The following is a 549015-nucleotide window of genomic DNA, read 5'->3' as shown; positions in this document are numbered from 1 at the left end:
TCGGATAGAATATATATAGGATCCAGAACTCGCAACACATAGTTCTCTTTCTTTGTCTTAATTGCCACCTAAACCATAACCAACGCTCTCATTCTCCAGGCAAACTCTTTCAAACGGCCCTCTTTGAATTGGATCTCCGTGAACTTGACATCAATACAACATGAAGTTTTCAAGACTTGTCGGCGCAGCCGTAAGCGCAGCATCTTTCACCTTGGCCAAGGAAAAGCCCAGAAACCTTGCCAGAGCAGTTGGTAAGAAACAACACAATGCCAGCCACAGCATTTGGCGATGATTGTAACCAAGCAACGTAGACGTATCTCAAAATGGTGCCATGATGATGAACAGCATGGCAACTAAAAAGGCCTTATGGTTAGCCGAGGCCGAGGCCGGTCTGATGGACGGCGCTCTGTACCCCAGGCTTAACTACACCAAGTGCGTCGACGGCAAGGCCGAAGCCATCCCAGGCGACCCTCTGCATACCTTCCGTTGCAAGAACATCGATCTTTACGACTTCATAAACCACGCCACGCTGGGATCGCCCACCGGATGGTCGTATAGAATCGGCAGTAGTTCCTGGGGTTGGACCGATCCCGAATCCAAACGCGAATTCGTCGCGAGCGGCATGTACGAGGGCACAGCTTTTCTCGAGATCTTGCCCGAGGGCAGGTTGCTCCACCTCGGCTTCTTGTAAGTATCGCCAAAGAAAAGGCCTCTCAGACCCGGTCATGTAACTGATCTTCTTGACCAAGGCCCGCGCCGTCGGCTCTGAACTTAGACGCTTTCTGGAAAGAGATCCGAAGTTTCAAGCATTACATGTTGATTGGAAGCGAGCTGGCCGATCATGGAGTTCAAATCTTTGACATGAACAAGGTACGTATCTCTGTACTTTTGAAGCGTCGATGGTCTTTCGAACTTGCGCTGATGATGCGTAATGTAGCTTCTCGCCATAGACCCCATCGACGCTCCTGTCACGTTCAGTAACGACAAGGACTTGGCCGGCCACTTCATGGATCTTCCTGAGGGCGCCAGCCATAACGTTGTCATCAATGAAGAGGCCGAATATGGTGTCGCCGTTGGTTCACGTCCCGTAGATGCCGAATGCTTTGGTGGCCTGATTTTCTTTGACTTGAAGGATCCTTCAAAGCCCGTAAAAACTGGTTGTAATCCTGATGATGGCTATGTACACGACGTGAGTTAAAACTAACTCGTCCTCCCAACCTTGGCGATGTGGCTGACACCCTACAGGCCCAATGTGTGATTTACCGTGGACCAGATAAGAAGTACCTCGGCCGCGACATTTGTTATGCATACAACGAGGATACGTTGACCATGTTAGTAGCCATGTGTAAAGTTCCGATACACATTGCTAATCTTATCTTCCAGTTACGACGTAACTGACAAGGCCAACTCGTCAATCATCTCCATTACTTCCTACGATGGCGCATCTTTTACCCACCAGGGATGGCTGCTTGACACTAAATGGCAGGAATGGCTCGTTATGAACGACGAGGTCGACGAGGTCTTGGGTAACGGCCCGGCTCAAGATGGATACCCTGTTTCCTACATCTGGGATATCCGATCGCTCGAAAGCCCGAAGCAGACGGGCATCTACAAGTCTACAGTCAAGGGCGTCGATCACAACCTCTATATTAAAGACGGCCTCGTCTATCAGTCAGCTTACGGAACCGGCTTCCGGGTGTACGATGTTTCTTCTATCCCGGAAGACCCGTCCGGGAACGGGGTCTGTGAAGTCGCTTACCTCGACATCTACCCAGAGGATGACAGTTCACCTGGCGGCGGCGAGGTCCAATTCAGCGGCACATGGTCATCGTATGCCATGTTCGAATCGGGCTTCATCTTCATCAACACCATTGAGCGCGGGGCGTTCCTTGCAAAAATGACCCGCCGAGAACCTTGCCGACCTCATAGCTGTAACGCTGACAACTGTCTCCGGGCCCTGCGGGCAAGCAATGTTGATGGTCGTCTTGGGGAAAGCCAGGAATTCTGTGGTAAATTCACAGCCAGTGTCACTGCTGACGTTGGGGTTGTGCCCACGTATGCTGCTTCAGCATGTGGCGAGAACATAATTTCACGTGTTAGCTCAGCCTGCTCTTGTTTGCCTACACAGACGGCCGCCTGAGGCTATCGTGATGTCGATGGAATGGGAGGGTGGGTTATAGTAAGAGTCATATACAATCTAGATATAATTCCAAGCCATCACCCGCATTCGCGGAATACCGTTCAGTAAAGGAGCATTGGTATTTTTATCTCATCTTTCGCTAGAACAAGGGATCTGGTGGGAAGAGAACGAACATTGCTTCTGCAGATATATCCCAATAAATGTGAAATAGACGTTGGATTTACCCCACCACCCCCATATGTCCAGCAAGGCGTGATTCAAGTCTCCTTTGCTGATGAATTTCGGAGAGAAGAGAAGGTTGTTTTACCGTTTAAATCGATAATAATCTTAAATCTTTAACATGGAAATATTCTTTGCCGAATATATCTCGGGATAAGTGCGTTTGAAATTGGTATCAAATGGTCTGGGCTGCGAACTAGTTATTGACTTTGTAAAATCATAAATAGCCAGGTCATTGAGGCGTTGATCCCGAGAGTTCGACCTATCATCAGCCTGTCCAATTGAATAAGGGGACATATGTCTAGGAAACATGAGAATGACTTGGCCAGGAGCTGATGGAGAACGCCGAAGATGATGTTGGTTTTGAAGTTGTTTCTCGAGATGAAGTCTGCCAGGAGCTTGGGCAGAGGTCACTGTTTGTCGTCCGAGTCGGATGCTAAAATAACTGTGTAACAATGTTTACCTATGTCTGTGTGCTGATTAGCGACCACATAGACTGAGTTACCAGGACGTCGTCATATGGGTTGGTGGAGCTATGATTAAGGAGAGAACGTCAGACCATTAAATCTTTTGCCCAAACACCCAGCGGAAGAAGTATGCAGAAAATCGGAATATAGTACAAAATATGCAGTAGTATCAAAATAATGGTTTACGTCGGCTCGTCATACCTCGGTAATTCTTAGAACTCGATGAATCTTGATTCATCATCTCGGTGGGGATCGAGCAGATGGGCAGCCATGTCCTCCTTGGCGCTCGGTTGTGGCGCACCAACGAAGCTAAGGCTTCACCCCACGAACTACCGCTGTAGTCTAGGTGATTAGCGACACAGGTTGGTCAAATGATGAAGCAAAGGGGCTCAACGGCCAGCGATCAGAAGACTAAGAAGCAGCCATCCGAGGGCGGCGCCTGGAACAGCCAGGACAAGAGATTCTTAGCTCCCGCGCTAGATAATCAACGATTCCTATTGCCGTAACACAAGCGGCGCTGCTGAACTCAATTGTCAATACGACATACCACAGAACCAAGAATACATTAGTCTTGGTTGAATCTATGTCTGAGAGGTTGTTGAATAGTGCATTTTTGCCCGATGATCGTTACGCTTTCTGGGAATAGGTCGTTCACAACGCTATTCTTAATTTAGCAAGAAGCTCGTGGCAGCCAAGGATAATCTCACCCTAGATTCTTAATGACCGAAAGATCCGGACACGAGCGCCGCTACGTCTTCGAATACTAAAATATAAAGACCTCGATTCCAAGTTTACTTTTAAATTTAAGGTCTATATATGGCGGATTTCCTGCCTCCTCAAGTCAAGACCTATCATAGGGGCTCGTGTTTTTTCCTGAAGATCTTAATCTCCCCCCCCCCCTATTTTCTTTTTTTTCTTCAGATACCCTGGCCTAAATCTCCCTTTCGTTAAAGCGCAATGCGTTCACCATCCCGGCAGATTGTGCTGGCTGGGCTTTTACTGCAGTCCGCTGATGCTGCTCCTATCGGTCTCCTCGAAACTGTCGGTGCCGTGACCAACCTTGTGGCTCTGCCTACTGGATATGTCCAGCCCCTGACTGGGATTCTCGGGACGAAGCCTTCGGCTACTGCTAGCGTTCTCAACGCTGCCGACCTCCAATCGAAGTTGGGTTCGATTTGGAATAGCCAGGCCGGACCTGAAGGCTTTTACGGCAATATTCAAAAACAGATCGGTCAGGGTATCGTCCCGACGGGTCTCCTATCCAGCTTCCAGGGGCTCCTTGGCACTGGTCTCCTTGGTAGCTTAGACCTTGTCAACAATGCCAATAAGCTCATTGCCCCCATCAACTCGATTGACTCGACAAATAACGTCAACCCGTCGAATCCTTCAAGGCCAATTTGGCCCAAAAAAGATGCCGCTGACGCCCCTTACACACTCTCCGAACAGCAGCTCCGCCAAGCCATCTTTATCCCTCAGACCTTCACATACGGCCAGAAGCCCCCTGTTATCTTCATTCCAGGAACCGGTGTCTATGGAGGAGAGACATTCAGCCCCAACCTTTTGAAGCTCCTGTCGAATGTTCCCTACGCTGATCCTGTTTGGCTCAACATTCCTGGCGCCCTTCTTAACGACGCCCAGGTCAACTCCGAGTACGTTGCCTACGCCATCAACTACATCAATGGCATTAGCAACAAGAATTCCAGCATAATATCCTGGTCTCAGGGGGGGCTTGATACTCAATGGGCCTTCACCTTTTGGCCCTCCACCCGCAGTGTCGTGTCCAACTTCTTTCCCGTCTCGCCTGATTTCCACGGCACCGTCCTTGCAAATGTTCTCTGCCTCTCTCCTGGTGTTGGCGCTCTCAACCTGCCCTGCGATCCATCTGTCATCCAACAGCAGTACACCTCCCTCTTCATCAAGACCCTCCGCGATCGCGGAGGAGCTGATGCCTACGTCCCTACAACAACCTTCTACAGTGCCCTCCTCGATGAGGTCGTCCAGCCTCAGCAAGGCACTACTGCCTCTGCCTACCTGACCGATGCCCGCCGCGTCGGCGTAACGAATGTTGAGGTTCAGTCTGTCTGCCCCGGTCTTCCTGCCGGCAGCGTATATGGCCATGCGACTACACTCTTCAACCCGCTGACGGCAGCGTTGATCAAGGATGTTCTTCAAAGGAACCAGGGGCCGGCTCAGATTAGCAATATCAATCTGAATGATGTCTGCAAGGACTTCATTGCACCCGGTCTATCTCTCGTGGATGGCATTGCTACTGCCGGAGCAATTGTTTCCGCTGCTATTCGCTTGCTGGCGTATCTTCCTAAGATTATCGCGGAGCCCAGTCTGATGGCCTATGCTCGTACGTAGAGATCGGACTGGGGGAGGTGGTGAGATTTAACGCCCCGATATCCTTGGAATTAATTGCATCGAAGAGCTTTTGTTGAAGTTTTGGGAGCTGCGAACGTAGACATATTCTGAAAATCGTACTTGGTGTATCTTTAGCAGTACGTAGAGATCACCGACTCATTTATAAGAAATTACCAACATGAAACAAGGCGCATTGCACATGATATATCTTGCAATTCATCGCCTCCTCCACAGGAATCTCAGGCGTAGAGATGGCGAAGGTAAGGAGTCACACACCCTTGTTCATGGAAGAAGCTGTCTAGAATTCACATTGGAGTTCCCCGCTTGATCTGCCCATGTTTCACTGTTCAATAATCAAATCAAAGAATCATGCAATGGCTCAGAAGCCAAAAGGTTGTTTCGTATCGACGTTCTTCTCATAATTGTTTTCTCCTTGGATCACAGACCAAGCTCGGAAGAGGACACTTAGATCTTCGCATCTCTTCCAATTCCAACCTGTCCAATGGTGAACTCTTTCCTCTCTTCGGCAGACAATCTTGTCTCTGCTATTTCGCCTGTCTGTGATTGCTCCTCCACGGTAGCAAGCTTGTCGGTTTCGATTGGGACGTGATCTCTGACAACAAGCCATGTTGGGTAGATAGAAACAACTGCATTGGTTAGCGCTAGCTCTGAGAATTATTGCCACATCCTTAACTTACCTAGAAGGACTGTATTGATGATCAATGGTACTCTTCCACCGCGCCATTTTTGGGTGTTCAGCCCGAACGCGATAGCCTGGGAAAAGCTCTCCTGTCCTCTCAAGATACCAGAGAAACGCGTGAGTTCAGAAATGTTGTCCGTCTTGGTAGCCAGCAGGTAGTACAGCCAGTTTTGCAATGACTGGCGCGCAAAGTCCCAGAGCAAAAGCACAAAGAAGCCTTCAGTGAAGCCCTTGTCCTCCCAATCGTACGCCGGAGGATTGCGAGTGTACTTCTCCTGGATGACCCATCCATATACCCACGCGATGACATGCCACGTAATAACGTAGTAGAAGCCGATGTTGATGCGCTTCTTAACACTGAACTTCTTGTAGTCAAGCAGCGTGCTGATGATCTGTGAAGAGAGAAGTGTACCGAAGTTGCTGACGAAGCCAATCAATGCGCGAGCACGAACTCCAAAGTAGTAAGATTGGAAGTTGCCGCTGTATTGGTTGAAGTACGCAGCCCAGAAGATGGGGAGCAGCAGCAAAACATCTTTCCGCTTCGAGACGCGGATCAGCGCCTTGAACTCTGCAGCAAATGACTTCTCGGCTTTGATGATGACTTTGCTGCCGTCGGATCGTTGAACCTTCTCGGGGGGTGAAAGGGCGAGTGCGAGAGGGACGCTAAGGCATTGCAGCGCAATGAACACCAAGTATGTCTGATAGCCAACCTTGCCCTTCGTCTTTGCGGCAGCATCGTTGTTGAGTGCCAATACAATCGCTCCACCAACAAGAGGACCGCCGGTTCTAAACCAGAGCCAAATGTTCATGTACTTTCCTCTTTTCGATGGCTCGGGGTAGCCCAAGGCGACGGCACCTTCAGATGCCCAGAACAGACCCGCAGAGATACCGCAGGCGGCGGCTCCTACGAGTACGAGCCACACGTTGCCGTAGCGATTGTTCGTGTACAAACCAGCAGAGTAAAGGGGATAGCCAACGGCACCCAGCAGAAGCGTTCTCGACAGTCCGATCCGGTTTGCAATCGGTCCACCGAAGAGACACAGGAAGCCCATAAGTCCGAACACAAGGGCATTGGCGGCGTTAACAAGAAAAGGTTCCTGGGCACCACCTGCACCGAGGGCGTTCATCGCGTTCCATAGACCTGGGGCCATAAAGCCTGCATTGCGTTAGAATTATAGGAATAATATCGAACCTATTGTACAGCGGAAACCTACCAACTCCTCCGATCACGAACGCATTGAAGAGGGTTGAGTGGTACCAGACACGCTTCACCGGCGGGCCAGAGGCTGCGTCCTGAGCGTCCGGGGACGCAGATCTGGTTGAGTCTGCCATTGTCGATAAACTTTGGTTGGAGAGCAGAAAGGCAGCACTCTCATCCGCAACCACCAAGGGGCTCCATTCGATTATATACCAACCCCTTCGGCACCCATCGCGATTATCGTAGTCGTTGAGCCGCTCTCATCCCCATTGACAACCTCCAAATTTTCTTACATGGGTTAACGACTCATTTTGTTCCTGAATGACGAATACGCTAGAGTGCTACGCTGAATCCACCTCTGGAAGGAGGTTGTGCAGCTCATTCGGTAGTTTCTGCCAGCGGTCCACTCAATAGCGAGTGGAGCGCTGATCATCGATTGCTTTTCGTCGGAAAATTAACCGTAACAGGGCGAGTGTCCATAATTCGATGCAACCGACATGCAGAATTGACATTGAATCCCGCACAAGATTTAAGCAGCTTCCTCAACGATCGCGCTTACAGACGGATAAATCAAGTCAAGTTGCAACTACTCGACTGGGTGGCTTGTCTCATAAGTTCAGAAATGAGGCAACATCGACATCTCTTTCTCGGTGATCGCTTAGAGCGTCGGGCAACACCCCATAGTTTCCCGTCATCTTTTGGTTCTGGAACTTATCTCTACAACTTGGCTTGGACCAGCCTCTTCTTTTCTTCCTTTTCTTTCAATTCCTTCCACCACTTCTGTTTCAATGCCAAGACCCCAAACCCTAGCGCCGCCCACTCATCTTGCCACGCCGGCAACTCATAAGCCTCTGTATCTGGTGCAGGAGGTCCAGCCACATCCCGCAGGAATCCAAAATATTCTGCAAAGTCTGGCTTAATCTCATGAAATTGAGAAGTAGGGCCCTTGTACTGGAGCCGCTTTACCTCCCACTCATCCTGCTCTCTTGGAGAAGGTAGACCACTATCTCTGTTTGCAAAATAGCGTGCCACCGCGACGGCTTGGTACTCGTAAACCCGGAAGGAGAGAGCTCCTTTGACTTGACCGACAACTGCAAGAGATGGGTCCGCGATGTTGAAGACGTGTTGATAAAATCCTGAAAGACGACCGCTGGGCGTCACAGGGTCCGGCTTCAAAAAGGGGTAAGACAAGCGATAGCCAGTGCCGAAGTGAACCTTCTCAATACCATCAACCTCGGTACCGTCCGAGAATTTGAGCTTAATAAGATTGTCTTGGCCAACAGAAACTCCTGTGATCTGCGGCTTCAGAACGACATTCGGCAGTTGCCATGCATCCTTTAGAATCTCGTTGTAGCCCCGTTGCGAGACGTAGAGAGGGCCTGCAACAAGGTTGTGGATTTCAGAAACAGTATCCGACGCAGAAACGTTGCCACCAACGACTACAACTTTCTAGTGACAAATCTCAGTATTGTTCATAAGCCTGGAGTGGCGGAAAACTTACCTTGTTGACATAGTCGTCAGGAGATCTGTAAGCTTTGGAATGTTCGAATCTTTGTGGCAAAGCAGCAGCCGTTTCCTTGAGGCCCGCTATGTATGGAACAAATGGCACTCCATAGTGACCAGTAGCGACGACTACAGCGTCGAACGTGTCCTGCCACCAATAGTCTCTCTTCTCATTTTTGAGATAATGCTGAGTTCTTCTGAGCGTGAGTTGCCATTTTTGCCCCACCTTTTCTACACGCTCAACATGAGTGTGAAGAGTAATGAGGTGTGAAAATGGCTCGGCAATTTCCTCGAGATAGTTTGCGACCTGCGCGTAAGGGTGTGTGGGATTGCTCTTTCCGAAACGGTTGATAGATGTGGCCGAGTTGACAGACGGGAAAGGCTTGTAAGTAAACGCCATGACTTGGGAGCCAACATTGCTGTCCAATGAAGCATAGAGACCTGTTCTGGCTGTGACATTCTCAGAAGCTGCCGGCAGTGACTGTGGAAGCTTTGCTGGTATTTCTCGAACAGGCTGGCTTGAGAATACCGAAAACGGTTCCGGCTTTTCATCGTATAACCTGCAAAGTTTGATTAGTAGTGTTTCGTGCCTCCAATTGCGACGACGTACCATGTGCCGCCGATATGCTCTCTCCTGTCGAATAGTTGTATTCTGTCAAATGTCTTTTCCTCACTGAGGGCTTTGACAGCTGAAATTCCAGATGGTCCTGCGCCAATTACGGCAACGCTTGAGTATCGAGGAGCCATTGTGTATCCGAATGAATTCAATCAACCAATAGCCTGACGATTTCAAGGTAGTGAGATTTGTTGCGGAATACTTTCGTTTGTTCCTCGTGAGGCCAAGTAACCTATATATTCCACTGATGAATTGCTCACGCTACCTGCATATGACGTGCTTGGCGGAGGAGGCCCGATGTGCTGAGCATGGGTGAATTGATGATAGTCCCACCAAGGCGCTTATCTCTGTCACTGTAGTAGGCATAATATGACGTTTTTGAAGTCACTGTGGTAGCTTGAAAGCCGCCCCGCGTGGTTATATTTAAATAGCCGAGTTCATGAGAAAACGAACAAATCGAGCATTACTGCTACCTTTGACTACCGCAATTGCTTTTGTTGACTCTCCTATCTTAAAATCGACTGGATACATAAATTCAATCTTCAAACAGGGCACGAGCTTGATTATATATCGTTATCTTCAATTCAACTACCTTGGCGGTGGATGCTCTATCATGCATTTCGCGTGATTCCATCCGGCGATGGCGCAACGAACCCGACAAGCGCCCCCCACTCCAAACAATGCATTCACGAAGAAAATGTGTGATCGAAATGAAGCGCATAACTGGATGCATTAGATGCATGCCGCATCTTTGTTGTGATAACGACGCCCTGGGTCCTATGGACCCAAATCTACTCCTAAACTCGCATGTACTATGCCCTAATATATTACGGCTTTATAAGGCTACTTAAACATAGCAAATTTTTAGTAGCTCTCGATTCTATGCTATGCATTATTATTATACAATAATTGTGTGCAGATTTGGGTTAGTGACACTGAAGGTGCAAATGCTTCATACTGGCCTGTATGGTCTATCTATACTGTCTTTATCTGCCGTCGAGTATTATTTGGGTCACGTTGGAACACTTGCGATATTCTAGTACCATTATTCAGGAGGAGTACATCTCATCGGAACCAAAGCGCAGGCCTTTTCTCTCGACAACGAAAAGCATCTTTGGCAAAATATTTAGATCCATTTGAAATTGCACTTGAGCCTTTTCCTGCAATCCAAAGTCACGCAGAGCGCAGTTTCATTTGCACTACAAATACATTCTGCGCTGTAGTGGTAAGTTCATAGACAGTCATACTCCCACATAAAACAAAATAATGACACAGGTAATGCCCGCTGGAATCTTGGGTTCATGTATGATATATGGGGTGGTAACGAATGAGGCTGTGGAACCGACAAGAATAACTTTCTACTACGCTTGTTGAGCTGTGAAGACAAAGTTGGTAGGATAACTGTACGGTTTGGCTGGTATGCGCCAAAATATAGGTGGTTCAAAACTACCAGACGACTTTTCTTTTGTCGCTGCATATCTACTTATAGTTATATATGGCTCTTCATATACCGATTCGGACCAACATCAATCTGGGGTAGGATCCTAGGTCCGAACACCCTTTGGTCCAAGATGCGCCTTGGCCCAGGACACTTGCGTTCGGGAATCCGCCCCGATGCGCCGTCAGCAAATTACCTTGGGCCAAGAATAAGACATGTACCGAGGCAGCCCTGCTTAGCACCAGACAGTTTGAGGGACGGCACAAGACATTGTTAATCGGCAAGTCGCAACGCCGCGAAAGAAGTAATTCTGTGTAACAAGCGTTTGAAGTAAAAGAACGTTGTCGGCCAGGGGGTCCCCATCATCGGCAACTTTCGGAGCAGTCGTGCCCCATCAACACGTGGCAGCCCGAATCGACCTGACCCGCTTCAGCTACCGCTACCGATGTCGACCGGGGCGTGCGGTAGGCGGGGCGACACCGCCGCTATTCAACTATCTGCGGATGGGATCCGAGCACGATCGTGCCAAACTATTTAAAGACTCTCTGCGTCAGAAGGAGAAGTTGTGGATTGGCAAGACATGGATGTTTTGCTGCACCAAGCACAGATATCTGCATTCAAGGCTTGTTGTTGATGAACCAAATCGCTGGAGCTTTCCACAGCAAGGACGGCGACTGGCTACTTCAATACCCGCGGGCAACTTCTCCGGTCTGACGTAGAACCATCCCGACAGGACGATAGGAGCTCAAACGAGATCAACGTGAGGTGATGCTTCATTTGTCGGTCTGTAGGCTGTGGATGAAGACCGGGACAGGGAACATGGTCTATCAAAGTCAAAAGCATGCGACCCAATCTAAAATACAAGAAATTTTCACCTATTTGTAGTGAGATTGATCGCGGGTGGCCTCTGTTGGCAAACTTTCATTGCTGTTGGACCATTTGCGCCAGGGGAGGCTTTCACATGCGTCATTCGACCCCTGTACGCGCAGCTTCCTCCCCCATCATCCACCGAAAAGGCCCAAACAGAAAGCCAAGGTGATCCCAAGACCGGGGGTTGCTCACGAGGTCACTAGAGTTGGAGGAAGAAATGCGTCGCCCGTAGCCAGTCGGAGTGGTCCGTTGGCTTCCATCCTCGGGCTCCCGGCTCCACCCCGGGAAGTTCTCTAGTTTTTATTAGGCAGTTCTCACGGCAAACACGGGCTCCATAAAAGTCAGGCCACTCGACCCCATCCACCTTGAATCATCCCTCCTTTCTCGGGGCTTCCCTCCATCACTTGACATACCTTTCCGGCTGCTTGGCGTGGTTGCCGAGCACTTGGGAACGTGACAGTTGGTTCTACTGCTGCTGGCGCCATCTCCTGCACTGGTGCTGCCCGACGTATAGAGGGTTGGTACCGAGGAAATGGCTACAAATCACACCCTTAATGTGACACCCCCCGCGTAAGCGTATGGCTGTATTATGATCCTTCTGCCTCGTTGGTACTAACCATCCAGTTCCGAGCGTGCCTTCGGGGGTCCCACCTTGCGGCCGGGCCGCGGTCGGTGAGGTAAGTAATCGCCTAGGGAGATTCCCAAAAGGGTCTTTCAGGTATCATCCCCGGCTCCCTCTCCATCTATGATTTCTGCGCTTTTCTTCGCCGTCTTGCTCGAACTTTCTCTCTCCTACAACTTTTTTTTATCCCGTTTTCGTCAGGTAAATCTCCTCTCAAACATTCTTTTCATTTCCTTTGCGACAGATCGACGGCTTATAGACGCGGCCTACTATATTTACATTTAAAAGTGAGTTGCACACACACCCCGACCGACCTCATTTACGCCAATATACCCCGCCATGTCGTTGACGCTGACCACGGCAGCGTGACTCCAGACCCCGAAGGCACCGAAAATAAACGTAAAAGAAAATTAAATAAGAATCGCAAAATAAACAACCACCACAATGGTCCTCATCACGCGCGCCATCTCCCTCACCAACTTCCTCGTCGCCTCCTCCGCCCTTGGGTTTCAGGTCTTCGTTCTGTACCCCTGGCACGAGCAGCTCTCCCACGACTTCGAGGAGCTGAAGAAGGAACACCTCCGCGTTCTCGACTACGTCAAGGGTGTTGACGCCGGTCTGAGGAAGGGACAAGGCGGTGCTCCCTCAGGAGAGTCACTCTTGGAGCGCCTGGGCTACAAGCGGTAGGCTCCAGCTGTTTTGGTAGCCCGCGAATCAATTTCTTTTTGGGGGGTTTGTAAGGGTCGATCGGTGCTGTCCTACTTGTCCTTCATTTTGTACGATTGCATGCGAATATTCCCGAGATGCGAATTTAGAAGAACTTATACCCCTATCCCATCTCCCGACCCTGAGCCGCGAGCCCCATCATGGGCCAACGCGGAACAAATATCGGTACCATGAAGTGATGTCAGAACAAGACTGCCCCTAGCTTGCGTTCCGAAGAAGGCAGTCTGCACAGGACGTTTGATTTGATGCCGATTGCTTCACACGCAATTTGATGATATAATTAGAGATATGATGGTTGATGCTTCTGGCGTTCGGGTTGCCCTTCAGGCCAGTGATCTTTTTTAAGCCGGCTGTCTTCAAGGCAGAACAAGGGCGGTTCAACTTGATAAGCCCGGGAATCGGGACCCGCGTGTGGAGAGACCCCCTTCATCGCCGACAATCGATGGATCCCGCTCCGAAGCCGCACTAGTGGCATCGAACAAGCAATGCACGATTGGCGCAAGCCGCTGGCTCAATCCCGGAAGCCTTTAACGAGCGCTTGATCGACCAGCCAGCGTAATGCTGACTACAAAAACACCAAAAATCATTGTTCGGACCTCATGCCGGCATCCGAAAACCTCAGACTCAGAACATCGGCATTGCAGTGGCGGCTTCATTGCATCACTTGAAAGTATTCTTACTCGCAAACAACACAGATTGTTTGTTTCTTTATATATGAATTTTCAATACGGAAAAGGTTCATACTTCATATATGCAGCGCAGGAAACACCACACGGGTATCACCGCACGGGTATCTCTCGTTTCTAGAGATCACCTCATGACGCTCAACCGGAACATTCGGTTCATATAATTCATTTAACAACAGAACCGCGGTCTCTCAACCCGGCTGCCTTTCTCAACTACAAAGGGTATCGTGAATTTCAAGTTTTCGCATCGTTCGTTGAAGATATCTCCATTTCATTCAGGTCGCACCGTACTCCCAGCGATCCAAATTGTTTCTAATGGCCACCGATTGCGATATCCGTCGCCACAAGCAAAACATATTGATTGAAGATGTCGCAGGAAAGCTGCTCTAATGAATTTTTAGGCGTAGCTCTCCTGTTCAGCGGGCCAGGTTCCGATCCAGGCGACGAGGAAGATGAGCAGCCACATGATGAGCCAAGTAGCATGGCCGCCAGCGCTGCCCATCCCAAAGAAGCTCCCAACAAGGAGCGCGGCGTGGATGAAGGCTGTGACGAGGAGGAAGATATCGAAATGCCAGCGACCCTAAATTAGTGGGGAGAAATATGTCAACGGCAGCTCCCACAACAGCACAGTTCGCGACGGGAGATTCTCTGAATTCCCTCTCATTCATAAAATAACTTACAACCATGATCCCAAGGACCTTGCGGCGGCCCTCAGCTTGGCCAATGACGGCAAGACACCAGGCAATAAAGAAGAAACCAATGACGCCAAGAATGATGCCGAGAATGAAGCTAGCGACCTGGGCGTGGATGATGTCGCGAACAACACCGATGACGGAGAGAGCAGTACGGATTCCGAGGATGATGTACATGCAGATGCGGCGCAACAGTACCGTCTTGTCGGCGGTTTTGAGACTGTAAGCCTCCCACGAGAAGGACCAGCAGCCGCGCATGTTGGGACAGTTGCGGTCTTTGAAGCTGCCGCCCTGCGCCGCGCCTGTGGCGGCGCCAGATCCCTGCTGTTCGTTGTTTGACATGGTGACTAGGTCGACACGATGATGCGGGTGTGATAGAGGGAGGCAGAGGGGTGTGTTCGATGTGCGATCTTGGGGTTGTTTGCCAAAGAAGAGCAGGCCAGGCTCGGTGCCGGGAACGGGGCATCTGAAGCTGCAAGGCGGGAGGGGCTATGATGGGTTCTTATATGAGAGCTTCAACAAGCGAAATGGGCTTTTGACCCTTTGGTTCTTGGGTTGGAGCGACCTCGAGGTGGGCTGCAGCGCTGCGAGTTGGTTGGTTGGTAAAGTGGAAAAGGATCGTGATTTCACGACAGGGGAGGCTTGCTAGCTTTGCGCAAATAGACATGGGGTTTGTTTGACGGGCCAAAGTGCCCAGTTGCTCCCGCTCTACTGGGTGGCGATGCCTTGAAGAGCCATTGACTAGACAAACAGAGTGTTCGGGACGCGTGTCTTCATGCAAGGGAAGAGACCTCGCCAATCTTTTCTCGAAGGGACATCAAAGGGAACATCTAAAGAGCCTTCAAGAGTGCAAAGAGTCCTTGTGCCTAGCGGTGAACTTGTTTCCTACATTGCCGCCAGGGTTGTTATTCATTCACAGACACGGCATCAGATAAAAATAGTTTCGCAGTTGGTAGATTGCAAGTTTGGAGGCCAAAAATTGACTTACTACTGCTGCATAAGCCCCCAACAGCATCCACATCGACCAACACACAACATGGATCATCACCAACCGGGTTTAAGCTTAATCCAGCCACTGTCAGACCCCAATCCATTACGAATCATACTCTGTAGGCAGCCATCTAGCCATTAACTGCTGCAGTCGAAGGGAAATGTGATCGCACAGCCACTGTCAAATAGTTCAGATCTGATGCTGGGCTAATTTTATGGATACGTGGACTTTTTGAAATGAGGGGGATGGCCCATTACTTTAGCGAATCTAGCCCTGTAATCTGAGGAGACCTTCGCTAGGCAACGGCTTTCGGATGTTACGAGGCCTTGGCAGTTGATCCCTAGGGGTTGCTCCAGCCACATCCTTCATCCTTCGTCCTGACACTTTCCGGCGAATAGAGTATTACTAGATGCAAAAGTCCACTAAATCATCTAAAGAGCATGCCATTTAAATGACATGGGAGACTAGTTCAATACCGTTGTTGGCCCACCGGGGGATTTCATATCTCCCGACTCTCTCCATCGTCACTGAGGTTCGTCATGAACATAAACTCACGTCAGGTCTTCCTGCCTGCCGCTCTTTGAATCAAAAACTCTATAACCCCCGAGCTACGCACAAACACCACGATACTATCCGCAACCCGGCCCCTGTGCTTCTGCACCCGCGTCCCGGAGGTCGGCGAGCATGGTCTCCAGCTTGCGGAGCCTCGCCTAGTGCTATGTCCCCTATTCGTCGAAGTGGGGTGGTGCATGAGTGATCTTGTGAAGGTCGCATCTGTATGTTGCCCGGCTATGAGGCAGAGATTACGGCCAACCTAGGGTTGCAACATGCACCCATTCGAAGACCTTTTTTTGATTGCTATTTTAATCCCCGCTACAGCTGACTGCCACATCATCGCCAAACTGCGAGCAATCTTGGGGGGTGATTTTCTTTCGGCAACGGTACTCGTCAACATATCGAAGCAGTAAACAACGCTATCCAAATCCCCCAGTGTCACGCATTAGCGTGGTTAGCCCCGGCAACGGCCGCATCACAGCGGGGTAGCGGGGTAAAAGGCACCTACTTCTTTGACCAAGCTTCAGGCATGATGGCTAACGCGTCTTAGTTTCCAACCAAATCTCGTACCAAGATTCAAAAACTGCTAATTTCACCGGAAACTTGTGATTTGGACTCTGTGCAAGACCAGAAGTAAATTTCATAGAAACCTAAGTGCAAGAAAGCAAGGTGCTTGCCGTACAATAACCCGAAAAAATGTATGCTAATCCGTTGGTATATGCGATTCCACCCCTTTGATGCTGAGACCCAGCCCCTCTTAGCAGTGCACTAAGTTTGCACGCTATGACGAGGACGTCTTCTCAATCTCACTAACGCCCGCTTCCGCTTCCTTTTCAGACAATTTGTCGTCACGGGCCCCCCGACTCAAGCCAGCGACCTCGGTCTTGCTGAACTTCCTTGCAGGCACACCCTGCTCAAAGAGAATCTCAAGCTCGCCGTACGTACGACCTCTAGGCTCGGGCAGGCGGAAAAAAGACCAAAGGAAGCACAGGAAGCAACTGGCGGCCCAGAAGAAACCGCTCTTGGCACCCCAGTTCCACGCCGAGGGATTCAACATCAGCGGCGTCAGAATATTGGTCGTGATGCCCGTGATGTTGTACAGGTTGCGCGCCAGCACCACTGTCTTGGTCCTGAGACGCGTCGAGCTCAGCTCTGAGACCAGGGAGTAGCAGACGGGCCCAACGGTGCAGTCATACATGAAGGTGTAGACGAGGAGCAAGCTGCCAATGGCCCACTGTGCGGCGACGTTTGACTTGCCCGCGAGGGAGACAAAGCCAATGGTCCCCAACACCAAACACATGGCGAGTTGGCCCGAGAGATACAGTGTTCGGCGGCCGAAGTGTTGCATCAGGAACCACGAGAAGACGGTACCGACGGCGCCGATGGCGTACTGGCCCAGGGACATGCTGAACGAATTCTCGGTCGCCATACCTGCCTGTTGATAGAAGTAGGTCGAGTATCCCATGAAGGTCGAGCCGCAGAGCGTCTGGATAGCCCAGACGCAGCAGACGATCTCAGTGCGGCGGAGGTCAATGCCCTTGAAGCAGTCCAGATATGTCGTTCCGCTCTGGGCAGCCTTTTCGAGCTCGTTGGTGTGGACCATCATGGAAACGGTCTCGTCGGGGTTGAAGTTTTGCTTCGAGTTGCGGCTGGTCAAGCGGAGAAGAGCGGCCTTGGCGTCCTCGAGGCGTTCTTTTCGGATGAGCCACCAAGGGGATTCGGGGGCGAAGAAGATGCCGATGATGAGCGGGATGGGCCACATCCACTGCAGGGCAAAGGGGATCCTATAGCCCCATTCATCTGTCCGTTGGATCATGGCTCGAAGAACACCGCTGGCAATCAGCTGGCCCATAACCCAGCACAAGTTGACGTACGTAGTCTGTAGGGAATATGATTAGCCTCATACGATGTACGTAGACATGGGTGCGATACTAACCAGGTATGCGCGCAGGTGCGTAGGGCAGACCTCAGATGCGTAGGTAACAGTCAAAGTCTGAAAGATACCCCATGGGATACCAATAAGAATCTCTCCGATCAACAGTTGAACAAGGGATTGGGCGAAGAAGATGATGAAGACAAATGCCGTTACGCCGAGCAATCCACCGATCATAGTCTTACGATATCCAAACCTTTCGGCAATGATACCGTTGATGAACAGGCCCGTGATCTCGCCCACCAGGGCGCCGTTGCTGAGGCCAGCCTGCCATGCCGCCGTCAGCTGGTATGACCCGTCCGGCTGGAGCTCGCCAAATCTCTTCTGAAAGACGGAGTAGGCGTAGAGGTTGTTGATGAGGGTCTTGTCGAAACCCTCCATGACGACGGCGGTACTGAAGAACAGCGACCAGCAGACCGCCTTGGGGTATAGCTTCAGCGACTGCAGGAGACCCATGTTGAGCTCGGCCTCCGTCGCATTCGCGGCCTCTGAAGCGAGGCCGACGATATTGACGTCGGCGGCGGACATACGGCGGGTGGTCTCGGGGTCGACATGAACGGAGGCACGCTGCGCCTTTGGCGCCGACGAGCCAAGGAGTCCCATGATTGCGGTTTGAGATGCGTTCGTAAGGTCTGATGAATTCAAAAGAGGTATGGATATACTGCGGAGGTGATTTCGAGCAAAACCTCGACAAAGATTCGAGCTGGTTATGCTCGGGATGTGATGAAAGGCCGCTGTGCTCGAGATTGGGCTGATGTCGATCCCGGTAAGCTTGCTGAAGATGCCAGTGTCGAGTTAAGTTGAGATGGGACAACGAGGCATCTTATATCCTGCTGAAGCTCAATCAACCTGATGCCCTTCGCCAAGTAATGATGGCGATGTTCCCCTCAGGTGCAGCAAGGTAGTCGGTCGAGAGGCGCGGCTTCTCACTGGCTCGCTCAAATACATTCAAAGGTGGCGGGAAGAAAGTACGTGAGATATTGACCTTCTGGACCACTCGTGTCTTATGTCGCTCAATGCAAGTCGAACCCAAGACTCAAGTTCCCCCCCTTAACCCGCGCATGAATCCGGGACTAGGATACGCTAACTCCACTTTCTCCGCGACCCATTGGCTCGCGCGGGGAAGCTGCGTCTAGGGATGGATGGTCTGGGGTTCGCGATGCAGTGATGGGTTGGTTGGATTGATGGGGTTGATGGGACACATGAAATTCCTCGGACGGCTGAACCACATATGGGGGAAAGAAAAAGGAACCCACCCACCTGGCACGGTGCTCGCCAGTGAAAGATCTGCTAAAAACTCTAAAGACAGTGAGACCAGCGGACGTCTGGACTCTGCGGCCGTGTGGTCGGCGTCACCGCGGTTATCCCTGCGCCATGTGGCGTGCCGGATTCCGCTTTGGGCCAAGGGACCTTTCCTAGCTGGGTTAAGCCCAGAGTTCGAGCAAGGCCCTATCCATGTCTCTCCAATCATGGCTGAGAGAATGTTCGGTGTTTCCACCCACCGGCAATTGGAGCGAAGGATTCTGCGAGATTTTGAATGGCGGATTGGCCAATTGGAGCTTTTCTCTGACGTCGCTGAATTTAGGCCCCCTTGTCCGAAGCGTGAAGATGGGATGATACCTATTGTGGGTGTTCTGGCATTCTTTGGTGTCGGCCTTTCTGTGCATTAGGGGCTGGGAGACTTGGTAGAGATCGTCGCATGTCATAAGTTGGCGGCTTTTCTTAGCAACGGCGTGAGCCAACCACCATATTCGAACCACAACGACCTTCCCCGTGGAGTCTCCGCATTTGTTGGAAAGCGCAGAACTTGACGCGGGGGTTGGCGTCAAAGTTCCAGCGATTGGTCTGTCCACTCGGACGGCGTTGAGAGTTCGTTAACAGTTGCGGGTTTAGAGTAGCTTGTGATTGTCTTCTCCCTGGCTACCAAACTGTTGGAGTTCCAGGTCTCAAATACACACAAAGGGCCAGGCATATCATGCGGGAAGACCATGGCGAGTGAAATGGTTCAGCGATTCAACATGAAAATCCGATGATATCGATGTGACACCAGCAGCACCTAGCGATTTCATGAACGACGCTCCCCCAAACTAATTGTCTTCTAGGACAAGCTGAATCTGGGGATAGGCTTCTGGGGAGCAGATGAAGCCAATGCTCGGAGCAAGTAACTTAGTAGCTCCTCATTTCCATCGAAAACACCCTTTCGTCATCGTTTGATGGAGACCCTTCCCCGCACTTTCTGTGCTTCTCCCGGGGATGCATGGCTGTCCATCCCTAGGCGGACGCCAAGCCCAATACCCGTTGGTCCCGTCCACTGCTGTCTCCGCAGCATGTGTGGGTGGTTTCTCATCTGCGTGGGCAGTGGACATCCATCAAATTGTTGGGACCTGAATTTCCTGGGTATCACAAGCTGTTCCTAATTGAAAGTATTTAGGAAAGAGACAAAGGGCGCTTCACGAGAGGAACAGCACTCTCGAGTACTGCCAAGAAAGTCTACAGATGGTAGAGGCGATTCCCAGAATGACCTTAGGCCGGATAAAAAACAAGCCGAAATGGGTTGAACTGCAAAACCATTGATCGATTTCGATCCGAAGACGCACTAGCCCGGGGGACCGGTTCCCCGATTTGTTAATAGGCAGCTTTGAGACATCCGCAGGCTTCGTTAGGCTTAATCATGCATGAAATTCTTGAGGGAGCGAACTTTAATTGCTCATCGAATAATCTGTTATAGAATTCACCGAACATATTCAATCAAGGAAAACTCCAATAACGAAGTCATCGCTCGTGCCTAATTGTACCTTATTACGGCCCACGAGGGTAGCATCTTCGTAGCGTCCGATATACATTTTTTTTAAAGGAATACTGGGCACCCAGTAAGCTATGGTATGTAGGTCTGCCAATACTGAATATTGAACTGTCAAACATCCCTACCAGTTCAAGCCGAAAGTGTTGACAGTGTACAGTAGCTGTAGCAACATAGAGAGTATGTTTTGGCCTTCTCCTGATGGCACTGAACCTAAGAGGAACAGAAGAAAAGAGAGAATGGTGTAGTGTGTAGTGCATCTTGAAATTGCTGAACGCTCATATGATGATCACTCTGAATGAATGATATTTGGTCTGCAGCGCGCGGAGCCTATGATGCCCTTTTCTCTATGTTTACCATCCTTCTTCAAACGCCTTGCACCAGCATGCCTACTAGGATTAAAAAGTCTCTGGAGGTACTGAAGTACCAACTCATGAGAGGGGTCGCAGTATTTAATGCCTCTTTCGAGGCATCGTCGCATAGAAGGAAATCTCCATCTAAACACAATTACAAGAAAATGCACTCCCTAAAGATATGCAGAGTGTGCATGCATCGCACCAAGCTAAACCATGTTCAAATGCCGCAGAGCTCACGACCTTTCGGCATTCTTCGTTAGGAATGACGATGGCACTCCTTTCTGCGTGGTCTACCAACAGTTGATAAATTCGAGGATTTCCTCGTACAATGGGCCCACCATATTACACCATGGCCTAAGCCATCCCAGCCATCAATCTTAGTACCCTCGGAGCTAAGTAAGACCTCGATAGTTTCAGTGTGAGAATTTCTCACTGCAACATACAATGCTATATATCCTTGCCAGTATTCGATGTTGGCGTTAACATGGCCTTCAGACAGAAGAAGACGGACAGCGCCATGATGTCCAGCTCTCGAAGCGAGAGAGAAAGCACTGTATGGCTCAATGAATCGATTGCATCGACTTCTACCCCAGATGTGTTGACCAAGAGGTTGAACACCTCGACGCGGCCGTGTATGATACTGTAATAAACGGTGGCCGTCTATTTTTGTTTGGCATAGTAGTATCAGCACCGGTTTCAAGCAGCAGCTTAACTGCTTCAATGATCCTCGTCCGCCGCAGCATTTAGGAGCGTCATCCATTCTTGGATGTGACAGCAAAACCAGCTCCCTTCTCAAGTAGCAGCTTAACAACTTCAGTATGCCCATAGTCTGCTGCTGCATTTAGGGGCGTCCATCTGCCCTTGGTTACAACAGTAGTGTCGGCCCCTTTCTCAACCAGCATCTTAACGATTTCGGTATGCCCCTTGCATGCTGCCACATATAGTGGTGTCTGTCTGTCTTTATTGCCAATAGTAATATCAGCCCCATTCTCAAGCAGCAGCTTGACAACTTCAATATGGCCATTGAATGCTGCTGCGTTTATTGGTGTCCACCCGTCGTTGTTGGCAATAGTGACATCAACCTCCTTCTCAAGCAGCAGGCTTACTAGGTCGGTATGCCCTTTGTATGCCGCCGCAAAGAGTGGCGTCCATCCATTATCGTTAGCAGCAGTAGTATCAGCCCCTTCCTCAAGCAGAAGCTTAACCACTTCAATATAACCCTCGTCCGCTGCTGTAATTAGGGGCGTCCATCCGTTTTTAGATGCAACAGTAATATCAGCTCCCTTCTCAAGTAGCAGCTTAACAACTTCAGTATGCCCATTGTCTGCTGCTGCATTTAGAGGCGTCCATCCGCCGCTGTTTGCAATAGTGATATCGGCCCCTTTCTCAACCAGCAGCTTAACGATTTCGGTATGCCCCTTGCATGCTGCCATATATAGTGGTGTCTGTCTGTCTTTATTGCCAATAGTAATATCAGCCCCATTCTCAAGAAGCAGCTTAACCACCTCAACATGCCCGTTGTATGCTGCCATAGAAAGTGGTGTCTGTCTGTCTTTGTCGCCAATAGTAATATCAGCCCCTTTCCCAAGCAGCAGCTTAACCACTTCAATATGACCCTCATCTGCTGCTAAGGTTAGGGGCGTCCATCCGTCCTTGGATATCACAGTAATATCAGCTCCCTTCTCAAGTAGAAGCTTAACCACTTCAATATCACCCTTGTTTGCTGCCGCATGTAGTGGCGTCCATCCGTCCATGGTTGTAATAGTGGTATCAGCCCCTTTCCCAAGCAGAAGCTTAACCACCTCAATATGACCTTTTTCTGCTGCTAAATTTAGAGGCGTCCATCCATTCTCATTGGAAATATTGATATCGGCACCCTTCTCAAGTAGCAACAGCTTAGCCACTTCTACGTGACCTTTGTTTGCTGCAGTATTTAGCGGCGTCCATCCTGTATGAGTTGCAATCGAAATATCGGCCCCTGCCTCAAGCAGAAGCTTAACTACTGCAGCATGCCCGCCGTCTGCTGCTGAATTTAGCGGTGTCCATCCGTCTTTGTTTGCAACAGCAGTATCAGCCCCTTTCTTAAGTAGTAGTTTCACCACTTCAACGTGGCCCTCGTCTGCCGCCGCATTTAGTGGCGTCCACCCGTGCTTGCTAGCGACGGTGATATCAGCCCCCTTCTCAAGTAATAGCTCGACTATTTCAATATGTCCGCTATACGATGCTGCAAGCAGAGGTGCCCAGCCATCATTGCTAATGGTTGCGAAGTTTTCATCCTTTTGGATCAGCGCGTTCACAATCTTTGTCATCCCGTTGGCACAGGCGAGAGCAAAAGCGGACGGACCTCGATCGCTTCCTTCATTTATGTCGCACTTCTCTTCTTCGATCAAGGCAATCGCCAGGTCTGTCAACCCAAGCTTAACGGCACAGTATAGAGGACCAGGCCGAACCGAGTTGGCTTCCAAGCCCTCGTCTTTTGGTTCCTGTGATTCGACAGAGGCCCTCCAACCATCCCATACCGGACCATTATTGGTGAAGAACTCAACAGCCAGGGTCAACAATTCAGCGTTGTCGCCCACACCATCATTTAGATGACGATGCCACGTCGAGGCTGCATATTGTCGGAAACACGCGTAGAGAGAGGGGGATTGGTCATCTGGTATCTGCTCCCAGACCTTGCGGAAGCTGATGTAGTGGAGACAGGCGTTAGCAAGCAATGTGTTTTGAAGTAGTTCGAGTGAGGCTCGTGGGCCATCATTGGGTTGGAGCCAGACCGGGACTGGTAAGCTGCAAAGAAGATACTCTTTGACTGTAAAATGCGGTAGGTGTACCGTCCACCGACCCGGATCAGGGTTCGAATGGTCGTTCCTGATCTCTAGAAAAGGGCCACATAGCTCGACAATCTCAGTACTAACGTAGTCATCATCCACTGGATCGGGGAACTCCTCCTCGCACAGATCCTTGGTCTCGCTGATAATAACGGCTCCCGTTATCTCGTAGATTGTCAGAGGTCGTAATGCAAATGCTGCCCAACGAAGGAGGGCGAAGGCACGGCTTCTTTCACTTTCACTTCTCAGGGTAATCGTCCTCCAGCTGTGATCGTAGACACGATTGAGCTCAGTCGGGGTGTCTTTGACGGCATCCTGAAGCTGTTTCTTGCTCATGCCTCTTCTCAATGATTTCCCTTGCATCTTGAGCCAGAGGAACTGACCCTCACACCGCTCAGCCATTGCTTCAGAGAGAGAAGACCGGACGTTATCGTTCTTGTTTGAAAGTTTTTTCTCGACAATGTCCCGTGAATACGCTACGTTGTCAGATCGAACATCGTCAGGTAGTATTTTGTACTCGGAGAAGTCGATGCCATCAGAATATTTGATCTCGTGTTGGATATCGGGCAATGGACGACTGACAAGGAGAAGTCGGGTGTTTGTATCTGCAGCTGCGTCTGTAACATCGCGGAGAAATTTGGCGACAGAGGTGCTGCTGTCATGTAGATGAGTACACTCATCCAGGCCGTCGACCGCAAAGGTGCAGCCGGGAACGATGCGAAGGAGGTTCTCAAAGACGGACATGATGGTGTGGCGCGGCGCGACGGGGTCCGGGTCAGCCTCTTGTCTTTGCAGAACATACTCGAAAGCGCCTTCATGCTGCGACATCACCTGCGAGATCCATGACCGCACAGCCATGAAGGGATCTTCGCGGTTGCTAGAGTCGGAGGAGAAGAAAAAGTATGCGACAGGCTGTGAGAGGGTTTCGGTGAGGTGCTCGACAACCTTTGCACACAGAACGGTCTTGCCGAACCCGGCCGGCCCATGGATCCATAGCAGCTTGGCGGCCCCGGTAAAGTCGGAGGAAACCCATTGCATGAACGCGGGCCGGCTGAGAACCCAGCTGCAGGTTCCTTCGAGTCGCTCTTTGAGGGAGTCTTTGTACCGTTCATCGGGAACGCGTCCGAGCCAGGCGTGGAGATCTCGCTGCGTTCTATCTTGGCGGGGTCAGTACGGAGGACGGCACGAATGAGCGAGCGGGGATGGTAACCAGTACTTACTTTCAAAGCGAGCGATGAGCTGGCGGAACTCTGTCGACCAGGTATGATCCGAGTAGAATGCTAGATTGGGATTTTTTAGCAACGATTTAAAAAGGTATCGTTAAGGCTTCTTACCTGTCCCAGGCCCGAGTGTGCCGGCACGATTGCTATTGTCGCTGGCGAGTAAGGATTGGGGGGGAACTAAATCGTGCAAACTCTGAACCAGTTGTTTGAGCAGCTCAACCTGTTCTGTACGCTTCAACTTGCCCCCAAACGACCAGCCCAGCTTCCGTCTTTTCGACTCGCCTGGAGCACCAGCTGTGGCGAGTGACGGGTGCAAGCCCTGGATGCCATCGCCTGTCCCGACACGTACCGGGCGAGACTTGCGCGCGTCGGAGCTAGCACAAATCGTTTTGATGAGACTGAAAATTTCATATGCCGATCTATTGACTTGTTCGTCGTCAAGAGCCGGATGGTGTTTGTCTAACGGTTTCCCATGGCTGAATCCCACGGAGCTGCCCCATTTCTCGAGACGGACCTTGGCAGCATTGAACTGGGTATCGAGGGCGCTTGAATCGGTTGCAAACGATCGGTACGACTGCACCTTATCCACGGCCTCCAGGCAGGTGCTGAACAGACCGGCAAGCCCGATTATCCCAACAGCGAAGCTTGCAGGTTCCATGGCAATTTTTGACCTCACAGTGGAAGAAAGATGGATTGTTCTGAATGGCCATGTCGCTTTCAGCTAAGAACATCATCGCGGCTGTGGGTCCAGCCTGATCTCCACACCCTGGCACATGATTGCTGTCGGCATCAGGCAGCAATAAGGAGCTAACACCAGCGAGCTGCAGTTAGCATATGCAGGCAGGTTGCTTGGTAGCCTCTTGCCTCTACCTTCGCGATTAGCTTGACGCGGGGCTGCAAGCGCTGGAGCGCCAATGAGGCTGTGGCATTACCCACAGGCCCACAGAGCTCACATAGGCAGCCCGCCACACCCCAGCAGAGCAAATGGTAAGAACAAGTGTCAACGTCTTTTCGTCTAAGTCAACCAGGCTTGGCATAGGACACGTGATGGAACACGTGACCGCGGTGTATATAGACAGATACACGCCAGAACCCATGGGGGGGGTTCAACCTTGAAGATATCACTTTGCTCATACCTAGCTTTCACTTTGCTGCTTGTGTTGTTTGGTCCTTTCTGCTCTGTTTGCCTGGTTTACGTTGACCCTCTATTCGCGACATCTCACGATCCCTCCGGGATCGATCCCGTTCCCACGACAGTCTTACCCCTTCTGGCAGATCCGGAACGGCTGCCAGAAAGACTGTGACAACAAGTGTCTGGCTTAGGTCAACTGGAACCGCTGGTACGACCGCTAAAGAGAACTCAGCGACACAAGGGAAGTGCACAATGTTTCGTTACTCTCCTTGTATATCGAGCCATGTCGAGAAACGTGGTGAGACAAGCTCATTGGAATATGATGCCTGTACTGGCGACCAGATCTGAAGATCGACCAAGCAGTAATTTCGAATGTTTATGATTGGTCTAGTGTAAAAATTTCGACGATTAAGTATTAGCGACGAGTCTAAGGTATATGTTCCCGTAGGAAAGTGGATTGATCATCCTGAAGTTGTTGTCTGATGTCGGCCAAATTACCTGAGCAGTGCGGTACCGTATCTGGGCAAATACTTTCCCCCCATATGCCTACAAAAATGCCTTCCGAGGAGAAACCAATACTGAAATAACTACAACTTGCTGTATTTCGCTAACCTCAGACACTAGGTGGAAGCCGAAGCAAAAAAACGGCCCATGGAGATCACCAGGACCGAGATGTCGATACGGGGCTTACCCACCAGTCAGGGGCATTAACGCCTTTGTCTCCGATTTCTTAAAACACCTTGTAGCTTATTAACGACTACTGGTACGGCGCTGATACCAGTTAGAAGAACCGGCCTACAAAAATCTGCAGGACTTTCCCAACACCAGCAATCGGCCTTCTTCTGGTTACGACCTACTAGAGTAGGAGCAAGACGATGAAATTAAATGTAAAATGGATGGGAAAGCTAACTGCCACGAAAAATAGACCGTTGCACCAAAGATGCAAAACCCCCGCCATTGCGAACCCCCATGCCAAAGCTGCCAAAGCTGCTGGGGCGCTGCACCCTATGACGAAACCCCTTGTTTCCTTGGCGCGGACAGTCGTTTTGGCTCGTGATGAACCTTTCATCGTTATATGGGCTCTGTTAACGGCTTATTCTCATTTTTCACTTGTCTTTTAATCGAGTCGCAGCATGCTACAGCCAACCAGGGCAAACAGCTGTAGGAGCGAAGTCGTTCGTATTCGGGTTGACGCTATCGGGCCAAGCGGAGGCACAGACCGAGCCGACGCCTTTCCCCTTCAGGCTCTAAAATTGGGTCTTGACCATCAAACAAGATGTTGTGCAGCGAGATAGACAAGGCCTTTCTAACAGGAAGGATAGGTATTAGGCGTAGGTTGGAGTTTAAAATGAGAGCCTCCAGCGGCTGGAGACTCGGATCTGCGGAAACGAGAAGTGGATGGATGGGAAGGGTTTCCTTATTTCGAGCTCCACATTCTTTCCATTTTGGGTGAGGTGGACGAATCACATACGGTCCTGGGGACCGGTAGAGCCAAGAGAATACCGTGCCCACAAGGGGGGCCTTCGAGCGCATTCGTATTCGGATCCAACATGGTTAAACAGCTTATCACGTATTCGTTTTGCTGATATCAGCTTTTGAGGTTCAAAGGCTCGACCTTTTGGCAGTTGATTATCGGGTTCCAAGACGAGGTACAACATAAAAGGAAAGGACTTCAGTACTGAAAACATTGAATTCCAACTCGAAAGCACTGGCTCCTCTTGACATTTTTACTCTCTCTACGCTCCCAATTACGCGTAATTTTGCATCACTTCCAGCAGTATCTTCAGACCATTCAGTTGCTTCAACTTGACCGCATAACTTATCATCATCCAAAATGGCGGGAAGTATTCAAGAGGAAGGTCAGATGCTCCTGGCCAGCGAAGCCACCTTTGAGAAGATTCTCCACAAGGGGACGTCGAAAAATGTTGGTATGTCGGCGATGTTGAAAAAAGACTACGAGGCACAAAAGGTTGCTTCAGATGAGTACTTCAGACACTGGGACAACAAGAGCGCCCAGAAAGAAACGAAGGAGGATCGAGACGTAAGCTCAAAATGCGATAACGAACAATCACGAATCCCAGCTAACATCCATTCTCCAACAGGCCCGAACGGCTGACTATGCTTCTCTGACACGACAGTAAGCATTGAACCCCCTTCTAAAAGAGTAAACTTGTTCTAACTCGTGCAACCATCAGGTACTACAACCTCGCAACCGACTTCTACGAATACGGGTTCGGCCAAAGCTTCCACTTCTCTCGCGCGGCAGCCGGCGAGTCTTTCAAGCAGAGCATCATAAGACATGAACACTACCTCGCCCACGTCATTGATATCAAGAAAGATATGAAGGTGTTGGACGTCGGCTGTGGAGTGGGCGGGCCTGCCCGCGAGATTGCCAAGTTCACAGGCGCATATGTCACCGGCCTCAACATCAACGAATATCAGGTCGAGCGAGCTACGAGGTACGCGCAGAAACAGAAGATGGACAAGCAGGTACAATTTATTCAGGGTGACTTCATGGTATGGATTCTCCATTCAGCTACCCGGTTTGGGAATGTTGCAACTGACACAAGACCATTCCCAGAACATTCCTTTTGAGGACAACACCTTCGACGCCGTCTATGCCATTGAGGCGACCGTTCATGCCCCGTCCCTGCAAGCCGTATACTCTGAAATCCTCCGAGTGTTGAAGCCCGGCGGCGTCTTCGGCGTCTACGAATGGGTCATGACCGAGAAGTACGACAACGACAACCTCCATCAACGCAAGATTCGCATCGGTATCGAACAGGGAGACGGTATCGCCAACATGGTCAAGGAAACGGAGGCACTGCGGGCTTTCGAGGCAGCCGGCTTCGAAGTCATTCAGCATGAGGACCTTGCGAACCGTCCAGACCCGAGCCCATGGTACTGGCCGTTGGATGCCAGCAGCTGGAGGCATGCGCAGACGCTGGGAGACCTGCTCTATACGTTCCGCATGGCGGGTTTGGGACGGATGGCAACGAATTGCTTCCTTGGCTGCATGGAGACGCTGAGACTTGCACCGCCCGGCATTATGAAGACGTTGAACAGCTTGTGTGTCGCTGCTGATACTCTGGTGCTTGGTGGCAAGGAGAAGATTTTTACGCCAATGTATCTTATGGTTGGGCGGAAACCAGCGAAGGAGGAATAGGCCATTCACGTCAACGTTATGTGTATGTACTCTGTATTTTTGTCAACAAGTTGAGTTTCAAATAACCACTATCGTGGATAGATAGATATAAAGCAAACCCTTGTCCAAGCTGGGATGATGGATGCGCTTTAAGCCTAAAAAGACTTAATTATAAAAAAGATAAATAACTCAAAAAGATGGACGATCAGGGAATCGAACCCTGGACCTACCGCATGCTAAGCGGTCATTATACCACTAAACCAATCGCCCATGTGATGATCTAGCCCGGACTTGAACCGGAGACCTTCAGTGTGCTCAGCCGAATCGCTTCGAGCTGTTAGACTGACGTGATAACCAACTACACCACCAGACCATGAATTGTTGAAGTGGCGATTCGGAAATTTGCAAGATGAAGGGTGTGTTGGCGTTGTGGAAATGGTGGAGAATCCGAGTCGTGAAGCGAGGAGGAAAGCCCTGATGGGGCCGACCCGAGGCGGCGGGTCTGGACCGGCGGGGTGACCGGAGCTATTGGCTTGATTTGGACGGGGTTCACCGATGCATCTGAGGGACGGCCTGCACGAAAAAAAAAGGAACAAAAAGCTGCTTGTAAACACGCAGAGCGCGGATGGAACAGTGTTTGAGACAAGACTTTAGTTCCTGTCTCGGTTCCGATTGTCGTGGTGCGCTTGAGACAACACGGCGTTGAGCACAACAAGGGGCAGTCGGCGGAAGAGACGTTCCGTCAAGTCACCACAACAATCACTCGGCTATGCAATGGATAAACATGCGAGACAAAAGCCAGTGCAGTTTAGTGACTCCAGATGCAGTGTGACTTGAGAACGTGGTTCACGGAAGAACATACGAAGTCCTCCGCGTGGCTTGCGCCCTGTGTGGAGCCCAGATCCGGAGAGTCCAATGTGATTACAATTCGTAGCCTCGCCCACGGGAGACGAGGGGGCCACTTAATTTATTTTACAAGCCGCCGTACGAAGGACTCCTGTGCCTCACAGCATGCATCACCCGCACTAACAGTCATAGCATGGGGGGCCGCCACTCGAATTGAGGGGTAGGGCTCGACGGTCCCTTAATCAATGTGCGCATGAACATCATCTTTGATTCGACGATTAACCATGCAAGGCCCTTGGGTTGCCTCGAACGAAAGTCGGTTTGTTTTGAATTATGTGTTTATTTCGCTTCTAAATTCAAGGATGGATGCGAAACATGCGTCGTTGAAACTGAGTCCTCTCTTACGGCGGCTCGATGCCCGTCTTTATTTAAGTTGCGGGAACACAGAGCTGTCCCCATGAGCTTATTCCCACTAACCCAACCAACACCGACTATCAGCCCATCGCAGACCCATTTACCCCAACTTGGCATCATGTCAAGGTCACTCGTTTCGTGTGCTTCGGCCTGCCTTTGTCGGACAAGCGCGAGTGCACAGCTCTCCCCCCGCAGGTTACCCCAGTCTCCCGCGTGGAGGAGCCCAACTGCTTTTACTGATGAAGTCTCCTCGACAGCCGGGTATCCTGCAATCAAACGAAACCATGCACTTCAAATGCCACGCAGACCTCCCTCCATTTCGCTTCCAAGTCACCACCAAGAGTCAATCTTGGCTGCGGCCAACGCTTACCTCATGGTTGCTGCTGTGTTATTTCCCCCGTCGCCCATCGCAATCCGGAGTACGAATTTCCACCATTGGCAAGAGGGCACAATCATTAGCCGGCTCTTGGCGCAGCCGTTCCATGGCGATGGCTGGACCAAGGGTCCTGACCCGGCAAGTTGGATGGCTGCCATTGGCGATGGCCTCTGCGACGCAGACAGGGTTCTCCGCATGGAGCCATTGGGAATACCCATGACGTGAAAAATATACAGAAGATCGGAGAGTTGGAGCTTGGTGTTGAATTTTGGTTCGAGTGAGGCTGGAGGAGAGTAGACATGCGTCGCGCCATTACAGTCTTCGCGTATAAGTAGCATTGGGCGGGCTCTTCGGTGCTCAGTTTGTTCTTCTGAATTACCTCTATTTCTGCCGCTCTCTGGGATCGCTTCAATCTCTTATTACCTCCTCTCTGGCTCGCCCTCAGGTCTGATCCGGTCTCTTGAAGATACTCTTGTCAACATGAGAATCAACGCTCCCACCCTTCTCTGTGCCTTCGCGAGCTTGGCTACTGCCAACCCTCTTGACTGGCTTGGAATTGCTTCCTGGGATGTCGAGGGCTTTGCCAAAGACAACCCGCTCGGAAAGACTACGGGAGGCAAGGGTGGCCCAACCGTGACGGTCTCGAGCGTCCCCGAGCTCCAGACCGCAGTCACCGGCACAGACCCCAAGACCATCGTCCTCAAGGGCGAATTTGTCCTGCCTGCTCGTCTGAAGGTCGGATCCAACAAGAGTCTCATCGGCCACAAGACCACGGCACACATCACCGGCAAGGGCGTCGATGTCTTCAACTCCACCAATGTCATCTTGCAGAACCTTAAAATTAGCCATATCTTGGATAACGACTGCATCACCATCCGGAATTCCACAAGAGTCTGGGTGGACCACAATGAGTTCACCTCTGACATTACCAAAGGCCCGGACTTCTATGTATGTGCTCTTCTCGCAGACGCGAGTCTTTCTTAGCCGTGTGGCATGGGCATTGCTGACTTCAAAACAGGACGGCCAGGTTGACATCATCCGCGCATCGGACTGGATCACTGTCTCCTGGAACTACTTCCATGACCATTGGAAGTCCTCCCTGATCGGCAACGACCCCAGCTTCCGCGATCTCGACTCTGGTCACCTGCACGTGAGCTACCACCACAACTACTGGAAGAACATGGGTACCCGTGGCCCCGCCGGTCGGTTCGGGCAGCAGCATATCTATAACAATTTGTATGAGGATTTCCTCTACCAGGCCATTCACTCTCGCTCCGACAACCAGGTCCTCGTTGAAGGCAACATCTTCCGTGGAAACACTCGCGAGGCGCTTAGCACGTATGGTCTCGTCATCCCCGATGACTCCCCCAATACTTGCGTCTGTGGCGATGAGGAGTTGGATGGATTTGCCAACCTTGGCGCGAGTAAGCCATATTCCTAGTATCGTTCCCTATCTTAAGAAAAGAATCTAACATGACGATAGCGAACGACTGGGGCAAGGCCGGTGTCAACATTACCCAAAAGGGTAGCTTTTACAAGGCGCCATATAAGTTTAAGCTCACCCCTCTGCCTTTGCTGGCTCCTATTATTAAGCTCGGGGCAGGCATTGGCCGGGTCTAGATTACTATCGTTAAGCGTAGCGTGGACGTAGTAGATAATATTCTAATCTTGTATTTACAATCCCAACGACCTCATACTAATGTCCTAATCAGGAGACTTGATATTTTTAGTAGCAATGAGTTTTCAGCAGAAAGCACCCTCGCATATGCCTACGAGATGCGTATCGTGCCCACTGCCTTCACCCAATTCATGAAACTTGAAATCTTGGCAGGGCCAGCCCAGAGCCAATAAACGTAACTAAGTTGTAGGGCGCCTACTCATTGTTCACTGCCCTGCGCCGGACAGCCAACAGACCACGAGAAGGGGAATCTTAGAAACGTAGCTTTTCCACGTTGTTCAACAGAAAGTTGAAACTGTCTTGTCGAAAATCGTCGTTTACAAGATCAGCCGTATCTGCCATCATGTGCATCAACTTGTTACCGTCCTTCCACTTTGGCCAGTTAATCAATTTCACCTTCGACGGGCCGGTGCCGCCTGAGGAGTCGTTGGGGTCAAGGTTATAAGCGAAGTTGAAATAATAGGCCCGCGTAGCCGCTGCAGCATAATTCGGCTTGATCCCGAAGAAAACCTGAAGGAGATCGGATCCATGGAAGGTGCCCAGCACTGGGGTGCCGTAATCGTAACTGGCAAGGTAACTCCATGTTGGGACGTCAGGTTGAACTGTCTGGGAGATGTTAAACACTGCCCTACGTGTGAGGGTAAAGACGGCATCGCCGAGTATCGCGGCCAGGCGCTTGAACTGCGGACGGACTTCGTTCAAGATGCTGGTCCTAAATGGCGACCCTTCGGTCGGAAGAGGATTGTATGTCGCAACCAGTTTTTTGATTTCTTGCGGAGAAGCATTATTGAAGTAGAGCGTGGAGAGGTAATCTTCGACCTCCTGAGTATTGGTGATGTTGGGCTGGAAGAGAGCGAAGAGTGTACCCTCATCTTCCTGATCGCCAAGGATGAAAGGTACCTTGGGTAACTTGCCCGATGTCGCAAAGGTCTCGGCGCTAGATAAGATGTGCTTGCCGTCTGGTCTAGGAAGGTAAGAGAGGGCGACGGAGTTGAAACTCAAAATCCCTGGCACTGAGTTGGCTGCCTTTCTCATTTTCTGTCACATGGCTGTTAGCAAAAGAAACATGTAAGATACCGGATTGATGGTTGTATTACATCATATGGAAGGTCGCGCAGACATTTGAGACGATCCGATGATCCACTACAACCCGCGGTAGACACAACCTGGTCATAGACCTTTTGCGCCTTTGGACAATCCATGGGATCGGTTGGAACAGCAGATCCCGAATTCATGATTGCGCCGCGGAAGAGGGCCTTTCCATTGCGAGTAATATTCCCATCGTATAATGTATACTGGCTGAAAATCGAGATCGCCCCGGCCGATTCTCCCCAAAGTGTCACTTTGTCTGGATCACCGCTGAGATATTTAAAGGTTAGTTTCTACGGCAAGGACTTTGAAGTGGCTGGCGATAACTTACCCGAAGCTTGCTATGTTATCCTGAACCCATTCAAGTCCCATCCGCTGGTCTAGAAGACCAGCATTGGAGCTGCCTTCCGTCATGAGGTCCTTCCCAGGCATGAATCCCCAGGCACCGACGCGATAATTGACGGCGACGAATACAAAAGGCTTGCCCGTCGACATGCCTTCGGCAACGAGTCCTTCACCGTTATACATAGATGTACTTCCAAGTTCGAATCCGCCGCCAAAGATCCAGTACATTACAGGGAGTTTATCTCCCTCTTTTGTCCCAGCTGGTCGTTGGACATTAATCGTAAGGCAATCTTCTTGTCCCACGGCTAGATTCTTCAGGATTGGCAAGTTGAGTACCTTGTCGAGAAGATCCTGAGGTATCAATGGCGACCCAAAGTCTGTATTCAAGGCGAACTGCGGACACGCCTCAGGTTGCTCAGTAGTGGCGTCGACGTCTCCCATGGGCTCGGTCAAGCGCACAGGAGGCTTGAACCTCAACTCGCCAATAGGGGGTTTTGCGTAGGGGATTCCATTGAATGATTCGACTTCGCCAGGTTTGTCACCAAGAAAGGCCTTCGTTCTGCCCTTTAAAATTGCTTGCGGCGTTTTGATGGTGACTTGAGGGGTTCCACCGCTTGCTCTCTTCTGCGGCGCCGCCCAAGTTAAAGCACCTAGAAAGAAAAAAACCACCAACGAGGAAATCATCGTCAGGTAGTGATTTTGAGACAAATGGGATCTAAACCCGCCGCTGTCGTTTTCACGATGTCATTGAATTGATATGCTTAACAAAAAGAAGCTAGGCCGTAACGGCGACTGTGTGTTGAATATTTAAGTCAAGGGGAGTTTATGTTGGTCTTCGGCGTCAATCGAAAGGCAATGATATCATATGATTGAACGGCCACGATCTCCACCCTTGTGTTTGCGCTTATCCAGAGAGGTTAACAATGGACGAACGAGAAAGTGTCATTCGAGTGGTACCGACTGCCTCGGAAGCTGCTCGGGACTGTTCGCATCGCAAGCCCAAAGCGGATGTGTTTCTATATTTTGACAGTTTTCAAGGTCGTGGGCGGTTATGGGAAGTCTTTGAGACCTTTCGCGGCACCATTTGAAGATCTCTTCAGGGGGCCCGTCCCCAACATCGGGCCCGTCTGTCCCCTGATCCTCGTTACCGGACAGCTACTGATGGGCTGGCAGGTGTCATATGCCCACTTGTTCAGGTAGCCGCGGCTCAAGATTGATTTTGGCTGAACAAGGAATACAGATCAAGAAAGGGATAGAGAAGAGATGCAATCGGCACAAAGTAAATGCATCGGTGGCCATCCACGTCAGATTGAGAGATCGTTGTCTCCAGATCAGGCAAAATCCTTTATCCTGCGACGGCCAATGTTGCGAGAGATATCAGACGAAAGGTGCTTCAGCCAGTCCAGGGTTCAATGTTCCCACCTCCATATTCGTGTTCGGGTCCGTATCTGGAGGCATCCATGAGACTTTGGAAGCTTGGATGCAACAGCGAAGCTTCGTCAAGGTTGAGGGTAAATCAATTGATGTCGATCACTGGTAAGACAGACCAACGTGTGTCCAGTGTTAACATGAACTGAAGCTTGAACGATCCGCGAGAAGATCCGATTGGCTCTATTCCGGTGCAATATCTAGCCAGACCCTTCTCGGCCAGGCAGCTCAAGTATGACCAGAAATGGCCTTTGGCTGGTACAGTTCCTCTAGATACTTCTCCTCATCCTCAGTCAGAACCTTGCCTTCCGCGGTTATAGCTTGCTCAATCCTCTCGACGCTGCTGAAGCCAATGATTGGGCTCGTGATGCGTTTGTTGATCCATGCAAGAGCAACATGGGACATGGGCCAATCACGTTTCTCGGCGATCTCTTGAACTCGCTTGATGATGGTAAGGTCCGGTTCGACCGTTCCGTGGCTTCCGGGTTGGTTCTCCTTCTCGCCCTTGCTTCGAGAAGTGGAACCAAAATCCTTCGGTGGTCGGGCCAGATGGCCACGGCCTAATTAATGCCGTCGATTAGCGAGGTCTTCGGCTGGGGTAGGTGAACATGTGCTTACATAGAGGGGCCCAAGGGATCAAGCCCACGCCTGTATCGTTGCAGAATCGATTCATCTCCCTCTCTTCCTCACGATAGAGGAGATTGTACTGGTTCTGCATGCTGACGAACTTCGTCCAGCCGTTCTTCTCGGCCACAAACTGCATCTGGGCAAGCTGTGTACCCCACATGCTGCTCGCGCCGATATAGCGCACCTTGCCTGATTGAACAAGGTCATGCAAAGCCTTCATGGTCTCTTCGATAGGCGTACGAGGGTCGAAGCGATGTATTTGGAGGAGGTCGATGTACGGGGTGTCCAGTCTCTTCAGGGACGCCTCTACTTGGTTAAAGATGGCTCCTCGGGATAGACCCCATTGATTCTGGTAATCTTTGGCCACATTGATCTCTTCGCGGTAGTTGAAGTGTCGGGTCTCTGTGGGATGCCTGATTAGCAACTTCATCCTCGGCTATCAGGTATAGTCAGAGCATACCGGGCTCTTCGCCGACAGCAAAGAAGCACTTGGTCAAGATGATGACCTTTTCGCGAGGAATGTTGTACTTCTTCAAAGCTTTCCCAATGGTAACCTCGGATGCACCATTAGAGTACACGTTCGCCGTATCCCAAGTGTTCAATCCTCGGTCGTAGGCAGCCTTCAACAGTGGGAGCGCCTAAATAGCTTACCTGTTAGTCGATTCACGTCAAGGCCGACCCAGTCGAACGTACCTCGTCTTCGTTCAAGGCCCAACCTAGGGTACGAGAGTCACCAAAGCTCATGCAGCCGAAGATCGGGACTGAGACACGGAGTCCGGACTTTCCGAGCTGACGGTATTCGACCTTGGTATTCTCAATCGATTCCTTAAGGCGGGGGGGAAGCTCCTTGGAAGCCATCTTTGCTGAATTTCTTCGTTTGAGTGTTGAGTTGAGAGCTTCAAAGTAACAGATGCGCGTCAAAAAAGCTGGCTAGCAATCAATTGACAGGAAATTCTCTCAAAAGAAGAAATAGGAAGTGCGGGAGAAATGGAATAAATATTCGGCCACCTTGACAGCTCAAACGTCATCAGGCCCGATCGCGACATAATAAGGAGGGGTCACAGCGCGGGTCGTCGATGGAACCGAGAAGCGAACAGATACCCCGCATTGCGCTGATCATTTCTACCCCTCCATGGCTGAATCCACCAACCAACCGTAGACGAGATGCAGATTGCTGACATTCAGTGCTCCAGTACCTCGTGGTGAATCGGAGATAACAAGCCTCCAACCAACCCATCGCCAACAATGGTACGTCAGCGTAGACAGTTAATGTTCAACCCGATTGGTAATGCCCTCATTTGACTTACTTCTCTGGTCTTCAGTTCGGATTTAGGAAGCTAAACTCCGCTGTCAAAACTCTATCTGGTTCGTGGTTAGTACTGAAGGTGTCTTGCAATATTACGGAGAGAAAGAATGAGAGTAAACGCCAGGTACTGCTGCAAACGATATATGGCAACATATTCTTTCAAGTACAGGTATCTGAATCGTATTGGGTAGAGCTAACAAGAATTGATCATCGAACGCGGCTCTAACTGAAGCACTCATCAAAGGTACCAACAAACGGCCCGGCGCCGCTAGGATCGTTATTGGGCTCGCAAGCCCCCCGTGCACTGCAGGTGCCTCGCCCGTTGTTGCAAGCAGCGCCTTGGTTTACTTGGGCATCCTGATTGCCACCTCCCAAAATAAAATCGTCAACCTTGGATCGACCATTACCCGTCTGGCATTCCTTGAAATTCCCGACAAATGGGCCGGCACCGCTCGGGTCGTTGTTCGGCTGACATTTTCCACCTTGGCAGAATCCTCTGCCGTTGTTACAACTCTCTAGAACTCAATCAGTCAAGGAGATCAAATTTGCTGCATGGGTATGCTATTCTTACGTGCAGCAATCGGGCTAACAAGAAGAGCCAGACAAGCGGTCAAGATTGCAATCTGCATTTCGACAACTGATGGGGAAAGCAGTAAAAAAAGGGTTTGATAGAAAAGCTATGCTTAAGAATAAGGTTCTTGAATGTAATTTAATGATTAGATTTTCTGCAGGTTCTGTTCCGGACAGAGTGGGACTGGGATCAACGTGATGATTGGGAAGATCTGGAGATCCAGCTCTATGGAGTTGGACGAGATGCTTATTTAAATGTTTGGAAGTAAGGGGATCTCCTAAGCATTGCGATATATGTCATTCATGGATTGAGTCATGAGGTATTCAAGAACGTTGTCATATTTTCGTTTCACTGGCTTCTTGAGTCGATAAAATTCTCGTCTATTTCGAGACAATCCATTATTGGCATCGAAGTTATCGTCCTGCAAATGATTTTCATCAGTCGTATTGACACCTCATTATGCATCATGGGGTTGTTGTGGAGTCCGGGGATTCCACGCGATGTCGTGGGTCTGTCTGATCATCGTTAAGATGGCATGCTGTGATTCACCTGTCACCAATTTTGACTTGTCTTATTGGGCGAGGGAGTGAAACTGACAAAATAGCTTGTGGAGCTGGGGTTAGCGTATATGCTATAGTTATGGGCTTACTGTTTCAGTGGACAGGGGCTGCTACAACTCAAGACGACAGCGTTCGAACAGCTCTGATAGGCGTCCCTGACTAGTGGACTTGGCTCAGCGCCATGTGCAATCCAGTGATGAAGTGACAAGGTAAATTCTCTATTTGGCATAGTCTGAACCCCGAAGGTTGTGACTCTCTCTATAGAACGAACTATTCTGTCTACATACTACGTAGCCTGGACGTTTTAACTCCTGGCAATCCTATTATCCCCATGAGAAGGCATCGAAACATACAACATCAGTACGCGAGATTGCTGAGTCTGTTCGTAATTAAGGGCTGCCTAGGGCAATCCAAATATTAGTATAGACGTCGGAGCGAGTATGTAAACTAGCCCCTTTCAGAGAACTTACGGATAATATTTTGACCATAATATAGAAACCGACAAGACATCCAGGGTGAAAGGGAAGCATTCTGAGCCGGAAGAAACTGACGGGAAACAAGAAACGAAGCGGTCATTCCTCCTCACAATAGAGTAGTCAAATATCATTTGGACATGTTGCTGAGAAAGATTTCACAGCTTTCATAATCCATACGTAGTGACGAGAACAATACTGTGCCGTCAATGTATTCATGCATATTGACGTGCGAATGTTGGCATATACGCCTCTTAAACGGGGGTTGTTGGTCAAAGTTCCAGCCCAAGAAGGAGACGTAAGTATTGTTGTTGGATTACCCAGCCAGAATACGGGCAGGCGGTCAGCCCGCGGGAAGCGGCAGCAGTCGGGCCTGGAGATTCTGCCTCCGGGCCGCCAATGGCGATATCTTCAACAGCTGCTGCTTCCGCTGGCTGCCTCTCTTTTATTCCTTAGACACACACATCTACAGAATACAGTACCAGTTTTGCTCTTCGTTCGATCTACCACCCGTACGGGTATCCTGTGATACCAACAATTGTGCAGGTACCAGTATTATTATTCACGGTCTCAACCACTACGGGCGTTTATATGGGCAATTACAGCCGTTAACATGATGCCACCCAGTCCTAAATCGGCCTGGGCCGCTCATAACTTCGTCGTCGTCGTCCGAAACTTCATAGCCCGGATCCCATGAACTAGGATCTTCCGCCAGTCTCTTCCTGCGCCAGTCACGTTCCACCTTAAGATAATTGTCCTTGTTGATTTCAGAAATCGTTGGGTCTTCGGGGTTGACAAGTTTGGTGTAGAAAGGGACCTGGTCATCCCCGAAATAGAATTGCTCCATCAAACTGTCCCATCCCATCCACCACTCAGGGTCCAAGGTGCCAGGTGATTCCATGTGGAGAATTGTGAGAGTCTTCAAGGCCTGCATTTTGTAGAGAGGGTGGCAGTACTCGTAGAAGAAAGTCTCGGAATCCCGGCCTTCGACAATAAGCTGTTGGATGAAAGGAAGCTCCGCGACTAAGTCTTTCAGGGTCCATTGGCTAGCATAGATGGTGTCAATATCGAAATTAACCCAAGTGTATTGGTTGGTAGCCTTTTTAGTAGAGAAGACCTTGGTGTAATAGCCTCGAAGATGGGAACGAGATTCAGCACAGGCGTGCATAACAGGCGGCGACAGGGAGCGTGAGCGATAGGCAAGATTGTCACCGACAGCCACCTCACGGGCTTCTACGCTCAGCTCCCAGATGTGCTGGCGCAACTCAAGAGGCAGTTGTAGAAAATGGTGGAAGGTGGACATGGTGATTGTGAGCGGAGAGTGTGCAGTCTGGCCAACGCAGTTCGAAGGGGGCGATTTAATATTTGCTTCGACCAAAACCTAATGACAGGATAAAAGCATTTGTTTCAGCCGAGCGACTGGAGGTGAAATAAGGATGCGAGGATGGAAGAAGGAGGAGTCATAGCATGTCGTGAGTTTTTGCACAGCGAGCAAAGCCTGCCGCTCAGTTTGGCGTAGGCTGTTTTTGGCTGGCGTATCGGGTTCCTGAACAGGGACCCCGCTTCGACCACACCGGGGCTAAGCACCTGCCATTTCCTGTCATAGCTTGATTGTTTAGCGCGAGAAACCATCAAATTTGCGGTGGGAAACAAAGAGACCCTTTATTGAAGTCAATGCAATTATTACGATTTGCTCAATCAAGTCCAGTGCGTTCGTCGCGGGAAACAATGGTACTATCTCGATAAGTACGGATAGAGTGAACTGAAAATGCTGGCGAGCGATTTTGTAACCCCTCTCTGGGGGATAAGGTAACTACTTGGCGTACGTAGGTGGCTACCTGAACCCCGAGTTGCTCAATGCTATGGGACGGGTCGAATTGAATTGCACCGAAAGCTGGCCAACACACCAGAAGCCATACCTGCTGGTTATGCTTTGTCAAGTTTGACTTTTCCTTCTTCATCATTGACGAGGTATCACTTGGATTTATAGGCTATTTTACTTTATGTTACATAAGAAAACACGGAAGTCTAAGGAAGTAGAATGGATTATGGGGTCTAAAGATTGGTCGCGAACCTCCCCTAGCCAGTAGTGGGAAGAGGTGGAATCCACTAGCGGCCTGGTGGATCTGGTTGGTTTGCGGGTGGTCTCAGTAATCCCAGTAGTCTTGAACCGAACTCGAGAGCTCCCTTTCTTTGATATATACGACTTTCTCATCCATCCTGTCTGACTTCAACTTGATTACCTCTTCCGTCTCTAGAGAAATACCTCGACCAACTAAGCGCCATCCATAGGTTCTTGGTTAACCCTGCCTTGGTCAACTGAAGTAACGATACTGTAGTGATGGCAACAGAAACGAAATGAGTACCGTGTATAGCGGCTACAATGCCGACACTAAACCATTGAACCGGAAGAAGCTTCTTTTCGGATATGGCATATACCATTTGTATATGGAACAGATTCCCAATATTGCATAGGCTGTAGAACCGATGACACCGCTTCTCAAGCCTGGGAAGTCTTCCAAATCTCCGGATGACATCTTGGCATTATAAATCAACTATTCGAATCCTCCACTAAGCAAGCACCAGCCCTTCCAAAGCCCGCGTTCCATGAACCTTAAATCAAAAATGGCCCGAGCTTTGCTGACATTGTGGACGGAGATAGGACCAATATTTCTTAAGCCACGTACTATCAGCTCGTACTTTGGAAATGTGCGAATGGTTGCGTTCGCAACTTGAGTGTATGGAAAGTTGCAAACTATTTTGGGTTGTTGTATTTCAGGAAGGAGTGATTCAACAACAGATTGTACACGGTTTTGCCAATTAACTACATCCGACTGTACTGACCGTTAACAACAACACCAACTCCATTTGTAGAAGTAAAATTGAGGATGCTGTACATTCCAATACTTGCAGCACCTTAAAATCAGCCGTCTTCGGCCGAGCTTGACGGGCACGCACATTCCACCATTTGTCATATTTGTAAACTAGACGGGGTCCTGTAAGACTACACGGACATGTTTGATTTCCGTGAATGCGGCCTGTCACTTATAAGTGCTTGAAGAGATACAAATACCTGAAGAGAACAATCCAACTAAGCGCATTATTATTCTCATCAATCACAACTCGGCAAAAACAGTTTTCTCATCACCAGCACCATCATCATGGAAGTTGCAATCATCGGCGCAACCGGCCAGACAGGCTCGGGTATTGTAGACGCTCTTCTCCAATCAGATCACCCAAAGTTTGTGAGTTTTGAACTCTGGTCTCTCCAATCTACTGAATACGCTAACATGGAACCAGAGTATCACCGCCCTGACTCGGCCTTCATCTCTTCAAAAGCCTGCAGTCCTTGACCTGGCTAGGCGAGGCGTTAAAATCGTCGCCGCCGACCTCGAAGGCTCTGAAAAAGAGCTGGGGAGAATTCTTACAGGAATAGATGTTGTTATATCCACGATCTACGGCGGTAGCGTACTATCCGAGATCTCGCTCATCAACGCCTCCAAAGCCGCCCGCGTGAAGCGATACTTGCCTTGCTTTTTTGCGACTGTCGCACCCCCTAAAGGGGCTCTGCTGTTAAGAGAGTTGGTAAGTGTATATGAATATCTGTTGGTTTTTTTATCATACCACTAACGACGCCACCAGAAAGAGGATGTGCTGAACCACATTAAGAAGATCCGGCTGCCTTACACTGTCATCGATGTAGGCTGGTGGTATCAAGTTACTCTGCCGCGCCTCCCGTCTGGTCGGATCGACTATGCGGTCATGGAGACTGCAGATGGTATTGCTCATGATGGAAATGTGCCGTTTGCTCTCACAGATTCGCGGGATATTGGCAAATATGTCATGCGCATTATCTCCGACCCTCGAACACTGAACCGCATGGTCTTCGCATACAACGAGGTCTTCACGCACAACCAGGTATACGATTTGTTGGAGAGACTTGGTGGTGAGCAACTTGAACGCCGATACGTGAGTAATCCTTCACATACACCTCTTCATTTGGATACCAGGGAAGGGGGATTGAGGCTGATGATGTGTCCAGGTCCCCGCTGAAAACATCGAGGCCACCATCGCCGAATTGAAAGCGAAAGATCCCAGTCATGATTCTTTGGATTTCGTAATTCTTGCTCAGTACCAGTATTGGTACTCTTGCGGCATCCGCGGTGACAACACCCCCGAAAATGCCAAATATCTAGGATACCTCCTAGCCAAGGAATTGTACCCTGATTTTAGTGGCAAAAGCCTTGAGGTGTACACACAGGAAGTGATAGACGGGAAAGGGAAGAGGGCCTATGAGCATCTGAAGGATTTGCCAGCGGCTAGAGCAGCGTCGACGGCATAACCACATAGGAGGAGTGGAGCCTCACTGCCATGCGATCATGGTGTTAGATCTGGAGGCCTTAGCAAAAAGAAACAAATAAAGCGGGGTTTATGTTTATTTTTTTTCCATCACTTATTTAGATAAGTTAAATTTTTTATAGAACGAATTATTCATTCGTTTATAGCCAGTGATCCAATTACTGATGAATCCTTCGACGGATATTTCCTGATCTAAATGGCAATGATGAAAAGAAATCATGTCCGCCTGAGTAGTTGGCTCAGCCAATCACCTTTGAAGGAGTTTGTGTAATAGCGCTCTGCAACGTATAGTACAGTGACAAATGCCCAGGAGAAAGATTTGGTCCCTTGCGGATGCGCTCGTTCAAACTAAGATAGCTTATCATGAATGAGTATGCCATCCAGAAAGGAAATAACCAATTTGTAAAATAGATATTAGAAGAGAAAACCATGGTCATGAAACTGACCCATTATAAATAGCCATTGTGCAGAGTGCAAGCGATAGCAGTGTTTATTCAAGTCAACATAAATATAAAAAGTCGCAACGAAGAAAGACGTGTGGTTGACCGCCAGCAAAGAAAAGCTACTCACTACGCGTAGGTGGTGTTGACTTTGATGGTCCAATTTCTGGCCACAATAATTCAAAAAATAAAGCAAAACCTCCCGAAGTCACATTCGTGCAAGCTTCTCATATTCGCACTGGATAACTATACGGATACTGTGCATTTCAACATACTCATTTATACTTCATCAGTGCGGGAATCTGCGGAGAACACGTTGTGCCTGAAGCTTATCAGGGGGACGAAACTCACAGTCCGTAGGTCGTCAGCACCAAAGTCCCCGAAGCCACCAATCGGCGGCGAGTGACTCACGCGGTGTACCCTTTGTTCACACATTACCTAGTCCAGGTCATCCTAGCAACAAGATTGGCGTCGGTGGGACGTGGTGGGCGCCATGACGCAATGGAGGCCGGGCAAAATACTAGATTCCTGTGCTGTATGGGGAACCGGACTGGGTTCTGATACCTTCTAAATTTTTTTCGGTGGGAATGGTACTTCATGTACATTTACCTAGGCATGCAGATCCAACCCTAAGGCCTGGGTCAAGTACACACATGACTGATCGCCCTTGTCCGACACTTTTTTGCCTTTCTCATCCTCTTCTACACCCGTAGCGAGTAATGAGGCATCTCCAGTCTTTACAAAAGCTCAATCCTGATCAGTAACCACACAATACCCTTTTATACACGGCACCTGAATTGGACACTGTAACGCGTAAGGCGGCCACATCTCAAAATGTCGCACCGGAACAATGGAAACACCGTTCACCTGACCGAGCAGGAAGCCCAGCGCATCCGGAACACTGTCCAAGAGAGGTTGAAGCAATGTTCCGCACGAAAGGGTGTCACTCGGGAACCGAGAGATCCACATGGTACCATCAGCCAAGCAACTGGCGCATCTCTGATGATGGATATGGGCACAATGAGTGGGAGCAGCCAGGGAGATACGTTGCCAGCTCTTGGCGTCGGGCAGACCTATCCGCCATGCACCGTCTCGCTCAAAGATTTGCAGCCCATGAATATCGCCGACCTTCTTATGGAAACCCACCATCGTGGCCGTCGGCTTACTGTAAAGCGTGCGAGTCCCGTGGTCACGCTTGCTGCCCGGTCATGGGCAGTTATTCAAGATGAGGAAGGAGACGGAACAGAGCGCATAGAGATATGTTTGCATAAAGCGACAGACGGCAAGGATATACTAGAATCGGCATCGGTATTCATCATCAAAGAGCCTTACTTCACCCTGAATGAAGAGGGAGAGGCCACCATTTGGATCGATCATCCATCGGATATGGTAGTCTGCAGGGACGAGATTGCTAACAGCAAATTCACTCGGGTTACTGACGCAAATGAGCAAGTTAAAGATACAACCGGAGCAGAAGATAGCGCGAGAAAGTGCAAAGACAAGGGCAATGCGGCGCTGAAACAACAAGACCTGCCGCTAGCTCGGGCAAGATACACCGAAGGTCTGAAGCTCGCCAGACAAGGCTCTGTTTATGACACAAATCCGGACCTGGCGCGAGACATTTATCGGAATCGCGCTCATGTCAACCTCCTTCTCAACCGATCAGACGAAGCAATTGCAGACGCGAAAGCATCCCTTATTGGAGGAGAAGACAGGCGCACCAAAGATCTCGACAGTAAGGCATTTTTCCGCGCCGGTTGCGGTGCATATAATCTCGGTGAATTCCAAAAAGCCAAGAGCTTTTTCGAAGAGGCACAGAAGCTCGCTCCTGGCGAGAAGGGGGCGATTATCTACCTGCGAAAGGTTGAAATGCGGCTCCGCGAGGAAGCGACGGGAGCATACGACTTGAAAAAGTTGAGAGCCAGCCTGTCTCGGGCGGCTCCACGTGCCGATGCCGCAAGTTTTACCAGCAAAACTGAGGTCAAAGACAGTCCGGGGCGAGGACGTGGCTTGTTCGCAACTTGTGATATTCCTGCCGGGGAAACAATCATGTGCGAGAAAGCCTTCTGCGTGGTATGGGGCCATGAAAGCGAGGCTTTGACGGCAATGACATACGATGTGCGAGACGACAGAATCAGAGTCGCACCTGTTGGATTGAGCAAGGCGACCGTCCAAAAGCTTTTGAGAAACTCTTCTCAGATCGAAAAGGTGATGGACCTCTACGGCGATTATCAAGACGACAACAAGATTGCCCCCGAGACCGACGAGGGACCGGTGGTTGATGTCTTTCGAGTGCACGACATTGTATCCCGCAACGCCTTTGGCCCGGGAGGTCAGTACGGAGAAGAAGGCGCAAGAAATGCTAGCACCGGTCTCTGGATATGGGCCGCTTACATCAATCACTCTTGCATCGCCAACGCCAAGAAAGAATATGTTGGTGACCTGATGGTCCTTCGTGCTGTTAGAGCTATCAGTGCAGGCGAAGAAATCTTCCACAGTTACGACGAGTCGAGCGACTATGAAACACGAAAGGCGGCCTTAATGACAACCTGGGGCTTCGAGTGCAGCTGTGCACTGTGCACAGCAGAGAAGACTGACGATCCTGCTGTAAGGAAGAAGCGACAGCAGTTAGCAACGGAGGCAGATGAGTTTGTTGCAGGCGTGCCATGGGCAAATACGAAGCGGCTGGCCATTGCGAAGGCGCAGCGTCTTGCGAGGGAAATCGATGCGACCTACGAGGGCGAAAAATACAAGGGCGTGTCTCGTTTGGCATCGCAGAAGATTCGCGACTGGCTCGCCAAAGCGACACCGCAACGATGATTTATTATACTCAAGCAAGTAATGAATAGAACCTTTTGTGTCAGTCAACTGTTTAGATGAAATCTTGATGATATGCTTACTACCAAGTTGCCTGTGAAGGTATGAATGAGAACATGCATTCTGTTTGTTACAAACAGAAAGTTGATTCACATGGCCGCAGGTTCTTGGACGCATGCTCTTTGGCATCACTGGTTGATGTTAAATGGAAGCATTTTGCTATGGTTGAAGTATCTGGCCATTCGACCGATTGCCACCCTGCAATCTCCCTAGATAATGGGCCTTTTCCGTGCCGAGGACGCTCATAAGAACTGCGGGCGCAAAAACCAGGAACTTCCCCTCATCTGCACGCAACAACATCACCAGGAACCCCCACATTGGCATCAAGACTCTGCTAATCTACCCCCAAGCCTATCGTTTGCTGAATCGTCCTCACCAGGCTGCGAACATGTCTAGTTATTTCCAGTTATTTTGAGAGGCGAAATTGGACCCAAGCGATCGGAGTGACGTAGAAATCGGTAGCCAAAATAACTGCATATTTAAAAGCGTTTTAATTTACCAACTAAATGTCTGTCTTTTAGGGTTTAGCTGTTATATTTACGCATTACGACTTAATTGTGTCGTTATGCAGTCTCAGTGGGTGCAGGGGCTTCTTCTCATCTAATCAGAATGGCTTATACCGCGCAACGAAACGGTACTTCTCTACCTTAGAAATTGCTTCCAAGTAGAACTGTCTCAAAGTGGTTTGAAAGAATATTGGTGTCCCTCAAGAGCGCCGTTTCCTAGCACAGCAAGTGCGTGCTAACCAGCCCAGTGACCGGAGAGCATTCGTCGGAATGCAAGATGATGTTTTAGACTGGCCCCTGCTATGCTGTCAGTACTGACAAGACCATTGCTGCTTCTTTGACGATACCGGAAAAGTTGTATTTCTCACTCCATCGGGATGGGATGTACCGCAGGATTTGACTCAGTAGTTGGTCTTGATTGCTTATTCTGATTCTTTACAGTCGATGGAACGAATCAGGTCACGACCCTGGCCGCCAGGCTTGGAGGCATGCTACCAGGAGACACAAACGCTGTAAAGTTTTTCAGTAAATCTCTGAGTTACGTTTTGAGATACTTCCGGCGTCAAAGGAGACGAGGAAGCGAGTTCAGAATGCCGGCGAGTTTAACGAAGAGGAAGTCGGTATCTTTCAATTGCCCAGACTGAAATCCAGCATTCAAGTAGGCAGCGATCGTATTAGTCGGCGTCCTATCTTTATGTTATATAATCCATACATCATTTCAGTAACAGCATAGCTCGGCTGCTGTAATGATGGAATTGCAAACCTCTAGGTTCTGAATCGACCGCTACGACATAGGAGGAAACGTTCCGTCAGTGCTCGTAAATATGCCGGCACTGTTGCTGCCGAGCTACACGCCTTGTACCAAGTGTCTCGACTACGTCTGATGACATTATCTAGAAAATAAACTGTATTCCGGATACGCTACCAATATTTAGAGCACAAATAATTTGGGTGCCACCTTTGCAACATGAGAACCCATGCTCTTCTTTTCAGACATGGATACCCTGGAAAATGGCTCCTTGATAGCGTTGCTGCCTTGATAACAGCAATCGGAAGAGGTCTTTTGAACCCCAGTATGATACGTGTGGGGTTGACCATTTGGCACTGGTCCATCCGTTTGCCATGAACGGCCTAGCGCAAGCATGGATATGGTCGACGCTACTGCAACATTCTAGTGAAGCCTGGTCCCAAGAAACTCAAGATAGGGCCGCGGGTCAAACATATATCATACTCGATTCATCTCCAAGTTTCACAATTCCAACAGACGGCATTGAATCATATTTTCATATCCCAAAAAAATATGTCTACCCCAAACTCTGCAGTTGTGATTCCAGGGACGGTGCAGCTGGTCGACACCCAAGGCATTCTCAACGTTAAACATGGAAAAGGACATAGCAACATAGTCCTCATCCCACAACCCAGCAATGACTCCCGCGACCCTCTATCGTGGACACAGAGACGCAAGACTTTCAGCATATTCTGGGCCATGACCTGGTGCTTCTTTATTGCTGCCATCATATCTGGTTTGTCACCCGCCTACCTCCAAATCGAGGCAGATACCGGTATTTCGGTGGCAGACTTGAGCACTGGAAACGGGCTACTATATCTTTTCCTCGGATGGGGAACTCTGATCACCCAAAACTTTGCCCTCGTCTACGGGCGGCGGCCGACCCTTGTTTTCTCAATTATTGCCACCACAGTCGTCAACCTTTGGTCTGCCTACATCAAATCTCGCGCCGAGTTCTTCATCAACAGAATCATTATCGGCATCGCATCCTCCCCCGTGGAGACCCTCATCGAAGTCATTATTGACGACCTCTTTTTCGTTCATCAGCGAGGTTTCTACATGGGCATATACAGTTGGACACTGTGGTGTGGTGCCTTGCTTTGCCCCGTGGCATCCGGATTCGTTGCCGAAACAATGGGCTGGCGCTGGATTCAATACATTCTCTCAATCTTGGGGGGAGCAATTAGTGTTTCGACCTTCTTGTTCTTCGAGGAAACCATGTTCTACAGACCAAACGCCCAAGTCGAGCTTATTGGTACGGCCGACCGTCAGCAAAATCCGGCCGAGAACGACAAGCAGGAGAAGCAACCGGAAGCTTCGAAGCCACAGCCCGAAGATGTTGATATGGGTAGTTTGGGCATGATCAACTCCGATGTCGACATATCATCTTCGTCGTACCATGCTGGAGATTTGACTCACAAGGCTTTCTGGTCACAGTTGAAACTGTGGGGTTATCAGGACCCCCGAAACCCAATGAAGTTCCAAAAGGTCTTCCTTCCGTTTCGACTTCTCCAGTTTCCATCTGTCATTTTCGCCGGTTTACTTGTCGGGGGGATTCTATCTTGGTATAACGTTGCCGGTGGTTCATTGGCTCTGATTCTTGGTAACGCGCCGTATAACTTTGGTTCCAACGTCATTGGTCTATTCTATCTGGCTTCAGTTATCGGGGTATCTATTGGATGCTTGATATCCAGTTTAGCTAGCGATGCCCTGTCAGTGCGACTGGCTCACAAACACCAGGGCATCATGCAGCCTGAACATCGTTTATGGCTCTGCATCGTTGCCATCCTCGCTCATCCGATTGGATGCATTCTATACGGCGTGGGAGCCGCCTACGAAATCCACTGGATTGGAATAGCCTTTGGCCTTGGTATCATCTCCGTCACACTTCCGCTCGGCACCAGCTTGGCGTTTACATACATCCTAGACAGCTTCAAGGAAGTTGCTGGTGAAGGGTTTGTGTCAGCTATTATAATTCGCAACTCAATGGGTGAGCTGGATACACTTGCTTTCAGAAGAAGATTAGACTAACCCATTCAGGCTTTGCTTTCAGTTACGCCGTGGTTCCAATGATCGAAAACCTTGGTCTTCGCAATGCCTTTATATTGACGGCAGTTATTGGAGTGGCTCTATGGGCGTTATGTTTGGTCATGATTTACTTCGGAAAGTCCTTCAGGAGCAGTGCGGCTAAGTCCTACTGGGAACTGGTGGAAAAACACGGTGCATTTTCACATTAGTTATCTATGGAATGAGATTTGCAGATTGTCATAGGGTGATCACTAGTAAGAAGAAGAGTCTTCTATTCATATCAGATATTATTTGGAAGCATTCAATTTACAATCAAAGAATTCCGCAGGCGCGTACTGTCGGAAATCACTTGCAAGCGGTTTTTCAAGTACCAATAAAACGACTTTGTTATGAGTTTATGGTCAGTCTTCTGGAAGAGAAGGAACCTGCATGTAAGCGAGCACTCCCAGCGCTGGATTAAAATCATTTTGTGTTACTACGTAGCGCACAGGACGTTCTGTCAAGGGGGCATTCGCGTCCACTTTCTCACAAGTGACCATTTGGTCTGAATACAGAACGCTCAATGTCTGGCTCATTTTTTGTGGCCTTGGATGTGATAGCATGTTTCATTGCTGCGCACAATGCCATCCAACGAACGCCGCTGACTTACAGATAGCGGGAAGGTCCCGCCGCTACTGCATCTGACCATAAACTGAGGTCCACATGGCCCGATGTTGGAGTAGCGAACAACGTCGTATCCGTACAACCAGTCCCCGTCGTTCCACGCTATTCCCACTTCAGTAACAAGATGGACCACTCCCTTCTCTAAAACCCGCTCAACACTAACCATGCACCTGGTACGTTTGGGAAACCTGCATCTTTTGAGTACGGGAATTGGACAAAATGCAGCCATGTCTGAAATTTCCAGGAAAAAGAAACGCCAGGACCGTAAGAGGCAAAAGATTGGCCACGAATGCCAATGCCGTATGATACTTGTGACTCCGCCAGCTCCGAACTGGGGTAGAACCCCGCAAATACATTATTGGGGTCTGACATCAGTTGTGCTCCCAGCCAAGTAAATAAGTAGACGTGGCAGAGACCAATATAATACTGCCTCACACCAATGTTTCGGCATACCAATCCCACCACATCGCCTTGGAAATAGCACGGCACGATCTACATCCTACCCAACCCTGAATCATGGCCCAAGCTCAGTTCTTCAATTATCCCGGCACCGAATCCAATGCCGAGCAGTTTCACTACTCGCAAGCTGTTAAGCTTGGAAACATAGTTCGTACGTCAGGCCAGGGCGGCTGGGACGAACAGGGAAACATTACCGCCAACCTTGAGGAGCAAATTACCATCGCTTTCGACAATGTCCTTAAGGCTCTGAAAGCCGTCGACTCTCGACTGTCATTTGACGACATCCATGCGATCCGCTCCTACCACCTGGACATGGACACCAGCTTCGACGTCATGACTACACTTTTCAAAAAACTATTCCCTAAGCATCGGCCCATCTGGACCTGCATTCAGATTGGGAAACTTGGACTGGAAGGCATGCAGGTTGAAATCGAGGTTGAGGCTCTAATTCCTGCCTGAAATGGACGACTGCGTTCGGGGGTCATAGCCAGGGGAATCGAAACTCGTGTATTCAGGCCTACTTAAAACATCTGTCCACCTTGTCGCTTTGTGTTCGTTTGTTAAGGAGATAGGCCTCCGTGCCCATGATATGTGGCCATTCCTAAGTGATTTGTTATCCTAGATGCCGGATTGGACCATGGGTTACTATGGCGATGAGATGAACCTGGTAGTGTCCTGAAGGTGCTGGACGACTGGGACTGTCGTTCCTACCTAGGTCATACGGTTACGAACAATTAGACTCCGAGGTACAACAAAAGGAAACTCCACTGTAGCAATGTTGGGTATCTGAAGATTTCGTTATCGGTAATAAAATGAACTTGGATCTAGTATCTCTAGGCTCCGATGCTTGACACGTGCATCCTACATCCTGTCCCGCTACCAATCCAGCCATATTACGACCATGGCAATGGGGAATGCTGACACCGCTTCCAGCAGCTGATGTAGATAAAACCTCGAGTTGCTTCCGCGAGCAAAGTTCTGGTTTCCCGATGTCCCTTTCACTTCCAACACTGTTTTAGTTTCCATTCTTCCCTGTGACAGCAATATCATCATGTCTACAAAGTTTACCATTAAAGATGTCGCAGACAAGTCAACAGACACGACAGGCTACATAGCCATTGACAAAAAGGTTTACGAAATTACAAACTACATGGCAGAACATCCGTAAGTTGCTGTGCTATGTGTCTCGCAAGATCTGTATTTTAACAGAATTGCAGTGGTGGGGACGATATATTGGCTGAAGTACTCGGCCAAGATGCCAGTGAGGCATTCCATGAAGTTGGTCACAGTCAGGAGGCGAAGGAACGACTGGAGTCGTTGCTGGCTGGCGAATTGATCGATGACCCGCAAGTAAGTGTGCAAGTCTACCTGTGGAGATACTCCGGCTCGCCTACAGTCATAACTAACTTCTGCCTTCCATAGGTCCAAACGAAGACAAAATCCACTGGTCCAATTGCTTCGTCGCGGTTTAAGCGAGGCATGGTTGAATGTGCTCTAGCCTTTCTGGTGTTGTCAGTTTCGGCTATTTTGGTACGATTCAGAATCGGCCCATTCTTCTAGTCCTGAGAATAAGTTCCTTGGAAATACATGTTCAAACATTTTACCTCATTGCGCCAAGTACAATATTGTGCCTAGGCCGTGTTGCTTTTCAAAACCCCGCTCATGTGGTCCAATTTGTTACCCGATTGGGACAGCTTAAAATGAAGATCCCGCGCCCTGCATCCTCCCCGCATAGAGTATCCCCCGCCATGAGCGCAGAGGCCATGCATCCAGATAAGCAGAAGAGTGCGGGGCGAAAAGTGCGGAGATGCTGGTTCTTGTGGTCTGAGGATCCCTTTGCCGGTATTATTGCCTTCCCCCCACAACGCGGTTGCCCATCTTTTGTCTGCTTTAGGGATTTCCACCTATGCAGTTTGCCTCGATCGATGGGGCTTTGCTGATTGCCATGCGGCCATGTATCATACTCTCCACTTAAGATAGTCTCGGGACGGAAAGCTTGTGATTCTTTGATTACGCGATATGGTCTGCTCGAATTAACTATAGCCTTTGTCAAAAAGTGGTTAAGATGGCTAACCGCCTCCTACCTTTCAGTGTGATAGTAGTCACTCCTGTTTACCTGTCACTGCCCCAACCTCCTCTCGAACTTCCATCCAAATTCGCCCCTTTCTTACAAAATGTCTGCCCCGAACGTAGATCTCACAGCGCCGAATGGCACCAAAATAAATCTCCCAACAGGGCTCTTCATCAACAACGCTTTCGTGAAATCTAGCTCTGGCTTAAAAATTACGGCTATCAATCCAAGGTACTATCTCATCACAAGAACGAACTGGGAATCATCGCAATCATACTTTTACTGTTACAAGGAAGTATAAATATTCTAACTAAATTATAGCGACGAATCTGAAATTGTTTCGGTAGAGGCAGCGTCACCTGAAGATGTGGACAAGGCCGTGAAAGCGGCCCGAGCCGCGCTGAACGCTCCTGGTTGGGGTGACATTTCCAACACTGATCGCGGCCGGCTCATTTACAAGCTAGCCGACCTCATCGAATCTCACCAAGAAGTTCTTGCCACTCTGGAGACATGGAACGGCGGTAAACCCTACAACGTGGCACTAGGAGAGGATCTTGCTGAATCCATCTCAACCCTCCGCTACTATGCCGGCTGGGCTGACAAAATCCACGGCGAGACTATTCCGACGACGCCTCAAAAATTTGCCTACACTCTGAAACAGCCTATTGGAGTCTGTGGTCAGATAATCCCGTGGAATTACCCTTTGATGATGGCGGCTTGGGTTTGTTAATCCCTTCCAGTTTGCTGTATTAAGATTGGCATCTAACCGATATTCAATTTTTAGAAGCTTGGCCCGGCACTGGCTTGCGGTAACACCGTCGTTCTGAAGCCCGCTGAGCAGACCCCGCTCTCCGTCCTCTACTTTGCAACGCTGGTGAGCGAAGCCGGTTTCCCCCCCGGAGTCATCAACATTGTGAATGGACTCGGAAAGGAGGCTGGCAATGCATTGGTCTCCCACACCGATGTTGACAAGATTGCATTTACTGGTTCGACGGCAACTGGGCGTCAAATCATGAAGTCTGCCAGCATAAATCTCAAGAACATCACTCTGGAGACAGGCGGCAAATCGCCGCTTGTGGTGTTCAAAGATGCCGATCTTGACCAAGCTGCCAAATGGGGTCATGTCGGCATCATGAGCAACCAGGGTCAAATATGCACGTCAACATCCAGAATCTTGGTTCAAGAAGAGGTTTACCAGGACTACGTGGCGCGTTTCAAAAAGATCTGCCTCGAGAACAAGGTCGGGAACCCTTTCGACGACGATACCTTCCAGGGCCCTCAGATCACCAAGGCACAATACGAAAAGATCTTGGGCTACATCCAGACGGGCAAAGACGAAGGTGCAAACCTAGTCACCGGAGGAGTCCCGTTCAAAAATGTTGGCGATGGCAAAGGCTTCTTTATTGAGCCGACTGTCTTCTCTGATGTGAAAAAAGAAATGAAGATCTTCCAAGAGGAAGTGTTTGGCCCATTCGTTGCCATAACGCCATTCAAGACGGAAGAGGAGGCGGTTGCATTGGCCAACAATACTTCATACGGCCTTGGTGCTGCTTTGTTTTCCCGAGACATTGAGCGGTGCCATCGTGTCGCGGCCCGCCTCGAATCAGGCATGGTATGGATCAACAGTTCCAACGATTCTGATATCCGTGTCCCGTTCGGTGGTGTTAAGCAGAGTGGTGTTGGCCGTGAACTTGGAGAGGCTGGCCTCGCTGCTTACTCTCAGACAAAGGCTGTGCATGTCAACATGGGGTTCGTCCTATAAGTGTGGAGATTTAGGTAATTTCAGATACGTAAAATAAAATTTACTTTCACAATGTTATAATATGTTACAATACAATTGCGTCTGGGTCGAGTTCTGAGAACATGTCAAACCACGAAACTTCGTCTCGATCCAACTTCCAAATACTACATAACAGATCGCCTACAGAATAAACCGAAGCAAATCGCATCTCATCCCGTATAACATGTACCAAGCTCAATACAGCTTTCCGGTGTCTTGGAGACTTGACGTGTGCGCCAGTGACAAGAAGAGGGAATATGACACAGTTAAGCACCTTTGATGGTTGTTTGATGTCGAGAATGCACTCCAAGCATGGCAAGACGTGCTGTTGCACAAGAGAGTGGGATATTGGTAGTCCGCATATGGCGCGATACATGTAGATGAGCGCCGTATGTTGAAATGCGCGGATCAAGGTAAATGCATGGTTCGCCTCAAGGTCGAGGTTTCCGTCGGAACCATCAGTATCCGTGATTGTGGCGTAGGTTGGTGATAATGCCAGTTCGAAATCGCGAATTCTTTCCATTGACAATTCAGCGCTTCCGTTGACCAGTACATCAAGATACCACGCCAACTGGGACGTTTGCTGGAAGACCGAAGCGAGTGACGACCGCCCCAATATATCTCGACCCCACCATACAGCCCTTTTGTCTATTGTGTTCCAGATTTCGGGAGGGAATGAGGGTTTTCCCCCTTTGAGCATGACGGTTGTGAGATCTGTCGATACAAATTCGGATAGGAGCATGTGAATGGAATCATGGCTTGTCTCCAGGACAGTGTGCATGCCACCGAGACTCTCGACTATCGCCCGTACTCCACCGTGGTGGCTTGAGGTGGCCGCTGAAGCCCGAGCACACTCTAAAAAGCCATCGTGGAAGTATAGGAGGAGAACAGCTAGTAGCAGCGTCATTAAAGAGCTCTTGTCGACCATGTCTATGCGGGCACAGCCAATCTCTCCCCGAACAGCGGCGAGACACTCGAGACGTTTCATCCGGAGTAGGTTGCGGCTATTCCGTCCATCTTGAAGAACGCGATGTGCGTCGGCAATCACGCATGTCGCCAAAAGCACAACGCGATGCTCCAATGCCTGTAGGATAGGGGCGGCGCAGGGCTCCGGGGCCGTCGTGAGAAGTGGCCAGAGGCGGTGATGGAAGTAGTCAAGGGCCCGCTTCTCGTCAGCTGCGAGTGAGGACGCAAGCTGCTCATCGCGGGTCGTGACTTGATAGATGGCTGGGGCCTTAATCGTCGGCCGTGTGCTCCATTTGAGACGACGGATGTTGAAGTCGCAATCGGCGCCTATCTTGGAGCATCGGATGCAGCGCGGCTTGGTGAGGTCGCACTTGATGCGGCGTTTCTTGCAAGGCCAGCAGGACCCTTCGACAATTCTGATTCTGCTTGTGGTCATATTGGATTTGCTGTTGGTTTTAGTCTCGACTGGGGAGACTCACTCTATGTTGTTGCTGAGTTGCTTGTCGTCGAGAGATAGATAACGCTGATAAGAGAGGAGGTCTGACGTTCGTTATGTGGGTTCTGATCTTGGCTTCGAAACCCCTCTCCCGATAGCGTATCGGCATATGGCAGATATGTGCGGGGAAAGATTTGTTACGTACTAATGGTTGCTTTGGATCCGGGCCAGGGTGCATCGGCAAGAGCTCTAGAGTCTGCAGGATTTGGCCCATCTTGTTTCCTAAAGGGGCTTAGCTGACATTGACACCTTGAACACGCACGTTACACGACGATCTTGCCCAGGGTCTTTCCCTGAGTTGTAGATCCAACACCAATTCAAAGCCCGCAAATAAAAGACGCGAACCCCACGACACAGGTTTTGAATGCATATCGCCTCTGACTGTACTTACATTGCAAAAGAATGCATCCTCGACGTCCAGTGCCTCTGCAGTCAAATAATGGACGTCTTCACGAACAAAACATGGACGGAGGCTCAAACGCCACTCAATCCGATATTGACTATTAACACAACTGCTGCACTCGTGGCCGCGTTTGTTATAGCCCTGGTATTCGGTGCCAAATTTTTGACGTTCTCTCAGTATGGCGGCGGGACACTGGAGATCACACAGGTGAATTACTCCCAATTCTTGTTTCACTCGCCCTGAAACTGTCTGTCGAAGTAAACCAACTAATCCTTCACTCGCTTGGCCAGCTGTACATATATCCCGTCAAAGGAATTAGAGGCTGTGCCCTACAAGAAGCACACCTGGGAAAATATGGCTTCAATGGAGATCGAACGTTTTCACTACAAAAAGTGAATCGCGATAAGGAAGACGAGTCGAAGAAAACATACGAAACCATGCTGATAGGATACCACCTCCAGCTTTCACTTTTCCAGGCCTCAGTTCAATTCAATGAGAAAAAAGAGAACGCTTCAAATGGCGAAGTGGTTGTGAAGTGGCACGGTCGCTGCACAGATTTTGGCACAGCAGCTAAGGATACAACCATTGACGTTGATGACGAAATACGGTTTCCCTTAGTGCCCTCCACAAACGGACGCAAAGAATTCGATGTCAGCATCCACAACAGCCCAACACGAGCATACGACATGGGCGACGAACTGGCATCATGGTTCTCGGATCGACTTGGTTTTGAGACTAGACTTGCTTATATCGGTGATCAATCTCGGGCTGTGCTCGGTTCCCTTGCCCCGAATAGCCAAGCAGCATTGAAGGGGGCCAGGTTAATTAAGCGCCTGAGATCACTTGTTCCGTTTCTTGCGTATCCGGAGGAGCGAATCGCTTTCAACGACCTTGCACACTACCTTGTTGTAACCGAAGAGTCCAACACTCACGTTTCTTCCCGTCTCGAGGGCAATCTCGACATGGATATTCGAAAGTTTCGACCAAACATAGTCGTTAAGAATGCATCCGGGCCGTTTGTGGAGGATTTCTGGGGCGAGCTTACCTTCGATGGTGGTGTTCAAATGCCGCTGACAGCCAATTGCTACCGTTGCCAGAGCATTACTGTCGACTTTGAAACTGGCAGGGCGGCCACTGATGATCGCGGCTTGGTCTGGAAGAAGCTGAACAAGGATCGCCGGGTAGACAAGGGTGCCAAGTACAGCCCTGTTTTTGGGCGCTATGGATTTTGCTTTGGCTCAGCTGTCGGAAGAACCCTGAGAATCGGCCAAAAAGCACAAGTCACTCGCATCAATCCTTCGAGAACAACATTTGGTATGTATTGACCGCTGTCGCCCGTATTCACAACAGTGCTAATATTCAAGTATCAGACTGGCCTCATCTGACAACCTTTGGTCTCGGTCAAACCAAAACACCCAGTTCATAGAAAATAATAAAGGACAGTTGAGTATCAAAGCAAAAAGTAATCCCACGTTAAAGACATTCCAACCATGGTACTCAGTAAATGTACAAAGTTTGGTGCTGTTAAATCATTTTTCTGTCGCAGAAGTCCTGGTTGCTGCCGCTGCAGTTCTTGCGCAGTATCAGATATGAGTATCCGTATTGAGTGATTGCGGAAGCATGAGGCGGAATCCTCGTATTATACTATCAAGTTTCGTTCAACCAGCTGTTGAATTCGTTTTCGGGTCAGCATGTTGCTGATTCCCGTCTCTTTGGTAATACGTGTGGCGTGCGAGTGGGTATGGAACCACCGAGCAATCCGGCACCAGACTGACACCTCGCCATTGATGCGGGCAGTTTCTCCGCTAACTCCATTTTCTCCGCATCAATCGCCCGTTATTCGGCCGCGGCTTAGAAAGCATTCTTGCAGATCAACATCAGACGGCCCACTGCATGGAGCCTTTTGCCTGCCGCCAAGAAACTTTATGTTCGACCTGAGCTACCCATATTGGTGTGCTAAATTGCCTAACGATGATATGGCGGTTGAGAACTATAGATTTTGCACACGCGTACGTTTTGGTGGCTTGCAATCTACGGAAAGATCGAAGATTGATAATGCCCGCAATCAAAAGGACATTGTCATATAACAAAGCTTCGTAAAATCCGCACATAGCCTGCATATAATCCACGTAAACCACACACAGAGCCTGAGTACCAAATACCTTTATGTAAAGTAGATAGGGGGTAAGACCTATGCCATATACTAAGCAAGTAAGTAGGCGTATTTTGCACTTGATGCCAAGCTTTGAGAGAGCCTGTGTACATGGAGATTGATGCATGTATATTCATATGATAGGTGTTGTTTATGGTGGATAACTAGTGTTTTAAATTTGGCTTGGGCCCCCTGGCTCCAACCTTTAACCTTCAAATGAGGATTGAATACGCATCAAGTACAGCCCATAACGTTACCACTGCGGAGTTTTGCAGATAGCCGCAGCACGGATGTCTTTTGATACCCACATCGAAAGTCCGAGCCTCTCGGGTTACAAACACACAGTACTGTGACTGTGATATCATCGTCTGAAGTTCAAGCATATTTGTAATCTATAAAGTCCGTAGGTGTATATAGAGTGTCGCAGAATGCAATTCCCATGCCATCAACACAACGACAACTCTGCCACATCACTTCCTTATTTTACCAGCACACTCTTAAATATCTCAAAATGTCCAGCACAACTCCTACAGCTGAGCCGTGGTCCCTGAGCGGCAAGACGGCGATCGTCACGGGAGGATCTCGCGGCATCGGAAGAGGGATCGCGGTTCATTTTGCTCGGAAGGGTCTGAGCAACCTCGCCATCACTTATGTCGCCAACAAAGCCGCAGCCGAAGAGACTCTTGAAAAATGTCGTGCTCTAGGAGTCAAGAATGCCATTGCTCTGCAAGCCGACATGGTGAACCCAACAATTGGACCAACAATCGTCAAGGACGTATTGAGTGGACTAAACACAACCACGATTGACATTCTCGTCAACAATGCGATACTTTCAGATTTCAGCAGGGCTTCAGAAGTCGCCAAGTTACAAGCGAAAGATTTCAATGACATGATGGTTGCGAATGTTTACTCGCCAGTCAGTCTTACTGTGGCTTTCATGGAGCATGCTCCTAAATACGGCGGACGTGTTATCAACATCTCGAGCATTGCCGGGAAAACACCAAACCCAGATCCCATCATGACATATGGTGCTACGAAAGCTGCTCTTGACAGCTTTACAAGATCTTTTGCGGATACCTTTGCTTCTGATAAGGGCATAACCTTCAACAGTGTCAGTGTTGGCCCAACTGAAACCGATGCTTTGGTGTCTGCAAAGGAGAATTACCCGGAATTCATGGATAAACAACTTGGTTTAATTTCTGCGGCTCCCAGACTTGGAAATACCGACGATATCGCGTATATTGTTGGCTTCCTTGCGAGTGAAGAAGGGAGGTGGGTCAATGGCGCTGCGGTCAGTGCCAACGGCGGTCACAGGCAGACCCTTGCGCTCTTTGGATAGGCATATAGCCAAACTCAAGCTTAGCGATGTAGATTTTTCATGCAGTCTAAAATTCAGATTTAGGAAATTTTCTTTTCTAATTTTGTCACTCTCACAGTTCGTTATACTAGTCTGTTGAATCCCTTTAGTCTCGGCTGCTACTGCGAATGGAAGGGTGCGCAGTTAGGTCTTCGAAGTGACGATACCGCCCACTCCGCTGCAAAATTAGCTTGGCTTCTCACAGTTGCTGAGAATGAGAGTCTTAAACCTTTGTCAGTAGTTAGGATAATGGTTTGATTCAAATTGGGCCTTGATCTGACCCACCTCTGGTTATAATTTTACCCATACCTATCTGTCCCCCCATTCATTGATTCTCCATGCGCTGCAACCGGCTGCTAGGCAGTTAACCCATAATTCCAACACTGACAATATTTGGGAGGCCAACCCCAAAATCTCTATCTGGTTTAAATTAACAAGTTCCATTATTCCGTGGTTACCTAATTTGAGCAATTCACATGCCAAAGTGTTCAGTGCCCTTCCATGGGCGGCCCCATCGGCGTTGTGTCCACTGTTCTAGAGGACCATCTCAGCTTTCTCCACATGACGCGTGCGGCAATGTAGATCACAACTGGAGCGACTTCCGGGTTGCTTCCGCAGCCGACATCCGAAGCAGGTGTCCGGGTCGTCTCCAGGCCCGTCTCATTTCCTGCCCGGAACCCTCTCAAGTTTGCAGGCTTGATATACTGGTGTTGAAGTAACTCCCGGTGTACTTGGGAATATTTCATGTATTCGACTTGGATTTCATGGATCCTGAACATCACGAACCAAAAATGCAGCTCCGGCAAAAAACATTCAACGTTGATCAGGTCATCGAAACCGCCAGTCTTGCGGAGAAAATCTCGCTTCTTGCAGGTAAGGTCATTGAAAAGCATTCATATTCAATGTAAGAAGCCCTCTCGTACTAACAGGGCATACGATGCAAGGCTCCGATTTCTGGCACTCCACTCAGCTCCCCCAATATGAAGTTCCAGCCATCAAATGCACCGACGGGCCCAACGGCGTCCGGGGCTCCAGGTTCTTCAACCCCATACCCGCACTCTGCATCCCTTGCGGAAGTGGCTTGGGGGCAACCTGGAATCCGGATCTCATTGAACAGGCTGGCCAGCTGCTTTCGAAAGAATGTGACGCCAAAGGCGCTCACGTGTGGCTGGGTCCAACCGTAAACATCATCCGATCTCCATTGAATGGGCGTGGATTTGAGTCCTTCTCTGAGGATCCGCATCTCAGTGGGATTCTTGCGGCAGCCATCATCCGGGGCGTGCAGTCGCGAGGGACTCTTGCGGCTCTCAAGCACTTTGTTGCAAATGACCAAGAAACCGATAAGATGGCGCTCGACGTCTGCATGTCTGACAGAACATTACGCGAGATTTATCTCCTGCCATTCCAGATTGCCCTTCGCGACAGCAATCCTAGAGTTGTCATGTCTTCTTATAACAAAGTCGGAGGCTTGCATGTATCTGAGAACCCCAAGATTCTGAAAGACATATTGAGGACAGAATGGGGGTTCGATGGTCTAATTATGAGTGACTGGTATTTCTGAACCCTTCCCGCTTTTTTTTTTGCTTAGCTTTCTGACATCACGCGTCTTAGGTATGGCACTTACTCATGCGAGGCAGCCCTTAACGCTGGCGTCGACATCGAGATGCCTGGCCCCAGTCGCTATAGGGGTAAAGAGGCTCTCGCAGCCGTGTTTTCTGGTAAAGTACACCATCACACGATCGACGAACGTGCAAGAAAAGTACTGCAGTTTGTCAGCGATGCTTCTTCTGCGGATGTAGCCAAAGAAGAAACTATGCGTGACGTCCCCGAAGATAGGACTTTGAATCGTCGTTTGGCAGGCGAAAGCATCGTGTTGTTGAAAAATTCCGCAAGTACTCTCCCACTAAACCCAGAAAACTGCGATGAAGTTGCCATCATTGGACCGAACGCAGACCTCGCGGCAGCATGTGGCGGAGGCAGTGCAAGTCTCCGACCCTATTATACGAGTTCTGTTCTGAAGGGCATTCGAGACGCCCTATCACCCACTGCCAAAATTCACCATGAGCCTGGTGTTTACGGGCATGTTCTTCTCCCTGCGTTCACAGGAGAAAATGTCTGCAGCGATTCAGGTGAACCTGGTGTCACCATTGAACTTTTCAATGAGCCACACACAATTAAGAATCGAAAAGCATTCGATCAGGTCACAATACCTGACACAACATACCAGCTTATGGATTACCAGCATCCAGAGAAGGGAGAGACTTTCTTCATGTCCATGCGAGCTCATTTTACTCCCGAGCATTCTGACAAGTACGAGTTCGGATTAGCAACGTATGGTATTGGGGACTTGTATATCAACGATGAACTTGTCCTCGACAACTCGACGCAACAAACTCCAGGGGGCATGTTCTTTGGAAAAGGTTCAGCTGAAAAACGAGCTATATTTGAGATGAAGGCAGGGCAACGCTATTATCTTCGTGTTGAGGCTGGTAGTGCGTCGACATCTAGGGTATCGGGCGGCTCATTGTTAGCTATCCCGGGGGGTGCTTGCCGACTAGGTGGATGCCGCAAGATAAATCCTGAAGAAGGTATTCGGAGAGCTGTCGATTTGGCAAAAAGGTGCAAGTACACCTTTGTTGTAGCTGGTTTGAATGTGAGTAGCTTTCCCTTCAAAAACCTACCAGTCTGCATTGATTGACCGAAAATAGGCCGATTTGGAAAAAGAAGGCAAAGATAGAGAGACAATGGACATGCCACCGCACGTTGACGATCTCGTAGCAGCCGTTCTGGCTGCGCAACCAAACAGCATCATCATAACCCAAGCAGGGAACCCTATCAGTATGCCTTGGAGGAATAATGCCAATACCATACTTCACAGCTGGTATGGCGGTAACGAGGCTGGAAATGCGGTTGCAGACGTACTATTCGGTCGCATCAACCCTAGCGGAAAGTTACCGATGACTTTTCCAGCCCGTTTGGAAGATAACCCAGCTTTTCTTGGATTTGGTAGCGACAACGGCAAAGTGCATTACTCTGAAGGTATCTTTGTCGGCTACAGATGGTACGAGGCGCGCAAGATAGAAGTCGCTTTTCCATTCGGGTAAGTTTTGGCGCGTTCTATTACCGGCGCACAGCTTTACTAATTATTCAATTAGACATGGACTCAGCTACACGACTTTCCGGATGTCAGATGTACAAGTCTCTTTAGCTTCGGCTCAGGTCAGCATCGAAAACACGGGAAGCGTTGCCGGTGCTGAAGTTATCTGCTTGTACACCACGTATGCGACCAAAATGCCCAAATCACGATATGCCAGACCGGTGCGATCTTTAGTGGGATTCAAAAAGGTTTTCTTGAACCCAGGAGAAAAAAAATTTGTTCAAATGCCGATCGACAGATACAGCACAGCTGTATGGGATGAGAAGAGGAACAGTTGGTGTTGCGAAAAGGGCATTTACACTGCTTCGGTTGTTGCTGGGAAGACGGAACTGGACGGTCGTTTCGAGATTGAAAAGGATATCTTCTGGAACGGGCTGTAATGCCTCATGTAAATACCCATTGAGGCAACAACAACAAGAAAACCTGCCAAATGGGAAATATAATTCAAAAAGCTCATTAAACAATGCGTATTTGAATTACGTGTCTGCTAAGCCGTCTTTTAAGGAACTACAGCTTACCAGAGGAGTCTCGCGAAAATCTCATATACATCCAGAGTCACTCACAGTCCAGTCATGCTGAAGCGGCATGAATGAATCTAGGAACAAATCTGGCTGACAGTCACCATAACTCGGTTCAAATCCTAGCGTCATTGACACATTGTAAGGACCCGTAGTTGCGTTGAAACATCCTTCCGAGAAGCCAAAACCGTTTTCTGTCATTTCTTGTGGTACAGACATGTAAGACTGCGAAACGTCCTCTTTTGGTATACCGGGTATAGCAAATTGCTGTAGCTGAACACCAGAACCGCAATTATCAGCGTCTTGAACTTGTGTCTGATACTCTTGCATAGTATCTTCGCCATCTTGCTGAAACTTGAGTTTCCGGATCTCATCTGTGACGCTGTACTTCGAATATACTTCTGGGACTGGGCCCTGGGTGTTATCTCGAACGGTGGGTCCCGGTGGTAGAGACAAGTCTGAGTCTGAATCTGGCTGTTCTGTCTCCCAGTTTGACCTCAACGGGGTTGAATTCCCTGAGTCCCGTTCTGCGTCGTGGATGAGGTCCGAGATACCGCTCCGGAGCAGCTTAGTGGTGGGGTAAATTTCGGCTGGTGTCTCAAGAATGTCTGAGCATGCCTTCAGCTTAGCTACTAGAATACCCTTGGGTAAGTTGCCGAACTGTGCCGATCCGAGTCGCGAGATAACGCGAGCAGAATGAAACGCGCACATCACAAGAGCTGGGTCCGTGATAAAGATGTCTTTTCCCATCTCATTCACAGTGGCCATGATGTTCGCAACAGCGAGGGCATGCTCAAGGCATCTTTCCCTGCAATAAGAGATGAAGTCTGATGGTAGGTCTCGCAACTGTTCAATGGGCAATCCTTCTCGAAACCCTGGTATGGTAAATCGATACATGTCGCATTGACATTGATGCCACCAGGTGTGGAACATGACAAACGGAGTACGCTGTGGAGTGTATGCCCGGAGAAAGAGATTCTTCTTGTCGAATGTGTACTGAGATGGCAGTGAACGACGCAAAACCTCCAGTTCATCGACAAGGCCCTTGAGAATTGCAACGCATTCCAACAGAGGCTTCTGACGATGCGTTATTGTGTGGGATAACCTGATCAGATGGTTAGTGTATGCATCTTGTAGACAGCTAACAAATCCTACCTCTGTATACGGTCTCGAATGTCTAGGACTCGAATGTTGTAGGCCATTAGCCCTAAGTCTGAGGAGCTCTGGACATCAGAAGGCTTGAGAGTTTCGGTCAGCACCGGTATATCCAGCGTGAAAGACCGCTCATTGCATGGGAGCTGAAGATGTATCGTGTCTTTGGAACACCCTGTGAATTCCGCCCGTCCACTAGAGTAGAGTGTCTCCATAGTGAAAATTGCCCACATGAGACGTCTGCGACGCTCTTGTATGAGAAAACCAAGCCGACTGTCTTCATAATTGAGTCTCATCATAAAAGCCAATCTTGCAGCAAGACATGCTGACACTAGCATCTTGCTGAAACGACGTGCAATAATGTGATCCAAGGTTATGATCATGAGGGCTTCTATGTCCGACATAGATGGCTCGCTCAGCCTCATGAGAATCTGCATCTCCGCCTCATGAATCCATCTAGTTGCTTGTTGCATACGATTGCTGTCATCTGGAGCAACATATCGTGCCGTGAGACCGCACATTGCCTTGAGAAGTCTCGGGTTGTAGGTGTCCTGCGCCCAGCTTTGGCAAAAGGTTGCTTTGTGTATGAAACCGTAGCATGGTATTGGATAAATGAAATCAAAGAAAGCGTCAATATGTTGTTTTATTAACGTCTTGTTGGAATTAAATTCACTGGTGACACCCGTTTAGTCAATATGCAAAGTGTTGTCTCACTTTGGCGAAAAACTTACAAGCTGAGCGATGAGGCCGGCGAGGGGGCGATAAAGGTATCCCGGTTGAGGGACAAACCTCTCTGGGTCGGATCTTTTTCAAAATTCTCTCGTTCTGTAATAAGAGGCCGGGTTCGAAAGTCCGAACCTGAAGTCTTGGAAGATAAAGGCTTAGATGTGTCTGGATACTGACAGTCAACACCACGAAGAGAACATCGTCGGCATGACGGTTGGGTGCCGCAGCACTTGGTTTTCTTATCCCGGCATTGAATGCAAGCAGTACGGACACGGCGCTTCTCCAACCTCATGTGGTTCGAATTGCTCCTAAGTGTCGGAGCAGTCCCATCATTATCTAGCAAGTGTTCTGGGGCTGAGAACGAGCAATGGAACTTGAGCCGGCGACAGTTCTCACAACCCCCAGCTGTGCCATCGCACCGAACCTATCAAACCTGCGTCAGATAACCCTGTTTTAAGCCCAGCAAATTGGCAAGTGATCACCCTACCTTTCGGTTCCGACACTGGAAACATATCTGCAACCCCTTTCGGGGTCGACCCGATGCTCGATATGGGTTAGGCGTCTCCATGTCCTAGTCTTACCCGCAGTTTCTTGAACGTAAGAATGAAGATGCATGAGGTCGGGGACCGGTTGGAAGTCGGGGGGGGAACGAGATAGCAATCACTCCGCCCGAGTTCCGTGGCATTTTTTACTTTCTCTCCTCCGCCCGAGTTCCGGGACTGGGCACCCTGGTCAAAGCCCAAACCCAGGTGGGCGGTCACTGGGTGCCTCACCCGCAAAGATTTTCGTTCTGGACTCTGCTGAAAAGCCCCATGGCATTACCCTCCTCCACTTACCTCCAGGAATTGTATCCCTAGCGCTACCGATAGTCAACTTCCCCAGTTGGTGCCCCAAGTTGGGGAAGTCTTCTCCGCCATGTGTTGGTTCATCTCGTGTTGCTGATCGGACGACTTTATCAGCTAGATGGCACTAACTCTAATCCTTGGGTTTTGATTTTTTGGCTCCACTTGACAAGGAATGCCATAGTCACGTAATATCGACGAGGCGTCCGGTTCCTTCCTGCAGACCCGTCTGCATATTTAAGAAACCGATCATGCATCACTGATTTCCTCCTCAGGATCTTGTCGTCTGAGGCAACGAGCCGAAGATCCCCAAACAGCCGCATCACATCTCACTATGGCGCCTAACAGGATCCTCAAGCACTTCAACCGCACTCTGGCTACGGCTTTCACTGTCGTCGCCATCTCGACCTTCAATTACGGCTTCGACAATGCCGGCTACTCGACCACACAAGCGATGGACGCGTTCCAACAACAGTTTGGCGACCAGGACCCAATCACCGGCAAATGGAAGATACCCACAGCCTGGCTGTCGTTGTTCAACAGTCTCAACTACATTGGCTTCGCAGCCGGCGTGATTATTGGCAGTATCGTAAGTGCCCGCTGGGGTCGCCGATGGTGCATGTTCGGGATGAGCGCTTGGGCGCTCATCCCCGCTACAATCGCCTTGACATCGAAATCCCGGGAGCAGATCATGGCTGCGCGTATTCTCAACTGTAGGATCAAAAGCTATCTCTATACATGGCTGAACCACTGACTTGCTGAAGATATCTATGTTGGCATGGAGCTGGCCGTGGTGCCTGTATACCAGTCAGAAATTGTGCCTTCTGAAATTCGTGGTTTTGCTGTTGGCTCATACCAGTTCAGTCTTATGGTAGGCTCTCATAGAGTAAAACTTCAGCCCACGGGATTGTTCCGCTAATGCGATTCCATATAGTTTGGCACACTTATTGTCAATTCTGTCTGCAGAGGCACCAGCACGTTGGAGGGTAACGCTTCCTGGAGAATTCCGATGGGTCTATTCTACGTCATTCCCGTAATTGTTATGGCCCTGATCTTCTTCATCCCTGAGGTACGGTGTTACGGTTAAATTTAAGACTGGGTCTTTACTGACATTGGAGCAAGTCGCCCCGTTGGCTATTGACTCAGGACAGAATTGAGGAAGCTCAAACTTCGCTCAAGAAATTACGAACTGGTACCATAACGGACGCCGAAATCGACGAGCAATTTGCAGCGCTTCAGTATGCGCTGAAGCAAGAGGTCGAGCAAGGCAACTACCTGGAACTGTTTAAGGGAGTTAACTTGAAGCGGACGGCAATCGTAGTAGTTATGAACTTCCTCCAGCAAGCTACAGGCCAAGCATTCGCCTCGACTTATGGGGCTATCTTCATCAAGGACATCGGCACTGTCAACCCCTTCACGATGACCATTATCAATGCCATCGTCAACCTTTGCATGGTGTTTTGTGGATTATATCTAAATGACCGCGTGGGACGTCGGTAAGCAAACAAATGGTATCTAGTGGTTTCTTGGAACGATTCTAACCAGTCTTTTCTCCAGGCCACTTCTTATTATTGGCGCGATCTGGCAATTTGCCGCTATTGTAACCATGGGCTCTTTGGGCACTGTAGCTGACCCTTCGTTTGCTGTAAAGACCAGTATCGTCGCCATGTTGACTGTCTTCGCCGCCGGCTACGTCTTTGCCTGGGCTCCGCTTAATTACGTGGTTACGACTGAGATCCCTGCCCTTCGTCTTCGCGATGCATCACAAAGAACGGCTTCAATGGTCAATGTCTTGGCTAATTTTCTCGTCAACTTCAGTATCCCGTATCTTTTGTACACACCAGGCGCAGGCCTAGGCTCCAAAGTCGGTTTCATCTTCGCGGGAATCTTGGTATTCGCTCTTATTTTCACATGGTTCTGTATACCCGAGTGCAAGGGTAAGTCCCTCGAACAGATTGACAGGATGTTCAAGGAGGGCATCCCATTGCGCAGTTTCGGCAAGTATAAAGCGGAAGACATGTTTCAAGTTTCACAAGATCATGGGGAGAAGGATGGCGTGGTTATCACGGCACGGCACGAGGAGAAAGCCTAACACCTACAGAGATGCTGCATCTAACGGTTGCTGAGACAGTTTATTATTCTACTTGGTTTACACTTTCAAAGCTTGAAAGGTTTTATGTGCACACTCTAAGCAGTTGCGACACGTAAACAACAATTACATTAAGGGATGAGCTTCTTAGTTTGGCATACCTCACAGACAACGGTGGTTTGGACCCTGCAAAGTCTGACTTAGAAATACAAAAATCCTCGATCATTCCATGATGTCAAACTAGAGTATTTCTGCAGAGAGAGGCGCCGTATATTAGGTTGTTCTTGCCTATTACTTTGCAATAGTTGACATTATTCCGATATCCCCTCATGGTTATCGGTAAACATTCCTCTACCACCAGTGATTATGTTCAATTAAATACCTACTTAGAAACCAAGACTTGTAAAGTTTATAAACATAAAAACACAATCTTTTATTTTCGGTTGTATTGTAGTGTTTAACCAAAAGGCACAACTGATTTACTAAGGCGACACAGTGTTTCAACTTCTTCGAGGCTTAGGGTAGACATTTCACACGTACTGGGAGGTTGCACTTCTAAACTCAAAAGTATCCAAAAAGGCCTGATCTAGGGGGTGGTAATAGTTGGGGTTTGAATTTGCCCTATATCACTACTCGGGCATCTCTCTTCCACCTTTCTATGTATTGACAATCTAGGTTGGCATATCCAATTACAAAGGTTCAATGCTCAGTTTTCCTCGCGAATGTAAAACAAGGTCGCCTAGCCTGCCGCGGCAGCTCGAGACTATTGCTCCTGTGACACGAAGTTAATCAGGGCATTGTAACTTATCACTGATCAATGTAATCGAATAGTCGGCTGATCAGGGCTCTCAAGTAATCGCGTGCGAAATGCGGGATACCTCGCCGCGCGCGCGCAGCCCTACGTATGTATCCTGGCGTTGGCTTCATCCACTAAAGTCACCAACATTACGAAAGCTTAAGGTAGTAGTACGATTAGACCCAGAACTAAGCTTATTTCGAGATCCAGTAGTGGGTTTCATGTAGTGAAATCCATCCTCTACGGCTGGCATTTTCTTCAACTTCTTCTACACCAGTCATTGTTGTAATCCACAGGAAATTCGTTACACAACTAATATACACAGTTTTCCTACAGATCTTTCTTGGACAAACCCACGCAGCTAACTGCTTTCCTTTTGTTTCAACATCGTATCGACAAGGGGCTTAACCTGCCAATGCACCTACTGAAAATGACTAGATAAGATCTTCAATATTATAAGCAATGTCTTCTTGATAAATGTATAGTGCGAATTGCTAGTACTAGAATAGGACTTTTGTCAAATTTATGACAACCAATTAGAGGAGCCTTGCACGCACATCATGGAAGGCAGGCGTGAGTAGCTTTTCGATGGAGCTTCATAGGCAATACACTGTTCATCGAGGTATTCAGTTCGCGTGGCGGACAAGTTGAATAAATTGGTTGTAGTGAAATCTCTGAAGGAACAAACATACTTATGAGTCGACAAGAAGGGATGACAGTTGCGAACGACCTATGTCCCGCCACTTCAAGGTATTATCTTGTCGTTCAAGTACCGCGACTTCGCCTACCGGCTTAAAGCCCCGCGACGCGGGGTAAGCAAGGGCGTGCTAAGCCCCTTTGCAAGGCCTGCATACTGGGCCTATGCCGAGGTCTTGGTTCGGTGGAACTGGAGCTGCTTACACGTAATACCATGTCGTGTGCTGACCTTTGGGGAATGAGGACCAAATGGCTATTGCCATGAAGGAAAGTCTAATACTAATTGTTTAAATTTGGGTCTTTCCTTTCCGATACATAATTGCGGCGCTGTTTGGAAACAGGTGCCGAAATAAATGGGATCGCAGTCGTCCTGCTGGGCGTTGGATAGTGCTGCGGGGTAAGATACCCAACCAAGCAAGATTAAAAAATGAAGTAAAACTTGGGCCTGTTTGAAGTCATCAGGGCTCCCTTCATCGGGCCATCCTTTGTCCGTACTAAATGACCTATTTCCTCCGACAACCGTGTGAACAAATTGCTGCTTCAAAAGGACGACGGCTGGTCTTGAGAAGCTCGTTTATGGCGTAAGTTTTATATGATGCTGAGTATTCTTCCATATCACCCATTGCGGACGTAATATGACAATGACTGCGGTTGGCCGCCGCCAACTACGCACTTACGTGTAGGAGTGTAAACAAAATCGGACAGTGTGTCACAATGCCGGCCGACTTGGACCGGCATCCGGGTCCGAACCGAGATCTCGAGGCGAGCATCGAATTTCATTGGTGGAATGAATAGTCGATACATCTTTCGCAATGTACTTTTGAACCTCTCTGCATTAGCCAGCGGACTGCTCCGTGATCTGCACCTTACCCCTGGTCGTCGCGGTAGGTCTACGGCAGTTAGCATCAGGTTTGAACAGATACCTCTTCAAGATCCTGTTCAATGAACATACAATTACGGTTAGCGTTTACGCGTCGCAACAGCCACAAAAGAATAATCAGAAAAGCAAGCTGTACCGATTCCGCCTGTCCGCTTCGGAAATACGGAACATTCGAATACATGACGCGGATGATGGATCGTAAGTAGTTGATATAAATTCGACAAGACAGGGCAAATAGGACTTGCTTCCCTTACAACCACAGCCAGCTCGATCACATCTACTCCTGTCGATATTCAAGAGAAAGGTTTCAGGCAGTAAGACTCAAGTAACCATGGTCATTCTCAATGTAAGAGGGCTATTACTGCTTGCTGTACTTGCCACGCAGAAAGCTGCCGCAGCATACTCAGGCTTCGCCGGTCTGAAAACCCTTTTCACCTTGTAGGTCGGGAGAGCTTCAAACGACTATTCCTGAGCTAGGTACTAATTAAATACTGCAGTGGTGATTCATACACCAGGACGTCTTTTGTTATCACACGCGCACAGCCGTCGGCTTCCAATCCTTTTGGAAACCCAACATATCCTGGGCCTACTAGCGCCAATGGACAGAACTGGATTCAGTACTTGACAGTCAAATACAACCAGTCACTGTTACTGACGTACAACTTCGCCTATAGCGGCGCAACTGTTGACACAAGCCTCGTGACTTCGGGCGTTGATGTCATCACCCAGATTCAGAACCAATTCATCCCCTACTACAGTGGAGTCAATAAGACCTGGGATGCAGAATCCACACTTTTTGGCTTCTGGATTGGAATCAATGATATTGGAAAATCATACACCAACGGAAACTCGACAGACTTGCACCCTTTGATCTTCGACAAGTACAAGGAACTGTTAGAAAAGGTATACACGGCCGGGGCTAGAAACTTTTTGTTTTTAAACGTGCCCCCTCTTGAGCGCATGCCGAGAACAACTCAATCCAGAGCAGCCGCAGAGCGTATCCCACTCGAGAAAGCAGCGGTAGCAGACTGGAACGGACGACTTCGTGTTCTTGCTCGTGACTTGCGAAAAGCACACGAAGATGCGACGGTTTTCCTCTATGATACCTATGGACTATTCGACAGAGTCATCGACACTCCCGACCGATATAAGGAGACAGCAATTTACAAGAACTCGACATCTTACTGTGAAGCATACAAAAAGTAATGCTTGCGTCTCGTCTCAATCTACTAAATAAGAAAAATCTGGCTAACTCATACTTTCATAGCGGCACGCCTGAGCCAGATACCAAGTGGGACAACTGCACATATGCTGCCAACGAGTATATGTGGAGGGATAGTTTGCATCCTACTTCGCCTGTTCACAGTCTTTTGGCCGGGAATATTGCAAGGTTTCTAGCTTAGAATCTTAAGTATAAAATTTTCCTGCCGAAATTCGTATCGATAGGAAAGTTTTATTACTGAGCTGTTTGATAGTTTGTGTAGCTAAATATATCAATTTGAATCTTTGATGTTTGTCATGAAAAACTAGTCGTCAGATATTAGTATTTACACTCTAATCATAGGCACATGTTTATGTAGCTTGGTTCTTGTTGTGGGAATGAGGAAGCTGGATTGAAATCCGTAAAATTTCCGCTGGACTCCAATAACTTGAACAAATCATAGTGCCTAACTTCTGGCGCAAAAGATTTCTTTGCTCCGAACCCCTCTGGATAACATGCGGCGTCTCAAAAATCTTATTACAACCCTTAATTCCATTGTTGTTCACAGGCATGAAGGAATATCTCCTGCCATCCACATAACAGCTTTGATGCAATCTCCGCAATGCATCTCCTTTATTTTTCCCCCTTCAAATTGACATCATGACATTACCAACACAGAGTCAATGACATTTAAGTCTGCTCCAGGTCCCTGAACCATTCTCCCGTATGGCATTAGTCTTCATAAACTACCGTTTTCTCGCATTCATTATTTTATCGCGTAGCTGTGTCACCATTAATGATGTCCCTGAGGATAGTTCTTGGCTGCCGGATAACCAGTCTTCTATAGGTCGCTAGAGAAAACAAATCACTTAGTCACAACGTCTTACAAACGCAACCAATCTACCTGGCTTAATATTCAGAAACGTGAAAGCGCAATACTAGCTCAGGCTGGCCAGGTGCTGTCTGATCTGATCAAACCATCGTCTTCTTACATGGGGAACACGGCCAATCTCACCAAAGAACTCCGCGACATTTATCTTACCACGGTGAATAATTTTCAATAATATAGGAGGTCCCTTTCGATCATTAATTTCTCAGTGTTTATTGCGCAATAACATCATGATATTTATGGGCTTGACCTCCCCCTGCGTCTACCGTTCCTATTCCATACGTATTTCTTGAACCTCCCATGTCCTCTCAACGAGAATTCCAAATTCCCCAAGGAAATTAGCGGCTCCTTCTGACATGGCCGCTTTCTGGTTGGTGTAGGTTGTAATCCTGGTCCTTGTTGAGCCCCTATTTGGAGTGAGAGCTGACTGGACACCTTCGGTGCCTCCTGTTAAACCAGTGCCGGTCTCCTTAGCGAAAAGCTTGAAAACTCTAGTAGATGAACGAGAAGAGTCTGGTGTCCCTTTATTCACCAAGTCACCACTCGTCCCTATACAGTTGCCACTTATCAGGTCTACCTCGCTTCCAGTTGTCTGGTGAGAGTACTGCTGTGTGGGGGCCTGTGATGCGACTCTTGTCATGGAAACCTCTCCCCTAGATAACTGCCCATTTTCTTGAAAGAGCGAGTTTGTGCCTCTGCGATCCAGAAGCTGACGAATTGTTGCTAAAGAAGCAGTGGTAATTCCAACTCCTAACTCTGCGATTGTCCAGCACGCCGTTCTCAAGTAGCCTTTTGGTGGTGCTTGGCTCAAACTCCATATGCGACCGGCTGAAAGGATAGGAACGCTTTCAAGTATTAGCTATTAGATTGCGCACAATGTAGATATTACTAACGGGAGAAGTACTCACAGTGCACCTATTCCAAAAACACCGAAAGCGGCCCATAGCTGGTTGCCACGTAGTTTCAGGCTCCAAAGGGTAGGGAGAGGCAAGAATAACACTATTATATCCGTCACGATTGTTCCTGTCGCATTAAAGTATGTTGATATAACGCTTGACAGGCAAACAGCACCCGGAACATCATGGTTCCAGTTGGCTTCTATGGGCAGACATGTGAGCATCGCTAGGATGACTTGCGCTAAGCTCCAGAGCCCGACAATGACTATCGCTATCAAATACACAATTCGCATGACACGTACGTGTCTGAATATGTGATAGAATTGGAACAGAAATGTTAACTTCAAGAAAGCCATAGCAATGTTGTACACAATTGCAGTAGCGTAAGGAACCTGCTAGCTTGGTTAAATGGATGAACAAATAAACGGGGATAACTAAATCGATACCTTGGAACCTTCATTCCCTCCTATAACCATTGCAGTCATGTTTGGCAGATATTGTAAGTCAAACCCCCCACTTCTGGCCCCCCCCCTCTTTTGGCCCCCCAATAAATCCCTCATGTCTGCTCAACACCAAACTTATCCTCCAACTTCCAACTTTTACAACTTTACCAATTTTTAACCAACTGGCTTCCTTTTTTCTATATATTCAATTGATGCCCTTATAGGCTAGTATACTGAAGATAAGGTTAATCAGGCCCTTAACGCTATTGCTAACGGTTAATCTATCTACAAGGCCTCCTGTGAATAGGGAATTCCACAATTAACACTTCAGCATCGACTTTAAGGCACCTAATCAAGGGCAGTAGCATTTGCTGACCTCTAGAGACTCTCAACTAATTAGGAGTCTAAGCTGGCTGAATGGGTATAAATACAGCATGCTCTTAGTGTTGTACTAACCTATCAACAAGTAAAGGAATTTACTAAACGGATTCTAATAGCAATAGGTAATGCCCAGCTATTAGGAAAGGGATAGATAGATGCCTTTATTAGAAGGAATCTATTAATTAAGGTCTAGAGAAGCAGACCTATTAACTCTAGGTGTATTAATAGTGTATCTACTAATATAATTAGGTATTAGTTTAACTACCTTGCTATCCCTAAGATTAAGGATATTAAACCAGCTAATAGATATAATATAGATAAGATAGGTATTCTTAAGGGTAAAGGATCTAATAGGCTAGTGCTGGGTATAGCTAAAATAAAGTCTATATAAAAAAAGCAGCCTGGATTATAAGCCTGGGTATCTATTATTAAGTGTATCTTAGCTGTTAGTATACTAATCTTTCCTCTAGTTATCTATAAGGGTAGAATAGTCTAACAGTAGTGGTTCCTATTGGATCTCAGCTTGTATACTAGCTGGTAGTTTACTGTAATAGAGAATAGCTGGATAACAGATTTAACAGCTGTTAAGTAGCTGTAGAAGGTCTTTATCCTATAGACTACTACTAGTAGTTAAAATAAAGCTAGACTATTAATTCTAGATAGGCATGGCAGCTATACAACTACAGACTTTATATAGCTATACTATATTAATAATATTTATCTTTTATTCTTACTACTATACACCTTATACGTCCTCTAGCTACTTAACTAGTTAGTATTCAGCCCTATAAAGACGGCTTATAGGAAGGAACTTAGATACCTTAACTAGTAGAACGATTCTACTATAGTTAGTAAATAGAACTTCCTTACCTGCTACTAAAAGGCTTATCTAGCAGGGCTAATAGTCTAGAATATTAAGAGTAGCTGGAAGTAGACTAGACTATAGCCTATATCTATAGCTAAACCTCTTATAAGCTCCCTACTACTTCCAACACTACCAACATCATCAACACTATTAACACCACCTAACTAGATAAGTAGAAGGTAGTCTAGACGTATAGCTGAAGATTAGATATCTATAATATTAATAGTTGTATAGTCTACACCAAGAAAAACTAAGGATCTAAGCAGCCAGTTGAAGCTATTTAGTACGTTTAGTACAAACTGTATTAGTATATAACGCCTACTATTTAGAAAGGTTAAAAAAGGATTCTATAAGTAGGCCTACTAATTGGCTGTTGCCTAACACTAGAATAGTCTTTTACAAGCCTAAGTTAATAACTCTATAATAAGGAAGAGAAAGGCAGTTTAAGTCGACCCTAATACTAAGTTCGCTAATATTAAAGATATCAAACAGGCTTAAATTGAGGCTGGTGATAAAGGGAATATTCCAGCTGAATTCAGCGGCTCTGATTGCCCTAGTGAGGCACAAGACTGTATTGTAGTGGGTGGTGGGCAGTAGCAATAGTCAATTGAATATAATGGTGATGTTGGATATCTCGGGTTTTGCTGGTGGGCCAAAAGAGGGGGGGGGCCAGAAGTGGGGGGTTTGACTTAATGCAAAAATACTTTGCATGATATTGACGCATATCGTACTCAGCTGCGTCGTGTGAGCGGGCTTGCTTCAGAAAGGGGTTGCTGGTGCATACCAAAGCGCCAAGAGCCCAAGCATCATCTATTCGAACAAGTTTCGTTATGAAGTATCTTGTATAGAGGCGAGCGATGACAGCGGAAGTAGTGATGGTCGTCATAATGGCACCAAATGCGACGGTCGCGTAGGCTTGGCTGGCGTTAAAGACGAAATCTGACTGGACTGGAGGCGCATCGCCTGGCGGCATCGTCGGCATAGCCGCATCAGGCGGCACGAGAGACGTAGCCATTTTCTCATGAGGAAAACAGCAACAATTGCCGCTTTTTGAGAGGTCAGAGGCGCACCCATAAACTCTGCCAATTGAGCTGGTCACATCCCTATAGGCGCCTTGGTGATGTGGGTGCTCTGGTGTGGCCCAGCGAAAAGGTGAGAACAAGTCCTGTTATGTGACTTGATCTAATTGAGCATACATGGGTGCTGGAACAGTGGGTTGAAGGACTGAGAGTGGTGGGTATTTGCCTGAGGCAATTAACCAGGCCTGAAGTATCTTGATCTCCATAGGTTAGCCGTAATCAGTAAATACTGCCAGGGTGTATAAAGGCGTGATAGGTTTCTTTAAGCCTTTCCCAAGGCCACAGAAAGAAGCTAGACTTGATAAGGTAGGTTTGTATTTTAGTAAAACAAGGGCCCGACACGTTTTCCGTCCACAGTTGCTTTCAAGTCAAAGAATGCAGTTTGAACGGATACAAAGTGCCGTATTTGCAAGGCTATATTGTGGGACTGACGGATACGTTACTTCATTTGGACATTGAATACCGCATGGAAAAGCCAATTCATACCTCTGTGCCGGTGAGTTGTCTGTCAAGCAACCAACTCGTAATCTTCATTGTCCGTGTACGCAGGGGTCAAATAGGTCATGGGGAACAAAGCGTTTCTGCGGAAATTGGTGCGGCCTATCAAGCCCCTGTATACAAGGGTACTGAGAAGGTTGAGTTGCATGAGAATTTATGGTGCCAACTAGCCCCATCATTCTCACATTCTACCTATCCCAGAAAACCCACTCTGAATGGAGTCCTGGGCACCTAGAACATACGAAAACCCACGCTCCCCCTGCGTGCGAGGATTTGATTGGCAAAAAGAGGTGAAGCTGGTGGGTTTGCTTCAAGAAACGCATGCCGCGATTTCCTCGACTGACTCCTCTTCGGATCCATCAATCAGAACTGCCATCAGTTCGGTGACTGCAATGGCCAAAAGTCTCCGACTTGTCGATCGTCGAGTTAAATGCCAGCTAGAAACCCATACCTTTGCCAGAGATCGCCAGATGAGGGTGGGATTTCTAGTATAAGAAATCGGAACACTATCCATTGGACGTCGAGATGCTGCTGGCCCCGATCTACTCTTAGGGGGCAGGGGACTATGGTCCTTGGGGAATCCACAAACCTCCCAATCTCGGGGGGCACCCCGTCACATCAGACAATACCCAAATTGAAGTACAAGTGCCTTACAAAATGGGCTAGTGCATTTGAAAACAATGGGCACGTTGTACACGTAGATAAAACCATCGCAGGAATTGTGAAGGCGTGGGAGCAGTGTCTTGTTGTTATACGCTACTGACTCGAGGTTCAGAGAGGTCGCGCTAAACACCAGGGTAGGGAAGCAAATTTGTAGAAGCCTATACGCTCCAGCTACGAAGGCCTTTTGCCCTGTTGCAGTAGCATATCTGGAAACCACACCCCCGAGTATACTTCACGAGCCTTGTAGACTGTCCAATACCTCGGAAAGGGGGATGGATCGACGGTCGAAGATATCGCCAAAGCGAAGTTATACACGTGCTTATTTGTCAAGGTGAATTTGTGGGTCTGTCCACATTGCCCACCCCATTTATGGCCTTTCCAAAAGTCTAGAACGTCTAGCGACAACTGTTTTTACTTTACAATGATGAAACGAACTATTTTGCAACCGAAGGTGCGAAGCCACTAGCTCCTCAAATACGGTGGGCCCCCTCCTTCATCAATTACTCTGGAAAGGAAGTTATGATAAAGTAAGTGGATTCTTCAGTGTTGCCCGAATTCTCCTACGACTGGAACCTCCATGTTGGTTGTACCATTTGAATCTTGTTGTTGAAACTGCCTTGATGTTTATTCCGCCACCGTATATGACTGTACGAACCACACATTATACAAGCCAGGTTAAAGGAGAGAAAGGACAGATCAGGGCCGAAGAAACACGGACTTGGTGAATCATACACTGCTAACGTGCATCGGATTGATCACATCGATATTGCACAATCAAACTGGGTTGACATGATCTCTAGCATGCAAAAGTTGAAATCAATGCGTTGATAGCCTAGCTTACTTCCCACTTGGGTACAAGAGATCCCTTCTTTTTGAATTCCGTTGCGGCCCGTTTGCCCTTATCATTCTTTCTCGCAAATTTGACGTATTCCTTGACATTATTCTCCTACTAACACGACCAACTAAGCCCAAATCGCGGTCATTGTCGGCAGAACACGGAGAAAGCTGGGTATTGGCGTATCGAAGTTAGGGAATATTATGTCTCATCGAAAGCAGGTTCTACCAACCTTTGTGCTAAGAATGAATTAACCAGTTCATATATAATAAATGAACTTGCATCCACCATACAAATACAACTTGTCAAAGAGAAATCTAAAGGAATATTGGGCGCTATGCGTGTTCTTTAAAAGACCTTCAGAATGATTTCTTCGCGAATAACCATTGACCAATTACTTAGATCCTAACTCGCATGGCCTATCCAAGAAAAAAAGGCTGATAATGATCTGCAAGTGTACAGAAATTGATTCCTGGGAGCAAGTAGTGGTTGACAAGCATGACTGTTTGCCCAGCGCAATTCCTGTGAAAGCCGTTTCAATCGATTCCCAGGACGAAGGAAATCGCGCCTTCTGTTACCTTGCAGGCGACCAGGCTATATTTTCACATGCCCTTAGCAGGTTTACTTCTAGAAGACTTGTTAGAATCCAGGAGATAGGTCCTAAGGTTCGGCGCAGGTCTCGGCCATGTCGTCTCACTAACCCTCAGTTACCGGATAGTCGACAATACAATATTGAGATAATTCGGGGTTGTGATGGCAGATGGCAAGTGATTTTGTTTCTGCCTTGGTGAGTCTTGCTAGAGGGGTTTAGCATTTGTCAGAGCTTGAGTCTGGTAAACGAACTCATTTATTCCTGTGCCTAGCCTGTTCTTCTTGAGTAAGCTTGTTATCATAAATAACCAATATTGTTGTTTTGACCTTTAACGACAATAATTATGTCTTCTGTTATAAGGGGAACTGAGGCCGAGGTGTGTCGGATTCCAGGAATATCTCTCTTGACCATTATCGAACAACGACGTTTCAATATTCTTATTGTTCAAAAGATGGCTGACGAGGTTATAACAGTGTCATTATCGAATGAAATTGTTTAGTTGAAGAGTATAGGTACTTTCCGAGCACAGTGACACAGCAATATCTTAGTGTCTCGAAAAAACATTAATCAAGGCACGTTGGTTTGTAACCAGTAGCACAATAATTATCGATTGGAAGTGTCCTTCAGTCGCAACATTAGTCGCATCGGGGTGAGAGTGTACACAGTACGACCTTCTATCATGTTCAACGCAACTTGTAGGCCGTTGAAGATAAAGACATGGTTAAGAATAAAGCCACCACACGGAGAGAAATCTTGATTGGAAAGTCTCTTCATCCCAGGTTATAGAACGCGGACGTTATAGGCAAGCCCCCGCTCGCTGTGCATCATCTGTGGTAAGGCTGTGTGCTCATTCGCTAGGCCTGTGGCCTTCAGATGAACTTACCAATGCTTTAACTGGCGTTGGATAAAAGGTTTCTTTCTTTCACTTTAAACCTTTCCGTTTGGGAATCGGGGGTTATCAGTTATTAGCATAGATGTCAATCGTTGTTTCCAAAACTCTAAAGCCAAAATCTGGACTTGTGCAGTGCACCCGGAGCTGCGCGACCATGGAGCGGGAAGCGATTTAGCCGCAGCTGATCGACATGACAACGAACATCTCTCCGTCTTCTTTTATTACTAATATCGTCTTGTTTCCCGACCACTTTACCGTCCTGAATTGTTAGATCTTGAACCAGTCCAGAGAAAGGGTTCCAGAATAATGTTCTAGGCAAGATCGTCGGCTACTAGCCTGACACACTGACATCTACAACGTTTTCTCTCAATCTAAATCAGACGTAAAGGGGCCCCTGTCTTTCACCTACGACCCGTTTCCCAATCTAGATAGCGAAAACGAGAGTGGTGGATGTCACCCTTCAAGTCAAGCGCGAAACGCAAAAGATACAATCCCCGCAGAAATTGAACCCGAAAATCCGTCCGAGACCATGGAAGACTTTGAGAATAACGATGGAGTACGGGAATATGAAGTCCGTATGTCTCAGCTTTGTAGCTGTGTCACCGTCATACACGGCATCATGGGAGGCATTTGTGTTTTGCCACCCGGATTCAATTACCAGGTTCGTAATGTGGATTTTCATCGCCTCGGTCCACAGGGGTGTGATCTACTTCTGTCTTTTGCGGTGGTTTCTTGGCGAAGATCTAGAATTGGGGCTACGAGCCGTCTGTTTCATGAAGTCTGAATTTTGAAGCAAGCATGTCGGTGGCTAAACCCATAGAAGTCAGAGCCAGCGGAGTCGTCCGCGATGGTCGCCGCCGCAAGACACTCCTGTACTACCTTGTCGAAGGACTAGAGACTCTGTCAAACTTCCTTATGAGTAAATTATTTTTTTAATCTATTTTAGGCTCAAATACGCCGCCTCGAATATTCCAATCACCTAGATACATACAGTATATATCCGACGCAAGGCGCATGGGACCCGTGATCCCTTCAGTGGTTAGTGTTGTCCTCCCCCACCACAAAAAGGAAAAACATCGCCCAATGACTGGTCCATGCTTTTTTATTCTCTTGATATTGTCACACTCTCGTAGTCTCCTTGTGGAAGTTGGGGAGGTGATTTTGGTCCATGGCTACCACAGGCGGGTTGTACCGCAGTATTGCCATAGTGCAGCAAAATGTATCACATCCTGACTTTGACAACAACTCACAGGAGAACAATGGGGTGCACATAGTAGACGGACGCAATATGGGATCTTGTGAATGCCGATGGCAATTCCCTGCTGCATATAATCCGTCCGGGGAAATAAATATTCCCAAGTGAACCTCGTATTCGTCTGAAAAGAGATATTAAATCCCACGGCAAAGACCCACTGGGGTAAGTAATCAATAGATTTTCCGCTACTGCATGGCAACGAAAATCGTCCTTGATCGGTTGAGAGCTGCAAGGTTCGACGGACTACGCCGTTGCAGCTGAGTCATTTGGAAGTTCAAGGGGGAATTTTGGCAAAATCAAATTCTATTGACTAGATTTCGAAAATTGTGGATTTTAATGATGTAACTATAGTACAGAGAAGTTATGAAATTGAACATACGAGCCTTGTAGCCCTTCTTCCTGTTGGTACGCGGGACCTGCCGCAGTGCCAGAGCATGGAAGCACCTCATATCCAAGTGGTTCGCTCCCTGCAAATCCGTCCATGCCTCCCCAACCTTTCTGGTTCGCCTGAACTGGTAGCTCTTGTTGGTTTATAGGGGATGTGAGCTGAGCCGAGGGGTCTAGCATCGGCGTGTCGTGTGTGATGGCTTGTCTTGGCGTCGCATTTTGAAGCCCCGACCACACCGACAACTGTCTTTGAGGCACTGGATTGGTCGTTCCAAACGCGTACGATTGACTCAGTGCGGTGCTGTCGGAGAATGATCTACAATGACCTAGGTTCTGCGAGCTGTGTTGTCCTGTATTGCTGGGGGGTGGTGCAAAAGGAAGTCTGGTACTGTCCTGGGTTTGGTTCGCATCCCATGCTGTTTCCGAGAAACCTAACTTCCAAAGGTTTCTGTTAGGGGTTCCTGGTGGCTGTGGTTGCGTGGAGAATCCAGCAGACACCTCCGCAGCGCAGCATCCTTGAATTTTATGTTGCAGTTCAACGGAATATCTGCGGAGAAAGTTGTTGGATTGAGAGGGGACATAGCCCGCTACCCCCTTTCTCAGTAGGTGTGCGTGTTCCTTAGTGAGCTCTTGAAGTTGTTGTCTGTATCTTTGGGCCGAGTTAAAATCGTTTCCAAGAGCAGATAGCTGCTCTAGGCACTGCTTGAGGAGCTCCGGGGAAGAGGCAAAAGCGCTCGCGTCCATTGGAGAACTAGCAAAAGAAGGCAGACTGATTCCCATTCCTTGATTATCGCGGTCGTTGGCGTAGTGCACCCCATGAGCTTGGATAGTTCCCGCCGTGAAGATGCAATAACCGATGAATGGGGGTAGATTTGAGGGCTTGGTCTTCATTCTCTGATCAACTAACTCAATAATTGCCGCTGCATGGCGGAAACCGATGTCTGTTGCTTCGGCTACCCAATGTTGTATCATCAACGCCCCAGAAGGCTCACTGAGTTGCAGCGGCAGAAGTGGGCGAAAGATAAGGCAATGTATCAAGTGATAGATAATTCGACACTCCAGCAGAATGTTTGCCTCAGGTCCATCCTTCAATTGATTCGGATAATCAGGATTCCGGCTAATGTCGGCCGCCCACAAGTCTAGATCATGCCGGATCTTGTGCCGATGGCCATAGGCCACTTGCGTTGTGGGATCGGTAATGAGAAGATATCTGTTGGCCTCCGACAGAATCAGAGCGACCCAGACAAGCTTTTGAATCCAATAGTCTGGATCTCTTGTACAGTTGCCGAGCTGTTCCGCGTCAACCTTCGAATTGGCCGCATGATCGTTGTTTAACTGCCATCCAGACTGAGACAATTGCCCAGAGGATTGAATATTGGCTTTGATTAAGGCGTCATCGATTAATGACGGACGCTCAAGCCATGTTGATACGAAGATGTTCATTATGTAGCATGTCCAAAAGAGCCGCTTTTTCATGCCATCTTCCGGTCGGTTCTTGCTTTCTTGTGGCTTCAAGTATTGATACAGCTCGAGCGCCATGGCTGTGCCAACTGTTCGAGCTTTTGGCCCATAGTTAGCCTTACTGAATGTTCCAGTAATCTAATATCAAAACTTACAAAGAATGCTGTATGCTTTCTTTCCATTTCCCATTGCAGCAAACGCTGCTACTAATAAAAGAAGAGCTTGGCATGTCTCTACTGAAATATCCCCTGCGTCAATTTCCCTTTGGGACCATGAAGCATAGGTTTCTGACGATACGTGGCTATTTGGTGCCCTTCCCGGCTGTTCCGAAAACCTAGCATCTCATAGAATTAGTAAGATTTAGGCGCTTGTGATGGCTCTGACCGTATACCTCGTGGTTACAGCACATATGGCATATAGTACTGATTTTGGTAGTTGATTAGTTCTCAACTTGTTTCGGGTGACTTCTTCGTCCAGAATATCGTATGGGTTGCGGTGGAAGTGAGTGAAATAAATTTCGACTAAGCCTTCTGCATCGATAGTAGCAGGGATCTCTCTAGTCATTGTTAAACCAAAATTGAGCAAATGGTAATCCGAAGAACACATACGAATTTCCTCCATAACAACCTTCATGGAGCGAGCTGTATGGTGATACATCCGATGAGGCCGAATGGCAAGGCTCGTGGCCACTGTTGCCATAGACATTCTGTTCGTTAAAATCGGTTGGAACAGCATCAAAGCCAGGTGGCGTTGGCGTTTTGTCTGACTTCAGAAGTTCCTCGAGACCATCAATTCGCTTGATCAAAGCACTCAATGATTCTTTCTTGGGACCACGCTTCTTGGGAACCCCCTCTGAGTTTTCTGGTTAGTCTTGCATTGCCCGTCCATAGTTTGGGGTGTAAAATAAGGTATCTGTACCGTAAAAGCAAGATCTTTGATAGAGTTGGCACACCCCGCATCCTGGTAATGCCCTATCACACTTGATCTGCAGAACGTCGATCAGCATCGTCTCAACAGTGTGCATCAAAACACTAACCTTTCTGGTTTGACACGGCTTGCAGTTCATGACGCCTCTTGACGTCTTGGGAACTGGACTAGTTTGGGGACTTCTTGACTTCTTTGTAGTTGACATTTTGATACACAACGTTTTGAAGATTGGGATTTTGATCGTTTTTCGATTTGATTTCTTCACCGGTGTGCCAGCTTGTTAATAATAAGTCCGTCTAGTGATTTGGTTCCAGACCGTTCCAAACGTTCAACCTAGGTTGAAAACAATTAGGCCCATGCGTCATGATCCGGCACATACTTTTCCGAGTGGGACTCTTGTTTTATGAAATCGGGGTAGTGTCGTTGAGGTATATTCTGCATGTTGACACCGAACCCCTCGCCGTGATACGGACTCCACGTGAAATCTTCAGATGGGCCTGGTATCTTAGTAGAGCTTTCCTCCTTGAAACTGGACTAGTACCACCGTCTTGTGGGGGGACAAACATGTTCGCTAATACCAGGGGCAACCCAGAAGCTGTCTTGGAACAGATTCTCGAGGACGCGGCCCTTATATATGCTTGCAGCGCCGAACTTGACACTCTTCGAACGACTCCAACATGCCTACGAAACTTACAGCAGGGTTGGCACAGACAGTGGCTTCTGTAACGGCTGTCGTCTTGTGACAAGTGGCGAAGTGTCAATCCAGAGACTTCAGATGAATCAAACTGAGACGAATGAAAGGCGCCCAGACCATTTCGATCAGAATTCCAAGTCTTGATCCTGGACAGAATTTTGCTACCGACAGCACACATTCACCTGCAATCCGTGAATTGTCCGGCCGGTACAACAGTTAGCTCAGGCGACCTGCCGATAGGATCCAAGTATCTTCTCCGCACAGGAGTCGATCATAGCAAATGGCTGATAAAAAGCCAAAGTTGACGGCGAACCAGGTGGATTACCAAGTCAGCCTCCCGTTGCACGGTACGTACTACAATACTTGATCGCAACGAGACCCATGGTTAGGTGTCAATCTGCCTATTTTCCAATTCGAACATCATTGAGGGTGTAAATGAAACTGAGTTTAGACCTTGGGTTTGCTCGACTAACTGAAGCGTGGCTTGCTGATTGTTGACCCCGTTTGTCTACTTGATTCAATCACGATGGCCTGAACTCTTTGGCGACCGTTCCTACAAGCATTGGGCGTAATGTGAATCATCTTGAAATGTCAATTAACCTTTATGTTGTAAGTAAGCCATGCGATGGCCTCTCGCCAGTCTACTTGATAGTCCATTAGTTCAAGTTAGGGGGTAGGCGATGCGACCGAAAGCCTCGGAGCGTCTAGGGCCTAGGGTTGCCGGCCTTTGTCGAGGTTTGAACGAAGGATGCCGATCTGATCCGGTTTTCGGTATATGAACCCCACCCGGAGTGACGCGGACTCCCGACTGTCTCGATCGGGCATGTAAAACGCGCTCATTTGGATGACATTCGTGATAGGTTACCTATCGGGCTAAAACGCCCGCGTTCTGCATCAGGCACAGGCAGGGTGCGGGTTACTCCGCTGCTGACCCCACACAACTACTTTTCATCCAGAGTCTCCGCCACACCCACCCCCGAGCTGCTTACTGTATGAATCTAACCTGTGTCTTGATGTAAGAGGGCAACGCCCTTAGAGCATTATTTCTCCTTCAAAGCTAGGATGTTCCTATCCCACAATCTCAGGTGATCTGAAGATATCTTTGCTCTTGTTCTATCACATCATCAAGTACTGCTCCGTGAATCTAGCCTGAGCTCAAAGCACTAGGTCTTGCTTCAAGTTACGCTAGTCACCAGCCAGATTGCGGCTTGTATGTTACAAATCTTAGGTATTACTAGATCGAATACATGAGGATACAATGGGATTCTACTTTGCATCTACATGAGAAGGCTACATCACATTGAAAGAGGTTAAGGGTTAGTTTGTGACTCTGAAGAAGTCGCGGTACACAGGTAAAACACCACAACACCCTCTGGACCATAACATGAGTTTTCGATCAGGGGCGTCTACAGGTGCAAGTTAGCCCTGGTAAATCAAGAAAATCCTCATCGTTTATGTTCACTCTTTCTCGCGACTATTAAATAAGATGGCCTGACCTGCCGAGGCCGCTTGAGACTACCGCTTCTATGATGCTTGGTGGATTAACGTGTGATAAACTGTATCTAACTGAGTGATTCTAATTACTGGCGGTTCAGGGCCCCCAATAGTATGAGGATGCAGCTCTTATTGTGCTTTTCATGCCGCTGGAGGTGGTGAAGACCGGGAAAGATGTCGGGAATCGCTTCTGTATTCACTTGTATCTGATCAAGTATATAGAATTAGTGATATCTAGGTCTGTGATCTGTCGCTGAATTCCCTATTCTTGGTCCCCTTGAGTCTAATCCTTGATCTGGATTATATCTCCGCCCGCACGGCCTCCTGACTAGATGATATAAGAAAATGAACGAGAACCGCTCATGATCAGGGCGGGCACCTGTTGCCCCACCCCATTCGAAGATTCCCCAACATGAGCAAGTATTTTGTCCTTTGTTTTGGATACAGAACTTAGCAAGAAACTCTGGCAGTTTCTATCCAAGTGTAGGAGCTTCGGTACTAAGTGCGAGTTTGTTATTTCCTGCGGGAATTTAGGCAAGTAGCCAGGCATTGAGAACGATTGGAATGGTCATCGACCTTTCTCTATGATTCCTTTTAGTGTTAGAAAAAGGTCAAAGCTCGGAGTACGGGACTTCACCTCAGCTCATATTGTACCTAGCATGGAATATCAGTATTGATTTGAATGCCATATAGCGGAATAAGGGCCCTACTTAAAACGATTCTGTAACCCTCCAGTAGTTCACTGCTATTCTAAACAGGTTCTTTATTCTTTTTGATGTTCAACTGTTGAAAAAGAAAGATCATCGATCAGAGAAGAGTGACTGTAGTATATACCCAAATAAAGCCACCGCTATTCGCCTGGGCTACGGTACTTTAAGATACTGGGCTACCTAAAAAATACATAAGGTTAAAAGTCACAGACTGTTGGAATCACAAGATATCTGTTGTATACAACAGGACTGCCCGTATGGGCTGGAGCTCGCCGGAGCTCGCCGAACAATATGGTATATTCGGAGGCTGTGAAGCGTTATGTAGAAGAGAAAGTAGGAGGTTGGCAGCAGCAGCAGCAGTGGAATCGTAGATATAGCTGTTGTCAGCCCGGAGACGTAATCTCCGGGCTCCGCTGCTGCTGGCCGCCTGCCCGTATTCTGGTCACATAATCCAACACAGACATCGTAACAAAGAAACAAATATGTGAAATGTTGCTATGCATAGGATATGTGATTGACTTCTCATTTCATCTAATGAAACAGAAAATAGGAATTGATGATTTGAAAAGTTGGACTTTCATTGAACTTATGCCTTGTCTAGAAAATCTCATGAGATTTGAATGTCTATAATTGAAAAACATCCCTAACAATGCTATAGAAACAGTGAGAATAGTCACATAATTGAGAACACCACATAATGGCCAAGGGCTTGCCTAACCCATCAGATTTTCTCTCTGCTATGCGTTTATAGTACCTTTTGATAATGGAATCTCAGTAAAAGGCTATCACGGGAGATAAAGGTAAGCGAGATCAATTAAGTTGAATAGCATATGCACTGCTTCTGCGTTCATTCCGAATACCTCCACTTCACTCCTACAATAGAATTTCTGCCCGCCGTTGAAAATTGATATTGTATCATCTATTGGCAGCCATTAACGATTATTATGATGGTATATTTGTTTCAAATAACAGTGTCTCGTTAAAGGTACCATCAATCAGCTTGGGAACTTTATTTTCGAGAACGTATTCGTCAAAATTTCTGAGTGTATTTTATGCAAAGTTGCGCCCCTGTAGTTCATCGGTACAATTCTTTCCCCTTTAATATCCTGCATCCTTTACGATTAAACAGATGGGGTATGAAATTAGGACCCTCGCTTTTAGCAGGTGACCAGCAGTGGTTTGAAGCATCACTGTTCCTACTGTTGACCTATTACCCTGTATATAGCTCACCATTTCATTGGTCTTAGCTCGTCCGTCAGAATTTCCTCTACGACATAAACATTTCTAGCATCTAGTTCCCTTGTACTATGGCGTCTTTTTACTCAAATCTCACTACAGTGTCGCATGCATATTTCTTTTTATATGATAATCGGATTCCCGGACACCCAAGACTCAAAGATTTCGAAATACATCTGATTTAGTTGTATATTCGGCTTTTTTCATTCAATGATGTAAGCGCAAGTTTTGATTTCTCGTTGAAATGCATACTGTTTTTACATGATAACTATGTATTCTGGTGTTGGGGCGCCTGAAAACTCCATGAAGGAGGTCAAGAAACCGCTTTCATACAATGAATCATATTGTATTGCCGGTGTTCAGCGAAAACCTGATGACAGTTCAAACCCCGTGGTTACAGTCGGGCTATGCACACACCAAGAAGTCTTTGATATGAGTCAAACCAGAAGCTGCAATGCTGTTATTGACATGCAACCAATGGTGTCGGTATTAGTGAGAGTCAAAGCCTTCGCATATTATTCGGGAGGGTGCTGCACATAACTCAACACTGTCCTATAATTACTAACAATGGTTCACACTGCCACTATAGTGTCTCACCTGTATTCAGGTGCCCGCAGATAAACAAAGATAAAAAGAAACAGAGCCATACTTAAGCAATTTAATCCCATGCATAGACCTCTGACTCGCCTTACTGTGCTTTATAGGGAAATACCGTAGTGGCTGGTCTACTTCATGATGTGTCCCTACCAACCTGGAGTCTAAGTACATTCAAACTTATCCTTGATTCTTCTGTCTGCGATAACTCAAGCCAATGGATTAAACACTAGCATTCTTTATTTTTGTGCTAGATGGTAAAAGAATAAAAATAAACTTGCAACGTGGCCGTGAGCTTCAAATAAACAAGCGAAGAGTATTGCAAAAAATATTTTATACCGAAGAGTACAACCGCTGCTTTAAGGGCATGGGTTTTCTGTAACCTGGTGATTATTTGAATCAAATATCGACTACAGAAAATTGTGTCTGTCTATTTTCTGGTCGAATCGCCGCCAAGGCTTGTAAGAAGTTTCAACGTAGCCTGAGGTAAAGTTGTTCGGCTATCTCCACCACGTTGTCATCAAGAATGACTCCACCTTCACCAAGACATCGATACCTATCACGTCGGCAACGCCGGCGTAGAGGACCCGCAAGAGCCTATACAACGGGACCAGGGCCCGTACTTGCCTCCGGCAGCAAGTCGGTCAGCGGGGAAAAGTCTTATGCTAATCGGTTCGTTGAAAAGGTCTTGATTTTCGGTTCGAACGTCTAAAAAGGGGGACAGATGCTGATCACGTCGATCGAAGCATGTGTTAGTGTCAGTAAGTAGTATACCATGAATTCTAGAACGACATCGACCATGTTGAATGCTGCTGCCAACGTATGTGCAAAACAGTGCAGGAGATGCTGTCCATGCATACTCAAACCTAGAACATTTAACCAATGGCTTAAAATCCAACTAGCTATTCTCCTATTGATGAATTCGCACGTGTTCTTGATATCTTGGCGACGAATGGCTGAATTGGACACATTACGTAGGCGAGCATCGAGTTCTTAATTGCTGCTTCCTCAGTAGCCCGCCAATAAACCTTGATAAATCTGACACTTATGAAGTGCAAGACATTCTTTTCGAAAATATTTCGTTCGCAAATGACTAAGCGATGGTTCCGCGTTGTTTTCGGAAGCGCTCCGGCGGCGCAAGTGCACTACTATCATGTTGGTGCAAAGTCTGTCAAATAATCAGATAGACTAGAATCAAACCGGCAATGTGGGACCAGATAGACGTCATTGTACGGCAAATCAAGAACTTCACCAAAATCCAACGGTGCCGCAGGTGTGGCGTCCGCGATCCATGTCCGTTGCCTGCAGAGCTCTTATCGCTGAACCTCCTTCTGGTCAAGTTTGCTCTTGTCTGGGCCGACAAAAGGCCGCGCGGGTGTCGCAAGTTTTGAAGTTGGTTTAGGCAGCTTGCCACTGCGTCACATGATGGTTCCTCAGTGTACGCATCATAAGTGGTTCACGGATGGAGGAGGCTCCATTGTCTCGGGGAGAACCACAGGTTCGTCAACTTGTCACAGCCTGACCCAACGCGACTACACCCCTCCTTCTCCCCCCTCTCCCCTCATCTCCAGTCAACTCTAACATCGGCTGCCTCAATCGACGTCCAAACCGCAGTACCTCTTAGTGTTCCGTTCGCAGGGATCCGGCTCCACCCGAAGCCCAAGAAACTTGGTCACTCGGTGTGGGGCCGAGTGCAGAATTTTCCGGGCCGGCGAATCGGCGATGTCGTCAGCTTGGCGACCGCTCCCGCGTTATTGTGTCAACGACAAGCAAGTGTTGGAATGAATAAAAATACGGATAGACTCGACGAGATGAAAGGCTCGACCTGATCATCGGTCTGGGATAGTGCCATCTTTAAAATTTGCATGTTTCCTGTGGTGGAGTAGTTGTTACGAGTCCAAATCTCAATCCCATCAACAACACGAGTTTTCCCGACGCGTGAGTCCAGTGTTAGGTCCTATCGACGGATGGTTTTTGCCCGTTTTGTCGATGTATGGTTTTCTTCTTTCCCACACTCTCCATGCGCCCCTCTCCTACATCCTAGATAGACCCCGCTCATATTCTCGCGCCAGGCATTGCTCGCCTGAAGTGTGGAGACGACCGGCTAAGACAAGTCGTCCAAGAAGTACAGAGTCAGGGTCCTGCCTCATTCGGCTAAAGGTTTATGCCTGATGAAAGCATTGCGATGGAGGTCGTTCGCCAAACCTGGATGATAAACACAATAAACAAAGGAAAATTACATCCTTGAGCAACATGGACACCACGTTCTGCCAGGGAGTTTGACAGTTGGCAGTCTCCGTTAACCAAGTGGGCGGTAAAAAGATCGGCAATCTGTATCTCTTCGCCAGAGTCACCGAGGCGAAAGGAGTCTGCTGCTCAATGCGATCAACCGCCAAGTCTACCAATACGCCATCATGCTTCTTGATGCCTGACGGAAGATGCAGAAATATATGTATGCCGAGCGAATCCATCATCGGCGTCTTTGCCGTTTTGGCGCAGAGAACCAACACGCTGTTGCGGGCCCTGTGTCAGTTCATTTTGGGTTTGCTGGAAATTGATACGCTCCCAGCCCACCAGCTTTCTCCAGCTTGTGTGGGAATGTGGGAATGCGGGAGAAATAGACCAAAGGTCCGGGAGTTTTTCCGCCCCAATCCCCAGCCTCCGGGACCATTCGCCGTTTCCATTGGCCTCGTTGCGAGTTTCGGTCAGTCCACCGCCGGCTTGGCTCGCAGACTCGTCGCCTCTGGCGTCTCTTCGGATTACCCAATGCGGCAAAGCCGAGTAGCGACAAATTTGTACTCCGTCGACGTCATTGCCAGATACCTAAGATACATGGATAGATCGGAATGAAGATCCCATTTTATCCCCATTTGACTCCATAATTAGCCGCAGTGTATTTTGGGTCCGGAGAGACGAGGCAAGGTCAAGATTTGCACACCAAGGAACAATCAGTAAACAAGCAATCGACAAGAGATTTGGCAAAGTGCCAATACGAGCGAATTGTCTTGTCGTGTCTTGTCAGTCTTGGATTTTGTCTTAGCACGTGGTCAAGCTTTTTGACGGTCCACGGCAATTTGTTTCGTTCAACGTCGAGCCTCCTCTGAATATAGGAAACCCAAGTCGGGAATTAAGCCAAAACAACAGAATCTTTACCAAAACCAACATCGTCCGAGCCAGTACGTCATGCGACCCACCGGTGTCGAGACGCCTCGTCACCAAGAACTGCCGACGTTGGCGAATCGTGTTCAAGTATTCTCAACATGAAACCTGGTTCTGTCGCCGTGTCTCCACGACTGGGTCCAACTTAATTCTACGACAAGGCCAAACAAATTCATTCGAATGATGGGTGAAAGAGTCAGGATCCGCAGTTGCAAGCGCCCTGAGCGGCTGCACTAGAACACTCCCCTTCTCTTTCGGCGCTTCTCTGCCCTCGAGGCGTTCGGCCTGGGGTTGCCGCAGGGTTCGCACAGGGCCCCTGACTCGCATAGGTGGGCGGCGCGCGCACCGCTCCGAAGAAATACACCAACCAAGTGTAACTGAGCCAACGGTATTGGTTCGTTTGCTATGCACAAAGAGCACCACAGGGTACCTTGCGTCTGCACTACTTATCAGTCTCCGTCAAAGATTTCAGGATATGACGTCGTTGGCCCCAGCACAGGTCCATTAAAACTCCACCGACAATGTACGATAATGGACATAATTGCGGCTCTTCTGGGTCCTCTTTTGAGTCCTTTGGACTCCACTTTCACAAAAGTGCTGCCTTATTCATTCCTCTAGCTGCCGTTTTCGCGTCGGCCTCTCTCCGAATTCTGCCGTGCGACAGGATGGCGTACCCACAACGTCTCGTCGCCGAGCGGTGAAGCCACCGTATTGTAACGTCTACAGAGGTAATCCCGCAAAGCTCTTGCCTTTCCTGGCGCCGTATTGGCTGAGAGGCCTCGTGCATACCATGACGGCGTCTTGGCCGGCCTGACGACATGTCACTGTTCCCTGTCCCCTCTGCCCACCCCCGTGGAACCGGGTGGGGAGTTCTCACCCCCTCCGGGTTGGAGAACCACCCCTCCAGAGGGATCTTGGATCGTACGGGGATTGGGGGAAATTGGGGCGGCTCTTTGGGGGACGGCTGGGGATTGGTCGTTTGAGGATTCTGGGTTGGGTGTAAACAGCAACGCCAGGGTCTGAGGCTGGCACGAGTAGCCATGCTACCGTGGCAAGCATGTTTGTACTATGGATTTGTAGTATGAGTGAGGAGGAGGGGACTTCAATCTCTGCCGCTGACGTTGCCGATCTTTGCCTTGCCGTGGCATGTTTGCAATTCATCTATAAGGTCGACGCTCGCCGTCTCGTTTGCATCTGATCTTCTTATTGTTACCTCTCATCTCGGACATTCCGCCTTCCTCACCAACCGATCTACGACCTACAGCCCTCGGCACTGTCTGGCATAACAGAATCAGATATTGTCTGCTGTGAAAGAGTCCTCGAGATGGGCAAGCTCAACTACTTCGGCCTTCGAGGCAAGAGCCTCAACTGGGCGATCAGTATTATCGCCGGCTGCGATTTCCTGCTCTTCGGATATGGTAGGTCCCCTGCACATCACCGCTTAACTGGGGTTTTAGGGATAACATGCTAACACAACTTCCTTATCCAGACCAGGGTGTTACTGGTGGTATTCTCACACTCCCTGCCTTCCAACATCAGTTCCCTAGCATCGACCCCGAGGCCGATGGCCTGTCAAGGGCCATGAAGAGTGAACGTTCCACCAACCAGGGCATTGCTGTCGCTTCTTACAACCTTGGCTGCTTCCTCGGCGCCATCATCACCATCTTCATCGGTAACCCCCTCGGTCGCAAGCGCATGATTATTCTCGGTACTTCTATCATGATCATCGGAGCTACCCTCCAGGCCTCGGCATTCTCGATTGAGCATCTCATCATTGGACGTATCATCACTGGTCTTGGTAACGGCGGCAACACATCAACAGTCCCTACCTGGCAGTCTGAGACATGCAGTGCTCACAAGCGCGGAAAGCTCGTCATGATTGAGGGAGCTCTCATCAGCGGTGGCATCATGATTTCCTACTGGATCGATCTCGGCATGTCCTTTGCTCCCGGCTCCGTTTCGTGGCGTTTCCCCCTGGCTTTGCAGATCTTCTTTTGCGTTTTCATTCTGGCATTCGTCTGGAACTTGCCCGAGTCCCCCCGCTGGCTCATTCTTAAGGACCGTCACCAAGAGGCAAAGGAGGTCATCGCTGCCATTGCCGATCTGCCTGAGGACGACGCATACTGCAAGAACGAGTACATCGTCATGAAGGAGACAGTCGAGGAGATGTCCAAGGGCAGCTTCCGCGACCTCTTTACCATGGACAAGAACCGCAACTTCCACCGCACTTGCATCGCCTACGTCAACCAGATGTTCCAGCAAATCTGCGGTATCAACCTCATCACCTACTATGCCGCCGTCATTTACTCTGGTCTGGGAATGTCCCGCTTCATGTCCCATCTGCTGGCCGCTCTGAACGGTACTGAATACTTCATTGCTTCATGGCCCGCCGTCTTCTTGGTTGAGCGGGTTGGCCGCCGCAAGCTTATGCTCTTCGGCGCCGTTGGTCAGGCCGTCACAATGGCCATTCTCGCCGGCGTCAACTCTCAAGACACTTATGCATGCCAAATCACTGGTATTGTTTTCCTCTTCGTCTTCAACACCTTCTTCGCCATCGGCTGGCTTGGCATGACTTGGCTGTACCCCGCCGAGATCGTTCCCCTGCGTATTCGCGCCCCCGCCAACGCCCTCTCTACCTCCGCAAACTGGATTTTCAACTTCATGGTATGTCTATACAAACGTTAAAACGTGGAAGCTTATTTACTAACCTAAACTAGGTTGTCATGATTACCCCTGTTGCCTTTGACTCTATCAAGCACCACACCTACACCATCTTCGCCATCATCAACGCCTTCATCGTCCCGGTTACCTACTTCTTCTTCCCCGAGACCGCCTACCGCTCCCTCGAGGAGATGGACTCCATTTTCGCCAAAGCTAGCTCCGGCATCAAGGGTGCCTTTGACGTTGTCGACGTGGCCAGGAACGAGCCCCACCGATACGGCAAGAACGGCGAGCTGCTCATTCACTACGACGATGTCAAGGACCAACAGGGACGCGCCACCACCCGTGAGCACCGCGGGGAGGGAAGCAGTGGCGACTCTGTTAACAGCAGCGAGGCTGCTAACGGCCTGTGGGCTCGCCAGGACGAGGAGACACAGAATGTCGTGAAGTCAGAGAAGTCTTAATTGGTTTCAACACTAGGCTACCTGCCCGGTTGGAAAACGGCTGGGCTAGGGGCCTTGCAAGCAAGCAATGTTCCTCGCATCGCTACGAATTATGCCCGCGCCGGACCGTTTGGTCGGCTTTCACATGTTGGGCACGGAATAATACCCAGTGTCATTGATTCATTTCTTCGACGGAGCTATTAGCTCTACCCTTTGTTGAGATACCACTCGATTGAACTAGATTTCAAGCAATATATACCACATGCAGCTGTTAATAGCACTGCAGTTCACACTTACTTTTGAACTCAACGATATGTGATGGCTATGGTGACCACATTGGCTGAAGAATAACCGCATATCTCACTAAGTAGTGTAGGACTCGTTGCCGCTCTACTCATCTAAATTTTGTGTCGATATTCTCAGTTGTATTAAACTGCAGTTTTGAGATCCAGACTGCATTCCTGAGACAGTCAATACGACAATCTGCGCATACCGTACCACTTTTTGGGATTCTGATTTCAGTACCAGCTCACACTGCTTCTCGGCTGCCTCCCACTCAAGATTATCCAGGTATCCAATGAGATCGTCACTGTCAGAGACGCATCCTGCAGATGACTCTTGATCTGGAGTGTAGTCCGAACCACCGAGCCTCGAAACCCCGCCACCCCATGAACTTTAATTACCCCGCAAACTGCTCCGACTTGTTGCCCCTGGCCCTAAACCCCAAGTCTCTCGATCCAATAAAGTCTCTATTGTGTGATGAGATCACCCTATTTCAGGCTCATCCGCCCACCTAATCGTCGCCTCGGGTTGCCGCATTGGGTAATCCGAGGTAGGGAAGGTGTAGGCCGCGGCCATTACTTACTCAAGACCAACTAGGCAAACGGCAAGTTGCCTAGAACATGAAGCATTCAAGTTTCTGAGTACGATCGTTTAATATGCCATTTGACAGTTTGGGCATGTTGAGCCGCCTTTTGATCTCGTCCCGAGGCAATGCATGACTCGAAACTACGACTGAAGACCTTTTAAGTCTCAAACCCCATGGGGAAGCGTGAATTGGCCATGTGGACAGGTTTGACAGAAACACTACGCTGAACTGGTTGTTCTCATGACCCAAGAACACTGTAACTTGATTGTTAATCACAAACAGTATTATGATTCCCAATCCATTCAATCGAGCGCAACATATAAAGACGGTATAATGCAATGCATTATCAAAGCCCTATGGTCCAATGTTTATGAACTTTTTGCATAACTGTGCCTTAATGCATATGGGAAGCCCAAGTGGTCATGGCCAGCATTAGGCTTTTGTAGACATCGTATAATACTCAATGGCATTCGATGTGCCAATTTAAGTGCACATGGGGACGCCAACGTCCATAAATGCCTCTCACTGACATAAGAGCTGGACAGCGATAATGCGCCTTCGAAGTTCCGGCTCCTTTCCCTGCCCCACACTCGACTGATGTGCTTGCTCCCTGCAGGGAACATATCTCCAGCAACCTTTAAAACATTCCGATCGCCAGTCTTAAGCCATAGACGCTCCGTCCGGGGCATGGGAAATCCCCTACTACTAACCCTCCCCTCCAGCTCCAGCTCCAGCTCCAACATCCTGCTGTATAATGCTTGTTGAAGATGTCGTTTTGTGAATGGTCCGCAACTTAAGTTGGTGGTTGAAATCCGCGTAGAATTTGTGTCAGTCACTGATGATGACGAGAAAAGGTGAGGCAAATGCGAAAGCCCCTGCTTGTAAGAAATTTAGAGGCTGAGAGCCTGAGGTGGCAGACATCGAATAGGCTTATGTTGACTTACGGAATCTACATGATCAAGCACATGAGCCCTCCAAATAAGAGTATATTAGCCAGATTTCATCGGAGAAGCGGCCAGTTTATCGAGTGTCGACTCTACGTATATTTGAGTGCTACAGATGGAGCTGGCCTAAATTGGCCAATCAATAGCGCCCGAAGGATCACCTTTGCTGTTTGTGCTCCTATAATTGGACCAAAGAATCTGCACTTAACGTCTGCATATCTTTTGCTTGCCTGCCTACATTTAGTGTCGCTCGTCAATCCATATCCACAATTGGAGAGGATGTATCACACTGTTTGTGGTCCACGCCTGTACATTGAGTGCTTGAACTGCGCCCACTCGAGTACATTTCTTCGGCAGATATTGATCGTCGGTCACAAATTAAACCAATGAGATTCGGTTCCACGCTGCCACCGTCTAAGGACATGTGTTGATACTGTGTGGAAAGGGATCTGCTTGGCTGTGTTGGTGGCCCATCTTTCGTTGGCTGCTGCCTGTTCTGCAGTCCAATGGGATTCAACGACCCTTTCCATTGACAAAAGTAGTAGACGAACTCACGCCATTCGACTGCAAACTTGGATTCATTGAGAAACCTGGACGGCATCTAGCCTCTTTTTAGACTCTAAAGACCGAGCCCAATTGCATATACCATGGGTAACCCTTCTGAAGCCGAGGCCGAGGCGAAAGCCGCCCCGTTGCCGCGAGATGCGCCGCCGCCGTACACACCAAACGACACCCCCACAGCTTCGTCCAGCTCAGCAGCAGCAGCACCTTCAGACGGCGCACTTCTTCCGCCAAGCAACTCTGTCTCGCCGTACCAACCAATCCCGTCGGTCCTGTTCGCTCACTACCAGTGGAAGATCGACCGCACCTTTCATCTCGGCGACGACAGCAAGGACCACAAACTCTACGCCGTGTCCAGCTACGCCGGCCTCAACGGCGCCGGCCCCGGGAAGCCCTCCATCGTCCTCCACAACGGGCCCAGCAAGGATGACCCGGCCTTGGCCATAGCTGGCGAGGACGACAACTGGTCGAAGCTGGCCCCGCAAGCGAGGTCGACTTTCGTCGTGAACCTCCCGCCGCTGGTCCCCACTGCAACAAGACACCTGACGATCCACGGCGACAAGGAAACTCTGTATGCGGGAGCTTTTGACAAAAACAACGGCATCTCATTTCGGTTCTCAGTCGAGGTCGCGCGGGGCGGCGGGCTTTGCCGCGAGGACTTTGAATGGCGGAGGTCGAGCAAGGATGAGCTGGGCGAGTACAAGTCCGGGTTCAAGCTCGTACGCCTCGGCTCAGCATCGGGAACAGGAGGTGGCAACGAGATTGGGAAGGGCTCGAGTGAAGCGGATGAAGCCCTCGCCGTCATCGGATTTAAACGGTTCTTCTCCGTAAGCAAGCCTTTCAGAATCGAGTTTGTCGGAACGAGCACGCATGATTTAGGACCGCGGTGGACGGTTATGGCTATTATTACTGCCCTTTGGCTTTGGGTTCTGAAAATAGGTGGTAGAGCGGGTTGAGGGCCTGATAATCACACCAATTCGTGTTCTGTAGCCAAGCCCTCGTGTCTTTGATAGTTGTTTTCCGTGTTCAAGGTATGTTGTTAGCAACAACCAATATTTACTAAACCTTTTCAAGTGCGAACTTGTGCAATGAGCTAAGTGGTTAATATGCATGCTGCTCTAATCAGTAAGTCATTGGCGCTAAACTTGGTGCCAAGAGCGCATCTTGCTTGGAGATAGCTGCTTCCAGTTTGACGGTTACACTTCCGGCCACCGTTTCCCAGAAAATAATATCGCCTGTCCGACAGGCTGATGTGATCTTCTCTAACCGCCAACCGCTCAACTCGGAGCGTAGTCCGAGCGGGTGAGCCTCAGCCCATCAGGGGTTACCCTATAAATCTTACCCCGCAGATTCCCCGGGATGTTCGTCGCCCCTCCCCCGGAAGTCAACGAGGTTATGCTGAACCAACCAACACAACCATCTTACATAGGACTGCTGCATATCGGACCCGTCTGCAATTGACCTCAGTCTCGGGTTACTGTATTAGGGAAGTTGGATCCCCCTTTACAGCCGCTCCAGCAGATTGCCCCCTGGCCCAGCGGCATGGCCACACGCCATTCAAGCGGCTGAACAACATCCGCTTTTCCGGACTGACCATAATTCGGCCCGACGAGACGACACATGGCTGGAACCATCTAGCCCCTCCTCCGCTGGCCGTTCCAGACCCCATGGGGAAGCACGTTGCCGCAGGGGTCCCGAAGTCGAGTGGGGACCAAACCACACACTCCCTGCATTTGACTACAACCCATGATTTGCCTCGTCTTGCGAGGAGAATTGAACAGGCGGCATCCTGCAGCCCTGACCTCCGTGGTTGTGTGCTTCGGTCCGGATTTTGCTACGACTTTGGGTTATTGCATCGGCAGAGACATGAGGGCGTCTGGGCACTGCATGTACCCCTCCTCGGAAGAGGAGAACGGCAGATTCACTAGAAGACCAAGGTAAATACGGATACACTTGGGTGTTGCTTTAGTAGAGACGTCCATGTCGTGTTCCTGCCGATGAGCTCCACCAGTCTAACGTTGGGCGGCTCAGTGACGTGCGAGGCCGGGTGAGACCTATATCTGCCGCTCCACTTCATCACAGAGATATGCATAGAGTTGTGCTTGGAGTCTCCTTGGGCCGTATGCTTTGGTGAATAGCCAAGATTTCCGTCGGTCATATGGACAACATGGTTGTATGGCTATAATCACATGTGGTTCCAGGGACTTCGTCGAGTTGTGGTGCGCCACAATCCACCTCTCCCTACACTCCGAGGCACATGCCGAGTCGAGCGGGTCGAGGGATTATGAGAACCCGGAAGCTGATCCCCAGGTAAAGAACTATAGCGGCAAATCTGTAGCCACAACTGCTCAGTCCGATGTGATGTCCATTTCTGTCATCCTGTTGACGTTGATATGATCCAAACACTCCTAATTTTCCTGGATGATAGCAACCTTGGTGGGCCTATAAGCTCACCGGAGTGACTGTTTAAGCGGTTAGGTGTAGTTACCATTAATTACCAGGTCCTCAGACCCAGGTAACAGGTTATAAACAGACTTTTCACCATGGGATCACAGAGGGCAACACATTCAAACAATCGGGAAACGAACTGGATATATTAAGACTCCACGACGAAGCCAGTCACCCAAACCCAAACCCAAAGTTAAAGAAAAAAGTCTGGCAGGCGCTCTCAAATCTCCTTGACGAAGCCCACCTCGACGACCCTCTCCATGGCCAGCCGCAGGTTCGCAATCTTGGCGCGCGTGTTGTCCCGGATCCACAGGAAGGTGCCGAGCGTCGCGCGCCGCAGCAGGCCGGTGCCCGTGCGGATGTGCATCTGGCCCTTGCCGACAATGTACAGCACCTTGTGGGCGTAGGCGCGGTCCAGCCGCGCCAGCTCGGCGGCGGCCCGCTCGTCGCGCAGCTCCACCGGGCCCTCGGTCCCCTCCCACGACGACGACACGGTGGCCGTCTCCCCCTCGCTGGCGGCGACCGCCGCCTTGGCCGCGGCCTGGCGCACGACGAAGCGCCGCACCTGCTCGTAGACGAGCGCGCCGAGGTCCGGGCTGACGACCTCGTCCATGAAGCCGTGGCGCACGACGAGGCGGTAGCAGCCGGGGATGCTGCCGAAGCGCGAGGCGTGGTACCGCTCGGCGGGCGCGACGGTGGGCACCTCGACGGGGTGCAGGTGGAAGAAGACGGCGACGTCCGGCAGCGCGCCGAGCTTGGACGCGAAGTGGGTGAAGACGCTGGGCGTCTGCACGCCCGTCTTGTCGAAGAAGATGGCGAGGCCGCTGACGGGCGAGAGCACGTCGCCGCCCCAGCGCGGGGTGAGGGCGAGCGCGCCGGCCTTGTTCGCGGCGACGAGGGCCGACGGGTGGAAGCGGTCCTCGGCCTCGGCGCGCCACTGGTTCTCCTTGCCGAAGCGCCAGAGGAGGAACATGGCGGCCATGAGGGCCGAGATGAGCAGCGTGAACCACGCGCCGTCGGGCACCTTGTTCAGGGCCGACGAGAGGTACAGGCCGTCGAGCGCGGCGAAGGCGAGCGCCGGCAGCAGGATGAGCCAGGCGGGCAGGCCCCACACGAGGATGGCGACCAGCGTCACCATGAGGGTGTCGAAGAAGGTGACGAAGATGACGCACACGCCGTAGGCGTGGCCCAGGCTCGTCGTGTTGTTGTACACGGCGGTGACGAGGATGGTTCCCAGCATGAGCAGCCAGTTCAGCAGCGGCACGTAGACCTGGCCGTGGAACGTCTCCGAGGTGTGGACGACCTTCATCTGAGGGCAGTACGAGAGCTTCATGATCTGGCTCGACAGCTGCGGGGGACGTGGTCAGTGCATGGATGGGGTCTTCGGGGGTTGGCGGCGCCGTGGACGGCGACGGGGGGCGGGGGGGACTCACCTGGAAGGTCGCCGTGATGATGGCCTGCGACGCGACGATGGCGGCCAGCACGGCGAGGATCAGGCTCGGGTACAGCATGCCCGGCGGGACCGTGTTGAAGAAGGGGTTCGTGTACTTCTCGGGCATGACGGCGATGTGCGCGGCCTGCCCGCTGTAGGCGAGGATCAGGCACGGGTAGGTCCACAGGAGCCAGCTCATCTGCACGGCGCGCATGCTGAAGGCGCCGAGGTCGGCGAACAGGGCCTCAACGCCGGTGAAGCACAGCAGGACGCCGCCCAGCATCCGCCAGCCCTCGGTCTTCTTCTCGACGAAGAAGTGGATCGCGTAGTACGGGCTGAAGGCCTTGAGGACCGTGTGGTCGTACTTGACCAGGTTGTAGATGCCGAAGGCGCCGTTGAAGCCGAGCCAGACGATGACGATGGGCGCGAAGGTGGTGGCGAGCTTGGTCGTGCCCAGGGGCTGGATGAGGAACAGCAGGACGAGGATGCCGCACGTCGTGCCCACGATCGTGGAGGTGCTGATGTCGGGCTTGACGACGGCCAGGCCTTGGATGGCGCCCAGCACCGACTGGGCCGGGGTCAGGATGCCGTCGGCGATAACCATGGACACGGCCAGGACGCCAATGGTTTTGAGGAAGCCTCTGGTGACCTTGCTCTTCTCGATGACGCTGCGGATGCCGCGGGTCACGGGGCGCACGTCCTGGGTGTCGCGGCGCTCCATACGGACCGTGGCTTCTTCACGGGGGTCGATGGTGGTGATGTTGGCCTGGGGTTTTGGTCAGTCGGTCGCGCATATGCCGCGCACTGAGCGGGTTGACTTACATATCGGGTCAAGAGGGAGTAGCAGGAAAAGGTGCCGCCCTCACCCTCGTTGTCAGCGTGCAAGACGATGAAGACGTATTTTATTGTGACCATGAGAGTGAGCGACCAGATGATGAGCGAGAGGACCTGGGTAAGGTCGTTTTTCGTGGGAAGGTCCGAAAAGGTTGACGAAAACACGTATAAGGGACTCGGGAGAATGTCAGCATGGTGCATGAGATAGGCCACATTCGGTGGCCAGAGGAGGAGGAGATGTACCTTGTTCCAATGTCACCATAGATGACACCAATCGACTGATACGCAAGCCTTTTGAGTGAGTGGTCAGCAAGCTCGATGGCAACCCAGCCGACATCATCGAAACGTACCACATCAACGTCGTCCCGGTGAAGACCTGCTTCTTCCTCCCGTCGTCCCGGCGCCAGTCATCGCCGCCCTCGTCCGCCTCGGCAGCCGACTCCCGCGTGATGCCGCGAGAGAGCCGGTTCGAGGCGACGCGGTTCAGGTCGCGGCTCGAGTAGACGCCGCCGGCAATGCCGACGCCGGAGCTGGACCCGACATCAGGGCGCTGCCATGTCTCCCACTCCTCAATCGTCGACCCGGACTTGTGCTTCTCGAGCTTCTCCTCGATTGTGATCTTGGGCACGTAGGGAGTGGTGGGGGTGGCTGGAGCGTCCATGCCAGGCTGGTGAGGTAGGGGGGTTCAGGAAAGCCGCCGGCGTACAGCGCAGCGTATGTGGGAGAAAACGTGGCAAAATAGCAAGATGGCTTTGCTGGTAGCAGGGGAGGGTAGCAGAAAACCAGGGCGGGCACAGGAACAGAAACCTTAAAAGTCGTCAGGTCAGAGGATAGTGAGGGACGGTTGGGCTTCTTGATCTTTTTAAGAAAGTTGTTGGAACGGGCTCGTCGAACGCCCTGCCCTAACCTCGAGATGGGCCATGTCTCAAGACAAAAGACTGAATGGGAGTGGGGGTTCCACGAGGATCTGGGTTCACGTCGCCCATCTTGGGGCCATGGAGCAGGCGGTCAGGCTAGCGCAACGGGAATTCGATGCATCCCTGAACCTACGGTAGACGCCGTCGCTCTCTTGGTTCATCGTCCATTTAGCCCGGAATACCTACATCTGAGACGGGGTGTGGCGGTCGTCTCCGCGATCTAAGCCTCCACCCCAGGGCCGACTGGGCAAAGAAAGCTTAGCGCAGCTTGCACATGCATGGCTATCTCGACGACGGGGATCATGTTGGTTATCAGAGACTCGGTGACAGAAACATGGCTGTCACAAGGCGGGCGTGGGTGGTTAGGAAGAGCGCGGGCTGCTATCTACGTTGACATGTTCCAGCGTGTGCCGGGGGTGGCAGCAGGATGCCGGAGGATGCAGCGAGGAATGAGCGCCCGCTGCGTGTCGACATGCTCGTAGTCGTGTTTACTTCCAGGGCTTGCAGGGGTAGCTTGGACAGGTAGGGGTACGGCAGCTCCTCCAGTGAAATGGTGGTGGGAGAGCACGAGTCGAATGTTAGTGAGGGTGTTTTGCAGAACGGATGGTGGGAGGAGGGGGGGGGAGGGGAGTCTTAGAGGCTTGCGGGGCATTCATCTTGTTGTCTCTTAATCACTAAATCCCCTAGTGCCGTCTTCTCTCAGTTAGACCACACCCACTCTCGTGCCTGGCCTGTCTGATGACTCTGGTTTGGGTTGGTTACACGTGCCAACAGGACCTGTCACCGCAAGACAAGACAAGACAGGACGGGACTGGTCTTCTACCCAACCGCGGTGTGTCAAAAAAGCCATTGCTGCGGGCGTTGGGGAGATGACGGTGGCGATGGATGCGGAGTCGTGGATGAAGGTTCACGACCTTATGGAGGTTCGGTTCTTCACCTTGGACAGCAACATAATGCCTCACTCTATTATTGCCGATCCGTCGGTCGTCACTGGGCCCGGCCGGGCTGGTGATGACTAGGATCAAGGGAGAGGAGGATGGAGGCTGGTCAGAGATAGAGACAGACACAGAGAATAGGTGAGACGAAGGAAGAGCAGAGAGGGCGGGAACGGGAGGCAGCCCAACGCCGCAAATCCAGTCCGGCCAGCCGGTCGAGTCGCAAGCGGCGTCATGTCATGCAAAGACACAAGAAACGCCCGTCCGTAGCATGTAGGTAATTAGGCATAGGACCTGACCCCGACCCCCCTGCCATCCCCGGAGCGTTTTTCGATGCAGCCGAGGGGGGGCTGTGGACCCGCCTCCCGGGCGGGTATGGCCTATGGGGGACCCACCCGGCCGTGTTTGGGTTGTTTAGAGCTGCTAAGCTTCTGCTAGCGGGAGCCAAGGTCGCCGCATCCATTTCCTTAGCAATTTCTCCCCTCGCGGCTATCCGCCCTAAGAAAACAGGACTTCACCGTGCCGCTTTAATTCCGCCAAAAAGCCCTCATTCCCCCCTTCCACTCGTCCAAACTTTGGCTTGAGTGATTTTTGGGCAAAGATGGCTCCATTGGACCGCCAAGACATGCTCAATTTTGCCTGCCAAGACTTTTTTTGTGCGAGGGAGAGAGAGAGTGAGAGTGAGAGTTGTGCACAGCCTCGCTCTACACAGCTGCCGCGTCCATCAATCCATCCATCCATCCATCCAGCAACCAGGTTTGCACCACCCCCCCTTCCCCTTCTTCCTTCGCCCCGTCAACAGACGAGTTTGCCGTTGCTTGGAGTTCTTCCTTTTCCTTGCCTTGTAATCGGAAGAAAGTGAGGCAGAGGCTTACAGCGCTTGTCGGCGTGCACCTGCGGTCTCGTGTCCTGATGTCGCGTGCTTCACCGTGCCAAACTGCTGGGATCCAGAAGGGCATTTGGCGGCATGCCCCTACTTTGGAGCAAGGGGGAAAAAGGCCTTTGGTACACATCTCGCGGCTCGTTTTGCCCATGTTTACCGATGGACTATTTGCGTTAGATCCCTCATCTCTTCCAAAGCTTCACTCGTGCCCCGTAGCCGAACGGGGAAATAGCCCATGTCCCTCCCAGCTTTTTTTTTTTTGGCACCCACTCTCTTTCGCACCCCGAAGCCTGCAGTAGAATAAACCTGGAACAGAGACGAGTTTTTTTTATCTTCCCAATTTTTTTTACTATATTTTGCTTTTAATCATGCCATCCCCGGCGCCTGCCCAACGGGACCATGCCGTTCTTGGCGAGTCCAGCCGACGGGTGGCGCTCTCAGGACGGCGGCCCCTCCATATGTATGATATGAACCCCCCCTCCGGAGTCTCATGCCGAGCCGTTTGTCTGCTCGCCGGCGACCGCCTTGCCGTCCGCCTCGCTGACGGCGGTGTTCCACTCGAACTCGTCCTTGATCTTGCCGAGCTGGATGCCCTGGAGCGTCGACAGCAGCTTCAGGCAGATGTCGCCCGCCTCCTCCTGCGTCTCGGGGATGAACGTCACCTTCTCCTCGCCCGCCTTGGCGCTGCTGACGCGCGCCTGCTGGCCGCCCGCCGTGAGGGACTGCGGGGACGACGCGTCGATGCGGCGCGTGATGGAGCGGATGGGCACCAGCGCCGCCGCCGTGCCGGCCGCCATCACCTCGGTAAAGCTGGGGAGCTCGCCGTACTTGATCTGCGGGAGGAGACTCGGTCAGTATACACAGACGCCCCCGTGAGAACCTTTCGACGTAGTGGGGGTGACGGGTGAGGGATGAGGGGGTGGGATGAGGGGGTGGGGTGGGAGGCTGCTTTTGCCGACGGTGACTTACCGCTCGCTTCTCGACCTTCCAGCCGAAGCTGCGCGCAATGTGCTGGATGCTGTCGCTCGTCACGCTGTCGATGACGCACTTGGAGTCCGGCACGACGAGGGTGATGTCGTCGCCGTCCTTCTTGACGCCGATGAAGCCGCTCGTGCTGAACTCGTCAATCTCCTCGTGCTTGGCGCTGTCCAGGTGCAGCGTGATGCCGTATCCCTCGTTCCTCGCGCGGTCGCTGAAGCGCAGCACGGGCGCGTAGTTGCCGCCCACCTTGGCGTGGCCGGTGCCGTTGGGCGCCGAGCGGTCAAAGTCGTCGAGGATCAGGGCGTTGACGGGGTGCGAGCCGTGGTAGACGCCCGTCGGGATGACGAAGACGGCGAAGATGTACTCCTCGGGGGGGCTCAGGCCCAGCTGGGCCGACGAGCCGTACAGCTGCGGGCGGATGTACATGGCGGCGCCCGTCTCGTGGGGGGGCACGAAGCCGGCGTTGAGGGAGACGGCGGCCTTGCAGGCGGCGAGGAAGAGCTCCTCGGGCACGCGGGGCATGGAGGCGACGTCGGCCGAGTGCTGCAGGCGCACGGCGTTCTTGCCGGGGCGGAAGATGGTGATGGCCTTATCGCCGGGCGCGCGGAAGGCCTTGAGGCCCTCGTAGGCCTGCTGGCCGTAGTTGAGGGCCGGGGCCATGCCGTGGATGCGCATGAAGGGGTCGGCGACGAACTTGAGGGGCGTCCATTCTCCGGTCGAGACGGAGTAGGTGGACTCGATGTGGCCGTTGACTGGGACGAGGGGGGAGCCGTCGTTAGCAGGGCCGTCTTGGATCCGGGCAGGGAGGCACCCGGCACGCCGCGGGCGCGTCGGACGGGGAGGGGGGCTCTTTGCTCACCTTCGCGGACCTTGAAGCCGACGTTGGACCAGTCGATGCTGGTGACGGGAGGGGGCGGGAAGGCTGCCATTGTGACTACTGTGTTGGGCGTGTGCGTGTGTAGAGTAGAAAATAGACGTCTGATCGCTGGGTTCGCGGGGTGTGATGGCGGGGTAGTGAGGTTGTGCGGCTATAAAGTCAATTGACACTCCAGAAACCGTGACTCGAGTTGGGAGGATGTCCACTTTGTGACTCGGATGCGATGGGCCTCTCTCACGTAATAGCCCACATTGAAATTTTTCTGCAAGCCGGGCCAGCAGAAGGTTTGGGAGTCATATTGCCCGTCCCCAAAAACATTTGGAGGGGCGCCGATCTCGGGACTGCGGGGTGCCTGGCTCCGCCGTGCCGCTGCTCTTTTAGGTGCCCGCTGATTGGCCGAAGGCGCTGATTAGCTGACTGAGGCTGGCGGGGCACCCCTGGCCACCTCCGTCTGCCGGAGCCTGCAGATGCGAGGGGAAAAGGGAAAAAGGGGTCCAGGAGGATATGATGTCATTGGCTGCTCCCACAAGATGCAAAATGCAGTGTAGAGATATCGTCGCATTCTCGCGCCAAGGGCGATATCAGACGAATACAGTAAATAAGAAAATGTACTTTTGGTCGGAGTCCTAACCAAGGACGCCGCCTGCATCGAAGCATCCTCCTCAGGATAACGGGGGCAAATAGCGTCTGCATCGGTACGACACGTAGACCGGCCAGAGGCCACTAGTCGAGCGGAATTCCACGTTCTCCTACCGTCTTGGGAACTATTGCTGGCCCGTTTCCATTGTACCTGGCTAGGTTGTCAGATGAGTTGATGTGCCACTTGGCAACACCGACGGATGGGACCTGGCATATCCCATGCAATGCAACCGGAGCTATCCGATCACAACGGCGCCGAAGTGGACCTCGGGACGGGACGGCGGCTGCTCTCAGCAGTGGGTTTCGAGAGGGGGCAGCATCCGCGGTCTGCTTCCGAAATCGAGTCTTCCGAAATCGAGTCTTCCGAAATCGAGTCTTTCGAGATCAAGCCCAGGATTTGCCGTCTGAGAAAATGGCAATGATATCAAGTCGCATCCCTCCCCGTTCGACCATTTGATGGCACGTTGTGACTTTTTGTCTGCCTCGGAACACTCAAACGAACACCATGAAAACAAAAGAGATCAGATGCCTTGAAAGGAAAAGAGAGAAAAGTAACAAGAGATGCAATGGATCCAGATGGGAGTTGAACTCATTACCTCTGCCATATTCGCGTGGATGAGAAATGAGAGCCCGCCAGTGCAAAATCCCAATTGAGGTCGAATGATATTAAGGTCTGAGATTTCATGCTTCCTCCATTCGTCGTCAACTCCCAAACGCATTGTCGGCAAAATAGTAGAATCTTTTGGAGGGAGGTGCCATTGCTTCCTGGCTGGGTTGGGTGAATTGGTCTAGCGACCATAAATGATGAGGAAGAAGTTCCACGCAGGTCACACATAGCCCCAGGAGTGCACCGGCCTTTATCTGCTGGTGGGTCTTCTCCACGACTGGGATGGTGTCGCCCGGGCCGCCTGTTTATCTTTTCCCCCGGTGCGGGGCATTCGAGCCTCTGCATTCTCAATCACCTATGATGTGCACTCGCAACGCCAGATGTCGCCGATAAGATGAGATATCTTGGCCGCTTATCGCCGAACAAATAACGACGTGCCTTGTATATGTACAAGTCCAGGCGGTTCGGCCGTCGCAATCCGCACACTAGATATGCCATCTGACAGTCGGTGCAAGAGCGATATTCACACATATAGCGGGGGGAGGCTTGGCTGGTGTTATCATTGATACCTTATTGTGTTCGATATTCACTGCGGGAGCTTACTCTACTACCCATAACGCACTCTTTTTGGAGAATATACCAGCTTGCTTCGCCGCCATGGACGATGCTCGATATGCCAAGAGGGCGCGCCAGGCCTGCGAACCTTGTCGGTAAGAGTGCCCCGTCCCCACTGCTGTCGTCGCTCTTGAAGAGCCACACTCCTGACGAGAGATGGCATGAGCATAGCCGCAAGAAGTCCAAATGCCCGGGCGAGAGGCCGACATGCTCCTACTGCGAGCGACTTGGGCAGCAGTGCGTCTACAACGTGCCGGGCGAAGTCCCCGACTCGCAGCAAACGAGGCACAATAGAGAAATGGTCCGTAGCTTTCCGCTGTGCTGTCGGATCGCCGGGTCCAACCGGGGCAAGCTAATGATCTCGATTTCAGGAACACCGACTCTATAGCCTTGAGGATAAAATGGACCGCTTGATCCAGCAATTGAGGTTCGCCGGCAATTCGTGCTCTAACTTCGGGCCTCGGCCAACAGCATTGCTAACTCGCCACTCAGCCCCGACTCTCGTAATGCGCAGCCGTCAACGTCATCCCGCCATATACTATCGCCGAGGTTGAGTGCAGCAGCTGAAGAAGCTGGCCCCAAGTCCGCTGCTGATCCCACGTCTTGGAGCCCTAGGTATGCAGGCTTAAACTATCGTCGTCTCTGCGTCAGTATCTTACATGACCCCCCTTCAGCAACTCACCAAATCCAGCCGAGTCGCAGTTGATGCAGACGGGACGACGGTACCTGCTCTGGTTTCACGGCCAACCCATCACACTCTTTACAGAGGAGACGTTTCTGCAATCTCTCGCATCGCGAGACCCCGAGCTGATCCTGTCTTTACAATCATTGGTCTTGCGATTCCCGCCTGGTTCGCTCACGACGCGGACCAAAGAGATGTTGAATAACAAAGCAAAGGAGGCTCGACGCCTAGTTATGGAACGTGTTACTGAAGGACGGGTCGAACTGTCAACCTTGCAGTCGCTATGCCTGCTGAGCATGTTTGAATTTGCATGTTAGTGAAACCATGGTGGAAGGAGAGGCCCCCTATCACTCACCGCTGACAACGATCCACACACAATAGCGGGTAACGTCACACAGTCCGGGCTTAACTTGACTATCGCTGGCCATCTCGCTCAAAGTATTCCACCATCCAACACCCCGGTCAACGCCCAAGAGAGGAGCTATTGCCTGCGAAGTATCATCGTCCTGCAGCACCTCCAGGGTTGCATTGTACCAGCCCCGAAGCTCATGGGCTCCCCCGCTGGCTCTTCCACCAGCATAAGTTCGTTTGGCACCCTGGCATCTTATGGCATGCCGGATTACCAGACCGATGATCGGCTGGACAAGAGCATATCTACGGTTGCGTCGGACTTTTGCGTCGTTTGGAGGATGGCGAGGGCATACGCCGCCTGCCACGTGGGGCCGGACGCGCCGCCGCCCTGGGACTCGCGCTCGGATTACTCCATGGTCCTGCAGAGCCACCACGACATTGACTGCCGCGCCCCTCAGCGGTTCCGGTTCGCGACGAACCGGATAGACAAGCACAGCCCGGAGACCCTCCAGGCGCAGCGGCAGTACTGGATGCCGTTTTTGTTTATCCAGTTCGTCCACGAGACGATCCCCTGTCTGCTCAACCACCCCTTCTTGCTATCAATGCGGCTCCGGCATTTCCGGCACACCATACCCGTCCACTTCATCCAGCAGTCCTTTGAGAGCATGAACCGGACCGCCGGCTGGATCATCTTCTTCCTGGACGTGATTGAGAAGAAATCCCTCACGGTGGCGGACCCCGTCCTGGCTCACTGCGTTGTCGTCGTGGCCACCATTCATCTGCAGCACAGTTTCGTCCACGACCCCGTACTTCGGGGCAAGGCAAAGTCGGGCTTTGAAAAGTGCATGAATTTCTTGAAGAAGACGGGGGACATCTTGCCAAGCGTTGCTAATATGGTTTGTACCCCGTAGAAACCTCATGCACAGCATCAATCGGCCAGCCAGCTGACGTGGAATCCACCCAGGCAAACAATTTGGAAAAGCTGCGAGACAGCGTCGTCATGAAATCCCCACCAGACAGGCGAGACAACCCCTCTCAGAACCGGTCCTTCTCCATCGATAACCAACTTCTCTGGGACCTCCTCGTCTACGAAAGGGCGGGTAGGCCCGATGCCGAATGGGACCAGTCCATGTTCGGCTCGACTCTTAGGTCCGACACAAGAGGCCTATCCACCGAGACTAGCGCCGCCGAGTTTGACCTCGTGGGCTCCGCGGGCATCTCGGGCCACAAGGCGGTACCGAACGATGCGGCAGTCTACGCTCCAGATGACGACATAGCACCCGTTGCTATCCCCGAGAACGCCCCTATTTCTGGACAATCTATCGGGGATATGGGTCCATCGTTTGAAGATATCTTCTTTGAGGGTGTTGGTCCGTTCCGAGATCAGCCAAATAGGTTCATCGAGGCAAACGACTATGGCCGGGCTATTGATGATTGGCTGAATCTCGAGAACTGATTCATCATTCTTGTTACAATAAGACATGTTCAGATATAATTAAACTTGAATGTTCAGGAGCAACATGGCCCCAATATTTAATGACACTTTACCACGCCAAACCCTCTATTTGCCCCTGATTCCCTCCACAATCAAGTCCCCGGCAGAAAGAGACGTCCTCTTCCGTCCTATCTGCAACGTCCGGCTTTGGAGTCGCCGGCCAGATCTCTGACCCCTGCTCGTCCTCCTTTTCCCGATGCGTCATGACCAAATCCCGAGTAATCTGCTGGAAGAACAGCGGGCCCTTCTCGACCCGAGGATGCAGCTCGCCGTTCACGAAAATACCCGCATTGAGGTTCTTCTGCGCGCCGTTGCACAGGTCCTTGTCCTCCCGGAGCACTTGCTTGAAGAATTCGGAAATGTAGGTAAAGTCTTCCTCCTTCGCGTCCTTGTGGCGGTAGACTTCGTATTCCATACTGGACTGGGCCGCCGAGACGGGGACACAGCGCTGGATATACATGAAGTCCTTTCTGTGTTGTGAGGATGGGCGTCCCATCGGTCAGCCAATCTAGAGGCATGTTGTGGAATGCTAGAGGGCTTGGGGGCAAAGGGCACCGCCGGGAGTACTTACGAGATTGTCATGGAGGCGTTCGGGTAGAGAAACGTGCTATAAATCCCAAGGCCTTTATCATCCTGCTTATCAACGTTCCAGTGCTGGATCCAATTCCCTTTCGTCTCGACCCAGTACTTGGAAAGATCAGACACGCTGTTCACGGCAGGGTGTCCAGTAGGACAATGATAACACTGCATCCCAAGTCAGCAAGTTCCGGTTTTCAGCGCGAGTTTGAGCAGGCGCAAGAGGCTGAACTCTCAGGGGGGAACATACCTCATTGTAGTTGTCCGCCAGCGTCTTCCAGTTGTAGTCCCCCAGCATGTCCCACGTGTGGTCGAATTGGTACTCGTCCATGTTAAAGGTCTGCAGCCGCGGCTGCTCGTCGATCTGGGCAAAGAATTTCTCCCAGGGCACGCCGGGCGTATCCGAAGCATCCAAGTTTACCCAGATAAAACCCAAGTGGTCTACGTGGACATGGACTTTGAACAAGCTGTTCTTCGACTTGTCGAAGGACGGCAGCTCTTGGTACTTGGGCGCCTTGGCCAGCTTGCCATCAAACCCGTACGACCAGGCTACGATCAACCGCGTGTTAGAGGTACAGCAACACAAGTCGGGTTGGCCATGGGGGGCGACGTACCGTGGTACTTGCACGCGAGCACGCTCATGTGGCCGCTGTCCTTCTCCACCAGCGGATAGGCGCGATGGCGGCACACGTTATGGTGTCCTCTGATCTCGCCCTTCCTGTCCTTGACAAGGAAGAAGTTGAAGCCCGCCTCCGTGACTTGAACAAAGTCCCCCTGCTCGTCGAAGCGGTTCTTGTGGGTGACGAGCATCCACCTCCTGGAGAAGATGGCCCGCCTTTCCAACTCGTACATGCCGGGAGATCGGTACCATATCGCGGGGAGTGCACGGACCGACTGCGGCTCCTCACTCTTCGCTTCGGGCGATTTACCTAGACCGAACCAGTTCATCTTGAATCACACGCTAGGCGTACAAAGGCAAGTTGCGAATGTTTTGGGACGAAGACGATTAACGATTGCGGGGGGTTCTGGTAATAGTGAGAAACGGGCTTGTGTATTGCATACCATGATGCACGCCTTCTTGTGTCCAATAATCTGTCCCTTATTAGTAGCCGTGGCTTAACCTAGTAGAGATAACCGGAGTATCCTGCCGGGCATGGATTCGAACTGCCGGAGGACGGCGGGGAGACACGGAAGCGGGCCGGCCTCCGTACCCACTTGGCCAGCGTTATCACAGCAGAGATCCCACCAGCTCGAGATAACCAAATTGTCCGGACCGGTGGTTTTCTTTGATTTGATTCGGGACCTTGAGCAAGCGGGGCTTATCCAACTTCCTGTTTTGTTCGAGAACGCGGACCGCCTCCCGTGCCCTTGTGACGCGAGTATCTCCACGTTGCCGCGAGTCGGCACCGCGCAATAGGCCGCCAATGGAGCGCATATCAATTTACCGCATCGTCCTTAGGATGGCCGGCCCAATCCCCCGTGTTGTTATCACCGATGATAATTGTCCCGGCCACAAAACGCGGCAATCTGCTGAATCGAAAGAGCTGTATCTATTGCAAGAATGACTGTAAGCGGCACTATGGACAAATCTACCAATGACAATGCTACTGTTCCCTTTGACAGCAGTAACAATCATGACCTGCAAAGTACCAAGACATTGAAGAGCATGTTACATCACGCATCAGAGAGTCCACCGAACGGTCTTCAAAATGGCACCCCGAATAGCGCTGCGAATGTCCATGCTGATGGCCTATCCAATGGTTCTCGAGAAACAGGCTACCGGCGTCTTCGGGTAACCATCATTGGTGCAGGGTGAGGGACCAACGATGACAACAGAGTTACAAATGGAGCTAATTGTATTATACACAGTGTGTCTGGAATATTGATGGGTAAGAGACTTTCATTTATACCACACAAATGTTTTCTTTCAACTAATCACTCCAATCGCAGCCTACAAGCTTCAACAGCTTCTTGGCGACTACGTCGACTTCCAGATTCTTGAAAAGTCTCCAGAGCTTGGGGGGACTTGGTTCGAAAACAGATACCCAGGTAGAACTTCCATGACTCCCTCGTGAACTCTGATCCGATATTGGACGCCAATGTGTTGACCAGATTTCATAATCCAGGTTGCGCTTGTGATGTACCCAGCCATTGCTATCAGTACAGTTTCGCCCCAAACCCCGACTGGTCAAGATTGTAAGTACCTCTACCTCCTAAATGACTTTTCCGGAAAGATCTGGCCTGACATCGGCCTACCTGCCACTGCCGTCCAGCTACGCCTCTTCCCAAGAAATCAAGGGTTATCTCGACGGCGTGGCCCGTCACTTTGGCCTACACAAGTTCATCAGATTCAACACCAAAGTCACCAATGCAAAATGGTCCGAAAAGTCGAGCATGTGGACCGTGGACGTTGAAGATGGATCAGTCTTTGAGTCCGAGATCCTTGTCAACGCGGGTGGTATACTCAACAACTTGCAAATGCCAAACATCGAGGGAATCGATACCTTTGCTGGCCCGATGCTGCACACCGCCAACTGGGATCCGTCAGTCAGCCTCCGCGGTAAGAGAATCGGCGTCATTGGCTCGGGTGCGAGTTCTGTCCAGCTGCTGCCCGAGATCCAACCCGAGGCTGCCAAGGTTAATGTCTTCATCCGTACCCCGTCGTGGATCTCTCCCCCTGTAGCTCTGCCGGAGGCAGACCGCCCGAGCTATTGCTACGACAAAAAGGAGCAGAGAACGTTCCGCAACAATGAAGGGCAGTATCTCCAAGACCGCAAGAGGTTAGAATCGCAGTTTAACGGGATGTTCCAAGCCTTCTTCAAGGCCAGTCCTGAACAGAGAGACCTGCGTGGGAGATTCGAGAGTCGAATGAGGGCACTTATTCAAGACAAAGCTTTACAGGAGCGTTTGATCCCCGATTTTGAGGCCGGGTGCCGAAGGATCAACCCCGGCGAACGGTATCTCCTCACTCTCCAAGAAAAGAATGTCGAACCAATCTTCGACGGTATCGAGAGAATAACGCCCAACGCCATCACTGCGGGCGGTGTTGAGTATCCCATAGACGTCCTAATCGCCGCAACGGGATTCAACACCACTTTCAGACCGCGTTTTCCAATTATTGGCCGCGACGGCGTCAACTTGCAAGACCTTTGGGCCGAGGATCCAGTGTCATACTTTGGAACGGGTGTCTCTGGATTTCCCAACTACATGGTCTTCCTTGGCCCCAATACCCCCATTTCAAACGGGAGTTTAATGGGTAAGTCGCTGAGAATGCAGTTTAGCCCTGTCATTACTTCAACTTCATAAATAGTGGTGACTGATGAGATATAATTCAGGACCCATTGAGGCAACAGGCGATTATTTTATCAGAATTCTATCCAAGATGATTAGGCAGCGCATCAAGTCTTTTGACGTACGCCTTGGGGCGCAAAACGACTTTGACAAACACACCCAGGAGCTCATGCAAAAGATGGTATGGACTGGCACGTGCCGCAGCTGGTGTAAGTCAACATCGGATCCAGAACTAATGGTTCTGTTCCCTGTACCCATCAATGGAACGGACGCTGACCCGCTCACGCAATACGTAGTTAAGAAAGACGTCAACGGAAAAGTCAGTGCGCTTTGGCCAGGCAGCTCCCTCCATTACATGCAGTGCCTAGCCGAGGACCGGTGGGAGGATTACGAATGGCGCTCTGACGGGGAACGATTCTCGTACTGGGGTGACGGCTTCTCCTGGATCGAGGCGCCCGAGCTGGATCCGTTGGGCATTGAGCAGCGAGAATATCCGGCTTCCATGTCCACAATCCCCAGCAGGTCTTCTGACCTCAGCTTCTATCTGACGAAGACTGCCCCACTCCCGCAAGGCGTCGTCGCTTCCATGCCGCAGGTGCATGGCCAGAGGCAACACGTTGAAGGCTCTGTGTATATCGCGAAGCCCCCTTCAAATGAGGCGGAGAGGGGCTCGGTGGATATCCGGAAGGACAACAGCTGCGCATCTGTTGAAAATCGTACAGGCATTAATGCAGAGAGATCGAGTGTTGTAGTATCAGCTTAGTAGCAGAAGCGTTCGGAGCATCGAAAGTAGATAACCAAGACGTATTAAGCCAAAACTTGAAATCCAACACGAAATGTGCAAGTACTTTTATGAAGTTCCGAACCAGGACTGCTCAAACAGTCAAACCCACCGAACGCTGCCTCCCTCCAACGTGTTTATCAACCCCTCCAGTTCGCACACCACGTCCCTATATATAGCGCTCTGAAGCTCCGACTGAGTGAGGTCTTTACCAAAACCAAAGTCACAGTCAAGGCACTGCTGTGTGATCTTCTGGTAGCGCTGGCCCAGGCGCGAGCCGCTCTCTGACAGGTCGGCCACCCGCCGGACTTCAGCAATGTCGTCGGCCTGAAGAGTATTCCACTGGCCGATTTGAAGCAGTGCCACCCCTAGGCTGTGCATAGTGAGGTTGCGGATGCCGTGGGTATACTGGGCCTCTCGTAGAAGCAGCATCCCGTCGCCTGCGCCGGCCATGAGGTCATCGTGCTGTCTTGAGTGAGATAACTCTGAGCTGATGTGCAATGTTCCTAGGGCTGTGGCCAGGTCGTCGGCTGGTTTGAAGTAGGAAATGTCCTGTAGGCGCCAGAGAGGCTGGAGCCAAGGCGTCGACTGGAATTGCAGGACACCTTTTACTAGCTTCAACGCTAGGCGGATCTGGTCGGGGACGGATAATGTGCGCTCGACGGGGAAGCGGAAGATGCTGTCTAACTGTAGAGGCTCTCCTAGCATTTTCGTGTTGAGGCACTCGGAGTGGTCGCATGAGCTGCCACAGACAGGCGAGAGGTAGTGGCGTAGCTGGTCAGGGGTATCAAGATATCCGCCGCACTTGTTGGGTTCAGTATGGGCGCATAATTGGCTGCACATATCTTTTGCTGAGCAAAGATCCAAGAGTTTGGCTGCGCCGAGTTCATTTGATACATGCGTTGATATAGTTTTATCGACCGTACTCGAGGAGGTGCAGTCGTCATTAGATCTCACTTTCCTCGCTTTCGTGGGCCGCTCTTCGCCGGTATCTCGCCGCGCAAGTGGCACAAACGTTGTTGGGAGAGTGATGTGAACCGATTGGAGGCTCTGAGAGCGAACCCAAAGGTCCATCAAGCCACTGATGAGTTTCTTAGAGACGAACTCGGGGTTGATGCAGTGGATAACTCACCTTCGGACTTCAAATCCTGACTGAGTCCAATAACGTACCACGACTCTCAAGCTACCATCTTGTCGGTTATCGATCAACAGACGGACGTCATGCCCTGCATGCTGGGATTGACAGCACGTCCAGAAGTTTCTCAGTGCTTCGTAAAACGATTTCGAATGGTGAGAAACCTGCTGGTATGATTGAGGCAATGGCCTCGGTCGCTTGTTGTGGGGCTTCGTCTGGCAGTGTTTAATCTTGCTTGCTGTCTTGCGTAGTCTCTTGAGCTCCTGGTTGGCTTCTTTGAAGCCGTCTATCGAAGACTCGTACTTCGACTTGTTCATCATGACATCTAATGATTCCCATCTCGCCGGGCCTTTGTTCTTTGCCTGATCAATAGTTGTTAGAAGTAACGCCTCATTGATGGTTTGTAGATTTGACTTATGCTCACTTTTGGTTTGTTATCTGCATCGATGTTAAGAGATTTGGACAGAGAGGAGATGTGTCCCTTAATCTCGTTCACCGTTTCCCTGAAGTCGTCACACTTTCTTCCGAGATAGGCACTGATGCCATCGTTTAGGTCCGGGCTACTCCATCTCGGATCGTCGATGTTCTCGACAAGTGTTTCAGCCTGTTCTGGGTCCAAGACCTCTTGGAGAAGGAGTTGCCATTCGTCAAGGAAGATGTCGGTCTGGGCGATGAACTTCTTCCGGAGCCGCTTCATCTCGCTATCATGATGGCGCAATACCTTTAGCTTCTTGCGGACGATACCGATCCCCTTGATGGCCCCGAGACACAGCGGTATGATGGCCAGGGCAAGTTCTGCCATGGTTGAACGATGCTTAGCTGTGGTTTAGATGATGGGGCTCACTGCCGGCGGCTATTCATGAGTGAGGGCAGAGGGGCAGTGGCCAGCCCAGTGCTGCTTTTTTACGGCACTTATCTTGCTGCATGTTGCAGGTCTGGTGGGGCGCAGCAGAGTGGCGGTGGTTCGATCAGGCGGACTGCAGGCAGAATCGTCATTTCAGCCATTCGCTCGCCTCGCTTGCCCATAACCCCGTCAACCCCTCACAGCAGCCAGCCGCCTGAGATCGGACTGTGCGGCCATCATAATGCTTTTTATCCATGTCTATTCTAACTACTCAAGTGCGTTCCGGAACCATCTTCAATTGACCCTGGACTGCTAGCTCGACAACCTGCTGAAAGGCCCGCTCGGAGTTGTTCCATAGTAGACGCCATGCCGAAGACCAACTCGATCGGTGAATCGGCGCAGTCGCCTATACAGACAGAGGATGATGTTGTACCGGCAGGGCCTCCGCCTGTTGTGAACCTCTTCGAGTCTTGCTCCTCATTCTGGCGCGACGTCCTCACAGCCCTTTCGCAAGATGCTTCAATCGAGCGATCAATCCTAGTGAGCTTGAAACGTAGCCTGAGCTATCTTGTGCTCTGGGCCGACGGATTTGGCGTCGGTGGAGAAAGGCTGGGCATCTCCCTGTCAAAGTCCAAGCGGGTTCGAGCCACAACACTTCGTCTGCTTCTCAGCATTTCAAGGACACTCATAGAGAGTGAGTGGCACATTCAGGGGAAGGTAGACAGGGAGACAGGCTAAGGTGTACAGGGCTTCTACTATTTGTCGCGACTGACCAGCAACCCCCGTTAATATCGAAGGCCACCGAGCTCGCTTGTATAACAGCACAAGTCGAAGACCTCAGCCACCAAGGTCACAACCTGGGATCTGACAGCGACACTGACAGCGATGTCTCCTCGGATGACGGAGACAGAGATTTAGGCGAAATTGCGGAAGACTTGAGGACCGATACACAATGCCTTCTTGATCTTGGATCCAGGTTTCAGGAACCAGCAGTCGGGTCTATCGTAGCTGAACCAGCTGTCAAATTGGAGCCTTTAAGGTCCCAGACGCCAGCACAGAACCTCGCCGACGGCATCCATCAGCGTCATCCCCAAGGTGAAGGCGGGTCAGCTGAACAGCTTAGAACGCCGTCCCCGAAGAACGTTACATCCTTGATCCAGTATGTTTCAACTATGGAGCCTTGGTTTTTGGAAACAAGACTAACAAATACAGGGAATTCAACGAGGACGGTTCATACCCTGAGTTTCTCGACACAAGCCTTCCGTTCGATCTTGCCATTGGCAACGGCTTCGACCTTGATGCAGCCAAACCAGTCTCACACGAGATAGCTCGGACGGGTATACAAGACACGCCCATTCAAACCTACCGAGATGCTCAAATCGGCCGCACGCCATCGCTTGATTCACCCGAAGTCATGTCAAGCACAAGAGATGGGAGCGATGCGACGAAAGAAACTGAGGTAAGTTCTAACGAATCCATCGCCGCTGGATGCTACAGAGAGCCTGTGCTACCATACAAGCTGACGGCATATGAGAAGTTATACCCCAACAATTTCTCTATGGTAGCAAACCATTGGGGGTCATACAGACAGACCATGCGGTATCAACACAGCGAGAATTCAACGGATGATACGGAGACTATGATAAGAGAGCATGAGCTTTTCACTTCGTAAGTGCCCGTGTCCGTTGTTTGGCTAGCTTTAAGAAGCTCCTATGGTCTTACACGATATTGCTCAGGACTCCAAAATACCTACAGCCTAGCAACCCCGGTGTGCCAGTTCCAAGAGAGTCCCCCGCCTCTTCCGACTCTCAGCAGAAACAAAAGCTGGCGAGGACCCGTAAAGTGAGAATCGTAAAACCATGTAGCAATTGCAGGTATGTGATTTACCCTCGCTGTAGTTGTGTACTAAACAGATCCTAATCTGCTTCTCGTAGACAGCAACGCATCATATGCGACGAAAAACGCCCCTCGTGTTCTCAATGTGTCCGCTCCAAGAAGCTCTGCGCCGGCTATCCACCTACGCCGACCCCGAATGTCCCTTCCCCCATCACGCCGCAGTGCCCTGGTGACAATATTCAACTGTCTCCGTAAGGGAGTTTATGCATGTAACTGCACCGCTCTTATACAGCAAGCAAGCTGACCGGACACTATAACTCGGTTTTCTAGACTAAGACGGCTCTGGAGGAATGTCACTCCGAGAATTCTACTCGCTACGCCGTTACTTAAGGCTGGGGTTAGCAAGTTTCACCCCTGTAAGTTCTAGGAAAGCAAGGAAACCACTCTAGGAAGTCATCCTGGGATTCAAGCTCTATGGGTCATGCTCACAGGGGAGGGAGGGCTACCAAACTATACTCAGGATTCGAGGTTTCCTAAGGTCTACAATTCATAGGATCTTCTCCGCAATCTATAAACAGTAGCCTGACACCCAACTAATCATAGTAGCCCTGCTCATCTTTGGCATTGCTGAGATAAATTAAAAGCAGCCTGTTATTGTGAGCAATTGAGTGAGACGGTTGCATTTGAACTGCCGAGTATCCAGACACTGAGATGGGTTTGATCGTTTCCATAGCACCCAAGTGGTGAAAAACAGTATCAATACATATCACAGCTTGGAAAGAATATTCCGATGCCAGAGCCGAACAAGAGGCCCGTTCTTCCCATACACGGGGTCTTCCTTCGGCATGTCGACGGCCTTGATGACGGAACCAAACATCTCGGCCGGTTTCTTGCCCATCTCATTCCGCCATCTGGGGCAACCCTGGATCGCGTCTCGCGTGTGAGCCTGGTCCCGCCGTCTCAAATAACACAGGAGTGAGGGGCACTGTGGAGACTTACCTCGGGATAGACCCCGATGTAGCGGTAGTCGGGTGAGCTCTCGAGGCAGGAATGGGCCGTGCCGGCGGGGAGGACGATGACGTCGCCCGCTTTGACATCCACCTCTACTCCTGTGCCGTCCTGTATCTTGCCTATGAGCAGTTTCGAGTGGCCGCGGAAGATTCCTGTAGCAGGGTGTCAATCGCACTAGCTCTCGGTCGAAATACAAGAACATCGATATGAGTAGGCCAAAGTACAGATGGCGAGGCAGCAAGAAAGATGAGCGATAGAAGAAAACAGTGAATGCTGGGAGTCAGAAAGAACGTGCGAGTGCGGGCAAGTTGACGGTCATCATCAACAGACATGTTTTGAGAACGCTTGCTCACTCACCGTAGCACTCGTGAGAATTTGGATGAAAGTGGCGGATTTCGATGTGGCCCCAGGCGCCCTTCACCCCCAAAGGAATAGAACATTAGCACGGAATCGCAGGGGGACGACGGGTGCTTTTGAGCCCGACCGGCCGTGTCTTACCCTCTTCTCCCACCGGTTCCGAGTGAGGAACTCCGTCGTCGACTCTTCGCCCCGGGGTTCCGGGAGGACATCGCGGTAGTGCAGGACCGGGAGGGTACTGTTCGGGGCGTCCCTGTTGGGCGAGAGAAAGTAGCACTGGACAGCCATGGGAGGGGATGCCATTGTTTTCTCTCTGGTGGTCGTGTTTGAAGCTCGGGGTTTGAAGCTCGGGGTGGTTCTCGATTGATGGACCAGATTAAAGCTGCTTCCCTCTCGACCTAGTCCAGGCAATATCTGACGCTAAAAGATAGGCGGGAAGAATTTACCCGATTCGGCAGTCTGCGCTATCTATCCAACGCCTGGCTAGCCTAGCAAAAGGCGGGGAAATGGGGGGGTACGGATGGTCTCCCCGTGGTCCGGAGATACCGGTCCGTCCCCGCAAGTCAAGAGACCACGCCTCCCGGCCCGTCCCCACTTCCGCCGCACGGGGTTCGCTATCACGACGAAACAGGCTGGTTTCTCTGGCCAACACCAAGATCTGGGCGCGGCAGATCTGTAAACACTGCCCGGCTTATTGGTGCCTGGTAGAGTACGCCGGCGATACTGGCGATGCCATGATCAGTATATCACCGCCTGGCATCCCGCCGCCGTACCGTCTCGGTAGCAGCCATCCGGGGCGCGTAGTCTTGTTTTTACGGAGTATTGAACTACTGCAACTTTTCACCCACTCGGTTTTCTGACCTATTTTCTGCTTTCCTTTCCGATTCGAATTTCCTTTCAGTCCATTAAAGCTCAACAGGCTTTGATCGTGTGGATTCAGAAGCAAGCAATGGACGCTCCACCACAGCGCCGGAGCGCGGACGAGCGCTCCAGGAAGGAGGACGTCGAGAAGCCGCTTTCCCCCGTGCCGAGCAACACCCACGGCTCAACGGTCGAGTACACCCAGCAGCCCCTGAGCCCCACGGAGACGAATCTCAGAGTCATCGACGAGGCCGTGGAGGCCATCGGGTTCGGCAAGTTCCAGTGGCAGCTGACGCTGTCCTGCGGGTTCGGCTTCCTGGCCGACCAAGTGCGTGCCGTGCCCCCATCCCCCTATTCTCATGCTTCGACCACTATTACAATGCCACTCCCAGGTGGAGCGAGGAACATTCCCTGATCAATGCTGACCGGGCCCCTCCCCCCCGCAGATGCTCCTCGTCTCCGTCTCCCTCGTCGGGCCGCAGCTGATGCCCGAGTTCGCGCCGACGCACCCCACCCTGCTCCCGGCCGCGCTCTACGCCGGCCTGCTGCTGGGCGCCGTCGTCATGGGCCTGCTGGCCGACAACTTCGGCCGGCGGCTCGTGTGGCAGCTGTCCATCTTCGGCATCTCCGCCGCCACCATGCTGTCCGCGTCGTCCACCAGCTGGGCCGCCGTCAACACGTGGGTCGCCCTCTGCGGGTTCCTTGGCGGCGGGAATCGTGCGTACCTACCTTCTGCAATCCCCCTCTCAACCCCCCGTCTTCCGCTCGCCGGCCGGGACACTCATCCCCCCCCCCCAGATGAACTTCTCTCTGACTGCTTCCGCTTGGTAAAGTTGCCATTGACCTGACCATTCTGGCCGAGAACATCCCCCGGCGCTGGTCCTTCATCCTGGCCGGTCTCGCCTGCCTCTGGGGCCTCGGGAACGCCATCACGGGCCTCATAGGTACGTTCAAACCCCAGACGCGATTCGCGGGGTCAATACTTGCTTAACTTGGATCCAACCCGTCCCGCATATCCTCCCCCGCTCGCCCGACCCAAACACTTACATTACACCCCGCCAGCCTGGGCCCTCCTAGTCCCCTTCGCGTGCCCGCAGGACGCCACCCCCGCCACCTGCCCGAGGTCGGCCAACATGGGCTGGCGCTACCTGTACATCACCGTCGGCGGCCTCTGCCTCGTCATGTCCGTCGTCCGCGCCGCCGTCATCCGCACGCACGAGTCCCCGCGCTGGCTCGTCTCGTGCGGGCGCGTCGCCGAGGCCGTCGACGTCGTCAACCGCGTCAGCGCGATGAACGGGTCCGCGTACACTGTCTCCGCGGCCCAGTTCGTCGGCGCGGACGGGCAGGCCGCGGGCGGGGAGAACGGCACCGGCGCCGGCACGAAGTCGTCGAGAGAGAACCTGCGGCGCGCCGCGAAGCTGTTTTCGGGATGGCCGCAGATACGGCTGATGGTTTGCCTCGGCCTGATGTGGATGCTGGTGGGAATCGCGTGAGCGTCCCCCTTTTCCTTTCCTCCTATTCTGCCCCTCTCCTGAAACTTACCCTCTCCCCTTTGCCCATCACAAAAAGTGATCAAAAACATGCCATTTCCTCCCCCAACTAATCCCCACCTTCCCTCAAAAGCTACCCCCTCTACACCGTCTTCCTCCCGTACTACCTCCGGGCCCACGGCGCGGACCTCGGCGACGCGAGCAACTACGCCACCTACCGCGACTGGACCGTCTCCTCGGTCGTCGGCGTCTTCGGCCCGGCCCTCAGCATGTGGATGGTGTCCCGCGAGCGGCTCCGCAGCCGCCGGTCCCTCGTCCTCACCGGCGCCGCCTGCGCCGCCTTCGCCGCCGCCTTCACGTCCGTCAAGAGCCCCGCCCAGAACCTCGCCTTCTCGTCCATGGTCAGCTTCTGGCTCAACGCCATGTACGCCGTCATCTACTCGTGAGTTCCCGGTCCCGCCTTCTCTTTCTCTCCCTGTGACGGCTGTGACGGCTGTGCTGACACCCGTCCTTCCCAAGATACACGCCCCAGGCGCTCAGCGTCGAGAACCGCGGGCTGGGCAATGGCCTCCTCATGGCCACCGGCCGCCTGGCGTCCCTGAGCGCCCCCTTCATCGCCACCTTCTCCAACGTCGACACGCCGGCTCCGATCTGGGTGGCATGCGGCTGCTTCGTCGTCATCGGGCTTACGGCGTTGGCGCTGCCCGTCGACACGAGCTCTTTTAACTAGGATTCTTCTTGAAAGGTGGGGGCGGAAGTAGGCTGGACCATTGTATAGAAAATTGGTTAGAGAATCGCGCGGCCAAGACGGGCCAAGTCCAGGGCGCATATCAGGCACCACAGACGCCAAGTCACCCCCGCAGATACCAACCCAAAAATGGGGGGGTTGCTCGATGCAAATGGTATAACGCTACCCTGGGTCTAAGCTATGGTTCATCTAGTCTTGACACACGCAACATCCCCCCTCCACGCATCACTCTCGTATACAAATACACGGGTACATCATTGACGCATCAGACGTACCCTACCTTATTACATACGCGCCACGAACAATTCAACATGATAATACAGGGGGAGTTGGGGGGGAGAACTCGAGGTTCAGTCAGTCACCTGCGGCGTCACAAGCTTCCCGAGTTCAGTTCAGCAGCGAACAAAACCAAGCGTTGACTCGTGAGGTGGTGTGGTACTGAGAAAAAAAAGAAAAGAAAACAGAGAGAAAAAGAGACCCCCATTTAGAACAAAAAAAGACATTAAAGGAGAAAAGTATCCTTTGCGAGGGTCGCCCCCCTATGCATATGATGCATGCCAATGCAGTCGTCATCGTTTCCCAGTTCGCGTTCGTTCGTGATCCTTCGCCCAACAGACAAGGATAGACAAAAACAAGAAATTAAAGAAAATCCTAGCACTCCGCCCATTTTATACGCCATCGCACTCCCATTCTTTCCAACCTTATGCTAACCCACTGTGGTATCATTTGCCCGGTGTTATGGCCAGGTCAACAACAATCAACTCTGGCACGTGCGCCAGAGAACGGCGGCTTGGATCGCGGCAAAGTGCCGCCCTGTTTGCATTCATCAAAGCCCATCATCCAGGCCCCTTTACTGGGTCGTGGCAAGCTTCTGAAGAGCCAACAATACACCTGCAGGAACGTCAGCAGCCGTCACACATATCCTGCAAATCTCAAATCAGACGGATTAGACTTACCGCTCACACCCTGTGTCAGGGTCGCGCCGGCTTCCGTGTTGCGGCTGTGCAAGCTGACAGTCACAACGTCCTTCACCACCTTATCCTCTCCAAGGGCGTTGGCCCACTTGAACACCTTCTCGTCCTCGCGTCCGTCTCCGACAACCATGAGGAAGTCGACGGGGCTGTTGTGTTCCGAGTCGGGTGCCATGTGGATGCGAAGGTCCTCGAAGATCTTCTCGGCTGCGGTGCTCTTGGTCCAGTCGATGGGCTCGACGACAATGGAGCCGTCGAGGGGGATGGCGTGGACCCGCTGCTCCTCGCAGGCATCGTTGACGTGGCTGGCGCAGTCGGAGGCCTGGCGGGCCGCGGACTCGTAGTCCTCGGCGCTCTTGTAGTGGAAAATCAGGCTGCAGCGTCGCTCCTCGATCTCGGCGCCGGGAGTGCGCTCGAGGTAGTACGTCATGATGGACTTGACCGACTCCTTCCAGCTGGAAATCTGCTCCCTGTCGGCCATTTCCTGCCAAGTATTCTTGCCGCAGTCCTTGAGGAAGCAGCCGTTCTCGGCAATGAGGCCCAGGTTCGGGACACGGCGGAACAACCGGTCGAGCTCTTCGGGGCGGCGGCCGGACATGATGTAGACCGTGTTGCGCTCATCGAGCAAAAGCTCGTTCAGAACGTCCAAGGTGCGCTGTCACGGTTAGAATCGCCAACTCAGTAGGGGTTTAATGAAGGGAGGTCTTACCTGAGGGCTGACGGGGATGATCTGGTTCATCGGACCCCAGCTCACCAAGGTGCCCTCGTAATCGAGGATAAACAACCGGCGGCTGCTGCGCTTGTACCGCTGGGCCAGGGTGTTGATGTTGAGACGCGGGACCGACGTCTGGTCGCGCTTGTGCTGCTCGTCGTACACGCGGTCCAGGCGGGACAGGAACTCGCTGAACCAGTGCGAGCCGGTGTGGTGCATGACGGCGGAGTAGAGGGCGGTCCACCGGCGCTCCTTCTCCTCGTCCTGCATCTCCAGCGCCTTCTTGATGGCATCGGCGCACTGGCGGTAGTCCCAGGGGTTGACGGCGAGCTCGTTGCCGCCGAACAGCGACGCGGTGCCGGTGAACTCGGAAAGAATCAGCGAGCCGTGCTTCTTCTCGGGGAAGACCTCGCCATCCTGGCAGAAGAGGTATTCGTGCGAGGTCAAGTTCATGCCCTCGCGCTGACTCGTAATCATCAGCGCGTCGGCCATGGTCAGCAGAGCGAGGTACTGGGGGTAGTCGATGTCCTGCTTGAGGTAGACGACCGGCTGGTAGGCCAGGTTCGCCCAGGAGGAGTTGACTCGGGTGACAATGTCGCTAACAGTGGCGTCCAGGTCGGACTTCTCGCTGCTAGAGAGAGCCACCTGGATCAGGACAATCTTGTCGCGCCACTCGGGGTTCTTGTTGAGGAACAGCTCGTAGGACAGCAGCTTCTGGCGGACGCCGCGGACGTGGTCGAGCTTGTCGCGGGCGACGATGAGCTTCTTGCCCTGGTAGCGCTCCTTCATGATCTCGACCCACTTCTTCACGTCGTTGTCGCCGCGGTGCTCGCTGAGGTTGACGGGGTCGATGCCAATGGGCAGGTTGACGACGTCGACGAAGCGGTCCTCGAGCTGGAGACCGTCGGTGGTGGCCTCGACGTTCAGCAGCCTGCTGCAGGTCTGCAAGAAGTGGCGGGTGTACTCGTGGATCTGGAAGCCGATGAGGTTGGCGCCCAGCATGCCCTCCAGCAGCTGCTTGCGCACGGCCAGGCACCTGAAGACCTCGGAGGAGGGGAAGGCGACGTGCAGGAAGAAGCCGATCTTGGCCTCGGGCAGCTTCTTGCGGACCATGCCGGGGACCAGCAACAGGTGGTAGTCGTGGACCCAGATAACGTCGCCGCGCTTCCAGTTCTTGACAATCTTGTCGGCGAAGGCCTGGTTGACGTTGACGTAGTACTTCCACGAGTGGTCCTCAAAAGCCTTGCTCTTGGGGTTGTCGGGGATCTGGTAGTGGAAGACGGGCCACAGGATCTGCTTGCAAAAGTGCGAGTAGTGGCCGTCAAAGTCCTTGTCGGAGCAGAAGACGGAGAGCATGTCGTGCTCGGTGGCGAGCCTGTCCTCGATGTCCTGCTTCTGGGTGGTGCCCTCGAGGGCGTCGGTGGGCATGCCGAGGGTGCCGACCCAGGTGTACTCACCGAGCTTGCCGTCGCGGGCGGCGGCCTCGGCGGCGTTGCGCAGGCCGCCGTTGCCCTGGTCGGCGTTCATAATGCGCCAGTTGGCGTGGGCGAAGACGCGGTCATGGCTATCGCTTCTAACGAGGGGCCGGGGCTGGGTGACGCCCTGGCGACCGAGTTCCCTGGCCTTCTCGAGCGTGCGACTGTGTTCGGCGATGATGGCAGGCGGCGGCGAGCTCGCGCGGGACTTGGGCTGGGTAGCTCGAGCACCCCACTTGGGCGAGCCCTTGTCGACGGGAGCCCCGCGCTTGGGCTCCTCCTCGGGGAATTGTATGCGGAAGCCGTCCTCGTTCGTGAACGGGTCCTTGTCGACGACCTCTTCGGTCGGGGTGACTGGGGGGGTGATGTCGCGGATCGGGTTGAAGAGACTCGGTTGGCGGTCGGCTTCGGGACGCTGGGGCTTGTCGGTCTTGGCGCGGCGCAAGGTCTCTCCTCGGTGAGGTGTACCGGGCAGCGCAAAGTGAACGGTTTTGGGGAGAAATCTGCAGACGAAAAGTTAGAGGGTAGGCTCGCAGGGCAAGACGACCACATCGCAGGGCAGCATTGCGGCTGGGAGAGGCAGTTGGGGTCGAAATGTGCCCGCAGAGGGGTCACCCCAGAAGGTTGTCCGGAGTCGATGACGGAGTGGAGGAGCAGGGGGGGAAGAGCAGCTCTTTTTTTTCCCTTTATTTCTTTCTTTTCTTCCTCTTGTGCTTCGAGGCCAGCCGGGGGGAGGAACTTACAATGATGCGATGAAGACCGTCATCTTGGGCAGTCTGGCTAGATGCTAGCCCTCTGGATCGGCCTGGTGTTAAGGAAGGCCCACGGTAGGTGGGTGGGTGAGTGGGTGGAGGAGTTGGGCAGAGTAAGACGAGCAAGTATTATTAAAGGTGAACTGAGGTCGGTGATCGGAGGCGGAAGAGAGGAGGGCGGAGCTATTAGCAGCTTTTCGTAGAGCAGGACATGTGTGAGGAGTCGAAGGGGGTTGAGCTGCGGTCTAGTTTTGCGGATTGGGGAGGGATCGCCGGTGGCTAGACGAGGGGTGAGGGAGGAGGGCGAGGTAAGGTAGCTAGCTAGCGGTTGAACCTTTGCTGGTTGGTGTAGTGTGCAATTACGCAGTAAGAAAAGGCAAGGTAAAAAAGAATAGAATCAACAAAAAAAGGATGGATGGGCGGACGGACGGACGGGGAGGGTGTGGCTGAGTTGAGGTGTGAGAAAGGGCGAGCGAGAGAGTGTGTGTGTGGTGTGTGGTGCGTGGTGCGTGGTGCGTGTGGGAGCGGTGCGGTGCGATTGGATTTATGCTTGTCTCAGACACAGCCCGAAGTAAGAGTGTCTGCTGCTGGATGGAGCTGGAGCTGGAGCTGGAGCTGTGCTGTGGTGTGTGCTGTTGCTGGAGCTGCGCAAAATGTTCCGTCAGCTTGAGCCTTTTTTTTTTTTTTTTTAAATAACCCTGTAAGTAGGTAACCCTTCCCGGGGTGAGCCTGAGCCTGAGCTTGAGCCTGAGCCTTAGCCCTGCGTAATTGAAAAAAAAAAAGAACGGGGCCGCACGCGCATGCGTCTAGGAAACAACGGAAAGACGGTTGGGCCAGGGCCAGTGCCAGTGCAAGTGCCAGTGCAAGTAAGTGTGCGATGCGATGCGATGCAGATGCGAGTGATCGATCGGGAAAAGGAGGGAGGGAGCTTGCTTGTGTCTCGCGATGCAATGTTTTTTTGCCTCTTATTCTTCCTCTTCCTTTCTTTCTCTTTCCGTTTCCCTCTTTCTGTCTCCCTCTCTCTTGGGGGAGGGGTTACTTTTTTCTGCAATGTTTTCTCGAGAATATTCCACAGTGGATCCCTCTTCTTTTTCTCTCTCTCTCTTTTTTTTTCTTTTTTTAGGTTGAGGGTGAGGGAGGGCGAGGGGGGGGGGGTGTGAGGTGGTATGCGGAAGGGAATGGGGATCGAACTTAGTGCGAATCCAGAGTGAGATAGATAGTGGGCAGTGGATGTGCGACGAGAGGTGGGATTGATTGGGATTGGCTCGCAAGGAATGCAACGGGCTTGGCTTGGGCCGTCCAGAACAAGATGGAAAAAATGTATGAGAATACCGAGAAATGTACATGCATGCATGCATGGGGAGCGAGGTGAGGGTGACGGTGAGGGTCAAAGGAGAGACGCCAGCGAGACAGAGACTCGGGATGACGGCGCAAACAAACAATCCATGAGAAAATCAACCAAGACGCAGCGCAAAGGATGCCTTCACTGTGACGCCATTCGCGTGGGACAGCCCCGGCCTAGGCCCCCGGCACCCCGGCTCCAGACAGACAGGAGAGGAGACGAGCCACGAGAACATGCATCGAGCTGTCACCGATATGGATTGGATGGGGGAAAGGACAAAAGAAAGCAGCACAAAACAACGTACCGGAGCTCTGTTTCCCTGCGGCGCCAACGGCAAGGAACGTCACTGACGTAATGGGGAAACCAGTTACGTATCTGAGGCGTCGAAAGGGAGCTAGCTGCACTAATGCACGTCGCCCCTAGAACGGAACCGGAGAGGGAGTCGAGAGGCAACGCAGCGAGACGAGACGAGACGGGACGGGCGGACGGGCGAGACCTTGAAGCGGTTCGTTTCGGTTCGGCCGTTTATTCGCTCGTTTGCTCGACTTCCTTTTTGGTTGGGAGACGTTGTGGCGCGGTGGTGGTAATTAATTGTTGTGGTTATTGTGGTTGTAGTAGTTGTTGTTGTTGGTCCTTTGGCCTTTGGGAGGCTTGCTGGGGGTTGGGCTGGGGGGGGACCAAGTGTTTGTTCGATGCCTCGCCTGTATGGTGTGATGTACAGACGAATGAATGAATGAATAAATGAATGGACGGACGGACAGAGGAGCGGGCGGCCAGTAGGACTCGGTGCTTTGCCGGATACCTGGTATTGAATCCTTTATTTGCTATGTTTCGCCTTTGCGTGTTTCGAGTCGGGCTTCCGGTCACCACTTCCTTCGGGTCTTCTCTCACCCTGATGTCTTTGGTGTTGAAGTCGTTTTAAGTTGGCGCCCTAAGCTGGGTGTGTACCACCCACGACCCACGTTGCTTGTACGTGGTTGACTGCACGTACGCTGGAGACCGGGGAGGGGGGGAGAGAGGCAACAGCTGCAGCCCTGACGGCCGACAACCACGCAGGGGAACCTGACGGAACCGACGGGGGGGCAGCAACGGAGCAGAGGTCCGGGGAGGGACAACGGCGGCGACGAGGATAGGGGACCGTGGACCGTGGACCGTGGACCACAGGGGACGCCTGTCTGCTGCTGGGTGCTGTTCACTGGGTACGCCGAGGTAGCGCAAGGTCGACGACAGCAGGTGGGCGGGCACAGGAGGTTTTGGTCCGCCGAGGCTCCAACAACGCTTGATGATTGACGATTGATGTGTGAATGATGACCCTCCAGAGGAAGGGGGAGGGGGACCGGCCGGGATAAATCAAGGAAGAGAGCCTAGAGCCAAAGAGCTGGTGTGGGGAACAAGAGGACGAGGAACGCGAGGGAATCGAAGATCGGGAAGGGATGGCACTTTTTAACTTGCTGCTGTGACTACATACACACAGCACAGAGATGCAGCAGCAACAGCAGCAGCAGCCGGCATAGGGTAGGATAGGATAGGATGGGCCAGGCCAGGTCAGGACAGGAAGCAAAAAGAAGAATGGGACGGACAGACGGGGCCACGGGATGGGCGAAAAGGAAGGACGAATTCACTTTGGACTGATTGCATCGGCTGTCCTCCCTCCACCACCTCGCTGTGAGATGGAACGGGGCCGTGAGCCAGCGGCAACTAATAATCACTCACCCAAGCAAGCAAGCAAGCCCCCCCCAACCCAACTACACCATCATGTCTACCCATCAGGCATGCACCGGCAGCTACCTCCATCGTCAGCAAGCACCATATGCAAATACCAGTTCCTGCGGCTGGGGCTGGGGATGAGGATGGGGCCGCCGCCGTCTGGCTTTCTCGCTCGTCCTGGAAAGGCCCAGAGCGCGGAATGCTACGTCTCTGGGTCTCGGCGAGACCAACTATTCCGTGCGGATGGGGTGGTGGTGGTGTACATGAGGGATGAGCAAAGTGGTACCCAATTGTTCTCGTGATTCTAACCCATCCCATGTATCCAAGTACTTTGTAGCTTTCCCATCAAAAAAGAATGTGTGCTGGTGTGTCTCATCCCGATCAAACGCGAGGCAACACCGCGAAAGAGCCAATCCTACCTCATGCGGGAAGAGTTGGAAGAAGCTCTGTGGTGTGTCTTTTTTTTTCCTCTCGAGCAGGCACACACACACACACACCCGCTGTACCGCTGTAATGCGGTACAGCACGGTACGTACTATGTACTGCGGTATCCGTTGTCCGCTGAGACTTTGGGGCCTTGAGCCGACAGGGATGGTGAAGCTGCCCATCTCTGGCCCCAGACAGCAGGGATCCTTCGGGGACGACTGGACGACTGGGCTGGTAGCTGGCTGGCTAGCTGGCTGTAGGTGGAAGGGATTCCAAGGCTTTCCCCAGCATGCAGGTGCCGATGAAGAGACGGAGAGAGAGAGAGAGAGAGTCGACCCAAACACATGATTGATTTGATGATGGACTAATTTTATCTCGTCTTCATGGCCGACATAAGCCGACAGTGTAACTTTGTCTTGTCCGTCGTCCCCTCTCACTCGCTCCCTCGCAACTGGTCAAATTCTCTCATTTGTGACTAAAAACTCACTCTGCTCAACCTTCTGAATCATCATTGTCAGACCAAAGGCCGGTCGTGGCTGGCCCAGGCCTGGCCGATCCCTCCTCCACATCGCCCCGCCGCGCCGACATCACCACAAGATATCGACCGACCTCGTTACCCTCTTGAAATGTTGATGCATGTACAGGAGACAAGCCGTTTGCTCATCGTTACTTCATCTCGTCCCCCCTATTAGCTGAGGTGTATGTAACGGCGCAGCCCTTTTCTCCTCTGCCGTCCATGGCTTGCTTGCCTTACAGCGAGCGGCTGGGTGTGTAGTACCACACGCCAACAACAAACCACCAATGTCTTGCTGAGACACTTGGCCGCAAGGTACAAAAAGTATACCGGGAGGGTAGGGCAGGAACATTCGCCAGTATCGTCGCTGGTGGCATCCATCATGTGGCCCGCTCCTTTCCTCCTCCTCCCCGTTGTCACCATCGTCTCCTCGGCTCGACCCCTCTTCTTCATCACTCCTCTTGTCTCCTTCAGGCTGGGTGAGGGGAAACGAAAACACTAAACAACACCACCACCAAGACCACCACCACCCTCAGCATCATCTTCATCAACACCAACAAATCATCACAGCCACCACCACCACCTCGCTTGTTTGCCCGACGAGATTCAGCACAGCCATCGGCCTCCGTCACCAGGTACTCCAATGGTTCCGCGATACCACCGTGCCAGCACGTCCCCTTCTGTCAGATTGCCGCCTACCACGCACGCACGCACGCGCACACGCACTCCGTCTGCTGCACATCGACATCGACGCTGCATATGCACCTCATACTACCTACCCTACACTACCCTACCCTACCTGACTTGGCACTGGCCAAAGACAACCTGCAGTTTGCCTTGCGGCGAACACTCTCCAAGTCGATCGAGCACTTCCAAAAGTCCTCCACTCGCAGTCCGCTGCGTGGCCTCCAGAATGGCCACACGTCGCCGGACACGCCTCGCTGATGAACCCTCAAAGGAGTAAAGGCCAATAATGACCTTCTCGTTCCATTGTTTGCCGCTTGTCGCGCCTCTGGATGGCCCGCCCCCAAGGACATCCTGCCATCGCCAGGGAACATTACGTTTCGATGGTTGCCGTCGCAAAACCCTCGTGGCACCGTTCGAAAGCATCTGCAGATGCAAACTCCCATCGTTCAGCCAACCGCAGTCACATGATACCCAAGCGCAGTTCCAGCTCGACGAAGCTATTCCCAAAGCTTGTTCTCCCACCTGACCAGTTCGCGTTGAGCCTGGCGTAACGCCGACTCACCCCCCAAAAACAGGTAAATCCATGTTTGCATGCATTCCTCATCTCCAGCTTTTCAGTCGTGGCAGGCCGTGAAGTAGTCTTGCAACCTTGAATGCTTGGAGTGTTCGCCACGAAAGCTAGCCAGCTGGAGACGGCATGGTCTTGAATGAAGCTTCCAAAGTTTGAACGAGCGGGCCAAAGCAACCTTCCAAACAGCCCTCCGTCTCCCCCCATGTCTTGCCCCGCCACCCCTGGCAGAAACGCCGGCTCTGGCCGGGTCCATGGCCCATGCGGGTTTGGACCGCTGTTCCACGTTTTTTCCCTCCTCTCGTTCTTTGGCGTTGCTGGAGACGAGGGCCCCTGTTGGCGAGATGGAGAACTCTGCCCGTGTGACGGGAGGGAGGGTCCTTCTGGAGACACGACTAGGGAGCGGCCTCCATTGCGTCTCCATCACGCAAAACATTCAATCAATCACCCGGCCAATTCGGCCCAGTTTCCCATCCACCCCCATCCACTTTGACGGGAGGGGTTCGGCACCACCACCACCACCACCACCACTACCAAGACTCAATGTTCGGAGGACGGAGCCACGGGGCGGGGAAACTTCGCCCTCTGCGTTTCCGTAAGGGCGCTTCTGATGAAAGAACCTCACCAAGGCCCCAATGCCTCCCTCTATGCTGGCCCTATCAACACCCCGACTTGACTGATCCCATCATCCACGGTCAAGGCCGCCCCCCGAGAAGCATGTGCTTCCTGCATGAATCCCAAAACAGGAGACCTCACCACCAGCCGTGTGCCATTAATCAATCTCCATGCCTTCCTTCAACCCGGCCGAGGGTGTGAGGGGCTGCCACTGACTACAGAGGCCGAATCAAGACTTGGACGCGTATTGCTCAAACTCTGGGCTGCTGGGCATGCGAATTCCAGTGGTACGTCGACCTATCGCGCCTCCGTGACTGGGCTGGAGGCCTCGGGTGAGGTGAGGGGTCTGGCACGCCGGCCTGGGGCCCATCCTCACCCCCCTCGTCCCCTTTGATTGTTCTGTCCCTCGCACCTGGTCATCCCGTCCTGCCCCAAACAACCGACTTTGGCGATGTTGATGAGCCTTGCAGGCGATCATGCGTCCGCCATGGGACTCGGGCCACTCGGGCGTCGCATCGACGATCGACGCACTCGCTCGCTTGGTTAGGTGAAATTTTGATCGGCAAGTGCTGCGGCACGGAGATTCTGGTCCCTTGACTTGCTATAATCGCCAACCATCTTCACCGGCGGCTTCGTTGGGCATCGCGACAGCAAAGAACTCACCTTTGGGAAATGCCTCATTCGCGGCTTACGGCCGCGACGGCTGCAACTCTGATAGTCCCTCACGGCCCAATCAACCCCGGATTACAGATCTCGTCTTAAATCTGAAATCTTCCCTCCAGTCAAAACTTCCGCATCTACCCCGTGGCATAGCCAACGGTGCGAGCCAGGAGGGGCAGAGGAATCCACAGCCAGATCCAGTTGGCATCCATCCATGCCGTCTCTCTCTCTCGCTCTCGCTCACTCTCCCCACACCCAACCGAACCCCAGTCCGGGGACGACCCTCTTCTCCAAAAGATAGCCCTGGCCGCGTTGCGGGTGCATCCATGCGGTGTTTAGTCCGGTTCCAACATTTCTTCCTCCAAGTCTCCCTCCCGCCGCCTCGTCCATTTCAACTCGCCAACCGGCCCAACGACAGGCGCCCGACATCTCCCGATGGTGCAGTGGGCTCGCTCAGTTTTGCGGCTTCCATAGGCTAAATGCCAGGCCCAGGCGGGAGGGAGAAAGACATTCTTCAGATACGCAAGGCGTCAGAAACTAGCAGACATGCAAGCCCCCAAGCTGATGTTCGCCGATAGTGAAGCGGCCCCCCGGCCTCTCTGTCTCTCTTGGCACCGCCTACGAGGCAGCCGCTTTGCATGTGCCCGCCTACTTGGATGCGGAAAAAGAACCATCATATGTGATAGATTTCCCCCGCCCGTCTTATCCAAACGCGTTTTTGCCTTCCTCGAGCCTGGGGTCCCAAAACTCATCGGATCTCTGTCACTCCGTAGTCCATTCACCCTGCCGAGTCAGCAAGAGCCGTCGGACCCCCCCCCCCCCCCCCCCCTGCCTTGTCCCATGTCCTGGAATCACCGACCGACCACCACGGCTCGACGTCGGCTATTCCTCCAAGGAACTCGAGCTTCGCAACCTCGCATCAATGCTAGCGCTCGGTCGTCCGGCCCATAAGGCCAGGCGTCTGACGAGACTCGGTGAGGGCCCTCGCCTGGCAGCTTACTAGCTTACTAGGGGCGGCCCGGCCCTGTAGTTCCGCCACGGTGTTGGTATCGCTCTGCCATGTGACGCGATGCCATGTCATGTCCCATCATGCCAGGAGTAATGCGGGCAACCGCGAGGCGCATCCCCACCATCAGCGCGGAATTTCTAGCCCAATGCAGACGCTCGCCTTCCTGGCGGAGAACCGCTGGAGGCGATGAGCCGCCAGTGTTGGGGAAGGGGGAAGAGGAGGGGGGGCCGACAGATAGAATGAAGAATGATTGGGGTTCGACGGACTGGACCTACACGCCAAGGATCCGTTACAGAAAATGCAGGACACGACATACTGCGTCCGCGCATCTGAACTCGACCTCCGTCCTTTCAGCCGCGTGCCGCACCCTGGAGGATAATCTGGCGAGAGCTGATTCGCTGGCACGTTTTGCTCCCAAAGGGTGCGACGACTGCCAATCCCGCGGCTCGTGTGCCCGCGGCTGCAGATGGGCACAAAGTAGAACCTCGCGCCACCCGCCCTGGGAATCGGCGAGTTCGGTGGGAGATCAGGCGGCACGATGGAGGGGGGGAAGAGGACGAGGCACTATCTGCGAGGGGGGTTCCCGTCTCGTGCGTCGTCTCATCACATTCTGCGGTTACATGGCGGTTGTTAGTCATGGCTGATTCTGCACATCGGCCGTGTCTCCCAGTGTACTATACCGCGCGATAGAGGCCCCCGAGAGCATACATCTTGGGACATCGCGAGTGCCATCATGGCTTTCGTCTTTCCGTGACCTCTTTGCGGGGAAAAAAGGGAAAATAATGGCATGACGGACCCCTGACGAGCGCCTGATAACGGGAGCATGCCACTGCCTGTTCCATCACTGCCCATCCGACATGTCCCTAGCGCCCCGATTTGACGCCCGTTGGTCCGTGGGTGGAGCCCGGGCGATCATAGACCGGGCCGGGTACTTCCCGGCCCGGTGGGGAACCGACCCAGACCATTTCCGACGATGCCGGGGCACGCGTGATGTCTACCCGCAACAAGACGCTTCATGGCAATTGCGAAGTCAAAAGTCTCTGCAGGTCACCGAGATGCCCAGATGCTGTTCTAGCAACTGTGGGTTGTTGTAGTCGGGGACAGTCAACTGCTGCGGGGGCGCCATCTGCAGGTCGATAGATGGGATACTGCATCAAAGGGACCCAAACCCATCAAGGGCTGCTCTTCAATCGTTCTTTGAACACTATGGAGCCGCAAAGCAGCGAGTAGATTCAAACAAAAGAAGATATGAAAAACGACTTGGGCGAAAGTGTTTTTGTTGAAGTAGACGAGACATTCCGTCCTTTTCTCCATCCAGAGCTTTTCCCACCCTCGCCTATAGTTTGTTATCAAATTAAATAAAAACTCCCTTGTTGAAGTTAGCTCTCTGAAATTCCCACCCGCTGGTGATGGGAGCAGGGATTCTTGCGGGTTAGCATGTCCGCTTCAGTCCTTACTAAGAACCGAAGCGGCCCGGTAGTGAAATCACACGACTGAGAAGCTTGCACAACCCACCAACGCACGACCTACCCGTTTTCTGGCGAGGAAATGCGCATGCCCAAAGTATTCGACGAATACCGCAATTTAGATCATAAACATACGAAATGGACCTGTTCCGGGCACTTCTCCTTGACTCGGTAGTCTTCCGGTGGCTGCGCGGCCCCAATGGTGGACCTCGTTATTACAACCCTCTGCAAGCCATACTTAGCAGGCTTGACGACCGCTCTACAAATAGAGTTCTGTATAGTACAATCTCTTCGGCGGCCGATATTATGTACCATGCGGAAGCAAACGCGCCGGCTAGCGTTTGTTTAGTCACCACAATCCTCGTCGACAAGATATCCTGAAAGACTTGTCTCCATCACATTCCACGATTTGCGTTCCGTGGTGCTCGAAGCTCCAGACATGGTAAACTATAGGGCTTGTAGATCATTCGAGTCCAACGGCACTTGGAACTAGCCAAGGTTCTCGAATTCGTATCCTCGCGCACTTGCACCACCGATTCGTAATGGTCCTCCTTGTTGCAAGCACGGGCCTCGAGCTGCGAACTATGTGGCACTCGAATCAACTTTTTTCTCGGATGATGGGGATCCAAAAGCCGGTCAGCTGTCCATCTACCAGCGGTCGCTGTTCGTTCGTCAACCGCCCCTTGAGTGGGAGGTCAGCCGCCCCTTGAGTGAGAGGAGGGGAAGGAGTAAACCTCCCAACAGTATCATCAAGCTCATTGGAGACCCTTTAACAGCATGAGGTTGATCTGTGGCATGAAAGGTAAACTAATGATCGGAAGTTTTCAACCCGGGCATGCAAGGGCGGAGCGTAGATGATTGATAATTCAGATCTCGGACAGATTTGTGTAATAGAAAACCCATGAGACAGTTTAACATTGGCGAATGGGTTGCTATTTGTCTTGAAAATCTAACATGGTGCTCGTCCTTCATCGCGTTCTCTCAGCAGCCGAGCTCAATTCATGGATGTATACTCTCAATGCCTGTTCCCCTGGTAACACCATCTCAGCGTTCCATGCCCACTCCTCTTCGTCATCAGCGATGGCCAGCTCGGGCCGATCCGCGGCGATGAGCAGCCTAGCGTCAGTTTCCGGCGTGTAATCCCCATCGTCGACATTCTTCGACCTTGAGGGACTTGGCTGGCTTTTCGGTCATGGGCTCTTGTGAGATTGGGTGCCAGGTCGTGCCGCCGAGCGTTTGTCGGAAATAGGACTCGCGCGGCGCGTCGGGGTTGAGGTCCTCGGCCATCACGAAGATGGAGGAGTTGGTTGAGCCCTGGAGGGTCAAGTAGAGACGTTTTAGCTGGCTTCGGTATGAGTGAAACGGGTGGTGGGACCTCGTATCGTACTGCTTGAAGCAGCGGCGGCCAAAGAGGGTTGGAGATTTCGGAGCCTGACATTTTATGATGGTTATAAGGATAATTCGAGTGCGAAGAAGAGTGGGTTTAAAGCTTGTTGGTACCAAAGAGACTCAGCTTCAACTATGACGACAGGCGGCTGACGATATACAGTTATGTTTAGGGGGCGGCACAGCTGGTGCCTGCAGTTGATCCGTTTATGCCTGGCCACTATACCAACTACGTCGCACTGCATGAGTGTCCAAAATACTCTACAGGGTTATTGAGCTCGTTTTTATATTGAACAATTAGGCTATGGCTTACTAAACCCAAATGAATATAGGAGTGAGCTTCCTCCTATATGCAGGATGATTCAAAGAAATCCAGCTTTCAAGGAAGCAACTCAATACGGTTTACACTGCACTCGTAACATAGTACTTACACAATGCCAAAACCTCGTGCTTTCAAGCCAGTGAAAGAACTTCGTTGACGTTCACAGCACCTAAATTCTAACACAGTTAGAGATAGCAAAATCTGCTGCTGATTGTATGTCGTTCGCTTCATATTTTGTTCTACTGTTGGTTTCTGCTGCTTTACTAAGCATTTGTGTTGCTTTACTACTCGTTCGGGCTGTCTCACGACGTGGCCGAACAGCTTTCCTGGTTTCCTACAGCAGTCCCTTTCCCTTGTTAGAACCGAAACGGCTTCTAAAGAGAATTGTATCGCTTTTATTGTTAGTAACTGTTCTATTTTGTAGCCTTAATTGTAAAGCAGCCATTAATTGTAGTTCTATTAATTGTAGGTTCTCTGAGTGCCGCCGACTCCACACGGGACCACTGAAGTGTCCTACGATGAGCATATTTTGATACTAGTAGGCTTTATAGTATAAAAGTTTGTCCTCATTATTAGATGATCTCAGTTACTGTGTAGGCAATGCCAGCTAAGGTAGCTCCTCGATTCTTCATTACGATTACAATGGTTGGGAGCATCTTGTGCTGGAATAGACTTGGGAATATTCATTCGGTCTCGCCCTTGCTATTTATATCCTTCTTTGTCGTCCAAGACTCGCTAGTATTTTGGATGGCCAGCATTGCAGCAGCGCGTCGTGTCATCGGTTTTCTTGGGAGTGGTTCCGCAGGTTTTTTCGATAACTTGACCAATGGAGCTCTTGGTTTTCGATTGAGTGCAAAACCGGCCGCCGTGTTGCTCTTAAGCGGCTTACTGAGGAGCCACCAGCTTGAGAATGGCTGCACCCTGGTGCCTTCGCCATCCATTATTTTCATGCCGGTTGATCCCGCCAGAAGAACAGTCTCTGTTTTCGATTGTGCTTCGCTATTACCATCGTAATAGAAGGTAATAGGTACCGTGGTGATGCCGCTGGGTACCTCGCCGTGGTTGATAACCGGAAAACCAATCCCGCGTAGTTGCAGCCTTCGCCAGTCTTCGTGCCACATGCCTGCAAGCTCAGCATCATCGTACGCCTTCTGTCTGCTGCCGTCAGCTCGCCACCAGCAGAAGGCCGTCAGCCAGCCGGACATGGTGACTACTCCGCCCGACATGATGGGGCCAGCCGAGTGGCAAGCACGCATCCAGAAATCGCGAATGTCGTCAGCTTCGGGTCTATCAAAGCTTTCGACCATGAAATTGATGACTAAGGCAAGAGCATGTGACCATTGCGACACTGAGGCTCCGTCTTGGTCGTCAGTCGCAGTGTCGAACTCTGAGAGCCGGGTAACGCGTCTTGCCAGATCAGCCCAGTCGCTGCGCTCGCCCTGAAGTGTGATTGAGGGGAAGCCGCAAGCTATGTCGGCGCCATAGTGGAAGTACTGCTTCATGGTCCCCAGAAAAGCGGCGGCGGCAGTCGAGCGATCGTGTGGGAGCGTCGTGCTAAAGTTTGGGAGCAGCCAGTCAGCCAGCTCCGGGTCCACCAAGTATTTGCGAGCCAGGCCAACGAGGCGATCGGTCAAGAAAGCCATATCGACTTCTTCAATAGACCCAAAAGCTCGGCAATCGACTATGAGGCGACGTTGGCCCTCGTGGGCGACAAAATGGCTGCGCAAAGCTTCAGCGCGGCCGGCACCATTGACGAAGAAGCTGAATTGAACCAGCACTGCCAGCCACACATCGTCAGGTCGCAGTTCAAGGTGCAGATGCTGTTGCCAAGCTTGGAGCACCGTGGACACAAATCCCGACTTGAAAGGTACAATGGTGCCAACGTCGGTGTTTGTCACGGACGTCTGGCGCATGTCCCATTCTTCGTATTGGGGTGATAATCGACGGAAAAAGTCTTGTCCGTTTTCTGCTATGTCTTTGCTTTTGCCCACCACGGCAGGCTGCGGCCGGATGATGGTCGGCATTTTTTTGAATGATTTTCTGAAAAGACGTTCTTGAAGTTTCGAGAAAGCGTCCCGTGAATTTCAAGAGTCGGCTATATTTCAGCTGCACAGTGAATGGTACCCCGCGGCCGATATATAGCTGCGAAAAAGACCACGTCTAAGCCAAGGCCCGAAGACGCCCGGCCCCGCCTGACGCCGCCAGCATATAGCCTTGCAGTGTGTTCTTCACTTCGTATTCACAGCTTAATCATGTTCCATGTCGCCAATATTGTCGCATGGTTGTTGGTTCTAACAAGACCCACATTAGCTGCATGACTATGTTACAGACAAAAGATGGACGACAGGCCTGCGATACAAGGGACCTCTCAGTTGCCTATTCAGGCTTGTGATCCAGAGGCGCAGAACAAGTGCTGTCAAAAATGGGGCTCCTAATAACATTCTGCAAATCTTTCAAGCTGGGAAGCAAGGCCGTTTCTGAGCTGTATACTCTTGTTGTATGGAAACTGGAAAACAAGGAAACGTTGGAGGGCAAGACTTCTCTGTCTAACGATGCTATGCAATAAACCTTTGCTTAGAAATTTTACAATACATCAAAACAACATCTTTAAATTCAGTGTTTTGCATTACACTCCATGAAGTAGTGTACTTGTTTGAGGAGGGACAATTCGCATCAGAAGATAATGGCCATGTCTGAGTGGGTGGTCAACTCGGATAGATCCGGAGATCGCCATCGGAGCTGATTAATTGTAACAAAGTTGTGCGCTGAAATTATTCACCTGTCAGGGGCGTCAGGCTTCAACCGAATGGCCACGCCTCCAGCTATTGATTTGTTTCCGTTACCTCGCCAGAATTTTGGCAGGCTAAGAGCTACGGCGCAACGGGGGCAGGCCTACCGCCGAGGACAGTCAGCTGGTCTGACTTTTTGCGGCACGGCGTAATACTTGAGCTTCAACTGCGATGTTGTTGCAACCCCTGGAACGCTGTTGGGACACTTGGTGCCAATGAAAAGCAGCTATGACAGAACATGGCTGTGTTGGTTCCGGCCCGCACTAGCTCGATAGGTATTGTATCAATGCTGTGGAGCTCGCTTGTTGGTTGTGTGAAGCCGGACTTGAGAACATTGAGGGATTTCGACCACAATTGTTACATTCTGTTGGAACTTGAACCTTTGTGAACGTGGGGCAAAACATCCACATTTAATTTATCAGGGTTGTTGGTGAATTTAGTCTCATCCACCCGGCTCAATAACTAGCTTCTGCAGTATATGCATGGAGCACGAAATGTGCCAATTTGGTCTCTTGGCTCCGTCTAGCTGCACAGAAGCGGTTCTCTGCGGAACCCTGGAAGCATTGGGTGACGGCGATGTAGCATGATTGTTGGGCTGCTTGCCAAGGCTCTTGTCATAAGACCTGCTTCAATGTGTCTTTGTGCTTGGTCCAAACTCTGCGGGCCCGTCCTGTTCACAATGTCGCCGACAGATCATCCCGTGGGCGAACGCATCATTGTACCGGAAGAGAAACCACGATTTCCCGTGGCGCCTGCTGTCGTACTTGCCCGGACTCAGGAATCAGGCAATTGATGGATGACCATGTTGTATAAATCAGGGTAATTGTTGGTATTACAGGATACCCATACGGGTGGTAAATTGATCGAAGAGAAAAACGAAAGAGCAAAATTGGTACAGTATTCTGGTTGCTGTAGATGTAGAAGAAAGAAAAGAGAGGCAGGCAGTGGAAGCAACAGGTGTGAAGATATCGCCGTTGGCAGCCCGGAGGTAGAATCTCCGGGCCCGACTGCTGCCGCTTCCCGCGGCCTGACCGCCTGCCCGTATTCTGGCTGGGGAATCCAACAGTAATTCCTGCCGTGAATTATACTTGTATTCCATCCACGACCACCAAGGTCTTCAGCACTTCCAATTTCAAGTTTGCACTCCCGCGCTGCCCTTGTCCACTTTGCCAAGTGCAACCACCCTCACACAGCTGCTCTCCTTGCTCCCACTACGTTATTGCCTCCACAGGTGTTGGAGGTGACTTGGATGAGGAGACGTTTGTGTTGTCGTGTTAGTGTGAGCGCCAATCATGGATAGAAATACATTCATGGCACAACGAAGTACCCTGTCGATCAGACCAGCCAATGGTCGTGAATGATGTGCTCGATAACTTTTCCACCTCGCGTGCAGAAAGGCAACGTGCCATGCCGCCAAACGGAAAGACAAATGCACGGCGAAGTAAATTACAGGAATCAATCAGCATTCCTGATGAAGCGCTGTCCTGAGCTTACATCAAACAGAGCCTGACAGTCAATCGTGTGGGTGTCAACGACCATCAAAAACTATCGATCAATTCTTCCACTTCTTCAAACTCTGATCAATAGCGAAGTTGTTACAGCAGCATACTACCTCGAAGAGCTTCTGATCATTCCTCATGAATAGCTACGCCCAACATCTCCGTCCTGAGGACTTCCAGATTGCGATCATATGCGCCCTCCCCTTCGAATATAATGCTGTCGTCGCCTTTGCTTTCGATGAGATATGGGATAAAGATATAGGACAGCCGAGAAATTCACCGCGAGACTACAACAAGTACAGGGCCGGTCGCATCGGAAATCACAACGTTATTCTGCTTCTCCTCCCCAACATAGGAAACAACGTTGCAGCAGGCGCAGCGGCCAGCCTCCGATCAAGCTATACCGAGATCAAACTGGCTGTCTTGAGTGGAGTTTGCGGTGGAGTGCCTGCAGTTGGGACAGGCAGCAAGGTTCTTCTTGAGGATGTGATTATTAGCAAGAGCGTTGTGTAATACGATCTAGGCCGACGCCAGCCTGGCGGGTTTGCCGTAAAAGACGCCGTCGAGGATAGCTTGGGAAGACCTGGCAGGGATATCCGATCCCTTGTTGTCATATTCGAGACGCATATTGGCCGTGAAGATCTGCAGCGTCAAGCTGACCAAATCTTAAAGCAGGTCCAGCATAAAGCTGAAAACGACAGGCACCAGGATATATATACGCGCCCTGCAGCAACAGAGGACCAGATCTTTGAGTCAGACTATCTTCACAGGCACCGAGAATCTTCCTGTTGTGATTACAGTGAATATGGGGCCTGTGAAAAGCATTAAAGGCTTCGTGCGAGGAACTTGGGTGCGACCTTTTGCGTCTTGTTTCGAGGAGGCGCCTTGAGAAGCGGAAGTTTCTAGACCAAGAAGACGATGCCTTGGTGGCACCAGAACTTCAGGTTATTGTTGGGCGGGTGGGATCGGGCGATACTGTATTGAGGTCTGGATTAGACCGCGACAGGATTGCTAAAAAGGACAATCCTGTTGCTTTCGAGATGGAGGGAGCCGGTGTCTGGGACGAGATTCCTTGCATCGTTGTCAAGGCAGTCCGGGATTACGCAGACAGTCACAAGAACAAGAAATGGCGGTATTTCGCTGCTGCAAGAGCAGCTGCCACAACGAAGGCACTTCTGGGATTCTATCCACAAACTGACATGCCAACGGCCCCTCTCACGCGGTGTAGGTACTCTATCACAATTACATGGCAATTGCTAACGGAGTCAGCCCTTGCTCTATATAATGAGAATCTGGAATCAATAGGGCGAACCGAAGATGCTGGGTGGAACGAATGGGAAATTCCAGACACGTCGAAAGGCAACATGACGAGAACAAAAGAAAACTGCTCAAGTTGTTAGCTGCAGAACACGAAGCATATAAGAACTTCATCTCAGTGAAAGTCGCTGGTACGTGCGAGTGGTTCCTTCGGGACCACAGATTTCGCAAATGGCTCGACAGCACCACCTCGAGCATTATGTGGGGTTCCGCCGGTCCTGGCTGCGGCAAGTCCGTGCTAGCGCGGGCCCTGGTTGACGAGATTCTACTGTCAGCAAGCCCTGCAACCACCACGGCCTGCTACTTCTTTTTTCAAGGACGGAGAAGAGCGGCGTACTAGCAGCTGTGATACGCTTTCTGCTGTGTTGCACCAGCTCTTCACTCGAGGAGGTAATTCCAGCTCTCTGATCCGCCATGCAGCTGGTTCCTTTAAGGATTACGGAAAACCCCTGCGAAACAACTTCTATCAGCTATGGAAGGTCCTGGTGGATTCTGCGAGAAGAACCGAGGCTGGAGAGATTGTCTGTGTGCTTGACGCCTTGGATGAGTGTAGTAAGAGTGGCCGCCAAGAGATTCTCGAAGTGTTGAAGACATTCTATTTCGGCAACCAGGTGCATCCATCTTCATCGAGGGCCAAGTTCCTTATCACAAGCCGTCAATATGATGATCTAGAGACGTCTTTTGAGAGCTTTGCGAATGTTGAATCGTACATTCGATTTGACGGAGATGATATGTCTGAAGAGATACGTCACGAGATCGACCTCTTCATTGACCACAAAGTCAACGAATTCGGAAAGGACTTTCGGGACGAGCATCGTCGGGAGATTTCAGGCCGTCTGAAGGCTATGGAAAACCGCACCTATCTCTGGCTTTATCTTACCTTCAACATCATCAAAGAAAATCGGAGCTCCTACCATAAGTCCTCAAGCATACAGGCGATACTATCTTGTCTCCCTTCCGGGGTGTTTGATGCGTACGAGAAAGTTTTAAGCCGTAACCAGGATGAAAATCAAGCCAGACGCCTCCTCCAGATTATTCTCGCCGCCATACAGCCCTTAACACTCGAAGAAGTCAACTATGCCCTGACATTACAAGAGAAGGAGTTCAACAATTATGACGAACTTGAGAATGACCTATGGCCCCAAAACACATTTAAGAGCACACTGAAAAATCTCTGCGGCCTGTTCGTCAGTGTCTACAACAACAAAGTGTTTTTCATTCATCAGACGGCCAGGGAGTTTCTAACCGCGAATCCTGGTCCGCACAACACATGGCAGGGTAGGTCAAAGATGCCATTAGCGCACAGCAATATGTTCATCTCCTGCACCTGGTTATTTTCACTTGCAAATTCAGACATAGCAGCGTAAAACATTTTCAGTCACTCCTCTCATACGCTACCATTCACTGGACATCCCATTACAATTCCCAAGATGAGCTCAGTGGAGGCTGCTCACTACGTTGCTCAAGTGTATTTTACTCACCCAGTTACTCACCCAGTTACTCACCCAGTTACTCACCCAGTTACTCACCCAGTTACTCACCCAGTTACTCACCTATTGTTCACCCAAGTGCGGCCGCTTTTAAATGAATTAAGCGATGCCTGAGATAAGGAGGGTGAGCCAGGGTGAGTATGAGGGTGAGAAGGGGAGAATGCGAGACGGATTGTTGGTTGCTTGTAAGCGACAACCCCTTATGTCAACTGCTTATTAGACCTAAGAACCAGCCAGCTGAGAGTCGAGTTTAAGTAATAACAATAGAAAACAGAAAAAACAAAACAGTATGTAATAATAGCTATATATAAACCTTATATGTTCGCCTCTAAATTTTTCCCTTTAAATCTTTTAATATTTCTTATTAAAGCGGCTAATTTTGTCATATAGCGCCATTCTAATTCTTACGATCCAACATTTCTAGTAGCCTCCTGCTGGTCCTGGCCACCCGTTTGGCTTTCCTTTTGGTAGAATCTGGTTGAGGGGAATGAACGATAAGTCAGACCGGGGCAAGGATGTTGGCAAATATAGGCCGGGCAGGCGCAGGTCGTGGGAGGTTTCAAATACTGTTGGTATCACAGGATACCCGCACGGGTAGGAGCTTGGCGAATATCTCTGTATATTTGTAAACTGCAAAAGGAGTGTAGAAGAGAAGAAGCAGTAGAAGCAACAGAAACAACAGAAGTGAAGTCATCACCAGCCCGGATGTAGTGGAATCTCCGGGCTCCGGTATTGAGTAGTTTATTCACTTATTTATATGTGTGTTGCCTACTACGTTTTCAAAGCGTTCGTTTTGGGAAACCTACTCCCAAAGTACCATGTTATTTTCATTTGCAAGGTTATATTAAAAGCCTGGTACACATGGACTTATGTTACGATTGGCGCTATCAGTCATTGTACAGCGTAACCATATGGTGTAAAATAGGAGATGATAGGGATGAGGTTCTTTTTACCGAAGCTTTTGTAGTGTGGTGCAGTTGGTTGCCCTCGCCGGTTGAGACACAATAAGAACCTTGTTCCGCGTTAAGAGTCACAGTTTCAGTTCCATTAAATCGCATCACTAGCTACATAATCTGAGGAATAGTAGGGAATGCAGGCCATAGACTTTTCTGAATAGGTAGGGTTTGGGAATGTTTGAACTAGCTAACACGGAATACCTTCCCAGATGTCGACCTGCCTTATGTAGGGATAAACGCTAAAAGGTCAGGTACCTGAGTGCATACCTAAGATTGACACTCATCAACTGAAAAGTAATTTGGTGGGGATATTATGTGTAATCCTTCCAATTCAGACGGTTTAGACAGCACTAATTAGCCTGTGATTGGGTCAATAGTCTCAACCAAGGGGTAAAGGTAGCTCCCATTTGACATGGCCTCCTCTCCACCGTAGAACCGTAGGTTCATATGGAGACCCTTTCCATCGGTCGGTGAGGGCAACCAGTTGTTCGTCCAGTTGGCCGGGGGCGGCATGTTGCTAGGCTGGACCAAAATCTGGAAGGGCCCTTCTCTACCATCGCTGTACAACGTTCCGTCCGTCATTGTGAAATTGCTTCTGTCTCCAATAGAGTATCTGTTGAATTCGTTGGGAATAAGGTATGATTCATAATCGTAGATAGTCAGACTCCAGAAACCAAGAGGCTTCATCGCCGGTCTTGATGTAAAAGTAATGCGTAGAGCGCGATCGGACGGGATGAGCTGGGAAACCCCTGAACTGTATGCCGGATATACGGTCTGCTCACGTGTAAGAGCCAGGTACCCAACTGATGCAATCATATACCGAGTAATATATGCGCTCTTAAAGTTGCCGAGATATGTCGCATCTGGTAGAATCCAGCCGTTGCCGAGAGAGGAAATATATCCTGGAATCGTAAATTCTTGAATAACAGAGCTGTTAGCTGTCGCCGAGGCCATCGTAAGGTTGGTGTAATCTGGCTGTACAAAAGACCCGTTAAAAACTCCGGCGCCTTGTAACGTTGCTGAGATCCACTCCCTATCAGCAATAACCATAGGCTTATTATATGGCGATAGATGTGCAAGTAGTTTGAGAACGCCTTCCTCGAGAGTATTTTGTGAACCGGGTATAAATACAGGATCAGTAAAAACTGTAAGGTTTAAAGAAGGTGCAACCGGTGGGGATTCCCGGTAAATAGAGGTAATACTGAATGCGTCCTGGATGCGGTTGGCTGCCTCAACATCGGTCTGATTTTGGCTGACGAGGACTCGGGCTAGAGAAGTCCCATATGGAGTTGGCAAGTTGATGTACGCTTGATATATGGGGTCTGGACTAGGTTGTAGACCCGGGTTATCACTGTCAAACCGAACAAGGTATTTTCCTGCGGGAGATGACGTGAGTACGCCGATATTCGCGACGTTGTTTCCATAGCTGCAGAGTGTGAGAACAGGTCGGAGATAGAAGGCCATAAACGTGACTTACAAGTCGTGAAAAGGCCACACCTATAAGAAACATTTCAACGTCAACCTCGCCATAAAAAACGAATGGGTCCATAGTCATTTTAAGGATATGTGGAGCAACGTAGAAACTAGAGTGGAAATGCAACTTACCCAGTAATGATCAGTAATCTCCGGGACAGTGATGACAAGATCTGAATTCGATACATCCAAGAAGGATCTGGTGTAAAGAGTATCAACGTTGGGTTTGTTGAGCCAATCGTCGGCTGCAGTCGCAACTTGACGCTGATGAAACAGAGTGTTCGTAGTTGAGTGCTCAGTGTTCTGTACGGCCAAAGCATACTGGTAAAGGGGGTAGCCATACTATTTCCGTCATGAATCAGGTAGTTATTTAAAGTCTATAATACAGACAAATTGACCTACGTAGTAAGCAAATGTAACATTTGCTTGAGCACAGGCCGTCGTTTCATTGGCGCAAACCGTCCATGGAAGGTACATGAGGTTCTGCGCAGTAACAAGCCCAGCAGAGAGATAGGCTGCCAATGCAGCTTTGTTGAGGAATCGCGACAATTCCATTTCGATGAGTTACGGTGTCTACTCAGAAATGGGTTACAATGCGAAGATGTTGCGGAGCCTACAGCCACGTTTTGAGGTGATGCAGACTCTTTGGTTCAACGGACAAGACGATTTAAATCTTCAAGCTAATAATAGCATGCGGACTAATAAGGTCATGATTTTCCCAGAGCATAGAAAGATGTCTTATTTATTGTAGTCAGGTTAGCGAGGGTTTTTTATTTACGTTTTCGATATGATGAAATTGCCTTGGAGAATCTGTGATGTCAATGCCTCGAGTTGGAAGTCTTGGCGTTGTTTATTAGAGTTTTAAGCCACGAAATGTGTATTAATGTGTCCACATAGTATGCTTATTTTCAGGGACTAATACATCCATGTGTCGGCGTCGTCATCTTACGAATCCCGTAGCCGTCACCCTCCAAACCGCTGAACGTTGGCGCTAATGAGTCCGATATCCGTCCACTAACGACCAAGCCCATTGAGCAAATAGGATTTAGCTAGCAGGAAAGTTCCGGTATGCTGACCAGGCAGTGCTCTACTTCCCACTGGCAGAGGTAAATATGATTAGCTCGCGTTTGCCCCGCCTCACTGGCCGATCTGAGGTTACAGAGGGTATAGTTAGTCTTCAATGTTGTTGAAATACCTGTTGATTAACCCAGTCTGGCGATTAAATTACTGCTGAGATGATAGACGGAATATATTGTAGCGTAAGACGGAGCTTATCAATAGCCCTGGCAGAAAATGTCAGATAAAAGTAGTTATGTCATCCGGATAACAGCATGAGTACACAAGTGTGCATAAGGATAGTCAGCCACTATAATAAGCACTATATACGTGCTCCTTTCAGGCATCTTGCTACCTATTATTGTTAGTTTATATCTCTCTCTTCGTTGTTTTATCTGTTAGCGATGGCTCTAATTAGATGTTGTATTTGAACCTAACTGAACTGGATATTTCCTTTTCATTCATGGCATTTTCCCGCCAGAAATTATGACAGGCAAATTCACAAATTCAAAATTGAAACTCACATTTCATGCTAGGCGAAGACTTGGCGTAACTGTAATCCAATCAAGCCTGTAGCGCAATAACGGCGGAAATGGCTTCAACTCCGTATGACATGAAATCCATGACACCGGCATGACCTAGGCTTCCGGAGTCCGTTAACAGTCCGAATACGATGCGCATAACGTAGACGAAAACAGAGAACAACGGGTGGCGGTTCATAGGCAGGTAAAACTCTGACCCCCTCCCACAGCCACATTGAGGCAGTGTGCGTCAAGGAGTAAGCTCCGCCCTAAAGGCCTGCAAAGTTGTCCCAAGTTAGCTTCATGCCCAAAGGGGCACATTTTGCAAAGATGCCCGTGAGCTCTGTCGCATATCCACAGGACAAATACCAAGGTGGGTCAAAATATACAGCAGACAACAACATCTTCCTTGGAGCTTTTTGGGTGACCGTCCAAATTCAACACTTGCAAACTATTCGATGAACTGGATAGATTTAATTCTTGCAAGCTATTTCGTCTTACTGGAGGTCGTTGTAGACCTTGTGACCAGAGAAAAAGTCGACATCAACTCGCAGGGCGGATACTTCGGCACAGCAATTAAGGCTGCATCGGCGTAGGGTCATGGCGAACTGACTCAAACGCTCCTTCTACATGGCGCTGATTGTAATACTGGGGGTGGTCATTTTCCAACAGCTCTTCTAGCAGCCGCATCCCATGGGAATCTAGGGGTGGTAAGATGTCTTCTGAACGAGAGTAGTGAAATGGGACGGGTCATGCAGGAGCTTTTTATAGCTGCAGTGAAGGCTACCAACGGTAAGGAGGTAATGGCCTTACTCCTGGAGAAGTATGGGGACGATGTCAAGATTACCCAAGAGGTGTTTGCAGCTGCAGCGAGCAATCTCAAGAGCGGAGATGAGGCTATTGCTCTACTCCTCAAGAAGCGTGGGGATGAGGTTAAAATCACACCAGAGATGCTTGTGGCTGCAGCCATAAATGAATGGAAGGGGAAGAAGATAATGGCCTTACTCCTGGAGCAGTGTTGGGGTGAGGCTGAGATTACAGAAGATGTTGTTGAAGCTGCAGCTATGAATGTCTTGAATGGGGATAATATCATGGCACTACTCTTAGAAAGGCGTAGGGATAAGATTGAGATTACAAAGATAGTAGCAAGGGCTGCTGCGAGGAATGACAGGAAAGGGGACAAGATTGTAGCCCTGCTCTTGGAGGAGTGTGGAGATCAGTTTGAGATTACACCAGATGTTGCTGAGGCAGCAGCAGCAAGTAGATTCTGCGGGGGAAAGACGATAGCTTTACTCCTGGAGAAGCGTGGAGATGAAGTCGAGATCACCCAAGAAGTTATTATGGCTGCAGCAGGGAACGACGTGAGTGGGAAGGAGATTATAACTTTACTGCAAGAAAGGGGCAGGCATAAAGTTAAGATGACGCAAAACGACATCGTGGCTACAGCGGAGGCACGTTCAAGTGAGATGATGGCCTTGTCCCTGCAGGAGCATATGATTGAGATAGAGATCACCAAAGAGCTGTTTGCAGCTGCAGCGGGAAATGAACAGGACGGATCAGACATACTGAAATTACTCCTGGAGAATCATAAGGATGAGGTTGAGATCACTAAAGAGGTATTTGTAGCTGCAGCGGGAAATGAATTACAAGGGTTACGCATAATGGAATTACTCCTGGAGGAGTATAGGAATGAGGTTGAGATCACCAACCAGGTGGTTGCAGCCGCAGCGGGAAATGAATTCGACGGGTTAGAAATAATGGAATTACTCTTAGAGTATGGGTATAGGATTGAGATCACAGAGGAGGTGTCTGCAGCTGCAGCCGGAAACAACTTCCTTGGTAAAGACATAAGAGCGTTACTCTAGCGGATGTACGAAAGGGAATGAAGTCAAGGCCATGTAAGGTATTTGTGGCTACAGCTGCCCACCTCTCATGGAGGCACAGCCGAGGTTTGTCTGTCACTTGCTTTGGGCAGATTAGTCAAGGCTCAGTTTCTCGATAGAATAAGAATTCTCGAATCACACATAAATCAAATACTGCGCTGATTTGGATATACAGGTGAAAATTTCCCGCCACGGTCCTCAAACCATGTCATACCATGTCATTTAAACCCACTAAAAGTAGCCCGGAATATGATGTGCACGTGTGAACCGATGCGAGAAAAAGGGGGTATATTTTCTTTTGTGTGTCCGTTTACTCTAGATGTGGACATCCCATCACCACATACAACATACGAATTGCGTTACACGCATTGCGTACGCCTCCTTTTAATGTATATACTTTTAGTGACACCACAACCGGACAGCCTTGTCCTTTCCACCGCTTCCCACGCGTTGGCCATCCCGCGGGCTCCAGTCGACGGCGTACACCTCGTCCTGGTGACCCGGCAGGTCAACAGCCAACTTGCACGTCGCCATAGACCACACCTTGAGCGTAGTGTCCTTGGACGCTGTGACGAGCAGCCGTGAGTCGGCTGAAAAGGCGCATTGGTAGACGGGCGCAACATGGCCTCGCAGCGTGTTGATGAACTTGCCGTCCCGTGCGCTCCAAAGCTTGGTGTGGTTGTCCCATCCCGCACTCGCGATAAGGGTGCCGTCGGGTGAGAAGGTGACATGGTTGACCTGCTTCTGGTGGCCTAGCATCCGTGCCACGGGTTTGGTGCCCTGGGACGGGTCCCAGAGGTACATGGTGAAATCGTCACTGGCAGAGACGAGACGCTCTGCGACTTTGCCCTGGAGCTTGGCCGCCTTTTCAAATCTCTCTTTCGCCTTTGCGCGCTTGCCTTCGTCAGTGTCGGGCGTGGGAGTGTGGTCGAAGAAGCCTGTCCGCAGAGCAAACTCGGTGGACAGAGCAAGGTGGTTCACCCAATGCGCGTGCGACGAGAGGGTGTGCACCAGTGTGCCTTTGACGGCGTCCCAGACCTTGACCGTCTTGTCGTGACTGGCCGTGTAGATGAGCCCGGTGCCACCCCACTTGACGCAGCTGACACTGCTCTTGTGTCCTGAGAGGACGTGTTCCGTCTGTCCCGTGTTGACAACCCAGATGCGCACCGTCGCGTCCTTGCTTGCGCTAGCAAGGCGAGGGGTGCCATCGCGCCAAAGGTGGTACGGTTCCCAGGCAATGTTGGTAACCCACTTCGCGTGACCTGTGAGGGGGGTTCCGACTGCGACGCCTTTATCGGGGTTCCAGAGGCGGACTGTCTTGTCCATGCTTCCCGTTGCGAGGCGGCGGCCGTCGGCGGACCATGCGACACACAAGACCCAGCCGGCGTGGCCCGAGAGGGTGTACTTGGGGGTTCCGGTTTCAGTGTCCCATATCCTGGCCGTCTTGTCGCCGCCGCCCGTCGCTAACCTCTTGCTCGTCTCTGGAGAAAACTGTGCGGAGAGGATAGCCTCGCCGTGGCCGGGGATGCGATGGGCCATGCGAGTGACTGCCTGGACCTTGAAAACGGCCTGAGGTTCGGCGCTAAGGGTGATTGTCGTCTCAAAAGGGTTTGCGACGCCATGGCTGCGGAGGAGCTCGAGGAGGTTGGAGGGGTATTGATCGACGATAATGTCGGTGTCGGGGATGTGGATTCGGAACCTGTAGGGGAGGAAATCTTCTCTGTCCTGGAGGAATGTGAGTGAACTGCATACGCGCAACGGTGATTAGGGGAAGCGCTTACCTTGCCTTGCAGAGTGTTGAGAAGAAGCGTCAAGTTCTTCTCAGAGGCGTCCGCGAGGGGCACCTCAATCACCTCGGCCAGCTGCTGTCCGTCGCCGTCGACAAAACGGGCTTTGAACGAGCCCTCAAGGCCAGGCACCACAGCGAGAACATCCTGTTGCGTCTGTGTCCTTGCGAGGGTCTCGCGCTTCTGTCGCTTCGAGGGTGGGGGTACTACCGTCGCCATTGTGCTGTTGACCGCTTAGTGAAATTTGGTTGTTGGAAATATTTCGAGGACGGCGATGCGGCATGGTGGGGCAGAAATTTTGAAGGGACGGGGTACCACGACTGGGGACCATCGGCCAAAACTTGCCCGTGGTTGCGACGGTTCCCCACTGAAAAAATGTCATCGCTAGCAGAAACAGGTGGGGATCAGTGTGATTTTCTGTTAATGCGGGCACTTTGATAAACCCCCAGATCAAGCGATAACAAACTCCGAGAGCCATCCTTGCGGCCTCGTCCAAAAATGTGCTTTTCCAGCGAGAAGAATAAACTATTCCGGCAGCTTGCTGCGCTGATTTCCTTATAAACGCCAGCCCCATTCCTCCGTCCGTATCCCGCTCCCCCATTACCATATCGAACACCGGGTTGGCCCCAACCCAATTGCACGCTCACTCTTCAACCCTCGTCTATTATCTCGCCATGTGAAGACTGGCATCAAGATTCTGCTGATCTATGTTCGTCTTCTTGGGCCGGCCGCGGCGCTTAGTACCCGTTGCCGGCGAACCGCCTCCAGCTCCTGATGCCACAGCATTATTCGTGGTCGCGGCAGTATAATGCCGGAATACGGCCTGCGCGTTGGGCGGCGCCGGCTGCATACCAAACTGGGGTACTGGGATGGGTGTCTGCTGGACAGCATTCTGCTGGAACGCGTTGTTCATTTGTTGTCCACGAATCTGCATCGTCCTCTGGTTCCGCTCGTCAATCTCAACCTGCCGATCTCGATACTGCGCATGCTCCTCATGGGCCGTCTGCTCGAACGGGTGTTTTGGCATCCCCGACATGTTGTCCCGAGACATCTGGCTCATCTGCTGCTGGACACGGTTGTGGTTGTGGTTATGATTGTGATTTTGGACCTGCGGTTGCTGGTGCTGCTGATGCTGTTGGTGCTGCTGGTGTTGTTGTTGCTGTTGTTGTTGCTGCTGCTGCTGCTGCTGCTGCTGCTGCTGCTGGTGTTGTTGTTGGTGTTGCTGATGTTGCGGTTGTTGGTGCTGTATCTGGTGCTGCTGCGGCTGTGGCAGAGGTTGCTGTTGTGTTTGCTGCGCGCTTTGTGATTTGCGCCGGTTCTCTTCGATCTCTTGGTGTTTTTTCTCCTGCCTGGCCTGCCGTTCTTGTCTCTGTGAATCTTCGTTCTCGATGGCATAAATGGCCGCGATGCGCAACTGCAAATGGGCAAGTATGCCTAGGCGCTCTGGTTTGGATATCTTGCGGTATTCTGATTTGAAACTGTGGAACGTCTCCCCGGTAAGTCTTACGTTGGGCGAGGCTCCAACCATGGCGAGGATGCCCGCGGTCGTAGGATCTGGCGCCGGTCCCGAACTTTGCACATCCGGGACTGTGAATGTCAGTATCGAGCGACAACGTAACAGCCGCGAGGGCATAGCATACTGGCTGGTGTGTCCTGTATGACATCGGCGTCTCCCTCTGCGTCGGCATCTTCCTCGTCCGTCGGCGGATCAGGCGTCCGCGCTTCATGATTATGTTCGCTGCAGATAATGGTCAAGATCCATTTCCCCAGGGTCTTGCGATTGACAGCTTTGGCCTTCCAAGGGCAATTGGTCTTCTTGGTGGAGGTCTTGAGCTGCGTCGCAGTGCATTTGTAAGGCTGTCCGCCGCGATCGCATACGAGATCGCATCGGACGACTTCGCTGCCCTTCTCATAGGTGCCTCCAACCTTGTTTCGGTGGGTGCGCGACTTGACGACCTTGTAACCGTCCTTCTGCATGCGGGACTTGAGCGCGGCGAAGAGCTCGTCGAACGAGGAATATTCCTCGGTACCATCGCTGCGATCGCGGGCACCCAGGATGCCGAACATTTTGGCGGCGGGTGGCGATTACACACCGAGGTCGCGATGGCTTCAGCTGCTGAGCCCGGGTCCGATCGGTCGAGATGGGGATTCGAGTCGTCGTGTCGCGGCGCGACGCGGTTCGACCTCACAGAGCTGTGTGGATTGCTTGGAAAGCCTGTGCAAACTCTTCCGAACGTGTCGAGCATGACGAGATGACTCCACCACCAGACATTGCATTGGTGGCTGAAGCGTTTCCATGCTTTGTAGTGGTGGTTCGTGCCTCGGGTGGCTTGTGCGTGTGGCTCCACCCCCAGATCCGCCCAGTGCAACCCCGGTTCGCCGAGCAGTGTAAGTCGGCAGGTACATGTTGTTGGTGACTGTCGAGTTTGATGGTAGAGATTTCCATCTTCTTACTTTTCTTTTGCAAACAATCATACAATACACCGGGCCACCAGATGTTGAACCATTTCCTTCTTGAGGACCAAAATCCTCTGACCCTGACTCTCGAAGATTCCCCTATCAACGAACACGATCTCAACTGCCGAGCGTCAATCCAGCCAAGCCAAGGCTATCCAGCAACATGGGTCCCGAACACCTACAGAACTCGAGATTACCAAATGAATCTTTGACGAAATCTTCCCATACCCAAGCATCCTATAGGGAGTCCTCCTCGTACTTCTCTCAGGAAGCCCCAAGAGCCAACAGTCTTACAACCAATCAGACTAGCGTCGCCTCTGTCACCATGACTCCGGCACCCTCCTCTCCGAGAGGCCCCGTTGATAGTATGACTTGTACCTCAAGCTATGGCTACTATGGCGATCCCAGCGAGTCGACCAACAGATCCCACATTAGTCGACCAAGCACTTCTTTCACAAGTCGCACATCGCGTACCCCATTTCTCCCCTGTGGCGAGAACCACACCATTGTATGCGCCTTGAGCGAGGCTCGTGGAATCACACCTGCCGTCGGTGTGGCGTTCTTCAATGTTGATACCGGGGAGGCGATTCTCAGCCAGATTTCAGATAATAGGTTCTTCGTCCGAACACTCCACAAGCTCCAACTGTTGCGTCCTTCCCACCTTCTGATTGTCAGTTCATGTTGCCCACCAAATCCCAAGTCGAGGCTCTACAGCCACATTGAGGAGCATGTGCCAGATGCCAAAATCATTCCTTTCGACCGGAAACATTGGTCGGAGATGGACGGGCTTGAGTACATTGAAACGTTCGCATTTAGAGAAGATGCAGAAGCTGTCAAGGTGGCTATAGAGGGCAGCTTCTATGCAACTTGTTCATTCTCCGCGGTACTTGATCTTCTTCATATCAACATGATAGCTCGCTGACAATGGACCAAGGCCATGAAATTTCTAGAAGTTGAATTTTCTCTACGGATCATCCCCCACTCCCTTCGAATACGGTACCAGCCATCCGAGGATACTATGATGATCGACGTATCCGCCATCGTGTCACTTGAAATCCTCCAAAACATTCGTCACTCAAAGTCAAAGGACAGTCTCTTCGGTGTGCTCAAACAAACTCTGACGCCGATGGGTGGCCGACTGCTTCGAAGCAATCTGCTGCAGCCATCCACTCTCAAAGACTCGTACCTTGAACCGAGATACGATGCATTGGAGGAGCTACTAGCGAGCCATGACATGTTCTTGGGGATTAGAAGAGGTTCGCAAACCTTTTCCTATGATCCCGGTCGTATGGTAACAAAACATAGCGCTCAAGTCATTCCCTGACATTGAAAATACATTGACTCAGGTATTCAAACGCGAATTTGTCATGTCTTAGGAAACTTGACTAATTCTTCCAGCTTGTCATCACACCGAAAAAACCATCCGTCGAAGCATCGGAGAGGGCTATAAACCATATTCTCATGGTCAAGACCTTCCTAGACGCAGTGCCTGCCATCTACCAGACCTTAGGCCCCGCCACATCCCCCCTTCTAACAAAGATCAGAGACCTCTGCCGACCTGAATTGACGGAACAAGTCAGAGAGCTGATTTACCAGAACATTCACGAAGATGTTGCGTACGTGAAAACAGCCCTTGACCTCAGAAACCAACGGACCTTTGCAGTCAAGGCAAGTGACACCTAGACTACTAAAATCCTTGAGTTCGGCAAGCTAATATGGTCGGCAGTCTGGAGTAAGTGGTCTTCTTGACGTTGCAAGACAGGCTTACAAAGAAAACACCAATGATGTGCATAAGCATGTAGACGATTTAAACAGTAAGCTTTTTCCCTCTACAAGAGTCAACACCCTTTATCTTCGGCAAGAGGCTCACCGTTTTGCAGAAGAATATAGTCTTGAGGCTAGGCTTCGATACGACTCAGGGCGCAAGTATAGTATTCAACTGCAGGCGTCGGATTTCGAGGACCGCCTGGTCCCAGAAGTCCTGGTCAACCAGGTAAAGAAAGGCCGCCACCTCGAATGCTTGACTATGCAACTCAAGAAACTCAACCAAAGAATCACCGACTCCGTCGCCGAGGTTGTTATGCTCAGCGATAAGGTGATACAGGATCTTATCGACAGTATCCGAACCCAATTGCAACCCCTTTACCGCGTGTGTGATTCCATTGCGCTGTTAGATATGATCGTCTCATTTGCTCAAGCAAGTTCTACGTACGACTGGGTGCGCCCTGAGATATCCAATACGCTAGCACTCAAGGCCGCCAGACATCCAATCATGATAAAGGTGTTTCCGCCATCTTCCCCGTCTACTTCTTTACTCAAAACTAATAGATAGCGATAGATCCTGAGCAACGATTTTGTTCCCAACGACTATTACGCGACCGACGATTACCGTTTTCAAGTTATAACCGGTTGCAACATGAGCGGCAAAACCACTTATATCAGAAGCATTGCCTTACTACAAATCATGGCCCAAATAGGTTGCTTTGTTCCGGCTGAATATGCAAGCTTCCCAATCATCCACAACATATTCGCGAGGGTAACCACCGACGATAATATTGAGTCCAACATGTCCACATTTTCATTGGAAATGCGAGAGATGGCATTTATCCTCAGGTAGGCCTCGGTTCATGTGATATCTCGCTTTTTGCTAATGGTCAACAGCAACGTCAACGACAAAAGTTTAGTCATTATTGACGAGCTCGGCCGAGGCACAAGTAGCCGCGATGGTCTTGCCATCGCGATTGCCATGGCGGAGGCCCTCATTCAAAGTCGCGCCTTAGTGTGGTTCGCAACCCACTTTACGGAGCTTGGTGAGCAGCTCTTGTCTGCTCAATTCCAGGTGGCTGGAGGCTAACATTGTTCAGCCGATGTTCTCGCTGACCGCCCTGGGGCCCTGAATCTGCATCTTGCCACGCAAACATCGACCTCATCCAATGGTGTTCCCACAATGACGATGCTATACAAGGTTGAGCCCGGAAAGAACGAGGAGGTGTTGTATGGGGTCACTCTCGCGAAGGCCATTGGTTTCCCAGACCGATTTCTACAGATTGCGGAGCAAGTTGCGATATCGTCTCGCCAGCGCAGAGAACAAAACAAACAGAGCTCTGAGGCGAGGAAGATTCTCAACCGGCGCAAGCTTATCCTCAACTTACATGAGCAGTTGAAGCAAGTTAGCCAATCCGAGATGGATGAGTCCTCCATGAGGAGCTACTTGATTCGTCTCCGTGAGGAATTCATTCTTCGCATGGAGTCCATTGAGAATGAAGGACGGGAAGAAAAGTCCGTTGCCAGCGAGGCTGGGCGAGGTGGCATAGATGTCATGTTCGAGGATGAGGACGTGTTCGACTCTGTTGATTTAGAGTCTCTGGGCTAGCTGGCTGTGGTAGCATCTTAAGAACATGACTGGCTGGGGATAACGTCAAGAGAACCGTTGGAGCGCTGTTGTAATATGCCAAGGCGAATATAATTCGGAAATGGTAGGCGTGTATTTGCATGATGTATAGCTTAGTTTGTCCTGTCAGGTGTGGCAGTCGCTGGTATGCCAAATTCAAGAAAAAGAGTTTGTTTGCAACATAGCCTGGATTCTCCTGAAACCGACTCAATTGAGGTGCAAGTTGAGGATATCGCGTACGGCTAACCGACGCCAAGGTTGAATTCGGCATATGTGCTGACTGTTTGTGGAGCTGTGAATATGTGTGAAAAGTTGTCCTGAATCTAGGTGATCGTTGACACTGCGATGCGATTTTGGTGGGCAACGGCAACCGCCACCTTCCTCCATCCTGCCCTCTTGCCTTCTTTCCACATTTGCCGTCTGCAAACCACACGCCCTCAACCCAAGCGACTCTAATTCTGGAAATATTCTTCCTTCACCTTCATCTATCAGAATCGTTGCGTGTACCAAACAAGCGAGAACGAACCCTCCAACTTTTGACCTCCTCTCCTCCCCGTTCGCCGCCTCGGCAACCCATTTGCGCAGCGGCTCATCTCAAACCGTCGAAGAAACACCATGGAGGATTCTGATCCAACCTCGTAGGATAGCTGACGTCTCGCATAATGATCCGATTTGCTGACAATCGCGCAGCCTCTGGGGTGCCAAGAACGATATCGATGTCCACCTGACGATGGGCGCGAGCAAATGGGGCCTTCATCAAAGGTTTATTCGTGGAAAGAGTGGTCTTGTTGACCATATCGTCGATAATGCGAAACTTGTGAGAGTTTCAACCTCTCCCCCGTATTTACCGGGTTCGATGCAAATACTTGGGAGCAGTGCTGACCGGCGAAAACACGTACAGCAAGATGGAATCAAAAAGATTGCCCTGAAGGAGCACAGCTTCACCCCTTCTGCCCTTGAAACTACCCTGAAATACTTTTACGATGGAGGTTGGCGCCGTTGCCAGCTCTGTTTCACATCTTTTCTGCTGACAGTTGTTAGACAGCGTACTCGACGAAAAGACAGAAGTCGTCGAGCTCCTCGCCGTTTACGAAGTCTCGGTATCTCTCCGGGTTTCGGCGTTCCAAAGCCTCATCGAGTCCCGAACAGGCAATCTCCTTGCCAATATTTTGTCTGCCCGCATCGACAAGATTAACGACTTTATGATCGCAGCCGACATTATTGTAAGCGAGGAGGTGAGCTTGTGGGAAAGCATGCATCGGGCGCTTCAGAGAGCTGCTGCTCCCCATCTTCGCATGCTTCTGCATCAGGAAGATTTTAGTAACCTCCTGAAGAGCAACCCCAGCTTCTGCTTCGAAACTCTTTTGGCTGCCGTCCAACAAATTCAAGCAAATGGTACTCAGCCTACTGAGATGCCTGCCGTCGACTGTCTCGTACATGGGAGCATCGAGCCTCATTCAGACTCAGGAACTGGTATTGTCTCACGTGTTGGTGAGTGCGAGGCTGCTATGGATACTCGTACGAACGTCGTTTGACAACCAAGCAGACGCAGCAACCCAGACAGAGAAACCATTGTCTTCCACCACGAATGAATTTGATTTCATATTTGAATCGAACAGTGCCAAGTGGAAGGCAGAGGAGAATACGACTGCGTCTCCGCCTGCCATGACGAACAAAAACGCTGAAGTTAATGTCAGGAATCCAGTCCACGTCACCAGCGTCTCCAGCTTCCTGTCACAAACAAAAGGAGAACTTGCCGCATCAGTCCTAGGATCTTATCCGAAGGAAAACATCGGTAAGCTTAACTTTAATCTGTGTTGCTTGATGCTGGCCTGGAATACCGAGCTGTGTTGCTCAACGTGATTTTGTATTGAGTTGAATACGGCTTTGATCACTCTCTTAGTGAAGCCAAACTTACCCGTGGATGGCAGCTTCCCTACGCCCAGAGTCGTCGACAGTCGGAACCCTCAATGGACCAGCGATTAATGCGGATGTGAAGAAATCGACCGCTGACTGTGCATCAGTTCCCCCCGCCAGCGGCAATGTCTCCAGTTCCGATGCTTCCACCCATTGGGAGTCTTGCAACGAAGTCCTCACCGAGACATCGCATGCTAAGAAGACTAAGACTGTCGCTGCTGCTACACCTCCCATACAACACACAAGTGCAACTGCATCCTCAACGGGCTCTGAGCTTAAGAGTACGAAGACATCTACTGTGCGCGGAGACTCTGAACGGCCGAGATCAGAATATACAACTAGCGGATCCAGCATCCTTCGAAACAAACAGCCTACGACTCCGAGTGAATCTGGCCGACTCAGCGGTACCGGAGTTCCCAGAGAAGTCCGTTTCTCTGTGGCGAGTCCAGCGGAACGATCCAACGTCTCAACCCCCAGGAGCTCCTCTCGTCTCGCACAGGAATACACTTCCGCTTCTTCGCGAAACGTACCGACACAAGACCTTCTGTCACACAAATACGCGACTTTTGATATACCGAAGCTCGATCCTGCAACTGCGAGGCAGGTTAGAAAAGGCCGGCTTGTGGTTGAATCAACCAGTAAGTCTCCTAAGCCGTTCTGTTTTTGGTAGTGCGTAGACCCTCTTATTCCACTGGTTTTCTGCGGCCCTACTTGTTGCTTCATCCAATCTACTGACGAACACTTAAGACAGCCATCATTCTGCGAGACCAAATTTCAATCCTGATGGACCTCCCATTGAATGTCGCCCTTGTTGAGGGGCATGGGGAGAATACGATGTCTAGATCCCACTTTTTCTTTTTGCAGAAGAGGAAGCTATCCCTGCCGACACCCTGGATAGGGTGGATACCAAATCCTGCTGGCTCGTGTTGCGGTCAAGCAAGCTACCATGAACATGAAGACTTGTGATTGCGCAATCTGGATCTTACGCACAAAGCTTGGTTTGTGGCAGTACCCGCGTGATCAAGAACGTCGCTGACAGAACCGCAGTACAACACAGAAGTGAAATGAAGAAAACCCCGAGAACGAAGCTCAATTCGTGTTGATACGCATTTGCGTGTGGAAGACGGGAGAATGTACAAAACGTGCCGGAGGATGAAGGCGACAAGAAGTAGAGCTGCAGAGATCACCAAGGAATGTGTTTGCACTGTACAAGGAGAAGAAACGCCTGGGAATGCAAGAGGTTTCCTGCTCTCGGTCAACAAGAGCGTCCCCATTCCCGAGAGTGTAAACGTGAATAGGCCATTGAACGCTGAAGAATTTTTATTTTATTTTATCGTGCACAAAAGACTACAACTGGGCCTTTTCCGTCCGGTTCCCTTGCTCGTCGAACCAGATCTTTGTGCCCTTGATCATGGACTCCTGCAGCGCGGCGCCGATCTTGACGGCGGCGACGGCGGAGGCCAGCTTGACGGGGACGGGCTTGTCGTCCAGCACGCTCTCGGTGAACTCAATGGCCTCGGTGGTGAAGGCGGCCTTGAAGCGGCCCCAGTAGGTCTGGGGCAGCTCCTGGCGGATGCCGCCGGGCTGGTAGATGCGCACGTGGTTCTCGGCGGGGACGATGTTGACCGTCAGCTTGCCCTTGGTGCCGATGATCTCGGTGGAGTCCTCCTGGCCGGCGGCCATCATGCGCGAGGCGTAGAGGTAGGCGATGCGGCCGTCGTGGAACTCGACGGTGCCGACGGCGTTGTCGCGGTCGTTGTGCTCGCGCAGGCCGGGCTCGACGGCGGTGATGCCGACGGCGTGGACCGACTTGACCTTGCTCTTCTCCTCGTCGAAGAACCAGAGGGCGAGGTCGATGTCGTGGATGCTGCAGTCGACGAAGATGCCGCCCGAGAACTGGGCGTAGGCGACGAAGAAGCCCGAGGGGTCGAGGACGTCGCACGTCTGGCTGCGCAGCACCGAGGGGCGGCCGATGAGGCCCTCCTGCACCTTGGCGTAGGCGTCGCGGTAGGAGGCGTCGAAGCGGCGGGAGAAGCCGCACATGACCTTGAGGTCGGGGCGTGTTGCTGCTGCGTCGACGACGCTTTGTGACTGCGGAGAGGAGGGGAATGTTAGCTACTGCTATTGTTGCTGCTATTGTTGCTCCTGCTGCTGCTTACAGCTGGGGCGGGAAAGTGTGAGGACTCACCCCTCCCCCACCCCCCACCATCAGATGTGGGGGAGCAGAGCAGGAGAGATAGGGGAACAGAAAATGCTAAAATGCGACTTACAACTTCAACCGTGGTGCCCAGGGGCTTCTCGCAGAGGACATGCTTGCCGGCGGCAATGGCCTTGTTGGCCTGCTCGGCGTGGACGGAGGTGGCGGACGCCACGCAGACGGCCCGCAGGCCCTGGTGCTTGAGCAGGTCGTCGTAGGACTCGTAGACGGTGACGCCGTGGGGGACGAGGTTCTCGGTGGCCCACTGGCGCTCCGCGGCGTCGGGGGAGCTGACGGCGACGAGGGTCGCGCGGGGCACGTTCTCGTGGAAGTTGAGGGCGTGGCGCTTGCCCATGCGGCCGAGGCCGGCGACGCCTACGAGGAGCTTGTTGGTCGACATTTCTGCTATTCTATTCTATTTGTCTTTGTATGGTAATTTGTTTTCGGTCGGAGGAGGTCGTCAATGGCGCGGGGGGCCTGGACTGTAGGCTTTTTGGCGGGGTGGTGGGAGGAGGGGTATCACGAGGAATGGAAAAAAAAGAAAATCTTGAATGAGAAACAAGCACCGGAGACAATGACGCAGATTCGACGAGACTCTCTCTATACGGTACCCTGGGGGAGATCTTTAGCAAAAAAAGGTAGAGTGATACCCTAGAGACGGCAGGCCCGGCCAGGTTATATATGATCTCTCTCACGCCCGCGGCCTGTCTCACGGGGCGCAATCGGGAACCATTTCCCGACACGACCTGTACACTTTTTTTTTCTGGGGCGCCAGGCCGGTGACGCGCTTGAGGATATTCATGACCGGCCAGAGCTCCAAGCTCCCTGGCCAATTGACCAGTGACAGGTAGGTGGAAGCGCGTGGCCGCCATCCCCCCTCCTCCAAGCCCGCAGAAAACCCCGCCGCCGCGTGACGGGACGCGGAGAGAATCCCACGCCCGTTCCTTGGACGTCCTTGGACGACGTGGACGACGTGGAGTTGGGGAGGCTCAAAATGGATGAGGCGAAACATGGGCGCAACCGGTGTAAGACCCCCGGTGCTAGCTTACCTTCCCCAGGGCGCGAAAGGGGGCAGGTGGGGGCCGGGGGAGCGCGTAAAGGGGAGGCCCGGATTGGCCGGCGGCGCAGTCGGGGGAATTTCCCCCGATTCTTTTTTGGGACAGCAGAGCAAGTCGCCCCGGTCCTCCGAGTGTGGTCGTGTGCAAAACGTGACGGCTGGCTCCAAACCCAACAACGCACACGCTACGTCCAGACTAGAACCTCGGACTCTGGGGGGCATCAACCTGGTAGGGGAGCCATCCGTAATATATTGGGACACTAGATTTAGCTCGCATGTGTCAGGGGCCATGCAACCCCAATCCCAAATCTCCAGTTCTATCTGATCCTCCTCCGCGTTGTCCGCTACCCGCCCAGCTGGAAACCCACCCCCCCTCCCCGCCTTTTCGCCCCGGGCGCTTTTCTGGGGTCCCGGATCTGGGGTCCGGGGGGAGCATGGGTATGCACAGTTCGACGACGACGACGACCGAGTTGGTTGGCTTCTGCGCCGCAGAGACGACGCCTCCTCTTCTCCGCACGCCTATTTGGAGAATTACCGGCGCGACTATTGGCCAGGAGTATTCTCCGAAAAACCACACTAGTGGTTACTGCTGCCAATAATGAATCTAATTTCGCAGACCCGAGTGTATCATGTGAGGTGGGGGGAAGAGAGGGCCATTTTAGAACTTTGGGATTAGGATACGAGTATTATTGTGATATTTTCGTTAACGGGCTAAAATTTGCTCACGCGTCGTCCTCCCAACCCCACGCCCGCTTCAGGTGAGACTGTGCCGACTGCGTCGGCCACATGTGCTCAATGTCCGTCTTGACCAATATGTCCAGGAGAGCCTTCTGCTCGGCGTGGTCGATGAACCTGTCCCCACACGCCGTGACGCCCATACAGGCCGTAAACATGGCCGGGATGGTTGATTTGTTGGACAGAGCCGTGCCGCACAGCTCCCGGATCTGCGTGCGGATGTCGTGCTGTCGAATATTTGTTAGTCTTTTTGTGGTAAAAATTTCTTTTTAAAACTGTCTTTCTAGTGAGAGAGGCAGAGAGGGAATATTGGAAAACCTGGCGACTTACGTCCAACTTATACCGTGCTGATATCCGGCTCGGCCCTATTTTTGGAATGCTCTCGTCGTGGCACATCAGAAGCGCTCGAGCGAGCGCTCCATGGACGTTTCCGATAACTGCGCGTGTTAGTCAGTTGGGCCATTTTGAATACTAACAGCCATACCGAAAACAACAACAACGAAATGAAAAACAACTGTAACAACGATATAACAACGAAAACAACAGCAGACTGAACCTTGCAGCTTATTTCTAACAAGGGACTTCTTTTTCTTGTTTTCTTGTTTTTTGTTTTTCTTTTTTTTTCCTCCAATAGAAGAAGAACAAAACTCACCGACGGCGTGGTTAATGTAGAACACCCGCGGGAACACCTGGCCCCCCGCCGGGTCCGAGTCGGAGTAGGCGATGGGCAGCCAGGACAGCGGGCGGGCGCGCAGCCAGTTGTGGTCGTACTCGAGCAGGCGCTGGTACTCGCTCTTGCGGTTCTCCACCTCGCCGAAGCAGAACTGGACGACCTCGGCGCAGTGGACGACGATGCGGTTCGCCCAGCAGTCGTCGTCGGCCGGCGAGAAGGAGCGGTCGATGAAGAGGTGGTCGAGCTTCACCTTGATCGGGCGCTGCGTCGCGAAGGCCATGGTGATCTCCTGCCGGAGCCCCACCCAGAAGGACGCCTGCCGCAGCAGCGTCGGCGGCGTCGGCGACGCGTTCTGGGTGTTCATGAAGAGCTGGATGCCCAGCAGGTGGCCCTCGTGGTCCGTCCCGATCAGCGGCACGTCGAGCTCTTCGAGCGTGCGGAGCAGGATGGTGGCGGCGAGGAGGTCATCGTTGGTGAGGGCCGACGAGTCGTTGGAGATGGCCGTCAGGTGCTTGAGGCACTCCTGGTGGTAGCGGTCCGACGCGTACGGGTCATACTGCCCGTGCAGGCTGAGGTGGCGGGAGGAGAGGGCGAAGATTGCGTTCAGGAGCGTCGGGCAGGTTATGGCATGCCGGGGCACGACGATGGCGAAGTGCCGTCTTGCATCGCAGAGGTCGAACTGAGAGGCCCGTATTAGTACATGGCACACTATCTCTGCATTCGCGATGAAGGGGTGTAAGATTTGCAAGGTCTGCATCATCTCCTTGGTGAAGACTCACCCAAGTGCACATATACTCCAGGTAGTATTTCATCAACCGAACCTCGTGCGGCTGAGTAAAAGGAAAGACGACGTCTCCGTGATGGTCGTAGTTGGCCAGCCCGAGAGTCGACTCGGCCGGTATTGCGCTGTAGACGGACGGCAACGTCGACACCGGGGTTTGCACCTCCTTCCAACTTGCCGCCGGCGTCGAGGTGGGCTGGCTGTGAGGGCTCAGTGTCGCGGCCAGCGGCTCATGGGAGACGCGGATGATGGAATCGATGACGGGAGCCGTCGGCTCATTGAGCTGCTGCTGTTGCTGCTGCTGCTGGCCCGAGACATGCGGTGGGCCTGGACTTCTCGCCGCAGATGAGAGCGGCGGGCTCCCATACTCGGACCAATAGAGAGCCTCAAGTTCCTGGGTTTCGTCGACAAAGTGCACTGTCGACCGAGTTAGGCAATTCTGCAGACACACGGGGTCGACCAGGGCGGTCCGAGAGGGGCAATTATCGCCGTTTTTGGCCCGCCCACCGTCGTCGGCGGGCGACCGCCAGGTTTCGGCAGTGGGCACTCACAACGTCGCGGGTAGGGCACCCAGGTCTGCTCCGTAGCGCTCGGCGTCCTAAACCAGCCAGTTGGCGGAAGCCCCATAGTCAGCGATCGGCGTGTTCCCGCAAAAGACGCATTGCCAATTCCTCGCTCCCCGCCTCTCCGCCGTGATACCGTGGCCGTGACCGCGACCACGAGAACGAGAAGAGGGGCGGGTTCCGCTTTCTACGAGGTCTTTGCAACGCACACACGTCGCAAGTCGCAATTCGAACCGGAGGCGCAGAGGGGCGAGAGGGGGAGCCCGCGAGAGGGCGCGCCCAGGAATGCCGAACTTACTCGGTAGAATGCTTAAAGCGAATAGCGGGGGCCGGGATGCAGTCCTTGCCAGTGGCCCTGCATCGAATACATGATGTATCGGACCGAGAGGACGGATGACCAGCGGGAGCAGCGTCATCTGCGCCCCACGCGCATTTCAGATGCTGCCTTTTGCACGTCTGTTTGATATCGCGGGATGGGTGTCGGCGTGGGGATAGTGGGATGAGGTCCGGACGGAGGTCATCCCGCATCCCACAACCACCACCAACCCCGGAACGGTCAGCATCTCCATTCCACCGATTTTGATTGCTTAGGCGAAATCTGGGGTAGACAGCATTTGGGGTCGATGGGGGACGGGGGCCGGGCAACCTGGGGAAGCGGCAGGGCAGTTGGGGACGGGCTTACCAGACATGTCGTCGACATGGTTTGCATCTCACCCCGCCTCGTCTTGCGCTCGCCTTCGTGAGATTGAGACGGGCCGTGGTGAACAAACGGGTGTTGAGGGGATAAAAGCATTTCCTCGTTGGTGATAACAGGAAATGGCCACGTCGGGGGGAACTGCCGGGACGTGTGGAACGAGAAGAAAATCCCTACCTTGCCCCCACCGGTAGTGCAGCGGCCCCATCGGCTCGAATTACCACAAGCGTCCGCCGTGGGTTCTGTCCCCTGGCCTATGACGGAGGTGTTTATGCACGTTGGAAATGCCCCTGACTCGTGAGGGCGATCCAGCCTCCCATGCTCTCTGGAGCAGTCCGGCGTTGACATCTAGCGTATACTATAGTTGTCACGGCCAGATTCCGGAGCAGTTCGAGGCCCTATCGGTTGTGATGCCCCACCTAGCCCGTTCATGTTCATCCTCACCCTCACTCACTCACTCACACTCTCAACGATTATTCCATTGCGAGAATATTCCAACCACCACACCCCCCCACCCCTCCCCACCGCTGTGCCTAAGGAAGCGTTCCTTATCAAATTCTAAGGTCCATATAGAAGGAGACAGAAAGATGCACACCCGGCCTGGGACCACTCAGAGGCTGCGTGTCTTCATCAACGCTCTCCCAGTCCTGCAACACCCAGGGTAGGGTGCTCGATTATCGACACACCTCTAGGATGAGAGAGACAGAGTGAGAAGAAAGGGGGAGAAAAGAGATCGCTCTCGCCAAAAGATTGAATGTCGTCAACGGGGCCTGCGAACATGCATGTCGTGCAAAGAAGATATCCTCGCGGCAGCCTCGACTCAACTGCCAAGTTCTCCAAATGCCGCGGCCATGACCCCGGCACCCCCCTGTCCCTCATTCTCCTCAAACGCCCACTCGGACTGATAGCCGCCCCCCTGTACCACTCACACACACACACAAACTCGGTCGCCTAGCACGCTACACGCTACGGGTACGCTACGTACCTTGCCCCATCCGTAGTTGGACGCTGACACGGCTTCCCCATTCCCCAGAAACCCATCTGTAAAGCACCCCCGCGATTTAGCGGCTCAGCCTTGACCAACGAGCGCTCGGCCATTGGTCGCCGCCGCCATTGTGCGAGTCTACGCCTTTCCCCCGTAAATTATTGCTGCGCAAACAAGTAATCGACGGCTTTCCATTGTGGACCCCCCGCCAAATGTCGTGAATTTCGACGGGCGTCCACGGGACGCTGAGGAGCTGCGACAAGGAGGGTGACCCCCGGGGGGTCGCCAGAGTCTATAAAGACGTCGTTGCGTGCCGTTGTTTGAGATTGGGATTTTTTTTTTCCCTCTCCCCCAGACCAAGCGACTCGTTCGAGTGTGAGCAAGGCTTCCCTTTTCTTTCCTCATCGTCTCTTCATTGATACCTCGCCGTCTGTTGTATTCGTCGGGCTCGACAAGTCTCTGAAACCTTCCCCCTGGCAACCCAGACTCTCATCGCAACTCAACTCCCACAACCGTGCAGCTCGTCCCAAAGTGAGTTTACACCCCAGAGCAGCCATTCTGCTTTCCTCCAATGTCACCCTCGGCTTAGTCATGAAAGCCCCTTTGCATCACAACATCTCCACGAGCACTCTGTATTCTAATCATTGAGGCTGACCAGTCACTCCCCCAGCAGCAGCAGCAGCAGCAGCAGCTTTGGACAATGGGTCAACTTACGCCCTCCGCCTCCGATGGAGAGAAGGCGTCAACCAACTATGGCATCTCGACTGAGCAACAGGAGACTGTCCTCTCCGACGCCTCCCTCGAGCCCTACGGACCTTCAGGTACACACGGTCTCCCCCCTCCCTCATCAAGCCCACATTAACTCACTCACCTCCCCCCGTGCAGGTTTCCGCGGTATCTTTGTATCCCACTATGTAGCCCTCTGCGCCGCCTTCTCCGCCATTGGTGGTCTCCTCTTCGGTTACGACCAGGGTGTCATCTCCGTCACCCTGGTCATGGACCAGTTCCTCGAGCGCTTCCCCGAAGTCTCGGACCACGCCTCGGGCTCCGGCTTCAAGAAGGGTCTGATGACCGCCATGATCACCCTCGGCGCCTTCATCGGAGCCCTGAACCAGGGCTGGGTCGCCGACATGATCTCCCGAAAGCGCTCCATCATGGTCGCCGTCGTCATCTTCACCATTGGCTCCTCCGTCCAGACCGCCGCGCTCAACTACAGCATGCTCGTCGGAGGCCGCTTCGTCGGCGGTGTGGGCATTGGCATGTAAGTGCATCAGAGCGGTCTTTGGACCAACCCGCTTGTATTTCGACGTGTGCTGACTTGCGCGTCTTCTAGGCTCTCCATGGTTGTCCCGCTGTACATCTCCGAGATCTCGCCCCCCGAGATCCGCGGCTCCCTCCTCGTCTTTGAGCAGCTGTCCATCGTCTTCGGCATCGTCGTCTCCTTCTGGATCACCTACGGCACCAAGAGCATCCCCAACCACTGGTCGTGGCAGCTGCCCTTCCTCATCCAGATCCTCCCCGGCCTGCTCCTCGGCTTCGGCGCCATCTTCCTCCCGTACTCCCCGCGCTGGCTGGCCTCCAAGGGCCGCGAGCAGGAGGCCCTCCAGAACCTCGCCAAGCTCCGCGTCCTCCCCGACACCGACCCGCGCGTCCGCCGCGAGTGGATGGAGATCATCGCCGAGTCCCGCTTCCAGACCTCCGTCCTCGCCGAGCGCCACCCCACCCTCGTCAACAAGGGGGACATTTCCAGCGCCCTCAAGCTCGAGGTGGTCTCGTGGACCGACTGCTTCAAGAAGGGCTGCCTGCGGCGCACGCACGTCGGCGCCGGTCTCATGTTCTTCCAGCAGTTCGTCGGTATCAACGCCCTGATCTACTACTCGCCCACCCTCTTCGCCACCATGGGCCTCGACTCCAACATGCAGCTCATCATGTCCGGTGTTCTCAACTGCGTCCAGCTCGTCGGTGTCATCCCCAGTCTGTGGACCATGGACCGCTTCGGACGCCGCTGGATCCTGCTTGCCGGCAGCGTGGGCATGACCATCTCGCACACCGTCATCGCCATCCTCGTCGGCCTCTACTCGCATGACTGGCCCAGCCACACCGCCCAGGGCTGGGTCAGCGTGACGTTCTTGCTGCTTTACATGCTCACTTTCGGAGTAAGTTTCTCTCCGCCCCGCGCCGCCCTTGATCGGAGAACCAATGCTAACGCTGTTACTTCCTAGGCCACTTGGGGTCCCGTCCCATGGGCTATGCCCTCCGAAGTCTTCCCCTCCTCCCTGAGAGCGAAGGGTGTGGCCATCTCCACCTGCTCCAGTAAGTTTTTCCCCGAGCGCGAACCCCGCTCCCGACAGCCAGTGCAACAGATACTAACAGGCGTCCCCCGACAGACTGGATCAACAACTTCATCATCGGCCTCGTCACCCCTCCCCTTGTCCAGAGCACCGGCTTCGGCGCCTACATCTTCTTCGCCGCCTTCTGCCTCCTGTCCTTCATCTGGACCTGGTTCTGCGTGCCCGAGACCAACGGAAAGACGCTCGAGCAGATGGACGAGGTCTTTGGCGACCGCAGCGGGCTCGACGACGTGGCCAAGAAGAACCAGATCTTCCGGGACGTCGTGGACCAGCAGACCCATTCTGCGGCGCCTCTGTCGGCTTAAGTAGTGGTAGTTACAAGTAGCAGTTGAATATGATTGAAGAAATTTCGTCGTTAAATGGTCCAGGAGATGCGTGAGAACTGCAGCGTCCTACGATGACTAGTGTGGGCTATAAGCCCGTAAAGCTGTCGCCCGGGATCACCAGGACGGATAGTTGGTGTGAGGCCGAGACGATTTGTCGCTATCATGTTCTCCCCCTCCAACACGCGCCATCGAGAGGCCATAGTCCAGCCAAATGGTTGGCGATGGGGGCAGCTTTGATTTCCAGGAGTACCTAGGCCCCCTCTTATGACATTCTCATAGTATATGAAATTGCTCAAAAGTGCTCGTTAATGCAGGATGTTGCAAATCGCCGTATCTTCTTTTCTCTAACCTTCAATCTATGCTAAAATATGACGCGGAACTGCCCCGAACCTGTGCATACCGTCACCGTTCCAGCCTGCATGCTGAGGGCAGCGATATCATCTCAATCACTGATTCGGTTCTTTTCTGGACGGGGATAATTATCTCTTTCCTTTAGAGCTGCTTACTATATCTAAATTGTAAAATAAACCGAAAATAGGGCGAAAGCCCAGCCGGGAGAGCGCGCCCTCTCAACCCCGGCCTGGACAGCTGGCCGATTTCACACTCGAGCGTTATATTTCGGGTGTTTTAGGGTGGCGAATGGATGGATAGCCGCGTATTTCGCTCCCTTTTGTACCGCCTCGCGTTTTTCGCAAATGTTCCGAGGTACCTCTGGAGGGCAAATGTACGTAAAGGACAAGGGGGCGGGCGTCTCCCCCCTCCCCGCTTAACTTGTTGAGAAATCCCAGACTGCTCCTCTCCCCGGCTGGCTTCCTGGATAGGTATAGATGGCCTTCGCCTTGTCTTGCCCGGTCAACGCAAATAAGGTATGGGTACGGGAAATAAGACAAAGAACGCAGGTACACGCGGTAAGAGAGCAGCCCCACGTTACATTCGACCCAGATGTCTTGGCCTTTGCCGTTTTCGTACTCCAGTAGAAAGGGGAACTTGGCCGATCGAGGCGGGTGTCTGGATGGTAATTCGCCTTGCAGGGATCTCGGGGGGCATATCGACGACAGATCTTTCGTACTGAATGGTTGCGGGTAGTACCGGACCTCTTTGTGGATGTATCAGAGTGCCCGTGATCTGTCTATTCGACGAACTGAATACAGCTCCCTGACATAACATAACCGCCTTCAAATGGATACGATCCGACCCACTCTTTGTATTTAGCATAACCGGGAATGACGAAGACGATCTGGTCCCGTGAGGGAGAACTCGCCACATATGAGGTACATGTGTCAGCTGATGCTGCCGGCGGTGAATAAACTGCATCGAGACATGAATCAGAAATCAAAATTGTGCCTGTAACATCAAGCAGTAGTAGTAGCAACTCCCCCGGATACTTCAACGATGACTCCTAGCACAAATTAGGTCTGTTGGAGACCACAGAGCACGGAATACTATGCTATTCTAGTCCTGAAGAATAGCCGAGATCGATAATCTTGATGTAAGTACTTCGGATATCTACCAGAGGAGTTTGAAGACGCGAAGACTGGCGGTAACAATTCTTGCATGGCAGTAAATTTAAGATACCGGCAGCTACTGTATCGTTGCTCTACAAACGGCGAAAGCAGCGAAAAGAAAGACGTTGGAGTTCACTGGTACCGATCACAAGGCTGTCTGCCCTAGCTCAGACATACCCTAAAGAGACACCGGAAGCCCCGTAGGCAGAGGATTCCTCGGTGGAACGCTGATGAATTGTATATCCGCAAGAAATCACAGCTCATAGGGCGTAAAAAGCGAATAGCGTAAAATAATTGGGGTATATTTCTAGAACCAAATCAAAACTTTTATGTAGCAAACACAGCGCAGGCGATGTCTTAAGTCGGGGCTTCAGTCGAGCTGCCGTGGAGAGACGAACCCTCTCATCAAAAGAAATTTTATACCTTGGAGGCCCGTTCGCTTTGTTGGCCACCGGGTCCTCATACCATCTCGTCAATGAAGAGATGTTGTCCCAATGAAGTGTTTGTGAATTGTGTCGCATGGTAGCAGAATTGTGCTGGATTGTGTTGGCATGATGCCACCGCACAAGCCTGCCATTAGACCTGCTCAGGGGCATCGCTTTGGCCAGACCTATCGAAGCAACGGCGCTTCGCAATAGGGTATTCCTCGGCCAAATCGACAAACTCCTCCAACAGGCAGTCCAGAGAATCATCCCGCGCGGCTGAATCGCCGGAACCCAGAACTTCTTGTCTCCCGATGATGGTAGCAGAGTTTGCGTTCTCCAGCTCAGAGTAGACTTCGTCTTTCGCAGTTCGAAGCTGAGCATCCTGCTTCTCAGCATCGCAACCATCGTCTCTCTCGGGGTTGATCATGACATCGGCCACAGGTCTGCTGCGGACCGGCTCTTTGGCATTAGCTTCCGGATCTACTCCGCCGTGTTAGCAGGTACATCACGGCGGAAATGGAAAATGACTGACGTTGATTGACAAAATCTTCTCTATCCTTCAAATTATGTTGGTTGATGGACTGCGAGACTAGCTTTACAGCCGTTGTCATGTCGCAGCTCAAATGGAGCAGGTGGCTCATCAGCGCGCGGGCGACAACGTTGCACAAAAACCGAGCAGAAGTACCGTCTCTGATACTCCTTGCCAGGATGAGAATCTGTGGGCCGGGATTGGCCTCCTCTCCAGATGAAAGACTCTGAAGAACGGCGTCACGGTAGACGGGCACAGGCACACCACAGCTGATCGTACCCGCATCCACGAGAGCCTGGAACTGACGCTTCAGGATCTCATAACGTTCAGGACACTTTGGCCATGTCAAAGTTGCTGTGATACCACACCGATCAAGGAAGCCCTCGTCAAGCATGCTGCCCATTCTGGATGTAGAAATGATCAATACGTTGGGAATCACATCCAAAATATCGAGGCCGGTGAGCGTAGAATTTGTTGCTCGCACGGACGGGGCGAGGCGATTTTCGTTGCCTTTGCGTTTGAGAGACCACGCTATGCTCTCCACGTCATCGAAAACGAGAACGTGTAAGTGGGACGGCTCCTGAAGAGCCCTCCTGGCGAGACGGTCGAAATTGAACATCTGCCGCGAGCCTGGTTCGAGCAAAAGTATCTTATGGTATTTTCCATAAAGACGGATGGAAACCTTCTGAGCAAGGGCCCTGGCCATGGTCGACTTGCCAGACCCGACAGGCCCGAGCAGAAGGATGATGGAGCCTAGAAGACCTGGAGGGAATGGCGGCTGGGGGGCAAGGCAAGTCTTGACTGACAAAACGTTAGCTACAGCACACCAGCCCAGAGGCTAAGATGGCGCGTACTATAATCGCCGAGCCATTGCGAGAGCTGAGACTTAACAGCATGATCCACGACCAAGCTATGCAATGATCAGAATCAGCAGCTGGAGGGTTTGGTTGTTAACGATGCACTTTGTAAAGAGACGGGCTGTCTTACAGTTCCCAGAGGCCGTCGAATTTCGAGTTTGGAAGCATGGTCTCAAATTCGTCGTCAGACACGGATGGCGACTCGGCGGTGAAGCCGTACAGGTTGACTTTGATGGCAACATCGCGGATGGAGACGACACGGGTTGACGGGTCGAGGCCTTGGAATTCGACAACGCGGAGAGAGTGGAACATGTGGCTCGGGACGTATTTGTAGACTGGCAAAATATCAGCATACCATACATAGCACACCAGAATGACCGGGGGATATTTAGCACTCACAGACGGGCTCCTTCAGAAGATCAGTCTCAAGGGAGATGACAGTGTCGTCGTTAAGCTTGGGAGGGCTCCATTCTCGTTCAAGCGTGGCGAGAAGCTGCAATGTGTTAGAGGACTGGCGAATTGATACGGGCAGTAGAGAAGAAGAGGCTGACCTGTTGGCAACCCTTGTCGGTCTGCGCAAGCTATTCAATGGGTGAGCGGGGATCAGGCATGTCGGGGACGACACTCGAGAAATTGAGCATCGCGGGGTCACACATACACCGACACCATCTTTGAAGCGGGCCTCGACATAGGCGATGCCCTTCTTGGGTTTAGAAATGAAGACGTAGTCGTCGGTGCGACCAAAGGTCAATTGTGTGTCGGCCATTCTGATTGTGTCCAACATGCCCCTGGTATCCAATTGCTCTAGATTGTCGTCGGCGGCGAGCAGTTGGTCAAGGTGAGGGGCATGGGGGGTTTTCGACGATGAACGTGGAGCAGGATGGAAATTGCCGAAATTTTTGTGGTCGACAAGGAGGGGGGCCGGAGAGATATTTTTTTAGTTCGGAGGGGCAGCCGCCTAGTGCATCTGTGGTGGTGGGCCGTCAAAAGCCGTGCAGGTGCCAATTCCACTGCGCCGGTACCCGTAAGGATGAGGGGGGAAAGGTGGACGAAGGGAAGGGAAGGCAAGGGAAGGGACGGGAGGAGAGGGGAGACCAGCGCTAAAGAAGGCAGGCGGGGGCCGTCCCAGGGAAGCAATAATTAAGCAGGAAGCAGAAGCACAAGCAGGAAGGCAGCCAAGGCATGGCAGGGCAGGGCGTCTTTAGGAATGCCGCCCGGACGCAGATGTGTGTGTTTTTGGAGGTTGCTTTGGTTGTTTCCGAAGACAGTAGGAACACTGGCGCAACCCGCGCCGCACCGCACCGCACCGGTCGACGCCAGACAGCCAATCCAGACCCGTCAATGACAAAGACGGCGACGACGCCTCGCAGCGATTGCTTCTCCCGACAAACTCTGCTCAAGTCTGGATTGCGGAAAGAGCGGCGCCCAGCACCATGCAGCCCAATAGCAGGATGCACCACATGCACCACGCCCACACTCTCTTTCAGCAGTGCATCTGGGATCTGCGGAGCAATGAGACGATTGCCGATATCCCTGGCCGGGCCGCACCTTGGCACTCGGGCGGCCTGTGGACGAGTTTCGCCTCGGTCTCATGAATAGCAGAAAAGACGTTTTATTGGGCTTTCTGCCTACGGCCTGCTCTTCTTCGGCCGAAGAGCATGATTTCATCTGTCATTCCGTTGCCGTGGCGCTGGGCTTTAGAAAAAGGTTGTTCTCTGCAGCAGCCGGGTCTGGTAATGCACATGAACAGGCGTCAGCCCACCCGCCCAGGCTCCGGTCCTTGGGCCTCATGTCAGTCTACCGTAGATATTGAACCGCAAACGGGGGACTGCCGAAGGCGCCCAGGAGACGCCAAGTGGCTGCTGACGGTAATGCCCTTTGTCTCTACCCACCACCACAACGAATCGTACGCTAAATGTGCTGTACGGCGATGCGACGCCGGAAAACGGCCACTCGAGAGTGGGAACACCACGCAGCAAACATCCCACGCCAGTGCGCGGGGTTTTGAGATGCACTTCCCGTTTCTAAGATGGGAATTGAAACCTCTAAGACGACGAGGCGCGGCCGTCCATTCATCCCAACTTCCACCGTCTGACTGTGCAACGGTACTTTCCAGCGGTCCTGAGCTGGACGGGACCCTAGAATTGCATCCCAAGTCCGGCCTCTCTCTGAGGCTGTGCTGTCTCACGGTGAAGCTCACCGTGTGCTTGTTTGAAATACCACAATTAGTGCATCTCAGCCCTTCCCCAAAGTCTGCGCACTGAACCCCGCAAGCCAGAGCGCCGCGTGGCTGTGCTGCGTCTTTTTCACGTGCGTCGACTACTGAGACTCCTCGTGACAGAACTAGTCTTAGCCGCACGCATACAGCGCAGTGGACTGACTCTGTCTTGGCCATTGGTGAGTGAGATCGACCTCATGTCAAAACCCTACCACGGTGATAATACATTGCCTGGTAAACCGAGATTTCACCCATTGATACAGATACCGCTGGAAGACCAAAGCCTTTGCGCCATTTCATCGCCGGGATCAGGGCTTACCGACAGCGATGCGGGGATCCCCAGACACCGGGAAGCGGGTCTTCACCACGGCGGCCCCCGGCTGTGGGTATCTAGGCCTAGCTTGAGCAAACTGGGGAGCAACTAATTAAAACCGGGCCAAGTTGAAGAGACCGATATTGTTCAGTCAGCGCTCACTTCTCTCCTTCCATGTGCAAGGCGCAGTGCAAGGTTCATGAGGACTTCAGTTGAGATCAGCTGCATCAGTGCGGGGACATGCACAGCGGTTCCAGCAGACTTTCAAGTCCGCCGGCAGGGAGGCGTGATTAAAAAAAAAAGTCGTTGTTATCTGGTTGGAGTAGAGAGTTTTTACGATGCAAAAGCAGCCAATAGGCCAACACCGTAGAACAGGTTTGCGTATTTCAATGCAAGAGAGAACTATGCTCGGTTCATGGTGTGTGTGGCTGAAATGGTCCAGCCACACTTGCTTTCAATGGCTCTGTCGGCAAGGTGGTCATGCGTTACATAATCAAGGGACGGTCACCCGGCGCAGCATCACGTCACAGGTTCGGGCGAAAGTGGAGACCTTCCTACATAGCTCCAGCTTTCGGTTTCAACCCACTTCACGTCGCAAGACTCGCCCCATTGCATCACCAGATTGAACCCGACCGCTGCCAACTCGACAGCTTTACCACGACCCAAGTTTGCACTCCACTGCCGAAGACATGCTGCGCGCGACATGGACGTCCTAATTTCAGACAATAACGAACAATGCGACGGCCGAAAAGCAATAGCGCCCAACACCAATCGTGACATTTCTGTCCAGCTCGGCTTGTCGCTGATTCTCGGTCTGTCGGCCTTTGTCGCATTCTGCATCCTGCGCCCGCGATGGCCAACCTTGTACGCCGCTCGCAAGCGCCGGCTTGATCCCAATATTGGCTTGCCTGCCTTGCCCAACACTTTTTTCGGATGGGTACCAGGACTGTACCGTGTTACAGAGGAGCAGGTCCTCGCCTCCGCCGGGCTTGATGCTTTTGTTGTGAGTATCAAGGCGTTGTTTGGCTCCGGTTGTGTCATTCTAACTTTGTTAGTTTCTTGCCTTTTTCAAGATGGCCATCCGAACCCTTGCCATCATGGCCTTCTTCGCATACGTTGTCCTGTTACCCATAAACAACCGATTCGTACCTAAAGACTGTCTTCCTGGGAATAAGCACAACTCTACAGGAACTGCCACCCATTCCGATGACAAGACGAACCAGAAATGTCCTTCTGAATACCTCTGGGCATACCTGATCTTCGTCTACTTCTTCTCTGGCCTCGTTCTTTACATTTTGAACAAGGAGACTTTCAGAGTCATTCATGTTCGTCAGGAGTACCTGGGAACGCAATCAACAATAACGGATAGGACTTTTCGCTTAACGGGCATCCCTAGAGGTCTACGGTCCGAAGAAAAAATCAAGAAGCTCATTGAAAAGCTTGAGATCGGCCAAGTGGACAATGTCAACCTTTGCCGCGACTGGACGGAGATTGATGCCTTGGTTGAGAAACGAGCGCAGGTATTGGCCAAATTGGAGGAGACTTGGAGCGTGTACCTTGGGAAACAGGCCGCTCTCCCCAAGTCGGTTCAGCGCCTACGGGATCCACATGCCGAGCCCTCCGTCTTGGAACCTCGAGAAGATGAAGCTGACGAGGAGGCGGGAGAGAATGGTCGGCTGTTGCGTCACGACAACATCAATCCCGAATTCGTCGAGAGAGCACGCCCCAGGGTAAGGCTTTGGTACGGCTTTCTCAAGCTCCAAAGTCGCAAGACAGACGCCATCGATTACTACGAGGAGAAGCTACGTCGTCTCGATGAAACGATTTACGAGGCCAGGGACAAGGATTACTCCACGACCGATCTGGCTTTTGTGACAATGGACTCCATTGCTGCTTGCCAGATGGCAATCCAAGCCCGCATCGACCCTCGACCAGGCCAGCTCCTGACTACGCCAGCGCCGTCCCCTTCGGATGTTGTATGGACCAATACATACACACCTCGAGGGGTTCGCCGACTCCGGTCCTGGATGGTGACTATTTTTGTCGCCATTCTTTCGGTCGTTTGGTTGGCACTCGTCGCGTTCATCGCAAGTCTCCTAAGCATCTGCAACTTCAGGGTTTGGTTCCCTTCTGCAGTTGATTTCTTGAAGCAGTGGCCGACCCTTACCGCTTTGGTTGAAACCGGTCTGCCAACACTCCTCGTTTCGTTACTGAACGCAATCGTGCCATACCTCTACGAGTACCTCTCATACCAACAAGGCATGATCTCCAAAGGCGACGTGGAACTCTCCATCATCTCGAAAAATTTCTTCTTCACCTTTTTCAACATCTTCTTCGTCGTTGCTACGTCAAACGCGACATTCCGCATTACTACTCTGTTGAAGCAAGTTCAGGATGTATGGCAGAGCCCTGCCACATTAACAAGCCTGGTCGCGACACAAATACAGAATCTGGGCATCTTCTATGCAAACTTTATCATGCTTCAAGGTCTCGGTTTGTTTCCCTTCAGACTTCTTCAGGTCGGCAGTGTCGCCCTCTATCCGATTTATCGCATGGGAGCAAAGACACCCAGGGACTTTGCCGAGATCATGCAGCCGAGCGTCTTCAGCTACGGCTTTTATCTCCCGACTGCTCTGCTGGTCTTCATGCTCTGTCTCGTGTATAGTGTCTTGAACTTTGGCTACATAATTCTGACAGTGGGGCTCATCTACTTCATACTCGGATACTTCACCTACAAGTATCAGCTTCTGTACGCCATGGATCAGCCTCAGCATGCCACCGGCGGCGCATGGAGAATAATCAGCTACCGCATCATACTCAGCCTGTTCGTGTCGCAGGTTGTGTTGTCGAGTATCATGGCGCTGAGACAGGGCTTCATACAATCGGTTTTGGTTTTGCCGCTCATTGCGCTCACAACCTGGTACAGCTTTTATTTCTCGCGTCGGTTTGAACCTCTAACAAGATACATATCACTGCGAAGCATCAGGGTTGGGACCGAAACGGACGAAAATGCCGTGCTTGACGAAGACTTTGACGGGCCGAGACCTTCGCAGGGCTTATTGAGACGTGGTAGCACCATTGATGAGGATAAGGAGAAGGGACTGAAGTTTGGGAATCCCAGCCTGACTTGCCGGTAAGTTTGTTTTCTTGTGTCCTGGGACTCCTCTCGTCAAATTCTAACTTGAGGCAGCCTTGAAGAGCCGTGGATCTACCAGGATCCCCCTCCGGTCTCGGACAATTCAGACGACAGCGATGCTGACACGGAGACGCCCAATGCCGCTACGCATACCAATTCGGCTGCGTCCGATAGTTCGATGAGCCTTGGCGACACGCACATCTGGCGGCAGCAGGCTGAAAGCAACAATCGTTAGTGTGCCAATCAATACGTTTGGCACGGGTGGCGGTAATTTGTAGATATCACCCTCATGTGCATACGGGAACATGGCATTAGCGGGAGCAACGGTTAGTGGGGGGAATAATAGCTCTATACCATACCAGTTGGGTGTTTTTGAGTAGTTTCGGTGCTTACTATGATAATGAGATTCCATAAAAATCATGCGTGATGGTTGAAAGCTGGGGATCAGATGTCGACAAGACGGCATCTGGCAGTTTGTGCAGCGTTTTCCTGTCGTCAGATATGATGAAGGCATTTACTGGGGGGTTCCCCTGAAAGTCCAAGGCCTGTTTGGTTGACAGCCCCCCCCCCCCCCAAGGCCCAGACCACTGCCCCTTCCGGTTAGCGGGCTGCCCCAAGCTCCAGAAGGCAATGCATGGCGGGGTAGCTCTTGGGTCAGGCCATTACACCAAGTCAAGCTTGATACTGCGGAAGCCGCAGCTGGGCCATCCACGTCATTCAGCAGAGTCAAGCTCCAAACCGCCGGGTTCTGGCATCCCCCAGTCGCTGGCACTGTTGCTTGTCCTGGCACTGGTATTGGCATTGGCATCGCGGAAAGAAGCCACAATGCGGCGGGCAGCAAAGGAGGGGGAGAGCTGAGTCTTGGCTTCGCTTCCGCCTGCTGCTGTCAAGAATTAAATCCCTCGACCTCATCTTCGTTCGTTCAAGACTTGCATCCTTCATCATTGCAGTCCGCACACCTCAGGCTCCATAGACGTGATTATTCCAACTCTCAACAGTATCTTATCCAGAGCCTCTTCATTTCGATTATCGACACCTATCAACCTTCTGCCCGCTGTCTTTTTCGCCTCGGCTGCATCAACACCGCGTCCCAAGCCGCCACCATGAAGCTCGCCGTCTTCAGCGCCAAGGCGTACGACAAAAAGTTTTTGAGTGCCGCACACGAGGCAAAGAAGGAAGAGTTCACGAAGCACAACGCAAAGCTTGCCGGCGACTCCGACTTCGAAATCCTCTACCACGACTTCTCGCTCTCCTCCGAGACCGTCTCGCTCGTCAAGGACGTCGACGCCGTCTGCGTTTTTGTAAACGACTCCCTCACCGCCGACGTCGTCGAGGAGCTGCACAAAACTGGCGTCAAGGCCATCCTCCTGCGCTGCGCGGGCTTCAATAACGTCGATCTAAAGACGGCTGAAAAGCTGGGCATCTTCGTCGCAAACGTCCCCTCGTACTCCCCCGAAGCCGTTGCCGAGTTCGCCGTCGCGCTGCTGCAGTCGCTGAATCGACGCACCCACCGAGCTTACAACCGAACCCGCGAGGGCAACTTTAACCTCGATGGGCTTTTGGGCAAGACTGTTTTCGGCAAGACGGTGGGCATCATTGGGACGGGAAGAATCGGCGTCTCCATGGCCCGCATCATGAAGGGCTTCGGCTGCACTCTCTACGCCTTTGACCCTTTCGAGTCGGATGCCTTTAAGGAGCTTGGCGAATACCTGCCCCTCGAGGAGCTTCTCCCCAAGTGCGACTTCATCAGCCTGCACTGCCCTCTGATGGACAAGACGAAGCACATCATCAACGAAAAGACGCTCAAGCAGATGAAGCCGGGCTCCATGCTGGTCAACACCTCCCGCGGCGGTCTGATTGACACAAAGGCCGTCATTCATGCCCTAAAGACCAAGCATCTTGGCGGGCTGGCGCTTGATGTCTACGAAGGCGAGGGGGCCCTCTTCTACAACGACCACTCGGGCCACATCATCGACGACGACTTGCTTACTCGACTGATGACCTTCCCCAACGTCCTGATCTGCGGTCACCAGGGTTTCTTCACGGAAGAGGCTCTGCAAGAGATTTCGGAGTGCACGTTCCGCAATCTCGAGGACTTTATGCTTGGACGCAAGTGCCAGAACTCTCTGGTCAAGGAGGAGTTCACCATGGCTCGCAGGGAGTCGCTCCCGGTGCGTATCGTCTAAGGTGGTCCTGGCATTCGGGTCGGTTTTGGTGGGAACAAACGGTACACCTATAGATTGCCGGATACCCTAAGCTTCGACTCTGCCTGGGATGAATAGATAATTATGGATCACGACTTACGAATAAATGATTCCCTCAAGACCCCACTTTTTCGGTGAAGCTCACATCGCAGTTCATTAGACACGTAAGCCATCACTCAAAAGCCAGCAATGGCAACAGGACTTCTGGGGTATGATTTATGTTTCATTTAAGATTATTCACGGCACCGGCCGTTCTTGGGGTCTATATGCATCTATGATCTCATTTGCAGGCTAGTTCATGGAGTCCACCTCCGAACGCCAACCAATCCCGTACGCCCAAAGATCAAAACAAAAAGGGAATTTTTTATGGACTATAGAAGCCAGAACTAGATGCTCAGATGCAACTTTGGGGCTGCCACAGAACAGCCAATCGCATTAAGTATGTGTGTGTGTGTGTGTGTGTGTGTGTGTGTGTGTGTGTGTGTGTGGGTGTGTGTCGAAACGACGAGTCGCTCACGCAGCCTCAAAGGTACGAGTGGGCGCCAGCGCGTTGTTCTGCGGCTTGGCCTTCTCGACGTCGGAGCCGGACGCCTCGTCCTCGTCACCCGAGTAGGCGTACTTGCTCCTCTGGCGGATCCTGGCGCCGTAGACCCAGAACAGGAAGGGGATGGCGCAGCAGGCGAGGCCGAGGAAGGCGAGCAGGGACGAGGCCCACTGGTCGCCGAGGCGGTCGTACATCTGCTCGGTGAAGAGGACGACGGCGGCGCCCCAGAAGGAGCGGATGCAGGTCTTGGCGGCGAGGGCGGAGGCGGCCTGGTGCTGGTACGAGTCGACGAGGTAGTTGTTGGCCGAGTTGTAGAGGAAGATGAAGCCGAAGCCGACGGGGAAGCCGCCGAGGGCGGGGCCGGCCCAGTGCAGGTCGGCGTACGAGGTCCAGGCGAAGATGAAGAGGCCGGCGGGGATGAACCAGCAGCTGAGCATCATGGGGACGAGGCGGGCCTCGGCGGGCGGGCTGCCGTTGTGCTTGGCGACCAGCTTGAGGTAGTGCTTGTTGACCCAGGGGGAGCAGGCGGCGGAGAGGAGGACGCCGACGGCGAGGGGGATGAACATGAGGCCGGTGGTGGAGGCCGAGTAGCCCTTGCGCTTCTGGTAGATGATGGGGAAGGCGACGAAGAACATGTACAGCAGGCCGTAGAGGACCGACATGTAGATGGAGATGAGGAAGACGATGAGCTCGCGGAAGAGGAGCTGGAAGGGGCGGATGAGGAAGATGCCCAGGCGCTCGCTGAAGGGGCGCATGTCGATGTCCTGCTCCGTCACGTGGGAGGCGTCGCCCGTCTCCTTGCGCATCTTGGCGGCGCGGCGGGCGAGGATGGTGGGCGCGTACGTCTCGGGCACGGTGAAGCTGATGAGGACCCAGACGACGAAGGCGAGGATGAGCTGGATCCAGTACAGCCAGCGCCAGCCGGCGGCGTCGGAGAGGAAGCCGCCGACGAGGGGGCCGATGGCGGGGCCGATGAAGGGGGCGGCGGAGAAGGCGGCCATGGGGACGCCGCGCTCCTCGTTGCGCCAGAGGTCGGCGAGGGTGCCGCCGACGAGGGTCATGGGCGCCGAGAAGGCGATGCCGTCGATGGCGCGGCACACGATGAGGGTGCCCAGGTTCTTGGCCACGGCGCAGGGGATGATGAAGATGACGGCGACGAGGAGGGTCGAGGCGTAGATGACCTGGCGGCCGTAGATCTCGGAGAGGGGGGCGAAGGCCATGGGGCCGATGCCGAAGCCGATGACGAAGACGGAGATGGAGACGAGGGCGGCCTCCTCGGAGACGTGGAACTCCTCTGCGACGCCGGCGATGTCGGCCGTGATGACGGAGGAGCAGAAGGCGACGACGAAGCACGTCAGCGCCACCACCATTGTGCAGTACCACTTGTAGGCCTTGGACCAGTTCTTGGGGTTCTGCTTGTCGTTGGGGAGGAAGGTGACGAGCTTGTAGTCGCCGGCGGGCCCCGCGCCGGGGATCTGGCCCGCGGTCGTCTCAACGCGGTACTCGTCGAGGTTGGCGTTGGCCGAGAGCGTCCGGTAGGGCAGGTTCACGTCCAGGTTCCGGTCGATCGTCTCCTTGGTGACGACGGGGTGGAGCACATTTGAGGCGACGGAGGAGCGGCGGTTTGTCTGGGAGGGCGTGCGGTTGTGGCCCGCGGTGACGGAGGCGTACTGGTGCGCCGCGGCGTCATCCGAGTCGGACGACGAGTCTGGGGGGAGGGTGTGGGAGGATGTTCGTGATGGCTTCTCCATCTTGGCGGTTTGATGTGCGGCGCTGGCTTAGCGTGCCTTGTTGTTTTTTCTGGGGGTTGGGTGTGATGAACCGAGAGGGAATAAATGGTGAGAATCCCTCAGGGAGGTGTGAAGAATCACGAAGACTGCGAAGAGTGAAGGACTAGGGGATGATGCCCGAGGCTGTTTGTTAGATAAATCTCAAGAAGCAGGATACTCTTCATGTCCGGATATGGGGTGGGCATCCCCTTGGCTTTATAGTTCCCCCCCATCTTGGACGAGGATCGAGTCACACCTGGTAAACACGAGCAAGGAGCAGCAGCAGCAGCAGGGCCTGGGATCCGGTCGCAATTCGGCCTGTGTGTGGGAAATCGGCGCGGCATTCGGGGTACCCACATGTTGGACGGGTCTCCGCTTTTCCCGTCCAATGGTCCAATCTGGTTGGCTTGCCCTGCGGTTTTGGTCCCCCCTGCTGCTGATGTACCTCCGTACCCGGAAAAGAAGAATCTGGGTCTGGACGCCTCCTGGTGATTCACGGCCCACGAGTCGTTCGCGTGGTATTGATACGTACACTGCTCTCGTCAAGGTTGTTTTGTTTTGTGTTGCTGCTGGTTCCCCACTGATATCAACCATCCTTGGATCCAAGTCCCAGCCAGTCTGGCCAAAAGATTTAGACGGTGCGAGAACGGAGGCGCCAGCGATGGCTTGGGTTTCGGGGTTTTACCCCCCGTCACATGTGTGCTCGTCAGAGGCGCCAGACAGAAGAAATGACGAGAGGTCGCGATAAACTGCGCTTCCGTTGCCCGTTTTACGGTGCTGCAACGTAGTGTTTACAGCTTGCGGTCAGCAGAAGACAGGGAGAGGGTGCGGATGGAGGCGGAGAGAGACAAAATGTCGGGGCACGTTTGGCACGAACGCCGACTTTTGCTATTTGTTTTTCCCCCTTCCCCCTTCTGACTGACTCAAATGCTACCTGCCTGCGTGCGCCAGGCCAAAGCTATCCCCGAGTTGGGTAGGGGCGAGCTTCCTTCTTGGCCCTGTTCTGAAAAAGCTTCAATTCGTGATGGCGTAGCGGGTTCCAGTCCAATCGCGTCGTTTCCCCGGCCAACCGACGGCCGATGCAATGCGCACATGGATCTTGACAAGAGCTTGTGCTGGGAGCGCCATTGGTCGCCAGGCCCGACCTGTCCCGTTAGGCGACCGGCTTGGCGCGTTTTTTTCTTCCCTCTTCGCTTGTTCTCGTGGGCTTGCGGCTCTGTCCGGTGATGGGTGGGTTATCCCAGGAGTCAGGACGGGTCTGGGAATAAGAGGGAATGGTGTTTGCGCGGCTCTAGTGTGTCTTGGACTCTTGGTTCGACGGGGGGCCCGGGTGTTTTGGGGGCCCTCAGGGCTGAAGACAGGGGGGAGAAATCTCGGTATGTCTTCGGGGTGTCGTCATTCTTTCCTCAAAGGGGCCTTCGCTCTCGACAGGAAAAGAAAAGAAAAATTACCAAACGGTTCCCCAATTATTCAACTGATCACCAGGAGCGAATCCCAGTTTTATTTTTCTTTGTGTCATCTTTGCAGCATGCCCCCGACCCAGACCCAGACCCAGTCTTTGGTCCGATAACCAAAAAAAGTTTATTTCTGTTCTGTGATTTGGGGGTTGATAGGGGGTGGGTGACGATGAAGAGTTCTGGGATGTTGCTGTTTGCGTCGGTTGCCATTTGCAAGTGGTGAAGGGCCGAGGCCCTTTCGTCCGGGGCCCAAGGGGTCCATAATTGCCGGCGAGGAGGGGTTCCATAGTGGGGCCCGGTCGGAGAGGGTTCACCCGGCGGCCGCACAAGATTGATTTTTGCTGGTATTTTTCCCGCCACGGCCGCACTCACCGCTCCTGATCTCGTGGGATTCAGTTCGAACTTGCCTCTACGAAAGAAACGTCATATCCGCCAGCAACACGAGTTCATTTTTAGATCTCCCTTCCTTAGTAATTCACATGCTAAGCTCCCTCTGAAGTCGCCGGGTTGAACGCCAACGGTGGATTTCGCCGTGTTGTCGACGCACGGCAAGTGGAGTCGGAGCAAAAAGGTTTTCGTGGATGGCAGGGATGGTGCATACGTTTTTGATTGCGCTTACAGAGTGTGCTTATTCCCGGCGGGAGGAGTGGGGCAGCACCAGCGCCGTGTTATCAGCGAGCGATGAGCTCGGTGTTTGGGCGTAACACCATCTGGCTTCCGCTCGTAATTCCACCTCACGTTCCCTCTGTTCACATTTCGGCGACGAGGTCAACAAGAGGGCCTTTAAGGGGCTCAGGGGGAAGCATTTTGGTGGTTTGGACAAGTCTACATCTGTCCCGATGTCGCTTGAGGCAGTAGCCTGAGAGAGTCGAAACCAAACAGCAGGTGGGCGAGGAATGACTGCATCTGCCAGGGGCGCGATGACAGAGCATCTTACGATTGACCGGGGGGGGGGACTCCGACGCACCCTGCGAGATGAGCCGAGATGGTGGGAGTGGGAATTGAGATTGCGAGAGAAACCACTGAAGTGGGAATAGTGACGGGTCAACGGGTTGCGTATGGTCGTGAGTGGATGGCGTGGGATGCTTGCAGCCTGCGTGTTGGGGAGCGTTACGTGGTTTGGCTTGGTTTTGGGTTCGTTGATTGATGCCCGAAGCAAACCACTGTCGCGGATATCGATCTTCCATGGGTGAGCACTCGGGGTCTGTGATTTTTGAGCATGGGGATGACGCTTTTGGATGCGCCGTTGACTATCTCTGCAGGCTAGTGGGCCGTCCTTCTTAAAAAGTCGGAGCTCGCGCCTCGCGATACCCGCCCGGCCTCCCTCGTGGTCGGCGTTTCTGGCCCCGTCTTGAGGTGCGTCCTCTTGGGGCTTCAAGAAGACAACCTTTTCCCACCCCCAAGGCCGCCCAGACGAGCTTCTTGGCTTTACCACCCCCCGGAAGACGAATTGACCACTCCGGCGTTGGTCATGTGTCAGGATCTATCGACCAGTGCCGATGCCAGATACCGATGGCGCCCAGCTCGTGCGGCAATTCGCTCAACAAGCCGTTGATCTCACCTGCAGCCAAGCGATGCTCTTCGTCTCGATTCCCCGACCACTCCGCCCTTCCGACCTTGTTCGCGCGCGCCGCAATGTGCAGGATGCACCCACGACTGGAGGTGCACAATTGTTCCGCTCGCTCTCCGTTGTTGCCGATGACCATGACGACGAATTAATGAAGCTGGTGCCCTTTTCTTGACAAGGTAATCAATCAGTCGATGGTGGGCTATCTTGGAGTAAAGTCACTTGGGACTGCGCAATTTCAGCACTCGTACGAGATCGATCCAGATGTCGAGAACAAGAACAAAAAGGAGGGCGAAGGGTTCTGTGGTCACTGCGTCAGCTCTGGAACATAGTGAGAGGCTCTTCGGGACCATGAGCGACGACCAATCTGGACACTCTGGTTAAAGGATGGTCTTGGATGGCCGCCTAACATGTGACTTATGTCCAACTTCCTTCTAGAGCGTCTTAGAAAACTCATAGGTTCTCATTCCCAACATGTTGCAGCAGTGAGTGAAGCGAAATTGCTGTAGAGAGCAACCGCGGATGGGATCCCGGCAAATGCCGGGCTGCTACGGCGCCGTGGGTCCCCGCTATGTAGAGGCTGCGATGCCGGGGCGGAGTTGGCCCAGCCCGGCGTAGCTCCTCCACGAAATGCCATTCGCGAGAGAAGAAAACAGCCAGCACAACGTCGTGCATCTATAAGGTGCACACGCATTTCTAAACTAAAGGTTAAGATTCTATTGTGAGAATAAAAGGACAATTTGACCTTGTACCATTCGCTATTAGTAAGTACTGTTATTACCTCGGTCGCGTAGGGAGGAGAGGGACAAAAGGAAGAAAAAAAAGAGACACCCTTTTACCTGTAACACATTCCCACCATTGTCCACAATTAACAACTTGGAAAAAAGATGTGATCAGTGGGAGGCTTGAACTCCCGGCCTTGGCATTACTCAACATGTCTGATGACATATTAGTACCACGCTCTAACCAACTGAGCTAACCGACCCGCTTAGTTGTATTTCCACAGCGTTGTCAGGTAACATGTCCCACACAATCCAGCTACCACTACTCCCCGCGTCGCCGAGACCTGGTCCCCCACTGTAGTGCCACAATGCTGTAGTCACCGTATGCAATACGTTCCGTAGTCTTTTTGTTTTAACGTATATTTTAGACCAATGGGTCTTGGATTGAATACTGCCCACTAAACAGCATGGTTCCAAGCGCTGTAACAGGGATTTTGGAGAGCTGCCGAGATATGACTGCCACTAACAGCTCCTTCCTCTTTGTCAGAACAGAGTTGATATGAAGGAACAACCAGGACGACAGCTCAGAACGGAACCGCAGTTTGTTCTTGCCTGTACGGCCTACTGAGCAGCTCGGACGGTCTTGTTTGCTTTTTTTTCTCCAGGAATCTGTTCTCCCAAACAACATCGTCCATGTCTCATTTGGCGTGTAGGTTTTATATTATCACTTCCCGGAATTTCGAGTCAGAAGCCATTCCTTTACTGCCCAGCTATTAGTTGCATGCCGTATCCTCTTTAGCCACCACTCTTTATGGCGTCACCCGCTCTTCGGTACATAGCCACCATGGCAGCAATGCCCGCAGATGTGTTGCATCTGCACGGTCACGGCTACCACTTGTTGGCGCCAGTAGCCATGCGACTCCCCGTCGAGATACTGCACCAGATCTATACTCTGCTTGATCCATACGACTTTAATTCTTCACGGCACACCTGTCGCGCCTGGTTCTGGGCCGGAATGAATCGATCGGTCCTCGTCGACATGCTGAAGAGAGGTGGATGGTGGTCGAGCGTCGAGAACATCCTCAAGATGGAACAGCATCTTGTTCCACCCAAGCAGAACTTGGATCAAACAACCATCATGTCAAAATGGATTGCGAGGGAGTGTACACTTGGCCCGCGACCCGGCGGACTCGATCCGCCTTTTGTCGAAATTGGCCGAACACAGTTCGATGGCCTGGGTGTCAGCTACTCGACCTCTGGCACACGTAAGGACACTGCCATCTTCACCACAAGCATATGTGGCCGATGTTTAATTGTAAGCTACGGCGGCATCATCTACGTATACGAGTTGAACCACAATTGCAGAATCACGGGATCGCACAGCTCGTCGGCATCTCCTTGGAATCAGGATCAACGGCACCAAAAGGGCCTCCTTCGCCCTGTCGCAGCTATCCTTTGCCCCCACCGTGTTATTTCTTGCGCTTTGGACACCTCTTGGGGAAGATATGCTATTGCTGCCGTTCTCGATGGCAGGAATGGCTTCGTCTGCGATATTACCGGACTAAGGACATCATTTGAGCTTTCCAAGGGACCATCAACACAATTCGTAAACAATGTCGGCAAGTTCGGCGTCGGTGCGGCAATGGGAAACCCCCATCAACCGTGCGTCTGTCAACAACCGCCAGCCTCGCTCCCTCCAGCTCTCGAGACTGGACCTAGGGCCATCTATCGCAATCTTTGCCGGGCCGATGATCCACCTCGTTCTGTTGCCATTTGTCCCCAACGAAAATGCGTTGCTTTCGGTTGTTCCTCGGCCGTCGAGCTTCACTGGGTAGATGGGCTCACCGATCAGGATCTCGTTCGCCGCTTCCCGCTGTCTACACCGAGTGACTTCCTCTACTTCCTTCCACCTCGGCCTTCTTTTGACTCCGAAAAAAAGCTTCGCCTAATTAGCTCAGTTTCGTCTGTGGACACCACTTCTAGGTCAGCCTGGAATATTTTGGGGGCGTTAAACAGCGCCTTTGGCGGATATCCTCAAGAGGTTCCAGCCGTCATCTCACGCCTCGAGACATCTGCTTCTGGGCCAGAATCAGCCATCTCCAGCATCTATGCAATAACAGAGCAGCAGCATCCTGTCTCTTCAGATCAGCCTTCAACTCGCCGTGCTACATAGAGAGGGTGCGGAGACAGGGCTTCGAGATCAACGCCAGTCACTACGGACAACTATCGAGCCGTTCCGCTGGCCGACGGTTATCATATCCTCTTCACGGACCCCAGAACGGGATACTTGAGCTTAGGGGCTGATGCGCCAATTGGTTCGATGACTCGTCTGCAGAGAAAAGTACAGTTTTGGCCACCTTCGGCAGCTTGCACAAACGCTCCAATCTTGTATGCCGTGGGATCTGATTTGACTCATGGTGTGAGAATAGCGGCCGTCTTTCCGACAACGCAATGGGCCGAAGGCGTCGGGTTTCAGTCGGACAAACAACTACTCGTTTTCTACACCATACCGCCAGACATGTTCAGAGACATATCCCGGTTTGGAAACCTTGACGACCTGGTTGACCCTCCCATAGCCGACTGGGCATGGTGGTGGCCAATGTCTGTTCTTCGAGCCTTCGATGTAGCGCACTACAGCGGCTATCCGGCATCCAACCTGTTCCACCGGGGATCTCCATACCCAATCGACATTCATGGCCAGATCGTCGCGGTCTGGTCGGGGATTGTTGAGCTTGCACTGGACTCGGGCCATGATATGCTGATCTAGGCTTTCAGCAAGGACGGATTTGCTCGTTGCTGGACGCTTAACACAGGAAGTCAAAAAAGAGTACTAAGAAGTAAAGTTATGAGAGACGGAAGCATACGGGAAGTGGATGGGGATGGAGATGTGGTTATGGAAGACCTTGAACAAGATGTCCACTCAATGCACGAAAATGCGTCGACTCCGGCAGCACCGCATACATTAGATGGCGAGGTCGTGGCCACCTCCGCTTGCCCGTCGCCGGATCGTCCCCTGGCAGAGAGGTATTATCGCTTGACAACTGGCCGTGGACAACGCGTGCATGGAACTGTAAGTGTGGATCTCCTTGAGGATGTCCAAGGTATAGCCAGACTGGACATTGAGTTACGTTGAAAACGAGGCTTCGTAAAGACGGGAATAACAGGAGAGTATGAACAAGCAAAACCTATAAGAATGATTAGACACACCGATAGTCTATTACATCCCTAAGAGCCATCTCATCCTTTTCGGTCCCTACTCGTTCTGCTTCAACGCTATACCAAAAGGTGACATTGGAAGGAACAGTGATTTTCTCTCAGACTTTTCTATGGCCTCTATCATTACTTCTCAGTCCCCCTTAACGTCTATACACCCCGTATATAGTGTAGTCCTTCTTCGGCCCATTCACAGTGTATCCAATGTTCCACTCCTTGAGATTGACGGCCTTGAAGGCAAAATCATACTTGACGTCGTAAAAGTCGTCAATGCAGAGGTGGCCCGCCTTGGCCTGCCAGCCCTTCTGGTCCTGCTCCGGAGGCGGGAGGAACTCGATCTCGTGGAAGAGGTAGTCGGCCCTCTTGGCGTCGTCCGTCTTGGCGAACCAGACGCTCATGCAGTCCCTCTGCTCGTCGTAGCGCCAGACGTAGCGCCGGGTGGCCCTGAAGACCAAGCCATTGTCGGCGCGGAACTCGCCGTCCTCGATGTAGAGGTACTCGGTCGCGAGGTGGCCGTCGTCGGACGTCTCCCCTGCCGCGGCGGGGCCGGTGGCGCACTTGAGGCCGTCGGGGGTCTTGTCCCGGAGGAGGAACTGGGCCGTCCCGCTGAAGTGGCCGCTCGGGTGGCTGGGCAGCCTGCTGGTGAGGTTGCGCTTGAGCTTCCACGTCCCGAGGAGGCTGCGGAACACGGCCTTTGCGACGAAGCGGCTCGTCGTCAAGCCCGCGACGGCGGTGGCCTGCGTCTGCTGGAGGGACTTTGCGGCCTCGGCCTTGGCGCCTTCGTCGGCGAGGGGCGAGATGTAGCGCGCCGGCGTGAGGATGTTCATCGGCTTGCTGTTGTGCGGCAGCACCGGGGTCGGCGGCTCCAGTGGCGGGGTGATGGGGATGCCGAGGGCGGAGGAGAACTCCTGCATGAGGTAGGCGTAGTCTCCCATCGGGAACTGGGAGGCGTGAGGGTCGTCTCGCAGCGAGACGGTGCGCCAGTCCGACGCGTCGCCGAGGAGCGCGTCGGAGAGTTTCGGAGGCTGCGGGGCCAGGGAGGAGGGAGTCCAGAGGGCCGCGATGAAGCGGGCCTGCATTTCCATCACGGCCCAGTACGGTGACCTGTAGAAGCCGACGAAGCCCAGGGTCGGGAGGTCTTTGACGTGGGTCCCGTGGAAGGCCAGGGAGAGGGGGAGGTTGGGGTGTTGCGGGGAGTACTTCAGGGTCTCCAGAACGTGGCCCGGAAGGAATGAGAGGCACGGTGATGGGTCGAAGCCGGTTGCCAGCACGACGGCGGCGACGTTGTCGATTTTGTCACCCGAGGGACTGACGGTTGCCAGGTTTCCGTCGATGGTTTGGAGTTTGCCGTTAGAGACCTTTATGAGACCGGAACGGACGAATTCCATGTAGTTCTCGCTGACGGCAAGGTACGCTGGTTCGGCGTGGTACTTGGAAGTCACGGCGACGGAGTCGGAGAATTCGGATTGGTCTTGGCCCAAGGACGAGGCATAGATACTGTGTGTTATTTTCGCTGCCTCCGGAGTGATGTGGCCTTGACTATTCTCCAGTGGTGCAGGCCGGTTGTTGAGGTTGTAGGATGGGAAATCCAGGGGTAGGAACGGAGCCGCCGTTGAGGCAGGCTGCCTTCATGTCAACGATGTAGGTCTTTCTTGCTGGAGAAATATGCTCACCTTGGGCGTAGTATACAGCGGGAAAACCCATACCGGGCGCTGGACGAGATGCTGCACCGTAAGCTTGTCTGCATTTGGCAGCGGGCTCGGGTCCGGCGAGTTGACGGCGGCGGAGAGGTGAGTCGCAATGGTGCCCGAGATCTCAACGCCCGACATTTGCCCTCCGACAACCAAGATCTTGCCGCCATCTTGTACACCCTTGGGAAACAGGCCTTGGAGATCTCGGTACTTGCTGCTGTGGATCACGGGGACATTTGTGCTCTCAGAAACGACGTCCGGGATAATGGGCTTGCCGAAGAAACCGGAGGTTACGAGCAGGTAATCAAACACACTCGTGGTCTCCTCGCCGGCCTCTGACTTAACGGTGACATTCCATGTCCCGTCGGCGACCAAGTCGGTCTTCACGACGCGATGGCCGAGCTTGACGTCGGCGCCCTTGTAGCGATCAAGATACCGCTCCAGGTAGCGGCCAATCATCCAGGCGCGCGGGAGTTCGGGGTCCTCCGGCTCCCAGGCGTGGTCGCTGAACTGGACGGTGTGCTTGCTCTGGTTCGCCACCATGAGCGGATGCACGAGGCCGTCGGTGTCATCCTTGCGAGTGGGCCAGAGGCCGCCGATGCGCTTTTGCGCTTCGTAGATTGTGACGTTGAAAGCACCGGCGGGGGCGTTGTAGAGAAGCGTCTTGGCCGCTACGAGGCCGGACGGCCCGGCGCCTGGAGGGAGCAAGTAAGCATCAGACTGGGCCGGAAGCGGGAAAGAGGGGTCAAGGGCATGTACCAACGATGCACACGCGCTTGGCCATGGCGGTTGAGGCGTGGGCAGGGGGTGACACGGGATGATGGTGGGATGAGATGAGAGAGGTAGAGCTGCCCCTCACTACGAAATATCCCTGTCAGTGAATCTGGTGGGCGCAACAGGGGGTGAGGTGGGCTATATATGAGTTAATATCTCATACCCGGGTACAATAGCACGTGAAGCTGAGCACTTCGACTTCTCATCAGTGTTTTGCCATATAGTGAGGGAGGAAGTTCTCACGTCAGCTACCACTGCCGAAAGCGCCCTGTCAACCGGATTGGCGGTGGGTGGGGCTTGTCGCCGCCTGAGACCGGCGCTGCCGCGACCTTAGTCAGCACATCCAGTCTGTGGGCATCGGAGTAGCCAATGATCCGTTACCGGAGATAGAGCCGTGTCTTGACGGAGTTTACAGTAGAGAAAACGAATACCACTCATCAGAGGCCCCGAGAATCGCATCAATATCCAATTTGATTTCAACGCCGCTTTCCAATTCAGGTTTTAGGTTCCCTCAATGCCCGGGCAGCGTGCTCAAGACGACGTTGTTAGTGGGTGATAACGGGGAGATCGATGGGGAAGCTGGGCCACTAGATTTACAGCACGTCATGAAAGAATATTAAGGCTCTCGGAGACAAATAGCTTTACATACGCAATGTTTAGCTGCATGAATGAATTCTTATTTTCTTCAACTAATTGACCTGACTGAATGTATAATTGTGTCAAGAGAAATAAAAGATAGAGCGAATGAACGTTGTGGCTTGCAAGAACTAGTCACTCGGATTATTTGTTCGAACGGGACGACGAAGAGACTCCACGCTAGGGCGATAGAATCCGCATTTTCCGAAGAACGGGCAGCAACCGAGCAATCAGTTGTACTATCAGCCCTGATGGTCTAGCGGTATGATTCTCCCTTAGGGCTAAAAACCCACTTCTGGGAGAGGTCCCAGGTTCGATCCCTGGTTAGGGCCCTTCTCTTTTGCAATTTTCTAATATTTTTGGTTTGCATCTTCTAATCGTGCTTGAATATTTGTTCAACTTTGCTTGTCGGCTGCTGATAATTTGAACATAACACTGAATTGCCGTTCTTGTCTAAGAACCTCCTGTTTCCTGCCCAACGCCGTGATGTGTAACAAGTTAGGATGGCTGGCTTGTCCCAGCTGGGAAAGCATTCGTTCGTTAGGTTGATATTCCAAATGTATGGCTCCCTCCTAAGAGCTGCCATACATGAAACCTTTTATTCGGAATTGGTTCAACTTGATCGAGAGTGGGCGACTACATAAATATCCAGTGAGCTAAGCCTTGTCACTCACTGTGCAATAATGTTGAGCAGGATTAGTGTTTCTATTAGGCTGTTGCATTATGTTCGAATCAAACACTCACTAGGCAGCATAGTCCTGTTGAATAAGACGTACAGTTTAGAAAATCAAACACGTTTTCAGCGGCCAGTCAAGATCCATTTTCTTTTTCCAGAAGTAAGATGTTAAGCTGAAAACATGACAGGAAATAAGATACATGTTTATCAATCCTAATCAGTCGATTCAAGTTCTAACTAATTTAGATGGGAAAAACAGTTAAGAAACGTACACGTCCGATTCCCTCACAAGTGATGTTGGCAGCAGCGCCGGCATACGTGCCCGCATTGAAGGGGTTTTCATGCTTTTGACTTGATACTCTATGATGTGAGGACATTTCCCGTACTTGTATTACATTGAATTCCCAAGGGATTATCTCTTTATATATCTAAAGCAACTATCTTTCCTGGCTCTACAAACGTTCCGTTAACCGGCGATATCTCTGTTCCACTAGTAACAACATAAAGAATATTTTTATCTTTCTTAGTCCTTCCGAAAGCAGTTGAAGTAGCACCGGCAACTACTGTGGAATTGAGATTACCAGCAATGACATTTTCTTCCTTGTCAGATTTGACTTTGATGACAACGTTTCCTATGCTTCCCGCAAGGTATCCAACTCCGGCCTTGACAGCCAGGTCATCGGCGACAACATTGGAATCTAAAACTTCGTATGGCCCCACTGCTGCTCCTGTAACCAAGTCAACAGGAACGCGAGCGTAAATCGCCTTGAATGTGTTCGTGAAGTACAGATAGTCCCGGAACATCCTAATGCCGTTGACGCCGACTGGCAATGTGGCGTTTGGGGGAGGTTGCAACAGTTCGTTTTGAAGTGCCACGGTATAGTTCCCGGTATTCGTATCTAGACGGAAGACGCGGCCACTGGCGCAATCACCAGTGAGGATAACACCGTCTCGAGCATTTAAAGTTGTCATGCCGTTGAGGTATACTGCTTCAGGTATGTCCGTGACCTTGGAAACCCTGGCGCTATGTCTGTAACTCAAGTCCACTTTCCACACAGAGAAGGACTTGGGAACAGGACGAATTGGTCCAAAAGTGATGTTTCCTGCGTTCACTACGAATACATCTGGTGTGGTTTCGGTGATGCCACCAAGGCCTGAATAGCCGGCGAAGTGGTGAATGAGCTTCGAAGACGACGGGTTAAATGGATCAACTTCGTATAGTTCCGGTCTATCGGATAGAGTGACGAGAAGATTTCCATTCTTGCGCACAGCGATATTCTCGACCCGTGTGTGGTCTTGAAATTGATAAAGTGTGCGTGCATTGTTTGCCACCAAGACTGGGCTTGCCTGGACGACCACAAACAAGGCGGCAAGTAGGATGACGTTTAGAAAGATCATTGTGGTAGTCGGACTGATTTAAAATATTTTTATCACACCAACATAGAGTTATAGTGCAGTACTTATAATCGTATTTGAGGACGGTCATATTCAGTTCGAAGCTTAGAAGAATGTTCTTTTGGCATCGCGTCCCCCAGGTCCTTTCTTTGGTTTCTAAGCGTAAGTAGTTTAATTATTAATCACGGCAGATGCTTGCCGGAGTGGATATGAGCACTGTCTATATTTGCTTTACGTCTTCCGAGTTTCTCGCATCTGTGGTCGCGTTTAGTGTCACACGCAAGGGTGACGCTAGTCACGGTTAATCGGCAAACTACAAATGTCTAGGTTGCCTAGTGTCATCCCAACATAATACTCAGTAACCTAGTTTGTTCGTCTTATAATTAAAGAGACAAACCTTAATTAAGTAGTAGATTGCAGACAGCAATGCCACCTGTCAAATCGCAAGGTAGATACCGGATCCTTGCATTGTTTATTCGGCTACTCGAGCCCAAAAAAACCCCCCCCCCTTTCATATAGCCTTTTAAAATGTGCATCTCAGTTTTAAGCATTCACAAACGGGCGACGTCTTTTACTGCTTGCTAGAGATCTAACACTTGGGTCCGCAGACAAATAAACCGGGGAAGGAGTGGCAGATCAAGTACATTGTTCAAATATTTCGCATTGCCATCCCTGTGCCACCACTTACGCTACTGCTACCACACACCCTATCAAATACACACTTAAAAACTTGTGACGCAAAACCGGAACCGCAGTTGCACAGTTGCAATTGCAGCTTACATGCATTGTGACAAAACTTGAATTTCTTACTACTACTGCTACAGTTCTTGTTATTATCGCTCTTGATATCATCTAGACATCTTTTACTCTGGTATAGAGATTCACTGTCTTGCGGCCCCAAACCCAAACTTTTGAGCTTTCCCATACAAGACGATGCTTGAACACACGTCGACACCAAATAGTCAGGGCTATCATCACCTATGAAGGCGAAGGTTTTAATGTCCAAAGTCTGAAGTCCAAAGGCCAATTTTTGCATAGGGCTTGTCGGCGAGGTTAGTTAATAAACTTGTCTAAACGTGATTGGCGAACATATATACCTTAGCGAGTTGTGCGATACATGTGGGGCTTAAAACGAATCACTTTACATCATGCGGACGAATATTTACAGCATTAAGTTGTATATACTTTGAAATAGTCATAAAGAGATTGGGATAAAGTAGTGTATTTGCATTATCAGAATACTTCAGGCGCCAAAGGCCAATATCCATGACCGTTATGAGAAAGAAGTTCAAACAGCAACTGTAACCTCTGGAGAAGAAGTGATAACTGCAGTTGCGAAAGTAGTAGGTGCAGCCGTGATCTCCGTGATCTCTGTAACAGTCAAAGATGGAGTCGCTATGGCGCAGTTCGGGTTTTCTCTGTCCTCAATGCTGAGGGTCACGGCTTGGCAACCATCGAGTGGCCCGGTGCCATGGCGCAGAAGGCCGTTATTGCTGTCGCAGACGTACAATGCTGTCTTTCCGTTCGACTCGCATCGCAATTCTCCATCTACAACAGAGCAGCCAAGGAAAGAAAACGCGCCGGTAACGCGGCTAGATCCATAGACATATACCAAGCTGTTGGTATTGGTGTGAACCGCAAGGAACCTCCACGCAGAATTGATCCACGTTTGAACCTGGTTATCGTTCGTTATGGAGAAGTTCAGAGGCGTCTGCGAACCCGTCAGATCAATTGAGGCGAAATCGCTGTAGAGATACAGATTGTAAGGCCCCTCGCCAGAAGGAAGAGTAGCCTTGATGCTGACAGGGGTCGAAGTCGCGGCGCATGGTTCAGGGAGGCTGACTGATGATGTCGTTGGGACCGGAGTTCCCTCAATTGTCGTAGGGGTTGCAGTAACAGGAGGTTTCTCTCTCGTAACATTGAACCAAGGAGAGATCTTGTACTGCCAGTCGTTCAGGTTATTGGGGTCGCCGAAAGTGCGGAGAGCACGACAGAGAATGCGATATTCTCCAGCTGGAATATCCCCACCATGGGCAAACTTGTTCGATGGCGTTGCATATACGCCTCCGCCATTGCGCGGGTAGTTTCTGATAGGGAATGGTGTGACCGTGTTGGCAAGACCCTGAGGTACCGTGATGACAGATCCGTAGTACTTGTTTTGTCCCGGAACTGCCGGATAAGCCCAGTCAGACTCGTTCCAGTCTCTTGCAACATACTGTATAAAAAAGTTAAATTCCGATGCAATTTCTTGGAGACATGATTCTTACATCGAAGCTGATTTCTTGGGTTGACCACAGCACGTTGAAGTACGGTTGTGGAACAACTCCACCTTCCTCAAACGTATAGTCATGGCCATCCTCCATGAGGCCGCCGTAACCACTCGTAAGTAGAGGGACGCCTCGTTCCATTTCCCAAATGTCACTAGAGTAGATTGAACCCTTGACTCCTGTGGGATTTGGTCAGCATAATAGTACGCATAAATGCACTGAATACATCTAGCAAATAAAGCTTACCCATATAGGTAACTCGCAGAACCTCTCCATGAGAACCAGCAACTACGATTGATCCTCCAAACACAGGAAGAGTGTTCGCTGCAGGTGCAGGCGGCTCAGTGAAAGTGATGGAGAAGGTACCACTCTCTCCTGGACCTAAAACGAGTTGACTACCGGAGAACTCAACAGTGGCAACGTTTCCCTCGCCACTGACGTAGGGAGGCGAGATGGAAGTCCAGGCATCCCCCGTATGCTTGGTTAGAATTGTAATACCAGCTTCGTGGCCAAACTGATAGGTCACGGACTGATCACCGGAGTTGGTAATTCGAACCTCGTGAGTCCCCTGGAAATGGTCGGTGTCGTTGAGGTTGATTTCGGCAGGACTAACGAGTGTCGAGTACTCTACAACCTTGAAAGCATCAACCAAACCCGCTCCTTGATGAGCAACAGAGCTACATACAAGTTAACTCCATAAAACATGAGAAAATGGACGGTAATATACATACGCAAGGTTGTCGGTTCCATCGTAGTGACGAATCGGGTTACCGCTGGCCACGATCACCTCATGAGCCAGCTTGGCACCTCCATCACCGAGTGCAGCACGGCCGCCGCGCGAGGCAAAGAACAAGGCGGCAACGCCCGAGATCTGATTTGCGTTAGAGAAGTAGAACTTTGCAGCAGAAAACAGGCCGAGGGGACAATCAACACGTACGTAAGGTGTGGCCATGCTGGTACCGGAGAGTGTTGCCCAGCCACCAGAGCCAATCGGGAAGGTTGAGAAAATTGATCCGCCTTGCAACTATTAGTTGGATTGCTTCTTTGATGAATCAAATGACATACCTGGCGCCGAGATCTGAGGGGCCATTCGAGCGTCTAGGGTTGGGCCCCAGGAGGTAAATTGGTCGATTCTGCCGCCCGCATAGGAAGGAACTCCAATAGCAATAGGTTTGTTATCGTTGACAAACTCGAAAGTCACAGTGTAGTTGTTCTCGTGCTGGCTGACGAGCCAGTCTCCATCTTCGTAAGTGATTAAGCTGACTGATGGTAATTGTCAGACCATTATCTCTCAATAGTATAAGTGTACCTCACTTACATCCTTTAGGCTGAGTTTCTCGGTTGTATCGTGTGCGGGCGGGGATTTCCCAGTCGGAGCCATTGTAGTTATAGAGCAGGACCCAGTCAACCTTATTCATCATGGAGCTATCAGTTCGCTGCCATCCACAGTCCTGGCGCCTAGATTCTGTCAACGACTAACAATAGAACGTGAAATAGGTATAAACTTACGGGTGGACCAGGACATTAGTGTCTGGAATACCAGATGACACACCGCACTGGTCGCTGTGCTCCCGTGGCCTAGGAGGAAAAGAAGCGGGCGCTGTACCATTAAGTGCCCACTGAACTCCGTTATCCGCTAGGTAGACCTGACACTCATTGTGAGCCAAGAAATTCATCAATACCAATAAGAACTGTAAGCTTACGAAGTCCCGAGATTCGCCGCTGCTTGAGCGTGCAGTAGCTGTCCAGGCGACCAACTCGTCGTGTTCCACGCTTCCCACAGCGGTGCTACCGAAGCCGTTGCCGCCACTACTGGTGTACCATGGGCCATCTAGAGCATTCAGGTCAGATGGTCTGGTGGCTTTTCAATGCTACGATTTATACTTACTTGTTTCTCCTGCATTTCCTGCAGCAATGGACACAAATGTACCATCGGCTTGGATAGAGGTTGCCACCACGGCGAGCGCTGTATCAGCGAAGCCTCGGTTCGAGCCAAGGGAGGCGCTGATGATATCGGCCCCTTCCTCGTGTGCCCGAAGGAAACCGGCGACAATCACATCTTCGTAGGCACTACCTGAGCATCCAAAGACTTTATAGGCGCGGAGACGAGCCGAAGGCGCAACGCCAGGTAAAAGCTCGTTGCTGCTGGCGACGATACCAGCAACATGAGTACCATGGCCATTACAGTCAATGGGATCCTCGTCCGGGACGTAATCGGCCCCCACTTCATAGTTGTCTCCAACGAGATCGTAACCGCCCTCGACCTTGAAGCCAGCCCCAAACCCTCCACCAAGCTAGGCTTTTGTTAGCCCAGAAAGCTCGCAGAACTCATACCACAGGAAAACCTACAGCAGGGTGGTTATAGTCTATGCCTGTATCAATTATAGCAACAACCACGCCCTCCCCAAGGTGACCGCTGGAGTGTGCGAGGGCTACGTTGGTATCGTTGTGAGGGTTCCACAATGGAAACTCCGACTCCACAACTGCTTCGCTAGTGATGGGAATCGAGAAAAGCGCAGCCGACCAGATCTTCTCAACTTCTGGCAAGGCTTCAATGCCGGCGACGGTCTCAGACGTATCGTTCTTCAGGTCAAAGGAAGCACCGTGAAAGAGTTCCGAGTTGAAGCTGACGGCTGGCGAGGCATCGTTACCAGAGTCCTGGAGACTGCTGAAGAAATCGGCAGTATCCTATGGGCTGTGTCAGTTGCAAGTCACAATACCGATAGTGGAATATTAATAGTAGATCGGTCATACCAAGGTTCCGTCACGTTTCCTAAATTTCGCAGAGCCAGTAGGCGAGAATTTCACGATGTATCGTCCGCTGTCAACGGAAATTGGAGAGATGGGCCCAAGGATGGCTTCAGGGTCGTCGGATGTGGTCTGGCCTAAAGCCGCCCCCGAAAGGAGCAGCGAAGCCAGTCCTATGAGAAGCCTGACTCCCATAATGAATTACAGCGGCCAAGATCAGCTGCTGGTGTCGTATGAGGCCTTCGTTAGACAGAAAGACATACAGGCTCAGATGCTTAACCGGCGGGAGGCTGCAACTTTGAAGGCTGCCATGTCATACTCTTATGTATTTCCAGATTGACCCGAATGCCGTATTACCACCCCCAAGCCACCATGATCCTGTATCCTAGTGAAAGGGGATACTACCTGCGGACCCATGACATGATGCAGGGGAGCTGTTGCGCTCAGTGGCTCAGTTGCATCGGAGTGGATCCGAATAGATGTAAATGATTAGATTAGATGGCAGCTTCCCGCTCGGTGTTAGCCGGTTATACACGTTGTTTCTACCGAGGTGGCATCCATCGGTTCTTGGCGTACTATCCGCCAATGGCGTTGATTGCAGCGTCTAATGTGATAAAAACGACAGTTGGAACGCGGAGCAATCCGTGCTCGGGTATAACGCTGAATACAACAGCGGCCCAGACTTCCCCACTGGGCGCAAATGGTCATTGAATCCCATCATGAGCTGATTTTTAAAATGTTATCCGATATCGTCTTCCGACCTAGACCCTGCTCCGATGCCTCATGCAGGAACAACCCCTGTTCACCCCGTATAATGTGAAGGTTCGCAAGGCAGCCTGAAGAAGCCAACCATCCTGAAGATCCGAAATCGGCTTGTTCAATAGAGTCTTGTCTGTTTATTACATGAGATGCTCAAGTGGCTAACTGAACATATTTCCTCGTTAATTATTCGAAGTGGCAAAATGGTATGCTATTACTGTAACGTGGGTCAATACGACTAATTGATACATCGAGTTCGATGACAAACAACGAAATCCACCGCTCGTTATATGAATAGCCACCATTACCGAAACTATCAAGCGATTGTCCTGTCACCGATTCGATCTCTTGAAGTGGAGCTTTTATTGAATGTGGTCATCTGGTGTGGGAGGAGGACCCTGCATGGTGCAGGGTCATATGCTGACATGAGGGATAAATGCACGAAAGTTCGAAGCCAAGACACTATGGCATTATGGTTACGGAACCGGTGGTTCTATCTGTCCGCACATCCATCTCACTCATTAGGTCTTGGCAATTTTCAAGTCTCTTGACACCTTCCGAAAGGATGCTGTACTCACCCATCTAGCACCGGATTGAACTGCCCGAGACCTGCAATGCAACTGCAACATCATATATCCTGCAGCTGCGCAGCAAGAGCGTTGGAAACTTGGAAGGAACACCATACTAATGTTATCTTTGTCACAAAATCGGATGATACTTTACGGGTGCTATTGCTTCCGTTATACCGCAAAATACAATCCACTGCATGCGCTTTGTAATTTCAGGCTCAATGATTTATCTTGCTTCTGCCGCTAACCGGTGACCATCTGTTGCTTGATTATCGACCTCTAACACTCTACGGGTACTAAAGAGCAGAGCCGTAGGACCCGGCGCAATTTTGGACCGCAGTAACTACGAATGAAATTTAGGGAGTGCCTACCTTTGGAAAGGATAAAAAGCTAGGGCAGTAGGCGAGAAACAGAGCACACCACCATACTTGCCGACATCAGCAGTTTTGATATGCTTAAATTTTAGCTTCGTCAAATCCCATCCAATAATAATTCTTACCCATAATTCGGTATTATTCCCCACACAGGTTTCACCTATCAGCCGGGAATTCGCACCAAATACAGGACCTAAATCGTGTTTTATAAGGCAACGGTTATAAATAGTTAGTAGCACATCTTTTCAATCCTTAAAGACTGCTCAATCACATAAGCCAGACGTGAGGCACGAGATTCAACTCATCGCGAAACGCGCTCACTGTATTTGTTGACGGAAACACAGACACTACAATATATGAAACTAGCACCTTTCATGGAGATCTCATATTAATAATTGTTCCGTAACCCTTTGAAATATGGTGTTTGGCAACTCACTGCCAAAGGTTTCCTACGCTAGTATCCAATGAGTTGTTTCTGCAAATCGGATCTAGGAAGAACGAATCCTAGCCACTGCCGATAAATTGGGTCACATTGAAGGTGGCATTGGTAAATGGGAACGAGACATGTAGATCTATATGGCGAAAAGCTGAAAAGTTGCGAGCTGATTGACCACCTGCAACCTTCAAGAGGAATTTGCGTGCTCAGAAGAAATTTGAGCAATGAAATCTCCAAGCTGATTAGACAAATCGACTCAGCAGCTGATGCAAGCTATTTTAAGCTGCGAACAACGTCTCTGCACAACGGATGATTCGAAATGGTAGACTTGTCAATTAGTCATGATATTTGAAACAGTACGTTTACCGCAGCAAGTTGTCCCACACCCCTGGCATTCTTTGCGTTGAGAAGGCGCAGGATGGCGTTGCTTAAACGGGAGAAAGTATTGTAACATGCTGGAATATTTTCTGTTTTCTGTTGTATGAGAAGACAGATTGCTTAACCACAGAACATGGCGTTGATTCCAAGATTACGGAAGCTCCTGTTAGCAAGAACAAACAATGTCTGAAGGGAACTGTGCAACAATGAGAGAACGAAAAGACAAATTATTCAAACCTCCAGAGCAGCCCTTGCCGCTGCTCAAAATTTAAAAAATGTATTTTTTCGGGACAGAAGGTACCAAATATATAGTTGTGATGCATTGGAGGATTGGCTTCGCTACAAGTTAAGCCATATGACAAAAGTAGCGTTGAAACTCTGCATTCATCCCGATTCTAGTTCTATAATTAACAACCATGCGAAACAAGAACACTTCGCCAACATTGGACTCGGACAAACCGAAAGGGCAGTATCAGCATGACTGCACGAGTCGTGTTTTCCAAACGCCAGAAACATTGTCGTGAACCTTAACTAAATCTGCCAACAAATTGACATGGTGCTCCACAAAAGCCAAAGAGGGAACAACAGCGAGAGGCATATAAATATAATTCCTCGATGCGCTTTACTCAGTGCTTTAGCCTTGAAATTGCCCATCCACTCTCTCTCTCCAAACAAACACTGTACCTTCACACAATGAAATTCTCTATTTTTGTTACTGCCATGTCGCTCGGCGGCGCTTATTGCGCTCCTGGCCAATCACCGTGAGTGATAAATTTCCCGTTTCCCTACGTCAGCGACTAATCATGACAAAGTCCGGGTTCGACAGATGGGGCACTGGGATTTGTCAGTCGTGTTAAGAACTCGGCCAAAGCTCCGCCTTTCACTGGCGGTGTAACAATCCCTAAACAACGGAGAGATGATGGAAATGGAGCGAGGGCGCCCATCTTTACCGGAGATCCTTCCTACCATGGCTGAATTGGCCAATAATGAGCTCGCGGACCCTTCAATACTGGTCGACAACAAGCGTGGTAAGGAAATTGAGAGGCTAGTCGGAGCAAAACAATTTGGGTGTTGGGGTAGATGCGATGCCTGAATGCTCGCGCACTCAAAGTTGGAGACTTGTAATGGAGCCGCACTTCGATTATTAATCTCACAGCATGCAGCATTTATTCTGGGTGTCTTGCCCATAATTATGTGGAAGCTTGACCAGTCGGATTGCTCTTCAACGTCTCAGGCGTGAGTTTGCATGGCCTAATTTGCCAAGGCCTCTATTATAACTAGTAGCTTCCAATCAATCATTCGATTTGAATGAGATGCCAAACTAAATTGAATGCTTGAGAGAGTTGGGGCTTAGCAGTCTCATTGGTTGGGCATAGTGACTAGTTGCAATTGCTCTACAGCCTTAGACATTGAATCTGTGGTCCAGTGTGGCGGCTTTACATCCGATAAACACGAAACGAAATCAGATGAAGCAATTCGATGAAATGCATGAAATTTAAAGGCTGTAAGTTAGCAGCCTATGACTGGGAGAAGAAGTGGCTGTCGCCGCACAGATTATCTGGAGTGTTTAGTGGTGATGGCAGGATACGAGATTGAGCATGTGAGTATTTAAAGAATTGGCTTTGCCGCACGCCGATTGATCGGCGGTCGCTGGATGTTGCGCATAACCCCGTCAAAATGACCAGGCTGTTCCGATCGTCCCATCATTTGTAGATTGTTACCGATATTCATTGCCCACAGCGTTGCTGACTATCCTCGTACAGAGACAGATCCACATATATAAGCTAGTCTACAAACAGTAAATGCAAGTCTCGTGCTTTGTCTGCAATAGTATATGATAAGCACTGTTCTTCGGTGCAACTGCTTAAAGACACACCTGGGACTAATCATACGATGTACTTGGTATACTTTACCTACCTCGTCTCTTATTATCCATCATTGTTCGTGGAGGAGGTGCATTCAAACCTATTCCGACCAACTACCTTTCCTTTGGATCGCCCGTGGCTTGATTTTGGCTCATTCCTGCGATTCCTCTTAGTTCAGCTACGTTGACAACTATGCCTGAAGAAGGCCATTCCATTATAGGAAGAACGTAGTATATATGCATCGCTCATATAGTTAGCCATGCAACCTGGAGCGTCTGACACCCCATGCCTGGATGTTGCCTAAATTTACAACCCGAGTCTTTCTGTAAGACATGATAGGTACAACGGTTCTTAATCATTCTATGATTTGGTGAATCTCGTAAGTAATCAATAACGAAGCTCGTGAATCTGATCTTGGGAGCTGAAGGAAATCGGTGCCCACTACTCGTGGCAAAGTCGATCTGTTGGCTCCATTCTGGCAAATGAGCGCCGTCTACCAATATTACTTACTAGCTTTGAATTATTATCATTTAAAAAGGTTAGATTAAATGTATAGTTACATTTTCTCAGTGTGACTTGATGACACGTTTCGTTGAAGGTGTCGTCAAGTCCATGACGGCAAATGAAATCCCACTTCCCTATTTCCACCTAGTGTAACTATGCATTCCAAAGGCTGCGCAAATAATCAAGGCGCTTTCAAGCTTCGCCGTGATAAAATTTTACAGATAATCACACGTTGCCTTTGCTTTTCAAACTTGAACTTGTATCCGAGAGACTATTGTACTGGGCTTTTGCTCTTGCTCATAACGTCCTGGTCGTGCAAGGCCTCGCAGCATTTCCCTCCCCAGAATGCCCACATGGTTTTCGAGTTTTGGGCGAATAATTTCTTCTTGGCACACTGCTGATCCAAGGGAATATCAACAGGATACATCAAGCTGAGTCATATCCATCCTTGGTAAGAACTAGGCGGGTGGAGTCGTAGTCGGAGTGCCTTGGCTCAGACAGATCAACCACTAATTACTTGGCCATCTAGTTGTATCCTATACTTTTCGATGAGTTTCAATGCTAGTATTCAGTTTTGAGAATCTCTGAGAGCCATGCATTGCATGTTTTCCATTTATTTCAAGAGAGGGGAAGCATCTGTGGCTTCTCGGCTGATTATGCACAGCAGAAGATTCGATTATAAACACCGTCCATTGCCTCAACTTAGGACACCGGGAAAACAACCACCATCAAACACTTTCAACTTGATTCCTTATATAACACGAAGTCAAAGCATCTTCTCAACAAACATACCAATTTTCAAACGACTCTTCCATCTACAGACCACGGGTAAGAACAGTGTTACTAAAGCACTTTGCGAATCTTGGTAACAAAGATTGCAGAAAGCAACATGAAGTCCACTACCTTCGGCATTTTTGTCTTCGCCTTTCAGGCCGCTCACGTCTTCGCCGGAGTTGCTCCCAGCGCTGCCGAAGAGTGCGGTGACCTCGGTGTCATGGCGTACACCGACGTTGCCCTGGCGAAGGGAATCAACACCACTGGGATCCGTACCTGTAAAGAGCACCCGCTGGGGCCCAACCCCCGTCCTGAGCCCCAGGGCCTCAGCGAGAGCGATGCCAAACGCGACCTGGACGACCTGCTGAACCCCCGGGAGGAGCTTCAAGCCTGCTGGTACGGTGACCCGTATGGATGTTCCAAGGGTTACTGCTACAAGGTCTGTGGAGACAATGGTCGGTGGTGTTGGACCGCCTGGAATGGTGGCTGGGGGGACTGGAGAACCTGCTCTGGAAAGGATGACTGCAAGGATACCCAAGGTGCCGAGTGTGGTGAGGGCGGTTGCAAGGCGTGTGGATGCAGCTGCTAGGCACCTTTATCTTCTCGGTGTGCTGAATCTCCCCGCCCTGCGAGATGAGTCGAAATCATCAAATCTGACTTCCAGCCACCTCAAGTGTTATTTGCGGAATAGTTACTTTCTGTAGCTTCAGGTCTTGCTGGTGATAGAATTATTCACCAATTTCTGTCGTTAATGTAGACATCACCGATATTAAAAATACCTGTGTGGAATACTTCCAAGCCACCTGAGCAGTTGTGAGAATCAACACATGGATGTGATGATAAAGAACCCAGATATGAGAGTTCGAGTTTTTACACTGACGTTGTACATAGTTATTCAAAACAAATACAGGAAAAAATCGAGGCAAGTCTTATACTCTAGATGGCAATCAAATCACAAGCATCAGTTTTAATTAAAGATGTTAACTAGACATGAAGATAATGTTTCGGGGTTCCGGAACAAATCTATACTTTCCGGTCATCTTTCAGTATCATTGAATCCTTCGACATCATCGAGTTCCTCAGGCCGACTGGGCTAAATATTGCAACGAAATGACCCGTCTTGTATCCCCGACAATGGGTTATTGCTGCATTTGACCCATTAGTCCTGTACTTTCCGAAAGATCTATGTCTGTCTCAAAGAAACATCTTATCCGGTATAGGAGAAGAGGGAAATATGTCGCGTTACAATCGGCAGTTCCGTCGGACGGATGGATGCAACTCTCGATATCTTTATGAATACCTGGCGAAGCTGTTTAATATCTTTTCGGTTTTCCTTCTACTTACTTCCCGTACGGATAACCTGTGGTTCCAACACCAACACATATCCTCTTTTTAGTCTTATTTTTACAGTTTGACATTTCTCATTGGCTCCGAGTTTTAGGCTTCGCGGTTTTGTATTTCGAAGAGAGAAACAGTTTTATTAGAATCTGATATTACTCTTTCATTTTCAACCAGTTGAATCATGTTTCACTTAGCTTATGTACCGAAAGCTCAGTTCCTAACGCCATGGAGTTCGCTGCAGCGACCAAAACCCCTATACGTTTGCGCAGCCACAAAATATGTCTTATTCACGCCGGTAAAACATAGTGAAACTTTGTAGTCGAAGGATTCTAGGCAACCGAATACATGGAGTCTCACGTCAGACAGATCTCCAGAAACGGTGTCAAGGAAAAGGAAAGGCCCAGGCAGCCGCTGTGTGTAAGCCTGGCAATTAAAATCTCGGCACTGCCGGGAACCCTATCGAGAAAACGGCGGAGTGCGCCGCAGCCGCAGGGCGGGTGATAGTTGAGACTTGAAACTTCCTCTTCGGGACGCAGCTGGTAGCGAGAACTATCTACCTCCGATTCCACCGATTGATGATTTTGCCTGCGTCACACCAACAATTCCTCAACCCGACGCCCTGCGCCCAGAATCTTGTCGAATACACCCCCCACCCCCAAGGCTGCTGGTGCCTCTCCGCTGAATCCGCCTTGTTTCTAGTACAGAACAAATGTGTTGTTTACTTTTACCCAGACACTGGCCACCCTCTAGCCTCCTTTTCTCAGTCCCTCTCGCCGCAGGCTTACCATATGGAGTGCACGAGTAGAATCTGGAGTTTGCAGTGCCGCTTTCTCCTCCCCGGAACCTGCGCGTCATTTCCGTCAACCGTTGCAGGCAAATCCTTAGCCCCACAGCCCACGGTCGGCGTATCCACTCGGCCCCGGCCTGAAGATATCAGCCGATCCGGAAATTGTGGAGCATCGCAAGTACCTAGAGCGCTGTCGAGGACGTAAAGTTCACTATGGAGAACCTGGATGTTCAAAAAGGGATGCGGTAACGATGCGACAATACCAGATGTGATTGTACATGGCACCATATTCAAACATTTGTGTCTACTCTAGTCAATGCATTCGTCGGCGTACACATCTCTCCCGGATTTCCCGGTATCATCTGCGAACACGACTTCGGCTGGCTTCAACATCCCCGCTGCCGATGACGCCGCGGTGCTGAATCAAATCGAACACCCCAGCCAGAACTTTTACAGAGCCGCGTATCCGTAATTACAGGGAACATAGCACATTTGGCGCACATGGCAACCTAACGAAGCCCGTCACATTTGCGCAGTACTGGGGCGTGACGACTCGACGCACCGCCTGGGCCGGCAAGAGAGGGATCGGTGAAGGCGTATTCGGGAAGTCTAAAGTGCCCGCGCCTGAAGGTAGAGCCCGAGGCGATAGGTACGGGGTAACTAATTGTTACCATCTGGCTGAAGGGGAGCTTGATGAGACCGTGGTGATGGAAGGCAAGGGACATTGATTTCTCCAAGTTGAGAGCGGAGTGGTTTAATGAGCATATACAGAGGTCGTTTGTCAGGGTCGACGTATTGCCCGCCGATGATAAAATTTCGTTTCCTTGGTCCAACTACTGCCGGCGGCAACGACAGCGATAGTGACGGCGGCATGTTACGTGCTAGAGTGTGGGACGGACGTACCGGGCCGGGCAGTCAGGGACTACTAGTTCGGCCTTGTTTACAGTAACCTTAAAGAAATGATGCATGTTCCTGCCTCAAGGAAAGCTGATTAAGTTCGCAAGTTAAGTCATGGGACCCCACCAATGCTTTTTTGGCTGGCCCAGTCGAAGTCGTTAGGTTGATTGGGCTGATCGGGGTTTTGCACAATAAAGTCCGCTACTGTGGCCACAGCATTGACTTGTTTCATAGGTTCGGCCAGAAGTCATAATGCCGATGGGCGGCAGTAGCCGGCGGAGAAGAGAGGATTTGGGGAAGGGTGTGGGCTGCGTGCGATAGAGTTGGCTGTGGGGAAGTTGGCCATCGAGACTTCTATGGCACTGCAGACTGGCCAGATTTCATCGAACAACCGCAGGCACGCCGGTACGCAATGCAACACCGTCTATAGGTGCCGCAACAAAAAACAGGGGATGGATCGGAAAGATGCCGGACGAACCAACGGCATCGTGCCGGCGGTGATGCAGATGGCCGAGTGATGCCGCAGTGCAACGGGGTTACATCGCAAGACAGCTGCCGTCCGGTCCGTCGCATACGAGTCGTAGCAGCCGACGAAACCGACGCGGTGAATCTTGGCCCGAATGCCGTCGTTGAATGAATTGTCCCTTTTCTCCGTTCACCTGGTTGATCCAAGCTCCCTTAGAAATCAATTAACCAAGGTTGGGGAAGCTTGGGGAAGCTTCGGGTGACTGTCTGTATACGATTTGCTCGGAGAGAACAGCGCAAGGGGGTATTGGAAGCGCTCGACGACGGGCTCGGCGACGGATCCAAGCTCCCATTTCTTCTTCCCCTCATTATATGCAAGGACACCCCCACCATAGCTACAGAAAGAAGGGAGGGGAGGCGGGGGTCTTCGACGTCAGTTGTAATGGTCCCACGTACCATCCATAAGCTCTGTGAGATTTGGTGACCGAAGGGAATCCGGCGACACGAAGTATGTATCGACGAGACCCAGGCATCAAGAGAAAATGGTAAACCTATGCGCCGTATCCTTGGTTCCTTGAGTAAGGTAGAAAGCGAGATCTCGATTTTGAGGGGGAAACATCATGAAGCTAGCGGCGCGTCGACATACTAGTGCTGCACCAGCAATTGTAAACTTCGACCGTGTCATGGTCAAGTTTCTTTGACTTAGTGTAGTTCAGTGATCATGGAAGTAGCATCCTCTCAAAAGAAACGGGTGGCTGCCCTTAACACCTTGTGTCCGTCTGTTCGAGATTAACCTAAATCGCCTTAGGTGCACGTCCTACGAAGCAGAATAGTCTCGGTAGACGTATACCTTGGCACGTCAAGGCTTACAAATAATCAGCACTACAACAATGAAATGTAATAGCTCCTCCTATAATCTGAAGCACGATGCAGTTCAAGAGCACGAACCCGAAGGAGTGGGAAACGAGGTGGGGTATGAGCCCCGGGATGATTATTCAACAGACTAAACCCCGACCTGATCGACAGGGTCATGGTGTTGCCCATGCAACTTAAGCCTCATGTTCGAGTCTGAGCTTTAAGTTTCCGATCACAAGCTCGACTAATTGCGGCCATTAGACTCACGGTGCACTTCACGGGCGGCCGGCAATGCAGAGACGGAATTTCCGAAGTCCTCTGCGCGCCGTACTGCTGGGTCATACCCAGACCCCTGGATATAGCCAGCTTAAGGTTGGATCACAACAACCAACAAAAGCCATGCAAAATCCCTGAGTTTGTTTGACAGCCACGTTGCGAGTAAGACATATGGCGTCCTCGAGGAACGCGGTACGACGTGCCTTGCATTTAGAGTTCGCGCGGCTTGGGGAAGGGTCAAAGTGACGTCTCACGCTCGGTCGCCAGCGGACGGACCCATTGGCTTAAGCTTTGATGCGTGGTTGTCGAGATCTTCTGTCAAAAGCTACTTACTACATCCGCTGAGCTCCCTGTTCCTTGTGTCTGGACCTTAACTGCGCGGAAAATGCCGTCGTATCGTTAGGATCCCAGCCTGGATCAACCGGATGAGACATTCTCCAAGTTCCTACATTTATCGCGGGGAGCTTCTCTAGCTCATTTACATAGCATACATAGCTCGCTCTGGTATCTTCTTCTTGTCCAAGTAGTTGGTCTGTTTTTGTCAACACCTCGTGCGAACCCGCTCGAATTTCGAGTCTACACCACAACAGTATTGTCAAGACTTAATCGCCATGGCCACGCTGGCCACACAAACACAGAGCCATTTGCGCGTCGAAGAGAAGCGCATCAAGGTACAAGACAATTGGTAGCCTTGATTCCTCATCAGCTGATGTTAATGTGCGACTACCAGCGCGATGCCTACAAGCAGCGAAAAGTATTTGCTTCTGGGTCTCATCCAAGAAAAGCCGCAAGCTATCCCGCATCTTGGACCTCAAAGTGGAAGCTTCATCGTCGCAAGGTGTCTACGAAGAGCAACAATCCGAAAGAAGAAATCGTGTCAGGGCCGGTCATCTATGGACGAAAACCACCACCTCGTGCCGCGCAGGAGGCAGACGCGGAACCCGAGATAATTCTGCCGAAAACCATTTATATCGGCCCCGAGTTAATGACGGTAAACCACTTCCACTCGAACTACGCTTCACATTCGAGCGCCATGATCTTTAAGAGACTCCCTGCGTACTACACCACCAACCTCTCCGATTCCAGCCATACGCGACATGCTACCCACGCAGTGGCGCTCGCCAGTGCTGCCCGGTCATTGCGCCAACCTGGGCTTATGCTGGAAGCTAGACGTTATTATTGCAGAGCAATCGCGACTCTGAATCGGGCTCTGCAGGACCCGGTCGGTGTAAGGGATGATTCCAATCTGGTGACGCTGTTTCTCTTTGGGATGTTTGAGGTAAGCTGTGACTGTCCTCATGTACTCAAGTGCCGGGATAAGCAGCATGTGTGATATCCCCGAACAAATCTGCACGGCTGCTGAAACCACTAGGTCATTAATGGTAAACGTGGCCCCAAAACGATCGACTTGGAGCAGAACGTTTTCCCACATGGTGCTGGAGGCCTGGAGCTGTTCAGGTTTCGCGCGGAGCAGGGCTTGACAAATGAAGTGGACAAAAGCTGCTTCATGTTCTTTTGTCACGCGGCGGTGAGTCTCTTGTCTCGAATTTAAGGAAAGGCACAAAAGAAATTAACAACTAATGCCCTGGGACTAGCTGATGGAAATGTTCATACAACGGGAACACCTGACGCCCCTTTGGTCGGTTCTGGAAGACATGGAGACTCCCTGGTGCAAGGGCCCCATCCTTGAGCCTCTGATACGCCGGGTGGTTGATTTCAAGAGAGCATTCGACTTCAAAACCCAGGTCCAAAGTAACACGTCAAAGTTGGACGAAGGCCCGCAGGAAGATTTGATAGCCCTGATCCAGAGCAGCATCAAGCTGAGCAATGACCTTGAAGCTGCAGTGACTCTGCTCAGCTTTCTGGGCACTTCAACATGCTTTGATCAACAGCAAAAGGTTTTTAACGGGCTATTTTCCCTGTCCTGCGAAGCATCGGTCGCGATTGCAAGGAGTCATTATCGTTGTCTCCGGGTATATGTGTTGGAGAGAATCATTGAGCTACGAAGCATCTTGAAGAATGATGGTTGGAAAGTCGGCCCTGATCTCGGACCCATGCCGACATGGTCTGACGGAGTTTCAGTGGTAGACGATGTTCTCGAGGACATTCGAGTTGTCTTTGGATTGGAGGGCAAACAGGCGCCCGACGAGGGGTTCGCGTACCGCACCATGACGATGTTTTGGCCAATGGTATTGGTCCGAACGTCATATTTCGCAGGTCCTCGTAATGGAAAGTGGGTAGCAGAACAGATGCTCAAGTTGGCTACAGAATCTGGATTTGGCTTGGGGGTGGAAGCCGCGGGCTTGTAAAAATTGTTCAGGGGCAATAGCATTAGCAAGGAGTGTGCGGCATTGAGGGTTAAAATGGCGGCATACACGACGTCCCGAGAACAGAAGCCTTCGATTGCCCGCGGGGTATCATCAGCATCAAATTATGGCCTAACCAGGTAACTGAACACAAAATATGGAAGATTGACAAACGCAGATTGCTATCAGTTTGCGTGGACAATTCCTCACCGCGCCAGCTCCCTCTATTTCCTTCCAGCATCCATGCTTATTTTTACCATATGTCTTTTCCAATGGCGTTATTCTCCGACGGAAAGCAAAATATCCAATTCAGCTACATCTCTTTAATTGAAACATTTTGATTGTGGAACCTACTCGCAAGCGGTGCCTGTTTTGGGTTTCAAGTTTTTGTCTTTTTCGCAGAACCTCTTATTCTGTAGCTAGCCACAGTTCAATACTCCCGGTTATGCGAAGTGTTGTAGGGAGGTTCTGGGCTCACGTGGTCTGTGAGCAGTGGCGCGCCAAGTCTGAATACGGCGAGAATTCGATCTATGTCTGCAGTTGAAGTCAAAGGCCGATGGACGATCACAGCAGAATCCAGGGGTACGGGGGCGAATTTGGCGGTGAATGTTGGGTCTGGGGTTTGCCATGTTTCTTTGGACGGGCTGACTGGCTGCATTAAGGAAGGCAAACAATTAATACGAAAGCAGGAGAACAGTCAGTCACACGATGGGCTGGAATGGGAACAGCTAGATGGGTGGCCAGAGAGACAGGCTATCGGACATTGGGCGCGTATTATTTTTTTCTGACAGCAAACTTCAGGATGCAGGCGCCACATTGTGGCCTGGAGGTAGAGATGATGAAATGGCCTGACTTCCAATCCCAGCCTATGGATACCTTGCTCCAGGACATTGGGGTAGTTGTTGGGTGAGCGCAGTTCAGGAACAACCACTAAGGACAACAGTGCGGATTACCTCGAATGCAGGGGATCGTCGAGATAATTAAGGAAGATGTCGAATCCGGAAGCTAAAGCAAACATTTGTTGTCAGAAATGACCCCATCACTTGCTCCAACATACATGCCATCTCACATCGATCTCGGCCTCGATCTCAACCTCGATCTCGACCTCGATTGCAGGTTTAGACCGATTTTGATTTTGGTATTTGTCTACGGCGCCGAGACTTGGACACCATCATACATCGCCTCGTGCGTCTTTTCCAATGCGGCACGGTCTTGGTTTGCTTGCCTCCATACCATGGCCCTATGCGCGCCCATGCTGCCGTCCTCGTCGTCAACCATTGGCCAAAGTGTCCGGATGCAGTCAGGCTGCATGCATTTGCGAGGGATTGGGGCTGATCCGACGATTGGATCGCTACTGGTGTTTGCACACAGCCCAAGATTCTCTAAAATTGGCTCTTTTCCGACACGAGGAGAACAAGGGAAGGTTGGGTGAGTGCTTGAGCACAACGGCGAAGATGAAATTAGGGTTGACTCTTTGCGTTTTTGACGACCCTTTCGAAGCTTTGATAGAGTTGTTATGAGTCTTCGTATGGCGAGCTGTCATGTAGCTAGGGGAGGGGGTGCATCGGCTTGACGTGGAGAAATATGAAGAGGTGTTCGTCGATGTTTGATTGGTAGAGGCCATGGCGAGCGCAACTAGCGCATGCAAACGACGGCGCAGTGTGCATCTTACAGTCTAAGCTGTATGGGTGTGGGAGGGAGATAAGTTGTTTGCCTCTACAGCTGCGCCGCAGTCCCCCATCTGCACCTCCCCCATGCTGCAAGCCTCTTTTTTTCATTAGCATATGTGAGGAGAATACTGTTTGTCGGTCGCCGTTTTCCAGATCGCCGGCATTACACGAGGTAGCCCCCATGCTATCTTCCACCCCGGAAACCCCATACACACCTTGACCAAGCCCGGGGCCCATCTGTGAGGAGAAACAGACAGTGCGAGGCCAGATTAAACAATACATGCAGCCTTAGATGCGTCACCACGGTTGTATCTGCCAAAATGGGAGCCTTTGTTCGCAATCCTGGCTGGCCTTTGCTTCAGACAGGACTTGAAGTGGAAAGGTGACAGAACCGAAGTTTTGGAACCAGCTGGCAAGGCGGGACGAAGATGCGGAGATGATCCTCCTGGTCTCCACTGGTCTCTTTCTTTGACGATGCTTTGCATCTCGATCATCGGCGGCAGTCGATCAACAACAGCGGCTCGAATCCATCCATTTCGCCGTTGAGACACCGGGGTTCGTTGACGACTCGTTCAGTGCTGCATGTTCTATACGGCCGACAAAAGCGGCAGGCTGCTTGAGAGGGTGGGTGCAAGATGGAAAGGAGCATGATGAATGATTCAGCGGCTCTAGAAAATCACAGTTTCTGGCTCGAAAACAGCGGTCAGGGTAGGTTAGCAAGAAGGCAAGCTGAGGCATCCATATCGGGCCAAGGCTGCAAGTCGGTCGAATATGTTCGGCCGCATCGTCTAGTTTTGGGTACCTGAGGCATAATGAATGAAAAAGCGAGAATATGAGGGAGAGGGGAAGGAGGCAGGAGATGGAAGGCGGGAAGGAAGTAGGCGATGAGGCCAGTCAAACGCGCCTTACGCGATTATTGCTCCTGTGCGACGCTCCCTCCTTCCCATCGCACCCTTTCCCCCACTCCTTCCCGCCATAATCCTCCTGCCTTTTGCCCTCAATTCAATCTGTAATATGTGGAAAGAAGAGAGACGGGTGACTACCTTGGAAAACCATCAGGCAGGTGGGGAGAGTAGGATGGCTCAGCCAAGGCAGGCAGCCGGATGTGCAAGACATGCCCGCCATGACTAAGATGCCTTGCCTCAACTGCATGTGGTTGCTTACCTATGACGATGCATCTCACTCACAGTCTGACCAGGCGATGAGGCACTGGCACTCTACTTCTCACCAGCTTTCACCCTCCTCCTCCATCTCAGACTCGGACATGTTGGTTCCATCCCCCTCCTTCGTATGCCGCATAGTATCCAGGTTTCGGTGTCACAGCCATCCCCCCATCTCGCCCGCGACTTCATTTGCCCTAGCCATGTCTATCTGGATGCATCGAGTCGCCCAGATTGACCCAGCAAAGTCCTATCCAGAGGAGCCTTGCGTCGATCGACCTGCAGATGCGAATGCGGAAATATGCATATACGTTTTCTGCCTCTCCTCGCCCTGCCTTACAGTGCGGCGCTTATGTCCAAGCCGAGGTGCTTTACTTGGCCTTCTTGGCCTTGTCTTGACTCTTCTCTGATGCGCCTTGGACGTCTTGTGTTTGCTCGCCGCTTTCCCGTGCCATCCTCATGTTCTCAATCCCATTTGAGACTTCCGCATTTCATCCTACGCACCTCCCTTACCCCTTTCGTGAACTTCTTGTCGACTACCAACGCCTTTCTTTCCCCGGGTCTGAGGCTTGAACCAACCCATCACACCATGTGCTCGCTTGTCTTGCATTGCATCCTGCCAAAGTCTCCTACCTGAAAATTGGTTCGTAGTTCCCTGTTCCCTCCTACACCCAATGCTCTCACCTCCGCCGTGCCTTCTCCTCTCCACAGTGCTCTGTTTTGACTTCATCTCTTGGCAGCCACCTTCCCCCCCGCCCCTCCTCCTCCTGCTCCCCTGTCTGCACTTTTGGCCCGCCTTCTCCTTCTAGAACCTCAACACGCTCTACACCCTGGGCATTTTCCCTCGTTTCTACGACCTCATCCAAGCCATTTTCAAACTGCCGCCACTTCCGATTTGAGGAAAGACGTTGCGCCAGTCTTGAATCGGATCGCCCTCGCCGCACTCCTGCCTCCTCTCGGCCTCCCCTTCTCGACATTGTCCGTACCTTCTCTCAACGCCGAACCCTCCCAGTCAACATCATCGGCGCACATTCTTCTCTGTGTAACCTCTCCTTGCGTTGCCGCTCCCTCCGTTCCAACAGTGACATGCAGCTTCTCGATAAACTGTGGCTACCAGCCTGGGCGGCCTGAGATTAATACTTCATCCGGCCTGCTGTTCGCTCCTCGCCTTTTGTTCCTCGCTTCCCCTGGATACGCTCCAAAGATCCGTCCCGCCTCAATTCCTCGGTTTCCCCCGGGTTGCAAAGGCCACCAGCTCGTCGCACAGAGCCACCGTCCAGCAACACAACGTCTTGCTCTGGTCTTTGGGTATTCGAGACTTGTCCCGCCTTCTTGATCAATGCCCCCACTCCTTGCTTCTCTTATCGCGGATTCAACCTGAGTATTCGGATATCGTTTGTCCCACATTGTCCGACTGTACCACGTCCGCCATCTGTCCCAAACAGACTCCACGGTTCGCCTTTCGGGCCTATCGGGCATACATCAACCCAGCCGAGTCTTGCTGCCTCCGGCTTGCATTTCAGCTCTGAAGCCAAGTATGCTTGCAGCTCTTTCTTCGTCAGGGGCTTCAACGCTCGGTGTTGAAACATGTTGGACACTGACCTCATTCTCCAGAGACTCTCGGTCGAGTAGTCGCCTCCATTCACGGTTCACCTCCGGGCCTCGTTGAAGCACGGTGACGAGAGAGGCCGATTGATTTGCATACACGGCCATGGACAGTCTCGAACAATCGGCAACTGCCACGAGGGCAACCTCGAGCGCTCTCACCCTGCAGCAAGTCGACATCGTCATTACCCTCGAAAGAATCGGAGCTTCCTTGTCGTTAGTCGGTGTCAGCTTGATATTCGTCACGTATTGGGCATTCAAGCGCCTCCGAAGTGTTCCGAACCTCTTCATTGTCTTTGCTTCAATCGCCAATGTTGGTGCGAGCATAGCTTGTGCCATAGGCTACGACGGCATCCGGGTTGGCGAGACTTCCCCGTTGTGCCAAACCCAAGCATTCCTCCTCGAAATGTTCGTCACTTTTCGACTTCGCATTTGCTATTAGCCGGTACTAATACTCTCATTTGACAGGTTCATGCAATCCGACTCTTGGTGGTCTTTCGCCATGGCTATCAACGTTTTCCTCGTCTTCTTTGCAGGTGCAACCCCTTCCTCTTTTCGGCAATACCTTTGGGTTTACTGCGTCGCCTGCTTCGGTCTACCCTTGGTTCCCGCCCTTGTCTGTCTCTTGGTCCGCCCTGACGGACCTGACGACCATATATACGGCGACGCAACAGTGTGTATCCCATTCCAGCCGAGAGAAACAAAAATGGAATCATGTAGAATCCAAATGCTGACATGGTTGCAGATATGGTGTTGGATAGGGGCAAAATGGAGCGCTCTCCGTATTTACACATACTACATACCCATTTGGTGCTGCATCTTTGGCTCGACTGCTATTTATTTCGCCGTCGGTTACCACGTATTCCACCACCGTAATCAACTACATAATCTTACTTTTAGCAACCCCGCAATAGACAACGACATGTCTTTCTCGGATGATCGGGATTCTGCTGAAAAGGTATCTTGCCTGTCACACGCAGAAATCCGAGATGACTGTCCTCTCGTTGACACTCGTCAGAACCTTAGGGGCCGCACCGATTTCTATGGTACTGCGGTAACAGAGGTGCAAATCACCACGACGTCCCCAAGACCTTGGACGCCACAAACACCCCCGGCGGCCATAACAAAAGGGGCGGTCGGCCCGCAGCCTCGACACCAGCGGTCATGGCGTACGAGTGAGGAGGACGGGTCCCCGGTTCCACGCTTCGAAACCACATGTACCTCCAGTCCTCTGCCACCGAAAGCGCGCCGGTCTATCTTTAAGCGATTCAGATCCGTTAGAGCCAAGTTCATGGCCAGGCTACAGCGTTTGGATCCCATCAAGCTTGCATACCTCCGGACCAGTTTCATCTTCGCCATCTCCGTGCTGGTGACATGGACGCCAAGCTCGATCAACCGAGTGTTCAATCTCATCAAGCCACATGAGGTCAGCTTCGGTCTGAATGTCGCGAGCGCCACGGTACTTCCGCTTCAGGGTGTCTGGAATGCCGTCATTTTCTTCATGACCAGCTGGACGGTATTCAAAGAAGAATGGAAGGACATGCAAGGCCGCCATCGAATCCGCCTCTTCGGTTGCGGTAACGACAACAAAAGTGCCGGTATGAGGATTGAAGTACTTCGAGTTGACCAAGAAGACCAATTCAGGTCTAGTCGTTATGGTCATACCAAAGCGCCTCGCAGCGATCAAACAAGCGAGTTTGAACTAACGGCACCAGTGGGAGTCGGGAACGTCCGTACAATGCGAGGATCGTTCAGTGTTAGTGTATGATCCATTGATCACGTGGTCTTATACTGTTTGATATCGAGATGGCCTGTCTTCCAAGAAACAGTTTGCTTGTGGTTGGTGTTGACTCAGGATGTCGATATACTTAATGTTTCAGTGGTCTGGTGACCATTTCAGCGCGATGATTTTGAGAGGGGGGAAGGGGAGGGGCCAAAGTGTTCATATGTTGTTGTGGGGTTTTGGGCCTTGTATATCATACGGATCCGCGGCGGTCGGTCACGAGCGCGGTCCATGTATTTTCCAAGAGACCTAGCAATGTCAGCGATAAACATTTCAACCTAGTAATGGCAGTGCCAAATAAATATTTTTGCACAACCGTCCAGCTTTCTACGACGGACGTTGAAATTGAGTTTGATCAGTGTCTCAAAAGACACTTGCTGGGGCAGTGTTTGAAGGGGCGGGATGTCCGGACGAAGATGACAGTGGGTGGAAGACAAGGACTGCAAAGACGAGGAATATTAATGGATATGTCCATTGAGAAGAAGTAGAAGAATAAATATGTACCTCGTCGCAAGACCGACGATGGACAGTATACACAAGAAAAATGTGAGAGTGCGTGCTATATACAGCCAAGGGGTTCGTTCGCCATCAATATGTGGTCCCTTTTATCTCCAATCCTCCGCATGCTCCGTGATTTGCACGCATGCCGTTCGTCACTACCACCCACAATCACCACACCACAACGGAAACCATCGGACGGACGCCAATTAGTAGACGGCCGGGGCGAGAGAGTTGACGTAGATCTCGAGGTTCGCGTATCCGCCAGCGCCGATCTTCATGCCGTCCGAGGCGTCGTTGGGGTTGAGGCCGTTGGCCGACTCCCACGCGTCAGGGATGCCGTCGCCGTCCGTGTCCTTCAGGGCCGTGCCGGCCGCGATGTCGCCGGCGCCGCCCATGGAGGACTCGTCGGAGATGAGCTTGCCGGACTTTCCGTACGAGGCGAGCTCCTTGACCAGGGCGGTGTCGACGGCGTCGCGGGCGATGGAGGCGCCGACCTTTGCGGAGACGTGGGTCACGGCCTCGGCGGCGGTCAGGGACTTGGCCGGGGCCGGATAGGCGTAGGCGGCGGTCTGGATGGCCATGTTGGAGTAGCAGGTGGTCGAGACGCAGAGGGCGGCGCCGTTGAGGACGCCGTCGCGGTTGGAGTCGTAGAAGTTGTCCTTGACGTAGCCGCGGAAGTTCTCGTTGCCGCGGGTGAAGGCGGTGACGGAGGTGGAGGGGCCGGAGATGAAGTAGTTGTTGACGATGTTGGCGTAGCTGGCGCCCGTGGAGTCGCCGGCGATGTAGCCGCCGCCGCCGCCCCAGTTGTAGACGACGTTGTTCTGGAAGTCGTTGACGCCCTTGACCTTGGGGTTGCGGGTCTTGTTGTCGATGTAGAGGTTGCGGAAGAGGGAGACGCCGCCGTCGGTCTGCATGAGGCCGCCGCAGGAGTGGGTCTCGAGGCCCTGGGCGATGATGGAGTCGGCGATGGTGACGTTGGAGACGTCGCCCGAGATGGAGAAGGTCTCGTCGCGGCCCCAGGAGACGGAGACGTGGTCGAAGATCATGTTCTTGCCGTCGGCGATGGTGACGGCGTCCTTGCCACTGTCGCCGGACTTGCCCATGCGGATGCGGATGTAGCGGACGATGGCGTCGTTGGCGTTGGACCAGGAGAAGCCGTTGCCGTAGACGGTGATGCCCTAGGTTCGCTCTGTCAGTGGAGGCCTGGCGGTAGAGGGAGGGAGGGGGGATGTTGGAAGTCACTTACACCTCCGGGCGCGGTCTGGCCGGCGATGTACACGTTCTTGGACACGACAATGCGGGCGTCGATCTTGATGACGCCGCCGACGTCGAAGACGACGATGCGGTTGGCCTGGGAGACGGCATCACGGAGGGAGCCAGTACCGGAGTCGCTGGGGAGTAACACGTGAGCACAAAGATGCCGGACAAAGGAACCGAGACGGTCCCGGGTGGAGGTAGGGCCACTTACTTCAAGTTGGTGACCTTGTAGACCGTGCCGGTCCGGCCGCCAACGGCGTTGCGGCCGAAGCCCTCAGCGCCGGGGAAGGCGGAGGGAGCGGCGTCGGCACGGGCAACCTTGACGGCGGTGGCGCCGGTCCAGCCGGCGGCACCACATGACGCCCTGTTTGCCCCTGGTTAGCATGCCCAGTGTTTTCTTCTAGTCATCCGATCTGATGTTTCGAGGTCGCACTTACGAAGGGTCCTTGCAAGGGAGCGCGGCCGCGCCCTGGCAAAGGAGGGCGGCGGCAGCCAACAGAGTAGCGGAAGCCTTCATGGTGAACGAAACAAACAATGTACCAGACAGTTGAAACCGAAGAGGAGGGGCAAGGAGCCAGGAACTAAAGGTGAAAGGTAAGGTAAAGGGGAGACACGGAACGGCACGCGTAGCAGAGCAAAGCAGGCGAGATCCCAAAACCCGTGGGAGATGGGTCCCGGGTTCAGTTTTGTAGGTGCTGCCATGTCACACTGGCGACGGGTTGCTTCGCGGTGATGATCCACCGGGAAGGATGTGTGTGTGTGTATGGTGGGCGGTGGTGGTGTGGCTCAGGGGCAGGCGGGAACCATCTGGCCCTGACAGCAACGGGAATTGGAAGGGGCAGCGGCAGGCCAGCACATGGGCCGGCTGGCTGGCTGGCTGGCGCCGTGGGATCGGGGGCGTTACGGCGGTTGCTCATTCGGGCATGTTAGACCGGGGGCCTGTTGTTCGGACAGGCATGTTGCACTGCACTATTGCACCATTTTCTCGCATTCCCTCAATCATTGTATTGTCGATGTCATCGATGGAACCACCGCCCCAACTACGTGCATCCAGAGCCTCCCTGTTTGGGCAACGAGTTCACCAGATCCGGAGAGATGACAGAGCGATTGGTGGGAAATGGATTGTGTTCTCTCAGACAGAGGCTCGGGGGATGGATGAGAGGTGTTGCCCGAAACGGACATGATGTGTGGGGAACCCCTGCGGTTTGTGCGGTTTGGGTGATATTGAAGGGGCGGCGACGGGGCCACTCGGGGCCGGGGGTACAGGCGGGCGGCGGAGGTTTGGCGGTTTTCAAGTTGATGATGGTGGCCGGAGAGTTGTTTGGGGGGTGACATGGCGACATGGGGTCATATACGAGCTAGGGGGGACAGGAAAACCCAACACGGCATGCTGCTCGAGGGCCAGCTTCCTACTACGGCACTCGTACGGATACAGTATTAGAGTTAATGACGGGTCCCTGCCTGCGCAGCTGTCGGTCGGCAAACTTCCCACCTGTCAAACGTCCAAGTCGATAGTGTTTTTTTCAAGGTGCATGGTTGAATGTTGCTCGACGTGGGCGGGCGCGATGCGACACTCGCGATGCACATCGGCCTCGAAACGGGGATATGAAGATACCGAAGGCTGGCAAAGAGCAGATTGAGCGGCGGGTTGCGTCTCGATCGATTATTTAATCATAGATAGTTAAGCCCATCGCTGTGATTCAGTCATTGCATCGAAAACGAAGCCGTTGCGGCAATCGCAAAAATTCATGTCACGTGACAGTGCAGAGCAAAACGCAACACCATCCAGTAACGTCCCAATACCATACAGATGCTCTCAGCGAAGTTGAGCGTTGGGGTGGGTTTACCTGCCATCCGACCTCACTTGAGATGCTGTGTGGCGAGTGGCCAACATTGGGTGATGAAAGTGGCAGTGGCAGTGGCAGCGAGAGCAGAATCAACCTGGCCTTGTGGCTGGGTTGAACGAGCCACGGCGGCAAGGGGACTGGATGAAATCCGGCAACCCGTCTTCTTTCTCGCCGAGTTCGAGCTTGGAGGAACGGGGCAATCATGCCGAGGAGCTTGGGGACCTTGTTAGCCCATGCGAGTGAAACTGCAGCTGGGGAATGGAGCGCTAACCAGTTCCCAAGTGAGAGGGGCGATGTCGGAGGTGCAGCAGGGGGAGCGATGTGAGGGAACGCAAACCTTTTTTTCTTTTCTTTTTTTTTCTTCCTTTTTTCTGCGCCGCCTGGGTCACGCGCCGTTGGGCCGGTCACGTGGCCGAGAGGCCTCAAAGGTTTCCGCCTGGTTGACCATGCCATGCCGCCCGCCCGTGGACGAGGGTTTCAGTGAGACTTTCCGGGCACTCACAGTTGCGCCATGACGAATCAAGTTTCTTCGGCAGTCAACTCCAGGGCCCTGGAGGGCCAGTGCGCCTCCGCTCTCACGAATAAACCAGCAGAGCTGTAGGGATCATGCATATGATGGTGGGTTTCTGGCTGGCACTGAGGAACGGCAACTGTTGAAGGGTTGGCTCAATACGCAAAGGCGGGAAAGACTTGCGGCAAGCTGTGACGGCAAGAATTGGTGTTCGCCAAGGACGAGAATAGCAGCGCATCTTATCGCCCGTGTCTGAGCATTGAAGAAACCAAACAATGTTGAGACAGGCCTTGTGTTGAAGCTGTAATTAGCACATTCCGACTTCTTGCTGCTTCAATGCCTACTGACTCACGCCTCTTGCACTCCGAGAAGCAGATTACAGGTCTTGCGGCCAGGAGGAATCAATCACTGTCAAAGTCGCCCGGTAATATCGGCGTTTGCCGGCCGCATATCGCCATACCCCTCACCTCGGCACTTAGGCGCCGCCAGCATCGCATCGTCTGCACTCGGAATCGGCCACGCAGGTGACCCAAAGACTTCTCAGAGAGTGCCGCCCGGTTTCTTTTCTGCATTTTCCTAGATTTCTCCAACCACTTGTATTCTGCTACTAGGCCTTTTTGGTATTCGCTCCTGTCTTCCTAGTACCTAGAATGCTCCCAAGGGTAGAGGGGGCAGGGGAACAAAGCAGTGGCTTTTGGTGATGACAAGGACTAGTTTCCAGCGCTCTGCGCCAATAGCGTGTCAGGAAAGCATTGAGTTTTTCAACCTGCCTTAGGCCCGGTGTCAGCCAACTGACACTGCAACTATGCAACTATGCAACTAATTGACAAACAAAACGACTCTGCTTTCCGATGGCCTGTCCTGCCCAGGTAGCCTAGAGAGCGAAGACGGCGATCGGAGATGCCGCCGGGGCCTGGAACTGCAATTCCGCCATTGACCCGGTTTTTCTCCGATGCAGCCGACAACAGCCCCCCCAATCAGAGGCTATCCCGCGGCGGATTATCGCTGACTAACCCATCGCCAGCCCCACCAACCCCTCGATGCGAAGACCTGGGAGCGCGCCAAACGATGCCCGCCGCCGCAACGCCGCCAGATCCACCCCTCACCAATGGGACTGGGTTAGACCAAACGAGATATTTTACCCCCAGAGTCTCAGTGTCATTCTTAACCTTAGTCACGCAATCCCCCAACCCTCAACGACTGCGAAACACCCATTTGCCGTCCCAAGAAGCAATTTACTTCCCCATCTCCGAATCATCAACGAAACAAAATAAAAAAAGGTACGCTTCGTCGCCCACGACTGCCCCTACACTTTGTCGCATGACGTCGATGGCGCAAACACGAGGCTGACGCATCCCGCCCTCCCAGATTCACAGACAGATCCCGTCATTCCCCGTCGCCCAGGCACCGACCGACCGATATCCGCTCTCCCGACACCAACCCAAACCTACTCCCTTAGCCTCCCGTCCCCCTCACATCCTCCGAACCTCCTTCCGGCGTGACAACGATTGCGTCCTGTCCTTCTCGCCACCTCCGTCTCTCCGCCTCCGATTGCTTTCTGGTATTCCCATAGGAATACTTCGAGGACCAGTAGAAGGAAGTTGATGAGAGCTGGTTTCCGGCACTTGTCGTCGCCCGCGTACCGCTCTTCGACCCCTCACCTCCGGCGTCTCTGCACGCCACGCAACATTCGAACTCTGCCCGAAATGGCGGCCACTCCCGAGACGATCGAGGCCATGACGCCTCCCGGCTACTCCTTCCCGGAGCACCGGCTCCGTCTGCAGCAGTCCGAACCCGACCGAGACCCCCTCGTCCTCGTCGCCCCAGGCTCCTACAGCCCCATCACCTTCCTCCACCTGCGCATGGCCGTCATGGCCGCCGACTACGTCCGCTACAACACAAACTTCGAGTTGATCGGCTCCTACCTCAGTCCCGTCTCTGACGCCTACAAGAAGCGCGGCCTGGCGCCCGCCTGCCACCGCCGCCGCATGTGCGAGATCGCCGCGGAGCAGACGTCGAGGTTCCTGATGGTCGACCCCTGGGAGGCCGAGCAGACGGCCTACGTGCCCACTGCCGTCGTGCTCGACCACTTTGAGTACGAGATCAACGTCAAGCGCGGCGGCTGCAACGGCAAGCGGGTGCGCATTGCCGTTCTGGCCGGCGCCGACCTGATCAACACCATGAGCCAGCCCGGCGTCTGGTCGCCCCCCGACCTGCGCCACATCCTCGGCGACTTTGGCGCATTTGTGCTGGAGAGGGCCGGCGTAAATATCGACGAGGCCCTTGGAAACCTCAAGGAGTACGAAGACCAGATCTACTACATCCCGCAGGTCGTCCCCAACGACGTGTCGAGCACCAAGATTCGCTTGTTGCTGAGGAGAAATATGAGCATTGATTACGTAGGTTTCCCCCTCTCTACTGCTTCCGATGTCCACCGCCCCTTTTCCCCACCCTCCCACTCCTTGGCTGTCACTTTTCAAGGACGCAGTCGCTAACATACACAGCTTATTCCGGCGGAGGTCATCAAGTACATTGACGAGCACGGCCTGTATCAAGAAGATGACACGGCAACAAACGAGAAGGGAAAGGAGAAGGAAGCGCAATAGCGAGCGATTGATGATACAGATCCGAGAAGCCTCTGTATCAAACAGGGCATTGTAGAGAAAAAGATGCGACGGCTGGCGAAAGAGATGCCAGGGAAGACGGAAGATCAAGAGCAGAAGATCAACTGGCGTGGATATCAGCGTTTGGGTTTTACGAGATGACGGCACAAGTCTTTTGTTTTTTTGTTTGGGTTTAATGGTGCATCGGGCAGGCTTTTTTCTATATTATATCTTGACTACGGGGACCTCATCCCAGCCACACAATCAGAACTCCCCTCAGGACCGCTGGAGTCCATGGTATACTTGGCACACCCTGCTTTACAAGACGCTGTTTCGTGAGGAGTTGGGGACTGCAAACGGCAGCTGCCCCGTGAACTGGATCATCACATGTGCGGTTTCGCGGAACAGCTCAAGGCCGCCGGAGGTAAGCAGTAGCGTCTCGCAAGCACCTCTCTGAAGCGGCGATTTCTCGGCATCACTTTTCTGGTGTGAAAGGACTCGGATGCGCATCGGGGCAGGCTCGTCATCAATCCCCTTGTATTGATATTATAGCCTCTGCTATCGCAACAAAACACCACACGCGGCGATGCATAGATGCGACGGCGAGCCATCATTCACCAAAGGATATCGCCGACGAAAAGGACCCCAGTCATCAGGATTCGACGTTGCCTTTGCGATCAATCTAGGCAGCTTTGAGCTTGTCCCGATGCAGGAAGATGGCTCTTGGCTGTGCGTCATAATACACAGCCATGGTTCACTGCCTCCTCTTGGCGTTCTTCTCTGCAACTCTCTTCCCATGTGCCTATCGGGCGCCATCTGGCGCCATGGCAGCCTATTCGACGACTTGCCTGTATTAGATGTTGACCTTGTGCCGGCCCCCTACGCCGGCTGGGGTTGAGTGAGGCGTTCAAGTGGGTGTTACGTCGAGGGCGATGCAAAGCATACAGCTGTAGTCCTGTGAGAAGTTCTCACATCACTTGGAGCCCTCTCGTTTTCCACAATATTCTAGTGTGTTTGATACCGCGGTGGGTGTACTCTCTCTTTCTCTATCTCCGTAGAGGCATGCTGCCCCTCAAGCTTGCTTCCCTGGATCCTTTCCCGTTCAATCTCATCCTTGTCAGCACCCAGCCTGATATATCCCTCGTTGATGACGGCGACTATGCCTCCGACATCGACGTGGACACTTATCTTGGACAAGGCTGGGTGGGCCATGAGACATGCCTCATTGGACAATGCAAGTTAGGAAGCCTACGTTCCTCCAAGTTGGGGCAACCAAGCACCATCACTTCTGCATGCTGCCAGGAGGGTTTGCAAGAGCTCTTCAGTGGCTGTTCTGTTGTTTGGAGGTGCAAAGTTGGGACACCTTCACAGAAAGAAGACACAACTGGTAATGGTGGCAACTTTGGCAACTGTGTATAGTTTCCAAAATACTAGAAAAATGTGCCTTAGGAAGACCTGCTAGTAGAATAATAAACCAAGGAGACCTAAAGCGAAATGGCAGATAAGGAGACGTAGTTGGGAGGCGGAGATTGAATGGGCTTTAGGGAGCTGAGGGCTTAAGCTTGGGAGTGCATGCACAATCATTGGCAGTTGCCCTCTCAACAACCCGATTTGGTAAGGCTAAAAGTGACCGTTCAATTTTATATTTGGTTTGCTTCATCTCGGTCATGAATTGCCTGCGCCTACATTGTTGCCGTTGTGCATGCTTGTGCACTCTGCACGTCACCAATTTATTGCCAACTCATTCAGGGGGTTCGTCCCATCTAAAGGAGAGGTTGGATCTGGCGGTTTCTCTTCAATAGTAGACCGACAGAGCGAGCCGCACGGTAGAGACCTTTTGGTAAATGTTTCATAAGTATCTTTGCCATCGTAGACGCAAATGGATTATGGTGATCTGAGGATCCCTAAGACGGATGGGTCTGGGATGACACTGGTAGCGGTGCTAGACAAAATGTCTGCCTGTGGCATCCCAACTCCCAAGGGGATCTCTGCCCACTCGGAGACTATGCTCAGCCTGGAGGCTTTTGGGACATTAACGTCAAGGGAGTCATTGAACCTCAACTATCAGTTGGCGTACAGCACACACCTCGACATCGTTCACAGAGTAGACCGAGATAGATGTAACGCGGTCCTTTGATGTGGATCCTTACTGTCCGAAGGTACTTCCTCCAAACACGTTTGGATCAAGTACTCGCGCCTGGATAGCCCCGTCATCTTACATCATGTGGAGATGGTTGCAAACGACAATATTTACTTCCGCGGCTGTAACCTGCCAGGGGAGGCAAGACCTACGACAACTCCGCCGACTCTGCCGACTAAGGTGTCTTCCAATGCTTATTCTGGGAGTCGGGCGAGCTTGGTGCAGTTGAATGTTTGACTGGAGGCGGGTATCAAGAACCAACTTGTCCTTTTCAATAAGAGACAAGATGCAGCATCTCGTGTGGCGGCGAAGTGTGCTATACACAGCACAGCACAGGTCCTATGCTTTTGTCGGGTTATGCGGTCTGTTCTAGTCTACTGATGACATGGCCAAATCAGCACCGCGGAGCTACGCTCCTTGCATGGCTTCAATATATTCAATCTACTCAATGATATGCTTTCGCTAGTTCCCATACTGCTGTACTGTCTGTTAGTGAGGAGTATTTATCTCCAACGACACCTAGAAACTGAAGAGTAGGACATCTCGATGGAGTTGGACAGCGAAAGGGATCCGATCTTCGACCGCCAGAGGCCAGGGAAGCCACCCTGACATGGTAGTTGCACGTTTGGATTTGCAAATAACGAAAGTGGGACATTTTGGAAAAGTTGCAAAAGACTGGTCCGAGTTTGCGGGACGAAGCTGCTTAGCCGTGGGGGATAAGGTAGTCGGGGGCGGGTGAACAACGAAGGGTCCATAGACTGTGGTTCTTTTTGCTTTAAATTAATGCGTATGCAAGCTTATGTGGGCTTTACCCGCCTTCATCCTGGACCAAGAATCATATACAGTGGGCACAGCTAGCTCGTGGCTCAACATCATGTCGTGGACAAACATCTAATTTCAAAGGCAAAGCCTTGATATTTATACAAAGATTCCGAGCTGAATACACTTTTTCTAACAGTGACAATAAGAAAAGATGAAGCAGACCAATGGGAGGTGAGTAAGCCCTAGTGGACAGTTTCTTATACTCAAGGAATGATGAGAGTTCAACGCGTTTGGGGGTTTATGAACCCACACCTTAGCCTTGTTAACAGGTCGGTCAACAGCAAGGAGTGATCGCAACACACGTTCTGATAATCAAATAACGGTGAAGTAGTATAACTCTATATAAATAATACATATAAAGGCCTATCTAGGTTTCTGTGTCACACCTGTCTTGTAATACGAGATGTCGGCAGCTTAAGCACCATGCTTAGGACATAGCATCATTGGATTCATGTTTACCACAAGAGAAACGGGAGAATTTGTAGTCCCTGTACTGTCAACGGCTACTGCGGCATATGTGTCCGGCGCACTTGTTCTTATTTCCCGACACTAGTATTGTATGAATATTGAGCCCGGCAATGTTGAAACTGGAGTCTGCGACGAATGTCGGGTTTGCGTTTCCAGAACAAATTATGAAGCGTCGGATCGAATTTCGTATTCTATCAAGGTCATTAGGGTATCCCACTGCTATAATTTACGTCGTCACTCTAAAATGGTAAGTCAATTCATATTAGGAGCACGTAAAACAAAAACTTTCTATCATCAGTCATGATATGGATTTCGGTAAAGAGTTCTAGTACAGTTTATTTTAGGATGACAATAAGTGACTTCAGAACCTAGATGAGTCTAATTACGCCTAGAAAAGCTTACACGCGACTTCACGACATCTACAGGTCAGAATTATAAAGAGAGTTAAGAACCGCTTTCAATCTGTCTTATCTTCATAAATGCACACCTACCTCTGCCTTGAATCTCTGATTAACATTTAACGCATAGTTTGTGACGTTTCCCTCATCTTTAGGCCAACACAGATTCTTTTCATCAAGGACACTTGTACTTGACTATAAACAGTAATACTATATAGTCAAAACCAATGAATATCGCTTGGAGCCTTGCAACTCACCTTATAACTTTTGATGAAGCTATCTCGATGTGGTATTGCTGTCACACGGCAACGCAAGGCATTGCCAACCCTTGTTAGCGGTGCTAACAGTCTCAAGTGATATTCAATAAGTCGAGCCTCAACGTCCAACTTCAAACCCACGATATTACCAGACACCAAGGTGACATCCAGACTTTACACATCGTTGATGACATCAAGTCCGAATATCCCTCAGAAAGTTAGCTGGCTTTGCTTTCGAGCCGCCCCCCCTCGGCAGAAGCTGAGCTGGTACTACATGACGCCGCTGGAATACGGCCTGGGGTCAGACCTAGAGCCGTTGGCCACACGATGTCAGTTTGTCAAGTAACTCTGCAACAACCCGGAGAGCGCAGCACTCTCAAACATGTCCTGCGCAACGCACCCCCGATGCCCTTGACATGCAAGGGTTGTCCATATCTTGCTCACGCCGAACTCAAAACACCCAAATAAAGCCAGACTAACGGCCCAATGGCCGTCCCCTCTCACAACCTGGAGTTCACCCCGACCGCGATTGGGTTTCCGACGGCATTGGCCTAAGACGCTCAACCCAACCAACACCCGCCTCTCCCCCGAGCGAAGCAGCGACGCAGACCAAAACTGTAAACCCCATCGCCAGAAAACGTCATCCCGATGAACTCTCGCACTCATTAGCATGCACCAAACCAGGCCAAAGTCTAGTCGTCAGAGGATGACACCGACTCTGCCCACTTTACCTTTTTTTTCCCCTCCCCTACTCGTGGACGAGTCGGACACCCTCTACGTTACCGGTACAGACCCTGGCGGGAACCGTCATTGTCACACAATCCCGTCCGACTCGTCTCGTCTCGTCTCGGCAACCCCATCGACGGGCGAACTCAAAATCTCAAGAGCGCGCGCCTGTGCTCGTCTATGGGCGGGCAGGCGGGCGGCGGTACACCAACCGCCCCTTGCGAGCACCTCGCCCAAGGTTTGCCTCCGGCCCCTTTTCCCCGGAGGCTTCCCTGCGAAGCAGCCAAGATATGCATAGACGAGGCAATCCCATCAAGCCCGTGTTTGGGGGTAGGAGGTACGGGCCACAACATCGAGAGACGGGGAATAAACCTCCGCCGCAGAAGCACGACCGAGCCGGAAAGTTCCACCGGAAAGTTTTTTTGACCTGGAGCTGGCCCGGGGGGGGGGGGGAGGAGGGGAACACCCGCACGGGATGTGCACCTGGATGAAAACCTCCGACGGGATGGCGACTTTGTTATTTTTTTCTTCCTTCCAATTTTGCTTGTTTCGTCGGCTCGTTTTTGGCAACTGAGTCAAGCTCCCGCCGATCCAAACAGGTATGTATGAATGTATGTATGTATGTATGTGTACGTTCCAGCTCATCCCCTCCCCCCCAAGCTCTTCAGCTCGACTAGGACGACGCCTACATCCCCATTTTTATGTATCAGAAAAAAAAATAAAAAAAATTGGGAAGATTGCGATAAACTTTGACACCTGCAGCAGGACAAGCCGTCTTGTTGCCTTTTAGGTCGCGGGAAATATATTGCAGCTCTCGTTTTTGGCTCGTCTCCAGTTTTTGCTACGAGCCGCGGTGGGGGAGGGGGTGTTTGCCCATCATAGAACATGTCAATGGACGTTTTCGAACAAGATTTTCCTTGCCAATTTTTTTTTCCATACCGGTATTCCATTCTCCCCCCCCTCTTCTCTACGGATACTATCCCATCGTATCCATTTTGGGCTCGTTGCCTCGTCCCCAGTTATCAACTTTTTCTTCTCTCCTCTCTGCCCTCCTACCGACGCGGGGCGGGAGAGAGGGGCGCGCCCAGCGACACGCTAAGACCGCAACGCGTCTTGTCCAACCGAGTTTCCGTGCCTTTTGTTCCTGTTTCTTCTTTGATCTCTCGCACGCGCGCCCCCCCGAGCCCCGAGAGCGGCCGAGACGAGGAACTTGGGAAGGGGGGACGCTAGGCCGCAATCTCCAATGACCGCACCCGGCCCGCCGAAGAGTGTCCGAGATGCGTGAACGCCCCCCCAGATCCTCCCTCCCTCACCCCAACGAGCGGCGGCGGACAGCGGACAGCGGCCGGCTAGCGGGCAGCCGGCGGGTGTGAGCTCCTCGGCCCATAGGACGTCGTTCCCTTTTACCCCACCACCACCTTGGCGGAACGCAAAACGCTGCACATTTGTAAATCGCCTGTAGCAAAGAGGCCGGGAGCCGGAGCAAACATGACCATGGCACCGGGGTCGTGACGCGACAAAAGAAAATACTAATAATAAAATAACAGCACGGGCCCGGCGATACGCCGTTTACTGGTGCATTGGCCTACGTTGGATGTTGGAGAGGGGCGGGAGGGAGGGAGGGAGGGGGGGTTGCGCGTCTACGGGGAGTTTCGCGGGCAAATGTCGACCGTCCGGGTCTCACCTGACCTTTTCCCTCCGTGGAACCGGCTTTCACGCCGCCCGGGCTCGGTTGCATGTATTCCTCGTGAGGTGTCCTACTCCCCTCCCCCAACAACTGCAAGTACCGAATTGGGAAAAACCCGGTACCGCAGCCGTGTGCGTACGTGTACTTGGAGCGCATGAGCCGAATCATGAGAAAGATCAACACTGGAAGGGGGGCCCGTGGTGAGCAAGGGGAAACAAGACATGGCGCATACGGCACAATGCAGAGAGAGACGTCCGAGGCGCGGCCAGAGGAAACGGCCATAATTTCCCACCGCCAGACTGACGTTATCCGCAGGATATCCCGAGCCGTCTTCCCGTCTTTGGAGAGGGGGGTGTGAGGCGGGGGGGGTTGGCTGGGCAGAAGAGGAAAGAAAGATTGAATGATATGGCAGACGGTTCACACGGCGAAGGAGGAGAGAGGGAGGGGGGAAATTGAAGGTGCACTTCACCTCGGGGGCCCGTGAGAGGAGACGCGCCGTGCCTGATGCGCCTGCTGATGAGATGTGAGAATGCCTCGTGATAGGGTCGTGCCAAAAAAAAACCGTGAGCGGGAGTTGCAGCAGCAACTTGTCGAACCCGTCCATTCAGACAACACACCCGGCAGGTCCTGGGACCTCCCGTTTGATGACGATCCCCGCGACGGAAAATGCCATTGGCCGAGGCGATCGGCTGAGTCGGGCGTATTGTGGGATCGTCACCCTGTTACTCTTCATGCTGGCCACCGCCGATCGCTTGTTGTTGTTGCATACGTTGGGAATCTTGGTAGGAGGGGGGGAGAGAGACACGGCTGGCAGCAAAGGGTCTTGCCCCCCCCCTCCATCCCCCTTTCCTCCTTTGGATGGGGGGAACAGGGGAACACGGAGAACGCTGGAAAAGCCAGCGCCTTGGATGGGAGAAAAGTTTAGGACCTCGGGGTATTTGCGAAATGCCATTCTTACATTCCTGTTTCTTCGGAGGTTGCGCCGTGTGGCTTGCGGGAGGTTGAGACGGGGTGCGTCCCTGTTTCTCTTAGTCTCTGGAGGGGTGGCAGTTTTTTAAAATTTCGGACGTTGTAGTGTACGCTACTACATGGAGACAAGAGCATGGAATGCTGCCGGGGTCCGGGGGGATTACTGAGTGAGCTTGCAACACGCGGGTGCGGCCAAGGGGAAGAAACCGGATGCTTGGTCATGTATCTTGGAAAAGGTCAAGCATGGACGGATGGAGCCCGCGCTCGGCGGAGGTTGTGTGACGGAGGACGAACGAGGTGGGTTGGGGTGTGATTTGCTTTTTCTTTCTTTCTTTGGCATCCCCTTCGCCGTCTTTTCTTCTTCCTCTTCTTCCTGCGGTAAGCCTGCGGTGGAGCGGCTGTTCGTCCAACCAATTGGCGAACCATCGCCAGCACGTTTTAGAGTGCGAGTGTCAAACCGCTTGCCCGAATCCGCGAGACGTAATGATGATCTGTCCGCTCACCGTCTCCGGTACACTTGGTTGTCCCGGGACCTGAGTGTCGAGCGACGGGGGAACGTGGGGTTGATGAGGATGATCTGTCTGCCACCGTCAATGCCGCCATGGGCGATGTCGACTGGTTCGGATAAGATTTGCTGGACTGTGTCACCAGAGGCCCTAACCCCTCCCTCCAACCACCGTTAATATCCCTTGGCCGTCGAAGTCAGGAGTCGATCTTCACGTCTACTTCAAGGCCTCAAGGCAGCGCTTAGTGACGACGGGGTGAGTGAGCGTGAGCCATGAAGACAGGGACCTCTGACGCTTTGGAAGATGTACCGAGACACGCATGGAGATCGTCACTTTCTGATGAGTGCGGAGAGTTGGCGAGTCTGGCATGTCTACAAGCCGACTCTGTCGATGATGTTTCCGACTCTAGAGTCATTGGCTTCTCGATGAGATGATGAAACGGCGTTGGTGGCAGGACGGCAGATGCGCGGGACGCACGGCCTGCGATCGATAGGGAACTACACTACTCTGTACTTGGCATCGTAAGCCGGGGAGGGGACGGGGTGGTCGATGTGGAGTTGAGGGACAGAGGCAGAAGGCTTGGAGCGACTCGTGACTTGACGGTTGAAAATGGTGAGGTAACGGAGTCAGAGATCCCAAGAGGCTGAGGGCAAACAGAGACAAGTTTCGGGCGTCGATCCGATGACATCACTGGGCCGGTGTCCAGGGTCCCGGGGTACCTTGCCCGAGCCTCCCCCTTCGGTGTGTCAGGTTTCTGGTTAATGAAATAGGGTTTACAGCTTGTCTGTGTTATGACAAGATGCGACGACGGCAGGGCGCAAGGCGCAGAGCGCAGGGGCCGTATTGTACCGCCGGCAACCGACAGAAGCAGCAAAGGGACGGGGTTCAGGCCGTTCCCCTGTGCTGGGTGGGTTGAGGGGCAAACGGCACCAAGACCAGAGCACGAGAGATTGTTCACTTGTCCATTTGTTTGATGGTATCTTTCAACTTGCAGCAGAGTACTATCGAGACGCGATAGGAAGAGGGGCGCGCGGAGGGGAAGGGGACTTTACGCGAAGCGAAGCGAGAAGGAGGTTCCTGAGATCGTGGCTTTTCGCTCCAGGGTCCCTGCATCGGAGGCACACACCGTTATGCTTCTTTTTCCGAAAAGGATTTCTCTCCTGCCAGTTTGTTTGGTGGTGATTCCGTGCAAACAAAGGAGCTGCAGCGCACGCAGGCCAACGGGACAGGAGGCAGGGCAGTTTGCTCTCGGGTTTCCGGCCGGCGAGGGTTTCCTTACCAGGCGGCGTGGGCATCGCTGCCTTGCATGTCCCTGTCCCGTTCCCCGTCTCCTGTCCAAGTTGGACCCGTGGCGGTGGCCAAGCTAATGTAGTGTGCACCAAGGACCAGCCGTACAAGGCAAAGTTGGAAATAACTTGGGTCGGGCGGTTGTTCTAATGTAGGAACGGGGCCGAGAGGGTCGTGTGTGGGTGGGCAGTCAAGTGACGGGTTGACGTTGGGGGCCTAATGCCGCAGTGGGGTCACTTTTGGCGTCACATTTTTGCTGACGACGGTATCCCGAGATGTGACAGAAGAGCATCGTGGCGGCTGCTGATGGATGTTGGTTGCCAGTTTGCCTGTTGCGCCTTGCATATAGTGTACATTGTGTCGTGGCTGCCCAATCCCGCTCGGCTGAGCCACACCTTCAGCCCCAGTCTTCTGGAGACGGGGTTGGATTGGGACATCAAGTCGACGAGGAACAAACACATTGCCCGTGGGTTCGCGGCATGATGACGAGTTTGCCGTCCCTGTTCTCACGGCCAGTTAGCAGTGCGCAACACGAGGCGCGAGACGTTGACTGAATGGAATGGGCGTGGTAACGGTTGGACGGACGGGACGGTACAGCTGGACTACACAACAATGGAAGAAAGAGACGTCGATGGGCGGGTGTTCCGTGACGCCCCTCCATCTCGCTCGACCTGCCGGCCCCCCATGTCACTCTTAGCGTGAGGTGTTGTTGGCGTGGCACCGTGGCTGGCAAAGATGTGGAAAAATAAGGCACGAAAGGGTCCTCCTGTCCTAGTGAGGGACACTGGTGACTGGTGCTGGGGGTACGAGCCGCGACGGACCAACTGGCGTAAGGCAGCATGGCACAAACGGGAATTGGAATCCGCTCACGCTGGACACAGTGGCACAGTATCGCGACTCTGCCTTGACCTCAAGAAGAGGAGGATACGGAGAGTGGATGAGGGTGGGCGCCAAAGCCGCTAAACCGGCTGATGGGTGCCGGGAGTGGGCGGCGGAGACGGTCGTGCGCCATTCAGAGATGGAGCATGGGGACTTGGCGGGCAGGAAGGAGGAGGAGCCTCCCAAGCTCGAGAGACAGCGGGCGAAAGAGAGAGAGAGAGATGAAGCCCAAGTCAAGCATGCCGCTCATCTTGTTGTCGTGAGTGGAGGTCGGGTCGGGGAGGGGATCCCGGTCTTGACCGCGGAGGGTATGGCGTCACAGGCGCTGATCAGCCAAATTTGGCCGACAGGGGCTGGGAGTGGAGACTCAGGCGCAGAAGCTGGGCAGATGTACCCTGTACTCTCTGTAGGGAGTACATGGTCATGCTGCGGTAATCGCATGGAGACGCAGGCGCAGACAGACGCAGACGCGAACGCAGACGCAGAGGGGGGACGGGTGCTGCAGCTGCTTGGAGGGGACTAGTGCGCGTCGTTAGTATCCGAAGGCCACGCTCTGAGTCCCTGCAATCAGCCCGTAGGTACTCGTAGTGTAGTACAGTGGTGAAGGTAGCCAACCAGCAAGCCAGCGTTGGTGGAATCAGGGGTCAGCGGAGAGGGAGGCGAGAGGAGGGGAGGAGAGGAGGACAAGGAGGAGTATTGTGTACGTACCCGGTACACGTGGGGACGAGGTGACGGTGTGCCGTCGGCGGGAATGTTTGCTTTTGTCCCCCCGCCATGGATGGGCGTTTCTTCTGCCCTCGTGGCAGAGATCATTTGCCAATTTGCCATTCATGCACGGCGCGGTTTGGTTCAGTTCGGGGAGAGAGGCAAGAAAGAGCAATGTTTAGTGTAGAGGGGATCGTCAACGGTCGCACAGAGAAGAGGGGAGACGAGGGGTGCATTGTCATTGTGCAGCATGGCCGAGGACGGATTGGACGGGAGAGTATGCTCTGTCTTCGCACAGAACAAAGAAAGGATAGGCAGGGAGGAGGGGGGATGCCGAAAAATCTCAGCAAGTCGCATGCGGCATGGAGCATCGTTGCCCACCCTACCGGCGTTAGGCGAGAGAGAGAGGGAGGATTCGCAAGTGGTGGTGTATGTAGGTATCGTGAAGTCTCCCCGAAGCGACGATTAGGATGAGGAGGCGCAACACGATGGCTGGCGGCACAGTGGAAAAGACGACATGGGATGGGCGAGAAGGAGTCAGGGAAGAGGAGGGAAAGGGAAAAAGAGGCAAAAAAAAAAAGGAATTAGAATTAGAATTAAATTAAAGAGTACGTACCATACTATGGGGTACCTGCGATTCACGAAGAAAGAAAGACCTTGCCTGCCTACGCCTGCCTACGCCTGCACTGCACTGCACTGCATTACACTGCACACCGTTCAGCGGCACAATCTGTGGGGAAAAACAGAGGTGACTTCTGGGCAGAAAAACATGCCTCAGGACCCTGCAACCAATTTGCCCAGGATCCATCGTCCACGACACCGAAATAAAGGCCCCCGCCGCCGAGCAGCACGGTACGTACCTCGTCTCTCGCAGTGTGTGAGTGAGTGAGCATCCCTTCCCTATCCCTCCTCTCTTGTACACTACTTTCATCCAAACCCCCCACCACCTTACCATTCCTACCGGGCAGTGGGACGCTTTTAGCGGCAGGAGACATTCGGATCCTCCCAGCGAGGGCCTCGGATGAGCGTGATGTGGAGAGAGAGAGAAAGAGAGAGGGAGACAGTGAAGGTTGCCATGCAGACCGGTAAGCTGCGTATCCATAGATAGTCGGCCATTACGGATACAACCATGTAAGTCCAACAAGTCCATGTTGGTCGTGTCATGTCGTGTCGTGTACGGACGCCGACACTGACTAGAGCAAAGAGGCGCAACGATACGGATGCTGCCAACTGATTGATATGTATACAGGTAGAGAGATAGCTGGCATACGTATCCGGAGATGCGGGACAGAGGGGGCGGCAAGCCCTCGCCGACTGTCTGGCATCCGTCCGTCTCAGTCTCAGGCGCAAGCATCTGCAAACGCTCTGTCGGGCGTCCAGCGCGCCATGCCCCATGGCCCAATTTGGCGCATTCCATCCCGCCCTGCCCTCTTTTCGCCTATCGAGTGAGGCCATCGTCAACACCAGATTCCAGCTGCCCGTTTCGGTCCATCAGCCCTCGGCCACCTTGCGTGTCTCTGTCTCTCCTTCCACATGGCATTGGGCCTCCTTCCCTCTTCCTTCGCCGCGAACAACAACAAAGCAGCTCAGCTTTCCCAAATCTTCATTTCTGAACCCGGATCAATCAACAGTACTTTGCTTGCGGACGACAGAGAGAGAGGAGGGACACGGAGAGGGAGAGGTAGAGGGAGAGGGAAAGGGAAAGGGGGAAAAAGCATTGCCCCGAGTCGCTCCCATCCTCTCATCTTTGGTCGACCAAAGAGCTGCAGTTGACGATCCGCTGCCACTGGCAGAGTAGGTATCCGTGTTGCAGTAGCATCAAGATACCATGTATGTATGTAGAAGGGGTCCCCATCCATCGCATCGTAGCCTCCGCGGTAGTGGGCACTAGACTAGTGTGCAAGAGTAGTGTGGTGGACGGAGACACGACCCGAGCAATCACCTCTCATTTCCTCATTCCATTCCACCCATCCATTCCTCCATGTCGACCCTTGATGAACCAACAAACACGCAATCGGATTTTGACATTCAAACGTTGGTGACCCTGCACGTTGCACATGCACTTTGAGATCCCCCATCCCGGTTGGAACACCACACCACACAGCACACCCTACACTACACGCTGCACCACACTACACCTCACCCGGCAGAACCCACACCGTGCCCCGATATGGTATACCGTACGGATACCGGGTACCGCATTCTGCACACCGCACACCGCACACCGCACAGTCCTTTTTCGGCTGGCTTCTTCTTCTCCAAGCTTCGCTCCGCTTCGCCTCGCCTGGGTCATCGGTCGTCATACACTAGGTAGGTAGAGAGTTTTACCGTGTGTTGTATACTGTAACTGCTCAGCGCTCGAGTCACTCCGCTCCGCACCCGCAAACCCGCACCGAACAACACCGGCCGCGAATACTCTTTCTCTCTCTCTTTCCCCCCCTCTCTATACGGCATTCGCCACCCATCTCAGTCAGCGTTCGGAAACATCCAAACCCTCCCAGCAGAGACACAGAGTTGCACAGGCAAAACAGCCGACGACACAGCCAGAGCGACAAAACGGCGGCGATAACATCATTCTGCTCCACACCGCTTCAGCCTGACCCGGACGGTCACCAACCCGTTACGGGTTCCCCTCGCTGTCCCTGTCAAGTCCCGTCCCTGTCGGTGCCCTCGCGCCCACCCCTGTCGCGTCCATCGTCATCCTCCACCACCCACCCTGAACCCAAAGGCTCTCAAGCCCCCGACACACCCCCCCCCCAGTCTTACCTTACCGCCGTCTGTCCCTCACTACGACATTGGGTGGACGCGCTCCCAGGGCCCCAACCCGATCGACACCAAAAGTCCAACTGCGAGCCGTCACAGAGGGCATCCCGACCATTGTAACTGGCCCCGAGTACCGCAGATCACGAGCCTGTGAACGTCAACGACGACCAAAACCCACTCGGCCAAGCCAGCCATCTTGGTCCAATTTTGCTTCTCCCCCCCAATCGCATTCTTCCCATCCATTGTACCGCTACCACGGCCGTCGACGCAACCACCAAACAATTGGCATTGGCCTTCCTTACCCTCGCAATCCCGTATTACTCCCACGACATTCCCACTCCCATTCACCTATTCTCTGGGTCTCTCGTCTCTTTTCTCATGCTCCTCTAATTCCGATAGCCATTCGACCCCCACCCCCGAAGGAGCACCACAAAGCAGCAATCGGCGCGAGGCGACTTTTCAAAGAAACGCCCCTCCCTCCCACTCCTCCCAGGCCGACTAGGAAGAAAAGTCGAGCAACGAGACAGAGACAGAGTGAGAGAGAGCGAGAGAAAGGGAAAAGAATTAAAAAAAAAAAAGACAAAAAAAAAAGGCTGCCCAAAAACCCACCCACACCCACGAGACCACACCCGCCCCCCTTCATAGTCATACACACACTACTCTCTCTCTCCCCTTTGCGGCCCACCGCGCCTTTTTTTCTCCTTGCTCGACTCGTCCTGTTCCTTTTCATCTGCTCTTCTCCCCCCCTCTCCCACCAGCCGGCTGTGTCCCTGTCTGTCAGTTCGGTAGGACCCTACTTGCTTCCGGAACACAACCATCAGCACCCCCCTACATTCCATAATAGTCCCCGCCCCATATACACCACCGCCGCCGCCGCCATCACCGCTACAACCTCTGCAACCACCTGACTCTTTTTTCCCGCCATCCCTCGTCTCCTCTCCGCCACTGTTCGCCAACTCCCAACAGCCTTGACCCTGTTTGCATGGTGGCAAGACCCCGTTTCCCAACTTGGACCTGGTGACGACGTGCCATTCAATTCAACCATATTTGCCTTTTGAGCCGCCCGTTGGCTCTTCCCGCAGCCAACTTTTATTCCTTACTGCGACATTGTCGACATATTCCCATCGCAACAACATCTCTCCCGTGTGCGCGCATCGTCACTCAACTCTCCAACAACAAACCGCAACCCACACACATTGTCCCACCTCGCACATCCAACCATCACCACCACCACTATCACAACAACAGCAATATTTGCAACCATGGACAACGAGCATCAAGAACAGCATAGCGAGCAGTCGCACCTGCCTCCGCACATCGAGCGCTCCCAGTCAAGTTCATCATCCTCATCCGTCGACCACGAGCACGACGAGCACCAGATCCACCAGCCCACCCCGATCCGCCCTCGCTTGCCCAGTCGAAAGAGCAGCGGCCCACTGGTCGTGCCCCGAGATAGCTCCGCCGTCGGCCCCAACGACGCCGAGTTTGGACCTGACGATGTGAGGGCCATGAGCCCGCGGAGGACCAGCGAAGACATTGAGGCACTCGGCAGGGAAGCGCGCGAAGAACTGAAGAGGTGAGCCATGGCGAAACGAGCGACGGAACGCGCCGACCATCCTTGCTAACAAATTCTGCAGGCACGCAAAGGCTCTCCAAGACTCGCTCCTGACCATTTTTAACCGCATCGAGGCCGTCCGCGAAGAACACGACAAGCTTGACAACAACAACAAGTTTCTCCAAAAGTACATTGGGGACCTCATGACGACGAGCAAAATCACTGCTGCACCCGGCAGGGGCAAGAAATGAGCGCGTTCGTTTGTGGTACATTTCGACGCAAAAGAGGAGGACATTACATCAACCTACCGAAGAGTCGCATCTGGCCCGCGGCCGCCGATATTCTCCGCCCAGAAGAAAACGACGGCACGCATCTATCCCGGCTTGCGACAGCTTGACCACCAATTTATCGGTCAATATTTCGACCCCGCCACTGGCACACGCGCGCGCTCCTTGGCGGCCATCGGGGACAACCAAAAAAACTATTCCTGGGGTAATGTCCCTGGGGGCATTCTCTACACAGCATAATCGGACACCGCCCGCTCAGGGCATGATACCCCTTGTGGCCGAGCTGGCCTACAGCGTTATACTTATCTCGTTCATGGCTTCTGGCACGGACACGGTACTTGGAGTGGGAAAAAAAACTTGCATCGGTTCGCGACTTGTATACTAACGATCATCATCATCATCATCATCATCATCATCATCACTGGTGGGGTCCGTTCTTAGAACACCATCAAATGACACATTGGGCATAGGATAGCATTAGGCGTTACGGTTTTACTGGTAAGGGCCTCCGGTCTTGGGTTTACGTTCGCATTTAGTGTATATACCTCGCTGTAGGCGAGGACTGGGGCTTCGACCCTGAATTGAACCATGAATATTTTGGCAGTCACCTTGGCTGGGTTTGTCGGCGGGCGAACGCAGCAGGGCAGCATGACAAGTGACTCTTTGTGTGGTGAGAGGCCCCGTCACTAATCTTCCGGCAGCTGGGAGGGGACGACGGCGGCAGACTCTGAGACTTCAAAAAAAAAAAAAAAAAAAATTTCATCCAAGCAACGGCATGCGTATCGCGAGCGAATGGTTTCGTTACACGGCACCCCGTTTTGCTCGCTCATCAGCGTCACATGATGTTCCTCACAGCTCACGACGTTTTACAACGAGTCGCGCCGACGTCATTTCGCCACCGATTACCGAATTCCCTCGAGAACACCAACCACCTACTGGAACACGGATCCCCGGAGAGAAGAAGGGGGGTGGGAGGGAAAAAGGTCTTGCCGGTTGGGGAAGTGAAAGATGTCTTGGGACGGGTGAGACTGGTCCTCTTGCGACTGCGGGGGAGAGTGCGCGTGGTGAGAGGGATGCGACGCCTAACAGACGCCCGTTGTCTGACAAACAGAAGTGGTGGATGTGGTCGCACAGACTGGACATTGGCCCCCCCGGACGACTCTGTTTTATTTCTGAACGAAACAACTCCGCCTCAGCCCCGGCCGCCTTCCCCCCCCCCTTTCCGTTCGGCCCTCGAGTCTCGATGAGTGATTGGATTGGAGAGAGACGGGACACATGTGAAGCTAGGGGGGGATGAGGAGAAGGGGTCGAATCGATCGACGTATGCCGTCATCCCGTTTCTCACACGCCAGACCGACGGGACGACTCGAAATCGCCAGGACACTTGGGAAAAGGGAGGTCCCGAAATGTCATTGGGGAAGCTAGGGACGCCGGCGCTGCGGGACGATCGGTCAGACGACGCGCGTGGGCGTCTGTCTGCCTCGGCGGCGCGGGGTTTGTGTGGTTGATAGACCTGGGGGAGAGGGGGGATACATACATTTTACATGTTTTGTGTGCAATATTGTTCGTCTTTCCCTCGTGTTTTTGTTCTATTCAATTTCTATTCGGAGAGGGCAGGCCAATGCCAAGTCCGGTTCCTGCTTGAGGGGGGGGCTTGGTATCACAGCCGGGCGGGGGAGGGGGAAGGGGAGGGAGGGGGAGGGGGGGACGGACAGCGGCCTGCTGCTGCATGACGGTGTATGTCGACTCTGTTTAGATGCCGTGCATGCATCGTGATCGTGATCGTGGGGCGGCTTGGCTTCCTTGCATTTCATGGCTTTTTTCCCCCTCTACCTTTTTATTCTTTCTTTTTCCTCTTCTTCTTCTTCTGCTCCCCCCTTTTCTTGCTAATTGACGTGCAGTACGTACTCGTCATCCCTTTCCATTGGCTGTTCGTTTCCGTGTCTCGAAATCGGATCGTGCGCCTCAGACCTCGTCGTTGTCGTCGTCGTCGTCGTCGTCGTCGTCGTCGTCGTTCTATCCCTCTGCCCGAGTTTGGCAATATGTCATCGCCAAAGGGGACCGGCCTACCTTGCCACACGCCCGCCCGCCCGCGTGCCCTTGAGTCTCCGCGCCGGGGCCGTGTCTGGCTCGGTGCCGCGCGGAAACAGAAGCCGCAGCAGAACCTCTGCGGCCTTCGTTCCGAGTTTGGGCACCGGAGAGGCGGCGGGACTGCCTGCGACGACGTCGTCTGATATCATTGAGGAGGGCAGTTCCCGCCTTTCCATATTGCCGAGCCTTGTTTTCGGCCGCTTCTCTTTCTTGAGGGCATTCGGTCACCGGCCAGCGATGCGATGTCACTGCATTACCGTGGAAAACATACCCCCCCCCAGTAGGGGTTTGCGAGGTTGTTCGCTCCGTCTTGTGCATGTGAGTAAGTCGCGGCGCCTCCCTAGGCAATCGCCGTTGAAAAGTGCGTGTCCCATCTCCCACGTTGCACTCGCCGCCCACCAGCACCGCCACGCCCGTTTCCCAAAACACCAAAAAAAATACCTAAACCCGCTTGAAAGTGAACAAGGACTCAAACATGAAGCAAGACGAAGAAGAAAAAAACTGCTGCTGAGACGTTGCAACAGGACGCTCTAGGCCGGTTATTGGACTCCGGACCTTAGTTCGCTTGGCAAAGTGGACTTAAGTGGTCGACTTGCCGCAATAGGCAAACGACCGTCTTACACCCTTTTTTCGTCTCCTTCGCATAAGGCATAAATCGGCCAAAGAACCACCCACATGGCAATTCAAGAGGTATCGTCAACTCGCGCACATGTCGAAGCTGTGGGATACCGTTGAAAAAAGGCCGGAGAATGGGTGGGATGGGGTCCGCTAGAGCGCCTTCTGATTAGTCATTCCCGTTTGGTTGCCGGTTACCCGATTTCCTAAAGAGACGGCAAAACGTGGCCCATGAAGTCACCCGCCCGTCTTTTCCCGCAACTCTTGGTTTGGAACCGTCCGTCAGACTCGACGAAAATATGAACCGCCCATCTCGGACAGACGAACCCTACGAGGGGGAGGGCTATAACCAGAGCCCGAACCACCTCTCCAATGACTTGACCACGAACGAGGATCTCAATGGCACGGTCAATGCCAGGGAGTTGGAGCCGGGAAACGACGGCCAGGCGCTCTCGCATGGCAAGCACGGGGTCGGGGGTGCCGACATATACCGCTCCGATGCGGATTGGGGAAGGGACGGCGATCGTCCGGCGGCCGTCGCCGCGCCGGCCAAGCCTGTCGTGCTTGGTCACCCCGAGGGAGAGGAGGCCCAAGCGGTCCCTCTCCCTCCCCCTCACTCGCAGCACCTCCCGTCTCCCAACGGCAACACGGACGGGGGCCAGATCCAGCAGCCCTTCTTCTCTCGCATCAAGAATGCCGCCGTAAAGTTCGGCTCCTTCGTCGGCCCCGGGTTCATGATTGCAGTTGCGTACAGTGAGACAAGCAAAGCCGGACCCAAGTAGAAGATGTGATGTCGACTAACACGGGCCCTCTCGCGCCTGAACAGTCGATCCCGGAAACTATGCCACGGACGTTGCCGCGGGGGCGACCTACCGGTTCAGGCTGCTCTTCGTCGTCCTCCTGGCCAACCTGTTCGCGATCTTCCTCCAGAGCCTCTGCATCAAGCTCGGCACCGTCACCGGGCTCAACCTGGCCGAGGCATGCCGGGCCTTCCTGCCGCGGTGGCTGAACTACGTGCTCTACTTCTTCGCCGAGGTCGCCATCATCGCGACCGACATTGCAGAGGTGCGTCTCCAGCCCCCCATTCCAACGCCAAAATGCGTGACGATTGCGCTTTTCCCTGCTGTTGTAAAATGGTTGCTGTCGTTGTTGTTGGGGAAAAGCTGAGCCCCGCCTGTGTTTCTAGGTAATCGGCTTCGCCATCGGCCTGAACCTCCTCGTGCCCGCGATCCCCCTGGTCGCGGGGTGCGCCATCTCCATCCTGGACGTCATGATCATCCTCGTCTTCTACCGGCCGCACGGGTCCATGAAGGGCCTGCGGTTTTTCGAGTACTTCATCATCGGCCTGGTGCTGAGCGTGGTCGTGTGCTTCTGCATCCAGCTCTCGCTCATCCGGGATACGCCGGTGTGCGAGGTCTTTCAGGGCTACCTGCCGTCGCACGCCGTGGTCGAGTCGCAAGGGTAATCCTTTCCTTTGTTTCCCCTTTCCCTGTTTGCCATCATCTGTGGTCCGGACCTGCTGCTAAAATGAACATCAAGTTTATACCAGGCCTGTGGCATCCTCGGGGCGACCGTGATGCCGCACAGCCTCTACCTCGGCTCCGGCATCGTCCAGGCCCGCCTGAGGGACTACGACACGAAGCACAACCTCCTCCCGCCCGATGTGGACGAGTTCGGTGCCAACGGCGAATGCATCGACAAGGGCTACTACGTCCCGTCGGCGCGAGCCATCAAGCACTCGCTCAGGGCCTCGACCGCCGAGCTGGGCATCTCGCTCTTCACCTTCGCCCTGTTCGTCAACTCGGCCATCCTCGTCGTGGCGGGGGTCTCGCTGTACGGCGACCCGGACGCGCCCGACGCCGACATCTTCAGCATCCACCGGCTGCTCACCGACTCCATCTCGCGGGCCGCCGGCACCATCTTCGCCCTGGCCCTGCTCCTCTCGGGCGTCTCGGCCGGCATCGTGTGCACCATTGCCGGGCAGATGGTCAGCGAGGGCGCCCTGAAATGGAGGATGCGGCCGTGGCTGCGGCGCCTGGCGACCCGGAGCATCAGCGTCACGCCGAGCATCGTCATCGCCGGCGCCGTGGGCCGCAGGGGGGTGAGCGAGGCCCTCAACGCCTCGCAGGTCGTCCTCAGCGTCGTCCTGCCGTTCGTCACGGCGCCGCTGATCTACTTCACCTGCCGCGACAAGTTCATGACGGTCCGGGCCGGCGGCGGCGCGCGGTACCGCCGGGGCTGCCCCGACGACGACGCCGAGGGCGAGGCGGCGGCGGGCGAGGCGGGCGGCGAGGTGAAGATGGCCAACTCGTGGTACACCGCCGGCTTGGCGGTTCTGATCTGGATCATCATGGCGGCGATGAACGTGGCCAACCTGGTTTTGCTGGGCAAGGGTGAGTGAGTGGGTGAAAAGGGGGTGGGTGAGCAGGGGTGCTCGGTGAGGAGTATGCCTGCTCAAGGAGACGGTGATGGGGGGGGAAGTGAGGTGCTTTTGCAACTCGCTTGTTGTGCGCTGCTATCTCTCTTTGGTTTCTTGTTGATGTTTCTTGTTTTCTTGTTTCTGTTTGTTTGCCGGGGGAAGAAAAAGAGGGAAGAAAAAAATTCTATTCGTTAGTTGGTATCTGGTACAGCCGGGCCGAGTTCACACCATTCAACATGTATCTCTGGGGTGGTAGTTATCTGAGGCTCAACCCTCAAGAATCAACCAAAAATTCCGTCACAAATGGCACAACTCTACGAAATCGGCTTGAATATGAACAAGCTGGTGGCGACGGCTTCCGTCCTCATTGGCCTTGAAGTGGTTGAATGCAAGCTTGGTCGAGTCAGTTAAGAAATCAGCGCTGTCTACGAGCATCTGGATACTCTTGATACTCCTGCTGATAGTATCGTCGTGTAACATCAAAAGGGCATATTCCGCGGGAAGCCACCGTCCATCCGGCGCCCCTAAGTGGCAATCGGACTCACTTGACTCAGGCACAGTGGATATTTGGCCGCTCCGCACATGAAGGAATATAGTTTCCGCAACATGACGTAGACGCATGCATGCGGCATTCGGGCGTATAAATACTCGATGGCTTCTCTAAACGTCGGGCGGGGGCTGGTATAGAGAGTTCCAGTAGCCTAATCAACCGTTCGACGTCGTTGCACTCAAATTTTTTAAAAAAATAAAAAAAAACAATATATATATATATAAAACGCCAGTCACCGCCGCAAGAACCTAGGGCATACATACAATAACTCGGCAAATATGTCTCACCTCCAATACTACGCATATGAGGGCGTCGGGCAGAGGAATCTGAAGAACTTCAGCTACAACCAAGCCGTGCGTGTGGGTGACCGGATCGAATGCGCTGGCCAAGGTATGCCGCCTCCATAACCTTGCCTCTCCCCCCCCCCCCCCCCCCCCCCCTCTGGACGAGGATGCTGATGCCGAGGAAAAGGCGGATGGGACCCCAAGACGGGCGAAATCTACAAGGAGATCAACGCCCAGATTGACCAAGCGTTTGCGAACGTCGACCTCAACTTGAGGGACGCCGGCGGCAAGGGCTGGGAGCAGGTTTACAGGGTCAACTCGTATCATGTGCCCATCAACAACGAGGCCATGGAGGCTATGGTCAGGAACTTCAAGAAGTGGATGCCGAACCACAAGCCCATCTGGACGTGCGTGGGGGTACCTAGGCTCGGCGAGGACGACATGCGCGTGGAGATTGAGGTGGTCGCCCATGACGCCGAAGGAGCTGCGAAATCTTGAGTTCTAAGATGAGGCTTGCCGCAAGGAGATAGAAAGGGATGGAGATCCGGGTTGGAGGGTTTGTCACATGTCAAAGGGGAAGAAAAAAAAGGAAAGGTTCACCAAAAGCATGCGGGGGAGTCTTGATGTTTGTGAGTGTGAATGGTCACACGCTAGCCATATTCCCATTATTGTTTATTTAAATCTTAACCACAATATCAGATATCCTTGAACGCCAGTCACATCCAGTCGCTTTCCACGGGCGAACGATCGACCAGTGGGGTATATTCGCTTATATCATTTACGCGCTCTGGGCCTGGACGAGGAGAGCAGCATGCTGCTCGGGGTGGGTCTTCTCGACGTTGCCCTTGGCCATCTTCTTCATGACGATGTTGGCTTCGATGTCGACCTCCTCGCGGAGGACGAGGCCGGAGCCCTCCGGGACGATGCGCCACTGGCCGGTGATGACCAGAGTGCCGACAGGGGGCTTGGCGTTGACGAGAGTGTCGACGCCCTCCTCGAGGTTGGTGATGGTGAGCTGGTAGGTGGTCTGGCCGATGGGCTTCTTGTCGGTGACGGAGTAGGTGGCAGACTGGCCGAGGCCGACGGAGCCGGACTCGAGCTTGTAGGAGATGAGGGCCGGGCAGAGGGTCTTGACCATCAGGTCGTGGTTGTGAATGGCGGAGAGGACGGCGGCCTTGTCAAGTCCGGCGGGGATAGGGGTGGTGACGGTGGTGGCAGGCATGTTTGCGGGTTTTGGGTTGGTGTTGCGTGGGTGATGGTGGTGGTATTCTATGATGTTTACTTGTCGTTGGATGTGATGGTGAGTGAAGCTGGTGATGCACGATGAACGAAGCCCAGCTGGGACCTTTTTATATATGCCCCTCCCTCCATTGCTCGTGCCAATATTAAAAAGGTATTTTTGGACGACTCGAGATCGCCCTCAGCCCCCTTTCCCCCCTTCCCCTATCTTCCCAGCCCTGGGTTCCACCGCCGGATCCCCCAAGAGACGACCGACCGTGGCGCCGCTGACGGTTCAGGGCGATATGGTCCGCGGGGACGAGTAGCAGGAGACGCAGGCAGGGAGGCTAAAGTGGCACCGGGCCGGCCGTGCCCCGACCGTGCTCCCGCCGAGCCGGACGTTAGAGCAATGGAGCTAAGAGATTGGGGGCTTCGCACTAGCGGGCTCGGCTGTGATTCGCACTCAGGGAGGGAAAAAAGGAGAGGGCGGCGGGTGTCCGTGGAGAAGTCCGCGGAAGGAATGTTTCACGCCGGTGAGATTCCAGGAGATATTTATGGCTGTTATCAAGTCAGACTGATCGGCTCGTGATATAATTCGAAATAACAAAGGGAGGTGGGGGATTCGCGCCTCTAATTGCGTTGTCCTCCTCTGTTGTTTCAGAGCGTCCACGGCGCATTAGACCGGCCGTCGTGCGTCAAGGTCGCCGCTTGCGTCCCAAAGTGTTGGATGCGACGACTTTAGGCACCGATTATCATGGGGTTCGTCCGAGACATGCATTCGTTCTGCGGCATGAGGGCCGTACGCGCGTGTCTGGGGCCGTAACCTCCACAACCCAACAACGCGGCCTGCACACTGAAGCGGGCTACTGCTTGGCACTTGCGCAAGCTTCAACTTCTTTGTCGGTCTTGGAACCCCTAATTTCATCCCAACCTCGCTGGTGGGGGAATCTGCTTGGTTTAGTGTGTCTTAGTCGGGTCTGTCCTCCAGGTGAGGCTCAAGTATCCCCTAATTCCTCCCCATGACTTCGCCACGGAAAGTCGTCCAACGGTGCGCTACTGTTCTAGCGCGTTGTCCAAGGAACGGTATGGCATGAGCAGGCGACAGCCATCACGGCACATGATCCTGACATGCCGGAGCAACTTGCAACCTCCAAGTCAGATCCTGCAGAAACAAAACATCCGACCCGTAGCAGCCCGCCCGCTTCTCAAACACTTGCATGGGTACCTGTGCAGGGCTGGAGCGTCTCTGGCTGTCATTGCGGCCATTTGACTGCACCAAAGCCGTACCTGTGGTAATATCGGCGCTAAGACGCGGGCCCGCTGTCTGTCGGTGTCTTTCGGTCATGGCGTCGCATTTCGTGCGCTGCGTGTTTGTTGAGATGGCGGGTGTCAATTTCGGGGCTTCGCTACTAGCCATCAAATGTGCGCAACTGAGGCGCGTATAATTGCAATTCTACGTCAAGGGTCCCGATCGATTCGCATACAAGGGTGGGATAGCAAGGTCCATCAGATACATTGGCTGCTCCTCGGATGCGGCCGCAACACCTTGCCGCTCTCCTTTTATCATTGTAGATCAATACAGGTCCTCACGCGGGATGATCAAACCCAGGTTTAATATGCACGGACATTCCTAATGCTATTTCGGGCTGTCTACAGTCTGATCTCCGGGCCAAGACCTAGTCTGATCTCAGATACCAAGTGTAAAATGACTGGAGCCCAATACGGTTCGTTGTTGAACGGCTTGAAAGAACTCATACAAAGGTATTCATTTACTTTCTGTATCAACCAAACCCTCCGAAGAACGGACCGGGATACACCGGATGCTAGATGCTATGTGCACAAGCATGACTTGGCAACCTCGGAATCAATGCCAAGTTTGGGGAGAACAACATACCAAATTAACTCCTTGGTCCCTTAATGTCCTATTCATCCAGAAGATGGCTCCAGTTACATCCAGCAGGCACAAACAGCTTGAATTTGTGAGGTAGGGCTTGCTAAATGTAAAGACGCTTCAAGCCAATGACGCAGAGGGCGGAATATGAATTCCTCCCTCCCCGCTCCTTAGTCAGCCTTTCACTTGGGTTCATGTGATTGGCCCCACACCATCTGACGTTTCCAGACAAGACCACAGTTGTCTGGGTCGTTCGCCATGCTTCGTTTTCCTATATTGAACAAAAATCTGTATGCTGAAGGTACAGTGAATGTTTATCTAAGCCCCTTGTGTAGACCCTTGCAGTTTCTCGTTCGCCGCTATGCTCCAACAGTCATCAGAGCGGGCCACAAGCCAACCGAAGCGACGGTACACGTCCAAGGCCTGCGAGGAATGCCGGCGCCGGAGGGCCAAGGTAGGTGGAATATATTTTCCTTCGTCAAGTACATTAAATCAGCACTGTGTGCGCTTGTTCACACAGTTTCAATGCTGACTACCGCCGGAACTAGTGTGATGGACAACGGCCCGTCTGCGGCCGGTGTACTGAACGTTCCATCAACTGCCTCTTCAGGAGCGAAGAAGACGGCCGCAAGCCTGCCTCCAAGTCATACGTACAGTTGCTAAGGAACAGGATTGACTTGCTGGAGGCGGTACTACAGTCTCACGCCATCGACGTGGAAGCCTCTGTCACTCAACTCTCAGCCACAGGAAGGACTCCTCCTCTGCCTTCTGTTGCAAACCCCTTGGTCGCCGGTGGGGACCTAACAGTCGCTGGCTTGAGTCCATCTGCCTTTGATGATCTTTGTGCATCGTTCGAAGGTGCTCTTTCTTTAGACGAGTCTGTAAACTACGACCAGGATGGAGAAATGCGATATTTTGGCCCCTCGAGCGGCCGATTGGAGTTTCAAAGCGGTAAGCTTGAGCTTCTTTCTTTTCCTTCTAATTTCTACCTCCTGTTCAAAGAATCCAACATTGACAAATTCCAAGAGGCGGTACCGGAGGCTGAAGACCAAGGTTGCTGTATCGCCACGACCAAGTCTGTGGAGGTAAACCGTTATATCATGCCGCTGGACGCCGAAGACTATCCGGAAGACCTCCAGACAGAATTGATTGACCTGTTCTTCGAGTATCAAAGTCCCTGGTGTCAAGTGGTTGATGAGAAACTGTTTAGAGAGAGCATGCAAACCCAAGGCCGTTTTTACAGCCCTCTACTACTAAATTGCATCCTCGCTCTCGGTTCTCGTTACTCAGACAGAATAGATGTCCGCTCCGTCCCAACAGATCAAAATACCGCTGGAAAGCCGTTTCTACAGAAAGCCGAAGTGCTCCTGCATTACGATATGAAGAGGCCGACGATAACCACCATTCAATCAATGTCCATTTTGGTTGGTGTTTACGTTGTAAGTAGAGGGGGGCCCCATCAGGAGACGTGGTCACACAATGCTGATGACGTATAATCAAGTCCTACGGCTGTGATGCCGCTGGATGGCTTCACCAAGGGATGGCGAATCGACTAGCTCTCGACATGGGATTAAACCTGGACGCAGCATCTTTGTCTGGCACATATCGCATGTCTAATGAGGAGCTAGAGTTACGACGGCAGATCTACTGGTCACTGTACTGTGATGACAAGCTCGCAGCTATCTACACAGGAAGAGTTTGTAGTCTTTTAGTAAGCTCTATTCTTAATCTTCTGCACTTTGATCTGAGCCAAAGCCTTGGCTTATGCTGATCAAACTTGATAGGATGTCCAGAGTGCCGTTAATCTTCCATCGACAATTCCTCCGGAACAAATGAGCGATGGAGACAGCAACTCAGGCGATACTGTACGACTCAACAAGAAGATCCTTCTACATCGTGGGCTGATTGGGCTCAGCCGCATCTTGGAGAACATCCTTCTGGCCCTGTGAGAAAACACATATTACTCGCTCATTAGGGGAAGCCACACTAACCATCAGTCTCAGTTATGCCCCTAAGCCGCTGTACAAAGGGGCCCAGAGGATATCGTTCCTTCATTCTTGTACTCTCGAGCTCAAGACGTGGTTTTATGAGCTGCCTGCGGAGATTCGAATCGACAAACCCAACGACCTGCCACAAGTTTACACCTTGCATATGGTATATCACACGTGCTGCATCCTTCTTTTCAAGCCCTTTCTGCTCAGACCAAAGGAGTCGTCCACGGTTCCGAAGACTGAGGCAGTCAGACGCGCCGAAATTCTCTGCGTTGAGTCGGCAAAACGCATCTGTCAAGCTGGCAAAAAGTACCGCCAGGTCTTTGGGGGCTTCCGTAAGAGCCCAATATCGGCCACGCACTGTACCCTCACTGCAGCTTTGGTGCTGATACAGTATGCAAGCCCCGATCCGGATTTTGCAAACACCGGCAGACCATGTTGCACTTTGCACATCGAAGCATGTTTGGAGATCCTGGGGGAGTTGTCAACTTCGTGGAATCCGGCTGGCAGGATGAGAACTGACCTCATCAAATATATGTACCAAAAGTATCCCGAAAGGATCCCGAACTCTGTTCTCCAGAGCGACCGAAAGAATCCTCCAACTGTGCCCGAGCGAGAGATAGTCTCGGTAGAACCGCAGCAGATCCTTGAACAGAATCTCTGTCCATTGATGACCATGATCGATCAGGATTTCGCTTGGGACGGTACGAAACAAGACTTCCAGGGAGCTTCATACAATGGTGGGTCGGAGCCTGCCTTCAACACGCAGTTCGCCCTGGCAGATTCGATCGTGGGCGTTGGGGAGCAAGACGGGTCGATTTTGATGAACGACGCCTTTTGGACGGAAATGAGCATTGATTTCAACCTCGGGACTCAAATTTGAGAGTGAAGTCGGCAAATTAATTATCACATGATGATTACAAGTGCGTATTAGTTACGTTAATATTTATGGGCTGTTTTTCACCAGACTAAATCGAAATTCACACATAGACTGACAGTCTAAGCCGGCAGTAATAATCAAGCATAGCTGAGGATGGAAGAAGTCTGCTATCATTATTTCAGTGCTCTGAAAGGGGTGGACACCCTTGCTGGAGTCCATCCCAGTCGTACGGGGCTAAAACCGCTCCAGTTTGGCTTGTTCTTGTCAGGGTATTCTGGGGCTGTGGCGTCTTGTCTTTTGGTTATTGTATTCTTGGAGCCTCCTAGTGCAATCGTCCCACGGTACTGCTTGCTGTTTGCATATTCTGCTGTTTGCATATTCTGCTGTTACCATAATCGACTCTCAACGCAGCCTCTTTGGCGAACTCAGTAACGTATGTCCAATGGGAGTACGACTGGCAATTTATTAGCACGAAGTATGATGAATGGGTTTCATTATGTCGGCCTTTGTTGGTGAACCTGTTTGCCCGATGCAAGCTTTACCAAAAGCCATGATTAGTAGAAAATGGATGTACCCGAGCCGATCAGACGCCCTCCAAGTGTACCATTACCAAGGACCATTGCTCGATCGTCTGGGTCAGTTACTTGGCGCAGTTCACAATTCTAGGGGAACTTCCGATAGTCTTGTATTCCTCGATCAAAATGGGTGGCTGTGTACATTATCTGATGAGGAAACTGTTCAAGAGCATCTACCTGTGCTGCATGACTGGCTTGATACTGAGTTTATTAGGTTGGCAAAGGTTACCCCGGATGGTGCGGTTATTATCCCGAAAGACGGGAAGATTGGGGTAATCAAAGAGTACCTTGAGCTGACGTTTCAAGAGAGCGAGTCAACGGCCTGAAAGAGTGACAGAACCAAGATGGTATCAGATAGTTGCTGAGTCTATGAATACTGCCCTTCCATACCATACATAATATCCGCTATTCAACTCCCAAAGAAATACACGAAATGTCCGATCGATTTTTTGATCAGACAACTCCATATAAGATTCACGGAGGCCATCGAAGGCACAGGGCACTGTTTTGTTGTCTGGGTTCCTCAATGTTCTCGACGACGTCACATTCACAAGAGGAACGCATCCTTATCATAACTGGTAAGCAAGAGACCGGGATGAAACTGTGGCCCATTGGTCAATGCCGGGCTTTCCGGTCCAGGCCTGGCTAGGCGTCTAGCTCTTCAGCGCCATCTTTATCGACCACGTCCTCGGCATCCACATCTATGCATACTTCAACGTCTGGCTCAGGTCGACAGGACTCTTCACCCCTGAAGAATTTAACTGGATCTTAACTGCAGGTTATAACATGTAGGTCTTCTTCACGCTGAAATACGCGTGGGCAAGCGACGCCCGCTTGTGATTGTCACATGCACCGTCGCCATAGTCGGGATTGTGATTCTTAGCGTCTATCCGGAGAACATACCTGCTATAATGGCGATGTGATCCTAGAGAATGGGGTTGGGCCGCTAATTATCACCTGGATCAATAAGGTCTGCTCGCACTCGGCTGAGTATAGAGCTGTCATTATCAGCGTTGTGGAGACGGCTGTATTCACGTTCCAGGCATGGGTGCCCTTGCTGGGATATAACTCAGGGGATGCACCTAAATTTCCATTGGCTACGAGATGACCACTATGTTCTTTGGCTTAGAGATTGTGTTGACTCTGGTGATCCTGTGGTGTTCCAATAAGTGGCCGGTTGGGAAGATTGAACGAGTCGACGATAGCGAATAGTTCAGAAGCGAACTATTTTAAACTATTTTAAGCAAGTAATTCCGACTCAAGGTGCGAGGATGTGTACTCCCATTACAACAAACTCCCATTCCCCAAAGATAATCGATGCAAATTATTCTCTACAAAGCTGTGAAGTACATAACCACGGCGATAGCGACAGCTGACCAGGTCATACTGAGCACTGAGGTTTCACGCCACGAGTAGGCATAGCTATCCTTTAGCCACGAGTCGCACTCAAAGCCGGCGATGTTTCCTTGTTCAGCCAGCTTTCTGAAAGGCCGGCAATCCAATGTAGCTATGTTATCTGGAGCGAGCCTGAATTCATGCAGGACCTTGGGTTGGCTTGTCGTGTTGGCTGTGGCGTTTTGGTAGTCAAAGAACGATTCGCTGAGAGAGGTGTCAGGTAATAAGTATCGCACGGCGTTGTGGGGAGAAACGTACAAAAACGCGGGCGTCAAGTTGCCACTCCTGATATCGACCGAGAACATATCTTTCTGTGGCCAGTACCATGATCTGACCCACCCGCCCTTCTCGTCAGGCATGTACTCTGACGTCAAGTTGACTTTGTTCTGGGTAATGAAGAGGCTGAAGTTGGACCATTGGGCTGCTTGCGGTGGAACAGAGACCCATGTCATGTTTTCCTCCCCTTGGAGGTAAACCGAGCCGACTTGGTCAAAGGGTAAGTGCAAATGTTTCATGTTGGTATGGTACGAAAAGAATTTGCCGGCAGTCAGGTTTTGTAAACTGGGGCTGCGTCGAAAGTCCGCTATATCATACTGTAACTGCATCTCACCAATATGCATCGAAGTCGTAGATTCGCCGCCGAGAACAACTTCGAGTTGCCCGGCGCCCTCAGCTCCATGTATGACGAGCTGGGCCGACTCTTTGAACCCTACAACAACTCGCTTTATCCCTATAGAGTCGTATAAGGAGGCGGATTCGACTTTGATGTTGTTGTTAAAGATGCTGTCGACCGACTCAAGGTTTGTGTCGCCGATCATGATGCCGCTCTGAATCCCGCGTATACGAGCGATTTTCTGAGTATCGTAGCTAGGACCAACGCTCCGCAGCGCTGTGTGCTTCAAAGTAGAAAGCCCCGGTGCTTTTATTTCGATCGATCCAACTGTGTGAAGATTTGTGACGTCGAGGTAGGTAAGGCTGAATAGATGCCAAAGACTGAACGTACCACCGACGGTATTGAGATTTGGAAAGCTGAGGTTCTGAATGGACGAGTTCTGCTGTTCGCCTTCTATGGTCAAGTGGCCGTCGACCCTTGTCAATGTGGTGGAGGAAATATTAATACTGGTGTGCCCGGTTGAGTTGCTTTCGTCCCCAAAGATGCTGCCGTGAATGACCTCTGGGCCACTGAGATCGATATCGGCAGTGTTCACTGGGGAAATGACCAGGTTGCCGTTCACTTCACGGCAATTTCGTAAAGCATCGGCATCGCCAGGCTGCGTGATCAAAAGCCCTTTACCCGGAAAATCACAGACTTGGCCGAGAACACCTGGGCACTGAAGTTAGAGCTGCCATAAAAAGCTGCGAGCCGTTACACGACACTTACCATGACATAGCGCGATTGCCGTGAAAGTGCCGGCCTGCAAACATTTTGAAAAGCTGATCATGACTCCGAATGTGACTGGAGGCTCATAGAGTCGTCATCCTGAGGACTGGCGCTTTCAAGAACGTAGCCCATCTTCATATAAGGTTGCCCGACAACGCGTCGAAGATGCGCTAGGCAGGGGAAATTACGATGCAGGGTATACCGAATATAGTGCCAGCCAACATGCATCTCAGCGGCACAGCACACGCCAATTGGTGAAAGACAGGGAAAAAATAAGCTCGGGCGTGGGAGCCAGGGGTTCGCATCCTCTTCTGGACTCGATTGTAGTATTGCTTTACGCCCGACTGCGAGGAACCCCTGTGGGCCAATGATATCCTATTAAGAGACCACGTGGGCATGTTGCAATGCTGGGAACGATTTTTTGTACGTTTTCCTATTTTGCAACCACTGAATTGTGCCTGGCAGTCGATTTCTCTTCCCAATCCCAAAAACGCCACCATTGGCGAGGTGGGTACCCGAGTACCTGAATACCCGGAGGCACCAAGCCTCCGATCAACTTCCGTTGCTACCAGTCCGGTCCGGCACGCACCGGAGCCGACCGAACAGTAACTCCACGGATCCTTCCATATCTCGCCGACGTCAATATCCACATTGCGGTCCGTCTGAAATACCTCATAAAACCACGACGTCCGCCGGGTTCCTCTGCCTCGCCCAATCTTATCTTCCCGCACAAACCCCACATCGTCTGCCCATCATGTCTCTCACAAACGAAGATTGGGAAGAGATCCGCCAGGACATCCCTTCGGTCTCGGACCCCTTCATCGCACAGTACATCAACGGCCGCGAGGCGCTCATCGCCTAGGAGCACAAGTCGCGCGCTGACGCTCCCTTCCGCGCTGCAGCTTTGCCTATTGCCTACCGTGCGGCTGACATCGTCTCCCGCATCCGTAAGGAGCAGTGGACGATATGGAACGTGCAGGCCGAAGAGACCCTCGCCACAAGCGAGGGTCTCCTTTCAAATAAGGGGGTGAAGTCCAACTCTAGAGTTCACTTTAGGTTTAGAAAGGTGGATAATAGTTAGAGTTCACTATAGGAGAACAGCTATATTTCTAGAGAATTTCATCTGCTGACCAAGACGGCGGACGAGTATCCTGACGGCGGGTGGATAGGATTCCTGAAATAGCTAAAGGCGAGATGCATCATCACGTTGACGGATAGCATGGAGCAACACCACGGTATTGACGCCGTGTGGCGCAAGTTTATCTCGAGCAAACGCAAGTCACCACGTCGTCACAGCTGCTAAAGAGGGCTGGACGGTGGCTGTTAAGCTGGTGCGTGGTGCGTACATTGAAAACGAGGTGCGGTTCTTGATTCACGACACAAAACCCCAAACAGACGAATAATATAATGACATTGCCGACATTTTTATCTCTCAGAGAATGCCAGAGGGGATCACGCACTTGGGCTTCCCTTCTTCGGCACTCTTTCTGGCTACTCATAATGCGGCTAGCGCGGAGAAAGCCCTCACAACCCATCGGAACCGATCCATTGCCGGGCAGCGGACATGTGTCCTCGAATGCGACCAGATTCAAGGAATGGCTGAAGAGCTCAGCTGCGCTTTGTTAGAAAAGTACGAAGAGGCTGCTCGGGATTCGGATATCAGGCACGTACAACTCCCGGGAGCTTTCAAATGTTTGACTTGGGGTAGTTAGTGTCTCGAAGTGCATGAGATATTTTTGTATCGACGGGCGATCGAGAACCGAGGAGCGGTAGAAAGGACCGAACACATGGTGGCAGCTCTTAAGAAAGAACTGTACAGAAGGTTATCATGGAGGACATGAAGGATAAGAGATGATTAGACTCGCTGGACGTACAGTACCGGGCCTATTTCCGATCGTTTACGATGTACTCACACACACTTCATCAACATGGCCGGACAACTTTAGTCAGCTTGAAACTCTGGGATAGGAGTCTTGAACAAATTGACCAATTTAATGATGATTAGTATAGCTGTTGAAATTTAGAACTTCAACCTTGCATTTATAAGTCGGGTTTCAGGCGAGCTTCTCGGTCGAGTGCTCGTATTCATGTGTTTTGGCGACGTCGCCTCGAGCGAGGTATTACAGTGGGAGGTTCATGGAGGCTGTATTATTGCTTGAGTATGTGGTCAAAATACCTTAGCAGATTCTTGCCGAACACCATTGAGACCGGCTTTCACCCGCAACACACAGTTTTGACCTAGAAATATAGCAAGGGTATTTTAGGCCATTCACATGATTACATAAAAGTGTACAAGTCTTTCCTACGACTCCAGGCTCTAGTCAAATAACTGTCCCCAGGATTCCAGGGGGACTGCGTGCACGCTGTTCACATAATATGGTCTTCAATCTTGTAACCGTTCCCATGAATTTGGAGTAGTTTGTACGTATTCTAGGGGCTCTTTTTACACAAGCATATTTCTAGCAGTCTTATTTTTGACTTTAGTAACCCGTCAGCGCTAACACTGACATGCAATAAACACCAGTACCTTAACGCCCACCATATATCACATTTATCACCGCAGCAGTGCCCAACCCGGCACGGCCTCCCGTAGTCATGATCGAAATTGCTGTGCCCAAAACTCATCTAGCTATCCAAGGGGTCTCGTCATTATTCAGTTCCCTTACACCTTCGGGTAGGCCGCTTGGGTTTCTGTCTCGCGATTGATGCCATAGTTCTTGAAATAGCGGTAGTCCTTGATGGAGACAACCGACGTTTGGAAGGCAAGTATGCTGTGTTTTAATAAAGTATGTTAGTAAAGGTCTCTTTTCAGGTGTCTTTTGGACATGAGGGAGCACATGGCAAACATACATCAGCAGGGCCGTGATGAGCGTCACAACCCAGCTCACCGCACAGCTGGCTCCGGTGCAAAACGTCGTGTTGGCCGAGAAGAGCAGGCCCATGGCGACAAACCAGAAGACGATTTCGAGAGTGTTGAGGATTGCGTAGGCTTTCAGCGAGGCCCACTTCTTGAAGCGCTCCTTGTGGGTGGTCAGGAGCTGGTAGCCGATGATGATGAGTGACTTGAGGCCCTGAAATTGGATCCGTTAGCTTCAGGCCGAACACACACCTTCTAGAAGATGATGTGGGGAGGGGATCCTGGGGTGGAGGAACGGACCATGGTCAAGGCCATCATGTTTGCGCGAGTTGTCGGGACCGGCATGGACATGCGCCAGATGGTGAGTATGATTGCTACCAACATGAGGACGAGCTGGGCGATGTGGATTTTGGTCTTGTGACGAGGGTCGAAGAAGGGCTTATCGAAGAATTCCCGGATACCCATGATGACGGTTGGAGGTTGCCGATGTCCTAACGTAATATTGGAAAAATCCTGATGTTGACGATAGCAGTGGCAGAGAGGAAACAAATCTGTCGGCGAGTTTGACGATTTCGGGCGAGGGAAGTTGGTGTGAAAATTGTCGTCAGTCTTCGGATACAATCTAGTTGAAAAAGCATAGGGGTTCTGCCGCACTTTATTCCAATCCCCTATGGCTGGAATTTTTGTTTACATGTATTCATCATCATCAGAAGAGCTGGGCAACCGTATGTGATAGATACACGTATTCGATGGTGGACTTATACGCGTATACGAGCTAGGACCCTGCATCGCCCAAAACGAAGACCAAATGCTAGACCGGGCGCGTCCGCAAGCCACCCCACACAGACCGTCTTTGACAGGTCTCATAGGCTGCATTTGGGCACGACCTGCATTAACATCCACATGTGAGATGGAGGCTTAGATCTTGACCGCGTAGTGTGCATGACCCGGGAGCTTGGCTCTTTACCACTGGGCAGCCCTGGAATTTATTCTGAGCGTTAAAGGGGGGCGACTAACACCACTTTACCTGTAAGGTTGCCATGATGGGGATGTTGGCTATCTGGTGTACGCGTTTCTACCAAAGGGGCAGGCCGCTGCAGTGTTTAAATGTCTGGAGTAGCCTTCCCCGCGTATTAATCCCTGACTGAACCAGTAGGCACAGCCACTAAGCTTATCTCTTAGTTGCCGAAGGATCTTCGATGTTGTGGTTCTCTAAATTTATTCATATCGTGGAGTTCTGTTTTGGAATGCGACGGCAGAACAAACTCATTGGTTCTCTACGATCGGCGTAATCAAAGCAGCATTCACAGTTGATACACTCATGGAATTCTCCGTGACAGACAAGGTTCGGAGCACTGTCACGCTTACCAAAACAACTCTGGTTTCTCATTGTCCACGAATATCACCTATCGAGCCAATAGCTTCTGGCAACTCTGTATCAACGAGACCGCAACAAGGATCGTCTGGAAACCGACAAAGTCTTTAATGCAGAAACAGTTCTCCTTATTAAACAATCTGGCGGCAGCCGCCAGCCCCGCAAACGATGTGATGCTCAGCAACGTTCGGGAAGCCCGACGCACCTGGCGGGCCAGGATTAACCTTCCATTCCACCTATTTCGGTCAAACTGCTCAAAAGGCAATGTGTTTCTAACTTCTTCCATGAGGAATTTCCGGAGGAGAGACGAAAGGTAAAATAGATCGTTTCGGTTTTTGTGGGTTAGCCGATCAATTGGAATGTCATCTGCTCCGATCTTTCTCACCTGTGGTTCCTTCCTGTCGACTCATCGCCAATGCCTTCAGTGTAGACCACACGCGACCTCGACGGAATACTAGAGGAGGAAAGTAAGAACTATCCAATCATCCAGCAACTCTTCATTGGTGCCGCTATACCACTAACATCAGCTGATGGCAGTTTCTCGAGCTCGCTGATTCGGATTCTCTTCACGGATCTTGTTCACGGTTCACGCGTAGCGACGAAATCATCTTAACCAAGCTCGAGCCAGTCGCAATACAACCAACCACAAATACGCAATCTAGACTTGCGATAGCCTGTTTTACCATATAGGTAAATTTCCCAGCCGTTCCATGAAAGTTTGCTAGATATAACCGCCGGTGGGATTCTCCACTCTGTCTCATCGAAAGCTTCCTATGGGCCCCTTGTATAGCCAAGATTGCAGTAACCACTCCACTTGTTGCGAGTTACCTATCGCAAAACGGGCTTCTATTGAGTTTCAATGTCGAAAGTAATGAATGAACTTCTTTCAAAAGAGAACATGTGTCACCCGCAAGTAATCAGTCCATTGCCCCCCAATATGTAGCTAATGGTATATCAATTTATACTGACCTTTTGGCGATAGGTACCTGTCAGACAGCTTTTTGCCAATCTAGTCCTGTATTCCTTTGACCGCAAGCTCTCAAAAAGGCAAGATGCCCCCAAATCTGCAAGGCCAGGACTTCCGTAATGGAGGCATTTCTGCGACCAAAAATAGCCCTAGCCGAGCGGCTCACAGGTTCAGCGGCGACGGCATGCTGACCGGTGTGCTCTTCCGCGGCGTAGGTGACAACCCAGCAAAAATCCAGCCAGGGCCATCGACCAATACCTCCAGGTCGACGCCCACTGCCGTGCCAATAGCAGTCAATGTTTGCCGTCGGCAAGGGGTGCCGAGTATTGCGGCGTTAATGATTCCCCCCCATGAGATTCTTTCGCATTGTATCCGAAAATTTCTGCGCGGTTTCCTGCTCCTCCGTTCGCGTCTCCCGGTATCTGATCGTCCGATCACGAAGATTAGTGTCGCGAATACCGAGCTCTTTTTCTCACAATGGACCAGCGCCGGCCATATGTGAAGGAAGTCCGCCTCTCAAGTTCGCCTTGCCAATCTCAGAGGCTATCGGCGGGTTCGACACGAGATCAGCAGAGAACAAGTCGAAGAGGAGCGACGAAAGTGGCTCAGAACCAAAGGCGTTGCTTCCTCGGCGAGGGATTAGACAACCGCTCTCCCCCAGGTCGTCCCGAAGCAGCAGAGCGCTGGCACTATACCCCAACCTCGTGCCAGCAACCTAGCGTGGGAATTTCGGTAACGTTCACTATACTGCGGAAACTGACGACACGCCGAGCTGGCGATAGATTCAGTCGAAAAGGCCGAGGTGGCCTCGACTACAGAGGTTCTGAACCTCATAGTCGTGGCAGAATCTTGCAAAGATATAGCCAGCTACGGAAATACCTCTCGCTTATCTATAAGTCTTTTTTAACTGAATACTTTTCCATCTTGCAAATCCAATTATAAAGCATCTGGTTCCAGATTGCCGCTTCGCTATTCATGCAACCAAACAAATCTGCAACCACTTAACTACGCGCTAGAAATGCCACAGATACGCCGGCAGCAATGCCAAAGACGGCATTCCTCAAAGAATTCGGATACCAACTGAAGTGGCGGTGGCTGTCACAAGTAGCAACCCAGTGGAGGTCGTTAAAATGCAGAGCAATTGTATAGGTAATGAGTGACGGAATTCAAGTTCACAGAAAACAATAATAAATTTCACACAATACGTGGCCCAAAAGGGCATCCAACCAACGTCGTCAAGCCTTTTTGCGCTTCGCCGTCGTGTCGTCTACAATAAAGTCGACCAACAGCAGCCTGCCCATGTTCGACGTGCCAGCTCTTGGATGCGAATCGCCAAAGATAACGCACGACTTCGGGCTATCAAGACGTCATGCCGTTATCATGGACCTGCCGCTTTTGCTCGATCCTGTGAATCTCATTCGCGGCGTCGCCAGCCTATCGTACGATCCCGCCGGCAGGTCGCGCTTGAGAGTGATCCCGTGACGCCACCTCGTGCCATTCAGTGATTCAGAACCAACTCGTGCACCATCTTCCACACTGCCAATTGCTGGGACTCGATATTGCCAGACGGGGAAGCAAACGGCCTACTAGTGTCGGTGAATAATGTACCCTATCGGCTCGTATCGGAATTTCAGATGTTCAACGCCGGCGACCGCCCAACGCCGGAATTGCAGCCGGTACCTCCCGAATATGCCAAGGAGGAGCAGTATCGATAGCACTAAACAACTTTCCGTTGTCAGGCAGCGCCGTAATTCACTTCAACATCAGACACCAGTGAGATTTATTGACTATTTCCCTCGAGCTCACGTCTGTTGCCCTGGCCTACTCAACGCACGAGGCTCGGTATTGTTATGGGTGCTCAACAGACGAGGCATGCTACACAGTTGCCCTCGGAAGAGGCAAAGATAAACCACTTGGCCAAGTTCAGCGTCCAAAAATCGATAGCATGCGGCATCATGAACCATCCGGAGCCAAGTGTAGGAGGGGTGAAGATCCCGAAGAACTCATTAGGTTCTTCCAAATGCCCGACGGATGATACGCCCAAGAATTACGTTTAGTACCACGCTCAAGCTCTCAACATGAGGGAGGCCAGTGGTTCCTGAAATCTTTGTCCAACGAAACAAAGCTCAACGAGAAAAAGGCCTATCGGCCTGTCTCCGCAAGTAAACCCCAGACGACCAATGCCAAGGAGAAGAAAGAGATTGGTGCTCCGATCAAACGGCCACAGCAAGTGTCATACAAAACATATGGTACATGATTCAGTGTGGACGAAGCCAATGGATACAGGCCGTTGGAAGAGACGAGAATGATGTCTGGCAAGGTCATGTGGGCAACATTGCATTGGACCAGAACGTCGATTGAAGTTTAGATGAACAAATTTAGCCATGATACCGTAGAATTTTTTGCAGCAGCGTGGTTGGATGCATTCTTCTCGCATCCGTTACCTGAGAACTGTTATCAGGGAGTGGCGGTCAAGTTGTAGATATAAGAAAATGCTTGCGTGAGACATCGATATCAATACCTAATTTTGTGAACATTTGAGCAAGCCTCAAGTCAGCGAGTTTATTCGAACTGTGTACGCATCAGAATCGATGATAATGAACTAATATTGCAGTCAGTAGAGTCGTGAAAGAAACCCCAAAAGGTTTCGGCAGCTCGAGTACCGCCAGGGCTTTTCTAGCAATAGTTTACGCGCACACAGAACACTCCAGAAGACGATACCCGTAATCCCAGTCTTCCATTCTTATCACAGACGGAGATTAAATCAAAATCCGAGGGTTACTCGGTCGTCCGAGATGTGCTCTAGCTTCGCCCCGAGGTGACAGACAGCTAATGCATCGGCTACAACGGTCGACAGCGCTAGCTCGCACAATGAACGGCTTGGAAGCAGGGGCGGATGTGACGTGTCCATCCATAGAGCCATGTAAACTAATACGACGTGTACCGTCTCATTTGGGAACTAGTTATTGGACTTTTGCGTGATACCCGGTGGTAGATCTGGTCCCGTTTCGACTTTGTCCAAGACATATGTTGTATCCTTGGGTGCCATCGACCTCCACGTAAGAATAATGTGGACCCAACCCACTTATAACGCAAACCTCTGCATCAAGGGGCTGAGTTTGGCAATGCGGAAAAGCGCTGTTGTGCACGTCGTAAAGAAGTGGTGGTTGAGATATGTTCAAGACGCCGGCCACATTGGCTTCCTGGGTATGGTACTGGAGTGACAACGAACCATGTTTGGCTTAGACAGGTGGTATCAATATCAGCTAAAACGTTTGCACAACGCGCCGCCTCTTGCACTGGCCCGGCCAAGATAAGAGTGAAAGAGGCTGGGCTAAGACGTGGCCGGTGCGTTGGGGTCCTACGACTTTGCAGTTTGGTGGTGAACTGATCCGGACGGGGTTTGGCTGTGTGGTGTTTCCGTTATCCACCGTCAGCGCCGACGGCGACCCGACGGTAATTCTACGGGCTTGCTTTGGCGGATGGGGCGTCTTACCTGCAGAGCGAGCGGGCGGGGGGTCAGTCAGCACGACGCAGGTTGCCTTACCCATCGGCTTCACGTCCCGCACTCGCTAAAATGCTGTGCCCACAGCGGTCCAAGTGGTTCGTTCGAGCGACATTGTCGGTAAGAATGCCCTGAAACTGGCGTCGGCACTGGCCAGGGAGGGTCCATCTGGAAGCCATTGGAGGCTGGACCATGCTCCTGAACGCTTATGCCTGTTGGTGTCTCATGCTCCATGCGTTCTTTGCCCGAAGCCCCGGGACCCGACCCCTCCCTACCTTCTCGTCCCGCGCCTTGGGCTGCAAATCCCCCCTCCCCCCATCAATTGAGAAGTTGAGGCTCAGGGACAGAAAAACCGTCAATCTCAACGACGTCCGGTGTTGCAGCCGGCCAGCAACCTTCGCTACGACATGTTCCGACGACATCTCTTGGTCGTCGTAGTGAAATGGTGATGCCCAGACATTTCGTGAGCGCCGAGAAACGACCCCGCAGGGCAGTGCTGGACGGCGGCGACTATCAGTGAAGGGATGGCGAGTGTTCGGCGTCCAAATTTCATCTTTTGACCTCCGAGACCGTGATGCGTGCGGAGACGCATCCCAGGGCGGCCGTCGGGTGCGGTCAAGTGCGCGGTGGATTCCCTCCCCGCGTCTCCTGGCGAGATCCATTTCCCCTCTTCTGCCCCCAGGTTCCCCGGCATTGCCATGGGCCCATCGTTCGTGTGAATGCATCGTCTGGACATCAATTTTGACCTCTTGACTTGGTCCAGTCCCAGCCGCCCGAAACTTGTAGTGAGGGTTGGCAAAGGGTTGGCGACATGGGGGACCCCCACACTTGTCATCTCGCGGCCGACAGATCTAAGCTCCGTGGATGGGGCCGTTGGATTGGCGCAAATTTTCGGGGCAATTAAGCTTAGCAAATGCCAAACGGGGCTGCTGCACGTGTGGATTGGATGTCTGGGTACCCCATGGACATCGATACGTGGCAATAATTGCCGGGCGTCTGTCTGCCATTGGTGTTCCACGCTGGGCACGCATTTTGTCCAAACTTGTCTCGTCGGTTCATTTCTCGATGGGATGGACGAGGTGAGTGGCTGACTGTCTCGTCAGGTGAACAAACTTGTGCTCGTGGGAGCGGCATGCAACGACAGTCCGTCTCGACGTGGCAGAAGTTAGGGCGAGCCGGATCACGCCTCATCGCCCGTGCAAATTGGTTTCAATCGAGGTCAATGGCTGTTGGCCCTTGGGCGGCATGTGTGGAATGCGCATATGTCTCTCTGTGGGGTTTATTGGTCATGGTGATGTAGAGGTTGTTTGCTCGATTCGCCGGATTCCAACAGGGGCAAGTGGACGCGAGTTCATGGGGTGAGTCTGCTCAGGAGGAGGGCTACGGATGGCAGGGAAAGTCCCGGCTGATGCTGGTTGGGTCTCTCTCCCTGGCGGTCAAAGTTGCGATGGCTGGGCATCATTCGTGATCAACAAGCAGAGACATCCAAGGTTTGGTTCCCCATGCCACTTATGCTTGCCGACAGTTTCAGCATTTTTTTGACCTTGTCGGCGGAGGTAGGCATACGGAAAAGCAACGCGGACGATGCCCGTGGAAGACCACACCTAGATGCCTTGGCCCTGTCGTGCATGGCGATTCGACAAGAGGTTTCAATATGGTAACAACGGTCATGTGCATGCTGGCATGATGGCGACGCAACTTTTGTTTCCGTTTGATATCTCGTAAAAGACCAATAGTGTGTGACCGGGTCTACTGGAGAAATGGCAACTCTGATTGTGGGGGGGGTGGGATGCAAATCGCTGTTGGAACATGGCAGCACCACCACAGCAGAGGTGCACTACCTAGATGAAGCAGGCCGGGTACCCGCATTTGATATTTGATGCGGGTTGGAGGAGGGTATTGGAATGAAGTCAGGACGAGCAAGTATCGAGCGAGGTGTGGAAACCCGAGGCCAGCAATCAATCACGTCGGTGTGGTGGCCGATGGTGCGTCGGGGATGCGCCGTGCTCACCTACCGTTTTGGGAGGAGGGCGAGGTGGGTGCGAGATTGCGCTGTGCGATTGGCCGTCGACAGGGCCGGAGCGGAAGTTGAACCCTCAGGCACCCGTGGGCTAATTATCGTCGGGATGTTGCAAGTGTAAGTATACCAAGTATACCAAGTATACCACAGAGTACAGTAGCGATGGTAAGGACGGGGAGGGCGCCGAGTCGAGAATAGAAACCAAGGCACAGGCAGTTTCTTGGTATGATGTAGGTGTCGGTCTGCATCTGTCCATCAGAGGAGACGAGGGCGGAAGGTGAGGGGAAGGTGAGCTTGGCGGAATACCGCGGACTGGTAGTTGCAAGGGTGGCAGGGATGGCCCAATGCAAGTATCTGGCCAGTGGGGGAGGAAAGTGTCATCTGATGTACTTTGGTACACTGCTTAGGACACGGTGTACATGGTCCAGCATCCCATCCGTAGGGAGTAGGAGCAGGAGTGAGGGACTCAACATGGCTGGACTAGAAAACATAGCACATGGTACTTTACTGTGTGCACGCACGAATCGGATTCGGATACGTTGAGAAGGAACATCCGCAGATAAGCGCGGGGCATGAATGTGCTTTCCTCATCTTGGATGGGATGGGGTTGGACGGATAGACAGCAGGAGCAAGGCGCAACGCAAACGCAACATCCCTTCCCTCCCGTCGTTGCTTCCTTATCCTGCGTCTTCCTTTTCTTTTCTGGAATGGAATCCAGGTGGAAGTGGGACCGACGAGTCTCACCAAAAAGCAAGCGCAGCTATGCCAAGAGAGCCGCGTGCCACTAGGCCAATCAGATAATTCGGTTTGTATGGAGACCTGGTGGCGGACCAATGAGCAAAACGGGAGTGATTGCAGATACAAGCGATGCTCAGGAAGTACCTATGCACCGGGGGATGGAAAGGGAAAGTCTAGCTAGGTCAATGACTGGGTGCCGGAGAGAGAGAAAGGAAAGGAAAGAAATAAAACGAAAAAAGGAAGGAATTAAAAATTGTTGGAGAAGGATTGTCCGCCTTCCGTTCATGTGTGTGTGTGTCCCTCGCTCCAGGGTCTCTGTCAAACTGACAGTTGGGTGGCCGGTCCAATGTTAGCTAGCTCTGGATACAAGCAGGCGGACGGTTTGGATGAAGCCTTTACACAGCCACTCTGGTCTGCCCCTATCAGCAGGCCAGAACCGTCTCAACCCCAGCCATTCCCGGCCCCGTGATTGGACGGCGGGGTCCTTCCTTTCCTGATGACGACGACCAGCCCGCTCTCGGCGGACATCGGTGCTCCTTGGCGGCGCCGCTGCCACTCCACCCCGACCATTCCACCCACCACTCACCCATCCCACTGGACTGACCGCTGACCGTGCTACTCTGTGGTTGGTATCCGTACTACACTGTGTGTGTGCGTGTCTGAGAGAGAGAGGGAGAGAGGGAACCAGGGACCAAAGAAAGCTACCAACAAGCCTGATTGTCCTATTTGTGCTTGTGTGTCTTGCGCATTAGGTTCGGTCGACACGGCTACCTTTGGCGATTGCCACGGCGCCGGTAGGGGCTGTGACTGCTGTCGCATTGTTTCTGCAGCTTTTCGTTGCGCTGTCCGTCTCTGTCTAACTCTCCCTCTTCGGTTGCGCCAGACTCACTGTCGTCACTTCAGTGGTCTCATTGCACCGTTTCCGCAGTTTCGGCGGCAAGTACGAGACCGTTCAACACATTCTTTCGCCTTCTTGCCACCAAAATTACATGGCCCTACTCTAGTAGTCGTAGCAGTAGACGTGTCAGTACCCGTACCATTTACCAAGTTGCTCTTTTCCAAGCCCCCTTCGCGTCCGGTTGGGTGTTAGCGCCTGCCCTGCCAGTTCTAGGTTTGGCTTCCCCGGGCCGTGGCTTGTGGCTCGCTCGTGGCTCGTGGCTCGTGACTCTGTGGCACTCGCCCGAACCAAACAGACGGCTGTTGCTGTCCTGGACTGGACGCTTCCTAGCATCGTCCGCCACCTTGTTGCGCAGCTGCATCCCGTTGCGTTGCTGCGCCTGCACCTGCATCACCCGCACCCAAGGCATGCCATGTACCTTTTCTTCGGTTTGCCGCTTCTCTCGGTATACTCAGACACTCCCCGCCGTCATCGATTCGTCTTTCTTGTTGCGCCCTCTGCCGTTAGAAACAGATTTCTCGTTCGCTAATTCTTGTTTTCAAGCAAACCTGTCATCATCCACGTCAACCCAGCCCGGCCGTCGACAGAACAGGCACGCCCAGGCCAGACCAAAACCTTGAGGCACCAAAGGCCCCCTGCTGATTGCCAAGGTGCATACTCCACACGGCGGCCAAATCCTACATGGTAAATGATTAGTGTAGTGTGCGGAATATACGGATACATAATTACATAGTACGATACAGACACTCTCCAGCAAGATACCAGACCAGGTAGGTGGTAGGTACCTCCATCGCCGCGCCCACCCCCATTCCCATTTCATCCCCGTCCATCCATGCAAAGCCTGTCCACCTCATGCACTTCGTCCCCTCACTAACAACCGCGGTGCCCAGCCCGGTACGGCGACGGTGCAGACAGGCAAGGAAGACAGTAGCCCGACGGATACGCTTCCGTCTTCACTCGTCGGTCCATCCACTCCAATCCCGTTCGGTCGGATCCAATTTTCCCACCGCCGCACCGCACCCGCCTCTGATTAGTGCTCTCCGACTCGCCTTACCTCATCTATACCCTGGTCCCTCGCATCCCCCAGACAGGCGCCATACCATACCAGCCCAGCCCGTACCATACCTAACGGATACGTCCATTAATTCCATCGTCCAGGCCTGGTCGTCCACACACACACATGCGCGCACTCACACGCCCAGCATCCACGCTCCCCTCCCTTGGCACAATTCCACACGCCAAAAGTATAACTTAACGCCTTCCTCCTGCCACACCTCCCGTCCTTCCCTTCCCTTCTCCTCTTTATCACCACCCCGATCAACCAAGCATTTGGCTTGCCCGTTCTCTTACTCTACCAACCTTACAACACCACACCAGCTGGGCTTTACCAAAGGCACCAACACACCACCACCCCCAACCCCCGTGCGCATTTTAGCAGTAACCTACCGATATCCGATGGGAGAGCTCGAAGCCGTCAGGCATGGTGAACAACACACAGCCGCTGCGGAAGTCAACCCCGAGCAGGACGAGCCACCGTCTATACCGCGGCCCCCGCCCAGTTCCAACCCGGTCCCTCAGCGACCAGCTCATTCGGTTCCTGCCTCGGACTTAGCTCTTCTCTGGCAGACCAACCTTGAAAATGGCCTCTCAAAGGCCGAGGCCGATGCCCGTCTCGAACGGGACGGGCCTAATCGTATCGAGGGTGCAAAGGGCCTGTCGGTTTGGGAGATTGTCATGAGACAAATCTCCAACAGTCTGACGCTCGTCCTGGTGATCGTCATGGTCTTATCCTTTGCTATCCAAGATTACATTGAAGGAGGTGTCATCACCGCCGTTATCCTTCTAAACATCGTCGTGGGGTGAGTTGTTTTGCCTCTCTCCGTCCCGACACATCGGGGAACCGTGTTGTTGTTTCTGCCCTTCGTCGCCTTTCCGTGCCTCTCCCAATTGCCTGTTTTGTTGAGTGGCTTGCTGCATCGTGCGGGTTGGTCGCTCTAAGGCATGCCAGATGCGCCGTCCTTGAGTGGGGGTCGCCGCCCTCGTGGCACCGTACCCAGAACCTTCTGCGCATCAGTTCCGCCGTGTGGCGCATCCCCGAGTCAACTCCCCCCCGCTCCCCCGCCATCAACCCGGCTCGACCACCAACAATCACGCCTCACTTCTTTCTTTCAGAAACCAATTTTACGCTGGGCCATGGCTAATACTGTCACAGCTTTATCCAGGACTACAATGCCGAACAGACGATCCAGTCTCTGTACGCGCTGTCCGCCCCGACGTGCAAGGTCGTCCGCGACGGAATCGCGGAGACCATCAAGGCAGAAACCCTCGTCAAGGGCGATCTTGTCATGATCGCTGTTGGCGACGTTGTCCCTGCTGATCTCCGTCTCCTCGAGGGAATTAACCTCTCCATCGACGAGGCTCTCCTGACCGGCGAGTCGCTGCCTATTAGCAAGCAGCCTGACGCCATTTTCGAGGAGGCTGATATCCCCCTCGGCGACCGCATCAACATGGTCTACTCGGCCACCACCGTCACTCGTGGACGCGCTCGTGGTATTGTCACCACCACTGGCATGGACACCGAGGTGGGCAAGATCGCAATGATGCTTCGCACTACCCGGAAGAGGGACGAGAACGCCTCTCTCCCCGTCCGCGCCCTCATGCGCGCCAAGGCTGCTATGAAGAGCATCCTGGGTCTCGAGGGCACACCCCTACAGGTCAAGCTTAGCAAGTTTGCCCTTCTCCTGTTCGGTCTGGCCATCCTTCTCGCCATCATCGTCTTCTCCGTCAGCAAGTTCGATATCGATGATCAGGTCCTTATCTACGGTATCTGCGTCGGTGTCGCCGTCATCCCCGAGTCCCTCATTGCCGTCTTAACCATTACCATGGCTGTGGGCACGAAGGCCATGGCGTCTGGCAATGTCATTGTGCGCAAGCTTTCTTCTCTCGAGGCCGTTGGAGGTGTCACCAACATTTGCTCGGACAAGACTGGTACGCTTACACAAGGGCGAATGGTCACCAGGAAGGTCTGGCTGGCCGAGGACACCACCGCCATTATCGAGGGCACTACCGACCCTTACGACCCTACCAGCGGCAAGGTGCGCTGGCCTGGATCGGCCACATCGAGCTCGGCCTCTAGTGGAGCGTCGACTCCGACGGCCGAGAAGACCGACGACACTATCCAGACCTCTTCCTTCGGGGCTTTCCTCAAGGCTATCGCTCTCTGCAACAACTCCGCTGTTACTGATGGAAAGACCTCAACTGACACGGAGTCTATGACCACCGCTACCGAGGTGCCGGTCACGTGGAGCGCCATTGGCGAGCCCACCGAGATCGCCCTCCAGGTCTTCGCCATGCGATACGGAAAGGGAAAGACCGACCTCGTCTCGTCTGAAAAGACGAAGATGTTGTACGAGTTCCCCTTTGACTCGTCCTGCAAGCTCATGAGTGTTGTCTACGAGTTCCCTTCGGCACCCCGCCAGGTCTTCACCAAGGGTGCTGTCGAAGTCATGTTACAGCGCCTGTCCGAGTCCGACGACACCAAGGCAAGGATTGCGGCCAAGGCCGACGAGCTCGCCTCGGAGGGTCTCAGAGTCCTCTGCGTCGCTCACAGGTTCCTCGAAGATACCGACAACGCTGGAGACAGGAACGAGGCCGAGTGCAAACTCCGCTTCCTCGGTCTCGCCGGCCTGTACGACCCTCCCCGTTATGAAACTCTTGGTGCTGTTAAGCAGTGCAAGACGGCTGGTATTTCCGTCCACATGGTTACTGGAGATCACATTAAGACTGCTACTGCCATCGCTCATGAGGTTGGTATCCTCAAGGGTGGCGAGCCCTCGACCGCTGTCATGGCAGCCGGCCAGTTCGACGCCATGAGCAACGATGAAATCGACGCTCTCGAAGCCCTCCCCTTGGTCGTTGCCCGATGCAGCCCTATGACCAAGGTCAGGATGCTCGAAGCCATGCACCGCCGCAAGGCCTACTGTATCATGACCGGTGACGGTGTCAACGACTCACCCGCGCTCAAGCAGGCTGACGTCGGTATTGCCATGGGCAAAAGGGGCAGTGACGTTTCCAAGGAGGCAGCGGACATGGTCCTCACCGACGACAACTTTGCCTCCATTGTCACCGCCATCAAGGAAGGTCGCCGTTTGTTTGACAACATTCAGAAGGTATGTGGCCCAACCTATCCCATCGACCTGATGTAACACGCTAACCGTCATTCCAGTTCCTGCTCCATCTCCTGATTTCCAACATCTCTCAGGTCATCCTTCTCCTTATTGGTCTCTCCTTCAAGGATCGAAGCGGTACCTCCATCTTCCCGCTGTCTCCCCTGGAGATTTTGTGGGTCAACCTCATCACCTCGTCGTTCCTGGCTATCGGTCTTGGTCTCGAGGAGGCGCAGCCCGACATTCTCTTGCGCGCACCTCACTCTCTCCGCATCGGTGTCTTCACCTTTGACCTGATCCGCGACAAGATGATTTACGGCTTCTTCATGGGCTCGCTGTGCCTTGCCGCGTTCACGTCCGTGGCTTACGGTCCTGGCGAGGGCGACCTCGGCGAGTTCTGCAACGACGGCTGGAATGACACCTGTGGCGTCGTCTTCAGGGCCCGCTCCACCGTCTACGCCACCTTGAGCTTCCTGCTCTTGGTCACTGCCTGGGAGGTCAAGCACTTCCAGCGCAGCTTGTTCAACATGAACCCTGAGTTGTGGACCGGCCCGACGGCTGTGTTCAAGACAATCTTCAAGAACCGCTTCCTCTTCTGGGCCGTCGTTGCCGGCTTCGTCGTGACCTTCCCCGTCATCTACATTCCCGTCATCAACCGTGCCGTCTTCAAGCACGACATGATTACGTGGGAGTGGGGTGTCGTCATCGCCTGCTTGGTCGTTTACATCGCCCTCATTGAAGCCTGGAAGGCCGTGAAACGTCGTCTGGGCCTCGGCTTGAACGCTCGTGTTCCGGACGAACAGGTTTAATCCAGCACAATAAAACGACAAGTCGGTTCTGCTGCAAAGCAGTAGCCTCGGTGCAGATTTTTTGAGGACAAACGCGGATAAGGAAGGGGATGGTTTCTAAAATGGCGCCTTGGTGTCAACTACTTATGGGAGTGTTTGTGACCGGATCCAACTTCGGTAAAACGGAAATCAGACAAGGATGGGGCTATTCAACATCAGCCTGACAGGCTCTCGGGCTTTGGTGGGATTCACATTCATCACACTCGCTTAGAATATTTATCCATCAGGTTTAGGCTGTAGAGCATTTACTCCAGCCGATACATGTTATGAAATAAAAGGAAGCTTGCTTTGTTAAGCTCGCAACAACACTTTTTGAGGCCACTTCCTTTTACCGTGATTTGTTTAATACTTTTGTGAGATGGTTTGAGTTGCCACTCAATGATACCTACTATCTAATATGGGTTCATCCTCGCCGTCCTCTCGTCTCTAGCAAAATAATGCAATGGATGAAGAAAAGTGTCTTCGGAATCAAGTTGAGAGCAGGGTAAAGATAATACAAGTTGTTATGGTTTGAACCCCTATGTCAGAGCTTCGGAGTCAAAGTTGATTGATCAAGGCATAGCTGGATATTTCGAGGTAAAAACAAAACTCAGGGCGAGACGGGGGGGGGGGGGGGGGGGGGGAGATGCTCAAGTAATGATCTGGGTGACTAAGAGAGTGAGGTAGTGAATTCGAGCAGACCAACGATATATTTGTAATTTTTGCGGCAAGCGAGGCATAGAGGATTATCCGAGGTGGTTCACAGTTCAATAAAAACCGACAATTTAGTGGTGAAGTTTGTCTCGTCTGTTTTAAAACTGAGATGAAAGGCCACAAACATCCCAGACAAGGTAGGCAGCTATGACTAAAAGGCAATGTATCTGGCAAAAAAACGAACCCGTTAAGCTTTCCATCGGAGGGTCTCTCTGTGTTTGTTTCTCCATCGAGACCCTTTTTGCGAATGCGGGGAGGGTAAAGTTTGCTCCTTGCGCTCGGCGGCCTGTTTTGCTCGATTCCGGCCCGGTTCTGCGTTGCATATGTTTGTTTCCTGCATGCATCCTGTCTTTCTTACCTTCCAAGGCTATGACCCACGTTCACCAGAGCTGAAAGGTGTTTGAGCCAAAGGGTCCATATGTATAGAAGGATACGCCTTCGAATGTCACAGTATCATGTTTTAGGGTTAACAAGCTGCTCTGGAAGTGGGCTTTTAATAACTTGCATGGGAAGGACGTCAAGGCGTTTCGGCGAAGGATTGTCAAATTGTTCGCAACATGGGAAGAAAGACAACACAATAGTTGACATTATTTATTTCTCTCGCATTACTTTTCCGCACAAGACCTTTCAGGCGTAGACGGAGAGAAAAGAAAAAGGGGTTCTCACAGGTTTCTCTACTCCCTCCTTATCCTCATCTCGAGGGTTTATCGTATGACCGGATGTCGCACATACTGAGAGGTAAGCTGGTCTATTACAAACGTACAGAACATCAGATCGATTTCATTGGTAGATTTGCTTCAATAAGCTTATCTGACGAGGAGCAAATCGCATTCTACGAAAGAGCTCGGTCAAAGGCCTACACCCAGCCCAGTCGCTCTAAAAGCAGCGTCACCGTCTAAGTTCCGCCGGGCGTGATCTACCAAGCCCGGCCATCTCCCACCTACTGGGGGGACGCGATGTCCCCAAGGATCCCCCAAAGAACCTTAGACGCCGCTCGCCCCACCGGGCCAGCGATTTGACTTGACAGAGCGTCCCTAGAGCGGACGAGAGCTTTCCAAATCAAGTCATGTCCGACACCAAGTGCACCAAGTGTCTGCTCAGATGCGACGAACATCCGCCCCTGCTGCTATGCATGGTGGCTCTCGTCGTGATTTACGGGGCACACGAGGTCCGAAGAATATGAGACCAGGAAACCACCAAAACCTCTGGCAGCTTTCAGACCGGGGGAGTGGGGAGAGGCAAAAAAGTATATCGGACGTGACAAATACGCGGTCCAAGCCAACACGGCCTCGGTTGTCTCCCGGCCCACGTTGAGACTCGTGGGCCGGCCGAGTTAAGCCGCAGGGCTTTTATTCCGTTTGGAATCATCGGATGCTGAATGAAAGGTGCCAGCTGTCTCGCCCGAAGCCCTCCCCCCCTCCTCCCAGGACACAAGCTGGCTGCCCTCAACCACTTGGTCCTTGATCCCGGCACCCCCAGAGCCTTGATCGTCCGGCAAACTGGACCGGTGCGGTACCAGATGGTGCCCCCTTCCCATGACGATGACAGATTCAGTCATACATGTGGTTGTCGGGATAAACCCCCCCTTTCCTGTGTGCCACCTCCGTCCCAGCATCAGATTGGTGACAAGTCTGACGTCCTGACCCTTTGGCAACACAGACCCCTTTGGCGTCGTGGCATTTGACAGACATTTGTCAACTGTGTCATCGTGTCAGACGTGTACTGTAAGCGATGGGGGGGTGGAATAGACGCCCGCGCGCACACACTACGAAGAGAGCATTGACTGCCGCACTAGCGGCTGCCACCAACACAGTTCGAGCTGCCCAGGTTTGTGAGCGCTCCGCCTGGCACTAACTACCTACGCCCTTTAGGTGGGAGCTAGGGACGGCTGACACACACATATGTGCCGGGCGGAACACCCCGAGGCGCTCGGTATTAGCGTTCCCGCGCCGGTTTCCTGGACCAAAGTGCTGCAGGAGCGAAGTAAACATTGCCCTGCGCCATGAACCAGCGCGCCAGATCTGCAAGCCAGGCATCTAAGCTTATTATCCTTGTTCGGGAAAAAGAAGAAGAAGTAGGGGAAGAAAAAGAAAAAAGAGTCCAAGCTGTCTCGCTAGCGTGACAGGTGACAGACGGCAGCATGAACTGACGTGGCGGAACACAGGAACAGGTTGGGGGCGTGTCAGTCCGCATTCGCATAGAGGCCGCCAGGATTCCCCCGGCCCGTCGTGATTTGCGAGGACGGCCGCCGCAGGATTTTTTTTGACAAATACGAGAATGACAAGCAACCTATTTGTGCCATCCGAAATGCATCAGTGGTTGTTGCGGCAGCTTCAAATCAATCGTTGGGACTGTGAAGGAAGGGGAGGGGGTGGGTGGCCAAAATGGGCAAACGCACATACCGCGTGTGAACGAACACCCATTATTACCTCGGGAGAGACGAAAATAGAAGGGATCACCCTGACGGAACCAGGGGTCCCAAAGCATGGGGAGAGGGAGAGAGGGTTGAAGCAAAAGAAAAGCAGATCATCGCGGTCGTCCCCCGCGTCAACGAGTTGACGTTCTGGCTGGGGTCCGTGTCTTGGAGTTTGGTTTCGTCTGATGGGCCAGAGCCGAGACCTTTTTTGATCGACGACCGAACCGCGCCGCACGGCGGACCGTCTGCGCGCGTTTCAAGGGCCCATTCTCCATCGCGGCAACACACACACACACAGACACAGACACCCGCGTCGCGTCTTCGAAGGGTGCGAAATCACAGCAACGTGAGGCACGAAGTGACATTTCCTGCGATGGCGGCTGTGAGAGATGTCGGTTTTGCGCACCACTTTGTCTGAAGATCGAGAATGCAGGGTGATGAGCCATACGGGGGGTCTCTGACGCCTCCTGGCCGCGGCCTGGGTGCAGCTCGGATGAAGTGATCGTCGACGAGATGGCGACGGGCGATGCGATGCGATGCGTCTTCTGCATCTTTGAATCGGTATATTAAGCCGGCAGCGTTCCTGCTCTATGTCAACCCTTTTCTCCATCTCATCAGCATCCAGCTTCATCACCCTTCAACAACATCAACCTCACTTTCTTCTCTTCACAACAACTCAAGCTTCCGCTTAACAACCAACAGCCAAAATGCACTTCACCACCGTCTTCGTTCAGGCTCTCATTGCCGGCAGCGCCGTTGCTGCCCCCGCTGCTTCGCTTGTCAGCAAGCGCCAACTTCAGACCATCCAGGGCGCCCTGACCAACGTCCAGGACTCTCTTGGCCAGCTTGACGTCGCCGTCAAGGTAAGCTTTCTCATCCATGACCAGCCGCTTCTGAGGCACAGACTAACCAGTTCATGAATAGGCCCTCAGCGCTCAAGACCCCAACTCCGCCGCTAACCTCCTGGATGCCTCCAACAAGGTCCAGACCCAGCTGAAGCAGGGCACCCAACAGATCCAGGGCGCCCAGGAGCTCTCCCTCACCGATGCTCTCACCCTCCAGCAGTCGGCCGGTGGCCTGACCACCGCCGTCCAGACCGTCGTTGACGACCTGGTCTCCAAGAAGCCCGAGCTCGACACCCTTGGCGCTACTTCCATCGCCGTTGATCAGCTCAAGGCTCAGAAGGCTACCGCTGCCGATTTTAGCACAGCCGTCGTCTCCAAGATCCCCGCCATCGGCCAGGGCATTGCCCAGCAGTCCGTCGACCAGGTCGGCACCTCTCTCGATGGCGGCATCCAGAAGCTTTCTGCCGGCGCCGCCGCACCTGCTGCCCCTGCTGCTCCCGCCGCACCTGCTGCCCCCGCCGCACCTGCTGCCCCTGCCGACCCTGCCGCTCCCGCTGCCCCTGCGGCCCCTGCTGCTGAGCCTGTCGCTCCCGCTGCTCCCGCCGCTGAGCCTGCCGCTCCCGCTGCTGGACAGTGCCAGGGCACCGTCGCCAAGGCATAAACGGTTTAGCATGGTTGTTTGGTTTAGTTGCGAGTGTATGGTGCGAAAAGCTGGTCTATGGGCCCATCCGTGGCGATCTGACGATTACATGAAGAGTATTAGCGAGTTTTTTGGTTTCTAATTTGGGCGGTTCCCCATGTTTCTTTGCAACATCCATTGGTAGTAGCCGTTTGGCGAAATGACAGTTGAGCTGCTCGAGCAGCTGTGCTGCATAGTCTAGTCAATTTATTTTGAAAACTTACTTCTGGTTTCCTGTGCCCATCGTGAAACGTTCGCTTCCAACTTGGGTTTCGCTCCTCGCTGCTTCGCCGCCCAGAGTCGCTAAGAGCATATTTATTGTGTATTGCAAAAGAAGCTACTTTGCATCGTGTTATCTGATTGGTCCACTCTTGTGAGACGGATAGCGAATTTGGGTTGCTGTGTCTCTCATTGTAGTTGGTCTGACTCGCCTGGATCTGTCGGCATTAAACTGTGCTGACATGAGCAGTTGGAAGCGCTGGTGAAACCTGTTGGTCCTCCTGAACCTCAGTTATGGTCTATACCGAATACAATCTCTGCTAGTAAGAGAGTGGAAATGTTTGGCGCATGCCCAGACTGTATTGGCACTACCGTTCTGACCGACACCGATACATCCACGGCCCAGCTCGAACGGCCCAGGGGTAAGTCCTCATTGGCCTCATTGATGGTGTCAAGACTATCACCGATGTCCCAGTTTGGAATAACTCGGCATGCTCGAGGCCAATCCTCAGCGGCGCCTTCGTGTCTGAGTGCAGCTTCCAAGTAAATGCCCACATATTTGCCGCTCCCATATCCGGAGCCGTTCTCTTCGAAGACGAGAAGGCCGCAGCCCATGTTGTCTGATCTGGTATGGCTAATCATTGCCATCAAACTGGTACGTTTTTCTAGAGCTTCGGGGGGATAGGCGGCGGAAAGACGATATTTGGAAAGGCTGTACGGGAATGTGATGAAGAAAAAGACTTTGGCATCCATCCGCCTTACCGGACCAAAAATCTGGCTGGAAGAATATGTATAGGTTTCTGTGGATGGCACAGAGATCATGATGCTTGTTCGAGGCAGCCTGGTCGCGTTCACGCATACTGATACCCAAGGGGCCGGCAGAGCCACTCGTATGTATTGGTGCCGATAGTGAGTCGCATGAGATGACAGTGGAATACAAACGTGTAAACTCGCCTCTTTTCCCATTGTGTAGCAGTTCAAGACTCCCAAAACAAGTCGGGGCGACAGTGTCTGGATGAGCGGCAGCGTGATTGAAAGCCCAGCGTTTGTCATGGAGTAGAAGGGCGGGAGATTTTCCATAAAAACTGCTATCCGATACCAGCGCCTAATTCCCCTCGAACCACTGAAGACAGCAGGCGATGTGGCCAAGGGCGAGGTAATGACCAGGGACTGCATGCCCCAAGCGAAGATGCTTTGATCGTCAGAGATTTTAATGATCTCTTCCTGTAGTCGCAGGAAGGCTTTGCTGCCCTCGCCGTAGAGAAGAGGCATGTTTACTCCAAAAAGGCCCAAAAGGCAGTAGGCTTGGTCCTCGGGGCGGGTGGTGATGCGGGCGGAGGCCCACGACATGGTCTCAGCAATGCCGAATTCGGTGGGTAGTGAATCGCCACGCAAACAAGCTTCGTCAACGCCTGTCGCTTCGTTAATAGCCTGGACAAGGTTTTCCTTCGTCCCCAACAAGACCCAGTCCTTGGTGTAGAATTCGACATCTAGGGGAGCAATCAGCTCTTGCAAGGTCCAGCCGCGGGTAAACCATCTGCTCCTGCGGAAATGACTGTCAGGGGCACGGGGATCTTCTGCTCTGCTTGACGTGGGAACATCGGCCATGTAGACGTAGCAGACGGCGGCATTTCGATACCATGCAAACATGGAGTTGATGGATTCGGAAAGCTCGGCGGAACTGCGTTTGTCGATGCAGTTGGTGTCAACCCACACGTGGCTGTACCCATCTCGTATCGCCTGACGGCAAGTCAATTCAATCTTGCGGAACCCTCTTTTCTTGGCCCTAGCTTCTTCATCACGCCAATCTTGAAAGGTCACTTCATCATCCTCCCAAGTATGGGATAGGATGGCATACGGCGGAGTAAGATCTTGGTTGACAAATTCCTCCAATTTTAGAGTATCTGCGTTGATGAGACGCATATCTGGAGTCAGAAGGGTGACCAAAGCGATGATCCAAATATCAGGGTTATAATCATGAGCTTCATAGCGTTTAGTATGCTGATGCCTGGGATGAGGGGTCCAGCTGCCGTCAGATCAAGAAGAGGATGAGAGTTTGGGATCCTGGCCACAGTGCACCACATCAACTGTACGGTGTCGTGGCTGCCCAACATGACTAAGCGAGGATGGTTCGCAAACAAACATCAGTACACACGCCAGAGGGAGGACAGGGCGACAACCACTGACGAGACGAAAAGGTCTAGTGTACCTGGTACCTGGGCAGCGTACCTTTAACTCTGCCCATCGGGATGGTCGGTCCCATTCAAGCAACGAATCGACTTGGCACCATCAGCGCCAAAGCAATTAACATCCAATGCCCGACACCATTTACTCGAACCTCGTGCTCTTATGCTTCTTTAGCATCCGCTGGAGGAATCATGGGTAAAGCTTTCCTCCGCGCCTAGACGGCCACTGCCGCCACCTCCGCGGTTTGTCGGGGCATTGACCCCCAAGGGATTCGGTTTCAACAGTTGGTTGGTCTAATCTTTTGGACTGGCAGAGAGAGCCATCTCGGGCGGTTCGCCACAGGGTTCACTCTGACATCATTTCCGGCGGAGCCTCTGCTCCTGGACCCCCTTGTCATACATCCCACAATGATGCTCAGGGCCTTCTCATTGCCTTTCTCGACAGCTGCTTTCATTGATCGGCCATTGCCAGCGTTAGTGACTTTCCGTTGGAAGCGCCCCTGGATGTCATGATCTTCCCGCTCGGGTCTTGGCCGTGTGAGGCGTTTGCGATACGCCTTTGACTTATTACGCTGCTGCTCCAGCTGACCCGTGTCAATTAATCTCTTCAATGGAGATATCCAGTTCCGTGACCCATCTATGTATGATGGAACACTTGCATGCCTTTTTTTTAAAGCCGGTTATTCAAGATTAACCCTGCCAATTGACTCACTCACGATACCTGAAGATACTGACTGCACTGCATCTCTTCTTGTCAACCATGGACGAGAAACATCCAGATGGTGAACCCGGCGGCCACTCAAATCCGACTCATTCAAATCCAAATGATTCCAAAGACGGGCATGACGATGCGCAACGGAACGACCACGCGATGCTCGGCCGCCACAGCCTGCAAATAACACAACCCTCGAGACCCGCCGGTGGCCAACAACACCTGGCCGGAGAGAACTACGTCAACCGCGGCGTGGGGGACGACTCCGTCCTCGACGAGAAAAAGTCCCACAGCATGCCGGACAACCTCGACACGATCCATCCGGCACCGCACGAAGGACCGCAGTCCCCGAGCTCACCCACAAAACGCACGACGCGTCCAAGTCATGACTTTGACCAGCGCTACGACGGGCCCTTCGGCCGCCCCAGCCTGGCCATGACCCGCCGCAGCTCGCGCTCGCCAACTCGCTCCGTCCGACCCGGCACGGCCGTCGACACCGCCCGCCAGAGCGACGATACCGCCGCCGTGATCGAAGAAAACGCCTCGGACGGGGCCTCGGCGGCGGCGGGTGGCTTCCAGCCCACCCCTCCCCCACTGAACTACACCCTGCGCACCCGCAAGTTGGCAATCTTCCTCTTCTGGGCCCTCATCCTCTTCGACTCCATCGCCATGCCGATAGCCCTGTACTTCGGGCTCTGGTACGGCGTCGGGCCCGGCACCAACACCCCGACCGAGAAGCGGCAGAAGCTGACCCCCAACGCCGTCTTCTCCATCGTGACCGCCGCCGTCGGCGGTGCCAGCATCGTCGAGTACTTCTTGCGCTTCTGGCGCCTCTGGCGCAAGGGGAGCACCTGCCGCGTGATCGGCGCCCATCGATGGTACCTGGACTGGTTCCACTGGAACTTTTCCTTTGCGTGGATCATCATCATGATTGAGCTCATCGTGTAAGTCCCACCGCCACCAACACCACCACACACGTCCCTCCCTCCTTGCCCGTGCTACACCATCGCTGACACGCGACCCCCCGCAGCGGCACCGTCCCGGAACACCCCCCGATCCGCCTCCTCTCCATGCCCGTGACGACGATGCTCTTCGTCTTCGGCACCGAGCTCCTCGTCGTCGACATCTGCCGCGCCTTCCGCGTCCCGGCCCCGTGCCGCATCTCCTCCATCCCCAAGGGCGCCCAGCTGCGCCCGGGCATCTACTCCCTGATCGAGGACATCTGCGCCGTCGATGGCTCGGGCGGCACCGAGTTCCGCGCCGCGCTCGACCGCCGCTACGAGGCGAGCCACGTCTTCCGCGCCATGCTGAGGAGACTCGGCGTCTTCTGGGCCGTCGGCGCCGAGGCCTGCGCCGTGCTCTGCACCGCCCTCGTCTTCACCATGACCGGCGACGTCGCGTACACCATCGGGTGGTCGCTGCCGTTCGTGTGGGCGGGCGTGTGGACGCTCGCGACGTTTTGGTACGTGGGCTACGAGTTGAAGAGGGAGGCCCGGGGCTGGGCGGAGGAGGCGGGGAGGAAGGGGGCGCCGGCGGGCTCCATGGCGTGATTTGTGGGGAGCCTGGGTCCATGTCAGATAATACCTCCGTTCCCCCTACACAGAAACAATGAAGTAGACGGGCAAGCAGTTGAGTGACGAGTTAATCCATCGGTGCTTGGAGATTTATCTTATTTTTTAAAACTTCGTGAATGTCTATGTTCCGCCAAAAGGGGGGCCCCCTTCTTCCAACCACTCCCGGCCGGAATTATCCCCCTCTAACTCCATGCCCCGACCGTCCTTCGAGACGCCGTTTCCAGTGTACAAACGAGGTCTAATCATAGTCGAGACCGTCTTATGTTCCGATGCGCAGTCCGTATAATACAAATCAAGAAAAAGGAGAACATGGTAATAATGACACAGGACGCCGACGCTGACGCTGGCATGCCCGGCAAAGTGCGCCTACCGTTTGCGCGTGTCCCGACCCTTTTTCTTGCTCTTCTTCTTATCCTTCGGCAGCTCCAGCACCGTGCCCTTGAGCTGCTCCGCCATCGTCCGCAGCATGTACTCGTCAATATTATAAATCCGCTCGCCCCAGGCGTTTTGCTCAGTCTCCGCAGCCTCATCTGGCGCAACCGACTCCGAGAACCGCCCAAGACCCGATGGGCCCGGACCGCCCGGCTGGCCGGCGGTGTCTTCCCGCGGGGTGCCTTGGCGGGTGCTCGAGGCACCTGATGGCGCTCCGCTCTTTTCCTGAAATTCAGCGTCATCCTCTTGAAGTTCCTTCTCTGCTGCCTTGGCGGCTTCCACGTCCTCCTGGTCCTCGGCCTGCTTAAGGTCCTCGCCCACGCTTCTTGACGCTCCACTGTCGACCCCGCCCAGAAGGCGATCCATGGCGGCATTAGCTGCATCGTCGACCAAGTCATTGCCCTCGGTACCGAGGACATCGCGAACAGAGAGCTTGTTGAAGTAGTCCGTGGTGAAGCTACCCTCTTGGATGACGACGTCGTCCAGCATTTGCTTCTGTGATGCTTTGCGGAGAATGTTGGCCTCGATCGTGTGCTCACTGACGAGCCTGTAAATGTGGACGTCGCGAGTTTGGCCGATACGATGGCATCGGTCCTGACACTGCTTGTCCATGGCCGGGTTCCAGTCTTGGTCGTAGAAGATGACGGTATCGGCACCGGTCAGGTTGATTCCCAAACCTCCTGATCGCGTCGACAAGATGAAGCACAGAATCCTTGGGTCGTGGTTGAATCGGTCGGTCAGAATTTGTCGCTGCTCAATCTTTGTCGCACCATCAAGACGTAAATATTTGTGGCCGTGGATGTTGAGGAACTGCTCAAGAATATCCAGCACCTTGGTCATCTGTGTGAAAATCAAGGCACGGTGGCCTCCCGCCTGCAGCTTGCGAAGGAGCTTGTCCAAAGCTTGAAGCTTTCCACAATCGTACTGCAAGAGTCTTTTGTCTGGGAATTGAATACTGAGACGCATGCGGGACTCGTGCCACGAATCGACAGGGGGTTGCTTTGGCATGAAAGGTGCCCAGCGGACTGGTGCAGATAGCTTAAGGTCCTCGTCCGTGAAGGCCTGTGCAGCCTTTCTACCCAAGACAACCTCGTTCATGTCTCGAGTGATAACGGCAGGGGTGACGCAAGCAAACTTTTGGATTGTCGTCTGCATCGAATCAGCCCGCTCATCGACATTGTGGATGACAGCGCGAAGGAAGTCTGAATCTTCCGCGAACCAGTTCAAGATCTGGTTGGGAACTCTGGGTTTAGGCTTTCGGGGCCGAGTCTCCAAGCCAAGCGTTAAAAAGTCGATCAAGCGCTTGCCGTAAATGGGCCGACGTTGGCCTCGAAGGGCATTCAAGTAGACGCTATGTTGTAGCTCCTCGAAACGACGCCATCGAGCCAAACTGTCGAGGTACATTATGTTTGACTGAACAGTTGATGGATCGAGATTCGTTCGGGCCAGATGGGCTCTGGTGTTTTGAGCCTCCCGCAGCTCCATCAGCATCCTGTGCAGACTGAGTTGTGAAATGCGCTCCGCCGTCGTGTTGGACATGTTCTCGTATTGTGTAGGAATCATGTTAAGTACCCCAAGACTAACGGTAGACATTGGCTCGACTGCAAGTAAAGACCGTTGCAGGAACTGGTCCGTGACTTGGTATTCCGCCGCAACAGACTTTTGCATCCTAAAGGACGTCATGATGGGGCGGTCGACGAAAAGGTCAGGGTGGTTGCAGACCTTCCTCAACTGCATGAGGCAGTTGATGATGGAAAGATAGTTGCCCGACGAGAGCGTCTCCCGAGTTTCGGTGCGGGCCAGGAATCCATCGTAGAGTTCCCGCTGACGTTTCGACAAGCGACAAAATTCGACGTGCTCGTACTTGGCTGGCATTTGCTTCTCGACATCTGCCTTGAGTCTGCGAAGGAGGTACGGCCGAAGAACTTTATGCAACTTCGAAATGATTGCACGGGCTTCTTCATCCATGGTCTCGCGGCCGTTTTCCAGGATTTGAGACTCGGGCTTGTGGAACCAGTCATGGAACTCCTGCAGATCTGCGAAGCCGCCGACGCCATTCTCGGCAGGCATCAAGAAGAAAAGCAGGGACCATAACTCGGTCAGATTATTCTGCAACGGAGTGCCAGTGAGAAGAAGCCGGGAGTGGGTGTTGAACCCGAGAAGTGTTTGCCAGCGCTGCGATTTGAAGTTCTTGATGTTGTGTGCTTCGTCGAGGATCATGTAATGCCACCTTCGGCGCTTGAAAACCTGCTGATCTTGGATAACAAGTTGGTACGAAGTGATGCACACGTTCCATACATCATCATTGTTCCAGCCTTGTCGCTTCCGTTTCCTCTCTTCTTGTGTTCCGTAGTAAGAGAGGATCTTGAAACCGGGACACCATTTCTTGAACTCCATTTCCCAGTTGAGCATAACACTCGTTGGCACGATGACGAGGTGGGGCCCCCAGACCTCGTGGTGGCATGCAAGATGGGCAAGCAGCGAAATAGTCTGAATGGTTTTACCGAGGCCCATCTCGTCTGCGAGAATACCATTCGTATTGTTCGCGTATAGCCCGGCAAGCCAGTCAAGACCATCGTGCTGATAAGCTCGTAGGGTTCCCCGGAGAAGGAATGGAATCTCCGTCTTTGCATCCTGCTGCGGGTTCGGCGATGCTGAGCGGCTAACGACATCCTTTGTCCCCGGTGTCGCCAAGGACATTGTGTCGGCCTCTGAAGGCTTGGTGTCTGATGTGGGTGGCGAATGACTCTGTTCGGGACTCGGCGGAACGGTAACAATGTCCGTATCAGGACTCAGCTTTTTTGTCGACACGGCCACAGCGGGAGACATCTCGACAGTATCTGGCCCATCCGCTGGCTTTGAAGGCGCATCTGCCATCTCAATATCATTTGATACAGTGGGTGCATCCTCCACATTGATGGCGACTGGTGTTTCAATGCTCTCCGCAGCTTCGGCTCTTTGGTCTACGCCGTTGACCATTCCGTGGTCTGCATGTGACGGGGAGTTTGCCGGTTCCTTCTCCAAATCCGCATTACCAACGCCGTTGGCCATCTCGCTAGCAGCCACCTTTGTGGGCAATGGTTCATCGGTTTTGTCAATCTCCATTTCATCACTGCCCATGAAGACGCCGGGATGCTGGATCAAAGACACTTCGTCCTCGTCTTCGATAACCTCATCTCTGAAGTGTGATGAGGCCTCGGCTTGTGGGAAGGTCGCGCCGGCAGTCGCTGGCAAACTCTCATCGACAGATTGCTGCCTGTCCGGTGTCGTCCCGTCCTTCATTTCTTTGAGCTCGGATTTTCCAAACAACATGCCTAGCAACCCAGCAGGTTCTTCGTCCTCATCTTCCCCTTCAGACTCTTCGTCCATATCAGATCCTTCGTCGCTATCGTCCATGTCTGTGGATCCCATATCGTCGTCCATGTCAATAGACTCGTCGCTGGTATCGTCTTCTCCAGCACTTGTAGCGACGGCTTTGGAGTCTGCATTTGACTCCACGCCATTTGTAAGCTTGCTGTCGACTTGCTCGTCAGGAGCCAAGTCTGGCAGATTTGCGTATTTTGCGAGCAGCTGCTCCTGCGTGAGCTTCTCGTCACCAGCATCGCCGGCATCGCCAGTGTGATCTTCGACCCCCTCGTCTTCGTCGGATGACGACATGATGTCATCGTTTTCGTTGCCGGAGTCATCGTCATCTGCATCTACTGACAAGGCAAGACTGTCGTCCATATCGCTATCGAGGTTGTCGAGATCTTCGTCGCCTTCAAGATCGTCTTCATCAGACAAGTCGGAATCTGCTTGCGCTCGTCGAGCTTGGAGTTTCTGCTCGGACAAGTTAACTGCCTCCTGGAGAGCGGCTTTGACTCGGCGCTGTTCCTCGGCCTCCCATTCCTGGACCCTCCGTCGATTGATCTCGTATCGAACATTCTCCCATGTGCCGAACATGCTCTTGACAACCACTCTGTACCGTCCAATCCATACGTCCCGCGCTTCCGCTTCGAGCACCTCTGCTGATTTTGGTTGACGTCGAAGCCAGGCATCCCTGCAAGCTTCAGCGATTTTCTTTGCCTGGGCGCGGTGCCTTTGTTGTTCGGCAAGCATCAGCTTGCGGAAGTTTGCCATGGCCCTGGCCATGTGATCCGTATGAGCCCACTGGCGTGGCGGTTCATCCTCAGCCTCGGGCACAAACAGGGAGCAACGCTCTTGCGACAGGATTCCTCCAGGCTCAACAGCCTCTTCAATACGCAAGATGATTCCAGCATCCCTTCGGGCCATCTCATCAGTATAGCTTGGCCCATCTTCCGGTACGAATATGCCTCCCTCCTCGACGGGTAGTATTTGTGCCTTTTCCCAGTATTCTTCGAAGCTAGGGCCGAGTCTTAACCGCTTGCTGACCTGATCTGGATGAACAATGGGAAGCTCAGTCGAGCGCACGCGTAGCTTAATCCGCGTTCGGTTCGGGCTACCCTGAGATGCAGTATTTGCAGTGTCTTCGACGGAACTGCGACGACCCCTCCTTGTTCGCGTGGATTGTCTCAAGGGCTGCGCAGATGGGGAGGGAGATCGTCTGCGCGTCGATCGAGATGTATGTTTCGTCTCGTTCGCCGTAGACTTTCGGGTGGAAGTTTTGGCAGGTGGCGGCGCGGGCTTAGCTGCGGCAGGCTTTCGCGAGGGAGTCTTGGAGGATCCGTTCGGTGTGTTTGTCGTCGCATGACCGTTGGTCGAGGCATACTTGTTCTTGGAAGGAGGGCTGCTATGAAGCGCGCCCCTCGTCATCCGCTTGCGAGATGGCGGGTGCAGCTCGAGGGGTATGGTGTTGATTCGGCCAGACTTTCGTCTGCCATTCTCGGTGTAGGACGTTGGGCCGTCGGCGCTGGCCTTCTTCCATGGCGGGGAAATGTGCTTCTTCTGTTGACTGGAGGGGACAGGTGGTGTGGATACGCGACGTCGTTTGGAGGGTCGTTCGTCATCGTCGTCGGCAGAGGGGGGAGGTGGAGGAGTTAGGGGCGACGGCGATGGCGAGGGCGGGCCGAAGTCGAGGCCGATGAAGTCGTTGCCGTTTGGCGTCAGTTGATCCCTGAAATCGTCGGACCCAAGGGATTCGAGGGGCGATGAAGGCGGATCTGTATCATATTGAAGGGGCGGCGCGGTTTGTTCTTCGCGTTGGGACTCGATGGCCTCCGGAGTTGCATGCGCGGGCTCGGGCGACGCGGTCTTGTTCATAATAGCAACGGGGTGCGGACGCGAGATGGGGCCGTGATCTCGACGAAAGAGGCATCTGAAGCATCAAAATTAACGTCTACAGAATCATCAATGCTCAGTGAATTCTAGTTCGAAGTTTGACCATGACGACACGTCTGGGTGGCCGGCAGCAAGGGAAAATGTGTGCAAAACCAGCGTCATCAGCAAAAAGTTTGATGATAGATTTTTTGCAAAGATGCAGTTCGGCCTTTGCCTGGGCTAGCCGAAAAGAGAATATGGGGGCCCTGGGGGGTCTGCGGTTTGCTGGTGCCACGGTTGCGCGCCCGGGTGCTCGGACGCCTGCGGTGGTGAGAGGCGACGGGCGATGGAAGGCGTTGGATGCTGTTGGTGCCCCCTTGGGTGCTGCCTGCCCAGCTGCCACAGCGCGACAGCACCCGCTACCAAGGGGGTTGCATGCTCCCTTGAAATCAGCGGCCAGTGACTGATCATTACGAATACATCAATACACTAGGTACGCTATCAGAGGAGGGAGTCAGTCAAACGGAATGCGCCAAATCAGGATCCTGGCATCGATCGCCGGCCCACTTATTCCAAAGCCCCCAGCGTGCACCTGTGCACCTCAGGCAAACGGCCCCACGGCACACAGGCATTTCCAGCATTGCAGCCTCAGGCACAACTTCCTGGTGCATCAGCCAACCACAGTCGAGGGATTTGGCTAGCAATCATCAACCGAATGAAGCTTCGCCTTTGACCTGCGACGACGACATCACATCAAGATCAAGCAATCGGGCTGCATCGGAACCACCACTTCGGCCACGGTACGGTCCCTCCCTCCCTCAATTGACTCTGCCAAACACCATTGTCTAACGCGCTCGCCTCATTGCAGATGCTGTCCCAACGATTCGCGCGGGCCTCGACGATCCGCGGTGCCGCTCAGGCAGCCCGACGAACCCCCATTGTCCAGCAGCGAACCTTTTTCCCGCCTCAGATGAACGACAAGAAGATCATTGAGGAGAAGTACCCCGACTACCCGACGCTCTCCGATGCAGAGGACCCCGGCATGGTCAGTGGCGCTTCAATTGGCAATCAGAGGTCTGGAGGCCATGGCTAACCACTTGGGCTCACAGAACGGCGGCTACATTAACCCTCCCTTCATCAAGCGTCAATTCCGCGATCCCCACGGCGACTGGTGGGACAAGCAGGAGCGACGCAACTTTGGCGAGCCTGTCCACGAAGACCACGACCTCCTCGGCATGTTCTCGCCCTTCGAGTACACCTGGACGACCACTGGCCGCGGTCTGCTGCAGATCGGAGCCTTCGTTGCTGCGTTCTTCGGCGTCTGCGGCGTCGTTGCCCTCAACTACCCCGACAAGGCCTCATACCCGAGAGAATACCCCGACGGACTTGAGAGAGAGCTGGGCGGTGCCAGCGCTGTGCGGGTAGGTTCTGCAAATCACGATTGACCGCCGGGAACGCAACTGACATGAAAACAGGCGAGAAAGGCTGGCGATGCTGACCCATGAAGACCCTGATGTAGGCAAAGGGTTGCGAATGGAAAAACACGTGTACATTTTAGAGCAGAAGAAGCAATCCTTTGGGCGGCCCCCAGCAAAAAGTTCATATGTTTGTCACCCACAATCCGGACTGAAGCGCGTTGTCAAAAGTCAAGATATGCACGCGAGCCAAGTTTATGCCCATGCAAACCCCGTCGTTTCTCCTACTACTGCCCTTGTTCTGGTTCAGGGCTCACGGCCCTGGATAAACCAGCTTGACCCGGGCTTGGCAACAGCCGATAGTTACAGGCAGTTCACTTCCATCGTGAAGCAGGTACAGCCATCCTCTGCCGGCAAGACTAGTGCCATTCGTGCCATTGATACTCGCCCAATCTTGCCTACCTGTGGCGGTCATCCGCCATTGGTCACATACCTGCCTATTTGCTAACATCGAGTTCAATGTTATGTTGTTCCCCCCCCTCTCCCCCCCCCCCGTCGTTTTCCATCATCGTGCTGCCTCCTCGAGCATGCACAGAGAGGTAGGGCTTACAAGGTACCTCCTTACCTGCTTTGCCATCCTGAACAGACTGCGGCCTAGTCCACATTATTCATTGTCACTTTTCGTTTCTGTCCCAGCGACCTTGCCTACAAGTTGAACACACGCCAAAGTGGTAGCTTAGCGGTTTCGAGACTTCCTTTTGCGTCTTTCCTGCCATTAACCCAAGGAAGGCAGTGGTTGTAGCTCGGCCTTGCCAACAACGCATTGGCAGCTCTTGACTTTCTCGGCACCAACCGATGGGAGATCGATCGATGCCTCCTTGAATTTCCATTTTCAAGCTGCATGTCTGCGAACTGTTCACCCTATCCATGCTCGTTCATCTTGAACCCATCCCGACAAAGTACAAGAATCGTGTTATGCATTACAAGCATCTTGATTGCTACACGAATTGGTGAACAATCGCCATCATTTACACTGCTCTAAACCAAGTTCCCACGGCCTACAGCCCCCCGGCACACGTCCCACCTCCGACTTCCCACTCTAGCGTTGCCTGCAACTGTTAAATATCTTCGAGATGCGTTACGAGAACTGGGACATCTTATTGTTCCCCTACGGCGACCATGTGCCGCTGAAGGAGTTCAAGACGGAATGTTATGTCGTCCCAGATAATGGTCAGTCAATGTTGAACCCTGAAGCCCGCAGCGTTGCTGACTGCTCCCATTTTCAATAGACCGTGGCCTCGCTCTTGGATCGTTTGGGTTGCCAACTCTTAACACTTTCGTCCCCAGCCTCCATTACAACACCCCTTTCACCATTTCCATCCTTTCATGGGGGAAACCGCCCATCACCCAGGCGACGAGGTCTTACAGCAACCATCCTGAGCTGGTCTTGTTCGATGTGCGCGTATACATTGATGGCCGAGTCGTAGGGTAAAGCTTCCAACGTTGAGTCTGATACTACAGGGAGTTTTGCTGAAGACGACGCAGGATGACCGTCTTGGACCAAAATACAAAATGGCCTGTAACCATTCAACAGAGTTTCGGTAAGTGAAACTGTTCTTGGCCAGGGCCCAGGCCTGCTCCGACGCGCAAGCTACCAGCCTTGCTGACTTACTTTTTTGTAGCATTCACCAAGAACGGTGAACTAGACTCTCTCAGATTTCCTGCCTTCCGCGAAGAGATTCTTTACCAACCGACCTGGAGTCCCGCCGACGATCTTGGCCGCATCAAGGTGACCATCACTGAAGCTTTCCCTCGAGACTCGGCGACAACGCCACTTGAGCGAGTTAAAAATGTCGTCGCGTTTTCTTTCCAGCACGCTCCGCTAGGTTCGTGTTTGCTTCACTCGCAAGTCTTGCCCAAAATCATCTACTGACAGTTCCGACCACTGCAGATATTCTCGAGACGTCTACCATTGCATGGCCGAACTCATCCATGTGGTACGGCGCTTTACTCCCGCAAAGCATGCCTCTGACAACGTACACCTCGAAGAATGGCTCTGCGTCTCACAGCCACTTTCCCCACCAATCGGATACCCCTCGTGACAACACTTCATCCACTTTGGACTTCACCCCAGCGACGAACTTGCATTTGGCAATGAATCCAGATGATACGACTTCCTGCTCTGACCAGAGCTGCGTGGTCAACAACAGTCAACTCGGTGCAGATGCAACAACCATCGTTGGGGACCTTGTAAACTGGGGGGACGTGTCCCGTTCCGACACCTCTAGTGCCACTGCTCACACAGCATATGAGATACCGATGCATCGGAATTTGAGCAACGTTTCGTCAGACCTGAGCATGCCTGACTACGCTTCATCCTACCACAGCGGACGGAATTGGAAGTCCTCGGGCACCGTCAACACACCTCCAGGGCTCATGAACCCAACTCAGAAACGCGTTGCAAAGGATGATGGACAGGCCAGCCTTCATAAGGCCCCAAACGACAAACCAGCGACTAAAGCGAATGATGACAACTCTTCTGTCACATGTATGGTGAAAATTTGGGCTTTTCAAAATGTTGATTCACGCTAACATTCGGCAGTCGCCTACTATGCACAGTCGCTGGGTATTCCATGCCTACCCATTTACCAGCCAGCCCTGGAGGCAGCACTGCCTTATCACCACGTCCCTTCGTCGACATCATTGCATAATATCCCTTCACCCGCACTTGAGGTCAGATCAAGGAAGACGTTTCAAGCACAACACCATGACATCGAAAAGGCACCTTTGATTTCTTCGACGACAGATTCAGGCAAAACCATGGAGAAGCGAAAAACACTCGAGCCACTCTTTACATTGATTGAAAACACAGACAAGTCTCACCGTGTGTTATCCTCCACCCTACAGTCAAATAGGCAACTGGTTATCCCGCAGAATGGCCAGCGATCAGCGTCATTGGGCATCGACATTGAAAAAGAGAACCACGATGCAGGGACCGGGATTTGCTAATATTACTGAACGTGGGTGAAGGTAATCTTCACTTAATGATTCAGGTGCGGCAGGGTGCGTCTAGTTCATTAAGGATATATGTTACCAAGAGACCGGTGTTGGCGACCAGTTGTGCCGCCAAGGCTGGGTGGACTAGTCTATTAGCAAAAGTAGAATTATACAGCTTAATGATAAGGGTGGATGGTAGTGCTTATTATCCCATTAGTTTGGATTATCTGTTATCTCCTTGTTTGCTCTGTTTCTGTCCCCTTCTCTGTCACAGAACCAGTCTGGGCAATTGTCGCAAGGCACAGAGCGCAGCCCTGTGGTCTCTTACAAGCAGTGTTAACAGCAGTGCAGAAATGTTTGCATGCATTAACTAATGTTTTGGTCTATTGCTGCAGATAGGGACTGTCAGGTACTTGTACCAAGAGCAATCAGTATAGAGGCTTTAGAGAACCTTGGTCTAGATAGGCTAGTTGCGCTTACAAAAGACTACTCCGTCTTCTTTTCAAGCTCTAGAAGTAATCCAGACGACGCATTCACTAACTACATGAATGGTGGAGTTAAACAATGCCCAACCATCGTCGGTTGATTTCCAATCATAAACCCAAAGAGACATGAGAAATATGTAAACCCGCTTAGCTAAGATATAGAAGCAAGAGAGAACTCGAGTGAACAGCTTTAGGATAGGAGAAATAGGATAAATATGTGATGGAGAAAGATACACTGGCCAATCTAGGCACAATAAGCGCATGATCCCAGTACGCTATATTCTAGTACCTCTGATTTCGTTACGGATAGTAGTAACGTCACTGTCTCAAATGCCTGGAGATCGCCATGTTCCTTTGGGACCAGATTAGTGCACTATGCCACTGTTTTGATATCCCAATTGGCACATATTTGCGACTACAAGTGAGGGTTTATGAACTTCTGAGCAAAATGCGCCTGAGATGTGTTGGCATAGGGTAATTAAGTCCACTCTTACGCAAGGTAGTATGTTCTATGACGGTGGTAACTGATGCCCGGACGATAGAACGAAACCAGCCTCCAGAGTCTGTGTTAATCGGTGTCATACTTGACTCGTAGATGGTTCGTTTTATTTTAAAACCTCAAGCTTCATCGGTCGAGTCGTTACTTTTCCAAAATGCCCATGATGTGCGGAACCATTTCGTATGCGGACTCGTCCCGCGGCTGTACCAGGTCAAGCTTAGTCCAAGTGCCAGCTTCCTTCAAAGTCTTGCCCGTTGGGCGGCAAAGACGACAGCCACCGATCATGTACTGCCAAATAAGGTCGGTAAATTCTGTTCCCAAGTCAAAACACAGTTTCTACGCTCTTTAGGACAGAGACTCTTACGCTGAAAAAGCGGGACCGCCGTTCCTTGTTCGGCCCTGACATGCTCGTAGACGTACCATCGACCGCCCTTCTTGAGCAAGTCATATATCAGGCGAACATTCTTTTCCGGCTCAGGAATGCTGCACAAGCACTGGACCGTCACAACACAATCAATGCTTTCGGGTTCGATGCAGGCGCCCCATGCTGTTGGGTTGTTAAGGTCCTGGATGCCCACAGGCACTACCTCATACGTGCCCTCCAGCCCAACGACCTTTACGCGCTCTCTTAGTGCTGCAGCAGAATGGGAGTTTGGCTCTACGCCGTAGATCTTGGTCGGGCCTCTGCTGCCACGATTCGATGCCTGCTGCGTGACCTTGGCGAATACGTCCGCCCACATGCCACTGCCGGCTCCAATTTCTAGGATGGTCCCCTCAACCGGGCTTCCTACAACTTCCTCGTGGATGCGCCCATTGAGGATTCGGCCCTCGAGGAGCGCGAGCACCAGCGGGTCCGCATTGGCCTTGACACCCGGTGCGATGTGAGACCAGAAGTTTCCGAACCAGGCTTCGTGAAAGGCGGGCCAGGAGAACAAGGTGCGTAAGTCGCGTGACGTGAAAAGTTTGGCAATGGTGACAAAGAAAAACCAGGCCGAGGTGGCTATCAATATCCAAGGCCGAAGCAGTCGATAGACTATCATGGTGTTGTGTTCCCTACCAGGTCAATGAGGTGGCGTACTATGGGGGAAAGGTGAATTCAGAGTAAGTTCCTGGCTTTTTGAGCCTTCCCCTCCCCGCCCACAATTATAGCCAGAGAAATTCGACATTTCTCGGTTGATACCGGCTTAGTTAAACGGTGGCTGGTACCACTGGATGCTTAACTTTGTCTTTGTAAGACCTCTTCTCAATGACTCCCCCGCCATGCTTGCTTTTGTAGTTAGGACTGGGGGGCGCGACAGCACTGTGGGTCATCGGAAAAGCGAGGGGTTTGCCGAGATCGGTCTGGTGAGCTTGCTGTAGGGGCCGATGCTAGCTTATCGACGTGGCGGTTCCTTTGAGCTTCTACCGTCCATGTGTGCCCTCAAATCCAGTTCCAGGCTCGGCATTTTCTTCACTCTCCGTCTTAGAGATATACCTTAAACAACCCCCGCAGCGGTCTGGCCCACACCGCGCGGCAGGGTATCAGAGACGGCGGAGACGCTGCCGGCCACTTTTTGTATTTGCGCTCATCCCCCGCAAACCCGAGGGGCAAATATTGCATCATTAGAAAGCATTATTAGGAATTTGCAGCGTAGAGCGGTGTGCAATACCTACCTCCAGCGCTCGAAACCTTGAACACAAATGTTGCTTCTGTTACGGTCCAGAAAGATATGTCCAAATATGTCCTATTCATGCGGCTTAAGCATTGTATAACAAAGTATTCGAGTGCCAAACCACCATTGGCGGGCAACACCATCCACTAGCCAACTCCAGCGGTGATCTTAACCGTTGTCGTCCATGACCGACGGACTCGAAGTTGTGACAAAACGCTGTAAATAAAAACACTTCATTCGCTAGCTAAGAAAATCCTTTGGGCTTTGAAAACATCTTGCGGGGACAACCCGACAATGTCCTTGTAAATCTCGGGGTCAGTGGCACCCTCCAGGCCAAACAAGAGGACTTGGCTAGACTGGTCAAGACCCAGCTTGTCGCGAAGGGAGTCATCCTTCCCAGCTGCAAGCATGACGCCCATGTTTGAAGCAGACGACTCTCCACAGACCGCCGGAACATCGCCCTCACAGCCTCTTGCAAGTGCTTTCATTCCGTCTACTGCGACAGAATCAGGCACCGTGATGAAGTCGCTTGTCAGCCAGGCCAGAATTTTCCAGGCCGCCGGGGACGGCGCACGGCAAGCCAAACCAGCCATGAGGGTGTGAAGGCTACCTTTGGAGTCGCAAGGCTCTTTCTTTTGGGCGCTCTGGTAGAGACAGTCGGCTTCGGACGGTTCTACCACGACAAAACGAGGCAGCTTCGGTGTTACTCCCGTTTGGCGGTCTTGAATCTGCCGAAAGCGTTGGTAGAAGCCAAGGAAAACGGCTGCTGCGATGCTTCCCACTCCACCGCATACGAAGACGTGGGAGATATCCTCGACGCTGGGAACCATGCTTAGAGCCTCGTGCACGACGACCATGTAGGCGTTCATGACGTTCTGAGGGATGCCGTTGTCGAAATCCGTCCAGGACGTACTGCTTACAAAATGCCAGCCGTTCTTTTCGGCGTCTTCTTTCGCCCTGTGTACCGATGCCTCGTAGTCGCCGTTGATGCGAATAACAACCGCTCCCAGCTCCTCCATCACTTCAGCGCGACCAGCGCTGACATGGTCATGAATGTAGTCGACACACCGACAACCGAACACTTTGGCCCCATACGCCAGACCTCTGCCCTGGTTACCGTCTGTGGCAACACAGACGGTGATCCGTCGTGTGATTTCGCGGTACTTGTTGGTGCGTAAATCGGCCGATGAAGGCCGCACGCCGGTCTGAAAGTAAACCTCGTCGGCTAAGATTTTGTAGACTGCGTACGGCGCACCGAGGGCTTTGAAAGATCCCAGGTTTTTACCGAATCGTTGACTTTCATCCTTCAGGTAGAGCCCGCTGATGCCCAGTTTCTTCGCGGTTCGAGGCAAGGACCGCAACGGCTGGGGCGTATACTCTGGCCATGTATGGATTTCGTCAACCGCAGGAGTCCAGTTCGAGAGATTGCGAACACAGACCGTGGCATCTTGCTCCGCACCCGGATCAAGACGCTGAGTGTTGAGAATATGAGGATAAGACATTTGTATGATCTCGGATGCTTTGGTAACTATTTCTCTAAAACGGTGGATGATGACCTACGGCTGATCGTATAAAATCGTGTCAGATGAACGTCCACCAAAGAATATATATACATCGCCATTGTTGGGTAAGATATCAAGTATCAAGTGAGGAGTCTATGCCGCCCTCGCTTGATCCCAACGCGAAGCTGTCAACTGTGAGTTTACTGCATCGAGCCCAAAAGTTAGCCAGCTATCAACGGCCTTGTTGCCAAATGCCTTGAAAGCCCAGTGGGTGTTTTGGTGCGTGCAGCGACTTGACCCCTCTTTGATCAATGCTTCTCGGGGATGGGGAAACTAGCCGGCTGCTAGGCTAACTGGATTGCCCTATGAGGTGCCCGTAACCCGATGCCGACAGCCCAGGCGGGTCGGCCGTTAGGAGGATATGCCGAGATTGATGTCGGGAGTTGACTGCAACCGCCGACGCCACCTTATCGATACGGTTAGTTGTGTCTCCATTCAACCAAGAATTTGCCGCCCGATTCACTCACATGTCGGAGTCGGCGTCGGTTTCCCTATCCTGCCTCAGGCAGACGTCAACAATATTCATATTGACATCTTCAAGAACTACGTGACAGGATGCCGACAGTCCCTGAGCGGCCAATTGCTGACGGGCCCGAGACGATATCCCGCGATGGTCGTGCTCTGGGATTCACGAGCAAAGCGGCTGCGTGAGACCCCGGTCAATGTTTGGACATTTGCAACGCTGACAAGCTAACTTGATGGTCTAGCTGCTATCGTTGCCACGCAAGGAAGGTCAAATGTTCCGGAGGACACCCATGCCAGAACTGCCGTCAAGCCGAAAAAGGGATAGATTGCTCATACCCTCAGCGAACTAGACAAGTTAAAGTCACGCAAAGGTCAGCCTGCCTATATCATCATCTGGGTTGTATGATGTGGGCTGAGCATGCTTAGATTTATCGAAAGTTTGTACGAGGAGATTGAACAACTCAAACGTCAGAATAACCGCGTAACACAGCCCAACACTGGGGCAACAACCTCAGGTTCTCGCCAGGAGGCAGCACAGCCACCCGACCCCGCCGCGGACGAGGACCACGAAGACCCTTTGCTGAATTCAACGCTCAATGACAAGCCATGGTTTGACAACGTAAACGTATTTTGCACGCCGATACTTATTGGAGAGGCTGCCGATGCTGCCTTTGCTACTCGATTTCGCCAAGTCATCTCCGACCCCAAAACCCCCGAACCTTCGCATCTTTTACGCCTCAACTACGCTACGAATGAGTCGCTGATGAATCTGGCAGTGTCGGGCATGGAGTGGCCTAGCCCTTCTCGGGCGAAGTTTCTAATTGAAGCTGCGTTGAAGTATATTGGTCGATCTTATTATATTGTACGCCGTAGTTCGGTCATTGAAAACTTAAGTCGGGGCTTTCATGATTCAAACTGGGATTCCTCGTTACTCCGCTACAAGTTCTGGGCATTATTCGCAATTGGGGAGCTGTACTCGACAAGGTCCATCACAGGCCATGAACTCCCTGGAATGGCGTACTTTTCACAAGCATCCAAGATGCTGGGGATTCTCGATGAACGCCCCGGGACGGACTCCATCGAGGTCCTTCTTCTCCTTGTGAGGAGCTCTAGGCCACGGTCTTATCAATGATGCTGGAGCTAACATATTTTTGCAGTCCTTCTACTCCTTGGCCCTCAATCGTAGGTACAGTGCCTATATCCTTTCGGGAACTGCCATGCGTTCTGCCATCGTCATGGGCCTTCATCTAAACATACCGGAGACTCAGCTTTCTGACCCTGGTATTCGCGAGCACCGTAAACGGCTTTTCTGGACTGCGTACATCTTTGACCGAGTTTGGGCATCCAAGCTGGGCCATCCATCTGCCATCCAAGATGAAGAGATCCAAGTATACTTGCCGTCGGAACCATCAACCAACGATCCGGCGAACAAAGATTTCAGCAGCGATTTCGCTGACACAGCCTACCATGTCGCCAGCCTCAAGTTAGCGAGCCTCCTCACGAAAGTCATTCGCTCCGTTTACAACTTGTATAAACCAGACCAGGGCCCGAACTTGTCGGCTAGGGTGCGTCAGGCACTTAAGGATCTCCAGACTTGGGTCGAGAGCCTTCCGCCTCATTTGAAGATCGACCAGTCATTAGGGGAGACCCAAGGATTTATGGCGGCGTCGCTTCATCTGTCCTTCAACCAAGTTAGGCCACACACGTATCCCTTCTCTCACAACCCGAGCTTGCAACTGACTATCATGTAGTGTGTTATCTTGGCCACACGCCCTGTACTGCTCCACATCCTGCGGGCTCAAGTTGCAGCATCCTCATCGCCGTCAAATCCAACATCTGCCGGAATCCAAATCTCCGCGAGCGCGTCTGCACTTTCAGAGGCATGTATACGATGTGCGCGGCACTCGTTCCGGCTCCTGAGACAAGCTTGGATCGAGGGCTTCTTTGTAACATATGACTGCATCTTTACTCAACACCTCTTCTCGTCGCTTACGATACTCGCCATCTCAAGCCTGTTGGGAGGTAAGGACAACCGCGATGACGGTGACAACTTTGGCGAGGCCTCACGCCTCTTAACCCAGCTCAAGGACGCTGGAAACTGTGTTGCTCAAGAGTACTGTCATCATGTTGATTTAATGAAGACGGCCTTGACAACGCACGTGAAAATAAGTTTGTCGACCGTTCTCAACATGCCTGAGGCATCGAGTGCTGCAGATCTCATCACCCACCCTGGCCAGGCTTCCTCAGCACCACCGGAAACTGTGGGTATGGCGTTGGAGGAACCGTCATTACAGGAACTCCTAACACAGCCGGTTGACCTCCAATTTCTTGAAGATGCCGTTCAGGATGACTTTCCACAAGGATTATATTGGCCTGATCTTAGCACCGAGCGTTGAAATTGGAGTCTCCCTGGCCACGCAATCCTCTTAGAGAATAAACAGCAAGCTCTGCCTATAGCAACCTCTTTTGTACGTTCCCGGCTTGTCACGTTGCCATGTACCACAGTTCCTCGGCCAACTGTCTCAAGCGATTCGGGTCAGGATCAAGATGATACAACGACACAAAGTTGAGACTACTGCTCACCTTTGCAAGGATCCTGGCCCGGTTGTTGTTAACTAGTGGCTGGTAGCCATTTGGTAGAGCCCATTCCTTATTGGTAGAACCATGGAACTGCCAAGCCTCTAGAAAATGCATTCGAATGGCGGGCCCGTCGTCGCAAACATGAAGCACGCCATTGCGTTGCCCCAGCCGTTAGCGTAGTGAATATCAGCATTAAACGCCGGCGAGAGCGTATCTTATAGCAAAAACACAACCGGAAAGAAACTTAAGAGCAAGACAATGTTGAGAATGTGGTTGAGGCTGCAGGCCTCAGTGAAAGTTAAGAATACGATGCAAGGGCCAAGTAGTGCTGGCCGACGCTGAAATGTTCACGCAAGGGATGGAAGATTTAACGGCCCAATAGCAATATACAACAAGGCTCAATAACGAGACGAATCGTATTGGTTCATCGATTAAAATGTTACCTGTTGTCATCAACTGCTCCGACGGAAGAGATTAGCTCAACTTGTTGTTCTGTGCAATATCATGCCCCTGCGATAGATTCTGAGCACTTAATATTGTGGAGTAGAACAGTTGAGCTTGCAACGTATCGGTGCGGCTTCATTGGGGCGCCATCGAACGAGCCTTCGACAAGAGCTGGGAATGACTATTGTCAGAGGGGTACGGCTTGTCGTTTTGCCCCAGATGGGCGTGAGTAAACATACACATGGTCACGCATGTCGAGGAACAATCGCTGTTGCTTCGGCTGTCCACGCATATCATCGGTGATGGGCCAGATTCGGTGGCTAGGCTTAGTGGCCGATAAGGCCGTGGGGCAGTCTCTCGGCAAAGCTTTAGGCGACCGGCGGCCGAGGAACACCACCATGGTTACTACGTTAGTCATTCTCAACCTCAAAGCCCCTTGTTAAGGTTTTCTTTCTTCCCAGGATTGGAGATATATTATTAGTGTAAGTAAATTGGCAGCAGTAGTCAAAGTAAGGAATTATTTATTTAACTGATCTCATTGCTGTCGACCCTCGTACGATGTGTTCCGCCATCATCTTCGCCCAAGTTAAAATATTGCTTTTATTGATTAACACATCATCGCCTTTCTCTTCCTGCGACTAATTTTGTCGCTATGGCCTCGGGTCTCAATATCAATGGCACCAGCCATGCAGCTCTTGTGGCTGATCAACTATCCTACACTCTGACTGATTCGCCACGTCTCGTCCCCAATGAGACCATGATCAAAGAGAGCAACGAAACCATTTGCAGTGACCACATGATTGTGGCGTCTTGGAAAGAGCCTACCGGCTGGTCCGCCCCGAAACTCAAGCCTTACGGCCCGCTAAGTCTCATGCCTACCGCATCATGTCTGCACTATGCCACCGAGTGCTTTGAGGGGCTAAAGGCTTACCGTGGCTTTGATGGCCGGCTCCGTGTCTTCCGCTTAGAAAGAAATGCTGCTCGCCTTCTCATGTCTGCAGAGCGAATCTCGTTACCTCAGTTCGATCCCCTGCAAGTCAAAAAGATGATCTTAGCGCTCCTGTCCGTTGATGCCGCTCGATGGCTTCCAAAAGATCGCGCCGGCAGTTTTCTTTATATTCGCCCTACCATCATCGGGACACAAGCACAGCTTGGCGTTCAGAAGCCCAACGAGGCAATGCTTTTCATCGTTGCTTCCTTCATGCCTAAACTAGACGACGCGAAAGGTGGCTTGCGCCTACAAACCTCTCCCGGGGACTCGATTCGCGCTTGGGTTGGTGGCTTTGGGAATGCAAAGATCGGAGCCAATTATGGGCCGTCAGTTTTGCCACTGCAAGAAGCAGTGACACAGGGGTTCCAGCAAATACTCTGGTTGTACGGCGAACATGGCGAGTGCACTGAGGCAGGAGGGAGCAACTTCTTCGTCGTGTGGAAGCGCAAAGATGGAAGGACTGAACTAATTACAGCCCCACTGGATGACAAGATAATTCTGGATGGCATCACCAGGAAGAGCTGTCTCGAATTAGCCAAAGAAAGACTAGCTGATGAGCTCGATATTGTGGAACGGAAGTACACGATTTCCGAGCTTATTGACGCCGATGCTGACGGCCGGCTGTTGGAGTGCTTTGTGGCGGGCACAGCAGTGAGTATAAACGTCCCGCTACTTCTAAAAAGCGGTGCTAACTTGTTTCGTAGTGGTTCATCTCCGCAGTCTCGCAAATTCGGCATCGCGGTCGGGATGTGTACCCTTCCATGGGCTTGGACGGCAATGGCGGCGAAATCACCAATAAGATTAAAGGCTGGTTGACTGACATAATGTATGGGAATGTAGAGCATGATTGGGCTGAGGTGGTACCTGAAAACCAGAATAGTGTAGCTTAGGATGAAGCGCGAACTTCTATTCGTGTTTGCGAGGCGCTGCCTCACAGGAAAGCTCCACAGCGTTATGTTACTAGAGTAGATTCAATATTATCCCAGGCTGGTACGGCGCCGTTGCCAGATGCTTTTCATACTTGAGAGCTCTCAATCTAACCATGAGACTATCGATGCAAATTTGAAGAGCTGTATGAAACTATGGGCAGCCAGATTGAAGCTGGATCAGTCACTTGACTGAACAAAATTTTGATCATTGTTGGAGATGATAGTTTGCGTCACCTTAGGATTTCCCGGGCGGGGTACCTTCATAGACCCTCGTCGGAATCCACATTAGGACCGAAAGGCATTCGTCTCTTCTTGCTCGGCTTATTAGAACTCATGTCTCGTTCATCCGAGTGGCTGTTCCGAAGTGTGGTTTTAATTGTTTTCGTCAAAGGCATTTAGCGAAGCCTCTCATTAATCCGGCCACAGTAGTTGGACTGGAACCGCAACTTTGCGACTTTGGGAGGTTTGAGATAAGATCTTACTTCCCATGCCTCGGAGCGTTTTAGGTTGCGATGAGCATCGCGAACACCATGGTGGGTTTGGTCCGGGCATTGAAAAACAAGCATTTTAGTATCTGGCTTGATATTATAACATCCTTCGCCGTTGACCTGACCTTGGTCATTTGTTTCCCCAGCCCACATCCCCGGACCCCACATCTGTTTAATCTAAAGCATGTTTAGTGCTACATTCAATTCGTTCAATTGGGGGTGCTAATGCAACTTGTGATGCGGGGAAATATCTTCCAAAGACGGAAAGTGGATGATGAGGGATTCAACATCGGGTTTTCCGGTTGCTAACTTTCATGGCATTTCTCAGGTGCGTCCAAAGGTCACTAGGTCCAGAACAAAGTGATCTATATATAGGGAGTAGAAATTTTGCTTCTTTTCTCTCATTTTCAAGAAGGCGACCATCTTGGCATCAATCTTGGGAGACGCTGCGGGTACCTCAACAGTTCAAACGGGAATAATGGCCATGTTGCGAACACTTTTAGCTGGCGGCTTTGCCCTGGTTGGGGCATCTGCTGCAGCACTTGAGAATTCTGTGACCAACTCAACATCCTCAAAAACTGTCCTCCAATCCGCCACGGCGGCCTCAACTTGGTCGTACAGCACGTTCTCGTATGAACAAATGACTTCGGACCGCTACCCGACGCCGCTGCCGTCTCCTCTCACTATCGTAACTCCATATGCGCCACACTTCACACAGGCGTCGGCCCTATTGCCCGGCAATGTGACTTACACGACTTACTCGTTCAACCCTTCGGCGACAATGGCCCCGGATGGCCAGTATGGACAGAGTGCTTACATGGCACTCTGGACGAACTACACTTACACACATGAACCTCCCTTCACAACAACGGCGTCAGCAACACCGATCCCGTCGAGTGAGCTCGTATTTCCCCCTCAATTACCAGCTGCACCTCTGCATGACAACACCGATCTTAAATTCCCCCCTGGATTCGTATGGGGCGTGGCCGCCAGCGCGTGGCAGATCGAGGGTGGTTTCCAGCTCGAAGGCCGCGGCCCCGCGCTCCTCGACTCGACTGGCGTCAACAGCAAAGCAACACTCGGCAGTAACGACTCCAACGTCGCCAACATGAACTATCTTCTGTATAAGCAGGACCTTGCGAGGCTCGCCGCACTCGGTGTGCCGTATTACTCCTTCTCCATCTCCTGGAGCCGCGTTGTGCCTTTTGGGGTCGCGGACTCTCCAGTCAACCAGCAAGCTCTGGATCACTATGACGACATTATCAACACTTGCTTGGAGTACGGCATCACTCCCATAGCAACTATCGTACATCTCGACCAACCTATTGGCGTCTTTGACAATCTCGACGAGTTTCCCCGTCATTTTGAGTATTATGCCAAACAGGTCATGGCGCGGTATGCTGATAGAGTACCGTATTGGGTCACTTTCAATGAGCCAAATACCGGCGCCGAGTTCTACCTAGAAAGCTACAACGGGCTAACCGCTTTCCTGATCGCACACGCGGACATCTACCATTGGTATAAGGAGATCCTTGGTGGAACAGGTAAGGTCACTATGAAGTTTGCCAATAACCTGGCGGTACCATTGGATCCGGAAAACACCAACGACGTCGCCGCTGCGTACCGGTATCAAGATTTCATCTTGGGCATCATGGGAAACCCCCTATTTCTCGGTCAGCAGTTCCCAGATACTGTTTTGAATACGCCCAACATCGAATCCACGTTGAAGCCCCTCACCGACGAGCAAATCGCCCACATCAACGGTACAATAGACTACTGGGCATTTGATCCGTATGGCGCGCAGTATGCCACGAACCCAGCCGGGGGCTATGAAGCTTGCGCCGCGAACACCTCGGATCCCCTCTGGCCCTCCTGCGTGGAGCTCAGCACAACGCAAAAGAATGGGTGGGCGATGGGCGCTGTCTCGATGTCAGGCGCTATGATTGCGCCGTTGTACGTTAGGGAACAGTTTGGCTACGTCTGGAACACTTTCAGGCCGTCGGGAATCATGGTGACGGAGTTCGGGTTCCCTCAATACGCGGACACAGAGACGCCCATTGACGCGCAGAGGTACGACTTCGAGAGGTCGATGTACTACCAGAACTTCTTGACGGAGACATTGAGGGCGGTGCATTTGGACGGTGTCAATGTTATCGGCGCTCTGGCGTGGAGCTGGATTGATAATAACGAGTTTGGGAGCTTTGAGCACCAGTATGGCATGATGGGGGTGAACAGGTCGGATCCGAACCTGGGGCGGTGGATCAAGAGGAGTTTCTTTGACTTTGTAGACTTCTTCCATAATCATATTTAATAGCCACCTATAGTCTTCCAGAGCTGTTGTTGACAATGATTTCATGGCGAGCGATGTGGTGTAGTTGTGTGACACCATTGAATGGCGCGTGACAAACCCAGCCTTGTCAACAATGTCTTGGGACTCGTGGGCTAATAAAGTAACTTTGGAAGAAACAGCGGACTTGCCGGATCATACAATGACTGGCTACCTTGAATGATGCCGTATAATTTCTGCAAACTTAGAGGACTTGAACTGAACAACACTCTTTATGTAAAGTATCGGGGATACGTTGCAAAACTGAAGAGCCAATTGTACACGCGGACAGCTTCAAGCCCAGGCACCAGTTGTCAAAGTCTCGGTTTCTTTTACCAAGCTGTGAGAAGGAGCCCCACAGTACAAACAAAGAGAAATATAAGGATAATTCAAGCAGCACCTGTAGAAAAATAGAAGAATAACGATATTCAGAAATTTAATCTTACTCAAAAGAACTTTCACTGGAATGGTCCTCCTAACATGGGAAGAGCATTGGAGATGGAATTGTCATACATTTTTTCACATGAGATGTTGTACAGAATTGTGTCTATGAGTTGTCGGAAGTCTCGGGATATCAGATTTGTTGGGATTTGGGACCGAGACCGAGGCTGAATGGACCACCATGAACTCTTGTGGGGGTTATTAAAATCCTGTCTGCGTAAGGGGGTCATCGAATCTCAGGACCAGCGGAGTTTTGTCTGCGGACTTTGACTTATCGGGGCTTGGGGAACAGACGCATGGGTTGGATTTGTAATCTGTTTCAAGCAATCCGCCCCTCATCTGATGTGATAGTCTGATCACCAGCCGGGGCAGAGACCCGGCGAGGCGAAAGGCGGGGCGTCGAGTGGCTCGCCTGGGCCTGCGTTTGTTTCCCCCCGAGGCGAGCGGGAAGTTGATTGGAAGGGAGGTGCATCCTGGGATGGACCAGATGGTTTTAGATTGCTTGCTAGCCCGTGGAGAAGAATGGAGCCCTCTGTCGGATTTTGCGGTATTGTGTAGATATAAAAATGCGGGTTAGCTTGATAGTCTTGACGTCACCCAACTTCAACGGCAAGCTTTAAATTTGTCCATTGAAAATCAAGCCACCCATCGAAGCAACTCAGCATAGAAGCATCAGAACTAAAAGAAAGAAGAAAAAAAACAAGAAGAAAAAATTCCCCCGTTTCGAGGTTGTAGCTAAGAGTTAAACGTCAAAGAAAACACCACGCAAATATGAAGGAAGCCATCGTCAACACCGACATCTCCGTCACGGTCCAGGATTCGCCCATCCCGGAACCCGGTCCTGGCGAGCTCCTTATCAAAGTCATCGTCTCCGGTACGAACCCCAAGGATTGGAAACTCCCAAGCTGGTTGAACGTAGCCCAGAACTCAGGTGACGACGTCGCCGGCACCATCGAAAAGGTCGGCGACGAGGTCTACGAGTTTGCCAAGGGGGATCGCGTGGCAGGGTTCCACGTCATGCGCACGCCGCACGGCAGCTTCGCCGAGTACGCCATAGTCCCGGCCTTTTCAGCCTTCCGCATCCCCAAGAACATCAGCTACGAGGAGGCGGCAACGGTGCCGTTAGCTGCATACACGGCCGCCACAGCACTTTTCCACTCCCTCGAGGTCCCCTCTCCATGGGACCAGAAGAGGGGGAGCAAGATCCCCGTCGTCATTTATGGCGTCAGCACGGCCATTGGCGCCTTTGGCGTGAAACTGGCGAAGAAGGCGGGCGTGCACCCTCTCATCGCGGTAGGGAGCAAGAACAGCGCCTTCGTCACGCCGTTGCTTGAGAAGGAAAAGGGAGACGTATTCCTGGACTACACGCAGTTCGAGTCGCAGGACAAGCTTGCAGAAAAGCTGAGGGAGGTTATCAAGGGCACAGGCTCGCGATGCTTCAGAGTGTTTGACACGGTCTCCGAAAACGGGTCGTTTGCCATGCTCGGGAAGGCGATCGCGGGACCACCCGAGGAAGGCACGGGATTCAAGCCTAGGATCACGACGGTGTTACCTGGCAAAGACTACGGCGGGATTGACAAAAGTGTCGAGGTTGTTGTCACAAGCGTTGGTCGCGTGCACGATGAGGAGGGCGAGGGGCGGCTGTTTGCGTTGATTTGGGCGAGGGTGTTTGCCGAGGGATTGAGAACGGGGTGGTTCAAGTCGCACCCGTATGAAGTTGTGGACGGCTTTGAGGGCCTTGAGGGTGCTCTGAAGGGGTTGAGAGACGGCACTGTTCGTGCCAAGAAAATGGTTATTCGGATTGCGGAAGGCAAATAATTGCCGGCGGAAGTCCTTGCAGATCAAAGGAGGCTTAGGGAAATAAGATGCTTATAATATGCATGCTAGGCGAAGCCACGTGGAGGCGCTGACAGGTGTATCTGATTTATTTTTGTTCTCTTCCGCATCCGATCGGAGGACCTCCGATGGATGCGGGAGCCATCCTGGACGTAAGGATGCTACCTAGTAAGATTGCCCTTGAAATGCTCCGCCAAGCCACAAAGTCCCTAGAACGCCATCTCATTCGTAACCTACACTCTAAACACACACCATTAGACAAAAGGAAAAAAAGTTGCATGATCCGTAAAGGTCTGAATAGGGCAGAAAGCCCCCTCCTCCGTTGGAGGAAATGAAAGCACCGAGAAGTGCGAGTGGGCCTCCGTGCCCAGACTACGCCATGCCGGCATGGACATTCTTCCCCTTGACACTCTTCCATTCGACAAACACTGAGCCAATGATGGTCGCAGAGGCTGTAACGGCGCTGACAAGGAACGTTTGTGTCAGGGCATCGCTGTAAGCGTGTGCAACCATCGGCAGAAGCTCAGGGTCGATGGTCTTGCGAATGGCTGTAACGCCCGCGGCGATGACGGAGTGAGGGTCAATCCCAGGCACGTACTCAGCCAAGCGCTCCACGAGCTGGTTGGTGAAGACGGTCTGGCCGATGGCGACGAAGATAGCGCCGCCAACTGTCTGTGTGAAGATGATGATTGCAGTCCCCGTGGGAACATCTGCCATGTCCAGCACAACTTGGACGGCCATGAGGGGCTGTTGCATACCTACGCCTACTCCTGCACCGGCAATGATCTGGTAACCAATCCACATTCCCGACGATGTGTCGGGGTTAAAAGTCGAGATAAGGCCGTATCCCACGCCCATGAGGACGGAGCCGATGATCATCCATGGAGTGTAATATCCCCAGATGGTAACGGCTGCGCCGGCAATGAGAGAGAACACGACGGTACCGACCAACATGGGTAAATTTCTGACACCGGAATTAACAGCTGAGACGCCCTGTACAGCCTGGAACCAGATGGGGAGGAAGTAAACAGATAATAGGAAGGCGGCTCCCGTGTTGAAGGCGAAGAAGGATGACGACCAAACGGTTCGCTTCTTGAATATGCGGGGCGGCACCGTGGCGTTCTCCTGGCCGAGGTATTGCAGGTAGAGGAAAGCTGACATGCCTACGCCAAAAACGACAAAGAGAACAATGATGCGGGCTGAAGCCCATGGGTATGTTACGCCACCCCAATGAAGGGCCAACAGAAGGCAGATGACAGCCGGCATGAAGAGGATGTTGCCGAGAGGATCCATCTGAATGAGGCGCGTGCGCCAGGTCTCCTGGGGAATGGCGCGTACAGGGTCGGGGAAGAAGAAGAGAATGACAATGACCGTTACGGCGCCCTGATGCGGTGTTAGTGACATGAAACGTCAAATGGCCTATGGGAGAACTGACAATTGGAAGGTTGATGTAGAAGCACCATCTCCAGGTCAGGCTGTCTGTAAAGACACCACCAAGCAAAGGGCCGGCGACAGAAGAGATACCCCACATGCTGCCGATGGCACCAGTGTAGATGGGGCGTTTCTCGAGAGGCACGCTGTAGGCGAGAATGATGAGGGCACCTGCAAAAATGCCGGCTGACCCGACTCCCGCAATAGCGCGGCCGATGATGAGGGCGATACTGTTGGGCGCGACACCGCAAATCAAGCTGCCCAGCTCGAAAATGGCGATGGTGATGAGATAAATCCACTTGATGCTGAAGAAGGTGTAAAATTTGCCAAAGAGCAATTGGAGCGACGCTGTGGTGAGCAGGTATGCGCTACCGTACCAGCCGACATCATTCAAGCTGTTGAATTCGTCCGTGATACGAGGGATAGCTGTAGCGATGATGGAGTTGTCTACATGCAGCTGGTCAGTAGGTATGTGATGGGATTTGAAGACTATGAGCCACTCACCAAGAGCCATTAAGAAGACGCTGAAACATAAAGCGGTGACAATTAAACTCAGCTTCAAACCGCTGGGATATTCAACGTTGTCTTCATCGTTCACGATCTCTGCGTGTTCTGACTTGGCCGAGGGTATTTGCGTCAGCCCACCAAAGGGTTCTGGGGGCAGCAAGATGGGATCCATGCGGATATCCTGGAACGATACTGCGGAGCTCGAGATGGTTAGTTCCTTCTCCATCTCATCGTATCTAGAGCTTGAGTCGCTTGGTGCCAGTGTGGAGGCCCTAGATTGCAAAAATGTCGGGACCGCCATGAAAGACGGCACCGCAGCCTTCTGGGCGTCAAACATGATGTCGACAAGGTCCTCGATGCTAGTGGGTGGTTGAGTTGTGCGTCCAGTTGTGGCAGACTCGAGTACTCGGGATCAGGAGTAACACGACGCGGGTAGCGGGTGAAAGGGGAGCGGGAATATCTTGATCTATTTGTTTTTCCTGATGAGGAGAAGTGAAAACATTGAAGGGGATAGCATCGAGATTCTATATAGCCCTATGCGTGTGTTGGACGTGTCAGTTTCGCAGGACTTCCGACCAGGGCCATGGCCTTGCCGAGGGCCTGGGTCTTGGGGTCGGAAGCAGACGGTGGTGGTTGCGCTGAACGAGTTGAGATCGCAGCTCCCCGAGACACTTGCCTAGGCTCCCATGTCACATCGGCACGCTTCCGGAAAGGGGAGGAAGGAGATGGTAGCGCTGACTCTGGCTGGTGGTGGTGGACGGGTGCCAAATGCCAAGCCTAGGTTTGTTGGTGCAGTACAAGAGACGGACCCTAGATGGGGGGGTCAGCCATTGTCTCAGTTGTCTTGGGGGCTTCTCCCACGCGCGTAACGGTCTGTCAGAGCTGAATTTTTTGGATGGTGGCGGAGCGTGGACGACGATCCTGAATGAGATACCCGTACCGGCTTTGCGGCTTAGTAACGGTCGGTATTGGGTCTGAGCTGCTACCTCCAGGCTGGGGTAAAGGAACAAATCCTCCCGTCGCACTTACGACCAGGCAAAACGGGCAGCGGAAGGACGCGACGCCCACACGGAATGGCGAAAGGGGGGGGCAATTCAAGACCCAAAAAAACGGACAGAGCGTCATCGACGGGCTCTTGGTAACCCCCGAGCCATATTGGCCGATGGGTCAAGTCGGAAAGGAGCATGATTGGGGAGGAGGAAAGATACATGAGAGACGGATCAGTGTTAGAAACATTGATGAACGAAAGCAACGGATATTTCATGTTGCACGGTGAACCCCCCCGGGCTCGTGAGGGTGGTGGGTCGCTCAATCTGCACGATGCTGCAATCAGTTCGATAGTCAATTGTTTCTTCCAGTTGTCGCTTTATTCCTGCAGCTGTTCAATTGATAGAAACGGCTAGTTAATCTTGTTAAGTCAAGAAGGAAGAAATGCTATGATGCCATGGGAAATTTGTGAATCGATGGGCCAACATCTCGTTACGGTCAAGGCAGGTTCCTCCGATCGCTTTGCGTGTTCGACCGGGGAGACGAGTACGTACCGCCGTGATCCAAGACGGACCACGGGCATCGGATACACGGGATAACGATTATCCTCTTTTCAGTGACCTGGTCGGTATCGTAATGAGAGTTAACTCGTTGGATTTTCAGTCACTTGCATAACTAACATGTTTGTCTGGATTATGAACCTGTTCCAATTATCCTTAGATGATTGCGTATGAGCGGCAAGCGTCTATACTCAATTATCTCAAAATCCTAGCAACTTCCACGCCATTACATACCTGCGTGCGAGCCAACGGCAAGTTGTTTTTTTGGACCCTATCTGAGCATCGGCTCCAACTTGCGTTGAAATGCCCGCCTAACCAAATGGGCATCCGGAGTGCCAAGTTTCCACCCGGCGGTGAGGCTAGACATCACGGAATCAGCTGGCTAATGCCACACCCTGTGTCACTTGTCAGATCTCGTCGCACCACAGACTCGACACCCCAGATTGTGCAACTGCTGGAGAGTATTCCAGCATCATGGTTACTGTTGACAGAGCACTCACTCTCTTTGCTGGACTTAAATCGTTCCCCGCCCACGTCAACCTACCTTGGGTGCTAGAGAAATCGGTTGAGTCTAATCAGTACCCCTTGTACGACGGCGGTGCACAAGTAACGTCCTGCTGCCCTTGTCAAAGTAATCCCAGATCCATCGCCCTCTGATGTGCGAAACCCGCCCTCAGATGAGCACCATTGAGGTTAGAGAAAAGCCGCCATGACAATCAACCAAGGCGCCAATGGTCGATGCAAACCTTTTTCCTTTATGACTCTCAATCCGGGTCGATGTCACGAACTTGGGTCTTGTTCTGTTAGGCTTGCTGGATGACATGGTTCGGATCACTGAACACGTGGCTCAGCAGCGAATTGATACACCCGCAAGACCTGCTTCGATTGCTAAGATGGGATCGAGACTGTGTGTTCGTTGAACGTATTCGCACTCTCCAGGTGCTCATGGTATCACTTTGTTCATCTTCGGAAAGTCACAGGTTACTGGGTTCTTATCGTCTTGGGGGAAACCTCAAGTAGCCTTCTCCAGAGGCTCATAGCATACCGCCTCGATGTTTGTGTCGTGGCCAGCTTGGAGCAGATGTAACCCCCATCCCGCCCTTGCACTATGCCACGAGTCTTTGCGCTGCCTCACTATGCTGAATCCATCTCATTGATGATCCGTGATTTATGTTGTGATCCGACTTGGTCTTTGATTACATCCGTCTACTCTAGCATCCTATTGTGACTTCTAGGGATCCTTCTTCTGTCACGGGTGCACCCGCAGTTCCAAACTGGACATGTCTCGGAACCCAAGAGACCATTGGCGCTGCCATGGTTGCTGTAGAATAGTTGGCGTCTCCGAGTTGGAATTGGTCTCTCGCTCGCCTGTCCGTATCCAGCGCTGGCTTTGCCTACCTACGAAGCCCACAAAGGCTTGGCATCATGCAGTTGAACAAGATAGGGCCGTTTCGGAATGCATGGCGATATTCTCTGCAGTATACCTGTCAAGCATACCTGTCAAGACCGCTAGGTCTAGCCTTCATCCAGTGATTGCGGCTGATCTAAGACAAAGTCGAGATATTTATCCGGCGAAAGACAGTTCCAGAACCTGACTCATTCATTGTGGGAAATTGAGTAGTGATTGGCGAGACAATGTAATCGGTTGCCTACATGACCTCTGATGTCTTCGCTTGGCGAGCAAACAATTGAACAGATCAGGCATTGGCGGTTACACCTGAATATGTGCGTGGAACGCGCAATCGTTTCCTGTAACTACTCAATATGGCTTGCACGGCACGGTAACACTAGCCCCTCATCTAGCACACATACTTGAGGCTCACCCGGCCTGTTGCTCCCGCCTTTGTCCCCAACGCAATGTCCGTCATGGACACGCATTTCGGTCCGTTAACCTCTACCTTCCGCACGCAAAATTGTACCGAGATCGAGGTTCTGGGATTTTGTTCCATGATGGACCCATATATTCCGGTTCTGTTCAATAGCTCTAGAATACGAAGCGGCGTTGCTTGCTCTCAGTATTCGGATTGCAGAAGAAGCTGAGCTACAGGTTATCGATATGATTGGTGTCTCTGCACCGGCGCTTTCGGTTGCAGCTTGGGCAAATAAAGAGCATGAAACGTATGCACTCACTCCATTGAAAAACGTCTGTTATCCAAGACTTGTCGAGACTCACGTGTTGGCTGTCATGAAGGCCGGCATTTCTCTCTCGGTGCATGATTCATAATTCAAGTTCAGATTCTAACATTCATACAACGATCTGTTCACACTAATGTTTGCCAGCTCCATATAGTTATCATTATATTGTAAAATTACTCATCTTAGAAAGAGTTAAAGAAAGCTTGGAGAGCTGGTCCAATTTGAATACAGCTGTCCTGCCAGGAACCAACATTGGGGTACTCCCTCCAACTTGGCTTGCATCCCAACGCACCTCAATGCCCGCAGACTCGAATGCGGACGTGACAGAGTTTATGCACCTCCAATCAAAATCCCCCTCGTCTAAATCTTGCCCCAAACTGATATCAACTGCCTTCAGATTTGGTAGCGTGAAGGAGGCCTCCCGGGCAAGACGCATCAACATCTTCACGAGCCCCTTGTTCACATGTAAAAATTGAATTCTGCGAATTGATGGCGGCAGCACCTCTATCAGGCTCCAATCGGAAGCGAATTTCTCCCCAACAGGAGTAGACCATGAGTGGCTTTCTATCGCGGCCTGGCCGAATGTGAGCTCTTCTAGTTGATCAAATCCAATAAAAGACCAGGATATCTCAGCAGCGGCAGGTCTAGAGTCTGCGCCAAGTCGTTTGGTTGAGGAGTGGGAAAGTTGCATTTTCCGTAGCTTGTGTCTTGCAGGGTTGAGGGCATGCGTTAACTTCGAGATATCCCAATAGTCGGTACCTGAAGACCGGTGGATTTTTACTGATGAAATATTCAACTCTTGGAGCTCCGGGCAACACCCAACTAAAAGTCCCAGATCCTCAAGCCCGATATCGCTCAGTATCAACTTTCGCACGCTTTTCAGGTTCAAAGTCCAGGGCTTGCTCAGAGTCCAGGGACTGATACCATCAAATAAGCAGCACTCAGTAGAGTAAAGAGTCTCCAGGTTTGGTGCTGCGCTGAAAAGAGCCGCCGCTTCGTGGACATGTTGGTTTTTGCTGACGCTTTTGAGGACGAGGGTCTTTAGTGCAGGGAATGAGACCCCGCTGTCTCTGATATGCTCATACTGAACAAAACTGTCTCGCGCCATGAGCAGCATCTCCACGTTTGGTAGAAGAAGAATCGCTAACTCTTCGAACCAGCGATGCACTTTTCGTCGCTGAATCCGTAGCAATGCTTCCGACTGCTCTGGGCCTTGCCATATCTTTTTCTCCACAAAATCTCGGGCTGGAAAATTCCGTGAAATTCCCAAGTCTTTAGTGGCCGTGATGAATAGGGAGACTAGGTCCGGTGTGCACCCGCCTATGTCATCGGTTTCAATAAGCTGAAGAGTTTTTACGTGTGATGCTAAATCAGGACGTTGTATGATGGTACGTAGAAATATGGGAAGCTTGTCGTTGTGCGAAATTTCTTGAATGCCAGCCCGAGTGCCATAGTGGTGCTCTTGAGGCAGGTTGCTCGAGGTGTAATAGTGGAAGAGGACTGGCTGGGCGATAGCGCAGATGTGTCTTGATAATCGACAAATATGTAACAATGCCTTCTTAGCTAAGCGGGCGTCATCCGTATCGGCGGTATTAGAAATTATTCCCGGGTATTGGCAGTGGAAGCAAAGAAAAGAGCATATTTGCTCAATGAGCTCGGGCGGTAATGATGCCATCCTGTCTCAGAAAGGGACAGCATGGCACCGCTGATCCCAAAACGTCGGGCCGCCTTGTTTATCACCTATTGTACTAGCGTTTCCAACGGTCAAACTGAATCCCGCACCAGATTTGTTTTCTAGCACGACTCTCGCATGCCGCTTACCAATGGACGTATTGGGCAGGGATCCCAGTATGGTAAGGTTGCGCGTTATAATTAACGGTCTACTGATAAGGTAGTAGTGTCCTGTGTGGCCTCCGTCCTTCGGCGAGTATTGCCGAGCGCGAAACAACATGGCAACAACCACAAAACAAAGTTTACAAGAAATTAGACCTGACTAAAATTAAATAATTTCGATAGTTTACGGCCATCGTTATCAAGACTAGTTTATAGGATTACGGCAAAGCGGCTTCGGCGCCGGGTTTCTACAATGCCGTCTCGCCGCCCCATAAGGCGGGATGAGCTCCGCAGCGCCCATGTCCAAGCAAGGATCTCCAAGGATGAGGATATGAGCTCCGTCGCATGACGGAGCTAAAATATGTGTTGCAATTCTTGGAAAAACTCGACGCCATATGGACCTCATATTATATATGTATCAACATAGCCACTGTCTTCCAACACATAATCTTAATCTTATATGTTGTGTTGCCCTTTGGATTGACGAAGGCATAGCTCAGCGACAATCAACGCACAATTTGCGGAAATGCACCATTATATTCCATATTCTAAATCACGTGTGTTTGATCTATTAGTTCGTGCAGCTAATTGAAAGGTTAGTATTCAGAATATCCAACGATGGCTACAGCGGCAAACGTTATGTATAAAACACCATAAGCACTACCTGCCATATTCCTCCCTTTATTGGAAGACGATAAAACTCACCAGGCATGAAAATATTGACATTCCGGGGAGTCATTGATGTGACAAATTGAGTTATCAACCTTGATCAATCTTTGTTCAGCTTAACGCCTTTTACAGAATGCGATGTTTTCATCCTCGCAATCACAATTATATGTGATGCTGCCTCTTTGCCTAGGAATATCAACTCGACTTCATCAAGTGCACAGTCAGCCTTAAAAATAATAGCCGCGGTATCGCAAATGTCAACCAATCAAGCAGGCAGCTATCATACTTGCGTCAGGCGGCCGAAATCCCTGGCCAAAACCTAGCTTGACTCTAATCTCTCGCAACAACTCGTCGAGTTTAGAAAGTAGGTTCTACACCAAGGTTATGACAGGAAAGACAGACACATGATTCAAAAGTGCAACCCATTCACCAAAAGGTTTTATATCTTGGCACAGACCAATTCAGCTTGCTATAAAGCCGCGAGACTCTACATGTAGGTGTGGCTGCGTAACTGCGATGATTCACCGCCGAGGCGTGTTTCCAAGATTCCTTATCTTCTGCAGAACGTGCATAGTTTTATCTAAAGAGGGCTAGGTGAGCTTGCTAACCCTGCTTCCAATAGACCTCTGATGCTGGACTCTTAGAGTGGATATTTGCGGAGAGCATTTCACGGTTACGATTAACATTAGGGGAACTTCGGGTTGACACTAAGGCGATTGTTAATTACCCGACAACTCGGCAGATCCGTATTGTCGGGTCTTCTTAACATTAGCGATCAATTATGGGGCCGGATTCCGGGACTGAGTATTTCGTTCTCGACCTAGTTAGACCGCCGGCCGGAACTCGCCAATTCTTAACATTAGGGGAACGGCATTCAACCAAAGAGGCGGGGTAAATAGCCCATGACTCAACACAAATCCCTTCAGACTTGCAAATAATTTGATTCGTCTTTAATACGCTTATCAGCCCCGATTTTAGGATTCCGCATGTTCGACCCCGCGAAGATTAAACCCCGCGGAGTATTTATGTTCATTACTGGTCCTTTCCCAACCAACGGCGACTGTAACCTCCTCAACCTGGCCGGCCTTGCAATTGTATCAAAACACCTTGCACCATGCTCCTGAACCCCATTTTCGGGGCAGCTGTCCTTGCGATCTTCCTTGTTTTGTACCTGGCGCATTGTTTCTCGTCTCCTTTACGGAATTTGCCAGGCCCGGCATTGGCAAAGTTTACCTCCCTTGTTTTGAGATGGCATGAATTCAATGCCAATAGAACGCTTTACATCCACTCCCTTCATTTGAAATATGGTTCTGTTGTCTGCATAGCACCTAATGAAGTCTCGTTTACCTCCTACGAGGCCGTGAAAGAAATCTACGGCTCATTGGGAAGCGGGTACGATAAGCACCGTTTCTATAATCTTTTCAGAGTCTTCCAGAGAAGGTAAGTAATAGAGACTGCATTCTACATCATATTATTTGGTACCTGACCAAGACTTTACAGAACCATGTTTTCTACTCTTGAAAAGGGCGACGTGAGTACACGACTTGGTAGCACAGTTCGAGGTCAGTCCTAACTGAACGGTTTGCAGCACGCTAGGCGCAAGCGCATCATTGCCGACCGCTATGCAAACAGCAACGTCATGAAACCAATGGCACTAAGTGGCATTGAGAAGAGAGCCCAGGTGTTTGTGAAGCAGTGTGAGAGCGATTCGAAGAGCAGCGTCGATTTATATGTGGGTAATACTATAATCAGCCTTTTATCTTCCCGCCTGCTGATCTGTTTGGCTTCTGTTCATAGACCAAACTCCATTCGTACGCCTGTGATTGCGTCACGCACCACCTCTTTCACCCATACGGAACGAACAGCCTTCAGAAGCAGGAAGATACTGACATGATGCACCAAGTTACGACTGACGATAGCCTAAGAAGTAACCCTCCCTTAAGACTTGGCTATACGAAATCAATGCTGACCTCCCAGACCGTCTTATCCAGCATCATTGGCCAGTTTTCTACCAGTACTTCTCCAGGCTTCTCAATCTTTTCTTTGAGCCGCGAACTACTCCGCTCGCCAAAAACTTCGTGGTCGACGCTACCTCAAGAATTGATCCTGCTTCGTTTACGCTTCTAAATCGCCTTCAAGACAAGATCGAGAGCGGCAGTAGCGTGAATCAACTAGACGGTACCGATATTGCCGCCGAATGTATGGATCACATGGTGGCTGGTATTGATACTACGGGTGATTCGCTATGCTTCCTGATGTGGGAGCTATCACAGCCGGCATCATTCGAATTTCAGAGGAGACTCCAGCAAGAAATCCGAGAGAAACCGGATGTCCCTTTTGACAAGCTTTCTTATCTTGACGCTGTGGTCCAGGAAGGACTGCGATCCTTTCCTGCAATTCCCATGTCACTGCCTAGAGTAGTCCCTTCCGGGGGCAGGCATATCGACGGCTACTTTGTCCCGGAAGGTAGCATTGTGAGCTGCCAAGCGCATTCTGTGCACCGCCACAATGATACAGTCTTCCCAGCCCCAGCCCTCTTCAACCCTGAACGGTGGGTGTCACTTACTGGCGAAGCTGAGAGGAAGCGCCATATGTTTGCATTCTCACACGGAGGAAGAGGCTGTGTTGGTAAACAGTGAGTTCACCTACCATTTAACCGTCACTGACGAAGAAAAGTCTTTGGCCATACTGACGGTCACTGCAGCCTTGCACTGGCGGAAATGAAGATTTTACTTCGATCCATATACAGCCGCTATACCACTATTCCAGATCCTTCATTAACCCCCGAGGACATGAGATCGCATGATCAGATCATATCTGCGAGGCCGTACGGACAAAAATGTCTCTTACAGTTTGTTCCTCTGGAGGATAAAGCCTAGTAGCTGACGGAAACCTGCTCTAATCACTTGACTCTTCTCTGAATGTAATTATTTCTAGATCTGTGCAAGTTCGGCATCTTTTGACATTAGTACTGTGCAGTCCTGAGCAGTCTGGACTTATTTTGGCAGTCAAATCTTCGAACATTTCTTTCCATACGTCGACAGCCATGGCACAGTAATAGCGTAGATGTCACAACTGCACCTGTCAGTTTGAAATACGAAAGTTTCAGAAAATAGCCTTTTCTCTCTAACTATTTTTATTTCGTCATGTCGGCCCATTTGGAATGGTAAACTTCACGTGTGCTTTGCTCTGTCAAAGAAACAACGTCCTATGCATTTGAAGATCACTATTCAACGTGCAAGAAAGCATACGCCGAAATATCATCCGTCGCGCCTTAGTGATTTCCTTTTACTCCCCTATTACTCAACAGTCTGATAAGCCACCAATGCTTTCACAGCAATCACGATATATGGGCTGGGGTCGGCCTACACCCCCGATTAACGCCCAGGGACAGCCCCAAGGTATCATCGCCTTGTTGGCAGTGCGCCGCTAGATTTGGACACCATCATGGACACGGTTCTTCGCTATTCACTTGCCCAACTAACCGGGTCCACAATGCACGATGGCCCGCAGTTGACTGGTAACTTGGAGAGGCACTGTCAGCTTATGTGTAGACTGTGTAACTTGCTCGTGTAACTCTGTTGTTGACCATCTGTTAGATAACGGACATAACTGATATTTTGCTGTTGGTTGGTATTAGTCTTTCGAGCGGACATCGGTTCCCCCCAAGCAAAAGTCATTACACTGCCATGGAACCTTTCGCTTCAGGCACCACGCCATTGACACTCAGTTAGCCGCAGCTCATATATGGTTCAACGAAGCTGCAGAAAGAAGGTTTTCGTAACAAAAACTGGTGTTAAGAGAATTTTCAGGCTCCTAAGGAGCCAGACGAAGACAACACCGGTCTGTATGGTTGTCTGCTGTGGCTAGTAACTGCAGCTGTTGAGAAGAGTTGTTAGGTTCGAGGAATCTTTACGAAGAGTTTGTTGGATTGCAAACTAGATCTGGAGGTATCAATATGAGCATGCTATGAACGGCCGGAGATCAGCTAACATGACGGGAGCTGTATCCGAAAATACCACTGTGCTTGAATTGCGCCATTTTGCTCCGCCATAATACTGTTAAGGCGAATGAAGGAAACAAGGAAAGAAAAAGACGACTGGATTACAATGGGTTGCAAATACGATGCGGGTAAGTCGGCTGTGTCTTTGTTTACCAAATACAAAGTACCAAGGTGATGATGTGGGAGCCGTGCTGATGACGTCTGATGCCTAAACTTTAGGTGACAGGGACACTTCAAATGGATTTCTTGTCAGTTGACACGGGCGGGCGCACAGCGCGTCCGGCCGAAGTGACGGTAACTTATAAATGTTCTTGTCGTAAGTTCAGGCTCATCTTACTCAGCCCACATCGCCCACATATTCTGTCTTCCAATTAATTGTTTTCGCTTTCTTGGCTACTGTGTCTCGCCTGAGTCAATTAAAAGGAGTGAACCTTAACGTAGACTGCCTCACCTTGATCCCTGTCACCACCCACGGGCAATCAACCTACCGGATGGTCCGGGACACTCTTTGTACCGATGTTTGCCAGTACTTTTTGTAGAATAAACTGATTTCTTTTCCATTGATTTCATCGAAAATTCCACGGCTCAAAGGCGACTTCCCTTGCATGGGGTCGTATCCTAGGGTAAAGACGCCTGGGGTCTTGAAATATGGTGGAGTCGTCCCCGATGCCGCTTCCGGGAAATATGTCAAGTTATGTTGTGGAGCCAGTAAATCACAGTTCGCGACCGCTAATCAATTTGACTTCATTGCCTCCCTGAGTCAAACATATCCCTATTGACTGGCCTTGGCTGGTTACCGCAGGACCGGCCTCTTTCGGCGCTACTTATTCTTCATTGCAGCATGTATATAGTTTCTATAATCGCCACCTCTTAACTATGCATCCCGGATTCTAAAGCAGCCCACCTAGTCATTCCTTTGGTCATCCAGTCGTTCATTACTTACACGTTGCCATGCGTTCTCACCTACTATCACTATGCGCTCTGGGCGCTTCGTTAATCAGCGCTTCTCCAGTCGGTCTCGGATGCTACGATGAGTCCGCTTTCAAGCCCGAGGACATCATTCAACGCGACGTCCTTATCGTCGGAGGTGGAGCCACAGGTGCTTATGCCGCTGTTCGCCTCCGGGACCAAAACAAGACCGTTGCCGTAGTCGAACGCTCGGACAAGCTCGGAGGTCATGTCAATACTTTCCGTGATCCCGCGACCGGTGCGCCAATCGACTATGGCGTACAGGCATTCATCCAGAACGACCAGACGACCCAGTTCTTCGAACGATTCGATGTCCAGCTGAATGCTTCGGCTTTGTCTCCTTTCCCAAGCAGGATTGTCGACTTCAAGACCGGTTTCGTCATCCCCAATGCCACGGCTGTCGATCCCAACACTTTGGTCGGACCTCTGGCGAACTACCTCTTCGCCACCCTCAACTTTGACTTCCTGGCGGAGGGCGCCTATGATATCCCTGAGTCCGTTCCCGAGGATCTGCTGCTGCCTTTCGGCCAGTTCGTCGAGAAGTACAACCTGAGTGAGGTTGTTCAAGTTGTCTGGATCTTTGCTCATGGTGTTGGCAACCTGCTGGAGACACCGACTCTGTATGTGCTGCAGAACTTTGGCCAGGCTCATCTCCTGGGTCTCTCAGCCGGTTATCTTTATGCTCCTGGTGGAAATCAACAGGTCTACGACAAGGCCGGTGCTTTCCTCGGAAACGATGTTCTGTACTCCAGCACTGTCGTTGCCTCCAAGCGTGCCGATGATGGCGTTAAGGCCGTTGTGGCTACCGCCAATGGCCGCAAGCTTATCAAGGCTAAGAAGCTTCTCATCACCATTCCCCCCACAACCGAGAACCTTGCGCCGTTCGACCTTGACGACTCGGAGACTTCCGTTTTCGAGCAATGGCAGGACATCCCCTATTATGTTGGAGTTGTCTCCAACACCGGCCTTCCTGACCAGACTAACTTCCTCAACGTCGACGTTACTGCTCCAGCCGCGCTTCCTCAGAAGCCTTTCGTTTGGCGTCTGGAGACTGTCGGCGTGCCTGGATACCAAACTGTCAAGGTTATTGGCGAGCCTGACTCCTCCAAGGCTCAGGGTCTCGTCACCGATGCAATTAGCCGCATCGGGCCCTCTTTCAACGGAACTGCCACGAGCGGCGGTGAGTTCAGTGCTTGGGAGCAGCACACAGACCTTCAGTTGCACGTATCGCCTGAGGCTATCAAAGCCGGTTTCTACCGCGACTTGTACGCACTCCAGGGCAAGCGAAGCACTTACTACACTGGAAATGCCTGGTGCTCTGATTACTCCCCTCTTCTCTGGGCATTCACGGAGAAGAGAGTGTTGCCCTTGCTCTAAGAAGGGGACTCTGACGGGAGTGAGAGAGGAAAGTCATGTATATGAGTAATAGTAATATGGCGCATCAATAGTACAAAAACCTTAGTTAGAACAAGGCAATGCAACCACCCACTGCGCCAATACAATTCTTTTTGTACCACGTATTCGTAAACGTTAAATCAACCTTGATTACACAGCCTGGAGACACTAAGGCTTCATGGCGTTCAGTAACCTGCGTGATTTATAAGCCCCATGCCCAATATGAAGGTTAACAAACTATAGATATATCCACTATTGCATATATAGTCATGTGTTCTGTTTTTGGTGCCTGTTTTGCATTCATAATGCAGCAACATGTACTATTATACAGGGTTCTAATTGCTTAACACTCTTTTCCTGTTTACTTTCGCTTTGCAATGAAACCGAGACAGTGCCATTGATACATGAATCCGTGAATGAGAATTAAACAAATATATGATTGACTTCAAAGCCCACACGGTACCAACATATTTAACTTAAAGAAATTCTGTATTTAGAAACCCCACAATGCATGAGGAGTGAATGCTCGGAGTGCTTACCGGGTGAAAAAGCCATACAGCAAATTCCTCGCAGTTTTTGGACTGTCGGAACCTTGAATAGAAGTAGGGCGGGTGACGAAAGTAACAGTTTCAACAGTGACTCTTAGGCCATGTCTCCCCGACTCGGGGTTACCGCTGGCTGGGTAATGTCGATGATGAGACCGAATGACAGAAAACTTTACCTTTCCCTGTATAAGAATACCCAGGCGCCTAATGTTGAGCACGGCTGTTGTAATGATCGAACCATCGAATTGGATGAACGTCGCTCATGGCAGGCTTTGCGTCAAGTCACCAATGGCATGACCGACAGGTACATGAGGCATGCACGGTGCAGTTGTTGACTTGGCATATGTACGAGGGCGAAAGCCCCCTGAGCATGGAGGCATGTACCAAGCACATTTCTACATACTTTGAGACATGTGGAGCGAATGCGTAGAAATTCGCTTGAAGCCCAACCGGACACCCAACAATGCCAAAAGGAATAAGGATTATTAATATAATGGAGGAACGATAAGCCCGAGGTCGTACTCCAGTGCGAGTAGCTCGGCCGATAAGCCACAGCAGGTGGATGGGACCGTAACACCACGATCTATTGTCGAGAAGCGGAGTTCTCCGCGGCGAGGTGTGCGTCTCATTGCCACGAGAATCACATAATCCAAAAAGGGAAAGTTTAGTCTCAAAACGGCATTGATGCTGAAGATCCTACAACAAGGTTAACCTTAGCTAACGAGAAACTTGGCAGCCGGCCTTTCCTGTCACCTGTGTAAGGCCAGCCTCGACTCCCAAGATATTCAGTCGGGATGGTAATCAGCTCCGCTGCCGGACTCCACAACGTTGGGGGCAAAGGCCTGTTTGATGTGAATATTGTGACCCAATGAGGTGACATGGTGCAGCTCAGTTCAGCTTTTGCTAACAGTTCATTGGGTATGCGCATGAACCCCATGCTTAACGCTTAGGACATATGAGTCGCACCTTTATGATGCCACAGACCCCTGCCGGACTTTTCGGGGACTGCCATAACCTTCATCACTAAATTATCCGCGATCCACCGTACTGCTATTGTCCGATAAGCCTGTTTTTAGGCCTGTTCTTGGTCTAGACTTGCTGCTCGAGTCAGTCATTACCTTGCGTTGGCGGCTCACTGTGCAAGCGAGGGACTCGGCTGTTTCAGCAGTCCGCCGAATCCGAAGAAACAACTAAATATGTATGTGAGATGACATTTCATGCCCAACCCGAAGAAAAGGAAAACAGTCGATGACAGCGTAAACGTTACTATTGTAGCTGGGTTGCATTTCCGACGGCAACAAACGGAGCAAGAGCCGACTATTGCAGGCCAAACATCGAACTGCAACTTTACGGATCCCGTTGTAGTTTCTGGGATGAATTTAGCACCCTCGTTACTATACTGAAAATAGCATTACACTAAATTAGTCGGCGGGATTCTGGCAGAGGCATGGCTATATGTTATCAACTAAGGCTCTCTCCCCAGCTTAGCGTGCTCCCCCCAGCCCAGCTAGCAATAGGGCTGGGTATGTGGATCGGAGCATGGGGGGGCGAAATGCCGAGCCACGCATTGAAGAAGATGCGTTAACATGGTCAACTCGCTTAAATATGAATAGGCAGACACTCTCAGCAGTGGTATAGCACACCCTATATATGGACATACTTAGTATGTCAATTAATGTGAAGCGAACAGAAACATCCCAGAGGAGGGTGTTCGGATGTCACCAACCATCGAAGATCACGCCGAGAGTCCGGTCAAGGCGGAATACCAATTGTTCGCCTTGCAGGGCTTAGAACGAGGCCTTGAAACGGCCCCTGAATGTTCACTGCCCCCAACGCGGGGCCTCTCATGTCACGTTTACACAGAACCCAATATCGAGAACTTGGACAACACCTTGCCCCACGCAGTGACCTCGCTACCACCCACTCTTCTCAACTTGTTCAGGCCAATTATACAAACATACATGTTATTTTAGATTCTTTTCTTTCAACTTGATACAGTGGTTGTAAATGTCAAGATACTTGGCAGACGTCAAGGTGATCTTTGGGATATCTCAGGAACAAACCTCGACAGGATTCCTCTATAAAGAGCAGACGTTCGTCCCGTCTAAACCAATCTTCTCCTCACCAACAATCACAACACTTTCATTTCATTTACTCAGACTCAGCTTCCATTCGCTTTACAAGCTTCACCACATTCACTTACCAGTCATTTGAACCTCCCATTCACAATGGTTTCTTTCAAGGTTTCCAGCATCATGGCGCTCGCCGCCGCCGTCACCGCCGCGCCCACTGAGCTCCTGCAGTCCCGCGCCACTGTTGCTCATGACTCTATTAGCCCCGTTGCTCAAAGAATTCAATCTGGTGGTCTTGGCAAGGTCATCGAGACTTTCAACCCCCTTCTCCACATCGCTCATGGCTGCCAGCCCTACCCTGCCGTTGCCGACAATGGTGACATCAGCGGTGGTCTTCAGGATAGCGGATCCTCTACTGGTGGCTGCCGCGACCAGAGCAAGGGCCAGACATATGCTCGTGCTGGCACTGTCGACGGCAAGACTGTCATTATGTACGCTTGGTACTTCCCTAAGGACCAGCCTCTCGACGGTAACACTGCCGGAGGCCACCGTCACGACTGGGAGAACATTGTCATCTCGATCGATGACCCCAACGCGGCCACTCCCAAGGTCACTGGGGGAGCCGCTTCCAGCCACAGCGGGTATAGCAAGGCCAACGGCGTTCCCCAGATGGAAGGCAACAGCCCCAAGGTCGAATACTTTACTAGCTTTCCCACGAACCACGAGCTCCAGTTCACCGCGACCACTGGCAAGACCTACCCCATCTCTGACTGGGACGCTATGCCCGCGGCCGCCAAGACTGCTCTTCAGGACGCCAACTTCGGAAGCGCCAACGTTCCCTTCAAGGATGGCAGCTTCGAGTCCAAGGCTCGCGAGGCTCTGGCCTAGACGCGCAACAGCAAACTGCACAACGATATCACGTGTGCACCTTTATGATCTCATGAGTGCTCTTCATTGGTCGACCATTGTTGAAAGTTAGGCATTGCTTCGCATGTTTGTATTGGATATTTTCTATTTAGTTTGAAATCTAGCTAGTCTGAGTTGTTCTTCCACATTTCTGTGCCCCAGTCTCGCCTTTCCATAAAATGTGATAACATTTCTCCATCCATTGCCAATTTGTCGAATCTTTGGTTCGATCTGGCTACTTCTGGTACTGTTTCTTTGACATCCTTGATTCAAGCCATCAATATGTGGTATAGGACGACTGGCGTGAAGGGTATCTCGGCTGTTCTGGTGCGCCGTCAGTTGCATTATGACGTTGCCATGGAGAATCTAGTAACGATCAGTCGAAGTTAAGAATGTCGGGGATCTCGGGAATGAATTCTAATAAGGTGGAAGATAAAAATAAAACTGCGGGGCCTTCGCGGTCGGAGAATTTGGGAGGGCTTCATTCGAACAAAGTTGCGCTCAAACCAGAATCTGGTCTGACCTATAGGGCAAGATCCACGTACCTCATGGTGATTCGTCTTTCAACTCAAGTGCAAAAAAGGTTAAATACAGCAATATTTCCAAGTTTTTATTTTATTTTATTAATGGTCGGTACGGATTGGTAATATCATATTTGACTAACCCTAACATACCCGCTGTCTTATCGAAAAAGAAAAAGAAAAAGAGAAGAGGGGAGACCGTGCGATTTTCTGCTGCCGCTCGGCTTGACTACCGTCTGTTATTTGTCTAGATTTATCAAAATCTAGTTGTCGTCGTGTCTGAAGGTGACTTCAGCAATAACGGCAATGAGCGTGGATCTAGTACTGCAGTACCAGTACAACAACCTTCCATAAGCGAGGACTACAAATTGTGAAGTGCATACTCAGAGGTAAGCAACAGTTTCTATGGCGCCCTATTCAGAGGTTTTTATGGCGCTGGCAAAGATTTAAAATAAAAAATAAAAATTAAACATACATAGTATTTGTGCTCGGGGTACCTCTGTATCTGCCGTCCAGAATAGACAGGAACTTGCAGGTGTCGATGGCTTTCATACTCCCAGAGCTAGCCCTGCATGATGCAACCTTTGTATGTCTCGCAACTGGTTGAATTCCAAGCATACTCTCGCCTTTCTCCATCAATATAACCTATTTATCCACATTGTGGCAGTTTGATAGTTCTCGTTCCATCATTGTCGAAAGGTTTGATAGGGACATTCTGTGAATAGGCAAGGCCCTAAATACAGAGTCGGCCATTCCCTCCCTTTATTTCAGAGGCTATCTACTGCCAACTTATCTTAAATTAGTATGAATAAAGCAGACCTTATGATAGACAATACCGCTCGTCATTATCTAGCAATTTTCAATAGCACAGTACACAAACGGGAAATTTGGTCTCTTGGACTGATATGTCGCGGTTCAGGCAAAAGAAAACTTGGCTATATTTGTCAGTTCTCAGGCCCAAACTCCTACCCCTCAGTTGTTGATAGGTGAAGTGGTATACCTTAAAGCATGGTAGCATGATTTTGAGACAACCCAATATAATTCGGGTACCATTGATCCGACACTAGTCATGATTCAAAGTCAATCGTATACTCAACTCAGCGCAGGAGTCGTTCTTCACTCTGTGAAGTGTGCAGAATAACCGGATATGAGGCCATGAGGAGTTGTCCATATGGATAAAATTTAGACAGCCAACCCAAACTATGAAAGACTTTCTATATCACAAAGCAGTTATGGCGTGGCGATGGCAACGGCAAATGTCTACCACCATATATCCGGCTAGCTCGAGTGCACCCGCCTTGGCGCCTGCCATTTTCTGAATTCCCCATTTTCGTATTGGGCCTTTGGCAAATTGCCCTTTGCGGCCTTCTCCTCATGCCACAAGAGACGTGAATGCTCCCTCGGGGATGAATTAGGAAATAGGCTAAATCTCCACAACTCGGTAGTTGTCCCGACCCACGCATGACGGTTTGACCTGTTGGACAGGCCAAGCATCCTAGAAGAGGAGCTTTGAATTTGGCCAGTAGAATGTCATTGACGACGTGTTGAGTGGTGATGTTTTCGCGGGGTATAAAGGATACTCTCCCCAGCTCTCAACTAAGAAAATTTTGATAATCACACCATCAAGCTCCTCGAACCAATCATTCATTATCATAACAAAAGGAAAACATACGACCTTTCAGCAATGAAGTCCCTCGTCATCGCAGCAGCCGTCTCCGGCGCCCTGGCGTCCCTCAACTGCACGGCCACGGCCGACATCAAGACCTACTGCTGCCCGGACACCAACTCAGAGGTCGTCAAGACTGGTCCCGCCGGAGCCCTCATCATGATGGGCTGCGCCGCCGACAACACCAACAAGTATGCCCCAAGCCTTCAGATCTCTGGCCATCCCCGTTTACTCTTTGAAACCTCTCTAACACTGACCCAGGAACTGGTACTGGAACTACAACGGCTTGTACACCCCTTACTCGACGCAGTTCAAGGACTGCTTCCTCAACACCATTCCCTTCAACGACCTCAAGGGTAAGAGAGCCCGCTCTTCTTCTCCCCATCTCTTCTACGAGTCCCTGCTAACGATGAAATCTCCGCAGTCCTGCCCAACTGCAAGGAAGACACCTTCGTCCTCGACCTCACCCGCGGAAAATCCGGGCCCCTCGACAAGTGCAACCCCAACTGCGTCAGCCAGAACAAGTTCCCCGCCAACACCTACTTTGGCGACAGGCAGAAGGAGACCAACTTGGCGGTCAACTTCCCCAAGCCCAACCCCTCTCCAGGCTGGCCGTGGGGCCGCAGGGGCCGCAGGGTCTAGGCTGGCGTCGACGACGTCGTCGTTCAGTCCTCTTCTTGTCGAACACAAACCACCTGGAGCTGTTGGGCAGAGAGTACGTCACGGGGAGCTTTTTGGAACTCCAGGCCGATATTTTCCTGTCATTACCTAGTATGCAAAGTCGAGCGAACAAATCAATTATAGTCGATTAGGCAGACTTTTCTCTGCTTGTGATCCTAGTAAAAGCGGTTCCAAAGCAATGGGAATAAGCAAGTCATACAGCGTCCATCCCTCCCAAAGGGATTCAGGCACAAAGGTATCAAAGTACGCGAGAAAACAGAACCAAACAACCCCGCCCCCGAAGCCCGCCCTTAACCCTCATTAGTGTGCAGTTGAACTCTCGCCTGTTCCATGATGCCCCGGCTTCAGCATCTTCTTCAAACTGCCCGGGTCCTCCAGGGCATCCAACATCTTCTGCGTCGTGCTCTTCACCGGCCCAGCGTCCTCGCCTGCCTCGTCCATGTGTTGCAGCGCGCTCTCGGTCGAGCTCATGGAGCTCGAGCTCGGGCTTCGGGCAAGCACCATGTTGACCATCTTGCCCTCCTTCTTCTTGGCCTCCACTTGCTCCTTCTTGAGCTTCTGGAGCTCCTCGTCCTCGCAGTGCATGACAACGATGCCCAGCCCCGGGAAGTTGGCTTCCAGGAACTCCTTGAGCTTGGGGAGGATCGACTTGTCGGGTCGGTATGTCCCCGAGTCGTTGTCGATGAAGAGCTGGTAGTATGAGGGGTTGTGCGGCGGGTGCCCATCCGGGGGGCCGCCGGGCAACTCGTCCTTCGGATGCGTCTTCTGATCAGGTTCGGGGTCATCCGAGGCGGTCGGCTTCTCGAGCCGCCGGACGAAAAACTCGCCGGAGCATGCAATGTACGTCTCGACGTCGCTGTGCATGGTGTGTTTGCTCAACATGTCGATGCTGAACTCCTTTCCGGTCTCGGTGAACCGGAACATGCCATCCAACGTCAGGACGTAGGTGAATATGCGGCCTCCTCCGTCAAAGTGCACCAGCTTGAGGAACTGCAGGGCCGCCTCCTCTGAACGAGCTTTGAATGTCCCGTACTCGGTCGAGCTGTCAAAGTTGTAGACTCTGCTGTGCTGCTTGTGCAACGCCTTGTTGAGAATCTTGCCTCTCAGACCGCTCTTGGCAAACATCAGCCCGATCATGGGCCTGAATTCAACGTAGCGGTGGTATAATTCAGCAGGCACCGGTCCTGATAGCTGCATCTCGTTGGATTGGAAGCTGGATATTATATTAGCGGATCTACTCACCGGTTAGCGGGGCAGTCAACCTACTCGTATTTTTGCGTCTTCTTGTTGTCCTTTTCCTGCCCTTCGTCGAACAACTCGGAGGATTGGGCATCGTTCTCTTCATCCCTGTTAACCTTGATTCCAGTGAGACGGCCGATCATAGGACTGAAGTGCTTGAAGTACGATGTTGGCCCAACGGTGTGCATCTGCGCATGCGGAGCTTCAGATCTCCCAAGGACCTCCATGCTGATCCATAGCCTGGGCGACATGTCCACTCGAGGGTCAAAATGGCTGGTGATGGCCTTGACAAAGTACGCTCTCTTGCTTCCCATGCGCTTCTTTGCCACAAACTCCTGGCCTGGAGGTGGGTACCCCTTCCAGTCCTCTCCGACATACGGCACTTTGACAGTAACGTTGCCGAGGCGGTCATCGTGATCAGGCCAGTCCTCGTCGTAGAGCCGGCACTTGAGGATGAAGCCGCCCGCGGGAACGTTGGCCACGACCCACTCGTCATTCCACACTGGCTCCGTGGTCCGCCTCTCTGTCTTTGTCCGGTGAACGAGGTCGGGGTCCTCTTTGTGTCGCTTGGGGATGGCGGCTCTTAGAGTAACATGGATGAAGGGGTCGGATGACCTTGTTCCAAGGTCCGCGGCAGGAAGGTTGCTTGCCTTGTGAAAGATGAACCTCACTGTGTAACCCGGGGGGGCATCGGGAAGCGGGGTTGTGTCGAAGCCGCCAGAAGGCTTCGTCTTGTCCTTCACCTTTTCTTTGCCTTCGGTATACAACCCCTTGAAATCGCTGGAATGGTGGTGAGGCTGGTCGTTAGGCGGCTTGTTACCGTTAGCTTCAGGATCCTGCAAGCCCTCGATCTTGTTTTCAAGGGCTCCCTCCTCGCGTTTTGGCAAGTCATCTCCGTTGGATGATGGCCCACCATTTGTTGATGGGACAGCGCCATCGGTTGCTTGGCCATCTGCTGCCGTGGCATCTGGCGAGTGGCCGTTCAATGCAGCGCCATTCACTGCATGGCCATTTGTTTCCGGCGCGGGCGGAGGGCCATTGGGCTGGTGGCCGTTCATTAAGGGGCCGTCAGTAGCAGACCCATTGGCAGCATGGCCGTTGGCGATTTCGCTCGACTGAGCAGGAGCGGCGGCTTCGACATTGCTCTGCTGTGCCAAAGGCGCAGTCGCAGTGGAAACGCCGGTGCCGTCCAACGGTGCATCCGGCGAATGCGGGTGCCCGTTGGGCAGCTGCTCGTCCGCGGTCGACATGTCGTCAAAGCTATCTACGAAGCACGAAGCACCTCTCGTTGGATACTATTCAAGGACTCGGTGGCTGGTGTCGCTTGAAGCCTAGAAGCGCCAAACGACAAGCCGGAGGCGTTAAGACCCTGGCAGCGCGCGAGATCTGAAGTAGATGGCGGGAGATCCTGTCAAAGGCTGCAGGCTGTCGCGGCCGTTGCCAAGACTGTCGATCTTTTTTGGGGGCACCTCGCTGGGCTGACTGGGGGGGGGTTCTTTTTTTTTTTTTCTTCGGCTCAGTGTCCAATGTATGTTGTGGATCGCAAAGCTTGGCAGCTGGGCCCGTGTTTGCGGCTTTGCGTCAAAGAAGCTTTGGTGGACGGATCGCTGGGCTGATAAGGCGGGACTTATGCCTCGAAGCGGGCGACGGGCTGGGGGGGATCAGTGGTATATTTGGGCGGGATTGTGAGCAAGGCAGTATACGTAGACATGCTTTGAAGATGGATGGTTGGTAAGATTGCGAGGAGAAGAGAGAGAAGAGCTCTGAAATGGGAGGTAGCCGGAACGGGGAGAGGGGCTGGGAAGGGGTCCGAGATAATCGCAGGCTAAGAGGAAAAGGGCCCTGCCACCCTGCACAAAATCGACGCTCGATCAACAAAGCGTCGCAAGCAACAACCAGCTGGCACTGACACCTGACGTCATGTCATGGAAGATTTGCCATAAGGTGCGGCTAGAACGTGCCGAAGCCGGGATTGGGGGGGACAGCTTGACTAATAGTCCCTGTTTGGCCGAATCTGACCGGTTATATCCGGGGAGCTACGGTCACCAACGCATGTTTCATCAGCACGAACCTTTCAGCTTGCTTTCCCTCTGCATGCGAAAGCGATACGTCAATATTGTATGAGGGGGGGAGGAGGATGTTTTCATTTACCTAATCTGACATGTCTGGGATGCCCTGGAGGGGATGGGTGGGTTTTGTCGTCCATGCCAAGATTGGCGAGTAAGTGGACTCGACTGCCGGTCTTCACGCTAAAAGTGATCGGCCTGCCGCTCCGTGTGTATCACTCGGCGAAGGCCCACTGAATTCGGGCCCTGCTGCCCGGGCATGTCCGGAAGATACCGACGGCACGCCGTCGAACAAAGGAGCAATGTGAATAAAACGACTAGAAATATCAGGCAGAAACTACACATGCCTTTGAAACCAGCTGGACAATACTCTCTTGATGGCACAGATAACCCAAGTGATAGTTAAAGTTGTCTTGGTAGCTCTGGTTTGCAACCCAAGCATGGCATGCTCCCAATTATTTCGAATCATATAAGAATTAGTAGGATATCTTAGAATAACTCCATGTTTGTAGGAATATCAGTATTTGTCTCATGGCACTGTAATCAAATTCCCTGCCCGCGACTGACTTGATAGAGGTCTGGATGCCAGTTTTTGGTATTCCGAAATGTCAAGATACAGCTGGCGGCCTTCATCCCCCAAAGTCTAGATCATGGATAGTATTTTGGCACACTCAGTCTTTGTGTCCGTATGCTTAGTTCTAGCCATGACTTCAGCCGTGAGTTCATCCGTGAGGCTTGCACTGCTCATAGTCCGGGATGGTGGCTGACATCGTGAGGCTCCATGTTCGAGCCGCATCCCTCTCGTCCAAGCCGCCCTTCACGACATCACTCACATGAGAAAATAATAAAATTCCTCACCTTCCTCCAATCCTTCTTTCCATTATCTTCATCATCATCATCATCGTCGACCTCGGCTTTGTCCTTCGTCTTCACCCGCTGCCCCTGAGCACAAAGAAGACCTTCAAGATGGATGACGAAGGCAAGTATGGTTTTATTTTCTCCAACTTCACAACTTTTCTAGAATCCCCTGACCCAAACTGGAGGACTGGTCGATCTGTGTTTTCTCTATTTGCTGACTGGGATCTTCGAATGGCTCTCATCCTATTTTGCTTCCAGTCTGTTGACCTACACCATCAAGTGCTAACTTTGGCTACAGAAAGTCGCCGTTACCACGAGGCTCAGGCCCGGGAAATGGAGGGTTTCCCTCCGCATGCTCCGTATGTTTTTATTCCAATTCTGCGTGCCGCTCTTGTCTAACACATTGTGAGTAGGGCCAACATAGCCTATCCAGCCCACAACCTTGACCCTAACCAGAACCCCAACGGATGGGCGGCCTGTTATCCTCTTGAGTACAAAGAGTATTACGGCAACTCAAACACAAACGTGGCTATCAACGATCAAGTCCTGGAAAACTTTCCCTTCGACTCGGGAATGATGACGACTACCGCCGACTCCAACACGTTCTTTGGTGAGCCAGTCGAGGAACACCTTCCCCTCGACCCACACCTCCCCATCGAGAGCCAGCCTGCCGTCCCGTTCGATTATTATTCCATCCTGCAAGCTGAGCAACATGCGTTCATCCCAGCCGAGCAACATGCGTTCATCCCAGCCGAGCAGCATGCGTTCATCCCAGCCGAGTACCAGCCAGCCATCCAAGCTGAGGAACGCCCAGCCAACTCGGTCATCATGGACAACTCCGCCACCGCCGGCCTCTCGCACCGCGCCAAGAATCGCGTCGAGAAGAAACGCAAGGCTCGTGCCAGAGCCCGCTCCAACCGCCCGGACAAGCTCGCCCGCAGCGCTGCTCTCAACCATCCGAATCTCCCTGCTGCTGCTGTCGCCGGCCAGATCGCCCCCGCCGGCCAGATAGTCCCCGCCGGCCAGACTGCGGCCGCGGCGCCGGGCGTCCGAGGCCTACCTCTCGTCCCGCCCAGACTTCCTCGCAGCCGGTTCTTTGACGAGAACGGAAAAGAGAGAATCCCGTGCAACCGCTGCCACAAGGACTACTCTCGCAAGGACGAGACCCGTTTCCACCTGCGGAGCGTTCACTATCCCTACTACTACCCGGACGACCTTTCGTACGAGAAGGCATTGGAGCAGGCGGCCATCGACTGCCCCTGAATGGAGGATGGCCCTGAATGGCCGGAATAGCCTGGGATAGCCCGGGATGGCGCCGCGCCGTCGTCACATTATTCTGCCTCGTCTTCCATAGGTATTGATCAGTCATAGGAAAGTCAATAACTTTCATCTTTCAGTTTTGTCTTTCGTTTACCTAGTGTCTTAACGTCTACTCCATGATTTCGTCCTATTATTGTACATTGTGTGTAGATACCCCGAAAGAGTACAGGCAAAGCTGCCAATGAGCGTTATGAACGACATCCAGGCCATATAAGGAGATGTAAATGGAGGTGATGAGTATGAGGTCGTAGTTCAAAAGTAGGAAAAAAGGTAGCAGGCCTGGGGCAATGATTAATATCATGGCGTGAGTGAGAGCTAAGGTATAAGATAGATGTAGGGATATGTTAAAAGCTAGAACAGTAAGAAGGGTACAGCAAGTACGTAGAAGTATTTCAACATAAGAATGTAAATGCCTTACGATTGAAGCGATAGAATGATAGCGAAAGACTGGAGAGAGCAGGCAAAGTACAACGTCTAGATGGTAGCAGCCAATATGATGTCAGGAGCAAACGACGACAAGATTTGCAACGCCCAAGTCAATTCTGAAAGCTGGAAGCCTTCGAAACAAGGATTATGGTCAGACGCTGAGGACTGCAACAAAGAAGCACCATTAAACCCTAAGAATCTAACAGAGCGAAAAGTCATGTAAACAAAATGTCAGATTATTGAGAAGCAGCATGTGAGAAATGATGCAGCAATCATAAATCAAAGTTCCTTTATCGTATATGTTAGAGGAGTAGAATAAATCAGATATCCAGAATTGGACCAGTGACCACATTTCTCGGAAAATCGGAAAGGCTTCACGCCGGAAATGGCAGGCGATTCCATTTGGTGGGCTTCTGATGCAGGGCTAGAGAAGGTTAGAAGCAATTGAGTGCGGTGGTCCAGGGGGGCCACCCGCCTGTTGGAGTGGAACCGAATCAAAGTTAAGGGGCAGCACGGAGCACGGGCCAGGGGATGCCACAGGGCTGGGCGTCCCCCTCCAGGCGGCCACTGACTGCTGAGGAGATGCGACGGATGAGATTCAGGGATCCAAATGGCGACCGAACGAACCGCGCCGGCTCGGTTGACCTGCCAGAATCACAGGCCGCCCGGGCAATGGGCCATCTCACCACTGCGCCGGGCCATGCGACAAGTGGCGCTACGCAGATTCATCAACAATGGGATTGGCGGCAGCAAAATAGCCTCGTCTGATAACCCCTGCAGCGTGGGCCGACCAAATATCCCACGCCCCCGTCTTCCGCCCCCCCCCCCGTCCCCCGTCGCCGTTGTCCCCTCCTCTGCCGCGCAGTGCTATTGGTGTTGGTGTGCTTCGGCCTTGGGGGGTTAAGCTGCGAAAGGCGATATCCGTCCATATCCTCTTTGTAATTTGCAAAGGAGCTTCGCGTGCGTCCCTCCTTTTTTCCCCTTCTCCCAATTCCTTTGCAAAGCGTCGCTTTCCCCCCTTCACCTTTGATTCTTCTTCTTCTTTTTGCATCTTTTTTCCGTTTGCCGCCCATACCCAACATGGCGCGAAGACAACATCTCTCGTTAATGGTCCTGCTGGCCATCGTGGCCTTCTTCAGCGTTTCTTATCTGTTCTCGAGCGGCAGCAGTGAAACCTCACCACGCGCCCCGGCCGCCGCCGCTCCCCCGAAGGGCGACTCCGTCTCAGGCGCCGATGCCATCGACATTGGCCATATTTCCAACAGCATCCTCTCCGGAGAGTCCATTGCCCCCAAACTCGAGAATGCGACGGCCAAGTAAGCTCCCGCCCGGCGCTCCCCTCCCCCGACGGCCGCGATCTGCATGCGCGCCCGTCCTCGGCTCATACCCTCGGGTCCGGCGGAAATGCCAAAAAAAGGTTGCTGGTTTGCTGACATGTGCCCCCTTCTCTTGCAGAGCCGAGCTCGGCCGCGCCTCGTGGAAGCTCTTCCACACGATGATGGCCCGCTTCCCCGAAAAGCCGACGGCCGACGACAGCCTCGCCCTCAAGACGTACATCCAGCTCTTCGGCCGCCTGTACCCCTGCGGCGACTGCGCATCCCACTTCCGCAAGCTGCTGGCAAAGTACCCGCCCCAGACGAGCAGCCGCAACGCCGCGGCGGGGTGGGCGTGCTTCGTCCACAACGAGGTCAACATCCGCCTGAAGAAGGAGCAGTTCGACTGCAACAAGATTGGCGACTTTTACGACTGCGGATGCGGCGACGAGGACAAGAAGAAGGCCGAGGGCGGTGCCGAGGCCGACAAGAAGCCCAGCCTGGAGCTGGAGAAGGACGGGTGAGTGTGGTTCTCCCGGCGGGGCCGAGCTTGACCGAGGGTTTGCTGACACTTTTTTCCCCTTCCCCTTTACAGTCTGACCAAGGGAGGTTAAGATATTGATCATTTTTGACGAGCGGATTTGGACATTTTTGGACATAAAAGGCAGTGTAAAATACCAGCCAGAGTTTCTGTATAAAATATTTGGGTTACTTCCCCGGGCCAGTGTCGTGGAAGATGGCTGGGCCCGACAAAAAGACTGGACATCGCAAAACCCCGTTACACACAGGGAGAATGCAATACTGGCACCGAGTGTGGTAACAATAGCATTGTGGTCATTATGGCGGTTTGCAATGGTTCAGAGTGCGGTTCGCCCATCTGGCAGTCGGCACACGAGCATTTGGGTGTGGAGTGCGATGTCATCCCACTATGTCTAGATGGTACGGTCGTATTCTGAGAGAGAGCTGACTCCCGACTCAAATGCATTCATAGTAACATGGAAAATGCAGTCTATGACCACACCTATTCGTTCGCGTTTACAAAGAAAATACTCTTTTAGCATTTTCATCAATTCGTTGACTGCCCTCCTGGAAAGTATCGGCCGCGTTGGCCTGGTGTAGCTGTGTAGCATTATGTAATCAAGAGTCACGTGATGAACATGGTCAGTGTCCGGGGCGGGCAAGGCCAACGCGTTCTGGAGCTGCCTGAGCTTCGTCAAGCTCCAGCCTTTCCCTAAGCAACCGCCGCCTTCCACCGACGACACATCAAACACCACATATTGACGCCCAAAACCCCCGACCCCCGAACCAAACGAGCCCAAACGACTTTTCGACGAAGCAACGCATCAAAATGGAGTTCACCACCACCGGAATGCTGAACGAAGGTACGGCAAAGGAGCTCCCGCCGTGATGATGTATTGCGGGACCGACGACATGGGGAACCTTCTCAGCTAACATTGCGGCCAACCAGACGGCATCCATGTCGACATGGACAGACTAAAGAAGGGAGAGGTCAAGTGAGTGATGGCCCGGACGATTCTGAACAAAGACCAAGCTAACATGGCCGCGCAGCCTCGGAACCTCGATGTAAGCTCTACTACCCCTCCGTTGCCCATCCTCGACATATCCTGACATCCCGGCAGTATGGCAGTCACTTTCAAGGACGGTGTTATTCTTGGTACGTAATGAAACAGCCTCTCTATTCAATCCCTTTCCCAGCGAACGATGGGGGAAAGGGAGGAGCACGTGGGCTGGGACGAGTGCTGACGGTCGATGCTACCCCAGGCGCTGATTCCCGGACAACGACGGGCGCATACATCGCCAACCGAGTCACCGACAAGCTCACACAAGTTCACGACACCATCTGGTGCTGCCGGTCAGGCTCCGCCGCCGACACCCAGGCCGTCGCGGACATTGTCCAGTACCAGCTGGGCATGTACGCCATGCGCAACGGCAAGGCCCCCACGACGCAAACGGCCGGTGCCATCTTCCAAGAGATTTGCTACGCCAACAAGGACCGCCTGACGTGAGTTCCACTGCTGGCTTCCCCGTCATTCCCCCCCTCCCGAACTTCCAATACTGACCTATCCACGCAGGGCTGGTCTCATCATCGCCGGCTGGGACGAGCGACACGGCGGCCAGGTCTACTCGATCCCTCTTGGAGGCTCCCTACACAAGCAGTCATACTCCATCGGCGGTTCGGGCTCGACGTACATCTACGGATACTGCGACGCGAATTGGAAGGAGGGCATGGAGGAGAAGGAGGCGGTCGAGTTCGTCAAGGGAGCGCTGAACGAGGCCATCAAGTGGGACGGCAGCTCGGGCGGTGTCATCCGCATGGTCGTGTTGACCGCCAAGGGAGCGCAGCGGCATCTGTACCTTCCCGACGAGGACTACAAGGTGCAGCACTAATGGGCCGGCGGAGAGGAGAAATGCAAAGGCCTGGAGGAAGCGATGAGCCGTCCCGTCGACGGACCACGCCGTTATAGGCGAGAAAGACGTCACACGGCGGGGTTGTCGCCATGAGTTACGAACGAGCCTCGGAGGGCATTCATGCCGAGGCGCATCTCACCCAGACTCGGCGACGGACAATGAATGTACAATAAATAGATTACCCGCAAGACGAGATTCTTCAACAGAAGATGACACCATGGCAATGATCATCTCAGGCTGGCAAGTGTGGGTGTCACCGATAAGGCTCGGCGGCTTGCGTGCGTGTATATGAGACGTAACGCAGGACTCGCCCGGGGGGAGCAGTCCCGGAATGCCCCCCCTGGCACGCGAGCGCCGCCATCCGCATGCACGATGCAGGGAGAGGGACGAAAAAAATAATCATCACAGAGAGATAAGTTGCCAGGAAGGCCATCCGGCCGCTCAGGGCACCTTGGGGCGTTGGAAGCGGTGAGGGAGCGGTGGTGCTTTAGCGCGGCTCGGTTCTGCGGGGGCCGAGGAGCGGGAGCGAACCAGGACGGTGCGGGGAGACCGGGAGGGGGAGTGATGTGCAAACGCTTCTAGCCAGATTCTGACCAGGACCTACATATGCGAGGGATCTGCTGCAGCGCGATGAGGTCGGCGGTGCGAGGGGGGGCACGCCATCCAGGGCGGCGGTTTCGTCAGAACCCGGGGGAGGAGGGAGTAGGGAGGAGCGGACGAGGTCAAGATGTCCTTCCGTCCAGATATGTATCGAGGGGGGGGGATTAAGCCGTCATCCTTCCATTCTGGTGTCTGTTTGTGCTGCGAGTGAAAATGCGTGAGTAAGTTTGGGGGTGAGTGGCGGCGGGGCGGTCGGCTGGCGATCGAAGTCGTTGGGCATTCGGTGACGAATTAGGCAAAGTCGTGGAACGCGGCGTGGGGAGAAGGTGAGGCGGGTTTCATTCCTGTTGGCAACCGGGCGTGCCACGATGCCAGGACGGGTATCTCTCTGGGTGATTGTGCATGCTCCAGTTTTAAAAAGAGTGATTGCGGTGCGATTGCGGTGAAGGGGGCTCACGAGCGTTGGTGCAGCATGTAGTGTGCTGTATTAATGAGTCTTTGATTATAGATTAGATAGATAGGGGAGGGGGATCTCAGAGTTGCGTTTGCGGACCGTGGCCTCGTGCCGGAGGGGGAGCCGGGCATTGGCCGGGAGGTGCTGGCCGGGGGGTTGATGACTTGGATGGGGAGCGAACATGGGGTTGGGGTTGGGAGGCTTGGGGGGGCTTTTGCTTGGGACCAGCTGGCGTGGGATGGACGATGACGAAAGCTTGTTTTTTTGTTGCCCCTTTTGGAGGGAGGGTGGGCATTTTGCGATGAGGTCAGTGAGGACCCGGCTCTTGGTTCGAGCGTCGAGGGACGGCCGGGTATGGGCTGAAATTTCGTTCATGCGGTTTGTTTGCCATGGGTTTGCTCTGGGTAGGTATTGGGTGAGTGCAAGCGCCGATCAGCGTCTAATTCATCCCATCAATACAGTAGCCCAGTGCTGTGTCTCGTCAGCGATGGTGACGGGTGGTTTGGGCGGGATGGAGGCAAGGCGAGGCGGGGCGGGTACCTGATGAGCGGCCGGGAAGCAGCGGCGGACTGGTTCTATTACGTGAGCTCCGAATGACCCGGCCGGTCGAGACGTTCCGTCTGACCCGTGGCCTCTTTGCTGGCGGAGCGCAATTCTAGATAGATTGCCGTGTTGAGGACAGCACAACAGAAAAGGGGAGGGGACATTGCGATGCCACCCCCCCATCGATTGCTAGATCTGGACCGAAGTGAGGTCCAGATTCGGCCGGGTGGTTGGGCGGAGCCCTCCAGGGATGACGGAAATAGAGAGTATGCTACTATATATGGGCTGTGAAGGGAGTGGCCAGACGGCGTGTTCTCGTGGGTTCGCGATAGTGCAGTGTACGTAAATGAATGGGACGAGCTTTGATGTTTTGTTCCGAGATCCACGTTTGGCCAACAGTGAATTGGCTGCAGCGTTCTGGGTGGAGTATTTCTCGGACATTCGAGGCTGGTTCTGTGGCGGCTGCGCGTTGCATTGCGGCAGGCAAATGGCAAATGGCATTTGGGGACATGGAAATGGAGATGCGGCGCAGAAAAGGGAGGTGGCAGGACGGGCTGGCGGGGGAGGGAGCTCCAGGGTACGTACCCTGGGCTTATCTTATCCGATAACGTCCGTACCATCCACTACAGAGCACCGGCGGCCAGGCAAAGGCGAGGTTCCCCTGCTGAGCCGTGCCGCACCCCTGCTCGTCGAGCGGCTTATCAGCGACACGGCTTATCAGGGCGACCAGTGAGAGGGCGGAATCGGCACACCCTCTCGCCTCCGACGACGCGGATGGGTCGTCGCCTGCACTACCATGGTACTTTTCCCGGCATGCCAGTCCCAGTGGGTGGTGGTGTTGCAGTGAAGTAGGTCGCTGCAGTGGTGGGCTGTTTGTTCCACCAAGCGCTGCCTGCCTGCCTTGCTTGCTTTCCCTGTGTCAAGATTTCTGGGTGCGCTGAGTCTTAAATCTGGAGACTTTTTAATTCTATTTTATTTAGTGTAGAAGGAGGAAGAGGAGACGACGTGCGTGCTGCCGGCGTGGCCGTTCGCGCATCTCCGGGACTTCCCTCGTGTCGCTCATAGCTGTGGCCGTCTTTGCGCCCTCCACCCCACCGCCAGATTATTTTGTATGGGGGTTTTTATTTTATTTCTTGCTGTCTCTGTTTGCCCCTCCCCTCCCCTCCTCCCCGTGCGGGTGTTCAGACTTTGTGCTTGGACGTTTGACGAGCTGTCAGCCCCAATCGAGCACGCTGGGCAGGCCGTAGTGCAGACCATCACAGGGCAGTGCACTGCTGAGGGCGGACGGACCTTGCCAATGAGTGCGGCATTGTCGTCATACCCTCGCGAGGCATCTACACCGCAATGGTGCGGGTGGAAACAAGAGGTGCTGTGCAGCGCTGGTGAGAGTTGCAAGGACCGGGCTGAGAAAGACGGCGGGCGGCGAGCAGGGGCACTCTGGTAGCGTAGTGTAGGTTAATCTCCCGGTCGAGGAAGCTCTGTCCCCGAACGGATAACAGGGCATGTTAAGACGCATCGAGGACGCAAATCAGGAAATAGGCAAAAAAAGGCAAATGATAATATCTCAAGGAGAAAGAGGCTGTGCTGCGTTCGGTTGGGCCCGCCGGCTGGGAACTGGGAATGGGGGGAGACAGGGAACCGGGCTGCAGCCACTTTGCACTTTGCAGCGATGGCACGACCGAGAACAGGACCCTTGGGGGGGAGGACATGTCGGCCGTTGTGCGGGCTTTGAGTGGCTGCGAGCCTCAGGCCGGGGGGAGGCAGGCTAGGTCATCACTTGTTTCGAGTGGGCTCCAGTCTTTTTTTCGCCATCCCGCGCCACGAGAGAGGAAGACAGGAGAGAGACACGATCAGAGACACACGCAACTGTCTGCTGCGAGAGGAGGGATCATCGACAATGTGCCTTTTTGGATGAACTGCCAGCTTGACCTGGGGAAGGCTGGCTCGCCGGGAGCAAATTTCACCGAGAGAGAGCATAACACGATGGGGGTATGAGAAGATGCATCGAAACCCAACCCAAGGACTCACAGACGGTGCGCCCCAGACGCTGCAAGTAAACGCAACGCAGCACGACGCATCGCATCGCATTGCGTCGCGACCGAGGGTTTGATTGACGGACGGCGGCAGCAGTAGTATAACAAGAAACGAAAAAAGAAAAGAAAAAAAGAAGCAGCAAACGAAAAAAAGAAACGAAGAGGAAACCCAAGAGGCGCCGAGGTTTGACAGGTTCGAGGCATCCATCAAACCACGCCACAAGCACGAACGGTTTCGGTCCCTTGAAATCGTTCCCTCATCTTGCATACGAACCGCCTGGGTGCTTAACCCAGCTGAGCCATCCCACGGCCATCTTTTCGCCATTTACCTCATCCTGCTCCACCAGACCGCCAATCCCATCCAGGGTTACCCTTCGCGGCCGCCAGTCAGTCGCAAGTGTCCGTCGGGGCAGGCTTGCCAGCATGTGTGTGTGTGCGTGTGTAGTCAGGCAGCGTGGTTTAATAGTTAGTGTACACTTGGAGTGCGTGATGCCGTCGCCGTCCCGTCTGCTAGAGAACCCTCCGATGTGCGTGACTGGACTGGCCGGCCATAGACTTATACTAGCTCGACAAGCGGTCGTGATATCCATACCGCAGCAATTAATTAACCCCACGCTGCTCGCGCCAGAGAGAGAGAAAGAGAGAGGGCAAAAAAGTCCAACCCAGGCCCAGGCGGGCACAGCAAGGCAAGGCAAAGGCCAGGCGAGGCAGAGCCAGCAGCGAGCGACCTGGGCCAGAGACGCAAGCCCACTTCACCAGCGGGGACCTGGTCTCTTGCCTGTGCACGCTGTACCTCTTTTGCTGCCGTAGCAGAGTTCCAGCCCAGTCCATCGTCCAAGGAACTCCCCACTGCCATCTCTACCCACGGCCTTTACCTGCTTCTAGTCCACGTCCTTTCCCACCTCGCATTTTCCCCTCCATTCACCATCCTCCCCCAGTCCACGCTTGCTCTATCAACCCATCCGTCCATCCTTCCATCACCCCCGACTCTTCCCACCCCCGTCTGCTTTTTTTCTGTTCTGGTCCAGTCTCACCGGCCTCTCTTCCTACCTTTATTCCTATTCTTACTTTTTGTGTTCGCCCATCGCAGACGCCCTGCGAAACGGAACAGAAACAGACATCACGAGTCGGACGGACGAGACCTGACCGAAGCCATAACTCCTCCCCCCCCTCCTCTCTCCTCTCGTCTCCTCTCCTCCCGTCTCCGCTAGAGACGCCGTCGCCGCCTTCCACACCTCTCGTCTTTGTTAGGCCTGGCGCGCCCCTGTGTCTTTCTTCTCACCCTTTCGGCATTAGTCTCGACTGCCAGACGCCCCCCCCTCGACCCGATCTTGTTGCTTGTTTGCAGCACCCAAGAATAATTCTCCTCCCGAACACAACCCCAGAAACACGTCGCTGCACAATCGCGTCGGAACTCCTCCTTCCTTCCTCCTACTCCTCACCCTGCTCTATAGAGTTATCGCCTGTCGACAGGTGCCTTACATCTCTGTTGGAACGACTTAGGTGAGTTATTTACAGTGCTTGGTGCATTTGCGCTTCTCTTCTATCCGTCATCTGCCCTACCATCACCTCCCAACACCCCGTCGCTCTCTCCTTCATTCGTCCTGGCAACCTGGAGACGCCACCTGTGACGTCGATCGTACCAGCGCCCGAGGCCAGAGTGGCTGGCCAGCTGTCAGTCACGCTTCATCCCGCGGCTGGACGATGTCGTCTGCTCATAGCTCTGCCTGCCCGCCTGCCTCTGTGGTTGCTGGCTGATGGCCATCGCTCTGCCGCCGCCTGCTTCACCGTGGCGTCGCTGTCGCCTTGCTCGTGCAATCACCTAGCCTTGCCGAGGCATCTACGACTGCCTCCCGCACAAGGCTCCGCCCGAGACCATCGCCCTCGCCTCACGACACCGTCATCGCAAGAGCCCTCCGGTCAGACGAGCCGCCATCACTGAACCGCTGCCGATCTTGGCCTCTGCCACCAGGGCGCCTTCGAGCGCCAGCCAATACCGTCATGCAACAACCACAACACATCCAGCTCCTGCTCGTCTTCCCCATGTTTCTTGCTACCCGATACTGCACATGTTACTGCCTCTTTCCCTCACGGAACCTGCAAAGACACGACTCGGACTTGTGCTGACTGAACTCTCCCCGCTGCAGTTGCCGCTTTCAACCATCTTAATTGTAATTCGGTCTTTCTGGAATAATACGATGCTATGGCAGCTGTGATCGGTGACTTCGTCTCTGATCCATCCCACTTCCATACCATGATTGCCACGTCTGGCATTCAGCACCAACACTCTCACGACTCCCATTATCAATCCACCAGCCGGTCAAGAGACGCGTCCGCACGGCGCCCCTCCGCGAGCCCGAGATACCAGCATTCTACCAATACTCCACCTCCGCGCCAAAAACGCCCTGACTGGGATTCGGCCGAGCCCCAGGTGAAGCACGCGCCGCCTAGTGGAGGGGCATCTCGCTTCCCCTCGCCCCCTTCGTCATCGTCGCCCACCCGAGCGAGGCCTCAGCATGCCGATAGCCCCGCATACATGGCAACCGATTCTCGCAACGCCGGCCATGCTGGTTCCATAGCTGTCCCGGAGGGCGCCGCCCCGGCTCTGCGCCAGGAGCAGCAGCAGCAGCAGCCCTCGCCTGCGTCCGAAGGCAACGGCATCGCCGGCGCCCCGAGCTCATACCCTCTCTCCGATACCTCGTCCCCCCGCCAGCAACCCCAGGGCCAGACGATTCACGTGCGTGACCTGGCCCATATCCAAAGTCTTGCCAAGGCGGACCTGGTGACTGGCAACGGGCCCGGCATACTCAACGACCCGCCCCTGCAGCAGATGAAGTACGAGATCAGCGCCATGCCCATTGGCGACATCATCGAGATGGTTGCCGCTCTCCTCACCAAGATCACAACCACGAACGATCTGCAGCACGATGCCATGCAGCGCAACGTCGCGCATCAGCAGCAGGCCAGCCAAAACAGCGAGTCGGGCAACGGCACGCAGATGAGCCCTCTGAGCACATCGGTGCTGGCATTCCATGGCAAGAACATCCCTGCCATCACCATCCTCAGCTATCTATCCCGCATCCACAAATATTGCCCCACCACATACGAGGTCTTTTTGAGTTTGCTGGTCTACTTTGACCGCATGACGGAGCGGGTCAACGAAATGGTGGTCAAGCACGAGGAGGCGCGGCGGCAGTCAACTTCGCAGCCGACCCCCCGGCCGCAGTCGGCCGACGTGGAGATGCGTGACGAGGACGACGAGACCGATTCTGACCTGGCCGATGACGACGATGTTGACGAGAAGAGCGCGAAACCGAGCGAAAGCGGCAGCATTGTGCCCCAGCCCACGCCTCCGGGCACCCCTCCGGCAACATACTTTGTCGTTGACAGCTTCAACATCCACCGACTCATCATTGCGGGAGTGACGTGTGCGAGCAAGTTCTTCTCGGATGTCTTCTACACCAACTCTAGATACGCAAAGGTACGTGAATGCTGTTTCTTCTGGTCTCGTACGCCTCGCTAACATGAGCCCCTCTCTAGGTCGGCGGACTTCCATTGGCCGAGCTCAACCATCTTGAGCTCCAGTTTCTTCTGTTGAACGACTTCCGGCTTGCAGTCCCCGTCGAAGACCTCGAAGCTTACGGAACCATGTTGGTTGAGTTTTACGCCCGGGAGGTGGTGGCACAGCGATCGCGCCCTGCCGTGGGCGGCGATTCTTAGAGCACCTTTTGCAATATTACGAGATTGATACCCTGATATACACCAAGCTTTGGGGAGAACCGGTCTGCCAAAGCTACCGATACTAGCATTGCATCCGAGCTGTATCGAATAGAATACGTTGGGCTCTCTTCGCGCCTGAGGCCGCAAGAGGGATATTGGACAATCTACTGAAGGGTTGGGCGCCGGCGTCTTGGGGCGGGATACACCTGCGTCGGGCAGCGAACGCGTTCCACCGGTCGATACACGATACACACGGTACAGCGTCAGGCGAGCGTTGGAAAGGCGACGGAGGCGAGCGGCATACTTTTCATGTCATTGATACCCGGATAGAAGTGTCGGGCTCGTGTGGGACTTTTGCGCGGAGGATATAGCTGTGCAACATGTGTGGGGAAATGGGCGCGTGGGGAGGCGACTGCAATTATATTCGCGCCTCGGGCCCGTTGCAGGCACGGTATTTACGCGCACGCGACGGATGAGCTTACCAATAAGAGAAGATGGGATATTGATGTGGGAATAGGGTCTGGGCTTGGCCATGTTACGTACTAGACTTTGCGCGTGCACCCTTGGGACGAGGCGTTTGGTGTTCCGAGACTGACATAGATGGCGAGCATAATGATTTGTTCCAAGTATTGAAAGATTCGTGGTGTATATTGGAACCCGATTGAGTGCGATGCGGTGAAATGAATGCCTTCACGTTTCATGGGCGCTGATGCAGGGCCCGGATCCTTTTGCCAGGGTTCGGAATCACATTGCAGTAGTCGTCAGTGAAAACGGCGCTGAGGCTAACGGGTGCGGCTTCACCGCTCATCCCACCAGGCACCCTTCCTTCCTCAGCTGGCCTAATCGGATAAGGGCGGGCAGGCAGGAGGATCTTTGGTCCACCGGCGTTCCTCGGGCGTTCTCGAATCAGGCCGGGACGATTACAGAGCAGCTCGGAGTTTTGCTTGGGTTGATGGCTCGCGCGCGGACGAAGGGCTCCTTCCGTAGGGCTGAGGTGGGAGGTGGGAGTACCCACACCGGGCTCGGCGGCTCGGTGGTAATTTGCTAATGAGAACCCTCTCTGGTACCGAGCCCGGGCGTGCATGGGTGGTTTGGTTGTGGTTGTTGGCCGGCGGCTTGGTGGGCGGGCGGTTTGGGCGGGCTGCTGGCGGTGGCTGATCCGTGTCGCCCTGGAGTTTCTCCCAGGGTCTTATTTTATTTCGTTTTGTTTTGTTTTCTTTCTGTTTCTGCTGCCCGTTCGTATGGTTGCTGGTTTGATATTGTTGGCGAGCAAGGTGGAGAAAATTGTACGGAAAAAGAAGAGGGAAAAGAAAGATGAGGCCCGGCCCTTTGGGCGTGTTAAAAATGCAGTGCTTTGCCCATTCTACACCCTTTTTCTTCATGAGGTTTTTTTTTTTTTTTTTTTTTTTTTTCGTGCTTCTTCTTCTGCTTCTGCGTGGCTGACAAGGCCCATCAGCCCGAGGGGGGTTAAAAATGCAGTGAAGTGATAAAGTGGTGGCTGCATGATCGTGCGTTTCTGGGCATTCTGTTGGTCGAAGGCAAGCTAGAATGGGAATGTGCAGCGGCTTGTAGTGGTGCGAGCCCAGAACTAGACCATTTAGCACCCCCCATGGCAAGGGGCGATGCCGGGAACATGCCGATTTGACGCGACTGCAGTGATGGTTCAATGTTCAAACGAGCATTATACAGGTTTCTCGACGTCCAGGGGGGGGGGGGGGGGGGGGGGGGACCTGCCCTGGGCCTGCGGTGAAGTTTGCACTCGGTCGATGTGGGTTAAAAATGCAGTGAACAAAATTACTATATATGGTAATTCCATGTTGGGAAGCTACCGCATTGGGGAATTTGGAAGCCCGGGGAGGGCATGGTGGAATTCGCCAACTCGTCGGTATGGCTCCTATCAAAGCCCAGCCAGGGTGAAAAGAAGCGTGTGTATTGATCACCTCGGAGGAGCCTACAACGGGCAGCGCGGAACACCCCTAACAAGTCATGTCAAACAGAACGAGGAGTTGGCGGAAAGGAATTACTATCTCATAGTACGGGGCGGGCGCTCTATCGACTTGGACGTACGCCCGCCCGCCCACCTTCGTGAAGCTATGCTTCAAATAACAATACACGGTTGAACTTTTTCAGCCCCCAGGATTGCAACACTAACACCGAAAACTCCCACCACTCCCCCGCCCTCCGATCATAACGACACGACGTGAAAGGCAACCGCTCTTGGAGCTAATACCGGCCGTCCTAGGCCCGTCTACTCTGTGACTTCCGGCTTGTGGCAGACGACCTCGACGTTGTTCCCCGAGGGGTCGATGACGAAGGCGCCGTAGTAGTTGGGGTGGTAGTGCGGCCGGGGGCCGGGGGCGCCGTTGTCCTTGGCCCCGGCGGAGATAGCGGCCTTGTGGAACTCGTCGACGGCCTTGCGGTCTGTTTGCGGCGCGCCGTCGCGGTCAGCCAATGTCAATGGGTCCAAGTCCGCGGGGAGGGGGGGGTCTACTCACTGTCCGCCTTGAAGCCGATGTGGAGCGGGATGTTGGCCTTGTCGACCTGGTGGCAGGCGATCCAGAAATCGGGGCTCTGGACGCCGAGGCCGCAGGCGTACTCGTTGGGCTCGACGAACTTCTTGAGGCCGATGGGGGCCAGGGCCGTGAGGTACCAGTCCACCGTCTCCTTGTAGATGGAGGCGGGAACGAAGAGGCCGACGTGGTCGATGGACATGCTGACGGTTTGGTATCAAACGAATTGGGTGGGATTGGGGATGGATGTGTTCAAGTTGCACAGAAGGGCCGATGGATAAGAAGCAAGGTCTCGATTGATCTTTGGGGAATGCTGTGATGAGGGGTCGGGTCCAAAGGGAGGGAGGTCGGCGGGGTATTTTGTAGACGGCGGCGTCCAGCCAAGCTGTCAGCGCGTCGGCGAGGGCTGGGCAGGGAAGTTCCGTATGAGGACGGGCGGCGCGAGGGGGACGCGAGGGCACGTGCAAGGGAGGATGGGTGTTCCTGCAAACGGCAATAGAAGGTCCTTGGCCTAGATGGAGTGCCGGCGTGAGTCAAATTTTTGGGACTTTTGCGGGCTAGTCTTCTAAGAAAGCGCAGGAGCATGCCTTCCCGAGCAGCATCCCTATCGGTAACCACGCAAATGCCGGTCGAACCCCAAGTCCTCCCCCGGCCCCTCGCCCCGGCCTACCGGGGGAGGCCAGCGGGGAGCTGAGACCCAAAGCGGAGCCGCGTAGGCAGCAGCAGCGCCGGTGGCGTAGCTTTGCATGGTGGATTGCGCGGGGAGATAGGCTTGAGCGAATGAGAGTTGGGGGGTCGCACCGTCGCTCAGATTCACATGTCGCACGCCGGGATTTGGTATTGGAATGTGAATAATAAGATAGAGAGAGAGGGAGGGACTTTGGAAGGATCCTTGGCGTAAACGCCCATCATGCGCCCGTCATTTGCGGCGCGAGCCCGCCGGCCGGTCTTCGGTGTCTATGGAGTCCGTTACACCGCGTCAATGTACCGGCCGGCTCGTGTTCTAGTCGTTCGAGGAGAACGAGCTCGGCTCTCTGGTCCTTGTTATTGCTACGACAGACCCTCCCATGATCATCTGCCCCTCATCCTCCAGCCGCCGCGTCCTAGCCTGCGTCCTAGCCTGCGTCCTAGCCTGCGTCCTAGCCTGCGTCCTAGCCTGCGTCCTGCCAGCTGTTTCAAATCTTTGCCAGAAGGCTCCTGTTGAGTCGCAGCCTGACCGTCGCGACGAGACCGGCCGCCACCAGTGACAGTGATCCGGCGTAGAACATGGCGGGTCGGTATGCCTGGAGGCCGTTCTCGGCGCCTCCGTACGCCTCCAGGAGATAACCGGCAATCGGCGCGCCCTGGTGTGATCTCGTTAGCATCCGTAGTCTCCCAACACCGTCTCCGCGAGACCCTGTGAGACTCACCATGAGGTAGCCGCCAGCCCAGCCGGTCACAATCATGCTCATCGCGACCGACACCCTCGCGGATCCAAACACGTTCCCCACGACGGTGGGCATGGTCGAGAAGAAGCCGCCGTTGGAGATGCCGTTGACGATGACGAAGACAATCATGGGGCCCAGCGTCGTCGACGCGGGCCAGATGGCCAGCACGCTGACCGCGGACAAGACCAGCGAGACGCAGAGGACGTTGAGCGCCCCAAAGGTGTCGCAGAGGGCGCCGCAGCAAATGCGGCCGATGGCCGAGGAGAAGTTGAAGCCCGCGACGAGCCCCGCGCCCGTGGAGGAGGAGAGGCCGATGGACTTGGAGTAGAGGGGCAGGAAGAAGGGCGGTACGAAGAGGGGGAATGTGCCGACCGCGCCGGCGAGGAAGATCACGATGAAGGTGAAGGATTTGAAGAGGCTCCTGCGGATCGAGGTCAGTCGTTTTCTTCCCTCCAAAGCACCCTTCAAAACAAGAGGCAGGGAAGTCTGGGAGAGCCTACCATTCAACAAAGACGGAGCCGCGGACGGGAACGCGCTCCTTGATGAGCCATGCTGCTGGCAGGCCGGTGACGAGGGTGACGAGAGCGAGGACGCGGTAGGCCCATGCCGGGCCGAGACGGCTGAGAAGGGCGTCCAGGGCGAAACTGTTGACGGCGCCGCCCAGTCCACCGCCGGCAAAGACGATGCCGTTGGCAAGGCCGCGCTTGCGGCTGAAGTATTGTGCCGGGATCACGGTGACGATCTGCCTCTTGTCAGCTACGCTGTCATACACATCAAGTTTGAGGGTTAAGGTCTCGACGACTCACGGTGAAGCACAAGCTAGACAGGCAATGTCAGCACAAAGGAGATGGTCAGAGCCGCGCCGGGAAATGCAACATACCTCATCCCCAGCCCCATGATGACGCCACTCGTAGCAAACATTGCGCCCACGTTCTTCACCGCGAAGCTGCTGAGCAGCTCGCTGATGCCGAGGAGCGCGATGCCCAGCAGCCCCGTCTTGCGCGGGCCGATGCGGCGCATGATGCGCGAGTTGACGATGGCGAGCGCCGAGATGAGCGCCGTCGCCAGAGACCCGACGAAGGAGAGCACGGCGGGGGTGGCGAGGCCGTCGTCGATGAGGGCGCTCTGGATCACACCCCACGAGTACGAGGTGCCGATGATCCACCACGCCACGACGAAGCAGCCCGTCACGACGACCCAGCCGTAGCCGCCCTCCGGGACGGCGGAGTCGGCGATGAGGGAGGCCCGGAGGATCGGGTCGCCATCGTCGGGCTGGGAGGAGGGGTTTTGGGGCGATGTCTTGTGGTTGAGCTGAGCGGGGAGGGGCCGCAGCTCGATTGCCGATGTCGAGGCCGACGCCGACGCTGTTATTGTGGTCGTTGACATGGTGGATTGCGCAGCGGGCTCAACCTTGTCTTCCTGGTAATATGTGAGAAGGGATGACGACTATCAAGAAGGTGATGTCGTTCTGTTTTTGAGCAAGTATGGGCGACTGGGAGCGAGTCGACGCCGAGGTCGGTAAATTGGTTCTGGCCGGATCCACCGGCGCCCATCGCGCCCTTCGTTTGACAAGCTCAGTCCCTTGTACCAAACAAGTGCCCGGCTCGGCGGAGAGTCCCGCAGTTTCTTGGGCCCAGCCCGCCCAGTCTCCCGATGAAATTGCCGGGCTCCGGGGTGCCGGACTTGATGCGATGGGGGAGCGGGGCCGCATCGAGAAGCAATTGATTTGAACTGGTGGCTAATGGGCCTAGCACGGTTTCTACTCTCGTTCATTGCCACATTTAAAAGCTGGAAACATATGCTCTGCCGCCCATGGACAGCGTCGAGCCGACTATGTTGAGCAGCCGCGCGGGTTCTAGAATAAGATACAAAATATAAAATAAAACACCGCCGTGTTTTCCAAGCGGTTGGTCAGATTACCACCAACACGAAGCCCAAACAGAAGAAGTGAATATTCATACCGGTAGAATATTTCCAGAACCAGCTCCTTTATCGGCTAGTTACATTTTAGTGAAGATGTTGTGCCTTGTTTTGCCCAACCTGACGAAGGGGTGAGGAAGCAAATTTGGAACCCGCGTGGCAGCTCGCCGAGAACGTTCGTTCGGACACGTCTTTCACACGGCGATGCGACCACTTGCGGGGGAGAACTGACGGGTGGGGGGGTTCTTCAGGTTCGTCTCCAATTAAAGTTAAATGACGTTGCATCGGCCCAAAGGTCGGATCCATCCCAGCCCGGAAGACGGCTAGCGAGGATCCCTGCCATGACAGCACAGCGGCGGGAGCTAAAGCAACTGTAATTGAGCCCGTCTGCCAATTCTTGCATGCTTATTTGTGAGTTTGGCGGTTGTTGGTTCCTCATGCCAACGCAAGTGTACATGGAATACATTTCTCTTTTCCTTCTTTCTTTCTTTTTTCTTCTTCCATTTCTCTGTGTATGATTATATGTCCATGTTTGGTTTGGCCACGCCTGGATAGCCCGAGTCCATAGCAGCCAGCCGATGGCAATCATGGATACTGCGAACTGTACTCGGTATGTGCATTTGATCAACCCTTGTTGTCAGACACGGCACGTGTGTCTCCCAAGTTCAATGCATGGAAACAGAACAGACCATAGTAATTCGGCCATTAGAATTCCTTTAAAAAAATTTATACCTCCCTCTTCTCTCTCTCTCCCCCTCTCTCGGTAGTTCCCCGCCAGAAAGCCGGTATGATGCTCCGATCATGGACATGGGAGGAGCTCGTAAGAAATCAAAAGCATGAGACCAAATCTACATGTGTTTCTTTCCTAGGAAGATAAGATAGACCATGCATCTGGTGCAGCTCATGCCCAGGCTCTTACCCCAGCTCGACATCGGACGGCAGAAGCTTAATCTCACTAGGGATCTGTGCCACTGCCATTGGACGACCGGCCGTGTTGGACATCCCAAGCCTCGCAATGGATTAAGCGAACCGTGACTGGACTGACTGGATCGTGGATTTCTCACAGTCCCTCCCGGCTTGCGACGGAAGCGAGATTGGGGCTACCCCGTGGTGAGAACAGGCCCATCACTCACCCGTCTTGGCATCGGCAAGCGCGCTTGGGCGAGGTTCTGGAGCATGCGAGACACGATTCTGCCACCGCCAGCACTGCGACGGGCCCTTTCGTGAGAGGGCAAACGGTCCGTCCCTTCCTCCACCCGCAGATGCTGCATGCCAGAGGGAGCCGTCGGTCCAGACCCGTGACGTACCGATATCTCACTCGTCTTGGCTCCATTGGCTGCCTGATCAAGGGCTGGAAAGAAGGAAGGTGCATTGATGCAGACAAACGGAAGCCGCTGCCGGTTGTTCTTGGCAGCTGCGAAAAACCGTGTTAGTCAGCAGGAAGTCGTCGTAATGCTTTCCCAAATTTTTCCTCCAGGGTGGACCCCCCCTATGCATCTGTCTCGCTTCTCCCCCCCCCCCGCCAGGGACCCAAGACCCCAAGACCCCCAAGACCCAAGAGTTTCCCCCAAGACCAACAACGCCTGCTGCCATTATCGGTCTTGTCTCCCTCCCCAGACTCATTTATTCCCACCTGCTCAATCTCGTCTCGACCTGGATTGGCATGCTTGGTCTGCCAAATCTGGTACTGGCCCGAATCTCACGCACCTCACCTCTTCCGGACCTTTCTTAACCTTGACACGGAACTTTAAAAAAAAAATTAACCATGGGCGCCACTGCTGAGCAATCCAGGGTCCTTATCCTCGACGGAGGCCTCGGTACCTCGTTGGAGGACAAGTACGGCGTCAAGTTCGAGTCATCCACCACGCCTCTCTGGTCGACCCATCTCCTTGTCGACGGCCAGGACACGCTGCTCGCCTGCCAAAAGGATTTTGGCGACGTGGCGGTCGACATCATTCTCACTGCCACCTACCAGCTGTCCATCCATGGCTTCGCCAACACTCGCACGGCCCAGTTCCCCAACGGCATTGACCAAGCCGCCATTGGCAACTTTATTCGGGACGCTGTCCGCATCGCCCATGAGGCCGGCCGCGAGCACGGTAGCAAGACGGCACTCAGCATCGGCCCCTATGGGGCTTGCATGATTCCTGGCCAGGAGTACAGTGGCGCCTATGACGCCGAGCACGACTCGCTCGAGAAGCTGCGCGACTGGCACCTGGAACGCCTCAAGCTTTTCAAGGATGCCGGCGCTTTCGCCTCTCCCGTCGGCTATGTCGCCGTCGAGACCATCCCCCGCGCCGACGAGATCAAGGCCGTGAGGCAGGCCCTCGACCAGAGCGGCGTTCTGGCCACGGAAACGCCCATCCCCTTCTGGATCGCCTCCCTCTTCCCGGGAGAGAACGAGGCCCTGCCGGATGGTTCTTCAGTCAAGGAGGCCGTGAGCGCCATGCTCAGCCCCGAGGTCGCATCGAGTCGCCCCTGGGGCATCGGCATCAACTGCACCAAGGTTTGGAAGCTGGAGTCTCTGGTCAAGAGTTACGAGTCTGCCGTCCAGGAGCTTATCACGGAGGGCGCGATCGCCGAGGCCCCGGCCCTGGTCCTCTACCCGGACGGCACCAACGGTGAAGTCTACAACACCACCACTCAGAAATGGGAACTCCCCGAGCCATCACGTCGCCCCACCACGTCGTGGGAAGCACAGCTCTCGCAGGTGGTTGCTAACGCAGAGTCTCGTGGAACGTGGAAACAGATTGTTGTGGGCGGGTGCTGCAAGGCAAGCCACGCCGATATTGCCAGGCTCCGGACTGCGGTGGAAGGCCTATCTCGGTAAAAAAAAAAAGAAGAATCAAAAAGAACAAGCCGAGCATTCTCTAGACCGGCTCCCGGCCTCCGTTCCGCACCGAACTTCCCCCGTCCCGAGACGGGGTCCGCCTCCGACCTCGGTTGTACCATGCACCATGCACCATGCTCCAAAGGAAAACCGTTCCAAGAAAACCATCTATCCGGTGGTATCGCCGCCCAATGCAAAAGAGGGGTCACCCTCCAGCGGCCAGTACGGCCAAAGCCAAAAATTTATTTCATGTCATCATCCAAAGTTTTCTTTCCCTCATTTTTTCCAACCTTGTCTTGTCGTTGTCGCTTGGGCTTTCCATTCGTCGAAGCGCTTCTGTCTCTTTTGTTGTTCTTTCTCGTTCCATGCCGTGATCGGCTGGATGGGTAACCTGGCGAGCATGTCGTCCATGTCGAAGTCTCGCCGCAGCTCGCCGTTGACGCGGATTTGGATGCTGCCAATGCCCTCGTAGAGGACGGCGCCGAAGTCGGCCCAATCGCGGTACATGGAAAGGAGACCGCCAATCTGGCAGCACATGAAGAAAGCCAGCTTCTCTGCCGGTATGAGGTTGGCCTTGCTTTCTGGCGGGCGGGGCCAAGCGATCCCGCGCCGTTCACGCTTCTCTGCGTCCATGACCATGCGAGTAAAGTTTTCAAACACGTCGTGCGCAGGCGAACGCCGGCCGCCGCCGGGCACGAGACGGTCGTGTTTCTCCTCGGGCGGCGGGGCAATAACGTCTAGTACCAGCTTCCTGATGGTGAAGTTGGCGGGGTCGGCGACGACACTGCTAAAGGCGGTCGGGCCGTATCGCAGGTATCCGGACAGCATGGCGTAGAAATTCCAGACGATGAAGGGAGGGCCGCCATCGCCACCGCGAAACTGCTCCTCGTTTTTCCAGTCCGGGTTGACATCGGCGGGGGGGTCGAAAATCCGAAACTGTACGTGGACGCTGTCGGCATGGCGGGTCGCTCTTGGCACGGCGAGCCAAGTCGGCCACAAGCCACATTCCTTGACGTACATGACGTCCAGACGGCAATGCGTTCCCCTTGCCGCAAGCAGGGCCTTGGCTTCATGGTGCAACTGTCGATTGACGAGGAGGATGGCGGTGTTGGGGGAACCCGAGGGCGGGGCTCGGATTTCCTTCTCGACCCAAATGTCGTGGCCATCGAAAAAGCCTTTGCCCTTGTACTCGCGCCTCTTGCGGCCCTGGCTGACGGAGGGGTTGAGAGGAGGTCGACGGTCGGCCAGGAAGACGACTTCGTCGAGAATCAGGTCGCGGATTTCCCTTGGAATGGTGAGCAACCCGATGGCCATTGTTGATGAGCGATTTGCAGCTGCGTGCACTCTCGAGACACCTGTGTGAGCGTCGCACAGAGAGGGGGGGTGCGTGCGGGCGGCCAACGATAATGGGCGGGTGGCAGCGGCGGGCAGGCACCACTATTACAGTAAGAATCGGGTCGAGTCGAGTCGAGTCGTGGAGGGCGAAATTTTACTCCGAAGCACCACAGAAAGTCGGGGTCGAGTCGAGTGAGGCGCAGCAGCGGCGGCAGCGGAGTCGGCCCTTTGACCCAACGACGTCATCCAGGTCGGGTGTATCGAGAAGGCGGGCCAAGACGAGAGGGCAACGACTTTTGAATGGACAAGAACGAAAACGAGAGGGAGCAACACAACACAGCAGCAGCAGCGGCCGCGGGAAGGGAAGGTGGGGAGTAAAGGAAATTGAAGAGAGAGATTTGGGAGGAAGCTGGGCCGGCCGGCGGTGCATTGAAGCCATCTGGGATCGGATAAATGAACGCCATGTGCGCCACGGAGAAAAAAAATACAAGGGGAAAGTTTTTGACTTTTTTTCTTTTGTTTTGTTATTTTTACTGCTCCCCCCTCGACGAGGTCGAGAACGAACCGGATGGGTTTGGGGGATGCAGACGTGGATGGGCTGGCTGCGCGGGCACATGAATGTTGCGGGTTGTGCGTGGTGTGTGTGTCTGCGTCGGGTGCTGATGCTGGTAGCGGTGCTTGGTGCTGATGGTCTGGAACTGGATGCCATGCCCATGCGAGAGAGAGAGTAGGTACGCGAGCGCCGACCGACAGCCAGATTTAGAGATGTGGCCCGTGGCACGGAGCAAAAGTGTTCGGCAGCAGTCCCCTCCCCCATCCAGCTCCCGAGACCAGCTAATTTACTACTACTCAGTCATCGAAACAGTCATCAAAGGAGAGAGGAGCCGGTGCGGGCGTTTTCTGCGGTGTGGCCAAAGTAGCAGTGTGTGTGTGATGCAGCGCAGGACCGGAAGGTCCAGCAGTCGATCCAGTCCCAAGGCCGGGCTAGCCCCCTCCCCAGCCCGAGTCCAGTACGGGTGCATTGTCATGCAATGCCACTGCGTTGACTGCGCCCTGGGGTCGTGGTATAGCGCGCATGTACGCTGTTTGTAGCAGAGTACACGCGGTGTGTAGCGCAGCGCAGCGCGGTGTGGTGCGGGAGCGGTGCGGTGAAATATGTCCATGTGCGTGGGTGTGGGGTGTGTGGGCGTGTCGCGGGGCAGGTAGGCTGCTTCGTCCGTCTTGGGGTTCCTGGTGTGTCTTTCCGGGTGCTGGGGGTAGGGGGGGTCTTCTGTCCTGTCGGGTCCGTCCCCTCACTCACGCGAGCAGCAGCGCCAGCAAGCAGCTGGAGTGGGGGAGGTGCTCTCTCTCTCTCTCTCTCGCCTCTGTCTCTTTTTCTGGGTCCTCTTGTCTCTCCCACTTTGTGTGGTGGTTGAGACCCCTACCCGGGTTTCTCTGCCCCTCTCCCCCCCCCCATGCCCCATGCATCATGGCCAACAGCTTCAGAAAGGGTACCGGTAGCAAGTATTTTGTCTGGGCATGCGTGTGTGTGTGTGCTCGCGAAGTGTGTGCTCGCGCACCGCATCGTCTGCCGCGGCGAGGAACCAGGGCAAATCATGGAGAAAGACGACGAACGGGCGACGACGAACCGGGGTGGGCCATGGTAGGCCTGGAGGCCGCCCACTAGGCTACCGAACCTCGTGATGGGATCGGCGCTAATTAACGTAGTAGAGTTTTTTTGGGGGGTGAGGGATTGTGAAGATGAGGAGGGCTCTTCAACATCAGACACCGAGTTAACAGCGCATGTGGCCGGGCCAGATGGGCCTACCTAGCAAGAAAGAACAAAAAAAAAAACAATTAAAAAGGATTTTTGGTGCTCCGACCGGCCTTGATTGCCGGCTGTCAGGCTCCCGGGGGGGTGGGCTGGACTGGACAATGCCACAATGCCACAATGCCTACGCCTGTGGATTCTTCGGGGATCGACAGCTGGGCTGCGGTGATTTGGATTGATTGATGATTGATTGATTTTGGAGGAGGCGGAGGGGCGATGGCGAGGGCGAGGGCGACGTACTGGCATGACGCCGCCGTCCTGGTTATGATTTTCGCTCGTCTTCGTTTTTTTTTTGTTCCTTTGAATGACTAGAACCAACAAAATATATGGCTCATACCAGAACGAGCGATGAGGCCGGGGGGAAAAAGTGGCAGTGTAAGTGAGTACGTACAGACTTGGGAGCCAATCGAGAGAGGGACATTTGTCGTCGCCTACTCCCTCCGGGAACGACTAGCCACTGCATAATATCAAGTACGCGATTCACTGTGTCGAGGTACCGGCTACATTTCGATGCAGAAGAGAGCACAAGGGAAAATGGGGGGTGTGAGCGGGAGCAGGCCGGTTACAAGCCCTCGGCGGCGGCCTGGAGCGCCGACGAGGTGGGGATGACTGATGTTGACGACACTGCTTTCCTGTAGCATCATCATCACCATCATCATCTCTCTCTCACACTCTTCTAACTACGTTGGGCGAACAATAAGCATCGCGGTGAGCAACAGCAGACAGCAAAGGCGGTGTCGGCCGCCGCCGCCGCCGCCACTGCCCTGCCCTGGGCTGTCCTGGGCTGGGCCGGGGATTTGGAACAGATGCTGATGCCGCCGGTAAAGGTTTTGGGACTGGTGCCGGGGGCTGTGGAGTCGCACAAAGGAAAACCCTGGGTTTTGTAGAGTGAGAGAGACAAGAGAGAGAGAGAGAGGGATTTAAAATAAAATAAAAATTGAAGGGCAGCTAGGCTAAAGAGAGATGGATGCACAGCAAGGGTGAGGGAGAGAGAGAGAGAGTAATAAAAAATAAAACATAAAAAAAAGAGTGAGAAAAAAAGGCGCGTAGCAACGAAACGAGCTGGCATCGAAACCCTTTCTCTCCCCGATTGGTAATGACGCCGTGGGTAGGTAATTGGATTTGGCATGCGACTCGCGCCTCTCTCTTTCTCTCTCTGCGTTGCTTCTTCCAGGTCTGCCTCCTAGGGGAGCTCGCTGGCCCCAGCAGCAGATGGACACCGCCGGGGGATCTTGATTGATTTGCCAGAGGCAGTAAAGCAAGCCCGTCCATCAAGTGGGAATCCCGGGTGCGCCCGCTAACTGCTTGCAGCAAACCGAGACTCCTCCCCTCCCTCTCCACATTACAGCGTTCAAGTCCCCCCCAGTGGTGAGGAAGAGTTGAAAGGGCCATAGAGGTAGTACCTAGGTAGTAGGTCAGAGGGGGGAGAAGGGGACTGGCTGGACAGAGAAACGGATTGTGGCAGTGCCAGCCGGGCCCATTCGTAGGTTTTTTGTTCGCCTTTTTTCCCTCACGCTGCTCATATCCCTCCCCCCCTCTTTGCGGTCATTACAGACAGGGCCGCATGCCGCCGTGGTAGTAGCCGAGCCAACCCACCCTCCTCAAAGGCGGCCGCGGCAGAGACGACGAGGACGACCACCCCTAACCCATCTCTGTTTCTCTAACCTCATCCCCGGTTGGAGCTTGAACCACGCTAATTGGATGAGCCTGGCTTGGATGGACGGATGGATCGATGGGTCGGCGAGAGGATGGATGCAAGAAGCCAGATGCAGGGCTGGAGACGAGCGAGTGAGAGGGAGATGGACGGGACAGGGAGGGGAGGGGGGTGTGGACGAAGGGGGTAAAGGAAGGGTTAGGGGACATCTCTTGCTTGGCTGGGCTAGGGGAGAGAGAGGGAGAGAGGGAGGAGGTGACAAAAGGAGACAAGACCTTCAACACACATGCGCATACATGCACATGGGACTGACTGGCTGACTGGCTGACTGGCTGGCTGGCTGCCCCCATCCCATCCCCATCGTCAGTCGCTTCGACTCGACGACTCCAAAAGTCCCACATTTCGCCTTGAATCCGTGCCCCTACCCTACATTACACTAGAACAGCAGCCAGGTTGGGGAGGAGACGGGTACGGATACACAGGCCCAGGGGGGGGGGGACGCTTAGTCTAAGGGCCGCCGCCGCAGCACGGGGCAGGATGCGCCAAAACCTTGATTGGTTGTCACTCCAAAGTCACACGAGAGCCTCCTTCGCGCCAAGAGATACTTGGATATCCAACTCTCAAGACTTCACCAGCGTGTAATCTCGCATCAACGCTGCCGACCGTTTTTTTTGCTATGAGCGATTTTCATCTCCCGCGATCCCTCTTCCTCTCTCGTGCTAAACGAAACGCGCCCCTTTCAGGTCCGCCAGCCGAGCCTCCTTGTTTGCGGCCGCAACGCAACGTTGTCTTCTGCGACACGCCGTGATTCTCTTTGATAATTTTTTTTTTTTTTTTTTTTAGCATTTTCCTGCTTTCTCATCTCAACCTAGGACCCCCCCCCTCCTCCCTCGACTGCCACGCAGGGCCCGGCCTGGCTTAGCTTCCTCGCTCGTGCAAGTGACCCTTTTGTTGCTCACAGTATGCTCAGCACGTTGGACTTGCAGTGCCATTCCACCGCCTGTTGGCGCCGTAGATACAACCGCCAGCCAACCTCCATCCTTCTTCGCACATCGCTGCCAGCTTCGTCTAATTCTTGCTGCCCGTGGCCTTGTTGTTGTTGTTGCCGTTTTGCACCATGCCTTGACTCTCTCTGCCTTACTGCTTGCACTTGAACTTGCACACGCCCCCCGTACCCCTTCCTCTTCCTTTCCTCTACGCCCTCCCATCCATCAACTAAATTGCCCAGAGTCGTGAGGGGAAAAGCCGCACCCAACTGGTCTCTTCCCCCCCTCCCCCAGACGTCACATCTTTGTTTCTGTTACTTGACACCATCCCCGAGCCCGTCCAACTCGAGCAAAGCGTCCCAGCCCATGCCATGTGATGAATATGCGGACGATGCCGCAATTTCCGCCTTGAGCGGTGCCGTACGGTTTTGGAGGGGGAGGGAGAGTAATGTCTCTCGTAAACATTTGCAAAGAGGAACATGCCAAGACCCATGATAGATCTGTCGTTAAGCCGGTTCACCATTTCCCAGGCGCCCACCTCGTCTCGTCCTCGTCTTGTGGCCCTGTCTCTGCTGCTGTTGTGTATATAAGACCCTACTTGCTTTGCAGAACGTTGCAGTGCAGATCTACTCTCAGGCTCGCTTGCTTCTCACTTCCCTTCCTCTCACCTCCTTTCACTCTCTCCTCCTCCTCGTGAGGCCTCCCTCGCGGCCTCGTCGCTCTTAGTTGTCCTGAGAAAGAAACCCTCCCTCCTCTCCCCCTTTGCTTGGACACTTCTGCGGCAGCCCACCTGTTTTGCAAGAAAAGAAAAGAAAAAAACCACCAGCCATGGACGAGTCTGAACCCAAGGCCGAGAGCCCGACGGCTGCTCATGGAGGCGGTGCCGGTGATCGTATCCGTTGGGACGCCGACGAGGAGGCCGGCAGGAAAACTCACCGCGCGGGCGCTGATCATGCCCTGCATCATACCCGTTCCAACACCTCAATGTCCATTCACTCGGTCCGTTCCAGGCGCAACTCCATCGATGTGGCCACCGAGCTGCCCATCCAGTACCGCACCGTGTAAGTGTGGTCCCGTCCTGAAAAAGAAAAGAAAAATGAAATCCTCTCGGTTCTGTTCTGACGGGGCGGACTGTTCTGAATAGGTCGTTCGAGATCGACGAGTACAAACAAAAGACGGAAGCCGTCAAAAAGGCCAAAAACGTCGCCACAGGTTCGTAAAATAAACACACCGCAAGAGCCCCCGAGCACGAGTGCCGTGAACAAAAGCACGCGGTGGACTTACACGACGCTGACAAGCCAACCCGCGCGTCTCCAGAGCTCTCGGAACTCGAATGGCACATCCTCAAGGTCGACGAGGTCCTCAGGCGCCTCTCGACCTCCCTCGTGGACGGCCTCTCCCCGGACCAGATCCAGCGCCGCGTAGCCCACTACGGCAGGAACGCCCCCTCGCCCCCTCCCTCGAACAACACGAAACGCATCCTCGGGTACTTCTTCAAGGGCTTCGGCACCGTCCTGCTCGTCGCCTCCGTCCTGGTCTTCATCGCCTGGCGGCCCCTGGGCAGCCCGCCCGCCGTGGCCAACCTGGCCCTCGCCATCGTGTTGCTGGCCGTCTTCTTCATCCAGGCCGCCTTCAACATGTGGCAGGACTGGTCGGCCTCGAAGGTCATGAACTCGATCAAGACGATGCTTCCCGAGAACTGCATGGTCATCCGTGACGGGAACCAGGTCGAGCTCGTCGCTGACCAGATCGTCCCCGGAGACATCCTCATCGTGAAGTCGGGCAACAAGCTGCCTGCTGATGTGCGGTTCATCAAGGTTTCTTCCGACGCCAAATTTGACAGGTCCATTTTGACGGGTAGGTTGACCCCTTTTTTTTTCATCGTTCCCCGTTCCGCTCAACTCGCTGCATCAAGAGACACATTCATTCTTTATGACGCACTCGCTGACGACAATGATTAAAAAACAGGAGAATCGGTCCCTCTGGCAGCCTCCATTGACTCGACTGACAACAACTACCTCGAGACCCGGTGCATCGGTCTTCAGGGCACTCACTGTGTCTCGGGCACCTGCACGGGTGTTGTGGTGGCCACCGGTGACAACACCATTTTCGGCCGCATCGCCAAGCTGACAAACGAGCCGAAGAAGGGGCTGACCACATTGGAGCGTGAGGTGCTGCACTTTGTGCTCATCATCTGCTCCATCATGTTCCTGATGATCGTGCTCGTCCTCATTGTCTGGTAAGTCCTGCAAAACATGAGTTGCCCATGCCGGAGATCCATTAACAGAATCTGTAGGGGAACGTGGCTGAGAAAGAAATACCCCGACTGGATCAACGTGCCCAACTTGATCATATCCTGTGTTTCGGTTGCCGTGGCGTTCATTCCCGAGGGTCTTCCCGTCGCTGTGACGGCCAGCATGACCATCAGCGCAAACATGATGCGGAAGAACAAGATTCTCTGCAAGTCCCTGAAGACTGTCGAGACACTTGGCTCTGTGTCTGTTATTTGCTCCGACAAAACCGGCACCCTGACTCAGGTAAGCTGAAATCTCACCTCTGGGAAATTTGGGAAATTGTCAGACTGACCAATGGACTAGAACAAGATGATTGTTACCGAATGCGCCATCGGCACCATGAAGATGACGGCAGAGGGTGCTCGGGACACTCTCACACTCAACAAGCATAATTCCCCAAGAAATAACTCCTTGGAACAGCTTCGTGCCGTTGCTGGACTCTGCAACGCCGGACAGTTCGATGCCGCCACCATGCGCCTGCCCCTTCACGAGCGTGTCATCCACGGTGATGCTACGGACCAGGCCATCTTGCGCTTCTCCGAGAGTCTGGGACAGGTTGCCGAGCTGCGCCGCTGCTGGCAGACAAAGTACGACCTTGCGTTCAACAGCAAGAACAAGTACATGATTCGCGTCCTTGGCATGTCGCATCCGGACGGACTGTCGTTTGCCCTGCCCTCTGATACTGCTTCGGTTTTCCAGCCCGGCGACGTGTAAGTCTATTACCGACCGAGCGAGTTTTGCGACGAGAATGTACACTGACATGCTCCGCAGCTTGTTGACCATCAAGGGCGCCCCTGATGTCCTCATGCCCAGACTCAGCAATTACGTTAGTCCCTCTGGCTACACCACCGCCTTGGACCCGGCGACCCGTGCTTCCATTGAGCAGATCAAGGACGAATGGTCATCCCAGGGACGCAGAGTCTTGCTGCTGGCCCGCAAGGCCATCTCAAAGTCTGCGCTCCGTGGCAACCCATCGGACAGTTCTTACGAGATGGAGGTCAACAACCAGGCCAAGTCCGGCCTTACCCTCGTCGGCATGGTCGGTATCGTCGATCCTCCCCGCCCTGAGATCCCCGAGGTGATGAACACCCTCCGCGGCGCAGGTATTCGCATCTTCATGGTATGTAAACCACTATATACCACTCAGGTACTCGGACCGGAGTCTTCGGCGCTAACTCATTTTTCAGGTCACCGGTGACTTTGCCCTAACGGCCCAGGCCATCGCGGCCGAGTGCAACATCATCAGCGTTCCCCGCTCCCAAATAGACGACATCTCGGCCCTCCACCGCATGACCACCGTCGACCCGTCCATCAAGCCCGTCATGGACGACCTCGAATCCTCCCCGCGCCAGGCCATCGTCCTCTCCGGCCCTGAGCTAATGACCCTCAACGAGGACCAATGGGACCAGTTGACCCAATACCAAGAAATCGTCTTCGCGCGCACGACCCCCGAGCAGAAGCTGCGCATCGTCCGCGAGCTCCAGGCCCGCCACCAGATCGTGGGCATGACCGGCGACGGCGTCAACGACGCCCCCTCGCTGCGCGCCGCCGACGTCGGCATTGCCCTCGGCTCGGGAAGCGATATCGCCATCGAGGCCGCCGACATGGTCCTTCTCGACTCCTTCTCCAGCGTCGTCGAGGCCCTGCGCTACGGCCGCATGATGTTCGACAACCTCAAGAAGACGGTGGCCTACCTCCTCCCCGCGGGAAGTTTCTCCGAGTTCTGGCCCGTCATGACCAACGTCCTCTTCGGCATCCCCCAGATCCTCAGCAGTTTCCTCATGATCATCATCTGCCTCTTCACCGACGCAGTCGCCGCCATTGCCATGGCCTACGAGGCGCCCGAGGCGGACGTGCTCCTCCGCAAGCCCCGTGTTCCGGGCAAGGACCGCCTTGTTGACTGGCAGCTGGTTGTCCAGTCCTACGGCCTCGTGGGCATGCTCGAGACACTGTCGTCGTTTGCCATGTCATACTGGTACCTCCAGCGCAACGGCATCAACTTCAGCGACATCTGGTTCTCCTTCGGCAACCTGCCCTCGTCGATAGACCGCGACTATTACCAGGAGAAGCTCAACATCGCCAGCTCCATCTACTTTGTCAACCTCGTCGTCATGCAGTGGTTCAACCTGATGGCCCTGCGCACCCGCCGCCTGTCGCTGTTCCAGCACCCGCCCATCGGCAACAAGCGCACGCAGAACTGGTACCTCTTCCCCGCCATCATCTTCGCCCTCCTGATGGCCATCTTCTGGCTCTACGTCCCCGAGTTCCAGAGGACGCTTGACACCGCCCCCGTGCCCGTCGAGTACTGGTTCCTGCCCATGACATTTGGAATGGGCATTCTTCTTATCGACGAGGCGAGGAAGTTTGCCGTGCGAAGGTGGCCCAACGGTCTTCTTGCCAAGGCCGCCTGGTAAGCAGGCGACCTCCATCATTGGTTATTAGGGGGGGAAAGGTGTTCCGGTTAAGGCGGGTGGGGGCCGGCTCCATTACAAGGATTTACAATACCCATGGGCGGGGGGAGGGGGGAGGCGGTTCATCTGTGCGATATAGGGGAGGAGGTGTACATTCACTCTTGTCAAATTTGTGAGATTAAGCAAGCGAGCGAGCGTTTGACTCTGCGAGCATTGATATCTTGATTCTGCAATTTTATTTAATATTTCCCGTGTGTCTATGGCAAAGAGATCGCTCGGCTACGGCACCCGAGTACGACACCCGAGTACGGTCTGCGAACTGGGGTCCCCCCGGTCTTTGACATGTCTTGGCCATACTTAGTTACTTAGTATATACAAGTGATTTGAGGGCCGACATTTTTGCGACGACGTACGCATTCCATCGACGTATCGGCTAGAAAGCCGCCCCTCTTCCCCCTTCCCAATGAACGAGTCAATGGACAAGTCAATGCAGAGAGAACTAGTGGCGTTCTCGGGATACAGACGTCTACTAGCGGCTGACGAGATCAATGAAGGATCTCACCATCATGTGCAGATCCTCTCGCATTCTCATGCATTGTAAACACGATTTGAACTGTGAACAGATGGGCGTCTGGCCGAGTCCCGTACCCCGAGTCGGGCAAAGATATTTTGACCTACTTGTCATTCGAATCAGATGGTGGAAACTCCAGGAGCGAATAATCCGAAACGTAACCTATTTCGTCGGCGATTGGCCTGAAGCACGGTAAGCTGACATGGCATGTGCGTTGGTTAGCGCGGCAGTCAATATCGGAACGGCCTACAGCACCGTGGATGACAGCGCGTCGTTGATTTGAGCCTTGGAGGTACAAAACATATGTTGTTTTTACCGGTTTGGGGAAATGGTGTCACTCGGATAAGGTTCAAGCAGGACTTTTGACAGATTTAATGGGGATGGGCATACCGACGGAACATATGAAAGGGTTTTCAGCAAGCAACCCGTGAAACACGAAACTGATAACCCCGTTTCAACGGGGGCCGCTGAACACGAATGGTACAGCACATTACGAGTGATGCGAGCTTTCCTCTCATTCATTCGAGCCCCAACCGTCTTTATAGACGGACAGCAGGCCATAAACCACAAGCGGTGCGGTGCGATGTTTCGTACCGGATATCGTGCAGTAGAATTGGAATGAATTGAAGCTAGTGAAACATTGTGCTCGTAGTCGAGTAGTCGCGGACGCTACTGTGTCGTTGGAAGGGAGCTTTAAATGTACCATGTACACGTTTTTACCGCTTTTAGCAAAGGACTGTTTTACCCCGACCTTGGCACGCATCGATCTGTAGTTGCCATAGGCCCAATGTGTGTAGTGATGGATATACCGCAGCTTTTGATATAGGCCTTGGGTGTCTTTCCGTCGAACTAGCATGGGTCTTTACCTGTCAGCCGCCGCGGCTATATAAGATGTCATCAGCACTAGTTTACGAATCGACGAGAGCGGCGCACGCGCAGGTGCATCGGAATGGGCGGGCAATCTCGAGTAAACGGTTGTCGTACAAAACAAACTGAGTGTGTCCAAGACACAGCAAGGACCCTTTTTATTTAATAAGGGAATATAAAGTCTCCATCAATGCATTCTCTTTTCCCCAGACTGGGGAAAGGACCTTGCATCTTGTTTTTTCGATACCCACGCTCACGCTAAGGTCCCGGATGAAGGCTCCGAGTTTAATTCGTGCCGCCTTTGACTCGCTCGAACCACCCAACGAGACCGCAGATAGCTTGCAGGGAATCCTATCCCGACCCACAATGGACTGGTCAAGTATCAACTTGGAAACAGCGCAGCTGTTCTACGCAAAGCATCACGTCTTTCTCGAGATTCTCTGGGTGCTGAGCACGTACCCTCGTTACCTCGTGCCGAGCTGGAGGAAGGTCACCACTCCGAAACACGCCAAGTATGCGAAGCTGCCATGGATTCCCCTCGCCCTCCACGTCGTAGTCGGCACGATCGAAGTGTTTCGGTATTACTACCGCCTCGCCATCATCGGCGAACCTCCGAAACCAGACTTGGCTGACCTCGTCCTTGGCCTCGCCTTCTCGGCCGGGGGCTTGCACCTGTCCTCCTACGTCCACGAGGGCAATATCCCCTTCATCAGGACCACATTCCAGGCGGCCTCGCTGCAGCGCGCTCTGGCCTCCACTCTGGGGTACGTGCATGATGACGCGCAGTGGCACCGGGCATCCATCAAACTCCTGAACAGCTTCACTTGGGTCCGGTGGATAGGCGACTTCGGGCCTTACATCCAGGGATTCAGGACGTACCAGGAAACCTTCACGGCAAGCGTGGTCATGGCTCACCCGCTCGCATTGTGGGAGGCCGATTACCCCGCGGGGATTCCTCTCCTCGGCGCCATCATGGCCGTGCTGCTGGTTCTCGACAAGTGGGCATCACGAAAACTAGACGGGAGGTAAGTTGCGCTAGGAACCGGACGATCCAATTACGCCGTCCGATATTGTGGTTTTCGTGCTGATCGTGAGTGTCACAGACCAGGGTTCGTTCCCCGCGTTCTGGCGCACTGCGGACTCGTCACCGTCAAGAAAGGCTATTGCGGAACGGCGACGTCTGGGGAAAAGGAGGAGTAGGACGACCGAGCATGATGAGGTTGTAGAGAAGCTTTCCTGGGCACGTCGCGGGTTTCCCCAAGAAGTTTTGCACACGCACGGGCGGCTTGGAAAACGTCGTGGAACAGGGTGGGACCATGACAGGCAATTGACACATTGATTACTGTCAGATCAACATGATGAGGGATCTCAGGATTCACCGTTTCAAGTTTTTTTTTTTGTGCTTGGCCGCTCCTTGTTGAGCAACGTGGACATAAAGAGTTTGCCTGAGGAGTCGCAGGCATGGTGGACTCGGTAAACCTCCGAAGCAAAGAGCTGGGGCGGGTGGAATACCGAATCTCGCATACGCAGGTGACGGGTCCAATCCCAAGTGCCGCAACTAGAAGGTCATCCATCTGCATTGGGACATGCTAGCCGCGAGAGAGAGGCCGAAGCCGATCGGCTTGTCGCGTCGTTGTGAAATCCGCCAGGATCATCCGGTGAGCTGAGGAACACGAGGGCCACCCTGAGACTATATGCTTCTCGCAGCCCCCTTTTTTCAAGATCAGATTGATGACGGGGGGTCCGGTCTTTATGCCGTCCTTATGTATGGGCATTTTTATTCCCTTTCTTCTCTCTTTTTCCTTTGTTTACTTTTGCCACAGACGGCATAGCATCTCTTACTAAGTTACGCCGTTATTCCGTAGTCAACAGGCTAACGCCGCGAGTCAGAAGGGGTTCGTGACGTGGGGGTTGTTCGCTCGGCTGACGAACCCACTGAATTCGGACCTTTGGGTCAACGCTTGGCTGACGTTGGGGCCTTGGCATCGCATGCTGCCGGCTTGGCTGCTGTGCTTAATTTTCGCCGCATTGCATGGCGTCGCACTTGTGCTTGTTGATCACCTTTCGCCGTTCAACGACACTTCAACAGAGGCGCGATATGCTTTCCAGTGGGACTGATGTCCATTTTTCCTTCACCGAACGCTCCATTGCATCCGACCGCTTCTAGGGCTGCTTCTAGGCTCGTACGATGAGATTTTGTTGGCCATGCCCCTTAGCCGCCCACCTCAGCCGCCCGCAAATGCCGACTCCGCACATCCAGATGATGGTGAGAGGGATTTAAGCAGCAAGGCGGAACCTAGGAGGGTCACGGCCGTCGGGGCGACGAATGGATGGACCGATAATTCGTCTGAGCGTCTCCACGGGGTAGGCTTAATGAAGCCATCGCCGTTGGGAAAACGGGACGGGTGTGGCTGGCTCGGTCGACTTCCGACGTGTGCCCTGGCCGACTCACCCGGTCTCGCACTACGGAGCGCGTTCGGCATTGATGACACAGGACCGCCTCCCGTCTGTCGAGCCCTCTCCAGGGCCTTCTCCTCCCTCTCTTTTTCTCCATCTTTTGCTCCTCCACACGGCCGACCCTTACTGAACGGAGAAGTAAGATGCGTTGGATTATGAATCTCGTTTTGCGGCCAGAATCCCGCGGGGTCTCCGCACACCTTTCCCCACAAGGGTCATAATGAATATGGGACGCCCGGGCGGTGGTCGATTTTGCTTAAGAGCGATGCCGCCTCGCCACTTGTCCGAGTCCTGCTCTCCGGTTCTCTATCCCATCTCTGTCGACTGTCTGTTCCCCCTTAGACACCTAGGCTGAACTTCTACTCATCTGAAGACTTCGGGCAACCTCCGTGCGTACAGACACAGGTCTTCGAATATGGGCTCGAAACTCTACTTCGGCCTCACGGGCAATGCCCTGACCGTCCTGCAGATCGCTCTCGTCGTCTGCCCGTCCTTCATCCTCTTCGGATACAACCAGGCCGGCCTCGGTGGTCTGCTCACCACAGAGGACTGGACCAAGACCTTCCCGCAAATCGATACTGTTCACACCACAGGCGAGACTAAGAACGCCAACTCGACGCTGCAAGGTTTCGTCGTCGCTACATTCACCATTGGCGCCCTCTTCGGCGCCCTCTCGTGCTCCTGGTCTGGCAACGCTTTCGGTCGTCGCAATGTCATCTTCTTCGCCGGCGTTTGCACCCTCATTGGCGAGGTCCTCGAGTGCTCTGCCTTCCACCTCGCCCAGCTGATTGTTGGACGTCTCATCGTCGGTTTCGGCATTGGTCAGCTCAGCTCCATTGTGCCCGTGTGGCAGAGTGAGACGTCCGGCGCCAAGAACCGTGGCCGCCACGTTGTCCTCACTGGTCTCTTCACTTGCGTGGGTTACGTCCTGGAGAGCTGGATCAACCTGGGCTTCTGGGAGTTCAAGACCGGCCCCATCACCTGGCGCCCTCCCATTGCCATCGCCATCTTCTTCTCCCTGGTGTTGATGGCCAGCATCTACTTCCTCCCCGAGTCGCCCCGTTGGTTGGTCATGAAGCAGCGATCCGAGCAGGCGCGTGGCATCATTGCCGCCCTCCGCGGCCTGCCCGAGACTTCCATGGAGGTCCAGGCCGAGCTTGCCGGCATTGAGCACTCGCTTGAGGAGACCACCAAGAACGCTGCCAAGCTCTCCGACATGCTCAAGATGGGCGACGACAAGCTTCTCTACCGCTTCGGTCTCTGCATCATGCTCCAGTTCTACCAGCAGATGTCGGGAAGCAACCTTGTCTCTGTCTACGCTCCCATCCTGTTCCAGCAGAACCTCGGCATGGAGCCCGAGGCTTCCAAGGCTCTGGCCGGTGGTGCCCTTACATGGAAGTTCCTCTCGTCCTTCCTTGCCTTCTTCACCATTGACCGCTTCGGTCGCCGCGCCGTCTTCATCATCAGCGGTTTCGGCATGGCTGCTTGCATGACTTGCCTGGCTATCACGACATCTTTCCCCAAGGACAACAAGGCTGCTCAGATCGCCGCCGGTTGCTTCATCTACCTGTTCAACACCTTCGTCCCCATTGGCTTCTTGGGTGCCAACTTCCTGTACTGCACCGAGATCGCGCCTATTCGTCTCCGCATGGCCATGTCGTCCATCTCCACTGCCAACCACTGGCTCTGGTAAGCTTCACCCTCGGTTCTGATGCCCTGTCCAATGATCCCCAACTAACTTGCCACCCTTAGGAACTTTATTGTCGTCATGGTTACCCCTGTTGCCCTCAACACCATCGGCTGGAAGTACTACATCGTCTACGCCGTCGTCTCGGCCTGCATTCCCGTCAGCGTCTACTTCCTCTTCCCCGAGACCATGGGCCGCAACTTGGAGGAGATCGAACTGCTCTTCAGGGACTCTCCCTCCGTTTTCGCAACGGTCAAGTTCGCCAAGAACCGTCCCATCGCTATGCCTCAAGAGTTTGAGCACGAGAAGCCGGGTCAAAAGGCCGACTACATTGAGAAGAAAGCCGATGATTCCGCGTAATCACGTAATGTTTGAGTAATGAGGAAGGGTTTGGGCGGACAGTCACGAACAAGAGTCTAGCATTATTAGCGAGCGGAAGTGTTTTTCAGCGAATGGAATAGAAAAGAAGTCCTTGGTATCAAGTATACCGCAACGTACGAAATTTTTTTGCTTGCCTTGCCATTTGGGTGATATTTGTGAAGGGAGTCCAATGCACAGCAAGATCGGCTACTCGTATGGCTGCCTAACAAAGGTTTCGCCACGCGAGGCCCCGCTCAATTAAAAAGATAAGCACAAAACTTGTTCACTTGCGTAGATAGTGGTTTTATTGCCGGATGTCGTAGTGAAGTATCCACAGGCATACGAAGAACAACGAAAAATTTCATTCGGGCCACGAACACTGTCGTCATTGGACATCTCCGCTAGTATTGTTTCCCGGCCCACTTGGCAATTCTTGCGTGAGGTTCGTTGGTCTTCCAAACTTACAGACTTATGAGCCTTATGAACTCCAACAGAGGGAATGAATGTCCACGTCATCACTAACTAACCTCTCTATACCTAGCCAGCATGCAAAACCATTAGATCATTGGGTTTTTGCACTGGGCTATCAATGCTCCTCAGCAAATCCACAACTTACAGCCTCATGACATGCACCACCTTGCTTGGAGGTTTGCTTTCTAGCAATGCACATCAGATCTTTCCATAGTATTGGAATGGGGTGAAGCGATAGGTGCTCACCTTTGATCGGGGACGATTTTCTCTTTATTTTCTCATGTCATCAAAACAGGAGCCCGTGCGGGCAGAGGTATAAGCCAGATCAAGGCTTAGACTTAGAACAACCAAACATGGACAGTTCAACGACAGATCAGAGACCTAAATGTCACCACTTCGTGCGCTTGAACAGACAAGCAGGTCAACAAGACGACGAATTACGGTGTTCTTCCTAGCTTTCACCTTCTTTGACGGTATAGCAAGCCTGATCAGGGCTGTATCTACTACCTATAGGAGCCCTGATCAGTCAGTTATCCGGCCCCCTCGATCAGGGACAGTTTCTCGCGCCTTGATCAACCTAGCGCCGCAGGAACAGTACTTTCGGGCGGCCTCGGTAGGTCATACGACCTCGTTTTACAGTCGCAAGGAAACGTGAGCATGATCGATAGGGGAGTGGTGTTGTGGTGTTTTGTCTGTGCACCGCGACTCCTTTAGTCACCAACTAATTACATCCCTAATATCTTCCAGAATCACTTTCCCGGCGCATCCTAGCCCAGTGAAATGATTGAATAAGGGGCGGGAGAAAACAATTTTGAATGCATCAAACGGAGCTGATGCGACTGTGCAAAGCTCCAGAACAGGGAAGAAACACAGCCTTCCGGGGAAGCATGGAGAGGAGCTAGCTTGATATTCCTAACGAAAGCGATAAGCTGCATCAAGCTATGTTGGTAGTTAAATAGCGCTTATCCGATGCATGGTGCCCTGGATCTTGTGCGATACCAATCCAGTCAGAGTCACATTTACGTGCCTGGCCCGTCTTACTCACAGCGGTGTTACCCCTCAATTTGGCAGAAAATACAGGTTATTGGACCAGAGAAGCAACGCCGACAGGGCTGAGATGCTGGGGTAGGACTACCATGCGGCGCTATCTTCAGTAGACTAATTATGGCACCATCAAGACTTCTTCCACCTGTTGGCTGCAGGATATTGATCGCCACGAAGCTGATCGAGCTTGGGATGGGCAAATTTCAGTTATGCGATGCAACAACAAGTGCAGTATCTCGTATTCGTCTATATCTTGGCGCTCACTGCTGCAGACTGCAGCGTTGCAGCGCAATGTCTGCAGAAGTATATGATGAAGCCAGACGCCTCATTCAAAGAAAACAACTCCAGTCAATCGCTAGCTAATTAACTTTCGACTCCAAAACAAAATCCTAGCTAAACCGAAATTTCATAACATAATGCTTGCGCCAGTTCTCACAGCTCTTCTGTCAGCCGCGGCTGCGGTGTCTGCCTGCACCCCTCCCACAGACCCCATTTCCAACAACATTACCGAGGGGTTCGGAATTCAAATCCAGAATGCTTCTGTTCCTATCATCCACAACCGTTATGTGAACCTGTGGTCGGCAGGCGGGGGGGATCAGCATTTGTATCTCAGTCCAGCTGGAGACTCCGCGTTTAACCTGACACTTGTGAACGGGGTCATCTCGAGGGGCATCATTCATGCAGTTATTAATGGAGAGGTGAATTGGCCTTTGGGGGGAAAAAGAAAAAGAAAGGCGCAGCTCAGTTGCTAACGCATCACAGTATACGGCGGATGACAATACTACAAAACTGTTCATGACGGAGCGCGGAGATCCCAAGGCCTACTTCCAGCCTGTTTATGGATGCAATCCTGACACAGATGCTGTACAGACGGAGTTGGAGTTTGTATCTAGAGCTGCTCTTCCGGGTGGTTTTATCTGTTTCAGAAGCGCATCTGGGGAGAGGCACGAGGCTCGGTACTCTCCTCCGGGAAACACCGGTAAGCTTGTTCCTTTTCTCACTTTTTGCTTGGCTTAGCTCTTTGTCTCTCCTGTTTCTTTGTCCACTGCTATACGTACTCGGTACTGACTATTTGCTTCTAGTTATCCGAGCAGACCGTCCTTGCTACAAGGTTACATTGGCCGTGGTTCCTGCTCCTGCAACATAATAGGAGGTTTTCATCTAGCGGGTAAATATCTAACCAGGGAAAATAAATTTATGTTGCGATCTGTGTGCATCGAATATCAAATCCATTTCAATTAAAGTGACCTTCCAAGTGTGTGTATGACCTCGAATAGTGATCGCCGATAACTCATCATTAAGATGGTTAGAATTGAATCGAAAAATCATGGCCCTTGATCCTTGCATGGATATTACGCTAGCCATCGCTGTTTAGCATTCCGAGGCAGTTATTGTGGCTGATCTCGCCCGCTGAATCCTTGGTCCGTTTAGCCTTTGTGACTGGCATCTTCTTACCTATCTCAGTATGGTTAATGCTGTGACACCTTCAGCCAAGTAAGTATCATGGCCCCGGCAGATTGATTTAAAGACTTTTTCAACGTTGGAAAGCAATTATCATGCCTTTGCAGACAATTTTAGGTGGCTGAGTACAAGTGCATCGCTCTCACGTGAAAAATTACGACCAGCGCTGTGACCCCGGTGCCGAGGTTTAATTCGTTCGCTAGTACCACGTCACGTCTCGCTTTTACAATTATCGCTCTTCAACGGCGCATATCAGCTAGCGGTCAACAGACCTACCGCAAGCCCTCACATATTACAATGAGTCGCAGCTCGGACAATGAGAGAGGCAGTTTGCCACTGACCGTCGGCGAACTCGAGGCGCTTCCCTGGTGTCGCGCACTCCTCACGGCCCCCGGCATTACAACCTTCATCCCCGAGTCTCGTGTCCCAGTTCCAGAAAATACCAACCCGCACGACAGACTTTTCGGCACGACACTCAATCATTCGACTGGAATCCCGGCTTGCTTGAGCTTTTATACTGATAAGCCGGGAAAGTCTCCCATCACTGAGATATCAACCCTCTTCGCGCTTTCGCGAGGGATCGACGGCTATCCCAACATCGCACACGGCGGCATTACAGCTTTGCTCATTGACGAGGTCCTGGGTATCCTTATTCAGAGGAACATGAGTACAAACAAGGAGGATCCGATCTTCAAGATGAATACAGTGACTTCGTCGATGAACATTAAATATCTCAAGCCAATCATAACGCCAAATGTTGTACTTGGGGTTGGACGCATCAGCGAGATCCGAGGAAAGAAGTTGCTTCTGAGGGCGGTGATAAAAGATGCGAATGGCTTGGAGTTGGCAACCTGCGAGTCTATATGGATTGGGATTCCAAAGGTTAAGATGTAAAAGACTGGGCCATGGTCAGAATGGCACTGACGATCATCAATCAAATAGCTTTATGTCTCTGCTTCAATCAATAGAAGTCAATAGATGTCTCAATCTTACCAAATATTTGAGTCTTCTCTTTCATTTTGATGCTAACGCTACCAGGCACAATGATTATATAGATATGGGTATGGTTCAACACCCATGCGCCCATTTAAGCCTTTTTCCACGCCGTATCAAGGAGGTCCTTCACTTTCCAAGCCTTGATTTCAGGGAAAAGTTCGTTGAGGGTCTTCGTACCAGCAGGGGGAATATTAAAGCTTCCATCATCAAACCATAGGCCGAACGATGCCGATAGACCCTGGTATGCCTCCTTGGGGAAGAATGGGTAGGCGGGTACGTGGCCGGGGAGTTCCGTCACTTGGCCAGTCTTCAACTTGTCAATGCTGTCATAAGCGACAGTAAACTTTGTGCCTTATACACGATGTGATTAGCTGGCGACTTTCTTGACTACTGTTAACAGCTTTATACGTACCCTTGGCAGCCTCCGCATGCTGGAGGAATTCATTCCAAGTCACTTTGTCACCGATAATAAACGTGTCAGGCTCCCACTTCTCTAGATCCAATGAGGCCGCCACAAACTTTCCCACATCTTTCGTGTGAGTGAAAGCCGAAGGCGTGTTTCCAGATCCGGGAATGGCTGCAGCATTATTCGGAATATCTAGAAAGAGCACAAATTGGGACATGTTTGACTTTACAACTGGCGTTCCCCAGTAGTCAAGAAAGAAGCCGTTGTGGACAACCGTGTACTCAAGTTCCCTAGTCTCCTTCAACAAGGCTCTCGCATGAAGCTTGTGAGGGACTGAGCCAAGTTGGCTGGCTTGCCTTCATCGATTTGTTAATAGTCGTACACAACCCATTGAAATTAAGACTTACTCCTCAGTGTGGGGAATTCCCCAGCCACTCGAAATAAATCTCTTGGTAGTCTTCGATGCATCGGCAGCGCGTATGAGCTCGAACTCTTGAGGAGTTTCGCCCGGCGGTGGCATCATGTTGATTGCGGAGATAACCGTGTGTACGTTGTTGTCTTCAAGTGCTTTTGTTGTAGCCTCGATGTTGGTGTAGTCGACAACGATTATCGACGCCCCCAGCTGCTTTTCAAAATCGGGATTTGGCTGAATAATGTGAATAACTCCAGTGACCAATGGCTAGATGTCCAGTGTTCAGGGCTCACCTTTCTGGCAAGGACTTTAACATCATGCTTGCCGGCGGTGATGATAGCCTCAACCAGAGTTCGGCCAACATTTCCAGTGCCTCCAGCAACAGCAATAACAGCCATTTTATTTGTATTGTTATATTGAAATTGAAATAGTGTCGAAGAGTTGTGGTGTTCAGAAACGCGAGGTACAAGGTTTGTTCAAGTTACTATCATGCCAGGCTGTTAGGCCAAAGATTGGCAGAACGGTTCTTAAATGATCATTTCTTCGCACTTGTTGCAGTGCATGAAGTCAGCTGTCCAAGTGTGATGTAGCCATCACACCATTCTCTTGGCGGCGGATACAATTGTACTTTCTGATAATCAACGCAGTGTACAATGCGGATTTGCGGAGTCGAATCTTCTTGGTTATCGAATCTCGATTTATAAAATGCTTCCGCCAATGTACCAGCCAAGTGGGGCGCTTCCTAAAACGGCAATTCCCACGTGGAATAAATCTAGCGGAAACCACCTTTGGGCAATGGCTAAATCGACCGGCGGCAACTTACCTAATGATGGTGCAGCACGGAGGTATTTTGCTTCCGAGTATTACGTGACCGAGCTACTTTTCTCTAGACTCCCCCAATCCCATGGGGCAGTTTTTCTCGAAGTTTGCCCAATTCGATCCCAATAACGCGGCTGGATTTCCAATTCCCTTCCTTGCGACGGACTTCCGGCTGTTTTTCGAGGCCGAAGTACGGCTGGCTAATCACAACATCACGCCGACTGAGTGGGCCACTTCCAGTCCGGATACGTTCCCGAACAGCCCCCTGAAACGCGGCGACCCGTCCGGAGCGGTCGTCTCGGCGACTCCACACCAGCCATGGATACGGAGTCCGTCCAGAGCGGTCGGACGCGAGACAGGGCCTCACGTATTGGGCAGGTATGTTTTCATACGGAAATCGCCGTTTGCTTGGCTTGTATATTGACGAAGCATACGACAGGCCTGTCTACGATGTCAGTCCAAAAAGATCAAGTGCGACGGGAAGACACCATCTTGCACTTCTTGTCTCAGCCGAAGCCATGAATGCGTGTATCAACAGGTGCAAAGGCGACGCGGTCCAGGCCGAAGGTGAGTTGAATCTATATGCATTAGTTGCTACTGTCTTATATGCGTATGCTTTGAATGTGTCCCGTGGTTGACTCCTCTTCGAAGTAAAATGTATATCCAAGCCCTTGAAGAGCGGCTATCAAAAATGGAGGCCGTACTCAACCAAGCCGGACTTCCAAAGCCAGATGCACCGCCTACTAGAGTGTCACCTTCAGAAACCGATGCTGCTTCTGTCTCTGTGTTCGCCGGTCCATCCATACTACCTGGCACAGCCGGAGTGCCGAACCCTAGGGTGGACACTTTGCACACACCCTTCATGCAAATGTCAGCAGATTATACAATGGTCAATGAGTCAGGACCTTCAGTAGCCGAAATATCCCAGAATGCCGGTGAGAAATCCAACGACCATGACAACGAAACACAAGCGTCAGCACCTCAGGATATCCCTGAGCAACCAAATCAATTGTCAGCAAAGATGCCTGTGTTTGCAGTCATAGCAAGCCGAATGCGGGAGATTAACTCTGCATCGTACTGTTCTACATTCAATAGACAGGTGTTCACCCCGCGTCTTGAACGTGAAGAGGCGATTACTATCCTGATGCCTCTTCACGACGACGTGATAAGTAATTATCCGCTCCTCAATTTTCATTATTTTGTCCGGAATTTTGAGACACTACCAGAAGCAGACGACACTTTCAACAGCACGTCAGGGTGGGCATACATGAACGCCGTTATCGCCGTCGGTACACGATGGAAGACTATTAACAGTTCGTTTCAAGAAGTCTGCCAACTTGCATGGCCATTTTTTAAAAATGCGTTTTCTGTCCTTACCGAGTTGATGGTTAAAGGCAACGACCTATTATCAGTACAAGCCATAGTTGCCATGGCTGTCTTCATGCAGGGGACAACGTGCACGAGAACAGCAGCTTTACTGTCATCCGCAGCGGTCAGGTTATCACAGAACATTGGGCTGCACAGACAACCTGACACGATGATGTCCATGTGCGCACAGGATGTGGAGGTGCGAAGCCATGTATTTTGGGCAGCGTATATCCTTGACAAGGAAATGGGTCTCAACCACGGGCTGGACTCAATACAAGATGACGACGACATCGAGACAGAGCTGCCTTGCGACATAAGGAAACAGGCTGACATTCTGAATTTGCGGGCCAAACTCGCAATGGTAGAATCTTCAATCCGAAGACGACTGTACACCGCAAAAGGTCTTCGGTTGACAGACGACGATGTGGTTAAGGCAATTATTGACCTCGATGCTCTTCTCGAAGAATGGCGATCAAGTTTGCCGGTAGACCTTCAGCCATCTTACGAGGCCCCGGCTGTAGGCTCAGTTATTGCTCCAGATGTCTTGCATCTGCATCTGGCTTTCTATAGATGCACGCTGATGGTGCATTGGGCCGCAAGACGACATAGACAGTACAAGACAGTGGCCGTCCTAATGGGAACACCTGCTGGGTTTGAGATGCCCTACATTCAACTTTCCTTTTCACAGAAGCGATGCCGAATGGCGGCACACGCGACCATGGGGTTGTTTCGGACGATTTTGGCTCCCCAATACGCAGATTTATGGTGAGACTTTGAACGGGCTTCCCATAGAGACGTGTAACTGACCTAGGCAGGCGAATCCTATGTTACCCCTTGTGCGCAAGCATGACCCTATTGGCAGATGTGCTTGAGAGCCCAGGCTCTTCGCGAGCTCGGGGTGACTTAGCAGCAACGAGGTCGTTCGCTCACTTCCTGCAAAAATTCGAGAAAACTGAAGGCTGCGATCTGAAGCGTGTTTTAACGGCGTGCGCCATGATGCAGAGAACCGCTCAATACGCTGTCGATGATGCCCAGAGCATGATACGTGGTCAGAACTTGGTCGGCGCCAATGGCGGCGGCGTGTCACTGATACCAGGTTTTAGTCTTAGCGAAGACGCACAGGTAAGTCATCGGCCAGAATACATGTTCGTAACCATGCCCTAACAATTGCAAAGACACTACACTATTTGTTCGGAGCGGCAACTCATCCCATGTATCTTGTCCAGGGCCTCATGGGAAATTTACCAAACCGAGACCACAGTCTTACAATGAGACTTGCACATTTGCTTGGAACTCCCTTCGAGAGTGGCAAGCCTGGTAGTCCTCTTGGATCACAGCCATTGCAGCCAGAGACCTACGGCTTTGGCTTTGGCCAAGGTCAAGCCGGCAATGATCCGACAGCCAACTGGTCATGATTTAAATTTAAATAAGAAACCCTAGGGAGGTATGTGGAAGTCTCCAAGTAGCCGCGTCCAATAAAACTTCATGAAAAGAAGTTGAATTTGAATTAAGGGAGAGTGTGCAAAGTGATCCAAAGTCGAGACCATGTCGCAGTTTTTTTTTAGCGGGATTCTGCGCAGGGTGCTTGAGCTGGACCTATCTGCTGCAACCCAATCAAGCGATGGGCTGCAATGTGTCTTTGAAATCAAATAAGAAGCAAGGCCAAGACTAAGCCAGTCGCATTTGGGTCTGTGGTGGATACAATTGCTTTCCGTGCCGCAAACCTGCTTGGAACCTTGACAATGAGCATGTGCCCGGATACGAACAAAAGGTCCAAGTGAGCATCCTTGAAAATTGGAGCAAACTTTTCTTCACAATAAATACATAAAGTGAAACGAAATCATCGCCCCGGAGGTCTAGTTCTGAGATCTTTAGACGATTACTAGACCTTAATACTCCGACATATCAACACGTGGCGTCCGTCATCAATCCGGGGCTGAAGCATTATTGATCCATGTCTAGGTCAAGCCAAGACTGTCGATCGAGTCTAGGCGTCCCAAAAAGACCAAGACACCGTCCCTGCCAAGTTACCAATTGCCGTTATCCGCCTCCAAGCCTGGAACTCATCAATAACGTGGCTTGTTCTTCGAAGCCTTGAATTGTGTCTAGTATTGGGATTACTGCTTATGCCGTGGTTCTCTGCATTTTTGCTTTTATTGGCTGTTGTATGGCTGCGAGGTTTATAGCCTAGCAAAACGATCCGCCCACCGAGGGTAGAAATCGCGTCCTGATTAAGATTTATGCCCCGCTTCTGGCCCCTGGTCTGTTGGACAAAGTATCAACTCCAGAAAAGCTATGGGCCCTTGCCTGGACACCCGCCTTGCGAGTAGACAGACTATTGTGGCTGCACGGATTTGACCCTCCGCAGCTTCGGCTTACTTGTCTTATGTTCGGCTGCAGGGCAAACACCCCGCCTGTTGGACTACTAGTATCTTGGCCGCATCCCCAGTACCATCCTTTTACAGGGGAGTTTGCATGGAAGCGACAGCCAACGACAAGGTGACCCGCTCTTATTGGCACAGATTACCCGCAATGCTCTGTTCAATAAAGAGAAGATGATCCTGCCCCCCCCGCTTGACCTAGTCAGGCGCTTTGCATCATTTTGTACATGTGTTTTCGTGTGTGTTCCCTTCTTGTTGCTATGATTGTCTGCTGTGTTTAGCTGTCCCGCCAACCTTTCTCGCCTTAGTTCTTTCCACAACTCTAGGCATGTCAGCTACCACGGGCTTCACTGCCCGCGTGCTGGCTTGGGCGAGAAGTTCTCGCTCGCCGGCATACAGCAAACTCTATAACGAAAGCGATGCCGAATCTTTGAGGGCTCCCGCTCAAAGTCCAAGGTCAAGAGTCTCACTGGTGCTGCAACGGATTTCTCCGAAAGCCATGCTTGCTCTTGTGGCACCGATCTTGCTCTTCTCCTGCCTATTATTTGCAGTCGTCAGTACACTTTCCACCCGCAAATGCTGGCATTCCTTAACAAACGCAGGGCCACACAGACATAAAAAGCTTCCGGTCAGCTTCCGCTTCCAATAAAGATGGTTCCACCCTCTTGCCATCGATAGGAAACGGCGGTTCCCGGCGCCTGAGAATTATTGTTCCGGCGGATAGTCCGTCACTTGATCTCTGTAAGATGTTGATGTCAGCTCTCGCGTCTGGATATCCCAGTCCTGTCGTCGTGAATTGGGGTCGCGATTTCCACAAGGCCCCAGGATGGTTCGGCGGCTCCCACCTCGGCAAGATTGACGGCACTCTCGATTTTCTCAATGCAATCACATCCGACGATGCCCCTGAAGACGAACGTCTTGGTCCAGACGATCTCATCCTTGTTGTTGATGCATATGATATCTGGTTTCAGCTCCCACCTTCTCTGCTGATTCGACGGTACTTGGCTCAGAACCAAGCTGCAAACGAGCGCATACGCAAGGAATGGGGCGACTCCAAATCGTGGTTCTCCTCCGACACTAAAAAGCAGAGTCTAAGGCCACGGCAGTCCATCGTTATCTCGACTCAAAAGAAGTGCTGGCCCGACCCCAGTCTTGGCGCTGATCCTCACTGCGACGAGCTACCCGAATCTAGCGCTCGACCAGACATGTACGGCCCGCATACAGATGAAGAGCCTGAGCATTACCACGATCACCGTCCGCGCTATGTAAACAGCGGTAGTCTGATTGGTCCCGTCAGCGAAATGAAACGCATGTTCAGTCGTGCCCAAGAAAAGGTTGAGGAGAAGCGTGCTGCAGGGGTTGGAATATTCAGCGATCAGGGCATCTTCGCTGAGATGTTTGGCGAGCAGGAGGTGTGGCGAAAATCCAAACTACAGAACCGTACCGAATGGACGGAGACTCAGACTGAGCACCCTGAGGCTGCGGTCAAAGAAACAAAGCAGTTTGATTATGGAATTGGCCTGGACTACGTTCAAGACCTATTCATACCCACCGTCTTTGAGGAAGATGACGGACTATACGTTGTGCTGACTGACGGCCCCACACTCCGAGAGGCGGCGGCGGAAAGAGGTATTTCTCCACCAAGGGTTGACGGTATCCCAAAAGACATGATAGGCATGCGCAGTCCCGTTGAAGAGGCAGGTATCAATATCCACATGGGATGGAATGAGCTGCCGTTATACACAGACTTGTGGAGTACCTCGGTGCCGGTTTTGGTACACCACAACGCTCATCGCAATGGCCTCAAAGAGGAAAGATTGCGGGATTGGTGGAAAAAGACATGGTTCTTCCCTTACCTTCGACGTCTATTGGAGTTGCAGGCACAGCCAAAACCACTGGAGCCGTTACTCAAAATTCCTGGGAATAATGGCATCGAAGACCTCACGTATTGGGCACCAGAAGCGGATTCCAACAAGAGGAAACCTCGCATTTACAGGAAAGAGGATCTGAAAGATAAAGGCCTAGTAGAGGCCGAATGGGACGGTCTGTGCAAGATGGAGGGTCATGAAGAATGGTGGAAAGAGATTCTGCAGGATAAGAAAGGACCAATTGGAGGGGAAAAAGGCAGTTAGGCGGTTATGGACCCCTGTTCACTCAAGCACAAGACGCCTGACCCAGGGGACTGAATGTATATTAAGTTTCTTTGAATCAAACACGTAGATACCATCTAGTTATGATAATGGCACTGGAAAGCACTGTTCCCACATCACTCTTCATTCATAGCTGTCTTCATTGTTGCACGTTCGGTCACAATCTGAATTATGACTTGTTCCCCCATCAGTTGGGTAGCCTTGTGCGTTCATGAGTGCTGTGAGCTGGTGTTATAAACAAATTTTGTGTACCTTGCGATTATCCCATGTATGAGAACATTTCATATTAGGGTTAGCTCAAGATGACGAAATGGTGGTGGCAGGAATAACGGGGCTTTCTTTACAAGGATGGGGCTGCTATTCCTAGACGTTTATTTATGGATGGTGTTGTGATTCGAGCTGAGATTACTTCCGGAAAGAGTATCTGACGATATTATCGAATTATCAACATGGTGCTGTTCACTTCCCTAACCCTTTACCAGTGAAGCGGAGATAATTTTGGAGATTTCGGTCTCGAGTGATAAAAAGCAGCCAGATATTTGTCAGCCATGAGGCTAGGAATACCGTCTCCAAAGCCTTCATGACCGAACTATTCACTAAATGCTTTCCACGGACATGTATTTTGATTATGGTAATATATTTTGGAGTGATGGTACTGGAATTTGCGATCGTCCCCACGATATTACAAGGGCGCACGCATCAGGGGCTTAAAAAAAAGTTCATATTCCATCGGGCGGTTTTAGATCCTTATAGCATTGAACTGGTGTTATCTCTAGAGATACCTTACCAAATGCCTCACAGGGCAATGCACTTCTCCGCCTCTCATAGCCAACTTATTCACAGACTCGAAGTTCGTCTGCTGCCCTTCATCATATTCATCGCTATCAGATGCGGAGTTCCAAGATTTTCCTAGCCATTGCCGCGGCACACCAGCACGTTACATTGATCAATGTTGCTACTCCATCAGATTCTAATCCCAACATCCGCTACCTCGACCCCTGGTGACTGCTGTTTGCGGCGCTCTCAGGCCTGCAAACCCCCGAACAATACTAACTTGTCTACACTAGATCCCTGTAATTCCACCGGCGCTAATATTGGTCTTGTCTTGCTGGTCGGTAGCTTGAATCCTGAGGCCGCGTCATGCGTCACCTCGATCGACAAAGGTGGGCCAAGACGTCCGAGGTACTGCCATTTCCTCAAGCTGCGTCCCTTCAAACCCAAAATGTTTCTGTCTAGTACGCCATGTTTTTTTCCTTCTTGTATGGCTGCGATTTATTTGGCCTCGTAAGATCAATCAGTGAATTATGAAATCCTATGGTGCGGCCGACGTAGATTTAGTCATTGTCGAAGTCCGCAACAATGCTGCTGTCCCCTGGCTCATCAAATACATATTCACAACTGCTCACAACTTCCTTTATGTACCCAATGATCATCCCTGCATTAGGTAAATATCAAGTGAAGCTCATCGCGAGACCTTATGGACTCATTGGTGCAGTCGTAAGTAATTAAGCCTATGAAGTGGGAAGGCCGTTATCCAACATGATCCGAATTCTCATTCTCACACAAACCGGGCGAACAGACTAGAAGACGCACACTGGTTGGAAATGCAGCTGGATACGAGACTTGGTTGCCATTTTGAGGGGCCAGGCAGCAGCATTTAGAGCACTACTCTTCCCGAAGGATTCTACTGCCAGAAACGGATGCCAAGACACCAAACCAGCAAAATCAAGTGGCTAAATATCCTTCGTATTGTGTGGGACGGTATGTTATTCGTGGTGCAATTGGTCCACTGTATAAGGTGTTGAATGCCTCATCAGTAGTGTCTTAACAATCCGCATCCCAGTGGTGTGCAAGCCTTCTTGGTAGCGCAGCTAGGTACGGATCCGGATCGGCAGGGACACGAGCTTTGCATATTCGAGAGGGGTTAGGCAGCAGAATTTAGAGCACTACTTTCCCACGATATTCGACAGCTATAAACGGAAACCCGGATATTGAATCAGCGAATCAAGCGAGTTGATTCCTTTCGTTTCGCTTGTCATCAGGCTGTTCCTCACAATATAATTGGTTTAGTATAGAACTGACTGAATATCTTATCGGTATTGCATTAACAACTCCATGCAACTGGCGGCAAGACGCCATGTTTCATCGCAGAGACTTCCCAATGTTATGATGATTGGTCAAAAGTGTTGTCCTTGTTCGCAATTCACGATATCATGTCTTTTGGTGAACTTGAACTTTATATTTGAATGTTTTCCTCCCAATGGCGTTTGCTAATAATTGTCTTTTCTTATTTTCACATGACAAATTATTCACTGATTGACTTTATTTTCTGAACAAAAGATACGCCGACAGTGTTTGTAGTGTTTCTTGGTTTGATGCTCTCAGTTGCTAAGAACATACAGAAAACATGGAAAACACTCACTTCCCCGAAGATCAGAGCATCCGATCCCCCTTGCCCAAATATCTTGCAACACACACGCCCGCTTCTACTATGTCGTACCACCAGACCGGTGGCTGCAATGCCAGTCATTGCCACGTCCCTGTTCCCCAGCCATGCCACCACGGGGAGACAATCGGTGAAGGGTCTCGTGCCAACGTGGTGCCTATTGCTCTACTGGATAGGTGGCCGGCCTTGATCGAGTGCCCCGGATGCAAAGGTGTCGCACCAACCAACACTGAGCACATGGTTGGAAAGGGCACGCAGTAAGTGAATCATTTTCAGAATCACAAATTACCACGAAGCTAACCGTTTTCATTTCCCAGTTGGATGGCAACCATGTTCTTCTTTACCACTGCAATTGGTGTCTTCATCCCATACGTCGCGAGGCCTTTCAAAGATATTCGTCACACTTGCATGCGCTGCGGGCGCAAGGTTGCTACCCGACGATTCGGCGGTGGTACCAAGGCGCACCTGATGTAGGAAGCATAACAAGAGCGCTTGAATGTTGGAGATGGAAGTGGAACAAGTGTGATTGGGTGTTGGTGAGGATAACAATCGTCTCGTGGCTATATAAAGACTGTGAGTCGATAGTAATATGCCCTTTGGTGTGAAGAATATCTTTCCAATAGCATGGTATTTAACGATCTTGATGTTCGATCTTTCATTATGATGAGGAAACTAGATACTTTATTTCGAACGTATCGGAACGGGGCATGTTCAACACTCACCCGGTAGCGTGTATGCATTAGGGCCGTTTTACCCCTTAGACTGCAACAAATATTTCGTACCTTAGCCATCAGAACTTGCTTTACACCTGGGCAAACACATCTTGATTGGGGGGAGGCAGCGTCTTATGGCAAGACTGTGCATACGGTTACAGTGACTGGAAAGGTCCGCCGAGGAAGAAGGGCGGCTCTCAACCTCTCTCAATTGCCCATAGCCAATGCGGGCAGTTCAAAATGAAACTCATCAGGCCCTCTCTGGACATGCATTGTTGCTTTAGCGGGCATTGTGGAAGTTGAACATCCTTATTGTGAGCTGACGGTGAACCTAAGGTGCGCAGCGATGTTTTAGGTGTGGTGTGGGTTTTGCATTCATGTATCCACCCATTTTCCCTTCTGTTTCCAGTTCCTTCAATCCCCAATTCAGGTTTTTTGCCGGATGCCCAATTATGTTATCGCTACACGTTTTGAAGCGTTCCAATAATGTCGGACCTACGACCAGGGAGTAATGGCCCTTGCAGATGCGCCCTGGTCTTTCTTATCGCGCCAAACAGGGGTTTAGTAACTGCCGTTCGGAAAGAGGCAGATGACGTTATTCTGCCAGGCGCGATTGTATGCACACGTTACAAGCAGAGCTTCGGCGGGGCGGAGTGTTCATCTGAGAGGCCTTTGATAGCGCAAGGTGACTTCAGATGGCTAGATGGTCGCCGATTCCGGCTAGTTCCCGTTAAAGTTTCCCGAATTGGTAGTTAGAGCGCGGCATATCGAACCAAGCATGGCAGCGTTCCATTCTTTTAGAATGCGGAAGGTCGAAACACCAGTGAAGATAAGTCCAAGGAAGCAGGAATAAATATGCTTGACCAAAGGCCATCTCAAATGAAATGCCGGTCCAAACAAAAGACAACAGCTTTGATTTCTCCTTCATCGGTTCTTTAAACACAAAATCGTTAAGATGCATCGAACTATGCTGCTCGCGTTCCTCCTCTTAACTAACCAGGTATCGGCGGTCACCTGGTACTTCCTCCGGTACTACCCTGCCACCGGGCAAAAGTTCACCTCCTTCACGGGCGAGATGGTCATCCCCTCCCTACCACGTGCGGGAGTTTACTACCTCTGGCCGGGCTTGCAGCCGACAGACAACACGGGCGTGTATCAGAACGTTCTGGATGGCCGCAGCGGGACATGGTGGTTTGGTTCCGGGTGGTGTTGTTCTAATCCGAGTCTGCCGTGGGGCGGTGGCTTCAACACCTACGGCGGGGAGACTGTCTCGTTCACTAACACGCTCAAATCGGATAACTCTGCTTGGACAACCACCGTGGTAAGGCAGACAGGGGGCCAGAGCGTCACTAATGAGTTTGCTTTGGGTGAGTTGGGTCGAATATAGTCTTGTCATATGGTCAGGACTGACTGTCAAGCAGCCGACAAGTCATTCAATCAGGCACTCTTCGCTATCGAGCTGTAAGTTCAATATGTTTGACGTAGACATCAAACGTTGATTGCGAGGCTTATGCTACTTTAGATACGATGTCTCGTGGGACTTTGGTCAGCTAGCATTCAATAATGTTGTCATCGTATGTATAGCCGGAACCTCTTCACCACAATTTGCTCACTCTTGATAGACTTCCACAGGCAGCTCGGATTCTAGCTGGTGCAATAGTTCACCGCAAAACTACAACTCGGCTACCAATTACACCATTTCCGGTGTGAGCGCTAGTGTCAGTGGTGAGACAGTCACTTGCAGTATTCAGTCAGTCGTGCTTCGAGCACCGGCATGAACAATTTTCTGAGATATAGTGATTGGTATTATTATGCCATTCTTAGAGGGGTGGCCCTCCGCGTAGACACGAGGATATCAAGAAACAACTCAAAACTTCAATTCAGCCCACAGGCTGCTCCTTCTCTCTCGTCTAGTCATAAAAATTTCCGTTGAGTGCAACGAGCGCGCAAGAACTTTAAAAGCATTGATTCAACAGACAAGCTGTTAACCAACCTCCCACTTCAAACCACATCATTCCATGTCCAACAAGAGCAGGAAAGCCCAGTGGGACAAGCAGCGATGAATCAGCTTAGGGAGCTGGGACCTGGGACGGGTTCCACCAGGGGTAGAAGCGCTCGCCTTTGGCAAGCGTCTTAAGGGTACACGCTGGCGAACCCTCGCAGCCTGCGCCAATCTGGTCGACACCCCACCAGCTGACTTCTGCGCCGAGCCATTGCACGGTGAAGAGCATGATGATGCCCGAAATGGCGATACCGGCGGAGAAGGAGGCTGAAAGCACAAAGTTGTACTTGGACCAGAAGGCGAGGTAGCGGCTGCGTACGTAGATCCAAGACAACCAGGCGATGGGAACGCCGGGCCATGCGTACGAGAAGCTGTAAGGGGCCCAGTTGATACCTCCGTAGAAAAGGGCGACGGGGTGGAACTGGCGGAGGTATCGGTTCTTGGGGGACAACTTGACGAGGTAGAAAAACACGATGGGCAGAAGAATGCCGAAGGGGAAGCCGAGCAAGAGGTAGTTGTACTGGCCCTGGTGACCGAACACCTTGATGGGGCCGATGGTACCCCAGAGCACGGCGGCTGTGAAGAAGGTTGTGGGTCCGGGGCAGAAGAAACGCATGGGTGCTTCGGGGGTGCAGACGTTGGGAATGTTGACTTGGAAGTTCATGACACCGGTGCAGACAAAGGTAGAGATCAGGGTTGCGGCCATCTGGCAGGCGAAAGTCTGGCGGGGAGGAATCTTGAGGTAGTGAGCAACCTTCAGGTCGTTCGCGAAGTGAACGGCATGGGCACAAGTGACGTAGCTGTATCGATCGGATCAGAATTGCAAGCACGTGAAACGAAGATTATGAGAGCTTACCCGAAGGACTTGAAGAAGTTCATGGCCAGAGCATTGCCCTGCACCCACATACCACCGATGAACTCGGCAAGGACGTTGAGAGTAACCTCAATACCCGTCATCGCCTTGATGATTCCGATAGGAATAACGAAGATGACGGCAAGGAAGATACCGTAGGGAACGACACCAGGGGTGGTGTAGGTAGGCCAGGCGGCAACACCAGCGAAACCAAAGCCGGCAGCAACGATGAGGGTGCCAAGGTACCACCATTCAGAAACTGGATAATGTCAGCTTTTGTCCTCGTTTTATGAAGTGTTTCTGTGCTCACCTTCAGGGTAGGCAGACATGAGGCGGTTGTGGATGTCCTTGTAGTCGCCCTCGTCATCGCCCTCACTGGTGGACTTCTTGCGGCGGATGCTGTTCCACATGTTCCTGAATCCCATAACGATTTCATATCGGTGGAAGATGGCAACGTGGGTGACGGCAGCAGCATACATGGCGAAGAAGGAGCCGTAGACCAAGGTGTTAGCAGCACCAAGGTAGGCGGCCGAGTAGCTCATATACTTCTCGTGGTCGTACATTCCACGTTCATCGAGAGCTCGCGAGACGTTGTAGGGCTTGCCGAAGTGGTCGAAAACACGGTTCGAGTTGATGGGGAGATAGGCGGTGTTCCATGAATTCGTGTAGTAAAGTCCCATGATGACAAAGCCGAGCAGCCACATACCGAGCGAACGGTTGAAGGTCGAGAAGGCGGGAACCATCTAAACAATGGTAAGTAAAAGCCCGCTGCAATATCCAATTTCCTGGTACCCAAATCCAACACTACAAGGTATGTTTTACTTACCAAGGGGTCAACAGAATCGTACAACATGACATTCCAATCAAAGGTAGGCCAGGGGTTGAACATTCCCAAGCCGTTGCGGAATCCAGTCAATATCTCTAGGTTGTGGTTCTTGGGGGAGATCCAGGTCATCCAGCTGAAGAAGGTGAGAACCTCAAAGAGATAGTTCGGGAACCAAAAGTATACAAACATAGCGGCGAAGGTCCACAGGAAGAACTTGTACCGAGTCATCGAGTACAGTCTCTTGAAGGGACCAGGCACCGCAACGTTGTTCTCATTATGGAGCGCAGAGTTAAGAGCGATCGTGACGAGAGACGCCGGCCACACGCAGTACGAGGGATACACGATGAATCGTCGAGTCAGACCTGCAGATATTAGTATATGAACCTCAGCTAACAGTGGCTCTTGGTACTTACCGGCCAAGCCATAACCAATAAAGTTGGTAGACAAGGCGATCAAGATCTGATAGGCAAAACTCTTGGCGTATGGCTGGTCGAAGAACTGCGGGAGAACCTGGGTCCACACGATGTACTGGGTATAAGGCAAACTCTTGGCGGTGTTGGCCATAATGGCGATGAGCATGTGCTCTTTCTTGTTGAAGCGACCGGGGTTGAGGGGCAGCTTGTGGCCAAAAACAGTAAAGACGACGTTGGGCATCATCTTCTCCCAGGCTCTACCGATGGGAAAAGCCAGAAGTTGAGCAACGTTAGACTCGATGCTAATAAGCGGCTGACGGATACTAAAGAGCTATTCTCATAGTCAGCATTTGTGAGGCCGGACTAATTAGAGGAGCTACGCCGGTAACCAATGCATTTACTTACCTGGTTGACGAAGGCCAGGAAGACCGAGAAGAAGATACCGATGGTCCACGCTCTAATCGTTCCACACGGAAGAGAGGGGTCGTCCTTGTTGTCGACGACAGCTCGCACTTCAGCGTAAGGGCTGTTGTTTGTGATCAAAGCAGCTTCCAACTTCATCTCCCAAATCAGTTGCTCGTGCTTTTCGGGGTTTTCAAAGACATCGTCGCTGTCTGCCATATGAAGTTAGTCTCGACTTCACCACTAGTCGCAGTCTTGAACAGTCGGCTCACCAAGAAACTCGTGGATCTTCATGAGAACGTTGTGAGGGAAATTGGGGTCACGGTCATGGATCCTGATGACGGTCTCCATCATCTGCGATGTCCGTCAGTTACAGCCAGGACACGCCCTGAGCCAGTGTGTCTCACCTTGCGAACTCCCTCCAGAGTGAGATTGGCAGCAGCGGCCTTGGCCTCGATTAAATCATCCTCGGTGACATTGAGATGCCTTCAGACAAGGTCAGTACACATCGGCAATGTGCCATTGCGTCCTGTCCGATACTTACGATTCAAACTCATGTTCCTCAGAGTCTAGGCGGTGAAGCTCCTGTGCGTGGGCGCCCTGCAAAACTGTTAGCCTGGCAAGGCAGATTTCCCGCTGGGCTCTTCGGGCTGTGAGCTATCACTTACAGCAGGAAGCTTCTCATCGGTCAAGACGCCCTGGTCCCTCCCAACGTCGATGGGAGAGACGGGCGAGTCGTTTTTCTCGTTCGCCATTGCGCTCTGAACGACAATGTCGTAGTACAATCGGGTAAAGAGCAAGAGACCACGACACGAGAACCGAACTGGATGCTGTGGGACACGCCGATAATTAAACCTTTTGGGCCGCTTGGAGGACGGCAAGGTCGCTTATCAGCGGCGCCACATGATCGGTGCCCAGATGCCAACCGGGTGCTTCACACACGATGGGCTGCCAGTTCCGGATGATGTGAACGAGCCGGCAGGTGGCGAGGTCCCCATGGTGATTCTCGGACGCATTCCCAGTCTAGGCCGGCTCGGCGACAGCTTGGCTCTTTGTTACGAAAACGATCGACCTTCTCGGTCAGGCATGCAGCCGATATCAAGGGGTGGACAGAAGATATGCAAGAGGACGAGGATTGGTTCGCACGACTACAGGGCACCCCGTCACTAGTGAAGACATGGCGAGTGTGAGGTCTCGGCGCCGCGCGACTACTTCTGGAAGCAGGAGACCTTTGAAAGTATTGGCCAATGGCCGAGCTGCCTGCGCAGAGGGGGAGACAGAGGGAAGGGGAGGGATGGCGGGGGGGCGGGGATTGAAGAACCAGGGTAGCCTGGATCCCAAGACGCACCACATCCCAGGATAGGGCAATAGTATCCTTGTCATGTATGTGAATTCGAATGTGTGGTGGAGGGCTGCTGCAGTTGAGTAAACAGGACGCTAGGACATCGCTTGTACATGGTAGTAGCTTACCTTGTTTTCAGCGCGCATGTTTCGTGATGGCCACTGAGTTGAGATATGCGGCTATGACATGCCCAAGGACGATCAGGTCCTGGGAAGGAGAGCAGTTGATATCATGGTCGGTCATTGGTTTCGATGTTGGGAAATGAGTCGACTTCACCAAGCAATCACAAGGATGGGAACTTTTTCTTTAAAAAGACTAATACGTCGCCATTGGGTAAATGGCACGGCCGTAAACCATCCCAACTGAGATGCGCTTAAAAACCGGGGTTCCTGGAAGGATGGCAATGGCCCACACATGTCTGTAAGGACGAAGCCCAAGACTCAGGGCCAGAGCAAGGGTGCATCCAGGAGGCGCGGGATCAAGCAGCTGAGAAAAATGGATTCGAAGCTGAGATAACCGCGGAAGCGCCCAGCTTTACAAAAGGCCTGCATGGCACTTTTGTTTCCCTTGGAGGCCCGTGGGATGCATCATGTTTAGCTAACAAAGGAAAGGGCGTGCCATCCCATCCACCAACGGTTCAAACGTTGTTTCGTGGAAATGACGCCAAACAGCATGAACCAGCTCTCGTAAGCTACTCTCGTGTCATCCCACCCCTCCCTTCCTCTCGTTATCTTGAAAAGGCACCAAGCAGGATGCGATGATAAGACGAAGAACCCGGCAGAGAAGCGAGGAGAGGCAAGAAAAGCGAAGAAACAGCAGAACAACCTGGGTATGGAAGATAGGGGGCTGATTGGGCAGGGCTGGTGGATGAATATTCAGCACAAGAGAAGAGGAGAAGCGTCGCATTGGGGTGAGGACTCCGGGAGAGGACGAGAGTAAAGCGATCACGTGCTGTTGTGCATGGGGAATTAAGGTTAAATTGGCGCCAACAGCGACGCCATGTGGATGATACTTCAGGTACTAATTATGTAACGGGGGCCAGCCAGCTGCGGGCACGACTCTGACAGCCGATGTTCATCGATCTTGTCAGCTGGCAGATAATAGCCCCGCCTTTATACTGATGGCTGCGGAAAGACCTACTCCTCTCGGCTTCAACTCCACCCCATCCTTTAACCGACCTCCCTACACCGTTGCATCAACCACAGAGCTGGGAAAACACACCGGTACAAGAAAATGTCTACTTCGTCGTCCGCATTGGCGCGCAATCATCACGCATCCCCCTTCAATATTCAACCAGGCGTCATGTCGGGAACCTTTGCGAGGCAACATGGCGGCCAGGAGGGGGTTGTTGTCGCAGCTCACAACACACCTGTGGCGTGGGACGGACGGCTGGGAGTCGAGGTGTTGATGAGAGCACTCTAAAGAAAGACATGCGATAGGCTATTTCGATTTCACTACGAGTGGTAGCGCGGCAAACCCATGCCGCCCTCCAAGACAAAAGCATCCCCTCCTTCAGCGGGGTTTCCTTCTAGCGGCCGTTGGTATACCCCTGCTGCCCACCTCATTCTGCTCTCCTTGGGCATCGAAAATGGGCGGGTATCGGCAGTGCCCAGATCTCGCCCAGAGCGAGTCGAATCATCGCCAGGTTGCGTGAAAGACACTCACCCTGCCACTCGCCAACCCGTTCGGGCAGGAGGATAACGGGCGCGCTATATAAGACGGCGTGGCCACGCTCTTGGCTTTTCTTGGTTTCTCTTGGAAATTTCTTGGAAACGTAGCCTTTGCCTGCAATTGATAATGCCCGGTCCTATCAGTCAACCCTTCTCCGCGCATTTGTTTTCTTGGCGCTTCTGATATCTCCCCCGGTTTACCCAAAACTCATTCCTCCGCACTCAATAACCCCCCACAAGCCGCTCCTCGACTCTCCCCCACCCTCTTTCCCCTATCTGGCTCAACGCCCGTCCGACACAACACCCCTAAAGCCTTGGACGCCAACGGGCGACAAAGTTGCGCCTCACGATAGCATCGAACAATGTCTCCGGTGGCTGACCTTGTCCCGTCTTGTCCTGCTGCAGGTGGCGTTCGTTGGCACCCTCACAGAAAAAGGAAGGTCTTCTGGAACACGGGCGGGCCCTTTGGGAGAGTTCAGCTAGTGGTCGCATTTTGACTACAGCCGTATCACTCGTCAACCACCCCGGGCTAATCGCAATCTCTCGCCAAGCAGCCAAGATCCAACGATGAGCGGGTTTCCCTTGCCAGGACCGTCTTATCCTTGATCCAAGTCCGCAGCCAAACTCTCTTTAGCTGGCGACAACATCGTGGCAGACGTCCTCGACCTTGGAGTCCTCCAACGCTGTTATTCCCCCCTTCCTTTCGAGCTTCCCTCTTGGGAAAGCTTATGCAGCCATTCCCTGCTACGTACGCTTCCAAGCAATCAATGCAACTTCCTGGTCCACCGTCTAAACTCTTTGCCCGGGCCTGTTGACGACCGAGTCTTCTTCTTGGGCCTGGAGCGAAGAGACCCTGAAGATTGCTGCAGGATGCCTGTCAGCCTTTGGCGACGCCTGAAGATACCCCACTGCACAAGGCCTCGGTTCGAAACTCGGTCCCAACCACCACGATCTTTCGTAAGATCGTCTCGCACCTGATGACAATGGTGAAGGAGGCCTATCTCCGCCACTCAAGATGGAGTTCTGGCAATCACTGTGTGTTTGCGCCTTGGTATCGTTGCCGAAATTGCCACAGAGACAGTCAACTGCGCTGCTACGGACGATGAAACATGACATCCTTCGATATTAGCCGTTCGATGCCGATGCAATCTGCAGAAACGTCGCTGGTTGGGCCGAACATGGTGGAGGGAGGATTGCCACCTGACCCGGCACCCAGGCTCGTTGGTATCTATCGCCGATGCCCCATGAACGGGCTGATCTACGACAACCTGCTCACGAGCGGAGCAGACTCCTTTTTTGGGTGGCCAAGACATCCCGTTCTGGGGGGTCTGCATCACGTACACTAAACCTCCAACTGCACCTGTGAAGCGGCACTTTGCACGGTTTGTGTTATTTCAGGCATCGCTTATTTGGCCTCGGCTCAGCTCTGTTGCGACATTGAACTTCTACTGGTATTGTGAACAGTGGCCGGCACGCCCACTCTCTATCCAGGTCTCGGGTCATGATTTTCCCCAGCCTTGGTATCTCCCATCGTGCCACACCATGGCCAAACCTTGATTGACCGTCAGCCATTCACGAGACACTGCTTTTATCAGTCTTTGGCTTAACCGCACAGCTACGCACTTGCAGCGGCTTCTTCTCCTCAAGGTTCATGTACCACTGCAACGAGTTTGCGGGGCACGAGAGCTGTCTAGCCAGGCCTGGTATATGGGCTTGGCTCAAGAGGCCACCCAATCCGGCCATCGCTGTGTTGACCCAGCTTCTGACATCCAGGGTTTCCATGTCCTGACATGCGATGCCCTGGGGTTAGAAAATATCGCACACGCTCAAGACCGCCTGGCTGGTACCAGCGTGGTATCGCCCAGGCCATGGTACATGAAGCCCATGTTGCTCGTGTTGCCCGTTGTCCTTTCACCTCGTTCACCTTCCATACTTTGATGTTCGTTGGTTCGGTTCCGCCCATCCGCGATAAGAACGCATCCCGCAGCATCCAAAGAAAGGAGGTGAAAGGAATGGCGTGGCAAGGAACGCCTTCCCAGGTCAAGGCGACCAGGCGCAGAAACCATGATCCCCCAACCCGGCACAAACCGAGCCTCGAATGGCTGGTTCGGACTTCAAAGGCTGTAGGTGATCGATCCTCTCGCTTCGTCCGTCGAGGGGGCGACGCCACCCTCCCAGCCCCTTCGCCGCCGCCTTTTGTGCAGACGTGCATGCAGTCCCGCGGTTCGCAGCTCTCGTCCTCGCCCAGGAGGCGGCCGTGGGCCAGATGAGATCGACACCTCGGCGCATGTCAAGAGCAACCGCATCTGCGCTGGGTCTTCCGCTCGGGAACCGCGAGATCGGGACAGCGCCCTCAGTAAAATGCAAGCCGAGACCGTCGGGTGTGAAACCCCCACTCTCTTATCTGAGTCGTGTTGCCGCCCATCCGTCGTCATGCTGGGCCGGAAAGGCAAGCGATGAGCACCGGGGGGATGATTCGCCTCAATCCGAATCCGTCTTCTCTCTCGAACGATGTACGGGCGTTGACGAGGGGCAACGGCGTCATTGATGGCCATATGCCGGTTGGCTCTTGTCCTAGGTTGTCTTGGAGACCCATCTGTCGCACGATTGTGTGCTTGGGAGCGCGGCATGAATGCATGTATTGCCTAGTTGTGAGGTGTTGGCGCTCCTGTGCCTCTCGCTCTATCGCACATTCTCCCATGTTGGGTTGATCTCCCCATCGCACTTATCACGATACCCGGAGACATGAAAGGGGGCAAGAGCATCGCAGAGGTGACGCCGTCGTCGAGATCATCGTTGAGATTCGCTCTTCTCTATTTAGGGGTAACAGGACAGACGTCACGTCTGCCCTATGCCCAGTAAAGTTATCCAGATCAACGGCTTTTGTGATGTCAGTCGAATTCTAGCTTGTTCTTTGAGTCCAAGGATCGTTACACGAAGTCGCAGCACGAGCTGTTTAATCACGGACGACAAGAGGAGCTAACCCGCAGAGTGCTCGATGGTCTCAGTGGCAAAGTCGACCATCGCACAAACAACATACTGCTCCTGTTAGCTTCTCGCTGTATCAGGCAGGTCAGGTTCTTCCCATCAACGATGCTAGTCTCGGAGACTGCAGTGGCTTGATAGACTGCTAGCACTCTACGTCGGCGTATTCTGAAGAGTGCCTTTCTCCAGGCTGACGTCTCTCTCTCTCTCTCTTTCTCAACACTCTATGCAAGTGGCGCATCGGGAAGATTGTAGGTATCACAAGCCTGTCTTGGAGCGTGACGATGCATATTCATAAATCCGAGTGTTATTCACTTGCAAGGCCAGCTGACAGACTCGACACGGGAAAAGCATACATACATGAGACGTTACCAGTGATGTCATACAGAATAGACCATCCAAAACATGCCATCCTCGATGTCTCGCACGTGGTCGCTTCATGCATTGCTTCTGCCGATATGGCGCAAGGCTTCGGAAGCTTTACCAGGGTCCCGGGTTTCACAAAAGGGAGAGCAGAGCAGCACTGTCAAGTGACACACACAACAAACTTGACGACGGGAACCGCGAACTTCATGTGCCCCTGAGAACTTTCCATTGAACCCATTGGCGTGTCCAGTGTCCATGCAGACGCGTGACTGTCCCCCGAGCATCTTCATGACACATTGTTGACTCGCAATGATAATATGTAACATTTCCGTGCTTTTCCAGAGTCGTGCTAAATGTCACGGGCATGGCCGCTGCACGGTCAGAGGTTCTCCATCGCTCTCTCGGAAGAGAGCCACCCACGCATACACGCGTCACTCTCGTCCAGATACAACTCCATACCGGACCAAGCCCATTGCCGCCCCGAGCAAAATGGCAAAAGGCGCGGCGACGCCATAGTACCTGCCCCCGACGTACGCCGTGGCCGTGACGACAACCCACCACGGGTCGTCGCCCAGGCTCCTGCCGGATTGGAAGCCCTCGTCGAGGTATCCGACCTGCCAGATGCGGTATACAGCAGTGTAGATGAGGCCGACGGCGGCGGCATTCACGCCCCGCACAACGGCCTTCACCCACGGCCGGCTCCGCAGCGCGCCCCAGACGCCCATCGTGCCGTGGACGAGTACCAGGCCCGGAGTGAAGATGCCGATGAAGGCGATGGCGGCGCCGGCGATGGCCGAGTGGCCCGCGTTGATAGCCGTGAGGCCGCCAAGGAAGACGGCAAAGTTGAAGTTGGGGCCGGGGAAGGACTGCGCGATGGCCAGGCCGATGAGGAAGTCCCGCGGCGACACCCAGCCCTCGGCGACGACGTACTCACGGAGCAGGGGGATCACGACGGGCCCGCCACCGAAGATGATGGTGCCGGCGAGGTAGAGGTTGGAGAAGAGGCTGTAGAGGACAGGGAGACCCTGGACGGTTCCGCGGGTGACCATCACGGCGACAAAGGTGACGAAGAAGGTTGCTATGATGGCGGTGCCGGCTTTCCAGGAGAAGTCAAGGCGAAACTCCTTGGGGATGACCCGGGGCTCAGAGTCGGCCAGCGAGCGGCGGGCTTCTGCTTCTGGCGCCGGCGTGGATGAGCGCGGTTCAGAGCGTGATGCGCCAGTGGCCCGCTGCTCTGGCGATGAAGGTCGGAAAGCGGCCGCGGCGGACGAGGTCCCCACGGACTCGTCGTCTTTGCCGTGGTGCGTGGACGTTCTCGTGGTTACCTGAAGTTCGATTCCATGACCGGCGTCCCCGTCCGGAACGGAAGACCTCTCTCGTTTCTTGCCCAGCAGCGCCCTCACCACACCCTTGGCCCGCGCCGCCGGCTTGTGAACCCAGCGGTAGTCGTGCACAACGGCCGCGCAGCCGGCAGCGGTCATGAGCACTGGGAAGTACCAGATGGCGTTGTACATCATGCCCGCGCCGGCAGAGAGGAAGACGAGGGTCCGGGTGAGCTTGTCAGTGATGGCCTTGTCGGAGAGCTCGACGGCCGCGAGGGCGATGATGCCGACTGTGGCGGCGTTGAGGCCCGAGAGGAGGGCGTAAACTGCGCGCGGCAAGGAAGAGCCAATGTTGGAGACGCCGACGGAGAGGCCATACATCCCCAGCGCTCCCGGTAAGCTGGGATGGTGTTGTCAGTCGGTGCTGGTGCGGTTTTGAAGCAGCCCGGGGAACGGTGCTTACCTCCAGATGAAGAAGGCCAGGATGGCGCCGAGGAGGCCGTTTTGGATGAGGTTGATACAATACAGCATCTTGGTGCTCGCAGGCCCCGAAAGGGCCTGTGAGATGCTGAACAGCTCCTGGTACTAGAGCTCACATGGCTTTAGTGTGTGTGTCGATGATGTCTGGCATTTGTGGATTGATCTCATACCATCTGGTCATCGATCCATCGCAGCCGTTTTACGAATCGGTCGTGAAACTGCATAGCCCACCTGTAAGCAGCCGGTCGCGATGGGCACAGAAACAAGGAGGCATTTCATACAATCTTGAAGTGCACCGGCGGTCCTCCGAATGCCGTCAAGCCCAGATGCCAGTTGAACCTGAAGACGCCTGCTGCACGCGCTGCATTCGCCCGCAGGCTGTGCTCCCACGTTGTAGCAAGCATCTTTGCAGGTGTGGGCAGGATGACTGCAGTTGAAACTTGGCTATAGGCTTAATTCAATTCTTCATTCTCCAGCCGTTCGGTTTCAGTGGCAGTTACGGGATCAAGAGCTGGTGATGACAGGGTTAAGGTGAGTTTGATTCACCAAGGTTACATCTCGACGCTGTCTGAATACACCAGCATCGTGGCCCGCCAACCCATGTCAAAATTGAGGCTGCGCACGCCATTTCCCGTGACTGCGACGCCAAGACACAGCCACACCCGTCTCAACAGTGAATTGTTTTGGAGAGACAATGAAGTTTTTCCGGCATCACCAGCAACACGGACTTGGGATGTAATTGTCTGGCTGTATGAGTTTGTTGGAGCTTGGTTTTGTTGTTTGTCTTACTCGGCTCATTGTGTCATGCAGATCGACATCGAGGTCAGAGACCCCGGCGACCGAGCTAGTGGAGCCGTAAACCAGCTCGGAACAGAATTCTTCAGTTTACGTATTGATTCAGATCGCCTGTGCCTATTCTCGGCTTTGCGAGACAATGTCCTACCTAGGTTTCTTATGGGGAGAATAAGCTTGCGAGAATCGGCGAATGTGGAATGTGAAATTGAATATTACAAAAAAAGTCTGTATGGGAAAGGGACGCCGTCTTGAGAACTAACAGACTACGCTTGATCGGCTCGCTTCCGAGACTTCACTGGAATGTCCCGGGCTGTCTCGAATGCAAGGTTGTCATCGAACGAGGGGAGCCGCATCAGAGCGGTGCGGGCAATGCTGGCGGTCGAGGCCATGAGCTCTGCAATGACACCACACCAGGTAACTATCAGGAAGCGATGTCCAATAGCGGCTCCCGCTGACACGTTTGGGAACCGGTCGAGATATGCGACCAGCGACCTTGCATTGGACGTTGCGACTGATGCCGAGATGAGGTGGAAGGCCGCTGGCAGCGCCAGCAAGCCATCCTTCAGCCATATCCAACGGTTCTCAGCGCCGCCAATTCGAAAGAAACCGAGACAGCTGAAAAGTGCAGGGAACACGACATCGAAGACTAGGGCCAACACGTAGAAGACGAAGGCCGGCCCATTGCTTAGAGCGAGCGAAGAAGTGGAATCGAAGGCCTCAAAAAAGGCGCCACTGAGACCAATGCAGGTTTCGGCGGCCGATTGACAATTGGTGGTGGTGTGCCCAGCACGTCGCAATGAATCGGCAACGTCGTGAAGTACAGCTGGCATAAGCAGCGGGCGGGCGGGCTGGATGAAGACGTAACCAGCGCCGTCGGTCTCGGTGGTCGTCTCAAGCCACTCCCAGCCAAATGAATTGAGCAGCCAGTGCATCCTGACCAGATAAGGAAGCGTAGTGCCGGCATCTTTAGCGGCGATTCCAGAAAACTAGGCAAGGCCGGGGTTAGTGGTGCCCTCCAACGGCGTCTGTCTGGTCGAGTCATTGGCGCTTACCGACACCATTGAGAACGACTTGCCGAGCAGATCGTTTCTGCCGGCGTGGCTGCCCTCCAGGAGGCTGGAGCCGGAAACCAGGAGCGTTAGGGCGCAGGCGATGGCGCCGAGTTTGGCGGTTGCCATGACCCATGTTGCAATGGTTCGTAGCATGTGCTGGGCCGTGCTCGACGATCGTTTGGACGCCATGGGGGAGATGCGGTTGATGACTGACTGACTGGGGTGTGTATAGATGGGATGAAGTTGCTGCGGCTAGCAAAACGGCATAGTGCCAGGAATATCGCTGGTCATTGCTTTGGACGATACAAGTCAAGAGTGCTTCCCAGCGCCTGATTGATATACTATATGAGAACGGGGGGAAAAGGAAGAAGAGACAGCAGACATGGTCGTCGTTCACGCGGAGCGTTGCGCTTACTGAGGGTGCTGTGGCGGCTTCGAATACGGCTTCGTATCGTAGGCGCAGGGTTGTATGCCGCCGGTGGAAGGCATCGTATGGATGGATGGCCTTTCCTCAAGGCACTTGCTTGATGACGGCTGGCGTGTGGCGGTGCCAGCCAATGTTGGAGAAGTGTTTAAGCATCCGTCGCATCACAGGCTGAGATGACGGTTGTGTGAGGGCGGCAGGCCTCCCAGTGCAAAGGGAGAGAAACAATCAGAAACGACGGGACGGTTTCAATCAAGCGTGCCCTCCCTCCATTCAGTTCGTTGGGTGCCGTGCATCGATGTATCTAGGCCACGGTCCAAGGCTCTCCCCCTTATGTAAGCACCGCCGGCGATAAAATAAAAGTACGGGGTGAGAGGGCCGTCTGAGAGCGAAGCTGGAAAATTAATTACGTGCTGCGTACCACCACGAACGGCGCAGCACATAGTGTGGGATTTGGCGCTCTAGGTACATAGTGCAAGGCAGGCCGGACCTCCGGTGGATCCGGTCAGCAGTGCGCGGGGAATGGTAAATCCGGGTTGGCGACTAGGTGGTACAGTACTATTTGTGCTAGTAGTGTATACATACATATTTGCAGTATTGCACTACACTAGCACACCAAGCCGCCGACCTCCGGCTGCCCCTCCCTCAGCTGAAGACTGCACAGGCACAGGCAAGGCAAGGCAAGGCACGGCAGGGCAGGAACTGGAACTGGCGGGAGGCAGGTAGGTGGAACCGGGCCAGACTGATGGGGTGGAGCCGCGATGGGCGGTACTTGCGATCTTGTACCTAAGCGAGAATGCATCTGCAGCCATGGGCGGATTGGGAGGTCTCGACTCGTCTGGCGCGCAACGACTCCTTTTGCGTTTTTTTGCTCTGTGCCTCTGAGCAACCAACCCTGGCCTTTCAGACCAAGCCTTGGGGCCGTTGATATTTGACAATGTCCGAGTGGATCAGGCGCCGCCCTCTCCCCGTCGCCACGGCCGCCGCTGACTGGCCAGCCGCCTGGGATTAACCTCCCACCCCTGGATCCTCTTCTGCGGTTGTGCCTGCTGGCGCTGCGTGTTTCGCTGCAGTTTCTGCAGCCAGAGAGCCTGTTTCTGCCCTCAAGAACACCTCCATCATCTTGATCATGATTCACGCCATGCACAGTCGTTGCACTCCCTCACCTCACCTCACCTCACCTCACCCGGCTCTCCCAGGGCCACCACACACCCACACCCACACCCGCACCCACACCACCCGCACCCACACTCATCACAGCACAGCACAGCCTGCATCGTCCAATCTGCCGCCTGCATAAGAAACTTGAGATTACCCTGTATTTCTCGGTCGTGACGTTATTTTTTTATTCCCTCTCGCTCTCACTCTCACAAGCGCGCCGTCCAATCGAACGCGTGCACAGATATGCTCAAATTATGTCGGATTGCGCTCTGCACCTTGTTCACCGCAACTAGTGCAACGGGCAAAAAATAAAATAAAAATAAAAATGATAAATTAAAATGAGGGAAAAAAGATACTTTGCTCCAAGTACCGCCCTAGTCTCCGCCCCCATCCAGGAACAGCTGAGCACTGAAGACAATCCTCATACACAATGGAGAGGGAGGGGACGGGAAAGGGAGGGAAAAAAACGTCTCCACGGTCCCTGTCCATCCACATCTCCTTCTCTCTCCTCCCCATTGGCATCTGCATCGGATCCTGTTTTCCCTCCCCCCCCTTTTGCCCCCCTCCTGCCCTGGTTTTTTCGACGACACCGCCGGAACGTTGTTCGTCCTGTCTCGTCCTCTGCCTTCCCTGTCCTTGTTCTGTGCTGTTGTCGTTGATTGTCGCTCATTTGCTGCTGCTTGTTTAGCTCTGGTCAAACTGCCGTCATTTCGGCTCTGCCAATTGCATCTCCCCCTCCTCTTCATCTCCCGTCATCCTCCCCCCATCCGTTTCGACGTCGCCCGTTGTCGCCGCTGTTGTCGTCGTCGTCCTCCTCCTCGGCACACGTCGTTGTCCATCCTACGCTCGCTACCTTGCCTTAGTATTCCTTGAATCACATTCTATTCCGCTCCTACAGCCCTATCCCGTCTCTGCCTAGAGGCATTCTGTCAATTGATACCTCTGCATTGTTACCCGGTCCTCCACGCTATTGCATGCCGTCCCTCGCTACGGATACACCACATCCATACCTGGCCGTCGCGCAGCTCACGGACTCTCGCTGTCTTCTCTACATTCGCTCGCAACATTCACATTCTTCCCACCAGTCACTACCCCCATATCCGATCTCCGGCCGGCCAAGCCAGCCAGCCCGTCGTTCGTTTTCTGCAGTCGTCTCGTCTTAATCTGACGTCTATTTCCGTCACTGCGCAACACCACAGGTGACCTTTTACACCGGCCACACCGCTGCCCGCATCCCAGCCATCTCGAGACAGTTAACCTGGGCTTCGCGCACTCTGAGCATCAAGGGGCCCCTCCCCACCGACGTCTGCCTTCGTCTCGTCTCATCATCCCTCGTCGAAAAGACAAGACGACGCAAGCACCGGCCAAGCATTTGTCAGGGATCTCCCGCTACCCATAATTGCGCCTGGGGACCACCACAACCCAGCAACATTACAGCATAGCCTAGTCCCTTCCCTTGCTCCACGCACACTCTACCCTCCACAGTCACCCTATTCTGGCTTGTTGCCCCGTCCTCCCAAGGCCTGGCCACGACAATCTCGACCTTCGTTGCCGCCAAACAAGCTTTTTGTTGTTTTCTCTCTCCTTCCTTTTTTTTTTTCCTCTCCTCGACACTCGACGATGCAATGATGATATACGGGCATCAAGACGTTGATCTCGCCGGTCCCAGTCCAGGCTCACCCCCAGGCATGACGTCCTCCAAATCGTCAAAGTCTTCTTCGTTCAAGTCCTTCCATTCCGACGACAATAGCGTCCTGGACGACGTTAGTCACTTTGAAGAAATCGGTCTTGACGACGATGCTTCCCATTACGAATCCCAACGCGCCCGCGACTCGCACTCCACGAAGCCCTCACAACCGTACTCGAGATCCTACTCCAACGACTTCCGTCCTGTATCATGGAAGCAACCCCATTCTCGCTCTCCCCCAATGGCACGAGATCTCGCCAAGCCGAGGAGTACAACTGCCAAGGCAGACCTCGCTCCAAACTCTCGTTCCCACTCCCGACCTCCTTTTCTTAGCCTCAAGACCGACGGCCACGTTCTTAACCGCCGCAGCCCAAGCGCCGGCCGCATTTCCGATCCCCGCCGAAGCCCGGTGAATCCGGTGAACCCTCGAGGCTTCGCGAGCCACTCGACGACTTCTTTACACTTCCCCCGCAAAAACCGCAGCCCAAGCCCCAACTTCTCGCTGCTTCCGAGAGATCCTAATATGCCCCTGAAACCCCGCCGGGGCAGTTGGCAATCGACCCAGGACAGGAAGTCTGTGTTTGAGCTGGAAAAAGAATGTGACGAAGACGACACCGACGATATCCCCGATGGCCTCATTCTTGACAACGTTCCCATATCCCCCCGGCCCCGACTGGAGCGTACACCAAGTCGGCCGACTTCGTCCGGCGCGTCACCCAACAGGCCACCAAAAGAACGAGTCCGCAGCGTCGGCAACGGAACACCCCCTGTCCCCGTTGATTCGGGATGTTTGCGTTCTCCGTCCTGGAAGTCTGACACCGCTCTGTCGTCAATTGGAGAGCACGGCCGTGCCCCTGAGCCGCTCAAGAACCGCGCGAGGAGCTGGAATCTCGCCCTGGCCGAACTCAATTCCGATGCCAAGGAACTGACGGAGAAGCTCGAGGAACATTCAGACTACATTCGTGAACAAGCGGCGGAAAATGCCAATCATTCTTCCGGACGCCCGAACACGTGGAACGGAAAGCCTCTCGAGCAACACAGCCAGAAGCCACGGGTGAAGTCTGCTCTACCCGAGCTCCCCCCGATCCGGCACCAGACCAATATCATGATCGACCCCCTCCCAGTTTCCAAAGAAAAGGAGGCTGTTCTAAGCCGCACGCGGCCCTCTTGGCTCCCGCCAAAAGACCCCGCGGAAGAGAAGCGGCATTTGCGCGAATACAAGAAAATGATGGCGCGCAGCGCCGAAGCCGATCGTCGTCGTGAGGTATCGCGCCAGGCTCACAAGTCCTCCCGTGACAATACGGCCGACCACCTGATGCGAGTTTGGGATGAAGACATCATCCCTAGGTGGACCGACGCCGTCCGGGAGCGCCGTACGCGTGAGCTGTGGTGGCGGGGGATTGCTCCCCGTAGCAGAGGCACGGTATGGGCGAGAGCCATCGGCAACGAGCTTGGCTTGTCGGAGAAGTCGTACAAGGCCGCCCTCGGCCGAGCTCAGGAGCTCGAGGAAAGAGTCAATGCTGGCAAGGGCGATTCGGAGGACATCCGGAGAGCAGCTTGGCTTTCAAACATTCGTAAAGACGTGGCCGATCACACTTGGCAGGATCTCCGGATCTTCCAGGTCGGCGGGCCTCTGCACCAGAGCCTGGTCGACGTTTTGTTCGCCTATTCCATGTACCGGAGCGACATCGGCTACGTCAAAGGATGCAACGTGAGTTATTACCAGGTAGCATAAACCGCTGTACGGGGCTCGTCCATACTGACATATCTTTAGACTGTTGCCGCCCTCTTATTGCTGAACCTGCCCTCGCCGTCCGCAACATTCATCGCCCTGGCTAACGTTCTCAACCGTCCGTTGCCTCTGAGTTTCTACGCAGAGGACCCCGGCGCGAAGGCTTCTGCCTACAACCTCGTGATGCAGACTCTGGGCGCCAAGTCATCGCAGCTCAAGGAACATCTCACAAAGGATATCGCAGAAGGCGATGCGGACTTCTATCTGGGCAACTTCTTCATGGGACTCGGAACGGCACATCTAGCTATGGATGAAGCAGCCCGGTTGTGGGATGTCTACGTCTTTGAGGGCGACGCGGTGTTGGTGCGGGCGGCCGTGGCCACCCTCATACGCCACGAGATGGCACTTCTCGGCGTCAAATCTGCTGGGGAGGCCAAGAAATTGATTGAAGGCGGCGCCAACAAGGACGGCCGCAAGGCCGTCGTTGGAGACGACGGCGCCGAGGACCGCTGGATGCGGCTTGTTCGAGAAGCGGGCAAGGCCTGAGCTTCCTTGAATGCTCCCATCTCGCCCCCTTTTTACGCTTGATGAATATCGGCTTCGGAACATACGACATGATCCTAACTGTTTATATCTAATCTCCTGGGCCGGTGTGGTACCGGCCCTCCATCGGAGGGAATCACACATACACGAAGAAAAAAAAAAGAGGCCTAGTTCGGTTTGATGGCGTCGAGCTATCGGTCGATAGGCGTGTATAAAGAGCACCGGCGTCTGTGGCGCGATGGACATTTTTTTGTGGGAGCTGGTTTTGTAGCATTTTCTTGTTTCGGCTTTTTATGTACGGGGTTATTCATTCTTGCTTGTCTCCTGACTGTTTCGCAGTGCGCGGGCATTCCTGGAGACGCAAGAGAGGTGGATTGTAGATATACAGACGCTGGATGCCAAAGGGCTTGCCCATGCGGAACATGGCTTGCCCGGCTCCTGCGGCTGGACAACTTATTTTCCTGGACACAACATCCTGGGAAATGGACATAGCTGTATAGACCTGTATCGTCATCGTTGACGAACGTGGGGTGGCTTTTTGAAAACATTCTTGGCATCGCTTGCGATCCCGCATAGATTTTTCTTTTCTTTTTCTGTTCTGAACCAGGCGGGGGTTCATACATCCGAAGGTGTTGATCACTACTTGATATCCTATTCGTACCATAGTCGTATTGTAGAAGAATCTTATGCCACCATTTACCTATCTTTGGGGTGACCAAACATACATGTGCAATGCTACGCGATTATGAGAAAGGGCTGCATGCATGTCGAGAGATGGTTGCTCATTCAAAATATTTGTACGTGTGGGATAGGTCGTGTCTTCAAATCCATGAATTAACCTTCCTTTGCAGTCCCAACCTCGCCTAACCGCCCAAATGCACAAACAACTGAGGAGGGCTTGTCGCGACCCCTTATACTTTTCACTGCTCTTCTCCTGCTTCTTCCACTTCTTCGTCTTCTTCTGATACTGCGACTGCGATTGCCGCTGCTTATGCTGCTGATCTAACGCGTCTAGTTGACAACCTCCTCGGACTCCTCCAGCACCTCCTCGACAATCTCCTCGATGATCTGCTCCTCGCCCTCGGCCGTCGTCTTCTTGGAGAGAAGGTAGGCGACGATGTCGAGGGGCAGGCCGAGGTCCGTGCGCTCCTCGCCGACCTCTCCCTCGATGGACTCGCGCCATGCGACCCACTCCTCGAGCTGGCGGCGGCGGGCCTCGACGACCTCGCGGTCGGCGGAGGCACCGCGGTCCATGTCCTCCTGCTCGAAGACACGGCTGTACTCACGGAGGTTCTTGCGGATCTGCTTCTGCTCCTCCTTGGTGAGCAGCGTCGCGGGGCGGGGGCGCCAGGCCAGCTGCTTGAACTTCTCGATAGCCTCCTCGCGCAGGGCCTCGCCCTTGAAGTCGTAGATGTGGTAGCCATTCTCCATCTACGGGTTTAATCGAGTCAGTAATCTGAAAACATTGGTGGTGGTAATGGGGAAAAACATACAGAGTGCTTCCAGGCAGAGGCCCAGGTGGCGACGAAACGTCCTGAGGGGTCCCACTCAATGTCGGTGACGCCGTAGTGGTCGCCAGTGTTCATGAGCTGGAGGTTTGCCGTCAGGTCCTTGTCCGACTCGGGCTTCTCGCCCTCAAAGTCGAGGTCGAAGAAGTCGAGGTCGGAGCTCTGCTGGTTGTGGACAGTGGCAATGACGACGAATCTGCCGCGCGGAGACCAGTAGATGGCGTTGCTGTTCTTCTTGTCAAGGGTGCGGAGGTGCTTGAAGTTGCCGATGGTGTTACCCTTGGCCTTCTCGGGGCAGAAGAAGGCGACGGAGGTCTTGGGCGCAACGGCAACGGCGCCGGCGGGCTCGGTGGTCGTGATGATGACGAACCTGTCGCCCTTGGGCTCCCAGGCGAAGTTGATGACGGTGTCCTTGATGGTGTCGACGACCTCAACGGGGACGCCCTTCTCCTTGATGCGGAAGATCTCGAGCGTCGTGGCCTGAGACTTCTTGGACTTGGAGTGACGGTCGACCTTGACGCAGAGGTAGGATGCGTCGGATTGCCAGTGCAGCTTAGCGTCCGAGACGCTGAAGAGGGGCAGTTGACGGACAACCTCCTTACTGGGGATGCTCATAAGACCGACCTTTGCGGGGTTGCTGCCGATTTCGGGGGTCCAGTAGGTGAGGAGTTGCTCGTACGTCTTGATGCCATCTCTTTGAGGGGTGGCAGGGGCCCAGTCGAACTCCATGATGCCCTCGATCTTGATGGAGGTCTTGTCGAGGAGGTTCATGCGGGGCAGCTCGTAGACGGAGATACCCGTGTTGTAGTTGAGACGAGCGACGTACTGGTCGTCAGCGGACCACTTGAAGGCGGGCCAGAGGAGCTTGCGCTGCTTGGCCTCGTCCATGCCCTCCATGTCCAGGTTGGCGAAGGATCGCAGGGGCTTGCCAGACTCGACACTCCAGATGACATAGTTCTTGCCATCGTCGTCGACAGACAAGGCCGGGTGGCCCTCTTCGGGAATGGAGATGGGGCGAGCAGACCATGTGACCATGTACTTCTCGGAGGGGGACCAGTCGACGAAGGTGACGAAGGGGTGGGGGAATCGCTTCTGCCGTGACCACGAGGCACCACCCCAAATCTGAACACCCTGGGCGTGGACCGAGGTGAGGTAGGTTCCCTGCGGTGACCACCGGATGAAGCTATCAGTCCAGTTTTGCCTGTCAACAATGTTCTCAGGGATGTCCTTTTCGTTGTTCCAGAAGACGCCGACAGTGTCACCACGGTACATGGCGAACTGGTCTCTTCCACGGCCACTAGGGTCCTTCATGAACGACCTCAGGTGCTCCTTCTCGGTGAATTCCTCAATGTGAGGCGCCGTGTACTCCTCCTGGACCTTGCCTTCGCGGCCGTAGCGGTCGATATCGGTGAGCTTGTTAACTCGGAGAATGTGCTTCTTGTCGAGAGGGACCTGGTCGAGTCCGCGCACAGCGGCAGCGGCCTCGCCGGGAGACGAGTACTCGACAAAGGCAAATCTAGCATCCGTCAGCATGGTCCATTCGTTCTCTTGCGCAGCCAGAGACCTGAAGCTAATCCAGGCTCAGGTCCAGTGCAGGGTCCACCTAGCCGCACGTACCTCAACGACTTTCCATTCTCTCCCATGGGCATGTAGATCAAATCTTCTCTTGTCTTTCCAACGGAGTTCAACTTCTTCAACAAGAACTTGACCAGCTTGGGCTTCTGGTCCTCGGTGACTTCGGGGAGGCCATCGATGACCACGAAGGTGTCGTATCCTTGCTCCAACTGGACCTCGTACTTCTCGCGCAGGTCGGAAATGTCAATCTCCTCCTCATCGTACTCGTCGTCGTCGAGATCTGCCTCGCGCAGATGGTCGAAAGAAGGCGCCATGATTGCGACCGCTTGCTAGGGAACAGTCGAAGTGGCGGGTTTTCTTGGTGGTAGGGGAGGGGTGTGTGTCTCTCGGTGAGGTTGCGGTGCGTTGCGATGGCTCTGTGGTTGGAAAAAAAAGAGGTGCCTCTAGTGTGGGGTGGGTGGCTTTCTTTGGGAAAAGTGCCCCGCGATTTTTTCGGTTTTTGAGGGTTTTCGGGCTGCGGAGCGCTTCGGATGGCTCTGAATGCAGGACTCTTGAGGGTCAAAATCGGTGCAAAACTCGCGAAAGCGCCGAAGATGAAGGGGCCAGTGACTTTGACGACTGGATAGCGCCTCGAATGGGGGGAGATACCGGGGGGGACAACGACTCTCGCGCACAATTTGGGCGACGTTTTGGAAAGTTTTCGCCAGTACTGAGAATCGTGTGGGCTGGATCATCTTGTTGTTCCGTCTCCGGTGCAAGCCCCTCGCTACCTGATCTGAGTCACGTGAGATTCTGCCGCGCCTGTCCAAGCTTTTACAGGGGCTCACCGCCCGCAGATGCCACTGCCCCTGGAGCTCCAAAGCCCCGCCAGGCGCAGTTGCTGCCCTGTGGCGTTGCGCGCACGGGCCACACAAGCCGCTACAGTGGAGGATGGACGTCTCTGGAAGCAACACAGCGCCTGGGAAGCTCCTGCCCAGACACACCCCACTTCGTTCACCAGGCTGAACCCCCCCAAATTTTCGAGGACGATTTTCTCGGTGAAGCTCCCAAGGCTGAGGAATCCGCACAACCCAGACGTCTTTGCTTCCCCCACCTACTCAGTCACCCTCTCGATCACGATACAGAGTGCCTGAATAACACACATTCACCATGGTTCGTTTCGAGTACACCTCCTCGTTTGCCTGGCTCCTGTCACTGACCAGACGTACCCCTCCAGTCGTCCTTCAGCCCGACACAAATCTTTGAGGACGGAACCACGGAGGAGAAGGGTGAGAATGCCCGTCTCTCCGCCTTCGTCGGCGCCATCGCCGTCGGCGACCTCGTCAAGAGCACCCTCGGACCTAAGGGTATGGACAAGATTCTGCAGTCTGCGTACGTTGGACCCCGCCTGCCAGCTTCCCCATCCCACCTCGATCCACTGCCATGGCTGACAAACATCCAGGTCGACCGGCGAGATTATGGTCACGAACGACGGTGCCACCATTCTGAAGTCTATTGCCCTCGACAACGCGGCGGCTAAGGTGCTGGTAAATATCTCCAAGGTCCAAGATGACGAGGTCGGTGACGGCACCACATCTGTTGCAGTCCTTGCTGCGGAGCTTCTCCGCGAGGCCGAGAAGCTTGTGGACAAGAAGATTCACCCCCAAACCATCATCGAGGGTTACCGGATAGCGAGCCAGGCCGCTCTCAAGGCCTTGAAGGAGTCCGCCGTCGACCGTAGCAACAACCCCGAGGCTTTCAGAAAAGACTTGCAGGCCATCGCCCGCACGACCCTCAGCTCCAAGGTTCTGGCCCAGGACCGAGACCACTTCTCCAAGCTCGCTTGCGATGCCGTGCTGCGACTCAAGAACTCATCCGACTTGAGCCATATCCAAATCATCAAGAAGGCCGGTGGCAAGCTCAGCGATTCGTACCTGGACGAGGGTTTCATCCTGGACAAGAAGATCGGTGTCAACCAACCCAAGCGTCTCGAGAAGGCCAAGATCTTGGTGGCCAACACATCGATGGACACGGATAAGATCAAGATCTTTGGCGCCCGCGTCAAGGTGGGATCGACCAGCAAGCTGGCTGACCTCGAGAAGGCAGAGAAGGAGAAGATGAAGGCCAAGGTGGACAAGATCAAGGCCCACGGCATCAACTGCTTCATCAACAGGCAACTTATCTACAACTGGCCTGAGCAGCTCTTCACGGACGCGGGCATCATGTCCATCGAGCACGCTGACTTTGATGGCATTGAAAGATTGGCGCTGGTCACAGGTGGTGAGATTGCCTCTACCTTCGACCACCCCGATCAGGTCAAGTTGGGACAGTGTGACTTGATTGAGGAGGTCATCATTGGTGAGGATACTCTGATCAAGTTCTCTGGCGTTGCGGCCGGTGAGGCCTGCACGATTGTGCTGCGCGGCGCCACAGACCAACTCCTGGACGAGGCCGAGCGAAGTCTGCATGACGCCCTTGCCGTTCTCTCACAGACGGTGATCGAGCCATGGACGACTCTGGGCGGTGGATGCGCTGAGATGGTCATGGCCAAGGCCGTCGAGGGTGCTGCCACTCGCGTTGAGGGCAAGAAGCAGATGGCCGTCAGCAGCTTTGCGGTGGCTCTGCGCCAGCTGCCTACAATCCTGGCCGACAACGCCGGTCTCGACTCTGGCGAGCTTGTTGCCCGCCTGAGAAAGGCCATTTACGATGGAATGACTAATTACGGTTTGGACCTTCTTTCGCCCGGTGGTGGCATTGCCGACATGCGGGACGTGGGTGTGGTTGAGAGCTACAAGCTGAAGAGAGCGGTTGTCTCGTCTGCCAGCGAGGCAGCAGAGGTATGTTGAAGCACCCTAGTATTTGGTATTGGTTATTGTGCGGATTACTGACCTGGGAGTAGCTTCTTCTTCGTGTGGACGACATCATTCGCGCAGCGCCCAGAAGACGGGAGCGGGCTTGATTGTGACACGACAATGACGGCAGCACAGGAGGAGTTCCCGGTAGGATTGGGAGGTCAAGAAGAAAAAAGTCATATTCGCATGTTGACGACTGAGTGAAAGACAAAAGTCAATACCATAGACAAGGGGATCGATCTTGGGCTGGATGAATCAATGGCAGTGTCATGAATGAGTTTTGTTCGCATCGCTCCGCACTTTTCGACAGGCTCGGTCGTCGTCTTAAAGGACGGCTCGCCGGCGGCTGATTGCCTTGACATGTTAAACATATGAACCTAGCCGCTCAGCTAAGGGATGCCCACCAAAATGGCAAACCTCAAGCTGTCAGCTGAGGCAGAATGAGGCTATCCGCCCTACCGGGTCGCATGGTGCATGGAAGAAGCGGCTAGGAAAGCTGGGTGGCACAAGCTTTGGTCTGGTTAATTAACAACCGCCAAGAAAGTTCCCCGGCGCATGATCGACGTGGAATGCCGCCGCCAGCTGGGTTTCTCCGCACGGTAGTACAGTGAAGTATATGAAAATTAGACGGCGCCATCTGTGCAACAATTTCAGACGCTGCCATCAACCCCCGTTCATCTCAACATTGTCAATTCTTCACCCCTCACCTCTTCTTCGTCCTTCGTCATTCGCAATTCCTAGAGCTCTGCCTGTCCGAAACAAGTTAGATCCACAGGCCCGCAGATCGGTATGTCGAGGGATAGAACCGGGGCGCAAGCATTGTCCATGAATCGCATTGTTATGGCGCTTCTCCACACAAGCACAGCCGCTCCTCTCAGACACATAGGCACACGTACTCCGTACGTACACACGCCGCGGAGTAGCAGCACGCTCGGGGCGTCGTCTGGTACGGTGCTCTTCTGCCTTGGAAAACGCACTTATATAGGGGGGCCACTGGGGGCAACCCCGGGCCCACGGCCCACGACGCATGTCACACCGTTGGAAAAGTGCCCATGACGCCAACTCTTTTCTTGGAATAGAAACAACTCATTGAATCAAGGGTAGCAGCAAAACCAGTTACCAGCCATGTTCCTGGCATAACGACAATATGGAAGGAATTGTCAGTTGAAGATAAACAGATCCACGCATGGCACTTGTGGGCCGGTTGTACGGCACAATGATGGTCCAATGCCACACGACACCTCTGCATCATTGGTCATCCCCCTAGTCACAGGTAGAGCAAGCATAATGGGTTCCGACCTGGAAGCTGGTTGCTCGTATATCCGTACTACCGGAGCCAAATACGAGGGACAGGCAGCACGATGGGCATCGGGGGGCACGCTAGCCAAGTGCCAGGAACCGCTACACTCGAGCCGGCGCCGTTCTTTCACGTCTTTTCCCCCCTCTCCCCTTCTTTTCGACTTGGTCTGGTTTGGCTTTGTTTGGTCTGCTCTCGCCGCCCCAAATCTCCTTTTCTTGCGTTCCCTCTCCAGTCGTCCTACACTGTTCTGCTCTACGAGAGGAAGTGTAGCGGGGAAATGGTCACGAAGACCAGAATGCGATAATACTGCGACGTTTCTACGCTCGACCTCCTGCAGCTTTTGATTCGCTCAGTTGCTCGCCGTCCCTCCGTGTGCCAAGCCGGCCCTGTGCAGCACAATTGTGAAGGCCGATGGCGGCCCCGCTTAAGAGACACGGCATGTTGGCGGCATGGTAAGTGAACACCCTCATTCCTTGGTCTCAATCAGCATTGAAAACTGTCGTTCATTTCCAACGGCCTTAAATTCCTTACGGCTTGATCAGCCAATTATGATTGCCCTCGAGGTTTCTCTTCAGACTTGAGACTCTGCCATCCTGAACACCATGCGCAAAACAAAATAGGTGCGGTATAGTGACAATCTTACTGACCGTCAACTCGCCTACAGCATTCTACTACTTGCTTGCACCGCCTTGATATCCTCACGGTATAACAGCAGCGCTGCCTTTGGTAAGAGACTATACGATTCCCCTATTGCCACTCAATTTTGTTCCCGGTGCGACTTACTGACAACGACCGTCCCCGGACAGAGAGACCAATACACTTCTCCATCTTAACACTTCTCGAATCCGGCCTGCTCATCGCGGTATGGTGCAAGTGGCGATCATGTCGGGAAAACTCGAGCAACGACGGATACCAGCTTGCGACTTACTCGAATTCGAAACGTGACTGGCAAAGACGCCTCCAGGCAGGGATTGATGCAGTGCGAAGTCGCCGGTTTCTGTTGTCGCCTTCCTTCCTCCTCGGATGGGCCATCGTCCTACGCTCACTGCTGTTTTGGCGTACGATTCGTACGATCCATTGTTCTTGGGAAAGTTTCGAGGTGTGTTCATGCATCATTATCATCGGCCACTTGCCGAGGTTTCGTGAACTGACATGTGCACACAACAGACGTTCCTGCCAGCTCTAATCGCGGTGTACACGGCTGCTTCTCCCACTGCAATCCAGCTGCAACAGACCATCGGCGATCAGAATCGAACACGACGCTGCTCCAGTGCAGCTTACATGCGCTATATCACCCTAGCCGTCCTCTGGGCTTGCGCGGCGAGAGCTACCCTCGCCCTGTCGGCCGAATCTGCCGGCGCAATCTGCCCACCAGACTTCCTCCGCTGGGAAAGGCAGCTCCCGCTCGCGCAGGTCTTGACCGTCGTCCTGGATGCTCTATTGCTGGCCTGCCTCGCGAGGTGGCGGCAGGATGCGGTCGACGATGCGCCGCAAGCCTGGGCCTTTGCATCGCGTCTTTTCCTGAGCTCGGCGGGCGTGCTGGCCCTCCTCGCGTGTTTCTCGTTCTACAACCTCCGGAACATCAGATGGGCTTTCGGCCTGCATTACGTTGATGTCAGGGACCTCTTGGCGGACAGTACCGTGGCTTCAATCGCCATCATTTCAGGCTTTTATGTCTTGGCTGATATCCATCCTAGTACGTTGGCGATGATTGTCACGGCTTCGGGGGTATACGCCCATCAACTTGTTCGTATGCTGCAGACAGCGGCCCCTGTCGACGACTCCCTAGTTTATATGGTGGCTGGAGGTCTTACCATCGCTGGGGTCGGTTTACTTTTGCGGTATGAAGGGGACATCGCCGGTTCGTCTGGCCCATCGGCAGGGGATCCGCGCCTTATGAGATTCCTCACCGGGGGGTACATCGTCCTAGTCGGCTTCTTGTGCGGCACCTACCTGGTCTTCTACCCAGACTTCAACTCCTCCGACGCCCTCTCCTTACCGGACTTGTTGTCAGTCGCCAACACAGCATCCGACACCTGGATAGCACGGGCAAACCAGAGCACGACTCTCGCCGATGCGGTCGCCGAGTACCGTCGCCGTTACGGCCTTGCGCCGCCTCCAAACTTTGACAAGTGGTACGAGTACGCCGTGGCCAACGGGTCACCCATCATCGACGACTTTACACAGATCAACGATGACTTGCTGCCATTCTGGGGCATCGCGCCGGGCGTGCTGCGGGAGCGGACGAGCCATGTGACGGAGTTGCCGTGGCTGGGCATGGGCGGTATTCGGGTTCGCGGCGGCAAGGTCGACGTGGCTCCCGGCACACCTGGGTCGCACATGTGGATGATGCGCTCGATGCAGAATATGGTCGAGGAGTTTGCAGAGCACTTGCCCGACATGGACTTTGCCATTAACCTGAATGACGAGTCCCGTGTGGCCATTCCGTTTGAGGAGATGCAGAAGCTGCAAAGTATTGGGCTGGGCTCAAGGACGAGGTCATTGCACAACAAGGACTTGAAGTCATTTGACAAGTCAGATCCCAAGGTCTGGAGCGACGAGGACAATGTCCAAGGGCCGAAGGTGCGGTCGCCGTACTTCGCCGACCGCATCCGAGACCAGATTTACTACGACTACATCGCTCCGGCCTGTCCTCCCGACTCCGCCGCCCGGAACACGCGGTGGTGGTCCCGCAAGGAATCGTGCCGCGACTGTATCCGCCCACACGCGGTCCGCGTCTTCGAGGGTTTCGATAGCCCTGTCGTGTCCAACTGGACGATGGCGACGGACCTATGCCACCAGCCGGACTTGGCGTACCTCCACGGCTTCTTGCTATCCCCTGCGGCGGCCGTCTTCACCAAGACCCCGTTCCCAGTGTTTAGCCAGAGCAAGACATCGGGATTTGCGGATATCATTGTGCCGTCGCCGTGGAATTACGAGGACAAGGCGCAGTATACCGAGGATGAGGGCGTGGAGTGGGAGAGGAAGCGGAACACCATGTTCTGGCGGGGGAGTGCCTCAGACGGGTATGCCGCGCGAGGAGCGTGGCAGAGTTTTCTGAGAGCGAGATTCGTACAAGCTGCAAATTCGATACGGAGGATACCCAAGGCCCAACACGACGGGCAGCAGGAGGTTGGCCGGTCAGACGACATGCCGGACTTTGACGTGGGCTTCGTGGGTGGGTGGTCCAAATGCCACGAAGACGACTGCCAAAGCGAGAGGGACACCTTCTGGGGCATCGGGCAAGAGGAGCCCAGCAAGGGCAAAGTTGCGTTCAGTGATCACTGGAAGTACGCGCACCTGATGGACTTGGATGGCGCCGGGTTCAGCGGGCGCTTCATCCCGTTTCTACGCAGCAGGAGCCTCGTGTATAGAAGCGGCCTGTTCCGGACGTGGTTCGGCGAGAGGGTGCACGCGTGGCGGCACTACGTCCCCGTCGACGTGAGATTGCACGAGCTCTGGGATCTGTTACGGTATTTCGGGGCAGACACGGAGGGGAAGAGGAGGGCGGCGGCGATTGCGGAGGAAGGGAGAGAATGGGCGGCGAAGGCGCTCAGAAGGGAAGACATGAGGATTTACATGTTCCGATTGTTATTGGAATGGGGACGGCTTGTGGACGACGGGAGGGAGGAGCTTGGGTTTGCGGTCTGATATACCCCTTTTGTCTCCTTTGGGTTTTATTATTTTTTCACGCATCTGGATCGTTTGGTGTTGTAAAGGTTAATGTCTTGGGTTTTGTTATTGCTTTGGACTCGGCGTTGATGAGAAATTCCGCATAGATTAGAAGTGGCAAACGATTGTACGTATATATGACAACATCAATACAAGATCAAAACAACCTGGCCTGTAATGATGTATTCCGACGGTATGTCATATCCGACGGTATGTCATACTGTTCCAAGGTGTGAGCTAGTAGAAGATTTGGGCATCTCTCGCATCAAAAGACAAAGATTTTGCTCCAACCAACCAAGCATATGTGATTACGGAATTACATTTGTATAGAACGACTCGACATAAGGTCACGGATCTTTTCTGGATTGTTTGTTGCGGAAACCATGCGAAGATGGAGAGTGGGTAATGCTTCAGTTGAACCAAGATAGAAGACGAAGGGGGCGAGTCGTTGGATTGAGCAGATCCCCGCCGTGCTGATTGCTGCGACGACGGTCAGCAGCGCGGCATCGTCCTCAGAGTGGCATGCCGGCCTTACCTCCTGCTTCCTTTTTCCTGTTTGGTGGTGGTAAACAGGTCTCCCGTCCCCGCTTACTAGCTACCGCCTCCTTGCTTCCTGGAATGCACGTCATTCAATACTGATTCATAGATGAACCCCGCGCAGTTGATACGGCCGCTGCGGTCAAATCAGGACGTAGGTAAATGCCTGCCAGAACAGTTTAGAAAGGACATTGAGAGACGCGGGGTTGTGTTGTTGGGTGTCTCGGTCCCTGGCGAATAAGGGGCAAAGGTCGTCGTCAGTAGGTCAAGCCAGGTACGCGTGGGATGTCGACACCCATGGCGGGGTAGTGATTCACCATTACTCCCGCGTCCTTGCTAGATAAAGAGCTGAAAATGGAATGGAGATCTGCATAATAGTTCCCCGGGAGGCGAAGTTTCGTCACACCTCCTACGGGAATTGACAAGTAATGCAGGCCTGAGTGAGGTTGGGAAAAGGAGAAGTATCCGCCACCTCTTCTGTCTGCGACACAGAGTTTGATGTCTAGCGGTATTGGAAGTTGATGAGTACAGTCATGTATGCTAGTAAAACATAAACCCAGCAGCCAGACGGTTGGGGGTGTCATACCGGATACCGTAAAAATGGTGAGTGTGGACGCCGTGGAGCCTTCAAGCATAAAATGGTCACGCAGAACGAGGGCTGACAGCTGACCACCGGAACTATCGCATCGTGATCGGGTTGAGAGGCAATCACAGTTAGAATCGACGCAACCTCAGACATTCCCTGATGAGCAATGCCATTTTCGCTATCCGCGGTTGGCTGCCAGCGAACCTCAAAGCCGCCATACAGCTGGCGGGTTTATTTTCTCGGCGGTAAGGGGGCGTGTTGGAGTTGGGTCAAGGCCAACAGTCGTAGCAGTGGCATTCACATGGAGACCTAGCATACTACAAAGTATGCATGGTCCTGCCCGTGTTTGTGCTCTCAGGGGTGAAGGATTGGGCGTGGATGAGGTTCCCGTACTCCTGTTTGGGTTCACAACAGCCGCCTCCGTTCTGGTGACATATAAGAACCGTCATCATCATCAACTCCTTGTGACCGAGAGAAAATGCTGAGGATGGGACAGCGCCAAACAAGCATTATCTTCTGAACATCGTACAAGTCGCCTGAGATATTGAGGCGTATAAAGTCAAACTGTAGCTAGCTGCCCGTGATTGGTACTGTACGAGCACTTCCGCGAGAAGATGCTGAGCAAGTCGAGGTACTTCGTATACCAAATTGGTGACTTGATCAGGGCACGTAGCTAGGGCAAGCGGTCGAACCAGCAGATCCAAGACAACGCGGGGCAAAGGGGGTTACGCAAGGTTTAGAGAGACTGATGATTTGCGAGCAAACCCCTCTCCCGTTGGGTGCGTCGGCTCGCAGGAGACTTTCGCTGAGACATGGGGGCTTTAACAAAGAGCCAATGCCGTCATTCCCTGCTTTCTTGAAAACCAACGAAATGTGAGTGTTAGCAAGGGCAGAAAGCGATGTTGTGACACTGAGGTATCCTGTCATGGCCGCCTCATGTCCCCCGTCGATGAGTTTAAATCACATGTGAGAGACAACCTTGGGTCGCAAAGGGAACCAGCCTCGGGTATAGTAGGAATAAGCAGCGGGCCACATGGTCTTATGGTGATGTGGAGCTGATTTGCGCGATTGCCCTGATGAGCAGGACACACAGCTCCTCGTGCGAACAGGTTGGTTGTCGTTGGCTGCAATATCCGAAATCCCACAAACGTATCGTCACCCCCCAGCCGCCCCTGAGGCATCCTCCATTACGAACACCTGCCCAAGCCGAGACGAAGGAATCAAAAGTCGAGCAATTTCCATGTGATTGTTGTAAATTGGGTGCTATTGGCAGGCGTTCATCGGCTGGCAATCAGCTTCCCCTGCCCCTTGTTCTTTGAATCGAGTGCGTCGGGATTGGCTCTCGAGAGTCTCCATGGCCTCGTTGTCTGGGCTCCATCGTACGAAAGCCCCACGACAGGAGAACTGCTAAAAAGTCAATGGAGTTTTGTTTTTTGAGTGAGAGGCGGGTTGTTGTAGCTAAGGGTGATGAAGAATGGCCCGTCCTGAGCTTCCCGAGGTACGTATCCCTGAAAAGCATAGTAAATGGGGGCACAGACCAAGTATTCGTCCATCTAAGTGGGGAGGCGGGCAGTACGTACTGATGAAGCTCGCGTCCTGACAAGGCCAGCCCTGTCCAGCAACCATCCCAACAAAAAACCAACCCCAACAGAAAATTTCGAGAGCTGCAAAAATAGGGTAAAAAAGGAGAGTGAAAGATCATCACACTGCAGAAGCGAGGTAGGCAAATATGGACCCTGGAATGCCACATTGCTTCCAGAAAACGGCCGTCCCACCTTGTTTCAGGGTCTCGGCGGCCACGCTGCACTCAATCGACTCGGTCCAAGGCCGTTTCACCCGGTGTCTTGCGGTTTCGCCCGACTCGAACATTACCGTACCTTGGGATGCCGCTTTTGGATATGGAAATGAATGCAAAGCGATTCAGGAGTCGCCAGCGGGGAGGTGCATTTCTGAACATTTGATGTTGTCGTCGACTGTGGGCGTCAATTCAAGATTCGTCCCTTCCCCGGCTGGGGTGCCATGATTGGCTAGCCGCGTCAGCTGTATGCTCTGTTCCCGATTGGCTGGGCTGTTGGCTGGGGCTGGCTCAGGATGCTACTGTCCAATCGAAGGGGCCCAGTCTGTCGTGTCTGTCCTCATTCCGCTGCTTCGTTCGTGGGGTCCTTCATCCCCCTGTTTCCCCTCCTGCAAGCGTGGGGAACTCGGGTACGTACCCCCGTTCCCAGAAGCCGTAATCGATCTGCTCCCCAATGACTCCTGAGTCCTGCCAACGCGATGGAATCCAACGCCTTGCCCTGGTCGATTCCGGCACGCATGGTATTCTCCGCCGGGTACATATATCGAGCCTCACCCCAGGGACATACCATAATGAGGTGAAATCTCCTGATCGCGAAATGGTCGGAGAAAATCGGTGGAACAACAGAGTCTGGAGCAACCCGAGCCTCTGTTGGTACTAGCCGACAAGAGAGGGAGCTACTGATATTGATTTCGATCTGACTCGCATTCGACCACGCCGCACCGCCGTCTGCGCCTAGAGGATTTCCGATCTGGATCTCACCCCGAACAGGCGCCATATTCACATGCTCAGACGAACGATAGCACCTTCTGGGAATGGGATTCGACAGACATCTGGGGAGGGGCGGGTGACTACTACGGTAGATGTGGCTGTTCCACCAACAAAAAGGCCAATCAAGGGCCAGGGTTCCGTATACTTTGGCTATAAGACGGGAGGTCGGCGAACGTAGGCTTAGCCTGACATACACCACGGGAGCGGCGACACGTCTAGTGCAGCCGAGGGCGGCACATCAGCTTCGACTTACACGACAGCGACATGGGTCTTGGAGGATTCGTGCTGCAGGATAGGCAATGTCTTGTGCAAAACATGCCCTAATCGGGGTTGTGGCAGAGACCAATACAGGATCGACAGTCCTCTCGTGCGAAGCTCTCCTCTGCATCCAACGCCCAGTTCCAACCTTCAAAAGTTGGTCTGCCAAGGGACCCGGAACGGTCTTGGTGATCGACTAAGCAGATGGTGCCACTGACGGAGCAGAGCTGCTCGTGCCGTTGGATGCAGAAATTCACACAAGACAAAATCGAAAGGCGGTGAGTTTGGCGACATGTCTAGCCTTGTTCTTTCCAGTGCGCCGGTGGGCCGGAGGCATCCAGTTAGAGCGTTCCCAATGCTGTACCGATCCCAAGTACCTTGACTCGGGGTTTTGGTGATGCGGTCACGGCGGTCAAGGCAAGCAGAGCCGAGAGCGACTTGGGCAGTTCAGCGCATGAGAGTGCAGGGTGCGGATGCAGATGCAGCTAGCTGGCTGGCTGGGAAAGTGCCAGGGAAGGTGGGGCGGGAAGGAGGAGTGGGAGAGAGGATGGAGGAGAGAGGCTCCCGGCCAGGGGGTGCCCCTTCCCGCCAGACACCACCCTCAATTCCACTCTCCTTTCTAGGTTCGGCGTTTTCGATGCCTGTGCCTGCTATGAGTTACAGTCAGCGGTTTGCCTCCCGACAGCCAACAGGGGAATGGTTTACTGCACAGTACACAGTAAAACTTGACCACAGCGGAGAATCCGTAATGATCCAGATTTTGTTTAAGTCTCCGGGGTGGCGGGATAGGGGGATTTGGAGCAGAAGAGCACATCCGTCCCCATCCAGCCACTACACCAAGTGTCACAGGCTGAGCAGGAACGCAGTCGTCTTGCCTTGTGTCTATGCAGCAATGCCGCAGGGCATGCAGCCAGCACAGCTGCACCTGCTTCCCCTCAAGTTTTCCAGTGCGGCTACGTTGGATTGAGGCAGCAGGGACGAACTTAAAACGGGGTGGAAGTGGAAGGAACACATGTCCATGTACCTCGACTTCTCAACCACCTCTCCCTCCTCGCCTCCAACTAAGGAAGCTAGCAGCAGGTACGTACCGTAGAAGACCCTTTGGGCCGCCGACTTCGTCCCAAAAAATTCTTGCGAGCCGGTCCGGTTTTTTTTTTTTTTTTTTTCTCTCCCTACTTCTTCTCTTCTCCTAAAGTAAAAAATAAAAATATCAAGTATCGACTTCCAGGACCCCGTCCATTTTCGGCGTCTCCTTGAGCAGGTGGTCCTCTAGCAAGTGAAGCAGGTAGATACGGGATTTGGCTTGTGAACATGGAGGGGCAACCAGCCTGCTGCGACTCAAGCCAGCACAAGCATACCACATGTCACTAATACATGGAGAGCAACAGCATCGGCCGGGATAATGACTGTGCTTTTGTTTTAGTCAATGGATAATGGGATTTGCTACCAAAGCCCGTGTCGGTCTCCGTATGGAAATTCTCCATTATCCCAACTTGTTGCGGATCTGAATACCTGTTGCGTCCACCCAACTCCCGGTCTTAGTCTTCCCATCCGTCCGGCCTCGAGGAACACCTCACCACTTTGGAGGGGGGGGGAAGGTACATTCCCATTTTCTTTACTTACAATGGCTGGATACTGCATTCTTGTACCTCGTTTTGTCGCCTCCTCCTTGGTGGATAACTTAATAAATAACAGGCTCAGCAAAATCCAGCAGCACCTCCAGGAAATGTTGCCCACACACCCCCCCCCCCCCCCCCTGCCACGCATTTCATCCCTTCCGTCCCTCCTCCCCTTGCACCGTGCCCTGCAACCCCCCGCGACCACAAGCAACAACTCGTTCTCCAGTACTTGCGTCCCCAACAAAAACGGAGACATGGGAACCGAGGGACAGAACCCGTCGGCCAGCACTACGCACTGAGCACCAGATTTACCACCACATATCCGCGCAGGACCTTAGCTACACGCCACCATCTACCTCGCAAGGATTCTCACACACCACCCGTTGCTGTACCTGACCAGCCCTTGATACCAGCTAGCAAGACCTTGCACGCATAGAGAGACACTTGACAACGGGCCCCGTCCCGGTCCATCGTTTGCTACCCATTTTGTCTTTCGCCTCCGCCACGACCCGATACCGACCATCTTTTTTCCCTTTCGTGCTTCATTTATTAGTCCCCCTCCCTTCCTCATCTTTCCGCCCTTCGTCTGGCTTCCCCCCCGCGACCTAGTCGGTATCCCTCTCTGTTTCCCAAGGGCCATTGGAACTTGTCCGTCGTTCCTCTCAGTGTAGCCATCAACACCGAGGCCAACATACAAGCTGCCCTCTTCCAGAGCAGCACAAGCACACATCAGAGCCATGTCTGCCACTACTTCGTCGACGCCGGCGGCTAAGAACCCGGTCCTTCGCCGCACCGTCACGTCCACCACCGATACCGACGCTTCAGTGCCCTCGACTACCGCGGGTTCGCCCGTCGAATCCCCTCGTGGTTCTGCTTCGTCCACGTCCTTGTCTTCCTTGGCTTCTGACGCTGCCGCTCCCAAGAAGGCCAACTATGCCAAGCTGTACGACACTTACGGCAACGAGTTCACCCCTCCCGACTTCACCATCAAGGACATTCACGACGCCATCCCGAAGCACTGCTTCGAGCGTTCTGCTCTCCGAGGCTTCGCCTACATTGCCCGGGACATTGCCTGCTTGGCCACCGTCTTCGTTCTCTGGCACAACTTTGTCACGCCCGAGTATGTCCCTTCCAAGGCTGCTCGAGTCGCTCTCTGGGCAGTGTACACCGTCCTCCAGGGTCTGTTCGGCACCGGTCTCTGGGTCATCGCCCACGAGTGCGGTCACCAGGCCTTCTCGCCCTCCAAGACGCTGAACCACACTGTCGGTTGGGTCCTCCACTCCGCCCTCCTGGTCCCCTACTTCAGCTGGCAGATCTCCCACAGCAAGCACCACAAGGCTACTGGACACATTGAGCGTGACATGGTCTTCGTTCCCCGCACTCGCGAGCAGCACGCAACCCGTGCCGGCCGCATGGTCCACGAACTTGCTGAGTTGACCGAGGAGACTCCTGCCTTCACCTTCCTGATGCTCGTCTTGCAGCAGCTCGTTGGCTGGCCCAACTACCTCATGACCAACGTCACCGGCCACAACTACCACGAGCGCCAGCGCGAGGGCCGCGGTAAGGGCAAGCAGAATGGCTTTGGTGGTGGTGTCAACCACTTCGATCCCAGCAGTCCCATTTTCGAGGCCAAGGATGCCAAGCTCATCATCCTGTCTGATATCGGCTTGGGCATCACCATCAGCATCCTCACCATCCTCGGCAACAAGTTCGGCTGGTCCAACCTCTTGGTCTGGTACTTCATCCCCTACCTTTGGGTCAACCACTGGCTCGGTAAGTTTCGTCGAATGATTCTCGATATCTCCGGCCCCTGCTAACAGTCATTTGCAGTTGCCATCACCTTCCTCCAGCACACCGACCCTACCCTTCCTCACTACACCGCCGACCAGTGGAACTTCGTTCGCGGTGCCGCCGCCACTATCGACCGTGAGATGGGCTTCATCGGACGTCACCTCCTCCACGGAATCATCGAGACCCATGTCCTTCACCACTACATCAGCACCATCCCCTTCTACAACGCCGATGAAGCCTCCGAGGCCATCAAGCCTGTCATGGGCATCCACTACCGCGCTGATGTCAGGGAAGGCCCCATTGGCTTTATCAAGGCTTTGTACAAGTCCGCCCGCATGTGCCAGTGGGTCGAGCCGAGCGCTGAGGCCCAGGGTGAGGGCAAGGGTGTCTTGTTCTTCCGCAACCACAATGGCCTGGGTACTCCCCCTAGCAAGGACGTGGTTGCTTAATCGAGGACGTAGGGAAAGGAACAAAAATAATGGTCGTGTCGTTCTAAGAGTCGGTCCTAGATGACCATCTTTGCATGTACTGGTGTAGGGCCGAAACGATTACGATCGTGGGGTTCTCCCGGCCCTGGATCTGGCGGGCACGTCTCGTTAATGCGCGATCTTTCGAGGACGCTGTGATAATGTTGAGGCAAGGACTTGAAAGCCCAGTATGACTAGGAACCGGTGTAGAAGCGTTGGTATGAAACCTCGCAAGGCGTTAGCATATTTTACCGGTATCAGATGGATAGACAATCAAGACAGGAAGACAAGACAAATGCATAGCACGCAGCTTCCGAACTTGCCGGCCACTAACACATGTATTAACCATGCGAAGAGCCGTTGTGTGGAATCGTTCATGCCGTAAAGGAACTGACACAGAAACTGTCTTCGAGTAAGTTGACTGCAGGGCCCTGAAGTAAGAGCTAAAGGCGTTGGGGCTGAATTGCGACGTTCAAATGTAGTGGGCTGAGGCACGCGAGTTGAAGAACCGCAGGCTCGGCTGAATACATCCTGATCGTGGAGAGAATGTGGGGGAGCAAGCGAACCCAGCTCGGACCAATGATCGATCATATGATGGTAAAGCATGGGGTAGTACGGGTAGGCCTGTGTACAAAGCGTTAGTGCAGCGGCCCTGGCTCGTGAGTTTTTGCTAACCGAGATGACCTCTGTCCATTCCCGGGTCCCGGGTCCGGGATGGGGTTTGGGCACCGGCCAGGTCTACCGATTTATGTTGGTCCGGGACCGTCACATGGGACTTTTTTTGGGCTCTAGGAACGCTGGTCGTGCCGATGAGGTTCCCATCGATGTTCTCTTGTACAGCGCTTTGCCTTTTGGTTGTCTTTGAGGCCCTAGGGCGATCCGGCGCGGGCCGGAGTTCAGCGTACGATCGTTTGACATGCTATCCTGCTGAGAAAGTGCTTCTTTCTGTCTGGTTAGCGCTCGATCGCAATGTGGTTGGGGTCATTCAAGTGCGGCGATAGAAATACCTGCTGGCGGTGTTGAGAGGTTCAACAGTAACGACGTATGTAGGAGGTCGAATCACACGCTCCGGTGACGACGGTCCCCGAGCAGGAATGACTTGTCAATCATCACGGCGCTTCGATCAAAACCGATACGCCAGGAGTCGTCCAAGCAAGGGCCGGCCTCTGTGGATTCCGAGTGTCGATGCATTCCACCTAGATTAATGAACCTTTCAGCGGAACCAGTCGAAGAAGAGGGGAAAGGGTACCATGCCTAGAGGTCCTGCCACTCGTTGAATCATCCGCTTCGTTCCCTGGCCATGGTTTCAATGTTGTTGCAAGAGATTTTTTTTGTTGGTTCGCCTGAAGGCAAAGCGGACCTTGTTTTCCGACATCGTGTTCCTGTAGGGATCACCATGGGTAGCTATCCTGATAAACATGCCACAGACTCACTTTGGTGGATGATGTATGGAAGCGCACAATATTCAATGCCGCCAGATTTGAAGAGACACAAATTCCCCAGCCGTCACCGTAACGTTCTGGTATATGGTCGTTGCCGTTTTCGGAACGCAGTGAAGAGAAGAGGCAACATTTGGTCCACATGGACGAGCCGGCTGTAGAGGCGAGCTTTTGTTCCGGGGAAGGGACAAACTGACTCGATATCATTAGTCTAACGCATATCCAAGAAAACGGGAACAGTGTGTGTTGGGCATGATGATGTGGTGTTTGCTGGTTAGAACTAATGGGCTGGGTCTTAGTTGACGTGACGGAATAATGCAGATATCCGCCGGGTCCGGTTTGAAGCTTCAATTCTTCACAAGTTACACACTGGGTATCTTCCTTTTTTTTTAGGTGGGCTGAAAACTCAGCAGACCGAACGTCGTTCTGCCTCTCGACGCAGCTGTCCCTGCTGGCGCGTATAGTTCGGACACGGTTGCGTATGATGGTCCGGTGCGAGGATGGTGGTGATGAAAACGAGTTTCGACATTCATCTGATTAGCTTCGGGGAATTTGCCATCGAAAAAGGATTAGAAAACAAAAATGATCTGATGTTCTAGCTTCTGCAGAGCTAATTAGCTTTAAATCAATCCACGTTAAAGTAATCTGCGGCTGATCGATCCTCCTAGACCACCTGCATTATTCTAGGAGCAGAGCCAACTTCCGGGCGCGTATTTTCTCGTTTGAGTGAATGGATGTTGAGTTCGACTTCCATCTGAAATTACGTCGATGGGTGGTGTTCTCGACCGCCGCCCCCAGGTTGTCGTGGACGCGGCAGTTGAAGGCGTATGGGGAAAGGAGGGGTTGGTCGGCCCACACATACCAAATACTGCGACATCCAGGGCCGTTTGCTTGTCTTGGATCTCATCTATGGCGAATGGGAGCCTGAGAAGCTACAGGCCCGGATGGAAACGGAAGTCGGGGCTGCATTGGGACACCATATCGTTCTGTATTGTATGCCCAAACTTGCTTCAGAGAAGGCTCTCCCCTCGGTAAACGCGGCACATTCAGATCAGATGGCAATTACCGAAGCCTCATGATCCCTCCGCTGAACTTTCTGAGTCCCAAAAAGTTTCTTCGTTGGACTAGGCCGGACTGAATTCTGCAAGCGGAGGCTGCTGTCCCTATCCCTCGTGGCAGGATGTGATGAGGCCGTTCGAGGAAAGCGCCCTACCAGCGTGACCCGCAGAAGAGCCCGCGCCTTGGCCTTCGCATGCTTATGTAACTGTGGCGAGGGCACTAGGCAATTGTCACTGGAGTCTAAGCCAAAGGAGATAGCTTGGGGGCCGGCGTACGGGCGGCGTTGGTGGTGGCTGTGGACGGCAGTTTGGATAGTCGAGACCTGTGTCTCGTGCTAACGTCGTTAGCTCATAACCTTGACCAGAAGGGCGGTATTATTTTAGTGAATGAGAACAGATGACGAGGACCCTTGAGATTTGTTAGTTGCTCAATTCCAGAAGCATCCTGCAGATACGCCTCGGGAACCTTAACTGGCACATTAATAATCACTAGCCCAAGAAGTGGGATATCATTTGGTGCTGGTTCGATGCTATAAGCTGGCCACGTGAAGAACGACGCCTGGACTGAAGAAGGGTGTGTAAAATGCTATGTAACTCAATTTCAACAGAAATGTTCACTGACAAGTCTAAGGAGGACCGGACTGACAAGAATGGTCTAGGAGATGAACGAACTAAATAGGCTAACAAGCGTGACAGGGCGCCTCCGTCACATCCTCGCTACTTGAAGACCGCTCCAGACCAAAGTGATTCGATTTTCGTCGCGCCGCAGCTAGTTGCCAACTCCCATGCCCAGGCCACGTTGTCGAAGCACGTTTTGGAGGCGATTCACGCGTGCCAGGCCGTCTGTGCATGTGGATGCCATGCCGTGAGGCATTTGAGGATGGCTAGTAGAAACGGGGCACAGAATGGGCAACGAACCTTTGGCCGGGCAACGAGATAATGCGATCCAACTTGACTCAATCAAGCCCCTTCCTTTTCTATGCAATGACAAAATCAATGGTCTCGCTCTCGAACTCGCCGGTCAAAACTCCATCACCAAACTGCAGCTTCTCGATGGTCTCCTTGGTGAGCTTGTCTGCCGTCGTGGGCCATACGGTCTGCCACTTTCCCTTGACCGCCACGCGGCCCCCCTTGCCGAGCTGGTCAAGCGGCACGATGGGCTCCTTCAGGACCAGCTCCTGCTCCTTACGCTCGCCTGCCTGGAGAGTGACAATGTCTTGCTGTGGCGGCGGCATGACCCGGCGCAACTGGATGGTGGGGAATTCGAGCGGCTCATCCTTGCCCTCGGGCGTGATGGAGAGAAGTCCGACTTGGATAGCAAGCGGGTCAAGAGGGGTGTTCCATCGGAGGATGGTGAGCGGGGCGTCGTGGTTGTTCGTCACTGATAGCGCCAGCGTGGGAGGTGAGCTTGATGTTTGACGGATGCGGACGGAGAGGTGGGAGAGGGCGTCGGCATGCTCGCCGGCGTGATTGTTTTCTTCGGCCATGGTGTCTCGAGAGGAGCTGTTATGATTCCAGGATGCGACGACGAGGACTATGACTACAATGAAGATGACGGATCGGAAGAATGAGCGGCCTTGGAAGTTGCTCATTAATCCTAAAATTGATGGAGTTGCGGACGTCAAAGTGAGATGAGAGCTGTAGGATGTAGTCTGCGGTGGTTACGTGGTCGGGAAACGAGACGGCACTGAGAGAGGTGGGCAGCAGGCGTGCGCTGAACGGAGCGGCTTCCCAAGGCGGCAAGTGGGATGGATTGCAGATGCCATGTGACGTCAGTTGAACGAAAACGGTGCTCGCGCGCTTTGGAGGTATCTGTTTGCCGGCGCTTTTTGAAATTATATCAACGTGGTAGAGGCGAAAATCCCACGAGAGGCCACGCACTAATTTCAAATTAGTAGGAGAAGCCATGGGTTGTGGAATGTTCAGAGGCGCGAGCCACGCGAGGCTAGATTTTTCCCTCGTGTCCCAAGTCCTTGGGATTCAAGACCATGGCCCATGCTTCGGGCGTGGCTTCTTGGTGAACCTGTGAATAGCGTGTGCAACAACAGTCTGGTCCGATGCACCGACCAGTTCCACGTTGCCACCTAAGATGGATCATGTTCTATCCCGAAAGCAGGGCGGGACAGGTCGAAACTCCTCCTAGGGCGGTGGCCTCACCACCAGCTAACCCGTTTACGATCAAAAAAATGTGACAGCTTGGCCGAACGGCGGAAGATCCCGCATTTTGCATGGAAGAAAAGAGGTGCCATGCTGTCTCCCTTCCCCCTCCCTAGAATTAAGCTGAAGATTGGCCGCATGTACGGCACACTTGAGTCGGCGCTAGATTGTCACACGCAACACAACGGCGATCTGTTGTGCATGAAGAACACGTCGGTTCATGGACCAAAAAGGAAGGTCGGTTAGCAACTGTGTCTGTAAGGTGGGTGGAGGTCCGGAGTTCGGGGCCGAGCCCCACACCGCCCGGTAGTTGCCCGTGCGTTTACCGGTTGCGCCGAGACCGTTCCGTGATGCATTCAAACCTGAGAACGTAGGCTAGGTTTTAGCGCTTATCCATGTCCTTGGGTCGTAAACTGTTTCCCAGCAGTATGGAGCCGAGAAAACAAGAAACCAATCACAGTAATCACCGCCCCCTGATACAGCACTACACGAACGTCCCCCGGCATTATCCAGGCCAGCCAGGCGATGTCTCGCACCTACTTTGGGCGAACTATCGTTGCGCCTGTTTCACACGGCATTGTTTCTGGGAGGCTTATAACAACGCTGTGTGCCCTTGGATTAAAGAAACAGGCCCCGCAATTGTTCGACAGCTCTTTATTTCTCCAACCCGGCAAGTCCGTTTGCGTTCGTGTGGCTTCGCTAGATGCACCAGGGCCCAAGGTGTCATAATCTGGGTCCACTAGCGGGAGCCGATTCGATCTTACCCTCAGTTAGGAGGCGTACGTATCTGTTGTTGTTTGTGGCTTCAACGAGCACTTTGTGTGTACTCTTGGCATTATGGCTGCCTCACCATACTACCGGTACCTGGCGCCGATTCGTGTTCACTACCAATTAGGCGAACGTCTCTGTTGTTGTTTGTGGCTTCAATGAGCACTTTGTGTACTCTTAGAACTGTGGCTGCCTCACCATGCCATCGGGGCAGGACGCCCTTTCCGACTCCAAGAGTCCTTATCCCTCCTTCTGGTATGGCATAACCGATTTTGCTCTAGCCTTTCGTTACCACACACTCGGCTCTGCCTGGCCTTCCCCTGTTGGTCCCAAATCACACCTTTCTGCCAAGCCTTCTAGCCCGACAATACCAAACTATTTCTCGGCGACTAGATTCGCTGGAAACGTTCTTTGAGCGCCATCAGCCGCCGAGGCGTCTTTGAAACTACGTTCCTCTCTAGCTTGCCAATTCTCATGGCTGAAATCCAAAGCTCTATTCTCTTGGCCAAAGTCGGAGCTAGACTCCGAGCCAAGTTGAAATCATGGGCTAAACGACGAGAACTGGTGAGCATGGTTCATTATAAGGACAAGTTCAGTCGCACCCCTCTCAACTACTCACTGTTTGGATCATCACTCTCACGCCTCAACACCACATCAACTCCTCCTCGACATCGATCAGCTGCAGTTTCACAAGTCAACATGAAGTTCTTCAATAGTCTCACTCTCATGGTCTCACTCGTGAGCGCCACACCTGTCCTTCTCTCCAAAAGAGGCCAACCACTCACGATCGAGCTGGCCCGTGACGGCAACACCGGGATCAAGGCCACCCTGACAAACTCTGGCAACTCCACTCTTAAGCTCTTCACTCCCGGTACCATCTTGGACTCGTCCGCCGTTGAAAAGGTGGCTGTCTTCAGCAACAGTAGGTTTCCTCTTTTATCCATCTTGCATTGACGGTATTAACACGGATAGACTCCCGAGTTCCCTTTGAAGGCGTGCGATTGCGCATGGCCCCCCAGGAGTTCATCACGGATGCTTCCTTCCGGACTGTCCGGGCTGGCGAAGTCATCAATATCGACATCGACTTCGCAAGGCTGCATGACGTGAGCAAGGGCGGCAACTATGATGTCCTCGTCAACGCCCACATCCCTTACGCCAAGGGCAACTCGACAGAACTCGATGGCACCTACGCACTCGTCAGCAACAAGCTTCACATCCAGAACGTCGACGCCGCAAATGCGACCCTCACCCGAATCAACTTCAACAACAAGATCAAGCGCACCGCTGTCCAGGCCGACTGCAAGGGAACGCAGCTTGCTACGGTGACGACGGCGCTCGGTAACTGCGTGAAGCTTGCTCGCGCAGCCGCCGACGCTACCAAGAAGAATGACAAGCGGATGAATGAGTACTTCAAGAACAGCACTGCGGCAGCGAAGACGATTGTCGCCGATACATTCAATAAAGTCGTCACCGAATGCACCAAGGGCAAGAGCAGCTCGAAGCAGTACTGCACCGACGTCTACACCTCATGCGTACCGGGAGTCCTGGCTTACACGGTCCCGGTGTTTAACTACATGGTCAACTGCCCCTTGTACTTCACCGCCCTCACCGACCTTGCCACAACCTGCCACGGACAAGACAGGGCGACAACGACTCTCCACGAGATGACGCACCTGGTCCAGGTCAAGGGGACGCTCGACTACGGCGTCTACGGCTACGATGCCGTCAAGGCGTTGAAGAGCGCCGAAAACTTGAACCACGCTGACACATACTGCTTGTTTGCGAATGGTAAGCCGAACCAGCTTGAGTCACGATTTTTAAGCAACCCACTAACTTTCTTTTAGCTATCAATCTTGGCACCAGCTGTTAAATAAAAGAAATGAACAACTTCTTTTGTATATATTGCAACGAGGTCGATTACGCCAGGGGCCTACGATGTCCCATGTACAGGGCGACGGCCCTTTTTATTTTGACGGCTGATATTTTGTTTGACACTTGATACCCGGTTTGGGAAGAGGGGGAGGCGCATTTAGATCTGCCATTGGTAGCATCGATCCATAGACACGAATGATGACACACAACCAAGGGTCTTGGTTTTCCACTTTACTAGCTGACTCGGGACTTTGCATTCCAACGTGACGACCGACCCAACAGACGGCCCCCATTCTGAACCGAGACCGTTGAAAATCAAGGGGGCAACTTGGGGGCGGCGCTTGCAAAACGGGAGAGACCTCGTGACGTGCGGCGGTTGGAAGGGGAGGGGAAGGGGGGTGCTTGCAGGATATTCGGCCAACAAGGGCGGACTCGGATGGTGGTTCCGGGCGAGATGAGGACGCAATCTACAGTTGGGGCGGCATTGGGCGCAGCATCGGAAAACTCGCCCATGCTGGAGGCCGTCTATTTCGGCAGGACGAAGAGACCCATCAATGTCATCAAGTTTTGAGGTCGTAGCGGGCCGAAAATACGGGCCGTTTGGGTGAAAATTCAATGATTCACATGCAGTTTTCAAGGTCGGCGGACCGAAGTCGAAAGGGTTCAGAAATGACATCGTATCAATCCCGGCCTTTGGACATGGGGGCCGGAGCCAGATGATGGCCTGAACCTGAGGTCCATATCACACAATAAGCCCCGCCGGGAATGAAGGGAATTGGGTCGGGTAGCGCAGTGTAGGGGGGGGGGGCCGTGGACCGTCCGCTCCATGACCTCGCACTCGGGCCCAAGGGCGGAGACCGGCAGACGGTGAGTGGACTTTTGCTGCATACGCGCGTACAGTGAGCCATATTTATGGGTTACCACGACTGCTGGCGCAGCGCGCCAACACAGTAGTTGTACGAGAGGCACGAGAGAGTTGGGGTCTCGGGTGAGGCTGTCGTGGGGGTTGCATGATACGTGCTAGTACTGCAGGTACTGCAGCATGGAAAGTATGCCGAGTCGTGGCTGGGACCTATTAGTCTGTGCTTTTTTATTTACGGCGGGCGCTAGAGCCTCGAAAGGAGACAAGAAGAAAGTATGCTGGAACCTTCCGCGAGCCCGCAAACGCGACATCCCGACGGCCGTCGACAGAGTTTGGCCGTTTGGACCGACTGCGGAAAAAATGTAACTCTTGCGAAGGAAACTCTAGAACAAAACTCTGAAGCAAGGGATATGAGATGGGATGAGCTGCAGGGAGGGCAGAGAGCTTGGAACTGGGAGAGCTAACGACGAGAGGGAGGATGGGATGTCTGGGATGCCGCTTCTTGTCACTTGTCAGGTTCCAGATGGAAGGGAAGACTGCGGCTGGAAAAAAGGTTGATCTGCTTTCGGAGTGTTTGTTGGACGGGGCAGCACAAAGACAAGACCAGGCAAGACAAGATAAGACAAGACAGGGCCAACCGAGAGGCGAACCGTTCAACCGCTCTGTCTGGGAGACCAAACGTCAGAGGCTAGTTAGCCGGCGGTCGTCGAGTCGAGAGTGAGTTTTGCCGTGCCTGGCATGCCGTGCGGGTGTTGCATGTCTAGGTGAGGCCGTGAGGTGGGCCGAGGCAAGGGCAGATGCTACATGATAGTGTGCACCATGTTCTGTAGTGAGCGAGAGATTGACGAACAGGTATCAGGGGGTGGCGAGTTGGCTGGGGAGGGGGGGGGGGGAGGGGGGCAGCACCTTTTGCGAATCGTCGTGGTGGTGGTCCTCCAAGAAACCAGAGTTCTCTTCTTCTGCCCGTCCCGCATCGGCACATGGGAAGAAGAAGAAAAAAAAACCTACGGTTGGCTCAAGATTGGCGCAATGACTAAGACAGCCGACACAGTGTGATTGGCCAAGGTACCTGGCTGTATTCTCCCGTGTCACCGAACCTGCTTGCTTCCCGCACCTCCCATATCTCATCTTCTCCCAACCAGTGACGGAGGACCTTCAGGAACACCCGTCACCTGTCCTTGGTCGGATGGCGACACCAAGTGAAAAGCAGGCCACGGCTTAAGGACACTGTGTCTGATGCAGCCGATCTGCCCGATCAGCGGTTCCGTCAGCAGTGATAGTCTGCCGCACCGACAGAGTTGGTGATTGATCCGGCGCCGGCGCCCGACGGTCCTTTCGACGGACGCGGATAGGCACCGATTTGGTGGCCAACCACGAGGGTGAATGACGAATCCACCGCTCACATCAGACAGCAGCAGTGACAGGTATTCGTACTTGCCTCTAGCCTAGCTCCCGCGGCTGGGTCGAGGTAGGTCGAGGTCCGCAGCAGTCCAGTCGGGTTGCGTGGATCGGTTGGTCGTTCTCCAAGAATTCAGGTCCAGCCACAACTCGCAGTAGTGGCACTGCTGCGAATGTGCACTACCTACGGAGTATACTCTGTAGCTCGCCCAAATACCCGACGACGCCCCAAGTTCGATCCCCCGGCTCCGCGCTGCACTGTGCTGACCTCATCTTACCAAGCCTACCGCGACATTGCGACACCGGCCACTAAGCAACATGAGTGAAAGCCATGCCGGGCGCAGCGTGTGGCTAGGCCGTTAGCCGTCTTAGGGGGGGGGCTGGTTCAAGGGTTCGGGAACCGGAGCCCTAACGAGCAGAGGACCCTGAATTTGTCCGAGTGTTTCTGTCCTGGCCGGAAGGACAGGGCTTCACTTCAGAGTCATCAAATTGACGAGGTGCCGTCGAACCCCAAACAAACAACTCGAGCTACCGTCTATGCCATGGCCATGGTGACCCGATATTCCCGCTTTTCCACGCCCGCTCCTGCTATGGATATCGCATCGCATTGTTTTGTTCTGCCAAAACCCCGCGATTTTAGTTTGCCACAGTTTGAGGTTCCCAAGGGCGGTCCTTTCCTGGAGAGGATAAGGTGGGCAGGCCATGTACCTACGTACGGTATGTACCATGTACGTATGTAGGTACAGTACATGGCAGCCGGTGGCCCAGGTCCGGTGCTGTGCTCCTCCCTTTCGAAACTGGGGGAAGAGCTGCCTGCTCTGAATGGCCAAACCGCCAAAAGCGGGTGGAGCTCGCTTGACGGGAATGGTGGGTCTTCACGGTGCGCACCTGCGGCCCTCCGCCTCGGTGGACTGTATACATCGGCACCACATCACATCACGCTCGCAAAGGAGGAGAGCAAGCGGTTTGTCTGCCCAGCGCCGTGCTGCTCTGCCCGTCATGTTTCCTCTTCCCTGCCCCTGCCTTCGGCGCCCCCTTTCAGTCACAGGTGATCCCGGTCCGCCATGGTACGATTGTGTACGAATATGCAACCCGTCGGAAGGCATGTACGGCTTCTTCTTGCCCTGCACTGTGCACCAGCGCTAGCTACACACCAAACCTCGTTCCTTGCCGCTTGCTTCCCTTGCCTTCCACACGCCGCGCGCCTCTCCAACACACTCGCTATGTACACACACACACACAGACATTTACATTGACACTGGATTTGGCACTGGGCTGGGCCTTGGCTTGGTTGGCTGCCACAGGCTCGTGCTTCAGCCCAAGAAAAAAACAACCCCCTCAAACCCCCAAACCCCCAAAAGCTGACAGGATCAAAAAAGAAGAGCATCCAAACTGCCCTGCACCACTTCTAACCCTCTCGCTCCCTCTTCCCGAACGAACCACCACTCCCCGTTCTCCATCACCGTCTGCCCGTGCCTTCAACAGCACCCTTCCCCCCCTTCCGCCCACAACTTTCAACCATTCATCCTCACACTTCCTTCGTGCTCGCATCTCCATCTCCTCCATCCGTCCATCTGTCTCCGCAGCTGTCCCATCCGCTGCGTACTTGTGGGCTCCGATTTAGTTCGCCAGTCCAACCCACATTCACATGGGCGTTTCCCGCCGGCTTCGTCGAACCACCACGCCCGCAGCTGCTTCCATGTCTCGCCTGCTCCTCCAACACAACTGGGAAGCGTTGATGTAAATCCCTTCCGAATCACAACAAACCCACCATGCTGCGACGGCCTCCAGGCGAAGGGAGGCACGTCGCCCGCCAGCGGACATACCTCCTCGCCCTCGCCGTCCTCGTCATTTCCTGCCTGCCCCTCGCCGACGCCCAGCAACAAAAGCCCGTCGAGCCCATCGCCCAGATCCAGCGACTCCATCAACACCAACCCGCCGCCGGCAGCAGCCAACATGAGGCCGCACACGAAATCCACCCCGATCCCGCCGCCCGCAACTGGGCCGCTACCCATATCAAGGCCGACAATGCTGTCGAGTCTCCGAGGCGCCGAAACTCCGTAACCTCGAAGCAGCCCCAACCCAAGCAACACAACCGTCGGGCCAACCCCGACAACATCCTTATTCCTAACGATGCGAGCGCCATCGCAACTTTGGCTCCGGCTCAGTCCGTGCGAGCACCTCCTTCTGGACATCGACCCATCGCCTCCCGCGTCGGGGGCGATGGGATCTCTACGCAGCACCATGCGCGGAGTCTGAAGGACTGGGAAGTAGAAGACTTCGTTCTTTTGGCGACCGTCGATGGACACCTCTACGCCAGCGACCGCAGGACCGCCCTGGAGCGCTGGCACCTGGAGGTTGACCAGTCAATGGTGGAAACAAAACACTACCGCCTGAACGCGTCCGACCTGGACGACGACTACAACTTCATCGACCACTACGTCTGGGCCATCGAGCCCACCCGCGACGGAGACATCTTCTACTGGGTTCCCGGCTCCAGCGAGCCCAGGCTCTTGTCTACCGGCCTGACCATGAAACAAATGGTTGACGAGGGCGCATCCGCCCTCGAAAACCCACCCATTGTGTATACCGGTACCAAAAAGACGACCATGATCACCCTCGATGCCGCCACTGGCCGGGTGCTGAAGTGGTTCGGATCTGGCGGTTCCCACATAAACGAAGCAGAGAGCTGTTTACGCCCCAATGCACTGTATGATCAGAACAATGAAGAGTGCAGCTCCACCGGCACAATCACCCTGGGTCGCACCGAGTACGAGGTCGGCATTGCTCGCAGAGACGGCCGCCCAATCGCTACACTAAAATACTTTGACTGGACTCCCAATACCAATGACTACGACCTGCTCAACCAGCATCAGCAGTCCATTGACAACCGCTACCACACCACAAGGCATGATGGCAGAATCTACGGTTTCGATTACGGCCAACGTGACAAGGAGGCGGCCTTTTGCAGCGAGAAATTTCCATCCCCTGTAGTCAAGGTTTTCGATGTCTGCAGGCCGTACGGACTCGAGCCAAGTAGCAACCCGGACCTGATTGTCCTCCCCCAACCGGTCCCCCCGGCCAAGGATGATAGCGTGGCTCGCATCAGAAACCAACGAATCTTTGTCAATCAGACTGAGATGGGCAATTGGTACGCCCTGTCGGGACGCTCATACCCCCTCATTGTCGACGCCCCCGTGGCCAAGACCTCCCAGCCAGAGTGGTTCCAGCTGGGCCAGCCATGGGAAAAGATGAATGAAGCGCAGAGAATTGGAGCTATGATCGGCACACACCATATGGATGGTGTGATTAGGGGGAAAATCTATCAGCCGCCCAGTCTCCCTGGACGACCAGATGCCTCTGATACAGTTCCGGATCCCGAGAACGACTCGGTGCTGCCCACCCCAGTTCCCGAGGAGCCCGCCGAGACGCCGACAATTGTCAAAAAAGTCAAGTCGATCCCGTATCACGTCTCAAACAGCGTCATCGACTTCTTCTCCAACCCCGTCCTCATCGTGCTCATCGTTTCCGTTCTCTTCTTCTATCAGAAGGATCTGCGCCGATGGTACAAGACGAAGACGACAAAATGGAACATGCGATACGAGGCTGCTTCAGACACGGAAGACATGGGGCCGGACGTTACTCCTGAGCCAACGATCCACGACGAAGTCTCGTCTGCGCCCACACAACCAGACGCTGTGCCTAAGCCTGATGAGCCCACTCCCGAGATCAAGTCAGATTCTGAGCTTGCGACCGCAGTACCTGCGAATCCTACCGATAAGGAGGATGAGCAGGCACCCGCTGTGGCTCAGTCAGCAGTTGTTCCTGAGAAGGAGCAGTCTGCGACCCCTCCGGAGCCCGGCACACCTGAAGTAAAAAAGAAGAAGCCTGCCCACCGTGGCCGCCGTGGCGGCACAAAGCATCGGAAGGGCAAGAAGAGAGAAGAAATGTCGCAATCTCGCGAGGACGATCCGCCCGCTTCTGTCGAGGATGCTGTCAACAAGGCCAAGAAGCTGGGCGGACAGGCGACTCGCCTGGAGCCCGATGTAATGACCGTCGCCAACGACATGCAGGCGGTGACCGGACCAATTATCAGGATGGGCAATATTGAAGTAGACACCGACAATCAACTTGGCACAGGTAGCAATGGCACCCTGGTCTTTGCTGGCAAGTTTGATGGGCGGGAGGTTGCCGTCAAGCGGATGCTCATCCAATTCTATGACATCGCATCTCAAGAAACGAAGCTGTTGCGAGAGAGTGATGACCACCCCAACGGTAAGATATACAACTCCTTGCTTCTGTGGAAAGCATCCCTGACGAATTCTAGTCATCCGTTACTACGCCCAGCAAGTTCGGGATGGCTTCTTGTACATTGCTCTCGAGCGATGTGCAGCCTCTCTCGCTGACGTTATTGAGAAGCCTCATCATTTCTCCAGACTGGCTCAAGCAGGCAAGACCGACCTGCCCGGTGTGCTGTATCAAATCACCAACGGTATCTACCACCTGCACAACCTTCGCATCGTTCACCGCGATCTGAAGCCTCAGAATATTCTTGTCAACATGGGCAAGGACGGCCGACCACGCCTCCTCGTCTCTGACTTTGGCCTATGCAAGAAGCTGGAAGGCGGCCAGTCGTCCTTCGGTGCAACAACTGGTCGCGCCGCCGGAACTTCGGGCTGGCGGGCCCCTGAACTGTTGCTCGACGACGATGCCAGGGATACGTCCATGATGGAGGCCAGCATCAACAGTGGATCGGGTTCCATCCTTGTTGGCTCGGACATGATGTCCAACCGCCGTGCCACTCGCTCGATCGACATATTCAGTTTGGGCCTGGTTTTCTTCTACGTCCTCACCAACGGGTTACATCCTTTCGACTGTGGCGACCGCTACATGAGAGAGGTCAATATTCGCAAGGGCAAATACAACCTTGCACCGTTGGATGCGCTCGGTGACTTTGCCTATGAGGCCAAGCACCTTGTCGGCTTGATGTTGAACGCGAACCCCAAAGAGCGCCCATCGGCCCGTGATGTCATGGCGCATCCCTTCTTTTGGCCAGCCAAGAAGCGTCTTGCCTTCTTGTGCGACGTCTCGGATCATTTCGAGAAGGAGCCAAGAGATCCTCCCAGCGAACACCTTGTTTACTTGGAGAAGCACGCGCCGGCCATCACCAAGAACGACTTTCTGCGCCTGTTGCCTCGGGAGTTTGTAGACTCCCTTGGGAAGCAGCGCAAATACACAGGATCGAAACTTCTCGATCTGCTCAGGGCACTGCGAAACAAAAAGAACCACTACGAAGATATGCCTGATTCGTTGAAGCGGGCAGTGGGCCCCTTGCCCGATGGCTATCTCGCTTTTTGGACAGTCAAATTCCCCCGGTTATTGTTGGACTGTTGGAATGTGGTCTGGACAGTGGAGTGGGATAACACTGATAGATTCCGGGAGTACTACGAGCCGGCAGGCCTGTAAGGACGGACTTTCGTACAAAAATGATTTTACCGCTTGGATATTTGCTTATTGCCATACCTTCCCTGACTTGTTCTGACCTCAAACATTGCACTGGACGATGTTCTTAATTGTGCCAGAGTGACCCGGCTTGGAGCAAGCTAACCAGCGCTCGCTGGACAAACGCGCTTCGAGGGAATGGGTGCGCTCATCTGAGGGACTTGTCCTACCTCGCCTGTGTTACACAATCCGGTTCTATTTTTCGTCGTAAAATGCGCCCATGATTTCAGGCCGTGTGATTAGCCATTTCTTTCAACGGAGACCCCAAACGGGCCCTCGCTTCCTACATTTACTTGCCTTTTTGAAGGCCAACGACACTTTGATCACGTAAAACAGTCAAAAGCCCACTCTATCCGGGTTCTCAATTCCCGCAGTAGACAATCTACCTCGGCGCTGGAGGGCCAGCGTGCTCATATTTGTCCTGTTTCTTTACTTTTTGGGGTTCAAATCTTTCCTCTACTTTTTTTTGCTTTGCTTCAACTTTTCCCCCTCACCTTTCTTCTCCCCCTCCAAAACCCCGGGGCCATCCATGTATGTATGGTCCAACTCCCCAAGCAAGCAACTTGTTCTTCCTCGCGACTTGCGTTGACGAGATGTCAAGATACCTCGCATCCGTCACGCACGCATGTCTGCCCGCCGGCTTTCGGTTGATCATCCCCACTGGACAAGTACCTTCTTGCCCTTCTTCTTCTTGCCGCCTGCACTCTGGCCGGCCTCCTCGTCTTCCTTCTCTGACGCGTTCTCGCTTGCCGCGCCGCTTCCAGGGGCCGATCCCCAGCTGAAGTTGCTGGCGGCGCCGCCGAGGTCGCGTCGCACGCCTCTGCCCGTACCATAACCGAAGATCGTGGTGAGGGGCTTTTGCGCCGGGGGGAGGGCGGGGAAAGAGTCGGCGCTGGCGCTTGGCCGCGGGGCCGACCGCGCCGGGCCGGACGATCTGCTGTTGCTGGATGACTGGCTGTTGGGGCCGATCCATGATGGCCGGGATGATGCAGCAGAAGATGACGACGAGGACGCAGGGAGGGCGGGGAAAGCGGACGATGCCGGGGGGCGCACGGCGGGTGACGAGACCCAGTTGCTTGACGAGGAGGACGGTGCCACGGGCTTGGGTCCAGAGGCACCGGCGCGAGTGCTGTTTTTCAGCCGCAAGACTCTGTTTGAGTGTTTCTGGTTGGGCGCCGCGGCGGGCGCGGTAGGGGAGGGCGACGCTGCGCTGGCCCAGCCGCTGGAGGCCGTGGTGGCACCGTGCATGCCGCCCAAGCCAGGCAGAGACGGGTAGTCCTCGTTGATGGCTCTCCAGTCCTGCCAGGCCTTGTGCAGGGCCGTGACCTTGCTCTTGTCCTCGAACAAGTCGGCGACCTCGCGGACTAATGTGCCCAAGGCGTTGGACGACGCGTCGGCGAAGAGCGAGAAGAAGGCATCGACCAGCTGAGGGGCGGTGAGTTTTCCCTTTCTAAAGGATGAGATGTACTCGCGGAAGGTGCTCATCTTGGTCTGATCTTGGCCGAGCAGGTTTGAGGCGCGCTCGATGACTGCTTGATGGCGCAGCATCAACGCCCTCTCCTGGGGAGGCAGTGATGCGACATCGGTCACGCTGAGCTGCTCCATCTCGGCAGTGGGTAGCGCGGGTGCAGGTGCAGGCGCAGGCGCAGCTGCCTGGCGCGATGATGCTGACGGGGCAGCGTTGCCCCGGCGAGACGACGTAGATGACGTTGCCGAGGGCGCGGAGAGCTGCCCACCAAAAGTGCGGTTGGAGACCGACTGTGCTGAGTGAATTGCCATCTGCCTTTGGAAAGCAAGCTCATCGCGACGAAGGGGCTGCGCAGAACTTTGCGGGATGGGCTCGGCGTTGGGGTCCCGCCCACGCCCGCGCCCCTGACGTCCGCCAGATGAGCCGCCGGCGTTGCCTCCTCCTCCACTACCACCACCACCACCGCCGCCCCCACGTCTCTCGTTCTCGTATGTTGGTCTGTAGTCAAAGCCAGACATATTGACGACTCTCGCATCTCTTCGAACGTCCTTGGATAGCGAGTTGGCGTGCTCCGCAAGCTGATGCGCCTTCAGATCCATTTCCGACTCGAACACAACAAACTTCTTCTCCAGGCACTCCTTGTCCAGACATGGGAAGTGGTCCTTCTCGAAGTGCTTTTCCAAGGCATTGTAGTTGACGAAGTAGTGAGGGTGCCTCGAGTCTCTTCGGTCGCAGATGAAGCATCTCTCGTGCTTTTCACGGCAGTGGTCGAAGAGCTTATCGTCATCGTAGAAGCGTGACCCGCAGAATCCGCAGAGGGGATGGCCTCTGAAGCCAGTCTGGTCGATCGCACCGGGCTTGTCATCGCCGTGTCTCATGTGCTTCTCGAGCTCCTTGTCGGCGAAGAGCTCGTGTTCGTGGGTGAAGACCTTCTTGTTCCGGGTGCAGAGATCACACATCTTCCTCTGGTGCGTTGAACGCACATGTCTGTGAAGGTCGGGCCAGCCCAGTCCAGCGAAAACGCAGTCGTCTGCCGGGCAGTTGTAGCGCAGGAGGACGACGGTGTCGCCGACGATTTCTTCGTTTGTATACCGAATACCAATGTTACTGTCGAAACTCGTGATATCGGCATCGGTGTAGTCTTCATAGCGCTTGTTTGCGTCTTCTGTAAATACGACGAAGGGTGACGATGTCTGCCTCGATGTCAGCTTCCGCGCATTAAACATACGGGAGAGGTAGCGGGACTTACTCGGCAGTGGGGGCAATCCTTGGTCTTGTACAAGGCTCTCATGCGCAAACCGCAGATGTGGCACGTCTTGTGATTGCATGGCGCAATGGAGTGGAACTTGATCGGCTCCGCGCAGATAAAGCACACCTCGCCGTCATTGCTTGCCGTATCGTCGCCCTCCGTAACAGCGGCGCGGGTAAGCACTTTGTTGTCTGGTTTACTCGACGCCGGTTGTGGTGTGTTTGAGGCATCTGGTTGAGCCGCCGCCGCCGCGCCGGCATTGTTACCACCTCTGCCACGTCCTCCTCTCCCTCTGCCGCGCGATGCAGCGCTGCCTCCTCCTCCTCCGCCACCACCTCCTCCGCGGCCCCTTCCGCGGTTGCGATTGCCCCTAGAGGGGTTCGAGTCGTTCGCAGCTTGTGTGTCAGCCATGGAAACGATCGTCGCTCTCTTAGGCGGTGGTTTTAAGGGATAAGAAGACGAGCTCGTCTGGTCGACGGGACAATCTGATCGAGGCTGGTAGCCTTTTTCTGGCAGCTTCTCGGTGCGCGAATATGCTCCTGGGTTTGGTCTCGGGTGCTTTTTAGGACAGTTGTAGCTAGTAGCTAGTTATCTGGGTTCCGATTTCTTTGAGGTCCAGCGCGAGTGAAAGAGGTTGAGGCAGAGCCCGCAGCAAATGGGCAGCCCAGTGGTTTTATTCCGTCGCGGCGAGGACGAGGGATGTCCAAATTATGATTATGTGTGGCTCCCCAGGGAACCGCGGGTGGGTTGGATTGACACTGGTATTGGTGAGTGGACGGAACTCATGGCGGGGTCCAGCAAAAAAAGTCCCCTGCTGCTTGTCGCTAAGGTAAAGTAGGGGGAAAGGTGACCGGGGTTTCTCCGTTCCTCGGTGTGCGTCACTAAACCCTTGCTGGTCATCACCTACCACCTGCCAATTGGGTTCCGCCAGCTTGTGGAAGCTTCAGGTGGCGATCTGCTTACATAACACTTGATGTGGCCGCGGTGTGTGGCTGAAGGAGAACTCGGCTTTTCGAAGAGTCACCGGGCAGAACCGCTTGGAGCTTGTGGCCCAAGCTTTGTGGCGCTGCCAGCGAAACAAATGCGATGAGATTGGAATAATCACACAGCCTCTCCGTAGATGTATGCTGACCCTGTTGAATACGGGACAGGCGACAGAACTCAGGTATGCATACAAGATGAGTCATGGGGGCCATCTAGTTCATTTCTAAGTATAGAGGATTCGGATGTTGTAGGCTGTGAATGCATGGCGCTGGCTTTGTCATGCTGGCCGTCATGTCTTTGTCGTTTGGATTCTAGACACCGTGTAATAACATCACAGGCACGCCGTGCTGTTGCATCACCCAAGTGGCATATGATGCTAATCAAGTGCATTTGATCGAAGACTAGTGCCGGCCTATTCCAAAGGCCAAGCTACCTAGCCAAGAACTATTTGGGGGCCAAGACTGCACTCTCAATGGGCAGTGTTAGCCAGCATGGCTGAATATGTAATGATGCCGACCACAAATCTCACGTCTTCTGAGAACCTCCACAGCTTACCCTTTATGTTGCGACCCATCCGTCCATTTACTATCCAGTCCCCGGATGCCCAGCCATAAAACCCGGAAAGTTTGCTGATTGCCTATCCCAAACCAGAAAGACGCCGTTGCTTATACCGCCCCGCTTGTCCGCACCGTCGTGGACTTCCTTTTTACTGCTCCTCGACTGGGTAGAGGTGGGCGCCGATCATCTTGTTCATCTGAAACATGTCCACCTTAGGTTGCTTGAAAATGGCATGCATCTTGTCGTCGCAACAGATTTGCCGTTTGTTTTCGGGATCTTGTAAATTGTTTGCCTTGATGTGCTCCCAGAGCTTTTTGACTACCTGCGGGCGAGAGAGCTTGGAGAGGTTAGCAGCTGATCTCAAGTCTGCACAACACACAAAACACGCCAATCGGGCGATAATGACGGTAACGTACTTGGGGTTCGCCAACCAACTCTGCCAGCGGATCGCTCAGGTTGAATGGTTTTTGGAACCCACCACCAGCCTTGCGCTTCGGTGCTTCCTCGCCGGCCTCGACATCACTGTCGTCGACCTTTTTGTCGCTCTTCTTGCGCGGGGCCTTCTTCTTCTTAGTCGCCTTGGTGGTTGCGCCGTTTCCGCCGCGAGTTGTTCGCCCCCTGGCCATCCTGTTCTCCTGCGCCTGCAGCTCGGCGGCAAGCTTGGCATCCGCGTCTTCTGACGAATCCTCGCGCTTCTGCCTCTTCCGGACAGGCGCAATGGAGACTTCAATCTCGCCATTTCCGTCTTCGTCGTCGTGGCCGTTGGCTTCTCTCTTCGGGGCGGGACTTGCGGAGTAGGTATCGGTGGCAGGGGCGGCGTCCTGGCCAGAGATGGCGTCGAAGCGCTCCTCGATCAATGCCTTGATGGCATCCTGTACGAAATCGAATTAGATTGGGCTATCTAAAAGCGCCCATCGACCGACACGGGCAGTAGAACCACATGCCGACGACGTGATGTAAGAAAGCGGCGGGGGTCGTACTTTCTGTTCACTCAAGTCTGTGCCGCCAAGAGCTTTCTCCAACCCCAAACGAATCTTCTTCCGGGTGACCGTGGTCAAGTCCGCAGTCGCAAGAATGCCATCGATGATGGAGGTGTATTTGTTTTCCTCCTCCGAGTTTACTGCGCATGTGATGTCAGCGGGGAAGCTGCGGGTGGCCGGAGCCAGAAGGCGGGAACCTACGAGGGCGAGACATGACGGTGCCGGGCTAACTGATATATTCATGCACCAAAGACTTGTTGTTGTAACTATGTCGGTCGGTATGGTCCCTGTCTGGCCAGAAATTCGGGGTGCACGGCCGCTTGAGATGTTGCGGGAGTCGGAAGCTAGGCAAAGCTCGCGGGTTGGCGGGAGGAAAGAGAGAAAGGCGAAACAAGTCGGGTAGGTAGGGTTGATGCTTGGTCTCGAATCAAAGCATGTCTCTGGCGATGATTTGAGCTGAAGGCGCGACGAGCGGAAGGGTTCAAGGGGAAAGTGCGAAGCCGCAAAGCGCAATCCACGCCTCTAGTCGTATCGCGGCGGCGTGCATCAAACGTGTCGGCACACGCACACACAAGGCTGAAAGAGCACCGATGGACGATCTCTGGTGGGGCGTGGATGCCAAGGCGGGAGACGCGAAGAAGAGGTGATGTCGGCGTTGAAGGCGCGGGTCGGGCCTGTATTTGTGGTTCGGGACGGAGGAAGGGCTTCGTTCCAGACAACAAGATGGATGCGACAGGTAGGGGTGTGGTGTGGTGTGGTGTGGTGGTCAGTGACCGGAGGTGAGGCTCAGTTTCCAATGTTTGGCTGTGCCGGTAGTGTGGTCTGTTCTACCTTGCCTTAGCAACCCGACGAGTAGAAGGCACAGGTACGGAGAATGTGTGGCTGGAAAGAAAGATGGAACAGAAAAAAAGTGGTCTTGGGTCTTGCATTAGGCGTTGGCTCGTGCTTCTAGAGTCCAGACCGCCGTTCCGTGCCAATCAGAGTGTCGAATTGACTCCCAGCCGATAGCCCCCCCACACCGGTCGGCCGACAGGCATCACGTGGCTCGCCTTGCACGGCCGGGGAAGGGAGTCTGTAAGTTTTACTCGAGCGTTGCATCGTTGGATCTCAGTCATCGGTGGTTAGCCACACGTATGGCGGGATCGCTTCGAAGGCGTTCAGGCTTCATGTCCACATTACATAATCTGCCGTGGCTACGGCTGCGGAAACTGCATGTACTCTGCAAACTTCGAACCTCAGCTGGGGGTCATCTTATAGCGTCGGGACATTTGATGCCTTTTGACCTCTAGTGAGATCAAATTCAGTCGGTACGTAAAGGTTCAGTGGCACAGGCCCATGCAACGTTAAGAAGGAAAAGAAAGAAAAAAAGTTGGATTAAAGCAGGAGAGCCGTTGCTTGGTTTATCTATGCACTGGGAATGAAATAAGCCTCGGCTGCCGGCACCTGTCAGCACCTTGACAAGAAACGACCAACAGGGGCTTCCCGCTCTCTCGGTGTGATCAACCAATCATTGTGCGATATTATCGGTAAAGGACTTGTGCCTTTCCAAAATTGGTAGTTTGCTCGTGGTCTGCCAATGTCGCACCCCACTATTCTGGGTTAGCTTCGGGCCAATGAACTCCTCGGCGGACACGGCGGCGCGATCTTCATCAAGGCCTGCCTTTGATATCGCAAAGCCTCTAGGGCCACTGTTGATGACGTCGTTGCCATCACCTCTTCCCAGCTCATCTGTCACTCTAACTCGGTCATATTTGTTCACTTCAGCATTCCTTTCCTTGACGCCTCAATCCGTATCGTTGATACTCCATCAACCCAAGGGATAGCATCTCAAGGCAGTCAAGATGCTCAACCCATTCAGCATCTTCACCCAGGCCTTCCCCCCTCGCCCGCAATTCACGGAAGAAGATATTCCCAATCTCGACGGCAGGGTTCGTTTCACGCGATTCCCACTTCAGAATGATCAGTTTCTCACACATCGCAGGTCTGCATTGTGACGGGTTCTAACACAGGAGTTGGTAAAGAAGTCGCGCAAATCCTCTACTCCAAGAATGCTACCGTCTATGTCACCTCCCGTTCCGAAGACAAGGGCCGCGCCGCCATTGCCTCAATCAAGGAAGCGGTGCCCAGTTCCACTGGAAAGCTGGATCTTCTGAGTTTGGATTTGGCCGACCTAACCACCGTCAACGCCGCGGCCAAGGCCTTTTTGGCCAAGGAATCGCAGCTCCATCTTCTCATCAACAATGCCGGCGTCATGATGCCTCCCCAGGGGAGCATGTCTGCGCAGGGGTACGAGTTGCAGCTGGGAACGAATTGCGTCGGCCCCTTCCTCTTCACGAAGCTGCTCACGCCAAGCCTGGTGAAGACAGCCAAGACGGCACCTAAGGACAGCGTCCGCGTCGTCTGGGTTTCAAGCTCTGCCGCCGAGGTCCTTTCGCCGTACCCCGCCATTGAAATTGATAACCTTGATTACTCCAAGAGAGACCGCATCAAGGAGTTCAAGTATGGAATCAGCAAAGCGGGCAACTATTTCCACTCAACCGAGTTCGCCAAGCGGCATAAGGCCGATGGCGTGATCAGTCTTGTAAGCCCAATATCACGTGCTAACTTGAGGGAAGAGGGAAGCCGACTAACATATGCATAGGCGTTGAATCCTGGAAACCTGTCGTCAGAGCTGGACCGCCACATCACAGCACTGATTCCTACGTTGTTCAGGAAGGCAACCACATACCCTCCCATCAACGGCGCTTACACCGAACTGTTTGCGGCGCTGTCTCCCGAGGTGACCATCGAAAAGTCGGGTGAATGGGGTTAGTTCCACTTCCGGTGCCGGTTTGATGATGTGCCGCTAACTCGTGACGTCTCAGTGGTTCCGTGGGGTCGCTTTTACGCCATCAGAGACGACTTGGTTCAAGGCTCGAAGTCTCGTGAGGAGGGCGGGACTGGACTCGCTGAAGACTTTTGGAAATGGACCGAGGAGCAGGTGGAAAAATATCTTTGACATGGCAGTAAACCTACCTATAATATATTAGACAGCGCCGATAGATACCAAGTTTTGATCTTCTTAGGTCTGGGTGTTGTCGGCTTTCATGTAACGATGTCATGAATGGTTATTTGGTCTTTTGACACAGCAAACTGTCACATACATGTACGCAACTGTCTCCATCATGCATTGTCACAACCGGGAAGAACCACGTTCCGATTTTTTCGTACACTGAAGAATATATTCAAAACTAAATCCAATAGGCACAGTGACAAGTCTTTATGTGCAAAAATAAGGTATGTACATCAGAATCCGTGCTCTCTTGCCTCGGAGGTTGCGGGTCGATTACGGCCCGAAATATAACGTCTAGGCCTTCATGCCAGGAACGAAGCCAGGCCATTTAGGAGCCAGGCCACTTAGTTGCGCTTCTGGTGGTTGCGGCGGCGGCGACGGCGGCAGGCAGGCTTGGCGCTGGCCGTGGCGGCAGGGGCAGAGCTGGTGGTGGCCGCAGCCGGGGTGGTGGCAGCGGGAGCGGAGGGCTCCTCGGAGACAACAGGGGCAGCGGACGACACGGGGGTGGCGACCGGGGCAGAAGAGACAGGGGCCTCAGACTCGACGGGGGCGGCGGAGGAGACAGGGGCAGCGCTGGTGGTAGGAGCGGCGGTGGTGGCAGGGGCGGCGGTGGTAGGAGCGGCAGCAGCGGGGGCAGAAGAGGCGGCGGCCGAGGTGGCAGCGGGAGCGGCAGAGGAGGCGGGGGCAGAAGAGCCAGAGTCAGAGGCACCGGAGCCAATGGCGGTGGTAAGCTCACCGTCCTCGATGTAGACGCCGGAGAAGTAGAAGTCCTCGGTCTCATCGGCGTAGCCGTCTCTGGGGAGCTCAAGGACACCGACGTGCCAGTCGGCACCGTTGCTGGAGGCGGAAGCGGTAACGGGTGCGACGACCTGGGTCAGGGCCTCAGAGCCGGTGGAGTGCCAGAAACCGACGGAGCCGGCATCGAAGTCGATCTCGTAGGCAACGTTGTGCCAGACGTCGGCGTCCCAGTTGACGCTCCACTCGGTCTTGCCGCCGACAACCCAGCGCAAGAGGGGGTCCTCAGTGCCGGAGGCGCCGCTCTGCCAGCCCGACTTCATCTCGACGAAGTGGCTCTCGAAGAAGGCGATCTGGTGCTCCTTGTTGAGGGAAGGGGCGTTGGTGTCGCTGCGCTTGAGCGAGAAGTGGTAGTAGACCTTGCCCTTGGCGATGGCGGCCGTGGTCTGGGGGATCAGCTCGGTGCGGCGCATGGTCTGGCCGTTCCAGAATGCGGTGCTGGTCAGGGAGATCTTGGCACCCTGCTTGGAGCCCGTGTCGGCCGGGTTCTTGAAGTCCTCGGAGAGGTTGACGTACTCGGTCGTCTTGCCGCTGCCGTGGATGTAGTACTGGTAGGGGCCGACCTGGCTGCTCCAGGACCACTTGTCGAGGTCGGTGGAGGCCGTCATGTCGTTGAAGCGGCCGTCCCAGAGGATCTCGCACTGGGCGCGGGTGGCCAGCAGAGCCGCGCTGGCGATGCTCCAGGTGAACTTCATTTTTGCAGGAGGGTTGTGTCTTGAAGACTTGGGTGTTCGTTTGTAAGTGAGAGTGTGCCTAAACCGAGCTAGCGGCTTGGAGAAAGCTTGAATCAAGGGTTGAACGAATGAAAGAGTGTGAATAGAAAGAGAGGACGCAGGTCGCAGCAATCGATGCCTTGGCCTTGCTTCAGAAAGTTCAGTGGACGATAGAGAATGTAGCTAAGCTCAAAGGCCAAGGGGAAAGGGGTGGGCACACGCTGGCGGCCCAGCTTCTTTATGTAGGTCCCATGGCTTCATGGGCTTCATGGAAGGGACGACACATGGAATCCATCCTCGCTCCGTGGTTCCTGGAAAAGGAGATGTCCCCGCAGGTCTAGCTGCGAGGAATAGAGTAGAAGGCTCTTTTGGGGAAATGGGCCTGCAGAAGCACTTGGTTTCACGGCAAGGCTACCCGGTTCGGCGGATGGACGAACAGAGGCGTGCCATTTGCGAGCCTGTCAAGCGAGAGGCCGTATTAGATTGCGGAGTCATCTCTGAGTTCAGGTGAGGCCATGGTTTAGGAGGCCACGCCATATGCGGGCTGCAGGTTGCGGCGGCAAGGAGCAGAGCCAGGAACGGACTGGGGTCTGGACTTGACGGACCGGAGAACAGGGTCAAGAAAGCGGACCAACAGAGCAACAGAGAAATGATCAGGGCGGCTGGTGGGCGCTTGAGGTTAATGAGCAGTGTCCACACCTCGTTTGCATGTTGTATGGGAGAAAATGCAGGGGGTGTTTAAATATTCACAGAGCATGCCCGGGGCGATGCTTTTGCTGCTGGGAAATTTCACACGGGGCTCGGGGTGGACCCGCTAAGCCTGATCGGGGCTGTCCCCAAACACCCTGGGAAGCAAACGCCCCTTTTCGGCAAAACCGGGTGTACCCTTCCTGGCCGTCCACCGCTGTGCAGGTTCATCCAAAAAGCCAACCCAGCTGCCAAACACCCACTCTTGCCAAGCCTCGATCACTGCCAACTGCGTGGATGAATGCGTGGCCGGTGGGATGTTGTTCAATGACGTGCGGCAGCCGAGATGTTCGTGTTTTCGGTTATCGCTCCAATTCTCAAGCAAGCAGTGGGGCGGGAGATCGCCCCCCCAGGCACAACCATATCCGGGCCCGAGACTCCCGAGATTTCCACCCCTCGCCCCGGCTTTCTAGCGGGGGCTCCGGAGCGGCTCTGATGCATGCATACATTCACTTGGATGGACCGGGAAGAGGCCGCATTGTCTCTTCAATTCACAAGTTCTCGTTGCCTCCGCCTGCAATGTGGCACCCAGCGGCCTATACCCCTATAGACCCTCTAGCTGCTCCTCAGCTAGGTCCTCTATGACCGAAGGTATTCGCAGACGCTCTTCCCCCAACGCGAAGCTCCCTTGTAGACCCACATGCCAGGTGCATTTCCAGTCTTCAACCCCTCAATGGCATCGGCCAGCTGAGGTCCAAATCCTTCCTTCTTGACATCGACTATTGGCGTGAGGTAGGTCTTGAAAGAGAAGAGGATCGCGCCCGTCTTGGGAAGTCTGGTAACGGTCTGCAACTCTTGCCTCAGCCGAGACTAAATCCTGTCAGCCGAGTCTCCTCCAAGACTTCCGGATTAAATGTTTATTGAACGTTGCTTACTTTGTTTATGTCGACAATCTCGTCCTCCTCCATCTTGTCACCATCATAAATGTGCATGCCGCTGGGGCTGAAGTAGTTGTCGTGCGTCGAAACAGACCACTGCGTTCTTTATTAGCAGAATCCCTCGGCGTTTCCAGAGCTCAGAAGAATCTAAACTCACATTCATCCGTTTTACGCTCTTGCCCACCTGCAGTCGACTGAAAAAACGTTCCATGCTTGCCCCTATCTTGTCATATGATGGCACTGGCGTGTGAATGTCTTTAAGTAGCTTCCCAAGCTTATCGGAAGGATCGAATCCAGCCGGGTGGCAGCAGACGAACGCTACTGCGCGATGGCCATCAGGCGTCTCAACTAATAGGAAAATGTCGTCTTCAACAGTTTCTCCGAGGGCTTGGAGGGCAGCAATTGGATCCTCAGGCGGGGTCAAGGGTAACGAGGTATTGGTGACATGATTATGAAAGGTGACAAGATCCTTGGACACGGAGAACATGGTCGGATACCGCGTTGGCAGATAATCCGATAGAAGATAAGTCCAGGTCTCGTGAAGAGCTGGTATACCGGCTGGTATTGCGCCCGCGACTGTTGAGAGGTGCTGCTTTAGGATCTGCCGACGCTCGGTGACCCGATCCAGATAGCTGCTATCTATGATGATGAGATCTTCAGGTGGGCTTGCTTGAATTGCTACATAGTATTCCATTAGGAAACAGATAAAGCCCCGTCGTCTAGGCCAACATACCCATGGTTATGTGATAAATTGGCTTGAAGGGTCGGTGCTTGGTTGGGTCGGTGTGCTGCCAATCGAAATCCTTTAGTGGTTCGATGGAAATCTTTTCCTCTGACTTTTCTTGTGGTTTGAGGTCCGAAGCTGTGCTCTGTTCTCCCGATTAGACATTTGTGACATTCAACAAGGGTTCAATGAATCACCTTTAGAGAATGTTGCCACCTCCACCTCCAGGCGGAAACCAAAGCGATGGCCACAGCGAAAGCCGCAAAGATATACATGTCCAAGATTTTGCTATAGTGCTTCTGCCTTAAAGGTATGATTGAAGATTCCGACGAGGCAAGGGCGAGGCGTTTATAAACAGGCGGCGGCGTGACTCAAGTTGGTGACCGACTTTGATAAGGCGAGGTTCCCTGATACACGTTGGCCAGCAAAGCCAGACCGTTATCGGCCCAACCGGTCGGTTCCTATGTCGCTTCTCCGCTCAATGTTTAGTTCCACTGTCAATTGATTCCACCTCTGACAGTATCGGTTGGGATAAAGTTGCCTTTTTTAACAATATGTCAAGGCCACTGGCAATCGCTTGGCTCGATTGGCCAAGACCATTAGTCGTGATGTATTTGTTCAGCGAGACGGAGTCAACACCTTCTTGCCCATCCATTCCTATGTTGAACCTTGTAGATAGCACTGCTTGTCGATTTCAGTAGTCAGTGGCGTTACATCCGATTCCAAAATTGGAAAGTATATCCCGTATCCCGCATGGCATATGTGCCGCGCTGGAGATTTACCTGTATCACGCGGGGCAGCCATGGTCAAGGCGCTCGAGCCGATGATTTCCCCGCACGCCATGCTGGCCAACAACAAGGATAGTATCGGTTGTATCTAGGTTTGACGCGCTATAGAATTGCATTGGAAGAGTACTGAATGTTTGGTAGGCAATAGAAACTGGTCACTGCAGCATGAGGCACCATCGCGGCTCTCCGGTTTCCGCTGGGTCCTAGGTGCATGGTGTTTCCTCAGGTTGGCTATTTTAAACGGGTTCAGATGGATCAAGAAGACAGCAATACAACGCTGGATGAAATGGAACCCAAGAGACTGGCGAAATTGTGCGGTCGTACGCAGTGCTATTTCGCATGTAACATCTTGTGATGTTGCGAGCGCTCGTAACAGGTTTAGACACTCGCAAGCAGCATATGTCTACCGGGAAACAATGTTTTGAAAGGCCTTTTCGTCACATGAGACATATAGTAGCAATGGCTAATGGTGTTCACGATTTGCTGTTCGTCAACTCAATATGATGTCTAGTGCTGAAGAGGACGTCAAGTGACCCCGCGCAGATAGAGAGCTAGCGAACCCCACCAGATAGGCCAGGTCAACAGATAAGAGCTGACTCATCCAGACGTCGGCTCCAGCTCCGAGGTGTCGGGTATCTCTACTTCTCCCCTCGGTTATATAAGCAGGAGCTTATCACCTCTTCAGCTACGTAATCACACAAGCTCCGACAGGGGGGAGCTCCTCATTCGGCTCCACGCTCTCATCATCCATGTATCCATGTCATTGACCAGTCGCAGCGCCGAATTCGCGACCGATGGAAGCGATCGCTGCCCCTCCAGATACAAACCTCTCAGTAGCCGGCGATGTTTACAGTGTGCGTTTGAAACACCGGCCGATAATCTAGCCGGACCGTTTGTCACCTTCTTCATCGGGCAAAGGACTCGGCCAAGGAACCTCATCCCTTGGAGCTTGGATACGATAGTTTAAATTCCTTCCCTTCCCAACTTTTCATGCCTGATTTTCGGTCCCATTTCATTTGACCGACACTGATTTGGTCGCCAACATGGATTCGGAAAAGAGCGGCCTGCTGCCGCCTTACAGCGCCGCGGCCATCCCACCGCCGTCGGGCACGCGCTGCTCGTCAAACCAACACAAGCGGTGGTTGCGTCCCAGTCGCAGTATGAAGCTTATTGTCGCGTGCCTCGCATTCATTGCCTTTGCTCAATGGAAGCAGCTTTCGCTTCTGCCCACCCGCAAGCCATCCTCCAACTTGTCTGCGGACCGTCTGCAGCAAGATCTGGCCATTTGCGCCAAACTACGACACAAGCCGCAAGACCCAATTGGTCTTGGCCGCAAGAAGAATGCACGATATGTTGACGGCCAACGCCCGACGCTGATTCAAAATGCTACTATCTGGGTCGGCGAGGCCGCTGAAGGAACCACTCCGGAAGACGCCCGCGCAGGCAAGGGGTACTCGTGGATTACCGCTGACGTCCTCATTGATCACGGCCTGATTCAGAAGGTTGAGGCCGACATTTCTCTGCAGTCCATCCCCAAGGACACCCAGATCTGGGATGCCAAGGGCCGCCAGCTGACCAGCGGAATTATCGACATGCACTCCCACGCTGGAGTTGGCGCTCTGCCCGAGCTGAATGGCAACCAGGACGTTAACGAGATGTCCAGCGATATTACCCCCTACGTGCGCTCGATCGACGGCCTCAACCCTCTCGACCCGCAGATCCAGGTCATCAAGTCTGGAGGTGTCACTACGTCTCTGGTCTTGCCAGGCTCTGGTAACAACATCGGAGGCGAAGCATATGTTATCAAGCACGCCGTTGGCAAAGCTGATGGCCGTACGGAGTTCTCGGCGGAGGATATGCTGGCCGACCCAGACCGTAACTGGCGCTACATGAAGATGGCATGCGGAGAAAACGCGAAGCGCGTATACGGCAAGGTTGGCCACAGCCCCTTCTCTCGCCTCGGCGAAAGCTGGGAGTTCCGCCATGCGTTTGAGCAGGCTGCAAAGCTTGTGCGAGACCAGGATGATTGGTGCGATGCGGCCGACAAGTTCGGTGTCGAGAGCCAGACATCTTACTTGCCACAGGAGCTCAAATGGGAGAGTCTTAGTGCTGCTTTGCGAGGCCAGGTGCACATCAACACTCACTGCTACACGATTCCTGATTTGGAGGCATTCGTCGACCATACCAACGAATTCAAATTCCCAGTGCGGGCGTTCCACCATGCGCACCAGACATTCCTTGTTCCCGAGGTGCGCACCAAAAATCCAGCTTTTAGGGAAGTTGACTAACATAGATCGTAGATTCTGAAGCGAACCTGGGGAGGCCGCCCGCCTGCCTCTGCGTTGTTTGCTGACAACATGTACTACAAGTCTGAGTCGTATGTCGGCTCTGAGTATGCGGGAAAGATCCTCTGGGAGAACGGTCTCACTCCCGTCTACGTCAGCGACAACCCTGTTCTGAACGCCCAGCATGTCCTTTTTGAGGCGGCCAAGGCATACAGATATGGCCTTCCTTATCATGTAGCTTTGTCCAGTGTGACATCTGCTCCTGCTGAACTGCTGGGCCTGAGCCAGCGGATTGGCAAGATCAAGCCCGGATTCGATGCCGATATTGCTGTATGGGACAGCGATCCCCTGAGCGTCGGCGCTGCACCTGTGCAAGTATGGATTGACGGAGCTGCCCAGTTTTCTGATCCTTTCGAGCTGAAGAAGCCGCTGACTGGACCCATCTCCCCTGACCCCAAGTTGGCGAACATAACCGAGGAGACCACGGACTTGAAGGAAGTAGTTTTCACCGGAGTCTCAAACGTTTGGCTGTCCGGTGAGGATGTGAAAGCGTCCGACGGCGAAACTACCAACGTTGTGTTCTCCAACGGCGCTATTAAGTGCATTGGCGCATGTGCCGAGGAAATTGAGGCAGTCAAGTCTTCATCAAAGCAGGTCATCGACCTGAAGAACGGACACATCACCGAGTCTTTCACCGCTTTCGGTTCTCTCATAGGTCTCAACGAGATTGACAATGAGGAAGACACCGATAACGGTCGTAACCCTACTGGGTTCAGTCGCGGCCTCGATGGACTTGTTCTCGATAACAAGAAGCTGCATGTTGCCAAGCGGTATGGCGTGACCAAGGGTATCTCGGCGCCAAAATTCACCGGGGGATTGACACACTCCGGAACTAGCGTTGGCTTCAACACTGACGCCTTGCATGCACTTGAGAAGGGCGCTGTTTGGAGTGAGGATGTCGCAGTACACCGCACGCTTACACTGGCGGCCAAGAGAGGCGAGAACCCCTCTATTTCTAATGCCATTGGCGCACTCCGTCACAGTCTTTTGGAGGCAGTCGCGTCCAATGACACGGGTTCGGACCCGTTCTCGGAGGCGGCGTACCTCAAGAAGGTTGTCAACGGGGACCTCCCTCTGGTTCTGACGATACACAGCGCCGATGCCATTGTTGCCGCACTGCGAGTCAAGGCAACGGTCGAGGAGGCATTGGCTGCAAAGAGCCAGTCCTCGGAGTCTCCTAAACTGCGAGTCGCCATCATCGGAGGCGCAGAGTCGCACCTTGTTGCCGCCGAGCTGGCTTCCGCTGGTGTCGGTGTGGTCCTTGCGCCATTCCAGTCGTACTCAACCACTTGGGACCAGAGACGGTCCTTGACCGGCGCGCCTCTCACAAGTGGCACCGCTATTGACACCCTTATCGATGCAGGTGTTGTGACGGCAATTGGATTGGAGGAGGATTGGCTGATTCGTGACCTGGGGTTGCTTGCTGGCATTGCGCACAAGAACGGAGGCGGCCGGTTGAGCGAGAAGAAAGCTTTGGACTTGGTTTCCACCAACGTCTACAAGATTCTGGGCATCGAAGAGCCGCAGGCCAAAAACGGTCGCCACTTTGTTGTATCCGAGGGTAGCCCTCTTGAGATTGGAGGACGAATCCGTGCTGTCGGCAGCGGCCGTGAAACGGTGTCTGTCTTTGTATAGATGTTTATCTACGTACTAGTTCACAGCGACCTAGCTTTGCTAGGCTTAGCATTCGAAAGACCCAATCAATACACATTGGCAATATGCTCGGAAACCCGATTGGAAAGAAGTGGATTTGCGCGCGCGCGCCGGATTCGCATTCTACGATTGACCGCGCAACGGCTCATCTGATGACTTATTGTCGGGGCTTGCTCGAATCCGAGGTCAATGAATCAGCTCAAGTTGCCGCAGGCTGTGCCGGTGGCTTTCAGACGTTGTGGTCCCGCGCGGGTATTACCAATCTGATCCCGGCTACCAAAATCTCCGGCGTATCACAACTGACCAATGGGATTGGCCATCGCGACGCAAACAGAACGGATGCAGTTGGTATTTGAGCTCCCCCGGCCCCTCCCTTTAGTTAGCTGTATAAGGCTCCTGTAGCAGTTGAACAACATCGAATGACATTTACAACGGGCCGTCTATTTACCATTAGAACTCTACGATCCCCCAGAATTTTCTTGGCAGGTACCAGATACTTTACAACATCAACGCCCGCCATGACACGTGCTGCAGTGATTTGTGTATCGCACGGCGGAGGTACGGAGATGCGCTACGACCCCCCCCCCCCCCACCCCAACCTGGGGCACCAGAAACCTTCAGCGCTAACTCACGGCTTTTAGGCCCCTTGCCCGTCCTTGGAGACCCCGCCCACGCCTCCATTACTGCGTCACTCAGGGACCGCGTACCCAAAATCCTCAAGCTCAACACACCAGATGCGCCTCGAGCCATTGTCGTTGTAACGGCACACTGGTCTGAAGGCAAGCCGACCATCTCATCTGGAGAGCGCCATGATCTCTACTATGACTATGGCGGATTTTCGCGGGAGGCGTATTCTCTCAAGTACCCCGCCCCTGGATCGCCAAGTATCGCAGAAGAAGTGAAGCAGGCCCTCGAGAAGGAGGGTCTCTCACCAGTGCTCAACTCCAGACGTGGTAAGTCTGAATCGGGACCGGCGCTCATTCGCACGACGAGTTGCCAAAAACGACGTTGGGACTAATATTATTCGAAATAGGTTGGGACCATGGCGTTTTCGTCCCACTTCTCCTTGCGAACCCCGCCGCCGACCTCCCCGTAATCCAGCTCTCCGTTCTCACCTCGGAAGACCCCGAGGAGCACTTCCGCATGGGCCGTGCTCTCTCGGCCCTGCGGGACTCCAACGTTGCCATCTTCGGCTCCGGCTTTGCTTCGTTCCACAACCTGGGCAAGATGCGTTCTCTGTTTATGGGAGACCCCGCGGCGGCTAAAAAGCTGGCCAAGCAGGTCAGCGAGTGGAACAAGGAGCTGACAGACGCCGTGTCCACGGAGAAGCGGGAAGATCGCGCGAAGGCGTTGGCAGGATGGCGCAAATTCGCCCACAGTTACGACATGCACCCGCCCGGCGGCGGCGATCACTTCATGCCCTTGTTGGTCTGCGCCGGGGCGGCAGATGACGAGGTTGCTAGGGTGTACAAGGATGAGTTTTTCGGCCTGGATAACAAGACGTATTACTGGGGAGATGTACGTGTCTGATTAATCTAATTAGTGCTAAGTTCATCTCTATATGCCCATTCCTAAGCGCCAGCCCATGTCTGCATCTATCCAAGCGGAGTGCGGAGAGGGCGAGAATCATCGCATCTTCTCTCGTCTATCCCATAATACATTTATTCGTTACATCATGATTCTTTCACTGTCCTTGCCATGACACATCGACGCCGAATGCTGAGGAGAAAATCCAGTCCTGTGAACGCGGCAACGCACGGTTATCCTCCCCCCCCCGATTCCACACCTCCCAAACACCTTTTGTAAACGCAAAAATCCAGAGGCGGTGGTAATACATTACGAACCAAGGGCTCTCTCTGCGGACGAGATTCCGAGTCGTCAGAATCTGCCTCCGATGCCCATGGCGTCGACGACGTGGGGTTCCTTCTCGACGACCCAGCCACCCTGCACGTAGTTGACGAGCCAGCTGACCTCGCGCCCGCGGTGGCCGTCGCACTCTCGGCATCCGCGCCTCGCCATTTCGAGCCCCACGACGCCATCCATGACGCCGTTCTTGCCGCCAACCGTCGCTCCCAGGCCGGTCCAGCTGAGCCGGCGACTGTCCTTGCGGGAACGCCTCGTCTGCGCGTAGTTGGCCATGGCAGCCAGCTCACGCTTCTCGGCGATGTCGCGGTCGATCATCATGACGTTGTCGAGGATGCTGCTGGGGGCCTGCGGCGACGACGGGTCCGGGAAGAGGGCAGAGAGGTAGTCCGTCAGGAGCATCACGGGACGCTGGTCCGGGATCCAGTGGCCCGAGGGCTGGGGTACCTGGTTGTGGATGACAAAAACGCCTCCACAGAAGCGGCCGTCGAGTTTCTTGTGGACGGAGCGGAGGACGCCTATCTGCGCAAAGGGGTCGTTGGAGTAGGCAAAGTGCTCGATGTGAGGGCCGCGGTCGTCGCCGGCAGCGGCAGAGCCATCGTCGTAGCGGGTCGTCTTGCGGCTGCTCTCGCCCACCGGCACGACGAACTCGCTGGCTGCGGCGCCGAAGGTATAGATCTCGAGCTTGGTCAGCTTTTCCGGCTGGATGTCGGCGCAGAGGCGGGAGAGGACGTGGGACGTGGGCAGTGTGCCGTTGTTGTGGGCGAGCACGGCGACACGGGTAACGGCGGCGTCGAGGAGTGCGGTGCGGAGCTCGGTGTAGAGGGCGCGCGAGGCCTGGGTTTGGAATGGGAAGCAGCGCTGGATGGCGAGGAGGAGCATGTCGAAGGGGAGGCCATAGGTTGCCATTTGGATGCCGCTGAATGAGCGTCCGAAGAGACGGGCGAGGCGGGGGAGTGTGCATTGTGTGAGATGGAGAGAACTGGGGAGTGATGAGCGGAATGTCCATTGGGTTAGATTTTTTCTAGGCCGGGGAAGAGACTCACCTCGTACCCATGCCGCCGATGAAGATCCATCTCTCGTCGTCGTCTTCGACCTCGATTGTTCTATTGCCGAACTCGTCACAGTTGACCATGATTTCGTTCCCGTTCATCAACCAGCTGAGACCGAGGACCAAACTCATCGATACTCCTAGCCACATTGCGAAAAAAAACCCGGGCAGTACCATGAACAAGGGAATGGCGAGCGTCATCACCCCCACCTCGACAATTGCCAGACTGAGCTGCACGATGATGTCCTTTAGGTGGCTCTTTGACAGGTGTTGGCGATGATTGGCCACGTGTGTCCTCAGCGAAGCCATCAAGCCCGGCATCATCCTCCACATTTCCTGCAGGTCTTCGTGGAGCAGTTGTAATGTCGGCTTTTGAGCGAGGGGCACTGTTCCGCAGGCGCCGTCGATGAGCGGCGGGATGTAAGTCACCGAGGGACCGCATATCTTTAACGGCCCGCATGTGCTTGAACGGGGCGAGGTGCGCGGGGAGCTGATGGGCGACTGGTACGTCGGTGACCTTGAGAGCCAAGGCATGGCGGGCGATGAGGTTGGTGACCTTTTTGCTGCTATGAACGGCATCGGGGAAAACTATCGACTGAAGCCAAAACGGAGGAGAGAGGATCGGAGGGATATAGAGAGAAGCAGCGTGGAGGGAAAGGTGGGGGGCCTAACAGCTTGGAACGCAGAGCATCTGGGGGGTCAATCAGAGTGCAAGAAGTGAAATTTTGAAGATTTCACATGCACCGGGGATCTTTTAATCTTCATTGCGTTGTTGTTGTTGATGTCTCATCGTTTACGCTGGTTCTCATTATCCTTCATCATTCCTCTCGCCGCTCGGGCAATCTCGTCGCAGACGCCGGCGTAGGGCGCTTGTTTGGTGGCGCATTCCTCGACCAGATGCGCCCGTGCCTCGACCATCTAGATTGAACCAATTTGGGCAAGGGTAATGAGTTGGTTTGGGAAGTTTGTTTGGATTCTTTTGGGTGGTTTGTTTACTTCCGAGGTCAACCCAGAGAGTTTGCAGTTGTGAGCTGAGGGGATTGTTCGGTCGTCGTCTCCGAGGAACCTGACTGGCGAGGTCTTACATGAGACCCAAATCCAGACGATGGCAGAGCTGTAGATCATGAAAGCTAGTCCCAGAGTTATCATGCCGCAGTACCATGCAGCGGACTATTGACTGCCCCGGCTGCACGGGTTCCAGAGCCGGGTCGCTCCCGCTGAGGCTAAAGGGATACTGCTGGAATCTTGGGACTGTCGGTGCCCAGAGCAACAGACCTTTTCTTGCAGACCAAATTGAGAAGTGCACAGATGCAGACATCTCGGCCGTCCATCGCATGCTAGGGTTCTGGGTGCTGGACTGCTGGTGAGCGCCAGGGGAACTAGGTAGGCGCTAGTCCGTATCTTCGTCCAAAGTTTGCGCGCCCCCCCTTGCATGTGAACTTCTGATGTAGGTTCGTCCGTTCTTCTGCCCGGGAAAGCACGTGTCCTTTGCGTTCGGCAGGTAAACTTCGGCGCCAATGGGACCGTGGTCGAGCGTCAACAGAGCTTCAAGAAGCCGCACAGCAATCGGGAGGCACCGGGAAGGGCACCGGGACGGCGGGAGTCTCTTACAAGTTGGATAACTCAAGTGAGGACTGAACCCATCGGTTTCATGGATCTAAATGAAATGAAACCCAGAGCTACTCTTCCGGAGAAGTAAGCACATGCGGGTTAGGAATGGAAGCCGAACCCCAGAGATGTACGAGTCTCGACAACGCATGTTAACACCGCTGCCAAGGGTGATTGTGCGCATTCCATCGGCGTCTCAATGGTTGTCTTCGCCTGGTGGGCCATAGGAAGAACAAATAATCCTGCCTAAAATCCGAGGATCGTTGCCTTTTTTTTCCATGGCTCTGAAGGTCTGTTCCAACTTCAAACACGGGGCGCTGTGTTTGGTGGTGGATGGAAGCGAGGCACGGACTACACGTGGGTGAGGCTTGCCACAGGCCGTTATCCGTTCATCTTTCATTGATGGACATGAGACTTTCCGTCTGTGGCTTTCTCGTGTGTTGGACATGAGGAAAGTTTATTTGACCGGGAACGGCTCAGGCACAAGCTTATGTTATCATACCTGTAGTTTTGGAGAATGGGATGAGGACGCAGTAGATATCCATGTGATTTGTTTCCGCAGTTATCCCCCTTCTAGCCTGGTTGACTAATGATAACGTATGTGGCGAAGTACATCAGGAGTAGAGTGTACGCCACCAAAAGCCACACATCAGCAAGGTGATATCTGATGTTGCCCCGAATAGGAAAACGTCCCAATGAGCTCACAGAGATGATTGATCAGGCCATGAAATGGGCCTGGTTGGCGTGGCTTTTAACTCCATATTCGAATGGTGCAGTCTTGTGTTCTAAACTTGGCTATTTATTTGTCCTCAAACTACAATGTGCAGCTGTATTACATTCATCCCAGGGAGTGCTAGTAGAGCGGGATTAGCATCGACTTGTGTTCTTGAATCAAAGCGGATGTCTGCATCATTGCACCACGCCGTATCTAGCTTCATATTCTAAACTATGTATGTATATTACGGGGGTATACTTTATGACGTGTCGAACTTGTAAAATATTTTTTAGAACCATTGCTTTTACTGCAGAAAAAAAAAAAAAAAAACCAAGGGTAAGCATCTGGAATGCCACGTAAGAGGCAAAGTCGATAGCAATGAGGCTGAGCGTGAAACGGACATACGTCATTAATGGCTGCAAAGTTTCTTTGTACCCTGTCCCGTGATGTTGACACAGCTGCATGGACTACAATTGTAAATCTGGTAGCAGATGCTGTTAATCATATCAAATATTTGGGGTAGGTACAAGCCGTTTCTCAATAATAATTTCTCCTCGGGAGGAAAGGAGCCAGCAGCTGCTCATGAATTTTTCTTCTCAACAAACAAGTTCAGCAACCATAAGCAGAAACTCAAGGCTATGGGACGATTGTTATTGTGGGTATTAACAAGTTCCATGTCACAGATATAAACATATGGCACGGGACGATCAGGGGTCGGTGCAGTTGCTCAGAGCCATCCGTAATCAGTGAGAGTTTCCGCACGACATCTACCGGGCCCACCATTGCAATATATACCCTGACTCAATATCCTTCCAGATTGGAAATGGTGGATCTCATTGCGATATCGTTCAAGCTCCCGATCCGATCCCATGGCAGAACTAGCATCAACCTGCGACGGCAATTGATGGCCAAGATAAAATGACGAATGACTCGCTAATGAATTCCTAAGCAATATGGAGTAGCCCGCGGCAAAACTGCACGGCTGCTGACGTGTATAGTACGCCGTCTGAGCAGATCCGTTGACAACCATTAAGTTAAGGCTAGTTGAGAGGAACTATGATTGGAAATAATATTAGATGAAGTATAATGGTTGCCGGCAGTGTACAGACAACTGAACTGTTTGGCTATAGGAGGGAGAAAATTCACTTGCATGTCACTCCGCATTTGAACACTAAAATCATGGTATATGCAGGCTTAATGCTATTCAAGGTACTATGTACAGGAATGCTGAAATTGAGACCGAGTCCAGAAAAATGTTGGAAACTCGCGCCTCGAGAACCGTGCACCAGGCAGGAAGCAGTAAGCCTGGATTCCACATCTGGCGTCTATAGTGAAAGAACAACTCCTCATCCGCGACTCATCAGAGGATCATGGTTGAATACCATGATGTAGCTCTATAACTCTCTCTCCTCGGAGCTACACTACACACGTTTAGTGAGCAGAGCGACGGGCCTTGCGGGAGCGGCGCTTCTTGCAGCCAGCAGCGGGGGCCTTGGTAGGAGTGGCAACGGGGGCCGCAGCGCTGGTGGAGCTGACGACGGGGGCAGCAGAGGCGACGGAGGTAGCAAGGGTGGTAGGCTGGGCAGCGGCGCTGGAGGTGACGACGGGAGCAGCGGTGGTGGGCTGGGCAGCAGCGCTGGAAGAGGCAACGGGGGCAGCAGAAGAGGGGGCGGGAGAAGAGCCACCGGAGGAACCGCCAGTCCAGAGCTCAGGGCCGGGGATCTGGTAGGTGGTGGCGTCGGCGCTGTAGAGGTTGTAGTGGATACCGGGGTCGGCGTAGGTGTAGCCGGTGTTGAAGTCGAAGTTCTGGGGGGGAACGTCGGAGCCAGTACCGGTGATCTCGAACTGGAGGCAGGCCGGGTAGAACTGGGCACCACGGGCGGGGTTGACGTCGTAGGTGGCGTCAGACTCGTGGTGGGCAATGACCTCCTGGCGGATGAGGTACTTGCCGGCCTTCAGAGAGGCGGGAATGGTGACATTGCCAGACTTTCCGCCGTTGGTCTTGAGGTTGTCGACGGCCCACTTGCCGTTCTTGTAGCCCTCCTCACCAATCTTGGTCCAGATAGCACCGGTACCGTCACCCGAGGTGTAAGGGGCGATGTAGGTGATGATGGGGCCCTTGTGGGAGCCATCGATGATGTCGTCACCCTGAGCATCGTGGTACCACTCAATCTGGAAGCTGTCACCGGCGGCGGCCGGGGCGAAGCCAGTAGCAGCCGTGCCGCCGTTGACGTTGCAAGCAATGGCGGAGCTGGTCAAGTCCTTGACGGGGGAGTTGGAGGGGGGGCTACGGATGTACTTGATGCTGCCCGAACCTCCGAGCGAACGACCGTCACCAACAGCCTTGTCGTTGATCCAGACGTCGATGGTCTGGGTGTGGGCGGCAGAGTAGCCGACGAGGGTGGCAAGAGCCGCGGCGGTGAATGAGAACTGCATGTTGATGGTTGTAATGGGGTCTCGGTGGAGAAGAGTTGTGTTTTAGAAGTGAATGTGGTTTGTGAGGTTGTGCTTAGAGAGCGTGGGCGAACGTCTAGTCCGGAAATGAGTGTATGGCACAGCCAACAAGAGAGAGACCTGAGTACAAGGAATGAGAGAATGACACCGATGTGATGATGGAGAAGTAGGAGAAAAGGAGCGAATGTGTCAGTGTGTGGGATGGAGGTACATTTATAAGATGTAAGCGTATACGGTGCGTGTGTGTGCGTGTGTGAGAATGGGTACCCATCCATCCATCTGGGCCATAACGCGCCCCAAGCTGCATCCATCTTTGAGCCATCCCCCATCTCTCCTGCTTCAATCTCTAATCGTCTATGCCCATCTCCGACCCTGCCCCATCTCAGGGCACTAAGTCAAGGTGGGCAGCCAATCTGGGAGTGCATCTCGTCTCCTCATCGCGCGGCTAGAGCTGGCGATTCCGTCAGTTGCCCAGCAAGCCAGGGCCCCTGACTCCCCTGAGCACCCTCGCCTCGAGCCCGCAATACAGTGTTGATGTGAACTCGCGGAGGGCAGGGGATTGCCCTGGGCCCTGGCAGGAAGCCGGCCGCGATGGAGACTGTCGTCTCATCCTGTTCTCCTGCCAAGAGCTGCAGGAACGCCGCAAGAAGACGAGAAATGAGATGAGGCTGATGGGTCTATGAGGTGACCTGGCCCTAAATTGGCTCCTGCGCGTCCTGCCAGGCCGTCCCAATCCCTGTCGTTCGGCGGCAACCGAGGATGGGTTCATTAATGAAGTCGTTGCGATTAAAGTGAGGGTGCGGATATGAAACATGCAGACAGGGTGACAGTGGATCGCCGTGACCCCCCTGCAGCGGTGCGGCTAACCCAAACAACCTTCTTGGCCTTGATTCCCGGGGTTGGAATGAGTTAACAACCCGGCTGGGTGGCCCCTCCCCTGGCCTCCGACAGGGGAAACCCTCAAGGGCTATATACAAGCTAATGGAGAAAAGTCCCTTGTCGGTGGCTTACTAGCACAATGGGTTTACATTCTGGGGGGACGAAGAAGAAGAAATAAATAAAGAAAGCAAGCAAGCAAACAAATACTCGCCCAGTTTCAGGTTGTCGATGCACGATGCAACGCTAGTATATGCCATCACAAGCTCAGATCATTGGACAACTCGGTGATGACTGACAGATCTGGACGCAAACATGCATATCTTTATTACGGGCCTTGCACAGTGTGCTGGTATGTATAGTCGAAAGATTCAGATTGAGGGCATCGTATGTAGGGCGCGTTTCGCCCACCGGTTGCAACAGTCTTTCCCTGAATCGCGAGTGCTTCGGGGCATGCCGATTGTGCAGTGTTGGTGATGGTGAGAGCCAGAGAGACTCAACAGAAACATCTTGTGCGCAGGGGTGTGAGAAAGGGAGAGAGAAGAAATTCGGACGGGACTCGATGTATGGAGAAAGAATCCCCCTATGTTCCGTGGCCGGGCCCCGTCGTTCGTATCAGTCATCAACATTCGGCTCTGGGGAGTTGATCGGGCACGTCTATTGGCACAAAGCGCGAGTCTTTTTGCTCCGTGCGTCTTTCCAACTTCCCGTATGCCGTATGCCGTCCCTCCAGGCCTCAGGGGCTCGGCTAAGATCAGTAGGGGATGTAAATGAGGAAGGCGTTATAGTGGCGGCGGCGGTGGTAGTGTCGCTTAAACGATCATATGTTGCATGATCTCCATTTTGGTTGCATTCAAATATGGCCATTATCAGCCCCCCCGAATGGTGCGGACGACGTTGCCACCCGTCGCTGCAACTCTGTTTGTCTGCGACGTGGGCTGGCCGTTGAAAAGGTCTGACCGCCCCGCCCGTATCCCAGCAAGAGGGCAAACTTGGACGAAGCCATGGGCGATAGAAGCTGTGGAGAGGACTGCAGAAGTGACTGGCCTGGCCTGACAGAAGGAGGGGGGCCCGGTTCCAGGCTCGCGCAATGTCTCTCGCTAATGCGGTGGGGTAAGATGCAAAAAAACCATTTTGGCTTCGGGTCTCCGCTGGGCGCATGGCATGCACTCATTTCGTAAGAACCCGGAAGATCCGCTGGTCGGGCGGTGGCATTGCCTGCTAATTAGTAAGGTAGGAGTGCGGTGGTGCAGGTTTATTAGGTGGCCTGCGAAGCGAAGGGATTCCGGGGATTCTCCTCGGTAATTTTTTCCCCTTCACCGTTCATTCTTTGCGGTGTGTGTATCCATGTTCGAAGGGACGGTCTAAGTGGTGACTCCGTGCCGCATGCTTTTTTTTTCTTCCCTTTGCCTTCTTAATTTCCAGGCGCCTGGCTACTACTGAACGCCGCCCAAGTTTTCCGAAGAGCATGGGCAGCCGATGATGATGGATGGATGCGATAGGTTGTGACGTACTAAAAAAAAATTCGTTTTTTTTTTTTTGGCAGCTGTACAAGCGCCGTGTTCTTAAGCTTGACTGTGTGTGACTGCGAGGTGCATGTCGACAACTGGCCAGATGGCTAAGACGCCCGCGGTTGAGGTTTGATGTGTGACAGTGTCAGACACGGGGCTTGACAGCGCGTCTTGAATCGAAATATGTGACAGATTGGCGACTGTCGGGCTGCCGCGTCACCTGAAAAAGCATTGGTGTATCTCTCTTGCAGGTGCCCCTTTCTCCGGACCTTTGGTACCGACAAGCCGTGCCAAGTACAAAAAAAACTGGAGAGCGGGAGGTCTGGCCATGGATCCCGATTGAAAAGGGGGGGGGGGGGGGGGAGCAAGAGGATACCAGCTGTATTCTGTAATGGAAGTGAGGTTGTCGTTCACGAGTAGAGAAATCGGACGTGAACAGATAATAAGCACAGGTGAAGTCGAAATAAACACCATGCACAACTATAAACATTCAAACACTGTTACGTTTACCTTATTTGTAGAGTTATAATCCAAAATGGAACTTTATTCAGGACAGACCCGAATTTGTCGGCAAAATCGGCCGTGGACGGCACATTTTGCCGGCATCCCACTGTATTGCACGCCGTGGTAGCGTCGAGTCGCATGCGCACTGCCCAATTGCCCTGCATGCGCCACCGGTGGCTTTTTTTTCCAATTTTTTTCAAGCTGTCATACGGAGTATGCGGGGAATGATATTTTGGAGAACGACAATTGGAGATAATAATGCCTGAGGCTAGAACTTAAGTTCCAAGGCATCAGAAAGTTGTTATCTTATCGCCTACCACCACACAGCACCGATCATTACGTCGTCGCGTCACTTGGTCAAACATTTGTCGCACAGCAGCACCAGCAGCAACAACACAGCTCGCGCATCTGCTACAATTGTGACGCAACTGACCCCGCCCAGCCGATACGAAAAACGTCTGCCGAAGCTTCCCTGCCGCCAATCCTCTCCGATTATCGAAATGTCGAACCCGCAAGAGCCTGCTACGGGCGTGACCGAAAAGGTCGACGAGTCTTACGCCGAGAGCAAGGCCAAGTTCGAAGGGTAGGCCCCCGCCCCATATGCGCTCTGGGTGTCAACAGTAGCCAATTGATGCCGGAACGATGGCAAATAGAAAAGCTAGAAGCGAGTACTTCGACCCCTGCCAGGAGCTCGCCCAGAAGAGCATTAAATGTTTACACCGAAATGGAGGAGATAAAACTATGTGTGGAGACTACTTCCAGTAAGCAAGCGTCTTTCCCTGTCGCCATGCCACTGGTTTGGTATCCGACATGTGCGGACGCATGAAGGCTGACTTCGCTCCAGGGCATATAGAGACTGCAAGAAAGCATGGGTTTGTTCTACCTCAGCTCTGCCGCCATATAGACATCGAGATACTCACTGACTTTGCTATCAAAGTTTGACAAGAGAAAAGAAGAACGAAAGAAGCAAGGCGCTTGGTGGTGATGCGCATAATTCAGTTCTACTTATGCCGCCGCCACGAGCTTTAAATCGACCAGCGAAGGGTGCATTGACAGGAGGATGGAGTAGTGTACATTATGTATTATGCATGCATACTCGGGAAGCGAGTCGTCATGCTGTATGAGTAACTTGGCCATGTTTAAAAGAGATATTAGCTCCCCTCTAATAGCGGCAATGGGATTAGCTGGGATATGAGGGTGTCGTCTGCTTGTTTGAGCGTACTTTATCAGTTCGCCTTCAAAGGGCTCTTTGGCCCTACCCCTGTGATAAATAATGGCAGCTTAGTTTGTCTGTAGTTCCGGACGGCCATGCATGTCAGCTGTGACATTGTCGTTGAGCTGGACCGGATCGGCGCCGTAGAATCGGAGGTAATTTGGGTTGGCCGGGACTTTGGACCGGGACCCAGGACGGGAGGTGGGGTCCCGGAGGCCGGGGAGAGTATTTACCCGAGAGGCCAATCAAACATTACAGTGTAATTCCCTAGACGTTTCTTGCTGCACCTTAGAGCGCAGTGCCCCTCCAAAGCTAACTGTGCCCCGCCATCCGATCAGAAGCATCACCATGTCCTGGAACCGGCCTCAGCTGAAGAGCGGCATCGATCTGCAGCTGCAGTCGGCCTTCAACGATGGACAATGGGCCAACGTCATCCGTCTCGCTGAGAAGCGATTCCGGACCTCTAACGATCCCTATTTTGAGGTAAGTCGTTCACCCTCACCGCCAACCTGACTCACTTAAAGCTGATCAAACATTTCAGGCCGTGAAAATATGCGCCGAGAGTCACTTAGAGTCACCTCTGGAAAAGGCCGCGCCTCTTTTTGCCGTTCAGAAGCTTGTCAATGATGCATCAGCTGTGAGGGACGTCGATTCTCTTGAGCTGTTGGAGTGGGCCTCTGAGGGTTTTGTTGAAGGCCAGGATTTCTCCGCAACCTTTGGCCCCCTGAAGTTGCGCTATGTCAAGGCAAATCCCAAGGACAAGAATGGTGGGACAAGATGCCTCGAGTCTTGTCTGCTGCACTGGGACTTGGTCAGCGCACAGCAAGTGAGTTTCTCTCGCAGCTTGAGTATGAATGTCATATTCTAACGGGAGCAAACAGATCGCGGCAGTTCTCGATAAGTCGTTCCCCCAAGAACGGAGCTTCTTGTTCTGGAATATTGCTATTACTCATATGTTAGCGGTTAGTCTCTTGGGATCGCGCTCTGCCGAGGAACCTTGCTAACTCTGATGTAGATCAGCGACCAGTGTCCCGCTGGAAAGAAGCAGCTCTATGGCATGTTGGCACTGAAGCAGATGCAACGCGCGGCGCAGTTTGCCGAACAGGTAAGACGAAGCCTTGCAGCAAAGCAACTGTGGCTAACAGAGTGGCTCCAAGAAGAACGGAGAAGTCTCCGACCGAGCGATTAAGACAGAGGAAGAAATCCTTCTTTTCTACCGCATTCTTGAGGCCCATGGCTCTGACGCGGAATGGGAGACGGCTCTCAAGGGCCCTACTCTCAATCCCGTTTACCAGTTCAAGGCGGGGCGTAAGGACTTGTTCCTGCATACCATCCAGGTCCTTGAGCGAATGGGGAAGTGGAAGACCGTGTATGATCTTTGCAAAGAATGCCTTTCGGCCACCAACGACAAGGATCAGTTGAGCCTTCTCGCGTGTGATTGGACTGTGTGGAAAAAGTTCCTTAATGCTGCTGGCCGGATAGGAGAATCTCTTCAAGAGTGAGTTGATGTCCATGCTTATCTACGCTGTGTCTAACCTGCAATAGGGTTTCGGTCGAGGTGTCAGAACTCATCAACCGGTTCTTGACACAGGAAAATGTCCGTTCCATTTACAAGCGCAACGTCCGCTTGGCAAAAGTTGAAGCCTCCTTTCTTTTCGCCCATCTTACGGCGTCCAGCCCTGATACAAACTCGGCCAAATCAAACCAGTTCGAAGAAATCTGTCGGTACATCGATATCGAATGCGAGTCTCCCGCCTGTTTTGAAGATGTCAGAGGCTTCGTGGAGAGGCTCCCGCCCCAGGAGATCAAGGAGATTGCCTACGAGTACGTCACTCGACTGGCAGAAGAATCACAGGACGTCACCCGGTCAGCATCCATAAAGGCGCTGGCCTTCAAGCTGCAGTACCTTGCTCTCTCATCGTCCAAAACAATCATCCGCGTCCCGAATGAGAACCCGACGAAACCGAACGACTGGAAATGCATTTTCTGCGCGGCAGTCAACGAAATCCCCACCTGCACCGTCTGCCTGAAAAACCTATTAGAGTCGACACTGGCTCTGTACTCTACTCTCATCAACTCTTCCGAAATAAAGTCTTCCCTCGACTGCATACCCGAGCTTGCCATCCTTGCAGCAACATGCTGTGTTAGATTGAGCGGCGTGCACCAACGTGGAGTTGACAGACCTACTTGCTTCTCGAAAAATAGCCGGTATAACCGCCTGCTCCAGGCTGCCCTCATCATCGAGGATCAGCTCACCAGAACGCCAAAGCACACAAGGCTGACGCTTGTCTTGGTTCGCATCTATCTTGTGCTTGGCTGCGCATCCCGAGCTCGAGAAGTTTGGGATACGGCAGACGTCAAGCGCACCATCATTGACTCGCTTGGCCCCTACTTCTTCGACCGCCTATCGACCGTCGCCCCAACGCTGGTTTTGCCACCCAACAGACCTGAGAGAGGTCTAATGCAGGGCCTGAAGGCTCACTACAGCACATCTCTGAAGCTCAGAATGCCTAGACGACTGGCTGATGCCTTTGAAGCAGAGAGCTACACGGCCATCCTTGATATTCCGAGTTACATTGAGCGTTTGAGGTCGAGTTGCACGCTTGTCATGGGCTATGTGGAGGAGTCCAGAGCTGCTAGAGCTCTGGGTGTTCGTGGAGACACGGTCTTCGACGAGCCCGCAATCGGTGAGGAGTCAATCGCAACCACCCTGTGTTGTCACGTTGCTAACACTTGTCTGTCTGTAGAGGAGATCATCGATGCTACTGTGTTGAATGATGTGATTGATTACGGATCTGTCCCTAACCTGGAGGCGGCAACAAGTCGGCCCATCTACGACGTCCTGCGACTGGGCCCGGATCCATCGGTATGTACCTATTGCCTTTATCACCGGGATTTGCTAACCGAAGCGCCAGAACATTCGCTCCCACCTGGCCCTCTCCGCAGAGAAGTTCTTTGACACCCTGTCTTTCAAACCCGCACCTTCGTATAAGGTCACCAATGTTGCGCAGACAACAGCAGCAGAGCAGACATTCATTCTGGAATCCCTCCAGAGACTGAGCGCCTCCATGAGCAAGTTTTTGCATGCTCGTGGGAAACAACTCACCCAGCAGGAAGAGATGTTCTACGACATCATCTCCCTTCTTGCGACACTGGTACCCATCGCCATCGCCGCCAGCAGAGGCCCGCCGCCCCCAGAACTTCTGTCAAGTATCGTGTCGGCCGTCAAGTCGGGTCTCGAAGCCCTCCGCGCCCAGTCCTTATCAACTCCGACCGAGGCGGAAGGCTCCGAGGTGCTGTTGATATTGAGTTCGCTTCATGGCCTTTCCATTCTTCGCGATGCTGCCGCGGCTGTGAAGCTGGCGACATCATACATCGTGGCTTTCAATGAGCGAGAGAAGGAGCGGGACCGTTCAGGGCAGAGCAATTTGCCCAAGGACGTGATGGCGCAAGTCAAGGCCTTGGAGAGTGCAGCGGGCACCGCTATGACGGAAGGCAAGGCACGGGTTGCCTTGATGAAGAAGGAGAGCGATAGCCTGAGTTCCCGGTTGAGTTCATGGACCTTCGAGGCAGAGCCGGACGACAAGCTGGCGAAGCAGATCCGCGAGGTTGCTGGATCACATGTTGGTGTTTGGTCGCAGAGGGTCACTGATAGTTGGCGGACCAACATCAAGGGCTGGGAGGTGGTGCGATGGGAGTAGATTTCTCACTTCATGTATATGACTGAGATGCGCGGAGCCCATTACCCCGGTTTGCGACATTAGAGGGGTAGTTTTATCACCGAAAAGCAAGGAGCTCAATAATAGAGAACCGTCATTAGCCCTCTTCTTTTGATCGAGTAACAAGCGCGCCGGGTATATATCCTTCCCATGATGCAAGCCATCTGACAAACTCCGCATGATGCAAACGAGACCACACTCAAGGCCACGAACCTTCCCGCCACACTGAGCCAATCTAACAGTGGCCATACTCGACACGCTTGTGACGTCACATCTCGAAGAACGGCACGGCACGCATATCGTCCGTGTACCTAGTAATCGTTCGATTGGCTGGGCCTCCTCTTGTTGTTGCGCGACCGCGCAAACTGTTCTCGCTCCTCGCGCAGGGTCATCCACACCCAAAACCAGCTCAACATCTCGAGGAAGGCAAAGGTCAAGAAGACGCGGTTCTTGAGGCCGTCGCCGCCCCAGGTTGAGGGCGTGTAGCGCGGGTTGTTCACGTGCGCCGAAGGGTGTGCCAAGCGGCCGCCGCGATTCGGGCTGCCGTAGAAGGGAGACGAGGGTCCGAAGAGGAATGTGTAGAGGACAAAGCTGATCGACACGAAGAGGCGAACGGGCGCTGAGTTGAGGAGGTTAGCAAACCAGGTTTCCCCTAAGCCCGTAGAATGCGAAAGGGACAGTGGACTTACCCTGTGTTGCCCAGTGGTGGATCAGCCAGACCTCTTCGGGCATACTCAGTGTAGCGAGGTCGCTGATGCCCATCATGCCGAGCACGGCAGCGAGGAAAGCCAAGGCTGGAGACTTGTTCTCGAAGCTTCGTGCATGGGGCTGGAGTGGGAGACATATTAGGCTCCGAAACATGCGTTGATCTACTGGGGGCGGGGAAGCTCAGAGACTCACCATGCCCATGGATTCGCCCAGGATGAACACCAGGGCCTGGTCGGCGATGGTTGCTGGGTTCGTGAGGAAGAAGAAGGCGAGCGTAACGTGGAAAAGGGAGAGGGAGGTTATGATCGTTTTCGCTGAAATGAGCGCCATCTTTGCGGTTTCTGATGACTTTCCAGCAAAGGTCAAAAGAGGAGTTGCGACGGGCCAGGGAACGAGGAGTAGATCAGGAGAAGCGTCGCAGTCACGTTGGACAAAAAGATGGACATGTCTTATCGGGTGGATGGATGTGAGCTAATCCTGCAGCAGCAAGGCTTATCGAAATGGAGCTTCTCATTCGTCTAAGACATCAGAGTAGTGCGAGGCTTCAGTGGTCTTTTAATGGGTAGCTTCCCTGCTAGTGCACTTCCAGCTCCCCTTAGCTGAGCTGAGCCAAGCCACACAGCTGGGTGGGGGTGGGGTCCTACCCGTCCGATCGTGTCCTGTGCTGGGACGAAGTCCTACCAAGGAGCCTGGAATGTCTTCCCCCACAGCCAATATCTCGACCACGAGATTCTAACGGTTGTCACTGCCGGCAGCTTAGGAACAGCGACGGCCAATATGGCAGCCGAGACAGCCATGCCCCTAGACAAGGCGCGCCACATCAAATACTGGCAGCGTTGCCACAAGTCCTTCCTCCCGCACCAGTACACATCCTCCGACAGCACCCGCCTAGCCCTGTCCTTCTTCATCCTCGCTGCCCTCGACTTCCTCTCCCCGACCGAGCCCTCCAAGGACAATCCGCACCTTCTTACACCAGCAGACCGAGCCAATGCGCGGAATTTTGTACTAGGCCTGCAGCACCCCGGCGGCGGCTTCTGCGGCTCCCCGAATCATGCCTTGCCGACCGAGTTATATGCGGGCTGGGACTTCGAGAAGGGAACGCCCAAGACTAAGCATTCGAGCTCGGCGAACGTCGCGTCAACGTACTTTGGGCTCTTGATATTGGCTATCGTCGCCGATAGTCCCGAGGAGGCCAAGACTGCGTTCCAGGGTGTGAATAGAGTTGCGACGCTGCAGTGGCTAAGGCGGTTACAGCGGTCTGATGGGAGCTTTGGGGAGCTTATCCTTGAAGATGGACGAATTGAGGGAGGTCGAGACATGCGGCTTTGCTACCTGGCCGCCATGGTGCGGTGGATTCTTAGAGGGGACATGGGAGAGGGAGATGAGGACTGGGTTGAGGATATCGACGTGGATGCGCTGGTTGGCCATATTCGTCGCGGGCAAACGTACGACGGTGGTCTCGCGGAGAGCTCCCACCAGAATGAATCTCATGGTACGTCCACGCCATCTAGAATCCCTCGAACATTGGACTGAGCCGTATGTTTGCAGCTGGCTATGCCTGGTGCGCGGTAAGCGCGCTCTGTCTCCTCGACCGACCATCCGAGCAGGGTGCAACCCCGCACCGTAGCGAGACCCTCAAAAGGGGCGTGCCGAACATGTCTTTGCTGCTAAAGTTCCTCGTATACCGCCAGTTCGAGTACCTCGAGAATGCAAACGATTCGGAAGACGCAGACACGGTCAATTTTGTCCTGCCGGAGACGCTGGGCGAGTTGTCGCTAAATGACAGCACGCGGTGTGTAGGGTTCAACGGACGGTGCAACAAGGTCGCGGATACGTGCTACTGTTGGTGGGTGGGTGGAACATTAAAGGTATTGGAGATGGATTCCTCTTACACTGTGGGTATTGCTTGTGCTGACATCTGCAGATGCTGGGCCATGTCGACCTCATCGACGCCGTACCCTCCCGTCGTTTCATTATGAACAAGACACAGCACCTCATTGGCGGCTTCTCCAAGTACCCCGGGGGTCCGCCGGACATCTACCACGGTTTCCTAGGCCTGGCTGCCCTAGCGACCATGGGCGATTCAGAACTCAAGTCATTTGACGCCTCCGTGTGCGCGACGACAGAGACCGTTGACAAGATTGTGATTGCAAGAAAGGGCCTAGCAGAGTCTGCGAGGGCAAGGAAGCAGTAGATATTGCTATAGCGACGTCCGGACCATGGCAATATTCTGGCAGTGCCACGGAAAAAATAACCATGACGGTCAACATCGAATACCGCACATTGACGGCAATGTGGCCTTGTCTTGTATCCATTTTCCCATTGCAAAAAGTATCAGCACCGTCTGTTTAGTACAAGGTATCCTCTAAGTATGGTACATGTCGTCGAAGGGGAAATATACAGAAAATAACACTATGAGAACTTTTGCCTCGGCTCGTTTTTATCGAGCGTGTATGATCAACCAATGTATGATCAAGTTTGTAGAAAAAAGAGAAGGAGAAGAAACAGAAAAGGAAAACAAGGGCAACAGAAGCGGCAATCCCCAGTGCCGTGCTGTTGGAAGGCGGTCAGCGCCATGTCATGTTTGGACTGGCGGAACGATAGCCTTGGGCGTAACCGGGTCAGCATCCTCGTCCGGATTGACCTGTCCTGTCAGGTCCTCTGACTCGCCGTGCTCAATAATTTGCTCTTCAATGCGCTCGCCAGGCCCTCCAATGACGGGGCTGAAGGCATCAACCTCCTCGATCTCCTCTTCCGCCTCTTCCTGTATAGTCACCTCGCCAGATCGACGACCAATGCCGGAAGCACTTGCACTCCGCGAGTGGCTGGACCCGGTGCTTCTTGCGTTGTTACCTCCACCACCGCCGGCGCCGGCGCCGCCAAAGGCTAACATTGGGCCCTTGAAGATGTTTCGCTTCCGCTTGGCAAACAAAATGCCCCCTCCTTGTGCAAAGGGGTTCGGTGAGCCCGGAGCTTGCATCCCAGATGCTGGCGAAGATGGCATACCCTCATTGAACAAAGCAAGAGGGGCAGGAGGGCCAGGTCCGCGCACAAGGCGAATGTTGGACGGGAAAGCGGTGTTTGTCGGAGTGGCAGGGAGAACTTTGACAGAATGGTGAGGTGATTGCCCGCGTTGGAGCGTGTTCTTGGACATTGATGTCGACACTGAGCCATTAGAGCTTGTCGACGAAGCTTTAGAATGAGAATGATGATGGTGGGGCATTGAACGAATAGATGAGACTGATGATGAAGTGGATTTGCGGCCCCGCAGTCCAGCCGAGGAGCGCCGCATTGTGGTGCGAGGTGTCAAGGGAGATGGTGACAGTGATTGTCGCTTGTAAGACGTTGCTATCCGATGAGGCATATGTGAGGGTGTAGAGCCACCACCGGACGCTGGGCTGCCGAAGCCGCCAGTTCCGCCTTGGCCTGGAAGAGCCTTGTTTGCGTGACCGTTGGCTACTACACCACGAGGCAGTCCGGCCTTGGACGATGGTACCCCTGCATCGCTTGTCGGATACTTGCTCGTCTGTGGTCGAGGACTCGTGTCCTTCGAATGCTTGCTACTGCTGCCCGCAACGCTGCCATTTTTATCAACCAGGTTGGGCGTCGAGTGGCTACCCCGCTTGCTGGCGTGCCTGCCCCTACGGGTATTCTCAAAGAACCAGTGCGTCCAGTTCTTCCAGTGGGCAATTATGGCCTGGGACGGCTTCTTCCGGACTTTCTGCTGCGGTTCAGGGGGTCGCTCTGGCGTTCCGTTAGCCGCCAAAGCCTCCGAGGTGGTCACTAGGTGAAGGGTCGAACCCCGAGATCTCGCACTCCGGATGAACCCCTCCTTAGGGGGTGGGACCGGGCGACGATTTCTGGACGTACTGGCAGACCGGATCGAATCCTTGTCGACTGGAGGCGGTGGTTGCTCGGTGTCTGGGCTCCCATTTTCCTTGCTGTGTTCGGGAAGACCTGGCAAATCCCCAAAATCAGAATAGTGAGCGCTTCGCCTTTCTGACCGGCCTCTCATCCGGGGTGTCATGGGGCTTTCTTCGAGCCTGATAAAACGGTTGGTCAGGCCTCCGTCTTCATCGACCTCTTGCAATACAGGTGCAATGCGCTCGAGTCGGCTAGACGCGGCAGATAGACGTCGTAAGCTCCTGTTCTCAGCCTCTCTTTCGCGACGTTTCCTCTCCCTCCGCAGTACTTTCCGCGCCTCCTTTTCAATGAGTAGGGTCCACCAGCCAGCCAAAGCATCACACCGTTGGGAAAGAACACTCTCGATAACCGAGTCGATATCGACGCCTGCGCCTCGCATGCGCTGAAGGGTCTCCTTTTCAAGAGAAGTCGAAAATGGCGGCGGCCGTTGCAGTTTGAGGATCGCTTGCTGTGCTGGCGCATGCTCGGCGAGAAAGGGGTGTGCGAGAATATCGGGCAGAGAAGGTCGGAGTAACGGCCGTTTGGAGAGAAGCGCTTTGATTAACGGAATAGCAGCGAGGGGCAGGTGCTCGGGGAATTTGGGTTCTTCGCCGAGGATTTTCGACCGCGTGATGTTGTCGTCGTCATCATCAAAAGGCAGCTCTCCGCATAGCAGGGCGTAGAGGATGACGCCCAAGCTCCACACATCAACCTTCTCCCCAGCGTACTTCTCGCCCTTGAGCATCTCGGGAGCCGAGTAGCATATAGTACCGCAAAACGTCTGCAAATGGTTCGACTTGCCTTCGTACTCTCTCGTGAAGCCGAAATCCACCAACTTCACATTTTCGTGCTTGTCGAACAAGATATTTTCAAGCTTCAGATCGCGGTGGACACATGATTGCTGATGTACGTATGCGACGGCGCCAACAAGCTGGGCAAATATCTTTTGAACTTTGTGGATGGGAAGCGGGCCGTGTTCGAGGAGGTAGTTGTAGAGCTCGTCACCTGTGGGGATTTGGTTAATCTCAACGTTGTGTTGGACGCAATGCATATATAGCCTACCAGCGCAATATTCCAACACCAACCAAACTAGGTTCTCCGTAACTATAACCTCGTATAACCTCGCGATGTGGGGGTGGACAAATTGTCGGTGGTGATGAATCTCTCGCGCGAGGTTCGAGTCACCTTTGTTCGCGGACTTGAGAACGACCTACGCAGAAACTTGTCAGTGTTGCTGTCGAGGGCAGACCGCTACCCCGGGCGTCGTCGCGCTGGCTTACCTTGGAGCCATTGGTGAGCTTGTGGGTGGCCAAGTAGACCTTGCCAAAGGAGCCCTTTCCAATCAGGCGGCCGAGGGTGTAGTTGCCAACAGAGCCGAGGTCTTTGTTGGAGAATTCACTGCAGAAAGAGATGATCAGCTTCAGCCAGGTGATGGGGCGGATAGGTGTAAGCGCCGGGGACTTACTCAAGAAGCTCCTGGTACGAACGAGCAAGCTGCTGAAGCGTTAGACACGAGGAACGGCGCTGGTAGACTTGGACGCAGGGCAATTGGTTGGGCAGGTAAGTGGGCAACCGAGGATTCGCGGCGAGGGGCGGGCAGTGGGCAACGCACCTTGGCCTTTCGACCCAGGGCCTGGGAATTCCCTCGATTCGCCTGCATCCCTTCGCGAGGCGATGACTAGCTCGTCAAAGCCGACCGAAGCGAAGCCCGGCGTCGGAGGCGGGTTCGAGCAAGACACACGGCAACTCGAAGGTCGGAGATGGGCCCGGGCGGGCGTGAGGAGGTTTAGGATCGACGTCTCGGAAGCCCACAGTGGCGCGCAAAGGGTGCCAGCTGCATCTAGGATGGGGATAATGAGAGCAATGGGTCGGACGGGGTCGAATGCGCGTCGCCGGGAATCGTGGGGAGCGTTGCGGCGCTGCAATTGAAGCTGTTGTTTGGCGTAGGCAGAAAACCTCAAGGGTCGTCGGAGGCGATGGATGGCTGGGGGGTTGCTGAGTTCACGAACAGTCCTGGTAGTCAGGCAAGCGAGGCAAGGCGAGGCAAGGCGAGAATGGACCAGGGGCCTGGGCTGGCGAGGTACCTTATCCAGCAGCGCTCCAGTGTCTGTCCAGCCCCCAGACAGGCAAGGAGCAGCGTGAGGCACGACCCTGACTTGACGGGAGGGTCAAGTGGGTCCTGGGCGCAATCTCTGTGTGGAATTTTAGTGGACGGAGTGGCTAGGACCCGTCGAAATTCCAGTAGCAGGTCTGGGGAAGAACGGGCGGCCGAGTCCGCTAAAGCAGCCTGCCTCCTGGAATCAACGGTTGCAAGATTCCATGCCCGTGGTGCTGCAGCTGCAGCTGCGGCTGCAGCATCGCTTGGTCGCCTGGGGCCCGCCCCTACAACGATGCTACCTGGAAACCTTGGGGGCGACAATGGCCTGGCTTTGATGTGCCCTCGGGCTACTGGGGCTGAGTAAGCTGTGTCCATGTACTGTGTTGTCGTAGCAAGTACTGGGTGCGTACTCTTTGTACTGAAGGTTAGCAGAAATGCACTCTACTGCTGATCGCAAACAGCTCGGCCGGGTACAGACATCCATCTGGACGGCCATGACGATCCGTGTCCCAGCTCCATTCCCAAGGGCTTCGACAAAGAGGGTGTGTGGCATGAGAAGGCAGCATGGAAAATGGGGTGCTCCGAGATAGAGTTTCAAAATGCTTTGCCTCGTGGCAAGTTGAAGCTGCTGTCATGTGCTGCTATCGCTGCCAACAAATGTGCTTGTGCAGTAGCCATGTCTCTCACCGAGTCGTCCGCCGGCGTCGTCAAGCGGAGTCGATCCGAGCTCTGCATCGGCATCGGCCAATACTGGCCCACAGAGATCACAACACACCCACAACAACGGATCTCACATATTTGGTACAGCCAGCCGACTCCGGCCTTCCACATGCATCCATTGTTGCGAGAGCCGGGACATCGTTTGACACCAGCAGCTCAACGTTCCTCAGCGAGGAGACGAAGCTTGGATCACCTCGTGAGCAAGCGGAAGTATGGGGGTGGCTGGTGCTATGTCTGGCCCCCTGTGGCTGCAGCCAATGGCGGGACATCGGGATGCAATGACCTCATTATCGCCCGCTTCGGAGGATCCCCGTTACTTCGACCCGTTTCCACTTTCTCCTTCCGACACCGCTCCGTTTGCGATAACTAGAGCCATTATCACGTCGGGAGCCATTAGAGGCGCACCACTTCACCAATTGAGTGCGGCCACTTTCATTCCGACATCTCTAGTTCGTCTCCTGGGCCCAAAACCAGAATGCACGCCTCTCAGTTTTTGGCCTTTGGCTTTTTGCTTCGGTTGGCTGCCGCCTCCCGCATTCAGCAACCCCTCGGCGCCGATGCTTCCCCGCTGACGCTGACGCCTCACGGCCCGGCTACGGCCCCCAGCTCCTCCTCCTCCTCCGCACCCTCTTGGCGCGACGACCTCATTTCTCTGCATCGTTCTCTCATTGAGATCCCATCGATCTCAGGCAACGAGAGCGCCGCTGGAAAATTCTTGGTAGACTACCTGACTGGTCGGGGCTATGTCTCGTCCCTTCAGTTTCTTCCTCCACGCGACAACAACACCGACGAGACCCCACGCTTTAATGTTCTGGCCTGGAAGACGAACCAGCGCCAGCCCAAGCCTCGCGTCGTAGTCACCTCGCACTACGACGTTGTACCGCCTCACATTCCCTACGGTATCTCCGATGCAGAGATCACTCCCGACACCCGCATTAGTGGCAGAGGGAGTGTGGATGCCAAGGCCAGTGTTGCTGCGCAAATCATCGCCCTCGAGGACTTGTTCGCTTCCAGCAAAGTCAACCCTGATGATATCTTGCTTTTGTTCGTCATAGGCGAGGAGGACCGGGGCGATGGAATGCGCTTTTTCTCCGACTCGTTGCAAGAGGCCGACCCGCCTGTGCAGTTCGAGTCTGTCATCTTTGGAGAGCCCACCGAGAATAAGCTAGCCTGCGGGCATAAAGGTGGTGTCTTTTGTGATATCTCGGCCAAGGGCGTTGCCGGCCACTCTGGATACCCCTGGCTGGGCAAGTCAGCTAACGAGATCATGATCAAGGCTCTAGCCAAAATCATTACGACGGATCTCGGAAGCACCGACAAATGGGGCAACACTACCGTGAATGTTGGTCAGTTTAACGGTGGCGTTGCGCAGAATGTCATTCCCGCCTCTGCTCTTGCCAGGATTGCGGTCCGCGTTGCCATTGGCCCCGAAAAAGACGGCGGCAACATTGTCAAGAACAGGATCCAGAAAATCATTGATGAAACCGATGCTGAGTCGCTTGAACTGACTTGCACCCACGGCTACGGAGTTGTTGAAGCCAACTGTGATGTCAAGGGTAAGAGATACAGAACTCTTCATATACCTTGCGCGAGCGCCCGCTAACCCTGGCCAGGCTTCGATACGCTTGTGGCCAACTATGGCACTGACATTCCCAACCTGAAGGGGTCTCACACGCGCTACCTTTATGGACCAGGCACTATCTTGGTTGCTCACGGCCGCGATGAAAACATTACAGTGGCTGATCTCGAGGAGGCCGTGGGAGGTTATCAGAAGCTAATCTTGCATGCTCTCGAGGACTCCGCCTAAGCCCATTGACCAAAGGAACCTTAATGTTATCATTACACCATGTTGTCTATAGATTTCATCTAATCGTAAACCAACGTTGGTCTGCAGCCCCCACATATGACATGTAAATCCGGGGAAAGAATCCATTACTGGCCAACCGTCTTAGCCCATCGCTCTGGCATGATGTGACGGAAATCAAACTGGCCCTCAGCATTCTTGACCACGGCGCCCTTCTCTGTGACAACAGCGTCAATTAGATCGTGCGGCGTCACGTCAAAAGCAGGATTCCAGACGTTGATGCGCTGATCGGCTGTCGCAACGCGAACTGTTTGGGCAGCGAGCACATTGCCATCAGGCTGGACGACAGCACCGGAGATTTGTGTCAGCTCCTCGCTCTTGCGCTCCTCGATCTTGATGCCCGCCCCAGTCTCGGTCTCCAGGTCGATACTGGTGGTGGGGGCCGCAACGATAAACTTGACACCGTGGTGCTTGGCCAGGACAGCCAATTGGTAAGTTCCAATCTTGTTGGCGGTGTCACCGTTGCGGACAACACGGTCAGCCCCGACAATGACGGCGGAAATGTTCATCTTCTCCTTCTGCAGTGCAAAGAGCGCTGCGGCCATGGAATCCGTAATCAGCGTGCTAGGGATCTTCTCGTACACGAGCTCAAAAGCCGTCAGTCTGCTGCCCTGGTTGTATGGCCTGGTCTCGGTGCAGTAGGCGTGCTGGAGGAGGTCATTGGAGAAAAGAGTCCGGATGATGCCGAGGGCGGTTCCATGGCCAGATGTTGCCAGCGAACCCGTGTTGCAGTGGGTAAGAACAGAGATTTTGGAGTCGGGCGATGCATTGGCTACATCCTTCAGCCATTGGGCTCCGTGGTCGCCGATGGACAAGTTAGTCTGGAGATCCTTTTGCAGGATCTTTTCGGCCTCGTCGATGTAGGCAGCGATGATGGCCTGGGAATCTCCCTGAGAAACGGACCGTACGCGGGCCTTGAGTTGATTGATGGCGTTGGTCAAGTCGACAGCGGTCGGTCTACTCTCCTTGAGATAATCCAGACGCGAATCGATGTAAGAGACGGTATCTTGCGCGGATGTGGCTTTGCAACTTCCGTTGTGGAGTTCCACAGCATGAGCGAGAGCGGCAACAATGGCGATGGCCGGGGCGCCGCGGACCCTCATTGACTTGATGCAGTCGAAAGCCTCTTCGCTTGTTGAGACTTCATCGTAGTGGAATTCGTGGGGGAGTCTCAGCTGGTCGAGGACCTCAAGACGACCCCGGGTGTACTTGACGGCTTGAAGGCCAGACATGATGTGAGCTTTGGTAAAAGAATCTAAGAATATTGTCGGAAAACAAGGGTATCACCAAGAGCAACCTCCCGAGTATCAGGCGCAAAAATAAACGTATGGCGCAGTCTTTCTCGGGCGAGGGGCAACTTCATACAACCCAAAAATTCTGCCGTGCCCCTCCGTTGGCGTGCAGCAAGCGGCGTCATCTTGGACCAATCAATCTGACAGGTGGACACACACCGCTCTCGGCGAATTATCGGGACCTGAGCTCTCCTGTAATGCACTCGAACGTGGAAAACAAGGGTGCCGTAGTTGCGGTTACTGGCTAGAGTACTCCACACCGCTGCACACCACGCGCAGCTGTACCCATCGGTCGCCTAATTCCATGACCGAGGAGTGTGTCTCCACAGAAGCTCTAACCTCACCGAGTTGTACACCTTGCAACGGCACTACCGCAGCACCCACCTCCGCAGCCGTAATTTGTCTAATGCCGCCGCGACGGACCATGTAATTAAAGCCCAAATTGGAGGAGCCGTTCAAGATGGAGCGGCCTTTTTCAACCTCCAAAGTTACAGGTAAGTTGCGCGACGGCGCAAATTGTCAGTTCGTGTCTTTTCCAACTAATCATGCGCATCGCAGTCGAGTACTTCGACCCCCACGACGTCTACAAACTCGTGGCTCCGGGCCTCGTCCCTCGATTGCCCCTTCGAAACCTCCATTGGCAATCGCATGCAGGACCTTTGCGCTCTATCGATACTCTCCACGTCGAGCTCATCCCCGCTGGCGGAGAGCAGGCTGCCCCTAGTTCGCCCACCGTTTCTCCTTCGCTCCGACGCTCAGCCAGCGCCAGTGTCAAAGACGATGGTTTCCAGACACAGTCTGTTGGCGGGAAGAGCGTGTCTTCAGACACTACCGAAGCTCCCACTGCAACTGCGCGCCAAACTGGTAGGGAACGGCGCCATCAGATACCCGGCCTGAGGCGGACGCCCTACCTCAAAGTTCTGCTAGTTCGATGCGACGACAGCGACACGTACAAGTCCCAAACGAGGGCCGAGATTCGAGACTGGATCAAGGAAAATACGCCTCCTTCGCAGTCGACGCGGAAGCTGAATACGCAAGAGAATCACGATGCCTTCGAGTTCCTGATTGTCCACGTCGTGATACCTAACACCTTTGCTGCGAACCAACCCAGAGTCAGCGGCAAGGGACCCGATGCCGCCGACAAGGCGAGGACGTCCAGATGGGGCTCCGGTTCCTCCACACTCCTGGAGAAGTTGCGCTCAGATTTCAACAGCTCTAGCAAGGGCTCGACCGATCGCGTCGCCCAGATCCGGATCGGCATCAACGATGTCCCATATGACGTGCTCCCACGCGTAGTCCCTGCCACCCCGACCGGCTACACCGAGTCACGCCAGGATGCAGAGAATGCATGGGAAGATCTCATCGGAAAGTTCAAAGAGCTGATACTGTTGTCCTTCGACATGCGAGTGTCCCAGTACGAGGAGGATATCAAGGAGAAAGATGCACAACGCGTTCTTCCAGGCTGGAATTTCTGCACATTCTTCATCCTGAAGGAGGGATTGGCGCGTGGCTTTGAAAGCGTTGGATTAGTGGAGGATGCCCTAGTTGGCTATGACGAACTCAGCGTTGGCCTTGACACAGTTGTCCAAGAACAGGCGACGTCTGGAGATGCCGAGAGGCATGTCGGCTCTTTGTTGAGCCATACGGATGACCTTGTTAGGCGCGCCGAGGACGCTGTCATGGCCCTTGTGGCCGAAGATGGGACTTTGGAAGATGACCAAACGGTTGACCTTCAAGCGTCCAACGCCCCCAAAGCCGACAAGTTCGACGAAATTCCCATCAGTTCGACGAAAAAACCCTATCGCGAAATGATCGTCGCCAATAACGTTTCTGTCTTTGACTTCCGCTGCTACATCTTTGCGAGACAAATCTCCTTGCTACTTCGCCTTGGTAATGCTTGGTCCACTCGAGAGGAACTCCTAGCAAAGCTTAGGGAGCAGCAGGAGTCAGTTCTCCATGGTGTTGCTCCACGTGCCCCGCCTCCTAAACAAACCGAAGAGTCTGAGAACTTGTCAATGCTAGCGGAGATTTGTCGTCGGACATTGGAGTTCGTCCCGGCTGTCTCGCAAGTCATGAGAGCAGATATCCTGGTGGCATTGAGAAACAGGCATACGGATGAGGACCCCTTCACTGTCAATCCTATCTTGGCCGAAGCAATCGACAACCTGGTGGCATCCTTTGCTTTCTCTATTGCACAGCAAATTCTCGCGCAGACCTCTACGAAGGCACTCCCTATTCCACCTTCTACCCTCACCCCTACCGATGGCCATGAGCCCAAGTCATCTATTCCGGAACTCAAGACTATGATGCACCCTGCTCGAAACTCTTCTCTGCGTGTGGGAACAAACACGAGACAACCTCCCAGTCCTGGTATCTTTCCCGGCGCAAGACGGCCTAGCGTTGAAGATGCAACGGCTCCCAACGCACAGTTCTTAAAGGCTGGGCTGGAAGAACTAGCTGCGCGTCGTGCCGAGCTCTATGCTCTCTCCAGGAATATTCTGCAAGGCAGCGGAAAGAAGCGGGGCTGGGATATCGGATGGACATCGGCGCCTGTGTTCGGGGACATAGACAGTAACGATTTTGAGGATGTCAATCTTGACGTTGATGATGAGAAAGAGTCAAGACCAGACGACGCAGAGCCAGCTTGCATAGGGCTAGCAGGCATCGAGAATGGCTTGTTGTACGCTGCTCTTGATACCAGAGACGACTTTTACCGCCTCTACGAGACACTTACCGACAAAGCCCTGCGTCACTACACTGTTGCTAATCACACCCATGCAGTCAAGACCAGCATGGCTGATCTCGCCGTATTGAAATATCACCTTGGCGAGTACGGTCCTGCTGCATCATTCTTCTACATGACAACGCCTTTTTTCGGAGAGAATAGCTGGAGTCTACTGGAGTTGTCTATGCTCGTCATGTACTCTCGGTGTCTTAAAGAACTCCAACGGAAGGATGAATTTGTCCGCGTGGGGCTGAAGCTTTTGACGAAAGCAGCTGCAGCAGAGAACGAAAAACTACAACAAAAAAAGACGTTATCAGTTGGTCCTCGTACGGAAGTCCAGCATCCCGAAACGAGTGCCATCAGCGGCTTCCTGGACGAGGTATTGAGTGTGGCGAACACACTCTCAAACGAAGTGAGGGTTCCTTTGGGTCACCTATTCACACAAGTCGAGGTGGTTGGATCCCCTGAGTATCACAACGGAAAGGACTGTTTCTCTCTCACAATCAAGCTGAGGAGTCTGCTCATAGATGACCTGAGGTTGGAGAAGGCCGCAATCCGGTTATCCAGGACCACGCCCGGAGGGTCGAAAGAGGTTTGGCTAAATACTTCAGAGGCCAACACACTCAAGCCGGGGATTAATAAGCTGCGGCTTGTCAGTGCGGTAAGTGTGGTTTCTCTATATTATGACATTGGGGGGGACCAACTGACAACCGGCAGACAAACGTATCTGGGCAATATAAGATCGACCGTGCAGATCTAATTTGCCACAAGGTTGATCTTCATTGGGAGCGTGATGTGAATCAGACACCAAGCAAGACGGCGCATATCTTCCGTGCGCCTGATTTGGAACTCTACCGCCCAGCAGGAGGCCTGAGCTGTCGACTTACGGCAGCGAGAGATATCCAGCTCGATAAGAACAACTCCGTCGACCTTGAACTGTCGACAGGCTGGAATTCTATAAACTCCTGTGAACTCTCGGTGAAGCCATCAACTGGCGGTCTCAGAATCACGTCTACAGAGGCAGAATTCCTAGGGCCTGCGTTCGAGTATAAAAAACCCCTGGAAGCAGGACTCTTCCGTTTTGGAAGCATATCTGCCTCGTCCACTATTAAGATGCGCTTTCCATACACCATTGAGCAAGACGTTGCGAGTATTTCGGCCAGAGTTGAAATGACCTACACAACAGATGACGGCACTTATCATTATTCAAGCGTCTTCTCAATCCCTGTTGCGCTCGCGTTGGGCGTCAATGTACAGGATGTGTTCAAACATAAGGCCTTATACTCACGATTCAGTGTTTCGACTGCCTCTTTTAGCCCACTGAAGCTGTTCAAAACAGAACTCCTCGACTCGGACGTTTTCGAGGCTCACTCTGCAGCTTCGCCCAACAAGTCTGTTTTGGTCTACCCGAAACAACCGGCCAGCCTGCTTTACAAGATTACCCGTAAAAGCACGGGCAGCATCACACCAAAGACCCAACGGACTTTATACCTCAAACTTCACTATAGCGTGCTTTTGGACGAGATTGCCGCCCTTGTCGAAAAGGTGTTGGAAGAAGCCATCCGTGAATCGCCCCTGTCAACGTTTTCGGCCTTATTGATCAATCGCGTACTGGCAGAGGTGCAATCTGGACTTACTGCATATGATCTAGAACGTGCCGCCATCCTAGGGGAGGTCCCGACAACGTTCATCTCATCCTTACTTTCAAATAACCCCTTTTTTGGTCTGGGACCAGTCCCGGGATCTGGAGACGATGCCTCAACAGCGCTGAAAACCTTCCTTCAGGACTGGCAGTCAAACCATCCAAAGTTGGCCATCAAGGAGGTAGATTCGGCAAGCCGATCTATTATTATCCCCGTTGATGTGCCTTCAATTCCCGTCTTCCACTCAGTCGACATTCAGCTTCCACCGCCTGAAGAGCAGCTTGCTGGCCCAACGGTGGCCGCCAATCAACTCCTCTCCGCCAACTTGCGGCTGCGGTGGACACGCATTTGGGACACAGCTGTCAGCGATGGCAAGGGTATCAACAGGGACTATGAGTTCAGTTATGATGTCACGGGCCCGGGCGATATGTGGCTTATTGGTGGCCGAAGACGGGGGAATTTCAAAAGTTTGGGCGTTGATAAGAGCGACGCCAAGTTTGGGGAGTCGGAGTTGCATGTGCCGGTACTTCTGGTTCCGTTACGTGAGGGAAGACTGCCGTATCCCAATGTTGAGATACGTGAGGTGAAGAAGGAAGAGAGTGATGAAACAGCTGGACATCACGAGATCGATTATCAAAACATAGGAGAGACGGTACGCGTGGTGGCTGACCTGCAGAGAGTGACATTGAGTCTGGACGCCAGCGGACCCAGTGGCGGCCCACTGGTGCTCGAGAGCGAGCGGCGTGAGTTCCAGGGCCGCATTTTGATGTAGATAGTCTATAAGCCACCAGCATCTCGGTCAGAGACGAGCCTCGCTTGTCAACTGGACACCTCTATCTCGCTTTGCCGATGACCAAATCCCAATTTCTACCTCGAACAATGTCGCGCGACTTCTTCAATGGGGAGTCTATGTATGCATGCCGAGGCGTACATAGAATGTGGGGCTTAGAATTATTGCCAACGTCTTCGGCGTTGCCGTTCCGCAACCCTAGCAGTTGGAGCAAGGTCGTGTTGCCCGATGAGCTCACGTGCACAGCCGTTCCACTATTTGGCTTCTCAATGACCAACGAAACTGAGACGCAACCAACGAGAGGAGCCCCGCTCTTCGTACCCAACTAACAAGTTTCCACTATTGGGCCAAGGCCCAAGATAGGAAGGATGTTGGCATTGACCTCATTCCTCGGAACCGCCTTGCACTTGCTGTGCCGTTGTACGAAGGGTGTTAGTGTTAGCCGGTATAATCGTCCATCGAGTGATTCGTTGTTACCCTGGTAAAGCGGATCATGCGGCTACAGTAACACTGCCACTTAGCCACAGAACGTGCATGTTGGTCTTTCGAGAAATAAGTCCCATGACATGCTGTTGCAATCGGCACGCAGAAACCAAGCTTGCTCGCAAAGCCTATTTAACTCCCTAATAGCTCGTTCAAGCTTTTTCACAAAACACATTTCCGCCACCAACCATATACTGGAAGCTCTACCTACCTACACCTTAAATCAAACCATCTCCATCAAACCAGACATAGCCCGTCTGCCCGACATCGAATACAATATGCTTGACCAACTCACCAAAACCGAAAGCCAAACCCCACTTGTCTCGCAAAACACAAACGAGTCTAAGTTGGCGACACCCAAAACAAAAAAGTCACTGTTCCAACGGCTCCAAGACTCGAAAAGAGGCCAGATCTCCGAGGAGGACGTACTCAAATACACGGGCAAGACGAAGGAAGACATCACGGAATGGGCCAAAGACCGTCCCGGCGTGGGTAGAAATCAAACCAACACCCAGCGCAAGATCGGCGACTTGGGGTATGCACAAGTAATGGGTTTGTGTGGGACGATTTATTAAAACTATCTTCGACATTCGAGCTCTGACAGCGGAAATTTGGAACGGAATTATGGTACGGAAAATGTTGGGATGTGATTAAAATGGTAGAATATTCTGGAGAGGTAAAGTTGAATTACGGATAATTTGCAGTCTCTATAACTACATCAAGATCATAGCACCAAGTGAATCTCTTAAAGTGTATTTGAGTTGGAGAAACAAGGGACAAAGTATCTCTTCATGAGACACGCTCTCTAACTCTTCCCTTAAGTTTCTTTAGTATACAAATGAGTTTTGAATATACTAGCTACAGTGTAGTGAGTCTGACCTGTAAAATGTTGAGGTGCACATTAACTACCAGCAAGCTCAGTAGCCTGCCGTTCAAAAATGAGACGACAAGAAACAACATTCAGTTGCATACATACAGATCAATTTTCTTGTAATGTTCATTTTGCTTCGAGATGTTTTGTCCGGATTCAGGCTAGATCCCTTCATAGATGGCTGAGAGCCAACCCGCGGATACCAACTCAATTTCATGCTTTGCTAAGAAATAGCAAGGGTAGTGTTGGAATCACAGGTTACCCGGGAGGTAATCGTGCCTAAGCAACGATCGGTGACGAAAGGTTAAAACTGGTACTGTATTCTGGTGGTTGTATATCTGTGTGTAGAAGAAGAAAGTAGGTAGGTTGGCAGCAGCAGCAGCAGTGAAGATATCGTTGTTGGCAGCCCGGAGGTTGGATCTCCGGGTTCCGCTGCCGGCTGCTGCTGCTGGCCAGCTCCCTGTATTCTGGCTGAGTAATCCAACAGGTAGTCTCGACTTCTTTGTTATCGACGAGGCGAGGCGTCTATGCCTATAGCAAAGCGAAAAGATCTAGTCATGGAGCCAATTAGATTCGTTTTGTTATAACAATTTTTTTCTTTTGACAAACGCAAGATAAACTGTAAACAATGCGTGAAATAAATGACTGTCGGTGTATCAAGATATCTCTTGACTTCCGCGCTCTTCTCTTAGAAGTAGGTGAGCAAGTAAAACCTGTTTCGTTCCTAATAACTAATGCCACAAGAATAGAAACATAGTAACGGAGCATCACCAACTGCTTCTTTTATTTGGCGACAAGGCCTAAGTTACAATACATCTAATATCTTGACACCGTACTCCTGATAAGGTTTTTTTTCTAAGCCATGCTTATCGACGATGGATTCACTACCTTAAGCAGTTTTCGTCAATTGGTGCATTAATTCGTTTTGGTACGATTTTCAAAGCTACCTGTGGCGTTACTGAATATTGATAATTTTTTGAAAGAATCCCTCCTTTATCAGCTCATCAAACTGAGATCGCGACCGTCCCGTTTCACATATAACGACCCTGAGGTCGTTAGCAGGAGTAAATCAACCTCACATTCATTTCCAGTTACTTATTTTAAAGATATTAGCATGCAGCCCTTTCTTTCATCAATGTGATGTTATTTTGCGGGTGACTATGCTGACGTGTTGGTACCTATTTTGTGGCCTAGACATAAAGCCGAATTGGAAGGGAATGCTTGTACGGATAACCGGTGGCGAGGTTTGTCGAGGCGACGGAAGGTTAAAAAGTGGGCGGTTTCACTTGGTTGATGCACGGCGAAGCACAGCTCTATTTCTGGGCAGAACATCGAGGACACTGCCTAGCAGAAGGGTTCCCCTGTTCGCTCCGTAAACTTCGCAACTCGTTTCTTCAACTGATCTTCAGGGCCCTCTTGCGACATATCTTAAGACGAATGAACAAGGATATAGAAAGGTTAATACTTAGGAATCAGGGGGTCGGCCCTGTGATTGCGGTTCCGCCCTTAGCATCTTCACCGTATTTCCTCGCATCAAGCACTTATGATTGTGCTACTAACATAAGAGCCTGACCTAATACAACGGATAACGTAAAAAATAGGAGTTAGATGCACTCATTAGTCAGTTATTAAAGGCCCAACACACTATTTCCCTGCTGCACGGAAATGTTATGACACCTGACCCAGCAGTCAGTCGAGTCAAAGCCCCCAGAGCAAAGCCTCCCGTCAAAGCTCTCGACGTAGCACCATGTCAAAATGTGGGCTGTCTGAGTTTCAAGCCTGGCCCAGAACATTGGGACACCTACTCAAGACGGAACAAAGAGAGAACAATGCGGATGCCAATTCCTCATGTCAGAGTACAGCCAGAGGAGAATGCATTTAGAGTTCAGGACTAGAAATAAAGTTCAGGGCAATGCTTCTTTACTCAGTACCTGCCATCGAAGACACGTATTGGATCAGACTTACTTTAGCAGGGCATCATATGCCTCCTACATCCTTCCTCTTCTTTAAGTATCAGTGTATTTCAAATTGAACATTTTCTGCTCCTGGATGTAGTGGCAATTTTTCGAAGTCACCAAAAAGTGCGAGTTGGAACGCAAAGTTGACATTGGAAAATGTTCGCGACTCTTCGAACTGAAGACCGGGATGGGGAAGTCATTTGCATATCGAGCACGAATCAGTTACCACAGCCTGGTCAAAATCAGAATCATTTTGCCTGCGATGGGTGCCGATCCAAGAAGGTCGGTCATCGTCGAGACCCCAAAAGAATTGGGCTAACCCTTCACCAAATTTAGTTGAGATGCACAGGACACAGATTTGGTTGCCAGCGTTGTCGAGACCGAAATCTTGCCTGCACATACTCCAATAACTCGCAACCTAGACGGCGCAAAGTTGGGAGACTATCAGCACCACAAAGAAATAATCCCAATGAAATTCCTACAACACCAGCACCGGAAGAATTGATTGTTATTTCCCATTTGTCCAAAGAAGATGCAAAGACGGCCGCTTCAAGACAACCTTCAGGTCCACCAGCACTTCAAGATATCAGACTCGAACAAACTCTCTCACCGGCACGAGCCGAGGTGGACAGGGATTCCCAGGTCACAAACTTGGCAACTCAGTCACCTATCTTCGTCAGCTCGGACGAATCATCTGGTATTCGACAGAGTGAAGAACCGTCGGGCACCCCTCCAGACTTCCATGATTTGACTTTACCGGATTATCTGGATTCAAGTTTGCGCGATTTTGATATGGAAGAATTGATCGAAGCCGATGTCTCCCTCTCAGATCAGAACAGTGGAGAATTTGAGTTAGAAAGTGCTTTTGCATCTAGCCCATCCTCAGACGACAAAGAAGTCACCCGAGAAAGCAGTTTCGCAACAAGTAATTCGTCATCAGGTTAGTGGATGCCTTTCTCAAGTTTATCTTGTAAACTTGATCCGCCGATCTCCACCTGTTACTTGCAGAAAGCCATGCTGATACAGGTCTAGATGATATACAATGGGATTTGGCACAGAATTCTAAAAAGAAGCGTGCAAACGAACATCGCTCTCATGAATTTGTCTCGGCGAAACGGGCTTCATCAAACATGTCACCACAAGGTGTCAACTCCACCGTTCCTTTTGCGACTCGTCTGGAGTCGAGCAACCATACCCCAGGACTTTCGGCTACGATAAATACCTACCAGGCACGAGAGAGTCCCGCCCCTAGAACAGGGACACAGTCAAAGAACACAACCCCCTGTCGTTGTATTGGCGTGACCCTTACACTTCTCGAAAAAATACAAAGCCACAGCAAAGTAACCAGCTTCTGCATGGCAGAAAAGTCTTTACATTCACTCAAAAGGTCAATCTCACAATGTCAAGCAATTTCGAACTGCCACTCCTGTCGGAACCCATCAAGGGTAATGACATTTTCAATCCTATTGGTTGAGAAGATCATGAGCATATTGGAAGATATAGCGTCTGTTTGGGAATCAAGCACACTGGCTACTGGGGCAGATCAAAATACGGCACAGCTCGAGATATACGGTCACGGTCACAGCTGGGTTCCCGTTAGCCTCGGTCAATATAAAATCGACACTGTTCAAGAGCGATGCGAGGTATTCGGGCTTTTGATTATACTACAAGCTAGGCACCTTGGAAGCCTTCTGGAAACACTGGGATTTCATGCCAAAAGAGAAAGGTGGGAATCGCACCAGAGTGCCCTGAGACCCCTCGCTCTGAGGATACGGGAGTTGAAAGAAGCCCTAAGCGGAACACCATCGCACCCGATAAGTACATACATGTAGTTATAGATAACTTGCTTGTGTCTTGTATACTGAATCCAACCTCAAATAATGCTTTTAACTATCGAGAATACGCGGCGATCAACGTACCTTGCCTCTTAACGCGGAGTGACTTAGTACAGTTCTCAAGGACCTTAAATGCAACCTGGTAGTGTTGACGACGACCCCGATGAGAAAACAGACTTGGATTTTTGCATATGGCTGTAAAATAAACCAATTGATTTGAACCCTAGGAGAGGGGTTGCAACAGACAAAAAGCGAATAACGTCTGTCCGAAAAAGACCTGAATAATTCTATGTCCCTGAAAAGAGAAGGCCGAATCTGGTTTGAATACTTTAAGGTTTTCCGCCTCGAAAGTCTATTCCATGGCTTCTCCGACGCCCCATGCAGTAGTGAAAGCTTAATATGATCAAGCAACCAACCGGACATAGCGCTAGGTTGGTTTTCGCACTAGTCAGTGTCCGGAGCCAAGGCAGCTGTAGCATCAATGCATTAATGGAAACTACATTGGTTTTAAACCTGTATTGCGGCCAAACTGTAGGCTCCGGGGACGCCCAATATGGAACATCGCCAGTAGTTTCAAATATTGCCTTGACTTTGCGACATGTGTACGGAATTGGCCGTCCTGCGGAAATGGCAGTTGGTCCTCTCTAGAGTATTGGCTGTCTTTCCCAGCCTGCAGCTTTGCACGATATACAATCTATGGCCCGAACACATGACTACAAGAAACCACTAGTAAGCTGAAACATCCGCTTCGCCAGTGCCTAGCTCCCATGGTGCATCTCCCGCCGGCTCAGATCCACCTTTCTTGTAGCAAGACCAAGGGTTGAGCTACATCGGGAGGCGGTCAATTCTCACCGTGTAAGCGAGGCTTCTGCATTTAAAACCAAAGTCAGCTAGGTGGCTGCGGCTAGGCCTTAGAATCTTGCCTTAATACAGAAGCATGAATCTGACACATTGGAATTCGGTAATTGCCTGATTAAGCAACTGCCCGAAGAGTGCGGTACACAGTATCGACTAGGCTTTTTGTGGAAATGTACCGGTATTGTTTTTTCACCAAGAGATCGTTGCAATGAATGCCCTAGGATGTGTTTTGAAGACCATGCCGCTGAGATGCACCGGTACACTGCCTAGTCATTATGGTTATAGGCCGTGACTGAAGATAAATTCCATCGTTGAGTCTAGGTTGGACTAGACGCAGATTTACCTAATGTTGAACTTGCAAGTGACGTAAATAAGTAAATGACTTGATAATGTAACTATACTAAATAGTATTTCTAATAAAAATAAGATAAATGCAGTTTCTCCCTATAATCTTCTCCTTTTGAACTCTACGGTTGCTACTGGGTTTGGTAGAAACTGGGTTTCCGCTCGCAAGCTTTCCGGCCGACATTGACCCTGCGAGAAACGCATGTCGTAATTCTGTAAAAGATAGGCCATGATAGCTTTAATCTCCTGCGAAGCGAAAAAGCGTCCTGGACAAGCATGTCGTCCATATCCAAAGCCCAATGATGCCGGATTCGAGGCAACATACTGAGCACGACCATCCATATCTGGGCGTTGTTCCCTTAATCTAGAGAAACGGAAACCGTCAAAGACCTCAGGGTCCGGATATAGAGATTCATCCATAGTAATTGCCTGTGCTGGAATACCAATAGTTGTACGGGCAGGGATTACAAACCCCGAAGATAGAGTGAATGGCCGATGAATTACACGTTCGAAAGTGACTATTTGAAACAAATCTGATTAGCCAGTCGTTCAAATGCTTATTGGCCACAACTTCACTCACTTAAAAGAAGGGGATTGAATCTCTGACTCTCCTTCATAAAACTATCCATCTTCACCATTCTCAGAAAACCGGATTTGTCAATTACACCATCTTTACCAGTTGCGCTAAGAGCTTCTTCGCGCAACGGCTCGATGAACTCAGGTCGCTCACACAAGTCGTATATGAGTTGTGCAGGTGCTGCTGCACTTGTGTGTATGGCAGCAAAACTGACCTTCAAGAGAATGCTGGCCAGAAACTTCATGTCCTGTTCTTCATCCTTAGCTTGCTCGGCCATCCAGTAGAGTAGGTCTGCAGCCTTTTCCTTTGTGCGTTGTCGAGCCTCAAGCAGAGGGATGGCAGCAGCTTCTGCAGCGGCATAATGTCTTGAAATATTCTGGATCTCGGGAATAAAACGCGCCACCAATGACTTCAGAATCTCTGGATACTTCTTAAGCTTCTGAGCGCCGATGAAGCCGTCAATGGCGAAGTTTATAGATGACTGAACCCATTCCTTGTTATGAGATAAGGTTTTACCGCCGAACATGCAGCTTGAAACCCTCGCGACGACCTGGGTTAATGTCTCTACTACAGGAACAGGTGTCCAATCTGAAAATATCATATCAGTCCTGGGGTGTATAACATAAGTGTATGTCAATAATCATACCTTCACACACTGGAAATATGTCGTTGAAGGCGTCAACAATCTCTGCCTGAACGGCGGGCATCACCGTGGCTTGAAAATACTTAGCAAAATACTAAAAAGACAAGAAACAAAAATTGCATAGACCTGAGAACGTACCGAGATGCTGATTCAGTTGTGCTTTTACAACTCGAGGGTGCAATGTTGAGCGGCTTCCCATGGTGGTAAATTTACCTTCGAACATCTTATCCATAAGCACCTGCATTACTGCGTGGTGGATCTTCTGTTGCGTACCTCTATGAATGTGGCAACGAAGTCGACTTGCTCAATTGGAGCTGTTTTCAATTCCTCGAGGTATTCGCAAGGTATCATTAATCGCTCCCCAAGTGGACTAGGGACGTAAAAAAATCCACCTCCTGACTATAAACGATCAGCTACTGCAAAGAAATGAAAAAAGAGGAGATAGAAATAAAGAGAGAGAAAACACCTGCAAAACTTCTTTCACGTACCGTTCGATAACCTTCGTCCAACATTTCCTTTGCATGTTCGCGAAAACGTTCTCTGCTAGCCTTGATACTTTGTCTGTCGTCGCCGCCCACAACCAAAACTCCAGGAACAAGCTTCTGAGTCTCAGATTGAAAGCGATTGTACGTGAAAGAAACAAAAACGACAGCAAAAAACAGATAGGTGACCGTCCAGCCTAAGTTGCCAAGGGCATGTATACAAGATAAGCTTGGTAAAGATGTAACATCAAGTTTGAACAAGAATTCCATCTTGAAGGGCAAAGTGGTTACAACACAGTAAAAACTTCACGAAGAAAATGTGACTGGAATGCAGTTTACAGTTTGATACTCTGCCTTAGTTAATGGGATGAACATTGTAACAGGATAATGGTTTCAATGTCTGCAACTCCCCCCACCCAAAAACGGGGAACCACCCCCCCACGTGCATGTTTCCAGCACCGTGCGGCCCGGCACCCAAAGCATCTACGACCGATGTCCGAAAAGCGCTACCCTGCCTAAATAGGCAGGCCGCCGAAATGACAACACAGCGGCACTAGACAGGCAATGAGACAAAGTTTATCTATACAGGTTCATATCTATGAGAATCCTTAGAATATGTTTGTTAAGACAATTTCGATTCATTTATCTAATTACAAACAAACCAACAATGGGCGAACCAATCCACGATACACCCTTGCTGCCAAACGTGGCTACTAGCAATGGACTTCCAGAGGGTCATGACCCTTTCCAGCCTTATAAAGTCGAGGCTTTTGATGATGGCTTGAGATACGATACTCTCCAAGTCCACGGAGGGCATAGACCCGACAAAGAGACACATGCTCGAGCGGTCCCAATCTACAACAGTGTCGTAAGTTTTACCTTATGATCATCCTGGCTATAATCATGCATCGTCTAAAACCCGAATTTCAAGTCTTTCGTATTCACCGATAGTGCTCATGCCAAAAGAGTGTGCGCCACGGAGGAGGCAGGCTACTTTTACAGCCGGATTTCCAACGTAAGTCATGGAGTCTTGCCAGCAACCGCGAAATCTTAGAGTTGACAAATATTGTACTAGCCAACGGTTGCCGTATTTGAGAAAAGAGCTGCTGCCTTGGAAGGAGGCACTGCGGCTGTAGCTACTGCCTCCGGACAGGCCGCAATCTTTAACACCATCATTTGTCTTGCTGGGGCAGGTGACAACGTGGTAGCATCCATCAATCTGTACGGTGGCACGTACAGTCTCTTCAAAACATTGCTCCCTCGTCTTGGGATCACAGTGAAATGGGCTAAGCAGGAAAAAAAAGAGGAGTTTGCTAAGCACATCGATGAAAACACCAAACTCATTTTTGTCGAGAGCATTGGCAACCCACGTTGTAGCATTCCAGACCTTCAAGGTCTAGCGGACATTGCGCATGAAAACAACGTCCCATTCGTAGTGAGTAAAATCCAAGATCGAACTCACATAGTCAGAACTAACTTGGAATAAAGGTGGATAACACATTTGGTGCTTGTGGGACATGGTGCAGGCCTATTGATTTTGGTGCCGACATCATCTTGCATTCAGCCACGAAGTGGATGGGCGGTCATGGAACCACAGTTGGAGGAGTTATTATTGACTGCGGCACGTTCGACTGGGGCGCAGCCGGCGACCGATTTCCTCGAATGATCAAGAAAGACGGTCCAATGAGCTTCTCATATTGGAAAGCTTTCGGTAACATATCCTTTGCAATGGCAATGAGGATCGATATTTTGATGGAGGTCGGATCAGTACTGAGTGCGTCTTCAGCTCAACAACTTCTCATTGGGATGGAGACGTTGAGTCTGCGCTGTGAACGGCATGCCAAGAACACGATAGAGATTGCGCGATTCTTGGAATCACATCCAAGAATTGCCTGGGTTAACTATCCTGGTATGTTACACTTCCATGTGCGCACCGAAGATATTGATAGGACGCGAGAACAATTGCTAAACAAACCCCTTTGTAGGTCTCGAAAAGAATCAGTACCATGAAAACGCCAAGAGGTATCTTAGAAATGGTTATGGAGGCGTGCTTTCCTTCGGCCCTAAGGGTGGGGATGTAGCAAGCAAGATGCTCATGAATTATGTGAAAGTAATCTCTCATCAGACCAAGTAAGTGATCGAGATCGGCATGATTTTGAAATTACCATATTCTGACAAGTTTATAGTGTTGGTGATTCGAAGACTTTGGCAACGCACCCCTGGAACTCCACACACGTCATAATGTCTGAAAAGGATAGACGTGAAGCAGGAATCACGCCAGTGAGTAGCTTATTACCTTGAATTCAACTGAACTATTTGCTGACGAAGTTTTGTGACAGGCTTTCATCCGATTCTCGGTCGGAACTGAGGATGTTCGGGACATTATTGACGATCTGAGTCAAGCATTGGCCAAACTCCCGGATAACATTGTGAATGCCCACGATGAGAAGTTGGAAGCCATGGTGACGGCGGTCAGTAGAAATTCAGAAGACCTCCCACCCATCATGAACCAGAAGATCGACTACAATGATGCGGATGTTTCATTGTCGAAATCCAACGTTCCTCTTGGACGCCTTGCCGCGACCGGAAATTGGTGAGAGGAAGTTAGTGAATTGAGATACTTCAAGGATCTGGGGGCTTGCGACCAGGTATCCTTGAAATAAAAGAACCCTATCAGATAAGATTTTATGTTTCTGCACGCCTATAAGTAGATTGACAATGGAGTAGCGTTAAACAATTAAATTTCAAAGAAAGCCGCTGTTTGAAAACTAAGCGTCGAGAAATCAATGCCACTTAAAAACAAAAACAAGAAGGATTATATTAGAGTTAAAGTCCCTTGGGAATAAGTAGTTTCTTTTAGAAAAAGAGAAAGTTCTTGCATAAGTCGTTTCTAGCTGCCAACCGCCGAGTGGTATATAGACACGACAAGTTGAAGATGTAACACACCGTACATTAAATCAATAGAAATGAGATTTGAAAAAAGAAAAGGAAGTTTTCCTAGGGTGCATGCAATTGTGTCTATTCTACTGTTAAATAAATATATGATCTATGATCTATAGTCTAAACTAAGATGAATGGTATCTCGGAGTGGTTTCACTCCATGCTTCATTGCCGCTCATCTGATATTCTAAACCCTGCATAAACGATTTTAAATCCGTGCTGCATGGTTCGGAAGACGCCAACCTCTTCAAAACAAGTTCTTGATGAGCCAACTCCCATTCGCGGCACATGACCCATAAAACACGCTTGGATGCCGAAATACGTAAGCCCGCCTCCGATGACAAAACAGAAACAGAGGAACACAACGCCGAACCTTCTTCGTGGCCTATGCTAGAGGCCTTGAGCTCTTTTTCCCAGCTATATATGTCGTTCACAACGGAAATGTGTTTAGAACAGTTCAGCTCAATATTCTCAACCGATTTCAACTCCTCTGAGCTGATATTTAACTTCATGCTGAACCTCATCAAAGCAGACAGCAATCTAAAATCTAATTAGCGTCCTTTTCAATATTAACCAAAGTCTTCAACAGCTACTCACGCTTTCCCAACGTCTCTTTCACGGTACTTCAAATAGTGCCCTAATTCCTTAATACTGAGGCGAGATTTGTCGGTTTGTGCTCGCATAAACGTGAAAACCGGCTCCAAGATCTCATCGGCAAGATCTTTATCGCATGCTCGCATTTCGGTCCATAATTCGGCCGTAATCCACTCCACTGGCACACTTCGATCAGGGACGGCTTCACCTTTAGAAAGAAGAATCAATCTCTCGTTATAGGCGGATCCATCTGCTAATGACATGTCTTCAAGGAGGTCTACCACAAAATCGAAGTTAGTGTGACTTGTTAAGAAAAGAGACCGGCGACAGCGGGATGCTGCCAGGTGCTAATTTTTCAGGGAGATGTTTAATTACCATCAATAAGAAAGAGCAGTGTAAGAAGTCGACAGGCGAAGGCTATTCTGTCATTCAAAGCGACAGGGTAGTAAAAGCACGTGACTCGCGAGAAGCCTGCAGCAACAAACTTTTTCTTCGCCTTTTCATTATCAAAGTGCCAATGGTCGAGAAAAAAGCTGTTCACCTCAGCCGAGACTTCTGGCTCAAGTGGATGAATTCTGGCGGTGAAGATAGCTGGCGGTGGTGCTTCGTTCGGGCCATAACGCTTTGACTTGATTTTCTCTGGTGACGATAACTCTTTTGGCGGCACTGTCCTAAGAGAAAACAGCAACGATGCAAAGGTGTGGAAAGAAATCATTTCAAAGAAGTGTATGACAATCAGGAATTCAAACTTCGTTATTTCGAGGAAAATGCAACGATGATCTGGGTGGTTCTTAGCATTCAACACCTCGGTTGCGTTGTCGGTTTCCGTACTTGAGATGAAACAAGTATGTTTGACGATGCTATGGGATCTTACTTGTACCTTAATCGGTGATACGAATTAGGAAATGTTGCGATACAGAGACATCGGCATATGCGAAAAAGGAAACCGAGCGATATTTACATCTTGCGAACCCAAACTCCTAGACACAACGGAATATCACCAACATAACTTACTTAAAACAGAGTGAAATTTTAAGGGAATAGCGGACTGGCATCCAAAGCCAGATTTACAAGACATTGAGAGTTGAAAGATAAAAATGTAGGACAAAGAATGCTGGCAACAATGAATACTAAAAATAGTTCAGATTATGTGTGATTGTTCTTGTATATATGGTGCTGCGAGCTGGCGAAATATGCAACCAAAATTCCTGGATGCTTCTTTTAATTGTAGAAAACAGGTTGTTCTCGATGGGAACAGTCAAAAGGACCATGCAATCAGTTCTTGAAGGTTGTTTTCTTTCAAGTCATTCCTTCTAATTCGGATTTTAGTTGTCAGATTCAGCTGGGAACCCGGGATTATAAACTTGCATGAAACCAAGTATTTCTAAATAACATTACTATGCATAATTACTAGTTATACTTTCAAAGTTTGTTTCGAAAGTCAGTTGCCGCTTGTTGTAACCTGGTCTCTCTTGCATTCTGTTCACCAAACCAGATACAATGACAGTCCGCTATTGGGCCCTCTAACTCTGTGTACCTTTCACCCAGTGTCATAATGGTTCTCCCGTTCCAGCGCCCTGGGGATTGCTTCCATTCTGCAGTGTCTTTCCCGTAGGCCTTAACTTTCTGTGGTTCGGTTGCAACTGCAGAATACACAACTGCCAAGCCGACGAAGTGCGCTTTACTCACAGGTAGGCCAGCTGCGATTATTGGAGCGGCCAAGTCTGATGGCAAGAGTTTCGTAATGGTTGCGGCTGGAGCAACAGCGTTGATAGTGATTCCAGTGTCCCGAATAGTAGAGCGCATAGCACGCAAATAGTTAATCAACTGCGATTGTTAATGATCTATCTCAATGAAAACTGAATTATTGTGGCCTACCGCTGCTTTAGTTCCACTGTAAACCGGAAGTGACTGTTCTGCCGAATATGCAGTGGCGCTCGATGTAACGACGATGCTCCCCTGGATCCCGTTTCTCTGCATATTGTGCAATGCGAGCTTGACAAAGTTGAGGGTCCCTCGAAAATTAACATCGATCACTTTGTAAGTTGGCTCAAGAAGATTTCCATGCTTGTCGTAAGAATCCGTTAAATATGTTCCATCTTCGGTCACTCCTGCGTTTGCAACGGCGATGTGAACCGGCCCAGCAGCTGCAAAGGCATTTCTAAGCTCAGCCCACTGACTGATGTCGCATTTATAGTATTTTATGGAATAAGGAAGAGTCTCATCGGGCATGCAGATATCAAGAACCATAACTTTGGCGCCACGTGAGGCCAAGATCTTTGCAGTGGCCAAGCCAATGCCGGATGAACCACCTATTCCTGGTCAGACAAAACCATCACGAGTATGATTTGAAAGTAATATCCGTTATCTTCCACTTACCTGTGACAATAGCAGTTCTACCATCCAGACGTGGTATGTCACCTTCTGTAATCTTGAGTGTGGTCATATTGGCTGTAGCTTTCGATGAAAAAGAAGTCGAGCCGCGGATGGTACGAGTGTGCTCAACCTACTAATTGGCGACGATTCGCAGGATTGCATTACTTCAAACCAGGTCTTGTGAATCCTTACAACTGTTTGCTAAAAAAAAATCTAAATTGCCATAGGTGAATAAAATAGCGGCATAGAAATCCTTGTCAGGATTTCTTAGCCTCCGACAGTCCCTAAATCTCGGAGTATTGCCATTTTAGGTTTCGGTGACAACCTGCACATATTGACGCAAAGCTTTTCTGCTACACAACTATCACAAGAAGTAGATCACATAATACTGCATACAACCAAGACTTTGTGGTCTATACTGGACTCTGCTTATTTGCTCCCTGCTAATCATGAGCTCGCTAAGCCTGCCGGTAACTAGTGTAGCTGCTTGGGCACTTATGCTGGTACGTTTCGGGCACATTGCCAACATGCCTGCTGTATTGCTTACATGAAGCCACAAAACAGATATTATTCTCTATTATTCTCACCAAATGGACCAGGATTCGAAAGCATCCCTTGTATCGGTTCCCAGGGCCTTTCACAGCGAGATTCAGCAACGTAAGTTCTAACTGGGAAGCGATTCTCACAGGAGGATGACAACGATGCTGATGACTGTGTATTTAGTTCTCTCATTGTCGGAGATTTTTAGGTGGACAACAGCCGTACGAGCTGTTGAAACTTCACCAGAAGTATGGTAAGTGTCACATAATTTGAAATCTCGACGTATGATGTGGCCTAATCACCTTACAACTCTAGGTCCGGTCGTGAGGGTGGCACCCAATGAGCTCTCGTTTAACACGGCTAAATCGTGGGAAGATATTTACGACAAGAGAAAAGGCCACAAGGTGTTCATCAAGAGTGATTTCTATGAAGGTGGAAATTTTGCAGCTGAAGCGCATTCCATTGTAAGCGTACGCGACCAGACTGAGCACGCCCGCATGCGGAGATATCTTCGTGATGCCTTCTCCGACCGTTCACTTCGAGAACAGGAACATCTCATCAGCCAGACGATTGATGATTTCGTAGACTGCATAGGCGTAAAAGGAAGTGCCTCAACTGGGATTGATATCGTGATGTGGTTCAACTTGGCGACGTTTGATATCATTGGTAGTCTGGCTTTTGGTCAATCTTTTGGTGGAATTGCCTCAGGTAAGATAAACTCACAAAGTATCAAGACTAGTGCATTGATTAGATGATGGCATATAGGAAGCGAACATCCCTGGGTCTCTATTGTGACTAAAAGCCTTAGGATGGGTGCCTTGGCGGACTGTTTCAACAGATTTCCCCTTGTGGGATACGTCGTCAAGCAGATTTTCCCCAAGCTACTGAATGAAGTTCTCAAAGATACAAGAAAACATGAAGCATACACTATGAAGCTAGTTCAAAAGTAAGTCATTAACTAGGTAATGCATAATTTTCTAAGAGCTAACACGGGTGGAAGACGGATCAATCAGGAAAGCAGCCGAAAAGATTTCTTGACAAAAATATTGGAGCATCGACAAGTCGATAACCTCTCTGATATTCAAATAGCAGCCCACTCGTCGGATTTTGTGTATGGCTCTTGAAAATCCTGGCACCCAACTTGTTATTGATGGGCACTAATTGGAACTATAGAATTGCTGGAAGCGAAACGACGGCGACAGCGCTCTCATGCATCACCTACTACCTGCAAAAGAACGATGACATCCTGAAGGAACTTAGAGGTGAAATAAGGGGCACATTTTCCTCATATAACCAAATTAATGGCGCATCAACACAGGCGCTACCCTTTCTGAACGCAGTCATATTGGAAGGCATGAGGATGTACCCACCGCTACCATTTCCTTTACCGCGTGTCGTGCCTCAAGGTGGCGATATAATTGACGGCTGCTTCGTTCCTGGAGGCGTAAGTAGAATACCTCTTGGGATCCTTCTCCCTTCCCTCTGAAAGTATGACACTACGCCGAGTTAACTCTTTGCTGACTTTAGATTTGTAGACTATTGTCTCCACTAATCCTTTCGCAGCTTCTATGTCATCCGCCAACTTCCATGATCCTTGGGTCTTCGACCCAAATAGATGGCTGGACGGAAATCAAATCGACATTCTTGAAGCTAGTCAACCATTCTCTGTTGGTACAAGAAACTGTCTTGGGAAAAGGTATGAAAACTTGCTATCTATGGTAGACAAACATCGCAATACGATGCGGTGATTGTAAGTCGTATTGTTGACTGACTATGTTGTTTCTTTCTCGCAGCCTAGGTTGGTTAGAAATGCGTACAATCCTTGCTAAGATCCATTACAAATATGACTTGCAACTGATTGACCCATCGCTTGATTGGCATGCTCAGTCGGAAATGCATACTCTTTGGCAGAAGCCGCCGATGAACATCATCATAAGCCCAAGGTCTGACTAAGATGAAATTGGTCCTCCATTAATTAGAAGGTTTCAGACAATGATTGAACGTTGGAATTGAATCGATGTTCGGGGTTTCACTACAGAGAGAAATGTTTCCTTTCTGGTTTGTTCTAGCTGCAGCAGAATCGGTATCTGCCTCAGATGGTTTCATAGGAAGTGACCAAGACATTTAAATAAAGCTAGCCGTTCATAGTAGACGAAACCAAGTCCTTTTTATATTTTTTTAAAGATCGTTTACACCGCTATCTATCTGACAGTGATCGTTTGTCCATCTTCATCTTTTTCCGGATCCCAATGTCCTACATAACCATCTCTTCCGGTCAGAAATGTTCCTTTTGCTTGCTCGTCAGCTGAGGCACGGAATACGGCATGTTTTTTGTTGGTCCACTCTAAGCCCTTCCATGCCACTCCTTCCGCGTCGATAAACTCTGCATTCATTTCCGGTCGCAGCAAATATACAATCGAATACTTATGTCTTCTCATTTCGTCTTTATGCGGAATGATGCGGTGTAGACTTGATTCCAGAATCCCCCCGGAAATGAAGCGAAGCGCATCCCCAACGTTTACCACTGCATGGCCAGGTTTAGGTGCGATGTAATACCATTGATCGTCGTTTGGCTTCAGTACCTGCAAACCGGCAACTTCAGTAAAGACGATTGATAAACTGCCAGCATCAGTGTGAGCAATTTGTCCAATTTTGTCTTGTTCCATTTCAGCAATGGTGTACTTGAGTAGACCAAGAGCTGTAGGGCAAACTTCGTTTTGGCGGTGGTATTGCTGATATGCTAGGTTTTCATTTAAGCCCAAAGCATCCGATAATCGAGTCAGAAGAAGAATCCCAATTTCACGAAAAGTAGACGTGGCTTGTTTCAGTGGCGTAAGTTGGTTTGCAATGATGTCGGGACCCGGGAATGAGGAAGCATCGATAATTTTGGAGATAGGATGCTCGAAAAGCTAACTTGAATTAGTCACTGCAACCAACAGAGTCTGAGTGGTCTCCATACCATCAGTCCCTCGAAGCCATCCTTCTTTCCTTCCACAGGTCCATTTCCATGACCCGCGGGTTTGTATCTAGCGTGCGGGGATTGGCTAGTTAGCTTATTGTCTAAGAAGGCTCAAAAATGACATATACACGCACTTACTTACCCCATGACTAAATGCTCATCATGATCTCTATCAACCAGCCATTTGGACTTATCTTCCTGCGGTAGGTCGTAAAATGATGTTGCTAAAGTGTACATGGACTGGACCTTATCTATTACCCGTCCCGAATCGACATTGCGGCAATCGAGGTAGAAGAATCCCAGGTCAGTACATGATTTTAACAGGTGTTGCTTGGCTATATCATGCCCGTCTATTAGGCCTTGCAGCGAGACGACTTGCAAGTCAGCATCATCCGTTGCAATCCTGCTAGACAAGCCTTTAGAGGAGGTCATGGTGGTAATTTGACAATGCACCGATCGAGTAAACCATGGAGGGGTGCTTTAAATCAATAGGGGAAAGAATCTTAAGAGATGAAATAAAAGCGTTTTGAATATCTTTAGTGCATTTGTCTTAATTGTTGCTTCAAACAAGACATGGAGGCCCTTAAGATGAAATGAACACGACCGTTTGCGGTTTCGGGTGTTTCGCATTTACATGCAGCAAAATATTACCAGGCGCATAAGGTTTTCGGGGAATTTCCGTTTCGGGGCGCTTGAATACTTATAGCAATGGAGTCTATCGCTTTTGTTCTAAGTCCGATGCTTGAAGGATACAGGAAAGAACCCGGTGAGGATATTCGCACATTATGATTTACTCCATCCAGCCTTGTAAGCTTGCTTGCAACTAGTCTGGAAATAATCACCCGACCCAACCTCGTCATGTTGCAAATAATTATGCTTGCTTAATTCTGAGCGGGCCTAAATCTAACGTGCAACGGTGGCTTCCGCCACATTACATGCATATGACTTTGCCCGACCCAGTCTATATCTACATCTTGCAATTCTAAATCATAAGCAAAATGCATTTTTGCTAAAATCAAATTGATTTCAACTAAAGCAAAACTATATCGGGTTTAAGCGCATAGGTTAGTTTTAAAGTATTTAGCTTAGAGAACGACTTCTGGAGTACATACTTTCTACCGAGACAGCCTCGAGGACCAAGAGAGAATGGTTGACTCGCTTCTAAGTTGTCCTGGTGAATTGGATTCAACCACCTTTCGGGTTTGAAGGTATATGGACTATGAAAGTTCTGCTCATCATGTGTCACTGTCCAGGCACTAGTGTAAACTTCTGTCTAGTTTCATGACATCAATACAGCGACACCCAAATTAACGCAGAATAAACGGGTAACTCACTCCTGTTGGAACCCAGTGCCCATCGATAATAGCTCCAGGACAAGTTCGTGGAAATCCCTGTGATCCGGGAGGGTACATTCTTAACCCCTCTGCTATAACAGCTTGTAAATATGGAAGCTGTTGCGCAGACATAGCTGTTATGTCTTCAGTGCTTTGGTAACTTTTGCGGATCTCCTGCTGAAGTTGATAATAAACCAAGGGATTTTTTAGGAGTAAGTATGTCACTGCAGCCAGAAATGTAGCGACCGTCTCTCCGCCAGCAATTCTTTCAATAAAAGTTAGTATAAAGGTAGTAACACAGTTCTGTTATATAAAACATACACTAGTGTTGACGCATGAGCTGTCATCTCTTCTTGAGAGATTTCACCGATCTTAACCTTCTGAGAGATGTTTGTAAAGAAGTCTTTTCGTCTTGACTCATTGGCAAGCCTCCTAGTGAATTAATCAGCTAATGAAGCATGAGGGACTCATGTGGATAAGAATATACTTTTTAACTTTATCTCGGCTGTAGCCAGAATGGCGGTCGCGAATAGAGACCGTTAAGTTAGGAAGTAACTTTCGCCCAATGGCTGCCAGAACAGGGTAGCGACGCAGATTGTCCAAGACTGTGACGAAGAAGAGATGATCAACAATCATATCTGACCAGAAATGCGATTTCCCTTGGGTTAAAAATATTAGCATTTAGGCATGTTTTAATGAACGCGTGGATTTTACCTGTTTCAACACAGTGAAAACTTTCCCCGAAAGCCATCTCGCCTAGAATGTCGAATGCAACCATCTCAAACCATTTTGTCATATTTAGTCCTTGTATAGACGTGCCGTCAGCCCCGAGCCGCAGGAGAAACCCATCAACACAGTTTTGCACTATGCTTTCTTGTTGTTGAAGTGCTTTTGTTGAAAACGCAGCCGATAATGTCTTCTTCATATGCGCATGCTTCTTGGGGTCCCTTTCACTTCCAATGCAGAGGGATCCAAAACCAGACCCATAAATGTCATAAAACTCGCTTTTTGTCATTGTTTGCCTTCCTCCAACTGCATGCCCGTAGATATCCTTCCACGATGGCACTGATGCAAAGGACAGCTCGTTAGGAGATATCCTCACCACAGGGCCTATATTCATTAGTTTTGTTTATTTTCATACATAATTTACTTTTTACCAACCGAGTCTTTTGTGCTGTTCCTGAATTGCTAAATGAAAATGCCCGGTCATGGAATGCCGAACTCTCCATAGCTGAGCTAAGTGTTAGACCGCCTTCCATTGTCTGACCATCTACCGACTTACTAGGGACGAGCGTGCCAACAGCGGCCCTGGAAAGGCTGCTAACGGGTGGAAAAATAGGTTGAAAATAACATGGTATATTGTATAAACACTGCACTATTTAAAGTATTAGATTCTCCCGAGGACTTTTGTGCTCGAATGACTTACGCAAACAAGAAAGAAGATAGTAATAGAAAACAAAGGGTCTTTACGCGCCGCAAGGAATAGGTGGTCTTGTGCCAATGCCATAGTAGTTCATCAGGTTGGTGACTTTAAAACCTAGCAAATAATCAAAAGTAGGACAAGTAACAAGTAATTAGACACCGGCTATATTTGGCAAGCAAGGGGCATTAAATCAACTAGAAGAATGTTTTCAATATTCTTTGGGGCTCGGGCTTGGACGAAAATGGAACAACGCCGAAGTGCAGCGCACAGGCGGCGAGGACAGGACAGCAGAATTGCACCAAGTTGCTTCAAAGTGGAGCCAAATGCCAGCAGGTGTGAATTGAGTATGGAAATCAGGACCTAATTAAATCATCTTCATGAAAAACCAGTGCTCTGACTTCTATACTTTGCCTTGGGTCTTTCTCAATCATCTCAGGGTCTGTAAAAGCAGCATGAGGGACCCTCCGAGCGCGTCCATCCGTCTTCCAGTCGTAACATTTGAAAAGCATAACCTCTTCTGGTGTTTGTTGGTTTTTGTAATACCAGCGATGATTAGTGTTGGGAAGAATCGTGCACGGCTCTCCTACCCAGTCTGGGTAAATCAACTTGACTGCGAGAATGTCTGCATCTGGCACTGAATGAGAATCACAAACCGCTAAAGGGTCTTTGTAGATTGTTTTGATCGGACGCCAAACATTGATGAGTTGAAAACGCGATTGCAAGAGGCGAGGAGCATCCTCTCCTAGGTGACGGGTGACCTGATTCATAGCAGCCCATTCAGACTGGTCGATATGAGCTCGTTTCACCGGTCGGCGTTCGTCATCAGAATGGGCCGCCGTGGGGTTTGGGCGTCTGATGGTGTGATCAAAAATGAAAACTCGGGAGCCACCGGTGCTAGTTATCCGTCAGTTTGATAGCCTTATGTAGGACTGCTGTGTCGACCTACACTCTATAAAGCAGCTTTTCCACCTCTGGGTAGTATATTTCTTTGATGCATCGATCATCAACAAAATCTTTTTCTTGACTTATATGAGAGCAGAGTTGGAAGCCGTGACTGTCGAGTGTGTACTTGTCTTCGCTTCCGGATATGTCGGTGATAATGGTGTCCAACTCGATGGAAGGTTGGTTAAACGTGCTTCGCTTGCCGGCCAGACTCGGAGCGTGTTCAGTTCCATCACCAGGGTCTCTATAGTAATTGATAGTCGTATATATATGGTGAGGAGTTCCTTGCTTCGACGGCATGGTTGTCTAAGGACACACTGAGAAGTGTACGTCTTAATCTGGTAAAATTTGGGAATATAGTAGGGCTACAAATATAGGTTTGGAACTACTTGAAAAAATAAGGTAACAGGCATATATCAGCGGATCGGTAGACTGCGTGTTTTCCAAAAAAGGAAGAAGACCGTTCAAACTGGTGTGGAGCCATAGGTCCTTGCGCAGCCTTCATTCGATTGTGTCAGCTAATTATGCTACGTATGCAAAAAGAATGCTACATGCAATTCAATTTACAGATGCGTCACGTGACCGCGTAAGTTTCGTCTACAAAGAGCTGGAGCATATATGAGTGGCATTCCTAATCTCTAAAAACATGGTCTAAATCAAATTCAAATCACTAAATAGCGTGATTTTCTATATACAAAAACTTGGAAATTCAATTATAAAGTCAAAAAGACGGAAGATTAACAGAACATCAAGCTGGACAACTACAAAAGACACGCTGTGACTTTGTAAATTGACTATATTGTCTGTTTTTTAAAGTTATATTTATAAACCTATTTCAAACCAATGTATATTTTTTTTAAATGGGTTGTTACCACACGCACTAAGCTTTTGTTAGACAAGATAACAGGAAAACTGGTTTCAACATTAATAGGTTTGTGTTCCAAGCTCCTGTGAGTAGCGCCGGGTTTTCAATCAGTTGGTTAAACATGCTAATAAATGCGTTTAAGGCGGGTAAAGATAAATAATTTCTGTTCTTAAGCAAATATCTATACTTATCTTCATGGTTAAGCTCTAGAAGTGCTGGAAGACTAGAGACTTAATGAGAAATAATGGTATTAAACCCTATCTTAACTTCATATTTGGTAAAGTTTACAGTCATCCAGCTGTTGCAAGCGCTTGTAGGCGGCGAAGAACTTCATCCTCACTTGGGTAATCGGGACCCTTGATGGACTCAAAGGCGGGAAGGAGGATGGATTCATCGATCTCCTTGTACTTTCCAAGCTGTACATGAACCACATGACCATTTCGGGAGGGATCAGCCATTAAGAAAGCTGCGCCCCTAGCTACGGCTTCGGCAGACTGTATCTCAACGCCAATCTTCTCCATTAGACATTTAAGGTCTGGCAATACACTACTATCCGCCCATGTTGGCACCAGAGTGTTGACTCGAATAGGCAGTTTGCCTGCTTCGAGGAGTGGTACAAGACCCCTTCCAAAACCTAGTACAGCATGTTTGGCGGTGGCTACAGAAATTATCAGTCCAGCAAGTACAAGATTTGGAAAAAAGCAACTCACCGTAGTCTACGGCACGAAGTCGTTGCAGACCAGTTGACGATCCGTTGATGACGATGCTTCCACCTGCGGGTTGTTGTCGCATGTGATATATCGCAAGTGTAGCCGTGTGCATAACGCCCTTCAGACTGATATCCAATAACGCATGTGTTGGCTCCTTCAGGTCTCCATTCTCGTCAACCTCTGTAGCAAGGTAGTTGGCACGAGGACCAATACCAGCATTGGCAAAGACATGGTCAATACGACCGTAAGTTTCCTTTGTCTTTTTGAACAGGGCGACCTGGTCCGCCCATGCGGCAACATCGGTCCTGACAAATGTGTATGAGCCTTCGGCTTGTTGGGTTGGGGGGTTGATGTCTGCATTGACAACAAAAGCTCCATTTGAAAGCAGCGTGTCGACGGTAGCGAGACCAATCCCCGATGACCCTCCAGTAATAATGACCACCTTGTCCTTCAAGGCGGCAAGATCCTGATCTTTAATAAAGAATTCAGCCATATTAGATAGTGATAAATCAATACAGATTAGGAAGCACAACAATGTTGTTTATTGAATCTTAGGAGTGTGCGGAACCGCTGAATGTTTATAAAGACCCGTCTTTTCGCCCCTGTCTATAAAGTAGTCGACTGGAGCCTTAAACTTGTTTGATAGGTCCTTTTCTGACTTGAGGGATTTTTGGTTGTGGGGATTATCAATGACAGGGGCGTACGATATGCGGATAAAGCGGCAGCAAATAGCAGTTTGGTACTGGAGGCTAGCTCTACACAGGCCAGTAATAACTTGTCTGTTAGTATTACGTCGTAATTAGTTATTAAGATATTATATAACCCCTTTAAAAGTCTCGGTTGCTAGACTCGTTGAGTCACTCCTAACGATGTTCTTTCTGGTAAAATCCAACGGCGAAAGTGGCAATACCGAGTGGCAGGAGTGAGATATTTTGAAGATCCAGTGGTTAAGAATAGAAAATATATAGTTCGAATCTGCTTCAACGTATAGTCATGTTGTGAATTGACCAAATTTGTAGTTTTTTGGACATTAGCTGATAAAGTATCTGGATGATGATATCAGTTGGAGACATCTAGAGACATAGGCATGCTGAGCATTTCTTGTGTCACACTGGTTTATAGACTATCTCCACCTTGTTTAAATTTGAAATATCCCGTCCTAGTTGTGTCAAATTAAGTATCTTCCGCTCCAAATAGATGAAACTTTTAAAAGGTGACCCAAGGAGTCGTCGCCGGGAAGAAACCTATGTAACTGCTGCACCCAACCCCGCCTGGTAAAGTTCGTCATGATTTTATCGCGTAAGAATTATTCTCTATTACCATTACAAATCCAATCAACTAGACTCAGTTAAGCATAAAGTCTTCACTCTGTTTCTTTTGCTTTTCTTCTTAGGATTTATATAGCAATATAACAGTATCGAACTTCTAATTTTCAGGGTTCTAAGTAAGTTTGTTAATTGCAATAACTAGCGATGCGACTCCAAATGAGCGTCTTCCAGCTATCCGCTCTCCTTGTTACATGCCAATAAAAACTATAATGGTAAATTCTTGTTTACATCTTATATTTGACTGTTGCTGAATTTTAATAATCTTCTAATTGCTTAATAATTCAACCAGCTTTTGTGATTACGAGTACGTGACTTAATTTTCTAAGTCGATGTTTAGTCAGCTCAACATAAGCGCTTAGTAAATCTAGAGTCATCTGACTAAGGTCACATGTATCTTTTACAAATAACATGGTATTTATGCTATTCTGTATAGGTGAAATGGAGTGCTGCCTGCAGTGAATAAAAACCGTACTTCTGACACTTTATACAGCCACATGAAACCGTTATATTCCTTTTCGGGTACCTTGTTCTTGAAGTAGAAACAGGTGTAAATCGGTCTTGGGCCGTAACAGGTTGGCTTTGATCAAAAGATCGAGCCTCTTAGTTCGCTTCTTCAAGCGGCCTTCTAGCATAGATCACCCAACTGTGCCTATAATTAGAATTATATGCGCCACAAACAAACTAATACCAAAGAGAAACAAGAAGGAACAGGTGGGTCGCTGTGTAAAGGGGGACTTACAGAGGACAGTAATGGTGTATGTTCTTGTTCTTAAATTCATTCCGCACTTGAAGGAGAAAGACTTGAACCTCTTCACTGGTCCAATCAAGAGCTCTGGTTAGAGCGGCCATACTCCAGGCCTCGAGACCCTCCAAAGCATTCTCAAGCGCCCATTCGCCAAGCTCTTTGTAGTGCTGATCTTTCGCCCATGGGCCGATAGGCCACTTAAACGGGGCTATGGTCACGTCGACAAAACCAACTTCTTCCAGTATAGGGACAAGACTTGGAACGTGGACAAAAGGACGACCGAGAATTCTGCAGCATTCTTCGAGCTTGTCTTGCAAGTGCCATATTGCGTGGTCTGGTGTTAGAGTTCCATCGTCGGATTGAGTGCGCACGTGGCCTTCGAACAACTCAATATAGCCACCAGGAGCAAGGCCACTAGAAAGATGAGTATATAGCGTACTATAGGGTTCTAGAAACAACCAACTTATAGACTTGTTTTAAGAAGTCGTGCCAGTCAGAGATACTCGAAGTCATGCCGCGAATGTGGATGTAGTCAAACGGTTGGCTATACGTCCAGGGCTGCTCGATGTCGTCGACCTCGAATCTAAGATTCGGTGGGACACTAAGACAGGTCAGTAAACGTGAAGAGACCTACAAACAAAAACGTGCATACAACTTAGTCTGAACAGGAGTGAGATCAACACCTAGAACCTAGGTCTCGTTTAGTATTTAGTCATTTTGACGTGGTGTAAAAAAGATTACCTCAGCCTCCGGGTGATCATCGGCAAACTCAACAGCCCATAAACCAGTGCCAGTTCCAATATCGAGTACACGTTTGACACCGGAATTTTGGTCGTTCGGGGGAGCAAGACCGAGCTTGTAATCCAAGGTAAGCAGATAGAGATTGTGCTGTAAATCTGGATCTACCGTGAGTGGTTATCTATTGAATTAAGAAAGGCAACGTACCTAGCCTATCGTTTTCTTTCTCGTCATTGGGGTAAAGATATTCTTAATTCTGTCAGAAAATATTCACATGCAGATGAGAAGAAGAGGGAAACCTACTCCCATCTTTGTACTTGTGGTAAGTCCTTCCGTTCTCCAAACGATGTTGAAAAATTGAACTGGACAAGCTTGTGCTAGAAGATGCCACACTCTGAGAAAGATTAAATTAAAAATCCCGACATATTTGGAAGTGGATAAGTGAGGAACTCTTGCTTACAGTCGCTCTGTCTGACGCAGTGTCATCGCTGAACTGCAGCAATGAATCAGTACCATTACAATTGCTAGTTTATTCATCATTACTTACATCATTGTCTTCAGCCTCAAGGATAACACCGTGGTTAGAGGCTGAATTCACAAGTTCCGGAACAAGAGGGGGTACATGATCGTTGAGCGGTCCCGAGCTACTAACAGGCTCGGGGCTCTTGTTGGAACCAGAAGCAATCGAATTGTCGGCCATTGCAGAAGAGATTGAGAAGATGTAGCTAAACAGAGTGCAAAATGATTCAACAAGAGCGACCGGAAGCCATTTATTTATCTTTGAGTGGGACACCACAAACTACCCCTCTTCTTGGCTGAGGATGATTATGCAGGTCAGTGGCAGTGGGGAACCGTGTTGGTTTGATATTCCCTACTCCAACAAACGAGAGCTTTCTGGCTATATAAGCAGGGACAGGGAGGTACTCTCAGCCGAAATAAGCAGGTGTATATGCAGTATGGCGGATCATAAATGAAAACTGTTGGCCCGAGCATCCAATCGATTTGTTGTCTAGGGCTGGGGATTTAGGCGTTGGAGCAGTACAAACGACTAATAATGCGATGTGACAAAAACTGGAAGTGTGGAACCACCCTTAATTGAAAAAAAGAAAACACCCATGTCATTAGGCGAACTTTGCTGGTTGGATCGCTAGTTTTTCAAAGCGCTTCGGTTACAAGATATCCAGTGTGGCCTTACGAAATAGCTATACACTGTACATATAAATTGCTACAATAAGTTTGTTTTGCTATTCCAACTAGCACATTTGCAGCCTCAAACGAACTTTCCATCGGGATGACAATATTGACAAGAAGATCAGAATCCCTGGTTGGGTCGATAATACTTACTGCCATTACTGTTTTGATAGAGAAATTTACAATTGAAGTATGGAAACATGTTTCAACATGTATGTTATTCAATAGACGTGTGATTTATGCTATGTTAAGACTTTCTTTTTTGCAAATGCAAAAAAATGAGTTCGGTGTGCGATAATGCTTATGCCACCAAGCTGCTAGCTGTATATATATATATATCAGCCATTTGTAATGATTCATATCCGACCAACTGTATAGAGCTTGCAATCACATCGTGATTTTAAGCAGCTCAAGTCTAATTGGTTTAGCTCGCTGATGATATATAATCGATACAGTTCTCATACTGACAGCGAATATTATCTAAAAATTTCTCATGAATTGCCTGTGATGATGGCGGCCGCCTGCTCAGCCATAGCGTACAGTGGAGCCATGAGGTGTGCAGCCATAGGAATAGGTAGTACGGAAGCATCGACAATGCGCAAGCCGTTGACACCCATAACTTTGAACTCGGAGTCGACTACCTTGCCCATGGCACATGTTCCGTGAGGATGCCAAGTCGTAAGCCCACCCTCAGCTAAACGAGAGTCGAGATACTCGTCAGTGTCCTCAAGTGAAGCAGGCTTAAAATTATCCGGGGCGGCCTCACCAAGGATATACTCTTGGCCAAAAGTTGTATTGAGCATTAGTTTGGTGATATGGCGGACACCCTCACGGTAGACATAACGGTCAACCTCGGTGTTGAGGTAATTAAGATTGATAATTGGTCCCTCGGCTGGATCGGAGGACCTGAGGCTGACGGTGCCGCGAGACGTCGGCATGAAGGAGACGAGATTGGTGTAGATGTGCGAGCCATCCATAGGCACAGTGGGATTGGAAGCGCTGTAGGCTTGGTAAATGACAAATGTCTCAAGGAACGTGCGGTTAGTCTTCAGCAGAGGGTGAGACGTGGCATCAGGGGCGGCGCCCTCATCCTTGGCTATTGCGGCAGCGAGGCCAGTCTTGTCAACTCCTGTGGAGGTAACCCAGTCGATGGGGTATCCCATGCCGAATTCAGGCTGGCTGAATAGAGGGTTGTTGGACCCGACAGCGTAGCCATTCTCCGGGTTCTTAAGTTTCCAGAATTGGTAGAAAGACATGTGATCAGAAAGACCCTTTCCAACGTCGGGGAGATCCAGCCTAACAGAGATGTTGTGTTTCTGGAGTTCAGTAGAATCACCGATACCCGAAAGCATAAGCAGCTGGGGCGAGCGATAGGCCCCAGCAGCTGAAATGACGTTCTTGCCGGCAATCTGGGTACCATTGGTAAGTTGGACACCTACAGCCTGCAGCTCACCGGTGGTGCAATTCTTGACAAGGAGAATCTTTTCAACGAGAGTCTCCGTCAGTATGGTGACACCTTCGAGTGGGTAAATGACAGGCGGAAGCTCGCGGACACCGTTGTGTCTGGTCTCAGTGAGTTCCGCGCGCCCAAGATTGTTTCCAGCATTGCCATCGAGGCCAGGGAGTGCTGTGACGCCAATTTCCTTCCAGCCCTGAGCGACGACGTCACGAAGAGGATAAGTCCGACCTGTAGAAGACACAGAGGCGACATGAAGAGGGCCGCCATTGCCGTGCTGAGCAGTGCTGTTGGAGCTGAACCAGTCCTCAGCCTTCTTCATCCAGGGAAGCTGGTTCTCGTAACTCCAGCGGGAGTCGCCCACAATCTCAGCCCACTCGTCATAGTCAACCTTCGGGCCGCGGGTGTATCCACCTGGCTAGTGTTAGCTTAGAATACAAAGGGATATATTTTTATGTGTATCACTCACAGGCGTTTATGGCTGCACCACCACCGAGACCCTTGCCCTGGTTGAAGATAAAGCTGCGGTTGTTGAGTGCAGTGACAGGCTCAGTTGGGTATTGCCAGTCTAGTTCGCCTCCCATGAGATTGGTAGCATTCGCGTACAATATATCAGTACGCGATCGAGTGTCTTCGCCGGCTTCGATGAGGAGGATGTTCAGCGATTTGTTGTACTCAATCATTCGGCTCGAAATAACGGAGCCGGCAAGGCCGCCGCCCACGATAATGTAATCCCATACCATCGGCAACATGTTTCTTATATCGACAGGCTTGTGAGATATGTGAGAAACCAAGACAGAGGAGACTTGAACTTGGGAGTCGGTGAATTAGAGGTAAATCGGGTCAAATAGTACCCAAGGGGATATTGGAATCAAGCGAAAGTGTTTTGAAAATCGCCAGAAAGCCACGGGAATGGTCTGGTGGGTGGTTTTATCCTAGAAAAAAGATTCTCTCTATTCAATGACCTCGGACTGTTCCCCATTCCTATCTGCGACTGCTACCCTGTGGCACCGGCTATGCAACCAAGACATAATGGTTCTTACGTTGGACCTGCGGATGTTTAATGCCCTCAAATGACTTAGCCAAATAGAAGACTAAAGTCCGTGATGTGGATACATATTGTGGGCTTTGAAACCGAATCAAAGGGAGCTTATCACACCGGGGTCCATGAATCCTTAAAGGACATGGTCTAAGCTGGAGAGACCAGGGCGTTATTGAACATAAGTTCTGTTGGTTTACCTTCGGACGACATGGTTTTCGTCATGTTCGTTGCAGCGGGTGGGCCCAAGCTTTTCCTGTGAATGACTGGAAGGATTTGCACCGGAGATTGCACCTTGATTCTCAAAAACCCAACCAACGGCATAAATTATTACGACGACACTGCCTTCCCAACGACACTCATACAGCCGCTCGCAAAGGGTTCTCAGATGCTTCGGATTTTGGCCTGAAACAACTATAGACTATCGAAGAGCACTTTCATGTTTGTTTTGCAAAACCAGAGAATGATGTCTTGTGATTCTGATTGATAGTGCGTGTATTGCCTGATAGCCCCTGGTCTATTAGCTACCACCCTTGAACCGCGGCACCTTGACCCGGTTTCCGGCAATGTACATACCGGTAGGGTGAATCATCGACTCCACTAGCGGGCAAGCCCAGAATGGACACGACCCACGGGCTGGATCGACCCGGGATGACGACTTTTGATTAGTCCACCCATAATTTTTGCAAGGCCCTAGGAGAACCAGTTGGCAATGCGTTAAATGTGGAATCAATGATCTTGTTTCGCGAGCTATTCGTCTTAATGCAAGGCGGTGCCTAGTCCATCTGCTTTTCAAACAAAGCAAAGTCGTTAGCTTTGGCTGCACGTATTGCAGTTGGGGCGAATTGCAGAGTTCCCGATTGCTTAGTTGTGCAATGACGAAACCTGTTAAAGACCGGAGCAATGGGGAATCATATTATTTGAGGAGAAATACGGCCTTAAGAGAGATTTTCTCCCGTAGCCTGTGGTCGTCCGATTCCGCTTCAAGCAGCAAGCATATTGATACTGTGTCGTATTCGCAATTCAGGCCTAGCCTCAACTACATAGTGCAGCCAACAATATATGAAATAATACTGGGAAAAGTATTTTCGCTTCTCTTTGAATATTTTCACCACTCACCGTCGAACCCACCTTGAAAGATATCGACGACTAGGATGTTTCTTCCATCGACGGATCGTGTCGACGAGTCTATAGCTGATATGTGCTATCATAACAAGAGTCGAATTTGACTTTGCAGTCTCCGGGCCGGAAGGCATCTCGCAGACTGTGTTGCGCCACTTCCAAACATAATAATCGCCTGTTGAAACAGCCGCTATTGGCATGGCTGGGCCACCCCGGACATGAACTGTTGGAGTTTAATCCCGCTTTCTGCATGGTTTCAAAAAGCCCAGTGGAGAATGGGTAGCTCCACTATACTTCATCGTTCCCACACTTCCTAGATTTAAGACCTATCAATGGGTCGGTGGGTGGATTTTTCATTCTCAGAAGATCTGAGGAGTTACGGACTTCAGTGCCATTTGAGAAAATGAAGGTATAGTGTCTACCAATAAATTAAGCTTGGCAAATAGACCCTGATCCATGTGTCTGCGCTTGTTGGATCTAATTAGCATTCACTCCTCGAGCTGCATGATGACTCCCTTGTATTTTGCATACGCACATTTCCAGGGTATGAGGGAATTTTGAAGTTGCTGCCATTGCTCCCTATTCGCTTTGCATGAATAGGGTAGGTCCGAGATCAACGGCCTCGATCAATACCCGAGTCATGATCAAGAATTTAGGGATGCCGGATCATTCATCTGCAATGTTGGTTAGCATTGTACTTCTAGATGAAGTGGCTTGTATCTGTATGCATGGCGCTTCAATTTCTAGCTTGGGTAAACCAGGTGGACCCCCCTGGTGTCGGAAGGCACTTCAATGGGCGGCAGCTCCCGCTGAGTTTACCTTTTTTTTTTATCTTAACCCTGAACGGTTATGCTGTCCCGCAGGAAAGTTTCCATGTCAGACTAAAGTAACTGGGCCATAATGGACTTTATATATCCAAATACAGAAGTATGTCCGCGACGCCCACTCTGCAGGAGCACTAACCATGATTGGTTACGCAGGTTCCTAGCCTCACGCGAAGCCCAATAGACGACCGGGATACTTCCTAATAGTTTCCCACATCGCCTAAGCCCGTTGTCAGTTCGTTTCTAAGACTGTTGCCAACATATCCGCGTGAATACAATTTTTACGACGTCAAGACAGCCTTGGGCCACGATGGCTGACGACGCGGACTTGGTACGAATCACGACGACGATCGTACCGGTTGCACTGACTCCTAACGCGGTGCAGGTTATCTACACCAATATAATTCTTGTGGTTCTGGTTACGATATGGACGGGACTGCGTTTATGCTCTCGACACATGCGCCGTGTGCCCGTTGGAGTGGAAGATTACCTTTATATGGTATCACTGGTAATTACGTGGACGAGAACAGCATAATGCCTTTCGACAGCTGATGCTGTCTACACCAGGTACTATTCTATGCATTCGTAATAATCCAGTTCATGAGTAAGTATTTATCATCATGCTGCACTACTCGACAGAGAGATCATAGAAAAGCTTAGCTCTAACATCTCTAACCTAGTGCAATTCCTTGGAGGCGCAGGCCACCATGTCGGCAGTCTTCAGACTTGGCATATAGAAAAGTTGATGGAGTTTGGTTACGCAAGTCAAGTCGTCTATGCCTTGTCTTTGGGATCTCTCAAGATCAGCATTTGCTGGATGTTTCAACGCATCTTCTTCGTTAGATCATTCAAGGTATGTAGTTTAGTAGTTGCAGTTACATGCTCTTGATAAGAGCTGTATGAATCTTCCACCCAGGAAGTGAGGGAAGTATTATTACGTTTTTTACTAACTCTTGATTTTTACACCTAAAGATCACGGCTTGGGTGACAATGGGCCTGGCTTGCGCATGGATGGTGATGACAATCCTTATAGGCTTGCTCATGTGCAGACCGATTTCAATGCAGTGGAACCCGGCAACTCCTGGGGGGGGGTCTGCGGCGACCAGATCTCTGCTTTTGCAGCTGTTGGCGTGGTAGACCTGTTCGTTGATGTGATCATCTTTGTCTTGCCTATACCAATGGTGATGAAGCTGCAAGTGTCAAGAGCCCACAGAGTTGCACTGATAGGCATATTCGGAGCTGGTATTCTGTGAGATTTCTTTGTTTCACCAGCTATTGTCTAATAAGCCATTCTGACTATTAATTCTCAGGACTATCGTCTTCGGTTCTCTTCGACTTGCATCTGTCTTCGCAGTTGACTTCCTCGACTTCTCTTATACTTCGCCGATAGCTATGATCTGGGCATCTGCTGAAGTGGGCGTGGCGCTAATGGTATCCTCCTCACCGCTCCTACGCCCCGTATTCGACCGCATCTTCGGCCGTTTCATCAGCACCCTTCGTTCTAGCGCCGGTCGTACCGATCCGAACTCGAAATACTATAACAATGGCAAGGGTGGGGAGATAGGACCACGCACCTTGATCTCGGCGGCTAAGCATCCGTCACGGGGCACGAATGGATTCATGGAAATGAGCGACTTCGACGAGAACCTCGAGATGGGAGATATACAACACAGAGTCAAAGACCAAATAAGAGAAGGCATAACAGGAAGAAGGCCGCGTTCCAATTTTGGGCTTACGAGTGTAGACGGTGAGCATGTCGGTCGAGATGATGCGTCGACAGACAAGATCTTTGTGCGGACGGAGATCATTCAGAATGCATCCTAGGGAATGTAAATCTTTTTACCTCGTTCGCATACGTCCTGATCTACGACAAGGAAATGGTCGTGAACAACAACGAGTCCTGCGAATTCAGTTAATGACAGTGCCGGCCTAATAAGGAGGATGATTCTTTGTGCCGAGCGAGGGAAATTTTTGAGGCTGGCTAAGGCTTGTACGAGCTGGAACTGTTGAAATCACAGGTTACCCGTACGGGTGGTAATCGAACGTAATCAATGGATCAAACTGGTATTGTATTTTTCTGTATATCTTGTGTGTAGAAGAGTAGGTAGGTTGGCAGCAGCAGCAGCAGTAGTGAAGATATGACTATTGGCAGCCCGGAGGTTGGATCTCCGGGTTCCGCTGCCGCGGCCGGCTGCTGCTGCTGGCCAGCTCCCTGTATTCTGGCTGAGTAATCCAACAAGAACATTGAGTAAACATAAAAATTTCTCTCTTGCTTTGGCTAAATACCTTTTGCAGCGTTGTTCGTTAGTTGTTTTAATGCCTTGTATTGTAGGTTAATAAAGGTTGCGTTCTATAGTCTTGGCCTTAAAATCAACATAAAGTCCCTAAAAACAAGTAAGCAGGTGAAAGAGGGCTGTTGAAAACAAGTTTTATTCATAATGCTCTATTTGTATATTTCTTTTGATGATTCAACTATAGGCCAACCTCAGGTCCAAGATGAGTTAGTTACTTTAATGTGCAACCTAAAGATATCTGTATGGGACAGGAGGTATTACATGTATGACAAAGCAAACGCCCGTTTAGCACTAGCCATCACTCAAGCTGTAATGGAAAAGGATTAGACCCTTCCGTATAAAGTTTTGCCATTGTGTTTTGTTTGATTAAATATTTAGGACTTAGTGGACAGGACAGGCTCTGCGAAGAATGCTTGAAATCTCATTGTTTACAATATACCCCTAGACATTGAATCAAGTATGACAAAATATCCTTATATCGATGCAACCGCGTGTGTGATATACCTATAGTGGGTTCAGAAGTAAACCCCAGTCTACAATGTTTGCCACACTGACCCAAGATCTAGAAAGAACAAGCACCGCCAGTGCCCGCTTATTTTGGTACAACTAAACTGACATCGTGGACACCATATGATTTTAACTAGTATACATAGAGTTAGTTGGACATTTTTACTGGAGCAGGATAGACAAAATTCTAAGGCAAGTGATAGCAGGATTCCTTATAAAACTTGGGTTGAAAAGGGTCGGGAATGACGGGTGGGTGTTTTGTCATTAGGTTATTGCACAAATTTTAACGAACAGCTACAGGATAGTGTTAAAAGAGCCGTGTATGTTCTGATTAGACCGGTCTGATTGGGGCCTTTAGAGGGAATAGCTATTAAAAAAAGCCAATTCGCATATAACCTTGAATTTTTCTTCTTTTGCTTAAATTATAGACTTGCTATAGAGGTAGCTATGATGCTTGAATTGAAATAATGTGCAGTAACACAGGTAAGAAAAACAATATTTTCAACTGATTCCACAATGGTAAATGATTGCCTGAAATGAACAAATGATTGCCTAAGCCCACTCTTGACATCTCCTATTGAGGGTCGCAAAACTGTCCAAGCGGCGGTGATAACCCATTTAGAATTTAAAAGCTCTGCTTGCATGATCGCTTCAGAAGCTGAGAGTCTGACCGGCAACGCCGATGACCTTGTTTTTGACGTTATTCTTGCCGAAAAGACTGTAGCTGTAGGGAATCTTGCTGGAGCCCAAATCGCCTTTTGGGGCAGTGTTCTCTCCGCCGCCGTAGGATATGTCGGAGACAGTGGCGTAGCCAACCTCCTTAGAGTCGGCAGAGAGAATAACCTTCTTGCTCGAGTTCTCAAACACAGAGGACTCGATACGAACCTGAGCCCCCATGCGGGTGTTTACACCAGTGCTTCCAACCTTGCTGTAGAAATTGTTGTAGACGTGTACAGTCCCGAAACGGACAGAAGGGTTGCGCGAATTAACGTTGTTCCAGTAGTTGTTGGCGTAGGTGACACGGAGCTTGCCCTTATCGCTTGTATTCGTGTCAACGTGGCCGATAAGAGAGGTCTTCCAGTGGTCGTGTATGTAGGTGTTGGAGACAGTGATAAAGTCGGCACCGTGAGTGATGTCGATAAGACCGTCGTAGTAGTCCTTGCCCGAGTTCATGTCGGAGGACACGTCACAGTGGTCAACCCATACATTAGTCGATGCTTGGATGCCAATGGCGTCACCATAGGCTTCCTTGACCTTCGAGATGTTGAGATTGCGAATGATGACATTTTTCACCTTATTGATGTATAGACCGGCACCGACAATCTTGGAGCCTTTCTGGCCGACAATCGTCTTGTCGGATTGGACACGAACCTTGGCGTTACCGGAAATCGTGCCCTTGACAACGATGTTAAGCTTGCCGCTCGACTCGGCGGCTTTGGTGAACTGAGACAGCGTCGATACTGTAGTTGTAGAGCCCCCCTTGCCACCAGTGGTGCCACCATTGGTGCTGGCATACCCGATGTTGCAAGCCTCAGTAACGGAAGCGCGCTTGGCGAGAACAGCTGAGGAATACTCATTGATGGTAGGCGTTGGGGCGGCTGAGACAAGGCCCATGAGAGTGAAGTTGAGAATGTTGGAAAACCTCATATTGAAGAAATGACAGGCAGTTTTAGAAACCAGTTCTGAAAGAATGGAACAAAAAAATGCAAATTCAAGTAGAAAAGAGTGACTTGTGTTAATCGGACTGGCGAATGACAATTTGAGGAAGAGCTTTCATCACGTTCTTATATGCAACTAGAGGTGATACAGGATCGGTTCTCTGATTTCTTGAGTTTTCTGCTTTCGCATGCCTCCCTGGTCGAAGTCCCCTCTCTATAAGCCAAGCTGGATAAGTCGGAAATGAGATGCTGGGCTTTGTTCGCGAACGTGCATGCCATTTGACCGGTTAGGGACGCAAGACAAGACCCACTTCCCTGCCAACACTGACGGTTCGTATATCCGCCAGTCCTATTGGTACTCTCACTAGTGATCAAGGTGCAAGAGTCCTTAATATTTCTGAAAAGATAAATTCGGATAAACGGCAACATCCTGTCTACAGATAAACACGAAGCGCCGTCCTTGTACGCTAAGCTGACATTTAGGAATCCAATTTTCTTAGTTCTCATCATTGGCGTTAAGAACTTACGTGGATGCGAAATTAACCCAAGACTTCTTGGAAGTCTTGGGGTTGCCAAGCAGGCAGGTCTTGGAACAAGCGTAAGAGAGACGATACAGAAATGACATATCCATCCAATCCACTGAGCTAGATTCTCTGGCATACAATTTTGCGAATCATCCGACAAAGTAGTTCAAGTTTGTAAGCTTACCACTTAGTTTGTACTTACGGCTCTTCACCCTTAAAAACATCGCCATCTATCGATTTCTTTTGTGGGACGTAATTAGCAGATCCGGGGACATTCAAATTGCTGGCGCCGCGTATCCAGGCCAACCGGATCACTCGATAGAGACAATCCCTCAAAGTTTGTAGCTTGGGGCCGGAGTAGCTGTGGAGGTGTGTTAGGTTGACGGTGGCTGTTGGTTATTTGGCGAGTGTTGTTGTAGCTGAGCTTACTGTCAGGTGATAGAGCTCAACCGAAAAATTCAAGGCTTGTTAAAGATACGTCAAGAATTCTTGGTTCACGTGATAAACCAAGCTTAATGAACTGGTATGAATCCGTCACACCCGGGGGCCAAGCAACTTTATATTAATGCCAAGGCATAAAAGGAGACTCGGCAACGTGTCTTGGGTTACTGTTTGCGCGGCGTAGAGAGGGGCGGGGTAGACCCAGGTTGGCCTAACCCTAGAAGGGGAAACTTGCTTTATTGGGAGTGAAATTTTTTCCAAGCTTTTTGTCTCCCACTTATGTAAGATGTTACTCGCTAAAATTAATGGTTTTATGAATCTTGTCTTATTGATTTAGTTCCGATCCCGCCTATATATCCCGTGAAGTTATCTTTAGTTTCTTCTACAAGTAACATACAAAGTTTGGAAAAGATATAGAAGACGAAGGAATTTTTGCAGTATTTAAACTTAATTAAATCAATTATGTTTAGTATCATTTGTCATCTGGCGCAGATCAACTTCTTTTTCGCTAAGCAAACTAGGGTTTACCTGCTGTCATTCGTGCTAAGTTGTCACTCTATTTACTTTGTGTTTGTTTTCCTAGATCTCTCTAAAAAAGTTCGAGGCCTTGGCGATGTTTGCTATGAGCCTGAGAAGATTATGTGACACCGTATTTAGAAATCCTGTAGAGTTACACATTATTGGTTCCTATACAGTTATAACATGCCAACTTTTCCGGTCTCTGCTAATGATGGGTACTGTATCCGCAGCTCTGGCGAATCCTAACGAAACATGACTAATCTTGTGCTGGTGACTAAGCCTGACGACCATGACTCCTCAAATACCCCACACGCTCTGATAAAGTCGGGAGAGTTCGAACATTACCTAGTAAAATCCCAGAACAGGCAAAAATCGTTGCTAACAAGGTGCCAGAAGAGAAGAAACTAAAATGGATCTCATGATTTGCGGCACCTGTGGCGTCCAATACGACAATTTCGCGGCCAAATCATGCAAAATATGTGACGATCCCCGCCAATATGTACCGGAGGACGGGTGAGTCCTGAGCCTCGGCCCTGTGCCTTGTTTCTTTCAGTTCGGTAAACGACAACTAATGTGATAACCAGTCAATGGTTCACAACCCTCCGTGAACTACAAGACTCCAAGAAGCATACCAACATCTTTACGAAGGACAAGTACCACTCGGGCGTCATTGCCATCTGCACCCAACCCCAAGTTGCCATCGGTCAGCGTGCGTTTCTGCTGCGATCACCTAGCGGCAACATCCTGTGGGACTGCATCACGTACATTGACGATGAGACCGTGCGCCACATAAACTCCCTCGGGGGGATTGCAGCGATCGTTATTTCGCACCCGCACTACTTCTCCACCGCGTTGCATTGGGCTGACGCCTTTGGGTGTAAGATATACATCTCGGCCGAGGACGGCGATTGGCTGGGGCGCCGCGGTGATGCCCACGTTATGTGGGAGGGGCAGACGATGGAATTCCTAGATGGACGTTTCTTGGCGGTTAAGGTCCGAGGCCACTTTCCGGGCAGCTCGGTGCTGTTGTGGAAAAGCGAGAAAAAGTTGTTCGTGGCGGACTCAGTCTTGGTGGTTCCATCTGGCGTGTACCATGTTGATCGGCCTCAGGGGACGGCGAGTTTTGCGTTCATGTGGTCGTACCCAAATATGGTAAGCATCGCGTTACAAAATATACACAACGATGGAGACAGGCGCTGACCGGCATGGTGCGCCTAGATCCCCCTATCACCCGAGGACGTGTATAGCATCTGGAAAGCTGTTGCCGGGCTCGAGTTTGATGATGCGCATAGCGCCTTTGCCGGGCGGGATGCCAGAGGAAATGCAAAGAGACGGCTTCTGGAGAGTGCGCAGTTGTTCCTGAAGTCCATTGGGTACGTTGACCATCCTATTCATGGAGAGGCAACCCACAGCGCTTGATCATACTTTATATGACCTTAGATAGGATAGGTAAACTTTGTCTAGTGGTCAGTAGTATATGACATTTGCCATTAACAAGTTATAGCCAAGGAAACAGATGGCGTTTATATATCCGTTTGACCTGATGGCGTGGTCTCTAAGACTCGCCGCGCGAACCCTACGTTCGCCAAGATGCAACGAGAGACTCTGAAAATAGCACCCCGGTGGCAATGAATGGTTCAATTTGTGCTGAGCGTCACCATGGTAGCTTCAATTCAATACCACCTATCTTTTACAAGGGCTTTGTCTGTTGCTTTATGAAACTGTTGGATTATCTGCTTAGAATACAGGCAGGCGGTCAGTTGTAGCAGGCGGCAGAGGAACTCGGAGACTCAACATCCAAGTTGCCAACAGCAATATCTACACCATACTGCTGCTGCCAACCTTTCTACTTTCTTTCCTTCTACAGAAAAGATTACAGCTTTTGGGTTGCCAAATTGACTTACCACCTATATGAATATCCTGTGATGCCAAAAGAAAATGCATGAAATAACACCAATACAAGCCGAAGTCTTGCTCCAAGTACACAACTGCTGTGTTATCCACATCCTTGTACTATGTTTCACAGGATCAATGATCAGTCAACAGCAAAATCCACAAAACTTTTTCGCTTCCATTTCCACCTCCTTAACTCGAAAGTACAGGTCCTGAAAAGCCTTTTCGGCGCTGTCTTCGGGATCATTACCGCCGTAGTAAGAGGTGGGGCGGGCAAACCAGAAAGTATCTATTGCTGTCATACCTCGAGCGTCTTTCGCATCCAACTTGACTCCATCAAGACAGGCTGACCGTAATGCTCCTATGACTTTTTGAGGCTCAAATCGTGCAGCTAGGTGCAGAATACCTTCGCCCTATTTGTGCACGACGTCTGTTCGCGCGCCGTCCTCGATCAAGATTTCCAGCGTAGAAATCTGGTTGTAAATGATCACACTCATGATTGGTGTCCGTCCCACCTTTATTTTAGCCTCGATGTCGGCGCCAATCTTAAGAAGTTGCCGCGCATTTGATGCCTTACCTTGATACACGGCAAGATGTAGTGGCGTCCGCTCATATATGTCGTCTCTAGAGTCAATTTCTGCACCCCACCGAAACAGTAATCCAATCACTTCTTGACTATCGGAAGCGCGCGCCGCCTCCCATATAGGAATCCTCCCAATGTTGTCTCTGGCTTCTAGTGGTGCTCCATGATCTAGAAGAAGTATGACGATGTCTGTTGCTCTGGCGGTACATTCACAGTGCAACGCCGTTCTGTCATGTCAGCCAACGAGATCTACCGCCGCTCCAGCTTTAAGGAGCTGAGAAGCCGCAGCTGTCTTGTTCTTTGCGGCGGCCCAGGAAATTGGAGTTCGACCGAGCGAATCTTAGTGGTTGATAATGAGAAGTTGAGAAGTAACTGCCTACTAAAGTCCACCTCTTTCATGGTCAAGAGTGCGTGGTGAAGGGGGCTAAACCTCAAGTTGTCAAAGACACTCTCTCTTGTGGGATCTGTGTGATTTACGTGGAGAAGTGACTTGCAGTCTTTGTTTATATCACCGCGAGAAACCCCCGATTTGGGTAGCATGTTCGCTACCTGAAGAACTGTGCCAGAGTTTATGAACCTCCAAACTGGATGAATACCGTCTATCATCTTTGGTATGTGCAAGGTCCACGAGCCTCCTATACCAACAAGACTGTTCCGTGAGAAGGACGAATACATAGCTCGGGCAAGCGACCAGTTCGGGAAGTGGTACGTGTACTGTTGTCCGGTCTTTCCCGTTCTCTTGCACGGGATGTAATTAAATGTTGATCTGCCCAAAATAGATGAGCCTGAGTTGGTTTAGAACCAAGTTCCGATAATTCCGCGGAGCCAGCGAGGAGCCTCGATAGTTTTTTTGACATGGCAGTCGCAAGGGCAGAAATTCCCGCATGTCTCCATGATTATTGACCTGGTGGACTGGATAGAGAACGGCTCCGAGGCTTGTTTGGACTTTTGGGCGTGACCTTGAGATCTAATCCAGTCTTGATAAGTCAGCGATCTGGCCTCGCAACCGGGATGATTTTGTTCCGCCATATTTTCCATGAACTGTGTCAACTGTACACTTAGGTCGAGTTCACCAATAACCAATAGTGAACTCAGTCATCGTCCCGTGGGCAATCTGACAGGCGCGAATGATCTTACGGAGGTGAGGCGGAAAAGGTAACTAGAATTATGCAGTTTAATGTGCAACACACCTAAGAAGCTCTATTCTGACGAGCATGTGACCCTGTAAGTCTTTATCTATCCTACGCCTTTAAATGTTAGTACATCGTCAATGAAACCACTTAGCGGTCGACTGCGCCTTCTAGAACGCCTTTAGGAGGGGCGTGTAATCGGGTCCAGTGAAAAGCCGACGGTAGGGGATCAAGTTGGTGGCTAGTTTTGCATTCAATCATCTAAGCTGCTGACGACTAAGGGGTTAGGATAAGTAAGTATATTTAACTCTCAGTTTATAAACCCCTCTGTCAGCGTAGTAGCTAACTCTTGTCACATTGGTGCGCCCCTGGGGTCTTGTCGGCCCTCTAGCCGTCGCTCAGCCTGATTCTTCCCCTCCATCAGGACTAATTATCAAGCGATTCGTCACCCACACATTTGTCGTAGAGTATACTTAAAGATAGTTATCCTTTAGCTGTATCCTTTTAAAAAACGCAGTCAATGGATATTGTTATAAGAGGCACAAGGCGTTAACTACTGTCCTCTTAATTTCGTTTGATGAGGCTTAGTAAACAGGGCTAACCAGTTGACGGCTGAGATGCCGCCAGTCGAACAGTCCTTTTAGACGCAATCAAGACATGCAACATGAAATCCAAACCCTTTCTGCTTCAACATGTGATCGACCTCGATACAGCTGACTGCGAAGGTTGGACGTCACTCTGTCGTTCAGGTGCGGCTAGATCACCCACCGAGCCAAGGGCGCGCGGTTCGGATGGCTGGGCTCAGGATGGATTGAAAGGTGCCTTCAGAGCAATTCGATAAAATCAGTGCAAGGATTGAGGCATCGGCTGCTTGATCACGTATTGTTCAGATGGTTGTTTTGTGTGTATAGAGGTTTCATGTTTCATGATTAGTTACACAGTAACCTTGTCCATGATGACACATAAAGTTTGTTATGACGTTGATAGCCTTAAGTGAATTGGGAAAAAGGTTTGCGCATGGGGCTATATTAGGAACAGTTTCATCTGTCTGTCGGGGTTGCCCTCTTGTTGACGTAGGAACTTCTGTCTGTGCCCGCTCTGTCATGTCGTCTTGGTAGAAGTAACCATGCCACTTATAACCAAAAGCCACTCAGCGCCTTACTGGCATAGAAGACCACTCACTTCTACCACAAAAGACAATGGATGCCAAGGACTACCAGACCCAGTCACGCAACGCCGCCAGCTCGAAGTCCCTTTGTCCGGTGGAGCCGAGCTCGGAGGTCAGCGGCATCAAGGACGCCCCGTTCAACGCATCAGCATCGGCTTCGCCTACCGTTTCGGACGTGCCCACACACGTGACACAGACGCAAGCAGAATCGAGCCTGGCAGACGCGGATAAAGCAAGGCTGAAGACTCGGGCGCGTTGGGCCCTCTTTGTCATGGCTTTCTTCATGGGTGATGTGCAGGACGGGCTTGGACCCTTTCTCGGCGTTTACCTACAACAACGCGGGTGGGCTCCCGGGCTGCGCGGCTCAGTGAGCACAGTGGCTGGCGCGGCCACGATTGTCGCGACCGGACCGATAGGCGCGCTCATAGACGCGACAGAGTGAGTTTCTGGATCCTTTTCGTACTTGTCGCATCATGTGCTATCCCGAAGACACTGATACCCGGACTCCCCAGCTACAAACGGCTTCTTGTCGCCTCTTGTGCCCTCCTTGTCGGGGTGTCCCAAGGGCTCAATCTCATCACCACGCACCCAGCACTCGTATTCACCACACAGATCGTGGGCGCCGTCGCGGGTACAAGCATGATGCCCCTGCTCGTAGCACTCACACTGGGCATTTGCTCTCACCCCAGGGACTGCGATAACCCCAATGGCACCAAGACCAAGCACAGCTTCCGCACACTCAATGGGCGCAACCAGGCGGCCAATCATGCAGGCAACATGGTCAGCGCGGGTCTTGCAGGCCTGCTGGGCGCGCGCTTCGGGTTGAAAGCGGTCTTCTATCTAGTTATGGCCTTTTGTGTTGCGACGATGGGATGCGTCTTCCTGCTGCCGGCACAAGCGATCGACCACGCCGCAGCGAGGGGGGGGCCTGCTGCTGACGGCAGTATTGAAGAGGCCAGTAATCGCCAGGACATGCAAGAAAGAGGAAGGGCAGGTGCGAAACAAGAAACAGGAAGTGACGGCGTTTCCTCGCCTGAGACTCTTATCGTCAGCCCAAACGAAAAGAAGAAGAACTTCGCGAACAGCGCACTCGGGATCCTTCTGAAAAACAAGCCTCTTGTCGTTGTCGCCGCCACCATATTCCTGTTCCACCTCGGCAACGCTGCTATCCTCTATCTCTATGGTCAGGCCCTCGTGGCTGCAGGCCAGGGCGATCCAGCTGGCACGACTGGCCTGACCGTTATCATCGCGCAGGGCACCATGGTTGTCGTATCGATCATGACGTCGTGGCTCGCCGGCCGTCGGGGCTACTGGTTCGCCGTTTTGGTGTCTTATGCCGTCCTGCCCATCCGCGCCGCCGTAGCAGGCCGGGTCATCAAGAGCTGGGGCGTCTGGCCCGTCCAGATACTCGACGGCGTCGGCGCTGGCATCCAAAGCGTGGCGATCCCTGGGCTGTTGGCCGTTATGATGGCTGGGAGCGGGCGGGTGAATGTGACATTTGGTATTGTCGGTGGCATGACCCGCCAGACAGGCGCCGCCATCTCGCACTCGCTAGGAGGCTGGATGGCTCAGGCCAGAGGCTACAGCTTTGCGCTCTACCTGTCAGGTGTCTTCCCCCTTATCTCGCTAGCATTATGGGTTGGGTTCTATAAGATGCTACAGCTAGCTGTAGATAAGAAACCTAGGGGACAGTAGTATTGATTGTTATAACTTAATTAGTTGGTGTGCTAGCTGGCGTTAATATATGGTATAGCATAAGGGTGTTACGACCCTGGGTGTCATTCGCCGGTTTGCGAGATGCTGGTGATTTTCTTTTCGGCTGAACGTTGGCTTTGTGCTAGAGAAGGAAGGAGGCTGTTGGTGGTGGGGTTTCTTTGCTTTACTGATGATTTGGAGCCGGTTTGCCGGCAAGGAGAGCGAGTGGCCACTAAAGGGACTAAGATAAGCTTAGATAAGGGCGGTGGCTGTTGTTCTGTGCTCTTTGCTACCGACCACTTTTTCGAGCCTTCCATAGACAGAGACGGCGTTATTACTTATTCGCATTCCGTCAGCACTTCAAGTCGGCCTGCTCTACTGGGACGCCAGAGAACGTACTGAGGCCAACAAGATTTTACAAGATGCAATTGGACTCCTTACTTCCAGCAATGTACAAGCAGCGTCCGTGGAAGACCTACAGCAGACGCTACTTGAAATACCGGTCTTGGGGGTTTAGCGGCATCAGTATCGCTCGCCATCGGCCGTCCCGCGTTTGAGGCGCTTCATTGTCTCGAGTCCGTAAACTGTATAATAGCAGGGCTTACGATGAGTTCAAGGGCTGATACATCGGAACTAGACAGCCAGCACCCAGATGTGGCCAAAGACTACCACAGTCTCAGGACCAATCTTGCCTCGGCAACGCGCCAACTAAAAAAACTTTGGTGATAGTCTGGGGGAAACCGGTGCTTGGGTGTCGGGTAAGGTTCAGGTCGATGGCAGGTCAGGGCGGCAGGGCGACGGTCAGTATGAGTGAAAAGAGCAGTAGGTGGTGGCCCCTAAAGGTAAAAATAGAAGAGTGAAATGAGCAGTGAAGTAGATAAAGACAAGGGCTTTACGAAGCTCTACCTCACTATTTTGCATCAGTTGAAGTCACAATGAACTATGTCACTACTACATTATACTCTTCAAAGCCCAGAACAGAATGCATAGACCAGCACCGCCTACAGCTATGTATGAATCACGATTCGAAGTTCATGGTTGGCTGAGAAGCAAGATGAGTTCGTTATCTATCAGAGAAATGCCCCATGTCAGGTCTCTTGATTAAATAAGCGATACTTGATTCCTCTAAGACTATAGCTAGATTAATCAGCACATTAACCCATACTGTATCTCAACCGTCAAGCATGGTTTATAGCCCCAGCTTCCACAGTTGAGCGCTCAATACCCAAGCTTGAAGCCCCCCCAGTTCAGCTTGGTGAATACACCGAGTTCGTCGTATCTTCCTCTGATCTCCCTCATCCTCTCTATGTTTTCCGCGGGGAACCCAGCAAAAACGTTCTGGGTCTCGGCAGCATCTCCCATATAGACGAATTCCGAAGATGCTAGTTTTTTGGCACGATTTTCAGAGTGAAGACGGGCAAGTAGGGACCTGGTCCACGATGTGACTCGCAAGTCGTCCTCTTCATGATCCCATCCTGTGGAAAATTGCCACCCTAAGGTGGCCGATTAGCCCTGACCTTATACAGGATTGGCGAAAAAAGCGGAGGATGAACCGCAACGCAGCTGTGACTTACATATTTCATCGACGCTGTCATCCAAGCCCCAGGTGTTGCCAATCCCGTTCGTTTTGGCCACTCTAGCGGACGACTTTGGCGACATGTTCAAGATGAATGTGGGATAGAGGCCTTTGACATCACTGATGTCATCCACAGCGTCCCTCCACTGCTTATACATCCCGTAGATTGCGTCTGAGTCAGGCTTTATAGCGTGTTGCCCATAGGTATTTCTGGCCAGTTGCTCAGCATAGTACATATGTAGTATCGAAAGAAGTGAGCAACCACTCATCACACTGGTGAGACACTTACCTGAACATTTGGAAAGGTGATTCAAGAGCTGCGTGCCAGATTTTGGGCGTGGTGACGTTGTGGAATCTGGATGTCGCCGAGATGGTGGAGAAGTTGGCGAACCGGGGCGGTGGAGATATTGCTCCCTCCTGAACACCCATTATTCTAGCCGATATCGATTTTGTTGTGGCGTTTTTCTGTATGGTGACTACTCCACCAGCGGCAACAGACGGATCGTCTGCTTCAACGAAGTCACAAACTGCCTTGATGAACGCCGGGATAGCGCTCTCGTCGAATGACTGGATGGTGGTACTGATTTGGCGAGCTTCAAAAGTCTTGTAGATAAAACGTGTGACAACCCCAAAATTATTTGCGCCTCCCTTCAGGGCCCAGAAAAGGTCGGGGTGAGATGTCGCATTTGCAATGACTTGTGTTCCATTCCCAAGGACGACGTCGTAACTTACTACATTGTCCATTGCAAAGCCGTATTTGTTGTTGAAATAGTGGAAGCCTCCGATCAATGAGAGTCCAGATATCCCGATGGTCTTTCCTCGGCCGCCAATCGCGTAACGTCCGTAGGGGTCCAGGGCATTATAGATGTCGATCCATCTGTTTCCTGGGCCAGCTTCGATCAGTTCTCCATTGCCCACAGCTTTCAGATGCGTGAGACGATTCAAGGCTAGCAAGACCCCGCCGTCGATATTGTTGGAACCAGGAATCTGTTCCACGATGAGTACTGAACGCAAAAGTGAAGGAAAGGTCTCGGTGCTGACATTCATGTGGCCACCGGCCCGGACAGCAAATTGAGCCTTACAGCTGCTGATGACTTTGAGAGCATCTGCAACCTCCGTTGCGTTGATGGGAAGAAAGATACAGGCTGGATTCATGTTCGAACGCTTGTCCCAGAAATTCGTAGATTCGGCGGCGTAAGTCGTAGCATTAGGCAACAACAGGAGATCAGGGTATTTCTGTCTCAAAGTGTTGCATGCGCACGGCACTCCGGTCCCGACTTCGCGAAGTCCCAAGTTGGTCGAGGTGCGAGGCAATGGTCCCAGCAAGCTCGCAACAGTAGTCCCCGAAAGCAACCATGTTGCAACCACGTTGAATAGCATTTTGAAAGCCTATTGTAAGAAGTATGGATATTGAGGTGTTTGATTGAGGCAAATTGAAACATGATAAACAATCATCTGGAATTGCAGCCCAAGTTGTTTTTATAGACGACAGTCCATTTTTTTGACTATATCCTTCGCCTTCAGCTCAACATCTATCTTAGATTACTATTGGGAATTTTGGGGACACTATGGAGTACACTCATGCAATCACAAACCAAAGCCATGGCCGCATTCGCATTCGTATTACATCGTATTATATGAATTGTGGCTGAATGCTCCTAGGTTCCCTCACCGGGATTTGCAGATGATCGGCATGATTCCATGAGAGGATAACCGATAGTCGATTGATTAATTGATTTTTATCCTACTCGGTTTCAGACGCCTTTGTCTGCAGCCATGCCGGGAAAGCAAGGTTTGGCTAACAGTCGACGCGTCCACAACGAGTCGCGACGCCCTACTTTCGCCCTGCTGTTGAATCAAGGCCGGCTGTTTCCAAACTCTTCGCTGCACTGTTTATCTTGGGCGTTGATTCTCTATGCTAAAGAGTCTCTTTCTACTGCATTTTTTCATTAACCACAACTGCCCTTGCCTCTGAATTCCCTCCTTCGCGTCTTCCTGCTTCCGCTCTGTCGGTGCTTGCCACTATGTGCAGTTCTGCATACCTACAGTCTCCCCCCGGCGCTCAACTTCGATTGTTTGTCTTGTCCGCATCCTCTCGGAATCGTGTATTCTGGATGTTCCATGTCAGTCGACTCGTATAAGGCTTCCGGTTTGCTCTGGACGGAGGAAAGATTGACCGGTTCGGAGCTTAGACGGGACTAGCTAGGTAGGGGAGGCCCTGCTCGAGCAGCGCGTAGCGCTAAGGGAACTTTAGTTTATTTCCCCTGGATCATAGGCATGGGCGATGTGAAGCATTGAGCTACAAAAGTGAAATGATGACCAATTTAATCTTGATAATTCAAACCCAATATGATCGAGTAAAAAAGGAATTACCAGTGCTTTTGGGGGTGCAGTATCTAGTTATTCATCTCGTTTGACGCTACAGAAGAGAGGTCTAGTCGGTCAACCGAGACGCCATTTGAGTTCGATGTTATATGCCAATCATCCGCAGCGGCTTTCTTCGGTTGCAATGCATCGATGGCGTTGTACACTGCCTCTACATGTTTCTTCGTCTGATAACTCGCAAGGCCGGCATTCTCCAGCTTATTCATCGCGTAAGCAATAGCCACTCCCTAGTTTGGTCCGCTATCACGATTGAGCCACCCCATTCGCCGTAGAAACACACACGGCCTTCCGGGAGCTAGTCTGCCATTATGCCCTTTGCTGTGAGGGTGCATCCCATTCCGAAACTGCTCTAATCACCGAAAATCAGGTCCCTGCCCAGTATATGCTCTTGGTTGATAAGGTCAATAGTCTTGGGTGGTAGTATGCGTACCCCGTCGACCTCGCTGCCAAGGGATATGACGAACAGAATACGCGTCAAGCCTTCCGCCCCGTTGGATGCACCAAGCTCGGATAGCCTCCACTTTGGTGTATTCGCAATCCCTGCTTGGATCGGGGGGTTTGTCGTAGCTTTCTTCCCGAGCGAACCGACATCGGGAATTGGAGGTGCATCGTTGGGGTTGGGAACAATTTGCGCCACTCGATGCCATTCCCTTTCTAGAGCGCTAAGGTGGAAATACGCGGTTAGGGGTGTTGTGATCTCGTTTTTGATGAATGTTACGCGGGATTTGCTAGTCGTGCGAAGGACAGTCTCCCCTATTAAGTGGCCCACTGCGGGCGCTTAATAACCGAAGGCTGTTCCGGGCCCCCACCAAGGTGCTTGCTCGGCAAGCAAGGCAGCGGCCTCGGGTATGTTGCAGACGTCTTCCATGGTCATTGCAGCGTCCCAGCCAGAGAATCCGGATGTGTGGAATAGGACGTGTCGGCTCTCATGCTCTCTTTTACATTCATTCTCATATTCTACGATTCTTTTAGTAATTGTTCGACCTGGCCAAAGTTGTGAATTGACTTTTGCACCAGGCCAAGCAAAATGGCGCCAAAAAACGACTCCTGCCATGTGTACTCTGGACCTTGATGTCGTTTGTTGTGGGATTATCCCATGCTCAGGATACTCCAGAATGTAGTGCTTCCCTCCCATGTAAAGTAGGATGCTGCAGCAAGTTTGGTTTCTATAGACTCAGGCCTGACTGTAAGTTGAGAACAAAAACATGCAAAGACTGCTTATTCAACCCCTTTCAAAATGAGGACTAAACAGCATGATAGATTGTAACAAGTCTATTTGCGTGAACAATTGTGAGCGCAAAGCAGATTGTGATCCCAGTGGCTACAGGAAAGATTTCAGAACCTCAACTAACTGCCCCCTAAACGTCAGTGATCAATCTCTTTTCATAAATCCTCTATCTAAACTTACACTTTGCATCAGGATTGGTACAGCTTTTATAGGACCACTAAAGAGTTCTGCGGCTCAAAAAAGGTCAGCCGGCCGATCTGTGCCGTCAAAAAGACTAGCAAGTTCAAGCGTGTTATAGGTTACTACAAAACCCATGCAACAGGACGAGCTTGCAATCGTTTCTATCCAGAGCAGATTCCAAGCCGCATATATTCTCACATCAACCTTGCCTTTGCCAGCATCAACCCTAATACTTACAATATCGTTTCCGCAGCCAAGGTTGATGAAGACTTGTATAAAAGGGTGGCAAACCTCAAAGACAAAGATTAGTACCTCAAAGTTTTGATTGCTGCGGGTGACTAGACCTTCAATGATCCAGGGCCCACAGCCCAGACGTTTTCTAACATTGCGAGATCTACATCCGCCTAGAAAAAGCTCTTTAATTCTATATACAAGCTGATGAAGGTATACTGCAATCTAGCACCCAATCACACCTATAAAACTCAGTCTAAAACAGAGAATTTTCGCTAACACCAACAATAAAGACTCATAATCTTGATGGTATAGACTTAGACTAGGTGCATCCACGTACTGGGGATAGGAGCGGTCGTGCTGAGGATTTTAGCAACTTTCTAAAGTACCTAATGAATATAAGAGCAGCTCTAAAGCGCTACAAAATCAGCATCACACTTCCTGCGTCTTACTGTGAGTCTTGTTCTATAAAGTAGCTTACATTGTCTGAGTTTCTCTCAACTTAGGGTATCTACAAGATTTAGACCTAAAGAACATTACACCACATATAGACTTCTTTAACATGATGACATACAACTTCCACAGCGTGTAGGACAAGCCCAACGCATGGATTAGACCGTACCTCAACTCGCACACCAACCTGACTGAAATCAAAGGCGGCCTTGATCTGCTCTAACGCAACAGCATCAACCAAGATAAGGTAACTTTAGGCCTCACATTCTACAGCTGAGGATTTATAGCTATACACCCTAGCTGTCTTAGCCCTAGCTGCATGTATGAGTTGGGCACATCCGCTTAGGCATGCAGCGCTGAAGTGGGGGTTGCTCTTAATTTAGAGATTGACGACCTCATCGCCTTGGAAGGCTCTAAAGTGACGCTCAATAAGAATACTGCTGTGACGATAGTCACCTGGGGTGGAAACGATTGGCTTACCTACAATGATGAGGAGACACTCCAGATGAAAGCAGACTTTGCGCGGAGCCAGTGCCTCGGCGGCGTAATGCTGTGGGAAATTTCGCACGACAATAAGAAGGCAAAGTAATCTATAGCCCTGTCTCGCGTGGCCCCTCAGCTGTTCGATTTAGTAGCCAGCATGGCCGAAGATGATGGATACGTCACAGACGTCACGGATCATAAGCCGTGTAAGTGGGCCACCTGCGACGAGAACTGCCTGGCAGACTGGATTCGCATGAAGAGAAGCGGCCCTGGTACGGGGAAGAATGAGTATATAGTCAACGGAGCAGAATGTGGTGGTCGTGGTGTACAGTACGTTAAATTTCGCAGTGTATATTGGCCCATGGTGGGAGAATTGATCGGTACTGAGTCTCTCAACCAGCAAACTATGTTGCCCACCAGACGTCGAACCCACTTGTGGATGGTATGATCAAAAGAATGGAAACTGCGACAGTGAGTAAGACTTCTCATGTTATGAGCCTCCGACTGATATTTTGTAGATGGTAAATCTGGCCCAGCCAGCTACAAGGAAATTGGTAGCAATAACGATTACTGTCACAGCATGAATAGCGGTTACTCGCCGATCCGCTCCTACCAGGCCGCTTGCTGTTCGATTGGACCCGATAGCATGAGATTATACTCACAGTGCGACTGGACTGGCAAAGCTACCCTGAGTAGCTGGCCGTCTTGTGATCGGGCAGCTTGCAGTGCGGATATAGTCGCGTACTCCGGCGATGGAAATGGCGATGCCATGTGATCAGGGGGTTGGTACAAGGGAGGTATGGAAGACTATAAGAAGAACAAATACTGTTGCAATCAACCTGAGGATGACAAGAAGTGGACCGACTGTGAATGGCAGGGCATGACGGATGTATGTCTTTCCCTCAGAATACTCTCTCGCTACATATGTACGAGGCTTGCTGCATCACTTAAGCTGACACCTGAGTTGTACTTTACTGACTCTTCTACGGGTCTCAGGTTCTGCACCCCTACATGCTCAGGGTGGCTCGTCATGGTGGCCATGGATCAGGTAGGATGCTCGGGTGGCAGTGCTCGTGCGAGATTCTGCAAGCTGGGGTGGATGACATCCACAACAAGATATAAGAGCGAGGATTCTGCTTTCCAGACCGCCCTTGAAAGTAAGCAAAACATCAATTCTCATATATGACAGTTATGAAACCACTATATCGCTAATGTTCATTCCTTTGTGTAGCTTTCTTAATGATCCCGTATGTTCATCCAATATCTTCACTGGAAACCCATTAAAAAGTCGAAACCAACGGGATACTGAAAAACTTTTAAACGGTAAGTATAGAAAAAATTATGTATCTCAATTTAAAGATCTCCAGATTGACTTCGAGAGTTATAACTTAACAGGCACATCAGAAAGACGTCAGATCAACCTCCCTGAATCTGGGACTCATGACCTCGTTACATTCATAACTGAAACTTACGTGGAGAAGATGGTTGGCGAGCTCCTGATAGGCACACCACGAGAACCCTACCAGGAAGCTTTGGGACAAGACGGTTCCCGCCCGCCCCCAGTTCAACAGTCTTTCATACGCCAACCTTCACGACTATATGCTGAATGAAGGCCGAGACTTGTACCTCACGTATGGTACAACACAATGGGGCCGATACGTCACTTGCAATCTGGCGGCCATTAACCTTGCCATCTCGGGCAAAGGTGGTGACGGCGGCGGGGACTCGAAAACTTGCACAGCGACCTGTGTGTGCGCCAGGGATGACTGCTGCAAGGTTGAAGATGAGAAGTGTATCAGTTTATCCAGCGGTACCCTCGATAAAAGAGCCCCTAAGACTTATGACTGGATCCCCACCGACCCGTTCACAGGCGTTAGCGCGAATCTCCCATGGAGAGCACCGGATGTACGCTTGTGGAAATCCCACCTCCTGACGTCGTTACCATTCTAAACTTGACATCGGCTTAGTATCCTTCACCAAGTAACCTTAATCAGGTTACAGAAAGGGACAAATTCGCTGAGGCTTACACGTATGACTCAAATCGTGCCAACTTCAAACCCTATAGAAACAACATCCTCCAAAACGGCCAAGTTACAGGCGGATACGACAGTATATCGGCCTCTATTGTTTGGACTATAAGGCTGGGTTATGTGTCAATAATGATTCTGGGCTTACAGATGATCACTTTTTCGAACGTCAGATGCTTTCTGTGTGGGGAGACAACGCGCTGAGGGGTGGCCTTTGGGATGACGTGGGCTTTGTGAAAGAAGTTCCCTTCGATTTCTTCACTATATCCCTGCAGCAAGTTGACGCATCTGGTTTAACCATACAAGACCGTATGATGGATGCGCTGGGAAGTAACACTAATCGCAACGTTATGACTCTCATGGTTAAAGACGCGAACCTCCTGAAGGAAAAGGTCAGTACTCGTCATTTGAAGCTTATAGGCGATTATAAATCTATACAGCGATAACTAACCATTTTATTTTAGCTCCGGAGTGGCAGAGATGTCCCTATTGCGCCTAAAGTAATGAAAAATTGGGTTCACAGGGCAAATCCGTGCCCGAGGAATGCATTGGATGGCCTCAGAGAAGTGTGTTCATTCTAATGACCCCTTGAAATGTTGAATTTGGCTTCGTAAGAAACACACAAGCTGATTCAATTGGGTCATAGACGCTTATTGTCTATCGATGGCAAAATGAGGCAAAGCCGAACGCCCGCTTCAAGACCATTGTGAACAGCCTTTGACAGCTCATTCAAGAGGCAGAGAAACATTACGAAGCCACACACGGGGGCCAGAATCTCAGTGCATTGTCACATTTTGACGCCTGGACACAGACACATCTTGAACACATGCATGACCTAGTCAAAAGTTGGGGTCTAGAATGGGGTCAAAACCTAGATATCCCTACGGTCAGCAACAATGCCGTGGATGCTTCGATGCGAGCGAACTTACTGAGGACCTTTGAGAATCTTCCCGAAATCGACACTGCTGGCTTCTACCCAGTACTTCCGTAGACTTTCAGTGTTGAGCCTTCAAACCAGTCTCCTTCTAGTTGGTGACGGAACCGGTCGCCAATGTTACGATCTCTAGATTTTCGAGTTTGAAATTCCTATAATGTTTCGGGCAATATGTACACGCATTGCATAGCCAGGTAAAAATCTCTTTAAAGAGTAATAAAAAGTCTCTCTTCAAGAAGTTATTGTTTTTCTGCTCCTCCCTCTCCAACCCTAAAGTTAATCTGAAGGTTTAACCTGCTGCAGGTTGCAGTCTTGTTAGGGCAATTACTGCCGTAGGGTGATGCCGGGTGGCAGCCCAACAATTAGGCTTTGATTACAGGAGTTAGACGTCATTTCAACTGCTATTTTAAACTACAGCTGGCCTGGCCCCGCTGCTGTTCTTCTGTCTGCTGTAAGGCAGTTGGACCTTCTGGGCCCTCTTGAACAGCTGTTAGAACTGTTCTTGAGCCAAGTGCTGTTGATCCGGCTGGTTCAGTCGGGCCAGTGGCTCCGCGGCCAACCTTGCCCCTTGTAACCTGCTGGAAATCCCTAGCTGATTCCATCAGCCACGCCTGCCTGCAATCCAACAAGATCTACAGATACCTATTTAATAGAACGTGACTTGGACACACAATGCATGCAGAATAGGAGGAATATTGCATACCACGTGTATGCACCTAACAAAAAGCCGTGCATTGCAGGGTTCTATCGAATTGACAAAAGAGTGAGTCGTCACTCATTTCTGCCAATTCTTCCCCGCTTATGTAACAAGAGCTGACCGTCTGGTCTGACACTTATAAATTCGCACCCCCGCTTGGTCCAATCTTTGGTTGTAAGATAATATTTCCTTACTCCTAGAAACTCGCAACTATCAGCACACATTAGAAAGCCCGATCGATTCAAAAAGGCGCTGCCCACAATGTCAAATCTGGAGCCATTACCTCCGCCCGCCCGCGAGTTCTTCAGAGGCATTAATAGCGACAAAGACAAGGACTCTATGATCAACATGGAGCAGCTCTATTACTCCTACCATCGGTGTGCGCGCCTAGGTGTTACATATGCTCAGGGTTTATGGGGATATACAGGTGAGTCGCTTTTGATGCTGAATCTGTACCGTTACTAACATAATGCGTTTAGTACTACGTACTATATACTCAGAGGAATCAAACGCCTTATGGCACGTAGCGCTTGATAAAATGAGGCGCTGGGTGACCCACTATCTTTTCCATATTAACCGTCTAATTCTTGGCAAGTCTGATACCTCAGTTGCTAATGAAATTTCTCGACGTTTTGCTGTGGATATTATTGAAGATCAGGGAGTACTACGGAACTACCCGAACCTTACGGGTGCGAGCCAGGATGATATCAAGTCACTTGTCAATATTTTTGAAATATGGCGTAATAGCACCCTTGGCTATGTCGACATAGAAACTATCAGTAGTGATAACCCGAGATTCTCTGACTTTTTAGTTATTGATGAGGGCTCTCTCCGCTCGCTTGCAGCACTCCCTGAGGAGACACCGCATGTTGGACTGGTTAGTCGGGCAGAAAGATTTGTAAGTTACCCATCTAATATTACCAGGTTTGATTTTAAATTGTATACACAGTCCCGTAAGCCACTTTATGAGGGTGCATACATCTGGCTTATCGACTCACGCGCTGCAAAGCGATTTAGTGGTGTTGAAGGTCCAATTGACTACAATGGGTTGATGAAGCTGCGTGTGGATGATATCTATGAAGCGTGGTTTGAGAGAGTCGCAAGGTTTGAAGATTCAGAATGGATTTTTAAGCGTACAGAAGAGGCTGGAGAAAAGTGGTATTCTCCACGATAAGAGTAAATAGCTAGAAACATGTCAACAAAAACAGAGTGGCGGGCAGCAGGGCGTGCGACTATTAATGGAATTGAGTATATTTGTACTACTGAGGAGGTAAAAGGATTAATGTGGTCACTGTCTCAGCCAGCTAAATAGGCATCTATCTAAGTGAGGTCATATTGACTTAATGCAAATAGGCAGGATATTAGGCCTAACCCTGCATGGGTCAAATGGTGTGCTGTTTACAGCAATGTATGTAGATCTATCTCCAATACACCCCATTAGAACCCTGCTGTTGAAGTAGGTATTCTGTATTGAATGTAATAGATTCTATATGAATACAGAAGGTTGGCTGTTTGGTTTGATAGTCAATTAAGTGATTAATTAACTGTTAGATCAAACTGTTGGATTCCAACAGTTACTTTATATTGGTTATTCGCTAACGACCTCCTGTCTATCTGCTCACCTTGCTCATCTCAGGCACCGCTCAGCAACGTCAAAAGCGGCCACTTTTGGGTGAGCCCCAAAGTGAGTGAAAAGCACTTGAACGTTGTATTGAACTGCCAATGCAACAACCAATAATACAAAACTAGCAACCCAGAATGCAGCTTCACCACCTCTCCCTCAGCCGGCTCGCCCTTATCAGCACAACAGCGACGACTACAACGGCCCAGAAGACAGGCCCCAACGGCAAGCGTATCTGCGTCGGCGGCGCCATCTCGTGCCAGTACGAAAAGAGCCGCTGCGCCAACATCTACGGTGAATCCTTCGTCAATGGGCAGGGCACGCCGGCGTTCATCAACCCCAGCTGCTCGTGCCCCGAGGGCCAAGCGGATAACAGGTACACGGGCGCAGCGTGTATTGATGTGGTGAGGGCGCTTGGGAGGCAGGGGTGCTGAAGTGGTTTGGAGAGGCGAGAGAGAACCTTCCAGGGATGTCTTGGGATAGTGTGAAGATACTTTGCGCTTTGCCGTGGAGTGAGATGACCGTTTGAAAGCACCACAGATCGCAGTATACCTTTCTTGTCGATATTTGTATATAATACGTATATGCTGTGTTCCACTTGTCAGGCTTCACCTCCTCTCTATGATAGGTAGGCTGGGCTGTAACGTTCATGATGTACGCGTGCTACTGACTTTAATTTCCAGGCTGCAAGTGGATAAGACCAAGTTTTAGCTCATTTGGAAGAATGTTAATCTATCAACTTGAGAACTGGGTATATGCTCCTATAGTATAATATCTCGTTCCTTTTTGACCGGAATTCGATGATTGTTTTGGTTATCGTACTTCTGAAAGTTCCTCTATGTAAAGCTGCAGAATTCAACAAACGGAATAAGAACACTAAACAAAATACCAACACCTAATACAGCGCCTAAGAGTCGACTCCCTTATGTTATATCAAAGAACATACTAAATACAAATAAAAAACATAATGATGATTCTAAGAACTGGTGAAAATAGCTAATAGAAGTAAATCTCAGGAAGCTTATATAGGTTGCAGAAGCGTATAGGCTTGGTTCTTTTATCCACCCCTTAACGTCGTCAAGACAAACATCGTTGAAGCGTTTATAGAACTAGAGAATCTAGAAGATTAGGATTAAGGCTGCGGCTTAAATTGCAACGACACTAAAGAAATCGTATATTAAAACTTTTAGGTCTTTAAATCGCGATCCTATGCTTAAGACAATAGTCGCTAAAGATAGAGGGAGAAATACCGTCGCGAGCAACGTAAATCGGTTAACGTCGCTTGTTTCTCTGATATCCTGAACGAGACTAAGCAGTTTAAATCGCTTTCTATGTTTCGTTCCATTCTAGCTAAGCGGCCCTCTACCTCCTTGTAGTGATAATTGATGTTCCTTTGCCAATAGCATACAATGCTGGTGTCATTGTAAAATCCGCTGTTATCGCAATTTGTAGCTTTAGGATAAAGCTTAAATAGTTTGATTAGAGTCGCAACACATGCTAAGAGTTGGTCCCTTGAAGCTTTTAGCTCGTTGAGTTGGTGGGAGCCTTTCAACCCTTTTCTCAGGTGCCACTGTCTGACCTCGAATTGCTAAAGGCTGTAACTATAGCGACGTGGTTTTAATCGAATCTCGCTTGTATCTTAATAGAAAATGTGCAAATCTAGAGATGTTTGCATAGTAGAATATCAGGATGAAGACCTTCTCTTAGTTGCCTAGGACATCTAACCGCACGCATTCGCTACATTAGATATAAACCTGGTTGCGAAATGCCTCGATACAGGCTATATAGAGTTCTACTTAGGATTCAAAACGTTCCTTATCCCTCTAATTCACCTAGGTTTCAAGCGATATAAGTGCTGCGTGGGAATCTTGTTAATACAAGAGCTCTATAAGGGCGATCTCGGGGAGCACACCTTTATATATATCTGGTCCGTCCTTAACAAATCGCAGCTTGCGTTTGAATTGAACGAGTGTAGGCACCCCACTTGGTCAGCAAGCTCAAATGTTTTGATAAGACAGCCAGTCCACATGTCTGGCTGGATGGCTTCTTGCAGTAATAGCAGCACAAGCCTGCTTGACAGAGGCTTGTATATTCTTATAGCTTCCTTCTTAGAAATCTCCAACAGCTCGCATGATTGTTTCCTAAACCTTCCGTCGTTACGCAGTGTGGATTGCTCGACTGCATGAATTAAAATCTCATGATTAGCTAAATGAATGACTTTACATGGATGTTCGATTTTCACTTGCCGCCACTCGTCTGTTGCTTCGGCATTTGTGGCTTTCAGTATTTCCTAGAATGACTTCTAGAGAAATTACAGGTTAATAAAAGCTCTTAGATGAAGAATAGTGCGTTCGTGAGGATTTTCCGCTGCGAGCTCAGAGTCCTGAGAAGTAGTAGAATATTCCGAAGTCATCTTGGTGGTTTAATTTCGCTGAAAGATTGGACTGGTTGAAGAAGTTAGTCTTCCTTCAATATATCTTACCTGCTTAAGCAAGAGCCAACTGCAGGGCTGGTCTCAGGTTCTTATGGTTTCAAGAGTCTGTTGGGCGGTGGATTAAAACTAAGTATGCAGCTGAAAATCCGACCTGCGTATATGCCATGCATCTTGGCTGCGAAGACCAGATTCAGAATCAGGCTCCAACCGACGCTTGCAATTACTTGAGAGAATATAAGGGTCGCATAGCATGATTGCCAGCCATATACTTGAAACTTTTGATAACAGGTCTGGATTAGATACAAAAAGCCTGCCTAGAACATGCAGTGCATAACATATTGGGAACTTTGTCGCTTAAGATTGGGTTCAAGCTCTCCTAGGTGTTGCTTTAGCCGTCTATCCGCATTGCCCCCAACAGTACTTACAATGCTTTATAGAGTATACATTATGAAAACTGCTGCGTGAATTACCAATACAATAAAGGGAGAACGTTCACGTATATGCTTCAAAATCATCACACAACTCATTCTTTTGCAACAAGCACTCCTCTGATACCACAGTAGCCATAGCAAACTTGATATCACCAGATAATGATTTTTCAGCGCATTTCGAATAATTAGATCTATTACCCATCGAGGACCGCTATCAAATAAACACAATACACGTTCGAGATCGACTTTGTAAGATTAGTTTAATGGTCTAAGCCTACTCGTCATCTGCGAACGCCGAGACAAGTACGCTTACCAGTGTCCCACGCGCGAGCAGTATAAAGACGTCATGTCAGAAATCAAAGCAAAGACAGGGGAAATACTAGTGCTCAAGTCATTATGATTATGTACCGTGAACTGGAATTTAATCAGTCGCTTAGAAAGGGTGTGTAGGCCACCTATTACACATGTACCTTAAACTGGCAGGATTCTCGTACATGCTGTGGAAGAGACATAGCGCCATCAGCCTTCAACAAACTTGCAATAGGCAGCCAGTGTCCCTTACAAAAGATTATAGTGTTAGGGTTAATTGTAGCAAATTAATTGTCTAATTTTGACCAACTAGGAGGCCTCTCAACGAGGGAAGGCTGGTACTTGGTCCAGAATGGCGAAGAGTAAGACAGCCAAGTCCAAAGGGAGCCGAATGATCCGGTGTCGAGGCCAACAAGCGACAAATACGCAATAATTGTGATATAAACGTACATCAAAGAGACAAAAATATGTTCTTGTTTGATATGGGCATTGAAGCCAATTTTGGGTAT

The 549015-nt window shown here is 52.1% G+C and overlaps 134 protein-coding genes across 134 annotated transcripts; 77 read left to right on the top strand and 57 right to left on the bottom strand.

Annotated features, from left to right (window-relative positions):
- Nucleotides 1-160: 160 nt before the first annotated feature.
- On the top strand, nucleotides 161-2140 carry EsH8_VI_000136 (uncharacterized protein; the record flags this gene model as incomplete). Its single annotated transcript, XM_083271389.1, has 6 exons — nucleotides 161-251; nucleotides 312-687; nucleotides 750-870; nucleotides 938-1189; nucleotides 1246-1331; nucleotides 1384-2140. 6 exons carry the CDS (start codon nucleotides 161-163, stop codon nucleotides 2138-2140), a joined length of 1683 nt encoding a protein of 560 aa, XP_083126563.1.
- A 1643-nt stretch (nucleotides 2141-3783) lies between these two features.
- Nucleotides 3784-5190, top strand: EsH8_VI_000135 (uncharacterized protein; the record flags this gene model as incomplete). Its single annotated transcript, XM_083271388.1, has 1 exon — nucleotides 3784-5190. One exon carries the CDS (start codon nucleotides 3784-3786, stop codon nucleotides 5188-5190), a length of 1407 nt encoding a protein of 468 aa, XP_083126562.1.
- Nucleotides 5191-5655: 465 nt separating this feature from the next.
- On the bottom strand, nucleotides 5656-7222 carry EsH8_VI_000134 (uncharacterized protein; the record flags this gene model as incomplete). The annotated part of the gene is made up of 3 exons (XM_083271387.1): nucleotides 5656-5735; nucleotides 5889-7046; nucleotides 7105-7222. 3 exons carry the CDS (start codon nucleotides 7220-7222, stop codon nucleotides 5656-5658), a joined length of 1356 nt encoding a protein of 451 aa, XP_083126561.1.
- Nucleotides 7223-7805: 583 nt separating this feature from the next.
- EsH8_VI_000133 (uncharacterized protein) lies at nucleotides 7806-9338 on the bottom strand (the record flags this gene model as incomplete). The annotated part of the gene is made up of 3 exons (XM_083271386.1): nucleotides 7806-8537; nucleotides 8590-9151; nucleotides 9202-9338. 3 exons carry the CDS (start codon nucleotides 9336-9338, stop codon nucleotides 7806-7808), a joined length of 1431 nt encoding a protein of 476 aa, XP_083126560.1.
- A 3243-nt stretch (nucleotides 9339-12581) lies between these two features.
- Nucleotides 12582-12824, top strand: EsH8_VI_000132 (uncharacterized protein; the record flags this gene model as incomplete). Its single annotated transcript, XM_083271385.1, has 1 exon — nucleotides 12582-12824. One exon carries the CDS (start codon nucleotides 12582-12584, stop codon nucleotides 12822-12824), a length of 243 nt encoding a protein of 80 aa, XP_083126559.1.
- A 1141-nt stretch (nucleotides 12825-13965) lies between these two features.
- On the bottom strand, nucleotides 13966-14583 carry EsH8_VI_000131 (uncharacterized protein; the record flags this gene model as incomplete). Its single annotated transcript, XM_083271384.1, has 1 exon — nucleotides 13966-14583. The coding sequence occupies one exon, from the start codon at nucleotides 14581-14583 to the stop codon at nucleotides 13966-13968; it is 618 nt and encodes a 205-aa protein (XP_083126558.1).
- A 1985-nt stretch (nucleotides 14584-16568) lies between these two features.
- On the bottom strand, nucleotides 16569-18323 carry EsH8_VI_000130 (general substrate transporter; the record flags this gene model as incomplete). Its single annotated transcript, XM_083271383.1, has 2 exons — nucleotides 16569-17666; nucleotides 17724-18323. The coding sequence occupies 2 exons, from the start codon at nucleotides 18321-18323 to the stop codon at nucleotides 16569-16571; spliced, it is 1698 nt and encodes a 565-aa protein (XP_083126557.1).
- A 3305-nt stretch (nucleotides 18324-21628) lies between these two features.
- Nucleotides 21629-25585, bottom strand: EsH8_VI_000129 (uncharacterized protein; the record flags this gene model as incomplete). The annotated part of the gene is made up of 3 exons (XM_083271382.1): nucleotides 21629-24861; nucleotides 24925-24984; nucleotides 25039-25585. The coding sequence occupies 3 exons, from the start codon at nucleotides 25583-25585 to the stop codon at nucleotides 21629-21631; spliced, it is 3840 nt and encodes a 1279-aa protein (XP_083126556.1).
- A 2308-nt stretch (nucleotides 25586-27893) lies between these two features.
- On the top strand, nucleotides 27894-29225 carry EsH8_VI_000128 (sterol methyltransferase; the record flags this gene model as incomplete). Its single annotated transcript, XM_083271381.1, has 4 exons — nucleotides 27894-28100; nucleotides 28162-28196; nucleotides 28255-28576; nucleotides 28641-29225. 4 exons carry the CDS (start codon nucleotides 27894-27896, stop codon nucleotides 29223-29225), a joined length of 1149 nt encoding a protein of 382 aa, XP_083126555.1.
- Nucleotides 29226-31320: 2095 nt separating this feature from the next.
- On the top strand, nucleotides 31321-32460 carry EsH8_VI_000127 (pectin lyase fold/virulence factor; the record flags this gene model as incomplete). The annotated part of the gene is made up of 3 exons (XM_083271380.1): nucleotides 31321-31788; nucleotides 31859-32264; nucleotides 32324-32460. The coding sequence occupies 3 exons, from the start codon at nucleotides 31321-31323 to the stop codon at nucleotides 32458-32460; spliced, it is 1011 nt and encodes a 336-aa protein (XP_083126554.1).
- Nucleotides 32461-32770: 310 nt separating this feature from the next.
- EsH8_VI_000126 (uncharacterized protein) lies at nucleotides 32771-34636 on the bottom strand (the record flags this gene model as incomplete). Its single annotated transcript, XM_083271379.1, has 3 exons — nucleotides 32771-33556; nucleotides 33616-33877; nucleotides 33939-34636. The coding sequence occupies 3 exons, from the start codon at nucleotides 34634-34636 to the stop codon at nucleotides 32771-32773; spliced, it is 1746 nt and encodes a 581-aa protein (XP_083126553.1).
- Nucleotides 34637-35608: 972 nt separating this feature from the next.
- On the bottom strand, nucleotides 35609-36865 carry EsH8_VI_000125 (aldo/keto reductase; the record flags this gene model as incomplete). The annotated part of the gene is made up of 4 exons (XM_083271378.1): nucleotides 35609-35940; nucleotides 35999-36409; nucleotides 36468-36645; nucleotides 36701-36865. 4 exons carry the CDS (start codon nucleotides 36863-36865, stop codon nucleotides 35609-35611), a joined length of 1086 nt encoding a protein of 361 aa, XP_083126552.1.
- A 2629-nt stretch (nucleotides 36866-39494) lies between these two features.
- EsH8_VI_000124 (2EXR domain-containing protein) lies at nucleotides 39495-40220 on the bottom strand (the record flags this gene model as incomplete). The annotated part of the gene is made up of 1 exon (XM_083271377.1): nucleotides 39495-40220. One exon carries the CDS (start codon nucleotides 40218-40220, stop codon nucleotides 39495-39497), a length of 726 nt encoding a protein of 241 aa, XP_083126551.1.
- A 1858-nt stretch (nucleotides 40221-42078) lies between these two features.
- EsH8_VI_000123 (aromatic alcohol reductase) lies at nucleotides 42079-43259 on the top strand (the record flags this gene model as incomplete). The annotated part of the gene is made up of 4 exons (XM_083271376.1): nucleotides 42079-42162; nucleotides 42218-42502; nucleotides 42560-42886; nucleotides 42960-43259. The coding sequence occupies 4 exons, from the start codon at nucleotides 42079-42081 to the stop codon at nucleotides 43257-43259; spliced, it is 996 nt and encodes a 331-aa protein (XP_083126550.1).
- A 1291-nt stretch (nucleotides 43260-44550) lies between these two features.
- Nucleotides 44551-46536, top strand: EsH8_VI_000122 (uncharacterized protein; the record flags this gene model as incomplete). Its single annotated transcript, XM_083271375.1, has 1 exon — nucleotides 44551-46536. One exon carries the CDS (start codon nucleotides 44551-44553, stop codon nucleotides 46534-46536), a length of 1986 nt encoding a protein of 661 aa, XP_083126549.1.
- Nucleotides 46537-48399: 1863 nt separating this feature from the next.
- Nucleotides 48400-50123, top strand: EsH8_VI_000121 (uncharacterized protein; the record flags this gene model as incomplete). The annotated part of the gene is made up of 2 exons (XM_083271374.1): nucleotides 48400-49876; nucleotides 49927-50123. The coding sequence occupies 2 exons, from the start codon at nucleotides 48400-48402 to the stop codon at nucleotides 50121-50123; spliced, it is 1674 nt and encodes a 557-aa protein (XP_083126548.1).
- A 970-nt stretch (nucleotides 50124-51093) lies between these two features.
- On the top strand, nucleotides 51094-51495 carry EsH8_VI_000120 (uncharacterized protein; the record flags this gene model as incomplete). The annotated part of the gene is made up of 1 exon (XM_083271373.1): nucleotides 51094-51495. One exon carries the CDS (start codon nucleotides 51094-51096, stop codon nucleotides 51493-51495), a length of 402 nt encoding a protein of 133 aa, XP_083126547.1.
- A 1715-nt stretch (nucleotides 51496-53210) lies between these two features.
- Nucleotides 53211-54869, top strand: EsH8_VI_000119 (uncharacterized protein; the record flags this gene model as incomplete). The annotated part of the gene is made up of 3 exons (XM_083271372.1): nucleotides 53211-53338; nucleotides 53429-53828; nucleotides 53892-54869. The coding sequence occupies 3 exons, from the start codon at nucleotides 53211-53213 to the stop codon at nucleotides 54867-54869; spliced, it is 1506 nt and encodes a 501-aa protein (XP_083126546.1).
- A 64-nt stretch (nucleotides 54870-54933) lies between these two features.
- EsH8_VI_000118 (transcription factor domain-containing protein) lies at nucleotides 54934-56289 on the bottom strand (the record flags this gene model as incomplete). Its single annotated transcript, XM_083271371.1, has 1 exon — nucleotides 54934-56289. One exon carries the CDS (start codon nucleotides 56287-56289, stop codon nucleotides 54934-54936), a length of 1356 nt encoding a protein of 451 aa, XP_083126545.1.
- Nucleotides 56290-57714: 1425 nt separating this feature from the next.
- Nucleotides 57715-58178, top strand: EsH8_VI_000117 (uncharacterized protein; the record flags this gene model as incomplete). The annotated part of the gene is made up of 2 exons (XM_083271370.1): nucleotides 57715-58066; nucleotides 58123-58178. 2 exons carry the CDS (start codon nucleotides 57715-57717, stop codon nucleotides 58176-58178), a joined length of 408 nt encoding a protein of 135 aa, XP_083126544.1.
- A 1237-nt stretch (nucleotides 58179-59415) lies between these two features.
- Nucleotides 59416-60243, top strand: EsH8_VI_000116 (SDR family NAD(P)-dependent oxidoreductase; the record flags this gene model as incomplete). Its single annotated transcript, XM_083271369.1, has 1 exon — nucleotides 59416-60243. The coding sequence occupies one exon, from the start codon at nucleotides 59416-59418 to the stop codon at nucleotides 60241-60243; it is 828 nt and encodes a 275-aa protein (XP_083126543.1).
- An 809-nt stretch (nucleotides 60244-61052) lies between these two features.
- Nucleotides 61053-63798, top strand: EsH8_VI_000115 (glycoside hydrolase superfamily; the record flags this gene model as incomplete). The annotated part of the gene is made up of 5 exons (XM_083271368.1): nucleotides 61053-61134; nucleotides 61206-61812; nucleotides 61873-62914; nucleotides 62970-63361; nucleotides 63417-63798. 5 exons carry the CDS (start codon nucleotides 61053-61055, stop codon nucleotides 63796-63798), a joined length of 2505 nt encoding a protein of 834 aa, XP_083126542.1.
- Nucleotides 63799-66990: 3192 nt separating this feature from the next.
- On the top strand, nucleotides 66991-68748 carry EsH8_VI_000114 (general substrate transporter; the record flags this gene model as incomplete). Its single annotated transcript, XM_083271367.1, has 5 exons — nucleotides 66991-67369; nucleotides 67421-67527; nucleotides 67591-67725; nucleotides 67779-68152; nucleotides 68214-68748. The coding sequence occupies 5 exons, from the start codon at nucleotides 66991-66993 to the stop codon at nucleotides 68746-68748; spliced, it is 1530 nt and encodes a 509-aa protein (XP_083126541.1).
- A 2700-nt stretch (nucleotides 68749-71448) lies between these two features.
- On the top strand, nucleotides 71449-72323 carry EsH8_VI_000113 (SGNH/GDSL hydrolase family protein; the record flags this gene model as incomplete). Its single annotated transcript, XM_083271366.1, has 2 exons — nucleotides 71449-71555; nucleotides 71615-72323. 2 exons carry the CDS (start codon nucleotides 71449-71451, stop codon nucleotides 72321-72323), a joined length of 816 nt encoding a protein of 271 aa, XP_083126540.1.
- Nucleotides 72324-93592: 21269 nt separating this feature from the next.
- EsH8_VI_000112 (general substrate transporter) lies at nucleotides 93593-95393 on the top strand (the record flags this gene model as incomplete). Its single annotated transcript, XM_083271365.1, has 3 exons — nucleotides 93593-93686; nucleotides 93758-94932; nucleotides 94986-95393. The coding sequence occupies 3 exons, from the start codon at nucleotides 93593-93595 to the stop codon at nucleotides 95391-95393; spliced, it is 1677 nt and encodes a 558-aa protein (XP_083126539.1).
- Nucleotides 95394-97831: 2438 nt separating this feature from the next.
- EsH8_VI_000111 (uncharacterized protein) lies at nucleotides 97832-98701 on the top strand (the record flags this gene model as incomplete). Its single annotated transcript, XM_083271364.1, has 1 exon — nucleotides 97832-98701. The coding sequence occupies one exon, from the start codon at nucleotides 97832-97834 to the stop codon at nucleotides 98699-98701; it is 870 nt and encodes a 289-aa protein (XP_083126538.1).
- Nucleotides 98702-100413: 1712 nt separating this feature from the next.
- Nucleotides 100414-103120, bottom strand: EsH8_VI_000110 (potassium transporter-domain-containing protein; the record flags this gene model as incomplete). The annotated part of the gene is made up of 5 exons (XM_083271363.1): nucleotides 100414-101541; nucleotides 101627-102266; nucleotides 102431-102634; nucleotides 102703-102750; nucleotides 102810-103120. The coding sequence occupies 5 exons, from the start codon at nucleotides 103118-103120 to the stop codon at nucleotides 100414-100416; spliced, it is 2331 nt and encodes a 776-aa protein (XP_083126537.1).
- Nucleotides 103121-105682: 2562 nt separating this feature from the next.
- Nucleotides 105683-107104, bottom strand: EsH8_VI_000109 (aminotransferase; the record flags this gene model as incomplete). Its single annotated transcript, XM_083271362.1, has 3 exons — nucleotides 105683-106027; nucleotides 106164-106927; nucleotides 107035-107104. 3 exons carry the CDS (start codon nucleotides 107102-107104, stop codon nucleotides 105683-105685), a joined length of 1179 nt encoding a protein of 392 aa, XP_083126536.1.
- A 1851-nt stretch (nucleotides 107105-108955) lies between these two features.
- On the top strand, nucleotides 108956-111402 carry EsH8_VI_000108 (Zn(II)2Cys6 transcription factor; the record flags this gene model as incomplete). The annotated part of the gene is made up of 7 exons (XM_083271361.1): nucleotides 108956-109008; nucleotides 109085-109214; nucleotides 109285-109340; nucleotides 109406-109528; nucleotides 109588-109907; nucleotides 109977-110842; nucleotides 110911-111402. 7 exons carry the CDS (start codon nucleotides 108956-108958, stop codon nucleotides 111400-111402), a joined length of 2040 nt encoding a protein of 679 aa, XP_083126535.1.
- Nucleotides 111403-111490: 88 nt separating this feature from the next.
- Nucleotides 111491-112965, bottom strand: EsH8_VI_000107 (Rieske [2Fe-2S] iron-sulfur domain-containing protein; the record flags this gene model as incomplete). Its single annotated transcript, XM_083271360.1, has 4 exons — nucleotides 111491-111911; nucleotides 112013-112185; nucleotides 112268-112566; nucleotides 112632-112965. The coding sequence occupies 4 exons, from the start codon at nucleotides 112963-112965 to the stop codon at nucleotides 111491-111493; spliced, it is 1227 nt and encodes a 408-aa protein (XP_083126534.1).
- A 761-nt stretch (nucleotides 112966-113726) lies between these two features.
- EsH8_VI_000106 (flavin-containing monooxygenase) lies at nucleotides 113727-116071 on the top strand (the record flags this gene model as incomplete). Its single annotated transcript, XM_083271359.1, has 6 exons — nucleotides 113727-113809; nucleotides 113887-113906; nucleotides 113968-114066; nucleotides 114144-114213; nucleotides 114291-115273; nucleotides 115353-116071. The coding sequence occupies 6 exons, from the start codon at nucleotides 113727-113729 to the stop codon at nucleotides 116069-116071; spliced, it is 1974 nt and encodes a 657-aa protein (XP_083126533.1).
- Nucleotides 116072-116191: 120 nt separating this feature from the next.
- EsH8_VI_000105 (uncharacterized protein) lies at nucleotides 116192-118026 on the bottom strand (the record flags this gene model as incomplete). The annotated part of the gene is made up of 3 exons (XM_083271358.1): nucleotides 116192-116831; nucleotides 117222-117586; nucleotides 117649-118026. The coding sequence occupies 3 exons, from the start codon at nucleotides 118024-118026 to the stop codon at nucleotides 116192-116194; spliced, it is 1383 nt and encodes a 460-aa protein (XP_083126532.1).
- A 408-nt stretch (nucleotides 118027-118434) lies between these two features.
- Nucleotides 118435-120159, top strand: EsH8_VI_000104 (Zn(II)2Cys6 transcription factor domain-containing protein; the record flags this gene model as incomplete). The annotated part of the gene is made up of 6 exons (XM_083271357.1): nucleotides 118435-118762; nucleotides 118816-119227; nucleotides 119281-119527; nucleotides 119606-119736; nucleotides 119805-119942; nucleotides 120003-120159. 6 exons carry the CDS (start codon nucleotides 118435-118437, stop codon nucleotides 120157-120159), a joined length of 1413 nt encoding a protein of 470 aa, XP_083126531.1.
- A 511-nt stretch (nucleotides 120160-120670) lies between these two features.
- Nucleotides 120671-121575, bottom strand: EsH8_VI_000103 (cupin domain-containing protein; the record flags this gene model as incomplete). Its single annotated transcript, XM_083271356.1, has 4 exons — nucleotides 120671-120826; nucleotides 120904-121067; nucleotides 121273-121330; nucleotides 121414-121575. 4 exons carry the CDS (start codon nucleotides 121573-121575, stop codon nucleotides 120671-120673), a joined length of 540 nt encoding a protein of 179 aa, XP_083126530.1.
- A 646-nt stretch (nucleotides 121576-122221) lies between these two features.
- On the top strand, nucleotides 122222-123124 carry EsH8_VI_000102 (uncharacterized protein; the record flags this gene model as incomplete). The annotated part of the gene is made up of 3 exons (XM_083271355.1): nucleotides 122222-122461; nucleotides 122580-122850; nucleotides 122967-123124. The coding sequence occupies 3 exons, from the start codon at nucleotides 122222-122224 to the stop codon at nucleotides 123122-123124; spliced, it is 669 nt and encodes a 222-aa protein (XP_083126529.1).
- A 142-nt stretch (nucleotides 123125-123266) lies between these two features.
- Nucleotides 123267-124353, top strand: EsH8_VI_000101 (uncharacterized protein; the record flags this gene model as incomplete). The annotated part of the gene is made up of 3 exons (XM_083271354.1): nucleotides 123267-123622; nucleotides 123757-124065; nucleotides 124143-124353. The coding sequence occupies 3 exons, from the start codon at nucleotides 123267-123269 to the stop codon at nucleotides 124351-124353; spliced, it is 876 nt and encodes a 291-aa protein (XP_083126528.1).
- An 868-nt stretch (nucleotides 124354-125221) lies between these two features.
- EsH8_VI_000100 (glycosyltransferase family 20-domain-containing protein) lies at nucleotides 125222-128295 on the bottom strand (the record flags this gene model as incomplete). The annotated part of the gene is made up of 4 exons (XM_083271353.1): nucleotides 125222-125262; nucleotides 125328-125997; nucleotides 126052-128032; nucleotides 128273-128295. 4 exons carry the CDS (start codon nucleotides 128293-128295, stop codon nucleotides 125222-125224), a joined length of 2715 nt encoding a protein of 904 aa, XP_083126527.1.
- Nucleotides 128296-138397: 10102 nt separating this feature from the next.
- Nucleotides 138398-141007, bottom strand: EsH8_VI_000099 (DUF4419 domain-containing protein; the record flags this gene model as incomplete). The annotated part of the gene is made up of 3 exons (XM_083271352.1): nucleotides 138398-138706; nucleotides 139290-139309; nucleotides 139873-141007. The coding sequence occupies 3 exons, from the start codon at nucleotides 141005-141007 to the stop codon at nucleotides 138398-138400; spliced, it is 1464 nt and encodes a 487-aa protein (XP_083126526.1).
- Nucleotides 141008-152366: 11359 nt separating this feature from the next.
- Nucleotides 152367-153973, bottom strand: EsH8_VI_000098 (WD domain-containing protein; the record flags this gene model as incomplete). Its single annotated transcript, XM_083271351.1, has 2 exons — nucleotides 152367-153692; nucleotides 153749-153973. The coding sequence occupies 2 exons, from the start codon at nucleotides 153971-153973 to the stop codon at nucleotides 152367-152369; spliced, it is 1551 nt and encodes a 516-aa protein (XP_083126525.1).
- A 445-nt stretch (nucleotides 153974-154418) lies between these two features.
- Nucleotides 154419-155821, bottom strand: EsH8_VI_000097 (uncharacterized protein; the record flags this gene model as incomplete). The annotated part of the gene is made up of 2 exons (XM_083271350.1): nucleotides 154419-155341; nucleotides 155395-155821. 2 exons carry the CDS (start codon nucleotides 155819-155821, stop codon nucleotides 154419-154421), a joined length of 1350 nt encoding a protein of 449 aa, XP_083126524.1.
- Nucleotides 155822-157229: 1408 nt separating this feature from the next.
- EsH8_VI_000096 (MutS family protein MSH4) lies at nucleotides 157230-159584 on the top strand (the record flags this gene model as incomplete). Its single annotated transcript, XM_083271349.1, has 7 exons — nucleotides 157230-157467; nucleotides 157517-157557; nucleotides 157610-157879; nucleotides 157938-158492; nucleotides 158550-158824; nucleotides 158873-159021; nucleotides 159076-159584. 7 exons carry the CDS (start codon nucleotides 157230-157232, stop codon nucleotides 159582-159584), a joined length of 2037 nt encoding a protein of 678 aa, XP_083126523.1.
- Nucleotides 159585-162866: 3282 nt separating this feature from the next.
- Nucleotides 162867-164116, bottom strand: EsH8_VI_000095 (uncharacterized protein; the record flags this gene model as incomplete). The annotated part of the gene is made up of 2 exons (XM_083271348.1): nucleotides 162867-163610; nucleotides 163790-164116. The coding sequence occupies 2 exons, from the start codon at nucleotides 164114-164116 to the stop codon at nucleotides 162867-162869; spliced, it is 1071 nt and encodes a 356-aa protein (XP_083126522.1).
- A 1379-nt stretch (nucleotides 164117-165495) lies between these two features.
- Nucleotides 165496-167589, bottom strand: EsH8_VI_000094 (uncharacterized protein; the record flags this gene model as incomplete). The annotated part of the gene is made up of 5 exons (XM_083271347.1): nucleotides 165496-165735; nucleotides 165839-165945; nucleotides 166161-166860; nucleotides 166961-167379; nucleotides 167514-167589. 5 exons carry the CDS (start codon nucleotides 167587-167589, stop codon nucleotides 165496-165498), a joined length of 1542 nt encoding a protein of 513 aa, XP_083126521.1.
- A 2315-nt stretch (nucleotides 167590-169904) lies between these two features.
- EsH8_VI_000093 (general substrate transporter) lies at nucleotides 169905-171860 on the top strand (the record flags this gene model as incomplete). The annotated part of the gene is made up of 5 exons (XM_083271346.1): nucleotides 169905-170025; nucleotides 170090-170465; nucleotides 170538-171360; nucleotides 171427-171517; nucleotides 171592-171860. 5 exons carry the CDS (start codon nucleotides 169905-169907, stop codon nucleotides 171858-171860), a joined length of 1680 nt encoding a protein of 559 aa, XP_083126520.1.
- Nucleotides 171861-173962: 2102 nt separating this feature from the next.
- EsH8_VI_000092 (uncharacterized protein) lies at nucleotides 173963-175963 on the bottom strand (the record flags this gene model as incomplete). The annotated part of the gene is made up of 7 exons (XM_083271345.1): nucleotides 173963-174291; nucleotides 174344-175141; nucleotides 175195-175250; nucleotides 175328-175532; nucleotides 175597-175690; nucleotides 175749-175778; nucleotides 175856-175963. The coding sequence occupies 7 exons, from the start codon at nucleotides 175961-175963 to the stop codon at nucleotides 173963-173965; spliced, it is 1620 nt and encodes a 539-aa protein (XP_083126519.1).
- A 2468-nt stretch (nucleotides 175964-178431) lies between these two features.
- On the top strand, nucleotides 178432-181099 carry EsH8_VI_000091 (uncharacterized protein; the record flags this gene model as incomplete). Its single annotated transcript, XM_083271344.1, has 3 exons — nucleotides 178432-178731; nucleotides 178784-180861; nucleotides 180919-181099. 3 exons carry the CDS (start codon nucleotides 178432-178434, stop codon nucleotides 181097-181099), a joined length of 2559 nt encoding a protein of 852 aa, XP_083126518.1.
- An 868-nt stretch (nucleotides 181100-181967) lies between these two features.
- Nucleotides 181968-183050, top strand: EsH8_VI_000090 (2-hydroxyacid dehydrogenase; the record flags this gene model as incomplete). The annotated part of the gene is made up of 1 exon (XM_083271343.1): nucleotides 181968-183050. One exon carries the CDS (start codon nucleotides 181968-181970, stop codon nucleotides 183048-183050), a length of 1083 nt encoding a protein of 360 aa, XP_083126517.1.
- Nucleotides 183051-183581: 531 nt separating this feature from the next.
- EsH8_VI_000089 (major facilitator superfamily domain-containing protein) lies at nucleotides 183582-185363 on the bottom strand (the record flags this gene model as incomplete). Its single annotated transcript, XM_083271342.1, has 1 exon — nucleotides 183582-185363. The coding sequence occupies one exon, from the start codon at nucleotides 185361-185363 to the stop codon at nucleotides 183582-183584; it is 1782 nt and encodes a 593-aa protein (XP_083126516.1).
- Nucleotides 185364-189980: 4617 nt separating this feature from the next.
- EsH8_VI_000088 (F-box protein) lies at nucleotides 189981-191894 on the top strand (the record flags this gene model as incomplete). The annotated part of the gene is made up of 2 exons (XM_083271341.1): nucleotides 189981-190789; nucleotides 191552-191894. 2 exons carry the CDS (start codon nucleotides 189981-189983, stop codon nucleotides 191892-191894), a joined length of 1152 nt encoding a protein of 383 aa, XP_083126515.1.
- Nucleotides 191895-192483: 589 nt separating this feature from the next.
- EsH8_VI_000087 (uncharacterized protein) lies at nucleotides 192484-194815 on the bottom strand (the record flags this gene model as incomplete). The annotated part of the gene is made up of 3 exons (XM_083271340.1): nucleotides 192484-193962; nucleotides 194014-194726; nucleotides 194791-194815. 3 exons carry the CDS (start codon nucleotides 194813-194815, stop codon nucleotides 192484-192486), a joined length of 2217 nt encoding a protein of 738 aa, XP_083126514.1.
- A 3985-nt stretch (nucleotides 194816-198800) lies between these two features.
- On the bottom strand, nucleotides 198801-202722 carry EsH8_VI_000086 (S8 family peptidase; the record flags this gene model as incomplete). The annotated part of the gene is made up of 12 exons (XM_083271339.1): nucleotides 198801-199727; nucleotides 199780-199958; nucleotides 200026-200456; nucleotides 200511-200650; nucleotides 200717-200796; nucleotides 200845-201042; nucleotides 201098-201237; nucleotides 201289-201425; nucleotides 201483-201610; nucleotides 201668-202073; nucleotides 202129-202467; nucleotides 202534-202722. The coding sequence occupies 12 exons, from the start codon at nucleotides 202720-202722 to the stop codon at nucleotides 198801-198803; spliced, it is 3294 nt and encodes a 1097-aa protein (XP_083126513.1).
- Nucleotides 202723-208301: 5579 nt separating this feature from the next.
- EsH8_VI_000085 (uncharacterized protein) lies at nucleotides 208302-208775 on the top strand (the record flags this gene model as incomplete). The annotated part of the gene is made up of 1 exon (XM_083271338.1): nucleotides 208302-208775. One exon carries the CDS (start codon nucleotides 208302-208304, stop codon nucleotides 208773-208775), a length of 474 nt encoding a protein of 157 aa, XP_083126512.1.
- Nucleotides 208776-220839: 12064 nt separating this feature from the next.
- Nucleotides 220840-221254, top strand: EsH8_VI_000084 (uncharacterized protein; the record flags this gene model as incomplete). Its single annotated transcript, XM_083271337.1, has 2 exons — nucleotides 220840-221146; nucleotides 221193-221254. The coding sequence occupies 2 exons, from the start codon at nucleotides 220840-220842 to the stop codon at nucleotides 221252-221254; spliced, it is 369 nt and encodes a 122-aa protein (XP_083126511.1).
- A 784-nt stretch (nucleotides 221255-222038) lies between these two features.
- Nucleotides 222039-223606, bottom strand: EsH8_VI_000083 (uncharacterized protein; the record flags this gene model as incomplete). The annotated part of the gene is made up of 4 exons (XM_083271336.1): nucleotides 222039-223010; nucleotides 223079-223223; nucleotides 223301-223453; nucleotides 223527-223606. The coding sequence occupies 4 exons, from the start codon at nucleotides 223604-223606 to the stop codon at nucleotides 222039-222041; spliced, it is 1350 nt and encodes a 449-aa protein (XP_083126510.1).
- Nucleotides 223607-227153: 3547 nt separating this feature from the next.
- EsH8_VI_000082 (uncharacterized protein) lies at nucleotides 227154-228053 on the top strand (the record flags this gene model as incomplete). Its single annotated transcript, XM_083271335.1, has 2 exons — nucleotides 227154-227846; nucleotides 227952-228053. The coding sequence occupies 2 exons, from the start codon at nucleotides 227154-227156 to the stop codon at nucleotides 228051-228053; spliced, it is 795 nt and encodes a 264-aa protein (XP_083126509.1).
- Nucleotides 228054-242919: 14866 nt separating this feature from the next.
- On the top strand, nucleotides 242920-243463 carry EsH8_VI_000081 (short coiled-coil protein; the record flags this gene model as incomplete). The annotated part of the gene is made up of 2 exons (XM_083271334.1): nucleotides 242920-243233; nucleotides 243295-243463. The coding sequence occupies 2 exons, from the start codon at nucleotides 242920-242922 to the stop codon at nucleotides 243461-243463; spliced, it is 483 nt and encodes a 160-aa protein (XP_083126508.1).
- A 3041-nt stretch (nucleotides 243464-246504) lies between these two features.
- On the top strand, nucleotides 246505-248606 carry EsH8_VI_000080 (natural resistance-associated macrophage protein-domain-containing protein; the record flags this gene model as incomplete). Its single annotated transcript, XM_083271333.1, has 4 exons — nucleotides 246505-246958; nucleotides 247032-247270; nucleotides 247392-247666; nucleotides 247745-248606. 4 exons carry the CDS (start codon nucleotides 246505-246507, stop codon nucleotides 248604-248606), a joined length of 1830 nt encoding a protein of 609 aa, XP_083126507.1.
- An 846-nt stretch (nucleotides 248607-249452) lies between these two features.
- Nucleotides 249453-249956, top strand: EsH8_VI_000079 (RidA family protein; the record flags this gene model as incomplete). The annotated part of the gene is made up of 2 exons (XM_083271332.1): nucleotides 249453-249564; nucleotides 249646-249956. The coding sequence occupies 2 exons, from the start codon at nucleotides 249453-249455 to the stop codon at nucleotides 249954-249956; spliced, it is 423 nt and encodes a 140-aa protein (XP_083126506.1).
- Nucleotides 249957-250236: 280 nt separating this feature from the next.
- EsH8_VI_000078 (uncharacterized protein) lies at nucleotides 250237-250680 on the bottom strand (the record flags this gene model as incomplete). The annotated part of the gene is made up of 1 exon (XM_083271331.1): nucleotides 250237-250680. The coding sequence occupies one exon, from the start codon at nucleotides 250678-250680 to the stop codon at nucleotides 250237-250239; it is 444 nt and encodes a 147-aa protein (XP_083126505.1).
- Nucleotides 250681-252928: 2248 nt separating this feature from the next.
- On the top strand, nucleotides 252929-255441 carry EsH8_VI_000077 (Zn(II)2Cys6 transcription factor; the record flags this gene model as incomplete). Its single annotated transcript, XM_083271330.1, has 6 exons — nucleotides 252929-253021; nucleotides 253116-253518; nucleotides 253594-254006; nucleotides 254069-254278; nucleotides 254352-254512; nucleotides 254571-255441. 6 exons carry the CDS (start codon nucleotides 252929-252931, stop codon nucleotides 255439-255441), a joined length of 2151 nt encoding a protein of 716 aa, XP_083126504.1.
- A 1903-nt stretch (nucleotides 255442-257344) lies between these two features.
- On the bottom strand, nucleotides 257345-258850 carry EsH8_VI_000076 (uncharacterized protein; the record flags this gene model as incomplete). The annotated part of the gene is made up of 3 exons (XM_083271329.1): nucleotides 257345-257612; nucleotides 257667-258732; nucleotides 258790-258850. The coding sequence occupies 3 exons, from the start codon at nucleotides 258848-258850 to the stop codon at nucleotides 257345-257347; spliced, it is 1395 nt and encodes a 464-aa protein (XP_083126503.1).
- A 2601-nt stretch (nucleotides 258851-261451) lies between these two features.
- EsH8_VI_000075 (uncharacterized protein) lies at nucleotides 261452-262111 on the bottom strand (the record flags this gene model as incomplete). Its single annotated transcript, XM_083271328.1, has 3 exons — nucleotides 261452-261560; nucleotides 261640-261860; nucleotides 261947-262111. The coding sequence occupies 3 exons, from the start codon at nucleotides 262109-262111 to the stop codon at nucleotides 261452-261454; spliced, it is 495 nt and encodes a 164-aa protein (XP_083126502.1).
- A 10493-nt stretch (nucleotides 262112-272604) lies between these two features.
- EsH8_VI_000074 (uncharacterized protein) lies at nucleotides 272605-276124 on the top strand (the record flags this gene model as incomplete). Its single annotated transcript, XM_083271327.1, has 3 exons — nucleotides 272605-273008; nucleotides 273362-275318; nucleotides 275375-276124. The coding sequence occupies 3 exons, from the start codon at nucleotides 272605-272607 to the stop codon at nucleotides 276122-276124; spliced, it is 3111 nt and encodes a 1036-aa protein (XP_083126501.1).
- Nucleotides 276125-279979: 3855 nt separating this feature from the next.
- Nucleotides 279980-280778, top strand: EsH8_VI_000073 (cell wall mannoprotein 1 family protein; the record flags this gene model as incomplete). Its single annotated transcript, XM_083271326.1, has 2 exons — nucleotides 279980-280135; nucleotides 280197-280778. 2 exons carry the CDS (start codon nucleotides 279980-279982, stop codon nucleotides 280776-280778), a joined length of 738 nt encoding a protein of 245 aa, XP_083126500.1.
- Nucleotides 280779-281303: 525 nt separating this feature from the next.
- On the bottom strand, nucleotides 281304-282938 carry EsH8_VI_000072 (uncharacterized protein; the record flags this gene model as incomplete). The annotated part of the gene is made up of 1 exon (XM_083271325.1): nucleotides 281304-282938. One exon carries the CDS (start codon nucleotides 282936-282938, stop codon nucleotides 281304-281306), a length of 1635 nt encoding a protein of 544 aa, XP_083126499.1.
- A 1023-nt stretch (nucleotides 282939-283961) lies between these two features.
- On the top strand, nucleotides 283962-285463 carry EsH8_VI_000071 (uncharacterized protein; the record flags this gene model as incomplete). The annotated part of the gene is made up of 2 exons (XM_083271324.1): nucleotides 283962-284857; nucleotides 284944-285463. 2 exons carry the CDS (start codon nucleotides 283962-283964, stop codon nucleotides 285461-285463), a joined length of 1416 nt encoding a protein of 471 aa, XP_083126498.1.
- Nucleotides 285464-285853: 390 nt separating this feature from the next.
- Nucleotides 285854-291139, bottom strand: EsH8_VI_000070 (chromatin-remodeling protein SWR1 domain-containing protein; the record flags this gene model as incomplete). The annotated part of the gene is made up of 1 exon (XM_083271323.1): nucleotides 285854-291139. One exon carries the CDS (start codon nucleotides 291137-291139, stop codon nucleotides 285854-285856), a length of 5286 nt encoding a protein of 1761 aa, XP_083126497.1.
- An 865-nt stretch (nucleotides 291140-292004) lies between these two features.
- Nucleotides 292005-294484, top strand: EsH8_VI_000069 (uncharacterized protein; the record flags this gene model as incomplete). Its single annotated transcript, XM_083271322.1, has 6 exons — nucleotides 292005-292181; nucleotides 292246-292557; nucleotides 293655-293781; nucleotides 293841-294039; nucleotides 294097-294152; nucleotides 294234-294484. 6 exons carry the CDS (start codon nucleotides 292005-292007, stop codon nucleotides 294482-294484), a joined length of 1122 nt encoding a protein of 373 aa, XP_083126496.1.
- A 2189-nt stretch (nucleotides 294485-296673) lies between these two features.
- Nucleotides 296674-297572, bottom strand: EsH8_VI_000068 (S-adenosyl-L-methionine-dependent methyltransferase; the record flags this gene model as incomplete). Its single annotated transcript, XM_083271321.1, has 2 exons — nucleotides 296674-296843; nucleotides 296897-297572. 2 exons carry the CDS (start codon nucleotides 297570-297572, stop codon nucleotides 296674-296676), a joined length of 846 nt encoding a protein of 281 aa, XP_083126495.1.
- Nucleotides 297573-298417: 845 nt separating this feature from the next.
- On the bottom strand, nucleotides 298418-299686 carry EsH8_VI_000067 (uncharacterized protein; the record flags this gene model as incomplete). Its single annotated transcript, XM_083271320.1, has 1 exon — nucleotides 298418-299686. The coding sequence occupies one exon, from the start codon at nucleotides 299684-299686 to the stop codon at nucleotides 298418-298420; it is 1269 nt and encodes a 422-aa protein (XP_083126494.1).
- A 615-nt stretch (nucleotides 299687-300301) lies between these two features.
- EsH8_VI_000066 (uncharacterized protein) lies at nucleotides 300302-302607 on the top strand (the record flags this gene model as incomplete). Its single annotated transcript, XM_083271319.1, has 5 exons — nucleotides 300302-300393; nucleotides 300454-300582; nucleotides 300638-301310; nucleotides 301369-301902; nucleotides 301963-302607. The coding sequence occupies 5 exons, from the start codon at nucleotides 300302-300304 to the stop codon at nucleotides 302605-302607; spliced, it is 2073 nt and encodes a 690-aa protein (XP_083126493.1).
- A 1280-nt stretch (nucleotides 302608-303887) lies between these two features.
- EsH8_VI_000065 (branched-chain amino acid aminotransferase) lies at nucleotides 303888-305116 on the top strand (the record flags this gene model as incomplete). The annotated part of the gene is made up of 2 exons (XM_083271318.1): nucleotides 303888-304877; nucleotides 304931-305116. 2 exons carry the CDS (start codon nucleotides 303888-303890, stop codon nucleotides 305114-305116), a joined length of 1176 nt encoding a protein of 391 aa, XP_083126492.1.
- A 1005-nt stretch (nucleotides 305117-306121) lies between these two features.
- Nucleotides 306122-307954, top strand: EsH8_VI_000064 (glycoside hydrolase superfamily; the record flags this gene model as incomplete). Its single annotated transcript, XM_083271317.1, has 1 exon — nucleotides 306122-307954. The coding sequence occupies one exon, from the start codon at nucleotides 306122-306124 to the stop codon at nucleotides 307952-307954; it is 1833 nt and encodes a 610-aa protein (XP_083126491.1).
- Nucleotides 307955-309181: 1227 nt separating this feature from the next.
- EsH8_VI_000063 (chaperonin 10-like protein) lies at nucleotides 309182-310228 on the top strand (the record flags this gene model as incomplete). The annotated part of the gene is made up of 1 exon (XM_083271316.1): nucleotides 309182-310228. One exon carries the CDS (start codon nucleotides 309182-309184, stop codon nucleotides 310226-310228), a length of 1047 nt encoding a protein of 348 aa, XP_083126490.1.
- Nucleotides 310229-310618: 390 nt separating this feature from the next.
- On the bottom strand, nucleotides 310619-312521 carry EsH8_VI_000062 (major facilitator superfamily domain-containing protein; the record flags this gene model as incomplete). The annotated part of the gene is made up of 3 exons (XM_083271315.1): nucleotides 310619-311629; nucleotides 311682-312124; nucleotides 312182-312521. 3 exons carry the CDS (start codon nucleotides 312519-312521, stop codon nucleotides 310619-310621), a joined length of 1794 nt encoding a protein of 597 aa, XP_083126489.1.
- A 10802-nt stretch (nucleotides 312522-323323) lies between these two features.
- Nucleotides 323324-324718, top strand: EsH8_VI_000061 (uncharacterized protein; the record flags this gene model as incomplete). The annotated part of the gene is made up of 1 exon (XM_083271314.1): nucleotides 323324-324718. The coding sequence occupies one exon, from the start codon at nucleotides 323324-323326 to the stop codon at nucleotides 324716-324718; it is 1395 nt and encodes a 464-aa protein (XP_083126488.1).
- A 2791-nt stretch (nucleotides 324719-327509) lies between these two features.
- On the top strand, nucleotides 327510-328241 carry EsH8_VI_000060 (NPP1 family protein; the record flags this gene model as incomplete). The annotated part of the gene is made up of 1 exon (XM_083271313.1): nucleotides 327510-328241. One exon carries the CDS (start codon nucleotides 327510-327512, stop codon nucleotides 328239-328241), a length of 732 nt encoding a protein of 243 aa, XP_083126487.1.
- A 2223-nt stretch (nucleotides 328242-330464) lies between these two features.
- EsH8_VI_000059 (uncharacterized protein) lies at nucleotides 330465-331088 on the top strand (the record flags this gene model as incomplete). Its single annotated transcript, XM_083271312.1, has 3 exons — nucleotides 330465-330637; nucleotides 330708-330802; nucleotides 330871-331088. The coding sequence occupies 3 exons, from the start codon at nucleotides 330465-330467 to the stop codon at nucleotides 331086-331088; spliced, it is 486 nt and encodes a 161-aa protein (XP_083126486.1).
- A 339-nt stretch (nucleotides 331089-331427) lies between these two features.
- Nucleotides 331428-333616, bottom strand: EsH8_VI_000058 (uncharacterized protein; the record flags this gene model as incomplete). Its single annotated transcript, XM_083271311.1, has 2 exons — nucleotides 331428-332340; nucleotides 332394-333616. 2 exons carry the CDS (start codon nucleotides 333614-333616, stop codon nucleotides 331428-331430), a joined length of 2136 nt encoding a protein of 711 aa, XP_083126485.1.
- A 2007-nt stretch (nucleotides 333617-335623) lies between these two features.
- Nucleotides 335624-336553, top strand: EsH8_VI_000057 (uncharacterized protein; the record flags this gene model as incomplete). The annotated part of the gene is made up of 2 exons (XM_083271310.1): nucleotides 335624-335649; nucleotides 335704-336553. 2 exons carry the CDS (start codon nucleotides 335624-335626, stop codon nucleotides 336551-336553), a joined length of 876 nt encoding a protein of 291 aa, XP_083126484.1.
- Nucleotides 336554-338116: 1563 nt separating this feature from the next.
- Nucleotides 338117-338963, top strand: EsH8_VI_000056 (flavin-linked sulfhydryl oxidase; the record flags this gene model as incomplete). The annotated part of the gene is made up of 3 exons (XM_083271309.1): nucleotides 338117-338352; nucleotides 338492-338869; nucleotides 338945-338963. The coding sequence occupies 3 exons, from the start codon at nucleotides 338117-338119 to the stop codon at nucleotides 338961-338963; spliced, it is 633 nt and encodes a 210-aa protein (XP_083126483.1).
- Nucleotides 338964-339697: 734 nt separating this feature from the next.
- On the top strand, nucleotides 339698-340758 carry EsH8_VI_000055 (proteasome core particle subunit beta 1; the record flags this gene model as incomplete). Its single annotated transcript, XM_083271308.1, has 6 exons — nucleotides 339698-339731; nucleotides 339818-339863; nucleotides 339919-339933; nucleotides 339990-340024; nucleotides 340132-340372; nucleotides 340443-340758. The coding sequence occupies 6 exons, from the start codon at nucleotides 339698-339700 to the stop codon at nucleotides 340756-340758; spliced, it is 687 nt and encodes a 228-aa protein (XP_083126482.1).
- A 5854-nt stretch (nucleotides 340759-346612) lies between these two features.
- EsH8_VI_000054 (cyclin-domain-containing protein) lies at nucleotides 346613-348129 on the top strand (the record flags this gene model as incomplete). The annotated part of the gene is made up of 2 exons (XM_083271307.1): nucleotides 346613-347890; nucleotides 347950-348129. 2 exons carry the CDS (start codon nucleotides 346613-346615, stop codon nucleotides 348127-348129), a joined length of 1458 nt encoding a protein of 485 aa, XP_083126481.1.
- Nucleotides 348130-350377: 2248 nt separating this feature from the next.
- EsH8_VI_000053 (major facilitator superfamily domain-containing protein) lies at nucleotides 350378-353452 on the bottom strand (the record flags this gene model as incomplete). The annotated part of the gene is made up of 8 exons (XM_083271306.1): nucleotides 350378-350550; nucleotides 350625-350842; nucleotides 351701-351795; nucleotides 351857-351982; nucleotides 352049-352487; nucleotides 352567-352808; nucleotides 352873-352885; nucleotides 352947-353452. 8 exons carry the CDS (start codon nucleotides 353450-353452, stop codon nucleotides 350378-350380), a joined length of 1812 nt encoding a protein of 603 aa, XP_083126480.1.
- A 2299-nt stretch (nucleotides 353453-355751) lies between these two features.
- On the top strand, nucleotides 355752-356816 carry EsH8_VI_000052 (Homocysteine S-methyltransferase; the record flags this gene model as incomplete). The annotated part of the gene is made up of 1 exon (XM_083271305.1): nucleotides 355752-356816. The coding sequence occupies one exon, from the start codon at nucleotides 355752-355754 to the stop codon at nucleotides 356814-356816; it is 1065 nt and encodes a 354-aa protein (XP_083126479.1).
- Nucleotides 356817-357092: 276 nt separating this feature from the next.
- Nucleotides 357093-358130, bottom strand: EsH8_VI_000051 (uncharacterized protein; the record flags this gene model as incomplete). Its single annotated transcript, XM_083271304.1, has 1 exon — nucleotides 357093-358130. One exon carries the CDS (start codon nucleotides 358128-358130, stop codon nucleotides 357093-357095), a length of 1038 nt encoding a protein of 345 aa, XP_083126478.1.
- A 5299-nt stretch (nucleotides 358131-363429) lies between these two features.
- Nucleotides 363430-367309, top strand: EsH8_VI_000050 (cation-translocating P-type ATPase; the record flags this gene model as incomplete). The annotated part of the gene is made up of 8 exons (XM_083271303.1): nucleotides 363430-363662; nucleotides 363746-363813; nucleotides 363919-364458; nucleotides 364570-364840; nucleotides 364898-365138; nucleotides 365199-365557; nucleotides 365667-366015; nucleotides 366083-367309. The coding sequence occupies 8 exons, from the start codon at nucleotides 363430-363432 to the stop codon at nucleotides 367307-367309; spliced, it is 3288 nt and encodes a 1095-aa protein (XP_083126477.1).
- Nucleotides 367310-369014: 1705 nt separating this feature from the next.
- Nucleotides 369015-369944, top strand: EsH8_VI_000049 (uncharacterized protein; the record flags this gene model as incomplete). The annotated part of the gene is made up of 2 exons (XM_083271302.1): nucleotides 369015-369769; nucleotides 369848-369944. 2 exons carry the CDS (start codon nucleotides 369015-369017, stop codon nucleotides 369942-369944), a joined length of 852 nt encoding a protein of 283 aa, XP_083126476.1.
- Nucleotides 369945-371616: 1672 nt separating this feature from the next.
- Nucleotides 371617-373248, top strand: EsH8_VI_000048 (sugar porter family MFS transporter; the record flags this gene model as incomplete). The annotated part of the gene is made up of 2 exons (XM_083271301.1): nucleotides 371617-372890; nucleotides 372954-373248. 2 exons carry the CDS (start codon nucleotides 371617-371619, stop codon nucleotides 373246-373248), a joined length of 1569 nt encoding a protein of 522 aa, XP_083126475.1.
- Nucleotides 373249-375179: 1931 nt separating this feature from the next.
- On the top strand, nucleotides 375180-375910 carry EsH8_VI_000047 (uncharacterized protein; the record flags this gene model as incomplete). Its single annotated transcript, XM_083271300.1, has 3 exons — nucleotides 375180-375461; nucleotides 375526-375742; nucleotides 375846-375910. 3 exons carry the CDS (start codon nucleotides 375180-375182, stop codon nucleotides 375908-375910), a joined length of 564 nt encoding a protein of 187 aa, XP_083126474.1.
- A 1401-nt stretch (nucleotides 375911-377311) lies between these two features.
- On the bottom strand, nucleotides 377312-378436 carry EsH8_VI_000046 (uncharacterized protein; the record flags this gene model as incomplete). The annotated part of the gene is made up of 4 exons (XM_083271299.1): nucleotides 377312-377571; nucleotides 377633-377982; nucleotides 378034-378272; nucleotides 378332-378436. 4 exons carry the CDS (start codon nucleotides 378434-378436, stop codon nucleotides 377312-377314), a joined length of 954 nt encoding a protein of 317 aa, XP_083126473.1.
- Nucleotides 378437-379175: 739 nt separating this feature from the next.
- EsH8_VI_000045 (Zn(II)2Cys6 transcription factor) lies at nucleotides 379176-381640 on the top strand (the record flags this gene model as incomplete). Its single annotated transcript, XM_083271298.1, has 5 exons — nucleotides 379176-379235; nucleotides 379297-379424; nucleotides 379509-380990; nucleotides 381041-381347; nucleotides 381401-381640. The coding sequence occupies 5 exons, from the start codon at nucleotides 379176-379178 to the stop codon at nucleotides 381638-381640; spliced, it is 2217 nt and encodes a 738-aa protein (XP_083126472.1).
- Nucleotides 381641-382934: 1294 nt separating this feature from the next.
- Nucleotides 382935-384738, top strand: EsH8_VI_000044 (glycosyltransferase domain-containing protein; the record flags this gene model as incomplete). The annotated part of the gene is made up of 2 exons (XM_083271297.1): nucleotides 382935-383159; nucleotides 383209-384738. 2 exons carry the CDS (start codon nucleotides 382935-382937, stop codon nucleotides 384736-384738), a joined length of 1755 nt encoding a protein of 584 aa, XP_083126471.1.
- A 2425-nt stretch (nucleotides 384739-387163) lies between these two features.
- On the top strand, nucleotides 387164-387676 carry EsH8_VI_000043 (LITAF-like zinc ribbon domain-containing protein; the record flags this gene model as incomplete). Its single annotated transcript, XM_083271296.1, has 2 exons — nucleotides 387164-387459; nucleotides 387520-387676. 2 exons carry the CDS (start codon nucleotides 387164-387166, stop codon nucleotides 387674-387676), a joined length of 453 nt encoding a protein of 150 aa, XP_083126470.1.
- Nucleotides 387677-388870: 1194 nt separating this feature from the next.
- On the top strand, nucleotides 388871-389380 carry EsH8_VI_000042 (uncharacterized protein; the record flags this gene model as incomplete). The annotated part of the gene is made up of 2 exons (XM_083271295.1): nucleotides 388871-389282; nucleotides 389337-389380. 2 exons carry the CDS (start codon nucleotides 388871-388873, stop codon nucleotides 389378-389380), a joined length of 456 nt encoding a protein of 151 aa, XP_083126469.1.
- Nucleotides 389381-389984: 604 nt separating this feature from the next.
- Nucleotides 389985-393166, bottom strand: EsH8_VI_000041 (uncharacterized protein; the record flags this gene model as incomplete). The annotated part of the gene is made up of 10 exons (XM_083271294.1): nucleotides 389985-390717; nucleotides 390774-391029; nucleotides 391081-391513; nucleotides 391597-391958; nucleotides 392010-392340; nucleotides 392415-392623; nucleotides 392684-392765; nucleotides 392819-392897; nucleotides 392956-393011; nucleotides 393080-393166. The coding sequence occupies 10 exons, from the start codon at nucleotides 393164-393166 to the stop codon at nucleotides 389985-389987; spliced, it is 2628 nt and encodes an 875-aa protein (XP_083126468.1).
- A 6039-nt stretch (nucleotides 393167-399205) lies between these two features.
- On the bottom strand, nucleotides 399206-400980 carry EsH8_VI_000040 (chromate transporter-domain-containing protein; the record flags this gene model as incomplete). Its single annotated transcript, XM_083271293.1, has 3 exons — nucleotides 399206-400496; nucleotides 400560-400681; nucleotides 400858-400980. The coding sequence occupies 3 exons, from the start codon at nucleotides 400978-400980 to the stop codon at nucleotides 399206-399208; spliced, it is 1536 nt and encodes a 511-aa protein (XP_083126467.1).
- Nucleotides 400981-401634: 654 nt separating this feature from the next.
- EsH8_VI_000039 (uncharacterized protein) lies at nucleotides 401635-402612 on the bottom strand (the record flags this gene model as incomplete). The annotated part of the gene is made up of 2 exons (XM_083271292.1): nucleotides 401635-402357; nucleotides 402424-402612. The coding sequence occupies 2 exons, from the start codon at nucleotides 402610-402612 to the stop codon at nucleotides 401635-401637; spliced, it is 912 nt and encodes a 303-aa protein (XP_083126466.1).
- Nucleotides 402613-405633: 3021 nt separating this feature from the next.
- Nucleotides 405634-407973, top strand: EsH8_VI_000038 (uncharacterized protein; the record flags this gene model as incomplete). The annotated part of the gene is made up of 2 exons (XM_083271291.1): nucleotides 405634-407406; nucleotides 407470-407973. 2 exons carry the CDS (start codon nucleotides 405634-405636, stop codon nucleotides 407971-407973), a joined length of 2277 nt encoding a protein of 758 aa, XP_083126465.1.
- Nucleotides 407974-408981: 1008 nt separating this feature from the next.
- EsH8_VI_000037 (translation initiation factor eIF3 core subunit b) lies at nucleotides 408982-411367 on the bottom strand (the record flags this gene model as incomplete). Its single annotated transcript, XM_083271290.1, has 3 exons — nucleotides 408982-409401; nucleotides 409464-410994; nucleotides 411096-411367. The coding sequence occupies 3 exons, from the start codon at nucleotides 411365-411367 to the stop codon at nucleotides 408982-408984; spliced, it is 2223 nt and encodes a 740-aa protein (XP_083126464.1).
- Nucleotides 411368-412202: 835 nt separating this feature from the next.
- On the top strand, nucleotides 412203-413991 carry EsH8_VI_000036 (chaperonin-containing T-complex subunit CCT2; the record flags this gene model as incomplete). Its single annotated transcript, XM_083271289.1, has 4 exons — nucleotides 412203-412205; nucleotides 412270-412424; nucleotides 412495-413869; nucleotides 413932-413991. The coding sequence occupies 4 exons, from the start codon at nucleotides 412203-412205 to the stop codon at nucleotides 413989-413991; spliced, it is 1593 nt and encodes a 530-aa protein (XP_083126463.1).
- Nucleotides 413992-416336: 2345 nt separating this feature from the next.
- On the top strand, nucleotides 416337-418835 carry EsH8_VI_000035 (uncharacterized protein; the record flags this gene model as incomplete). Its single annotated transcript, XM_083271288.1, has 1 exon — nucleotides 416337-418835. One exon carries the CDS (start codon nucleotides 416337-416339, stop codon nucleotides 418833-418835), a length of 2499 nt encoding a protein of 832 aa, XP_083126462.1.
- Nucleotides 418836-425159: 6324 nt separating this feature from the next.
- EsH8_VI_000034 (fatty acid desaturase-domain-containing protein) lies at nucleotides 425160-426662 on the top strand (the record flags this gene model as incomplete). The annotated part of the gene is made up of 2 exons (XM_083271287.1): nucleotides 425160-426195; nucleotides 426253-426662. The coding sequence occupies 2 exons, from the start codon at nucleotides 425160-425162 to the stop codon at nucleotides 426660-426662; spliced, it is 1446 nt and encodes a 481-aa protein (XP_083126461.1).
- A 3492-nt stretch (nucleotides 426663-430154) lies between these two features.
- On the bottom strand, nucleotides 430155-430769 carry EsH8_VI_000033 (uncharacterized protein; the record flags this gene model as incomplete). Its single annotated transcript, XM_083271286.1, has 1 exon — nucleotides 430155-430769. The coding sequence occupies one exon, from the start codon at nucleotides 430767-430769 to the stop codon at nucleotides 430155-430157; it is 615 nt and encodes a 204-aa protein (XP_083126460.1).
- Nucleotides 430770-432801: 2032 nt separating this feature from the next.
- Nucleotides 432802-433972, top strand: EsH8_VI_000032 (uncharacterized protein; the record flags this gene model as incomplete). Its single annotated transcript, XM_083271285.1, has 3 exons — nucleotides 432802-433024; nucleotides 433075-433890; nucleotides 433947-433972. The coding sequence occupies 3 exons, from the start codon at nucleotides 432802-432804 to the stop codon at nucleotides 433970-433972; spliced, it is 1065 nt and encodes a 354-aa protein (XP_083126459.1).
- A 4034-nt stretch (nucleotides 433973-438006) lies between these two features.
- EsH8_VI_000031 (bifunctional endoribonuclease/protein kinase IRE1) lies at nucleotides 438007-441700 on the top strand (the record flags this gene model as incomplete). The annotated part of the gene is made up of 2 exons (XM_083271284.1): nucleotides 438007-440509; nucleotides 440562-441700. 2 exons carry the CDS (start codon nucleotides 438007-438009, stop codon nucleotides 441698-441700), a joined length of 3642 nt encoding a protein of 1213 aa, XP_083126458.1.
- Nucleotides 441701-442387: 687 nt separating this feature from the next.
- Nucleotides 442388-444864, bottom strand: EsH8_VI_000030 (E3 ubiquitin-protein ligase HEL2; the record flags this gene model as incomplete). The annotated part of the gene is made up of 2 exons (XM_083271283.1): nucleotides 442388-444397; nucleotides 444454-444864. The coding sequence occupies 2 exons, from the start codon at nucleotides 444862-444864 to the stop codon at nucleotides 442388-442390; spliced, it is 2421 nt and encodes an 806-aa protein (XP_083126457.1).
- Nucleotides 444865-446143: 1279 nt separating this feature from the next.
- On the bottom strand, nucleotides 446144-447189 carry EsH8_VI_000029 (SWIB/MDM2 domain-containing protein; the record flags this gene model as incomplete). The annotated part of the gene is made up of 4 exons (XM_083271282.1): nucleotides 446144-446332; nucleotides 446412-446867; nucleotides 446976-447115; nucleotides 447177-447189. The coding sequence occupies 4 exons, from the start codon at nucleotides 447187-447189 to the stop codon at nucleotides 446144-446146; spliced, it is 798 nt and encodes a 265-aa protein (XP_083126456.1).
- A 1627-nt stretch (nucleotides 447190-448816) lies between these two features.
- Nucleotides 448817-449973, top strand: EsH8_VI_000028 (uncharacterized protein; the record flags this gene model as incomplete). The annotated part of the gene is made up of 4 exons (XM_083271281.1): nucleotides 448817-448903; nucleotides 448957-449556; nucleotides 449617-449782; nucleotides 449840-449973. 4 exons carry the CDS (start codon nucleotides 448817-448819, stop codon nucleotides 449971-449973), a joined length of 987 nt encoding a protein of 328 aa, XP_083126455.1.
- Nucleotides 449974-450371: 398 nt separating this feature from the next.
- EsH8_VI_000027 (uncharacterized protein) lies at nucleotides 450372-451517 on the bottom strand (the record flags this gene model as incomplete). Its single annotated transcript, XM_083271280.1, has 1 exon — nucleotides 450372-451517. The coding sequence occupies one exon, from the start codon at nucleotides 451515-451517 to the stop codon at nucleotides 450372-450374; it is 1146 nt and encodes a 381-aa protein (XP_083126454.1).
- A 1344-nt stretch (nucleotides 451518-452861) lies between these two features.
- Nucleotides 452862-454159, bottom strand: EsH8_VI_000026 (heme-dependent oxidative N-demethylase family protein; the record flags this gene model as incomplete). The annotated part of the gene is made up of 5 exons (XM_083271279.1): nucleotides 452862-453092; nucleotides 453158-453256; nucleotides 453318-453838; nucleotides 453894-454029; nucleotides 454082-454159. 5 exons carry the CDS (start codon nucleotides 454157-454159, stop codon nucleotides 452862-452864), a joined length of 1065 nt encoding a protein of 354 aa, XP_083126453.1.
- A 1556-nt stretch (nucleotides 454160-455715) lies between these two features.
- Nucleotides 455716-458652, top strand: EsH8_VI_000025 (uncharacterized protein; the record flags this gene model as incomplete). The annotated part of the gene is made up of 2 exons (XM_083271278.1): nucleotides 455716-456921; nucleotides 456973-458652. The coding sequence occupies 2 exons, from the start codon at nucleotides 455716-455718 to the stop codon at nucleotides 458650-458652; spliced, it is 2886 nt and encodes a 961-aa protein (XP_083126452.1).
- A 536-nt stretch (nucleotides 458653-459188) lies between these two features.
- EsH8_VI_000024 (Extradiol ring-cleavage dioxygenase, class III enzyme, subunit B) lies at nucleotides 459189-460200 on the top strand (the record flags this gene model as incomplete). The annotated part of the gene is made up of 3 exons (XM_083271277.1): nucleotides 459189-459228; nucleotides 459312-459623; nucleotides 459704-460200. 3 exons carry the CDS (start codon nucleotides 459189-459191, stop codon nucleotides 460198-460200), a joined length of 849 nt encoding a protein of 282 aa, XP_083126451.1.
- A 348-nt stretch (nucleotides 460201-460548) lies between these two features.
- EsH8_VI_000023 (uncharacterized protein) lies at nucleotides 460549-462118 on the bottom strand (the record flags this gene model as incomplete). The annotated part of the gene is made up of 2 exons (XM_083271276.1): nucleotides 460549-461515; nucleotides 461580-462118. The coding sequence occupies 2 exons, from the start codon at nucleotides 462116-462118 to the stop codon at nucleotides 460549-460551; spliced, it is 1506 nt and encodes a 501-aa protein (XP_083126450.1).
- Nucleotides 462119-465338: 3220 nt separating this feature from the next.
- EsH8_VI_000022 (glycosyl hydrolase family 61-domain-containing protein) lies at nucleotides 465339-466343 on the bottom strand (the record flags this gene model as incomplete). Its single annotated transcript, XM_083271275.1, has 1 exon — nucleotides 465339-466343. One exon carries the CDS (start codon nucleotides 466341-466343, stop codon nucleotides 465339-465341), a length of 1005 nt encoding a protein of 334 aa, XP_083126449.1.
- Nucleotides 466344-469752: 3409 nt separating this feature from the next.
- EsH8_VI_000021 (cytochrome c oxidase-assembly factor COX23, mitochondrial) lies at nucleotides 469753-470237 on the top strand (the record flags this gene model as incomplete). Its single annotated transcript, XM_083271274.1, has 4 exons — nucleotides 469753-469835; nucleotides 469906-470013; nucleotides 470097-470124; nucleotides 470190-470237. The coding sequence occupies 4 exons, from the start codon at nucleotides 469753-469755 to the stop codon at nucleotides 470235-470237; spliced, it is 267 nt and encodes an 88-aa protein (XP_083126448.1).
- Nucleotides 470238-470813: 576 nt separating this feature from the next.
- Nucleotides 470814-474166, top strand: EsH8_VI_000020 (N-acetyltransferase B complex non catalytic subunit-domain-containing protein; the record flags this gene model as incomplete). The annotated part of the gene is made up of 8 exons (XM_083271273.1): nucleotides 470814-470948; nucleotides 471007-471291; nucleotides 471347-471427; nucleotides 471481-471570; nucleotides 471623-471963; nucleotides 472011-473152; nucleotides 473213-473331; nucleotides 473381-474166. The coding sequence occupies 8 exons, from the start codon at nucleotides 470814-470816 to the stop codon at nucleotides 474164-474166; spliced, it is 2979 nt and encodes a 992-aa protein (XP_083126447.1).
- A 329-nt stretch (nucleotides 474167-474495) lies between these two features.
- EsH8_VI_000019 (increased loss of mitochondrial DNA protein 1) lies at nucleotides 474496-475222 on the bottom strand (the record flags this gene model as incomplete). Its single annotated transcript, XM_083271272.1, has 3 exons — nucleotides 474496-474803; nucleotides 474874-475012; nucleotides 475085-475222. 3 exons carry the CDS (start codon nucleotides 475220-475222, stop codon nucleotides 474496-474498), a joined length of 585 nt encoding a protein of 194 aa, XP_083126446.1.
- Nucleotides 475223-475669: 447 nt separating this feature from the next.
- EsH8_VI_000018 (protein geranylgeranyltransferase type I subunit CDC43) lies at nucleotides 475670-477086 on the top strand (the record flags this gene model as incomplete). The annotated part of the gene is made up of 3 exons (XM_083271271.1): nucleotides 475670-476384; nucleotides 476441-476760; nucleotides 476817-477086. The coding sequence occupies 3 exons, from the start codon at nucleotides 475670-475672 to the stop codon at nucleotides 477084-477086; spliced, it is 1305 nt and encodes a 434-aa protein (XP_083126445.1).
- Nucleotides 477087-477470: 384 nt separating this feature from the next.
- On the bottom strand, nucleotides 477471-480455 carry EsH8_VI_000017 (non-specific serine/threonine protein kinase; the record flags this gene model as incomplete). The annotated part of the gene is made up of 7 exons (XM_083271270.1): nucleotides 477471-478057; nucleotides 478277-478675; nucleotides 478763-479800; nucleotides 479858-480005; nucleotides 480076-480193; nucleotides 480261-480289; nucleotides 480408-480455. The coding sequence occupies 7 exons, from the start codon at nucleotides 480453-480455 to the stop codon at nucleotides 477471-477473; spliced, it is 2367 nt and encodes a 788-aa protein (XP_083126444.1).
- Nucleotides 480456-482088: 1633 nt separating this feature from the next.
- EsH8_VI_000016 (M20 family metallopeptidase) lies at nucleotides 482089-483420 on the top strand (the record flags this gene model as incomplete). Its single annotated transcript, XM_083271269.1, has 2 exons — nucleotides 482089-483169; nucleotides 483227-483420. The coding sequence occupies 2 exons, from the start codon at nucleotides 482089-482091 to the stop codon at nucleotides 483418-483420; spliced, it is 1275 nt and encodes a 424-aa protein (XP_083126443.1).
- A 125-nt stretch (nucleotides 483421-483545) lies between these two features.
- Nucleotides 483546-484709, bottom strand: EsH8_VI_000015 (S-methyl-5-thioribose-1-phosphate isomerase MRI1; the record flags this gene model as incomplete). Its single annotated transcript, XM_083271268.1, has 1 exon — nucleotides 483546-484709. One exon carries the CDS (start codon nucleotides 484707-484709, stop codon nucleotides 483546-483548), a length of 1164 nt encoding a protein of 387 aa, XP_083126442.1.
- Nucleotides 484710-485229: 520 nt separating this feature from the next.
- EsH8_VI_000014 (transport protein particle complex II subunit TRS130) lies at nucleotides 485230-489909 on the top strand (the record flags this gene model as incomplete). Its single annotated transcript, XM_083271267.1, has 3 exons — nucleotides 485230-485263; nucleotides 485328-488155; nucleotides 488212-489909. The coding sequence occupies 3 exons, from the start codon at nucleotides 485230-485232 to the stop codon at nucleotides 489907-489909; spliced, it is 4560 nt and encodes a 1519-aa protein (XP_083126441.1).
- Nucleotides 489910-496849: 6940 nt separating this feature from the next.
- Nucleotides 496850-497696, bottom strand: EsH8_VI_000013 (cytochrome P450; the record flags this gene model as incomplete). The annotated part of the gene is made up of 3 exons (XM_083271266.1): nucleotides 496850-497442; nucleotides 497501-497569; nucleotides 497636-497696. 3 exons carry the CDS (start codon nucleotides 497694-497696, stop codon nucleotides 496850-496852), a joined length of 723 nt encoding a protein of 240 aa, XP_083126440.1.
- A 950-nt stretch (nucleotides 497697-498646) lies between these two features.
- On the top strand, nucleotides 498647-500576 carry EsH8_VI_000012 (O-acetylhomoserine aminocarboxypropyltransferase/cysteine synthase family protein; the record flags this gene model as incomplete). Its single annotated transcript, XM_083271265.1, has 7 exons — nucleotides 498647-498847; nucleotides 498911-498994; nucleotides 499055-499414; nucleotides 499468-499888; nucleotides 499965-500109; nucleotides 500166-500259; nucleotides 500319-500576. 7 exons carry the CDS (start codon nucleotides 498647-498649, stop codon nucleotides 500574-500576), a joined length of 1563 nt encoding a protein of 520 aa, XP_083126439.1.
- A 3903-nt stretch (nucleotides 500577-504479) lies between these two features.
- On the top strand, nucleotides 504480-505379 carry EsH8_VI_000011 (uncharacterized protein; the record flags this gene model as incomplete). The annotated part of the gene is made up of 4 exons (XM_083271264.1): nucleotides 504480-504546; nucleotides 504638-504682; nucleotides 504745-505137; nucleotides 505195-505379. 4 exons carry the CDS (start codon nucleotides 504480-504482, stop codon nucleotides 505377-505379), a joined length of 690 nt encoding a protein of 229 aa, XP_083126438.1.
- A 6863-nt stretch (nucleotides 505380-512242) lies between these two features.
- EsH8_VI_000010 (uncharacterized protein) lies at nucleotides 512243-513155 on the bottom strand (the record flags this gene model as incomplete). Its single annotated transcript, XM_083271263.1, has 2 exons — nucleotides 512243-512610; nucleotides 512663-513155. 2 exons carry the CDS (start codon nucleotides 513153-513155, stop codon nucleotides 512243-512245), a joined length of 861 nt encoding a protein of 286 aa, XP_083126437.1.
- A 1435-nt stretch (nucleotides 513156-514590) lies between these two features.
- EsH8_VI_000009 (class I SAM-dependent methyltransferase) lies at nucleotides 514591-516173 on the bottom strand (the record flags this gene model as incomplete). The annotated part of the gene is made up of 9 exons (XM_083271262.1): nucleotides 514591-514633; nucleotides 514730-515149; nucleotides 515199-515336; nucleotides 515388-515425; nucleotides 515477-515631; nucleotides 515681-515722; nucleotides 515777-515867; nucleotides 515934-515966; nucleotides 516021-516173. 9 exons carry the CDS (start codon nucleotides 516171-516173, stop codon nucleotides 514591-514593), a joined length of 1113 nt encoding a protein of 370 aa, XP_083126436.1.
- A 982-nt stretch (nucleotides 516174-517155) lies between these two features.
- Nucleotides 517156-518872, bottom strand: EsH8_VI_000008 (GMC oxidoreductase-domain-containing protein; the record flags this gene model as incomplete). The annotated part of the gene is made up of 2 exons (XM_083271261.1): nucleotides 517156-518534; nucleotides 518590-518872. 2 exons carry the CDS (start codon nucleotides 518870-518872, stop codon nucleotides 517156-517158), a joined length of 1662 nt encoding a protein of 553 aa, XP_083126435.1.
- Nucleotides 518873-524557: 5685 nt separating this feature from the next.
- On the bottom strand, nucleotides 524558-525553 carry EsH8_VI_000007 (pectate lyase family protein; the record flags this gene model as incomplete). The annotated part of the gene is made up of 1 exon (XM_083271260.1): nucleotides 524558-525553. One exon carries the CDS (start codon nucleotides 525551-525553, stop codon nucleotides 524558-524560), a length of 996 nt encoding a protein of 331 aa, XP_083126434.1.
- Nucleotides 525554-527457: 1904 nt separating this feature from the next.
- Nucleotides 527458-528467, top strand: EsH8_VI_000006 (beta-lactamase-like protein; the record flags this gene model as incomplete). The annotated part of the gene is made up of 3 exons (XM_083271259.1): nucleotides 527458-527561; nucleotides 527633-528200; nucleotides 528267-528467. 3 exons carry the CDS (start codon nucleotides 527458-527460, stop codon nucleotides 528465-528467), a joined length of 873 nt encoding a protein of 290 aa, XP_083126433.1.
- Nucleotides 528468-531853: 3386 nt separating this feature from the next.
- Nucleotides 531854-533517, top strand: EsH8_VI_000005 (uncharacterized protein; the record flags this gene model as incomplete). Its single annotated transcript, XM_083271258.1, has 2 exons — nucleotides 531854-532260; nucleotides 532335-533517. 2 exons carry the CDS (start codon nucleotides 531854-531856, stop codon nucleotides 533515-533517), a joined length of 1590 nt encoding a protein of 529 aa, XP_083126432.1.
- Nucleotides 533518-534735: 1218 nt separating this feature from the next.
- EsH8_VI_000004 (FAD-binding oxidoreductase) lies at nucleotides 534736-536473 on the bottom strand (the record flags this gene model as incomplete). Its single annotated transcript, XM_083271257.1, has 3 exons — nucleotides 534736-535010; nucleotides 535092-535303; nucleotides 535383-536473. 3 exons carry the CDS (start codon nucleotides 536471-536473, stop codon nucleotides 534736-534738), a joined length of 1578 nt encoding a protein of 525 aa, XP_083126431.1.
- An 8996-nt stretch (nucleotides 536474-545469) lies between these two features.
- Nucleotides 545470-546043, top strand: EsH8_VI_000003 (uncharacterized protein; the record flags this gene model as incomplete). The annotated part of the gene is made up of 2 exons (XM_083271256.1): nucleotides 545470-545708; nucleotides 546016-546043. The coding sequence occupies 2 exons, from the start codon at nucleotides 545470-545472 to the stop codon at nucleotides 546041-546043; spliced, it is 267 nt and encodes an 88-aa protein (XP_083126430.1).
- Between the last annotated feature and the right edge of the window lie 2972 nt (nucleotides 546044-549015).

The sequence above is a fragment of the Colletotrichum jinshuiense genome, chromosome 6 (genome assembly GCF_051148585.1).
Source record: "Colletotrichum jinshuiense chromosome 6, complete sequence".
NCBI classification, from domain to species: domain Eukaryota; kingdom Fungi; phylum Ascomycota; class Sordariomycetes; order Glomerellales; family Glomerellaceae; genus Colletotrichum; species Colletotrichum jinshuiense.
Note: the sequence above shows the minus strand (reverse complement) of the source record. Positions and strands in the feature narration are given on the sequence as shown.